The sequence below is a fragment of the Erythrolamprus reginae genome, chromosome 3 (assembly GCF_031021105.1).
Source record: "Erythrolamprus reginae isolate rEryReg1 chromosome 3, rEryReg1.hap1, whole genome shotgun sequence".
NCBI lineage: Eukaryota > Metazoa > Chordata > Lepidosauria > Squamata > Dipsadidae > Erythrolamprus > Erythrolamprus reginae.
The window spans coordinates 42,175,216-42,703,993 of record NC_091952.1 but is presented as its reverse complement, the minus strand read 5'-3'; the positions used below and the strand labels follow the sequence as shown (position 1 = coordinate 42,703,993).

The 528,778-nt window shown below is 39.2% G+C and overlaps 14 protein-coding genes and 1 long non-coding RNA gene across 37 annotated transcripts; 5 read left to right on the top strand and 10 right to left on the bottom strand.

Annotated features, from left to right (window-relative positions):
• Window positions 1–9,338: 9,338 nt before the first annotated feature.
• Window positions 9,339–18,095, bottom strand: EIF6 (eukaryotic translation initiation factor 6). Its single transcript, XM_070748840.1, has 6 exons — window positions 17,878–18,095; window positions 16,322–16,407; window positions 15,339–15,514; window positions 12,169–12,345; window positions 10,760–10,941; window positions 9,339–9,635 (listed from the first exon to the last, which is right to left on the bottom strand). The coding sequence occupies exons 1-6, from the start codon at window positions 17,982–17,984 to the stop codon at window positions 9,626–9,628; spliced, it is 738 nt and encodes a 245-aa protein (XP_070604941.1). The 5' UTR covers window positions 17,985–18,095; the 3' UTR covers window positions 9,339–9,625.
• A 6,592-nt stretch (window positions 18,096–24,687) lies between these two features.
• On the bottom strand, window positions 24,688–52,740 carry FAM83C (family with sequence similarity 83 member C). The gene is made up of 5 exons (XM_070744972.1): window positions 52,589–52,740; window positions 43,291–44,287; window positions 35,665–35,832; window positions 31,723–31,847; window positions 24,688–26,556 (listed from the first exon to the last, which is right to left on the bottom strand). Exons 2-5 carry the CDS (start codon window positions 43,810–43,812, stop codon window positions 25,695–25,697), a joined length of 1,677 nt encoding a protein of 558 aa, XP_070601073.1. The 5' UTR covers window positions 43,813–44,287; window positions 52,589–52,740; the 3' UTR covers window positions 24,688–25,694.
• On the top strand, window positions 38,917–42,049 carry LOC139163803 (dolichyl-diphosphooligosaccharide--protein glycosyltransferase subunit STT3B-like). The gene has a single exon (XM_070744971.1). The coding sequence runs from the start codon at window positions 39,329–39,331 to the stop codon at window positions 41,687–41,689; it is 2,361 nt and encodes a 786-aa protein (XP_070601072.1). The 5' UTR covers window positions 38,917–39,328; the 3' UTR covers window positions 41,690–42,049.
• A 7,461-nt stretch (window positions 52,741–60,201) lies between the features above and the next one.
• Window positions 60,202–93,695, bottom strand: UQCC1 (ubiquinol-cytochrome c reductase complex assembly factor 1). Of its 3 annotated transcripts, none has more exons than XM_070748839.1 (10): window positions 93,416–93,695; window positions 87,723–87,827; window positions 86,384–86,485; window positions 85,399–85,500; window positions 84,177–84,249; window positions 82,523–82,580; window positions 77,911–78,019; window positions 65,726–65,803; window positions 63,520–63,633; window positions 60,202–61,785 (listed from the first exon to the last, which is right to left on the bottom strand). In XM_070748839.1, exons 1-10 carry the CDS (start codon window positions 93,446–93,448, stop codon window positions 61,651–61,653), a joined length of 909 nt encoding a protein of 302 aa, XP_070604940.1. In that variant the 5' UTR covers window positions 93,449–93,695; the 3' UTR covers window positions 60,202–61,650. The 3 variants fall into 3 exon arrangements, with proteins under 3 accessions (XP_070604940.1, XP_070604939.1, XP_070604938.1); XM_070748838.1 differs by having other exon boundaries at window positions 93,425–93,639; XM_070748837.1 differs by lacking the exon at window positions 93,416–93,695 and adding an exon at window positions 91,375–91,468 and having other exon boundaries at window positions 61,461–61,785.
• A 21,410-nt stretch (window positions 93,696–115,105) lies between these two features.
• On the bottom strand, window positions 115,106–117,727 carry GDF5 (growth differentiation factor 5). Its single transcript, XM_070748836.1, has 2 exons — window positions 117,103–117,727; window positions 115,106–115,968 (listed from the first exon to the last, which is right to left on the bottom strand). The coding sequence occupies exons 1-2, from the start codon at window positions 117,725–117,727 to the stop codon at window positions 115,106–115,108; spliced, it is 1,488 nt and encodes a 495-aa protein (XP_070604937.1).
• A 9,135-nt stretch (window positions 117,728–126,862) lies between these two features.
• Window positions 126,863–185,740, top strand: CEP250 (centrosomal protein 250). Of its 2 annotated transcripts, XM_070744961.1 has the most exons (33): window positions 126,863–127,164; window positions 128,157–128,339; window positions 128,803–128,859; window positions 129,293–129,375; window positions 129,708–129,873; window positions 130,343–130,449; window positions 130,678–130,938; window positions 136,353–136,449; window positions 138,408–138,506; window positions 141,072–141,224; window positions 141,768–141,946; window positions 142,484–142,666; window positions 145,695–145,839; window positions 147,850–147,996; window positions 148,605–148,835; window positions 149,275–149,468; window positions 150,525–150,652; window positions 151,276–151,445; window positions 153,042–153,209; window positions 155,099–155,233; window positions 155,998–156,141; window positions 156,695–157,470; window positions 159,022–159,181; window positions 162,046–162,397; window positions 165,315–165,436; window positions 168,695–168,815; window positions 169,893–170,047; window positions 172,458–174,806; window positions 179,798–179,926; window positions 180,690–180,842; window positions 182,215–182,301; window positions 183,860–183,907; window positions 184,626–185,740. In XM_070744961.1, the coding sequence occupies exons 2-33, from the start codon at window positions 128,157–128,159 to the stop codon at window positions 184,917–184,919; spliced, it is 7,776 nt and encodes a 2,591-aa protein (XP_070601062.1). In that variant the 5' UTR covers window positions 126,863–127,164; the 3' UTR covers window positions 184,920–185,740. The 2 variants fall into 2 exon arrangements, with proteins under 2 accessions (XP_070601062.1, XP_070601063.1); XM_070744962.1 differs by lacking the exons at window positions 126,863–127,164; window positions 128,157–128,339; window positions 128,803–128,859; ... (1 more) ...; window positions 129,708–129,873; window positions 130,343–130,449 and having other exon boundaries at window positions 130,880–130,938; window positions 142,429–142,666.
• Window positions 185,741–191,732: 5,992 nt separating this feature from the next.
• On the top strand, window positions 191,733–217,967 carry ERGIC3 (ERGIC and golgi 3). 2 transcript variants are annotated; one of them, XM_070744965.1, is made up of 13 exons: window positions 191,733–191,849; window positions 197,758–197,828; window positions 200,042–200,129; window positions 200,788–200,907; window positions 201,670–201,763; window positions 204,004–204,169; window positions 205,019–205,076; window positions 210,375–210,406; window positions 211,762–211,858; window positions 214,304–214,368; window positions 215,499–215,635; window positions 216,010–216,065; window positions 217,514–217,967. In XM_070744965.1, exons 1-13 carry the CDS (start codon window positions 191,762–191,764, stop codon window positions 217,591–217,593), a joined length of 1,152 nt encoding a protein of 383 aa, XP_070601066.1. In that variant the 5' UTR covers window positions 191,733–191,761; the 3' UTR covers window positions 217,594–217,967. The 2 variants fall into 2 exon arrangements, with proteins under 2 accessions (XP_070601066.1, XP_070601067.1); XM_070744966.1 differs by having other exon boundaries at window positions 191,737–191,849; window positions 200,788–200,874.
• A 2,034-nt stretch (window positions 217,968–220,001) lies between these two features.
• LOC139163801 (CMP-N-acetylneuraminate-beta-galactosamide-alpha-2,3-sialyltransferase 2-like) lies at window positions 220,002–236,225 on the bottom strand. Of its 3 annotated transcripts, XM_070744967.1 has the most exons (8): window positions 235,856–236,221; window positions 235,704–235,766; window positions 231,922–232,438; window positions 230,180–230,370; window positions 225,557–225,736; window positions 224,574–224,619; window positions 223,931–224,050; window positions 220,002–221,137 (listed from the first exon to the last, which is right to left on the bottom strand). In XM_070744967.1, the coding sequence occupies exons 3-8, from the start codon at window positions 232,189–232,191 to the stop codon at window positions 220,970–220,972; spliced, it is 975 nt and encodes a 324-aa protein (XP_070601068.1). In that variant the 5' UTR covers window positions 232,192–232,438; window positions 235,704–235,766; window positions 235,856–236,221; the 3' UTR covers window positions 220,002–220,969. The 3 variants fall into 3 exon arrangements, with proteins under 3 accessions (XP_070601068.1, XP_070601071.1, XP_070601069.1); XM_070744970.1 differs by lacking the exon at window positions 225,557–225,736 and having other exon boundaries at window positions 235,856–236,225; XM_070744968.1 differs by lacking the exons at window positions 235,704–235,766; window positions 235,856–236,221 and adding an exon at window positions 234,209–234,439.
• On the top strand, window positions 233,406–287,080 carry LOC139163802 (uncharacterized). Its single transcript, XR_011558525.1, has 2 exons — window positions 233,406–233,598; window positions 286,027–287,080. It is a non-coding gene; the product is annotated as an uncharacterized lncRNA (long non-coding RNA).
• Window positions 245,324–303,968, bottom strand: LOC139163798 (arf-GAP with SH3 domain, ANK repeat and PH domain-containing protein 1-like). 2 transcript variants are annotated; one of them, XM_070744963.1, is made up of 28 exons: window positions 303,766–303,968; window positions 298,505–298,577; window positions 295,634–295,779; window positions 292,966–293,031; window positions 285,821–285,870; window positions 285,593–285,722; window positions 275,285–275,370; window positions 274,504–274,579; window positions 272,225–272,311; window positions 270,724–270,824; window positions 269,592–269,661; window positions 266,965–267,052; window positions 266,023–266,071; window positions 264,654–264,817; window positions 262,080–262,213; window positions 261,872–261,963; window positions 260,903–261,092; window positions 260,137–260,222; window positions 258,617–258,732; window positions 255,910–255,977; window positions 253,269–253,376; window positions 251,950–252,175; window positions 251,279–251,437; window positions 250,999–251,062; window positions 249,953–249,993; window positions 248,047–248,174; window positions 247,036–247,158; window positions 245,324–245,779 (listed from the first exon to the last, which is right to left on the bottom strand). In XM_070744963.1, the coding sequence occupies exons 1-28, from the start codon at window positions 303,889–303,891 to the stop codon at window positions 245,705–245,707; spliced, it is 2,922 nt and encodes a 973-aa protein (XP_070601064.1). In that variant the 5' UTR covers window positions 303,892–303,968; the 3' UTR covers window positions 245,324–245,704. The 2 variants fall into 2 exon arrangements, with proteins under 2 accessions (XP_070601064.1, XP_070601065.1); XM_070744964.1 differs by lacking the exons at window positions 245,324–245,779; window positions 247,036–247,158; window positions 249,953–249,993 and having other exon boundaries at window positions 248,053–248,174.
• Window positions 303,969–304,251: 283 nt separating this feature from the next.
• On the bottom strand, window positions 304,252–384,120 carry LOC139163796 (fer-1-like protein 4). Its single transcript, XM_070744960.1, has 45 exons — window positions 384,019–384,120; window positions 378,899–378,954; window positions 377,784–377,872; window positions 376,143–376,242; window positions 375,244–375,335; window positions 374,252–374,293; window positions 372,820–372,975; window positions 370,094–370,154; window positions 369,181–369,312; window positions 367,421–367,483; window positions 365,779–365,863; window positions 363,559–363,718; window positions 360,519–360,702; window positions 357,268–357,454; window positions 354,186–354,556; window positions 352,267–352,375; window positions 349,446–349,641; window positions 347,644–347,764; window positions 345,211–345,311; window positions 343,038–343,125; window positions 340,867–340,983; window positions 339,771–339,923; window positions 338,932–339,115; window positions 338,138–338,262; window positions 333,563–333,697; window positions 332,276–332,449; window positions 331,416–331,532; window positions 330,225–330,386; window positions 329,333–329,501; window positions 328,837–329,006; window positions 327,518–327,649; window positions 326,864–326,903; window positions 325,785–325,891; window positions 323,630–323,761; window positions 317,616–317,726; window positions 316,946–317,073; window positions 316,133–316,303; window positions 315,788–315,942; window positions 314,914–315,092; window positions 314,092–314,177; window positions 313,327–313,425; window positions 311,289–311,530; window positions 308,708–308,997; window positions 307,176–307,276; window positions 304,252–305,274 (listed from the first exon to the last, which is right to left on the bottom strand). Exons 1-45 carry the CDS (start codon window positions 384,095–384,097, stop codon window positions 305,094–305,096), a joined length of 6,132 nt encoding a protein of 2,043 aa, XP_070601061.1. The 5' UTR covers window positions 384,098–384,120; the 3' UTR covers window positions 304,252–305,093.
• A 7,347-nt stretch (window positions 384,121–391,467) lies between these two features.
• Window positions 391,468–454,648, bottom strand: RBM12 (RNA binding motif protein 12). 13 transcript variants are annotated; one of them, XM_070744930.1, is made up of 18 exons: window positions 454,508–454,634; window positions 451,623–451,710; window positions 446,132–446,273; window positions 418,808–418,936; window positions 416,752–416,931; window positions 416,091–416,165; window positions 414,600–414,671; window positions 412,620–412,703; window positions 411,249–411,338; window positions 407,393–407,491; window positions 402,505–402,591; window positions 402,359–402,418; window positions 401,508–401,641; window positions 400,943–400,997; window positions 400,812–400,863; window positions 397,839–397,972; window positions 395,732–395,968; window positions 391,468–394,032 (listed from the first exon to the last, which is right to left on the bottom strand). In XM_070744930.1, the coding sequence occupies exons 4-18, from the start codon at window positions 418,934–418,936 to the stop codon at window positions 393,916–393,918; spliced, it is 1,605 nt and encodes a 534-aa protein (XP_070601031.1). In that variant the 5' UTR covers window positions 446,132–446,273; window positions 451,623–451,710; window positions 454,508–454,634; the 3' UTR covers window positions 391,468–393,915. The 13 variants fall into 13 exon arrangements, with proteins under 13 accessions (XP_070601031.1, XP_070601040.1, XP_070601033.1 ...); XM_070744939.1 differs by having other exon boundaries at window positions 443,592–446,273; window positions 454,508–454,612; XM_070744932.1 differs by lacking the exon at window positions 446,132–446,273 and having other exon boundaries at window positions 454,508–454,637.
• A 7,715-nt stretch (window positions 454,649–462,363) lies between these two features.
• On the bottom strand, window positions 462,364–481,716 carry NFS1 (NFS1 cysteine desulfurase). Its single transcript, XM_070744924.1, has 13 exons — window positions 481,417–481,716; window positions 479,986–480,053; window positions 478,956–479,072; window positions 478,731–478,814; window positions 476,341–476,493; window positions 475,132–475,225; window positions 472,426–472,560; window positions 471,155–471,312; window positions 465,716–465,821; window positions 464,958–465,039; window positions 464,091–464,174; window positions 463,917–464,006; window positions 462,364–463,048 (listed from the first exon to the last, which is right to left on the bottom strand). Exons 1-13 carry the CDS (start codon window positions 481,508–481,510, stop codon window positions 462,985–462,987), a joined length of 1,329 nt encoding a protein of 442 aa, XP_070601025.1. The 5' UTR covers window positions 481,511–481,716; the 3' UTR covers window positions 462,364–462,984.
• ROMO1 (reactive oxygen species modulator 1) lies at window positions 481,614–489,826 on the top strand. Its single transcript, XM_070744925.1, has 3 exons — window positions 481,614–481,698; window positions 489,058–489,188; window positions 489,618–489,826. The coding sequence occupies exons 2-3, from the start codon at window positions 489,058–489,060 to the stop codon at window positions 489,724–489,726; spliced, it is 240 nt and encodes a 79-aa protein (XP_070601026.1). The 5' UTR covers window positions 481,614–481,698; the 3' UTR covers window positions 489,727–489,826.
• Window positions 489,827–499,228: 9,402 nt separating this feature from the next.
• On the bottom strand, window positions 499,229–528,278 carry RBM39 (RNA binding motif protein 39). Of its 4 annotated transcripts, none has more exons than XM_070744919.1 (17): window positions 527,774–528,278; window positions 523,391–523,453; window positions 521,629–521,678; window positions 513,752–513,946; window positions 513,420–513,485; window positions 513,281–513,334; window positions 511,724–511,841; window positions 509,785–509,937; window positions 508,804–508,941; window positions 507,974–508,039; window positions 506,967–507,171; window positions 506,636–506,713; window positions 505,953–505,985; window positions 504,975–505,050; window positions 504,784–504,889; window positions 501,118–501,196; window positions 499,229–500,189 (listed from the first exon to the last, which is right to left on the bottom strand). In XM_070744919.1, the coding sequence occupies exons 2-17, from the start codon at window positions 523,439–523,441 to the stop codon at window positions 500,089–500,091; spliced, it is 1,569 nt and encodes a 522-aa protein (XP_070601020.1). In that variant the 5' UTR covers window positions 523,442–523,453; window positions 527,774–528,278; the 3' UTR covers window positions 499,229–500,088. The 4 variants fall into 4 exon arrangements, with proteins under 4 accessions (XP_070601020.1, XP_070601021.1, XP_070601024.1 ...); XM_070744920.1 differs by having other exon boundaries at window positions 513,281–513,331; XM_070744923.1 differs by lacking the exons at window positions 521,629–521,678; window positions 523,391–523,453; window positions 527,774–528,278 and adding an exon at window positions 514,315–520,291 and having other exon boundaries at window positions 513,281–513,331.
• Between the last annotated feature and the right edge of the window lie 500 nt (window positions 528,279–528,778).

Sequence of the window (528,778 nt, the reverse complement as noted above, 5' to 3'; positions counted from 1 at the left end):
GCAAGTTTTCAATGAATGCAATTATATGGCTTTCAATCTTTCTACTAGGCAATAACTAAATAAAGGATGAAAAGGTGCTGAATTCCCACATTTTCACTGGTTCTATTCTATAAATCCACTCCAAGCTGTCTTTTTTCAGCGGGGCTGAAATGTTAAGGTTCAGCTGGGGGGAAATGATTGAAAATTATTCAAGAGAAAAGTTAAAAGAAACAAATATGGTAAAGATTAAAGACTCATATTTCACACATAAGTATTACAGAAAGAAAGAAAAAAACTAAAATGGATAACTAGTTTGTTTTTGAAATTGTTAATTCTGTCTCAACCCCAACATTGGAATAAATAAAAGTTGTACTAATTTATATATATGTTGTAAATGAGAACATACCGAATAGTTTAGCTTTAAGAAAGATTGTAAAGCATTTGTTTAACAATTTAAAGGCAATGGTTTTTAGGGGAGGCATGTTGATATAGCCTTGGAGATACCTTTTTTGTGCATTCAACATGAAATTCAGTACAGAATGCACATGATAGTAATGTGCTATTATTATGTACCAAATTGGTATGAGCACTCCATTATTTCAAGCATGATGTGACAGAAACACGATTAATAGCACATCAGACCTAATAGTCAAGGTCTTCAGCCATTTCATTGCAAAGACATTTTAAAGATTTGGGCAGAGTAATACCCACTTACATTATGTTGCAAATGTTAATCTTGGTTTTAGGCTCATTTGTTTACAAGATTTTACTGTACCCAAATGCTATTAAGCAATCTTTCAATATATTTCTAGACCGGTATGAATTGATCTAAATATAGCTCATACTTCAGAATTAATCCAGTTAAGACTTGGAAAATGACCATAGCAACTTTTTCATCGAAATTTAAGAAGCATCTTAACGGTTATTTCTTTAGACAATTTATAAAGAGGATAGGATTGAATTTGAACACCGAGAAGCCAAAGATTTCAAAGTCCATCATACTCAAAACTCCTAAGGTTACTAGAACCATATTTCTGTTGTCTTTCTCCTTTTTCAACTTTTTTTAAAGAAAAAATTCCAATTGGATTTAATGCCAAGTTATTAAACTACAGTGTTGGTTAATAGAAATGTATGCTGATTTGATATTGCTTGGGGACCAAGTCTGTACGTCTTCTCTTTGATATTGGGTTTAGTATAATTGGCTAGGGTAATGTTGAGGGCTCATATCTCCCATCTTAAGAATACAGGTGTATTGAGAATTGCTGCTGCAATTTATAGAAATGGATAGTTCGTCTCAAGCCTTACATCAAATAAAATAATACTTTATGTACTATGCTCATGCTTGGTTTATAGTACGAACTTGGAATAAATTATTTCAGCCTTAGTATTCCCCCCCCCCTTTCAATCAGATAGGACTTACGGTAATCGGCATTTTCTGTTTGCAGCGCACATATGAAAAGGTCTACTTGCACATACTATACGTCCCAAACTAGCAGCTAAAACAGTGGTTCTCAACCTTTCTAAGGCCACGACCCCTTAATACAGTTCCTCGTGTTGTGGTGACCCCCAACCATAAGTCTAGCGCCAATTCTCCCAGCAGAGCTTTGAGCTGATTGGCAGGAAGGTCAGAGAGTAAACGCCTGATTGGTCGGATTGTAAAAATATGTTCCAAGATGCCAGAATAGAAGCTTTAGTTCCTAATACCAGGGGAAATTTGTCTTTTCCCAGGGTCTCAGGCGACCCCTGTGAAATGGTCATTCAACCCCCAAAGGGGTCCCGACCCCCAGGTTGAGAACCACTGAGTTAAACCTTTCCTTCTTTCTAGCAATGATCTTGAAATATTTTTCCTCCCCTTAGTTTTGGGCCCAGATTAAAGCTTTGTAAAATATGTAGTACAGCTGCAGTTATTCTATAAATGATATAGTAGTTGAATAAATAAAATAAAATACAATAGTATAAAAGTATAAAAACCTAATTACCGTATAGGATTGGTGAAAGTATTGCTATTAACCAAGTACTCTATATAGCTTGTCTTATTTTTATGTAGAGGGGGAGAGGCAATAAAGTGGGTGCTCTAAGTCTTGCTTAGTTAAGATGCTTTTACAAAAATTTGTGGGGAGGGAATGAACCCACAAACATTGAAAGCCTGACCTCACTCATTGTTAAGAATATGTCACACACAAGATTTGGCTGTTAACAAAAGCTGTGCACTTCTAGTATGATACAAATGAAATTCTCATTATTTATTTATTGGACTTTTATGCCACTCCTCTCCGAGGATTCAGGGCGATAGATTTATTGAAAGAATTTATCTTTTCCAAAGGGCTACAATTTTGTCAAATTCATTCTAAAACAAATATCTGTACCGCATCATTAAAACTCTTTAAAATTATTAGAAGGCTGATTATTAATGGTCCAGGAAATCCGTCAGTTTCTAAGATGCAAATTCACGGTTTATTTTTGTTTACTATCATAGCAAAAATGTGAAGTTCAACTTATTGCTTTTCTACATATGGTCACAAATAGAGCCAAATGATGGAAATAATGTCTGGCACTGTAAATTCCCATTTAAAAATACAAACATTTCCCCGAATATGTAAAACCTGACTTACATAAATTCAGCTTTACTGAACGTTTTCTAAATGCATACAAATGTGAACTTTGCCCAGAACACAAAATAGTACAACATCCTTGGGAACATGCAACGTTTAGAGTTATGCAAGGTTTTTCAGAACAATACATAAATTGAGAGTTGGCTATAAGCCACTGAACTCATAGATTAGATGCTATGTTGCAGCCCTTAATCATGATAAAAGCTTCCTTGGGTGCAATATATAGTTAGCAAGTTTCTTGATAGCTTAATTTAAAGAATTGCTATATCTACAAAGGAACTTTTTATTACAAAAGTTTTATTTAACTTAGTTGTGTTGTCATCCTATAACCATATACTGTACTACTAAAAGTCTATATTCAATTATATTGGCTATGAGTTATGAAGTATGAAAACTGCAGGAGTCCACACAAATGAGTCAAGAGAGCAAAGGTCAATTTTGTTGAAAGAAGCTATGCGATAGGCAGCAGTTGAAGTTTACGTATGTAATATTTTTCATTTACCACCCCCACCCACCCCCAGTTTACCCAATTCTTTTATCTATGTGTGTCATGTATAAGCTACACCGAGAATAGATGACTCAGAGTCAGTCTGATCATTTACAGATCATCACTTCAAATGGAAGATACAAGGTGATTCTGCTAAGGAATACATATACAGCAATGAGTTTTTATCATTTTAGTGTATGTTCAAGACAGCAAACTAGGGTACACTAATTTAATAGAGGATTGATAAAGCAAAAACTGCCGTCTAACATGTAACTTCAATTTGATATGGCTCTTGTTTTAAGTCCACCTCAGTGACCAATTATTTCAAGGATTAAGGTTTATTAAAGATTTATTTATTTATTTATTTATTTATTTATTTATTTTATTTTATTTTATTTTATTTGTATGCCGCCCCTCTCCATAGACTGACTGTGTTGATATTAACCTGACTGTGCTGCTATTGTAAAAGTTCTCCAAATCCAAATTACATAATTGCAGGTTATTTTTTAAGGAACAACAAAGATTGTATCCTTGGCTTTAAGACATTGGAGCAATGTATTTATATATTAAAAGGTAAGCATGAAGGCATCGGGGGAAAAAACTTTCAATTTTTCCCGATAAATACTTTTATTAAAGAACAGATAGGTGTTCTCTTTGGCTTTTCAGTGACTTCACGTATGGACAAACCAGATTCTATTTACCTAACTGCATTGAAGGGCTACCAATTTTTTTTACTACCACACTGTGGGTGTGGCTTATGCATTTTCTTTCAACATCTTTCAGTGCAAATTGGGTGCTCTGGGGTTGAGCTCCATTTTTGCTATCCCACTGCGCCCCCCCCCCCAATCTGGGCAGTAGCCCACCCCTGCCTAACCACCTAGAAATCTTACTTACTGAATGTTTGGCTTTCTTGAAACATTCCATAGACTCTTTCAGCCCTTTAAAATATTCTGGATATAGAACGATGCATGAGGGTAACATCCAGAGGTGGGATTCAGCTGGTACGGCCTGGTTCTCTCAAACCGATAGTAACGATTATGCGCAGGTTCAGAGAACCAGCAAATCAAATCACTGACTGGCCCCTCCACCCCATTCCTTTTCGTTCCTCGCTTGCCTTGGGCAATACCTAGAGTCACACCCGTGGCCTAGCTGCTGCTGCTCTCTAGTTTTCCCTTTCTTGCCTCGACCACACCATCCAGCTGATCTTTCCCTGTTGTGTCTTCCTTTGCGTCTCCCCAGTTAACTCCCCCAAGGGCCAGCCATGGTTGCCTGCCTTCTTTGCGGAGAAGGGACGCGGCTGGGTGCTGCTGTCTTTCGTTGGGCCGTGTGGAGAGAGAGAGCTCCTCCTGCCATCTCTTCCTTCTTCTCTTTGTGGGCAGAGGAATTTTTCCATCCACCACCGCCCAGATCAGGGGTGGGTTCTAACTTGCCACACCGCCATTTCGCTTCCTCCCACACCACACAGGTGTTGTGAGTGGTCCATGACCAGCTCAGTGAGTCACAGATTCTGAGGAGAATGAACGGGGTCCATCTTGGTACCTTGGTACTTCCTCCGTGGGGGCTAACAGTCTGGCAAACTCCTGGATGAGCAAGGGCAGCTGCTGTACAGAATTGAAATAGAAACATAGAAACATAGAAGTCTGACGGCAGAAAAAGACCTCATGGTCCATCTAGTCTGCCCTTATACTATTTTCTGTATTTTATCTTAGGATGGATATATGTTTATCCCAGGCATGTTTAAATTCAGTTACTGTGGATTTATCTACCACGTCTGCTGGAAGTTTGTTCCAAGGATCTACTACTCTTTCAGTAAAATAATATTTTCTCATGTTGCTTTTGATCTTTCCCCCAACTAACTTCAGATTGTGTCCCCTTGTTCTTGTGTTCACTTTCCTATTAAAAACACTTCCCTCCTGAACCTTATTTAACCCTTTAATATATTTAAATGTTTCGATCATGTCCCCCCTTTTCCTTCTGTCCTCCAGACTATACAGATTGAGTTCATTAAGTCTTTCCTGATACTTTTTATGCTTAAGACCTTCCACCATTCTTGTAGCCCGTCTTTGGACCCGTTCAATTTTGTCAATATCTTTTTGTAGGTGAGGTCTCCAGAACTGAACACAGTATTCCAAATGTGGTCTCACCAGCATTCTATATAGCGGGATCATAATCTCCCTCTTCCTGCTTGTTATACCTCTAGCTATGCAGCCAAGAATCCTACTTGCTTTCCCTACCGCCTGACTGCACTGTTCACCCATTTTGAGACTGTCAGAAATCATTACCCCTAAATCCTTTTCTTTTGAAGTATTTGCTAACACAGAACTGCCAATACAATACTCAGACTGAGGATTCCTTTTCCCCAAGTGCATTATTTTACATTTGGAAACATTAAACTGCAGTTTCCATTGCTTTGACCATTTATCTAATAAAGCTAAATCATTTACCATATTACAGACCCCTCCAGGAATATCAACCCTATTGCACACTTTAGAGTCATCGGCAAATAGGCAAACTTTCCCTACCAAACCTTCCCCTATGTCACTCACAAACATATTAAAAAGAATAGGACCCAGAACAGACCCTTGTGGCACACCGCTTGTAACCTGACTCTGCTCAGAATACTCGCCATTAACAATAACTCTCTGATGTCTATGCTTCAGCCAGCTGCAAATCCATTGAACTATCCAGGGATTAAGTCCAATCTTCACTAATTTATCTATCAGCTCTTTATGTGGAACCATATCAAAGGCTTTGCTGAAGTCCAGGTAGGCAATATCCACGGCACCACCTTCATCCAACACCTTTGTGACATAGTCAAAGAAATCAATGAGATTAGTCTGACATGATTTGCCTTCAGTAAAGCCATGCTGATTTGGGTCCAATAAGTTATTGTTTTTTAGGTGCTGATTTATCCTCTTTTTGAGTAGAGTCTCCATCATTTTAACTACAACTGATGTCAAGCTAACTGGCCTGTAGTTACCAGCTTTTTCTCTACTGCCCTTCTTGTGAATAGGCACAACACTGGCCATTCTCCAATCCTCAGGAACTTCTCCTGTTAACAAGGATTGGTTAAACAAATCAGTCAGGGGGGTAGTAATGACAGATCTGAGTTCTTTAAGAACTCTGGGGTGGATGCCATCTGGACCCATTGCCTTATTTATCTTTAATCGTTCAAGTTCTTCTAAGACATCGGCTTCTAAGATCACTGGAGCTGAATCCGTACAGCTGGAAGCAATGCTATATCCCTCTATAGTATTATTTTGTACGGTGTCTTTTGAGAAAACTGAACAGAAGTAGCTACAAATCAACTGCTACAACAGCCTGGCAGGTAGGGCAGGGGTTTTTTTGGAGTGGGATTGGCCCTGGGGGGATGGGGGGAGGGTGAGCAGAGAAAGGAAGGTTATTTTTTTAAAGAGATTAGAAAATATGAGGGATTTTTGAGAAAGCCCTGCATATTTGTGGCGTTGAAATGGATTACTGTATATGTCAAGTCCTAGTGACCCTATTGATTTTAAGTGTTGGAATTAAGCTCTTGGAAACTTTTAGAAGTATTCACTTTTGGTGACTGAGAGCAAAGTCAGTACAATACAAGTACCTTAGAATGAAAATAAAAATAGCGGATCCTGTTTCCACAAAATTACTTCGTACTGTATTTTCCAATTATTTCAATAAGCTCACATGATTAACTTTTCCTACAAACTGTTTCTGTTGACTATTTTGATAGGCTCTCTGAATTTGCAGAAAGGGTTCTCTGAGAACAATGGATATAGCCAGAGGTGGGCTACTAAGATTTACATTGTCTTTTTATATTGTTGTTAGCCACCCCGAGTCTTCAGAGAGGGGCGGCATACAAATCTAAATAATAATAATAATAATAATAATAATAATAATAATAATAATAATAATGTAGAACGGTGACATGTGCTTGCCCCCATCGCTCTAAAGCAAAAAAACGTGCCGAACCACAGGCGCACCTGCATCCCCGTACACGATTTCACTACCTGCCCAGGTGCAGTAGCACTATTGCACTGGACTCCACTAGCACTCAGAGCCATGGGGGTGAGCACACATCACTGTTCCACCATAGCAACCCACCTCTGCACACACCCTGTTCATGTCCGTGTCTATGGACCCACCCTGCCCATGGCTTCAGCATGAAAATCTACCCTCCTGTTTTCCTGTCAATTAATGTGTACAGGGCTAGTGGGGCTGATGAGCATGGGCAGGTGGAACCTGGTTTAGATGAGTAGGGTGGGGCAGAGAGGCAGAACTGGGTTGGGTGAGCTACCATTTCAGCAGGCAGCCTGACAGTAGGGCAGACAGATGGAGGAGATCGTCCCTCCTTTGCTCTCCAAAAATTGCCCCACACCAGGCAGGAGCAGACAGATGGAGGAAGGGGCAATCTCCTGCTCTCTCCTTCATTCCGCTCCAGGGTACCATGGTGCTCCTGCCTGCAGGAGCAACAGGATGACCAAAAGCAGCATGTCCAGGAGGGTGAAGAGCCTGTTCTGCCCTCCCTGTTCCCAAACCACGAAGCAGAAGCCTTGAGCTGACAAAGCCCACCTTTTTATTAAATTACTGTGAATTTCTCTCATTAACATCCAACAAAGTCTTTCATTCCCTATGGAAGGGGCCATTCATCGTCCGCCTGTCGCCTTACTCCCAAGTCAACCCTTGTCCCTCAACTATTCCCTTCATCTGGCAACTCTGCGCATGCGCACACTGGGAACGGGCTCTAGCTGTGTTTGTCTTATTGATGTCTGACTCCAAAGGCAACTGCCCTGGCCCCATCTCTGCCTGAAGAACACTTGTCAGAGACTCTCCAGACTCCAGGACTGGCCCATGTTTCTCCCCAACCTCCTCACTGTCCGAATATGCTGACAGCTCCGCTGGCCACTGGTGGGCCACAACAGAGCCCTCACAAGGCCAACAGTAGCAGGTGCAGCCAGGCAGAGGAGGGGAGGGAGCAGGCAATTCCAACGCAACACACAGCTTTCTGCCTTGTAGCAGCAGCCTGCACAAGCGCACAGCCAGCATGAGAGCTAGCACCCACCAGGGCCAAGGTCCGAAGAGCACCATTCCGGCATGCTTTGGGACATTTTTTAAAAAATCCTGCAGTATCTTGCTGCCGCTGTGTAAACCTGAGCATGAACAGCAGCTGCGCCTTCTCCCTTCCAAAACATGCTGTGACAGCACCAGAACTATTCAAAGGCAGTGATCCAATCAAGAGCCCTCGCAAGGGCAAGAGCAGTAGGTGCCGCTAGGCAGAAGGGAGGGGGGAGAAGCAGGCAATCCGAACGCACTGCGGGCAGGGCTAGGGCTGGCAACACCTCTTGGCGCCCAGAGACATAAAATGAGTAGCGCCTGGCCCTCACTGGCTCAGCTGATCTGCGTGCCACAATTAAGGAGCTGAGTAGCCCCTCAATTGTGGGGCTTCCAGGTGTTTGCAGGAAACACCTCCCGGCGCCCTGAGACAAAATGAGAGACAGCTCTTGCTGGCTCAGCTGATTCGCGGGCCGCAATGAAGGGGTTGAGTGGCCATGAGGTGACCAGGGAAGGGAAGGGATGCCTCCTGTGCTGGCCGCACCCTAGGTCTTCACTAGGTCTTATTTTAGTGCATGCACTCAAAAGCATGATAGGTCTTATTTTCAGGGAAACACGGAACTAGTAATGAGTGAGAAATCGTCATTTTTACAATTATTCCTGAAGTGATGTGTGTGTGTAAAAGGCAGCACTGATCACTGATCATAACAGCACAAGAACAGGCACTAAGCACCAGATCCATAGAAGGAGGGATTTATCACACTAGATAGAACCCAAGGGGTAGATCAGTGTCTCCCTGCTGAGAAATGTATGGACTTCAACTCCCTGAATTCTCCAGCCAGCCATCAAGGAGTTTCCACAGCAGATTGTGGAGAATAATAGAGCTAAGAATCTGTGGGAGCTCGGGTTCAGGACAGGCAAACATTACATAATCAGCTGGACACTGTTGTAGTAGACAAATTAGAAGATAAAGACCAGAAGAGCTTGGGAAACCAGGCAAGCGGGGCACATCTCATGTAAGTAATGTTGAGTTGGCCACGCCCACCCAGCCACGCCCACAGAACTGGTTGTTAAAAAATTTGAATCCCACTACTGGCGACATGCTACATTGATCTGGTCTTGCTGGCAAAGTGAGTTATCTTGAAAATGTCCAGACCAAAACCACACAAACGCCAGCCACTTCTGAACAGAAAACAATCAGTATTCTTCAGGCAGTATTCTAGTGAATACCGGGGAAAAAATACTTATCTTTATTGTGATTGCATGGATGTGTTAGGTTCTAAACATTGCCTAATGAATTAATGAAAGCAAAAGAACGCATTAACAAAACAAGCTTTTTTTTTCTTGTTCAAATCTGGCTTGCCAAAAGAAAGAGGATTTAGAATAATATAGTTTTAAAATATGATTGTAGTAGTGAACTCCTTCTTGGACTGGAAGAATTTGCTTTAGTGAGCAGTCAAAATCACAATTTGGCATTTTACATCTGCAGTGTTCCGGAAGCACATCATGTCAAGCTACAAAAAAGAAAAGAAATTATTAGCAAAAAAAATATACTTGAAGGGTTCCAGTTTTACATTCATGCTCGATCTATAAAATCAGACAAAGTCCAACTGAAAACCAGTACCCCAAACTAAAACTAAGTAAGATGCACATAAAAACATCAGTCTCAAAATTAGGAGAGCGCCATTCTGTGCACACAAACAGTAGTTATCAGTGCAGTACTGGTGATCCTGATTTGATGATGGTGCCCTCCTTAGCAACTGTAAGAACCGGGGTGGCGCAGCAGGTAGAGTGCTGTACTGCAGGCCACTGAAGCTGACTGTAGATCTGAAGGTCAGCGGTTCAAATCTCATCACCGGCTCAAGGTTGACTCAGCCTTCTATCCTTCCGAGGTGGGTAAAATGAGAACCCGGATTGTGGGGGCAATATGCTGGCTCTGTTAAAAAGTGCTATTGCTAACATGTTGTAAGCCACCCTGAGTCTAAGGAGAAGGGCGGCATAAAAGTTGAATAAATAAATAGTAAATAATAAATAAACTGTGCACTGGAAAAGGTGAACTTCCAAGTGTCACAGCATCCCTGTGGTCTAAGTAATTAGGATTTCAGCACTTTGCAACCAGAGAGTTATTTATAACTAGCATAGCTTTCCACAATCTAGTGTTTGCCATTTGCGCACTTCACGGCCAGCTTTTGACAGGCAGTCAATGGAGAAGCTGGCAGTAAAAACCACAAGTCGCAATCGTGCGATGTCTCACTTAACAATCATATCACTTAGCAATAGAACTGTTGATCCCAATTTTGATTATTAAGTTAGGACTACTAGTAATAATAATAACGACGCTGAACTATTTCTATCCAGTTGTCTTGACATATATCAATGCAAATTTCCCCATTGGTTTTTCTCCTTTACCACTGACTAAGCACTATGTCCTCTTCTTGGGAGCAGATACAAGCAGGTGGAAGAGGGGAAACCCCATGTACGTATTATTAATGAGAAAGTAATCTTATACATCTTCTGAGAGGGCTGAATCCCTTGGGATTTCCACAAGGTTCGAAACATCAGACCACTGAAGAATGCCATTAATTTTTTCAAAAATAATTGCTAATAATTTTCGAAAGTAGATCAATGTCTGACTTACCTGTCAATCAAAGAATCTCTCATAGTGGTAGCAATGGTACTTGGCTGTGCTTCATTAAGTTTGAAGACGCTCTCGATAACAGATAATTCTGTGCTGGTTGTGTCTAGACCACAGAAGGCACACCAGTCATTCACGACCATTCCAGCTGCAACCACCTCACTGCCACGATTAACAGTTCCAGCCTGGTAAGAAACATAATTAGAATCTTAATAACTCTTCTTGCTTAAGGCTGAATGAATATAAACTTTATTTGTAACTATATAGATCAGAGGGCCAGGACAAATCCCAGCAACCAGTTAGGTCCCACAGAGTTGGCCTTCTCCGGGTCCCGTCAACTAAACAATGTCGTTTGGCGGGACCCAAGGGAAGAGCCTTCTCTGTGGCGGCCCTGACCCTTTGGAACCAACTCCCCCCAGATATCAGAGTTGCCCCCACCCTCCTTGCCTTTCGTAAAGTTCTTAAGACCCATCTCTGTCTCCCCCGGGCCTATACAGTTTATACATGGAATGTTTGTGTGTGTGTTTGCTTTTAATAATGGGGTTTTTAGTGTTTTTTAAATTATTACATTTGTTTTTTACATTGTTCTTGTTATTGTTGTGAGCCGCCCCGAGTCTACGGAGAGGGGCGGCATACAAATCTAATAAATAATAATAATAATAATAATAATAATAATAATAATAATAATAATAATAATAAACTTTAGTAAGCATGCACGATATTCCTGATGTTCAACAGTCATTGCATTGACAGTTCTCTCTATTTTGCAAACCATCCATTCTGGATCACTGTTATGAACATAGCCACTCTGGCTTATTCAATCAATCATGGTTCAGCACAATTACCATAATTCCCGCTGGATATCACATATGCTATTAAATGCAAGTAACACAACTTTACCAGATGTATTTCTCAATGCCTCCACACTGACATCTAAATTTTCACAGCTCCTAATTTTATGTTAATTTGGGATGAGGCTTCAATACGTCATGCATATTGGGAAATAATTGTTTTTCTGTCCATTTCTTTATACTGAGAGGACCACATAACACTATTTGAACCAAAAGGAAGTTGAAGGAAAAATATTGAAACAATTAGAAACACTATAGAAAGAGATATCCCGCATTGAGTTACAGTCTATGGAGATTCTCAGTCATCCAAGTCATGACTGCCCCAAAGGTGCTTTTTCAAGATGCAACTGGACTTTCTGGTTTTTAATTTAAAGACTTTTCGCTTCTCATCCAAGAAGTTCCTTCAGCTATGAGTTACAGCTAAATTACAGCACATATAAATGGATGAAACTGTGGATGAGTATATTCCCAAGTCACGAGATGTTAAAATTCTATAATTTGGCTCAAAATATAGATTAAAGAAACTGAAAATTCCAAGATTTGAACAGAAAGAACATTTACCACAAGGGGGACTTGCAATAATGAGGAGAGCTCATCCTGATCTTCTATAGAGGTCTTAGGGTGTACCAATCCGCCCTGGTTGCTGAACGCGCAATAACTTCCCACAAGTACTTGATCTGCTATTGTCTGTCTGAATACTTCGACTTTTAATACATCCGCTAAAATCTCTTCTGTTTCCTGTAAGGGGGGAAATGAGATTTAAAATTATGGTTGTTAGAACACATTTGTCTGATTTTAAGTGATCATAAAAACTAACTGAAATGCCTTTAGTGGCAGCACGGATTAGCTGTCAACTAAATCTTGTAAAAATCTATTTCAAACAGATTTTGTTATCTTTACATTGCTAGAATATGAAGTATTTTAAAGTCCCATCAACTGAAAACCATACTGAAGCTCGATATCTTTGAAACTGCATTCATTCCAATGACTGACATTTATCCAGTTCTTTGCACCAGCCAAGTGCTATAACCATCTGAAGACAGGATGTCACAATAGAGATATTGGGAATCTGACATTAAAGGCACATCTAGGAAGCCCTTAAATGAAATTTAAGTAACTCCCAAACTTTCATTTTCTAGTCTATTATTTATTTCTAGGACATGTGCCAAAAAAAAATCATCACTCCTAAACAAACCATCTTCACCCTAGCTCAAATACTAAATCCAAAGTTTGGAAAGTGCTTATGAAAACTATTCCATTATTAGGATTAGTCATGCCTGTACTTGTCTGTGCCTTTTCCAGCTTTTTCCAGTAACCCACGAGTCTCAAACTCAGTTGTGTAATGTGACTTTGCGGAGTTGGTGTGGGAGTGGCCTACACGTGATGCATCTGGCCCATGGTCTGTCAGTTTGACAGCCCTGCAGTAATCTAACAAAGGATACAACCTTCAGGCCTCACCCTTCCAGCTCAAGTATTCAAGAGAATTAAGAGCAAGGTCACCAATCTAAAGAATATAATCACTTCTGCAAAAAGAATTTCATAAAAAGAGGCCACCTTTCATAAAACGATTCATCCACATGTATTTACGTATGCAGATGTATTTACATTCAGCTATTTTGTATTCAATGCATACTCTCGATGTCTGATACATAATACTTCAAAGGTCAAATAATCAGGAAACATGATCACACACAATGTCTGAGAAAGTAACCAACAGGTCAAGTCAGTAAAGGTAAGAGAAAGATTTCAATTTTCCTCACTTTCCATTTTCCAATTCTTTTATTCATGTTCTTACATGTTTTTCAGTCTCTGTATCATACACCTTACAGCAGTTATTTACCAGCATGGTTAGTACATAGGCTTCTTGGAGACAGTGCGAAACATCTTTCAGCTGTGGCGAGGGGGGCGTTTGCCCAGGTTCGCCTGGTGCACCAGTTGCGGCCCTATCTGGACCAGGACTCACTGCTCACAGTCACTCATGCCCTCATCACCTCGAGGTTCGACTACTGTAATGCTCTCTACATGGGGCTACCTTTGAAAAGTGTTCGGAAACTTCAGATTGTGCAGAATGCAGGTGCGAGAGTAATCATGGGCTTCCCAAGGTATGCCCACGCTACACCAACACTCCGCAATCTGCATTGGTTGCCGATCAATTTCCGGTCACAATTCAAAGTGTTGGTTATGACCTATAAAGCCCTTCATAGCATCAGACCAGAATACCTCCGGGACCGCCTTCTGCCGCAAGAATCCCAGCGACCGGTTAGGTCCCGCAGAGTTGGCCTTCTCCGGATCCTGTTGACTAAACAATGTTGTTTGGCGGGACCCAGGAGAAGAGCCTTCTCTGTGGCGGCCCCGACCCTCTGGAACCAGCTCCCTCCGGAGATTAGAACTGCCCCCACTCTCCTTGCCTTTCGTAAAGTTCTTAAGACTCACCTCTGCCGTCAGGCATGGGGCAACTGAGACATCTCTCCCGGGCCTATACAGTTTATACATGGTATGTTTGTGTGTATGTTTGCTTTTAATAATGGGTTTTTTAGTGTTTTTTTAATTATTAGATTTGTTCTTACGTTGTTCTTGCTATTGTTGTGAGCCGCCCTGAGTCTACAGAGAGGGGCGGCATACAAATCTAATAAATAATAATAATAAAGTGCGTGTGTGCAGGATTTGCCTTCACACCCCGTAGTAGGACACTTCAACTACATTAGTCCTCTGCATTCACTTTAAAAGTGAGGCTGAGTGAGCAGAAGAATTGCGGGCTTCAGCAAAGGGTGGAGTGGAGTCCAGTGCTGACAAGAGCTTACCTACAAGTCTTCTCTTGCTCAGCCAAACTTGCCTCTCGCAAGGATTTGCAAAGTGCCAGTAGTTGCCTAAGCTGGATGTACACTTACTCTTATACGAGTGGCTCCAGCATCCACCTAGAGAACCTACTGCAGGAAGTTCCCCAGAAGCACTACCAATGGGAGCCTCAGAGCATGCACAGCACCTCCGAGAAGCCCGTCCCTCTACTTTCTCCAACTCTGTCGCTATCCCAAACAGCACCCACACGCAGCTACTACCTTCACTGGGGAAGCGTAGCCTCTGCTGCCTTGCCCGGCAACAGAACATGCCACATCTTGCCATTCCTTCCCACTGCACTCTGTACAATCTGCAGGTTATTGCTCCTTGTGCTATGGCAAATGGAGCTCTTCTGCAGAACCCTACTGGTTCTGTCTGCTGCTTCCTCCTGACTGGGCCAGGCAAGCTCTCTTCTGCAGATGAAGTTCTGCCACCCTGCTGTGCTCACTGCACATGACCTGGGCCCAACACCTGGGTCCAAGCAGAAGGAACACAGCTGAGATCAGTTGGAATGGGAGGCAACAGGGATCGGTTGCATAGTGCAGGACAGTTAAACAACAGAGATCGCGGGAGAAAGGTGAGCTAAGAAAGTTGAAACAAAGGCAGTTTTGCACAGGGAAGGAGAATGTGTCCTTGAGACACTGCAAAGATTGTAAATGTGGGACATTCACCAAGTGCCCAAATTTCAATCCAATGACCATGGGGGTGTTGCAATGACTGAAACCTTGAGGACCAGTCTCAATTATCGTCCATTCAGCAACATCATAACTTTGAATGGTTGCTGAATACGTCAAGCAAAGACATATAGCAAATGCTCAACCAAAAATATTAAACTGTTGTTCCCATTTAGTCACTGCAAATACAATGTATATACTATGATTTATTTTTATATTTACTCTGTCGATGTCTGGGTGGGCAAGTGCTACGTAGTCGTTGCATGCGGTGACGTTGCCCAATGCAGAGAGACGTTCTTCCACCCTCTGGATTCGCACTGAGTCAGGAAGGGAATTTCGGATATGCTGAAGTTCCTGGTCAGTTGTGTTGTTTGGGACTAGTAAACCATGCCGGTTACCTAAAATATAGGGGGAGAAAAACCTGCCTTCAATTCCTGTCCCCAACATTCTATGTCATAAAATAATAACTCAGGACATGATGAATCTAATCATTGATCTTTAACAGCATCTGACCTTTAACAGTTTAAAGTACTGCCAGTTTTTTTTTAACAAAATACATTCACATCACAAATGCAAGCATATATTTTTTGGGTGTGTGTGTGTGACAATATTCTGCTCATCTATCACCTCTCTCAATTCCACTATCACACATAAAATTGAATTTAATAAAAGTATTATAGCTCAACAACAGATAGTAAATGGGAGTGGGCAACCATAATAAATGTAAATAAAGATAATTAATCGGTTTTATATAAAACACATTGCTTCTGTTAGCACCTCTTCCAATAGGCACTTAAATAAGAATCTCCATCATCCCAGAAACTGTAGTAATTGATCCAACGAGAGCCCATAGATATATGAATGGAACCCCCCCCCTCCCTCAACATAAAGAGATTGTTGAATACAATTAATGTCAATGTTTTGATTCAATTTATCATTTCTAATGGTAAGCAAAAATATTAAACCATTAAAGTTCTTTTAATGATCTCATTTCAAAGTTATCAGGATAAACGTGAGCTGAACTGAAAAGTACATTGACATTTTATAAATGAAGGGTACAATAGCAGCATCTGTCCCTTTTCTGAACTATTACAAACTACATAGTCAAACTGCTTGTCACAATATATTAAGGCTAAAATGGGATGAGAATTCGGCATTTTAAGGGAAACTCGAAAATAATTTATATGAAAAAAACCCCAGCTTACCCACACACATTCTACCAATGATTCGACACCCAGCGATAGAAGCATGAATTACAGGAATCGTTTCAGAAAGCTCTCCTTCAAATACACTAAAACACAAGAGGAGAAGATTTAAATATGCAAGGAAGATCATGGAAGATCCACTCAAACATGCTTTAAAAACTACATTTTCAGAATGTTTAATAAAGGAACAATATGCAGAGAAGTAGTCTTACTAACATCTTGTGATCTAATCTATTCAGTACAGGTAGTCCTCGACTTACAACAGTTCATTTAGTGATGGTTCAAAGCTACAACGGTATTGGAAAAGTGGATTTATGACAATTTTTCACACATGACCATTGTGGCGTCCCCATGGTCATGTGATTTCAATTCAATGCTTGACAACTGACTCACATTTATGACAGTTGCAAGTGTCCTGGAGTGTCCTGTGACTTTCTGACAAGTAAAATCAACGAGGAAACCAGATTCGCTTAACCACCCTGTTATTAATATAACAACTGCAGTGATTCACTTAGCAGCATCTGACCTTTAACAGTTTAAAATACTGCCAGAGTTTTTTCCCTAACAAAATACATCCACATCACAAATTCAAGCATTTTTGGAGGGACAGACAATATTCTGCTTACTTATCACCTCTCAATTCCACTACCATGCATAAAATTGAATTTATTGTAGCTCAGCAACAGATAGTAAATGAGAGTGGACAACCATAATAAATTTAAATAAAGATGATTAAACAGTTTAATATAAAACACATTATTTCCATTAGCACCTCTTCCAATAGATTAATGTAAGATTTTGAAAATACACAAGGCAGGGATGAGAACATCCACCCCATCCTCCCTATTTAATCTCTGTAGGCACTTAGATATGTTTCTCCATCTTCCTAGAAACTGTAGTAATTGATCCAACATTATATATTAATATAACAACTGCAGTGCTTCACGTAACAAAGGCAGTAAGAAAAAGTTGTAAAGCGGGGCAAAACTCACTTAATAACCTTTCTCATTTAATGACATAAATTCAGGGTTCAATTGCAGATGTAAGTTGAGGACTACCTTTACAACCCAAGTTAAAGAGCAGACCTCCACCTGGCGCTGATCCCTGATCTAGCCCTCAGTACTGGAGGGAGGTTGGGGAATCCCCCCATTGAAATCTCCTCTCACCCAGGCTGTCACTGGGTCGTTTTTGTCGCTTTGGTTTCGCCCAACCCAAGGGTAGGCAAAGTTGGCTCTTCTATGACTTTTGGACTTCAACTCCCAGAATTCCTGAGCTAATCATACTAACTCAGGAATTCTGGGAGTTGTAGTCCACATGTCATAGAAGAGCCAACTTTGCCTACCCCGGGACTCCAACCCAACCTGTCTCAAAAGACGCTGAAAGTAATGATCCCACAAGGGTTAAAAAAAAAAAGCCCAGCCGCGCTATTTCAGTTTAAAGGAAAAACCACTTATTCTTCTTTAAATCTATTGTCTGTCGGATAAATCAAAGCAAACCCCGGCTAAGGATCCGGAGGGGAGGAAGAGCAAAAGGGGTCGAGCGCCTTCTATAACGACCTGTAGAAGCCCTCGGAGCCTCCAATGGCCACCAGGCAGTAGGCGTTGGTGAGCTTCGCAAAGCAGCCGATCTCGTTGTTGTTCTCGAAGCTCGCCCGCACCGCCATCACCGTCAAAGAGCCGGCAAAAGAAAAAAAGAAAACAAGGAAGGGGCAAAAAAACGAGCCGACGCTCCGACACACGAGGACGGGCCTTGACTATCGAACCCGGAAACGGACGGTGACGTTATTCCGCTTGTGACGTCATCGCGCCCGAGTGGATGCTGATTGGACGATCGCAATCCAGCCTTGGATCTCGGGGATTTTTTTCCTCTCTCTCTTTTCCCGGAAAACTGCGAAAAGGTGGGGGCGGGGCTGGTGGGGGAGGAGGGGTTTGAGCGGTTTATGAGGGAGGGCGGGGGCGGATCTGGAGGGGGGGAATTCCGCGCGCCGCTGGATGAGAGCCAAGAGGCGGAGCCTTTTTTACTTCACCTGTAGAGGGACAGACGGCCCCGCCTCTTGGCTCCTCTCAGAGGCTTCGGCCGCAGACGGGCCAAAAACATGAGGAGGAATAGATTTTATCTCATATTTCTTTTGTAATATTAAAATTTATTTTGGTCCTCTTGTCCAAATTTACCTACTTCGCTTTTGTTTATGTTCATACCAATACCTGGCTATCGCGTACATGTTTTGATAAATAAATAAAAATGATTTTTATTGCATATATGGGGAGAATATCTCCAAACTAGGCCATTTTTAAGACTTGTGGACTTGTATTCCCAGAATTCTGGGAGTTTGAAATCCACAAGTCTTAAAACTGAGGGAGTGTATATATATGTAAATATATGTAAATATGAATTTGTTAAACTTTTTAACCACCCATCTCCCTCATTTTTAAAACACACACACACACAAAACAACATTAGGTAGATTGGAATTTTACATAGAGACTGTTAAGGAGTGCGCAGAATGACCCTTGAGTTGCACAGAAAAAAACTGGGATTCCAGCAGATATCCAGGACATATGAGTAATTATTCACTCATACAAAATAGATACATTAAAGTATGTAAAATAGTGTTTGCTTTTAGAAATAACACAAGTCTGGTCATACACAGTCAAATCAGTCAATATCTCTCAATACAATAATAATATTACAAGGCTGTCATTGTCTTACGTATCAAGCATACATTACAGCTTACAAATACAGTATATCAAACTAACACAGAGCTTACTACATCAGTCTCAGTGAATGAGCAAAAAGAACAGAAAGAACAGAGAGAACATCATGGTTTCTGGCTCCCTCTTATGGCAGCCTGCAACACTATCTCTTAAAGCTATAGTACTTTAATACAAACATTCATTGTTAGCTTGTTTATATATTGCCAACCAAACTGTTTGTGCATAGTACTAACAGAGACATAGACATGTACACACACATATGCATAGGAAATAAATTTATATGCCCATACCATTATAGATTGATTTTTATTTATTTATTTGTGCGTGTGTGTGTTGCATACGGGATTTCCTCTTCGCTGACAATGCTGTTGTTTCTGCTTTTTCTGCCAAAAACCTGCCAAGATTTTGGATTAACAGTCACCTGGAAAAAATGCAAGTCATGGGTCAGGACCTGGATTCACCTCCCTATATTACAGTCTTTGCGCAAGAATTGGAGGTCGTCCATGACTTTGTGTACCTTGGCTCAACCATCGCCGACAAACTCTCTCTAGATACTGAGCTGAATAAACGTATTGGTAAAACAGTCACCACATTCTGTAGACTCAGAAAGAATGTATGGCTTAATTAAGAAGCTGACAGAACATACAAAGATCCAGGCTTATAGAGCCTGTGTCCTGAGCACACTCTTCTATTGCTGTGAGTCTTGGAACCTTTATGCACGGCAAGAGAGAAAGTTGAATACCGTCCATATGTGCTGTCTCCGAAGTATCCTTGGCATCACCTGGCATGACAAAGTTCCAAATAGCATAGTCTTGAAACATGCTGGAAGTTCTAGCATATATATACTACTGAAACAATGACGTCTTCACTGGCTTGGGCATGTTGTGAGAATGGATGATGGGTGGATTCCGAAAGTGCGATATAAGGATATCTGTAAGAGGGGTTTAAAGGCCTTGGGAATGGATCATAACAGCTGGGAAAACTTGACCTCTGGAGGATAAAGATGCAGCATGGCCTTCTCCATTTCGAGGAGACACTTGTTCCGCAGGCTTAGGCAAAGAGGCAGTCCCGGAACCAGCAAAATATGGGAGCCAGGCAAGGGACAGAATGGTTGTGCACTCTGTGTGGAAGGGATTGCCCCTCTCAGATTGGCCTTTTTAGTCACACTAGATGCTGTTCTATGAACATTTTGCAGAGCACGATACCATAGTCTTTCAAGACTAAAGGTTTTGTGTGTGTGTGATTAGGTATGTTCATTACCTTGTTCTTTATAAATTAAAGGCAAATTTAAATAAATGTCAGCCCAAGGTGGTATTTCCTATTTTCCCCACATCCCCGTGAGATGGACTGAGCTTGAGAGAAAGAGAGGGACCATCCTGAAGCCACATATCTTTCCTAAACTGCCACTCCCATTAATCTCTGCTCCGTGCACAGTGGCCATTGCTGCCTCTGTTCTTCTGGAACAGCCCCTTGGTGGGGAAACTGATGGGGTATTCTAATGGGAGAAGCAGATAGCCTTTTAGAGAATTCTGCTAGGAGAATTGCTGATACCAACAGTAGCAATAAGGTTGGGGAGGGGAAGGGAAAAGGATATTAGCAGAGAGGAAAATGTTTTTGTATTCTTGGTTGGTTGTGCCTCACCACCTGGGAATCATATGCTAGGTCAAAGAGTGAATCCTGTGTTTCTGATGAAAATGTAAGGTACTGTTTTGGAAGTGAAACTTCATCATTATAAAATATACTAATATGAACTTGGAATTCATTATATTAAAGAAATCATTTTTAAAATATTATTTTCTGTCTCCATCGTGACTCTTCATACTAATTATTGAGAAGGTGGTTGAATGGACCCTTGTTCTGTCAGAGTACTGCCCAATGCAAGAGCTGCCTGCTGCAAGCCTTGTATAAGCAGGTTTGATTTGAGTTAGTCTTCCTCCCTTGTCCCCCCACCCAAGTACTCCAGACCAGGGGTGGGTTCCTCTTGGTTTGGACCAGTTCTATAGAACCGGTAGTGACTCAATGGTGACATCACAATGACAGCACGGAACAATCCATGGACACCACCATCTTTTTTTCTGAATTTTTTTTTTAAAATGTACTTTTTTTCCTTCTTTCATGCATGTGCAGAAGCCGTGTTTCTGGCACTGTGCAGGCAGTTACCATCTTGTTTTCGCCTTTTTCCTTTTAAATTTTTTTTGGAATTAAATTTATTTTATTTTTTAAAAAAAATCTGAGCATATGGAGAAGCCGAGTTTCCGGCACTGTGCATGTCGCCATCTTGAGGAAGCAAGGCAGAAGTGAGATAAATTAGAACTCACTGCTACTTGGGTCCCCTAAACTTTTCAGTCCCAGAAGGTGACCGAAAAATGCCCTTCTCCTGTTTTGCAGCCATGCATCATTTTCTGCCTTCCCATTTTTAATTAGTTTTGCCTCCCATTCTGAAAGGAGTTTCAAGAAAAAGGGGACAGGCGGGTGAAAGAAGGATCCGGGAGTGGGAAGGGAAGGGATTGGGAAGAATAAGAATGAGGAAGGCTTCCCAGCTCAGATAAGGCTTGGAGAATCCAGAGTGTGTCTTTCCCCTTCTCTCTTGCAGTGATTTTATTTCTAAAGCCCCCATTTCCCTAACAATAGAACTAAGCTGTCTGCCTGTAAACTATTAAGAGTAAATCCCACTGAAAGAGAGCAGCCTTATTGCCAAGTAAACTTTTTTAAAAGTTAATCCCCTACTTCCCTTCCCTTAAAAGAAAAGAAAGGAAGAAAGAGGAATTGTGTGTGTGTGAGTGAGAGAGAAAAGAAGAAAGAGAAAGAAAGAAGGGAAGAAAGGAAAGAAAGAAAGAAAGAAAGAAAGAAAGATGAAGTCCTTGGAGCGGGGCGGCATATAAATCTAATAAATTAAATTGAAATTAAATTAAATGTATGGGCTGTATAAGAGACAAAGAAAAGAGAGAAAAGAAAGAAAGAGAGAGGGAGAGAAATGAGAAAGAAAGAAAAAGGAAGGAAGGAAGGAAGGAAGAGAGAAAAACTGTGCTATTTTACACTTAGAGTTATTTCACTGCCTTTCTTTTGCCCAGGGCTACCACATATTTTTAGGGATTTACATGCATTCAATGTCTATAGTCCAGAGCATAAATATGTATGTGTTTATTTTGTACATCAGGTTGCATAAGTCCAGCTTAATATGCTATTCCATAATCAGCCACATCAGCCATAATATTAATTACTGTTTTGAACAGTATGCAGGTTGTATTACACGAATGGCTAGTTTATATCTGAAATTATGACTGAACTATTTCTGCACCTATATTGGTTCTCACCGCCAGGAAGTTTCTCCTTAGTTTCAGGTTGCTTTTCTCTTTGTTTCCATCCATTGCTTCTTGTTTTGCCTTCTGGCGCTTTGAAAAAGATATTGCCCCCGCCTTCTTTCTGGCAGCCCCTTAAAAGCCTGTTGCCTTTTACACTATTGAGCAAAGCATGTGAGCCATTTCCTCCTTTCAGTGGTCCATGAAAGTATATCTATAGTATGTAGATAATAAAGTTGAAAAAAAAAAAAGAACAATATTTTTACAGAGCTGTAGGTTCGTTGAGGCTGGGTGTGACAAGGAATGGCTGGGAGGGGAGGGGTCAGGCGAGGCATCCGTTGACGTGAGTGACATTAAGTTGGCCTCTTTAAATTGAAGAGTAAGTCATCTGCAGACCTTCCTAGTACAAGTTACTTAATCACACAAATAACATACGATGCTGTAAATGCCAGAGAATGTTTGTTTTTGGTTTTTTTGGCTTGTGAAATCCACTGTATTACTTTCACTGTATAAACCCTCATATAGCACAACTGAAGTTGTGTTAGCATGATGCACCAAAGTACAGCCAATTACTATTTAGCTCACTATACTGAATAAATCAGTTAATGGAGTGTGCTATATAGGCTCACAGGGTTGGTTAAATGACTAAATCTCCCTCCTTATCACTTTGTAATCCCTTAATTTGGACTAACCATAGATAAATGTATTGTATGGAAATAGGCTTACACTGTATGCAAATTAAAAAATCACCTCATTCTTGATAAGAGTGACAATGGAAAAGGACAGAATGGACAGGGACCATTAAGATATAGAAAATCTGATTTCAAGCGTGGATGGATTTTGTGCTAATAAGACTATAGCCTTAGGCTTTACAACTTTTAGCTCACGTCTTTTGGGTCAAGAGCTGCACATGGATTGAGGTGTATCAGGTCATACTTTAAAAATTATTGGGTGGACTAATTTGCTTGGAGTTCATGTTCTTTAATTAAAATTGCTATAATGAATATAATTATTTCCTAGCCACAATTTTAATAGGACTGTGCAATGCTTTAAAGACTGATTCAAAAGGATGCATCTGCCTATAACTACACATCTTAAAACTGCTAAGGTGGAAACACTGATCAAGAGCTTCACAGTCCAGGTATAACATCCCCACTTATCCAGGGCTTATCACAACGTGAACCCTACGGTTAAATTTATGATTTGGGAGACAGGTGTTTTTGCAAATGAATTTGGAGAGAAATAGCACAAGCTGGAAATTACTAGAGTAGTTCTCAACTAGCAATCATTAATTTAGTGATTATTCGAAGTTACAATGGCACTGAAAAAAGTGGTTTATGACTGTTTATCACATGATCAAAATTCAGACACTTGGCAATTTATGATGGTTGCAGTTTCCTAGGATCATGTGATCACCATTTGTGACCACCTTACAAGCAAAGATAACCGGGAACCATGTTACTAACTTAACTGCATTGATTCTCTTAACAACTGTGGCAAGAAATCTTCCCATCTTTGGTAAGTCTACTACTCCCAGTTCACATATTATTGCTAATGCCCAAAATATGAAGTTGTTAAATTTTCATATCAAGTCAGGGTTCCAAATAACACCTCCAATGAAAGAAAACCCTGAGGCTTGAATTTCCTCAGAGTTCCATTTTATTAGAGATGTCATATTGGCACACCTGGGGAAACCCGACCTTGAAAGCTTCCGGGTTTTCCCCAACCAAAGAAAATCCAAGTCCCTGCCCCAACCCCCACACCTCTATCCCATGGTCCAATCAATGCACAGTCCCAACTGGAGATGCTTTCCAGTCACACCCTTTCAAGTGCAGGGCAGAGTGGCCTTGACTTTGGAGAAAGGAATGTTATTTTGACTACATCTCTCCCCAGCTTCATCCAATTCCCCCCTCCCAGTTTCACACAGCACTAAATGTGAGCAGGCCCAAAATAGTTTCCAGGCCTGACACAACACTTATGAGAGTTTCCCACATTGATATAAAGATCAAACTTTCCATGTTGCAATTTGTGTTGTAAATTTTGCACTAAGTATCAATCTACAATCAACCATTGGATGTCCTGTCAGCTTTACCCCAACGCAATCATGCCATGCTTTAACCTTTCGTGGTGTTGTTGATTATGATAATCATGGTCATTACAGTCACTATGACCACTACAGACTTTAAGTTTGCTTTCAGTTTCTTTAGCAGATTTTAGTTTAATGGTGTAGGAGTGCTACTCGGACTCAGTTACCTCAAAACTGAGTTGTGCCAGATGGAGTTATTTATTTTTATAGCCTATATTATTTGCATAAAACTGCTATACTTTGTTTAGTAGATGATGTATAAACAAATAACATAGAATACTGTTTATTTCAAAGACACCAACAGATTATACATTGTCAAAGTTATGATTAACCAGAGAGCGAAAGAGACAAAAAGAACAAGAGAAAAGAGTACATTAAATTGTTACTGCCAAACTACCAGTTTTTGAAATTAAAACAATGTTAAATTTATTATTAAAACAATCATAGCTTTCCTTGTGATTCCTTCATGAAATCTCAAAAATCTAGGTTAAACTAAACTCCCTCAGGAAGCATATCAAATCTTTATTTTCAGAAATAAAAAATGTCAGTGGTGACAATTTGTTCATCCATACAAAGTAAGATCAATGACCAGTAATTGATATGTTTAACTGCTGACATATACTTAAGCATTCAAAGAGCAGTCTTTGAATTCAGAGGACTTACAAGAACATCATTTTGGTTGGAATTTGGTTGGGACAGAAAATGGCTTCTTCTGAATTTACTTATTATAGTAGAAATAAATTGAGCTTGGCGTTGATCGTATAAACTCATTATTAAAATCTGTTTGACTGCTTTGAATTATAATGTTATATGTACATAGAACTCTCTACCAACCATTTAAACCAAATTGTTTGTACTGTAATGTATGTATGTAACATATTTTTGCTGATAATATATATAAAACCAATTTTACTTACATACTGATATTTATCAAATTGTTTAAATTGGTAAATTAGTTTAATAGTTCCCACCCACCCAGAGCTATTAAACCGAGAAATAACCTTGTTCTAAACATGTCTCTCCAGTATTTCAGGAATTCTGAAGAATCCTCATTATTTCTGTGAGGCAAAAGCATCAGATAGTGTTTCAATGTTCAAAATGCATATTCTTTCAAAATAACTCTAGAGGTAATAAGTAACAATCTTAAATCTCTTTCACAGATATGTGATTATTTTTCTGGCTTTCTTAAGCTTCTTTAAACTTTCCCAATATTTTTGAGCTAAATCTAATGTATTAACATAGTTTCATTGCACATTTGAAATATTTCTGTTAGATTATATTTCAAATCGACTATGCACTACTTTTGATTTTGATTTGTTATAGTTGGTAATCATATCCAATTTGCTGTGACCAAGAATCATCCTTTTTTCAGCCCTATTTATGTTGCTTTTGTTCTCCATTGGCATATCCTCAGAGGCATCAAGGAATCTAGGAACTGTGCCCTTCATTTCATAATTTACAGTTTTAATAGGATTGTTAATGGATTCCAATTTGCTGTATCCATGAGTTACTGGTTTGCCATCCTTATGGAGTATGCTTGCATTTTCAACTGGTTGAGTATAAAGGAACTTTTTGTTATCTTTTTTCATATTCTCAGGAAGATGTCCATTTCCGATGCTGTCAGATAATATAGGTGAAGATACTGATAGAAAAGATGTCTTATGCTTAATTAAATTTGAAGCATCATTGAGTGGAGGCTTTAATTTATCTAACATGCTGCAGTTAGAGTCTGGCAATTCCCTGGGATGGTATCTCAAGTCATTATGTCCCATTAAGCCTGGAATGGTCTGTCTTGTTTCGCCTGGAGTTAATTCCTTCTTTTCACAGAATGCATTGGAAATTGAGTGGTTATGATATGGCGATTTCTTGATGGTCACAACACTGGCATTTGAAAGAGTACTTGACGGACTAACGGCTTCATACTCATTCCGTTGAATGTGTTTTAAAATGGGGTCAAATTTCTGCATGATCTTGTGAGGAGAAGGGGTGGAATTTTCAGCAGTGGGGATTCCAAGTTGATTCACTGATCTAGATTCAGCATATATACATCGGAACTCTCTGTCAAAATCATCAACAATTTTTCCTTTGAAGTGCATCACTAAACAGGTATGTACCTGGCTGCAGAGCCATGTAAAACTGAAATGAAAATAATGCAGGGACAACATGAAACATCAACATATAATTAAATTGTGCACATTTATAATATTGAAAATGCATTGGACAATAACATTCATTTACCACATTAGTACTATTTTAAGTACAAGGAAATTGGCCACTTTGGGGACAGGGATGAAAAACAACAACAACTCGAAAAGAGGCATCGCGGAGAGGGATTCGCCCCGAAGATACACCACCACCCCCAATGAAGCAGGGAAGAAGCAAGTAATCGCCCTCCCCGCTCGATCCCATCCAAAGCCATACTTGGGATCTGAATCAGGTGCTTCTCCTCCGGCCCCGTCTTTCCCCATTCCCAAAGCGGGATGCTGTAGCCCAGGATCCCACGCATGCCGCCAGGGAGAAACAGGGGATGGGATTCTGTCTCTTCCCTCCAGTTCACAACCACCTGAACCATGAAGAAGCGCTGGCTGTGGAGAGCAGGGGGAGGTGGGGTAGGAGGGTGCATGCTTGCTTTCTTGTTAAAAGCAGTGCTGCTGCCACCATGCCCCAGCGGTCGGTGCCGCCGCCGCCAGAGCTGCTTCTGCTCCTTTCTGACTATCCGGTCCTCTTCGCCCCCGTTCCTCCTCCTCCTCCTCCTCGCCGCCACCTGCCTTCCTGCCGCTCCCAGAACTGAGATGTGGGCAGCTTGGTGGGGGGCAGAGACCCACCTCCGCGGGCTACCTGCTGTCATTGGGGAAAGTGGACATGCACCTTCACCTCTCCCCCAGGTTCAAAACCCAATTTAACTTCAAAGCTGAGAAAGCTCAAAGTCTCAAAATCCTAGACCCGCTGAGGAGGGATATGGGTGAGCGAGAGAAAGAGAGACAAAAGCGGGTGGGCAGGCCCTATACAGTGAAGTCTGGGTTAGCCGACATTTCAGCTATCCGACTATCAGCCCGCCCATTTATGTCGGATAACCGAGACTCTACTCCTCTATGCTTATCAGAATATTTTTAGCAGTATTGCTGCAATACAACAGGGTACCATTACTATTTTAAAGCATTGAGAAAATAATAAGTGGAACAGTTCGATGGTCAAAATCTTAGATTACTATATTTATGTGTTTATGCTATATGCTATGTTAGGCAATAAATGAAGATAATAGTATCCAAACAAGATGTTATGGTTAAATTGTTATAGATAAACATTTTAATGACAGACTCATAAGAATTATAAGGAATTGGTTGCAAGTTAATTATAGATTTCAAATGTTATACTTATGGCTCAAGAGGAGATCTGTAGCCACCCAGTGTGACTGGAGCTCATTTAGAGAAGAATTACAAAATGACACCGTTTAGAAGAACTCTTGAGGATTTAAAAATGGTACAGAAAAATAATTTTATAATCTCAGAAAATACAACCCTTGGTGGGGATTTTTAATCAAATTGATCTCTAATCCTAAAATCCCTTCAAAATAACAGATCACACTGCCAAATTATATAACCATGGTCAACTTCCTACTGGACTCATTTTAAGCTGGCATTTTGGGATGATATATTGCATCACTAAGATACTTTGAGATGGCAGAATATAGTAACGTGACATGGAGTTGGCAGACTTCCTTAAGTAAATAGGGAGGACAAAGTTAAAGCTGCTACTAAATATTTGTTGAGTGAGTCAAGTGTAGATTGTTCAGGTGGAACAGAAGTAGATGCAATTAAAGTGAAGAAAAAACATTTCTCTTTAAAATGTAGTCAAAGGTTTGCCAACTAAGGCAAAAAGAACTGAAGATTAACTAGTACAATATGTAAAATGAATACTGTGCTGCTGTGCTGGATCATTTCTCTTTTTTTTTTTTTGGGGGGGGGGGAAGATACTTGAAAGTAAATGTACTGACGGGTGAGGTGACATTTTCCCAGGCCATGGTAGTTCATGATCCAGGGATTCTTCTGGAACAGGTGGTAACTTGGCCAGGAGAGCTTTCAAACAAATATTTCTACTGTGCTATTCTGAGGTCAGGAGGCACTGCTCATGGTTTCTTGTATTTTAGTCATTTTGCAGTTGGACAATTGCAACACACTATATAGGGGGCTGCCCTTGAGGAGCACTTGGAGGCTGCAGCTGGCCCCAAATGTAATGTAATGGGTGCATCACAATACACTAATCTAGTACTGTTGCTGTACGAGCAACCATGACTCCCAGTAGGCTTCTGTATATACAGTGTTCCCTCAATTTTCACGGGGGATGCGTTCCGAGACCACCCGCGAAACTAGAATTTCCGCGAAGTAGAGATGCGGAAGTAAATACACTATTTTTGGCTATGAGCAGTGTCACAAGTCTTCCCGTAACACTTTAAACCCCTAATTGTAATTTCCCATTCCCTTAGCAACCATTTAGATTATTACTCACCATGTTTATTTATTAAAGTTTATTAAAAAAATATTTATTAAAGGCGGACAAAAGTTTGGCGATGACATATGATGTCATCGGGTGGGAAAAACCGTGGTATAGGGGAAAAAACCGCAAAGTATTTTTTAATTAATATTTTTGAAAAACCATGGTATAGACTTTTCGCGAAGTTCGAACCCGCGAAAATCAAGGGAACACTGTAATTCAAAATGCTGGTTGATACTTTTAAAGTCCTACATGCCATGCTGCTGGGTTACTTATAGAACATGGGTTTCAAACTCATGGTGTCACATTGCCATCACAAAGTTTTTTTCCCTTTGTGGAGCTGGGGTGGATGTGGCTTATGTGTGACGAATCTAGACCAAGGGCCACCAGCTTTACACCCATGTAGAACAACCTATCTATCCCCAATGATTTCCCCTGTCCCACCAGATCTGGAAGAGAAGAGAGGCTCGAGATCCTGTCGGTGAAGCAGTGTTTTAGGAAGCGTGACTTCTTTGTCCTCAAGAGATATGTACAGCTCTAATTCTATTGGTTTTCCAAAGGAGGGAAGACTTCTCACCAAGCACTGTTAATAAAAATCTGGCATGCTGGCAATGAGCTTTTTATAGGGGCCTTAATTTGATTTTTAAAAATTGATTTAGACTATGTACTATGATCTCACTTTTGTTGACTGCCCAGGGGCCCAATTCATTAGATGAGTAGTCCTGTAAATTATTTACAGGTTTGGTCCTCCTTGGCAATATCTGACTTTTCTAACAGATGAGATAGGATGGGCATGATTCCAAGTGCCATTCCTTAAATGCCATCTGGTAGGACCTTGGAGACACCTCCATGGCTACCCCAACCCTTTTTAAAAGCCTCCCCCATGAAATTTGTACACCCCACTCCCTGATTCTAAGCCTGGGATGCTGTGGCACTTTGGTGGGAAATATTACATCTTTTTCAGGGTTTGGAGGTTTATTTTTTTGTTATGGAATGTTGCTATGAGCCACCTAGGACTGTCATCTATAAGATAGGCAGCCCTATAATATTATTTTTAAAATACGTACTGTATATGAATATTAAATAAACAAACATATATAATGCTTGTCGTGAGTCAACCAGGATGCATTTTTATGTGAAAGTTTGAGTCACTGTTACCTGGAAATAAGCTGGGGAGATCCTGAGTCACTTTTCAACCTAGTGTGTTGCACAGGCTTGTTTTTAAGGTAGGAAGTTGTATACAGGTAGTCCTCACAATAACCATTTGTTCAATGGCCATTTGAATTTGTGATGACCTTGAATGAACCATATTAATAACTAGTCCTCAAAGCTGTTGCAGCACCCCTGGGGTTACATGATCAGAATTCAGAATTTTGGCAGCCCACCCTTATTTACAACTACAGGGTGCTTTTCAACTTTGCTCACCCACCTATCACTTCTCACCATCTCTGGTTCTTGACTGTCCTGCCCTCCATTGCCTCTGCCACACCTTGCCGTTCTGGATTTTTCACTTCTTTCTGCTGCTGCTTCTGCTGAAGCATGCCCAGCCTGGCCCTTTGTAGAGGCACCCACACCCTTCTTGAGGGCTCCAAAGAAGGCTGCATGCAGCTTCGGGAAGCCAGCAGCTGCCTCACAAAGGGCCAGACCAGGCGTCCCTCATCAGGACTGGGAGGAAGGAGATAGACACGGTCAGCTGGGGGTAGCAAGGGCAATGGAGTGTAGGGTGATATGGGTGAAGGCAGAGTGCGGGGCAGCCAAAAGAACAGAGTTGGGAAGAGATAGTTAGGTGGGGCAAAGTTGGACGGGAGGTGAACATAGAAGGGCAGGAGAAGCATGATGTCCTGGCCTATTGACCATGTGGCCCTGGCCTAATAATGACCACCAGGAATACTGAAGCTCTACGTAGTGCAGTCATGTGATATTTTGCTTAATAATTGTTTGCTTAGCAATAAACATTCCGGTCCCAATTAGAGCGATTAAGCAAGGACTCTCTTTATGGTCCTCTCCATTCCTTGGAGCTAGTACAAGACAAACATGTAATACAATAATTAGGGGGATCAAAATTCCCTAGGATTTATTTCATTTTAAGGATATATATTTGCAATATTATAATGCATTCCTGGGTTTGTTTTGGGGGAGGAAATGCCATAGCACTTAATAGGCTTTTATCCTAGAATACTTTCCCTAAGCATATTCTTTCCAATTGTTGAGATATCCACTTCCACGACCTTCACTTGACTAGAAAATTATGAAAATTCAGAATCTCTGAAAAGTATTAGACTGTGGGGTTGGGATAGGAGTTAGAATATGTTTTTCAAATTGGAATTCTAAACTCCTGTTATAAGAGACACATTTTTAAAACATTCTTTAAAAGAACTGAACTTGTATTATATATGTTTTAATATGATTTTTAGTATATTCACCATTTGTAAATTTCATATGATTTTTAGCATATTCACTATTTGCAAATTTCATTTTTCTTCTACTGAAATGGAAGATACACAGTTTTGTGTAGCACTAGAACAACACCTGATAGAAGGATACAAAGCACTATATTTTTTTAAAAAGTAATTTAAATAATAATTTAAATAATTTGCTTCATTCATTTAGTCAAGGGTGTCTAAAAGTCATGGTTAAAACAATCAAGTTGCTATTTGCAACTGTGCAATAGAAACTTTGGCATCTGCTTTTTTTCTTAACCATACTTTGCAATCACTCTGAGTTAAGACATATTAGTCCCAGAAATCTCCAGACAAACAGACAATGCCTTTGCAAACTACATTATTCTGAAGTATACTTGATATTCCTCACCTGTAAGACCCTGCAAGAACTTGTTCACAGTCAATCAACACAAATTTCTCAAGGGCTTGTCCTGTAAGCTTCTTGCCAGCTTTACTATAGTATGTATCTCCACTTACAGATCTTATGCGCATATTCTAAAATAATAAGAAAAGCAGAAAAAAAGATTCAAAACAGATACTGCTGACTTTCTGTGCAGAGCTTACCTGTATATATAGTGTAACCCCATGAGTGAATGTGAATCTTGGAATTAAAGGTTGCAAAACACACCTAAATCAATAAATGTTTTTTTTAAAATATTGTAAACTCCAGCACATGCTTTGTTAATTCTATCACTTCTAACCATAGTTTTATCATTTCTTTTCAGAAATGTCTTACAAATTTTAAAGGATATAAAATTGCAATCTAAATTAAGTATATATAAAATATAACTACAGTACTACAAATGGCATAACCAACAATTGATTTGCTTGGTGTTTTATTAGTTAATGTATTGGGAGTAGTGGATATAATTTGGAATTTTGCAAGTATGATATGGTCTCTCTCACAAAATGATTGTTAAGATTGATGCAGCCAATCACATTTATCAGAAGGAAAATTGAGTACCCCCTGGTTTTATTTCCAAAGAAAGTTAGGAGGGGTGAGACCCCCTAGATATATTGTTAGAAATTCAGATTATGCTCAAGATGGTATTTCATTTTGCAGCACACATGTTTCTCCATTATTTTTAATTAAAAGAATAAGGAAAATAAAACCAGGCAGCACAGAGTGGAAAGAACTAAGTCATATGTTGGTGGGCACACAATAGACTGCTAAGTGCCTGATGATGGGAAATCAGAAACCAGTATAATTTCAGTAATTTCCAACCCTTATATTATATATACCAAGGATGGGTTCTTTTTTTTTTACTACTGGTTCTGTGGGTGTGGCTTATTTTGTGGGTGTGGCTTGATGGTCATATAACTTGGCGGGCAAGACTTGGTGGTCATGTGACTTGGCGGGCAAGACTTGGTGGTCATGTGACTGGTTGGGTATGGCCAAATCAATGTCACTCACATCAAGGGGTGCCTCCTCTGGCCCCTCCCCTCCCAGCCTCAACGTATCTATAGTTCTCTAAAAATGTTGATCACCTTTTTTCAGCTTTATTATTTACATACTATAGATGTACTTTCATGGTCCACTGAAAGAGGAACTGGCTTACATGCTTTGCCCAAGAGTGCGACAGGCAACAGGCTTATTACGCATTGCCACAAAGAAGCAGGCAGAGGGGGCAATGCATTTTCCAAAGAAGCAGAAGACAAAACAAGAAGCAATGGATGGAAACTGAACAAAGAGAGAAGCTTCCTAAAACTAAGGAGAAACTTCCTGACAGTGAGGACCAATATAGGAGCAGAAATATTTCAGTCATAATTTCAGATATAAAATAGTCGTTTGTGTAATACAACCTGCATATTGTTCAAAACAGTACTCAGTATTATGGCTGATGTTTGACAGCAAGCCTAGAAGTCAAAGATCATAAGAGTGCTTCTTTCTCTTTATGTATACAAACCATGACATATCAGCATATGAAATTGGACTTATGCAACTGATGTACCAAATAAACACATACATATTTATGCTCTGATTTATAGGCATTGAATGCATGTAAATCCCTGAAAAATATGGTTGCCCTGGGCAAAAAAAAAAGCAGTTAAATTGCTCTTAGATGTAGGGACAGTATAAAATATTAACACATGCTAAATAATGGAACAATTAAAAATAATAGAGTTTTTTTTCTCTTTCTTTCTTTCTTTCTTTCTTTCTTTCCTTCCTTCCTTTCTTCCTTCTTCCTTCCTTTCATCTCTCTCTCTCACACACACACACACATACACACTCTCTTTCGTACTTTCTTTCCCCCCCCACCACAAACACACCTGATTGGGGCACAAAGTATCTGTAGTTACAGAAGTTTTCATTTCTCTCTAATACATCGGATACTAATCAATACCCTATTTCTTGACTACATAAAGCCTAAGGGAAGAAGAGGACTAACGTTAAAAAAGTTTACTTGGCAGTAAGAATACCGTTTCTGTGAGATTTATTCCTGATAGATACACATGATTGCAGGCAAATAGCTAGCTCCGTTAACTCGCTGTAAGTAAAATTTCTATTAACTAAACAACCAAATATAGGAGCAAAAAGTCATAGCAATAGTCTGAGTTATGCTTTTCTGCAAATGGAAGTACTATCCATTTTAACCAGACATCAAGACTCATTAGTTTGGAATATTAATATGGGTTGCCCCGAACTTAGACAGTACTGTACTTGTTTTCCTTGCAAACTAGCTCAACTTTGGGTTTTTTAAATCTTACTTTTGTTTTACACCACCTGCTTCGGACCAAGAGCTCCATTTTAGGGAAAGAGAATGGAGGTGGGGGTTGGAAATAAAGGTACCACAAGAGAGAAGGGGAAAAGCATGCTCTGGATTCTCCAAGCCTTTAATTATTTTATCCTACACTCTCTCTTCTATTCTTTCTCTAATTCTATTTCCCCCGAAGGTGTCTTCTATTACCTTCATTGTGTATTATTGTGTATTGGACAAAATAAACAAACAAACAAACAAACAAATAAATAAATAAATAAATAAAAAATAGAAAAAGAAGGGGACATGAATGGTGTGGGCTGGGAGTGGAGGTCGTCTTAGTCACGGCCAGTTACTGCTTCCTTGAATCCCCATAACTTTTCAGTCCCCAAAAAGCGGCTGAAAAATGCCCTCCTGTTTTGCAGCCAATTTCTGTTCTTGCCCCCTTCCCATTTTTATTTGATTTTTCCTCCCACCCTGAAAGGAGCTTCAAGAAAAAGGAACCAAGGGGACAGGAGGGTGAAAGAAGGATCCGAGAGTGGGAAGGGATTGGGAAGAATGAGAATGGGGAGGGATTCTCAGGTTTGCGTGTTTGTTTGTAAAACAACTGCATTTGCAAGATACAGTTTACTCTAATAACAAAATTAATTGATCTTCCATTTGCTAACGCCAGTCATTTTCCCTCTCAGATATAAATGTCAATGGACACACATTCCCTTGCCTTTTTAAATATAAACTACAGCAGCAGCAACAACTATAGTAGATAGGGTAAATGGAAGTGACAGTTATTTTTACTTTTTTAATACACACACATATGACGTACACCTGTGCATCTTCCTGGTCTGTTTCAATACAGTCTGATGCCTAAAGCAACTTTCTCTCAATCTTGTTGAGCATAAGAAGTAAACTTCACTCCATTTATAATATATAAACGTGGCAAGCATGGATTTAAGCAAATATGTCTGTGCCATCTTTAATTTTGACCCAGCCAATCAATTAAAATAATTGGATGAAATCAATGTTTTATCTTCTTTATACTGAAGCACGCTAAAAATCTGTGATTGTGGACTGTTTTTTTTCAGTACTTGGTTCAGTAAATAAGGTTCAGACACTGTTTTTCTCTGGGCTGTTGTTTGTTCAATGGGTATGTGAAATGCAAAGGTTGAACATATGATATCTATGAGCACATAATTCTTTGGAAATACTTAAAATTTTTACTTGCCGTCTAGTTGCACCTTATGCTTCAGCTTTACATGAAAAACAGATTATAACTCAATCCTCAATTATCCAATTAGGTGTATTATTGATATCATACCACTTAACAGAAAAGGGATAAATATGCATCAGAAAGTATCCTGGAACTGATGTTTGATGAAAGAAACATTATAGATCCCTAAACAGTCAATAATTTATCAAGGACCCTAGGAAGGAATACTTACAATGCTACTGTTGTTGTCCTCTGATTTCAATTATTGCCTTTTGCTGAACAAACCAAACCATGATTGAAATAAAAGTAGATATTGTCTTTTTTCTTCACTTTCATGTTCTATTACTTCATATTTTAATATTGACATTAAGTTTTAAAAAACCACTAAAAATGATTGAAAACATACCAGAAGGTCATCCATGGTGACTTCCATTTTATTGCACATTTCTGTAAACTCCTTTAGGTTTTTTTCATCAAGGATCAGATAAACAGGAACACGACGTTTGTTTGAAGCTTCTATCAGATCACTGAGTATTTCCATATCTGTGAATTGATCCATCACAATTGCAATCACCTGCACAATTTTTTGATAGGTAAAGTGGAGAACGGAACAGAAGAAATTGTCAAAACATGATCAGTGGATTTGCTCTATTAAACAACCCAAACATAAGATCTTTTTAAAGTGCTTCTGGCTGCAATTTTTAAAAAAAATTCATCAAGGCTTTTTCTGAGTAAATATGCTTAGAATCGGTTTGCTTTAATAAAACCAATAGGGCAAAAATAGTACCTAAAAGTCAATTTTGAAACTCTGTTCCATAGTGCTTTCTCACTAGTTATTATTTCTGAATCTTTTTTCTTTTTTTCACTCAGAGAAAGCTATGGGCAAATGACTGCGTTCCAGAGTTGCTGAGCTTTTGCAATACAGTATATCTTTCTATCACAAAGAATTATGAGAAGCTATAATCTAGTGACACTTCCTCATGCATATGCGTGATATAAGACACTTTGCATGTTATAGACTGGTAGATTTGTTCCAGAATTGTTTTCCGTGTCCATTAACATTTAATAATGATGACATTCCAGATGACTGCATTCCTGGAAGGAACCAAGTAATTAGTCTCTATTATAAATCTTGATTATCGTGAAGTGTATGTACAAACTGGGATGGCACCTACGGTAATCTGCCTACTCTTTCTAGATTTTCCTGCTGCTTTCTCTTCTGACAGAACATTTCCAGGATGAATTGATGGAACGCTTGGCTACAAATATAGCAGAATAGGGCGGCAACATTTTGAAGAAATTATTCTGATCTAAATATTGTGAAGGTGGAGAAGTATTTGACTTGGGGCCCAGAGGTGTTTCCCCTGGCGGAGTATTACTTGCCCCTTGCCCAAGGTTTTTTATAAAGAAGCAATAGAATTAGATATTAATAGGGACAGAAGAAAGATTGATAAAAAAGTTGTGTAACTACTTATTGGCTATTAAATTGGAAGACAAACAAGTGAAGGAGACAATGCTAGCATGGGCAAAAGACTTTGGTTACACGATAGAATTAGACAAATGGCAGAAGTTGTGGAATAGGAATTAACAATGTCAACTGCATACCAAGAAAATTTGTATGTTTTATGAATAGCACTGGCAAGGTGGGCAAAGATGTTTAAATATAATTCTATTTATTTTATTTATTTATTTATTTTATTTATTTATTTTGTCCAATACACAATACATATTGAGGAGAATAGGCACGAAATATTACATATAAAGAAAAGATATGAAAATAGAGGAGAAGATATATGAAAGGGAGGAAAGATATATGATATATGGGAAAAGGGGAGACAAATTGGACAGGGGATGAAAGGCACACTGGTGCACTTATGTGCGCCCCTTATTGACCTCTTAGGAACCTGGAGAGGTCAATCGTGGATAGTCTAAGGGAGAAATGTTGGGGGTTAGGGGTTGACACTAACGAGTCAGGTAATGAGTTCCATGCTTCGACAACTTGATTGCTAAAGTCATATTTTTTACAGTCAAGCTTGGAGCGATTAATATTAAGTTTGAATTTCTTGCGTGCTCTTGTGTTGTTGCGGTTGAAGCTGAAGTCAACTAAATGTTGGAAATGCCAGCAATCACAGGTGGGTTCCTCCTGGTTCAGAGAAGTCCATAGAACTAGTACCAAACCTCTGATGATATCATGATTATATAACAGAACCGGCTTGGTCGATGCTAGTCTGTAGGCACTGCCATCTTTTTTAATTTAAAAAAATCAGGGTTTTTTTTCTGAATTTCCCCCCCTCAATTTTCTACACATGTGCAGAAGTTTCAGACACTGCACATGCATCACCGTCTTGTTTTTTGCCTTTTTTGCCATTGCGCAGGCATGCACAAAGCGCACACACGCACATGAGACACAGCCATAAGGCACAGGAAGAAGCGAACTGGCAGTGAGGTAAGTTAGAACACACACCTGCACCAGATACCTCTGTCATATTATCATATGGTGAACATGTGCAGAGGCAAAATAATATTGGACAAAAATGCAAATGTGGTTGGAAAAGATGATAAAGTAGCAGAACATTGATTTAAAACCAGAAATACTTAGGTTGGGGATTTTGCCAAAATGCATATTTAATTATACATATATTAACTGCAGCTAGAATTGTATTTGCACAAAATAGGAAAAGTGATGAGATCCCAACAGATGAGAATATGATCAGGAAAATATTAGAATGTGCAGAAATGAACAGATTAATGCTTGCTATAAAGGAGAAAGAAAGAACCAACTAAATATTATATGACATGGGAGATATTTTATGGATTGTTGGAGAATAAAAATAGAAGTGAGAAATAGAGATCCGTGAAATAAAAATATATATTAAGATAGAGTTGTAAACAATATTACTATTATCAATATGATTGTTAAGATTATATTTAATATACTTTCAGTACAAGATATGTTAAGAGGGAGAAATGAATAGAGTTATAGTGCTGATTACTGTTGTTGTAAGATTAGAGAATAATTATCAATGTAACAAATTGTGTAAATTTGGACTATAATAGCACAGAAACATTTGTACCCAGACAACACACTATTTGATTTAAATCATTTGGGGTTTTTTAAGGGGCATGCATAAGTGCACTAGAGTGCCTTCCGACCCCATCGATTATTTTATCCTATATTTAATTTCCTTTGATTTTTTTTAACTTAAACATTTTTTTTGTATAAAAAACCTCCCAAATGATTTGTTTGGAAGACGCCTATCCACCTCCCTCCACAAAAAATTGGAGTGAACTGAAGTGGGAGAGAGCATTTTTGAATTAGCGAGAGTGGTTTTTCTTGCATCTAATTTTGAATTAGTCAGAATTTCTAAGGAAAACGCTTTTGCAAAACAGAATTGTTATATTTTTAAAGTAATAATTCCCACTTATTTCATGCAGTATTCAGACTTTTCGTTGTCATCTATGGTTTTAACCTCAAATACCATTCGTTATTTTGATTTTAAGCTAATTCTGTTGAATAGACCAGTGTTTCCCAACCTTGGCAACTTGAAGATATTTGGACTTCAACTCCCAGAATTCCCCAGCCAGCATTCGCTGGCTGGGGAATTCTGGGAGTTGAAGTCCAAATATCTTCAAGTTGCCAAGGTTGAGAAACACTGGAATAGACTATGCTAGCCCCAAATCTTCCAACACTGAATGAAAATCTATTTAAAATTCAAATCTGTACACATCTCTTGGAATTTTCCATTAAACCGGTTTCAATAGGGAAGTAAATGAGTAAAGTCTACGTTGTTTGGAGGTGAGGGTTTCCCTTCCGCAGAGGCTTTGGGCGGGAAGGGCGCGCGCTCGCACGGGGACATTTTGGGAGGGCGTTGCTGGGTCGCTCGAGAAGGGGCGGCGGCAGGGAAGTGCTTCCCCCGGCAGTGAAAAGGGCGCCGAAGAAAGACAGCGGTTTCAACCGCCCCCGCCCCCGCCGTCCTTTGCGAAACGTGCCGACTGAGGGAACGAGGCGGTTCCTGTTTCTCCTTCGCTGCGCGTGAGGCGGAGAAAAAGCGAGAAGCCCGAGAGCCAACATGGCGGAACACTCAGCCTCCGACCAGAAGCACAGGGCCGGCGCTGCAGTCTCGTCGTCATCTTCAAATTCCCAAGCGAGTCGAGGTAGTTCACTGGCGGCTACCGGCCCCGGAGGAGGCCTGTCGGGAGGCCTGTCGCAACCGGCGGGCTGGCGGTCGTTGCTTTCCTTCACGATCCTTTTCCTGGCCTGGCTGGCTGGTTTCAGTTCCAGGCTCTTCGCCGTCATCCGTTTCGAGAGCATCATCCACGAATTCGACCCCTGGTTTAACTACAGGTCGACGCACCATCTCGCATCGCACGGGTTTTACGAGTTCCTAAATTGGTTTGATGAAAGAGCCTGGTATCCCCTCGGAAGGATAGTTGGCGGAACTGTGTACCCAGGACTGATGGTGACAGCCGGCCTTATACATTGGATTTTGAACATGCTGAATATAACTGTCCACATCAGAGACGTCTGTGTGTTCCTTGCACCGGTTTTTAGCGGCCTTACATCAATTTCTACTTTCCTGCTTACCAGAGAGCTCTGGAACCAAGGTGCAGGGCTTCTAGCTGCCTGTTTCATTGCTATTGTACCAGGTTACATATCACGCTCGGTTGCTGGGTCTTTTGACAATGAAGGCATAGCTATATTTGCACTGCAGTTCACATATTACTTGTGGGTCAAGTCAGTGAAAACTGGATCTGTTTTCTGGACCATCTGCTGTTGCTTATCCTATTTCTACATGGTTTCTGCATGGGGTGGTTATGTTTTCATCATCAACCTTATTCCACTGCATGTATTTGTGTTATTGTTGATGCAAAGATACAGCAAGAGGGTCTATATAGCATATAGTACTTTCTACATTGTTGGGTTAATATTATCCATGCAGATACCTTTTGTTGGATTTCAGCCAATTAGGACAAGTGAGCACATGGCAGCTGCAGGTGTATTTGCTCTTCTGCAAGCCTATGCTTTCCTGCAGTATATGAGAGACAGACTAACAAAGCAGGAATTTCAGACATTATTCTTCTTAGGTATATCTTTGGCTGCTGGGATTGTATTCCTGAGCGTTATCTATTTAACATATACAGGTTACATTGCACCATGGAGTGGCAGATTCTACTCATTGTGGGATACTGGGTATGCAAAAATCCACATCCCGATCATTGCCTCAGTGTCGGAGCATCAGCCTACAACTTGGGTGTCCTTCTTTTTTGATCTACATATTCTCGTCTGTACTTTCCCAGCAGGCCTGTGGTTCTGCATCAAAAATATCAATGATGAAAGAGTTTTTGTGGCTTTGTATGCAATCAGTGCTGTTTATTTTGCTGGGGTGATGGTTCGCCTGATGCTAACTTTGACTCCAGTGGTTTGTATGTTGTCAGCCATTGCTTTCTCAAATGTTTTTGAACATTATTTGGGTGATGATACGAAGAGAGAAAATCCTCCAGTAGAAGATAGTAGTGATGAAGATGATAAAAGAAATCCAGGAAACCTTTATGATAAGGCGGGTAAAGTGAGGAAACATATATCTGAGCAAGAAAAATCTGAAGAAGGTCTTGGGCCCAATATAAAAAGTATTGTCACAATGTTAATGCTAATGCTGTTGATGATGTTTGCTGTTCATTGTACATGGGTAACCAGCAATGCCTATTCCAGTCCAAGTGTTGTTTTAGCCTCTTACAACCACGATGGCACAAGGAACATTTTGGATGACTTTAGGGAAGCATATTATTGGCTAAGACAAAATACAGATGAACATGCAAGAGTAATGTCTTGGTGGGATTACGGCTATCAAATAGCTGGAATGGCAAATCGAACTACTCTAGTTGATAATAACACTTGGAACAACAGCCACATAGCTCTGGTAGGAAAAGCTATGTCATCAAATGAGACAGCAGCCTATGAGATCATGAAAAGCTTAGATGTGGATTATGTCTTAATAATATTTGGAGGTGTAATTGGATATTCTGGTGATGACATCAATAAATTTTTGTGGATGGTAAGGATAGCAGAAGGAGAACATCCTAAAGATATTAGGGAAAGTGACTATTTCACTCCACAAGGAGAGTTTAGGGTTGATAAAGCAGGATCTCCAACCTTGCTGAACTGTCTTATGTATAAAATGTCTTATTACAGATTTGGAGAAATGCAGCTGGATTTTCGGACTCCCCCAGGATTTGATCGAACCCGCAATGCTGAAATTGGCAACAAGGACATTAAGTTTAAACATTTGGAAGAAGCCTTTACTTCAGAACACTGGCTTGTTAGAATATATAAAGTGAAAAAGTTAGATAACAGAGAAACACTGGACCATAAGCTTAGGGTAACCAACATTCTACCAAAACAGAAGTATTTGTCAAAAAAGGTGGGTTCTTAGTAAAATTTTCAAAGGCAATTTTTAATACTATGCCTGTTTTATCAGATATGTTATTAAGACTTTCTATTAGCCACATAAATGGACACTTTTGTTTCCAATAAAAGAACAGCCAAAATAATAATGGTTAACATTTGATTAATAAAGCATGTGGGGTTATATTTGTCATTTGTGCTCCTAGGCAGATTGTGCCTCCAAAATCCAAGCAAACTGTAATAAAATTGACTATCTAAAATACATTATAGTATTCTGGTTATTATGTTGGGTCACTTGGTAAATGTGAAAATGTCTGAAAAATTACATTTAAGAAATTTCAGAATGATTTATTTTGTAAATTAATTAAACATGAACTTCTTGTTGAGAGCTCAAGTGTCTGGCTTTTTTCTGTTTTAAAATCATTTCATTTGAATACATTTTTTCACCATTATTGTGTGGTCGTCAAGTCTATTGGACAATCAAGTCTTCAGGAATGAAAATAAATTTACATTTTTTTTTAAAAAAAGGAATATTTTGGGATTATTTCTATACAAATATATACCGATTTGGTGTAATGGTTAAGAAATCTGGATAGAAATTGGGGACCATGAGTTCTAGTCCCACCTTAAGAACAAAGCCTGCTGGGTCATTTCCTCTCAGTTGTAGGAAGGAGGCAATGGCAATCCACTGCTGAAAAAACTTTTCAAAAAAATTGCAAGGACTTAGTCCATATGGTCCCTGGGAATTGGTTACAGCTGATCTAAAGAAAACATGCACACACTGATAGAACATATATATGTGCCTGTGTGTGTTCTATATTCTATAAAGTATCCTGAAATGGGGGAATCTATTTGGATTTTGAAGCAAATATTTTGGAAAACAAACAAAAGAAATCTAACAGCTAATTCATTCCCTGGGAAAGTCATTGTATGTAATGTTTTCCATGATTATTACCCATCAAAGTACTCCTTCAAAGTACCTCTTTGTTAAGTCTCAGCTGACTGTAGCAAAGGCTGCCAAATTGAAGGCTCAATAGCTAGGTGTGTCTGGAATATTTTTATCTACCGCCTAAGGGCTATACCTACTTTAAATAATGCAGTCATAAGCATTTTCCTTACAGTTTAAAACAACATGGAAATTCTGGTTCTAAAACAAAGGGCATATTACTCCTCTGATCTTTGCGTAAGATGTCCAGGACATGCTCAAACTCCTTTGCTCCGTAGCTGTAAAGTATAAATTCCAAAGCTGCTATGATTTCATTTTAACAAATAATAATATGCAATGTAATCATTGAGCCATCACACATTGTTCTGTTCCTAAACTTTGAACAGCCTTCAAAATAAAAAATGTCCAGTTCTGCTCATTTGTTATTGCAAACGTGTTCCAACACAGGTCAGAAAACTAAAAGTCAAAAGAACAAAGAGTAATCTGCATAGCTCATTACTTTCTGCATATATACCATTTGTTAAATATAAAACTCATACAAACAACAAAAATAAATCCATCAAGTAATACATTAAAGGTACTGTATATGCAGAGTAAGAATTTAAATATATATATATATATATAATGGGAGCCACGATTAGCTTTATCTCCTCTTTTTAAATGCCTTAAAATGTTCTACTTACTGTCTTGGCCTTCATTATTAGGGATCGAAGTAATTCTTTCACATTGTTTGCTTTGTCCCTTTGGAAATACAAACTGACTTCCGTTCGGTTGAGCACTGTGACAGAAGGCATCATTGGCCAACCGAGCTCCAGTTGAGGGGGATCGATATCCGACATAAATGGGAAGTATGTCCCAGATGTCAACTCAGAGAGGAGAGATTCCCTGTCCATGCTGTCAGCTCTTGCGAATCCTGCCTCCAGCCCCTTCTTTGGAGACTCTGGGATGCTTTGGATATGCTGGCTCATGTAAGCCATGTCCATTGTGGAGAGGAAGGGTAGTTCTTTCTCTTTAGCGATGACGTGTAGATAGCCAGGTTCTCCTTGTTCCAGAAAGGCATCCACAGCTAGCCTGGCGGTCTCACTATGCTGTAGCATTGAAGGGCTGGCTTCTTTCTTCCAGGGCTTTTTCAGATCTTCCAGTCGGTTTTTCAGTTGCCCGATGCTCCCTTGGGAATTCCCAAGGGTTTTTGAGAACCAGCTCATGCCTCTAGAGCTGGGTGATGAAGCACCACAATCCTTGATGTTCCCTGGTCAGAGGGATATTCTGAGCTTGAGGTGCTGTCTTGACTTTATAAATCCCTCTGATTCCACAATGAAGATGTTGAGATGAAGAAAAGACACCACCAAGGCAACAATTTTGTCTTGTTTCTGGTTCTGTTTTCCTAGATATCCCCTGGATGTTCCTAGGAAGAGAATTAGCTCCAAATTGTAATTTCCATGGCTTGTTTTGATGCCGTCTTCCTTATGGAAACGCGAAGAAAAGTTTCTTCATCTTCCCGATAGGAACTGCTGCTTTTAGGTATGCTTCCTCAAGCAATAAGACTCTATCACGTTCCCGCCCAAAAGTCATTTCTCTCTTGCAGTCAAAGCACTGAAACCTGTTTTGTAAGTTTTATTGCCTTGAGAGGAAATGGGAATGTTGAAACTTGTTCCAAGGTCAATGTGGTTTGTGCAATACCTGCAAACATGCATAAATGTTAAAACAATGCAATAACCTGGAAATGAGAGGAAAACTACAAGACATTTATTAGCATCCATTCAATTTCTGTACTCAGGTATTGAAACAAAAAGAGAATTGCCAGTGCCACAAGACTGCAAATTTATTTGTTTGTTTGTTTGTTTGTTTGTTTGTTCATTCGTTCGTTCATTCATTCATTCACTTTTTTTTTATTTATTGGATTTTATGCCACCCCTCTCCGAGGATTTGGGGTGGCTCACAACATGTAAAAAACAATATATAGCATACATATCTAAAAATTCTATTAATTTAGCTAAATTTCTTTAAAAACCCTAATAACATTTAAAATCCCATTTGAACAGCAAAACACACTCGTCAGCCAGGGGGATAGAGTCCAATGGCCGCAAGCCTGGTGGCACAGATGAGTCTTTAGATTCTTACGGAAGGCAAAGAGGGTGGGGGCAGTACAAATTTCTGGGGGGAGCTGATTCCAGAGGGTTGGGCCCCCCACAGAGAAGATTCTTCTCCTAGGCCCCACCAAGCGACATTGTCTAGTTCAGTGTTTCCCAAACTTTTGACATATGTGTACACCTTCTATAATTTTTGTAACACTTAGTACTCCTCGTCAAAAAAAAAAAGTTGATGTATTTTAATAACAATCAAAATATTTTTGTTGTTTTGGTACATTCACAAAATAATAATAAATGAAAAATAAAATTATTCATAATAAAATATAAATAAAAGTTATATTATGAATAATATTTATTTGGATTAGTAAGAAGGATGAAAGTGTTTGTGTTGAGATGACAAATCATCATAATTTGGTTCCCTGGTTGTTAATTTTAATCTGAGATGCAGTTCCATGTACAATAGTCTGTTCCTTTTTTTTTTGACTTAATGTCTACAAATGCTGAAAAAGCAACTTCACATAAATATGAAGTTGGAAAGGGCAAGATGTATTTCAGAATGTTTTCTGAATGTGTACCCCCACCAAACTCTTCCCGTACCCCTGGGGATACGCGTATACCACACTTTGGGAAACACTGATCTAGTTGAAGGCCAACTCTGTGGGACCTAACCGGTTGCTGGGACTCACAGCAGAAGGTGGTCCCGCAAGTAGTCTGGTCCGATGCCGTGTAGGGCTTTATAGGTCATAACCAACACTTTGAATTGCGTCTGGAAACCAATCAGCACCCAATGCAGTCCATGGACTGCTGGAGAGATATGGGCATGCCTTGGGAGGCCCATAACTGCTCACACGGCTGCATTTTGGACGATTTGAAGTTTCCAAACACTCTTCAAATTGCTTTAATTCAGAGCAGAGAAGTGTTTATTCACCATGTCCCAAGCCCAGGTTTTGTTGAAATGCAACAAGCAGGATCAGGTTGTTTAACTTTTAGCTTCATTATTGTTAATAATTTCTCACTATTTTTACCATCTGCTGGGGGCAGAGCTGGGAAACAGAAATTTGAGTGAGTTGGTCTTTACTGAATAAAAATCATGGAAGCTTCACACCATTAGTTCTTGGTTAATGTTTATATGAATAATATTAGGTAGAGTGAATAATGGCTAAATATCAATAGACTAGAATCTGAAGGCTTTGCCTTTGTCCTACTGGTGTGTATGTGAGTGTGTCTATTACCATGGGCCAATCACTTTCTCTCAATCCTAGGAAGGAGCCAATGGCAAAACACTTTTGAAAGCTTTCAGAAGAAAACTGCAAGGAGTTGTCCAGCCAGTCTCTAAAAATTGGACATGATTGAATGAAAGGAAAAAAATGTTATGAGAGTCCACGTTTGACCAAAATTGTAAAAATTGTTGTTTTAAGAGCTTTAAATTCTAGCTATATTTGAGCTGGTTATGTTTCCTAAGTATGGAAGATAATGCATTCTGGACACAGATATATTGTTTCCTATCATGGATGCAAAGCTTGACCCCATTTCAAATTAAGTTCTGATTAAAGCACTGGATGAGCTAGTAGCCATATTGTGAAAGTATGAAGCAACTGGACTTCTGATAGACAGATTTGGGTTTTCAACAAGTTGCCATTAAGTTTACCATGTGTCAATATGTTGCATGGCTGGTTGTTCTACAGCACTTATTAAGATAATAGAGATAGAGACCAGCCTTTGTCAGTATAAAATTACTCTCTGGAACAAAAGTTTTCAGTGAAGCAATAAGTATTTCAGTGAATACCATTTTAATATTCTAACTCAGTTATGATTAGTCATAAAAACTAGAGAATTTGAAGGAAAGGGGGTGTTTGGATGGTATTATGGTGGAGAAAAGAGTCTAAAATTCCTTAAACTCAAATGATTTTTCCCCCAAGCCTGTGTGGCAGCTGCACAGGTAAACCTATCTTGCTGAGTTAGACATACCAAGCTTGTAATTTTATTGATAATTTGCATGTTTTCCCATCTAGCCTTGTGTTGGGCTACAATTCTCATTAGCACAAGCAGCAGGGTTTTATGTCTTTATGTCTCTGAGTCTTCGGAGAGGGGCGGCATACAAATCTAATAAACTATAACTATGTATTGTAGTATTTTGCTATCTTCATAATTGATTCAGATTGCTATCATACAACAGTGGATATACTTTCTTGCTGTTTCATTTATCATAAGAAAGATGCAGAAGTGAGAATGACTTGGTTGGGAATGCCTGTTTGATTATCTTATTAGGATTTAAGTCACCTTTCCCAAATTATTGATTATCCACCAAAGCAAATAGCAGCCTTATCTTGCTCTGATGGGGATACTGCTAGGGACAATAGAAATATCTCAAGCAAATAGCATAAGATATTGAAGAAGAATAAATAGGAATAGTCTTTAAAAGAGAAAGTACACAAAGTCACACAAAGTAGATACTTTTTTAAAAGGAGTATTTTCTTCATTTTTTGACAGAGATCTCTAGATCTAATATATTTATGAGTAGATAAGACCACTACAGTAAATTAAAACTGACTTGAAGAGTAAAGTATTATTGTATTAAATCATAACACATCCAATGAAACATCACATCTGAACTCTAATTGGAGCCTTCTACATTTTTTTAACCCTTGTATCCTGAATAATCCAAACAAGCAACTTTTAACAAAATCCATCCAAGAACCAGTATTTACACCTCAAGTATTTTCATATGACCTGAGAAAAGCTATGAGTTGATCAACTTTCATAAATATAATTAATAAAGTGCCCCACAGACAGCAATCTTGGCCAGAAATTAATATAATCTGCCTATTGAATAATTATACTTGTCTCTAAACAAGCTGTTAGACCAGACACAACATTTCAAAGGCTTGACTATGAATCACCAAATCAAAGAGAAATAGGGAGCTTATGTTAATAGCACTTTTCTATCTAAGATCAGAAACAAGAAAAATATGTCACAAATGAGTACACTGAATTAAAGCCAAACATAGTTCCAAGTATGTTTAATCTCTATTCTCTAGCAAAGAGGTGAAGTATAGAAGAAGCAAGTAACTCAGGAAAGAATATTTGTCTCACCCATCTCCTGTTTACAGGAAAGAGGGTTTTTCTACAGTCTGTGTATGTTCTGAAGGTTCTGCCTATGACTGATGCCTTTCTGGACTTTGAGTGGTTATTGTTTCCAGTTGCTGTTTGTCAATTTTCTGGTCTTAGCAGATAATTCCAGCCAATTGCCAGACAAGATTTCTTACCAGGAGCTCAAACATGGAAACACACAATCTTTTTAAAGAGCTTATGTTGATAATCAAAAAAATGCAAACCAAAATAATTCCATCTTTTATCATTTTACCAAACCAACAACTAAGAATTAAATAATACCCCAATCAAAGAACTGCCAAACAAGTTAACAGTAATTAGTAAATTATGGGACCACTTCCTCCCTCATACCTCACTGCGGCCAGTAAGGGCTCACAGAGTCGGCCGTCTTCAGATCCCATCCACCAATGTGGAAGAGCCTTCTCTGTGGTGGCTCTGACCCTGTGGAATCAATTGCCCCCAAAGATCCGCACTATCTCCACCCTAATGGTCTTCCGGAAAGCAGTTAAGACCTGGCTTTTCCTGCAGGCCTGGAATTAGGATTGATTGCAAATATATACGGTAATTTTTTTTATTATATTACTGATTTTTATTGCATGTTGATTTTATTGTTATATTTTTATTGCTTTTTACTAGTTGTATTTATGATTGTTGTCAGTCATTCTGAATGACAACAATCATAAATACAACAGTATTTTGAGTGAGCGGCATATAAATACATTAAATAAATAAACAAGCAAATAAATAAATAAGCAAGCCCAATAATCCCAAAACCATTCCCACTCCCATCAATACTGACAGTGCATGCCACTAGATAGAAGATAAATTAAGAACAAATTCCACTCCTTACTGGCAGCAATGATCCACCCTGAGCTAGAAATATTCACCTTTATCAATTTAATCTTTCGGAATTGAGTGCATTTACTTGTAGTCTGAAACTTAAACAGGTTATTTTATTTTATTTTCCTCCTTGTGCAATCTATGTTTGTTTGCAGTTGAACATTTCCCTGCTGAAGCACTTCCTCTTTCTGAAATTGTTCTTATCTACAATCTAAAATCTAAATATACATTTTCTTTCTTCCTTTCCTGATAAAAACCCGTGAGTAGGATGAGGAAGGAGGATGTATTCTCACTTACAGTATAACAGGAAGCTCTTCTTTTTTTCCTTCCCCAATAGACAGAGACAGCCCACCTGAAATTAAGATTTATAGATTTCCCCCTTCTCTTCAAATGTTTGGTCTCAATGAGTTATTTTAATCAATTGATTTTTTTAAGGTTAGGGTTTATTGTGAACTAGCCCCATGTCCTCATACTTATTCATGGACATAACAGTAGTTGCACTGGGAACATTAAGGATTATTCTTTGCAGCCTTTTATGTCTTAGTCATGCAATTATACTGTATCATTGTATAGAAAGTTGAACAAACCTAATGGAAGGATTAATTCTCTTTTGGTAATTTGTTTTTTTAATCATGTGAATTCCATATTTCCTATCTATAAGGGAAAGGCCCATTTCTGTTATGTATATTGTCAACTTCTAGAGTTGCTCTAGATATGACTAAATTATTAAATTTGATTCCATTGCCTTTTATTTATATGGCATTGTATTATACTCCAATGTAATTGCCTGGCTCTATTCCTTTGTGAATATTTTAGCTACTTTTTTGCTTGTTTTCACTCTAATATTTTCAATACTATTGCAAGCCGCTATCTTCACTAATTTCAACACAGTTGAAAAGTAGGAAAGTAGAGGATCCATCATCATATATAAGATCTAATATTCCTCTCCCAAACCTATCAGATCCAAAGCCAAAGCCATAACTCTGGATTGGTTTGGGGACAGAAATAAATGATTAATATGTATCATATACTAGGAAATGACTGAATTTTCTAAGGTGGCAGGTAGTTTAATGATTAATTATTTCTTCTTGATCGAATAACAGAAAATAGAATAGAATAGAATTCTTTATTGGCCAAGTGTGATTGGACACACAAGGAATTTGTCTTGGTGCATATGCTCTCAGCGTACATAAAAGAAAAAGATACATTTGTCAAGAACCATGTGGTACAACATTTAATGATTGTCATGGGGTCAAATAAGCAATGAAGAAACAATCAATATTAATAATAAACTTAGGATACAAGCAACAAGTTACAGTCATATAGACCTAAGTGGGAGTAAAAGGATGATAGGAATGATGAGAAAAAACTAGTAGAAATAGAAGTGCAGACTTAGTAAAACGTTTGGCAGTGTTGAGGGTATTAGTAAAGTTATGGCATTCGGGAAAAAACTGTTCTTGTGTCTCGTTGTCTTGGTGTGCAGTGCTCTGTAGCAACGTTGTGAGGGTAGGAGTTGAAACAGTTTATGTCCAGGATGCAAGGGGTCAGTAAATATTTTCACAGCCCTCTTTTTGACTCATACTTCAGATTTTTTTAAAAAAACAATAAATTTGCACTGTGGCAGAGGTTTTAGAACAAAACTCAGCCTCTTATTCATCATGAAAATGTATTGCTAACTGAAAGTAGTATCTGTATGTCACCTTAGCAAACATATTACAGATATATTTCATATTTACTTTGTTTTAAAATGTAAGAAATATCTCAGCATCAATTGTGTCATCTGGGTTTTCCCCAATTAAGTTAAAGACTCTTTCAGGAAGCTTAATGACTATTTAACTGCAAGAGTATGTACTTCAAAACCAGATGAGATAAAAATATAAATAAAAATTGTTAATTACCTAAGTAAAGGAAACCAAATTTTAAAGAGAAGCACCTGCCTGCATAAACAAAGAGGGTGATATTAATGACTCCACTCCTTTGGTGCTACAATAAAGGAGGTGTATTTGTGTCAACATATATCTTGTAGTCATAGGTTAATGTTTAGTGGGTATTATATTTAGCATTTTAATGAGCCAAGTAACATACCTTGCCAGTTATGCTCAACAAAGAAATTACAAAACCAAGGTAGCATTCTGGTCTGGGCATCCTAATATTATTATTTATTGTTTAATGTTGCTTTGAAGATTGGACTGGATCTAGAATTTCAGACATGATCAGTGGAAAATGGGGGAGAGGGAGGGAGGAAATATTTATTATTCAGTTGCCCAAATTAATTCTTTGTTATGGCAACTTTTTAGAAGGAAGATTTTTGGATTCTATTCCTGACTCTCAGTTAAAAACAAGTAACCTCAGATCCAGGAATTTACACTTGGACTACATGACCAAGATAGGTAGATAAATAAATAATTAGACAGATAAAGTTTACACAGCTGGACACAGATCCTTGCAGAAAACATGGCTTTAATTCAAACAGTATCAAGCATTTTTTCCCACCCAAATTACCACATAATAGCAACCCATTTCTAGGCTGTTTCCAATATCTATACTTCGTTATTTTATTCTTTTAAACTTCCATGTGTTTAACCTAAGAAAAAGATTGCCATTTTCATTTTTTTCTAACCTGGCAATCCACTACCATTCACTGAGAACAAATGATGACTGTATCACATTGGATTCTTTTTACAGTGAATTTGTTTTTGATGCCAGTCACTTTAGTTGGCAATAATCAGATTATGTTTGAGGTTTTCCTTATACACTGATACCTCGTCTTACGAACCCCTCGTCATACGAACTTTTCGAGATACGAACCCAGGGTTTAAGATTTTTTTGCCTCTTCTTCCGAACTATTTTCACCTTACAAATCTGCTGCTGCCACTGGGATGCCCCGCCTCCGAACTTCCGTTGCCAGCCGAAGCGCCCATTTTTGCATTGGTGGGATTCCCCTGAGGCTCCCCTCCACGGGAAACCCCACCTCCGGATTTTGCGATGCTGCAGGGGAATCCCACCAGCGCAAAAACGGGCGCTTCAGTTGGCAATGAAAGTCCGGAGGTGGGGTTTCCCAGCAAGGGAAGCCTCAGCGAAATCGCACCATTTGCAATGCTGCAATTTCACTGAGGCTTCCCTTGCTGGGAAACCCCACCTCCGGACTTCCGTTGTCAGCGAAGCGCACGTTTTTGTGATGCTGGGATTCCCCTGCTGGGATTCCCCTGCAGCATTACAAAATCCGGAGGTGGGGTTTCCCATGGAGGGGAGCCTCAGGGGAATCCCACCAGCATGAAAATGGGCGCTTCGGCTGGCAATGGAAATCCGGAGGCCGGGCATCCCAGTGGCAGCAGCAGGTTCGTAAGGTGAAAATAATTCGGAAGAAGAGGCAAAAAAATCTTAAACCCCAGGTTCGTATCTCGAAAAGTTTGTATGACGAAGGGTTCGTAAGACGAGATATCACTGTATAAGGAAAAGGCACTTCGGTTGGCAAAAGAATTTTGGGCTTGCACGCATTAATCGTTTTTCCATTGATTCCTATGAAAAACATTGTTTCGCCTTACGAACTTTTCCCCTTATGAACCTCCTCCTGGAACCAATTAAGTTCGTAAGACAAGGTATCACTGTACATTATTTTTTTGTCCTGAAGATAACAAACCAGAACCAACTTAAGGCAATTGTTTTGGAAAATTTTTCTAAGTAAGAGTAGAATTGTGATTTGGGTTTAATTAAAAATAATACTTTACTGGTACTTAAGTGAAACATTTAACTAATTTAGAACTTTGGCCAAAAGAATAATCCAGTTTTTAATGATATTAGGCTCAGAATTGATCATGAAATACTTTCTAGGCATTCCATAACTCTGCCATCTAAACAGCTTATCTTAGGATGCGTCAGGCACAAAGAACCAGAAACAACATAAGGAGCTAATCAGAATGATATATTTATTGCTACTCACCCTCTGACAGGAATCTTGCCAGACTAATGCGCTATAGAAACTACTAGATAAACGCTAAAAAGCCTTAAGGCAGATCACCTTTCAGCCACTTCCTCCCTGTCAGTAATTCAAGGCTAGTTAGCCATTACATTCCTCCCCTCAACTCAGGATTACATAGTATTAGGCTAGGCTAACATATCACTCAAAGCTATGATTATTTAACCATAGTTGACTAAATTAAGAGTTAGCTGGTTACTTCCCATTGCTTTGTTGTGTGTAAAATAAAGATACAGCTCCATTCTAATATTTTTCTACATTAACTTTTGTTGTATCTTGAAATGGCTACCTTGTATTTCCTGTAGATAGTTTGTTCCGTCTTCCAGCGCTGTCTGAGCTAAAGCAGGAAGTCGCTCCTGATTGGCTCAGACGCGGCTGGCTCTTGCTTTGGCGGGAGCCGCAAAAGTATAAAAGAAGCGGTTTCTCCAAGCAGAGTCAGTCGGTACTAGCTGAATTGTCACTTGCCTTGCTGAGCTGTCACTTGTTCTCTGAGCTGAATAAAAAAGTACCGATTTGTTTGAACCTTGTCTGTGGGTCTACTTCACTGGCGACGACGGACGGAAGAAACCTCGCGTGCAACATGAGCAACGTCCAGATCGGCCGGGCTCCAGAATTCTTCGACCCCGAAAAAACGTCCTGGGACGAATACCTGGCTACCTTCGAGATCTTCCTCGAGGCGGCAGGAATACAGGACGCCGACCGCAGACGGGCTATTTTCTTAAATTACTGCGGCCCAGAAATCCGTGGCCTTGCCCAGACTCTCACCGACCCGCAGCCAGCAAGAACCGTCGCTTGGGACGTCCTACAAGCCAAGCTAGCGAGCCACTTCAAGCCGACCAAACCAGCCATGGTTTTTCGGCATCAGTTCTCCATGATGGCTCAGAAGGAAACAGAATCAATCAACCAGTTTACAACGCGACTTCGGATGGTACTTGCACAATGCAAGTTTAAAGACCCGGAAGCTCGCCTCACCGATGCCTTGGTTTTCGGCATGAGAAGCGCCACGGTGAGGAACAAACTCCTCACCGAAGACGAACCGACTCTACAAACCGTGATTAAACTAGCGCAAACCGCAGAAGCCGCCGACGCAGCGGCTAAGGAATTAAAAGAACACGGAAGGCGAGAACTCATCGCCAAGATTGACTCCGCGTCTCCCCGCGCCGAGGGATCAGACGACCTCAGCCAACCAGCTCACAACGTGGACAACTGCTTCCTGGTACAAGACCAGCCAAGACACCACAGAGCTACTCACCCCCCAGCCCCCTGCGCCGGCTGCCGAGGGAACCACCAGCGCCATCGATGCCCCTTCCGGGACGCCACATGCCACCGCTGCAACCGTCGAGGCCACATCGCCATCGCATGCAGAGCATCGGCACCAGAGGAAACATTCTCCACACCGCGCCACCAACGGCCACAAAACCAAACGCCCCAGCCGCGAGAAAACCGACCGTTCCGCTATTCGGGTCAAAGGAACTACTCAGCCGCTAACCGCGACTACTCAAGAGGTAACACTCAATTTTCCGTGAATAACACGGCAACCAAAAAAGGGGGCAAAATTGTTATCTCGCTGTTACTTAACAACCAACCATGCTCGATGGAGCTTGATACAGGGTCTAAGTATACCATTATGCCATGGGAGAAGTTTAAACTGTACATGCCTAACCTGTCTAAATCTGATCTAAGGCAAACCTCTTTAGTAATCAGAGATTTTCAAGGGGGGGTAATCTCGGTCCTGGGAACAGCAAATGTACCTATTGTATTCAAGAATGTCAAATGTACCCTACCCATGCTCATTGTCACAGGGGCTAAGCACTCTCTCCTGGGTTTGGCTTGGATGGAACCTTTGGGGATTGAAATTTCTGGTGTTTGTACTGTAAACTGTGATAATATGCCTAACTTCGTGCAAGAGTTCCCTGAAGTGTTCAGCCCCACCTTGGGATCGTATAAGGGGCCCCCTATATCATTTTCTATTGACCCCAAGGTCCCACCAGTCCGGCTCAAACCTCGCAGGGTACCCCTCCCGCTTCTCCCCAAGCTAGCCCTGCAGAGTTGTTAATGGGAAGAAAATTAAGATCACCACTAGATAGATTGAACCCAAGATTCTGTGTTAATAATCAAATGTTTGTAAAACCTGAAAGAGAAATGTACTTGGGACAAAATGTATATGTAAAAATTTTTGATGGAGGTGTAAACTGGATGAAGGGAATTGTTGTTAAACAAAATGCACCAAAGACTTATATGGTAAAACTAGAGGATGGTCGACTGTGGAAACGACACATCGACCACATTCGGAAATGAACAGAAAATCCTTTGCCACAAACCGCTGACATGGACTCTCCCCCTTCAACAGACTTTAACACATTGCCCGAATTAAGAGACACGCAAAGGAACTTATCGGGCCAGGGAGAGCCATCCAGCGACGCCGAGCCATCCTCCTCCTCCGAGGTCCTCGTTGGGCCCGCCAGGCCAAGTCCACTGCACCGGGAGAACAACGGCGAGCCATCCTCCACAGTCGGTGTCGAAGGAGAAATTGAACTGCGCAGGTCAGAGCGAGCTTCACGGAGACCCCACCGATTGGACGACTTTGTCACATGGCTATCGTGATGGATGTGTCCAACTATGAGGGGAGGGGTGTTGTATCTTGAAATGGCTACCTTGTATTTCCTGTAGATAGTTTGTTCCGTCTTCCAGCGCTGTCTGAGCTAAAGCAGGAAGTCGCTCCTGATTGGCTCAGACGCGGCTGGCTCTTGCTTTGGCGGGAGCCGCAAAAGTATAAAAGAAGCGGTTTCTCCAAGCAGAGTCAGTCGGTACTAGCTGAATTGTCACTTGCCTTGCTGAGCTGTCACTTGTTCTCTGAGCTGAATAAAAAAGTACCGATTTGTTTGAACCTTGTCTGTGGGTCTACTTCAACTTTCATTGTTGCCTAAGAAAGTGAGCTTGTTTAATTATTTGTGTTAACAAAAATCTTATATGTATGCTAAATTTTCTTAAGTTAGTCAACCAGAAATAGGTATATAAGTTAATACGGTACACATCTAGTGAAATATACTGCTCAAAAAAATAAAGGGAACACTCAAATAACACATCCTAGATCTGAATAAATGAAATATTCTCATTGAATACTTTGTTCTGTACAAAGTTGAATGTGCACAACAGCATGTGAAATTGATTGTCAATCAGTGTTGCTTCCTAAGTGGACAGTTTGATTTCACAGAAGTTTGACTTGCTTGGAGTTACATTGTGATGTCTAAGTGTTCCCTTTATTTTTTTTTGAGCAGTGTACATTAGTTTTGATTAGCTGCAGGCAAGGTACAATCCAGGCAATATACATTGCCTGCTTCAGAAAAGATACCTGGGAGCAAATGGGCCAAATATTAGTTATGGATCTGGAGCATCAAAGTTCAAGTCCACCCTGTCATAAAACCTTCTTGGGATACTTAGAGCTGCTCTCTTCCTTGCAGCCCAGCCTACCTCATATAGTTGTATAGAAAACTTGGAGATAATGCTCCCTTGAACTCTTGGAGAATATTGACTAGTATCCTAAATCTAATTAGTTCTCCTAATTTATCAATCAGTTTGGTAAAGTCAGGCATGGGGAAATTGATTCCCCTGGGCCGTTCCCGCTTTACGTATAGTTTGTAGGAGATGTATGATTGCTTTTTTATATTAAGGGTTTTAAATTGTTTTTAACTATTGGATTTGTATTGTTCTGTCTTCAGAGAGGGGCGGCATACAAATAATAAAATAAAATAAAATAAAATATAAAATAAAATAAAATATAAAATAAAATAAAAAAATAAAAAAATAAAATAAAAATAAAATAAAATAATAAAATAAAATAAATAAAATAATAAAATGATAAAATAAAATAAATAAAATAATAAAATAAAATAAATAAAATAAAATCATAAATAAATAAAGTAGCTAGGGCAGTGATGGCAAACCTTTTTTTCCTTGGGTGCAGAAAGCGCTATTGAGCACATGTATGTGCCCCACCCCTACGCCCCATTTTCTGACTTCCGGTAGGCCTGCCTTTCACTTTCCCCAGGCTCCAGAGATTTCCCTGGAGCCTGGGGAGGATGAAAATGGCCTCCCTTGCCCTCCAGAGATCCTTCAGAGGCCAAAAGCACCCTCCCAGAGCTTCTTCACAAGCCAAATATTGGCTGGTCAGCGTGCATATATGCACTGGAGCTGAAATAGGGCAACAGCTCATATGCCGGCAGGTATAGCTATCTCTGCCACCTGTGGCACACACGCCATAGGTTTGCCATCACAGGGCTATGACATCAGGCTAAAAACAGGGAGAATGGAAATTCTAGTCCTGCCTTAGGGACAGACAAAGGTAGCTTGATGATCGTGTATGTTACTTTCTCTAGGAAAGAGGCAATGGCAAACCACTTCTGAAAAACCTTGCCAATAAAACTCATTCAGGGAGTCTGTGAGAATTGGATATGATTGAATAGAAGGGTAAATGGTTTTATCATATTCAAAATGCTTAGCATAGTTCTGCTTTCCTGTATACTAAGGCTCTTGTAGGTATTATCATATAGCCTGTGTTCATGGGTAATACTAATAAACCTCCTTGTTTTTCGCAAATTACTCAAGACCCACCTTTGTCGCCAGGCATGGGGGAATTAGGATATTCCTTCCCCTAGGCCATTACAAGTTATGTATGGTATGTTTGTGTGGATGTTTGGTTTTTATAATAAGGGTTTTTAGTTGTTTTATTAAATTGGATTGTTACATGTTGTTTTTTATCATTGTTGTTAGCCGCCCCAAATCTGCGGACAGGGGCGGCATACAAATCCAATAAATAATAACAATAATAAACAAAGAAACTGAAATATGGCCCATTTTCCCTTCTGTGCATATTAATTCAGCCAAGATATTTGTGTGTAACTTTCTGAGTTTTATACAGATAGTCCTCAACTTACAAATTTGTTTAGTGACTGCTCAAAGTTACAATGGCACTGAAACAATAACTTGACTGTTTTTCACATTTATGACCATTGCAGCATCTCCATAATGATATGATCAAAATTCCGATGTTTGGCGACTGACTCGTATATATGATGGTCGCTGTGTTCCATTTGTATGATCATCTTTTGAGACCCCCTGACAAGCAAAGCCAATGGGGAAGTCAGATTCATTTTACACCTGTGTTACTAACTCAACTGCAGTGATTAATTTAATAACCGCGTCAAGAAAGGTCATAAAATGGTACAAAACTCACTAACATCTCTCATTCTCAGCAGCAGAAATTTTGGACTCCATTGTGATTGTTACGTTGAGAACTACCTTCTTGTAAATTCCTTCACGTGCCAACGTAGAAAATATTACATAGCAAACTTTATACATTGCAATGTTGTTCTGAAAAATCACTCTTGCCTCTTATTTGTATTCCCTCTTATAATAATTAACATAAAAAGGATACTGTAGTGCAGTGTTTCCCAACCTTGGCAACTTGAAGATATCTGGACTTCAACTCCCAGAATTCCCCAGCCAGCATTTGCTGGCTGGGGAATTCTGGGATTTGAAGTCCAAATAGCTTCAAGCTGCCAAGGTTGGGAAACACTGCTGTAGTGTGCTCTCTGTCCCTAATCTAAATCTGCTGAGGGGGGGGGGGGAGAGAATAGAAGTTGCACAGTAACATTTTCTATTAAAATTGTTAGGACTCTGTCCACAACTGTTGGGTCGACAATATATTGGCTGCAGGTGTTGCAGAGTGTCACAAAAGGGAGTTAGAGTTCACAGTTTATTTCTCTGGAGTTTTCTCTCTGTTTCTCCGTGTCTGGCTACTCATTGTTAATGGCTACTCACTGCTCTGCATGCTCTGTATTGTAGTCATGTATTACAGCTAAAATGTGTTTAAGCTTGATATCTTTGCTGATTATTACAAAGACAACTGTTAAGAAAGATTATGTACTTGGTAATATTTGGATTATTATTCTGACTTATGTTTCTGACTTTAATTGTTTATCTGAATGTTATTTCTCAAAGTAAACTTTAATTCAAGTTAGTATATGTGTGTGGTTGAGTAGTTATCACAACTAATCTCAATCTAAACATTTCTGTGTGTGCACAACCTTTACTCTGCTTATACATTAACACAAATATTATTACCAAAGTGACATTTTCCTAGGTTACTGATAATACATGTCATTGGCTTATCTCCCTCAATCCCCAGTGCTGGCGTTGTCTTCCAGGAACCCTACTACACCTAAAAATATTCATAATAGTGGGACACTTGCCTGAAATTGTAACCAAGCCCACTCCAGTACCGGTTCTTTAAATTTCCCCTTAAAAACATATAGAAAGAAGGCAAAAGCCCCCAACATTTTAAACCTCCATGTCTATGTTCAATACCATGAAGACGCGGTATAATTCCTGCTTCCCATGATCTTTGATCATTTTTGGGACATCTAGCAAGCTTAAGCAACATGGATTGCTCTACCTTCCTTTTGTAACACTCAAATATTTATTCACAATAAAATCTTTTTTGGCACTTATGTGAGCCTATTTAACTCTAAATCCTAAAGAACCTTCAGCTCCTGAAGAGCCACCAGATGGCAATATAACTACCTATAAACTTTTTTTTTTTAAGGTGAGCAGAAAAATTCTAAAATTGTTTTGGAGCTAAAGGACTTGCAATCAGAATATCCCAATCCATATAATAAGAGAAAGATCACTTACAGTACAGTGTTCCCTCGATTTTCGCAGGTTCAAACTTCGCAAAAAGTCTATACGTTTTTTCAAAAATATTAATTAAAAAATACTTCACGATTTTTTTCCTATACCACGGTTTTTCCCGCCCGATGACGTCATATGTCCTTGCCAAACTTTTGTTTGCCTTTAATAAATATTTTTTTTAATAAACTTAAATAAACAGGGTGAGTAATAATCTAAATGGTTGCTAAGGGAATGGGAAATTGCAATTTAGGGGTTTAAAGTGCTAAGGGAAGGCTTGTGATACTGTTCATAGCCACAAATAGTGTATTTACTTCCGCATCTCTACTTCGCGGAAATTCGACTTTCGCGGCCGGTCTCGAACGCATCCACTGCGAAAATCGAGAGAACACTGTATATGCAATCTAAAGCCAAGCATTCAAAGTTCAAGAAATCTTGGGCTCTGTATGGTCCCAGATATAGGAACGACACTTCAAGGATTTTGGTTACAGACTCTACATAACTATTTTTTTGGTGAACATTTATCACACCTTTTATCCAAGAGTTCAAGGCTGCATAGATTCATTTTCCAAATTTTTCCCACTTCAATTCTGTGTAATAGACTAAGAGAAGAGAGTGTTCCTGGCCAAATTCACCTACTGAGTTTCTATGATGGTGGAGTTCAACTTGAATTTTCTATGTCCTAGTGCAACATTTTAAATGACTACATTTAACTGTTCCAACAATAAATTGTTCCATGACTAGTACTTCAGTGTTGACTGGCACCAGTTAAAGATGTCAACTCTGAACACAGAAAGGGAAATATTTTATATAATATGCTCATTAAGAATGTATTCAATTTGTTCATTTTTCCCCCTGTGAATTCACAGAACAACAAGAGAAAAAGTAAATTTATTTTGGTTCTTCATTTATATTAAAAAAATTAATCAGCTGATTCTTACACAGCTAAGCCTTGTTTTATAACACAATACAAACATAATAAATTGCAAGGTATTACTCTCACGTGTAATCTGCATAGTATTTCACATCTAAGCTATATAGCACATCTTGTGGCAAAGGCATAAACGGAGGAAAAAGTGCTTGGTTTATAATATTTTTACAAAAGTAGAATGTAACACATCATTTCATTATAAATTTGCTTATCTTCATTAACAGATATTTTAGTGAAAACTCAACCTTTTCCAAAGACGTTCCAATAATGTTATAGGAGCAGATCATGCATTTGAGTTGAGTTACAGATATTGGCTCTTTAGTAGAATTTCCACTAATTTTCTTTTTCTCAAATGAAGCATCTTCCATATTGGCTTTTTACATGATCATCCAGAGCAAAATATATGCAATAACCCAGTAACAACATTGCATGCTGGAAATTGTATTTTGAACTCCTTAAACGTCTGGAAAGAATTGGTCATTTTCAAAAGTCTTGCCCCACAGTTCATGTAGAAAAGTACGATAGCAGTTCAAGAGCTTTTGGAGAATATACAAGAGAAGAAGGGCATTGGCAGAACCTTGATCACTTATTAAATAATTGTAATGCATATATACATCAAGCTATAAAACTTCTGAAATAAAGCATTGCTTAAAATGTAAAACAGACAACTATATTTTAGTACATTTAGTGGAGTCAGACCCTTAATTTGTTGAGAATATATTTCTCCCAACTTTTCAATTAAAGTAAAACAAAAACCAAAAGATGAAACAGGAAGATATTTTAGTGCTGCCCATGACAACAACTAAACAAACAAACAAATTTCTCTTCTCTATTTTACTGAAAGAGTAATAGATGCTTGGAAAAACTTACAGCAGAAGTGGTTAGCAAATCCACAGTAACTGAATTTAAACATGCCTGGGATCAACATATATCCATCCTAAGATAAAATACAGGAAATAGTATAAGAGCAGACTAGATGGACCATGAGGTCTTTTTCTGCTGTCAATCTTCTTCTATGTTTCGAAAAAGGAATAATGTGTCAACTTGCTTTATATGAACAATTCAGGATAATTTCTAAATGAAGATACCATTTGATAAGCAGCAGAGAAGTAAAAACTGTTGTCTTAATCATTCTAATGGACCTTGATACTAGAATTTCTAACCATGGTAATAGGACCAAAGTAGATGATAAAATTAGAGTTGCATTGAACATACAGGTTAAACACCAGGGTATTTAGATTTATTAGAATTCATAATTACAAAACAACAAACTCTTAAATCACTTTTTAACATAGCAATACATCATTTATTTTTCCTAACAATTCCCAGTTTCTGATTCCAGAAATTGTTCCAAGTATAAAGGTAATATACAGAACAGCAAACATTTTCAAGTTGGGTTGTCAAGCATTCAGAGTCCTTCATCATTATATACTGGAGAAACAGGCTTTACAATGCTTTGTGGATTAGGTTCCACTAGGGGGCGCCAGGTCACTTCCCCAGACAGCAGCAGGTCCTCTCCTGACATAGCGTCCAGATGCTGCACCTGATAATCATAGCAAAATAGTGCAAGTCACTTATAGATTTGTTGGAAGGATGATTTCTTCCTTCAGTATACTGATGGAAGATGGGGCCATTGTTTGTTTATTGAGTGCTCCCGGAAGAAAGAATAAGGTCTTTTGTTATTAAGGATATTCAAATACAATTTATGTCAATGTGGTTTTGACTGCTTGCTCTACTGAAATACTCTTGTTATCATAGTATAATTCCAGAAGGTCTCTTCATTATCAGGAGGAGCTCCAAGGGGTAGAGCTCTGAAACACCACCCCTCCCCATAAAAGTGTTTTTCTTTATATTTTTGGAATCATTCCCTACAGGGGATCCAGTTATTCAGTTATTTATTAGTTCAATGTATATCTAGCCTTTCCATCAACAAATAGCATACAAATGGCTTGCTGTATGCTAAATAAGTACAAAATGGCTAATAATATATTAAAAAACCAATTATGTACATTAACCATAATTAACCATTCTCTGTGGCAGCCCTGGCCCTCTGGAATCAACTCCCCCCCCCCCGGAGATTAGAACTGCCCCCACACTCCTTGTCTTTCGTAAATTACTCAAGACCCATCTATACCGCCAGGCATGGGGGAGTTGAGACACCTTTCCCCCAGGCTTTTTTATATTTATGTTTGGGTATGTATATGTTGTTTTCTTTTAAAAAATATGATAGGGTTTTTTGTGCTTTTTAATATTAGATTTGTTTTCGCTGGAATATTGTTTTTATTATTGTTGTGAGCCGCCCCGAGTCTTTGGAGAAGGGCGGCATACAAATCTAATAAATTGAAATTGAAATTGAATTAAGGCTTTAAAAACCCACCTTTACCGGGAGGCCTGGGGCTGCCCCGGCCTTCAGTATGATTGTGGTGTGAGTGAGTAGGGATGTATGATTTTAAAATTGGGGTTTTTAGATTGTTTTAAATATTACGAGTTCTGAATTGGTTTTTGTATTTTTATATGTTGTGAGCTGCCCTGAGTCCTTGGAGAAGGGCGGCATATATGTCCATTCAATCAATCGATCAATCAATCAATCAATCAATCAATCAATCAATCAGTGAGTGGGTGGGTGGGTGAGTGAGTGAGTGAGTGAGTGAGAGAGTGAATGAGTAAGTAAGTAAATAAATAAATAACAATTGGAAATTTATTGTTAAAAGTACCACCCATTCAGCTTCAGAGGTGATTCCCAACATATGGGAATATGAACACCCAAGTTTCATTAAAGCAGCTGCATCTCTTTCAAAGTCTACATTGCAATAGAAGAAAACTCCTCAAAGCAGCTGTACAATACTGGAAACAAATGTGCCAGTAAATGTCTTGATAAGCTGCAGTCAGGAATTCCTGAGAAACACCAAACTCCTAAATTGCTCTTCCCAATAACAGTTCCCAATTAATAGAATTCCGTTAATTTACACATTAAATGTGTGCTTCAATAAAAACTTTTCTGCCTGCCAGAATACAGCAAAAAGGCAGCTGGTATGATTTCCCTTGGGTGTGAGAAGACAAGAACTTTAGAGATAGAGGAGAAAAACTAATTTCTGAAAATTGCTATAAGAAGCAGAATGACCAGAATAAGGCATGCACTGTATTTTGGAGACACAATACAGGAAAACCCTGAAGTTTAGTTACCAAAAGGAAAATCTAGAGAACTTAAGCTTCTCGCCGAACATAATCTTTCCCCACCCACAAAATAGTAAAGGAACCCTTATTCTATGCTGCTTACCTGCTTGCGCACATATTCTACCACCATTGCCAGCTGCCTGGGATCGCTGCAATGTGTTTCAAACAGATTTCTCCAGATAGCTGCTGCAAGTACATGATCATCTGAGAGTATTCCCTAAAATACATTTTTAAAGAAGATGCTCAGAGTTTCTTTTAAAAGCTGCTATTCATATAGGCCAATCCTTTACAACATAGAGGCAACTTACGATTTACTAGAGGGTTGTTGTAAAGAAGAAATGACAAGACAGAAAGAACAAACAAGCAGACCAACAACGTAACATCATTCAGACCATGCCAATCTCTTTTTTGTAGCCAACTCATGAAATGGATGGTTAGTATGCTAGTGACAGTAGGAAATATGCTGCGTTAAAACAGATTGAAATTGAACAAGGCGGTCTGCGTTGGCTGCCAATTGGTTTCCGGATTCAATTCAAAGTGTTGGTTATGACGTATAAAGCCGTACATGGCATCAGACCAGATTATTTTCAGGAACGCCTCCTACCGCATGAGTCCCAATGACAACTTAGGTCCCACAGAGTTAGCTTTCTCCAGGTCCCGTCAACTAGACAATGTTGTTTTGGCAGGACCTAGGGGAAGAGCCTTCTCTGTGGGGTCCTCCTAGCCCTCTGGAATTAGCTCCCCCTAGAGATTCGTACTGTCCCCACCCTCCTCGCCTTCCGCAAGAATCTCAAGACTCATTTATGCCACCAGGCTTGGGCTGATTAGATCTTGGCCCCTGGCCATACGATTGTGTGATTGTTGTAAGAATCGGTATGATTTTTTAATAAATTGGGGATTTTAGATAGTCATGTAATTTTATATTAGTTGGATTAATTTTATTATTATTTTATTGTAAATCACCGTTTTTATATGTTGTAAGCTGCCCCGAATCTTTGGAGAGGGGCGGCATAGAAATACAATAAATAAATGAATGAATGAATGAATGAATGAATGAATAAATGAATAAATGAATAAATGAATGAATGAATAAATAAATAAATTAAAAAAATAATAATAGACCCCAACAACAATTGTGGGCCTCTTATAGCAGAAAGTAAACATCTTGCAAACTGAGTCATTGAGATTACTTTCCCCTTGCTTTTTTTGTTTTAGATTTTTTTAAAATCCTATTTTTATTACTTTTTAAACAAATAACTCAAGGCAGTGAACAAGCCTAACATTCCTCCCTCCTATTTTGGCCAAGCAACCCTATGAGATAAGTGGGGCTGACAAAGAGATACTAGCCCAAAGTCATCCAGCTTGTTTGCATGCCTAAGGCAGGACTACAGTACATCTCCTGATTTCCTGATTTTTAGTCTAGTGCCTTAACCAGCGGTCCATCTCAACGTTACAGAGGATGAAGGATTTATAAGAAACCCATTGTTGTAGACATGGCCATCCCTGAACCTATAGCTAATTTGTTTTAGTATGATCAAGTCTACCTCTCTAATAAGCTTTAAGTACTTCAATGGATGCTCTTATTTGTTTAACTAAACAGAAGAAAGATTATTTTAAAAACATTTAAAAGGAAAACAAAATAAAAAGGATAATAGGAGATTACAGTACCTGTAGTATAGTTTTTAAATACAACATTAGAGCTTGACTTACTTTATATAAAATAATATTGTGTGTTAAAAGCTATACACAGGACTGCAGAATATGTAATCAATCTGTGGTTATAAACAAGTAAGACACAAGGGGATCGAGGTAGCAAATTCAACATTATGATGGGTTATTGAGGAGTGTGTATTAAATCAAATCAATTTAACAGAGAGCAACAAAGTTAAATCTCAAGCACAATAGACTCTTATGAACAATTTTTTATCAGGTTCCCAAAGCGATGCCACAGATATGAGACACAGTGGTGTCCTCTTCACTGGATGTTTAAGCACAGATTAGACAGGCATCTATCACATAGATTTCTTTGTAATCCGATTAATAAATTTCATTTTGGATTTCTCTAATACAAGGGGTTGAGTTTTATGACCAAAATGGCTTTTTCAACTTTGTAATCTATGATGGTTTTCCAGTGGCCACAGCACGTTCCCTTAGCTTTATTCACCTCTCACCAATAGTAGAAATTGAATATTAGGAAACATTAACAAATATTCAGGGCATTTGACCCCACAATGAGCCTAACTCATGTTAATACAAATAGATATTTAGTTTCTGTTCTATGCATATTCAACTTTGACTGTTACCATTACCTCATCGTATCCAAAAATAGATGCATAGAAAACTTCTGTCAAGGTTCTCAGACTTCTTTTTAGGATAAGAGAATTAACCTGAAAAATAAAAGCAATGCATTTTCTTCAACTTAGAAGTAGGACTGGCATTAGAGGCAAAAAACAGCACAAGAAAACTACAGTCTATTATCTACTTGCTTGCTTTAGATAGCACAGAACATAAATTTACTGTATATAAAATGAAAGACTTGTGATGTATGGAAGAGAAAGATGCTTGTATAAACTGAGCTTAATATATGTTTGCAATGTGTGGACAATGTGCCATATTATTAAACAAAAAGCAATGTGGCAGACAATTGTTATTTGTTTTTCCTCAACAGAATGCACTTTTGAATAAACAGGATTTCTATCAGGGGAAGCAGCTCTCTTGTAACATACTCATAATAAATTACCCTTACATTAAAACAAATTCTATGAATTATAATATATTTATGATGCATTTTTATTACGCAATAAAAATGTCACCATAAAGATTATTTATGACATAATACAAATATTACAAGAGGCAAAGAATATAATCACACTTTACACCGTATCCCTTGCCTAGCTGTTTTAAAGGAAAAAGGGGGGCATCTTTTAAAAGAATTATTGAGATAATAAAGCTAAGCAAGCATGCCAATAAATAAAAGGATGAGTCTTTTACTGAGAACAGGGAATATACCTTGCGATAACAGCACAATTTTAAGAGGGCTATCCTCATATGGAGAAACTCTATGGATAATTCTAGAGACTTCATTAAAGAAAATAAACTTAGAGTGGACTCTTTGAACAATCTGTCTCAATCCTATTTTCCCAGACTTGCACAAATCTTAACATCTAGCTTTCAACAATAATTACACCTTAAATTACAACTCTGTCACAAATGTTATGAATAGTGGAAGACTTATAATTGCTGATAGCTACAACTTATTCTCCTGCAAAATAAGCCCTGCACAGATCTGTGAAGATCACAACTTAGACTGGAATTACTTTCATATTGGCTTTTGATCAGAGTAAGTGAGGAATCTTAGGAGAAAATAGGCAATCATTGTAGAAGCCTAGAGGTTTTCTGAAGGCTTCAGATTAAGGGCTGTGCCCCAAATCCCACAAAAATATAAATTAAGCACAGATGCATTAAAGGCCACTGAACTCCATGGTTCAAGATTACTTTGAGAAGGTATACGGTGCAATTTTAGATACAACTACGCCCAAATGAGTCCAACAGTGTTTAACTTCCAGATAAATATGCATAGTTTAAAGCTTAAAAATTGTTCCCAGATTGTCAGAACTAAGGAGTTAAAAGATATTCATTCAAAATGTACTAAGATTCTTACTTTTATATACAGTGATCCCTCGAGTTTCGCGATCTCGATGTTCGCTAAACGCTATATCGCGAGTTTTCAACCCGGAAGTAAACTCCACCATCTGCGCATGCGTGCCCTTCCACGCATGCGTAGATGGTGGAGTTTCCCCGCCGGGCAGAGGCTTCCCTGGGTCTTCCCCCTCTTGCCCCGGTAAGGCGCGAGCAACGGCGTGGGTGGGTGGGCAGCACGCGCGCGCGCGGAGGAAACCCCAGGGCCGCTTCTCAGCTGAGAAGCGGCCCCAGCAACAGCGCGGGGGGTGGGCAGCACGCGCGCGCGCGGAGGAAACCCCAGGGCCGCTTCTCAGCTGAGAAGCGGCCCCAGCAACAGCGCGGGGGGTGGGCAGCACGCGCGCGCGCGGAGGAAACCCCAGGGCCGCTTCTCAGCTGAGAAGCGGCCCCAGCAACAGCGCGGGGGGTGGGCAGCACGCGCGCGTGCGGAGGAAACCCCAGGGCCGCTTCTCAGCTGAGAAGCGGCCCCAGCAACAGCGCGGGGGGCGGGCAGCACGCGCGCGCGCGGAGGAAACCCCAGGGCCGCTTCTCAGCTGAGAAGCGGCCCCAGCAACAGCGCGGGGGGCGGGCGGCACGCGCGCGCGCGGAGGAAACCCCAGGGCCGCTTCTCAGCTGAGAAGCGGCCCCAGCAACAGCGCGGGGGGCGGGCGGCACGCGCGCGGACAAGCAGCAGCAGCGAGGCGGCGGGGAAACCCAATCTTCGGCTCCTCGCTGCTGCTGTGGAAATAAAAACACCATCTGCGCATGCGCAGATGGTGTTTTTACTTCCGCACCGCTACTTCGCGACAAATCGATCATCGCGAGGGGTCCTGGAACGGAACCCTCGCGATGATCGAGGGATCACTGTATAACAGGAAAACTATCTTTGAAAAGAGTCCTTCATTGTACTCAGAGATAACATTTAAACTATGATTACCGTATTTTTTCGGAATATAAGATGCCTCTTTCCCCCATCCTTAAAAGTGTATGGAAATGTTGGAGTGTCTTATACACAAAAGGCAGCCATTTTTGGCCTCTTGAAGCCACACCCCATCTCCCATTTTTGGGAAAAATAGGCTCGTTTTTCACAAAAATGGGGTGCGCGGAGGTTTTGGGAGGCCTACAGGGGGCTCCCGGGGGCTGGGGGAAGGCAAAGTTGTCCCTGTTTATGCGAAAAACGGACCAATTTTTGCAAAAAATGGGGCATGCAGAGGTTTTAGGAGGCTTGCAGAGTGCTCCTGGGGGACGGGGAGGACAAAACTTTGTTTTCTTACTTACGTCTTTGAAATCTTGGTGTGTTATACACCGGTACATCTTATAGTATGAAAAATACGGTAATACATACAGGAACAAACACTTTCTGCTTTTTCGTACAGAACAGCCCCAAGAAGGCTTTATTTCAGAGTAACATTCTGATACAAATCATGATTAGCTCAATTATGAGTAAAACAAGTACGGTTCAAATCCATATATGAAAATGGACCATTTCAAAGTAATCATAATTGTAACTAACACCATATGGATATACCCAGTTCCTGCAACCGTTCTTCATATGTTTTTTTTATTCTCCTACAAAAACAATTTTAAGAAGCTACAATAGAAGAATATTCCATTTTTATAAGTTACCAGTAGCCACTGTATTTTCCACCCTGGACTTATATTCGAGTCAATAAGTTTTCTCAGTTTTTGTGGCAAAAGTAGGTGATTGGTTTTAATTTGTGGTGTTTTTTTTAAATTAACTTAAATATTAGATTTGTTTTACATTGTATTGTGTTGCTGTGAGCCGCCCCGAGTCTGCAGAGAGGGGCGGCATACAAATCTGATTAAACTAAACTAAACTAATAATCATGTCGACTTATACTCGAGTATACAGTGTTCCCTCGATTTTCGCGGGTTCGGACTTCGCGAAAAGTCTATACCACGGTTTTTCAAAAATATCAATTAAAAAATACTTCCTGGTTTTCCCCCCCATACCACGGTTTTTCCCGCCCGATGATGTCATATGTCATCGCCAAACTTTCATCCACCTTTAATAAATATTTTTTTAAATAAACTTTAATAAATAAACATGGTGAGTAAATGGTTGCTAAGGGAATGGGAAATTGCAATTTAGGGGTTTAAAGTGTTTAGGGAAGGCTTGTGATACTGTTCATAGCCAGAAATAGTGCATTTACTTCCGCATCTCTACTTCGCGGAAATTCAACTTTCGCGGGCAGTCTTGGAACGCATCCCCCGCGGAAATTGAGGGAACACTGTATATGGTATACTAAACTATAGTTAATCAAAAACAAAATGTCGTCTTCTAACCAAAGGGAAGGAAGGAAGGAAAAGCACATACACCTAAGGGCCCTTTCATTTCTCTTGTTACAATCAACAATTGTTAATACAGTAATGACTAATTTGAACATTTCAGTAGTTTCATCCAACATATTATAAAGAGATAAATACACTTGATTGTTAATTACCCTTCTTTCCCACCCACCCCATCCATCTATTAGTAATTTCTGCCACATTTCTTATTATTTTTATACATGTGGGTTTCTCGACTGTGTTTTTTTTAAATGGATATTTTAATTATCCATAAAAGACGGCATATATGTTACAGGGTTTTTAACTTTTCCCACATCTTTCAAAAGTAGAGGAAGAGAATTCTGCTTCTTCAAGGGTCCCTTTTACGCAAGACAAGCCTGCCACAAAATAGTTAACAGTTAAATTATTTTCTTGCCAATATTTTTAAGAGTGCAGAAGGTTCCAAATTGCTGGTAAGGCAAACAATGCCAGACTGTGAAAACTCCTGGCTGCCACGATCCTTGATATTAACAAGAGTTTCTTTATTGCTGTAACCTTTCTGAAGTGAATAAAAAATATTTCTTTGCCCTAGTTCTGCCCTCAAGTAGAAGGAAAAAAGTGAACCACAAAATGTTACAGAGCAAGTTGACCAGAATCTTTGAGAATTCCAGTCTTCAACATTTATTTATATATTATTATATAAATAGATTGCTCCTCAGTTGTAACAGCCAAATGGTTCATCAATACCACCAGTACTGTCTTTGCAAATTCTAAGAAGTTTGTGTGTTTCTAATGACAGATACATACAAGGGATACTTTATGGCAAAGTTTTCAACCGATGTCTTCTGGAATTAGGCAAATATTTTTCTTTCTAATATTAAGGAGAGGGGACCACTTATTAATTGACACAACTTGAAACATTATTGGGAAACAGCCAGTCTTAAAGGGTTTTTTAATGGATTTTCTAACCCTGCACATTTAGAATACAATTCAGTATTTTTGATTTAAATGAAGGAGATTGACAAGAAAGAGCCTGTTTCTATAAATCAATGGATTAGAAAGATTCTCAATGGGACTAACTGAAAACTATCACTTTTTTTTCCTGAGGGAAACTTTTGATAAGATGTGAGGTCTTACATAAAGCTGAATGAATTGTTATCATTATAATGTATGCTCAAAATAGGCACCGCCACCCTGCATTTCATAAACAAGAATAGTAGCAGAGCAATGCTGAAGAAGGATATAAAGCTAATATGGATGACTTTGACCCCAATTGGGTATTGATATTATACTAAGACAAAGTATGGAGGTACACATCAGTTATATTCTTTTAACAACAGAGTCAGGAAGACCGTTTAGAATCTAGAAACAATGAAGTATTAATTTCACCAAACTTCAAAATCAAATGGTGACTCTTATTCTTTTTGGGTATAATGTATATCCGGAATAAAATCTAATCAGAGATGGGTACTAGGGTGGTTTTTTTAATAGACTTTAGTTCTTTTTATATCTTGGTGAAGAAAACAGATGAGAATATCAGTATTTGAAGCTGGACTGTAGGAAAAAAATAGGGTTTATACTGTTCTATTGTACTACTTACCTTTCGGCTTATTAGCATGTCTACAGAAATCTTTACCTAACATTCTCTTATTATGAGGCTACTTTCAGGGGTGGGCAGTAAGCAGGACGGGTGGAACACAGTTCCACCGGCGGAAATGAAGATGCGTACGCAGCTCCAGCTGATCAGCGGCTGTCACTTCCTGGATTACTGGGCTCGGCTCTCCTTTTTTCCCCTGCTGCTGTTGCTGCATCTGCGCTCCTTGCTTTTTTCCTCTTTCCTCCTTTCTGGCCTTGAACGAGCTTCCCTCTCTCCTGCTTGGCTCCCCTCCAGCCTCACGCAGCCACATGCCACCTGAGGTGCAAGCAGAAGGCGTGGGTGGAAGCGGCACTGGCAGCATTTTTGCTTCTGGCAGCACCTATTCGCCTAGCTACTCAGCCTGAGGCGGGGGGGATGACCCAGGAAGGAGAGCGCGGGTAAGGTGAAGCAAATTATCACTGGTAAGGTTGTAAGTCGAGGACTTAACAGTTCACTTGAACGATAATGATCGTTCAAGCCACTCCCACCTGGTCACATGGCTGGCAAGCCACTCCTACCCAGTCACATGACCATTAAGCCACACCCACAGTGTGGCACTAAACATTTTGGCTGCCCATTACTGGCTACTTTTAGATTCTTCTGTTGTTAACGCTACGAGATTTCAGTTCCCATGTTTTTAGACTGAATCTGAAATGGTTTAGGAATTTACAACATCCATGGGTTTGTCTTAAATGTCTAGTCTTTACTTTGAAATAGATGGTTTGTAATTTGAAAGTGGACATCGTGATTAGTCCTTGGTCACAGCCAGACCATACTCTGGTGAGTTAATAGTTTATTGGCACCGTACCACTGCAATTGAGTCCTCGGAGAGGGGCGGCATACAAATCTAATAAATTATTATTAATAAAATTATTATTATTAATTGATCCATACCAAATCTGTTGCTCTAAGGGATTTTCTCAGCAATTTTATAGTCTCAGCAACTGGTCAGTCTCTGGAGTTCAGAGAAAAAGGATATTCAATGTGATTGCCCTGAAGCAGGTTCTTTAGATATCTTGAGCCTGGGACACTTTGAACATCATGGGACGCTGAGAAATTCCAGAAGGCAAACCAGCAGAAACAAAACCTACAGTACCAATGCCAATAAGATAAGGAGTAAATATTTTATTTATGGGGCTTTCAGACTTCAATTGTATCCTACTCCAAATGGTTCACTATTCAAACAACCATTGAAACAACATACAAAATAAAATTTTAAAATTAAAAATAACAATTTATCTTGATGCAACATTCAAAGTGTCACATCTCTTTCAGAATGACAATCTGTTCTCCAAAGTCCTTTGAAGTAATTATATTTAAACAAATGTTCAAAGGACTATGAGCAACGAGGTCACTCTTGCATTTGAGGTGGAAAGCTCTTACAGAAAATGCCTGTCGCCGTGTTCCCTCTCATCAAATACAGACCATCAGAAACTATTCTATGTTAGAATAAACTGGGTGGGCAAATTCTCACGAATAGGCAGTCCTGAAGATAATATTCAAGATTTCACAAGGAGAAAGACATTGGGATACCTTATCCTAAAAACATCTCATTAGAGAGTACTAGTCTCCAACTTTTGTTTTTAGGAAAGTTCTGGTGGAAGTTAGCTCATAGACAATCTCAGATGTAGTGGATTATCTCTGTGGCGGCCCCGGCCCTCTAGAACCAACTCCCCCCAGAGATTAGAACTGCCCCCACCCTCCTTGCCTTTTGTAAGCTACTTAAAACCCACCTCTGCCGCCAGGCATGGGGGAATTGAGATACTCTTTCCCCCTAGGCCTTTACAATTTTATGCATGATATGTCTGTATGTATGTTTGGTTTTTATATTAATGGGTTTTAATCATTTTTAGTATTGGATTATTATTGTACGCTGTCTTATTATTGCTGTTAGCCGCCCTGAGTCTCCGGAGAGGGGCGGCATACAAATCCAATAAATAAATAAAATCTTGATTCCTATACAGTGGTACCTCTACTTACAAACTTAATTCATTCCGTGACTAGGTTCTTAAGTAGAAAAGTTTGTAAGAAGAAGCAATTTTTCCCATAGGAATCAATGTAAAAGCAAATAATGTGTGCGATTGGGGAAACCACAGGGAGGGTGGAGGGCCTGTTTCCTCCCAGGAGATTCCTAGAGAGGCCCCACAGAGGCTTCTCCCTGCCTTTTCCGGTTACAGTTTCGGAGGCTCGGGTTTGTAAGTGGAAAATGGTTCTTGAGAAGAGGCAAAAAAATCTTGAATACCTGGTTCTTATCTAGAAAAGTTTGTAAGTAGAGGCATTCTTAGGTAGAGGTACCACTGTATTGGGTTTCAATTTGGTTAACAATTCTAATTAAATTTACAGGTTATTTTTCATTATATAATTTGTTCCTTTAGACTTTTGTTACTTTGGGCATCTATGAAATTCAGAATATATTAATTGTAACCACTATGTTTCCCTGAAAATAACCCCCCCCTGAAAATAAATCCTTCCCCAAAAATAAGCTCTCCTTCCAAAAATACCATTTCCTCTGGTTAAGGTTAGGTAGACAGAGCTGGAAATCAGATAAGATGGCAGGAGTGGCCCTGTCTTGCTCCACGCGCCCCAAAACAATAAGATCTCACCGAAAATAAGGCCAAGTGTTTATTTTGGGGTTCAAAGAAATATAAGACTGGGTCTTGTTTTCAGGGAAACACAGTCTGGACAGGACATCTTCTGGCAAATCAGGAAAAGAAAAGAAAGGAGTGGAAGTTTTATTTTAGTTACTTACAACCATTTTTTTCCAGCGTTACTAGTGCAGTATGAAGTAACTTTAGTAAACTTCAGTCAAATCAAGTTATAGTGAGGGAAGGTAAGAGGGGCTACTGAGTATAAATAGCTCTACCTAACATAAAACAAAGACTTCATTGTATTCCATATGCAGAATCAATACATGAATTCAAGAAACACTTCAATGTGTTTCTGGAAAAGGAGGGGCCTGAGTGGTCTGGAGGAAAAGCAGGAAGGTAGGATTAAGATAAATTAAAATGTGGTTGGCATATTGGGCTGGATGGCCCCTTCCTGCTCCTATCATCTTGTACAATTTTTAAGGCAGGCTCAGCTACAAATCAGGATTTTATACTGAACAAACAAGTCTTAGATATACTCGGGTTACAGTGCCCCTTCAACATGAGAGCAATGTTTTGTTTAAAATAAATGTTTATTTGCCACAAGGAACACTAATTTCAAAATCCGATCTTTGCACACATTTTCTACAAGGTTTAAACTCTCCTTGAAATTTTTAAAGAAACGAAGGTTGGGGATAAGTAAACATTAACAATGATTTAGATATCTCAGCAACATGTAGTTATGCTTCTTTCTATTTTATGCTAATAATAACAGAGTTGGAAGGGACTTTGGAGGTCTTCTAGTCCAACCCCCTGCTTAAAGAGGAAAACCTACTCTACTTCAGACGAATGGTTATCCAACATCTTCTTAAAAACTTCCAGTGTTGGAGCATTCACAACTTCTGGAGGCAAGTTGTTCCATTGATTAATTGTTCTAACTGTCAGAAATTTCTCCTTAGTTCTAAGTTGCTTCTCTCCTTGTTTAGTTTCTACCCATTGCTTCTTGTTCTAATCTCAGGTGCTTTGGAGAATAGTTTGATTCCTTCTTTGTGGTGACTCCTGAGATATTGGAACATTGCTATCATGTCTCCCCTAGTCCTTCTTTTCATTAAACTAGACATACCCATTGTTTGACTACTTTGCTTTATAACAAAAATGTGGACTTTGTGATTTCAGGATCAATGCCTCCTGAAATCTAAGATGTGGCCTTCATAAGGGTTTTAACTTTTGTAACAAATTATGATTTTTATTGACAGAAGAATTTACATGATTGCAAAATAAATACATTTGTGTTAACTAAAGTTAATAGTAAATTAAATCAAATGTAAAGATAAATTAAATGAAGCTAACTTAATTTTTTGTTCAGGCTGATTCCCTAGCTTTTTAAATATAGCTTTCAACCCATCATTTAAAGGTCAAATATGGTCTTTGTTTCAGAAAAAAACATTCTCACTACTCCACTCTTGTACGCCACTACTCTAAAAGATTTCTAACTTTTATATTTCTCAGAATATGATCAATTTACAGATTACTATGAAGTCCTCTGTTTCAGGACTCCATATACTTAAATAGAAAGAGAGCCTTTAGCAATATATGGACAATTATACCATGCTTAATGGAAGTTAGGCATAACCTGTTTGTAGCATTCCACCTGCAACAAACTGATAAAATCACAAAACCTTTAATTAAACCCAACTTTTGTTTAAATCAAAATGGAACATTATGGCCACCAGTTTGGAACAAGATGGGATGATGAGAAGCTAACTTCAAAGTATGATTTAATATTCTGATTCTCAAGCTGACATCCATTATATATCCCTATTTGGATGACATATAAACATATAAATGATGGAATATAAACTGTAATGCAACTACAGAAGAGACATATAGAAACTCAATGCAAAAGCAAAATATTCATGTGTATTCAGATAATAAAACAGAATATGATTACCCATATACTGTACTTACCTTATTTAGTCATATTTATCAAGAGGATGATGCTGGCGATTGAGCTGAGTACTGTTTTTCATGCAGTAGTTTACAAATTTACATTTTACGAAAATAAAGCCCATGTTTTAGCTCAAACTCACAAAACTGAATAGCTGGCAGTTTTGACAACTGTGTCTGGAAATTGCACAGTCAGAGTGAAATTAAGTTTTTTTTAATGATGCCTAATGTTACAATTAACACTTTAAATCACAATATCAAACTAATTTTATGCTTTTTTAAAAATCAGGATTGGAAAAATTAGATAAACACCGATTACCCACAAAACTGGACACACCTGGTACATAACCAACAAAATTAACTTCAAGTTTTAGGGGCAGCAGAATAAAATTTATATACAAAAACCTGCCAGCACCAGTAGAATTGCTGAGGCCAAAGGCTTTCTTTTTGTTTTTACAGCTGTGTCAAGTTTTGGTTCCCTCTTGCCAACAATCAAAAGTGCTGAAAGAACCCAGGTTAAAGGGTCCCAACATTTTGCAGCTAAGATTCAAATTGCAATAATTTTAACAGCCAGTCTATGAATTAATATACTGTTTAAAACTAGGCAAAGCATAAATTGGAAGTGAAAATGCCTTGATTCAAATCACGATGTTCTCACACTGGTAACACCAAATAGCAAGTTGTAAAACTAAAGAAAGTGGCCCTATCTCAATCTACAATCATATATAATTTCTACATTACTTATTGTAATTTCTTCATCATATTAAGAGACTGCCATTTTCCTCATAAAGCGACTCTATGGTTACATTAGCTATGTGTTACCAGAACATGTAACTTGTTGTATTCCAAATTACTTTCTTAATTTTATTTTCTTCAGCAGTTAATTTTTAAAATTATTCCAATATTTCCATTTAAAGAAAGCTTTATTGAACAACTGTATATAGCTGGACCTTATATTTCTTTATGGCATTTATACTGTTAGAACTACTAACTATGGCTGTATTTATATGTATTTATACTGCAGGGTATATACATGAAATAAATTTAATATCTGGAAATCAAACATTTCTATACGTCAGCTTAGGAAATTGATGGACTGTAATTTTTCTTTTAGCCCGGAACGAATATTTAATTTTTACTGTTTAAAAAGAGAGAATTCTTCAATCTTGACAAAAAGCAAATTGTTCTGAATTAAACAGCAAGTCTTTTTAAAACTAATACATGAGTTCAATTATTGAAAATTTGTTTTTAAATTCAGAAAATACTAATATAATTTGTATTATGAGGTAAGAATGATTGGACCAAGGTCACTCAGCTATACATTGTTGTTATTCATAATACTATTAAGTACTATTAAGTACATAGTACTATGTACTTAAGTACTACATAGTAGTATTTATTGTAGTACTTAAGTACTACTGTAGTAGTATTTATTAACTTATTTTCATATAATATTTGGGATTTCAAATTGAAAACAATCTGGCATATTCTCCTAACAATATCTTTCCATTTATGTGATAATAATAAACATAGCATTGTGCCACAACTGCTTCCGGGATGCGTGCGTGCATGCAGGGAAACACTTGTAGAAGAGGGTCAGGGCTTGAGCTAAGATGAAGTAATTTGCTAGTTGTTGTAATCATAAGTTCTTAGGTACTGAACGCTGGGATAGGACATTACAGGAGGGTGGTGTTGTAGCCTAGTGGGTGCTGCATAGAATCTTTATTCCTCCTCTAAAAGAAAGGCAGCGAGCCCAGAACAGCGACAAGCTACAGAGTCCATGATCTCGTGGTAAACAAACAACTCGATACAAAAGTAAGAAGACATAACGTAGAATTAACTTACCATATAAGGAAATGTAAGTCTTACTCTCATTCTTCAGACAATCACCAATAAACACACAACCTAATGGAAGCGCTGTAACAGAGCTTCCGTATAATCATCTATAAGGAAGTCATGAGGAGGTTGTCCCGTAAAGCTCATGACTGGACGGCAGCTGGGGGATGGCTTATTATATGTGGCGCTCGCGGATTGGTTATTTTGTACCACATGTCATGAAAAGTAAAATACAATAAAAGGAGCGATCCCGATTCAATCGGGGTCGTCTCACCCCGAGAAAAACTTTCTCCGTTGCCTCTTTTGTCGCGGCAATTACGGCATGCTGTGCCTTCCCGAGGTCGACCCGCTGGAGAAGGGGCGGATCCTTTTAGCCAGTCCGAGCAACACTACTATTGTTCATACTACACATTAGCCTCCAATTTTTCCTCATACACTTCCCCAATATAATTGTATTGTGTACTCCTGAACAAATGAAGAAGATACTTAAGTGATCAATAAATCCATATCAAGAAATACTCACTCCCATAACCTTCCCACGTTGCTCAGCATCTTCCCACATAGCATAGACTATATAGTAACACATATATTTTCCTGCTCGGCCCTCTTGTTTCATTCGTACTAAGCACATCCTAGAGGAAAGCAAATCATTTTTAAAAAAAAATACAGACTCATACAACAATAAAGATGGAAAATGTATTGAAAAGAAATTAGGACATTTTAAGACAAAGGTAAACATTCTGATTTTAAGAACACAACTTCCAATACAATATTCCAGAGGACACAGTCACAACATTCTAGAGATCACAGGAACGTGGCTGATTAATTTATATTATCTCTTTTAGCTGTGTTCAAGCTGCAATATTAATGAATTATCAAAAAAGCAGCAGAGAAAATCCATTCAGAATCTCACTTTTAGACACATGTAATTAAAAGTCCAATTGTTTTCAAATAACATTTAATCCCAGGCAAATATGGAGCCATCTCCTAAAATGAGAATACGTAAGGTTACTATATATCTTTTGGTACGAAACTGGAACAGTATCAATTCCTCTAAATAAAGAATCAATTCCTTTGAAAAGGAGAATAAATCAATGTATGTATCAAGGACTTTTAATGTCTGCGTTAAAACAATGTCACTCTCGAAGCCGACAATTCAAGTGTATTAAAAGAGGTTCTTCGTGAGTTATTCTAAATTTGGAACTTTGACAATATTTTGAAAATACTATGTGGGTAGTAATAGATACAATATAGACACAGTTAAACTAGTATGAATCACAGGTAGGAAATACAATCTAAGTGTATATGAAATAATAGTTGTTTTGCTTCTTGTGGTCCATTTTTATAAATTTTTAGAGATTGGCAAAATACAGAGGCCACTCTGTTGTGAGTGGTCCTCAACCAACTCTGGTAATGATAGATTCTGAGGAGGATGAGCCATCTTGATACATCTGGGCCAGTGGTTTTCCCAGCTGATGCAGAGAGAGAGAGAGTGAGGGAAAAATACACCTGGATGAACCTGAAGGACCACCAGAGGGGCAGATATGCCAATGAGAGTAGGATCTGACTTAAAGGAGGAGGAAGAGGACTAGGAGCCTTTGCTAGATGCCTGCTTTAGAAGACTCAGAAAAATACAATAATGCTTGTATGGGAAAAAGAAGTAGTCTGTAGTTTGTTAACTAGGGAATTGTTGACCACTTCCCATAGGTATTTAAGGGTGGCGTATGGGAAATTTGGGGTGGAGTTTCAACGTTTTGCAACGGAGTCAGTTGATGTTTGAGGTTTCAGCCAGGTTACGCTAGCCAACTGTTATTTCCCTGCTAAAATCCTTGGAGAAAAAGTGCCCTATCTGCAGAGATGCTGGGAAGCTGTACTTGTAACTCAGTGAAACTGGAGACTTCTTATCTCATTAAGGAATTTGCAATTAGCTTTGATTTTCAGCAACAGCATAGCTATGGGACTGTTATCGTTTAACTCCTCTCACTGAGAAGCTACCAAGATGAATTTAGCATGCATGAATTTAGCATGTATAAATGACGCTTTCTATATAAAAAGATTGATTTGAAATATCACGTGGATTCCTCATTTGTTTTTCAATCTGCTTCGGCCTGGGATAGAACATCCTCCTTGAGAGAATAGTTAATAGCAATAGCACTTAGACTTATATGCTGCTTCACAGTACTTTTTACAGCCTTCTCTAAATAGTTTAGAGAGTCAGCATATTGCCCCCAACAATCTGGGTCTTCATTTTACCCACCTTGAAAGGATGGAAGGCCAGGTCAACCTTGAGCCTGGTGAGATTCGATCTGCCAAAATGCTGGCAGCCGGTGATCAGCAGAAGTAGAATGCAGTACTGCATTCTAACCACTGCACCACCGCGGCTCAAACTCTAATGCTAGAGTTTGCATTAAAACAGCATCAAATGGCACCATTTTAAAATTGAGATCTAAAGCATTCTCAGTGTATTACATCTTGCTGACGGAAATAACTTGAATTGCACGAAGAAACTTATTGGCAACAAGAAAAGAGGTTATATAGGAGCCACAGGATTATAAATCAGATGTAGTTTCCAAGTATTCTTTAATGGCAGCTCTATGTAGAGCACACTGTGCATATTTGTGTGTGGCAAAAGTATATGCATTTCAGATCATGTGAAGGGGAAATAGGCGTAAGAAGTTTCAATTAATTGGATGATAATCAGGTGTGAGGGTGGGAGGAACAGAATTCTGGAGATTAACCAGCCTTGGATGAATCTAGCATTTGTACTTCCAATTAACAACACAAAGCTGTCAGAGAAGAAGTTAACTCTTGCTGGCTTGCTAAGTTCTTCAAAATGGCAGACTTTTTGTTGCTGAGCCAGGATTGAAGTATTTGTTGCAGAATATTCCCTCACACCATGATCCATATTCTCATGATAAAAAGTAAGCATATTTCTCTTCCTGGCATTTCCCTCCACCAAACTGCCTTGTTGTAGCCCTTTATTGGACAGCATTTTTAAATTGAGTACAGTTCTGCTACAAGATGTAGCAGTAAACTAATACCAGTTACTTGGAGGGACTGGGGCATACAACTATAGTTAATGTGCCCGATAATTTACCACTTTAAACATTGTCATGTTTAAAAAATGGGATTGGACAAGGAGTTTGAACACAGTATCTATCAGTAACTCTTTAAAATAGTCTTGAGAAAATAAAAGCCTGGTTTTAAAGAACTGTACATTGGTGGCCCTAAGCAGTCCTGACATACACTTTTCTGGAAGCAAAGAAAAAAGTATTGCATAGTTCTAATTTTAAAAAAAAAATCACAGAAACTAATGCAATTATCACACTCTGAAATAAAAATCTACACTAATTCCCTTTAACCTAATGCTTGAAAAGGTGTAGTGAATTTAGATGCATTGTGCTGTCACACAGCAATTTAGCAACACTCTGAATGAGGTCATGGAAACTGGAATGAGTCTCCCATTTACATTAACTGCCACTTGAGATTAAAATGACAGACTTTCTAGCCAGATCAACACAGCTGGAAAACTTATTTTTTTACCATAAGGTTACGTTCAAACATTCAGTTAATAATTTTATAAGTTTTTGAAATTTTCTTTACCAACTTATTAATTTCTTAAATGAACATTCCACATTACTATAGTTTGGAAACCAGGTATACTTGTTTAGATGTCCATTTTTCTAAATTCATATTTCATAATTTACACAGCTTCTCCATTCATAAACCAAGATTTTACAATGCTCTAGTGGTGACTTTTCTCCCATACCTGACAAATCGATCATTGTTATAAATATCAATGTATTTTCTTTCCATATATTAGCCAAATTCTTTCTTCAATGAATTCCAGGCAATCCTGGAACTGAAGCCCTGAGCAGATCTAGATAGCAAGACTGGGAAAGTTAGAACTGGACTAGATAACATGTGTTACTAACTTCCATCACTCCTCACTGGGAATCTTGGGAGCTAACTGGTGAAGAACATTTTTCTTGAAACTAATGTTGTATACATCACCAAAACTATTTCGATTCTGATAAATATAACATTGTATGGCATAATAGGAAATGCTGATTTTCCCCCCTAAAACAAGTACAGATTTTTAATTCACATATTTATTCTTACTTCATTATAATAAGGATATTACTGTTTTATTTTAACCTATCATCTTTTTAACTCGTTTTTTTAAAAATTAGTTATTTGACAAAACAAATTGCAGCAATGTTTTGTTTGATCTTGCCCAGCTTCAAAAATATGAAAATAGCCAAGCCATTATTTTTAGAATAAAGTTCATATTAATGTTCGCTAACCTGAGAACTGGTATTTCTAACTTACGTGAGAAGTAATTCTAAGTAAACTACAGAATTGCATTTATACTTTATGAAAACAGAAAAAAAATAGGAACATTCTTTTTAAAAGTCACAACAGTTTATTTATGGTAGCATATTTCAATTTGGTTTTCATTAAATATGTTTAAAAATAAACAACATTTTTTCAGAAGTACTTATCACAAAAAACATTTATTGTAAAACAATGAACTATATTGTTAAAATTAATTTGACAATATTTTTACAAAACAATTTATAATCTAATGTAATTTCTAAAAAGGCAAACAAATGGAAAATAATGAGTCCTTCCTTTATATTTATTATTCTTTCATTCTGACCTTCTCAAGCACCTAACTTTAGAAAAAACTTTTGCCTAGTTATTTTTCTTGGATGATTATTTAACTAATGAAGGAAAAAAATCACTTTGAGGTGTTAAATATTCCACATGAAACCAACTTGGCACTCACCTAACCTGTAGTTAGGTTTTAGAGTTGAAAATGTAAATGTTAATACTATAATTTGTTAAAGGCTTCTGACAACTAGTAAGTCAAGTCACCACAAGTTCTCACAATTCAAAGAACTCCTACGTAAATGTGAGCTTTTCCTAAAAACAGATAAATAAAAGACCTTTCCATTCAGGCTGAATGAAGCTTTTAACTAGTAAAGTGAATAAACTATTAGAAATAGCAAATTGAAGGTTATTTTTTAAAAAATATGGCACACATTAAACATGGCTTAGCCAAGTGTCAATTTTCTCCTTTTCTTGATAGAAAAGTTGTAGTAAATGTAAGTTTAAAGAGCTTTACTTACCAGACATGAAGCTGTGCTATTAAAAACCAAGAGTTGAAAGTGTCAGGGATCTGTAATTCTTAAAAATGAATGTGATGAGTGAAAATGTATTTTAAACATTTAAAAACATACATGAATTGGCTTGCGCACACATCTATTCTATACATAGAAGAAGGAAGCAGCCTGCACATATACATGTGCATGCCTAAGGTAATTTTTCCCCAGTGCTAGATTGACAAATAAGCCTATAAACTTAAGAGAAGCTGGAGATCAGAGCTTTGGTGCTGGTGGATAAAACTATCTATGTATATTAACATAGTGAATCAGTATTTTAATGTTTGCGTTAGTAGGGAATATGTTGGACTCTGCAATTTGCTTTTTGATAAACTAGTACTTTGTGACAAACCACATGATAGATTTTAAGCAACGGTATAAAAACATTTTTGTGCATATTTACCATAAATTATAATTGGACATTATTTAACATAGAAATTCAAAGTTAGCAATCTTTCTAGACAAAATCACAATGGTGTTAAGTGCTCTGGCTTTATGAATTCTGATTTCTGTGTTTATGAAATCTCACTCAGTTATTAAATCCCATAGGATTTTAGTGATTTTTATATTCAGATTTTAAGTCAAATTTCTGGAAGTTGAAGACAACCAATTCAAAGATGACCTGGGGTAGCTTTTTAAGCAGCTGTGCCAAATACTTCAGGTTAGGTTAGGTTTATTGGATTTATATGCCGCCCCTCTCCGCAAACTCGGGGCGGCTTCAGGGGATGAATAATTCCTTTTAAGCTATGATGTTGTTTCATTTGGGGGGGGGGGCCACACTGCGAAGCATCACTTTGAATGTTACAATTCTATTAATTATAGATGTCTTGTGGGTCTCCTGCGGGGATAAGAGAACCTGGTCTGGGATGGTGCTCCCCTTCCCAAACCAGACAGCACTGTTTTGGGACTTCCCTTAAATGTCTGGCAATGGTTTTTACAGAAACAGAAAGCTAACAGTCTGACACCTCCCTTTAGCCCTTGTCTGTCTGTCATGGTCCCACATCCTTCTTGCTTTTCCTGCTGAAGACCAAGTAATTTGAGTAGGAATAGAGGGATAGTTCTTCACTAACTATGAAAACTACCTACGGTTCTGTGGTAACAGACATAACAGAAATCCTATTTATCTCTCATTTCAAGATTGGAGATGAGTGAAAATAATAAGGGTATAAATAATCATAATAGATTTTAACACATTACAATTCAGAAATACGTAACCTATACATATACAAGTTATGTAACCTGTAACTGGTCTTCCATGAAATCTTCATCTGCAAAACCAACCTATCTTCCCCTCCCTTTCCCTTTCTCATAAGCTTCTCTCTGTATCTGATAAAGTGAACAGCATCTCACAAAAATTTATGCCTTAGAATAAAATTCGTTAGCCTCAGTGAGCAAGGAAATCAGTGATCAGTTGTAATGGCAGTTACTTTTTTCATATATATATATTGTTTAAATAAATTGTCAATTAATAAATAATTTCCTTCATCTTCTTTTCTGTATGCATTATGTGGCTATATGACTCAGAGGAAGCAAATGGCAAGATCTGAGTTTTGTAAGTTGTCCTATTTCTCTCACCATAACAGGATAGCAAGGGGAGAGGAGAGGAGGATGGAGAACTTACTGTTAAAGAATTCCTCATAGTCTATTTTCTCCACGCAACATGTATACATGCGTAGTGCTGCTATTCTAATTTTCTGAAAAGACAATACAATGGTATGCTCAATACAATGTTATATCATTTCTATTTTTCACTAAAGAAACTTCTGCAAAAATACAAATCTTCCTCTATATTTTGAAATATTCACATTGATATATCATTTGTTATTAGCTAAATATGCATTATTTATTTATTAAACTAATTTATATATCTGCCCATCTCACAAACAGCAGAAGAGCAGCATGCAAAATAAAAACCCAAATAAAAGGATTATTGCATCGCAATATATTCAACTAGTTACCGGTATATAATTTCATGTAACAATATTCAGTATTATATCTATGATTACAGATATTGCTAGGTAAATTGGAGATATTATATAGTATCAACACATCAGTACATAAAAATTTAAAAAATAACTTTTAGATTTAAAAAATATGAATGGTGTTACTTAAAAAGGGTATTTAAAATATATCTGGGGAAATCTCTAGCAAAACATTATGTCAATAAATGTTATCTTATTACCATTGTATTTGAGTTTAACTTTATTCATTAATTAGTCAAGTCCTCTTTTTAACTTCTTCAATAAATAAACAATTGAATAGATCTTAGTCATAAGGACACCACTTCTTTACAATGCTTTTTGGAGAGTTGGTTGAGCATTTCATTATTTAAAAAAAATAAATTTGGAATGTTCTTTATTTTACATCGAGTCTTTCCTTTTAAAAAATAAATTTATTTATAGAGTAAGTTGCTGAGTTGCAAAAGAGAGTTGAAACAGCCCATTTCAAATCCAAAACAATTATGTCGCATTTATAATGTATTCTGCACTGCTATCATGAACATGATTAAAAGCTACTCAAAGAGCACTCAAAGGTCAGAAAAGAAGAAAAACGTTAAGTCAATCCATAGCATGTTGTGTCACAATTAAACATGCAGAAAATATTCAGCAAAAATTAGCATTTTGATCTTCAAGTATAATAGCTGCAGTCCTATAAAAATCTTATCTCAAAAGTATGCTAAGGATAGTTCAATGCTTCTGAATAAGCATGAATTATCTGTATATTCTGTAGAATACAGTCATCACTTCTCTGGATAGGAATTTGGTGTTCAAGCAAAATGTACACAGAATACAGGTAACAAGTTTATGAAGAAGAGGATCAAACGTAAGAAGAAAAATATTTACCCATTTTTTATATTTTAGTGGCCCTGTAAATCCCATTGCTTCTATTATCTTTGTGAAAGTGCCTACTTTCTCTTCAGATGCTGGAACTGAACTTCTAATAACCTATAATAAAAGCAAAAAGTTATAAAATTTAGGCTCTTGCTGCTTTCATCAGAATGATCAAGAAGGTATTTTCTGAATAATGAAACGCTCCCCTTTTGTGAATTTGCGTGACATCATAACACACATAACAAATACAACACAAGGCTTGTGTCACAACACAATTTCCACCACTCACTATGTCTCTCTGCAGATGCCCCTCAAAACCCCTGACTCTGCCTATACAGTAATCCCTCGCTACTTCGCGGTTCATCTTTTACGGATTCACTATTTCACAGGTTTTCAAAGGTGGCTTAAATCCATTAAATCCATTGAAAACTTAAAATGCATTAAAATTCATAAAATCCTTCCGTACTACTGTATTAAAGTATTAAAGTACTACTGTACCCTATTAAAGAAACTGGTACGGTATCACATCTAGTTCCAGCTGAGAAACATTGTAGAATGACTGTTTAATGCAAAGGGTGGGTTTTAAAAGTCCAAATACTTGTTAAATACATTAAAAAAATATATTTCCTCTACTTCATGGAAATTCGTTTTTCCCGGGTGGTCTTGGAACGCATCCGCCGTGAAAAATGAGGGATTACTGTAATACTGTTTTTCGTTGTTACAGTAGTCCATAGATGCCGATGCCTCTAGAATGAGCAAGCACTGCTCAACAAAAATCAGAAATACTGCATGAAGAGGTCTCAGATTACAGTTTTCTTATGAAGATCCAACAAACAGGGAAACCCCTTTGAAAAACATAATGTTATAAAGGCAGCCCCTAAAATTAGGCATACTCCTCCTACACAAACCCAGAAATATCCAGGTCCAGTAAGACCATAATCGTAGCCCATATATTTGAACAGCATAATTGTAATAGAAAAAGTTGCTTTCTCCTGACCTTTGTGTGATGAAATGTTCTGTTTGGTTGTTTTATGGTCCTGATACTTTGTATTAAATTACAGCAAACTTTGGTTAATGGAAACTGGCCATTGTTGTGTCTCTGATAAAAGAACAAAAAGAAAGGACATAAGAATGCAGAAAATAATGCAGAGGAGAAACATTGCTGGCTTAAGAGATAACATAAGCCTGAAAGTTGCATACTGGAGTCAACCAATAAAAGTTGAAACCAGGAAGGTCTATGAAGCCTTCAAATCTATGCAAGTGAGCCACCATTGATTTGTTCAAATGAAAACTACACACACACACATATATATATAAATATTGAAAAAGAAAGAAACCCCTCAGTCTTGTCCAAAGCATTATAGGCTCACAGAAACATTACCTTTTATCTTGGTACCTCCACCTCCAATCAACTATAATTCTCATTTTTTAAAAAATTCAGGCCTCTCTAACACCTATATTTCATCTTCTTAATTCATATTAATACCCTAACCTATCCTTTTCTAACCCCTGTAAGTTCAGTGAAGGCCTACCAAAAGTTTCACTACCACACTGTGGGCGTGGCTTATGCAGGATGCCCTGTATTTTCTTTCAACATCTTTCGCCTTTGACGTTTGTCTTCGGGACTCATTGGGAAGCCGGGCGGCTGTTTTAAAACGTCGCCGCCGGCATGGGGGGCTTCCTAGCAGCCCCCCAAACCCGGGTTGGGGGTCCTGGGGGTGCTGGCAAGCCCCCCATGCCGGCGGCGACGTTTTAAAACAGCCGCGCGGCTTCGCAACTGAGTCCCCTTCCCAGGAACCCCAATCTTCGGCTCCTCGCTAGCGCTGCGGAAGTAAAAACACCATCTGCGCATGCGCAGATGGTGTTTTTACTTCCGCGGCGCTACTTCGCGAAAACCCGATCATTGCTAGGGGTCCTGGAACGGAACCCTCGCAATGATCGGGGGATCACTGTACTGGGGTAGAGCTCCATTTTTGCTACCCCGGGGCATTCCCCCCCGCACCTGTCTGGGCAGTAGCCCACCCCTGCCTGTAATGCATACTTATTTTGTTTGATGCAATACTGTCACAAGGTGCAGTTGTTTAGCTTATAACAAAGAACAATATTCTGCATAGCACAGCAGATAAAACTGTTCTTCACGAACGATAAAGAGAAATATAGTAAATCACATCATGTTCAAATTATTCAGCAAACTGAAGCTACAGAAAGCACTTCCACAAAATTCCCACACAATACAGTGCATTGATCAATTTCTCATTCTTTCAGCTATACCTGTAAAAATATTTTATCCAGCAATTTCCATGGAGATTTCTGCCCCATTATGGTTGAATTCCTACCTGGAGAGAAGCATGTAGCAACCTGCCACACTGCTTTTGAGCTAATGTTGTTTGTATCAATCTGTTGCATAATACAATCCAATGAGGTTCTCTAGTACAGTGTATCTAGAAAAAGAAAATAAAAGAGAATGTATATCAATGGTCACTCATTTGGAACGTTTAAATTCAACGTAGTGCATAGCTTAATATAAAATATAAATGTACTAGTCTTCTTAAGATTTTGAATTTCCTGAGTATACTTCAACCATATGCAACCATGTATTGGCTGCCGATTGGTTTCCAGATGCAATTCAAAGTATTGGTTATGACCTATAAAGCCCTACATGGCATCGGACCAGATTACTTGCGGGACCGCCTCGTGCCGCATGAGTCTCAGCAACCAGTTAGCACAGAATTGAGCTTCTCTAGGTCCCGTCAACTAGACAATGTTGCTTGGCGGGGCCTAGGGGAAGAGCCTTTTCTGTGGGGGCTAGAGCCCTCTGAAATCAGCTCCCCCCAGAGATTTGCACTACTCCCACCCTCCTCGCCTTCTCCAAGAGTCCGAAGATTCATTTATGCTGCTTGTGGCCATTAGACCCTAGCCCCCTGGCCGACGAATGTAATGTATGCTTGTTGTGTGAATGGGAATGATTCACTTTTAATGTTATTGGGGTTTTTAGATTGACTAGTTTAAATTAATTGGATTAGGAGGTTATATTGTTTCCTTTATATGTTGTAAGCTGCCCGGAGTCCACGGAAAGGGGCGGCATATAAATCCAGTAGTTGGTTGGTTGGTTGGTTGGTTGGTTGGTTGGTTGGTTGGTTGGTTGGTTGGTTGGTTGGTTGGATGGATGGATGGATGGATGGATGGATGGATGGATAGATGATAGATAGATTAGATAGATAGATAGATATGAATTTTCAACGTACCGTATTTAATTTCAGTTACAAATTATTACGCATTTGAATGGTTAATATTTTTAGTTGGGTGGCGTTTTAGTATCCATTCACTTCATGAATCCCAGGGGAAAAATCATATTTTCAATGGAATTCAATAAAATACTGTACTGTAGGATACATTGATGTGTGACAGTAATGATATACAGTGATCCCTCTATTATCGCGAGGGTTCCGTTCCAAGACCCCTCGCGATAATCGATTTTTCGCGATGTAGGGTTGCGGAAGTAAAAACACCATCTGCGCATGCGCGCCCTTTTTTCTATGGCCGCGCATGCGTAGATGGTGGAGTTTGCGTTCCACGCTGCCCACGCAAAGGGGAAACCCCGATTCGGCTCCTCGCTGCTGCTGCGCTACCGAGCAGATCAGCTGCTGGGCGGCCGAAGGAACCTTCCCTGGGTCTTCCCCCTCTTGCTGGTGGGCGGGCGAGCGGCGGGCATCAGCGAGGAGCCGGGGTTTCCCCTTTGCGTGGGTGGCCGGGAAGACCCAGGTTGGGGGCTCGGGGGGGTGCTGGGAAGCCCCCTAGGCCGGCTGCGACCTTTTAAAACAGCCGCGCCGCTTCCCAGCTGAGTCCTGAAGCCAAACGCGGAACTCAGCTGGGAAGCGGCGCAGCTGTTTTAAAAGGTCCCAGCACCCCCCCGAACCCAGGTTGGGGGTTCGGGGGGGTGCTGGGAAGCCCCCCAGGCCGGCTGCAACCTTTTAAAACAGCCGCGCCGCTTCCCAGCTGAGTCCTGAAGCCAAACGCGGAAGTTCGCCTTTGGCGTTTGGCTTCAGGACTCAGCTGGGAAGCGGCGCGGCTGTTTTAAAAGGTCGCAGCCGGCCTGGGGGGCTTCCCAGCACCCCCCCGAACCCGGGTTGGGGGTTCGGGGGGGGGTGCTGGGAAGCCCCCCAGGCCGGCTGCGACCTTTTAAAACAGCCGCGCCGCTTCCCAGCTGACTCCCGAAGCCAAACCCGGAAGTGGGGGTTTTTTTTAAAATTAATTTTTTTAAAAAATCGCGATATAGCGTTTCGCGAAGATCGAGATCGCGAAACTCGAGGGATCACTGTATTCTGTACTAATATCCAGTTATATTAAGTAAAGATATACTGTAGATATATCCTACTGTAGTACTGATATGTGCCTAAATCATCCTGGAATATCCTGTCAACAAATTATACCCTAAAAGGAACACTCATTATAAGAGCATAGTAATATTACAAAATTATAAATTATTCAATAGGTTTTCAATAGATGTATAACACTTTCAAGATAAAGAACATTTCTAATTCTATTGTAGAAATGCCACCAAACTTGGCTATTATCTATATACTATAATGTATTATATTTTATTGTGCAATAAAACAATTAACTTGGGGGGAAACTATTCCATTATGAGAAAATTAAAATGAAGTATGATACTAGTATAATTAAAATGCTATATTGCATTGATAGTGATAATCAAAACAAACACCCCACACACAACATACAACTTCCATATAAAAGCATCTTAAGGATTCAGTATCAATTGCAACCAGCTACAGCTTGAGTCTGAATATCTCACAATATAAAGCTAATAATAGTTATAATTACAGTGATAAGATAAACAATTACAGTATTGAATATGAAAAGACTCACTTCTAGTATTGCTGCAATATTCAAAAAAGTATAAAGAAGTATTTGGATACAAAATAAATTAACTGAAGCAATTATAATTGGAACTAAGTGATTTAGTTTACTAAAATTGTTATTTGCCTCTACTCTAGATTGTGTAAGACTCATCTTACTAATAGATATTTAAATTACATATACTGTGATATACCTGCCGTGCAAAATGTTCATATTTCTTTTAATCTTTTAATGTTTATAGTTGCTATAAGAAAGTCCAAGGAAGAAGCAATCTAGAACGAAGGAGAAATTTCCTAACAGTTAGAACAATTAATCTGTGGAACATGTGCCTCCAGAAATTGTGAATGCTCCAACAATGGAAGTTTTTAAGAAGAGATTGGACAACCACTTGTCTGAAATGGTATAGGATTTCTTGCCCTACTAGGGGATTAGAAGACCTCCAAGCTGCGTTCCAATTCTGTTATCTATATATATAAAAGCAAAATACCACTCATGCATCGTCATGAAATCTCCAGAACCATAAAGCTTACAAACTTGAAACTTTACATATATTTTCCTCTTGGCTTCTATGTGCTTGCTAAGAAAGGATTTTTTGAAATGACCCTTAGATCGTAAGTTATTTCTTATATTATTATTAACACACTCTGATGCTAAGAAGTTATACTCTCCCTCCCCACCTGAAAAGAATTGTGTTCCAAATGCAATTGGGCATGGCCAGTGCATGACTCAACTGGCCTGCAGGCTAAAAGTTTAAACATTCTATTCCATGCCAAGCGAAGCACCGGTATCCAGCTGACAGTCCTATTATGTGTGTATGTAACATATTTTTGCTGATAATAGTGTTATATATATTGTACAATAATTTTTTAGCTGGCACTATTGAGCAACGAACAGGAAAACCAACACAAAAGTGGTTACAGGAATGCATAGACATGAAAAGAGTAATGGGAGTGCCAAACGAATGCAGAATTAATCATCTCCATTGACATTTCCAAGCAAAAATGATCAGTGCTCATCAGTACAACAGAGGTATAAGTGGTTTAATTTTTATGACAAAAATTAAAAGCTCTGCCTTTAGAAGGTGTGTGGGGATGGATTTTTTTAGCCTACCAAGTGTCTATGGAGATTCTCAGTCATCCAGGTCATGGTTGTCCCAAAGGTGCTTTTTCCAGAGGCAACTGAACTCCTTTGGGTTTCTTTGAAGACATTTTGCTTCTCATCCAAGAAGCTTCTTCAGTGGATGGTGGAGAATGGAATGATTTATATTCCTCTTTGCAGAGAGCTGGTCATTTGCATGCTTTTAGCAATCCAGATAGTCTTTACCATAGCTGTAAAAAGAATGCAAATGACCAGCAGTCTGCAAGGAGTATAAATCCTTCCATTCCCCACCATCCAGTCAGAAGTGAAGAAGCTTTGTCTTCAAAGAAAAACAACAAAGTCCAGCTACCTCTTGAAAAAAACACCCTTTGGGTTTAGCCTACTAACTGAACCTCATGCAGGTTATTATGAACTACTACTGGAGTAGAGCACAGTACTGCAAGCTAGTTCTGCTGATCACCAGCTGCCAGCCGTTTGGCAGATCAAATCTCAGTAGGCTCAAGGTTGACTCAACCTTCCATCCTTAAAGATCAGGAAAATGAGGACCCAGATTTTTTTATGTGTTTGTTTGTTTATTGATTGATTGATTGATTGATTGATTGGACCTGTATGATTGTTGGGGGCAATATGCTTACTCCCTGTAAACTGCTTAGAGAGGGCTGTAAAGCACCGTGAAGCAGTATATAAGTCTAATTGCTATTGCTATGCTTCTCTTCTGCAAAGGTTATTTCATAGCCACAAGACTCCCACTGAGACCCCACAGTTCTGGGAAAGTCCAGTTTCTGCTTGAAAAAGCACCTTTGGGACAATCATGCCCTGGATGACTGAGAATTTCCATAGACATTCAGGGGGACGTACTTATAGCATTTTCTAGATAAAGAACATTTCTAATTTCTATTGTAGAAATGCCACCAAACCTGACTATTATCTGTATACTATAATGTATTGTATTTTATAGTGCAATAAGAGGGCTGTAAATGACGGAGAATCTCCATAGACATTCAGGGGAACGTACTTATAACACTTTGTAGATAAATAACATTTCTAATTTCTATTATAGAAATGCCACTAAACTTGGCTATTCTCTGTATACTATAATGTATTATATACTGCTCAAAAAAACAAAGGGAACCCTCATATAACACATCCTAGATCTGAATGAATGAAATATTCTCATTGAATACTTTGTTCTGTACAAAGTTGAATGTGCACAACAGCAGGTGAAATTGATTGTCAATCAGCGTTGCTTCCTAAGTGGACAGTTTGATTGACTTGGAGTTATATCGTGCTGTTTAAGTGTTCCCTTTATTTTTTGAGCAGTGCATTTTATAATGCAATAAGAGGGCTGTAAATGACCGAGAATCTCCATAGACATTCAGGGGAACATATTTATAACACTTTCTAGATAAAGAACATTTCTAATTTCTATTGTAGAAATGCCACCAAACTTGGCTATTCTCTGCATACTTTAATGTATTGTATTTTATAGTGCAATAAGAGGGCTGTAAATGACCGAGAATCTCCATAGACATTCAGGAGAACATAGTTATAACACTTTCTAGATAAAGAACATTTCTAATTTCTATTGTAGAAATGCCACCAAATGCCACCTATTCTCTGTGTACTATAATGTATTATATCTTATAGTGCAATAAGAGGGCTGTAAATGATCGAGAATCTCCATAGACATTCAATGTGGAACGTACTTGGGCAGGCAGCCTATTTCTTTTACTCTGACTTGCAGCTGACCACCCTGAATTCAATTCAACCCTGCAACCATTCGGACTCTGCAAACCGCTTAGAGAAGGCTGCAAAAACATCACGAAGAGGCGTGTAAGTCTTAAGTGCTTCCCTACTGCTATTGCTACGGCGTGGGCTTGCCATTCATATACATCAAGGCTCGCTCTTGCCCGAGCAACGAAGGCAAACTAGAGCACTCCAGGCAAACCCGCCCTCCCCCGCGGGGAGCCTCCAAACACCGCACCGCCCGTTCCTCCGGAGCAGCGGTCGGGCTAGTTTTAGGAAAGCGGCTCACGCAACACAGGTCACGCACCGGACTCACCGCGACTTTCACCAGCGCCGCCATCTCCCCGGCGGGACGCGCTTCCGTTTCCGCGGAGCGTCCAAAGACGCGTCTTCCGTTTCTCCTGCCACGGCCGGCCGAAAGGGAGAAAGAAAAGGAGGCGCGTTCTAGGGGGCTCCCAGACCGTAGCGCGACCGACGCGCCTTTCCACGGAGATCTCGCCCCTAGAACGGCTGCCTTCTCCCGAGCCCTTGAAGGGAACTGAGCTAACCACCGTCGCCGCCTCCTCGGCCACCTGGAAGCCCTCGGGGCGAGGACGATGGTTCCAAGGGCTCCTTTTATGTTCCTCCCTCGTTTTCCTATCCTCGGCGCCCCAGATCAGTGTTTCCCAACCTTGACAACTTGAAGATATTTGGACTTCAATTCCCAGAATTCCCCAGCCAGCGAATGCTGGCTGGGGAATTCTGGGAGTTGAAGTCCAGATATCTTCAAGTTGCCAAGATTGGGAAACACTGCCCTAGATAAAACTTGCCCGTGGCTGCGGATATAAATCGTCACTCGCGATCGTGGGGGAAACTTAAGGAGAGAGCCGTGGGAGGGGGAAAAAAAAGAATGGGGAAAGGGGAAGGGGCAGTATTGGGCTGATGCCCCCGGGGGGGGGGGACGCAGTGGGTGTAGTAAGTTTATGCACTATTTGGTAAGTAGTGGAAGGTCTTAAGCATAAAACCTATCGGGAAAGACTTCATGAACTCAATCTGTGTAGTCTAGAGCAGTGTTTCCCAACCTTTTTTGAGCCGCGGCACATTATTCATGTTTTCAAAATTCTGGGGAACACTGAACGGAGGGGGGGGGCGCTAAAGAAAAGTTTGGACAAAAAAAATATCTCTTCCTCCATTTCACTCTATTTCTCCCTCCCTCTTTCTCTCTCTTCCTTCCCTTCTTTCTCTCCATCCCTCTTTCTTTCTTCCTCTCTTTTTTGCTCTCTTTCTCTCTCCCTCCTTTCCTCCCTCTATGTCTTTCCCTCTCCCTCCTTCCCCCCTTTCTTTCTCTCTCTCTCTTGCTTTCTTTCCCTCTCTTTCTCTTGCTTTCTTTCTCTCTCATTCTCTCTCCCCTTTTTCTCTCTCTCTCTTTCTCTCTCGTTCACCACGCCAGCAACAGAGAGAAAAAGAAAGTGAGAGAGAGCCGGAGAGAGAGTGAAGTGCGCAGCAGCCATCAGCCTCCTCGCCCTCCCAGACGTCCCCAGCGCCCAGCCTTGCGCCGCCTCCCGTTAGCCCGGCCGATTTTTCCCTGCTGCCGTTTTCTCTTCATGGCGCAAAGCCACACAGTCCCGGACTCCCAGATCGCTCGCTTCTCCGGCCAGCTCGGCGCTTTCCTGGGCAGATGGCTTTGCTGACCGGAGAAGCGAGCGATCTGGGAGTCCGGGACTGTGTGGCTTTGCGCCATGAAGAGAAAACGGCAGCAGGGAAAAGTCGGCCATTTTCTCTTCATGGCGCAAAGCCACACAGTCCCGGACTCTCGGATTGCTCGCCCCAAGGCAGGAGGCGGCGGCGGAGGAGGAGGAGAGTGGGCGGATCGGGCGGGCAATGGAGCAGGGCGGAGAAGCCAGGGGCACGTTTGGCCGGAGGGACCGTGGGGAGGCAGGGGCAGCCGCGACTCCCTTTACTCCTACTGCCGCACCTCCCTGCCCCTGCCTCCTTTTTCCCGCCTTCCTTCTTTGGGGCCCAGCAGGAGAACGCCGGATACGGCGGTCCGGCACCGGCAGCGCCCCGCCCAGCTGGAGCTACCTAGGAGCGCCGCGGCACACCTGATGGTGTCTCGCGGCACACTAGTGTGCCGCGGCACACCGGTTGGGAAACGCTGGTCTAGAGGACAGAAGGGAAAGGGGGAACATGATTGAAACATTTAAATACGTTAAAGGGTTAAATTAAGTTCAGGAGGTAAGTTTTTCATAGGAAAGTGAACAGAAGAACAAGGTGCCACAATCTGAGGTTAGTTGGGGGAAAGATCAGAAGCAAAGTGAGAGAATATTATTTTACTGAAAGAGTAGTAGATGCTTGGAACAAACTTCGAGCAGACGTGGTTGGTAAATCCACAGTAACTGAATTTAATCATGCCTGGGATAAACATATAATCATCCTAAGATAAAATACAGGTAATAGTATAAGGGCAGATTAAATGGACCATGAGGTCTTTTTCTACGGTCAGTCTTCTATGTTTCTATTTATTGAATACTTCATAGTTTTTTATTGTCCTTCCTTCTCTAGTAGTATGATCCTTAATTACTTTTAAAATAGGAAATAATTAAATAGTATGTTTTTACCCATAAGTGCTGTAATCATTTTAATCATAATCTAGACTTGAACTTTTATAACAATTAATAATAATAATAGTAATACATGTAATAGTAATAATTTATTAAATTTGTTTGCTGCAAATTGAGCTACTTGCCTAATCTGTTATCTGAACCTTGTGGGTGACCTTAAAATGTTACTGTGCTCCTCAACAAATAATGCTGTCTATCATTTGTCCTTTTTGTGGCTATTCAAATAATGTGACTTAATCAACTGAAAAAGAGTCCAAGCACTTATTTGAAAACTTATCTTGGTTGGTAAGCCACTCCCACCCAGTCACATGGCCTTTAAGCCACCCACTGGTCACATGATTGTCAAGCCATTCCCACCTAGTCACATGGCCAGGAAGCCACTCCTACCTGGTCCTACATGGCCAGCAAGCCACCCCCACAAAATAAGCCACGCCCACAGTGTAGCAGTAAAATTTTTGACAGACCATCACTGGGAGGGGGGTATTCTTGAAGAGCCATGTGCTGGCTCGAAGCCTCTAGGAACAGAAGAGGGGGGGAAAAGACTCCTGAAGAAATCTCCATAGATATTCCTGAAAGAATGTGCAGAATACTGGTAGTCCTCGACTTACAACAGTTCATTTCATTAACCGTTCAAAGTTACAAGGGCACTGAGAACAGTGGCTTGTGACCATTTTTCACAGTTTATAACTTTTGCAACATCCCCATGATCTTGTGATCAAAATTCAGGTGCTTGGCAACTGGTTGAGATTTATGACCGTTGCTATATCCCAAGGTCGTGAACATAAGAACATAAGAAGAGCCATGTTGAATCGGGCCAAAATCCATCGAGTCCAGCATTCTGTCTCACACAGTGGCCCACCAATAGTCCATGGGGATCTTGAGCAGAAAGAGAAGGCAAAACCCTCCCTTTCCCTTGACCCCACAACAAATGGTACCCAAGGGAATCCTGCCTGCCTCAACCAACATAGAGGCGGCACATGGACATCCGTTTCAATAACCACTGATACACTTAGCATCCATGAATTTGTCTAATCCTGCCTTAAAGCTATCCAGCCTGAGAGCTGCTATGACCTCTTCTGGAAATGAATTCCATAAACCAATGACCCTGGGTGAAGAAATATTTCCCTTTATTTGTCCTCATTTGTGATCCCCTTTTGCAATTGCCGGGCAAGCAAAGTCAATGGGGAAGCCAGATTCACTTAATAATCGGGTTACTAACTTATCGACTGCAGTGATTTACTTAAGAAATGAGGCAAGAAAGGTCATAAAATGGGGCAAAACTCACTTAACAAATGTCTCACTTAACAAATTTGGGGCACAATTGTGGTTGTAAGTTGAGGACTATACTTATTTTCGTTATGAGCCTAATAATGAATCAAATAAGTCTCTGGATGCAATAAAGGCCTGGCTCCCCTTAGATGAGTCATTGTTTAACTTGGTCTTGCTTTTGGTGGCCTTGAGAGCATTGTGATAAAGGATGGGTTCTTAATGAGATGTTGTGCTTTCATCTTCACTTCAATCTTTGAGGCTGCTGTCAAAGGTCAAGGAATAAATGCAGTGAAGAATAGTGGGGAAATTCTAAATGGAATCAAAGAACTACTTGGAAGCTTGCTAGAATAGGCACTGAGAAAAGTGACTTATGACCACTTTTCACACTTACAACTGTTATAACATCTCCAGCAGGTGTCAAGATGGCAATTGCAATACATGCACCAACAGAAAGGACTTTCATTACAAAGTTGTAATTGTCATCTTGACTTTTTTGATCTCTGTGGATACTGGTGGTTCATAGAATTGTAGGGACCAACATTCTTCAATTAAACTTATTCCCAGGAAAGGGTATAGCTGCAGCACAATTACAAGCAAAATCAGATGGTTTTGACTACATTGGAAACTTTGTAGCAGAGCTGAAAAAGATAATCCCTTCACCTTTTCCTTCCCATTTTGACTTATAATGTTCCTAAATGAGTTTGCAAATCTCTTCTAAACAAGTTCTTCCTAGGAAAAGATTATTGTTATGCTTATGTTTTTAGCAAAGATAGCTAGGGTAATTACCCTCACAGATTGCTGTGTTCTTTCCTGCTTTTCAAGCAAGATGTAGAAACTATTCAGTCTTACATTATTGATTTTGCCATTAATTTTATGCAAAAACATACTTTTTTCCAGGATCGGGAGGACTGATAAAATTGGTATTAATCATTTGTTTGTTTGTTTGTTTGTTTAGTCCAATGCACAATAATACACAATGAAGGTTATAGAGGATATACTTGAGTGAGATGTATTAGATCATATCCTGAAAAAGGCATACAGTATATCATATATATATATATCATATATGACATATATATGATACATATCATACGAGTCTACGGAGTCTACGGAGAGGGGCGGCATACAAATCTAATTAATAATAATAATAATAATAATAATAATAATAATAATAATAATGATATCATATGTATCATATCCTGAAAAGGGGAGAAATAAGAAGGAATGCAATGATTGGTGCTTTCAAAATAAGTGTACTGTTTTCAGTTAGGCTGGGATTGTTCTTCAACATTGTTTTGGGGTTATGCTTTGTTCTGGGGAATTTTAATATTACACATGCTTAAAAGCCTGAACACAGACTCTCTGACCCATTCACTTTAATGGGTTGTCTTATTGCAACACAACGGTTTAAAACAGACTGGAGATAAGTGGTTGTAGAAGTTTATTCAATGGCGGACAAACCTCTGCATTCCATCTAAAATAACTTGTTTTGATCATCTGATGTACAATACAAAGTTAAGACTAAAGTACCATCTAAGAGGAAACATGTTCCAGATGTTGGCGTTCTCCTGCTAATATGCAAGTGCAATTAAAACAGACCCTGGAAATACAGAATACAGTACCTTATTCAAAGCTTGTTGCATGAGCTGAACTCCCTTCATTGATAGGTTTCCAAAACACACAGCTGCAATAATCTTTATCCAGGGTAAGGAATAAATTAAGTCTGAACACCTCCTTTACATATAGTGTGTACAGTGTGCAGAGATGTACGCTGTATAACCTCTTATTGGTAATGGAAAGCTAAAACGAGCAGGAATGGAAAACCAGCCCAACCAGCAAACGTTTTCTCCTTTCAACAGCACTCAGATGAGAAGCAATGGGTGATTAAGTAGCTGAATTACTCTGATGCCTGTTGCTGTAACAATGTCTGCTGAAGTCGTCAAACTTTCCAGTTAGGCATCGTGCCAAAACATATTCAGAAATTGACAGGGAGGGATGAAATGGCCAGAATATCATGCTGGGTAGGTAGCAGCAAACAGAGCTTCCACAGAGGATCAGTTAAAATAAATAAATGTGCTATTCAACAGGAGCAGTAGGAACCATTTGACTAAAAGTCAAGGGAAATTTTCCACTATTTCCTGTGATTTTTTCTTTCTCCTTCTACGTCCACTTCTGAGATGGAAATTTGAGGACAGATGCTTTCCAAATAATTTAGTAAAATATGTAGTAATGACCGCTGCCCAGATACATTTTGTTTTATCATTCCCAGCTACATTGACCAGAGATACAAGACAAGAATCTTTAAAAAGAAAGATACCAACTTTCTTAAAAAACAGCGCCTAAAACATGATTTGAGTATTGCCCACAAGATCATATGCTGCAATGTCCTACCAGTCAATGACTACTTCAGCTTCAACCGCAACAACACAAGAGCACGCAACAAATTCAAACTTAATACGAACCGCACCAAACTTGACTGTAAAACATATGATTTCAACAATCGAGTTATCGAAGCGTGGAACTCATTACCGGACTCAATTGTGTCAACCCCTAACCCCCAACACTTCTCCCTTAGACTCTCCACGATTGACCTCTCCAGATTCCTAAGAGGCCAGTAAGGGGCGTAAATAAGTGCACTGGTGTGCCTTTCATCCCCTGTCCAATTGTCTTTCCTTTCTTTCACCTATCGTATACTGTATATTCTCTTCCTTTCATATATCCTCTCCTCTAAGCCCACTTTCACCCTCTTTTATATTATCACATGTCTATTTTTCTTCCTATGTATTTGTGTATTGGACAAATGAATAAATAAATAAATAAAATAAATATAGCATGATTTAATCAAATTTAATCACACATTCAGACTTTTAGAGAAAGTAGTTCAAAATCTCAGGGAAGAAAGTTCAAGCACTGCATACTTAGACTTAAAAATGCATAGCAATATGATGAATTGCTCCTCATTTATTAATAGGAAATATCTGTAATTCAGGATAAATCTTAGTTTAATCCCAACATTCAGTTTTAGTTAATGCTACTCAGATCATTTAGTTATCTAACAGAATTTCAATCATTTAAATTTTTGGATTTCCATCAATGGAATAGCCTAGGTGGGGGAGCACAATATGAGATCTAAGTTGCATGTGACCTATTCAAATCTTGGGGTGACTCTCAAGAGAGCCTGTAAAATTTGTGGCTACTGTAATTTGACAGAATGCATGGGAAATAATTATTCCTTATCTTCACTTTGCCTACAGTGTCCCAGTGATGCTCACACTCTGGAGTGCAATCTGTAGGCATTAAAAATGTTTGAGTATCTTAGCTTAGATTGCCCAGAAAAATCATTTAGGAGTTGGTCTGCTTATAAAGAAATAAATATAGCTATGTCTATCTAAAGAAGAAAAAATATCCAATACATGGAAAAATGCTGAAACAACCCTTATACACTAGAAAGGGACCCAAGATGATTTAAAAAAACTATCACCCAATAAGCCTTCTTTCAGTCATCTACAAGGTTTTCAGCAAGATAATGACAAAAATGACATTAAGAATTGTTGTGGTTGGCTCTGGCCCAGCTCCTGCCCCAAGGAATGTGGAGGTGGATGCAGGGGAAACATCAACATGTCATAGGCCTGTTTTATTGCCGACAGAGTCAGGTAGTGCAGTTTCCTTGGACGAAGAAGAAGGTGGGGGAGACTTGGAAGAGTGGGGCTTGGCACACAGCCCAGGAAGCCAATCTCCATTATCTTCGGTCGATTCGGATGAGGAAGTGTTAGACCCACGCATGTGCAGAATTATGCATCGAAGAGACCAATTGAAGAAATATTACAGGAGATAAGAGAGGCCACCTATGTTTGGGTGGGGCTCCAGTAATTAGAGCTGCTGATATAAATAGCAGCGTGCTGGCTTGGCCTTTGTGGAAGATTATCTGATCGTTGTTTCTTCAGGACTGTGCCTCGCTGTTTCCAGATTTTATTTGTTGATTTTTCACGACTTTGAAACCAAAGCAGAGCAAAGTGTGGGGGTCTCACTTCGTGGAAGAAGGAGGGCTGTGACATTCCTTCACAGCTGCTAGCTAAGTACTTAAGGACTGATTAAGGGGATTGTACAGACTACCAGGTTGTTTTGGGACGAGTGCTCTTTGCAATACAAAAAGGGTGCTTTGTTTCTTTTGAATTTTTGTGACAAAGAACATTGCTTTTGAACTTTCAAGTGTGTGTGTGTCTGAAATTTATACCCTTGAATTTTTGGGAGACTCATACCATAGAGTCCGGCAGAACAAAGAATATTAAATGATGCATAGCCAAAGGAGCAAGCACAGCTCAGAAGTGGCTATAGCCACATCCAGGTTAAACGGACCACATCCAGGTTGTTCAGCAAATCATTTAAAGGCATAACAAGTACCAGTACACCATGCCGCTATGAAAAGGCATTTGATTCAGTACTCTGCTAAGCAATAATTAATGCATTGCTCAATAAAAGCATAGACACTGCTTACATAAACTTAGTACAATCAATATATGAAAAAACAATGGCGACAATTTGCCTTAATGGTTAAAGTGGAAATCAACATAGTACGAGATGTATGACAAGGTGATACAACATTACCTACCTTTTTCTCAGGCTACCCTGAAGAATTATTTTGCAAACTGGACTGGACAAAAGATGGAATAAAAATAAATGGTGCCTATTTAAATCAGTTAAGATTTGCAGATGATGTTGTTCTCTTCTCATAAGACCCATACAAGAGCTGCACGAAGCAGGAGAAGCATTTAGTTTAAAAATAAATCTGAAAAAGAGCCAGGTTATGTTTAATAAATTCACTAATGAAAGGAAAAATATATATCTAGAGAAGAATTAGACATAGTAGACCACTACATATACCTTAGCCAATGGATCTCAGTGGAAAGTGATACAGTAAACACACATTGCATGGTGTGTTAAATGTGGTTTGCAGGCATTATGCAAGCTAAGTATAATTTTCAAGAACAACCTCCCCCTATGCCTGAAGATAAAAGTTTTTGATCAGTGTCTACTAATCCCTTAACATATTCCTTTGAAACATGGACACTAATCTCACAATCGATACAAAAATGATGAGTGACACAAAGACCTATGGAAAAATACATGCTCGCCTTACAAAACAAGATAGAAAGACCTGAACATGAATTAGAAAAATAATCAAATAGTAAAATAATTGAAATGGAAATGGGCTGGTCACATAGCAAGAAGAACTGATGGTAGATGGTCTAAAGTAGTCATAGAATAGATTCCACTTGATAAAAAGCATCCACAAAATAGACCTAAAACAAGATGGATGTTTTTTTCCGTTTAGACTTATATACTGCTTCACAGTGCGCTTTACAGCTCTCTCTAAGCGGTTTACAGAGAGTGAGCATATTGCCCACAACAATCTGGCTCCTCATTTTACCAACCTTGGAAGGATGGAAGGCTGAGCCAACCTTGAGCCTACTGAGATTCAATCTGCCAAATTGCTGGCAGCGGGTGATCAGCAGAACTAGCTTGTAGTACTGCACTCTAACCACTGCAGCACTAAGGACTGACAACATCAGGAAGTATTGCAGATCCAATTGGCAAAAGAATTCTCAAGACCATATAGGTTGGAGACATGCGGAAGAAGCCTTCATCTTCCAATGGCTAGACAATAGCTAAAATGATGATGATGATGATGATGATGATAGCTATGTCTAACAAATTAACCCAAATGCTACTCAAATAAAGGTTATAGTAATCTGAACTGTAATAAGATACAGCAATCAACAGGTCTTAATGTCAATAGGATCATTAATGTTTGGAAATACAAGATCCCTTCCTCTCGGCAACAAAGAAAATCCTGCCTATATGTTTTCTGAACACATCTGGAATGTTGAACTTAGGTTTTTGACTTGACTCAGCAGGGATCTTCTTATATAAGTAAATATCCTTTGTTGTTACTCTACCAACAGTTCATGAAGTCATATTGTGAAAGTGCCACAGGCAGGAATCTCATCCTAAATTCAATATTGGAACAAAGGGAGCTAATTTTAAATGAGAAAATGTTATCTTAACCAGGATTTTCCTTCTGTTAATTGGGACACTAAAAAATCTAAATCATTGTGCTATTTTTTGACAATGATAAAGTTCAAAATATTTCTGTTAATAAAGGTGCACATATACAGTACTGTATACTGCAAGGCTCTAGAAACATTACTAGTATTTAATAGAACTACAGTGGAACCCCGACATAAGAGCTGCTCTACTTAAGAGCAACTCGAGATAAGAGCTGGGAGGGGAGAGATATTTTTGTTCTACTTACAAGCCCAAATTCGAGATACAAGCGCCAAGGAGCTGTCTCCTGAAGCCAAACGCTAACTTCCGCGTTCGGCTTCAGGAAACAGCTGCGAAGCGGCGCACGTGTTTTAAAAGGTTGCAGCCGGCCTGGGGGGCTCGGGGGGGTGCTTGCAGCTTTCTTTCTTGCTCTTTTTCTTTCTCTCTTTTACCTTCCCTTCCTCTATTTCTTCTTTTCTTTCTCCTTCCCACCTTCTTCCCTCCCTCCCTCCCTTCACTCATTCCTCTCTTACTCTCCCCTTTCATAAGTTTCCTTGCTTCCTTCCTCTGTTCCTGTCCCTTCCCCCTTTCTTTCTCTTTCTTTCTTTCTTTCTTTCTTTCTTTCTTGCTCTTTTTCTTTCTCTCTTTTACCTTCCCTTCCTCTATTTCTTCTTTTCTTTCTCCTTCCCACCTTCTTCCCTCCCTCCCTCCCTCCCTTCACTCATTCCTCTCTTACTCTCCCCTTTCATAAGTTTCCTTGCTTCCTTCCTCTGTTCCTGTCCCTTCCCTCTTTCCTTCCTTCCTTCCCACCCTCCGTCCATTCATTCACCCATTCCTCTCTTGATCGCTTAAAGCCGGTCCCTGGTGCAAAAAGGGTTGGGGACCTCTGTCCTACAGGATTGGGTGGCAGAGAAGTTGAATATATGTAAATTTAAAAGTTTAAGAAAGTTTACAAGTTAAGTGAAAGAAACTTCATTATTCATTTATATGTACATGTACATTTCTTCATTAAAAACATGTCTTTCTGCATAATTTAGACTAACTTTGTGAGTTTTTTGAGGGCTGGAACCAATTAAAATTATTTACATTAATTCCTATGGGGAAAAGTCGTTCGAGATAAGAGCTGCTCGACTTAAGAGCCCAGGTCCGGAACGAATTAAACTCGTATCTCGAGGTACCACTGTACTGTATATGGAAAAGTAGTGAAGCAACTGTCAAGGTGAACTTTTATTTTTTATTTTTTTCCACATTCCACATAAACATCAATACATATCTTATAAAATATTAACATAAATTATACATTATTATCTAATAAACAAATGTAATAATCTTACACATATCATTACCAGGTTGCTCATCTATTTCCCCGTATCACATCATGTCACTCCCCTCTTTCTTATTTCCCTCCCTTTTTTCTGTCTTCTTTCTCCTTCTCTCCCTTCTCCCCCTACTTCCTTCTTCTCCTTCCTCTAACTTTCTCTTCCTCAACCTCTCCTCACCTCTCTTCTCCTTCGCTACCTCCTCCCTTCTAACCTCCTTCTCTTCCTTCCTTCCTTCCTACTCTCCTCCTCTTCCTCCCTCTTATCCCTTCCTTGTGATTTACAGACAAGCAACTCTTCTATCTAATTTTCCTTAACCTACAATACTAATATTAATCTTAAGTCTTTTCTATGTCAAAACTTCTATACATATTAATCATTCTAGGTATATTTTTATACTACGGTATTATAATGCTGCTTCCTTAACTACATAATTTTGTCACCTGGGTCTCACATAAATAAAATAATAAATAATAAAATAGCAGGAAAATTAAAAGTTAAATATTATTATTATTATTATTATTATTATTATTATTATTATTAGATTTGTATGCCGCCCCAAGTCTTTGAAGAGGGGTGGCATACAAATCTAATAATAATAATAATAATAATAATAATAATAATAATAATAATATTTAATTTTTAATTTTCCTCCTATTTTATTTGGTGTAACTTATCTTCTATCCATATTCATTTTCCATCCAATCATAAAATTGTCCCCAAATATTATAGTATTCTGAATCTGCTCTTCTTTAATTATCATTGTTAGTCTGTTCATCTCTGCACAGTCCAATATTTTCTTAATTACCTCCCCTTCAGAGTGGGCTTTTGTTGCTTTACAATTTTGTTCAAATACAATTCTAGCTGCTATAATTATATGAATAATTAGGTATATATTTTCTTTGTTATATTTATCTGGTAAAATACCCAACAGGAATATCTCTAGTTTCAACTCTATACATTGTTTCAAAAACTTTTCTATCTACATTTGAATTAAACTCCAAAATGCTTTGGCATCAGCAGATGTCCACCACATGTCCACCACATATTAATGTATAAAAAATCAACCATGGTTGAAAATCCAGGGATAATTTAATTTCATCCACTGACTGTGTAACTGTAAAAACTCTTAAAGTAAGATATGCCAAAACCACAGACTATTTTTTTCTAACAAAAATCCTATCATGACTGGCTAGGATGCCATAAAACAGTATCACTAAATACTTTTTATTATGTGAGGGTCAAGGCTTTTTATGTTTCTTTAAAGCAACTTCAAATAGCCCACATACTAGGTTATTGCATCTTTCATATGGCTGTTATATAAACAATCACATTATATATAGGAAATGATATAACCATACAAATTATACATGGAGTTTAGGCACATATTCAAACACTAATGGCAATGCATTGTTTTAAATGGCACACTTACATATTTATCCATTCAACTCAGTTCTCATATTTTATCCAAACATAACAAAAATTACTAGCACATACCTGTCTCACAGTATACTATTTGTTTGAAATTTGAATCTTTACAAAGACTCACTTGGGACAGAGAATGACTTCAGAAAGTAGATACAAATGAGGCATTTGCTGTGAAAGAGAAGAGAGAGAACCTGCCGTAGGAAAACTGAACTTAACCAATATAATTTTTCAACTCTTTCCCCCACCTCCCAATGTTTACCATTGATCGATAATGTCAGTTCCCTGGGGGACAGCAGTATGGTTGGCCATAATAATAATTTGAGATGTCACTCTTCCCATTTTCTATTAAAATCTAAGTAGCTGAGAAGGTTATTGCTAGGGAGACTTATGCCTTCTAATGTTCACTATACTGTATCTTGATGTGTTTTTTGTTTCCAAATGTAAAATAATGCACTTGGGGAAAAGGAATCCTCAATCTGAGTATTGCATTGGCAGTTCTGTGTTAGCAAAAACTTCAGAAGAGAAGGATTTAGGGGTAGTGATTTCTGACAGTCTCAAAATGGGTGAGCAGTGTGGTCGGGCAGTAGGAAAAGCAAGTAGGATGCTTGGCTGCATAGCTAGAGGTATAACAAGCAGGAAGAGGGAGATTGTGATCCCCTTATATAGAGCGCTGGTGAGACCACATTTGGAATACTGTGTTCAGTTCTGGAGACCTCACCTACAAAAAGATATTGACAAAATTGAACAGGTCCAAAGACGGGCTACAAGAATGGTGGAAGGTCTTAAGCATAAAACGCATCAGGAAAGACTTAATGAACTCAATCTGTATAGTCTGGAGGACAGAAGGAAAAGGGGGGACATGATTGAAACATTTAAATATGTTAAAGGGTTAAATAAGGTTCAGGAGGGAAGTGTTTTTAATAGGAAAGTGAACACAAGAACAAGGGGACACAATCTGAAGTTAGTTGGGGGAAAGATCAAAAGCAACGTGAGGAAATATTATTTCACTGAAAGAGTAGTAGATCCTTGGAACAAACTTCCAGCAGACGTGGTTGGTAAATCCACAGTAACTGAATTTAAACATGCCTGGGATAAACATACATCCATCCTAAGATAAAATACAGGAAATAGTATAAGGGCAGACTAGATGGACCATGAGGTCTTTTTCTGCCGTCAGTCTTCTATGTTTCTATGTTTCTATGTTTTTGCTACTGTATTCATTGGCAAACCCAGCCACGATACATTTTAATATTAGTAGAAACATAGAAACATAGAAGTCTGACGGCAGAAAAAGACCTCATGGTCCATCTAGTCTGCCCTTATACTATTTTCTGTATTTTATCTTAGGATGGATATATGTTTATCCCAGGCATGTTTAAATTCAGTTACTGTGGATTTATCTACCACAACTGCTGGAAGTTTGTTCCAAGGATCTACTACTCTTTCAGTAAAATAATATTTTCTCATGTTGCTTTTGATCTTTCCCCCAACTAACTTCAGATTGTGTCCCCTTGTTCTTGTGTTCACTTTCCTATTAAAAACACTTCCCTCCTGGACCTTATTTAACCCTTTAATATATTTAAATGTTTCGATCATGTCCCCCCTTTTCCTTCTTTCCTCCAGACTATACAGATTGAGTTCATTAAGTCTTTCCTGATACGTTTTATGCTTAAGACCTTCCACCATTCTTGTAGCCCGTCTTTGGACCCGTTCAATTTTGTCAATATCTTTTTGTAGGTGAGGTCTCCAGAACTGAACACAGTATTCCAAATGTGGTCTCACCATCATTCTATATAGTGGGATCATAATCTCCCTCTTCCTGCTTGTTATACCTCTAGCTATGCAGCCAAGCATCCTACTTGCTTTCCCTACCGCCTGACTGCACTGTTCACCCATTTTGAGACTGTCAGAAATCACTACCCCTAAATCCTTTTCTTTTGAAGTATTTGCCAACACTGAACTGCCAATACAATACTCAGATTGAGGATTCCTTTTCCCCAAGTGCATTATTTTACATTTGGAAACATTAAACTGCAGTTTCCATTGCTTAGACCATTTATCTAGTAAAGCTAAATCATTTACCATATTACAGACGCCTCCAGGAATATCAACCCTATTGCACACTTTAGAGTCATCGGCAAATAGGCAAACTTTCCCTACCAAACCTTCCCCTATGTCACTCACAAATATATTAAAAAGAATAGGACCCAGAACAGATCCTTGTGGCACACCGCTTGTAACCTGACTCTGCTCAGAATACTCGCCATTAACAATAACTCTCTGATGTCTACGCTTCAGCCAGCTGAAAATCCATTGAACTATCCAGGGATTAAGTCCAATCTTCACTAATTTATCTATCAGCTCTTTATGTGGAACCGTATCAAAGGCTTTGCTGAAGTCCAGGTAGGCAATATCCACGGCACCACCTTCATCCAACACCTTTGTGACATAGTCAAAGAAATCAATGAGATTAGTCTGACATGATTTGCCTTCAGTAAAGCCATGCTGATTTGGGTCTAATAAGTTATTGTTTTTTAGGTGCTGATTTATCCTCTTTTTGAGTAGAGTCTCCATCATTTTAACTACAACTGATGTCAAGCTAACTGGCCTGTAGTTACCAGCTTCTTCTCTACTGCCCTTCTTGTGAATAGGCACAACACTGGCCATTCTCCAATCCTCAGGAACTTCTCCTGTTAACAAGGATTGGTTAAACAAATCAGTCAGGGGGGTAGCAATGACAGATCTGAGTTCTTTAAGAACTCTGGGGTGGATGCCATCTGGACCCATTGCCTTATTTATCTTTAATCGTTCAAGTTCTTCTAAGACATCGGCTTCTAAGATCACTGGAGCTGAATCCGTACAGCTGGAAGCAATGCTATATCCCTCTATAGTATTATTTTGTAAGGTGTCTTTTGAGAAAACTGAACAGAAGTAGCTATTGAAATGGTCAGCGATCTCCTTATTCCCATTAATGCATGTATTATTCCCGGTACTAAGCTTCGTGATGCCGCAGTTTTTCTTCTTCTTATCATTAATATATCTGAAGAAGGTTTTATCCCCCTTCTTTACAGATTTGGCAATTTCTTCCTCTTTTGAGGCTTTAGCAGCATATATTATCTGTTTTGCCTCCTTCTGTCTCATTTTATATACCTCCCTATCAGCTATACTTCCAGACTCTTTATACCTCCTATAGGCAGTGAATATTTAATTCAAGAACACTGCTTAATCTTCATTGTAGAGTTTTCAAAACATTATAATCTCTGCTGAATCCAACTAATGGTTTGTCTAAATCAGCGTTTCCCAACCGGTGTGCCGCGGCACACTGGTGTGCCGCGAGACATGGCCAGGTGTGCCGTCAAGCTGCAGCTGGGCGGGGCGCTGCCGGTACTTCCGTCCTGGGGCTCCCGCTCGCAGCTGTCCCCCGCCTCCTGCTCGATGCCGCGGTTTTCGGCGCTCTCCTGCTGGGCGCCAAAGAAGGAAGGCAGGAAGAAAGAAGGAGAGCTCTATTCTTCGCGCCTTTTCCCCGCCTTCCTTCTTTGGGACCCAGCAGGAGAGCGCCGAAAACCGCGGCATCGAGCAGGAGCCGGTTGACAGCTGCGAGCGGGAGCCCCAAGACGGAAGTACCGGCAGCGCCCCGCCCAGCTGGAGCTTCTCCTGCGTCGACGGCAAGTTTCCTTTGTGGCCCGGCGGGAGGGCACTGGCGATGGGAGCGGGGGGCGGGGGCGGCCGCAGTGGCCGCAGGCAGACGTGGGGAGATGGCGGCGGCGAGAGGGAGCGCTCTCTCTCTCTCTCTCAGCTGACTGCAAGCGGGAGCCCTGACGGTGGCGGTTGGACGTGCTGCTAGACGTCGTACATGCTGGCGCTGCGGGCCTGGCATATACGGTGTCCAGCAGCATGTCCAGCTGCCGCCGTCAGGGCTCCCGCTTGCAGTCAGCTGAGAGAGAGAGAGAGAAGGAAAGAGAGACATATAAGAGAGGCAGAGAGAGAGAGAAAGAGAGACATAGCAAGAGAGGCAGAGAAAGAGACAGAGCAAGAAAGAGAGGCAGAGAAAGAGACAGAGAGAAAGAGAGAGAGAAAGAGAGACATAGCAAGAGAGGCAGAGAGAGAGACAGAGCAAGAAAGAGAGGCAGAGAAAGAGAGACATAGCAAGAGAGGCAGAGAAAGAGACAGAGCAAGAAAGAGAGGCAGAGAAAGAGACAGAGAGAAAGAGAGAGAGAAAGAGAGACATAGCAAGAGAGGCAGAGAGAGAGACAGAGCAAGAAAGAGAGGCAGAGAAAGAGAGACATAGCAAGAGAGGCAGAGAAAGAGACAGAGCAAGAAAGAGAGGCAGAGAAAGAGACAGAGAGAAAGAGAGAGAGAAAGAGAGACATAGCAAGAGAGGCAGAGAGAGAGACAGAGCAAGAAAGAGAGGCAGAGAAAGAGAGACATAGCAAGAGAGGCAGAGAGAGAGAAAAAGAAAGAGAGACATAGCAAGAGAAAAAGAGAGACTTAGCAAGAGAGGCACAGAGAGAGAGAGAAAGAGAAAGAAAGAGAGACATAGCAAGAGAGACAGAGAGAGAGAAAGAGAGAGAAAGAGAGATAGCAAGAGAGGCAAAGAGAAAGAAAGAGACATATAGCAAGACAGTGAAAGAGAGAGAGAGAGCAAGAGAGAGAGAAAAGCAAGAAAGAGATAGCAAGAGAGACAGAGAGAGAGAGAGAGCAAAGGAGAGAGAAAGACATAGAGGAAGGGAAGGAGGGAGAGAGAAAGAGAGCAAAAAAGAGAGGAAGAAAGAAAGAGGGATGGAGAGAGAGAAAGAAGGGAAGGAAGGAAAAGAGAAAGAGGGAGAAATAGAGCGAAAGGGAGGAAGAGAGAGGTTTTTTTTGTCCAAACTTTTCTTTAGCCCTCCCCCCGCCCCGCCCCCCCCTTTCAGTGTTCCCCGGGATTTTGAAAATATGAATAATGTGCCGCGGCTCAAAAAAGGTTGGGAAACACTGGTCTAAATCAGTCTTTTCCATCCATTTTTGTATACAGTATATGTTTACAAACAATGTCACTTCATTCCATATCACATCCGTTCTCTACAAGCAAATCCATTAAGACTTTAGTTTTTCAATCCTGGTGTCAGCAAAATGTCTGTAAAGCAGGGGTCCTCAAACTTTTTGAACAGGGGGCAACTTCATGGTCCCTCAGACTGTTGTGGGACCAGATTGGCTAGGTGGGCACGGCTTGGTGGCATGTGACTGAGTGGGCGTGGCCAATTTAGCAGTCCATTAAATAATACAAACAAATTATATTGTGGGGATATTTATTTGCTCTTGTTTGCCTTTTTTTTTAAAAACCATTTTTAAAGTTGTTTATGAGTCTAGTGGCCCACTTCCAAAAACTCAATTTTGCAACAATTCTTCTCAATTTTTGTAACCCAACTCAACACCTCTCATATCTGATTTGATTCTCTTTAATTCTTTACTTCATCACTAAGTATTCTTCAAGGATTTAACAAGTCTCTTTTGCTGGTCCAATAATTTTTTCCTCTGGTCATTTTCTTGGTTTATCATTTGTATGTCTCCTTTAATTTTTAAAGCTTCAATCAGTTTCTTTTGTATATTTTTCCCCAAACCCTTGTCTTGAATTGTCATTTGTAATTACTCTTTTGGTACTCTCTTTATCCTATCAGACAAAATTTGTTCCACATTTGTCATTCTCTCATTAACATTTTTGAAGATAATTATTCACAGAATCTGACATCATTATTGACACTTTCGATATTGTAAATACTAATTGCTGGCTCCATTCTTCAGAGTTCTCCTTTAATATTTCTGATGTTATGACACATTGTGTCATTTTGTAGTTCCAGTAAACTGACAGTTAATTCCAAAATTTTATAGAATAGTTCAACACTCCAAATTTAACTAGGACTCACAATCTATTTGTAACTTTCTTATATCAAAATTATATTTGGCTTTTTGCTGTTTATTTCAAATTCTTTGAATTCTTAATCTTGTAATTACTTTTTTACTTGTTCATTGTTGAAGATAAACTCACTCAGAGACTTTTCAGATCTGTTATTCTAATGCCTTTGTGATAGTAGCCAATTTCCAAAAGTGATTAGAAAGTGAGGCTTTTAAACTTAATATCCTTTGAACGGTTCCATTGAGATTGCAAGCAAAAAGGTTAATTCCTTTGTCTTCCGGAACCTAAACCCATGGAAAACTGCTATCCCACAATCTCCTTATGAGGAACATTTATCTGAAGCAATGTAGCCAATCTCCTGTCCTCTCATTATCCAGAAAGGTTGTCAGTTCCATTATAATTCAGTGTTCTGTGCAAACTAGGATATCTAATTTTAAAACTATCTTGCACAGATAGCATATACAGTTATTAAAAAAGAATGAACCAATTGCATGACATATTGCTTCAGTTCTCAGTGACCATTTGAAAAGTTGTGAAGGCCACATTGAACACTTGTACGACAGTTGATTGTGAGTAGAATACTTGTGACTTGGCTGGAGTTTTGTGTTACTTTTCCTTAATAAAATATTTTACCAGTTTATTTTTTTAAATAATCCTCTACTATTGTCCGCATATCACAGACTAATAAGCTGCTTAAAACCCACCTCTGCCGCCAGACATGGGGGAATTGAGATACTCTTTCTCCCTAGGCCTTTACAATTTTATGCATGGTATGTCTGTACGTATGTTTGGTTTTATGATAAGGGTTTTTAACTGTTTTAGTATTGGATTATTATTATATGCTGTTTTATTGCTGTTATTAGCCGCCCCAAGTCTGCGGAGAGGGGCAGCATACAAATCCAATAGATAGATAGATAGATAGATAGATAGATAGATAGATAGATAGACAGACAGACAGACAGACAGACAGACAGACAGACAAACAAATAATAAATAAGTGAACAAGCAAAGAAGAGGATTGTTCTTACCAGATTTCATTACATTACTCCACGATAAGTGGATATTGCTAAGAAATAAAGGCCTTTGGAATTTGAAAGACATGTGGGTGGTATGGATATCTATGGTAGGTTAAAGCAGGGGTCCCCAATCCCAGGGCTGCCGGAAGAGAATGGCAGGTGAGCGAGCAAAACCGAAACCATCCTCCCAATTACAGTGGACAAGTGAAGCCAAAACCATCCTCCCCCCCCAAACCCATGGAAACTGATCTCTGGCCTCAAAAAGGTTGGGTACTGTTATAATGAAGCAAGGTTAATGTACATTTTATGTCTGGTAGTCTGTTCTTAGAATATGAAATAAATACAAGGCTAGGTTGTGCCTGAAAATATCTTTGTGGCTCTTAGCACATCAAATGTTTTATAAATGAGAAATAGTAAGGTTTGACTACAATATACAAATCGACAGTGGAAAAATATGTAGTTGAAAAGATTGAAATTTACACTATATAGTATCCTTAAAGAGAATTTTTATAAATTGATGTATTGTTGATATTTGTCATCAGAGAAATTGTCTGGAATGTATAATCACACTTCTTTGCTGGAAAGTTGAACAACATGAAGGGACATTTTATCATGTATGATGGAGATGAAAAAAAATTTGGATACAAACATACTACTGTACTATTGTATATTTCCCAATAAAATATTAAGGATTATATGTCTGTATTTAATAGTTTGCAGTTTTTTCATAGAAGATTCAAACAGATCAAAAATAAAATTATGCATTGTTAACTTCCATTAGTTTTAAACAGGACACTGAAAACATAGATTTAATAAAATTATAGCAACTATGTCATCTAGATATCTTAACAGCCAAAAATTTATTGCAGTTTAACATGATAAGCATTAGAGTGCAGCATGATTTATAAGCAAAACAACCAAAACACTAGTGTTCAAACACTAAACAGGTCAACATTTAAAAAAGATAAAATGGAAATAATATATACAGTACTGAAGTAAACATATTTGTTTGAAGTTCTCTAATTCCACATATAATGTGTACAGTTTAAAACCAAGTCAGCATTCTATTAAATAATTGTTACAAATATACAGTTCTAAATGTATGAATTTTTCTCTTAAACTATTAGTTTGGTTATAATGGAATGAAAGAAATAAGGTTTTTGCAAGCAAATACAAGATAAATACATTCGACAATAATGGGCATGGAAGATTAATTTGTAAAATGGTTTAATATTATTGAGTCTTTAAAAATGTGCAAGAAAATAAAAAGGTCCATTGTACCCTTATTTGCTAATTTTTTTACTGGATCAAAAGTGTTTATCAGATAAAAATGTGTGTGTGTGTCACTGAAGTGTATTTGAGTGGTTAAAGAAGGTCTAACTGTTACCTTGAAGCAAAGTGAAGAAACCTACTTCAGGGGAGATAAATCAAAGCAAAAACTGAAGTCTAAATGATGCAGTGTATGCTTTTATAGTGTGGAGACATTATTCCATACTATACATCAGGCTAGTACTAATTTATGAAGTAACAAATATGAAAACATTACAGGATGCAAAAGCAATGGCACTGCAGTCCATTTTTCATGTTTCATCAGTCTAGTCTGTTTAGAAACATACTTGACCCATACTTGACCTCAAGGTACAATGTGACAACTACCCTTGATGATAACAATCTGACTTACAATTTAGTGCTTTGAGGACATGATTCCCACAAATATCTATGTTGCTATATTGACAGTAGCAAGTATCTCTAGATGTTGTAATATTGTAGATATTACTAGCACAACTCGGAATAATTTAAACATGTGACACTAGGCTATTACATTTGCTGTTTTAAAAAAATTCTAATCCTTTATTACAACTTCCTTGTAATAAAGGAAGATAGAATCCTTGTGGAAGTTGTAATAAAAAAGCTTGCCAACATTAAAATGCCACTATTGTCAGTATAGAGCAGTGATGACGAACCTTTTTTCCCCTCAGGTGCCAAAGAAGTGTATCCATGCGCTATCACACATGCGCGAGTGCCATACCCATAATTCAATGCCTGGCGAGGGCGAAAACAGCTTCCCCTGACCCTCAGAAGCCCTCTGGAGGCTGTTGGCCTGTTTCACAACTTCTGCTGAGCCCAGTAGCTCATGTTTTGCCCTCTCCAGGCTTTAAAGGCTTCCCTGGAGCCAGGGGAGGGTAAAAATGCCCTCGGACGCCATCCAGAGCCTCTGTGGAAGTTAAAAATCAACTGGCCACCATACACATGCACATTGGAGCTGAGTTAGGGCAACAGCTTGCGTGCCAGCAGATATGGCTCCGGGTGCCATAGGTTCGCCATCACTGGTATAGAGGTTTTGGATAATTTTATTATGCTGCTCTATAGGCTCGGAGTACTCTATTTTTCTTTTATCTAAAATAAAATAAAATAATGGTATTTGTGCTGCTATCTACAGCCACATGACTCTACCACCATCTCTTCATATTGTTTATAAACTACATTATTAGCAGAATCAATAAACAAAATGCTAATAGGGTTCAGCCTTGTCGGAACACAACAAGTGGGAGGTGTTGATTCTGGATCCATGGAGTTCATTAATGTTTGGATAACAGCATGATTGGTGGGTTCTAGATGAGACCGAAGAGGAAATTCACAAAGTCCTTCACAATGATACGCTTCATATTCAAGAGGAGCAATTATCCAGTCATCCCAACCCATCTCCTTAAAATTGACATGGAGTAGTTTTCTGCTACATTTTGCCTTCAAATTTTTGTTTGGCCGCTTTCCTTGTCGATTTGTTAAAGGAGCCCTTCTCTTTCTTCTTTGACTAAATAGGTATTCATAAACAGTTTTGTCATCTTGACCAGATCTGGCTTTTATTTCGTTGAAAAACAAGTCTCTTTTCTTTGTTCTACCAAATACTAAAAAAAGAGCCTTTTCATTGACTTGCCTTCCTGTTCTGTTAAATCCCACAATCCTTAAATCAACAGGCCTTCCCTTTTCAAGAGCCTCCAGTTCAAAACACAAGTTATTAAAGTTTTTAAAGTTCCTAAACACTTTCCAAATGTCAAACACTTCCCATTTTGCTGTATCTATGATGTTGACTCTTCGAGACTCCAAGAGTATGGATGCTTGCCTGCTTGTACAGCAACTGGATAGCTTCACTTGATACGTTTTCTCAGGAGGATGAGGCTTCCAAATATCAGCTTTTTTTCTTAAAATCCGCAATTCTGCCCCCAGTAAACCATCTTTCTCTAGAGCACTGATGTCAAACATGTATTTTTGCTTTTTAACTGGAGTTTGATCATCTAAAGAGAAAAACAGAGAGGGGTTCAAGTATTTCTGAATAGAAATGTGTACTACTTTTCAATTCCTCCTAACACATGTGCATAATGAGCTTGAGATTATAAAATGATTTTATGGCACTGTTAGGAGTTCATATTACATGGAGATTTTAGACCAACTCTTCCAAATTTCAGAGAAAAAAAAAGTTTTAGACTCTACATGTAACCTTATTAAAACTTAAATTCCAGTAAAATATATTTGAACATGAACTTCAGATTAAAATTTTGTACATGTGATATTCTTTTACTTGGAGTAATATATCATGGAAAGCATATAAACATACTGTGAGTATGTGAAGGACATATTTTAAGCTAGAAAAACACAGACTGTATGGTTGTGGATGATATATTTTAGTACCGTAATTATTTTCCTACAAAGACACTTGCCAGGAAGAGAAGCTTAATTTTAAGCTTAATGAATAATGATATACGTATATATATTGGATCTAAACATTCAACCTGAAATTTCATTCAGGCAAACTCTTTCTCTTTTGAGTATACTGTATTTACAGATATATAGATACGTTTCCCTATTATGAATTAAAGTCCTGAGTTGTACACACTACCCATTTCAAGGATACTTGTGGAAGAAAAAACTAGCCATCAACATGAGATTTAAGCAAAATTCACAGATTGCTGTGTTGCCCATGAGGATCTAAAGAAGAATGTAGACAATCTCCTTTGATCTTACAGTCTTTTTATTGCAGAAATATAATATCTATGATAAATATTCCTGCTTATTTTGTAATATCGAATCTGAGTTGAAACTATATCTGAATTACTTTCATTCTAACAAATAAGAAATACTCCAGACAGTTCCTTTTTGCTAATCTGTTTTTTTCTGAAATAGAAAGCGACAACAAGAACAGATTATTCAGCTTTTATTCTATCAGATATATAGTACTAGCTTATGAAGTGATGGCAATGTTTTATGCATAAAAGAAAAACACATCCCAATACATTCTGAAAATTAGCATTTACCTTATATACAAATATAAAATTCTGACAATTGAAATGCTCTTAAAGTATCAATTTAGGATGTAAACATCTGTGATAGCCAAGTTTTGTGTCTTTCTGAAAATACGTGGATTTCCTTACCTTGTCTCTTGTCTATGAAACTTGTAATTGTATTGGCAAGTCCCATCTCCAGTTTCATACTTCCATTTATATCTTTCTGTTCTGCATCAGAAAGAGTTTGGTATAAGGCAAGCATATATTCATGTGGTATGACAGCAGGATGCCCGAATGCCTCTTTAGAGTCCCTTTGGGTAATAGGTTCTTTGATTGTTTTCGTTTTGAAGGAACTCGCTGGATTCCCTGTGCCAGATTTTTTCAGTGGGGCCTTAGGGCCAAAATTCTGAGCCTTTGGAGTCACCGTCCTTATTCCTGGTTGTCTATTTGAAGTTGCATGTTTTTCTGTACTCCTTGCTTTAGCCAAAGTCTTTTTTGAAATGTCAGCCTTTGCCAAAAGAGCTTCAGCTTGAGCAGTATTATTTCTTGTTCTAGACTTGGAATTGTCAGTATTATATTCATGGCTTCCTGTTCTAAAAGAACCTGTCCTTGGCAATGGGTGCCTCTCTTTTCCATCTACTTTAGACAATCCCAATTTCAACCCTAGGTTACCTTGACTTGTTTCAGCAGAATTCAATATTAAGGAAATGAAAACCAGATAAAACCAACTGAAGTGCCAAAGCAGTATAGAAAGAAAGTACTGGATTTTCATCCTCTGGTCTTCCTTTGAATGCCACCAAATAAAAAAATTAAAAAGGTTCCCCTGGTTTGGCATAAAAAATGAAATAGATTAAAAGGCAAAATAAGCAAAAAGAGCTTCACTTTCAATATGCAGAACTTCAAATCAATTTTTGTAATATTTGTATCCAGTCCCATAGTGGAAATGCTAATATGTTCAATTTGCTGTCTCCTGATTTCTGCCAGTAGTTTGTTCCTAAAAAGAGAAACTTAACCAACCCACTTTCTTCTTTAAAAATGACTAAAAACTTGAAGGACTCTTGTTTAAATCTGAGTGGATTTTTTTTTCCCAAGAAGGAAGAATGGCGTAATGCTGCCCCTGTGTTAAAAGGTTTAAAAAAAAAAAAAAAAGGTTTGAATCCCTTCCAGTGAAAATATTTCACACACAGAAACCTGCAGGTGCTTAGAAATCTTTTACAAACTTGAACTCAGGAATTGGAAGTGGAATTCCAACAAAAACCTATTTAATTACTCTCTGATGTCATGCTGTCTAAACTAATTTAAGTGTGATATATTTCTTTTAAAAAGTCTTCTTTTCTTTATGAGTCATACTCTGCTTTTTGTGAAACAACTCAGTAGGACTAAAAGTGTATAGATAATAGAATATGCAGCTAAAAGTGGTTAACGTGTTCTGGATTATTATTAGCCTTAAGTGAACTCTTCATTTAGAAGCAAACAACATCACCTAAGATAATCATAAGAATCTTTTACAAAAACAGGGCAAAATAAATCTGCAGTATGCTTCAATTACATATGTATTGTATACAGTTCTAAACATAAAATCTTTGGTTTATTAGTAGAAACATAGAAGTCTGATGGCAGAAAAAGACCTCATGGTCCATCTAGTCTGCCCTTATACTATTTTCTGTATTTTATCTTAGGATGGATATATGTTTATCCCAGGCATGTTTAAATTCAGTTACTGTGGATTTATCTACCACGTCTGCTGGAAGTTTGTTCCAAGGATCTACTACTCTTTCAGTAAAATAATATTTTCTCATGTTGCTTTTGATCTTTCCCCCAACTAACTTCAGATTGTGTCCCCTTGTTCTTGTGTTCACTTTCCTATTAAAAACACTTCCCTCCTGGACGTTATTTAACCCTTTAATATATTTAAATGTTTCGATCATGTCCCCCCTTTTCCTTCTGTCCTCCAGACTATACAGATTGAGTTCATTAAGTCTTTCCTGATACATTTTATGCTTAAGACCTTCCACCATTCTTGTAGCCCGTCTTTGGACCCGTTCAATTTTGTCAATATCTCTTTGTAGGTGAGGTCTCCAGAACTGAACACAGTATTCCAAATGTGGTCTCACCAGCATTCTATATAGCGGGATCATAATCTCCCTCTTCCTGCTTGTTATACCTCTAGCTATGCAGCCAAGCATCCTACTTGCTTTCCCTGCCGCCTGACTGCACTGTTCACCCATTTTGAGACTGTCAGAAATCACTACCCCTAAATCCTTTTCTAGTAGTGAGTGAAAGAATGAAAAACAAATGTGATAGCAAAGCTATTGCTTAAAAAGGATTTTAAAAATATTATGAATTGCTGACAAAGAGAATAAGAAATTATAAACAGTCCTACTTGATGCCTGAGAAGAAAATAGTTTCTTATATTGCATTTTAGGCTTCATTATTTAACTTCTTTGCAAAGCCCCTGAATATTCAATGTTAAAGTAGCAGTGTCCCCTGCAGGAATTTAGAGCCATATGAAGTGAAAGCACCAAATAACCTCAGTTATCACATTCAACAACTAAATTCTGATCAGTTTTTTAAAAATAAAATTCTTTACTTATCCACATCTCTATAATTCTGATAATGAGTTTATATCATGACTGTCAAACTCCTTGTCTGCAGACCAGATGCGTCATGTGCTGGCCACACCCACATCAGAAAAAAGTCCCAATACGTCATGTGACACCGCCATGATGATGTGAGTTTAACACTCCTGCCTTAGATAATATGTCATCTTGGACTTTTTTTAACGCATAGTCCAGAAGATTGTCAATGCTTCTTTGGGGAGGGAGTCCTTTCCGGAACCCTACAAGGAGGCACTGGTGCGCCCCTTCTTCAAGAAGCCTTCCCTGGACCCAGCCATTCTCAACAACTATCACCCAGTCTCAAACCTTCCCTTTATGGGGAAGGTTGTTGAGAAGGTGGTGGCACTCCAGCTCCAACGGTCCTTGGAAGAAGCCAATTATCTACGCCCTCAGCAGTCAGGATTCAGACCCGGCTACAGCATGGAAACTGCTTTGGTCATGTTGATGGATGATCTCTGGCGAGCCCGGGACAGGGATTTATCCTCTGTCCTGGTGCTTCTCGACCTCTCAGCGGCTTTCGATACCATTGACCATGGTACCCTTCTGCGCCGGCTGGAGGGGTTGGGAGTGGGAGGTAGTGTCCTTCAGTGGTTCTCCTCCTACCTCTCCGGTCGGTCACAGTCGGTGTTAGTGGGGGGGGGGGTGTCAGAGGTCGACCTCTAGGCTTCTCCTTTGTGGGGTGCCTCAGGGGTCGGTCCTCTCCCTCCTGCTATTTAATATGTACATGAAACCGCTGGGCGAGATCGTCCAGGGGCATGGGGTGAGGTATCATCAGTATGCTGATGATTCCCAGTTGTACATCTCCACCCCATGTCCAGTCAACGAAGCAGTGGAAGTGATATGCCGGTGCCTGGAGACTGTTAGGGTCTGGATGGGTGTCAAAAGACTCAAACTCAACCCTGATAAGATGGAGTGGCTGTGGGTTTTGCCTCCCAAGGACAATTCCATCTGTCTGTCCATTACCCTGGGGGGGGAATTACTGACCCCCTCAGAGAGGGTCCGCAACTTGGGTGTCTTCCTCAATCCACAGCTTACATTAGAGAACCATATTTCAGCTGTGGCGAGGGGGGCGTTTGCCCAGGTTCGCCTGGTGCACCAGTTGCTGGACCGGGAGTCACTGCTCACAGTCACTCATGCCCTCATCACCTCGAGGTTCGACTACTGTAACGCTCCCTACATTGGGCTACCTTTGAAGAGTGTTCGGAAACTTCTGATTGTGCAGAATGCACCTGCGAGAGTCTGCATTGGTTGCGGATCACCGCAGTCTGCATTGGTTGCGGATCAGTTTCCGGTCACAATTCAAAGTGTTGGTTATGACCTATAAAGCCCTTCATGGCATCGGACCAGAATATCTCCATGACCACCTTCTGCCGCACGACCAGTTAGGTCCCAGAGAGTTGGCCTTCTCCGGGTCCCGTCAACTAAACAATGTCGTCTGGCGGGACCCAGGGGAAAAGCCTTCTCTGTGGAGGCCCCTACCCTCTGGAACCAGCTCCCCCCGGAGTTTGGGGTTGCCCCCACCTTCCTTTCCTTTTGTAAACTTCTTAAAACTCATTCTGCCATCAGGCATGGGGGAATTGAGACATCTTCCCCAGGGCTATATAATTTATGTATGGTATGTTTATGTGTATGTTTCATTTTTAAATAAGGGTTTTAGATATTTTTTAAATATATTAGATTTGTCATTGTACATTGTTTTTATTATTGCTGTGAGCCGCCCCGAGTCTGTGGAGAGGGGCGGCATACAAATCTAATTAATAATAATAATAATAATAATAATAATAATAATAATAATAATAATGTTTCAGAAAATAGTCTTCTTTCTAGAAAGACATTATCACTGGTTCTTCCAAATATTTTATGAAAAATAAATGCAGATGGGGAGGTTATTCCTGCAACTAACATCAGAGTTCATGACTCTGATCAGAAATGTTTAAACATTTTTATGTCAAGTATTAATTTTCATCATAGCACTATTCTAATGGCAGAAGAAAGCATAAGCATAATCATCTTTGTACAAACAGAAATCTTACTCTTCAAACCACTAATGGGCTACAGTATATAGTTTTTGTGCTGATTCAGCGGTTTGAAAATTGGACAATATTTCCAAAATTAAGTCACTGTATTTCAGCTTATGAAAGGAGAAAGAAAATCTTGAAACAGGGCCCGAAGTACTACTTAAATTTTAGGGGATACATTTTCCAGGAAAGACGTCTATGTGCCAAATATTACAATTAAAAAAAAAAAAAAGTTATGTGAACATTGTATTATTTATTAATTTAGGCAAGCATGTATTAGATAACAGATAGAACTGTGATGATGAACCTTTTTTTCCTTAAGTGCCCAAAGAGCGTGCGCGCATACTATTGTGCATGTGTGAGTGCCCATACACATAATTCAATGTCTGTGGAGGGCGAAAACAGGTTCCCCCAACCTATGGAGGCCCTCTGGAGGCCAGAAATGGACTGTTTCCCAACTTTTGTTAGGCCCAGTAGGCTTGTGTTTTGCCCTTCCCATGCTCCAAAGGCTTATCTGGAGCTGCGGGAGGGTAAAAACACCCTTCCTCTATCCCCCTAGAGGCTCTCTGGAAGCCAAAAACGCCCTCCCAGAACCTCTGTGCAAGCCAAAAATCAGCTGGTCAGCACACACATGCACGTTGGAGCTGAGCTAGGGCAACAGGTTGTGTGCCAGCAGACATGGCTCCGCATGCTACCTGTGGCACCCATGCCATAGGTTCGCCTTCATTGAGATAGAAGTATAAACATGATTATGAATACCGGAAATGTATACAAATAAAAGGGAATATTAGGACAGGGAGGGTAGGCACGCTGGAGCACTTATGCACGCTCCTTACAGACCTCTTAGGAATAGGATGAGATCAACAATAGATAGTCTAAGAAAGTTTTGGGAGTTTGGGGGAGAAAGCAGAGTCAGGTAGTGCATTGCAGGCATTGACAACTCTGTTATTGAAGTCGTACTTTCTGCAATCAAGTTTGGAGCGGTTTATCGTAAGTTTGTATTTATTGTGTGCTCATGTATTATTGTGGTTGAAGCTGAAATATTCATTGACAGATAGGACATTGCAGCAGAGAATTTTATGTGCTATGCTTATGTCGGATCAAAGACGGCAAAATTCTAAGTTGTCTAAGCTTAAAGTACAGTGATCCCCCGGTTATTGCGTCCCCGACCATTGCGAACAGGGTAATTTGCGATTTTTGAACCCGGAAGTCAAAACACCATCTGCGCATGCGTGCCCTTTTTTCTATGGGCACGCATGCGTAGATGGCGCCGGGCAGATCAGCTGCTGGGCGGCTTCCCTGGGTCTTCCCCCTCTTGCTGGCGGGAGGGCGAAGCCCCCCCAGCACCCGCTCGCCCGCCCTTCGCCCGGGAAGTTCGCCAGGAGTCAGCGGAGAACGGCGCGCCTGCTTTAAAACGATCGGAGCCGGCGCCGTTCTCCGCTGACTCCTAAAGCGGGGAAGTTCGCCAGGAGTCAGCGGAGAACGGTGCGCCTGTTTTAAAACGATCGGAGCTTTCCAATGAGTCCCGAAGACAAACGTCAAACTTCCGCGTTTGTCTTCGGGACTCATTGGAAAGCCGCGCGGGTGTTTTAAAACGTCGCCGCTGACATGGGGGGCTTGCTAGCACCCCCCCAAACCCGGGTTGGGGGTTCGGGGGGGTGCTAGCGAGCCCCCCATGTCGGCGGCGACGTTTTAAAACAGCCGCGCCGCCCCCAATCTTCGGCTCCTCGCTAGCGCTGCGGAAGTTAAAAACACCATCTGCACATGCGCAGATGGTGTTTTTACTTCCGCAGCACTACTTCGCGAAAACCCGCTCGTTGCGGGGGGTCCTGGAACGGAACCCTCGCAACGAGCGGGGGATCACTGTATTCTGTTGCGAGCAGGGGAGTGGAGAACTCTTCTCATGAAATATCTCTGGACTCGTTCAATTGTATTAATGTCTAATATGCAGTGCGGGTTCCAGCCAGATGAGCTGAATTCAAGAACTGGTCTAGCAAAAGTTTTGTATGCCCTAGCTTGCAGTTCAATATTACCAGAGAAGAAGCTATGCAAGAATAGATTAACGTCTTGTTGGCAATGCTGTTATAGTGAACTTTGGCACTTAGAATAGAATAGATTTTTTGCTGGCCAAGTGTGATTGGACACACAAGGAATTTGTCTTGGTGCATGGGCTCTCAGTGTACATATAAGAAAAGTTTGTCAAGAATCATAAGGTACAACACCTTATGATAGTCAGGGTACAAATAAGCAATCTAATCTTATTAGGAAACAGTCAATATAAATCATTTGAAATGAGTACTCCAAGGTCCTTGACAGAGTGAGGGTTGTCTATGAGGTTGTATCTGCCCAGCTTGTATTTTGTGTTGATTTTTTTTTGCCAATGTGTAAGACAGAGCATTTTTTGGTTGAGATTTGGAGTTGCCAAATGTTTGACCATTCTGACACATAATCAAGGTCTTTTTGTAGGGTAGCAGCATTATTGGCGTTGAATAGTTTTACACCATCAGCGAAAATTCCTTATAAATATGATCACAAAGGTCATTTATGTCAAGTGTAAATGATGTGGGTCCTAAAACCTCCCTGGGGGGACACTTCTGTTAACAGGTGCAGGGTTTGATAGGGCGCTATCTTATTCCTGTCACAAGTTATCTCGAACACAGAAAAATTTAAAGAATCTTTGCAGAAAATGTAGCATTAAAAAAAGAGCAGAGTCAGTTGTAGAACTTAATCTTAGCTTGTGACGGGTAGAATTTTGTGACCAAGGAATCTAAAAATTGCCACCAGATGTTCTGTAATATGCTGTTGAGTGGAAGCCCTTGAACAGTTTGGATAACAAATGCTTGTGTGAGGTTTACAATACCTAAGGGGAAAAAAGCTCTCTTAGTGACATGGATACCATGTGCTTCTTTGCCATTCATAAAAAAGTTACCAAGAATTATGTCCCTTTAAATAACAAACACAAGCCATTGTGGCTTGTATGTCTAATAAATGGCATTTATAATAACTGTAAAGTAGAATATCCAGTTTATTTAACCCTTGTTATAACCCTTTAGTTATAACAAGCAGATAAAACAACCTTGTATATTTTTAGACCAAAAAGAAGATTGAACAGATTTTTTCATCCTCAATTCCATGTAATTTTCCTTCAGAAATCATTACTATTTTCTATTCTATTGTTACAAGTACATCCCCATTTAAAGAAAACTGAAAATTTCCAGGACAACAGAAATAATGTTCACAAAAATCGATTTTATTTATTAAAGGAAGCCAGTTTACAATGTGAGTCTCAAGTGAGAGCCATTTAAAAAGAGAGAGAGAACAGCTGATACCTACAGATATTGAAATGGAGAGCAGTAACCAAATTCCACTAATTTAGAATTATGATTAAAATAATCCATAGAGTATTAAGAATCTCATATCTGGAGTCTGAATTTGGAACTTATTTGTATGGTGTATAGCTGCTACCATATAGAGATATTTCTTAGGGAGCAATAAAATATTCCCTATTAGATTAATAGTTAAGAAAATTTTAAACTATTAATTAGTTAATAGTTAAGAAAAGTTTTCTTAATAGTTAAGAAAATTGACACAAATCTTTATTATCTACTTCTTTGTCTTATCTGGAATGAAGTGCTAGTAATTTTATAGATGTTATAAAAGGTGAAATCTGTAAATCAAATTGGCTTTCAGATGAAAGATGCAATAATAATAATAATAATAATAATAATAATAATAATAATAATAATAATAATAATTTATTAGATTTGTATGCCGCCCCTCTCTGAAGACTGAATGGTTGTTATGATTTGCAGACCCTCTTTTGCAAGAAATTCTAGGGAGGGATTTTGAAATCTGTCTTCCACTATATCTAGAGTTTCCCAAATTCATGTTCATTGTGCCAATGACACTATCTATCTCATCTTCTCTCCTTCTTCTGCCTTCAATTTTTCTCATAGGATTTTTCTCATAGGATCTTTTCCTATGAGTCCTCGCCTCTTATTTGATGGCCAAAGTATTTGAGCTTCAGCTTTAGTATCTGTCCTTCCAAAGAACTTTCAGGATTGATTTCCTTTAGGATTAGCTGATTTGATCTTGCAGTCTGAGCATCTAGCAGTCAAGGGACTTCTTCAACATCACAACACTTGAATAACATGGGGGACAACAACCCAAGTCATCAATTACGTCACCTCTGATCTGATCTAAATATAGTTCATAAAATCATATACCAAAATGTCCTTCCTGTTAATGTCTACTTCACCCCCAACTCCAGCAATACACGAGCACATAATAGATTCAAACTAAATGTAAACCGCTCCAAACTCGACTTCAGAAAATACAACTTCAGCAATAGGGTGATCCATGCCTGGAATGCACTACCTGACTGGTTTCTTCCCCAACCCCCAAAAACTTTAACCTTAGATTGTCTACAGTCAGTCTCTCTCCATTTCTAAGAGGTTTTTAAGAGATGTGCATAAGTGCACCGCTGTGCCTACCATCCCTATCCTATTGTCCTCTTTTATTGTTACTTTTTATTATAAAATAGAATACAATTCTTTATTGGCAAGTATGATTGGACAAACAAGGAATTTGTCTTGGTGCATATGCTCTTAGTGTACATAAAAGAAGATACATTGTCAAGAATCATGAGGTACAAGACTTAATGACTGTCATATGGGTCAAATAAGCAATGAGGAAACAATCAGTATTTATTTGTTTGTTTTGTCAAGTGTGGTATACAAAGATACATTTATATACACGATACTAGTAAACATTAGGACAGGGCACTCATGCCAGATTTATTTAATAATAACAATAATTATTTTATTTTATTTATTTATTTTAATTAATAATAAAATTATTTATTAATAAAAATCTTCAGGATACAAGCAACAAGTTACAGTCATACAGTCATAAGTGGGAGGAAATGGATGACAGGAATGATGAGAAATGTTATGTTTATACAAACTACTACTATCCTATACATGTTTGATGAAAGAAAGAAAGAAAGAAAGAAAGAAAAGAAAGAAAAGAAAGAAAGAAAGAAAGAAAGAAGTCAAAGTAGGGGGAAAGGGAGGCAGGAAGAGATGCAAATCTAACGAGAAAACGAGGTATGTGCGGTGGTTTCCTTTCTACTACTCGATCTTCACATAACGTATCCTCTAACGAAAAGAATCACCAGCAAAATTAAAATACGAGCTGTTAACCAATTGGAAAGAGACAATTTTTAAAAACAAACACTTTCATTTTCCCGCTGTTCCGCACCTTCCCTTCGAACCAATAGGAGACAGCGGAGAAAGAAAGAAGCGGAGCCCAAGGGCTCATGGGTAATGTCGTTTTTCGAGGGCAAGCTTTAATTGCAACGGCCTTGTAACGAACTCTATTTCCCACAAGTCGCTTCTGGAGATTTTTTGGGGGGAGCCTTAGTGCTCCTGCAAGCAAGCTCTGTCTGGAGTGACTCGCACAGCTGATTCGCAACGTCGGGCCTGCGGCTCTTCTCCCCCTCCCCCACCCCGTCTCTTTTCCCCTCCCCCTCTCCCTCCCCCACCCCGTCTCACCTGCTCGCTGCTTCTCAGGTGAGGAGGAGCAGAAAGGCAACTGCATCTTAACCTCTGGGCGGGAGGGCTGTGCCGGACTTTACCTAACATTTATGCACAGTGGCATTAGCGAGCTTGGGAGTAAAAACTCTTGTGGTCCCCGAGATTATAAGAATTTATACGGGTAGATGCTAAACATTAGGTTTGTTCTCGCTCTTAGAGTTGCGGACGAATTTCTGAACTTTAGAGAAGTTAGTTTTTGTAAATACCTATTTTTTTTCACTTCTTTGGGGTATATTAAACGCCTGTAATTTTTCATTCCTGTACTGGACCCAAAGCAGACTAGCTTCTGTCCTGGGTTATTTTACCTATTTTAAAAACATAGCAACATAGAAGATTGACCGCAGAAAAAGACCTCATGGTCCATCTAGTCTGCCCTTATAGTATTTCCTGTATTTTATAGAATAGAATATTATAGAATAGAATAGAATAGAATAGAATTTTATTGGCCAAGTGTGATTGGACACACAAGGAATTTGTCTTGGTGCATATACTCTCAGCGTACATAAAAGAAAAAGATACATTTGTCAAGAATCATGTGGTACAACACTTAATGATTGTTATCTTAGGATGGATATATGTTTATCCCAGGCGTGTTTAAATTCAGTTACTGTGGATTTACCAACCACGTCTGCTGGAAGTTTGTTCCAAGCATCTACTACTCTTTCAGTAAAATAATATTTTCTCACGTTGCTTCTGATCTTTCTCCCAACTAACCTCAGATTGTGCCCCCTTGTTCTTGTGTTCACTTTCCTATTAAAAACACTCCCCTCCTGAACCTGATTTAACCCTTTGACATATGTAAATGTTTCAATTATGTCCCCCTTTCCCTTTCCATTTTATCTGTTTAAAGAATGTCAAAAACAACCATGCTTGTTACTGCTTCTGTTATTAAAAAGAACAGGCTTGTCGGAGCAGATTTTGCTTCCAGAGGAGAGGAACCAATCTAGTATAGTTTTTCCCCCTTATAGATGGAAAAAGAGAAATTACTAAACAGCATGAAAACACAGAGGGGCATTTTGTTGCCAGATGACCAAATAACAGCATTACATCAGCAGATGATGGAAAATCGTGCGTCCTATCGTCAGAAACTTCAAAGTTCCCAAGATGCACAACACCGTCAGGCAGTACTTATTCAAAAGCTACAGGCAAAGGTAAAAAAGCAATTCTGTTACCAGTGACACCCGAAGAAAGGGGTGATGTTATTTTCTTAGATTCACAAATAAACAAAAGAGTTACCAACATGTTACTGGGGCTGTCCAAGAATGGAGGAGAACCTTATTCAAATTTCCACTCAGTTATGAAAATTACTAAAGGATTTGTGGATAATCCTGTCTTTCAGCTTAATCTTTCCCAGAGGTTAAGCTTGCTGGTTGTGAGGGTAAAATTGGCAGTGATAATACTACTTTTAAAAGCAGGATATATATATATATATATATATATAAGATACATTTAAAAATGACCAGCTTGTGCTTGAAAATTGTTCTAAAACTGAAATTTATAAGTGAATATACTGTATGTACGTAGGCATCTATTATAAGAGAAAGCACAGAAAAAGCAATAAATATGAAACTGAATGTGCTTTAGCACACAAATGATGTATATTCTGTTTGTCAGGTTTTGCAATATCGAAATTGGAGCAAAGAATTAGAAAAGCGTCTGGAATCCAATAGTGTGAGTAATATTGAAAGTGATTACCCTGGTTTTTGTAATTATGTGTTACTAACAGTGTGCCATGCAAAAGAGAGAAAATGTGTAAAGTATATCCTATGAAATACTTGGTGTTTTCTGAGCTTGGTTGTTTGCTTACAGACATTTGAGTATTTGAAGGTAACATCAGTGTTAGTGGGTGTGAAATTTTCTCCTTTATGTTTGCAAGCTTGCCCTTCAGTGTTGTTGGTATGTGTGTTTCTTTCCTTGGTAGTTCCTTGATTACAGTATTATTTTCTGCTTGTTTGTCTGGTGTCTGATGATAGCCCTGCTTCTCTGGGTGTTGTCTACTGGAAGGGCTGTGTTACCACTCACAAAAAGTACTATGCCACTGATTATCTGTTTTATCAGTATTTTATAATCTAGTGTTTAATTAAAACTTTGCTTTCTCACAAAGAAATCTCTACGGAATCTACAGGATCACAAAGTGGAACAGAATCTAGAAAAGGTATTGGTTCATTTGGAAGAAGAACAGCAGAGGTAAATTAATCCTAATTGTAGAAGTGTGTTGAGTAACAATTACAGTAAAGATTGCTTTGTGATTGCTTTGTTTAGTGACTGTTTGCAATTACATCAGTGATGAAAAAGTAATTTTACATCCATTCCTTTAATTTATGAGCTTTACAGGTCCATAAAACAAAAGAAATCTGAACACCCTAAGCACAATTGTGGTTTCAGTTAGCACCTGATTCATTTAATAGTCAAGTTGTCAATCCCGATTTTGCTTTCTAAATAAGGAATATTTGTACTGACGCTAACTCATATTCTCGGAATCATGATTATTTGTTTTAACTATCACTTTTATTTATCAGATGTGAGAGTTTGGGTAGAGTTAATATCTTGCTTCGGAAGCACTTGGACAAAGCCAATGAAGTGAATGGGGTACTCCAGGAAGATATCAAAAAATTGACAGATGATTGGACAAGAGCCAAAACTGAGTTAGAGTACAAAGAGAGTGACTGGCACAAAGAACGGAAGGTAAGAATGCATTTGTAGTAAGTGTACAGAAAATGTAAGGAGAGTAATTTTTTTCCCTAGACAATTTTGTATTCAAATAGAAATTCCCCATGCTTCACCTTGAACATATATTTGCTGAGAAAGATTAAGAAAGTTGATAAATATTAAGTAATAAAACTAAGGATATAAACAAATGTATCTGATTCTACAAGTCAAATGATTGCTAGATCTTTGGGAAATGAGAACCAAATGTTTCCTTTCTTAATAATTGATCAGCTAATAACCATATCTTGAAAGTTGATTCATATTACAGAAAAAAGAATAGTTTAAGGATATAAGCCTTAAAAGTTTAAGGATATAAGCCTTAAAAGTTTAAGGATATAAGCCTTAAAAAGCTTGGTGTTTTTCTTTGAAAAAGTATATTCCAAATTACTGTGGTGGGATAAAACAGAGACTATGTTGTCACTTGTAATTTTGCTGTTGTTTCTAGAGCTTTGAACACTATAGGCAATCTGAACATGATCGTATCCTTGGCATTTGGCGGCAAGTGGTGACATTACGTCGGCATTTTTTGGAAATGAAGACAGCAACTGACAGGTGAAGAGGAATGGATTCTTCTATCAGATAAAATTGTATATAATTAAATTGTATGTAACAATGTCCTCCTTCTAGCAGTGAAAGAATTATGATATGTTTCTTTCTTTGCTGTATAAGAAGGAAAATTCTTATTACTCCATCTCTCCTCTGAAGACCTTTGGTTTAGTAGTGGTTGAGTTCCACTATTTATAGATTGGTAGAACATGGTATTATTTATTTTTACTCCAGGGATCTGTCTGAATCAAAAGCTAACCAAGTGAGGATTTATGGCTCTATATTGAACTGTTGTTTCCATGTGAGCTCGGATGCACAATTTTTGGAGACCAAGAATTTGGAAGATTCATTCCTAAGATCCCAGCAGCAGGGACGGCAACAACTTGGTAAAAAATTAGAGAAAATAAATGTGGAGAAAGAAAAACACAAGCAAGCAAAAGCAAATGTGACATCACATGTCAAAAATTTTTTTTCAAAGGAAGATCTTCAGAGCAGGTAAGTTCCATTTAAAAAATCCACTAATTGTCTCACTGGTTGTAATTATTTATTCAAATAATATTAATAATATTAATAAATAATATTATTTATTTATACTGGCTATTTATGCAAGATTCTATCAAGGAAAACATTTTGAGATCATCCAAGGGCATGGGGTGAGGTGCCATCAGTACGCTGATGACACCCAGTTGTACATCTCCACCCCATGTCCAGTCGGCGAAGCAGTGGAAGTGAGGTTCCGGTGCCTGAAGGCTGTTACGGTCTGGATGGGTGTCAACAGGCTCAAACTCAACCCTGACAAGACGGAGTGGCTGTGGGTTTTGCCTCCCCCCACTTCTGACTTGTAGCATTTGAGTGTGGTGTGATTGTGTAGTATTGATTGTTTTTAGTAATACAGTGATCCCTCGATTTTCGCGATCTCGATCTTCGCGAAACGCTATATCGTGATTTTTCCCACCCGATGACGTCACTCTCTTCCTTCCTTTCTCATCTTTCTTTCTCTCTCTCTTTCTCCATCTTGCTTCTTCCTCTCTCACACTCTCTTCCTCCCTCTCTCATCTCTTTCTTTCCTTCTCTCTCTTTCTCTATCTCTCCCCCTCTTGCTGGCGGGCGGCGGGCGGGCGAGCGGGGGCATCAGTGAGGAGCCGGGGTTTCCCCTTTGCGTGGGCGGCTGGGAAACCCCGATCTTTGTCTGCTCGCTGCTGCTGCGCCGAGCAGATCAGCTGCTGGGCGGCCGAAGGAACCTTCCCTGGGTCTTCCCCCTCTTGCTGGTGGGCGGGCGAGCGGCGGGCATCAGCAAGGAGCCGGGGTTTCCCCTTTGCGTGGGCGGCCGGGAAGACCCAGGGAAGGTTCCTTCGGCCGCCCAGCAGCTGATCTGCTCGGTAGCGCAGCAGCAGCGAGGAGCCGAATCGGGTTTTCCCCTTTGCGTGGGCGGCGGGGAACGCAAACTCCACCATCTACGCATGCGCGGCCATAGAAAAAAAGAGTGCGCATGCGCAGATGGTGTTTTTACTTCCGCAACCCTACATTGCGAAAAATCGATTATCGCGAGGGGTCTTGGAACGGAACCCTCACGATAATAGAGGGATCACTGTAATGGATTTTAACTTTTTTTTAAATATTAGATTTGTATTATGTATTGTTAGTGTTGTGAGCCGCCCTGAGACTTCAAATCTAATAAATAATAATAATAATAACAACAACAACAACAACAAATCTAATAAATAATAGTAACAATAACAAGAAAACAACTATTATTATTATTATTATTTTTGTTGTTGTTACAAGTCATATAAGAATAAATTATACAAAATTATTTAATTAGGGAAAACTGGAAAGATAGTGTTAATAGAATGTGGATATCAGGGTTCTGACGGATCCCCTAATTAATATGCTTGGGTTATCCTGTTCTTTACAATTTGGATTATTGTGTTTTCATTATTTTGAGCAAAGAGAAACCCAGTGTACAGTAAATCATTGCTGGATATGATGTACAAGGAAAATCTGCCTAATTTGAATAATAAGGAATGTATTCACACTAATGTATGCCAAAACAAAGCTTACATATATTTCTTCATACATTTTGAGTGCTTTGATGCATTTATTATTGACCCAAATAATCAATCAATATGATTCATTATCTCTTGATAAAAAGAGATAATGTGATAATTGTGATATATTAACAATGGTATTCAGGGAAAAGAAGGTAAAATGCATGGCTTTATATATTCTGGTATTAGTATTGGGTTGCTACCGGTATGGATAAGGACAGCGTACTGGTAGCGAAAATTGAGCTGCCCGTGCTGCTTTGCTTCTGCTGTAGGCATGCATGCACATCCCAGCAATATTTTGCTTCTGTGCATGTGCAGAAAGTAAAATCTCGTGAGGGGGGTGCGCACTTGTGGGAGATTTTGGTGATTTTTTTGTTTCTGCACAAAGACAAAATAATCACCAAAAACTTGCACTTGCATATATGTAGTGTTGGGCGAACCTGAACCTGAACACCGTGAAGTGCCGCCGCCCAGGAGGAGAGTGGGGAATCCCATGATGGGATTCCGGGGGCGGGGCTTTGATGTCACGGAGACTCCTTTCTGGCCGGCCGAAATGGGGAAGAAGGCGTATCTGTGATGTCAAAGCACCGCCCCCGGAATCCCATCATGGGATTCCCCACCTCCTTTTGCTTGCAGCGCCGCTGTGGCCTCCTTTTCCGTAAAAATAAAAGGAAGCAAAAGGAGGTGGGGAATTCCCCATCTCTTTGTTTATTTTTACGGAAAAGGATGCCGCAGTGGCGCTGCTGCAGTTTGGGTTTGGGTTCGGCGAACTCACCCAAACTTCATGGCAAAGTTTGGGTGAGTTCGCCAAACCTGAATTTCGTTAGGTTCACCCAACACTACTTATGAGATTTTGCTTCCTACATAAGTGCCGGTATATTGGCTATATTTTAAAGTACTATGATTTTGAAGATTGGAGGTGTTTTTTCTATTAAAAGTGTGTAAGTAAGTAAAATCTTGGGCCACTATATCACAATTAGTGATAAAGTGATCCCTTGCCACCTTTCACAGCTTCAGTGCATCGCGGGTTTTTATAAAATATTTTTTTTAAATATACAATAGCAGTTTTCCTCAGACAGGCTCGCCACCTCTCCTTTCCCCGACCTGCTTGGAGGCGAAGCTTTGTCAGAGATGTTCCATTGCGATTCCGGTCTCAGCAGATAGGCGGGGCAGGGTGGGAGGCCATCACCACCATCTCTCCCAGCCGACAGGAAGCGCCAGCAAGAGCCAAGCCCTCTGGCGGCAGCATAACAAAGTGGAAGAAGTGGTGGTGATTGCTGCAGCGGCATCTGCTAATGCTGGGAGGTGCTAGTAATGCAGCAATTGCGCTGCGCCTTCCTCCCTCCTTTGCCGGGCTGCCCTGCTTTCCTTGCGTGTTTTGCGCTCCCCTCACATGCTCTGAAGTGGACCCCGCCCTCTGGCGTGTCTCTCTCCCACCACCACCTCCCCTTCTCTCCTGGTTTAAAGCACAGGTAAAAAGGAGTGCTGGGTGAGGGGCGGGCAGTGTCCCTACTTCGCGGATTTTCATTTATCACGGGTGGTCCTGGAACCGAACACCCATGATAAACGAGGGATCACTATACAGTGCTCCCTCAATTTTCGCGGGTTCAAACTTCGCGAAAAGTCTATACCACGGTTTTTCAAAAATATTAATTAAAAAATACTTCGCGGGTTTTTTCCCTATACAGTGGTACCTCAAGATACGAACCCCTCATCTTACGAACAACCCGAGATACGAACCCGGGGTTCAGAAATATTTTGCCTCTTCTTGTGAACTTTTTTCGTCTTACGAACGCCAAACCCGAACTTCCGGGTTCGGCGTTCGGGAGGCCGCTGGGAAGCCGCGCCGCCCGGCTGTCACCTTTTAAAACAGCCGGGGGGTTTCCCAGCAGCCTCCCGAAGCCGAACGCGGAAGTTCGGGTTTGGCGTTCGGCTTTGGGAGGCTGCTGGGAAGTCCCCCGGCGGTTTTAAAAGGTGACAGCCGGGCCGCGTGGCTTCCCAGCAGCCTCCCGAACCCCGAACTTTTGCCAAACTTCCGGGTTCGGGGTTCGGGAGGCTGCTGGGAAGCCCCGCAACCCGGCTGTCACCTTTGAAAACAGCCGGGGGGGTTCCCAGCAGCCTCCCGAAGCCGAACGCGGAAGTTCAGGTTTGGCGTTCAGCTTTGGGAGGCTGCTGGGAAGTCCCCCGGCTGTTTTAAAAGGGGACAGCCGGGCTGTGCGGCTTCCCAGCAGCCTCCCGAACCCCGAACTTTTGCCGAACTTCTGGGTTCGGGGTTCGGGAGGCTGCTGGGAAGCCCCACAGCCCGGCTGTCACCTTTTAAAACAGCCGGGGGAGGGTGTCCCAGCAGCCTCCCAAAGCCGAACGCAGAAGTTTGGGTTTGGCGTTCGGCTTCGGGAGGCTGCTGGGAAGTCCCCCGGCTGTTTTAAAAGGTGACAGCCGGGCGGCGCGACTTCCCAGCAGCCTCCTGAACCCCGAACTTTTACCAAACTTCCGGGTTCGGGGTTCAGGAGGCTGCTGGGAAGCCCCGCAGCCCAGCTGTCATCTTTTAAAACAGCCGGGAGGCTTCTCAGCGGCCTCCCGAACGCCGAACCCGGAAGTTCGGGTTTGGCATTCGGCGTTCGGGAGGCTGATGAGAAGCCCCCAGGCTGTTTTAAAAGGTGACAGCTGGGCGGCAGCATTTTTTTGCGGTTTTGTTTTGTTGTTGCACGGATTAATTGACTTTACATTGTTTCCTATGGGAAACAATGTTTCGTCTTACGAACCTTTCGTCTTACGAACCTCCCCTGGGAACCAATTAGGTTCATAAGACGAGGTATGACTGTACCACGGTTTTCCCCGCCCGATGACGTCATATGTCATCACCAAACTTTTGTCTGCCTTTAATAAATATTTTTTTAATAAGCTTTAATAAATAAACATGGTGAGTAATAATCTAAATGGTTGCTAAGGGAATGGGAAATTGCAATTTAGGGGTTTAAAATGTTAAGGGAAGGCTTGTGATACTGTTCATAGCCAAAAATAGTGTATTTACTTCCGCATCTCTACTTCGCGGAAATTCGACTTTCGCGGGCGGTCTTGGAACGCATCCCCCGTGAAAATCGAGGGAACACTATATATTGAAAAGGGAGCTTTGTTTCCAGATAGTGTAATTTAGTTCCTGTAGGAATATTCTGTCCACAGAAAAGTCCTGCTTTAGCACACTGAGAAAATGGATACAAGAATCCTTCTTTGGCTTTGGAAAGTTTATCAACTGCCAATTGATTGATTGATTGATTGGATATCTATGAAACCCCTCTCCGAAGACTCAGGGCGGCTCACAGCATATGAAAAACAGTAAATTACAATAAATTGAGTCACATTAAATTAAAAATCAATTCCAGTCATTCACAGCAATCATACAATCATTTGTTGACCAGGGCCAAGATCTAATCAGGGCCAAGATCTAATCAGCCTGACGACATAAATAAAGGCGAGGAGAGTGAGGGCAGTACGCATCTCCAGGTGGAGCTGATTCCAGAGGGCCGGGCCCCCCACAGAGAAGGCTGTTCCCCTAGGTCCCACCAAACGGCATTGTCTAGTTGATGGGACCTGGAGAAGGCTGACTCTGTGGGACCTAGCCGGTCGCTGGGATTCATGTGGCAGTAGGCGGTCCTGCAAGTAATCTGGTCCGATGCCATGTAGGCATATGCAGGATTCTCATTTTCATCTTGAGTTTTCAGGGACAATCAGCCACTTTTAGAAGCAACAAGGTAAAATTGTGTTAGCCAAAATATCTTAGCCTGTAAATATTATTTTTTATAGTTTTTATTATTTATTAGATTTGTATGTCGCCCCTCTCCGACCTTTGCTGTTCTCTTTCAGAGTGGTGGAGTTGACTGCTTTGCTTGAAGAGTCTCAAAAACAGAATGAAGAGAAAGAGAAGACAGTGAAGACTCTAAGAGACACAATGGAAATTCTGGTATGTTGTCAAGGAATTAGAGAAAATCCAGTGGAAGAGATAATTAATAATAATAATAATAATAATAATAATAATAATAATAATAATTTATTAGATTTGTATGCCGCCCCTCTCCGAAGACTTAGTTCCTTGGTTTATTACTATTTAGGAGACATTCCAAAGCTAAATATATATCAGTACCTTGATTAAAAGCTCAAAGTTATACATCTTCATGCAATTTTAGTGATAATTGCTTTCGCAAAGTTAAATGTTGGAGCACAAAATGTTTCGGAAAGAAATGTACTATTTGCTACAACAGTAAATACCTAATGTTTATATAATAATAATAATAATAATAATAATAATAATAATAATAATAATAATAATAATAATTTATTAGATTTGTGTGCCGCCCCTCTATAGGAATTGTCTATAGGAATGGAAAAACAGGTCGTGCATTTACAAAGCCAAAATTATTTTTGCTAATTGAATTTGAGAACCTATGCAATACAGTAGAGTCTCGGTTATCCGTCCTTCGGTAATCTGACACTCGTGATTATCCGATGTCGTGACTGCTTGGGGGCGTGGCTGTAGGCATTTCTGTGCCCCCCAGACACGCCCCAAACATGACAGCCACAACAGGAAAGCAAGCTGGGAGGAGGAAAGTGAGCTAGAGAGAGAGAGAAAGCCGGGGACAGAAGCCGGCAAGCTAGAGAGAGAGGGAGCGGGGACTGAAGCAGGCGAGCGAGCAAGAGAGAGAGCCGGGGATAGAAGCCGGCAAGCTAGAGAGAGAGATGGGGACAGAAGTGGGCGAGAGAGAGAGAGAGAGCAGGGGACGGAAGCAGGTGAGTGAGAGAGAGAGCGCGGGGACTGAAGCAGGCGAGCGAGCAAGAGAGAGAGCCGGAGATAGAAGCCGGCAAGCTAGAGAGAGAGAGAGAGAGACGGGGACAGAAGTGGGCGAGAGAGAGAGAGCAGGGGACGGAAGCGGGTGAGTGAGAGAGAGAGCAGGGGATGGAAGCGGGTGAGTGACAGAGAGAGAGCGGGGACTGAAGCAGGCGAGCGAGCAAGAGAGAGAGCCAGAGATAGAAGCCGGCAAGCTAGAGAGAGAGAGAGAGACGGGGACAGAAGTGGGCGAGAGAGAGAGAGCAGGGGACGGAAGCGGGTGAGTGAGAGAGAGAGAGCAGGGGACGGAAGCGGGTGAGAGAGAGAGAGCAGGGATTGAAGCAGGCAAGCGAGCAAGAGAGAGAGCCAGAGATAGAAGCCTGCAAGCTACAGAGGGAGAGAGAGACGGGGACAGAAGTGGGCGAGAGAGAGAGAGAGCAGGGGACGGAAGCGGGTGAGTGAGAGAGAGAGAGCAGGGGACAGAAGCGGGTGAGTGAGAGAGAGAGAGCAGGGACTGAAGCAGGTGAGCGAGCAAGAGAGAGAGCCAGAGATAGAAGCCTGCAAGCTAGAAAGAGAGAGAGAGACGGGGACAGAAGAGGGCGAGAGAGAGAGAGCAGGGGCCGGAAGCGGGTGAGTGAGAGAGAGAGAGCAGGGGCCGGAAGCGGGTGAGTGAGAGAGAGAGAGCAGGGGCCGGAAGCGGGTGAGTGAGAGAGAGAGACAACTGAGGAGGGAAGCAGTAAAGTAGAGTCTGGATTATCTGACATTTCGGCTATCCGACTATCAGCATGCCCATTTATGTCAGATAACCGAGACTTTACTGTATGTAAACTGAATATAAATTTTAACGGCTGGTTAAAAAGTACTAATTTCCCTCTACTGCTCTGAAATCCTGTGATACCTGATGAATTTGCCTACAGGTAGAACTCCTTTTGGTATACTTTCATATATATTGTGGGCAGTGAAATATGTCCATTGTAGTTCTATTGATATGTTGTGATTCAGTATTCCCATTAAATTATGTTCTAAGTCCAGATGTTTGTGACATATGGACTCTATTCTATAAACAGTGATTTAATTCTAATACTTTATTTTTTCAGAAGGCTAATAAGTTGAGGATAGATTGTGACCAAACACCAAGCAAAGATATCAGTGAAGAGATATTTTCTCTGCAACATGTATTAACAGAAATTACCCAGGTAGTATAATAATAAGTTATTTTTTAAAGTATAAATGAAATACCACGTTTTTTTGCCTAGAAGTTTGGACACCGAGGAGCATATGGCTGGCCTTTGTCCACCCATAACATAACTACTGTGATGATTATGACCAACCACAAAAATATTTTTATTATATTGCAGGCATTACATTACAGGCCTCCAATTTACAAAATATAGAAAAGCTTTATGCAAAAGATTTACTGATTCACAATAATTTTTGTTGTCATCTCAGACTATAGGAGTTTTTAATAGCAAAAAATCCATAGTTTTAAGTCAAATCAAAGTAATATTGCCCTCCAAACCACAAGTACTTCCCTGTGTCAGCTGATTGCTAACATACCTCCCTGCACCATCGCATCTGAAAACCTGCTGAAGAACATAGTATTAATATTATTTAAAAGGACAACAAAGAAATTGTCATCCTAAGTTCAAGCATCAGATGGTTTCCTTTTGAAGGAGTTTTCTGGGGAGCCCTTTTCTTGACTTTTCACGAGGAAGGACTTCTTTCACTATCCACTTGCCTTTACATAGTGGTCAGATAAATTTTTATCTAGCTTACCTGGTACCTGAAGGTAAGAGAGACTTGAGCCATAAAAAGCTTTATAATTAATAACCAGAACTTTGAATTGGACCTAGAAGCCTTCTGGTAACCAGTACAGCTTCAGCAAAATTTGTGTTATTTTGCTATCCTTGTATTAACCAATCAGCAGAGTCCAATCAGAGTGGATTGTCACTCACTGGAAGCTTTTAAATATATTGGATAAGCCTGGTGCTGGAACAAATGACTTACAAGACCCCTTTCATGTTATATTTCTGTTATTCCACAAGAAGAGATAGATTGCTGGTTACGGATTTCTTATGTGTTAAGAAGGAAGACAATGCCTATCTTAAATATACAGTGTTCCCTCGATTTTCGCGGGGGTTACGTTCCAAGACCTCCCGCGAAAGTCGATTTTCCGCGAAGTAGCGGTGCGGAAGTAAAAACACCATTTTTGGCTACGGACAGCCCAAAACTACCCCCACGCACCCTTTTTCAAGGCAGCACAAGGAGCCGGGCTTGAAATTAGGGCAGGGAGTGCCGAAAGTGCGGAAGCCGACAAAGATTGCTTTGAATGTCGGCTGCCCCTGCCCCCCCAGCGCCTCCGGCGCCCTCGCCGCTACCGCCCGCCCACCCGATCCATCCCTCTCACTGGCTTTCTTCGGACACGGGTCCTCCTGCAGCAGCGCTGGCGGTCACCGTTCCCTGTAGGCACCCGCCGTTCGCCCGCCCGCCGTTCGCCCGCCCGCCGTTCGCCCGCCCACTGGCCGTTCACCCGCCGTTTGCCCGGCCACCCGCCGCTCGCCCATTCGCCCGCCCGCCCGCTGCTCGCCCGTTCACCCGACCGACCGCCGTTCGCCCGGCTGCTCGCTCACCGCTTGCCCGGCCGCCGTTCGCCCGCCATTCGCCCGGCCACCCGCCGTTCGCCCGGCCGCTCGCTCACCGCTCAAGAGCAAGAGGGGGAGAGATAGAGAAAGAGAGAGAAGGAAAGAAAGAAAGAGATGAGAGAGGGAGGAAGAGAGTGTGAGAGAGGAAGAAAGCAAGATAGAGAAAGAGAGAGAGAAAGAAAGAAAGATGAGAAAGGAAGGAAGAGAGTGAGAGAGAGGAAGAAAGAGAGAGAGAGTGGAAGGAAGAGAGAGAGAAATGATAGAAAAAAGGGGAGAAAAAAAGAGAAATGAGAAAATGATTGAAGCAGAGAATGACAGGAAAGAAAGAGAAAGAGACAGAGAAGTGACTCTTGGTGATGACATATGACGTCATCGGGTGGGAAAAACCGTGGTATAGAAAAAAACCCGTGGAGTATTTTTTAATTAATATTTTTTGAAAAACTGTGGTATAGCGTTTCGCGAAGTTTGAAGCCGCGAAAATCGAGGGATCACTGTATTAGAAACATGTTCATAAAATTGTTTTGTATTTAATAACAAAATAATCATATCGTTATTGTGAGACATTCTGGAGTATATGTTCCTTTGTTTCAGAAAAATCTATCTTCTTCTACCTTGTAATGATAGTCAATTTAAATGGGAGAAGTTGTTTCATATTCCACCCATTATGTAAGTCATTGCTTGGGAAATACAGACACTTTCATTACATACTATTTGGCTTTAAGGTATTTGGAGGAACAGTTATCAAGATTACGTTTTTTCAATTGTACTTCTCCAAAATTCAGCACTGACAATAGTGTCCTTATTCATGGAGCAACCTGCGTCTAGATCTACATAATTAGGCTATTATTCCACAATCTCATGAATTGCAAGTTCTGCTGGCAAGTTAATTCCTATAAACAGTACTCAGCATATGGATCGTGAACATCATATGTAACACTGACCCTCCCTAGTTTTGCTTCAACTTAGTAAGGTTCAGTGCAGATATAAAGTATGAATAGGGTTCATGACTTATCCATTGCTCATTAGAATCTCACAAGAGTAGATCCTATGCAGGAGGTTCTGGGTAGGTGTTCGTTTTAATATGAAAAACTAGCAGCCTGATATCGGTTTGAATTTCAGGCACTTATTAACGAGAATGATGCAGCAACTGGCATCAGGCCAGTTGAAAAGTATGCTGACTCTTGTGCTAAAGTGGAACTAAATACTGGTGATTCAGATGGGACCCTTCTTCTTTTACATGATGTGCTTGCTAGGAGAAGAAATCAAGTAGAGGTAAGTGAACTGATAAGGATACTTTTTATTTACATAGTTTGAGAAATATAATATTGATACAAAGAATTTTATGCATTACCATGTATAATACTACCACTTTCCCAAGCTCCTTGATTTTGTATCCTTTCCCCTTACCCTTTTTCTCTTTCTGTTTATACTTTCCTTCCCCCCCCTTTTGTATTAATAAATAAACTATATTTTTTTTAAAAAGAATACAGTGTTCCCTCGATTTTTGCGGGGGATGCGTTCCGAGACCGCCCGCGAAAGTTGAATTTCCGCGAAGTAGAGACATCATCGGGCAGGAAAAACCGTGGTATAGGGAAAAAAACTGCAAAGTATTTTTTAATTAATATTTTTGAAAACCCGTGGTATAGAATTTTTGCGAAGTTCAAACCCGCGAAAATCGAGGGAACACTGTATTACTTTCTCCTATAAAAATGTAAACACTTGATCTCTGTAAATATCTATTCACTCTCTCTTCTCTCACCATGCATTTTTGTTAAGCCTTATTTTTCTCGGTCCTCCCCCCCCCCCCTTTTGCAGCAATTGAGACAACAGCTATTGGAAAGTCGAGATTCTGCCACTGCTTTGGAAAAGAAACAAAAGCAGCAGGAAGAGCAGTGTAGCTTCCTGAGAGATAAGCTAAAACGACTAGAAGGAGAAGGAGACACCCATGCAAGTCAACTTCAGCATTTACAGTCTGCACTGGAGACTTACCGTAGGTATGTATTAGGTTACCTTTCTCTATCTTTAAAGTATCTTCTCCAGTTTGTGGTCTTTGCAATTCCTGGAATTCTTTTGCCTTCCCTGATTAAGAATTTTGAGAGCTGTAATCTCGAAATATCTGGGAAATGCCAGTACAGTAATTCTTTTTAAAAAATATACAGTAGTACCTCTAGATACGAGCTGCTCCACATGCGAGTATTCCAAGTTACGAGCAGAGAGGCAAGCAAAATTTCTGTTCTACATACGAGCTTAAATTCGTGATACGAGCAGAGCGTCCACTAGGTGGCGCAAGAATTCCATTTTTTCCAGTTATCTCCGGGCGAAAAGCCAAAACTAAATGCATTGGTTCGAGATACGAATTGATCGACATACGAGGTCGGCTCTGGCACGAATTAAACTCGTATGTCGAGGTATCACTGTACTATTAATACTAACATTAACATTTATCTTATGTATCTGTTTGTTGTTGCCATGTTAGTTATTCATTTCCAGCAATATAAGCAACTACTTAACTGGAGGCTGCTGTTTCACAGTGATCATGAAACCCTGGACAAATCTAGAATGAAACTACAACAACAGCTGGAAATTTTGGAACAGGAGGCCCAGCATTTACGGCAAATTAACACAGAACTACAGCTGAAAGGAGATATGGTAGATGGAGAGAAAGAAGAAAAACAGGGTGAATTGGAAAGGCTACTGCGTGAGAGAGAATACATGTGAGGTTTTTTTTGCTTGTTTGCTTCACACATTTTATTTAATTTATGCATTTATTTATTTTGTCAAGTATGTACATGGCTACAAAGTATAAACAAAGTATAAACATGGTTGTGAGTATATAAGAAGTACAAGCATGGTTATGAGTATAAGGAATTTTAGGAATACAGTGATCCCCCGCTCGTTGCGAGGGTTCCGTTCCAGGACCCCCCGCAACGAGCGGGTTTTCGCGAAGTAGCGCTGCGGAAGTAAAAACACCATCTGCGCATGTGCAGATGGTGTTTTTAACTTCCGCAGCGCTAGCGAGGAGCCGAAGATTGGGGGCGGCACGGCTGTTTTAAAACGTCGCCGCCGGCATGGGGGGCTTCCTAGCAGCCCCCCAAACCCGGGTTCGGGGTCCGGGGGTGCTGGCAAGCCCCCCATGCCGGCGGCGACGTTTTAAAACAGCCGCGCCGCCCCCAATCTTCGGCTCCTCGCTAGCGGGCAGGCAGGCGGCGGACAAGCCGTTCGCTGGCGCTCGCTCTCGCCGCTTTCGAGCTGAGTCCTGAAGCGAATTCGCTTCAGGACTCATCTCAAAAGCGGCGAAAGCGAGCGCCAGCGAACGGCTTGTCCGCGCTCGCTCTCGCCGCTTTCGAGCTGAGTCCTGAAGCGAATTCGCTTCAGGGCTCAGCTCGAAAGCGGCGAGAGCGAGCGCCAGCGAATGGCTTGTCCGCGCTCGCTCTCGCCGCTTTCGAGCTGAGTCCTGAAGCGAATTCGCTTCAGGACTCAGCTCGAAAGCGGCGAGAGCTAGCGCCAGCGAACGGCTTGTCCGCGCTCGCTCTCGCCGAATTCGCTTCAGGACTCAGCTCGAAAGCGGCGAGAGCTAGCGCGGACAAGCCGTTCGCTGGCGCTCGCTCTCGCCGCTTTCCAGCTGAGTCCTGAAGCGAATTCGCTTCAGGACTCAGCTCGAAAGTGGCGAGAATGAACGGCGTGGGCGGGCGAAGGGCGGGTGGCAGCGAGGAGTTTGCGTGGGCGGTGGGGAAACTCCTTGCTGATGCCCGCTGCTCGCCCTCCCGCCAGCAAGAGGGGGAAGACCCAGGGAAGCCGCCCAGCAGCTGATCTGCCGGGCGCCATCTACGCATGCGTGCCCATAGAAAAAAGGGCACGCATGCGCAGATGGTGTTTTGACTTCCGGGTTGAAAAATCGCAAATTACCCTGTTCGCAATGGTCGGGGACGCAATAACCGGGGGATCACTGTACGTGGTTGCATTTGGACAGTAATGGTAGGCACGATGGTGCATTTATGCACGGACCTCTTAGGAATGGCGTGAGGTCAACGGTAGACAGTCTAAGGTTAAAGTTTTGGGGATTTGGGGAAGAAACTACAAAGTCAAGTAATGTATTCTAGGTATTGACCACTCTGTTGCTGAAGTAGACAATTTTTTTGCAATCAGGTTTGGAGCAGATTATATTAGGTTTGTATTTATCGGTTGAAGTGAAGAAGTCATTGACAGGTAGGACATTGTAGCAGATGATTTTGTGTGCTACACTTAGGTCAGATTGAAAGTAGCGTATTTCTAAATTATCTGGGCCCAAAATTTCAAGTCTGGTGGCATAAGATATTCTGTTGCAAACTCTTCTCGTGAAATATCTCTGGACATTCTCAATTGTATTAATGTCAGATATGTAGTGTGGGTTCCAGACAGATGAGCTGTATTCTAGAATTAGTCTAGCAAATGTTTTGAATGCTCTGGTTAAAAGTACAATATTACCAGAGAAGAAGGTATGCAAGATTAGGTTAATCACTCTTAATGCCTTCTTAGTAATGCTGTTGCAGTGGACTCTGGCTCTTAGCTCATTAGAGATGAGTATTCAAAGATCCTTTACTGAGTGAGGATTGTCAACAAAGTTGTGATCATCTGGTTTGTATTTTGTGGTCTGATTATTTTTGCCAATGTTTAAGATAGAGCATTTGTTGATTGAGAATTGAAGTTGCCACTTGTTTGACCATTCTGATACATTTTTGAAGAGTTGTAGTATTGTCGGTGGTGTTGAATAGTTTTACATCATCTGCAAAAAGGATGCAGTTGCTTTTTGTATTATCACAAATGTCATTTATGTAAAGAATAAAGAGAGTTAGTCCTAAAACGCTGCCTTGGGGAACACTGCTGTTAACAGTACAGGGTTTGATAAAGCATTTCCTATAAAGCACTTGTTGTCTATTTGATAGAAATGCAGTTATAATTTGTGCAGGGGTCCAGAAATTCCATAAGATTTGAGTTTTAGAAGTAGTTTGTCATGTGCCACTGAGTCAAAGGCTTTGCAGAAATCTAGATAATTGCGTCTGTTGCTTTGTCCTAGTCGAGTTATATAGTCCATATGTTTTTACAGTGTAGAAGTTGCAGGCTGCAGGATAATTTTTTTCTGAAACCAAATTGTCTGTGAGAGAGTAGGTTATTTGTCTCTTAAGTGGAGGGTAATGGATCGGTTTATGATTAATTCCATGACTTTGCAGGTGACGCAACATAAAGAGATTGGTCTGTAATTTTAGGCTGGGGTCTCCCTTTTTGAAGATAGGGATGACCATAGCTAGTGATTATAGATTGGTTAGGGAGATGGGTGATAATCAAAAATTATGCTCAGAGGTTTTGATAGGACAGTGGAAAGGGTTAGGGTTAGACCTTTAGTCTACGTAAGGTAGCTTGCAAGATAATATATTCTTTTATGTATATTTAGTGCATGTATATTTAGAACTATTTAGAAAATATATCCAGTATATTGACATAAGCTGCAATACTTCAATATTCCAATCATGGAAATAAGCCGTTTATTGACACATCTTGACAGGGGGGGAAATTCCCTCCGATGTACTGTATTTGAGTTTTGTAAACTTTACTACTTTGAGTGAATTAATAGTGCTTTGGTTGTAAAACCAGCTTTCAGTACTCTTACAACACTTTTCTTAGGGTGGAATATGGAAGATAGACCTCTGTTTTAATTAAAAAAAATACATGTAGGGTCTCCTTTTTAAAACAAATATTTTTTTTCAGTCAAGAAGATAAAAATGCTCTTGAAGAAAAGCATTCATTAATAAAAAATGAATTGATAGCCATGAGAGAGTCATTGCAAAAATCTCATCTTGATGAAGAACTGATGAAACAAGAAAAATATGAACTTGCTTTAGCATTAGAGCAGGTACTATTAATGTACTTTTCTTATCTTATACTTGAACTTAAACTGGAAATGTGTAAAGTATAAATGTCATCTTAAATGTTATATACTATACTCTTTCCTCATTTACTAACTACATTCTGATCTGATGACTTGATAGTGAGGCATTTTACTTACTGAGTAAATGAACAGTGGTGTGAAGATCACCAGTAGCTGTTGTCTTATTCAGTTCATGTTTTCTCATGTCCTCTCCCCTCACAGGGTTGAAGGGTTGCTTAAACCAGTGTTTCCCAACCTTGGCAACTTGAAGATATCTGGACTTCAACTCCCAGAATTCCCCAGCCAGCAAATGCTGGCTGGGGAATTCTGGGAGTTGAAGTCCATATATCTTCAATTTGCCAAGGTTGGGAAACACTGGCTTAAACAAGCTATCTCTTCCTGTGGTGCTTTTCTCCACAGTGTAGTGCTTCCTTAAAAAGTGCTAAGTGCAAGTTAATAAGCTCAACTCTCTGTGACCTTAACTAGTTGATTAGAACCCTACTGCTGGCACAATGCTGCCTGAAAGGTGTGGGACCTTCATTATTTTTACACTGAGAAACAAAATGTGTTGGTAAATGCACTTATTGGTTGATAAAGACATTAAATGAGGAATGGCTGCAGTGGTCAGGCCAATAAAAATTTAATTTACGTTATATATTTTCCTGAGTTTTATATGTAATTCCAGTTAATAAGACTTGCATTCCCTCCTTATAATAAGTGGGTTAAAATATAAAAACAATTTGTCCTGTTCTAAGTATATTAGGCATAGAAATATGTTATCACACAGAAGGCATTTACAACACCATCTTTTTTTTTAAATTTATTATTATTATTATTATTATTATTATTATTATTATTATTATTTATTAGATTTGTATGCCACCCCTCTCCGAAGACTCGGGGTGGCTCACAACAATAATCAAAAACAATATAACATTGCAACAAATCTAATATTAAAAGAGAACAATATATAAAACCCCGACAATTTAAAACCCATGCAACACATACATACCAAAAACGTAAAATATAAAAGCCTAGGGGAGATGTCTCAACCCCCCATGCTTGGTGATATAGGTGGGTCTTGAGTAAGGACAAGGAGGGTGGGAGCCATTCTAATCTCCGGGGGGAATTGATTCTAGAGGGACAGGGCCGCCACAGAGAAGGCTCTTCCCCTGGGGCCCACCAAACGACATTGTTTAGTTGACAGGACCCGGAGAAGGCCAACTCTGCGGGACCTTATCGGCCGCTGGGATTCGTGTGGTAGAAGGTGGTTCTGGAGCTATTCTGGTCCACTTCCATGTAGGGCTTTGAAGGTCATTACCAACACTTTGAATTGTGACCGGAAACTGATCGGCAGCCAGTGCAGGCCACGGAGTGTTGTAGAAACGTGGGCGAATCTGGGAAGCCCCACGATAGCTCTCGCGGCTGCATTCTGCACGATCTGAAGTTTCTGAACACTTTTCAAAGGTAGCTCCATGTAGAGAGCGTTGGAGTAATCGAATCTTGAGGTGATGAGGGCATGAGCGATTGTGAGCAATGACTCCCTGTCCAAGTAGGGCCGCAACTGGTGCACCAGGCGAACCTGGGCAAACGCCCTCCTCGCCACAGCCGAAAGATGGTATTCCAATGTTAGCTGTGGATCGAGGAGGACGCCCAAGTTGCGAACCCTCTCTGAGGGTGTCAACAATTTCTCCCCCCCCCCCCGGGTGATGGATAGACAGATGGAATTGTCCTTGGGAGGCAAAACCCACAGCCACTCTGTCTTGTCTGGGTTGAGTTTGAGCTTGTTGACACCCATCCAGACCCCAACAGCCTCCAGGCACCGGCACATCACTTCCACTGCTTCGTTCCTCTCCTTATTCCAAATGCTACCCATGAAATGACATTGTTTGCCATAATTGGATGAGCAGAATGTGGCACATGTTCAAGCCACTGAATAGAAATTTGTCATAGCGATTAATAGATGTTTGTTTTTGATGTGTTTCATTCTGTAAGGCTGAAGAGTCTCTTGCAAAGCTCAGCAGTGTAAAAAATAGGCTGAAGGTAGAAACTGCTAACCTTCATGATACAATTTCAAAGACCAGTTCCCTTAATGAAGCACTAGCACTGGATAAAGTGAGTTTAAACCAACTAATTTTGAAGGTAAGAGCGTATTCTAGATCCATTGCTTTTATGCTGAACAGCATGTAGTATGAAAATAAGAGATATGTTAATTCAGTGATTGGGTGCAACTCAGAATTTTAAAAAGTGTTTCTTCAAACTAAGATTACAGTGTTCCCTCAATTTTCGCGGGTTCGAACTTCGCGAATAGCCTATACCACGGTTTTTCAAAAAATATTAATTAAAAAATACTTCGCGGTTTTTTTCCTATACTACGGTTTTTCCCACCCGATGACGTCATATGTCATCGCCAAACTAATAATTTTTGCAAATAAATAACAAAAAACATAATTATTGTTAATAAATAATTATGTTTATAAATATCAGGATCACTAAGTGTCTTATTCAATGGTGCATACCAGTAATAATGGTGACTAAATGGTTGTTAAGGGAATGGGAAATGGTAATTTAGGGGTTTAAAGTGTTAAGGGAAGGCTTGTGATACTGTCCATAGCCAAAAATGGTGTATTTACTTCCGCATCTCTACTTCGCGGAAATTCAACTTTCGCGGGCGGTCTCGGAACGCATCCCCCGTGGAAATCGAGGGAACACTGTATCTTTGTTAACTGTTGGTCTTTCATTACATTCAGTTAGAACAAGAAAACCAGGCTCTCTTGGACAAAATAGATCACGTGGAAAGGAGAGGTGCTTCTTTGCAAAAGCAACTGAACCAGGCAGAAAGAACAAATGAAGAATTAAATGCAGAGAAGATTCGGTTGGAACAGTTGTTGCATAAGGCCGAGGAGCTGCAGGAAAGCTTACAGAATGAATTGAGAATATTAACAGGTGAAAAGGAAGAGGCAAATGAGAAGCTGAGTCAAGTGAGTATTAAAAGCTAACCTGCATAAATATATTAGAACATAGTTTCCTATGGCAGAGGTTGATGATTGGAGTACAATCAGGAAGGAGCCCAGCAAAGTTCAGTACACTAATTTATAGAAGAAAGTTGGCCTTGGGTGCCAGAAGTTTTTTATTGTTGGGCGGGATGATTTTTTGTTTTGCTATTTTTATTTGTTTTATGAGTTGCCCACAGTAGTAGTTCGCAATATGGAGAAGCTATAAAAGTTCTTTAAATAAAAGTACATAATACAGTTTAAATTTAAAGATGTAATAGATTTTAGTATTTTTAATTGAATTATCCTGTAAAAGAAATGATACATCTAAGTAAACAAATAATGAAATAATGAACATTTCCTTTTTTTACTATGGTATCTATTGAGACTATTTTATACTAAACCTTTTTTTTTTTGGTTCTTGTAGATACACCATCAAAACGAAACATGTCATACTAGTTTGGAACAAGCAAACCAAGAGCTAATTCATACAGGGGAAATGCTGTCCAAGGCTTCTAGAGAAAAGGAATCGCTAATGCGTGAAAAAACTGCTTTGGAAGTACGACTAAAAGTTGTTGAAAGAGAAAGAGTGACTCTTACAGAGCAGGTGTCAAAATTTAGGTAAGAAATTGTTGGATGAAAATTATTTGAATAAAAAATGATCTGTTCCCGGTAATCTGGATTCTGAAAAAGTCTTCATATTTCATAATACAAAACTCTTGTATTAAAAATAAGTCTGCCCTTGCAGAAGGCAACTTAAGAAATACATAGCAGCTATATTATTATACCAAATTACTATGCCACTTCTTCTTTTTATTTTTTATTTTTTTTTATAAAATAGTTTTTATTTACAAATATACAATAAATACATTGGTTACAATTAATAATATAGACATGTCAAATTAGAGGAAAAAAGAAATGCGAGAAATGGGTAATTAGAGATTAAAACAATAATCCTGTCGAATTATAGTTTAAATGATATGCATTTGACAATAGACAGAGACAAATAGACAAAAAACGTCGACAAACATACAGAAGAAAGAAAGGAAAGAAGAAGGAAGAGTAGAAGGAAAGAAAGGGCAGGCGGGTGTACGGTAGATCTGTGTTAAAATTGTGAACTAGATATACTTTCAGTAGCTCATTTCCTTATATCTAATATTTAAGATTATAGATAAATAAGAGAAAGTGTTGAATAAATCAAGGTATACACAAGAGCTGTGATGGTGCAGTTCTGCAGGCTATTTCTGCTGACTGCCGGCTATCTGAAGTTTGGCAGTTCAAATCTCAACAGGCTCAAGGTTGACTCAGCCTTCCGAGGTTGGTAAAATGAGGACCCAGATTGTTGGGGAAAATATGCTGACTCTGTAAATTGCTTAGAGAGGGCTCTATTGCTATTATTCAAGCCCTATCCAAGTTTTAAAGTATGCATATAATTTGTTGGATTTGCTTTCAAGAAATCAACATAGTGCACACACGAAATTGTGTTCTTTCCAAATATTAACTATCTTGTATCAGCTAGACAAATAGAAACTTACTAAAGTTATTATTGTTTATATATGGAGATTCTAGCTGTATTTCAAGGGTGACATTTTTTTCTTATTGTATATTTCAGGTTTCATAGTGTTGTAAAAGAAAGAGGCAAAGACTAAATGCCGATTTTATGTCTGATTCTTGTAGGTCAGAAAAGGATCATTTGGAATCAAACTTCTTCCAGGCTCAACAGCAATTATCTGAACTAGAAGTTACCCGAGATCAACTGGAAATGAAAATTCAGACAATTAGCCAGGCCAAAGAAGTGATACAAGGTGAAAAATTGTTGGAGCTTTCGTGAAGCAGTAGAATTCTTATATTTTCCTTGGTTAATGGGAAATCAGATGCAGTAGAACAGTGTTTTTCAACCAGTGTGCTGTGGCACACTAGTGTGCCGCGAGACATGGTCAGGTGTGCCGCGAAGCTGAGAGAGAGAGAAAGCAAGAGAGAGAGAGAAAGAAAGAAAGAGAGAGAGAGAAAGAAAGCAAGAGAGAGAAAGAGCGAGCGAGAGAGAGAAAGAGAACAAGAGAGAGAGAAAGAAAGAAAGAGAGAGAGAGAAAGAGAGGGAGGGAAGGAGAGAGAGAGAAAGATATAGACAGAGGTAGGGAGGGAGAGAGAGAAAGAGAGCAAAAAAGACAGGAAGGAAGGAAGAGAAAGAGGGATGGAGAGAGAGAAAGAAAGAGGAAGGAAGGGAGAGAAAGAGGGAGAGAGAAAGAAATAAAGTGAAGGGGAGGAAGAGAGAGATAGATAATTTTTTGGTCCAAACTTTTTTTAGACCCCTCCCCCCCCCGCTCAATGTGCCCCAGGGTTTCGTAAATGAAAAAAATGTGCTGCGGCTCAAAAAAGGTTGAAAATCACTGCAGTAGAAATTCAGTTTCTTCTTTGCTTATTATTTCAGGAGAAGTGAAATGCCTTAGGGCTGAGCTGGAAGCGGCAAAAGCCAAAGTTGAACAAGAGAAAGAAGGAAAAACACAGCAGCTATCACAGGTAGAGCAGAAGTACCAAGAAACACTCGGCCACTGCAACACTGTACATAAAGAAGAAATGGACGTACTCTCTCAGAAACTGGCAAGTATTTATTCAGTTACTCTGTCACTGATTCTGTTTCTCACATAATTCATTTATTTATTATTTATTTATTGGATTTCTATGCCGCCCTTCTCCGAGGACTTGGGCGGTTCACAACATATAAAATATACAATACATAATGTAGTCCAATTAATTAATCAAAAATCTAGAAATCCCCCCAAAAAACCATTACCCCCCCCAATCATTCTATTCACTCCACATTCTCTCAACATATTCATTAGGCAGGGGGCAAAGATCTAATGGCCCCAGGCCTGGCGGCAAAAGTGAGTCTTCATACTCTTACGGAAGGCAAGGAGAGTGGGGACAGTACGAATCTCCGGGGGGAGCTGATTCCAGAGGGCCGGGGCCCCCACAGAGAAGGCTCTCCGCCTAGGTCCCGCCAAATGACATTGTCTGGTTGACGGAACCTGGAGGAGGTTGACTGTGTGGGACATGACCGGTGGCTGGGATTCATGCGGCAGAAGGCGGTCTTGGAGATATTCTTGTCCCATGCCATGTATGTATGTATGTATGTATGTATTTATTAGATTAGATCAGATCAGATCAGATTAGATTAGATTAGATTAGATTAGATTAGATTTGTATGCCGCCCCTCTCCGAAGACTTGGGGCGGCTCACAACAGCAATAAAAACAATATAACAGTGGAACAAATCTAATATTAAAAACATATAAAACCCTATCATTATTTAAAAACCAAACAGCAACATTCATACCAAACATAAAACAAAGTATAAAAAAATAGCCTGGGTAAAAGTGTCTTAACTCCCCCATGCCTGGCGGTATAAGTGAGTCTTAAGTAGTTTAGGAAAGGCAGGAAGGGTGGGGCAGTTGGTTCCAGAGGGCCGGGGCCGCCACAGAGAAGGCTTTTCCCCTGGGGCCTGCCAAACGACATTGTTTAGTCGACGGGACCCGGAGAAGGCCAACTCTGGGACCTTATCGGTCGCTGGGATTCGTGCGGTAGCAAGCGGTCTCGGAGATACTCTGGTCCAATGCCATGTAGGGCTTTATAGGTCATAACCACCACTTTGAATTGGGTCCGGAAATCAATTGACAACCATTGCAGACCACGGAGTGTTGGAGAAATGTGCGAATGTCTGGGGAAGCACATGACTCCTCGCGCGGCTGCATTTTGCACAATTTGTAGTTTCCGAACGTTTTTCAAAGTTAGCCCCATGTAGAGAGCATTGCAGTTGTCGAACCTCGAGGTGATAAGGGCATGAGTGACTGTGAGCAGAGACTCCCTATCTAGGTAGGGCACCAGGCAAATCTGGGCAAATACCCCTCTTGCCACAGCCGAGAGATTATTGTTACACCTCACACTATTATATTATACACTATTAAACAACATTTTTTTTCCTTTTCTCCAGATGCTCTGTTTCACCTCAACCTATGTGTTCTCTTTCTAGTCAATTCTTTTTTTGGTCATTATATGACACTAGGGCATAGTATCTTATCTTTAGTAAACTCATTTCAAATCTTTGCTTAAAGGCAGAGCCTTTGCTTTAGTGGTTAAAGAAGAAATCATTCTTTTTTTCTCAATGTATTGATTAGATTTTTGCCTGATGTATTTCTAGAGAAATGAACGTGAACGTCACCGGATAGAATTGGAACGTGTTGTCGAGGAGAAAGAGAAGATTGAAAGTGGCGGTGAAAGGAAGCTGTTGGAACTGCAGCAGAAGATCACTGAAATTCAAACTCATATGGAAGATGAGCTCATTAAAGCTGAAAATGCCAAGCAAGAGGTAGCATGGCTTGTATTAGAACTTCCTTCTCCACTCTGAGCATCATTGGGAGTTTAGGCTTCATTCCACAAAATTCTCTTGCCAATATAATAATTGCTGAGAATCTACATATCTGGAAGTTTATGCTTCAGCCCCTTGGTTTTTCTCTTCTGTTATATTATTTATATATAATTATTTATTATTATAAACTCTGATATACTAATGTGGAAGATTATTGCTACTTCTTCTTTTTTATTGCTTTAGATATGCCTTTGTCACCTTCTGAAACAGCCGGGGGGGGGGGGGGGGGGCTTCTCGGTGTTCTCCCGAACGCCGAACCCGGAAGTTTGGGTTCGGGTTCCGGAGGCCGCCGAGAAGCACCTGGCTGTTTCAGAAGGTTACAGCTGGGCGGCGGTGCCCAGCGGAGCGCCATTTTGTGATCGTCGTCGTCGTTTTCGGCCGATCTGGAGGCTGGAAAGGAGGTGGGGAATCCCAATAGGGAATTCCATGGGCGGAGATTTGACGTCACAAAGACATCTGACCGGAGAACGCCGAGAAGCCCCCCGTCTGTTTCAGAAGGTGACAGCCGGGCGGCGGCGCTTCTCGGCGGCCTCCCAAACCCGAAAAGTTCGGGTTCGGGGGAACGCCGAGAAGCCCCCCGGCTGTTTTAAAAGGTGACAGCCAGGTGGCAGCGCCCAGCGGAGCGCCATTTTGCGATCTGCGGTGGGTTTGTAAGCTGAAAAAAGTTCGTAAGAAGAGGCAAAAAATTTCTGAACCCCAGGTTCGTATCACGAGGGGTTCGTATCACAAGGTACCACTGTACAACCAGATGCACTAAGAGAACTTAAGAGAATAGATGCTCAAGATGCAAAAGGACAAAATTTGTTAAGAAATTAACAAATTTCTTTTTGAAAGGTTCCACCTCTGAGTTTTCTATGACCACAGAGAATTGGGGATAGACAGTAGGGGAAGAAAAGAAGAAGGCAGGACACTATTCTAACAGGAACAAAAAGGGGCAAGTACTTCAAGAAAATATGTCAACAAGAAGGCAATTTTTTCCTATGGGGAAAACAAACCAGAGACAAATAATCAAACAAGGAAATGAAAGAAGACATTCTCTCCTTGAGTTAACTTCTGGAAAAAGGTTCATGAAGCTGAACTTCTAGAGATGTATCTCCAAAAATGTTGAGCTTAAGTAAATTTCTCTTTGGCACCTCTTTCTGTTTCTCAAGTTTGGTATGAGGGTAAAGTGAAAAGGTATAAAATAATGTTGCATGTTTATCTTCTTAAAGTACTTCATGTGTAATTTCATTTTCTTTCCTAAAATTTTGTTCCAGCATAGATTCAACAGTTTATAGTGACTGGTCAGTTTTCATGGAAAACTGATCATTTTCAAATAGAACAAAGAAAAGGTGGGCCTCGTGGTGATATTTAATAATAATAATTAATAATAATAATAATAATTTATTAGATTTGTTTGCCGCCCCTCTCCGAAGACTCGGGGCGGCTCACAACAACGATAAAAACAATATTATACTGGCACAAATCTAATATTAAAAAAAAGAAGCTAAAAACCCTATCATAATTTAAGGAAACAATAAATTTTATGGAAAGTGTTCAGCATGATTTGATTCTTTTTTAGGTACTAAATTAAATTTTAGAGTAGATATAAATTGTTAAAGCAAATACTGTAAATATTTCTAGTATTTCACACTTAGCAAATTGTATTTAGATTAGAAATCTTGAGAAATGAATCTTTTGAGAAGGCCTGAAATGCTCAACTCTAATTATGCAGCCTGGCTTCAGGTTATTACAAACTGTTAATTTCTGTTGTGATAGTTCTAGCTTTAAAATGCTCATGTATTTAGTTGATCCAAATATATATTTTGATGTAATCTCTACCTGGATAGGCTCTTCTAGAAAAAGAGAATGAAAAGAAATCGTTACGAGAGGCAATCTTCCAAACAAATGAGAAACTTGCTAATACTTCTCAGCAGCTGGAGTGTCTTCATCAGGAGATGAAAAAACTTGAAAAGAGGGAACAGGTAAGAATAAGTTTTTATAAGCATAAAGTTTTTATAAGCATAAGCATATAAAAACTACTCTTTCACATGATAAAACACCCTTATTTGTCTTTCTTACTGTACAGAGCACATTTCCTAGAGGTTATATAAATGAATTAGCAACCCTGTTTAGGTTGATTGAATTTTTGAAGTACAGTGTTCCCTCAATTTTCGCGGGGGATGTGTTCCAAGACCGCCCGCGAAAGTCGAATTTCCGCAAAGTAGAGATGCGGAAGTAAATACACTATTTTTGGCTATGAACAGTATCACAAGCCTTCCCTTAACACTTTAAACCCCTCAATTGCAATTTCCCATTCCCTTAGCAACCATTTAGATTATTACTCACCATGTTTATTTATTAAAGTTTATTTTAAAAATATTTATTAAAGGCAGATGAAAGTTTGGCGATGACATATGAGGTCATTGGGCGGGAAAAACCATGGTATAGGGAAAAAAGCCGCAAAGTATTTTTTAATTAATATTTTTGAAAAACCGTGGTATAGACTTTTCATGAAGTTCGAACCCGTGAAAATCGAGGGACCACTGTATGTTACAGATTATCTTGCACAATTGTTACGCTAGGACAGTGATGGCTAACCTTTTCCAGACCGGGTGCCCAAAGCACATGCAGGCACTTGCAAATGCATATGCACACGTCCAAAGTTAGTATACAAACTAAGCCTGGATACGCACAGATATAGTTTGGAATATTAAATCCCAATTCTAACATATTTATATATTGGCAGAGTAATGTACAACTTCTGGAAGCTGAGCTGAAAGATACCACAAATACAATAAAAACATTGAAAATAAAGCAGAAGGAGAAAATAAAATCTCTGAAAGAAGAAATAAATCATCTACTGAATCAGAAAAACAGTTTACAAAATCAGGTGATTTTACTGTAACCTATTTTTGCCTTGTGTTATATTCAGCCTTTCTGAAATTGTAATGGGCATCTTTGTGTGTGGGCTAAAACTGAGCTTTGTCAACTTTTTCAAAACATTATGGAAAGCTGAAGAAAATGTAAAAAAATCAAAACATTTCTATAAGAAATATTATTTTATGAATAGCCAGATATTTTGGGTTATGTAACAAGAATGATTCTGGTATCTAACTTCTTTTCTGCCAAATGTATTTATTTATTTATTTCCTATCTCTTAATGGTGTATCTCTTATTGCTGTGAGCCACCCTGAGTCTTCAGGGATTGGGCAGCATATAAGTTAAATTAAATAAATAACATAAATAAATATCCCATCACATTGGTACCATTTCTATTACGATCAGACAAATAATAAAATCTTTTAAAAGCTCAGGCTGATATTAAATTAGTTTGACTTGAGATATTTAAACCTGCAGCATGATCTTTTCATACCATACCATTGTGTTGACATTTGTGTAAACCATATGATCTGCCTCGTCACTATTTTATTCTCTCTTTTAAGATACAAGAGTTGGAGCTCCAACTGCTGGCCGCCAAAGACTCTTGCAAACTGCTTAACGAAGAGGTTCAGCGGCAATTAAGAGAAAAGCAAGAATTGTCTGAACGGAAGGACCTGGAAGTGTCACAACTGCAAAAGGTGCTGGAAGCAGAGAGAAGACAGAGAGAGGGGGTCGCACAGCAGAACATTCAGTGGCAGAGGCAGAAGGAAGAGTTGGAACAAAGAAACACAGAACTGACAGCTCTGCTGCAAAGTCAGCGGGAGTCTGAAAAACACCTAAACAACGAGCTACTAAGAAGGCAAGAAGAGGTAGAGCACCACCAGACCACGGTTCAAGCCTTGGAAAGAAACCAGAGTCAATGGGAAAAGGCGGAGCTTCAGAATTCGGAGCTCCAAAGGCAATGGGAGGAGGCGCAATCTCAAATCGAACTGCTGCAGAATCAGAAAAGGGACACAGAGCTTCAGAACAGAAATCTGCGGCAACAGAAAGAGGAGGTGGAACTTACGAATGCCAGACTGAAAACCGTTCTTCTAAGGCGGCAGGAGGAGGCAGAACACGAAAGCGCCCTGCTTCAGAACCACTGGGAAGAGGCGCAAAAACGCTGTTCAGAGTTGCAGAATTGGAAAGAAAAAGTGGAATATAAGAATGCGGAATTTCAGGCCCTTCTGCGTAGTAAGCAAGAAGAGATGGAAAATAAGGATACGTGTATGAAGAAAGAACAAAGCCAGAATTTGGAGCTTAAGGCAATGGTGCAAACCCTGGAGCACAAACGAGCTAGGTAAGCATAATCTACAAAAAATCGTAAGTGGAAAATAATGATCTCAGAGAGAGGTCTTTTGGGCTGATTCCCTATAAATAGAAACATAAAAAGATAGAAGACTGACGGCAGAAAAAGACCTCATGGTCCATCTAGTCTGCCCTTATACTATTTCCTGTGTTTTATCTTACAATGGATACATGTTTATCCCAGGCATGTTTAAATTCAGTTACTGTGGATTTACCAACCACGTCTGCTGGAAGTTTGTTCCAAGGATCTACTACTCTTTCAGTGAAATAATATTTTCTCACGTTGCTTTTGATCTTTCCCCCAACTAACTTCAGATTGTGTCCCCTTGTTCTTGTGTTCACTTTCCTATTAAAAACACTTCCCTCCTGAACTTTATTTAACCCTTTAACATATTTAAATGTTTCGATCATGTCCCCCCCTTTTCCTCCTGTCCTCCAGACTATACATATTGAGTTCATTAAGTCTTTCCTGATACGTTTTATGCTTAAGACCTTCCACCATTCTTGTAGCCCATCTTTGGACCCGTTCAATTTTGTCAATATCTTTTTGTAGGTCAGGTCTCCAGAACTGAACACAGTATTCCAAATGTGGTCTCACCAATATTAAATGATTGTGGTTTTTTTTAGAATGTACAGTGGTACCTCTACCTAAGAATGCCTCTACTTACAAACTTTTCTAGATAAGAACCGGATGTTCAAGATTTTTTTGCCTCTTCTCAAGAACCATTTTCCACTTACAAATCTGAGCCTCCGAAATTGTAACTGGAAAAGGCAGGGAGAAGCCTCTGTGGGGCCTCTCTAGGAATCTCCTGGGAGGAAACAGCGCCTCCACCCTCCCTGTGGTTTCCCCAATCACATGCATTATTTGCTCTTAAATTGATTCCTATGGGGAAAATTGCTTCTTCTTTCAAACTTTTCTACTTAAGAACCTGGTCACGGAACAAATTAAGTTCGTAAGTAGAGGTACCACTGTACTTGGTGAAAACCTCTCTTAGAAAAAGACAGGATAGTCCTTGATTGTTTATTACAAAGGAGTATTTTGTGATTTTATATTTAAAAATCGGCAAGGTCTTAGGCTTCAAATGTTAGTGTTTATAGTTTGCATTGGCTCACTGATTTCTGGAGGGTCCGGTTAAGAATGCTGCAGCCATATAATGATTGCAATATAATTTCATGCATCTGTTGTCTGTTAATGCTGATATGATCTACTTTGTTTTTATACTACGTTGTTTACATTAAGAGAGATGATCTCTTGGTAGTTTAATCTCATATGTTCTCCCAATTATGTGACTTGAATAATTTTTGTATCAATATCTTCTTTTACAGATAAACACTGTGCTTGACACATTTTTGTGTAATTATTATTTTCTGGCATATATACCAAAATATTGCCTTTATGTCGTAATTTATGTTGTAATTTATAACTGTGTACCGTAAAAGAACTGCATATTGATAGAATCTAAGGGAAATAAATTTGAGTTTCTGTACTTAAATATGGTTATCCTACAACTGAAATCTTGGTTTGTTTGTTTTTCTGCTGTAGCATGATTCTCTTATTGGAGGAGAAGGACTTTGAACTGAAGAAACTGCAAGAGAGGGACGATACTCATCAGGATGAAATCACCAAATTGAATAGTACCCTACATCAAGCACAAAAGATGTGTGCAGAGCACAAATACGAAGTGCAGGAATTCATTAGCCAGGTATCATCTACAACAATTCCTTTTTATTTTTCAAAGTTATATTGCATTGAATGAATGGTGGTTACAAGTGGTTCTCAGAGTTCTGGCCATCCCAGTACCCCTGTGGCCATGGGATTGCAGTCTGCATGCTTGGAAACTTGTTTGCATTTAGGACTGGTTGCCAAGTACCCCATGCTCATATGATCAGTATTTGCAACCTTCCATGTTAGTTTCCCCAGAAAGTCATAGAGGAAACCAACAGGGAAAACAACAAGTCACTGGGGTAAGTTTTCCCCATCTGCCCCACCCTCCCCCCAGCCTCTCTATGCTCATGTCCTGCCGGCCACTCATGCGTTTTCATCTATCTTTTCTCACACACACACACACACACACACACATGGCACTTCTCATGCACCTCTGTGCATCTTCCCTGTGCCACACAGTGCTTCTCGCACACTCCCTTGTGCAGTCTTCTTAACCCACATAATGGCTTGTACCCTATGCTAATCATTAAGCGTTGCACCTCATTATTCTTGACAAATGTATCTTTTCTTTTATGTACACTGAGAACATGTGCACCAAAGCCAAATTCCTTGTGTATCCAATCACACTTGGCCAATAAAGAATACTGTTCTGTTCTATACTTACGGGACTGTCTTCTGCCTCACATGTCCCAGCGACTGGTTAGATCCCACAAAGCTGGACGTCTCCGGGTCCCATCAGCCAAGCAGTGCTGGCTGGCGGGACTAAGGGGAAGAGCCTTCTCTGTGGCTGCTCCAATCCTCTAGAATCAACTCCCCCCAGAGATTTGCACTGCCCCCACCCTCCTGGCCTTTCGAAAGGCTTTAAAAACACAGATTAGCTGGCAGGCTTGGGGCTGTTGAGCGACAACGTTCTGCTCCGGACAGTAGTAATGAATGAATGATGGATGAATGGTTTTTGTTTTATTCTTCTATGCAGCCCTGAGTCTGCCAGGGCAGATGGGCGGCCTATAATTTGAAGTAATAAATATTCTATTCTATTCTATTCTACTCTACTCTACTCTACTCTACTCTCTACTCTACTCTACAATCCACTCTCCTATTCTATTCTACTCTACTCTCCTCTCTCCTCTATTCTCCTCTCCTCTCCTCTATTCTCCTCTCCTCTCCTCTATTCTACTCTATTCTGCTCTACTGTACTCTCTCTTCTCTCTTCTCCTCTCCTCTCCTCTATTCTCCTCTCCTCTTTCCTCTCCTTTATTCTCCTCTCCTCTCCTCTATTCTACTCTATTCTGCTCTACTGTACTCTCTATTCTCTACTCTACTCTACTCTATTCTCTCCTCTCCTCTCTCCTCTCCTTTATTCTCCTCTCCTCTCTCTCCTCTCCTCTATTTTACTCTCCTCTCCTCTGCTCTATTCTCCTCTCCTCTCTCCTCTCCTCTCCTCTCCTTTATTCTCCTCTCCTCTATTCTCCTCTATTCTGCTCTACTGTACTCTCTATTCTCTACTCTACTCTACTCTACTCTATTCTCTCCTCTCTCCTCTCCTTTATTCTCCTCTCTCTCCTGTCCTCTATTCTACTCTCCTGTCCTCTGCTCTATTCTCCTCTCCTGTCTCCTCTCCTCTCTCTCCTCTCCTCTATTCTACTCTCCTCTCCTCTGCTCTATTCTCCTCTCTCCTCTCCTCTCCTCTCTCTCCTCTCCTCTATTCTACTCTCCTCTCCTCTCTGCTCTATTCTACTCTATTCTGCTCTACTGTACTCTCTATTATCTGCTGTACTCTCCTCTATTCTCTCCTCTCCTCTCTCCTCTCCTTTATTCTCCTCTCCTCTCCTCTATTCTCCTCTCTCCTCTCCTCTCTCTCCTCTCCTCTATTCTACTCTCCTCTCCTCTATTCTACTCTATTCTGCTCTACTGTACTCTCTTCTCTCCTCTCCTTTATTCTCCTCTCCTCTCCTCTCTTCTATTCTATTCTATTCTATCATGTCTCACATGCTCTTGCATCCTCATGAACTCTCCCCAACCTACATCCCCCTCACACACATCCTGTCTGTGCTATGCAGTGCCTCTCATGCACCCCCTCATACTACTGTGTCCCCTCCCCCATCCTGTAGTACCTCTAGTGATCCCCTCACAAATTTGCACATCCCCTCATACTTTCCAGATTGACATGGCACTTCTTGCACCCTCCCTGATCTTCCCCCACCAGCCACTCTCCCTGCCTCCCCCACCCGGCAGCAGCCGTTATCTGTATGGAAGAGTGGCTCTTGCAATTTCCTGCTGTTCCTCACTCCTCCCCGACTTTGATTGTTAGAAGCCAGCAGGAAGTTGCCTCACCTAATGACCAGGGGATTCAATTAAAAGCAGCAGCCAGGACTGCAAGCACTGGTGTCACTGAGCAATGTAGTCACACTTTACAACTGCATCCCTTAGTGCAGTGTTTCCCAACCTTGGCAACTTGAAGATATCTGGACTTCAACTCCCAGAATTCCCCAGACAGCGATGCTGGCTGGGGACTTCTGGGAGTTGAAGTCCAGATATCTTCAAGTTGCCAAGGTTGGGAAACACTGCCTTAGTGATAGAAATTCAGCTCCCAACTGCCCCTGTAAATTGAGAACTACCTATATTTGTAATAATATACAAAGCTTATTCTTTTGTCTATTTCATTAACTTTCCCCAGTTTGTCTTTTATTTTGTCTAGGACAGGGTTATGCAAAGTTGGCTCTTCTATGACTTGTAGATTTCAACTCCCAGAATTCCTGAGCTAGCACGATTGGCTCAGGAATTCTGGGAGTTGAAGTCCACAAATCATAGAAGAGCCAACTTTGCCTACCCCTGATCTAGGAGGTATTTAATTAGAGTTATCCTTGTTTCTATGCCCAAGTTTTATTGTTTTTGCCATAGGTGGGATCACTCAAGCAGACGATGGCACAAAAGGAGGCAAGTTGGACAGCTCATCAGGAACAGCTAACTAAAGATCTGAAAATTTCCCATGCAAATGAGCAACGTGCCAAAGACAAGATACTAGATCTGGAGTCCGAAGTGTCCCAGTTACGCTTGAGCCTAAGCAGCACAGAGGGCAGGGCAGAGGCATTGGCATCGGAATGTCAGCGTGTTCGTTCAGTTCATTGGGACACCCAAGCTCAACTGGTAAAACTACATTCAGTACTTCATTACATGCTGTGTAACAGTCCTGAGCCAAAACTTAGAGGGCACGGAGACTCAAAAGGTTGGAATTCATCATTCCGTAATAGAGGTAAGTCTAAGGTGCAAGTGAATGAGCCTTTTTTCACTTTCATTTCATTTTTAATCAAGTTATCACAATCAGAATTCTAATGTAATAGAACTATTTTTTTTTGTGTGTGTGTATTTACTAATGTCTTTCAGAGAAACTAGCTAACCTTTATAATTCAGTTTCTTATTAATTAAAATATAGTGACAGGAAATAGAGAGAAAATGTGACCCTTATTTTTATACTAATATACTAAGTTGCTAATCAATAACCTTTATAAACTTATATTATTTATATTAAACTATTGGCAATATAGGATATTCATTTTTTAAAATGCTGCTTAGAATAGAACAGACGAAAGAATTGAAGATTGCTAGAGTCAGCCTAAAGAGTCTGACTATTTTTAAAAAATCTGTTTCATTTCTGGGAAATATGTCCTCATTGTAAAAATTGTATGTCTGTCATTTCAATATTTGTGTATATGTGTGCCCCTTCAAGTCAGTGTTGACTCTTGCTGACTACCTGCAGTTTGCTTGGCAAGATTTCAGAAGGGGTTTTCCATCATAGTTCCCTCTAAGCTGAGCAGTGAGCAATTGCTCACTTAAAAATCATCATCAACTCAGAGTTTTCCAAACCTGCCCAGAAGCCGAGAGGGAAAGAGTGAGAGGGAAGGAGAGAGAGAGGAAGAGAGGAAGAGAGAGAAACAGATAGAAAAAAGAGAGGAAGGAAAAGAGAAAGAAAAAGAATGGGAGTAAGGAAGAGAGAAAGAAAATCAAAATCTAGTTTGAAACTAGCTCAACTATTTAAGTGGCATTTTGATATTGATAGAGTTGCCCTATTATGAGCTCACTGTTATAGACACACAGTACAGTATTTTATTTTGAAATTCTCTGAGGCAAAACAGGGTGGGGTTTTTATTTGTTTGTTTGTTTATTTATTTATTATTTCTGTGCCGCCCAGTCCCGAAGGGACTGCCGCTCAGACACTATACTTTTCCGCCCACCCCCCAAAAAAATTAGAGGGAACACTGTTTGCCATTGCCTTCTTCCTAGAGCTGAGAATGAAAATTGCACCATTTTTATAGAAGGAAAAATAACTGTAATTCTTAATGTCAATTTTGATCAGTACCTGAGACCTATTTGGAACAGCAATTAAAATGAATGATATTGGCTTTTGATATTTTTTAAAAAATAATAGTGACCTTAACTCCAGCTCAAAACATTTTGGCTACATATTTTAAATTGTGTATATTAGGGATATGCAAACTCTTCAAAAGAAGTGCTTCACCGCACATGGGAATATAAGCAGGGCAATTATCTTTGAATAATTAAAAATCTACTTTTCCCCCTGCAGACCTATGCAATTGCTTCAGCAAAAGCTTCTTGCAATCCCTTTCTGCATGGGAACCCACAGATACTTCATTTTTTCTCATCATCAAGCATCCAGCTGTTTTAATATATCAAAGAGAGATACTTCGTTTATACCAGAGTTGGGTTCTGTTTTGTTCTGTTTTTCTGCCAGTTTGTTCAGTGGCAGGGCGCATGGGCATGCGGGTGTCGTGTGCTTTGGGGGTGCTTTGCATGGGCACACAATGCTTAAAAAACAAAAAAGAATAGCTTTGTACAAAAGCAAAAAAAAGATGGTGCTGCCAAGAGAGCCGCTTCATGGGTGTGGCAGTCCTGGGTTGCTTCCAGTTCTAGCGACCCAGGCCGTCAAGTTACTACCGGTTCTACAGAACCAGTCTGAATTGGCAGGAACCCACCTCTTGTTTGTACTGTGTGTTGTGAAATACAGTAGTACCTCTAGATACGAGCTGCTCCACATGCGAGTATTCCAAGTTACGAGCCACGACGCGAGCGAAATTTCTGTTCGACACCCGAGCTCAAATTTGGGATACGAGCCGAGCTTTCACTAGGTGGTGCAAGAATCCTTGCTTCTGGTTATCTTAGCGAAAAACAAAGTCTAAAGGCATTCCTTCGAGATGCGAGTTGATCGACTTACAAGCTCGGGTCTGGAACGAATTAAACTTGTATGTCGAGGTACTACTGTATAGGATTAAGAATTTAAGTGTTACTTGTTATTGTATTTGTACTGCATAGTGTCACTGTATTTTTATTAACCCTCACACAAGGTCTATTTGTATAAATAGTGGTTTATAACTTTTTAAACTGAGCAAGTAAAAATCAGAAAAGCAAGGTTGGGATTGCAGAATATAAATTTTGGGTTCTGAATTACTGCCTGTGATTAAATAAATAAAGAAGGTATGACGGCAAGATCTGGTTACAAACTACATTTGATATTTGGCTCATTTGCTATGAAACACTAAGACATTAAAATTATTAGTTTATATGAAATACAGGACAAATGCATATTACAGGTGACATGGGCAATGCAAATAATGTGGAGCCCTGAGTGCACAGTGCACTGGAGATGTTACCTAGCCAGTAATAAAAATATCTGCAATAAAACAACCAAGCTCAGAGAGTACCAAGGATTCCCCAGTTCAACCCTGCCCGAGCTACGTATATTCTCTTTTATTGGTAATACAAATAATGTTTGACAATTAGTGCCCATTTGATTGAAAATTCTGTGGAAAAAGTTGCCCTGACACATTTAGAAGCTAGCTGGTTGGTGAAAGCAATATTCTACGTTCGAAGAAACTGTAGATAGAAAGCAATGCAGACTGATGTCAGTTTCAGATCTATTACAGTATATTTAACCTTCAGAGTTTTATCTAGATTCCCCTTTCTTTCTAATTAATAACCCTAGCCTGAAGGTGCAGTTACCAAACAGATTTATTTCTTCAGAACAGAATAATTTGTTTGTTTGTTTGTTTGTTTGTTTGTTTGTTTGTTTCTTTCTTTCTTTCCTTCCTTCCTTCCTTCCTTCCTTCCTTCCTTCCTTCCTTCCTTCCTTACTTACTTACTTATTTATTAATTAGATAATGCGAAAGAACTGGATTTGTCTGAACCTAAGGACAGCTCCACAGAGCTTACGGCAGAGAGAGTAGCAGAAGCACTTCAACACTTGCGGCAAGAACTCTGGCAGGTTCACCTTGAACTGGTAATTTCCTTTTTGGTTTATGAATGTGTCATCATCCTTTGGGTTTCTTCCAGGCATTTTAAAGGAAATGTAATAAAACCTTTGTAAAGTTATTGTGATAGCTGCGTATTATCCAGCACAATATCTTTTGTTCAGGCTGAAGCCATCGTTGACTTGGAGACTTTGGCTTGCCACATTTTATGGTTTAGAATGTATTCTTGCTATGGGAACTTGTGAGAGGTTATTGCATGAGGGATATAGAGAGGTACCCATAACAAATTACTTCTAGATTCTCAAGGTCATTCTTTGTTCAGTACCTGCCCAGAAGCTGATGGGCGTAGCGGACATGTTGGCAAAAGATGGCTGATCAACATGATGAACTTGTGGGTGTGGAAGCAAGGGAGTGAACTTTAAGTTGGGTGGAGGAAACCCTTGTAGCTTTAGATTCGAGTTTCTCACAAATGTGCCAACATTGCTCTGCTAATAAATTGAAACTTTGAGGAATGCTGTCCCTCGGACTCTGATTTTGTTTCGGATGTTATTTGGAACCCTGACACTTTTTATTAAATGAAGAACATGTACAAATAATTCCTGCAGAAAACATGTTCTGGTTAGTTTCCCATGGGCATCTCACTGGCCAATGAAGGGACAGAGTTATGAACCAGTTAGTCCTGCATTTTTGTCAATCCAGTGATTTTCCTTACAATATTAAGTTAAAAACATACAGAAATCTGTCACCGGATACTGATAAATCAAAATACAGTGATGCCTCATGTTACAAACGCCTCGTCATACAAACTTTTCGAGATACAAACCCGGGGTTTAAGATTTTTTTGCCTCTTCTTACAAACTATTTTCACCTTAGAAACCCACCACCACCACCGCTGGGATGCCCCGTCTCTGGACTTCCATTGCCAGCGAAGCACCCGTTTTTCCCCTCCCAGCAAGGGGAGCCTCAGTGAAATCGCAGCATCGCAAAAACACAGAGGTCCGGAGGTGGGGTTTTGAGGACTTTGGTGTTTTTCCGATGCTGCGATTTCACTGATGCTCCCTTCGCTGGGAAACCCCACTTCTGGACTTCCGTTGCCAGCAAAGCGCTCATATTTGCGATGCTGGGATTCCCCTGCTGAGATTCCCCTGCAGCATTGCAAAAACACAGAAGTCCGGAGGTGGGGTTTCCCATGGAGGGGAGCCTCAGGGGAATCCCAGCAGTGCAAAAATGGGCGCTTCAGCTGGCAAAAGGGGTGAATTTTGGGCTTGCACACATTAATCGCTTTTCCATTGATTCCTATGGGAAACATTGTTTCGTCTTACAAACTTTTCACCTTAAGAACCTCGTCCCGGAACCAATTAAGTTTGTAAGACAAGGTATCACTGTAAATACTTTAAAACTCTAAGAAGCAAAATCATTTATATTCTACCTTGTTAAGTGCTGTATAAATCACTTATATAATTATCAGGACATATCAGCAAATACAGTGATCTCTCGGTTAGCGCGGGGGTTACGTTCCAAGACCTCCCGCGCTAACCGATTTCCGCGTTATACTGGATGCGGAAGTAAAAACACCATCTGCGCATGTGCGCCATTTTTTTCATGGCCGCACATGCGCAGATGGTGGAGTTTGCGTGTGGGCGGCGGGGAAGACCAAGGGAAAGTTCCTTCAGCCGCCCAACAGCTGATCTGCTCCGCAGCGCGGAAGCAGCGAGGAGCCGAAGATGGGGTTTCCCCGTTGCCGCGCTGCGGAGCGGATCAGGTGTTGGGCGGCTGAAGGAACCTTCCCTTGGTCTTCCCGCCAGATCACTTGCCGCTTGCCAGTCCACGCCCCCCTGGATGAGCGGCCCCGCATGGCCCCAGCGCCGGACTCCGTTGCCGAACGCCGAAACCGGAAGGGGCGAGGTGGGGGGGGGGAGAACGGGAGGCTCAGCATTCCGTCAGTCACAGCGCTGGCTGTCAACTTTTCTTTTTAGCACTGGGGAGGCAAGTCAGCTCCTGCCCAGTTTTAAAAAGAAAAGTTGACAGCCAGCGATTGTTCCGCTGCCGCCAGCATGGCCTGGCTGGCAGCGGAAGATGTAACGGAGCCCACGGGGGATTCGCCTTCCTCCCACCCGCAGCCGAGACTGATTGTGGGCTCCTTCGCAACCTCGGAGAGCTTCCAGGGCATGAAAGCTCACGAAAACCAGGAAGCTCTCCGAGGTTGCGAAGGAGCCCACGATCAGTCGGCTGCGGTCGGGAGGAAAGCGAATGCCACGGGGCTGGGCTCGGCTCCCCCCTCGGCTCCCCCCCTTACCAGCCCCGCCGCGGAAGGCTCCATTCTGTTCCCTGCCGGCCCGATTGAGCGGCCGGCGGTCTCCATTCAGGGAACAGAATAAAAAAAATTTTATTTTTTAATATTTTATTTTTTTAATTAATATTTTTTGAAAAACCGCGTTGCAGCGTTTCGCGCTAATCGAGAACGCGCAAATCGAGGGACCACTGTATATATCAACCTACTTAATATAATGAATGCCTTTTTACTATATTGACAGGTTGTTTATATTTAAGAATTGAAAAAGTTGGAAGTAACAGGTTAAAAAAAACACAGTTAAAGGCATAGCTCAGAGGTCTCCAAACTTAGCAACTTTAAGATTTGTGGTCTTCAACTCCCAGAATTCTGGGAGTTGAAGTCCACAAGTCTTCAAAGTTGCCAGGTTTGGCATAGCTCGTAGTTCAGGTAGTTCTTGGGACACAGCAGCCGTCATAAATATGAACCAGTTGCAAAGTATGACCATAACTATGAAAAATGGTCATCTCCCTTTTTCAGTGCTGCCATAACTTTGAAGTAAATTAATGATTCTAAGTTGAGGACTGCCTATACACAAATTATTTTGTATTATAAAACCGGAGAGCTTCTCGGATGAGAAGAGAAACATTTTCAAGAGAAAAACTAAGAAAGTCCAGTTGCCAGTTGCTTTGGGACACTTAAATTAGGCATTTTCCACTATTTCTAGCCCAGATAGAATTGTACTTTTGAAGATTTTTTTTTTAAAGTCAAAGATGTGACACAACCATATGAAGAGTTTATAAACAGGCAGGAGGAAGAGGGAGGAGACAAATTTAATGTAGAATTGCCAGGTATAGTTTGCAATATAGTGTTTTCCAGGAAAGTGTAATCTATGGTTTGTGCAATGTAATGTAAATTTTTGCTGCAAGAAAATATCTATTTAAAAAAAAAATGTTTCTAAAGCTCTTTCTATCTCAAGCATACCTATACCATGTGTTGGATGGGGTTTTTTTGGCAGGATGAAGCAAAGAAGAATTCGGACAAGTTGCAACAAGAACTTAGTGAGAAGGAAACAGAACGGATACGTGTTAATGCCAAAGCCGAAGAGCTGCAAAAGTGGCTGAACCAGTGCCAAGACGGTAATGCAAACTGTGATAATGCAAAGATGTGATAGTTTCCCTAAACAAGTGTTGAGAGCTCAAGAAAATATTGGCAAAGCAAGCTTTTTTTTCATTATTGTACTTATTATGTACTTATTGGTTGGGCGGTAGGGAAAGCAAGTAGGATGCTTGGCTGCATAGCTAAAGGTATAACAAGCAGGAAGAGGGAGATTGTGATCCCGCTATATAGAGCGCTGGTGAGACCACATTTGGGATACTGTGTTCAGTTCTGGAGACCTCACCTGCAAAAAGATATTGACAAAATTTAACGGGTCCAAAGATGGGCTACAAGAATGGTGGAAGGTCTTAAGCATAAAACTTATCAGGAAAGACTTAATGAACTCAATCTGTATAGTCTGGAGGACAGAAGGGAAAGGGGGGACATGATTGAAACATTTAAATATGTCAAAGCGTTAAATAAGGTTCAGGAGGGAAGTGTTTTTAATAGGAAAGTGAACACAAGAACAATAGGGCACAATCTGAGGTTAGTTGGGGGAAAGATCAGAACCAACGTGAGAAAATATTATTCTACTGAAAGAGAACAAAATCCCAGCAGACATGGTTGGTAAATCCACAGTAACTGAATTTAAACATGCCTGGGATAAACATGTATCCATCCTAAGATAAAATACAGGAAATAGTATAAGGGCAGACTAGATGGACCATGAGGTCTTTTTCTGCCATCAGTCTTCTATGTTTCTATGTCAAGCAGTCCTGTGTATAATATCAGAAGGACAGAGACTCCATCAGATATAGGAGATTCAAACCATCTTCTCTGATGATTTTTGAGAAAATCAGTTCTTACCAATGGTTTCAATAACAAATCAGTATTTCATTCTAGAGCTATTTTGCCTAGAAATTATTTATAGATGCTTTCTTTTCTTGTTCCTTGATATTCCATGCTGAAAATGCATCAATATTTTTAAAAAGGTTTTGAATAGTGCATTAGTTACTAGCATCTTCTGAAGTATCTTGAAATTACTTTCTTGTTAGAAAAGGCACTATTATAATGAGTGGATGAAGAATTATGTACTTGTTTATTTATTTTCATTATAGAAAAATGTGTAGATGAAGGCAGGCGCAGCTCCTTAGAGTCTACCTTAAAGTTAGAGGTCATTGCTTTAAAGGAAGAGAATGTGAGTCTACATGAAAAGGTGACCAGTTTGGAAACAAAACTTGAAAACACAGAGATACAAAGAAAAGGCTTGGTGGTAAGGCTACCAGACATTTTGTGGGTTCAGCTACCTAAAATTTGATAAATTGTTGAAAACATTATTTTTTCAAAGGGAGTTATTGGTATTTTTTGTGTTATAAATTTATAATGGGATAGATGCAGTGGTAGGACTCAGAAATTTTTACTCCTGGTTCTGTGGGCATGACTTGTTGGAGTGGTGTGGTTTGGTAGGCATGGCTTGGGCTTGGCAGGGGAAGGATACTGTAAAATCTCCATTCCTACCCCATACCAGGGGAAGGTTACTGCAAAATCCCTATTTCCTCCCAATCAGCTGAGACTAGGGAAACAGAGAATAGAGGGGCGGGGCCAGCCATGCGAAATCAATTCCCCCTATTTACAGTAATCTTACTTTGATATACAGTGTTCCCTCAATTTTCGTGGGTTCGAACTTTGCGAATAGCCTATACCACGGTTTTTCAAAAAATATTAATTAAAAAATACTTCGCGGGTTTTTTTCCTATACCATGGTTTTTCCCACACAACGATGTCATACGTCATCGCCAAACTAATAATTTTTGCAAATAAATAACAAAAAAAATAATTATTGTTAATAAATAATTATGTTTATAAATATCAGGATCACTAAGTGTCTTATTCATTCATTTGTTCATTTTATTGGATTTGTATGCCGCCCCTCTCCGTAGACTCGGAGCGGCTAACAACAGTAATAAAAACAACGTGCAACAATCCAATACTAAAAACTAAAAACCCTTAATTTAAAACCAATCATACATACAAACGTACCATACATAAATTGTGGAAGCCGAGGGGGAAAGGATATCTTAATTCCCCCATGCCTGACGACTCAGGTGGGTTTTAAGAAGCTTGTGAAAGGCAAGAAGGGTGGGAGCTATTCTAATCTCTGGTGGGAGTTGGTTCCAGAGGGCCGGGGCCGCCACAGAGAAGGCTCTTCCTCTGGGTCCCGCCAAACGACATTGTTTAGTTGACGGGACCCGGAGAAGGCCAACTCTTTGGGACCTAATTGGTCGCTGGGATTCGTGCGGCAGAAGGCGGTCCCGGAGATAACCTGGTCCGATGCCATGAAGGGCTTTATAGGTCATAACCAACACTTTGAATTGGGACCGGAAACTGATCGGCAACCAATGCAGACTGCGGAGTGTTGGTGTAACATGGGCATATTTAGGAAAGCCCATGATTGCTCTTATTCAATGGTGAATACCAGTAATAATCGTGAGTAAATGGTTGTTAAGGGAATGGGAAATGGTAATTTAGGGGTTTAAAGTGTTAAGGAATGGCTTGTGATACTGTCCATAGCCAAAAATGGTGTATTTACTTCTGCATCTCTACTTCGTGGAAATTTGACTTTTGCGGGCAGTCTCGGAACGCATCCCCCGCGAAAAGTGAGGGAACGCTGTATGTCCACATTTATATTATCCCTTATATATACACATATACTTACATATTGTAATTTACTTATTCTCTATTTCTTAATTGTTCCATAAAAAATTACATTTAACATTCATAATAATAATCATTCAAATATCAACAATCACATTCCTTACTCCTGTCTGTACTCTTCTTTACTTCTTCTTTCTCTCCTTCAACCATTCATATAATTTGTTCCATATTAAGTAATACTCAGAAAATACTTGTTTCTTATTGTCTATTGTGGCTGTCTTTCTCTTCTAAGTTTCTTTTACAGTTTTTGTACTTTTGCAGTCTTCAAAGAGGAGCTGCATACAAGTATAATAATAATAATAATAATAATAATCATCATCATCATCATCATCACCACCATCACCACCATCATCATCACATACTTTCTAATGTACATAGGAGAGGAGCGGCATACAAATCCAATAAACAAACAAACAAACAAACAAACAACTAACTAACTAACTAACTAACTAACTAACTAACTAACTAACCAACTAACTAACTAAGTAACTAACTAGTAGTGATTAGAGCTGTAACCATTTCCTGGCCCATGCTTTCTGCTTCTAGCTTGTTCTCTTGTGTTAACCTTCAGGGGTGGAATAATTCTTGATAAATTAGAAATATGTTGCAATTAAATCTTTAAGAGAGTTAAATTGTTAGGGAGGGAATAAGTTTTATTTAATGGACATAAGTTATTATTCAAATTCTGAATTAATAGGATTTTAGGAATCATCAAACATAATTACTTGATTCATATACTTAATTGTAATTTTAAAAATTTCCCCATGTATAGTTACTGGCTGCCTTCTAGTCAATATTTTGAATAGATAACTTACATATATTTGGAAGTGATATATTTTAGCAAACATTTCATTTTAAAAAAATGATAAGCATTTTTGTGCAAGATTTATATTTGAATGAATGTTGTCTCTAAATAATGTAGCTATGGAATAATGAACAAGAATAAAATTATTCTTTTTGCATTTCAGAATGAGCGGGGCACATTACACATTAGCAAAGAAAAGCTCACACGGGAGTTGGAGCTTCTTCGGGAAACAGCCGAAGTTTCAGAACATCGAGCAAGTGCCATGGAAAAAATGAATGAGTGTCTGGAGCAAGAGCTTCAAAGTGCTCTCTCCACTCTCAGAAATAAACATGAAGAAATTGAGAATCATCAAAAGAGATTTGCGGCTTTGCAGAAAGAGGTAGAGGCAGGAAAAGCACTTCAGGAAATTGTGGATCAGCTCACCATTACTTTACAAAAGAGAAATGAAGAAATAAAAGACCAGCTACAGGAGATTAGCGATTTAGAGTATCACAAAGAAATGCAAAAGGCTGCCTTAGAGCATCTCACTAAAAATCTAGAAAACAGAAGCAAAGAAATTGACTCCCAAAAAGCGCAAATTGAAGAAATGACAATGCAGGATCAGATGCAAAAAGCCGATCTCAAGAAATTAAATCTAGATGTAGAGGAGACTTTGAAATCCCAACAAGAAAAGCTTCAAAAACTACAAGAGTTATCAGAAGGCCAAAAAACAATAATTGAAAGCCTATCTCTGAATCTGGAGGAAAAAATCAAGGAAGCTAACATTAAAGGGGAGAAAATTGAGATAATAGAACATAATGAATCAGCACAAATTGGAGCTTTGCTGAAAGATTTAGATGACCTGAAAATAAAGTTGAATGAAAAAAGTTGGGAACTCGCATCTCAAAAGCAATTACTTCAAGAATGGGAAGAACAAGGGAAGCACGAGGAAGCTCTTAATATGAGCCTAGAATGCATGAAAGCCATTGTTAAGGATAAAGAATGGGAAATAGAATCCCAGAAGGAACAGATATCAATTTTCATACACCTTGAAGCTCAGAAGGAAGAACAGCTCAGTGAGCTTTCTGAGAAGCAGAAGCAGATGACATTGACTTTGATCCAAAGAGAACAAGAGCTCAGGGCACAAGAGAAACAAATGAAAGAAATGAAAGAAGAAATGGAAATGGAACGGATGGCTTTTCATGAACATAGAGCAAAGATACAGGCAACTTTGGAGGAAAAGAACAGAGAATTGGAGTTCCAAAGGAAGCACGAAGAAGAATCGAAAAGCCAAATGAGAATTCTACTTGAAGATATCCAGTACAGCTCAGGAGTGCTAAAGGAAAGAGATGCAGATGAACAAATAAACCAACTGAAAAAGGAAAAACTAAAGGAAATTACTTCTGATACGCTGGGACAACTCCAAACATTCTTTAAGAGGCGACAGCAAGAAATTGAGACCCTGAAAGGGCAACATGAAAAGAATACAGAAGATAACGTAAGGCTAATAAAAGGATTGCAAGCAGAACTTCAACAAGCAAAACAAGCTTTAAAAAATGGAGAATTGCAGATTAAATATTTAAAGGAGAACCTCCAGCAAGTTCAACATCAGGGGGAACAGACACAATTTAATTTGGATAAACTGCATCTCGTTAGATCTTCCCTTCAGGACAAAGAAAAGGAAATAAAATTCTTACAAAAGCATGTCAAGGAACTCGCAAAACAGAAAGAGGAAATGCAGCATACTGTTTTAATTCTACAGCAGGAGCTGGGTAGGGTTAGTTGGTTGAATGCAGACAAAGAAGCAGCGCTTATCAGGCAAGCAGAATCCATTAGTAAATACATGAATTCTAAATTAGAAGCCTTCCAGAGAGAACAAGAAAGTAAGGAAGAACTTTTGCAATATCCACACAAAAATGAGCAAGGACACGAAAAACACCTCGGAGAGCAAGATAAATTGCTAGAACGAAAGAACAAAGAGATAAATGATCAAGATGAGAAAAATACAAAATCAATGAAAGATGAGACTGAAGAGCAGCAGGATCAACTTCAGCTTATGCAGAAGAAAGATATTGAGATTAAATTGCAGAAAGAAAAAATTGAGCAACTGGAAGAGAGACTCAAAATTAAAGGGAGGGAATTACTAACTTACACTGATCAGCTAAAGCAAATAATCTCAGCTCTGAGATTGCATGATACCAAAGACTACAATTTCCTCAGTTGTATTGAGACAATTTGTATGTGGAAGGAAAAAGAACTAGCTAAAAGCAAGATTATTAAGGAAAAAGACCAGTGTTTGCAATGGCAGAAGGAAAAGATTAAACAGTTGGAAAATGAGAAAATGATGAACAGACAAGAATTGAATCACATGGTAGGCGTTTTAAAACAAACAGAGAGCGGTGAGATAGAATGGAAACAGAAGGCCCAGAAGTTGGATCTGACTCTTGCCCGAAGTGAAGAGGCTTTGAAAATTTTAAAGGAGGAAATGGCTATTACAAAGAGCATGCTTTCAGAAAGGGATGGGCATTTTAAGGTAAGCATTTTATCTGCAAATTTGCAGGTTCAGCATAATAATAGTAGTAATAATAATAATAATAATAATAATAATAATAATAATAATTTATTAGATTTGTATGCCGCCCCTCTCCAGAGACTCGGGGCGGCTCACAACAATAATAATAACAATATAACAATGCAACAAATCTAATATTTAAAAAAGCATCTAAAAACCCATCATTTAAAAACCATACAACACAAACATACCATACATAAAACTATATAAGCCTGGGGGAGATGTCTCAGTTCTCCCATGCCTGGCGATACAGATGGGTCTTAAATAATTTGCGAAAGACAAGGAGGGTGGGGGCAGTTCTAATCTCTGGGGGAGGAGTTGATTCCAGAGGGCCGGGGCCGCCACAGAGAAGGCTCTTCCCCTGGGGTCTGCCAGACGACATTGTTTAGTCGACGGGACCCGGAGAAGGCCAACTCTGTGGGACCATATTGGCAGCTGGGATTCATACGGCAGAAGACGGTTCCCAAGGTATTCTGGTCCGATGCCATGTAGGGCTTTAAAGGTCATTACCAACACTTTGAATTGTGACCAGAAACTGATCGGCAGCCAGTGCAAGCCATGGAGTGTTGAAGAGATGTGGGCGAATCTAGGTAACCCCACAATAGCTCTCGCGGCCACATTCTGCACAATCTGAAGTTTCCGAACACTTTTCAAAGGTAGCCCAATGTAGAGAGCATTGCAGTAGTCGAACCTTCAGGTGATGAGGGCATTAGCGACTGTGACCAATGACTCCCTGTCCAAATAGTGCCCCAACTAGTGCACCAGGCGAACCTGTGCAAACGCCCTCCTCACCACAGCCGAAAGATGATATTCCAATGTGAGCTGTGGATCAAGGAGGACACCCAAGTTGCAGACCCTCTCCGAGGGGGGCAATAATTCCCCCCACCGGGTAATGGACGGACAGATGGAATTGTCCTTGGGAGGCAAAACCCACAACCACTCCATCTTGTCAGGGTTGAGTTTGTGCTTGTTGACACCCATCCAGACCCCAACCGCATCCTGGCACCGGCATATCACTTCCACTGCTTTGCTGACTGGACTTGGGGTGGAGATGTATACCTGGGAATCATCAGCATACTGATGATACATCATCCCATGCCTTTGGATGATCTCACCCAGCGGTTTGATGTAGATATTAAATAGCAGGGGGGAGAGGACCGACCCCTGAGGCACCCCACAAGGGAGAGACCTAGAGGTTGACGTCTGACCCCCCACTAACACCGATTGCGACCAACCGGACAGGTAGGAGAACCACTGAAGAACAGTGACTCCCACTCCCAACCCCTCCAGCTGGCACAGAAGGATGCCATGGTCGATGGTATCAAAAACCGCTGAGAGGTCAAGAAGCACCAGGACAGAGGACAAGCCCCTATCCCGGGCCCGCCAGAGATCATCCATCAGCGCGACCAAAGCAGTTTCCATGCTGTAGCCGGGCCTGAATCCTGACTGTTAAGGGCCTAGATAATTGACTTCTTCCAAGGACCGCTGGAGTTGGAGTGCCACCACCTTCTCAACAATCTTCCCCATAACGGGGAGGTTGGAGACTGGAGGGTAGTTATTGAGCATGGCTGGGTCCAGGGAAGGCTTCTTGAGATGGGGGCACACAAGTGCCTTCTTGTAGGGAGCCAGGAAGGACCCCCTCCCCAAAGAAGCGTTGACAATCTCCTGGTCCCAGCTCCGTGTCACCTCTTGGCTGGCCGAGCCAACCGAGAGGGACACGGATCCAGTAAGCAGCTGGTGGAACTCACAGCTCCTATGGCCTTCACCACTTCATCAGGTGTCACCAAGTCAAACTCCTCCCAGACAGATGGACAAGGAAGGGCCCCAGTCACCTCGACTGACTCGTTGTCAGACGACACTGCTATTCAATCGGAGTCAAGGTCCGCCCGGATCCGAGCTACTTTATCAGCGAAAAACCAGTTAAAGTCCTCGGCACTGCTCTGCAAGGGCCCTGGTTCAGAAAGGAGCGGGTCACTTAACAGAACGGCCGGATGGGATCCTGCTGATGCAATCAAGGCAGCATGGTACGCGTATCTTGCCGCCTTGAGCGCCACTTTGTAAGTCTTAATATGAGCTCTTACAAGTGTTCGGTCAGATTCGGATTTACTCTTCCTCCATCGCTTCTCTAGACATCTCTTCTGGTGTTTCAACTCCAGGAGTTCCAAGGAGCTCTCCAGGGTCTAGTGCCCCCGGTCAAGGGCCTCCGACGCAGCCCTATTCCAGGCCACGGCAAGGGACTCTGCCGAGCTATGGATGAGTGAATCTGGTAAAACCCCAAGCGCCCTCTGAAAGCCCTCTGGGTCCATCAGGCGTCTGGGACGGAACCACCTAGTCGGTTCCGCCTCCCAGCGGAGGAGGATTGGAGCCACGAAATCAAGCCGCAGTAGAAAGTGGTTTGACCATGACAAAGGCAACACCTCTAAGCCCCTTAGTCTCAGACCATTGCTCAATTGCTCCGAGAGGAATACCATGTCGGGTGCCTGTCCCCTCTTGTGAGTCGGGCCCTGAACTATTTGAGTCAGGTCCATGGCTGTCATATTGGCCATGAAGTCTTGCACTAACCCAGAGGAACTGCCGAGTGACGGCAGATTGAAGTCCCCCCGGACAATAAGTCCAGGGAACCCCACCACCAACCCGGCCACCGCTTTGAGCAGCACAGGCAGGGCTGTTGACACGTAGCTGGGAGGCAGGAACGTGAGCAACAAGCCCACCTGAACCCCTAAGTCCCACTTCACCAGGAGGGACTCACAGCCCGCAATCTTGGGAGCAATGAGTCTACGTAGGCAAAGGGTCTCCTTGGCTATTACATCCATTCCACACCCCCTTCCCTGGGGTCATGGCTGATGCCATACCTGAAACCCGGCTGGGTAAATTTCAGAGTGAGAAACTCCTTCCTCTGGGCCCAGCCAGGTTTCAGTCACACATACCAGGTAGGCCTCCTCATCCAAGATCAGATCCCGAATGAGGAGAGCCTTGTTAACCACCAACCTGGCATTGAGTAGCAGCAGCTTGAGCCCAGGGCCCGGATTACACTCGTCACCAGTACCCCAGGTTGAGCTCATGGGGCCGGAACAAGGAATCGCTTTCAAGTAGCGTTCCCTTCTTCCCTTGGAACAGCTCATCCCATGGCTCCTGCCATATCTGCCTCTCCCCAGCAGGACTGGAAGATTCTGGCCCTCTGCCACCCCAGAGATAGACACCCCCATCCCTCCTGCCTCTCTATCGCCAGGTAGCCTGTTCTCATTCATGCTATTCCCATTTATCTCATACATATTACCCCATCCACCCCAACCATCCATCCCATACATATCTTCCCACTCACCCCAGATATCCATCATTAAAAACCCCACCAATAAATTAACTAAAACATTAATTGTTAAAACTTCAATATCAGTAAAATACAACCCTAAAAATTAATACTTAATATCAATCACTCTAAAATTACTCTAAATAGTACAAAGTATTAATTATAAATTATTAAGAAAAATGGGAGGTAGATCAAATTCATAATCAAGTCAGAAATGATGTCAGCAGGTCACCAAGATCTAAAAGGTGAGTTCTAGAAATTCAGTGTTCGGGGGGGGGGACACATTCGAGTCCTGGGCATAATAGTTCTACCCCCCAGGCTCTTTTTGTGCCGGATTGGTGCCACCAGCCAGCACCAGCCACCAGTTCTAGGTCCTTCCAGATTCTCCAACCCCTCAGCAGCACCATACAGACTCCATACGGTCTCCATGTGGCCTTGTTAAGCGTGCTGACCTCTTCCAATAATTTTTCTCGGCATCCTCCTTCCTCGTGGCGGCTTCCTCCTCCTCTTCCACGCTAATGGCCGATCCAGCTTTTCCACCTAGCAGACCCTCCGACGGCGAGTGCTCCCACCATACCGCTTCTCAGCGTACTGGGTCTGTCCGGTGGCCAGGGCAGACTCAAACTCGGCAATTCCAGGCGTCGCTCCCTCTCTCGCCTCTCCCGTCTGTCGCCTTCCCGGCCCATACAGCCAGCTCGCTTGTCGAGCCATTACTCCTTCTCGTTTTCGGCTTGTCTCAGTTGGATCTCTTGGTTGGCTCTCGGCTTGCTCTGTTGCTCTCTCACTCTATGTCGCTCTCTCACTCTCTCGACAGCATGTTCCCTTGGTTGGTTCTCTCTCTCTCCTCTCTCCGCTCTCATTCCCCCAGCAGCATAACTCATCTCCATATAGTGGCCGCCATCTTCCGCGGCACAGCTGATCTAATTGTTGGCGTGTCGGCAACCAGAGCAGCCTCGAACACCACCAAAAACTGCCAAGTCGGGGTTCTTTCAGTGTAGGAACACCTTGCCTCCCCGAACAACCAGAATAGGTTTGCTGAATTGAATTAAAAACTCTTCTATTTTAAGATATTCTACCATAGTCCGGTGGAGCTGCAGCCACCTCCCTCCTCCTTGCTCCCTCACCGGAACCAAAATTTTACAAAGCATGTAAACATATTTTACAAAGCATGTAAACAGCAAAATTATATTTTATAAACTATATCTTATCATTTTTATTCTCTTTAGAGATGCACTATTAATATTTTTAAAGAGAAAGTGGTTTAAAATGAAAATTTCTTAGACTCTAAGATATAAATAATAAAGGAGAGACAAGGAGAAAAACCAAGAGGCTGTGAATTAGATGTTGCTAAGAGACTATATCATTTACACTCACTTCATATGATAACATAGCTATAATCTTGTTGAGTTTGAGTGTGGATTCCAATGTTAACATGCTGTTGGAACATCCTAATTCTAGAAAAAATTCTTCTGGATATGACATTGAAATGTGCCATTTTAACTTTGAAATGTTTTGTCAAATGTCAAAGTACTTTCAGGCAGATGTAAATGGCATATTCCAGGATCTGTTCATTTTGCAACTAAACATTTTGCACACCTACTGTACTTAATTAAATAAGCAAAGAGTATTGTTTGTTTTTCTGTAGGAACAATTGGATACAGCTTTCAAAAGTCTGAAAGAGGCAAGGTTTATTATTGAAACTCTGGTGGGAGTTTCTGGTCTGCTATGCAGTGAAAATGATATTCCAGAGTTTCAGCATAATGAGGATAGAAAGGTAAGAAAAAAGAAAAGATATGAAGCATGTGAAATAGCAGTGCATCATATAGAAGAGCAAGATATCTTTGAATGTTCATCGGGGTTTTTTGGTACTTTAAAGTATAACTTTATTATAATTCTACATGCCTTTTTGCTTCCCATTCTATCAATCATATATACTTAAGTATACGCCTATACTTAAGAACTTTTCTAGATAAGAACTGGGTGTTCAAGATTTTTTTGCCTCTTCTTAAGAACCATTTTCTACTTAAGAACCCAAGCCTGGAAAAATTTCCCAGGAAATTTGAGAGCGGCACAAAGGCCTGGCCAGTTTCCTGCCATTCCCCCTTTAATCCTGGCCTTCTTGGGCTTTTCTGGGCTGCCAGAGTAGCCTTTCGGTGGCACTTAAGGAGGCTTTGGCAGTCCAGAGCGAAAGAAGTATTTTCCTTTCTCTGGACACTTGGAAAGGGAATAAACCTCTTTAAGTCTTAAAGTTTTGGATTGTTTTTATTTCCCTCACCTCATCTTCTTCCTTCGGCAGCGACTGTCCTCCTTTTCTTCCTCCTCCTCCCAGCCAAATTCCGAGCTTTTATTTCTTTCCTAATGGGTTTGCACGCATTATTTGCTTTTACATTGATTCCTATGGGAAAAATTGCTTCTACTTACAAACTATTCTACTTAAGAAGCTGGTCACAGAACGAACTAAGTTCTTTAGTAGAGGTATCACTGTATATTGACCTTTATATTCTTATTTTGTACTGCATCATTTCTGTGTCATGCAGACTTTTAAAAAAGAGGGAGAGCTGACATGGATGACTGAAAAGCAACTCTTGCACAGGCGTTTACAACTTCTGCAGCAAGCTGTGGCCAGGCTGGAGAATGATAAACATGGTTTAGAGAAGCACAATGCTCAATTGAGAGATACATTGCAAGAGGTAAGCTTTTCTCTGAAGGTAAAATAATGATGTCAGCATTATTTTTCAGTGCAATGTAATCATATGTTAACCCTCATTGTATGGTGATTGGGTAAAGTAGTCCTTTGTCCTCTATAATGTGATCAAATTAATTTAAACTCATAAAGAGCTTCTGATTGAACAACAAGTGTGTAAGACAATGCATTGTCATGTTTTTATGGAATACAGTGAGTCAATTTTTACTGTGTTCAATATTACAAATTGTTCAATAAGTATTACAAATATTGTTCAATGAACAATATTATTGAATTTTGCATTATTTTCAGTTGATTGAGGAAGTAATGGATTTTGCATTGTATCAACTTATTTTATAGAAGTCTGTCAGAGTACATATGCAGAAGCTGAAGAACAGTAGTTCTGAACACAAAGTAGATATGTAAAAACATGGCTGAACCAAAAGAAATTATTTGAATGGGAGGATTAAAGCCATGACTTAACCAACAGAAATGTTGTAGTATGACCTGAAGCAAGCCGTTCATGCAAGACCACGGAGTCCATGGAGAGCAGCAGCATATAAGTCCAATTAATAAATAAATAAAGACAGTCCAAGTATATCAGTGAGTCAAAAAGGAATAGGCCAAAATAACTCCAAGCCAATGTATGGAAGATATCTTTAGGCACAGTATACAGTGTACTTGGTTGAAAGAGAGGGCATCTGTTTTTAAAACTAAGGCTTCATATAGTTTCTCCAACGATTTGCTTTATATATTCGGTAAACATACTGTTTTCAGAATTATTTGTTTAACCGGAATCTTTTTATTTATTAATAGGATTTAGATAAAGCTCTATAGGTCACAGTACGGCAGTATTAGAAAGAGTTCACAAGCTTATCTCACAGTGTAATTAAGAAAATAAAACCTGCTCACTCTTTTTTCTGACTTCCTGAGTCACTTTATTATTGATTTTATTGGGTGGTCACTAATTAAGATTGAGATAACCTTGTCATTCTTTTTTCTGTGGGAACTCTGGCACACATTAAAAATGAAATTCTGTGGCCTGCTCTCAGAAGTATACTCCTACACAATATACACACATATAAATATGCTGTATAGATACGTATGTATATACCTAAACCCCAAATAAATAGATGTAAATATTAATCACTTTTGTGCATCTTGAATACAAAGCGAAGAGAGGATGCTTGAGAGTTCACACAGTTAATACTATATGAAACAAAACTTTGGATGTTTCAAATATTCTTATACACAATTCAGTAGTTTTGTGCTTCGTATTCTTTGCCTTATGTTCAGTAATCTGCTCAGTATCATCACAAGGTTATTATCCAGTTTTGCCTAGTTTAGAATAGCATTTTTATTTCTCTTATCAATTGCAGGTAGAACATGAACGAAGGAAACTGAAAAGGAGTTTTGAAGATTCACAAGCTGATTCTGGGTTACAAAATATTCTCTCCATTTCAAAGGTTTGAACATACATACATACATACATACATACATACATACATACATACATACATACAAAATGTTTATGCCACCCATGGCACCAAAGGCAGCTTGCAATCATTAAATAAAAATACTACTGTTTCCCAAAAATAAGACTCTGCCTTATATTTTATTGAACCCCAAAATAAGTGCTTGGCCTTATTTTCGGAAAGGTCTTATTTTGAGGAGTATGGAGCCAGACAAAGCTTTTCTTGATGTCTTACCTGTTTTCTAACTCTGTCTCCCTAATCTTATCCAGACAAAATGGTATTTTCGAGGAGAGGTCTTATTTTTGGGAAAACATGGTACATAAAACAATAAACAGATCTTAAATTTAAAATGAGTTAAAATTAAATTAAGTTGAAGACGAAAGGAGCAAAATGAAGAGGAAGGAAAGAAAGTGGGGTTTTATCTAATAATGATAAGCCATTATTGGGGTTACAGGTCAGTTGAGTGAGCTATATCTTAAAGCTCTTTCAGAAAGCCAGAAAAGTCGATGCAGATTTCACCTTGGGGAGCACAATGTTCTCCAGGAGCCACAGCTGAAAAGGTTCTTTTGTCTGGACCATGCCATCCCAAATTCTTTGATGACTGGATCTGATATATAGCCATTCTGCCTGCAAGGGTGGGACAAGCTAGTCCCATTGGGGTAAGACAATTCCTCAGATATCCTGCATCCACGCTATGAAGTGCTTACATATTTTATTATCAGAAGTTGCACTTAAAACCATCCACTGTTGACTTCCCTTCCCAATATATTTAATAAAGGGGCGCTATGGCCTAGCTGACTGCCTAGGTTTGAGACCCAAGTATCACATAATAGGGTAAGCTTCCATTACTTGCCCCAGCTCTTGCCCAACTCAGTATGAAAGCATGCAAAGGTAAATAGATAGATACCGCTTTGGCGGGAAGATAACAGCGTTCTGTGCATGCTGGTCAAAGAAATGTCTCTGGACAGAGTTGGCTCCAGTGATGGGCTCCTACGGGTATGGTCAGCTACGCAGTACCAGTAGCAAAAGTTTGATTTTTTTTTCTTTTTTCCCCTTCTGGGCTCTGGGTATGTTTTTCCTATCACAGTAAATGAGATTGAATGTGTATAATTTTAGAAGAGCTGTGTCTGCATGTGTGTACATACACTTTATATAGTAGATAATCAGGGGTGGGCTACTGCCCGGATGCGAGGTGGACCCAGCCGTGGGGTAGCGAAAATGGAGCTCCACCCCAGAGCACCCAATTTGCACCGAAAGATGTTGAAACAAAATGCATAAGCCACAGCCACAGTGTGGTAGTAAAAATTTTGGTAGCCCATCACTGGTTGGCTCCTCAGCTAAGAAAAGGATATGAGCACTGCCCAAGACTTGGAAATGATTGGACAAGTGAAACCTTTACCTTTATATTTAAACTAAAGTTTATAATTGTTGGGTTGAACCTGAATAAATGAGAGAAAAATCTAAGCTGTATAAATAGTTTTCTTTTCCTAAATAATAGACTTCTTGAAGGTGAGCATCTGACTGAGTTTCCTCTCTTCTTTCTTTCTAGAAAGAAAACCAGATTCTCCAAAAGCAACTGGCACAGTTACAAACACAGGTGTGTATTTTATAATTGGAATACACCTAGGTCTCTTAGAACTGCTTTTCTTATCTTCCATTGTTGGAGAGCTGTACTGCTGTAGTTACTGCATTTTCAAAGATTCATAATAGTTTTTGTAAGCAACAATATTAAAGGATAGTTTATCCTTTTGGCAACATCAAAACAACAGTTTGGGACATTTTGTACTCAAAATCATTTTGTACTCTTTTTTTTTTAAAAAAAATCAAAATATTTTTATTCACGTCATTTTAATAATTCAGTCTTTGCTGTTGAATGGAGTGCTTTAAATGCACAGTGCATTGTTATAAAAATATTAATTATGCACCATCAACTCAGTGTTGATTATTAGTGATCACATAACATTTTCTCAAAATTTATTAGTAATATTAGATATTGCAATAGCACTTAGACTTATATACTGCTTCACAGTGCTACATTGCACCTTCTAAACAGTTTACAGAGTCAGCATATTGCCCCCAACAATCTGGGTCCTCATTTTACCAACCTCCGAAGGAAGGTGAGAATCGAACTCCTGAAGCGAGCAGTGAGTTACCCTGCAGTACACCATTCTAACCACTGCACCACTACAGCTTCGATGTGTTAAATAATAAATCTAACAGTTTTACTTTACATAAGATACTGTTGAAAACTAGAAATTAAGTTCTTCAGAGAGAAATAATTCACTAGTCCTCGATGTCATTTGTTCTTGTTTTAGATTTTTTTTCTACAATCACAGCTATCACTGGAACGGAAGCAGAAGGAGGATTATATCGTCAGATGTACTCAAACAAGTCAAGAGCTTTCAGATTTGCATAAAGAGCTTTTAAAGTCTTTAACTATTGTGGCTAGGAAACCTGAGGCAACTACTTTGGAATCAGAGACTCGCAGGCTTGATGAAACCTTGAATAGTAGCTTCAAACTGGGAACTTTAGTCTCAGACAGTGTCTTATCTGGAAAACATTTATCAAGCTCAACCCCCAAAACTGTTCGTTGGAATCCCACAAGGTAGCATAAAAGTGGCAAAAGCAAGAAATTACAGAGGCTCCAGCACAAGCAGAGTATAAAAGGTTGTTGGTATGATGGATCCTTCCTCGGATTCAGCTGGCCTTGATTTCTAGGATCTACCTGCCAGTTGTGATCCTTCAGAATAGAATTCCAGATTTTTTGGAATCAGTGAAGATCATCTCAATACAGTCTAAGAAAAAACAAAAGTAGTTAAAAGGCTTAAGTTGCTAAAGATATGCAATGTGAAAATCTTTGGACAACAAAATTTAAAGGTAGTGTATGAAAATTAAAACAAGGAAGTGACTCCTTGCAACAATTTCTGATAAGAATGAAAGTTCATTCCAGGAAACGGGTCATGAAAAAACTAAACTCATTAAAAAGATTTCCCACTTCCTTTTGTATAGACACATGGGACAGTACTTGATTAGAGAGAGGAATCTCAATCTAAACAGTCATTGTTGTATAATAATCTTATTAATAATTTTATTGGGAGAAATATCATTTCATAAACTATTGTACAGCAGTTTAGTATAAGATATATCTAGAAAGTTTTAATAACAATTTGTACAAAGTAGTTTTCTTATAATAAAATAGTATTTTTATTCCTTTCTTTGCTTAAATATTTCATATGAAACTTTTCTGCTTTTTTGTGATTGTGGTATATATGTAAATAGATAGATAAAATGTATGCATGGCCATTTTCTACAAGAACTTATGGAGGCTTCTGTTGACAAGGAATATATAAGACACATTACCATTGTAATTAAAATAGAAGATAAAAAATAAGTACCAAGATAATAAATTTAGTTCTGATTTCCTCTGAAACTACAGTAGTCTCTTTTTATTTTCTTCTACAAGCTCAATACTATACTGACAGTACTAAGTTAGAAGTTACAACTAAGGAACAATGTCTGCAAAACAAACTCCTTCACCTCATAAAATTTAAGAGATTACCAAAAAAATGTTGGGAGTGATGAGACCAGGTGGGTTGCTAAAACACAGAATTGTTCCTGAAAGTACAGTAGCTAGGCCAATTTATAATGGACTTTATGGGTTTAAACCAAGAAGTAAAAACAGGCTCATGACCTTATGGCTAATATTTTTGCCAAAAGCGGGAGGAGCACCGGTGGGGGCCCACACCATAATTTAATGCTCCCCCACGCATGCGTATGCACATGACAGCAGGGGGACCAGAAGGCCCGTTTTTCACCCTCCCCAGGCTCCAGAGGCTAAGAGCCTGGGGAGGGTGAAAATGGCCTCCCTCCCCACCCCTAGGCCCTCCGGAGGCCAGAAACGCCCTCCCAGAGCCTCCGTGGGAGTCTTACCTCAATATAGGAAGGGAAGGGGGTGTGGCCAGCCGAAAATCAGCTGTGCTGGAGCTGACTGACGGCAATGTATTGGCAGATATGGCTCCACATGCCATATGTTCACCATCACGGACCTAACAGAAAAGGAGGAATTACCACTAGCATTGTGAAGACAAAGAAAAAAGATAGCTACTGAAGCCAAAATGCATTTAGGCAGTTTACATATTGAAAATGTACTAATTCCAGAGTGAATTAAGTCCACTGACGTGTTTCAGGAAAGATCCAGATTTCTACGGCTCATTCCTATTTGACCAGAGGTAAAAAAAGCCTGAAAAGTTTTTAACTAAGTTCTTAGCTACAGTAACTCTAAATAGAATGTTTATGCAGATTCTAAACAGGAGAGGTTTTAGGAACACGCAAAGGTGCAAGCAGATATGGGTTCCTACTGATTCTAACCAGTTATTTAGAACTGTTAGTAATTCAGTGATGATGTCACAAAGTCGGTTCTGCACCGTGGGTGTCACCATCTTGGCTTTTGCTTCTGCACATGCAGAAAATGATGCTATTTTTCTATTGTTGCGGGGACGTGCGTGCGCAGGGAACGACTCGGAGCAAACTGGCAGCAAAAAGATCCAGAACTCACCCTTGGGTGCAAGCATAAATAGCACCTAGATGCTGCCTTGTTAGAAGAAAGATTACATGGCAGGCAATGAAATAGTTAATTTAAGAATGCTAGCAGCTTTCTTTTTTTATTATGTATCAGTATGGGCTTGTACTCTGCCACAAATCCTGCTATGTTGCCTTATTGTGGTGGGAGTTGGGATAGGGTTCCTGGGAAGGATGAGTGAAAAAGCAGAAATGAACATGATGTTTTTACTCCAAGCAAAGTCAGCCAAGGTATGAAGCTCTTCCTAGCTGTGCAGCTGAAGCAGGGGTGTCAAACTCAATTTAATTGAAGGCCGCATCAGTGTTGTATTTGACCTCAGAGAGCCGGCTGGGGTAGGCAGGGCCAGCTCAACATCATTAGTCAGGGTTTTCAGCCATGATGGCCTCCTGCAACCCTCTGCCAACAAAAATGGAGCTTGGGGAGGTAGTCACTGCTGAAAATGGAGGCCAGGCCGGCTGCACATGGCCTTTCCAAGTTGTGTTTTCGCTGGCAGAGGATTGCAGGAGGCCATTGTGGCCAAAAATGAAGCCTGGGAGGGTCGCACACAGTCCTCCCAACAACAATTTTTGCTGGCAGAGGCGCTATAGGTCAGTCTGCTGTTTCCAGGGCAGGCCTGTGGACCATTTCTAAGCACCCTACAGGCCTCATCCAGCCCATGGGCCTTGAATTTGACACCTCTGAGTTAGAAGGAGAGCCCTATATAGGCAGAAGCTATACAGAAGATACTGGGAGCAGATGGCCACTTTAGTGACAATGGTAAAGGCAGACGTAACGTGGAAGAAATCAACAGCACACCAAAAACAGACAAGTGGTTGAGTGTAGTGCTGGATGATGGGACCTTTAGGTTAGATGGAAATGAGGAAAAGCAGATATTCTTTTGGATCACAAGGGTATGATTTGATTACTTATTAGTAACTTATGATTATCACTAAGTGTTGTATATTATGATTATTTATGAATGTATTTTTTTCTTTTGTTTTATGTACACTGAGAGCAGAGCACCCAAGACCAATTCCTTGTGTGTCCAATCTATTCTATTCCATTCCATTCCATTCTTTATGACATGGCTAGATACAAACTTTTAGAACTTCGAGTTACTAATGTTGCCAGGAAAGGAAAGAAAATCCTAAATTGTTAAGGAAATCACAGTAAGAACATGGAATGTGAGAAGCATAAATGTGGAAAGCTCAACAATGAAATATGACATTAATCAACTACCTATTGACATCTTAGGCATCCATTGAATTGAGCAAACAATGGCATTGTTCTCATAGGAAGGATATAGCAAGACAGTACTGGGTACAATCCCTGATTCTCTTTCAACTAGATAAGTATTGTATCTCCTGCTGTTTTCAATAACAAAAGATAGCCATAGGATAATAGTAACCATAAAATCCCTCTTTCCTTTTTTGCTATTTGATCATTACAACTCTGAAATTAAAATATTAGATTAGTGGCTAGCAAAGTCCCATTTTTTTAAAAAATTAAATGTTGAAAAGCTTTAATGGCATAAAATTGAATTTGTAAATTAGAATTTTGCTCTTTGAACTGCATTAGGGGAACAGAGCTTACGGACATTTACATGAACTGGGGTCAAAATATGTATTTCCCAGTTTCAGATTTAATTACTAGTCTGGTATAAAACATCACTGAAATTTGAATAATTACTGCATGTTTGTGTTAACTTCTAATAGCTATGGCCTGGATAGCTCTGGAAAAATGTTTAATATATTTTATATTTCAAATTGCTCAGCCCCCAAATGGATTAATTTAGTAGAAGTGTTCCTATATTCTTTAGATAAGTAGGCAAATGCCTTGCAGAAGTTAGTTTTAAATATTTCTTAAGATTTCTTTTTAAAGAGCGCTTTTAAAAAATCCTGGATTTTGCACAAGTTTACTATTGTATATTGCAGATATATAATAATACTCTAATGCCATATTTTCCTAATCATAATTCTATCTTCCCATAGCCACATTATGCATTTCTGATTTTTTGAGATTCTAGATACTCAGCCCCTTGGTTGGTTATTTCTTCATTATATTCTATGCCACTACATTTTGCAACTAGTAGTCAATCGTTTATTAGGTTCTCAATACTCATAACGATCTAACACAAATAGACTTCACTAAAGACAATGTAGAAAAAACACTACGGGACTTAAAACCTAAAATCTTCTCTACCAATCGGGCTTGATGGACTATGTGCATACTTCTCCACAGCTACAGCACAATCTTTGAAAAATCCTTCAGGACCAGTTCCTTACGAAACCTATTGATTGATTTTGTCCAATACACAATGAGGGTTTTAGTGGATATACACATAGTAAAATATATGGTGAAGGTTATAGAGGAAATACTACGGTCATCCCCATCTTCAAAAAAGGAGATCCCAGTCTAAAAGAAAATTACAGACCAATCTATGCTGCATCATATACAAAGTCCTGAAATCAATCACAAAACCAATCCATTTACGCTCCACCTAGAAACTACCAACCTACTCTCTTAACACACAATTTGGTTTCAGAAAAAAATTACTACCTGACTGTAGTTTGGTCACCCAACTCTCAAAACTTTACCCTTGGTCTATCCACAGTTGACCTCACCCAATTCCTAAGAGGTCAGTAAGAGGCATGCATAAATGCACCAGCGTGCCTACCGCCCCTGTCCTAATGTTTCCCTCTTAGTACCCATCAGTAGCGGGTTGCACCCAGTATGGCTGGGATCGAGGTTCCGGTAGTGGAAATTGAGATGTACATGCATCTCTGTGACCCCGATGCATGCACATAAGATTTGGCATCTGAGCATGCGCAAGCAAGATCTCACATCAGGATGCTTTTGTGAGCGTGAGATTTCACCCATTTAAGGCTTTTTTTTTTGCTACTGCGCATGTGCAAAAGCAAAGAAATCACCAAAATTTGGCAAAATCTTAAGACGTGTGAGCATCCTCGTGCAAGATTTCACTTGCTGTGCCTTTGCAGAAGCCAAATCTTGCGTGGACAGGCGCCTGTGCCCCGCCAAATGCCCCCGCCCCTGCCAAGGTCCCAGAGAGTACACAAGTAGCAGCAGGTAAGTTCAACCCCTGCCTGGTACCCTTCTCATGCATATACACACTGCTCAAAAAAATAAAGGGAACACTCAAAGAACACATCCTAGATTTGAATGAATGAAATATTCTCATTGAATACTTTGTTCTGCACAAAGTTGAATGTAACTTAGTGGACCCAAATCAGCATGGTTTTACTGAAGGCAAATCATGTCAGACTAATCTCATTGATTTCTTTGACTATGTCACAAAGGTGTTGGAACAAGGTGGTGCCGTGGATATTGCCTATCTGGACTTCAGCAAAGCCTTTGATACGGTTCCACACAAAGAGCTGATAGATAAATTAGTGAAGATTGGACTTAATCCCTAGATTAAGGGATTTAGGGGTAGTGATTTCTGACAGTCTCAAAATGGGTGAGCAGTGTGGTCGGGCGGTAGGAAAAGCAAGTAGGATGCTTGGCTGCATAGCTAGAGGTATAACAAGCAGGAAGAGGGAGATTGTGATCCCCTTATATAGAGCGCCGGTGAGACCACATTTGGAATACTGTGTTCAGTTCTAGAGACCTCACCTACAAAAAGATATTGACAAAATTGAACGGGTCCAAAAACGGGCTACAAGAATGGTGGAAGGTCTTAAGCATAAAACGTATCAGGAAAGACTTAATGAACTCAATCTGTATAGTCTGGAAGACAGAAGGAAAAGGGGGGACATGATCAGAACATTTAAATATGTTAAAGGGTTAAATAAGGTTCAGGAGGGAAGTGTTTTTAATAGGAAAGTGAACACAAGAACAAGGGGACACAATCTGAAGTTAGTTGGGGGAAAGATCAAAAGCAACATGAGAAAATATTATTTTTCTGAAAGAGTAGTAGATCCTTGGAACAAACTTCCAGATGTGGTTGGTAAATCCACAGTAACTGAATTTAAACATGCCTGGGATAAACATATATCCATTGTAAGATAAAATACAGGAAATAGTATAAGGGTAGACTAGATGGACCATGAGGTCTTTTTCTGCAGTCAGTCTTCTATGTTTCTATGCACAACAGCATGTGAATTTGATTGTCAATCAGTGTTACTTCCCCAGTGGACATTTGGATTTCACAGAAGTTTGATTTACTTGGAGTTATATTGTGTTGTTTAAGTGTTCCTTTTATTATTTTTTTTGAGTAGTGTATACAGTATAAACATCGTTATACCTACAGTATGTATACTACAAATAGCTACTTGACAAAATAAAATAAAATAAAATAAAATAAAATAAATAAATAAATAAATAATCCTTTGCTACTCTACACTTAGAGAACTTCGGCTGCACAGCACACATCTTAGTAACTGAACTGGACATTTCAGGGACCAAATGACCAAACGCCCACTATAAACGTCCTTGGGGGCTGCTTGAAAAATGCAAATGGAAGCTCCGGAAAGGAAAAAAAAACCTTTAATGCTAGTATATCATTTATATAAATTAAGGGAATGATTAGAAAGAAGGTGGGTTATTATAACCATCCTAATTTCCCCATGTCTGAACATTAGAAACAAATAACATTTGCACACACACATACACTTAGATCCGAGTTAGACAAAACATTCGCCGTCGCGCAACCCAAAACATCCATTTACTTAAAGCGTCTCAGAATTGCTCCGTTTGGGCGACGGGATGGTTACACACACACACACGCACCACGCAACCAGGCTTTCCATTCCGACAGAGAGAGAGAGCGCGCCCCAGCACCTGTCGCCACCCTCTCGCTAACTAACGGGGAGGGCGGGGCGAGGGCCGGAAGTTCGTCGTGTCTTCTGGTTCGTGGGTGGGGGAGTGTCCATCATGGAGTCGCTCCGGAGGCTGAAGCACTTCGATGCCTTCCCCAAGACGCTGGAAGATTTTCGGGTGAAGACCTGTGGCGGCGCTTTCGGTGAGGGGCCGCCGGCTGCCCGAGGGCTACAAGGGCTCAGGGCTGCCGTTGGGAGGGAGACGAGCGGGCTGCCTCCAGGAGAGAGGCTCCTTGCCTAGTTCCAAGTGGTCCTAAGTTGAAGCATAGTGTGGTTTCTTGCACATGCAGACAGGATCGGCGCAATGTTTCTATGTGTTGCACCGAGAAGAGTTTGGCGCATTTGTTACCTTTGGGGTCTTGGGGATTTTGTTTGTGAAGTTGGACCTTTCGCAGCTTGGTGATCGGGAGCGAAATTGGGATAGTGAAAAGTATCGAGGCTGAACTTAAATGTGATTTTTAAAAAAACTTCTGTGTTAGCTTCATAGACATAACGTTTTCTCCATGCCCGCTGCAGCATCGATTCCGAAGGCCGTATATGTTATTATATGTGCATTGAATGTGTATGTGAGAAAATCGTTTTAAAGAAAATCCAGGTTAGGCAGTTAGTGTTTCTATTTATTATTATTTTTCAAAGCACAGAATAGCCAGGATTGTGAAGTGATTGCTTGGAACAGCTTTGGTACCACTTGCTAGTAAGGAAGGAGCCTAAATATATTTTTGTAGCAATCTAATGAAATGTTGACCCTCTTGAGAAAAAAAAACCCAGGTTCACTAAACCATCTTATTCATTGCTGGAACATCTGGCAAAGGTTGAAAGATCTAAGTTAAAAATAAATCTAATTTGCCATATGATTCTAGACTGGAGAAAGTACAATGAAAAATAACTTTCTTCAGTCTAGAATCATATTGTGGATTAGATCTGTTTTTAATTTAGATCTTTCAGCCTTTGTCAGATGTTTTGTGTCATTTAATGGTCAGTAAAAATGCAAGAAAATATGTCTTCCATTGAGGACTGGTAAAAGGAGTAAATGCTATAGCAATAGCATTTGGACTTAAATACTGCTTCACAGTGCTTCACAGCCCTCTCTAAGCTGTTAACAAAGAGTAAGTATATTGCCCCCAACAATCTGGGTCCTCATTTTGCCCACCTTGAAAGGATGGAAAGCTGAGTCAACCTTGAGCCTACTGAGATTCGATCTGCCAAACTGCTGGCAGCTGCATTATAACCACTGCAAAACCGAGGCTATCTTATACAGTAGAACCTCGACATACGAGCTGCTCTATATACGAGCATTTCGAGATGCGAGCTAGGAGGGGAGAGATATTTTTGTTCTACTTACGAGCCCAAATTCGGGATACGAGCGCTCACCGCCTGTCCCTGTCAGCGGCCCAGCCACCTTCACCCGCCTGGACAACCGCCAGAGGGGGTCCTCCGGAGGGGCGCATGGGGAAGGGCTTGAGCCGCCGCCTTCTCCTTTCCCCGTGGGAGCGCCGCACCTCTTGTCTGCCCGGCCTGAGAGGCACGAAACCGGTGCTCATGCCGGGCGGCCCGCCCGGAACGCCAGCAATGCCGCCGGGCCGATTGCTGAGCGGGGGCGGGGCACGGAAGGAGGCGAAGGCGAGGAGAGCGCTGCTAACTGCAGGAGCCCCATCCCGGACGGAGCGGCCTGAGGGGGCCGGTGCGGCGGTGCCTTCGCCTCCTTCCGCGCCCCGCCCCCGCTCGGCAATCGGCCCGGCAAGACCTGCCTCTGACTCATCCTTCTTCCTGAGAGTTCCCTCGCGTATGGTTTGGGATGCCGGCTTTGGCGGTGTTTTCAGGACTTTTCGCCCCGCTTTTTCCCTACGCCTCTTCCCTTCTGAGATGTGGGCAGCGCCCCCGGGCAAACTTCTACAAGATTCTTGCAGTTAGCAGCGCTCTCCTCGCTTTCACCTCCTTCCGTGCCCCGCCCCCCGCTCGGCAATCGGCCCGGCGGCATTGCTGGCGTTCCAGGCAGGCCGCCCGGCATGAGCACCGGTTTCGTGCCTCTCAGGCTGGGCAGACAAGAGGTGCGGCGCTCCCACGGGGAAAGGAGAAGGCGGCGGCTCAAGCCCTTCCCCGTGCGCCCCTCCGGAGGAGCCTCTCTGGCGGTTGTCCGGGCGGGTGAAGGTGGCTGGGCCGCTGACAGGGACAGGCGGTGAGCGCTCAGAGGGGGCACAGCCCGGAGCGAGACTTGGCCTCCGCTGCAGCTGCTGCCTGTCTGCTTCTCTCTCCCTCCTTCCCTCTCTCTCCTGACATGCATGGCAAAGGTGCGGGGAGGATCGGGAGGCTCAAGCCTCCTTCGGTGGTGGCGGCCGGTTTCTTATTTTTGGGCTTGCACGCATTAATCGCTTTTCCATTGATTCCTATGGGAAACAATGTTTCGTCATACGAGCTTTTCGACTTACGAGCCTCCTTCCCGCACCAATTAAATTCATAAGTCGAGGTTCTACTGTAATGGCTTTCTTTATCATTGCTCATTTTATTTTATTTTTTATTTTTTAAAATATTTTATTTTTAAATGCACAATACAAAAACTAAAATCAAAAACAGAATATAAACACATTCAAAGAAAGAGAAAAAAGGGAAAAATATATAACAGAAGAAAAACAAAAAGAATTTTAGAATTACAAAAATAAAATAAAATAATTGGAGATATATTGCTCATTTTAAAGTACAGTAATCTATACTCTTGTAAAGTAACATAAAGATGAGACAAAGAATCAGAATTGATCTTACAAAGATAATGAATGGATGGATGCTTTTTGGTGATTCCACTGCTTGTTTAAAATGCAAATGTTCTGAAATATTACACCACAAAACTATTTTAAATCTTTTAAAATATATATGAAGAAATACATAATATCTTTTAGGAGTATTTTTTTTACTATATAATGCTTGCCATAATTTGTTTTTCACTTGTATTGATCCAAGCTTTTATGTATTTGTCAAGAGGTATGTGTTTCTGAGCTTTTTGCTGCTAGGATTCAGCACCACTCCTTTAAATATGTGCTTGTAGACAGGTAACAATGAAAAAAATGAAATATATGCATTGCTTTTTAAGCGTTCCTTTGAAAACGTAAGTTGATTGCTGCTGCTGGCAAATTTCAGCTGTCCTTTGGGACTTCTTTAAGGCTCAGAACACTGTTCATTAGACTGTGGAGATCAAAAATCAACAAGACAAAGGAAAACTTTCAAGAAAGCTTGCATCCTTCTTGTAAGAAAATAATATCAGTCTTCCATGGAGAATGAACATTTGCATACAAAAGTTATAATAATATCTTATAAATAATCATATAAAAAGTATACATTCTATTGTATAGCTTTTAAAAATTATGTTGAGAATAATGGCTGGTTGTTTAGCATATGAATATTTAACAATTTATTAGGAAGAGAAATGAATATTCCCTAATATTTTATTTTTTTACTTTTTTAAAGGCCTTGAAAACTAAGAAGGGACTTTTCGCCTGATTTTTTATTTTATTTTGTTGGTATAGTATAAGCATTGCACCATATTGCATCTGAATAACATAAACATGTTTGTTTTACCAAATGATCCTGCATTAGGAAGTTTCATCAGGCATTTACTTTTCCACATGCAGCTGGAGTGCAATATATATTTTTCACATGTTTTTTGTATACATTGTTCCTATGAATATAATATTTGCATATTAAAAAAATTATACAAGGAATTATTTTTCAGGTTTATTTATTTTATTTATTTATTTATTCGATTTTTATGCCACCCTTCTCCTTAGACTCAGGGCGGCTTACAACATGTTAGCAATAGCACTTTTTAACAGAGCCAGCATATTGCCCCCACAGTCTGGGTCCTCATTTTACCCACTTTCGGAAGAATGGAAGGCTGAGTCAACCTTAAGCCGGTGATGAGATTTGAACTGCTGACCTGCAGATCTACATCAGCTTCAGTGGCCTGCAGTACAGCACTCTACCCCGGTTATATGGTACTACAGTCCAAACTAGTTAGTTTAATTATTTCTTGGATTGGTTCATCATTCCAAAATTTAATATTGATTCAAAATTTTATTAGAAAGCTTTCTTTCAGAGGTGTGTGTTTTTTGGGGGAGGTAGTCTGCTAATTTGTTGTACCTAAAACAGCTGTTATGTTGCCAGGGTTTATTCCAGCTACATTTTAATGGACTAGAATTCAGGGGTGTCAAACTGTCAGTCTACGGGCTGGATGCATCACATACATGCCACCCCCACCCCAACTCTGTGATTGGGAAAGACGTCACAAAATGTCAAGTGAAGACAATGTGACACAACGAGTTTGATACCCATGGACTAGGTGGAAAGCTTTGTATTTTAAATAAAAAGATGGTGTTGAATCCTTTTTTCTGAACAAGGAGTTCCATAGAAGCCAATTGGTTTCCTGAAAAAAAATCTTCAAATTTTCATGCATTTTTACAGTGCTAGGTATTTTAACAGGAAGCACTAGGTGATCTGCAAAGGGCCTAGGCCAGTGATGGTGAACCTATGGCATGTGTGCTACAGGTGGCACATGGAGCCATATCTGCTGGCACACAAGCTGTTGCTCTAGCTCAGCTCCAGCACGCTTGTGAGTGCTGACCAGCTGATTTTCGACTTGCGTGGAGACTCTGGGAGGGTATTTTTGGCTTCCAGAAAGCCTCCAGGGAGCAGGGAGGGCATTTTGCCCTTCCCAGGCATTGAATTATGGGTGTGGCCACTCGCATATGAACAATAGTGCAAGCACGCTTATGCTTTTGGCACCCAAGGGAAAAAAGGTTCTCCATCACTGACCTAGGCCCATGATGGCAAATCTATGGCACGCATGCCACAGGTGGCACATGGAGTTATATGTGCAAGCCCCAAGCTCAGCTCCAGCATGTGTGCATGCCGGCCAGCTAATTTCCAGCTCACACAGGGGCTATGGGAGGGTGTTTTTGGCCTCCTGAGAGCCTCAGTGGGGAGGGTGTTTTTACCCTGTCTAGGCTCCAGGGAGCTTAGGGAGGGTGAAAAATGGTCCTTCTGGGCTCGCTGGAAGTCAGGAAATGGGGATAGGGAGTCATGTGCACATTGAATTATGGGTGTGGGCAGATGCGATAGAGCACACACACATGCTTTCAGCCCCTGGGAAAAAAATTGTTTCCTAGCACAGGCCTAGGCAGTTACTCCAGATGATTCCCTGCATGATTTCTTCAGTAAACTAAACATACTTCTACTGTTATTTTCTTAAAAGATTTTCATTATCGTTTACTGTCAGGAAAGTCATAGTGAGAGCCCCTGTTGGTATCCCATATATCAGTGTTTCCCAACCTTGGCAACTTGAAGATATCTGGACTTCAACTCCCAGAATTCCCCAGCCAGCATTCGCTGGCTGGGAAATTCTGGGAGTTGAAGTCCAGATATCTTCAAGTTGCCAAGGTTGGGAAACACTGCCATATATTGATACTCTGTTTTCCCCAAAATAAGACATTTTCTGATAATCAGCCCAAAGGGGCTTTTGGGTGAGTGCCTGGCAATAAGGCCTAGAACTTTTTTCAGAATTCTAAAAAATATAAGACAGGGTCTTACTTTGGGGAAAATGGCACATGTAGAAATATACAAAAATTGTTAGGGAGATGATGATGTTGATGATGATTTGCAATCCAAAATTACCGAGAGTGAATTAGACAGCCATTTAAATTTCCTTGAATAAATTTTAAAAAATGAATAAATAAAAAATTGATCAAATTGTATGCTGCTCAATTCTCAACGATTTTGGGTGGCTCATAACAAAGAAGTCGCAATAAAATCAGTAATACATAGATACATGTTCAGTAATAGATCAAATGCTTTGTGATGCAGAGCACTTCCGGCTCAGTTCCTGGTATTTCTGTAGAATGGGAAAGGTCTGTTTGAAATTATAGAACAATTGTCTGTCGGTATAGATCAATCATTGATCTGTCCAGTTAAATACTTTACAGCTTCTATGCTCAAATGTTAATACAATCATAAATTTATGAGTTTTAAGATATGACAACATGTAACTTTTCCTTTCTTCATATACAGTAACTGTAATCAGTGGACTCATCATGTTCTTCCTGTTCTTCTCAGAGCTCCAGTACTATCTTACAAAGGAGGTAAATGAGTCTGTTTCTTTATTCTTGTCCTATGATACACATTTCTGAATATAAACATTTGATTTATTCGTTAGAAACAGATACTGTATTAGATATGACCAAATGGATTCAAAGTTCCCTACTTGCCCTATGAAATCTAGGCAGCTATGGTCCAGTTATTGTCTTTCAGGCTAATTTATTCTGCAAGATACCTCGAAAGATAAAAGGTAGATCAAATACACCATTCTGAAAGTGGGATAAAAAAGTAAATTTTGCTTTTATAGTCCATTTTGAGGACTTATATGAGCAGAGAGTATACATTTAGTAAATATTTTAAAGCATAGGTATACCACATTTATGTTGAAATTTGTATATTTGTATTATACATATTATTAAAATTAATGTAGTTGAAGTCATTAACTGCTATTCTCCCATTGCATTTTTTTGCTTGCCTCTTTTGCTCTCATCTAATCAAAGGAAATACAGTAATACCTCGTCTTACGAACCTAATTGGTTCCCGGGGGAGGTTCGTAAGGCGAAAAGTTCATAAGGCGAAACATTGTTTCCCATAGGAAACAATGAAAAATGAATTAATGCGTGCAACGGGAAAACCCCCGCAAAAAAACTCTGCCGCCCGGCTGTTTCAATTGAAACAGCCGGGCACTTCTCAGCGTTCTCCCAATGCCGAACCCGGAAAAAGTTTGGGTTTGGGTGGCTGCTGAGAAGCCCCGCCGCCCGGCTGTCACCTTTTGAAATAGACGGGGGTCTTCTCAGCGGCCTCCCGAACAAACCCGGAAGTTCGGGTTTGGCGTTCGGGTTCAGGAGGACGCTGGGACGCTGGTACGCTGTTTCAAAAAGCGACAGTCAGGGGGCGGGGGCGGGTTCGTAAAATGGAAAACGTTTGTAAGAAGAGGCAAAAAATATCCGAACCCCGGGTTCGTATCTCGGGTTGTTCGTATGGCGAGCGGTTCGTATCATGAAGTACCACTGTATTACTTCAGGTTCCTATATTTCTACCTTAATATGACTGTTGTGCCTCAAAAGGTTTCTTTTCTTTTCTTTATAACAGGTGTCTTGAAAGATAAAAATTGTGTGTCTCCTTCTCACTATACTGTAATATGTTGCAGCTGAATTCCTTACCTCATCTCCAGATATGTTGGGCTACAGCCCTGAGGTGTACAGAATATTGGCTCTGCTTTCTGGTCTTTAAGGGACCAGTCTAAAATCAATTTCTTCACTTTAGATTTCCAAAATCCATAACTAATCCTCTTTAGTTCTTTGAATATGGGATGCTTAAAAGCAAGCTTGTTTTCAAACCACTTAAGCAAATAAAAAAAAAAAACTCCTGATGGATTTTTGAATTGAATTTATTTATTAATTTATTCAATTTTAATATGACAGAAAATATCAGAAATATCTTTTGGGTCTCACTTTTGTTGAATTCTCTCTTTTTTTTAGAAACGTTATTGATTTTCAATAAAAAGGCATACAAACTTACAAACATTTAAACACATAGTAGGGGTTACAATTACCCCTCTTTTCTTGAAGTCAATTTTTAATACAGAAAAAAGGGTAAAATCTTAAATCTTTAAATCAAACTAATATTCTAATTGAAAAGAAGAACTTTGTTTATATATTCTAATAAACATAAAGTTAAATTGATAAAAAAGAAAAACCAACAACACTAACAACAACAAAAAATATCAATAACATTTGATTATATTCATACTTTTGTTGAATTCTCATGGAGTCTGTTTTAAAATTACCCCATCAAATAAGATGGGAGATCATAAAGTTGTGATTGTAAGATTGTCTTCACTAAATAAAGAAGTCATGTGATATCATTCTAAGCAATGACAATCTTGGTCTCAATTGCCAATATGTGAGCCAGTTATTCCTTGAACACTTTGCAAGGTGTAGCAAATACTGTTTTAAAAACAACAATAAAATTTAACACAGGATGGTAGTATTAAAACTCCTGGAAAAACAACCATGTTTTGAATCTGCTTCTAAACTAAAATAAAGAAGGAACTTGCTTTAAATCTGGTGATAATTTGTTCACTAATATGGACATTGTCATGGAGAAATCTGAATTGGTGCTTGATGTCAAACATATCCCATTGTGTCCTATTGATTTAAGAAGGCAGCAAAATGTATGGAGAAAAGTGATCTTGTAAGTAGCTTAGATCTAAGCTATAAATGATTTTTTACTTGTTTATTTTCTTTATCTTTAGATTCACCCAGAATTGTATGTTGATAAATCAAGGGGAGATAAGCTACGAATAAATATAGACATTGCTTTTCCACATATGCCATGTGCTTGTGAGTAAAAATTATTGAATTTTGCTTTTTAGTTAATTGAAATGATGGAAAATGGACACTCCTTGGCTTCACATAATATTTTATAATATTTTAATTAATCTTCTTAGGAACAAGTGTCTGAAACCTCTGCAAAGCAAAGTAAGATTTTACCTAAAATTAAAAGTAAAATCTTAAAAGTAAGATTTTAGTTAAAAGCCAGTACGGTACTAGGCTTCTTTAAAATCAAGATCACACAAAGTGTTAGTACTACTTTATGATGCCTCCATAAAGGTCCCTTCCAACTCTGTTATTCTGTTAAGATGGGTGCTGATTACAAGGTAATAGTATTGAAGTGGTAAAAGGAAGTACTACTATCAAGGGTTCCAGACATAAACAATAATTAGATATAAGTAAATGTTTTTTAACCTGTGGCATACACCCTTTCTTGATTTTCAGTAACTCATGTATTAGTATTGATTCAGAATTCTTCCTTTAGATCTTAGAGCTAGTATGATTATTGACGTACATTGACTTTTGATTGTCCCATCTTCTAATTCTATATTCTATAGTTTTCAAAAAAAACCTTCAGTGTTCTCGTTAATGGCCCAATAGATATGTTGTGTACTGTAATTGTCTCACAAGAAGTCAGTTTGGAACAGTGTGTGTTTGTTACTTACAGATTTGAGCATTGATGCAATGGATGTGGCTGGAGAGCAACAATTAGACGTTGAACATAATCTCTTCAAACAACGCTTGGATAAAGATGGCAAGCATGTGACTCCAGAAGCAGAAAGACATGGTAGAATAGATATACTGTTCCAGTGTGGGAGCAGTATTACAGACAAGATGGTAACACTGGGTTTAGTTTCATGACATCTGATTTTCAGGGTATAAAAGTAACAGACTGGCACAAGTTTCTATTGTGGCCAGATATTTGATACAACTAATAGAGATGGACCAGTATTAAGAGCCATGGTGGTGCAATGATTACAATGCAGTATTGCCAGCTAATTCTGTTGACTGCCAATTATCAGCAGTTCGACAGTTCGATTGTCACCGGCTCAAGGTTGACTCATCTTTCCATCCTTCCGAGGTCGGTAAATGAGGACCCAGATTGTTGGGGGCGATATGCTGACTCTTTAGAGAGGGCTATAAAACACCGTGAAGTGGTATATAAGTCTAAGAGCTATTGCTATTTGTGATGTTTGAGTATGATCTACACCAGGGTGTCAAACTCAATTTCATTGACGGCTGCATAAGGGTTGAGTTTTGACCTCGAAGGGCTGGAGTAGAGCTGGCCAGGGTGGGTGTGGCCAGCTCGACATCACTTGTGTTGGGGGCACCTGGGCTGATCCACATGCTGTGCCAGTGAAAACGGCGCTTGAGAGCCCATTTTCACTGGCAGAAGTGTTGCGGGCTGGTTTTTTGCTGTTTCTGTTTCCAGGGCTGGATCTAAATACTATGGGGGGGGGGGTCTTTGGGCTTTGGATTTGATATTCCTGCTCTACACAGATATGCTTAGTCATACAATACTTTTATAGTTGTTATGCCTTTATTTCAGAATTAGGAAAAGAAGAGGAACTTTTCTTTGATCCAAATTCATTAGATCCTGAACGCTGTGAAAGCTGTTATGGAGCAGAATCTGAGGATATCAAGTATGTTTTACTTTTCCTACTAAGACTTGAAAGCAAAAATGGTTTGGGGAGGGAGATGCACAGCTATATCATTTTCTGAACTTATTAAGAACAATTAAGCTTGTGGTTGTTACATAGAAACATAGGAACATAGAAGATTGACAGCAGAAAAAGACCTCATGATCCATCTAGTCTGCCCTTATACTATTTCTTGTATTTTATCTTAGGATGGATATATGTTTATCCCAGGCATGTTTAAATTCGGTTACTGTGGATTTATCAACCACATCTGTTGGAATTGTTTGTAGTTTCATTGATATTCTTCCATGTTTTCTTGCCTAAAACATCATATGGGTTTACTGGGCCTTTCCTTGTTAATAGAGGATAGGAAATGCATTTCAGCCAACTGTTTTTCCAGTAATAGCAGACAGATTGAATCTGAAATTAATGGAATTTTCAGCCACTTAATTTGGGTTTGGATTGAAACACTGGTTTCACTCCAGGGCATAGTTCCCTCTAAGCTGAGCAGTGAGCAATCGCTCACTTAAAAATCATCATCAACTCAGAGTTTTCCAAACCTGCCCAGAAGCCGAGAGGGAAAGAGTGAGAGGGAAGGAGAGAGAGAGGAAGAGAGGAAGAGAGAGAAACAGATAGAAAAAAGAGAGGAAGGAAAAGAGAAAGAAAAAGAATGGGAGTAAGGAAGAGAGAAAGAAAATCAAAATCTAGTTTGAAACTAGCTCAACTATTTAAGTGGCATTTTGATATTGATAGAGTTGCCCTATTATGAGCTCACTGTTATAGACACACAGTATTTGTTTGTTTGTTTGTTTGTTTGTTTGTTTATTTTTTTATTTTTTTATTTATTATTTCTGTGCCGCCCAGTCCCAAAGGGACTGCCGCTCAGACACTATATTTTTCTGCCCACCCCAAAAAAAAATTAGAGGGAACACTGCTCCAGGGTAAACCCTTTTAAGATCCCAAGGCAGATAGATTGCAAACTCTGCAATAATAGTTTTGCCTGAAACAAAGCTGTTGGGTGGAAGTCTTTTATTGCATTATTTTCTTAGGAAGATTACTTGCAGGTATTTGTAATAACTTGTTAATTGCAACAGTAACTTACTATGTTTGTGCCGTCTCCCAAATATAGTACAATATCCCCTGTCCCTATAAGTTAGCAGATGCGAAGTCTGTGTTCCTGGAAGTATGAGGGGGCGGCATACAAATCTAATTAATAATAATAATAATAATAATAATAATAATAATAATAATAATTATTATTATTATTATTATTATTCCTGTTTAATTCCTCATCTGGAGAACTAAAAGAAATCTATTTTCACCATAGGAACACTTGCTTTAGGATTCTAAGCTATATTGCTCCTCAGACAATCAAGCAAAGCGTTTTAGATCTTTGAAATGCTTTTTACTGAGCCAGGAATAATCAAGAAATTCCAAACTATCCAAAGCTCTTTGTCAGGTGGCACTTCCTATAATATTTAATTGGATGCTCAGGCCCATATTTGCTTCTGTCACCTACTTTAGAAAACAGTTGTGTATTGATGTCACATTTTCTGTCTCCAATCATTACCCAAGTACAGGTAGTCCTCGATTTAACAGCAGTTCATTTAATGACCACAGTTACAATATCACTGAAAACATGACTTGTTTTCATGCTTACATCCTTTGCAGAATCTCCATGTGGTTGTAAATTGAGGACTAACCTGTACTACTGTGATGGATGTCTTAACTTTCTCTGTGTCTCCCAGGTTCCATATGTTTTGGAAATGCCGTGACAGACATCTATAGCAGTCCATCTAATATTTTCAGTTTATACAGGACTATTAACTTTCTGAGGAAAAAACCCTGTGACAATCATATTTTTCAAGTTTTGTAATGCTGCTGTATGTGATAGAGCAGTGGTTCTCAACTTTTCTAATGGCGCGACCCCTCAATATGGTTCCTTAGGTTGTGGTGACCCCCAGCTATAGGTCTAGCACCAGTTCTCCCAACAGAGCTTTAAGCTGATTGGCAGGAAGGTCAGAGAGTCACCCCCACTGTAAACGCCTGATTGGTCGGATTGTAAAAATATGTTCCAAGGCGCCAGAATAGAAGCTTTAGTTCTTAGCACCATGGGAAATGGTCATTAGTGCCCCGAAGGGGTTCTGACCCCCAGGTTGAGAACCAATATGATAGACCAAACTAGATTAAACTTTCCCCCCTCTATTTCTAATGAATGTGTTATGCATGTTGTTTTCTGGCAGATGCTGCAACACTTGTGATGATGTGAGGGAAGCCTACAGGCGCCGAGGGTGGGCCTTTAAAAACCCAGATACTATAGAGCAATGCAAGAGAGAAGGATTTAGCGAGAAAATGCAGGAGCAAAAAAACGAGGGCTGCAAAGTGTATGGCTTTTTAGAGGTCAATAAAGTAAGTACGGCGATTTTTATCTTCGTTTTGCTTTGGCATTTCACTCAGCGCAAAAGGTTGATTGTGCTAAGTAGAAGTTTAGTATGTAGATAGTCCTCAACTTATAACAGTTCATTTAGTGACCATTTGAAGTTACAGTAGCATTTTAACAAGTGAATTATGACCATTTTTCACACTGATGACCATTTGCAGCAAACGGTCGCATGATCAAAATCCAGATGCTTGGTAACTGGTTGTGTTTATGGGGGGTTTTGTATCCCAGGGTCATGTGATAACCTGTTGCCACCTTCTGACAAGCAAAATCAAGCCAGATTCACTTAACAACCAAGTGTGACTTGGACAGAATATCACATTTCTTTAGCCATTGAAACTTTCACTATGAAATCATTTTTTTTACTATTCAGTACAATGGATTGTTTCTGAGTATGTGCTCATCAGTAAGAATGACATTGAGTTTAAACATAGGCATATGTTTGAGACAGGGCCTCTATTCAGTGTGCAATTCAGTAAAAAAAAAAATTGCATTTAAAATGAGGATGGGGTATCTTATACAAGGGCTATATATGACTAGTATATTGAACATTTTTGTCAAGTTCAATATAGCTGTTGTTTACAAATGAAAACACAAATGATTTACATATGACACTATTTAAAATGTTAGAAGCATCTGTTCAGATTCCATTTCAGGCAAAGGTATTTATTCAAATTTTTATTCATTTCGGACCAAGGTATTTCAGGTAAATATTCAAATAAGAAGGATTTTCTTAATTTAAAATGACACTTTTCAAAGTTGTTGCTGTTTGGTATAGAGAACTATATAAGTGAATGAGATTTGGATTTATCTTACAGGTAGCTGGCAATTTTCATTTTGCACCAGGAAAAAGCTTTCAACAGTCTCATGTTCACGGTAAAGTAACATATGCATTGAATATCTTACAAACTTCCCTGCCTCCTTCCTTAAATTTTAAGATACATTAATTGATTTATGATGCTTATATATTATGAGTCCAGTTACTACACAGTGGTTGTCATGAACTCTAGCAGTATAATATCATTCCTGGAATGTAGAAGAACTAGTAAGAGGAAATATTTCAAAATACTGTTTTCATAAGAAGAAAAAGCTTGTAATATCCAAAGTGTTCTCACTCTTTTTCTTCTCCCCCCCTTCTCTGTGTACATATACACAACGTACACACAAATAGTTTCTTAACATTTCCTTCTATACTAGAAATGCTATAAGTACAATTTTAAAGGCATTCAGATGATATGAACATCTGTTTCCAATCTTTGCAGGACTGATTTAATAAAATATGTTTTCAACATATAGAATAGAATAGAATTTTATTGGCCAAGTGTGATTGGACACACAAGGAATTTGTCTTGATGCATATGCTCTCAAAATATCAACATACATGACATTCAGTACATTTTAGATCAAATAAATGTTGGATATTTGACACTGAATAATTCATATATAATTTAAAGTAACAAACAGGTTTATGATTTAAAGATCTGCACATGCTCAGCAATTTTATTGCAGCTGTTGCCCTGTACTGTAGTGCTACTTTCTTATATGGCATTTGATTTTCTTCATGAACCTGTAGATATTATTGGTTGGATTGTAAGCTAAAACTGAATAAATAAGCTAATCCTCTTCAAGAGGAATAAGGGCTTTGGCTTCTGCACAAAGTTTGCAAATTTACTTGAACACTCTATGTATAATATTTTCTTCAAAGTTGAGTCAAATTCTGTGTTGGCTACTCTCCATTATAGTTTTTCATTCCTGTGTGAAAAGTTTCTTTGGCAGTACTTTATTCATTTTTCTGATGTTTGACATTGTTAATTCCAATTGCCTGCAAAAGGTAGAAGATCTTGGTCAAAAGTATTTAATTCTTTATTTGTGTTCTAAGAATTTATTTTCTAAAAAGAATTAAATCAAAATACACTAAGTAGGATAGCATCTCTATAAATCTGTGGTTTATTATCTGTTACATGCAGTCCTAACTGAATTAGGTAATGTTCAAACATTTGGAAATATGCATGCATGCTGTTTAAATTAAAGTCTTGTTGATCTATTTTATTTGCTAATTCTGTACTATCTATAATAAAGGGGGCTAATTTCTCGTATTAAGGCTTGGTAATACTTAAGGATTTGATCAAACTGAGGATGATATTTAATATAGTATTTTTGGTTCAAGGATTTGGGAATGGGCATTATATGGCTATGATGTTTCATTAAAATATTCCATTTTAATATTCCATTAAAATATTGAGGTTGTTTTGATGACAATTCTATTCTTAAAAAACAATTTCCCTGAACATTTAGAGGGTCTGCTACTACTTATCATTTCTAATCTATTGAATCACACAAATTTTCATATACAAGCTGTATATATGTGAAGTAGTAAGGCTCCCTTCAAACTTTCTGTAGAATATACATAAAGGACAGAGATAACACCATTACAAAGTTAGCAAACATGGCTTTGAAGAGGATGTATAATAAACAGTATAATTTAAGGTAAACTTTGTAGAGGCATCAATGTTATCAGTTATCAACTTCTCACACTGCATTATATACCAAGAAGAATAAATTGTAATTTTTATAAAGTTTATACATCAGAAGTATTTGGCGTCTATCATTCAAAGAATTGGCAGGCTCGTCCCATAAACCTAACTCTCAATATCAAATCAAATCTTTAAAAATGTATTTTTATTTAAAATTTGTATTTAAAATTTTATATTGGCATGATTGGTTTGGTAGGGTCTGGCTGTTATGCTTTGTAGGTTTTGTGTTTTTATAGTGCATTTAAAATTGAAATATGGGCTGATTTGTTTGTGCATGTTTTAGTACCTTGCTGATGTTCAATGTCAGAGAGCAAGTTTAGATGTAGGCTCTATCAGCTTTTTTATTGAAACATAGTAGTTCTTTTCTTCCTTTTTTTTCTTCTGTTGTTGCAATGTAATAAAGTTATTTATTTAAAGGCAAATGGTCTGGTGGTTAAATAGTCCAATAGTAATGATGGTGATAATGTCTTGGTGGTGGTAGTTACTGAAAAGCAACAATTTACTGCTTATTATGCTTTTATTTTGCTGTGGAAGAGAAGGAAATGATATTATTATTATTATTATTATTATTATTATTATTATTATTATTATTATTATTATTTAGATTTGTATGCCGCCCTTCTCCGAAGACTCGGGGCAGCTCACAAGATACAATATGAACAATGCAACAACAAATATAATTAATTAAAAAATTACAAACTAATTACAAATATCCTTGCATGCCCCATCTCTCCTAAGAGGCAAGGGCCTGGTAATAATTACTTCACCCTTCCAGACCTCTAGCATCAGCAAGATATTACTGTACTTGGCTGACCACGGAAAATCACATTAGAATGTTTTCGTCTTTCTTTTTGTTTCGGGAAAGAGAAAAGTTGTTTGAACTTCGTCATAAGTTGACAGCTGGCCTCTTAATACAAGCAATGCCCATCAATTGCATTATTTTAATCTTTGGTGGGTCGAACCCTCAGAACATTTTAAGCTTTAAAATGATTGACAGTGCTGGATGGTGCTGGATGATGTGTGATTCATCCTCAAATTAGATGGCAAGGAATTGAGGAAGAGCAAAGTTAATTTGGCCATTTTGTGTTTGTGATACAATTACATTAAAGCCCTTGGGATAGTTAGTTGCTGATGCTGCTATGCAGGAAAAGAACATCTGAAGCAGCAAAGAGAAAATTACAGGGGCAAACCTGGAAGAGAAGAAGCATGGCCATGGGAAAGTTCAACATTAAAAGAGCCTCAGTGGTGCAGTGGTTAGAGTGCAGTACTGCAAGCTACTTCTGCTGATCACCGGCTGCCAGCAGTTTGGCAGATCGAATCTCAGTAGGCTCAAGGTTGACTCAGCCTTCCATCCTTTCAAGGTCGGCAAAATGAGGGCCCAGATTGTTGGGGGCAATTACTCTCTGTAAACTGCTTAGACAGGGCTTGTAAAGCACTGTGAAGCAGTCTGTAAATCTAAATGCTAACTGCTAAACATAGTAAAAGGTGAAATGAACTAATGACACCCCGACATTTCAGTGATTAGTGAATCAAATGTACTGAAATTTGATACTTTCAATCAGATAGTTTTATTTATTTATTTATTAAATTAAATGCTGCCCATTTGTGCTCTCCAAACTATTGTGGGCAGTTTACAGTATAGTATGATTGTATTATTTAGTGTTCAAAACACAAATAAAGAAATAATAGCCTTGTTTTCAAGTCTGGAAAAATATAGCAAAGATCATCCTTGAGTACAATGCAGCCAGTATCTAAATAATATCAATTAAATTTTGCAGACAACTCTTTAATATAACAATTAGGCAGCCACTGATGCAGAAGAAGGGGTGTCCTCCATAGTCAAATTCAATCTGAAGTTGACTGAAATTGCAAGCAAGATGTGTTATGCTCAGACTCAGGAATGCCAGTATTGGAAATAGTAGCTACCCAAATATTCTCAGGAAGAGAAATGAAGCAGGAGAACCTCTTTTCAGTTTTTTGCTGCTTTAATTATTTCTTCACTACATCATATCGATACAAGGACAAGGAAGAGCTCAGTTTTAACAGCAAAAATGTGGTTAGAAGCTTTGCAACAGATCATGAATTGCTCGGGTGCAAGTTCTAAGTCAACTAAATTGAAAGAAAAAGTCAGCTTCCAAAATATGATCTGGATCACGTACCCACTATTTTTAAGGAGAACATTAGGAATCACATTGAAGTCCTGAACCTCATGGACAGGGAACCAGAAGAACTCCGAAATAAAATCAAGGAAGCTTCCAACCTCAAACTGATATGCTAAAGAAGATGAAAATGGAAGGAATGTACTGAAATTCTGAATAGCAATGATGTCAATATCCTGGATACCTATTTACAACAACTTGATAGCATAATAAAAAATTCTGGATGGAACCAACTTGAAATGTTCCAGTGGAGCAGCGGTTAAGGAAGCAGAGAGGAAGGAGTGAAGCTATTCTCCAAAATACCTGAGGGCAAGACAAGGAAAATGGATGGAAACTAATCAAGGAGAGAAATGACCTAGAACTAAGAAGAAATTCCCTAACAATTATCCAAACAACTTGCCTTCTGAAGTTGTGAATGCTCCAACACTGGAAGTTTTAAAAAAGAGATTGAATACCCATTTGAAATGGTATAGAGTTTACGGCTTAAGCAGGGGATTGGAATAACTCTGCTATTCTAGCATTCTGAATGGGGTTGGATTGCCCAGTCATAAAATAGAATATTAATTGTTTTATGCACATTCTATTTTATAGATCAATGAAACCAGTTTCACACATATTTTAAAAATATATGTTTCAAATGCTTTATACTTTGCAGAGAGCTAAGTACTATTTTTCATGGGCAGAAATTCCTATTATAAATAGTAGACATCTATCATAGTCTCTGCATATATGCACAATATTTACATTTGCTACTGCATAATATGAGAAGCAATAATTTTGAAAATAAACATCACTATTTATGATTTTCCAAATGTGGCTTCAGTTAGATATTATCTTTGCATTTCATCTTCCTGCTTCATTGGATACATTCTTTTATAATGCCTTGATCAAATCCTAAATAATTTATGTTACAGTAACGTTTCATGAATTTAGTTGCTAAGTGGAATGTTTAAACAATTTGTATCTAAATATTCCTTTATTAAGACACTTGACATTAAAGAGAATTTTTATGTATATCGTAGATCCTTCTTAAATAAAGGACCTGATTTCTGAAATAAGTATTTTACAGAATAATGTACAGTATAATTACAACTATGTTGGGATAAATTCATGGAAGGTTTTTTTCCTTTTTAATTTATCCCGAATGAGTTGAGGCATCAGTGTAGGCTTACTTTTAACAGTAAAAAGATTGTGAAATTGCCGAGGAGAAGATAGCTTAGGGTCATAATGGAAAAATTTAAAAGATTTACATGCACACTTACTACTGACAAGCTATTTATTTGATTTGGTTATTTAAATTAAATTATTTAACTTATTTATTTAAGCTATTTCAGCTTAAGATTACAGTATATTGTGATTTTTACTTGGAAATGCTGATTCTAAAAAAATCAACTTATATATATATATATTAAAAATGCAGAATTGTCTCCTACAAAAAGGGCTTGCTCCAGTAACTTTATGTGTTGTCTGTCTTTTTGCAGTTCATGATCTCCAGAGTTATGGACTTGACAATGTAAGTTCCCTAGGAGAGCTTGTATCTGAGCTTTCTATTAACATTGAAAGGGATAAGTGATCTACCAATTGTGCCTTTGTAGAAAATTTGCCTTATATTACTGTGGCATCTGTAGAGACTAACAACTGTAGGGGGAATAAAATTATTCAATTTAAATTGTTGTAATGTTCATTATGCAATGCATTCATGCTTTAAAAAAAACCCTACCCTCTCTCCTTTTGCTGGAATTGTTGTCCTCTTTGACAGAGGACGAAGCTCACAGAGCACAAAATCTCTTTCTTATGGCTGCTCTTTCCCAGGAGGGAGTACAGATGTATAATTGCTGGGGGAGAGCTGCACTGCTTCTGCCCTCGGGTAATGTACACACAGGAATACAGAAAGGAAACAATATTAGCAGTTCTGACCTGGCATAAACTGGCACAGGTGCTAAACACTTGTTGTTCCAATCCACAAAGAGGGAAGCCTATAAAATGCATGTGTGTATATCCCAAGCACTGGCTGGGAACTGATGAATAACAAGAGTTATATTTCATCCATGATATGAAATGATACCTATGTTATAGAATTCTGTATTGGCTGTGTGATTGGACACACAAGTAATTTGTCTTTGGTGCATATTTATTTATTTGGTCAGATTTCTATGCTGCCCTTCTCCGCAGCCGCAGGGTGGTTTTTTAATTATTATTATTTATTAGATTTGTATGGCGCCCCTCTCCATAGACTCGGGGTGGCTCACAGCAATAAGAACAATATACGGTAACAAATCTAATAATTAAAAAACTAAAAAAAACCTTATTTAAAATAAAACATACACTCAAACATACCATGCATAAAATATATAGGCCGGGGGAGATGTCTCAATTCCCCCATGGCTGATGGCAGAGGTGGGTCTTAAAAAGTTTACGAAAGGCAAGGAGGGTGGGTGCAATCCCAATCTCCAGGGGGAGCTGGTTCCAAAGGGTCGGGGCCGCCACAGAGAAGGCTCTTCCCCTGGGTTCCGCCAGACGACATTGTTTAGTTGACGGGACCCGGAGAGGGTCAACTCTGTGGGACCTAACAGATCGCTGGGATTCGTGCGGCAGAAGATGGTCCCGGAGATATTCTGGTCCAATGCCATGAAGGGCATGTTCTTATTACAACAATAAGAATAAAATACAATAAGATATAACAACTGCATATGTTCACAGTGTACATAAAAGAAAATATACATTTGTCAAGAATCATGCGGTACAGCACTTAATGATTGTCATAGTGTTCAATAAGCAATCGGGTATGAATGGCCCCCAGCCTGTTCCGTCCATTCTATTTCTGCAACACCTTGATATTTTGGCACTTTGTTTCTTTGCTTGTTTCAGATAAACATAACACATATTATCAGGCATCTTTCATTTGGGAAGGATTATCCAGGTCTTGTGAACCCACTTGATGGAACCGTTGTCACAGCTCATCAAGGTATTGGTTTGAAGCAGCCTTTCAATCTAAACTGGTAAATAAAGGTGATAACCAGCACAACATTTGTTTACTGTTATCTATTAAGTAAAATAGATTTGGTTAAACTAAACATTTTAATTATAAAAATGGAGCTTGGTAACTTTTTAGCAGAACCATAGAAATGCAATTTTTCCTCCCTTTTTTACTTCAGACTAAGAAATATATGCCTAAACCACCCTGAGTCCTTTGGGATTGGGCGGCATAAAAGTTGAATAAATAAATAAGAAAGAAAGAAAGAAAGAAAGAAAGAAAGAAAGAAAGAAAGAAAGACAAACAAACCATATCCTCTCTTCTTTCTCCTTGTTTTCATTACAGTAACAATGTGGATAGAGCTAGGCATTAATAGATATTCCCCAATTGCATAGTCTTCTTTACAGTACTATCTTTTAATTTCTTTTTAACTTCTTCAGTATGTTTGAAGGGGACAGCAACAAAAAAAAGAGGAGTTTGTCAATCTTATTAGGTGATTACTTTAAGGAAGGACTCCTGGCCCCAACCTCTCATTTTACTCTCTTCATATGTCATCTTAGTTTTATTAATTGCAGATCCAAGTTGTAATAATAAAAATAATTGTATGATTGAGAGCCTCCTGAAATTAATAAAAATTCATAAAACGCCACCTCTACAATGGCTGGTGCTAATCTATTTCAAATTCTTGCTGAATCCTAAATCATTGAAGTTTTAAAATTTCTTGAGATCTGTGTAGAACACAGAACATTCCAGAAATTAACACTGTTTTGTACATCCCTCATTTTTGGATGTCCACAGTAGATGGCAGCACCTACAAACTTTGGTTTATCTGAGGAAAGCTAAGCAAGGTCATACCTGATCAATACTTGGGTGGGAGACTATAAATAATCTCAGGATTATTAACTGAGAAGTCATAAAACATCCAGGAAGAAAATGGCTACATAAATATTCCCACATAACCACCAGGAATCTATGTTAATTAATTCTAAAGGAAAACTTGGAATTTTCAGGCAGCAATGTAATAAGATGTGTGGTAGTCTTTTTTGATATTGAGTAGAGTTTCACAAGCTGTGTGAAGAGAATGGGAAGATAAGATCCTGGTGGATTTCATGCTCAAATCTATCTATCTATCTATCTATCTATCTATCTATCTATCTATCTATCTATCTATCTATCTATCTATCTATCTATCTAATAGATTTGTATGCCGCCCCTCTCTGTAGACTCGGGGCAGCTAACAACAATAAAAAGACAATAAGAACAAATCTAATATTAAAAGTAATGTGAAAAACCCCAATTTAAGAAACCAATCATACATACAGACATACCATGCATAAATTTTATAAGCCTAGGGGGAAGGGAATATCTCAGTTCCCCCATGCCTGACGACAGAGATGGGTTTTAAGGAGCTGACGAAAGGCAAGGAGGGTGGGGGCAACTCTGATATCTGGGGGGAGTTGGTTCCAGAGGGTCGGGGCCGCCACAAAGAAGGCTCTTCCCCTGAGTCCTGCCAAACGACATTGTTTAGTCGACGGGACCCGGAGAAGGCCAACTCTGTGGGACCTAACTGGTCGCTGGGATTCGTGCGGCAGAAGACGGTCCCGGAGATATTCTGATCCGATGTCATGAAGGGCTTTATATTAATGCCAACCAAATCACTGGGTGAGTTCTATTGAAGTCAAATTTGGTTACTTATACTCGGCATGAGCTATTCCGTGTATTTGTATGTGAGAGCTGGTGCTGCAGTCCATAGAAAAATGTTTTCAGTTTTTTTGAGTCCTTGTATGGAACAATGGTTTGGGTTTTGTTTTTGATTTGTTTTTGTTCCAGATACAGTGGCCCAGAATGCATTTTCCAGTTAGAAATGGTTGAGGAGGAAAAGGGGAAAAGTCACTCTTGGTTTTCTGTGCCAATAATGTATGTGAGCATCCCTGGCAGTCAGGGTTTTCCGTTGCAGTGGGATGTGCAAACACTGATGCAATTGTGGTGGTTGTGGAGAAGCAGGGAAGGAAAGGTATTTGGTGATGGGGTAGCTCAGTGTTTTCCAACCTTGGCAACTTGAATAGATTTGGACTTCAACTCCCAGAATTCCCCAGCCAGCATCCGCTGGCTGGGGAATTCTGGGAGTTGAAGTCCATATATCTTCAAGTTGCTTTGGCTGGAAAACACTGGGGTAGCTGACAATATAGAAGCAATTAAAAAATGGGGTGATGCAAACCAGCTTTGTTATGCCCTGTAAAATCACTCTGGGATTTCTTCCAATTTTATGTCAGCTTGAAGTTGGAACAACCACAATGATCCCCCCCCCCCCTGCTGAAGCACATTTAATCCCAAAAAATCCAGCAGAGATATTAGACACCATTACAGCATTTGTACTGGGTTCAAAACACAGCATATTTTCTGTTTCACCTGTTACGATTTTATTTTGTCTTTCAGCTTCGATGATGTTCCAGTATTTTGTAAAAGTAGTTCCCACAGTGTACATGAAAGTTGATGGCGAGGTAAGAGCTGAATCTTGTCTTTTCTTTAAATAGTTTTGTTTAAATTTGGTCAAGTTCAACATTAGATGAACAGTCTTTTATTCAGATTCTATTACTGGGGGTTTTTTTCCTTTTACATATCCCCCCACCCCAAACCTACTGTGTGAGACACAGGTGGAGAGGTTACAGAATGAAGGAGAGTTCAAATTTTCAGCAGAGTCCTTTCTGGTGAGAAGTGACCTGCTATATTTAACTGGGAGTGCAAAGATAGCATTCATAAATACAAGATAGAAAATGAGAAGCAATTCTACATATGTTATTATTAGCCCTTGAATAGTAGGCTTAGGGTCTTCCAAAATATGAATCATAGGTATTTTTGAATTTTTGAAAAGAGAACGTTGGATTGCAGGGTCACTGTTACTATGGTTTCAGTCTCCTTGCGTACATAAAAGAGAAATGAATGACATGTAATTCAGAAGGCTTCTACTTGAAGAATATGCAAAGCCATATGCAATTAGCTGTATTTTTCTTTTTCTTTTCTTCAGTTTGGATGACGCCTGACCCTAATCCAGTGTTTTTCAACCAGTGTGCCGCGGCACACTAGTGTGCCGCGAGACATGGTCAGGTATGCCGCGAAGCTCAGAGAGAGAAAGAAAACAAGAGAGAGAGAAAGAAAGAAAAAGAGAGAGAAAGAAAGAAAGAGAGAAAGAAAGAAAGAGAGAGAAAAAGAAAACAAGAGAGAGAAAGAAAGCAACAGAGAGAGAGAAAGAAAGAAAGAAAGATAGAAAGAGAACAAGACAGAGAAAGAAAGAGAGAGAGAGAAAGAAAGAGAGAGAAAGAGAGGGAGGGAAGGTGGGAGAGAGAAAGTCAGAGGGAGGGAGGTAGAAAGAGAGCAAAAAAGAGAGGAAGTAAGGGAGAGAAAGAAAGGATGCAGAGAGAGAGAAAAAAGAAGAAGGGAGAGAAAGAGGGAGGGAGAGAGAAATAGAGTGAAAGGGAGGAAGAGAGAGAAAAAAAATTGTCCAAACTTTTTTTAGCCCCACCCCCCACCCCACTCAATGTTCCCCAGGGGTTTGTAAAATGTAAAAAATGTGCCGTGGCTCAAAAAAGGTTGAAAATCACTGCCCTAATCAAGTGTTTTAACATTTTTGTAGATGGTGAGGACAAATCAGTTTTCAGTAACAAGGCATGAAAAAATAGCTAACGGACTAATTGGAGATCAAGGTCTACCTGGTGTGTTTGTACTATATGAGCTTTCCCCAATGATGGTGAAATTAACAGAAAAGCACAGGTGAGAGATTCCCAACATTAGCCTGAGTGTGAAGCAAAAACAACAACAGCTCATTTTCCCGTGACAAAATTTCATTTCATGTGTCTATAGAAACCATGTGAAATGTGTGATGCATATAGATAAATAACAAATGTGCTTTCTGGAAGACACTCTTTGAAATAGTATCAACAGATCCAAATTGATCTATGTATTTATTTTATTTATTTATTTATTTATTGGATTTATATGTCGCCCCTCTCCGCAGACTTGTCTGCCTATAAATGTAGTCATAAATGTAATTAACGAAATGGCTTTAAAAAAACAATTTTCTCACTCATTTCAATTTTTGCCTTCATAAATATATATTAACCTGAAGAATGTTTTTCCAAATCCAGGTCCTTTACACATTTTCTCACAGGCGTCTGCGCCATTATTGGAGGAGTGTTTACAGGTAAATGGATTTTTGTGTTCAAACACTTAAATTGTTTTCTATTCATTTTGAATCTGAAATTAGTTTGTAAATCTTTTGACCAATACATCATACATTAAGGGCATTTTCAAATCAGTTCTGCTACAAGACTTCAGAATTGCCATGATGGATGGAAATAAAATGATAAATAGGGAAAATTGTGACAGTTGCTTTTATTAATAATATAATTAATAATACAGTGTTCCCTCGATTTTCGCGGGTTCGAACTTCGCGAATAACCTATACCACGGTTTTTCAAAAAATATTAATTAAAAAATACTTCGCGGTTTTTCCCCTATACCACGGTTTTTTCCACCCAATGATGTCATATGTCATCGCCAAACTAATATTTTTTGCCACGGCAAATAAATAACAAAAATAATAATTGTTGTTAATAAATAATTATGTTTATAAATATCAGGATCACTAAGTGTCTTATTCAATGATGAGTACCAGTAATAATGGTGAGTAAATGGTTGTTAAGGGAATGGGAAATGGTAATTTAGGAGTTTAAAGTGTTAAGGGAAGGCTTTTGATACTGTCCATAGCCAAAAATGGTGTATTTACTTCCACATCTCTACTTCGCGGAAATTCGACTTTCGCGGGCGGTCACTGAAGCTGACTTGTAGATCTGAAGGTCAGCAGTTCAAATCTCATCACCGGCTCAAGGTTGACTCAGCCTTCCATCCTTCCGAGGTGGGTAAAATGAGGACCCGGATTGTGGGGGCAATATGCTGGCTCTGTTAAAAAGTGCTATTGCTAACATGTTGTAAGCCGCCCTGAGTCTAAGGATAAGTGCGGCATAAAAATAGAATGAATGAATGCGACTTTTCGGTGAAATCACATTCACCATCATCAGGCTGAAGTTTTAAGCTTCGTGTTGCTGTAAATATGTAAATATTCCATATTTACAGCAACACGAAGCTTAAAACTTCAGCCTGATGATGGTGAATGTGATTTCACCGAAAAGTCGCATAGACATGCAAAATATTACACAGGGCAAAACCCGAACTCAGAACAATCTACATACATATACCCGTGAAAATCTACGAAAACAAATATATATATATACACACACACACACACACACATCTGTGGCTTTTACTTGCTATACAGTTTTTGAAAAAGTATGACTCCTGATTGATTCAACAAGATTAAGATTTATATGCTGCCCCGAGTCTAAGGAGAGCGGTGGCATATAAATCTAAATAATAATAATAATAATAATAATAATAATAATAATAATAATAATAATAATAATAATAATAAAAATCAACATGGTTAAGAATGTACTACCCTACAAATAGAATTTAGAAAAATTGCCAGCAGGGCTCTTTTTATTTTCTGGCAATATTGCAGGAGGTTTTTTTTCTTTTTTTTCTATATGGGCTAAATAAACTGACCTTCCCCCCCCCCCCCCCTCTTTTCAGTTGCAGGACTCATTGATTCTTTGATCTATCATTCAGCTCGAGCCATTCAGAAGAAAATTGAACTTGGAAAAGCTACATAATTAGTATCTACAAACCTTCCTAAAAGACTTGAATAAATGAAAAATAACCCTAACATCAATGTCCAATATGAATGTGCCAAGTGAAGATAATTGGAACTTTGAGAAGAGACTGACATTCCAGTCCTGGGACAAGTAAAAGAGGGATTAAATTTAAACATCAATGTTTGTGGCTGTTAAAACATTTCTGTTTTAATATTCACGTTAATCTGTTGGCATATATTTCAATTTCTATATTCCAAAAGAAAACGCCATCCAGAATATACACCACAAGAACTTCTATATGTCTAAAACTAGTTATTTCTAATTTAATTTGTATTTAGTGATACTGTAAATTGTGTGGTTGAAATAAATTCTCAGGAAAATGTTTTACTAAAGTGATGTGATAGTTTACTTTTTTAAAGCTTGTTTATGTAGTATCAAGAGTTGTTATAGCCAAAAATATTCCTTATGGCAGCCATTTTCCCTCTTCATTGGTATATAATAATTTTAATTCTAACCACAGTATGCAAATAGGTCACATGTTCTTCATCTTTGGGTATTCATTTTATAAACCTGATTAGAATATTCACACAATACAGTATAAAGTTATTAGTTCCTGTCTTATACCTATTTTCCCAATGGCTCATATATTTATTAGCAGTATCTCATTCTTCATGTCACTTTCCAGCTGACTATTCTGTTCATTAATCATTGTGATGATTGATCAGTTATGATACTAATGATCTATTGAATATATGCCTACTCTAGACCAAATACAGTGATACCTTGTCTTACAAACTTAATTGGTTCCGGGACGAGGTTCTTAAGGTGAAAAGTTTGTAAGACGAAACAATGTTTCCCATAGGAATCAATGGAAAAGCAATTAATGTGTGCAAGCCCAAAATTCACCCCTTTTGCCAGCCAACCTGAGGTTCCCCTCCATGGGAAACCCCACCTCCAGACTTCTGTGTTTTTGCGATGCTGCAGGGGAATCCCAGCATTGCAAAAACAAGCGCTTCGCTGGCAACGGAAGTCCGGAGGTGGGGTTTCCCATGGAGGGGAGCCTCGGGAATCCCAGCAGCACAAAAACGGGCGCTTCTCTGGCAACGGAAGTCCGGAGGCGGGTCATCCCAGTGGTGGCGGTGGGTTTGTAAGGTGAAAATAGTTTGTAAGAAGAGGCCAAAAAATCTTAAACCCCGGGTTTGTATCTCGAAAAGTTTGTATGATGAGGCGTTTGTAAGATGAGGTATCACTGTATTTTGGAACCTAATCTACAAATAGTTTGGTCACTGGCTTCCACTTCATCTTGGGGGTACAGGTCAACTGTATCACTATGGCACTTTATTCTTCATGACATTAACTTAAATGTCTATAGACATGAAACTGAGTTTTTGTTGTTTTACTGATCACATCATTTATGTGTTATGAGCAGCAATGGCTAAAGTGCTATACTGAGTGGTTAGGAACCGCAATGATGTTTTGTGAAGTGATGAGAGTGATAATGGGTTACATCAGGGGCGTGGAATGTCATGGCAGCATCATGTGATATATTGGGACTCTCCCCCCCCTTTGCTAAACCAGGCATAGCGAACACATAAGGAATCCGGCCTGCAGACTGTGAGTTTGACAGCCCCGGGTTAAAGAATAATACAAACAGAGTAGGAATGGCTGGTCAGAATTTTCCAGGCTTTGGGAATTAGTTAAATATTTTGTGGTTCTCTGCTTAAAACCCATCAGAGCAGTTGGAGAGAAAAGCAGGGGTCAATTAAGTAGGGTTTGGTGTAAATCTGACTTTTTATTTACCGGTACTTACTCATTCTCTAATTGGAGCAGCATGAAAGTGTTTAGATAATAGTGTGTTTTTTGCCCAGTGCAATAGATTTATCTTGCATTTCAATTTTATTTCACAAGAGACAAAGTTTATCATACAATATGTCTAATCACGGGAATGGTCATGCCTACAAAAATTCATCTACTATCATAGAAAACTGTGTTATGAACCAAATCATTGGCTATTTGGCTTACCATTGTTTAAATAAAGTTTTAAATTAAAAAAAATCAAATAATGTGAATTTTCCCATTATTGGTAATACTAAACTCAACCTGATTTGATATTGGGTCTAGAATTGATGAAGCTATTGTAGAGTTGCCAGTTAGTGTATTACACAATCCTAAATAATGGCTGTTGTAATATATAATAATAATAATTTAATAATTTATTAGATTTGTATGCTGCTCCTCTCCAAAGACTCAGGGCAGCTCACAACAATAATAAAAACAATGTTACAGTGGAACAAATCTAATATTAAAGATATTATGTATCTAGAATCACCCCAAACAGCAAGCTGTATATACATTTTATAAATATATTTCCGGCAATCATTCAAATAATATTAAAATAATCATTTTCAAATAATATTCAAACAATATTAAAAATCTGGATTATTTATTGACAACTTGATTTATAAATTATTATTATTTATTAGATTTGTATGCCGCCCCTCTCCGCAGACTCGGAGGGAATGAGAAACACCAAATTCAGAGATATTTGAATTCGAAGATATTTCACAAAGCCTCATTATCAAACTCAACGACATATTTCACATTCAAGCATCTATATGAAATAATCAGAAATATATTTCTTTTGGTGCTACAATTTATTTTGCTGTCAAAAACACGTCTAGTAAATCTGGATTGTTCTGTCTATGGTTTCATACTCAGAGAAGGAAGCAAAATCTGAAGATAGTAATAAATAGTGTTTATAGTCCCTGTTGTTTTAAAATACATGCCGTATGTTCAGAAAAGCAGGACCATGTTACTCATGTTTTTAATATTTGGAACAAATAGAAATATCTCATAGAAACATAGAAACATAGAAGATTGACGGCAGAAAAAGACCTCATGGTCCATCTAGTCTGCCCTTATACTATTTCCTGTATTTTATCTTAGGATGGATATACGTTTATCCCAGGCATGTTTAAATTTTGTTACTGTGGATTTACTAACCACGTCTTCTGGAAGTTTGTTTCAAGTATCTACTGCTCTTTCAGTCAAATAATATTTTCTCACGTTGCTTCTGATCTTTCCCCCAACTAACCTGATTGTGCCCCCTTGTTCTTGTCTTCACTTTCTTATTAAAAACACTTCCCTCCTAAAACTTATTTAACCCTTTAACACATTGAAATGTTTCAATCATGTCCCCGCTTTCCCTTCTGTCCTCCAGACTATACAGATGGAGTTCATTAAGTCTTTCCTGATAAGTCTTTCCTCTCCTCTTCTTGTGTTTTATTCTAGTTTTGCTTAATGTGAAGAACTGTAAGATTGTAAGACATTTTGGGTAGATATTAGCCCTATTTCAATCTAATTTCGCAAACGTAGACACGTAGTGTAAAATAAACTATTTATAAAATGCTAATTTGCCCTCAGTTGTCAGCCTTTCCATAAGTTGTAGTTCAAAAGTGCCATTGTGTACTCCAGACTTGCGAAAGGCTCCTGCAAAACGGTTGTGTTCCCAGTAGTGATGCCAATTCCCATTTCTGTCTGCACCAAAGCCAAAGGCAGAAACCTATCACATATAGAAGTGAGAAAACAATTAATGTCTGCAAAAAATTTAATTGTTACACGTCTACTGAAGAGACCAGATATGTTCTCTGTTATATGTTTTGAATTACACTTCTCCCAGGTCCCTGTCGTTGCCATGGTGGAAAGGAAGAGATGGGCATTGAAATGCTAAACATCAAAAATACTGTATTAGATTGCCTGCCACACTATAGTCAATTGCATTACATAAATTCTGGAGTTGCAAATGTCAATACTTTCTTTTTAAAAAAAGTTAGACATGGATTTTGGAAAGTGAAACAGCAAGTAGTTAAAATATAACTCCTGCTGAATTGTAGGTTGAATTTGTTTTTTCTCATAGTTTTTCATTTTGGTTATTAAGGTACAAAGTGTCCTATAAAGTATCAATATTGGCTACATACAGTCTGTCTATTCTTAGCAAACACACGGTTTGTTATTTTAATCAATAACCGACTATTAATAACTGTCTTAGTAAAGATTACATACACACAAACCTAAAAGCAGTATTTTCTTGTAAAGTTTGGCAAAATGTCCAGGAGTTGTCTCCAATAAACAACCCTGATAAGACGGAGTGGCTGTGGGTTTTGCCTCCCAGGGACAATTCCATCTGTCCATCCATCACCCTGGGGGGGGGGGAATCATTGACCCCCTCAGAGAGAGTCCGCAACTTGGGTGTCCTCCTCCTCGATCCACAGCTCACATTAGAGAAACATCTTTCAGCTGTGGCGAGAGGGGCGTTTGCCCAGGTTCGCCTGGTGCACCAGTTGCGGCCCTATTTGGACTGGGAGCCACTGCTCATGCCCTCATCACCTCAAGGCTCGACTACTGTAACGCTCTTTACATGGGGCTACCTTTGAAAAGTGTTCGGAAACTTCAGATCGTGCAGAATGTGGTTGCGAGAGCAATCATGGGCTTACCTAAATATGCCCATGTTACACCAACACTCCGCAGTCTGCATTGGTTGCCGATCAGTTTCCGGTCACAATTCAAAGTGTTGGTTATGACCTATAAAGCCCTTCATGGCATCGGACCAAAATATCTCCGGGACCGCCTTCTGCCACACGAACCCCAGCGACCAGTTAGGTCCCACAAAGTTGGCCTTCTCCGGGTCCCGTCGACAAAACAATGTCGATTGGCGGCACCCAGGGGAAAAGCCTTCTCTGTGGCAGCCCTGGCCCTCTGGAACCAGCTCCCCGCAGAGATCAGAATTGCCCCCACCCTCCGTGCCTTTCATAAGCTCCTTAAAACCCACCTCTGTCGTCAGGCATGGGGGAACTGAGATATCCTTTATACATGGTATGTTTGTGTGTGTGTTCTTGTTTGGTTTTTAATAAGGTTTTTTTAGTTATTTTAAATATTAGATTTGTTATATGCTGTTTTTATTATTGTTGTTAGGCGCCCCAAGTCTACGGAGAGGGGCCGCATACAAATCTAATAAATAAATAAATAAGTAAGTAAGTAATTAAGTAGAACAGAGATTTTCCAGACACCACGAACAATACAAATTTCAAATGTTGTCTCCTGCAGAGATTCTACTGCCCTGGCTTTCTTTAAGTAGACCAGGGGAGTGGCCAATTAGCCCCAAGTTTTACTCCTGAGGAGACCTCCTCTGGAGTAATCACTCCTGCCTTTTGGAAGCTCTGCATAATTGTTAAGCAAAGGAGAAGCCTCTTCCTCATCACTGCTATGAGGTGCTTGAGGTTCTGAAGGCCCTGGCTGAACCTCTGCCTCTGGCACTGAGTTCTCGCCAGCCTCCTCACGAGTGTCAGCTGAACAAACCGCTAGTGCATCACCAAGTCGGTTTCTCGAATGGGATCGGCTATCAGCTGCATAGGCTGCTGGCAGGCCACAACACTGCCATTTAGTAGCTTCCCAATAAGAATTTTATTAATCAATTCAATTCAATTCAATTTATTAGATTTGTATGTATCTGAAGACAGTCGGGACAGCTCACAGAAATTGTTTTGGGGACAGAGCTAAAAGTGGTTAGTGAAGCAATAGATACTCAAAAGATGTTCAGCTCAGAGTCCATTCAAAGTACGGCTTGATTCGTAATGGACTGCAGCCCAATATTATTATTATTATTATTATTATTATTATTATTATTATTATTATTATTATCATCATTATCATTATTATCATTATTATCATTATTATCATTATTATCATTATCATTATTATCATTATCATCATTATCATTATTATCATTATTATCATTATTATCATTATTATTATTTATTAGATTTGTATGCCGCCCCTCTCCGAAGACTCAGGGCGGCTCACAACAGTAATAAAAACAGTATAACAATGGGACAAATCTAATAATAAAAAATATATAAAAACCCCAATAATTAAAAACCATACAGCACATACACACCAAACATGAAATATAAAAAGCCTGGGGGAGATGTCTTAGTTCCCCCATGCCTTGCGATATAGGTGGGTCTTGAGTAACTTGCGAAAGACAAGGAGGGTGGGGGCCGTTCTAATATCCGGGGGGAGTTGATTCCAGAGGGCCGGGGCCACCAAACGACATTGTTTGGTCGATGGGACCCGGAGAAGGCCAACTCTGTGGGACCTTATTGGCCGCTGGGATTCTTGCGGTAGAAGGCGGTTCCGGAGGTATTCTGGTCCAATGCCATGTAGGGCTTTAAAGTTCATTACCAACACTTTGAATTGTGACCGGAAACTGATCGGCAGCCAGTGCAGGCCACAGCCTGTGGATTGAGAACCTCTGGTTTACAAAGATAAGAGGGATGGGGTTTTTGGGGGCACTTACCTGTGTGCAAGTATGGATGGCAAAAAACAGTGTAATCAACCCAGTGGAAGGATATTTTCCATGATGCTTTGTCCATTTGTCTTGGATATATTTCAGGAAACCAGGGTGAATTATTAGAATCTAAGAGGAAAAAATTTGTAAAACAAGATTCACCCAGATTGATCATAAATCCTTCCTCAAATTGGTCCATCTATTATAAGAATCACTTCAGAACAAGAAAAGTCCTTAATGTTCCCTGGGACTTAAAGTAGAATGAATTATCCCTTCTCAAATAGGCACATCAGTCCTTGACAGTATGTGCAGTTATTTAATGGCTTCAGGTCCAAAGTACACAAAATACCACACCTGTAGCCTGGGACAAGAATAGTTCATATTCCTAAGAGATTCCTAGTTGGATCCTCTCTAATAGAAGTTTGCTTTGACTGTTAAGAAAGTGTATGGTGGCCTCCCGTATTTTATTATTTAGCAAGGAATATTACCAGCTTAAAATATACATTTAATATATAAAATAAGTATAAAACAATATATTTATTTATGTAGTTGGTACTCCAATACTGGGACTCCAATGCTGATTATTTTTAATCTACAAAAAATATATATAACAGTTAATAGATGCATTATTGCTTTCTAATTTACACCTTACCTTGCTTTTGTCGGCCTTAATAAATCGTTTAACTCTTTTATATGTTCTGTGAAGGGAATGGAAGAATTTTTACCATTCAACATTATTTCATTTTCTTTCAATCAACATTGTAGACATTGTAGAAAGAGAACCACATTAGTGTATGGTAGCCCCAAATCATGAAACCTCTGATTTTAGCCATAATTTAATTTTGGTTCCTCTGGTTTAGGGGTTGAAACTCAAGGCCCGGGGGCCATATCCGGCCCATGGGGCTGCTTGGAAGACAATAAAGAACTGGCCTGCAGTGTCTGCCAGCGAAAACGAAGCTTGGGAGGGCTGTATGCGCAGTCCTCCCGAGTTCTTCTGTTTTTGGAGGCAGAGGGTTGCAGGACGCCATCATAGCTGAAAACAGAGCATCATGTTTGCCATCCACACCTTGGCCACATCCATCCTAGTCCCCTAAGGTCAAACACAACCTGATGTGGCCCTCAATGAAATAGAGTTTGATACTTGCTCTGGTTGGTAGATTGAAATCCATTGATGGGAAACCGGTTTTATGGGAAATTTCTTTAACAAGTGATAATGACAAATATCTGATGTAGTGAGAAATGCGTTTGCCAGCTAAGAATGGAAACATGCTTGATATCCTGAAAGCACAAGGAATGCTTAATAGCATCAGAGCCGGGGTGGCACAGCAGGTAGAGTGCTGTACTGCAGGCCGCTGAAGCTGACAGTAGATCTGTAGGTCAGCGATTCAAATCTCATTACCGGCTCAAGGTTGACTCAGCCTTCTATCGTTCCAGGGTGGGTAAAATGAGGACCTGGATTGTGGGGACAATAGGCTGGCTCTGTTAAAAAGTGCTATTGCTAACATGCTAATATGCCCTGCATCTAAGAAAAAGGGCGGCATAAAAATTGAATAAATAAATAAATAAATAAATAAATAATATTACTATGTTATTACCCAGCCTTTTATACTGCCATTACTTAAGGACGATACTTACTGCTGGATATCTCCTGTTGAAAGAGCACTGGCCAACCATTTGAAATCCAGAGGTTTGAAAGGAACTAATACAAGATGTACATTAGGACGGAGATTCATCGCGCTCTCTGGGTACATGAAATGGTGTGTGGTTCGTGTCCCAACATCTTCCTCAAAACCTGTAACTCGTGCAGTGTTCATTCTTGGAGAATATTAAAAAAAAACCCACCAGAATCTTCTTATTCAAGATTTCTAGGTCACACACATTATTATTATTATTATTATTATTATTATTATTATTATTATTATTATTATTTATTAGATTTGTATGCAGCCCTCTCCGCAGACTCAGGGCAGCTCACAGCAATAATGGAAACAATATACAGTATTACAAATCTAATAATTAAAAGTCACTAAAAAAATCCTTATTAAAAAAAAAAACATAAACACAAACATATCATGCATAACTTGTACATACCATGTAAAAAACTTTACTTAAACTTATTAAATATAAAACCTGGATCTATGTCAAGTTTTGTACTTAGTAACTACAAATAAAGATCAGATCCTGGTAAAGCTAGCGGATATCACCCACATCACGAGTGTCAAACTCACAGCGTCATGTTGCAATCACATGATGTATCACAACGTTTTTCTCCTTCATGGAGTTGGTGTGGGTATGCCCTGCACATGACTCATGATGATGCATTGGGCCCATGGACAGTGATGGGCTCCTACAGGTATGGTCAGGTACGCAGTACCGGTAGCAAAATGTGGAGCTCCACCCCAGAGCACCCAATTTGCACTGAAAGATGTTGAAACAAAATGCATAAGCCACACCCACAGGGTGGTGGTAAAAATTTTGGTAGCCCATCACTGCCCACGAGCCACCAGTTTGACACCCCTGGCCTACTTGATATTCAATGTGGATATTCTATTTCCTCATATGGTTATCACTTTTTAAGAGAAAATTAAATAGGATAACATATATATTGTGTTAGAATTGTACAATATGGTCTATGCAGTATGCCTTTTGTAGTCTCAACAGAAGAGAGTTTAGGATTTGGGGTGGATTTTAAGGGGCAACTTTTGAACTTTAAACCCTGGATGTTAAACTATATTAAGGCGTTCATTTCATGGCTTAAATTAGCTCATGGGACATACTTTAGGTCCAAATGTGTATACTTTTAGAACGTGACATGCTAGGCAAAGTATCTATCTACATAACAAGATGTATACTGCAACCCTTAGAAATGGGGATTTTCTAAACCCCATCTGGATGTAGATTGAGATCTCTATAAAGACACTTTTTCTTTCAATAGAACAGGGGTCTAACTGGTGGACTGTGGGCTGGATGCATCACATACAGGCCACGGTCACCCCAGCTCTGCAAAGGATAAAAACATTGTGATACATCATTGAGTAGCAATGTGATGCCATGAGTTTGATACCCATGCAATAGAGTCTTACAATAACTAGTTATAATATCTGATTCATAGTGCAACGCTCTCGACATGGGGCTACCTTTGAAGAGTGTTCGGAAACTTCAGATCGTACAGAATGCGGCTGTGAGAGCTATCATGGGCCTCCCCAGATATGCCCATGTGTCGTCAACACTCCGCGGCTTGCACTGGCTGCCAATCAGTTTCTGGTCACAATTCAAAGTGTTGGTAATGACCTATTGGACCAGAATACCTACGAGACCGCCTGCTGCCACACGAATCCCAGCGGCCGATTAGGTCCCACAGAGTTGGCCTTCTCCGGGTCCCATAGACTAAACAATGCTATCTGGCGGGACCCAGGGGAATAGCCTTCTCTGTGGTGGCCCTGGCCCTCTGGAATCAACTCCCCCTGGAGATTCGAACTGCCCCTACCCTCCTCGCCTTCCACAAAATACTAAAGACCCCTCTCTGCCGCCAGGCGTGGAGGGATTATCCCCCCCACACTTTTCTCTGACCTCTATATTGATCAGCTGGACCGAGTGTGTATGACTGTGTAGTTAATGGGTTTTTTATACATGCATTTTAATTTAGTTTAATTTTAACGTTAGATTTGTATTGTATTACTGTCTTGTTGTGAGCCGCCCCGAGTCTTCGGAGAAGGGAGACATACAAATACAATTAATTCAATTCAATTCATAGCAGCAACGTATTAGATTCCTGATTGCAAATTTAGGATAATTTATCAAGATAAAAATGTTTTTAATATGGTAATGGTCATTGTTTCATTGTCAATTTGATTATGGCCATATGCTAGCAATTGAGGAAATCACATCTTTTCTATATCCACAGATTTTTACTTTTTATTATTAAATTTATATGCCGCCATCTCTCCTAGAAGTGACTCTAAGAGGCTTACAAACAAGAAAAAAGCAACTAGCTAAAACAGTGATGGCGAACCTATGGCATGTTTGCCACAGGTGGCATGTGGAGCCATATCGGAGAGCACGCAAGACATTGCCTGATGTCATCTTCAGGGCATATGCACATGCTAGCCGGCTTATTTTTGGCCTTGGGTATGGCCATTTCACACTCTGGGGCTTCAGGAAGCTTCCCTGAAGCCCCAGAGTGCAAAAAACTGCCCAATGGGCAAACTGGAAGTTCAGAAAAATGAACTTCTGGTTTGCTTATTGTGCTGTTTTTCACACTCTGGAACTTGATATATGAGATAAAGGAAAGACAATTGGACAGGGGATGAAAGGGACACTAGTGCACTTATGTACGCCCCTTACTGACCTCTTAGGAACCTGGAGAGGTCAATCATGGATAGTCTAAGGGAGAAATGTTGGGGGTTAGGGGTTGACACTATTGAGTCCGGTAATGAGTTCCACGCTTCGACAACTCGATTGTTAAAGTCATATTTTTTACAGTCAAGTTTGGAGCGGTTAATATTAAGTTTGAATCTGTTGCGTGCTCTTGTGTTGTTGCAGTTGAAGCTGAAATAGTCATTGACCAGTAGGACGTTGCAGCATATGATCTTGTGGGCAATACTTAAATCGTGTTTTAGGCGCCGTAGTTCTAAGCTTTCTAGACCCAGGATTGTTAGTCTATTTTCGTAGGGTATTCTGTTTCGAGTGGAGGAGTGAAGGGCTCTTCTGGTGAAATATCTTTGGACGTTTTCAAGGGTGTTGATGTCCAAGATGTGGTATGGGTTCCAGACAGATGAGCTGTATTCAAGGATGGGTCTGGCAAAAGTTTTGTAGGCTCTTGTGAGTAATGTGAGATTGCCGGAGCAGAAGCTACATATGATCAGGTTAACAACTCTAGAAGCCCTTTTGGCGATATTGTTGCAGTGGGGTTTAGCACTTAGGTCATTTGATATTAGTATTCCAAGGTCTTTTACTGAGTGTGGGTTGGCTGTGAGAATTTGTTTATTCAGTTTATATTCGAACTTCAGGAAGCTTCTCTGAAGCAGTGGGAAAAACAGCACAATGGGCAAACCAGAACCAAACTTCTGGTTTGCCTGTTTGGCCATTTTTTCACTGTCCCAGGCTTCAGTGAGGTCTGTGCACATGTGTGGGGATGGGAAGGATTGTGTGCATGGGCAGGGGTCACCCTTTTGGCACGGGAACCCAAAAAGATTTGCCTCACTGAACTAAAACATTAAAATATTAGAATAATAAACATTAACATTAAAATTGACAAATTTAATAAAGAAGCCAAAGACGGGAGCAAGATTATTATTGCTGTAGTCTTTATTTCTAATCTGTAGATTAGAATACAGTAGTACCTCTAGATACGAGCTGCTCCACATGCGAGTATTCCAAGATACGAGCCACGAGGGGAGAGAAATTTCTGTTCCAGACCCGAGCTCAAATTCGGGATACGAGCTGAACGTCCACTAGGTGGCGCAAGAATCCTTGCTTTTGGTTATCTCGGAGGGGAAAAACAAAGTCTAAAGCCATTTGTTCCAGATACGAGTTGTTCGACATACAAGCTCCCTTCTGGAACAAATTAAACTCGTATCTATAGGTACTACTGTACTTGAGGTTGTACAATACTTGAGGTCTAATTCAGATTCAAGATGCTTCACAAAGTCATGTCATCTGTTTCCTGAATTTATTTATTTATTTATTTGATTTTTATGCCGCCCTTCTCCTTAGACTCAGGGCGGCTTACAACATGTTAGCAATAACACTTTTTAACAGAGCCAGCCTATTGCCCCCACAATCCAGGTCCTCATTTTACCCACCTCAGAAGGATGGAAGGCTTAGTCAACCTTGAGCCGGTGATGAGATTTGAACTGCTGACCTTCAGATCTACAAGTCAGCTTCAGTGGCCTGCAGTACAGCACTCTACCTGCTGCGCCACCCCGGCTCATGAATGTGTGATCATGAAAAACACTGCTTTTGGTGCTACTGTTTTAACAAATCAGAGATGAGTGCTGAGTTCATAACCCTGCATATATAAAACACCATCTTTGAATCAAATCAAACATGGCATAAATATCCCAACTCCCTACCATTTTAGTGCAGTCAGACTAGTTAATGTAATAATAATAAAAAGAGAAAGAAATAGGAAAACATCACTCCTGGCAGAGGTCTACATCAATCTGCTGTGTCTTTTGAACCTAGATTGAGGGCTGCAGATCTCTCTCTTTCTCTCTCTCCCATTCTTTCTGTATATGTTCTGTTCTGCCTATTTACCTCATCACAAAATTGTGAGAATCAATCTTCTTTCCATAATTAGAGCCCCTCAGCCTTCCTGAGTTTCCTACCACAGCACAGGTTCCACAATGAACAACATCCTGAGTTCTAGCAGGGGGTGACTGAAGGACGTCAAACAGATATTTTACCATCTTCTGAATTTGGTTGTCGTCTTTTGATCTTTGTAATTTCTGATAGAATAAAACAAAGCATTAGAAGCAAGGTGGACGTACTTCTAATAACGCCTGCCCAAGAAAATGTTTTATTTTGTAGAATTCAGACCCTTTGGATACCTTTGAACTACACTGGTTAATACTGATTTCAAAGGTGGGTCCTATATCTATAGGAGACTGACCATGAGAAACTATCACCATGAGAAACTATCATTCATAAACATGGAAGAAGATACAGCTATGTAGCCTCAATGCACTGGTTCTCAACCTTTCTACAATAATGCCACAACCCCTTAATATAGTTCCTCATGTTGTGGTAACCCCCAACCATACGTCTAGCACCAATTCTCCACACAGATTTTTAAACTGATTGGCAGGAAGGTCAGAGGGACACCTCCACTGTCAACTCCTGATTGGTCAGATTGTAAAAATATGTTCCAAGGCACCAGAATAGAAGCTTTAGTTCTTAACACCATGGGAAATTTGTCTTTTCCCATGGTCTTAGGCGACTCCTGTGAAATGGTCATTTGACCCTAAATAATAATAATAATAATTTATTAGATTTGTATCTCCGAAGACTAAAGGGGCCCCGACCAGTGGTGGACTGGTGCCAGCACCGGCCACTTTATAGAGGGGTAGTAAAATCGAGGATGTGTGTGCAGCTGTGTGTGATCAGCATGCGCTTGTGCGCCTCTGCACAAGATTTGGCTTCTGCACCTCCACAGGAAACCAAATCTTGCACGAGGATGCTCGTCCATGTGAGATTTGGGGGATTTTTGCTGTTTTTTTGCTTCTCTGCATGCGCAGAAAAGAAAGAAATCAGAAAAAAATCACATGCACGTGAGCATCCTTGTGTGAGATTTGGCTTTTGCGCATGTTCAGGAAGCTGAATCTCATGCCCACACACACGCCCCCCACTGGAGGTGCCTGGGACTACTGATGGGAGCACACTGGTAGTGCCAGCCCTCTGCTGGTTCCGACCCCTAGATTGAGAACTACTGCTATGAATGGTTATATTTGTTTAGCTTAGTAATACCATGCAGTCAGGGTGGGCAGCAGGCAGGATGGGGTGGAACACAGTTCCACCAGCGGAAATGAAGATGCATGCACAGCTCCAGCTGATTGGCGGCAGTAACTTCCTGGATTACCGGTCTCAAATCGGCTTTCCTTTTTTTCCCCTGCTACTGCTGTGCGCTCCTCGCTTTTTTCCTCTTTTCTCCTTCCTGGCCTTGGACGAGCTTCCCTCTTTCCTGCCCAGTTCCCCCCCAGCCTTTCCTGCCCAGTTCCTCCCAAAGCCAGGAGAGCTGCACCGCACCAAAGCAGTATGGGCTGCGGTCTTTTTCCCCTCGCGAAGCCCTCACTCTGCCCACAGCTGAGATGAAAAGGCATGTGCGGCAATAACAGTTCACTTGAATGATGATGGTTGTTCAAGCCACTCCCACCTGGTCACATGACCGACAAGCCACTCCTACCTACTCACATGACCATCAAGCCACACCCACAAAATAAGCAACACCCACAGTGTGGTAGTAAAAATTTTGGCTGCCCATTACTGCATGCAATACTCACCAGCCACCACCGAAGAACCTCTGGTTGGATATCAGAGTTTTCAAGAGTCAGCAGGGAGTCTACTGAGGGATCAAAGTGGTCACAAAACCAATTCCAACTGCTTAGGCCAATGCATTTGTTATGGTAGCACCTTTCTTCTTTCATTAATAAGTCTTGCAGTAGCCACTCAATAGGACTTTTGGACACAGGTGAAACAGTAATATATATCTTCCAGATGGAAAGTGCAAAGCACAGGGCCAAAACAATCCACAACTTCTTCTTACACTTCATTGTTCACTCCATCAGTTCAGTGTGAACTCCTGGTTTAGACATCTTTGACAGAAAAACAATCATCATGCTAGGTGATACAACTGCAGCTAAATCCTTTATTTGGGTATTATTAGATTGCTTTCAAAGCAGATAAAGTCTCATTGCACTGGTGTTTTGCTGTTCAGAACTTCAAGACAATGAAAAACCAACTAGATTGTAGTCATTCTGTGAGTAGATACCGATAGCGAGATGCCATATCTTCAGAATGCTGAAACACACAAAAAGATATGTCAATATTATCCAAGGACAATGCCATGTGTAATGATAGAATATACAGTATACAGGTTCACAGTGTATTCTGTTTTGTGTATAATTTGTACTAGAATGTAATGCAATCAGCTTGCAATTTCTGTATATCTCATTAGTATTTTTTATCTGTTACAGGATACAGCCTTTTTCATTTCAAAATGTGAATTAAACATACAGTACTTTATTAGGGGGTTTGGCTCATAAAACAGTATCTGCACTGAAACATGAATTTTGATGGTGTGTGGGAATTTGGTAAAAAAGTACTGCTTCAAGTCAATTATACATTTCCTGAAAATATTGCAAATAGGTAACATTCAAACAGATATTTCAAATTTTGTAGTATTTTCAGAGAATGGGAAAAACAAAAGAGATCGCAAACTCTTGTATTTACATTGCTTACTTGCAAATAGAAAAAGATAATTAGAAAAGACAATCTTGAAACTTTCTATGAAACTATGGTGACTTTTCTGCTTAGAGAGCTACAAGTCTAGCAGATGCAGAAGCATACAACAGGAACAATTACGGTATATTTTTATTGTTTCTGACAACACATTTTAGCTTATGTCCCGATAATATCAAATTGAAGAGTTATTTTTAATACCATTCATATTTGGGCATTATTTTTAAGTAAATAAGGATATAACAAAAATGAATACCTGTAATAATATACACAGGTTTCAGTTGTAATAGGTATATAATTGTTACACATAATCCAAGAATTAATGTTTCGATTTCCCTAAGCATCAACCATTCCGAATATCCACAATCTGATTAAATTATACCAAAGACTGGTGGATAATTATAGCTGGCTTCAGTCTTTTCACAATCACATAAACACAAAGATGAAAGTCCATTTGACAAATGGGGGTGTGTTTATTTGAACTTCCATGGCTGTATGTTTATATTAGAACCAGGAAATAATGTATGTAGTTTGGAAGAATATTTTTTTAGAGAGCAGCTAACTGTTAAATCTGTATGAAGAATTCTGTGAAAACCTCTTTGAAAAGCTTTTAATTTCATACCTACTCTGGCATTTTTGTACATTTTTTCTCCCTGGCTCATTTTAATACCTTTGAAACTGTTATATATCCAAATTGGAGTGCAACCAAATAACTGAAGGTAAGACAAGCTAATTCTTTCTCTTTAATCTCAGAAGCTACAACATATCAAATTTCCTCTCTAACCTCAATTCTACAATTGTTTCCCTCTTTTCTCTTAGCTGGGTGCTAGAAAGTTAATATATATCCATCTCTTGTGCCTAAACATGCTCCCTACTCTGGGAGTGAAGAGATTGAAGGGCTATAAAATTTGTCCAGGAAAAGTGTTTTCGTTGTTAGTCACATCCATAGATTACCTACTTCCCCACAACTCAGCTTCATTGTGGTGCTCTTGGGGGGGTGAATCTCCAATGCTGTTAGTAAAGGGACAATTTTTAAAATGAATCCTCATTAATTATAAGACTCTTGACAATTTCTGGTGGTCTCAGGGTTTTTGTTTTTTGTTTTAATTTTCCCACAACAGCATAGCCAGCAACAAAGTCTTTAATCATTTATTCAATAAAATTATTAATTGATTGATTTGCTTGTATGCTACCCATTCCCACAGGTTCTAGGCAGTTCACAATACAAACATATAAACACTACCCTAGAAATCCCCAAATACTGTACATTTAAGTGGGAAGAAAGTTTAAAAACTAAACATCAAAAAATACATGTATTTGCAACCTCACCTTCAAATCACAGATTACATTCCTTCTGTGCAAGACTGAACAGGTTTTCAAAGTTTTCCTGAAACCGAGGAGACATGACACTGCCTGAATTTCTACTAGGAGGGAGCTATAAAGAATTAGGACAGCTACTGAAAACATATGCCCCAGGGCACCATCAAGTGATTAAAAATGGGATCTGGAGGTGGTTGGCCCTATTTGATCTGATTGGTCATTTATGGTCTTAAACATGACAATTAACACCTTGAACCATATCAGAAGCCAACTGATAACCAGTAGTTTCCAAGCAGTGAGTTACATTGCTTGGGACTTTTTGTTCTGCAACCCCTATAATTTCCTCATGTTCCTCAAGGGAGCTCCATGTAGCTTGCATTGCATATGGGAAATGATTAGGGCATGGGTGACTATGAACAGGACTTTGTACAGGGGCGGACTGCTAGCCAGAAAGCTAAATTGGATTTGCCACCACGGATCCCGAGTGCTAGTGGTGTCAGCGTAGCAAAATCGTGCACGCAGGTGTGCCCGTGTTTCGGTGAGGTTTTTTTGCTTCCGCGCATGCTGAAACATGTCCGCACCTGCAGCTCCCTGCGCAATTTTGCTATGTACACAGGTGCAGAAGCAAAATCGCTCTGGCCCCGCTAGCACTCAGGAGCCACGGTGGCGAGACCAATTTAGCATTCCGGCTAGCAACCCACCCCTGACTTTGTATTGTATTGTATTGTATTTATTAGATTTGTATGCCGCCCCTCTCCGAAGACTCGGGGCGGCTACAAATCTAGTCCAGGAAGGGTAACAATTCTAGTCCAATTCTAGTCCAGGAAGGGTAACAATTGGTGCACAAGATGTTACTATGTAAAATCCCTCCTGGCTACTCTTGCTATCTGCATTTCAAGCAGGATCTGTGAATCTAGGAGACCTGCCAAATACCAAATTGCAGACTACCTTGGAATCATATCAGAAGCCTAAGGGAAAATATAAGTCTTCAATTTCTAAGTTGGAATTTCCAGAAATTATTAGGCTCCCAAATTCTCTAATAACTTCATCTTGGTAAGATTAAATTCTTTGATTTGCCTTGTTACTTCATACAGCATTCAATCTTCTGTATTAATTACATAGGATCCGGATGTTTTTAGTGAGCAAAAAGTTTATTCAAGAGAACAATACATAACATTTTAACAGAAAGAGAATTAATACAGGTAATCCTCAACTTACAATAGTTCATTTACTAAACCTTCAATGTTACAATGGCATTGAAAAAAGTGATTCATGTTTCAGCTTCCCCATTGTTATGTGATTTACACTTAGATGCTTGGCAACTGGTTCCTGTTTATGACAGTTGTAGTGTCCCATGCTCATTTGATGACCTTTTGTGACCTTCTGACAAGCAAAGTCAATGGAAAAGCCAGATGCATTTAACAATGGTGTTACTAACATAACAATTCCAGTGATTCACTTAATAAATGTGGCAAGAAAAGTAATAAAATGGAGCAAAACTCACAAGAAATTTCTCACTTAGCAATGTACATTTGGGGCTCAATTGTAGTCATAAGTTGAAGACAACCTAAACAATACAGTAGGAAAGAAAAAAGAACAAGTGAGATAAGGAAGGATAATCAAGGATATTTTCAGAAATCTGAGAAATATATTTACCTGGGAATCAACTCTATTGAATTCTGTAAGATTTACAATTGAGAATATAGACAGAAGTGGGTTGTTGTTGTTGTTGATGATGATGATGTTATCCATTCAGCCATGCCCAATTTGTGGCAATTCTATGGTCCAGGTCTATCCATGTCATCTGATCTTGCAGTACTTCCTTGAATTATTCTATGTTCTGACTGGTATCAGTTTTGACAGTAAGTAACAGCTTACAAATACTCAAAATGAAAGAGGAAGAATATCGCATAGGAAAAGTGAAGCAAATACCGAGCGACGCAAAAATTGTATGAAGAAGACGAAGAAAGAACAAGAGAGAGCAAGTTCTGCATTTCTGGCTATGGTTCATCTTGCTTCTGTAAACAGAAGAAAAATGTACCAGACACCTGGCAAGTGGGACAACTGGGTTGGGCAGGAAGGAGTGGCTATAGACATGGAAGAGCAGATATTTTAACAATTAGTTCTCTCAACATTCATATTTACCAGTTGGATTTGATATAGTAAAATAAATCCTAATAATTGCTTAACTAATAAACCTAGCATTAAACCAGGGTTTACTAAAGAATTGAATAGGTTACAAAGCACAGTAAACCAAAACTAAGTAAATGATAAATAAACAAAGGGGGAGAAATCAATGTCTTGCTAACCTGCAACAATGTGTATTTGTCTCCAGATGGCATTACTACTCTGTGCTCATATGTTAAGTGTAATGTCTTTCCACGTGCACAAGTCACATTATTCTTTATACCAACAACAGTTTTAACCAATCTCAGAGATGCAAGACTCAACTTGATGTTCACCAGGCTCTGAATGGCACATCAAAGTTCACACACTGAAAGTGGGTGGTGTTCTGTCGGGCTCTCTGGTAGACTCCTCCCGAAAATTCACAGGTACAAATTTCAGACACACACACGTTTGAAAATTCAAAACAATGTTCTTTATAATGAAAATTCACTTAAACTAAGCCCTCTTTTTGTATAGCAAAGAGCACTCGTCTCCAAACAAACTGGTAATTTGTACAAGTCCCTTATCAGTCCTGTGATACTTAGCTTGCAGCTGTGAGGCAATTCACAGTCCTTCTTCTTTCACAAAGTGAAACACACTTTGCTCTGGTTTAGTTTCAAAGTGGGGAAAAATCAGCACACAAAAGGTCAAAGTCAGTAAAGCAGTCACGAAACACAAGGATCAGATAATCCTCCACAATGGCCAAACTCACAGGCTGCTATTTATAGCAGCCTCACTAATCACCACAGCCCCACCCAACCATAGGTGGCCTCATTTTCTTTGACAATAATCTCTCAGTTGTTGTTGCCTATGCATCGCTCTCCTCATGCGTGGCTGTATCATTAACTCTTGTTCTGAATCCAAGGAGGAGCTAGATAATTGATCTCCTTCTGAGCTGTCTGCCCCACTCTCCTCCTCCCTGTCACTCATGTCTTCTTGGTCAGAGGAGCCTTCATCAGCTGATTCCATGGGGGGGGGGGCGCAAAACAGGCCTGCAGCATGTGGATGTCTCCCCCACATCCACAGTCCTTGGGGCAGGAACTGGGCCAGAGCTAACCACAACAGGGTGGAGACATTAATGACTGAAAAGAATGCCTCAGCATCTGCAAAGCTTGATATAACAATTGCCCCTTAACTCCCTCAATTCTTAAAAATGCAAAAGGACCACAGAATTTTGGACCCATACATTTGGAGAAAGCGGTGGAGTCACCAAGGGTGGGTAGGCATATTTTTTTTGCTTGCATTTCAGTTTTGGTTGCCTAAACTGAAATATAAATTACTCTATTAACATTCAAAAACTTCTGGTAGAGTTTTTAGCACAAGTAAGCAAAGCAACAGGAAATGCAACTAGCCGTGGCCAACTGGTAAATAATGGGAGGTACTTTATGATAAGGAATTGTTGACTTAAACCTTTTTCTTAAGAACATAAGATTACTTTCCAGTTTTTTCCTAACATGTTCAGTTAGCAGTCTCCTCCCCTCATCTCCCTTCCCTTCCTGTCAAATAGACATTTCCTCTTACACCCAGCTTCCCTCTCCCTTTTCTCTCCTCTTGCTGGAAAGAGAAGAGGAAGTATTTGTATATGTGTGGGTGAGCCTGTCTGTAGAACGGATTGAGTGTGAAAGAGACAGTGGTTCTGCAGGAAATGTTCAAAAAAAGTTAAGATGGTAGCCATAATTTTGCCATAAAAGCAGACACCCCTAGAAAGAAAGAATAACTGGTATATTTTGATGGGAATCAGTTACTGGGATACCTAACATCTCTTATCTTACATTTAGCTAGTTATATTTATTTTAATCAGCTGTTATTTAATATTAGTGGGCAGTTATCCAGGTCCTGTTCTTTTTTTACATTGCTCATACATATTGCTCATACATACATATATTCATATATTCTTTGTGAAAATAATTAAAACTAAATGTTTTTATAATCTTTTTATTCATGTATAATATAGTATTAATATTATTATATCTTTAGATACCTCCATTATGTACTAAATAAAATAAACAAATAAAATAAAATAATAAATTAATTAATTAATATTTCACATAAACACACACTTCGATGCAGGCAAATGTATTGTGTGTGTGTGTGTGTGTGTAGCTTTCAAGAATTGGTTGCATCTGGAATATGCAATCTTAGAGTGCAAGACCACTCTTTTTGGTGAGAGAATATAATGCAACTATAATGCAAGAAGATTGACTTAATTCCCACTTCTTGGTATCAAAAGAGGTATGTAATAAAATTAACGTACAGTATTTAAAACATTTGCAGTCGTAAAGGTCAGATCTTGCATTGCACTGTGAAGCACAAATCTTAGGTAAATACTAGATTTCTACAATGCCAGGAAAGGAATCTATGAATAGATGAGTTCTGGCTAGCATATTAGAATACATTTCTAAGGGTAATTATTTTGTTATTTTCCATTACATTTAACAATGTTACATCTGACACCTAAAGGATGAACCAATTTATTACTGTATAACATTTTCTGGATTATAAAATGCTTTGTCGTATAATCCCCATGAAGTGGAATAAATTAAAGCTTTTGCAAAAAATTCTGTTAGATTTTATAGTGTTATAAATCTATTTATTCATTAACATAAATTAACATTAGTACAGCAAAATGCTTTCACAAATCAAGCTTTTAAAAAAAATCTTGCTATCACTTCTATTGCCCCTTGGGGTTTGTATATTTATAATACAATGGTCTTTAGCTAAAAGAAAGAACAATTCTAGTTAACATTACTACAGGCAGCTTCCAAGGAAAATTAAATTCATGTTCTTCCTTTTGCTTGAATGTTCTGTAATGCATTTACAAAGCCTATTAATAGTAATGTACACTTAAAAAGCAATTTTCTAGTTTTTCTTTAGCATGAAAGAGAACACGTTGCAGTGTGTTCAAAAGCCTAAGTAAGCACTTAACAGGGAAAAAGCAAGGAGTCATTATCCCGTACTTTCAATAGTCTGGTAAAATCTATTGGAAGCAGAATTATTCCAGAACATTTTTCAGTAAAAACCTCAAACTTACATAGATGCACATCACAGTACACTAATTAGTGTGCAGCTTGTTAATGAGAAAATTGAAAAACGGTTTGCAATATACTCACTTGTGCTGCAAACTTTACTTCCTATATAAAGACCTCATGCCAACAAATAGTATTTTTGTTCCTATGAATGTTTAGACCCTTTCTTGTTTGTTCTCCCTTTCTTAAAAAAAAATCTTAAGTCATAGGCTACAATTTACAGATTGTAAATTTTAGTTAGATGGTATTTTAGTTAGATGAGAAAATTTGCAAAAATAAAGAAATAAGATTCAACAGTCTAACACCTACCACATTAGGAAGACAATGCACATTTTCAAAAAGGAAACTAAAACCAGATCCGGTTTAAGCAATAAAAAAGGAAACGTGTTTGAATTGTAGCATATTACAAATGATTTCCTGTAACTGTTTGCAGATGTAACAAAAGCTACAGATGCTCTGTGACTAAGTTGTTGGTTGACCATGAGACATTTTGTTACTAATTTGGCAGTTGTATTCCTTTTGCATTTGAGGCCATAAAATTTGGCTACTGCTCATAGTACTGTTTATACTTCAGGGACATCATTTATTAACATTAGAGTTAGATTTTTCACCATTGTTGATCTTTTCTTGAAACATTAAACTTTACTTGGCAGAGATGTGTTGCTCTGAGTTTGGACCGGTTCTATAAAACCAGTAGCAGGAAATTCCCCCCGCTCAGTGAACGGTGGGGGCGGTGTAGGCGCCATGATCTTGTTTTTGGCTTCTGCGCATGCACAGAATGTTAATTACTATCAGTAATTAACATCAGCAAGAATTTTCTTCAACAGTTGTGTTTTGACTTGGTTACACCTTTACAGATTTTTTTCAGAATCATTTGTAGTGTTTTTCTTTTACTTTTTTTACAAATTGTATTTAAAATTAGAGATTATTATTATTATGTTCCTGCAGTATATATGTGAGCATGCAAATACTCAGGTAAGATTCAATTAATAAAGTCACAATCACCAATTTTATACAGTAGATTTATACATACAAATCCATTACAGTACATTATGTAAAGTGTAAATTGCAAGTAAAAATAATAAATCAAAGAAATTAATAGTGTGAGTTGATTTTTAAAAAACTAATCTGGTTTATGCTGAAACCGGTTACTGTATACCTCCATACATGCCAGCAAACCATTTCTACTTCATATGCTGCCTTTTGTTCATAAAATCCCCACTTCTCTCTTTTTGAGGAACTAAATTGCTCCATCCAGTCTTAATTTTCTTGTTTTTCCTCTTCACCCATTCATTCTTCTTTTGTTGTTTACTGTTTTATTTATTTTGCAATTGGATCCTAATCCATTTCCTCTGTATGACCACACTATTCCTTTCATACTACTTACTCCCATTCATATTCAATCTGTATTTATTCAACACCCATTAATTCTTGATCTTTTCAAAAAACCATATACTCTTTTTAAATACTGACTATATAAGTTCATCAACTTGGTGTAATTTTGCTCTAATTTACACATCCAGTCTTTTTTATACATAGGCTAAATTTCAGAACATGTTTATTTATTTTGAAAGTCAAAAAAATTAATTAAAAGTTCTTAATGAATATTACTGCATCATGAATGCCTATGTAGTAATTCAGTCACTTTTGAGCTATCACAATGCTTTTGTTCCTGGATACAGTAATCCAAAGGCTTCTAAACAAACTGTTCCAAATGCCATCAGTCCAAAAACATTGTCACTTATTTCATCACCCATGCTATCTTAAAGGTGGATTTGTGTGTTAAGAATGTAGTAATTTTAATTTCAATGTTTATTGATACATGATGCCAAGTCACTCTACACTATTTTCTGTAAAGATTATGTGACTCACATAACATTCCAAAATTTATGGCGTTCAGAAGTTACATCTCCTAATAATGCTAAAGATTGAATTTCAGCAAACTCCCCAAACTCAAAATCCCTTAACTTTCTATAACATTGACAAATAGATCCGAGCTGCCAAATCTGCATAATCTTTAGAAGGCAAGAAATAATTTTCTGAATCTCTTTGCTGCCATGTAATGGCTATCTACATGTTTGCAGTCCTGATTTGAAAGCCTTAATGTGGTTTCTAGCTAATAAAGTCTGTTTGTCATTTGAATGTAAATTAATAATTATTCCAACAAGTTTAACAATATTGAGTTCTGGATTTCCATACACTTGCTTTCTTAAGGTATATATTATTTCAGTATTTGCAAAAGACACAAAGATTTCATTCATTTTAAAAAAGACTTATGTGAACTTCTTTGCCAAAAGAAGAAAAGTCTTAACCAATAACTTATGGATTTATGTATTAGAAACAGCTACAAAAGGGGGAAAGTAAGGTGTCAATTATTTGATAGAAAGAAGTAAAGAATTCAAAGTTCTGTTTTTAAATTTCTTTTTTCTTATTTTCTTATTTTCTTATTCCTTTTATTTTTTATACTTTTTTATAATGTAAAAATTCAATTAAAATATTAAAAAGGATTAGCATTCTGGTTTTTAAATTTTAGTTTTATTAAATTTCAATAACATTACATAAATTACATAATAGTTTGTGTTCATATTGCTATTTAGAATTAGGAATTAGAATTCCTGTTTGTATCAACTCAGAATCACTTGTACTAGTATTCTAATATATTTATATACATAAAGGTAGAAATATTTAGGTTTCATAAACAATTATGTTAAGGTTGTTTTTCTTTTTCTTTATCAGCATATTGCTACTTCTCAATTCTAGTTTTGAGAACATTTCTTTTTTATACTGGAAACAACACAGCAAAGATATTCATGAATAAACCAAGGTCAAAGCAAAATGGCATTCAAAAAACATTTGTATGGGGGAGAAAGATGAATAAAATTAGGATTATTCTATTCTATTAACAACAATTTATGATTTAGTAAATTACTATTAATATAAAGGAAGACGGAGACATTTTTTAGCATAAATTGGAAAACCATTTTTTAAAAAAAATCTAAGAGAATAAATAAATAATATACAGTGGAACCCCGACATAAGAGCTGCTCTACTTAAGAGCAACTCGAGATAAGAGCTGGGAGGGGAGAGATATTTTTGTTCTACTTACAAGCCCAAATTCGAGATACAAGCGCCAAGGAGCTGTCTCCTGAAGCCGAACGCTAACTTCCGCGTTCGGCTTCAGGAGACAGCTGCGAAGCGGCGCGCGTGTTTTAAAGGTTGCAGCCGGCCTGGGGGGCTCGGGGGGGGGGGTGCTTGCAGCTTTCTTTCTTGCTCTTTTTCTTTCTCTCTTTTACCTTCCCTTCCTCTATTTCTTCTTTTCTTTCTCCTTCCCACCTTCTTCCCTCCCTCCCTCCCTTCACTCATTCCTCTCTTACTCTCCCCTTTCATAAGTTTCCTTGCTTCCTTCCTCTGTTCCTGTCCCTTCCCCCTTTCTTTCTTTCTTTCTTGCTCTTTTTCTTTCTCTCTTTTACCTTCCCTTCCTCTATTTCTTCTTTTCTTTCTCCTTCCCACCTTCTTCCCTCCCTCCCACCCTTCACTCATTCCTCTCTTACTCTCCCCTTTCATAAGTTTCCTTGCTTCCTTCCTCTGTTCCTGTCCCTTCCCTCTTTCCTTCCTTCCTTCCCACCCTCCGTCCATTCATTCACCCATTCCTCTCTTGATCGCTTAAAGCCGGTCCCTGGTGCAAAAAGGGTTGGGGACCTCTGTCCTACAGGATTGGGTGGCAGAGAAGTTGAACATATGTAAATTTAAAAGTTTAAGAAAGTTTACAAGTTAAGTGAAAGAAACTTCATTATTCATTTATATGTACATGTACATTTCTTCATTAAAAACATGTCTTTCTGCATAATTTAGACTAACTTTGTGAGTTTTTTGAGGGCTGGAACCAATTAAAATTATTTACATTAATTCCTATGGGGAAAAGTCGTTCGAGATAAGAGCTGCTCGACTTAAGAGCCCAGGTCCGGAACGAATTAAACTCGTATCTCGAGGTACCACTGTATCTGCTATTTTCCTTGTCAATATTTTCTAATCGTCTTATCATGAAGTTGGCATGGATAAGAGATATATTAATAATATATAGATAAGAAGCTATATTAAATTCAGAAACAAGAATCCAAATGGCTATTGAAGGTGGAATATTACATTCTTAGTAAGCAAAAGTACTATAATATAAACCACAATTAAGACATTTGGGGCACCGTATTTATTTCAGTAGCCTAACAACAAATAGAAGAATTCTGCATTAATAGCATCATTTTGCATTATTAGAAACATATATGGAAATTTAAAAGAACTGTCTTTTTAAACTTAGGAAAAATGAAATTTCAACATACCACTTATTCTAAGACTTTATTATGAGTAGTAGGAGAAGAATGTATCTAACTGGAAAAAGCTTAATTAGTGTATGTATTATTTTCTTTCTGTAATAAACAATGTTTTCATAAAGGGATGGATGGGTTTGCAGAAACTTATATATATTTTGTGATTTTTGTTTTTTGATATTTCAGATACAAGTAAGTTCCCCACATTCTTCTTCATCCTCAGTCGGAGACCTTATGAAATATATACAGTCATACCTCGTCTTACGAACCTAATTGGTTCCAGGGGGAGGTTCGTAAGACAAAAGGTTCGTAAGACGAAACACTGTTTCCCATAGGAAGCAATGTAAAGTCAATTAATCCGTGCAACCAAATTAATCCGTGTCACCTTTTAAAACAGCCTGGGGGCTTCTCAGCGACCTCCCGAACGCCAAACGCCAAACCCGAACTTCCGGGTTCGGTGTTCGGAGGCTGCTGAGAAGCCGCGCGGCTGTTTTAAAAGGTGACAGCCAGGCTGGGGGGCTTCCCAGCAGCCTCCCAAACCCTGAACCTGGAAGTTCGGCAAAAGTTCAGGGTTCGGGAGGCTGCTGGGAAGCCCCCCAGCCCGGCTGTGACCTTTTAAAACAGCCGGGCGGCTTCCCAGCAGCCTCCCGAAGCCGAACACCAAACCCGAACTTCCGCGTTCGGCGTTCGGAGGCTGCTGGGAAGCCGCGCGGCTGTTTTAAAAGGTGACAGCCAGGCTGGGGGGCTTCCCAGCAGCCTCCCAAACCCTGAACCTGGAAGTTCGGCAAAAGTTCAGGGTTCGGGAGGCTGCTGGGAAGCCCCCCAGCCCGGCTGTGACCTTTTAAAACAGCCGGGCGGCTTCCCAGCAGCCTCCCGAAGCCGAACGCCAAACCCGAACCCCGAACCCGGAAGCCTCCCGAACCCCGAACCCGGAAGTTCGGCAAAAGTTCGGGGTTCGGGAGGCTGCTGGGAAGCCCGCCAGCCTGGCTGTGACCTTTTAAAACAGCCGGGGGGCTTCCCAGCAGCCTCCCGAACGCCGAACCCGGAAGTTCAGGTTTGGCATTCGTAACACGAAAAAAGTTCGTAAGAAGAGGCAAATTTTTTCTGAACCCCGGGTTCGTATCTCGAATTGTTCGTAAGACGAGGGGTTCGTATCTTGAGGTACCACTGTACATTGCACATACAGATTTACAAACTGTCAAATCAGATTGACATAATTGTTTTTCTTCAAAAACTAATATACTAGAATTTTACAATTCCTAAAGCATTGTCCCAAATATGTTTTTTTTCAAAAGGCAATATGGCTTTATTTTTCCTTGAAGACGTTTCACTTCTCCCCCAAGAAAATATTTTAAGGGAAAACAAAACCCAGTTGCCTTTAAAAAAAAAACACCTTTGGGACAACCATGACCTGGATGGCTGAAAATCTCCATACACATCCTAAAGCATAATTTCCGAGAATGTTTTCCCTGGTGTTTCATGAATACAGGAAAAAGAAGTATGAGGAAACGATATAAATTTGCATTTTTTTTCTTACATGTTTCTGACATTTAGAAATAAGCAATAGACACAAGCATTATCATCTTATGATGTTTGATTCCTTTCTTCTCTTTCTTATGAATTATATTGTTATGTATACTGGTAAATTTTGGAACAGTGAAATCTTTCTGCTTAAATCATTCGGTGGCCTAACAGCTGGATGACAGTAGGGTTTTTGCATTCATGCAAAAAGAGTGACAGCAAGAAATTGCACTATTAACACATGTATGTTTGATGAGTTCATCAATAGCTCTTGCAGTTCCAGTACCATTTTTTTTAAAATGCCAATGACTTGAGGAAGAGATGTTAGTCCTCCATATGGCATTTCAGTACCAATTATTTGTGTTTTAACTCCAGGAAGTGTTTCTTTACAATTATTGATTGTGCTTTGAGACGGCAGGAGGCCCTGTTACAGCAGAGTGGATTGTACTTTGAGTGAATTAGATGTATTCTTATTCAGGTAGTACATAAACAAATGACACTGGGAAGACACCTTTTCTGTGAGGGGAACCTTCAATTCTGCCATGCTGAAAAAATAAAACAAAAAGACTTTTAACAGAGGTGATGAACAGTGTACAATAATTAAAAGTTCCTTATTAAGAAGATATACTGTACATGCTTATCAGTATTTCTGATCCCATCATTTACAGACCACTGACAACTAGTTTTTTCCTGAACGCCATCACTCTACTAAACAAATAATTCCCTCAACACTGTCAACTTTTTACTAAATCTGCACTTCTATTTCTACTAGTTTTTTCTCACTTGTTGCTTGTATCCTACGTTTTTTATTAATATTGATTGTTCCTTCATTGTTTATTTGACCCCTATGACAATCATTATGTGTTATACCACATGATTCTTGACAAATGTATCTTTTTCTTTTATGTACACTGAGAGCATATGCACCAAGACAAATTCCTTCTGTGTCCAATCACACTTGGCCAATAAAGAATTCTATTCTATTCTGTTCTATTCTATTCTATTCCCACATATTGGAAGAGGGATACATTGGGTGAGGTGAGTCTGTACCTAACCATTAAGAACCTCTTTAATGCTTCTCTTGAACTGCATTGTATCTTTTATTTTGTAGCAGACCAAGAATTCTAAATATGCCGGGCAACTAAATATATTTACTATTTTTTCCCACAATGGTCCCAATATACCATTACTGTATTCTAAGGCATACCCAAAAATTAATATAAAATGCTTAGAAGACTTTTTGAAAAGTTTGATTCCATCTAACAATAGATGCTAAATACTCAGAATATTTCTATGCTTGCTGGTGCCTGATATACACCTACCATGCTATCCATTGCCAAAAACCAGACCCAATGGCTTAGTAGGAAATCTCCCACAGTGGTTCTCAACCTTTCTAATGCTGTGACCTCTTAATACAGTTCCTCATGTTATGGTGAGCCCCAACCATAAGTCTAGCGCTAATTCTCCTAACAGAGCTTTAAGCTGATTGGCAGGAAGGTCAGAGGGACATCTCCATTGTAAATGCCTGATTGGTTGGACTGTAAAAATATGTTCCAAGGAAGCAGAATAGACACTTTAGTTCCTAACATCACAGGAATTTTGTCTTTTCCCATGGTCTTAGGCAACCCTTGTGAAACGGTCATTTGACCCCTAAAGGGGGCCTGACCACCAGGTTGAGAACCAATATATAAGCTCTTTCACAGAATCTTTTCCACAAACCTGGAGCTGGTCTTATGGGTTGTGTTCTGTGCTTAGTAAGGAATTCCCAGTAATAATCATATAGAATCAAATGACAACTTACCCACCAGTTGGAGTCCTCTTCTCCTTCTACTATAATGATTTCTCCAGCTGTGAAAGTGAGTTCATCTCCATGATCAGCGTGACAATCATAAAGGGCTCTGACACGATGCAAACAGGATGCATTCTGCCATAAGCAAACAGTAGTAAGCTTAACAGTATCAGTACTATATGTCGCATTAGCTACTGAATTGCAATAGCTAATCTTACAAATATAAGGCAAATAAAAAGAAGAAATGTTCAGAACAGGAGGTATCTCTGTGGTTTTAAAGATAATCTATATATTTGTGCATGTGTCTGATGCATCCCTATAGCAGAGCTGACTAGAGTAAGTTTATGAAATGAAATCTCAATACAGTGATACTTCGTCTTAAAAACCCTCGTCATACAAACTTTTCGAGATACAAACCTGGGGTTTAAGATTTTTTTGCTTCTTCTTCCAAACTATTTTCACCTTACAAACCCAAGCCACCACCACTGGGATGCCCTGCTGGGATTCCCCTGCAGCATCACATAAACACGGAAGTCCGGAGGTGGGGTTTCCCATGGAGGGGAGCCTCAGGGAAATCCCAGCAGTACAAAAACAAGCGCTTCGACTGGAAAAAGGGGTGCGTTTTGGGCTTGCACGCATTAATCGCTTTTCCATTGATTCCTATGGGAAACATTGTTTCGTCTTACAAACTTTTCACCTTACAAACCTCGTCCCGGAACCAATTAAGTTCGTCAGACGAGGTATCACTGTATTGTGAAGAAGACCAAAACATGTAAGATGAGACCATTCACACAATGAATTTCCTAATTACTAAATGTTTCAATGCACATAATCTTACACTGAGGCATTTTTATTTTTTAAATTAACCAACAGTTAATTGACCCCAAAACTTATCTGAAAATGGATTCATGTATATTTAGACAGTATCTGGGAGATTTTATTTCAGAAGAAGAAAGTTACCTTAGCCCATAAATGGGTATTCTACATATAAATAACTTCAAGATATTAAGTTTAAAAGCCTACCACATGTTCCCTTTTGGGCAATGGTGGAGGAATGTCATCTGATGATTCCGAAGACCGAGAAGAAGCCCAGTGATTCTCTCTTGAGTTTTGGTTTTGCTCATAAAGAATATTCATTCCTTCTGAGGCAGCTGCAATGTAAAACGATATTGTCATTTTCATGTCATTTTGGGTTGATCTGAGTAATTCTGCAGAATGCATGTTGGTGTGTCTAATGCTGTGTAACTATTTATATCGTATATGCTTCCCATGCAATATAGGACACACGGTGGATCACTTCTGAAATAGTGGATTCTTCTGAAAGGAGAAATGAAAACTTTATCTATTACTCCTGAGTTATAGAACCAGTATTGTTGATTGAACATTCTATAACAGCAACAACAACCACAACAACCACAACAACCACAACAACAGAGTTGGAAGGGACCTTGGAGGTCTTCTAGTCTAACCCCCTATTTAGGCAGGAAACCCTACACTACTTCAGAGAGATGGTTATCCAACATCTTCCTTTAAACTTCCAGTGTTGGATCATTGACAACTTCTGGAGGCAAGCTGTTCCACTGATTAACTTATGACATTACTCCTTAGTTCTAAGTTGTTTCTCTCCTTGTTCAGCTTCCACTCCCTCCTTCTTGTTCTACCCTCATGTGCTTTGGAGAATAGGTTGACTCCTTCTTCTTTGTGGCAACCCCTGAGACATTGGAACACTGCTATCATGTCTCCCCTGGTCCTTCTCTTCATCAAACTAGCCATGCCCAATTCCTGCAACTATTCTTCGTATGTTTTAGCCTCTAGTCCCCTAATCATCTTTGTCGCTCTTCTTTGCACTTTTCCTGATATTATGATACTCTGAACAGTTGCCGTATCATTGCTGAGTTCCTGAGAAGTATAAAGATATTTTTTCCTAAATACAGAAAATCATCACTTTCTTCCATTCTTCAGTGGTCAGATTCCTGCTTGTGTTTGGTTCTAGGCATATTTAAATCAAGATTGAGAGAAACTGGAGCAGGTTCAAATAAAGGTAGATGGGAGGGGCAGGGGAGGGAGAGGGAGGGGGAGAAAATGAATGAATGAATGAATGAATGTTGAGATGTGTTAGAACGAGGCCCAGAAATGGACACTTGAAGCCTGACAGAGTGCAAGATTAAATTTTTAGTTATCCAATTTTATGGGAGGATTTTTTGTCACAATGTGATGAACCTAATGCCAGAATTTTCAGGATAATGTGCATTGTAATATAAAGCTATAAATTAAGATTATCTGGAAGGGTCAGAGCTCCCATTTATTTTTTCTCTCCAAAGTTTAATGTTTGTGGCAAAAACAAAACACTACCCTGATACATTTTATGATGAGAAGTTTTCATTCTAGAAAAGTTTGAGACCATGAATGCAAAATGTATTTTGGAAGGAATATGTAGCACCTGTCAAAATACTTTAAAACAGATAGGAATTACTTGATATGGCAGTAACCACTTTCTCACAAGGAAAAAATGTTCTTTGATGTGTTCTACCTGTAACTACTCAATTTCCAAATCAGATATTTTGATCAAAATTAGCTATGAAATAAATAGTTTATAACATTATTATTATTTTAGGATAAACTGTGAGATAGGTGTGTTTCTGTGTTTAAATAATGTGATGAATATTTCTCATGGGGAAATTTTTTCCTACTAATTTCTACATTCTATCCATGCAAAGTTTATAGCACTCATATACTTGCACTTTCTGTAGCACTACATTTCATCATGATAAAACTTGAAAAAGTATTTTTTCCCATCTTCCTTCCCCTCCCAACTATTACAGATAGTTATGTAGGTTGACTTTCTTCACAACTGAAATGCTTCCCTGAAGAAAAAAAATATCAATTCTCCGTTACAAATAAATAGTGTCCTTAAAAGAAATTATCTTACTTTGCTGCCAGGAATCTTCAGAGAGTTCATTTGGCTGAGAACTGATGGAAATAATGCAGGTGGACAGAAAGAGGGAAAGGAAAATTATATGCATGCATACATATATACATACATGTTGTATGAGTGTGTAATGTATATGTGTATATAGATAAATAATCCTCTACTTGTTACTTGCTACTGAACGTGTTTAAATGATAGCCTCTGTGTAGATATTCCCAGTCTAGTGCTTAAATTTGCATTCACAAAATACCCTTAAGATAATTCCACAGTACCAACTGCAGTGTTCCCTCGATTTTTGCGGGTTCGAACTTCGCGGAAAGTCTATACCACGTTTTTTCAAAATTATTAATTAAAAAATACTTTGCGGGTTTTTCCCCTATACCATGGTTTTTCCCACCCGATGACGTCATATGTCATCGCCAAACTTTCATCTGCCTTTAATAAATATTTTTTTAATAAACTTTAATAAATAAACATGGTGAGTAATAATCTGAATGGTTGCTAAGGGAATGGAAAATTGCAATTTAGGGGTTTAAAGTGTTAAGGGAAGGCTTGTGATACTGTTCATAGCCAAAAATAGTGTATTTACTTCCGCATCTCTACTTCGCGGAAATTCAACTTTCGCGGGCGGTCTCAGAACGCATCCCCCGCGAAAAGTGAGGGAACACTGTATTCTCAACTGTTGACTGATAAAGAAAAAAAGAACAGCGATAACGATTATTTTGGCCAGAGTTGTTTTTATATTCCCATTACCAACCAGCTCACATGTAAGAACCTCTTAGATAGTATTCAAAACCAGGAACAGAGGTTCCTACCAGTTCTAACCAATTCTTTAGAACTGTTGTAGTTCATCGATGATGTCATGGAGCTGGTTCTATTGCTGTCTTGGTGGGCACAGCCATCTTGGATTTTCACGGAACCCTGAGCGAACTGGCAGCAAAAGGATCCAGAATCCACCTCTGACCAGGATGTACCCTCAGAGTAAACCCAGCTTCAGACAGGTAGCATTTTAAAATCAGTTCTGCATACTATATGTACACAATTACCTCAAACTCAAAGGAGAAGCTCCTTCTGGAGAGCAGCGCCTTGGAAGTGAGAAAGATCTGGAATCTAACAAAAAAACAACAACCCAGAATCAAAGCTATATTTCCTCTGTTATGAAACAAACTTTGTCTTATGATATAGAAACATAGTAAAACCAGTGTCAAAAGCATAACGGATCAGTTAACTGAATCAGTGTAAAGCCATTTATCTCTTTATTTTAGGCTTTCCCTGTTGCATAACAGTAAATTCTCTAGTTGTAAGTGGATCAGTAGGCTCTCTTACCATCAGAAGGACTGTGATTCAGTGGCGTCGAAGGGAGAGGTTCTGAAGAGGTCCGCTTATGCCTAATGGTCAGAGGTGAAGGCACAGCTCTTTTAGTTGCTGTATCTACAGCATAGACAGAGTTGCTGATGGGGGGTAATGGCGGAGGGAAGTTGGGGGCTGAGAAAAAAATTCAATTACAGAAATCTTAATAAACTATAAAAAGCAAATAAGGAGAATAGATTAATCATACCCTCAGATTCACCTACTGTGTTTATATTAAAGCAAAAACATGTATTTTTTACACAGATTGCATTAAATATTAAAAATAGATTAGTACTTTTACTAAAATTAACATTTTCAAAAGATTGATATAATTCCAAGACTAATATGCAAAGGTGTATTAAAAACACTGTGCTGTGTATTGGAAGAACTGCTTGGAGACCCGTAAATTGAAGACTTGTTTAATGTGAGTACTGAATAACCGCGTGAACAATTCTGACATATACATTCCAATATATATATTATGTACATATATATACATAACATTCCAATATACAGTATATACTTCTGAACAATAACAGCAAGCCAATAAAACACTGTAGCTATGGCTTCTGACCAATAGGAACTAATAACCCAGCTCTCTCTCTGATGCCCTCTAGAGGCGGCTTGGACACTACATACTGACTTACCTCTGGGCGCATTGCGTGGTGGCAGTGGAGGGCCAGTGAGAGGAGATGCTGTTCCAGCAGGTCTAGAGGCATGTGGTGTAGCATATAAGTCATGGCATTTGTCCTGGGATGCTGGATTGTTTCCCCTGAAAAAGTCGGCTGGATTCTTCCATGACTGAGAGGCTGGCCCAGGAAGATTGTAGCAGCTTTGTGGCCGATGAAAGCGATCTTTTTTCACCAGACTGGGCTGAAACATACAAGTAGACTATATTACTGGAAAAGTGAAGTTAAAGATAGTTTTCATTATATTTATATATTTGTATCAGTCGAAGTGGCACAGTGGTTAGAATGCAGTACTGCAGGCTACTACTGCTGACTGCTGGCTGCCAGCAGTTTGGCAGTTTGATTCTCCAGGCTCCAGATTTACTCAGCTTTCCATCCTTCCGAGATCGGTAAAATTAAGATCCCAATTGTTGGGGGCAATATGCTGACTCTGTAAACTGCTTAGAGAGGGCTTTAAAGAACTGTAAAGTGGTATATGCCTAAATGCTATTGCAATAATAATAATAATAATAACAACAACAACAACAACAACAACAACAACAACACCACAGGATAGTTATGTAGCCATAACTATCCTGCTTGGGACCATTATGTTTGGAAAAACATCCTCTTTAAAATGATGGCCATAAATATATTTATTTATTTATTTATTCATTCATTCATTCTTTTGTTTGTTTGTTTGTTTTTGTTTATTCAATTTTTTATGCTGCCCTTCTGTTTAGACTCAGGGTGGTTTACAACATGTTAGCAATATACTTTTTAACAGAGCCAGTGTATTGCCCCCACAATCCGGGTTCTCATTTTACCCACCTCAGAAGGATGGAAGGCTGAGTCAACCTTGAGCGGGTGATGAGATTTGAACCGCTGACTTGCAGATCTAGCAGTCAGCTTTAGTGGTCTGCAGTACTGCACTCTACCCACTTCGCCACCTCGGCTCATATAGCAACAGATAGTCTATCTGGACTTTTGGATGAAAATTTGTAAGTGGCCAATTAACCACCAAATGAAATATGCTCAAGATCCCTGATATTCAATGACATAAACATAATACAATACTCTGTCCTTGGAATATCAAAATAGTCTAAGAAATTAGGCAGGACCTCACTGATTTTATAATTCAGTGACTGTGATAAATATCTATGTAGTTTTCATGGAATTGGTATCAGAATATATATCCAATAGAAACCTATTAATAGGGTGCTAAATCTATACCATACCAATTAAATAATAATTAATACTTACACATTTCAGCCTGACCAGAAGTGATGAGGTCTTACCTTTTCATCCAATTCATCTTCACTTTCAAACATCTCCTCTTGGCCTGCCTGCCAGTCATATTCAACATGGGCACGTATATTGAACTGATTTTTTTCGGCCTTCAATAGCTGGAAAATACAGAACACACCATCTCTGCTGATGATCATTTTATACAGGGAACATTCCTAGCATTTTTCACTCCATTGGACTAACAGCTGTTTTCTTTAGTGTTTGGAACTTTCAATGGAAATTAGGAAGACGCAGGGGAAAAAATGGAATATGTAATCACACTACCATAAATTATTGTGCTATGAACTCAGAGTAATTGTTCTGTCTTAGTGCTGAGTCCCAATAATCAGATGCACACCAATAACTAATAAAAGGATTTAATATGTATAAAAGTCTCAGTATTGTAAGAGTCTTAAAATAGTCTTTGCAAAGGGAGAAGCAAATCTAGCAAAATGTTATCAGTTGGTCAAAATCCCAGAGCAAAGATAAACCCAGTAATAATTACCAGTTATAGCAAGAGTTCCAAAGCGTAGTTCACAGAAATTAACTGGAAGACGGAAGCTCATTAGCAAAGCTAAGTATGTTCTCTTTTGAAATCCAAACTGAATGCAAGAGTCAAGACAAGATGATTCCTAAATTAATGACATTGTTTTTTTGCAACAAGGCGAGGCATGTCTCATCCTTAAATAGTGTGAGGGCGTGACCAATTACCCAGAAGTACTACTCATGAGTGACTCTCCTCTTAGCCAATCATTCAAGTCTTTTAGATGCCCTTCGCACCCTAGCATCCAGAAGAGGCTCCTCCTCTTTCCCTGAGTCACTCAAGACAGGAAATGCTGACTCACTCATCCCAGGAAGTGCAGCACCAGTGCAGGCCCTGGCTGTTGTTCAGACCCTAACCCATCTTCTTCTTCACTGTCCATCTCAGGTGCCAGAAACACAGGGTGTCTGTGCCATACCTCCCTAGTCTCTGTGTCCTCTGAGTCCATGATTATTAGTGCAGGACATGAGCGAACCACAATAGTAATCTTACATAGAACAATTGTTCTGCTTTTCAATTTCAAATTTCAAAGAAGAAATTCACAGAAATTGTCAAGGTGATTTTTTATTTTATTTATTTATTTATTATCCAGACTTGTATGCCGCCCCTCTCCGCGGACTCGGGGCGGCTCACAGCAAAATATAACAATCATAACAAATCCAAATAAATTTAAAATATTTTTAAAAGTTTTTTAAAAAAGAACCCCATTTTGCATTTGTTAGATAAAATACGGTCAAAGGACTACCCTTTCAATAATCTATCAGTGATGCAGCCTTCCTTCTTTACTTCCTTCCTCTTCCATTCAATGACAAAGACATCCTAAGTGAACTCCTTCCACTGAGCTTTTTCAGATGATATGGGCAGAGAGAAAACTATAGCTGTATTCCTAGCAGACACATTTTCTATCACTTTCAGCTCCATTGTTTAGGCCAGTGTGTCTTGGCCACAGCAACTTTAAGATGTATGGATGTAAACTCCCACAATTTTCTAATGCCTGGGGAATTCAGAGAATCAAAATCCACACATTTTAAGGTTGGTGAGGTTGAGAAACTCTGGCTTAGGCAATATCACCTTGTGGCACCACAGAGACGGGCTTTCTCCATTGCACCTTTTATGACAGCATCCCCTCATATTTGATTGGCTCTGATTCGCCTGTCTTTCAAAATATATTGAAGATTTGGCTTTTCCCCCAGACATTGAGTTAGGGCATGTTTAAAAATTATTCTCAAATGCTCAAAATTAAACAAAACCAGAATAAAAACTTTTTAAAAAATCACTGGAAAAAATAGCTTTTGAAATCACAAGACCAACTTGTGCAGAGGATGAATTCAATGCTGAGGATTGAATATTTTGAGATTTCAATTATATTATTTCTACCTATCAGCTACCTATTATAGCTGATTTTTTTAAAAAATGGTGGTGGTGATAGCTGCATCTTATATTAGGCTTGTATTTAAACCATGGCATTTCAGTCCTCTCCTTAACTTTTATGAATCAAATTATGACATATAAGAACACATTTTCATATTTTGCCTATGATTAAGAAATCTTAGTAGAGATTCCTTCATGCCTGAAGTTACCATACACGGTAAAACTAGCAAGAGGAGTATATGTCTTCTTTTTGTCTTTATGTTCTTTGTTCTTTATATATTTTGGTGTGTGTCTCTATGTGAATATACTTCTAACTTTTCATGAATTCAAAAGAAAATAGAAACGCATTGCAAATGAGTAGAATTTGTTACTCTATCCTCTTTATACAAAGATCATGCACAAAAATCAAATAAACATAGAAACACTTTAATATATCAAGTCACAGTCACAGTTGTGATTATGAGTCAATGTATTTCAGCTTTTATTTTAATTTTACATGGTTCTGCTGCTCTTACAATTTACAATTAAGTGCTATGCTGAATAAAACTGAACACCAATTAGGAGACGAGATTATGATAAAAGCTGCAGAAAAAAAGCACATATACAGCAGGGCTGTAATAGTTTCAACATATTTTGAAAATATGCTTCCTACTGCTATGTTTGGAGCACATTATCCAGACACCTCTTGTCAAGGCCTTAGGAAAATGTTAGATATTTGTGTTGAACCTGCTGTTGCTTACCAGATCTTCACACGCAGTGTGATTCAGTAGCCTAGCAATATCAAGGGCTGTCTCTCCAGCTTCATTAGCTGTGGGAAAATATCATGTGTCATTTGAAGATTGTGGCTATATACAATAGATGTATTAATATTTCAGTTTGAAACGTTTTTTTCCTAACAAAGGGTTGTTAGAAACTGTGATTATCTAGCATGGCTCAAATATTACTTTTTTACCACCATCTGTATCAATTGTTGTCTTTGGGGGTCAGAATGATTGTTTTACAGGGGTCACCTAAGATCATGGGAAAAGACAAATTTCCCTTGGTGTTAGGAACTGAAGCTTCTATTCTGGTGCCTTGGAAGATATTTTTAAAATCTGACCAATCAGGCATTTATAACCTTCCTGCCAATCAGCTTAAAGCTCTGTTGGGAGAATTGGCACTAGACTTATAGTTGGGGGTTACCACAACATGAGGAACTGTATTAAGGGGTCGCATTAGAAAGGTTGAGAACCACTGATCTATATGGAAAGCAAAAATAGCAGTGTTACACTGCAAGTTGGTTAATATGGCATCCACAACCATGCAATCAGAGCCCTGCCCATTTTTCCATGCATTATGCTCACAAAAAGGGTGGGGCTTCAATCGCATGGATGCGGTCACCATATTAATTTTTTGACCTGCTGAGAGAGAGAGAGAGAGAGAGAGAGAGAGAGAGAGATTGCAAAAGACAATTTAAAAAAACAATATATAAAACACTGATTCAATGCTCTGACTATTGTCTCATCTAGAGTCTCTGCATATTGGAAAAAAATTATACTCTGGATTAAGCAGGTAATGTGGAAGAAATCAGGAAGTATGAGCAAAGTTTCCCTAATGTGAAAATATGTGGTGTAAGAAAATTCATGTTTGAGCATCTCTCATGCTGGGGGCTAAGCCGTACTGAAACACCACACTACTGTATGGTTTTTATGATTCAGGTGAAATGAAGAACAGTGTACAAAATGTCAGTCTTAGACATTATGTTAACTCAGAGTATTGTGATGGAAATATTTTTTACTTTCTTTTGTTTTTAATTAACCATTGGTATGTTAGAAGAAGACCTCTGGTGCCTCACGGTTGTTGGAAATAAACCAATTGGACTGCTATATGAAGTTGCTCTGTTTTAAACACAATTTTTTAAAAACATTAATGATTCTCCAAGTTACATATAGAAACAATTAATGTAAGAGCTAATGCTATGTACAGTGTTCCCTCGATTTTCGCGGGGGATGCGTTCCGAGACCGCCCGCGAAAGTCGAATTTCCGCGAAGTAGAGATGCGGAAGTAAATACACAATTTTTGGCTATGAACAGTATCCCAAGCCTTCCCTTAACACTTTAAACCCCTAAATTACAATTTCCCAATCCCTTAGCAACCATTTAGATTATTACTCACCATGTTTATTTATTAAAGTTTATTTAAAAAAATGTTTTTTAAAGGCAGACAAAAGTTTGGCAATGACATATGATGTCATTGGGCGGGAAAAACCGTGGCATAGGGGGAAAAAACGTGAAGTATTTTTTAATTAGTATTTTTGAAAAACCGTGGTATAGACGTTTTGAGAAGTTCGAAAATCGAGGGAACATTGTAAATGTAAATATTATGTATAATAAGATACATAATATGCAATGAAAGCTGCTCTATTGTTTTCACAACTGCAGACATTATATTAGAGAAGAATCTGCATCATTTGATAATAAAATATTTCCAAAATGACTGGTTGGTGTTTATGGTGTTAAAAATATCCTAATATTTTTCTTAAGTAGAAGATCAACCAAAATCTTATTGTGATATCTACAGTTACATGATTCCTTGCCAGCTCATGGAAACCATAATTAGAAGATTAGCTAGACCTTTGGCTTATGACCATACTGCTAAACTATGGTTAATCAATATTAGACATGAAACCATATAATTTATTTTTACAAATGCATCAAAGATGTGAATTGCTCATGACTGTAGAGAAGATAGATTTGTTTTATCACAATAAATTGCAAAATGTAGTGAAACTGTAAGCTTCTGATAAATAAATGTATTAAGAGCAAAAGATTGAAGTGTTATTCTTCAGCAGTAAAATATGCCAAGCCAGCATAACATTTGCTGTACTCAATGCCAATTTCTATTCTGCCACAGAAGGAGGCTGAAACTGGTCCTGCCACCATTGATTTAACATGGCCTGTTAAGGCATGTGATTGGTGAATTTCCCTGGCTTTGTTTCCTATCTCACTAACTATTGCCTCTGGAGAGAGAGAAAAAAAAATTACCAGTTACTCTGCCTGCAAGGACTGTAGTTGTTGCGGCTAGAAACAAAAGAGTCTGAAGCCAGATAGAACTCCTATGCCTTCTACACCTGAGATAATAAATTGAATGGAACATTGCCTAAAACCAAGTAAAGGCAGGATAAAACAATGCAGGACTTCAACTCTCATATTTTATGTGTATTAGCTACTACATATAAATGTTTGTATAAATAGTTCATATAAATTAGAACTATTTTCTTATAGTCCTACCTGTCAATGACTACTTCAGCTTCAACCGCAACAGCACAAGAGCATGCAACAGATTCAAACTTAATATTAACTACTACAAACTTGACTGTTGTGGTTGTAACTCAAAGACTACTTGTATTCACTACACATATCATAGCAATATAGTGAAATAGACCCTGGTTTTTTCATGATCACTTACTGATTGTGATGTTGGCTTTTGCTCGCAGAAGGAGTTTTATGCATTCAGGTTTATTATGAAGGCTGCAATAATGAAGGGGAGTATTTCCCTTGGATGTCTGTTTCAGCAGGCTCCCACTAGAAGAGAAATATTATTCATCAAACAAAAATCCTTCACTTATGAAACCATGGTTATTTAATCACAAACTGTTTCACCTCCTACCCTCAAAACGACGCTATAGAGCACTGCACACAGAGGTGGGCTTCTGCCCGGATGGGAAGGAATGCAGTGGGGTAGTGAAAATGGACTTCCACCCCAGAGCACCCAATTTGCACTGAAAGATGTTGAAAGAAAATGCAGGGGGTCCTGCATAAGCCATGCCCACAGTGTGGTAGTAAAACTTTTGGTAGCCCTTTACTGACTACACACCAAAGCAACAAGACACAAGAATAGTTTTTTCCCCAAACATCATCACTCTGCTAAACAAATAATTCCCTCAACACTGTCAAACTATTTACAAAGTCTGCACTACTATTAATTTTCTCATCATTCTCATCTCCTCCCACTAATGACTATATGACTGTAACTTTGTTACTTGAATCCTTATGATTTATATTGACTGGTACCTAATATGATTTGATTGCTTAGTTGTACCCTGACTTTCATTAAGTGTTGTACCTTCTGATTCTTAACAATTGTATCTTTTCTTTTATGTGCACTGAGAGAATATGCACCAAAGACAAATTTTATTTATTTATTTTATTTATTTATTTTGTCAAAACATGTACAAGATAGCAGGTATTGGTATAAACATAAACAAAAACGAAGTAGGTACAGGTAAATTTGGACAATGCGGGGAACTTGTGGGAAAGCAAAAAAACTCACTGAAATATGCAGGAAACAAAATTGCACTCGATCCTGCACTCGTGGCCAGAGCCATGGAGCTGCGAGCAATTAGCCATACCATCAGGAGCCCACCACTGGTGGCGCCCAAAACTGAATGCAGTATTCCAACTGTTGCCTTACCAAGGCCTTATAAAGTGGTATTAATACTTTACATGACCTTGATTCTATCCGTCTGTTGATGCAGCCTAGAACTGCGTTGGCTTTTTTGGCAGCTGCTGCGCACTGCTGGCTCATATTTAAATGGTTGTCCACTAGAACTCTCACATTTGAACAAGGTACCACATATACCGTATCTGCACCTTTTATCTTTCTTATTAGTGTTCAGTTGAAGCATCTCCCATCCAGGTCCCCACAGCCTCAAGGCATCCCAAAAGGGCAGCCACAGCATCATTTGAGTCACCAGAGGTGGAGATCTAAAGCTGCATATCATCAGCATGTTGATAATATCTCACCCCATGGTGTCTGATGATCTCTCCTGTATGGGGTATGTCAACTTTTTGTTCTGCCAAAATGAAGAAACCTCAGAGCTAATAGCTCAGAATCTATTAGTACTCTCACTTTATTTGGCATGCATGTGAAAAACACGAGAACATTTGCTACTTACAAAATCTGTTAGACCTATCAAATCAACTCACCTGTTCTGCGCCAAAAAATCTACAATATGCAAAGAGGTTCGGTCACTAACTAGGATTGCCAGATGAAGAAGTGTCTCTCTAGGTTCCTTTGAAAGAAGAAACAAAAATAAGATGATTATTTAGAAAAATGGATTGCCATATTTCATAGGAAACTAACATAATAGAAATGATTTCTTTGATTTCTGCTAATTTACAATAGAAAAAATATCAGAAGAAATTGTATGGAATTACTTGCCTAAATTTTAATTACAAATTTACAAATACTTACTTATATATGCTTGACAAAATAGATAGATAGATAGATAGATAGATAGATAGATAGATAGATAGATAGATAGAATAATTAAAAATAAATCCTTCATGGTGGCCTCTGAATGAGTGGGGAAACAAAGTCTACCAGCAATACTGACAACAGGCATAACAATTCAGCACAGCTTGAGAACACCAAATTTTAGAAAATGTATATATAGTTGTAAGTTTTTTCGCACTGACATTCAGTGCGTTTTGACTCAGAAGAAAGAAAGGGAAGTTAATGAGGTTTTTTTAAATTGAGCAAGCTGCAGCTCCGAACAAAAAGAACAGAACATTAATGCTGAGTCACTTTAGGCCATTTATCTTTCCTATCACATAGTGAAAAAACCGATGTTTTCTTATAATCTTCATTAAAAAGACTTTATTGCATCTTCCACATTTTGGTATTAATGTATCATCTCTGCTAAAGTACCTGTATGTATATCCCTCAGCTTTTAATAAGAGGAAGTCTCACCTGGCTAAATTCCAAAACAGACTCACTTAAATCCATTTTTTCTGCATATGCTTGAAGCAAAATAAATATATCCTTCTCTTTGATAGCATTCTCCAAATTCTTGAGCTTGGCAACTGGACTCCTCATGATCCTTGGAACAACATACTTCCTATCAACATACTTTGAAATTATGAAATGTTTCCGATGAGTCCTATGATAGTAAACAGAAAGACAGAAACTACAGATTTAAAAGCTGCACAATAATGATCCACTAGCTAGCAGAAACAATGAACTCTTTCCAATAAGCAGAGAAGTGCAACTCATAAGGCTCTAAAACAAGGAGAAACTAAAAGAAAGACCACCAGTTCCATTGTTCCCTACGTAACAGATTACCTTTTAGGGTAAGAAAAAAGGAAATTATTTGTTTGTTTGTTTATTAAATTTATGTGCTGCCCAACTTACTACAGAGCTACCCTGGTCAACTTAAACAATAAAACAGAAAAGAAAAATATTACATTAAAAATGCAAAAGTAACAAAAGCAAAGCAATGAAAAACTAAGCAATGGAAGTAAAAAAATACAGATTAAAAAGATGGATGGAGGAGGAGTAAGAAGCACAGGGGGAGGGGCCATCTAATTAGTCCAGGAGCCACCTATAAATTACTTAAATAAGACAATAAATAACTTTGTGTTGAAATTGGTCTTGCAATTTCTCAAATGTCTATTTTCCCTGTGCAAAATACAGTGGCACCTCGGTCCAGGATTCATTTCAGGAGGTGCAACAAATACTAAAAACAATGGGTACTGAGCAAACCATGTGACTTATCATATGATCCCTTAGTTCAGCTGGAAGGAGTAGTGAGTAGCTGTAGGAGCCACTTGTTCAACTTATATTCTGAGTGTTTTAAACTTTGTTTTATGGAATTGTGATAATTCTGTCCCTCCTCTCTCAATCCCCTTCTCATGATCATTAAAAAAAAAAGTTCCTTACATTTCACTCTCCTTAGTTGGCTTTGAAGATGAATTGGGAAGGTTGGCTTCTACTATGTCATTAAATCGTGAGTTTCCAATATTTTTAGCCAACTGCAAAAAGAAATAAGAATATAACACAGATTTTATAACATAGTGAAATATCCAATCTATTCCAATGCTAAATTTATGAAAGAATGGTGGTGGTGCAGAATGAAATTGGTTCTTACCAGAAGCTCTGAGGTGGCCAATTTGTCCAACGCTAATGATTGGATGCGGGAGTGATGAACACCCAACTCTCGGTGAATCCCAGAACATTCAATGCAAACTAAGATCCCCAAATTAATGGAGAGCCAGGCTGGATCTGTGCAGGGAGGGAGTACAGGGATATAGTGTTATCTTGCTGGAAATAATAAATGTTACAGGAAATGTTCCCAATGTTTGGCATTGTGAAGCTACAATATTTCCTAAAATATTAACAGTGGAGATAGACTCTTTATTATAGAACCATTAATTGCTTCATCCAGTGGATCAATCTGAGAATTAAAAAATGGTTTTGCATCATTTTTCAAGATGAGAGTTAATTCTGACACAGCCGATGAGAAACAACTATGCTTGACAGGAGGTCGCTCACTGTTGTCAAAACAGAAAGAAATGAGAATGGGATTTCCCCTGAAGAAAGGAGGCTGGACCATGTATTGCCCAAGAGTAAAAAGGAGACCACAAGCACGTTTAAATTGTAAAGAGGGTTTGAAGTTGCAAAATAATTGACTTTCTCCTTTGTGAAATAAATCACCTGTCCATGTCCTTGCACACAGACTGTTAAATGTGACTATCTTCTTTGTTTTCCCTTATTTTGTTTTATTTTTGTTTTGTGGTTTTTCCAATTTTTTAAGGACAGGTAGCAATGGCTGGGAGTGGGAGGGACCGTTTCATGGTGGTTCTCCTCCTATCTCTCCGGTCGTTCACAGTCAGTGTTACTGGGCGGGGGCAGAGGTCCACCACCCAACCCTTACTTTGTGGGGTGACACAGGGGTCTGTCCTCTCACTCCTACTATTTAACATTTACATGAAGCCGCTGGGTGAGATCATCCAGGGTAAGGTATCATCAGTACGCTAATGATACCCAGTTATACAGTATATCTCCACCCCATGTCTATTCAGTGAAGCGGTGGATGTGATGTGCCAGTGCCTGGAAGCTGTAAGGGTCTGGATGGGAGCCAACAGGCTCAAGCTCAACCCAGACAAGACCAAGTGGCTGTTGGCCTTTCCTCCTAAGGACTATTCTATCTGTCCGTCCATTGTTCTGGGGGAAGGGAAACATTGATCCCTTCATACAGGGTCCACAACTTGGGTGTCCTCCTGGATCCACAGCTGTATCTTGATCACTATTTCTCAGCTGTGGCCAGGGAGACCTTTGTCTAGGTTTGCCTGGTATACCAGTTGCGGCCCTATCTGGATGAGGAGGCTTTACACACAGTCATTCAGGCCCTCATCATCTCCTGTCTTAATCATTGCAATGCAATATTTCACTTCTTTTTTAATGTATTTGTAGTTTTATATTGTTGTAAGCCACCTGAGTCCTTTGGGATTGGGTGGCATAGAAACGAATGAATGAATGAATTAATTAAATGAAACACTAGCCATCCACAGCTAGTGCAATGACAGAAAATGATGGCACATGTACAGTGATGCTTTAATGCAATTTTTTTTTCATATTCTGCCATGCCTGCATGTTTTTATTTACTTATAAATATATCTAACCTGTTGCAAAGTAGCTCAAGAAGCTCACAGTATGTTTAGAATTTGAAATCGAATAGAAACCAAGTGAACTAAATAGGAAAAACAATTAACTAGGTGAGTGAAAAGCCTTTCCCAGTTTGGTGCCTTTCAGGTATGTTTGGTTACTTCTCTAAAATTTCCTGGTGGCACAACCAGCAGCTACGTGATTGGAAATAATGAGAATTAGCATAGCAATATAGCAATGAGCCGGGGTGGCGCAGCAGGTAGAGTGCTGTACTGCAGGCCACTGAAGCTGACTTGTAGATCTGAAGGTCAGCGGTTCAAATTTCATCACCGGCTCAAGGTTGACTCAGCCTTCCATTCTTCCGAGGTGGGTAAAATGAGGACCCGGATTGTGGGGGCAATAGCCTAGCTCTGTTAAAATGTGCTATTGCTAACATGTTGTAAGCCGCCCTGAGTCTAAGGAGAAGGGCGACATAAAAATTGAATGAATGAATGAATGAATGAATAAGTAAATAAATAAATAAATTGTTGACTAGATTGATATGGACTGGTTAAAAAGGCTGCCTTTTCAACTCCTGGAGAAGAAATAAGACATCTACACACTCCGCACACCCTATATCAGTGGTGGTGAACCCAAACGGGAGTTGCTACTTATTGCCACTACCGGTACGCTTCCTGCATGACTCTATGTTCCCGTCACACATACGCAGCCAAGTGAGATTTTGCTTCTGCGCATACGCAGGAAGCAAAATCTCGTGAGGGAACGTGTGTGTGTGTAAGATTTTGGTGATTTTTTTTGTTTCTGCGCATGCGCAGAAGCAAAAAGTCACCAAAATCTCTCACACAGAAGCAAAATCTCGCTTGGACGCACCAGTGCCCAAAGGCAGCACGCTGAGTCCTCTCTGTGGGCATACATGCCATCACCCCAGCTCTGTTTGGGGTCCCTGCTGTGCATGTGCGCACATCTCTCACTGGCCAGCTGGCCTTGAAGTTTGATGCGCATGTGCAATTTGTTTCTCAGAGATACAGTGAAAAGTAGCAACCATCTCTTTTTGCACCTGGTGTTGAGCAATCACAACACATGTTGTTTCCTGGCATGTGCTTTATTTCCTCAATGATTGCTTCAGTCAGATTATCCATGTTGTATCCGTCCTTGTCGTGGGTTTCTTTGAAGGCAACGTTCAAAGCTTCTTCTTTACTGTTACTCAAAACAGAAATCCATCTGGAATATAGAAAATGCCATTAGATAAATCAATGCCTTCATCCTGTTAGATAAAGCTCCACAAATTAAGGGGATCTATAAAATCTCACTGTGTACATCCCTTCCTTCACATTAAACAACAGAGAAAGGTAAAAATGGATCTGTCTTCATTATTGGCCAAAATCAGTGAAAAAATTCTCTGACACAGGAAAAAGATATGTAGTCTTATGCTTCCCACTTATTAATTGAATGCATTTGTGAAAGGCAGTTTTCAAAAGTTAAATTAACAGTGTTGCCATAAAATAACTAAAAGGTACATTTCAAAAAATTCCCACCTTTTAAAGATTTTGTCCTTGTAAATGATATTGATCTTGAAACAGTTTATCACATTTTATTGTAATGTGAATTTTATAGGAGTCTGTGGCAGGGAGTTATCTGGCTTATTTTAAAATGAAAAAACAAGAAGAAATATTTCTGAATATCTTAAAATTTTACTTGCAGGTGAAAATCCTAATATTACAGAGGCCACTGTCAGATTTTTAACTATGATTATAAAACCAGGGTTTTTAGTAACATCTCAATGAGTTGGTTTTTTTTAGTGTATTATGTAATATTTTTAAATATTATAAATCTTAAACTGTTTACCTAATGGGGAAAATTAGATTATATTTGAAACCTGCTATTTGGTGGCTGGACACCATCAAAGCCAATACCAGCCAGAGCATAAAATAACTGGAAGAAGCTGTATAAGATCAGAAAATGTGGAATAGAATAACTGAGAACTGGACACAATTGAACAGACAGTATCATTTGGGTCTTATCACCATAAATAAATTAAAATTGAAAGAACAAAAATTAAATTTCAATTAGTAGGAAAAGAATAATAACATTTTAGACTTAACAACAAATAACAACAGAGTTGGAAGGGACCTTGGAGGTCTTCTAGTCCAACCCTCTGCTTAGGCAGGAGACCCTACACTACTTCAGACAGATGGTTATCCAACATCTTCTTAAAAACTTCCAGTGTTGGAGCATTCACATCCTCTGGAGGCAAACTGTTCCACTGATCAATTGTTCTAACTGTCAGGAAATTTCTCTTTAGTTCTAAGTTACTAGGGGACCAGCCAGGCCCATGACATAAACATTTTCTCAGCACAGAGGGGAAAAAATCTATTGAGACTCTCTTTGGAGAAATCCAGTGAAAAGTTTTTCCTCCTGGTACTTACATATTACATTCTTGTTCATCCTCTGCCAGGAAGTGATAGGTCCGATTATCTAAAAAGAAAAGAAAAAACAAAAACAACCCAAACAGAATAAGGTTGTATTTAACAAACCAGAAAACAACAGAGATAAAGCTACCTTTTATATGCAAACATGGAAACAACTGAATATTAGTAAAGAAATGTAGTAATAAAACAAGTGGAGTTATTAACAAAAAATATTGTAAGATGACGGCCATATTAGCCATGGTAGCCAAAAATCGGAAAGGATCTGATATCACTTTTTCACAATTAAAAATATGTATTAAAAGAAACAAGCTTTCATGAACTTTTGCTCATTTTGTTAGATACGTGGCATGGTTAAAAATATGTATGATTTCAATTGGAATGGGGGGAGGGAAGAGAAGACAGGGTGGTTACTCAGATACTCAGAGGTGGGTTTATTTATTTATTTGTTTATTTATTAGATTTGTATGCTGCCCTTCTCTGAGGACTTGGGGCTACCTACCAATTCTAACTGGTTCTTTAGAACCATTAGTAAACTGGTGATGACGTCCTGGAGCCGGTTCTGTTGGTGCTGATCCATGGTGCTGCCATTTTGGATTTTCCTTCTGCGCATACGCAGAAGCTAATTTTTGATTCTGCACATGTGCAGAGGCTATTTTTTAATTCCTGCAGGCTCATGTGTGCATGTGCCCAGTGCAGCCCTGAGTAAACTGGCAGCAAAAAGATCCATAACCCACCCCGATACTTGTGAGACAAATTACAAGTACCTAACAATCATTTCATTGGCAATAAGCCACCACAAATATGTTAGATACTTTGAGCAGTGATTCCCATAATCCTTTGTCTTTGGCATGTTTACTGAGATTGCTGAGAAAGAAAGTCAAATATCTGGATGACACTTAGTTAACCACTCCAGACTGAAATTAACTTAACAGAACTCACGTGAAATAAGATCAAAACATTTCTTGTCATCCTCATTTGGTTTAACTTGACAAGTGAGCAGACTCAGCTTTACCGGAAGACGATTTAACTAAATAACCATAGAAAAAGGAAATGCACATCAATTTCAATAGCATTGAACTAGTATCCTAAGTAGTATTATTTGGGCTAAATCCTTTTGTTACAGAGTTTCATTGTATTTCGTAAAGAGGGTCAGATGAAATATGTTGGAATATAACAAGAAGAGGAGAGAAAATGTCTGTACATGTGTTCTGCCGGGCTCTCTGGTATGAGCCTCCCGAAAATTCAAGGGTACAAATTTCAGACACACACATGTTTGAAAATTCAAAACAATGTTATTTATCACAAAATTCAAAAGAAACAAAGCACCCTTTTTGTATTGCAAAGAGCACTCGTCCCAAAACAACCTTGTAGGCTGTACAATTCCCTTAATCAGTCCTTAAGTACTTAGCTAGCAGCTGTGAAGAAACATCACAGCCCTCCTTCTTCCAACGAAGTGAGACCCCCACATTTTGCTCTGCTTTGGTTTCAAAGGTGTGAAAAATCAACAAAGTCTGGAAAACAGCAAGGCACGGTCCTGAAGAACTGCAATCAGATAATCTTCCACAACAGCCAAACCAACACGCTGCTATTTGTATCAGCAGCTCTAATTGCTAGAGCCCCACCCAAACACAGGTGGCCTCTCTTATCTCCTATAATATGTCCTCAATTGGTCTCTTCTACACATAACTCTATGCCTGTGTGGGTCCAAGACTTCTGCATCCGAATTGACCAAAAATAATGGAGATTGGCTTCCTGGGCTGTGTGCCAAGCCCCCCTCTTCCAAGTCACTCCCACCTTCTTCTTCATCCGAGGAAACTGCACTACTTGACTCTGTCGGCAATAAAACAGGCCTATGACATGTTGATATTTCCCCTGCATCCACCTCCACATTCCTTGGGGCAGGAGTTGGGCCAGAGCCAACCACAACAACATGAAGAGAACAATGTTCCCTGGAAGAAACATTGGGGAGGGAAGTTGAGTATGCAGAGCAATTGTCACTTCCTAGTTGGAAAGGGAGAAGAAAGGTCCACGTGTGGCAGCCCTGAAAGAAGGAAAATAAAGACCCAAAGGAATGAGAAATCTCAAGATCTAAGAATGGGAAGGAGAGATCCAACTGGTAGCAATTCATCCAAGATTCAAGAGGGAAAGGAAGGGTTTCTGAGGAAAGACTGGACAGAAGACCAATGGAGAAGCAATAAGTGTTAGGTTGATCAGTTTCATGAGGAAATCAACATTGTAATCAGGCCTAAAGTAAGGCTGTAAATTAGTGTTGGGTTCCTACTGGTGCGGTCCAGAGCTCCACACCGATAGGAACCCACTGATGCAATTTTCAGCGATTCCCCCCCCCAGCCTCTCTGAATCAGAAGAAGCCATCCCACCTGCCCTCGTTTTAATGTCGACCTTTATTCTTTGTCTGAAGCACAGCTGAGAAGCTCCTTCTCAGGAGACACTGGAAAAAAATAGTAAAAAATTGCATAATCAGTGGCTTCCTACCAGTGCGGCACTCTGGACCCGGAATGGGACTTTTAGCCTCCTCCACTTGGCTGAGCCTGTTCTGTCCCCAGCCTTCCGCCCACAGCCACTGGTTGCTGCCTGTTCTCCCTGGCCCTTTTGCCGAATGGGTCTCAAACGCACTTTCGACCTGGCCCTCTGGATGCAGGGGACACTTGGCCACCAGCCAATCAGAGGATTTGTTACTCTCTTTTCTCAGCTTTATTGCGTTTTGAACCTGGGGAGAGGCGGAGGCACGCACCCGCCTTCTCCAATGACAGCAGGTGAGCGAGCCCACAGAAGTGGATCAGGAGGACTTTTTCCTCACCCCCCCAGGTTCTGCAAGGATGTGGCAAGGAGGAGGAAAGGGAGGGTGAAGAGGGCTGGCCTTGGGACAGGAGCACGGTGGTGGCGGTGATGACGCTTTTAACTGTAACAGCCAAAACAAATGGAGCCTTCACTATTTATTGGCGGAGGCCAGAGCAGGCCAGCTCAGAGCAGGCCGACCAGCTCACCTGCCCCCCTTCAGCGCATGGCCATGGCCGCTGCTCCTCCCCAGAGCAGCCCAGCTGTCGCCGCCACTGTTTTCTTGGAGAAACTCCCACTGAAGCTCCTCGTGGGTCCTCTCAGAGAGCCATGAAGGTGGTGAGGCTGCTGCTCCTTCTCAGCAGCCAGAAGAGAGAAAAATGGAACTGCTGTCCGTGCCCCCTTGCTTTTTCTTCCCTGATCACATCTCATGCAAATCTGTGGTAACTTTTTGTGGTGTTGTAAAAATAGCTGTGGGCTTCCCAGTTGCAGCGGGACTCCCAAGTCCCACCAGCTTCTGGACTGCACTGATAGAAACCTACCACAATTGCAAATGACATATTAGCTAAAACTGGGCAAAGCCCTGACTGGCCACATCCTCCGTCTGCTGATCCATGAGTCCAGGCAGACGCAAGTTGTGGACCTGTTCTTTCAGGTCTACAGAAAGAAAATAAAAACGTATAGGAAATCTAATGTATAAACAGCAGTTCCATTTTGTCAAGAGTTTTGTTTTAAGAAAAACACCCCGATACTAGAAGTAAAATGCATACTGTACTGTGTGAAATGGTAAAATAGCCATTCCTGACTGTGCACTTTCTCTTCTGCCAGACTTTTCTTAAGCTGAAATATAAAAATAGCATATTTTTAAATCTCTTAAATCTACCAATAAATGATGTAAAGGGGAAAAAAGCTAACAATATCTGAAAATTTGAATGACTATGGCTGTGAAACAGACTAAAATAATAATAAAATATCAAAAGACTCAAAAAAAGTGGGCTATATTTAATCTTAAGGCTTTGCCTGCCAGAGGAAAAATATGAGACCGAAAAGGACACATCCTCCTTTTTGCCAGACATTTGGTAATCCCAAATATACCCAGTAAACAACTTTAATAAATTAAGATTATTATGAATAAAATTGTTTTATTTATGGCAGCTTATGGAAGTAAGGAAGCTTCAACATACATCAATTATTGATTTGTATTTTTCAGACTACAAAAATCAAATTATATTTATTCTTTGTAACTAAATTTTATGATGTACTCGAAGACTTAAGTGGGTCTGAAGGTATGCAAAATTCTTATAGACCTCTTCTTCTAATTCCAACTGTTGAAATTTAACAAAAAGCTAATTTTTCAAGCATAGAATTACATGACAAAGATAGTTTTGTCATGTAATTCTATGATATTCTATGATATTTTGATAGTTTTAGAGACCAAAATTTTGCCTGGAAAACAACTGATGGTTTCTTTTTAGTAATTCATACTCTGCTTTCAAAGTACAATATTTCTAAGGCAACTTACAAGACAAATAGTCACAACCTGGGCATTTAATAGAGATAGTCAAGCAACAATTAAATAGTTGTTAATCGGGGTGAAATTCAGCAGGTTCTGACAGGTTCTGGAGAACAGGTAGCTGAAATTTTGAATATTTCAGAGAACCATCAAATACCACCTCTGGCTGGCCCCAGAATGGGTGGGAGTGGAGATTTTGCAATATCCTTCCCCCAGGAGTGGGGAGGGAGCAAGAGTTTGTAGCATCCTTCCCCTGCCAGGCCCACCAAGCCATGCCCACTGAACCAGTAGGGAAAAATTTTGAATTTTACCGCTGGTTGTAATGCTTTAATTTGTTATTTTTAACATATATTTGCAGTTGCCAAGGATGAAATCATTGCATTACTTACCCATCACTTTTCTTAAATAGGCTTCCAGATCTCTCTGTGCCATACTGCTTATTTCCCTGGAGCTGATGCATGCTATACCTTGCTGGCTTGCTCATAGAATTCTGTTAGAAAACAAATATATTTATTTAAAATATAGAGTAATGAGCAAGAATGCAAAAATGCAAGGTCCATTGGACTATGATTTCAAAATTAGAAATGTTGAGTTGAAATAGTTAGATGGACATTGATTCCACATTTCTGCTCAATCCAATATGGAGCCATAGAATCTCTGGCAATCATCCAGCCATTGAGTGAAAAATGAAAAATCCTCTTACCATCAGATCCTCTTAAAATGTAGCCATTGCTTCCTTATCATTTCGCCCCCCCCCCTTTGATTCTTGGTCTCCTCTCTAGATCAACAAATAATGAAATCCATTTGCTGCACAAAATCTTTCAACTATTTAATCATATGATGTATCTTCTCTTTTCCCACTGATTCATTTTTTTTCAAATTGCTCTGGGCATAAGTTCAGCACATTTATACACAGAAAATGCTAAGCCCACAATTGCAATGAATTATCTGCAGCAATACTTGTTGAAGCATAGAAAGATCAATCTAATATAGTGTTTCTCAACCTTAGCAACTTTAAGATCTGTAGAATTGGATTTCTGGAAGTTGAAATCCATATATCTTAAAGTTACCAAGGTCAAGAAACACTGATTTGATATAATGCCCTCATTTTGCTGGCCTCCAACTTTTCTTTTAATCAGAACTTCTCTCCACAGTTAGCAGATGAAATTGAAAGCTGGGCAGCTATTATCCTTGGCCAAATATTTTTTTGTCCTTGTAACAGGCTATCTTGGCACCTTTTCTTACAATGAACTTCTCTCTTAAAATAATGCAATGGACATTCTATTTCACATCAAAGCATAAACTACCAGAGGACTTTGTGAAATTCTGCACTAAATTTTGGGATAGACATATTGGACGGGGCTTTTTTTGTATTTCCCCATGGGAATTTTTCCCTCCAAGATTCTCTCCTGAACACAACTTTCCCTTAGGTGGGGGACAGCATTACTTCTGCTGCTGCTACTATTATTTTTTTTTTTTAAGGGCTTGTGGGAGTAGCTCCTTCATTCTGTCTTCCTTTGAGATTTAATTGAAGGGAGGATATGGAACATGGGACAGAAAACTGTGCAATGAATACAAGAGACATGACCACATCAACCCATCTCTATATATGCAGCTCCCTTGTAATTAAATAAATGCCAGAACACTCCACCTGTGAATATTTCCTGAAGCTCTCTTTTCCTTTAAAGGAATTTTGAAACCAAATTCTCTTCCACAAAATTGAAGAATTAACAGAAGCAAAGGCAGATTGGCAGAAACTGTGCTCATACACATGGTAAATTGCCTTTCCCCCAATTAATTCTTCCTTTTAGCCCTTAAAAAAAGGGATTTCATCAGGTACCTGCTGGTCTTTCTCTGTAACAAAATTGGATGTACCATCCCTAGTTTTACCTCTCTGGGCTCCAACTGCAGTGCTGCTTTGAGCTGATCCCGAAGGGAACATAACTGTTTCTTCTCCTCTTCCTGCTTTGACTTCATCTAAAAAGCACCACAAAAACATTCCATCAAACACATAAGTTGTTTTTGTGTTTGCTGCAAAATACCTTCAATTGGCATTTCTTTCTATGCTGCCCAAGTCTCCAGGATGTTTCCAGCCCACATTATTAACACACAATTTTAACCCCAGTTAAGATAACTTATTTAATGCCAACACCATTTGTTCCAAGTCTGTTCAGATGCTTGCAATTCGAAATTATGCCTTCTCAATCCTTCTTCACTGTTCCACACACTTGAAAGGGATTAAGTTAAGATTAAAATGAGATGTTCAGACTACATAATACAGCATATAAAATCTGTCCAGAAGGAAAAGGAAGTTTATTTATTACATTTATATGCCACCCACCTCCTTGATACATTGACTGTGGGCAGCTTACAGTTATAAAAAGACAAATAGAAAAGCAATTAAATGCTAAAACTACTCAAAAAACTAAAACCAAGAAGGTGGACAGCATGGAGATGACATCTTCTTACCCCATCAACCAACTCTTGCAGTGAGAGCTTCCCCCAGGGACCCAAGCCAATTGGCAAAACCAAGCTTTAATACCCTTCTGGAAGCCAAAAGGCTAAGTTACATGTCTTTTCATGCAACTATTTTGCCTTTTATGCTGAACTTAATTATTAAGTTGGAAGTATTTGTTATGGATTTGGCCTGCAAACCATCCAATTAGTACATATGCACTTCCCTGAAGATATATTCAAGAAACCGGTTGAATGTGATTTTAGGGTGGAGGATTTTTTTGGAACCTTCAACCTAAGTTTGGCTCACCAGTTTTCAGGCACAAACAGTCAAGTCCACACATATAGTGTTTCAAGCTAACTATACTGTTCAAAAAAATAAAGGGAACATTCAAATAACACATCCTAAATCTGAATGAATGAAATATTCTCATTGGATACTTTGTTCTGTACAAAGTTGAAGGTGCACAGCAGCATATGGAATTGATTGTCAATCAGTGTTGCTTTCTAAGTGGACAGTTTGATTTCACAGAAGTTTGATTGACTTGGAGTTATATTTATTTATTATTTATTTATTAATCAGATTTGTATGCCGCCCCTCTCCGTAGACTCGGGGCAGCTAACAACAATCATAATACAATGTAAACAAATCTAATATTTAAGTTAATTTAAAAAACCCCAATTTAAGAAACCAATCATACGTACTGACATACCATGCATAAATTTTATAAGCCTAGGGGGAAGGGAAAGTCTCAATTCCCCCATGCCTGACGACAGAGGTGGGTTTTAATATTGTGTTGTTTAAGTGTTCCCTTTATTTTTTTGAGCAGTGTACTTAATTTTATTCCACTTATAGGAATCTTGCAGTCTGTTTGCCTTTTCTTGGGAACAAATTGATAAGGTCAATGGAACTTAGAGGGTAGGTTAGGACTAGGTATCATACTGTAATTCCCCTTTGGTTGTTTTCCAATATCAGTGTTGCATACCTGCATGGTTATAATATGGTACACGTAGTGCAGAACTCTACATATTTAGCATGTCCACTCTAGCTGAGTGACATGCTAGAAACTGCACAAAATCAACGCATTAGGGCAAAAGTTAGATTTTATTTCATTTTAGATTAAAAAATAAACATAATATTTTCAAATCGTAATTGTTCAGTAATACTTCTCAGTGGCTTCTGCAAGTTCTTGAAACTTTAAGTTACAACCTCCAATCCCTTTACACATGTGAAGTTCCAAGTCTTTAATGTGGAGACTTCATGCCCAGGACTTCAGGTTTTGTGAAACTGTTGCAATGCATCATGCATGAGAAGGAAAATCCAGAATGAGAATGAAAGGCTAAGTTGATAGGCTCTTTCCTACATTATTTACAAGGATTCGGGGCATGTAAGCTTTAGTTCAGGGTTTCTCAACCTCCACAGCTTTAAGATATCTGGACTTCAACGGCCAGAATTCTCCATCCAGAGAAACTGCTATTAATATTAGCTATATTATGTTCAAAGAAACTAGCTTCAAAATATGATTTCTGGAGATAGCTTGCTAATACAAATCTTAGTCATGCTAAATACAACTAAGAATCTGATTAACTAAAAGTAGAGTGAAAACTTTGAACTTCTCTTTCGAAAGCATTTTGTTTCTGCTTAAGACTTGTCAGAACTTGTGTTTTAACCTGATGTGAAATTTTGATCTATCAATTCCATATTATATACTTACACTCTGAACCTCAGGAGTTAATTTCTCTATAAATTGCTTGTGCTTCTCTGTTGCCTTTAAACATTTCTGGAAGAAACTGATAGAAAAATACCATGAAACCAAAGTAAAAAAAAAGTATGTTCAGTTCATACCATTGGACTCTATATTTTCAGTGAAGTCTTTCCAATTACCATCGCAACTGCTAACCTCAATATGTTGGAAATGATGCTTGATCAGCAGAAAGAAGATGGGAAGTGGGAAGAGAGGAGGATACCTTCCCATCAGTGGATAAGTTATTAGACAGACAGTAAAGCAAGAGTGGGTAACTGATTGTCCAGAAGGTCTCTAAGGCTCAAGTGAAACTATTTAATTTGTTGTGATATTGCATGCAGTATAGAGCTAGTAAGAAATCAATTCTGACTCAGATGCAACTATGAGAATGATGAGATCCAGGATTTGAACTGCTGTAAGGATCTCATCTGCAAGGATAAGATTGCTTACCCATAACAGAGTAAAATGTACAATATAGAATAAAATACATTTCTGCCATAGATCAGTGTTTCCCAACCTTGGTAACTTGAAGATATCTGGACTTCAACTCCCAGAATTCCCCAGCCAGATGGCTGGGGAATTCTGGGAGTTGAAGTCCAGATATCTTCAAGTTGCCGAAGTTGGGAAACACTGCCATAGATTCACATTTTCTAAAGCTTTTGCAACAAAATAATGTGTATTTAAACTGATCTAATATCTTTGCTACTAATCATTGTGAAGAATGAAAAAGTAGAAAATGAACAGCACTTACTTGAACTGGGAGTTGCAGTGCTTGGTGTTATTCTGCAGCAAGTCAACTCCTTTCTTGGTTTTAAGCTCGTTCACTTTAATTAGGTACTGGAAGGAAAGGTTACATAGCTGAGTTTTTGAGCTACATTCTCATTTGTTTGCTTAGCCCTCCTCTGTTCTTGAGGGCAGTTCTACACCCGTACAGAGTTATACTTTGCAGTTCTTTCTTTTTAACTTATGCAGAGAGTATATGATCATCTTTGCTTTACATAAACTCAAAAGCAATTATACTTGTGTTGAAGTAATTTAAATTTATTTTTATGGTTTGTCTTTTAAATTCTCTGAAAGGCAGAGCTTACGTAGGTGTTTATTAAACCAAATGTTACGTTTATAATTCCCAAGCATTAAAATACACTTATTTCCAATAACTAGCAGGGGGAAAAAATTAATTGATACGTAGTGGTGATTATGGTAGTACGGTAGAAATAAGATCTAAAGAACTGTAATTGAGTTTTAACCAAATATTGAAAGTATTGTATATTCTCAGAGATTGAAGGATGCTTTAAAAATGAAAACCTCAATGTTAAAGGAATTATCTTCAAGGATATGAATTGACAAATTAAAAATGAACATAATTTGGAATAAATTAAAATAGTTGGATCCAGATTCTCCTATAATATCAACTGAAGCGGTTTCTTCAATTTGAAGAGGAAATTGGGCACAAAACAGGAAGTTATTTTTGCCACCGCCTCTTCATTGCAGCTGTATATTCATTATGCTGCTTTTTGAAATCCACTACAGATAGTCCTCAACTTATGACCACAATTTAGCCCAGAATAATGGCTGTACATTGTGGAGGTTATTCAGTGAGGTGCCCACATAATTGACTTCCCTAATGACCATAACCTGGCTCTCCCTATGGTGGTCATTAAGTGACTATGAGATTCATTAAGTAGAGCATGGGGTGCCTCAAACACTGGGGAAAGACTGGAAGAGGCCAAGGCCCACAATATACACCACCCTATCTTATCCACCTGCCCCTAATTTGCCAGATCCTCCCCAGTCTCTCCTTACAAATTTCCCACACCCTTGGATCTCTTTCCCCCAATCATGCGTCAGTTCACTTGCCTTTTCTAAGATTACTTTTTGAAAAAAGAAAAAAGAATCCCTCTGGAGGCGGGAAACGGCCTGTTTCCCAACTTCTGATGGGCCCAGTAGGCTCATGTTTTGCCCTTTCCAGGCTTCAAAGGCTTCCAAATGCACGTTGGAGCTGAGCTAAGGCAACAGCTCGCATACCAGCAGATATGGCTTTGCGTGCCACCTCTAGCACCCATGCCATAGGTTCACCATCACTGAAATAAGTTGTGACAGGGAGTGAGAAGATCCAAGAAAGACTTAATGAACTCAATCTGTATAGTCTGGAGCAGTGTTTCCCAACCTTTTTTGAGCCGCGGCACATTATTCATATTTTCAAAATCCTGGGGAACATTGAAAGGGGGGGGGCGGGGGGGGAGCGGGCTAAAGACAAGTTTGGACAAAAAAACCCTCTCTCTCCCTCCCTTTCACTCTATTTCTCCCTCTTTCTCTCTTTTCCTTCCTTTCCTTCTTTCTCTCTCTCCATCCCTCTTTCTTTCTTCCTCTCTTTTTTGCTCTCTTTCTCTCTTTCTCCTTCCCTTCCTCTATGTCTTTCTCTCTCCCTTGTTCTCTCTCTCTCTCTCTGACTCTCTGTCTCTCTTGCTATCTCTTTCTTGCTTTTTTCTCTCTCTCTTTCACTGTCTTGCTATATGTCTCTTTCTTTCTCTTTGCCTCTCTTGCTATCTCTCTTTCTTTCTCTCTCTTTCTCTCTTTCTCTCTCTCTTACTATGTCTCTCTTTCTTTCTCTTTCTCTTTCTCTCTCTCTCTCTCTGCCTCTCTTGCTAAGTCTCTCTTTTTCTCTTGCTATGTCTCTCTTTCTTTTTCTCTCTGCCTCTCTTGCTATGTCTCTCTTTCTCTCTCTCTCTCTTTCTCTGCCTCTCTTGCTGTCTCTCTTTCTTGCTCTGTCTCTCTTTCTCTGCCTCTCTTGCTATGTCTCTCTTTCTTTCTCTCTCTGCCTCTCTTATATGTCTCTCTTTCTTTCTCTCTCTCTCTCTCTCAGCTGACTGCAAGCGGGAGCCTGACGGCGGCAGCTGGACGTGCTGCTGGACACCGTATATGCCAGGCCCGCAGCGCCAGCATGTACGACGTCCAGCAGCACATCCAACCGCCACCGTCAGGGCTCCCGCTTGCAGTCAGCTGAGAGAGAGAGAGAGAGAGCGCTCCCTCTCGCCGCCGCCTGGAGCTCCCTCTCGCTGCCGCCATCTCCCCGCGACTGCCTGCGGCCGCTGCAGCCACACACACCCCGCGCTCCCACCGCCAGTGCCCTCCCACCGGGCCACAAAGGACACTTGCCGCCGACGCCAGGGAAGCTCCAGCTGGGCGGGGCGCTGCCGGTACTTCCGTCCTGGGGCTCCCGCTCGCAGCTGTCCCCCGGCTCCTGCTCGATGCCGCGGTTTTTGGCGCTCTCCTGCTGGGCCCCAAAGGAAGGCGGGAAAAAGGCGCGAAGAATGGAGCTCTCCTACTTCCTGCCTTCCTTCTTTGGGGCCCAGCAGGAGAGCGCCGAAAACTGCGGCATCGAGCAGGAGCCGGGGGACAGCTGCGAGCGGGAGCTCCAGGTCAGCACCGGCAGCACCCCACCCAGATGGAGCTTGGCGGCACACCTGGCGGTGTCTCGCGGCACACCGGTTAGGAAACGCTGGTCTGGAGGACAGAAGGAAAAGGGGGGACATGATCGAAACATTTAAATATGTTAAAGGGTTAAATAAGGTTCAGGAGGGAAGTGTTTTTAATAGGAAAGTGAACACAAGAACAAGGGGACACAATCTGAAGTTAGTTGGGGGAAAGATCAAAAGCAACATGAGAAAATATTATTTTACTGAAAGAGTAAGTAGATCCTTGGAACAAACTTCCAGCAGACGTGGTTGGTAAATCCACAGTAACTGAATTTAAACATGCCTGGGATAAACATATATCCATCCTAAGATAAAAATACAGGAAATAGTATAAGGGCAGACTAGATGGATCATGAGGTCTTTTTTCTGCCGTCAGTCTTCTATGTTTCTATGTTTCTAAGAATATGGGGCCCAATGGAGGGGGGACCAGGTCCAAGGCCTGTGGAAACCAAGCCAGGAGCGAGATATAAGCCTTCTGACACTGAATTGTAAACATCCAAAACAACCAGGCTCAGAGAGCACCAAGGATTCAATAGGATGGAGTTAGCAGAGTCTCAACCATTTCTTATTTATTTATTTATTTATTTATTTATTTATTTATTTAGTTGGTTAGTTGGTAGTTGGTTAGTTGGTTAGTTGGTTAGTTGGTTAGTTGGTTAGTTGGTTAGTTGGTTAGTTAGCTAGTTAGTCCAATACGCAATGAGGGTTTTAGTGGGTATATTATCGCCGGCTCGACTTACCGGCCACGGCGCTTTTGCTGAAGGGCCGGGCAGACACCGGACTCTTCATGGCGGCCGCCATTTTGTTTTCGGCCGAAATCTCGCAAGACGAGATTTCGGCCGGGAAAGCCAGGCCCACGTGGCCTGGAATGACGTGGGGACCGGGCGGGGCTTGCTGGCCCTATTTAAGGGCCGCAGGCCCTGGGCCAAGCCCGTTCGCCCGGACCCAGTCAAAGGAGCAGACACTTGGCTGTCTGCTCCTGGAGCCTTTCGGCGGCCGCGTGGAGGCGGCCGTCGCTTTGGAGGCCTCGTTGGCGGCTGGAGGTGGCCTGCTCGTCGTGTGGCAGCAGGCTTCGGCCCATCCGAGGCTGGCGGTCTGCCCATCTTCCGAGGAGCTCTGGGGCAGCAACGGGCTTGCGGAGGAGTCCCGTGTGAGGCCTCCCACCCCCACCCAGATGAAAGGCGGCCGCGTGTTGCGGTCGCCATTTTGAGAGCCTCATCGGAGGCTCGGGGGAATGGTTTGGTGGGCCTCGGGTCCGGCAGGAAGGCCAGGCCTGGTACCGTTTGGCTGTTGCCCCCCCCTAGTTCTGGGGGGGGGGATCGTTCTGGAAGCCCCCTTGGGGACGTGGGGGGCTCGGGCGGAGGGCTCGCGTGTGCGGCCCCTCCCGTTTCGTGGCCCCCGAAAAACAAGAACATAAATACACATAAAAAATAAAAAAAATGGAGGACAGTTGGGCCCGTGGCGGCAGCTTCTTGCTGCTGCGCTGCCTGTTTGGGCAGAGGCCTTTTGCTGCCCTCTTGGGGCCCGGGTGGCCCCGGTTCCTTCATGGGTAAAATTAAATAAATGTGTTTGTATCATTCGCATTTACTTATTTTTGCTGATTTTCATTATTCAACCACTATTCCCTCTTTCACCAAAAAGGGAAACATAAAGACAAGAACCAAAACATAGATTTTGCCATGCTAAAATCAGAATGATTTGCAGACCGAAAGCTTTCATATAAATATACAAGATTATATTAATAATAATGGGACTGATGATGGTTGCAATTATTTCACATATTTATATGGAACCATGGACATGGCAAGAGAGACCCATTGATCCCTCTGGTCTGCCCTTGTTCTGTTCTGTATTTTATCTTGGGATGGATATATGTTTATCCCAGGCATGTTTGAATTCTGTTGCTGTGGATTCATCTGCCGGGCCTGCTGGAGGTTTGTTCCAGGCCTTTGCTATTTTAGTGAAGTCCTGGACAAACTTCAGTACAGTTATGGTCTAACTTAATTATTTAAATATTGTTGCCACTCGGTCCCAGTTTCTTGGGGTTTTTTGTTTCGGGGGGGGGGGGACACCTGTACCCAGGTTTGGCCCCCCCCCTGGCTCCTAGTGCAGGGACACAGGCCCCTGGGGCTGCTTTTGCCGGGGCCTGGTGTGTCGGGGGCGGGGGGTTTGACCCCGCCATGCCAGGCTGTAGGGCCTTCGCCCCTTCTGATGGCTTACCCGTCGGGGCCAGGTTGATTGGACCTGGGGGCCACCACAGTGTGGGACCCGTTCACTGCATGTCATGGGTTTGCTGCAGAGGGGTTTGTTTTCCCCCTTTTGTATGTACAGCCATGCGTGTGGGAAGGCGGGCTCCCATGCCGCTTCAATGTGCCCCTGCCCCTAAAAGGGGACGGTTAGGAGGGAAGGGGGTCCAGGGTACAAACCCCACCTACTGGGGGGAAAGCTGGGCCCTGCCCAATTAATTTACAAAACAACAACAACATTGGGGTTGGTTGAGGGACGACCACCCTCGCTCGAGAGCGGCCGCTCTCTTGCTAGGTTTCTCCAAGGGATTCAGGATCCCTTACATGGGTTCGAGCAAGCCTTTGGGTTCAACAACCACAGGTTGGTTGTGGGGCATGACGGCATTGTTCGGTCCGGAATTGCATAAGAGGTGGCCATGGGGAGGGGCCTTGGGCCCTTCCCGGAGCCGCCCTTCCCGAATCTTGGGGTCTCCCCAGTAGGGGGGTCCCCTGCAAGGTGGGTGATGAATTTAGGTTGATTCACCACTTGTCTTTTCTTAAAAGGGAGTCAGTGAAGGATTTCGTTCCTGGCGAACTTTAGTCCGGCTCGCATCCTTTGATGCGGTCGTGGCCATGGTAAGGCAGTGTGGGGTTGGAGCCCTTATGGATAAATGCGACATTAAGTCAGCATCCCGGCTCTTCCCCATGCACCCGGACGGCTTCGGGCTTTTGGGCTTCCATTTCATAGGTGTTTTTATGTGGTCGGGGTTTTACCCACGGGTGGCTCCGTCTCATGCTCTCTTTTGGGAGAGCTCGAGCACCTTCTTGGAGTGGGCGCTCAGGAGGCGCAGCGGTCTGGGCTCGGCGTTCACTACCTCGAGGGTTTCTTGGTGGCGGGGACTGCGCGGGCAGAGCACTGCTTTGCTCTGCGGCGGGTCTTCGAAGCCCTTTGGCTCTGTTGGGGGTGCCTTTAGCCCCTGCGGGGACTGAGGGCCCCGCCACCGGGATTACCTTCCTCGGTATTGAATTGGACTCTGAGGTGCAATCTTCTAGATTGCCCCTGGACCAGTTGACTAAAATTAGGGATAACCATGGTATCGGTTCTGGGCTGCAGGAAGGTCACCCTTTGGCAGCTCCAGAAACTAGTTGGGATACTTAATTGCCCGCCGGGTCGTGGTGCCGGGCAGGGGTTTTTTCTAGGTGGTTATATGCTGCGATGAAGGGGCTCCGTTGCCCCATCATCGTACCCGCTTATGTGCAGGGGTCAGGGCTGACCTCTGCGGGTGGCGGGAGTCTTTGAAAGTTTTAGGGGTTGTCTTTTTGGAGGCAAGAGCTTCTTTTGGAAGCTGTATTGCAGTTGTGTTCTGATGCTGCAGGGACCTGTGTAGGTGCAGGGTTGTGTTAGGTGGCCAGCGGTGCTGGTCTGAGTGGCCTCCAGAATGGAGGGCCTCTTCATTGGTAAGGATTTGACCTTTTTTGGGAGCTCTTCCCCTTGATAGTGGCCCTAGAGCTTTGGGGTGAGCAGTTTAGGGCAAGACTGTGCATTTTGGTGCGACAGCCTTGTGGTTGTCCACGTTGTGAACGCCCTGTCCTCTAAGAGTGACAGGGTCATGCAGCTTTTTCGCCATTTTGTGCACAGGTCCTTGTCCCTGAACACATTGTTTTTGTCTAGGCATGTCCCCGGGTTAGATAACGGGGTTGCTGACGCCTTGTCCCGTGGTCAGTTGTCCCGGTTTCGGACCCTGGCCCCGTGGGCACGTGTGTCGCCAGAGGTTTTTCCTGTCCACCTTTGGAGCCTGGGTGGGCTCCTGGGCAGTGGAGAGTAGAGGCTTGCTGGGCTACGGCATTCTCGGGAGTGTCTGGCACCCTGGGGGGCTTAGCAGCAGGCGGGTGAAGAGTTTGGGGATTGCAGGCAGTATACGGGTTACCCCTATAGCTGGCCTGCCCCAGTTGTGTACCCGGCCATATTTGTGTCCAGCTTAGGCAGCGTGGCCTTTCAGTTAGGACGTTTATGGTCCAGGTTGGCCGGCTTCGCCTTTTGTCTAAGGCGGGGGCGGGGTTATTGATTTACGGTGACTTCCGCATTGTGATGGTGCCGGAAGGTTGGGCCAGGGCCTTGTCGCAGGCCGTCAGGTCATTTTGTACCTTCCACCTCATTACCTCAGTTAGGTGGGGCTAGTATGTAGGGTTTGGCCAGGCCAAGTATGGATCCCGCCATTAGGGAACGTTGTTCTCGAGAGGCGCTGCCACTAGTGCGGTACCGGCGTTCTCGATACGGAGGATTCGGGGAAGTCGACCGCTGGCGGTCAACGGCCTGTTTTAGGGTACGAACGGCCTGTTGAGGGTCCGGGGTAAGATCTTAGGCCAGGTTCCCCTTTGGTCCCTTTCTATTCGACCCCGCCAGGACGCAACCGAGGGTGTTGCTTTGGGTCATGAGCGCTCCGAGACCACTCAGCAACAAGGTACCGTCGGGGGTGGGGACCCTGCCGTCGTGGCGGCTGGGTCCTTGTTGTCTGGCGGGGAGACGGGGTGTGCGGTGGGACGGGCGTTTCTACCGCTATTGCTGGGAGGGCGGCATCCCATTGCTGCGCCCAGGTGGGCCTGGGAGGGCGGCATCCCATTGCTGCGCCCAGGAGGTGCTGGGAGGGCGGCATCCCATTGCTGCGCCCAGGTGGTGTCGGGGGGCGGCATCCCATTGCTGCCCCAGTTGGGCTGGGAGGGCGGCATTTCATTGCTGCGCCCAGTCGGTGGCCAGGGGCGGCATCCCATTGTTGCGCTCAGAGGTGTGCTGGGAGGGCGGCATCCCATTGCTGCGCCCAGTTGGTGCTGGGAGGGCGGCATCCCATTGCTGCGCCCAGTCGGTGCCGGGGATCGGCATCCCATTGCTGCGCCTGGATGTGTGCTGGGAGGGCGGCATTCCATTGCTGCGCCCAGTTGGTGCTGGGAGGGCGGCATCCCATTGCTGCGCCCAGTTAGTTCCGGGGGCGGCATCCCATTGCTGTGCCTGGATGTGTGCTGGGAGGGCGGCATCCCATTGCTGCGCCCAGTCGGTGCTGGGAGGGCGGCATCCCATTGCTGCGCCCAGTTAGTGCCGGGGGCGGCATCCCATTGCTGTGCCTGGTTGTGTGCTGGGAGGGCGGCATCCCATTGCTGCGCCCAGTTGGTGCTGGGAGGGCGGCATCCCATTGCTGCGCCCAGATGGTACTGGGAGGGCTGCATCCTCTGGCGGCGCCCCGGTGGTGGGTCTTGCACCTTGTGGCAAGGACCTGTGTGGGCCTGGGGGTCTACTTTAGATCTGCCAGGCTCGCGTTGCCTGCGGTGGCTTCGCACTGTGTGCCCCTCCACGCAGGGGGGTCGTCGAGATCCTCACGGGGATCGCCTGGTGGGACGCCATTTCCCTTAGGGCCCTTCACCGGGTTAGGAGGGGAGTTAAGGCCCTGGGTACGGTAGTCAGAGGGTTAGGCGGGGTGGTTGTGGCCCATCCCCGCATCACCATAGATCAGCTGTGGCTTTACCTGGCTGCTGGTCTTCCTCTGTCAGATCTGAGGAACACCACTTTTTTACAGGACCTGCAGTGTCTCTGCGTGAGCTGGCGCAGTTAGAGGGGGGAGTCGGGGGGCCAAGATAGAGATCTGACCCCCGCTCCGTGGCAGGTTAGGGGCGGAAATCTGGGTGGTGGTTCAGCAACTGCGCGTTCTCCCTTGGGCATCTTTGGGGATGATTGACAGGTTCTCTCCAAGCTCATGGTGGGTGCTACCTGCGCACTTGGGGGGAACCTGTCTTTGGGTCCCGCTATTGAAGTCCCAGGGTAGGGGTGAGCCGGCGGGACCCCCCTCATGCGAGTGCATGGCAGGGTCTCAGGTGAGGGAGAGGTCCCTCACCTGGACCAGCATCGACTACGCCCTTAGTTGCCCAGGAATGTTGACCTTTTACGTCATTTCCGCCCCGGAAGTGTTTGTTTGACCCTGCAGGTCCACTGTTTCCGGGTCATAGTTGAATATGTTGATTTATGCAAATTTATGCTAATTCATGCTAATTTAATTAATAAATTATGCAAATTTATTTTAATAAAAATGACCCAAGTTTAAATCCAGCTCTGGTGTCCGTGTCGTTACTCCGTCTCTTCTGCAATATCGCCGGCTCGACTTACCGGCCACGGCGCTTTTGCTGAAGGGCCGGGCAGACACCGGACTCTTCATGGCGGCCGCCATTTTGTTTTCGGCCGAAATCTCGCGAGACGAGATTTCGGCCGGGAAAGCCAGGCCCACGTGGCCTGGAATGACGTGGGGACCGGGCGGGGCTTGCTGGCCCTATTTAAGGGCCGCAGGCCCTGGGCCAAGCCCGTTCGCCCGGACCCAGTCAAAGGAGCAGACACCCACCCGCCCTTCCCTAATTTGCAGTGTGCTATTGGTGGGTCGCCCTCGGGGGCCGAATGGGAATTTTTTGCAGCCTCGCCCATTTGGCATGGCTGTTTTTTCGCCCATTCCACACTGGGGAGATGGATGTGCGGTTAGGGGGTGCTTGCATTCAATAGGTTAATTGGCTTACCTTTGGTCATTTGGGTAGGCAGGTTAGGGGCGGAAATCTGGGTGGTGGTTCAGCAACTGCGCGTTCTCCCTTGGGCATCTTTGGGGATGATTGACAGGTTCTCTCCAAGCTCATGGTGGGTGCTACCTGCGCACTTGGGGGGAACCTGTCTTTGGGTCCCGCTATTGAAGTCCCAGGGTAGGGGTGAGCCGGCGGGACCCCCCTCATGCGAGTGCATGGCAGGGTCTCAGGTGAGGGAGAGGTCCCTCACCTGGACCAGCATCGACTACGCCCTTAGTTGCCCAGGAATGTTGACCTTTTACGTCATTTCCGCCCCGGAAGTGTTTGTTTGACCCTGCAGGTCCACTGTTTCCGGGTCATAGTTGAATATGTTGATTTATGCAAATTTATGCTAATTCATGCTAATTTAATTAATAAATTATGCAAATTTATTTTAATAAAAATGACCCAAGTTTAAATCCAGCTCTGGTGTCCGTGTCGTTACTCCGTCTCTTCTGCAAATCTATATACACATAGTAAAATACATGATGAAGGTTATAGAGGAGATACTCATAGTAAAATATATCTAAGAAATAATAGAAAAGAAGATATAGGAATAGAACATATCAATGAAAGAATAGAAGAAGAGATATAGGAATAGAAGAAAGGTATAGGAGATATAGGAGAGCAATAGGACAGGGGACGGAAGGCACTCTAGTGCACTCGTATCATATTGTAGAGGTATCATGCCTAAGGTCCTGCCTAAGCTGAAAGAAAGACAGATTCAGGACCTCTTTCCTGAGAAGAAACCTCACCATCTGCCTGCCTCACCTCACACATATGTAACTGGAACATCCTTCGCTCTTTTTCCATCTCCTCCGCAATCTCTCCTCCAGCAACTTCTGTCCTTACCATTCCGTACTGTTTTGCCAGCTCGCGCTTTTCTTTCTCTATCTTTGCACTCAAGTAGAGAGAAAGCAATGTTAGGCATTTGAATAAAATCACCTCGTAATAAAGTAGTGTTACTTTTGTAAAGAGGATAATATCAAACCAACTTACAGTTTGCTTTCATAGTCCTTCCAAGCTTTTTCAAAAGGCTTTTTAAAATCCTATTAAGAGATGAAGCAATACTTTAATGCTGCATTTGACCTTTTATTCTATTTTTCTACTTCCAAATAATTTTACATTGCTAAGCCGTTAACATGAATGTGTTTGTGTGTCAAGCATTCCCTTTAATTTTTAATTTTCTTCTTTTAATCATTAAGGTGACCAAACACTCACCAGCTTCAACACTTCTTCACCTCTCTCCAGTACAAATTCTTAGATCAATGAGGCAGTCCACAATCTCTTCAATCAATCAGTTCAATTGTGGCCGTCCCAGCTAATGATGGCAAGATCGTATTTCCTCAGCTGCTGGCTGGGAGGCTGGTGTTGGCTCCCTGGGGGGGTTGCAAGCCCCTGCTGACCACCGACTTGTGCTTTTCTTTCCCTCTGGCCCTCCAGAACGGATCTGACCTGGTTTTGGTTGGTTATAGAATCCCAATCCGAATGGCTGGGATTCGGGAGTGCCCGCAGAGTACAGGGAACTCCATATCACTGCAACATTGGCCATGCCCCTCTCAAGCTAAGCTGTTCTATTAACATGAACATCTTTGTATGTCAAACATTCCAATTGCTCTGATTCTCTTTACCTTCAGTTATTATCCGATTTAGTTATTGCGATTAATCTGTTTAACATGATTAGTGTCTGTTGTGGTTCAGTCTGGGACCCCTCCGGGAATGGCTGACCTTCTGTCGGTTTCCAGCTCAGAGGGAGAGGCTGAGGAACAGGAGGTGCAGACTGACGAGGAAGAGGAATCCCAGGCTGAAGAAGAAGGACAGCCAGAGTCCCACCAGGGGGAGCTCTCCCCAGCAAGCAGCCTGGATTCCTTAGGGGAAAATGCTCAAGACATCATAGATATGCGACAAAGGAGAGCTAATCAGAGACGGACTCAATTGGCTAAGTATTTCCAGCATTAGAGGTCACAGCTGGGTTTGGGTGTGGTGCTCTTGGGAAAGGATAAAAGGCGGACCCACCCTTCCTGGCTTGTGGAGTTTTATCTTGGAGATTCGTGAGACCTGTCTGTGAACTTTGGTGGCTTACAATCCTGGTTTGTGCCTTGGACTATTGAAACCTTGGGGGGGGGGGGTGCCAGCAAGAAGCTTGTGGTATTGACTGGACATCAGGACCCTGCTGTAACGTATTATAGCTTGTCTGTTGTGAAGACAGGTTTTCCTTTGTGCTTATTTTTTCCAGCTATAAAATACTTTTGGCTTTTACCAGAGTGTCTGGCTGTTTTTTCAGTTGGTGTTGAGGTCTGGGAAAACCCAGACAGAACAGTGTCTAAGACATATTTCCCCTTTATAGAATACTTTACAGTATGCTACATCATTATGGCATAATATTGATACTAAAAAAATAATTGTTTCAACTAATCAATTACTAAAATAGAAATTTGGAATGACCAACCCTCAAGATGTCTGACTGTACTCACCAGACCTAATTAGTACCTTTTCTGACAGAAGCTACACATACTTGATAGTTTCAACTCTGACTATCAGAGATAAAATCTGAGACTAGATACAGTACTTGCAAAAGCTCCTGTGCTATAGTTCCCTCTTCTATGGTTCCCTCTTCTAACAGCGGAAACAATATACAGTAGTCCCTCGCTATACCGCGCTTCACCTACTGCGGCTTCACTTCATCGCGGGTTTCTGAGGAAGTCGATTGGCAGATTTAAACAGCCCGCCGAACTTGATCAGCAGGTTTTTCAAAAAAAATATATATCTAAAATTGTAAATACTGTATTTAAATACTGTATCTAAAATAAATACTGTGTGGGAAGGGTTTATAAACACTTAAAACAATGAAAACTTACCAAACAATTACAATATAAATACTTAAATAAGTACTATCAGTCGATAAATTCCCCATCGCAGATTTCACCTATCGCGGCCAGGTCTGGAACATAACACCAGCGATAGGTGAGGGACTACTGTACAGAAAAAGAGCCACCACATTTTCAATGAGTTTGAAAACCTACCCACAGATGAAATAAATATCAATTTTGTTTAGTGTGTGGCCCCATAGAGAGTGAATTCTTTCTGGTCATCAGCGTTTCCAAATTCCCTTTTCCAGACAGTTATATTAAAAGTTTATCCACCAGTCTTGAATTGACATAAAAGTAATCTGGAATGCATTTTTCTGCGCCAATCAGCTCCAGAGCAATCTGTTATGGATTCTGCCCTAACTGGCAACAGCAATGAAGTTGGTGATAGGTGCCATCTTTATTATTGCAGAAATTAAGGAAAGGGATTAGTGGATTTCCCCCAACATATTTCTCCAGGACTCTGTTGAGCACCAAGAGAAATTACAACCAAATTGACTGGGAGGCCCTTGCTGCTGTTGCTAGGGCAAAACATTTCCATGAATACTTTTACAGGAGGCATTTTGAGCTGATCACTGACCATCATGGCACCGGACCAGGGTATCTACGAGACCGCCTTCTGCCGCATGAATCCCAGCGACCGGTTAGGTCCCATAGAGTGGGCCTTCTCCGGGTCCCGTCAACAAAACAATGTCATTTGGCGGGGCCCAGGGGAAAAGCCTTCTCTGTGGCGGCCCCGGCCCTCTGGAACCAACTCCCCCCGGAGATTAGAATTGCCCCCACCCTCCTCGCCTTTTGTAAGCTCCTTAAAACCCATCTCTGCCGTCAGGCATGGGGGAACTGAGATATTCTTTCCCCCTAGGCCTTTACAATTTATGCATGTTATGTTTGTTTGTAGGGATGTTTGGTTTTTATAATAAGGGTTTTTAGTTGTTTTAGCATTGGATTTATATGATGTTTTTTATTACTGTTGTTAGCCGCCCCGAGTCTACGGAGAGGGGCGGGATACAAATCCAATAAATAATAATAATAATAATAATAATAATAATAATAATAATAATAATCAGCCCTTATTAGGGCTCCTAGTGGGGAACACACCCACACCAGACACTCTTCCTCCAACAATGCTGAGATGGTGTTTATTTCTTGCTGCCTATTCTTATACACTAAAATACCGATTGAGCAAGGCCATGGAGAACGCAGATGCCTTGAGCCACTGCACCTTGCCAGACTTGATGGACGATCTCACTCTGGGTGTTCCAATCCTGTTGATTGACTCTGCTGGGGTTGATCACGGTGGCGGACATTGCAGCGGAAACAACCAAAGATGTGGAATTCTGTACTATTTTGACTTGGATGAGAAGGGGGTAGCATAGAGGCCAGTAAAATCCGACCTCCAACTTTATGCAAAAAGACAACATGAAATAGCAGTACAAGGGGGGTGTCATTATGGGGTGAACATGTCTTTGCTCCTCTGTTGCTACGAGAGGATATTCTAAGGGTGTTACACAAAGGGAGTTATACGAAGGGCACCCAGAAGTGGTCAGGATGGAAGTACTGTTACGGAGCTATGTGTGGTGGCTCAATATGGACAAACACATAGAGGACTGGTTTGCAGGTTATACACTGTGCCAGGAATCTAGAGCTTTTCCCCCAGAATCCCCTGTCTACGAGTGGGAACAACCCAGGGCCCTGTGGTCACGCATACACATGGATTTTGCGGGTACATTTCATGGGCAAACAATTCTAATAGTAGTCGACACATGTTCAAAATGTTTTAAGGATGCAGAGCACAACATCAGAGGTGGTCATTGAAGTCCTAAGAAAATTATTTGCCACACACGGGTTGCCGGATATAATAGTTTCAGACAATGGGCCGCAGCTAACATCAACACCATTCAAAGGATTCCTAGCCAGTCTGGGAATCAAACATACACTGATCACTCCCTTCAAGCTGATCAGCAATGGCCTAGCAGAATGCATAGTTAGGGTCACCAAGGAGGCCCTAGGTCCGATCGGTCCAGGAGATTGGCAGGCCCACATAGACAAACTCTTAACAACATAACACATAACCCCTAATACAGCCACAGAAAAAAACCATCTGGAATTTCTAATGGACCAGAAACTCTGGTCTGTCCTCAACAGGTTACACCCAAGTTACTGAAATGAAATGGAAAGTTTCAATATGGTGAAAATAAAAACATTTGAAATAAATGATCCAGTATATGCAAGAAACTTTGCCGTGAGTTCCCTGTGGCTACCTGGGAAAGTCCGGAAAATAACAGGCCCCAAATCATACATAATAGGCCTGAGGGATGGCGGAACCTGGAGGCACCATGTGGATCAACTATGGAACTGCCGGCCATTAAACGCCAACTAGGAAACAGGCCTACCCCCTAACAATGTTCTCCCTACAGCTACAACTAACTTCCAAAAGCTGTACACTTATCTTTTGACCTGGAGGCACCACCCAGTGACAACAAGGAGTTCTGCTCAGATGAATCTGACACATTGGGTGAGCAGAAGGTTCTAGAGAGGGAGCCAGATAGAGAAAACACGTCCCCTCCGGCCTCAGCAAACGCCCCAACTGAACTGCGCTGGTCAACTAGAGCAGTTAAACTTCCTATGTATTTAGATGATTACGTATGCTAATTTATGCATTGACCTAAAGGGGAAGGGAGGTTATGTTCTGAGAAGCTGGGAGGTTTTCACTCCAATCCAACAAGGCTCCTTCCCAAAAGGGCTCTCTCTGCCAAAAGCAGGCAGGGGCTGATGTTTGCTCACTAAAACCCCCAACACTTTACCCTTAGATTATCTACGGTTGACCTATCCAGATTCCTAAGAGGTCAGTAAGGGGCGAGTACAAGTGCACTAGAGTGCCTTCCGTCCCCTGTCCTATTGCTCTCCTATATCTCCTATACCTTTCTTCTATTCCTATATCTCTTCTTCTATTCTTTCATTGATATGTTCTATTACTATATCTTCTTTTCTATTATTTCATAGATATATTTTACTATGAGTATCTCCCCTATAACCTTCATCATGTATTTTACTATGTGTATATTGATATATACCCACTAAAACCCTCATTGTGTATTGGACAAAATTAATAAATAATAAATAAATAAATAAATAAATAAACTATAACCAATAAAGAGCTGAAGGCTCACTGCCAATCTCCTGCCTCTTCAGTATCTAAACTCGACACATCTCATCTTACCAAATCATCCATTCAGTGAAACAATTGAAATAAATGAGAATTGCCAGTCTGCAGTGACAAGTCCCCATTGCAATCCCCAATGGATGGCAAGGAAGCTCATCAAAGTTAGACTGCACTTTCTTTTAATAATCTCCATTATTTCTGCCACACCGAATTGCTATATATGCATATTGCGAGAAATTCAGCCTACCAGCTGCTCTATTAAAATGAGAATTAATACAATATACCAACATTGCAAGTGGCATAAGTAGAGGTTTAAAATTTCACCTTTCATTGCCTTGAAGTAGTAAAAGATTACAAATATTCTATTTGTTAAGTTTGATTAATTGAGATCATGCAGGTCTGAACAGAAACTTAAGTTTAAAAGTAAGTTTAATTTGTTAACATACTAGTTGATCTAAGAAAGTCCATTCTTTAATCAGTTTCAGCCCAATTGTATGCCTTAAAAAATGAACTTGATCCCTTGATGTTTTCAAATTATCCATATAAAAACATTTTCGGTTAGTTTTATCTGCGTATTTAGAAATTTTGTAATTTTCCCTATCACTTCCTCACAAATGAAATACCACAGCTTTGCAACAGATTGTATTTCTCAGAAACTAAGGATATTGTCCACAACTGCCCAAAATAATTATCAGAAAAGTAGTCTGTGTAAAAGGGGGCTTTGCAAGAAAACAATTTCAGGAACAGGAATTTGAGCATATTGTCATGAGTGAAATAGGATGAAAAGTGTGAGCTGGATCCTACAATATGTTGTGAGTGGTGCATGACCAGGTCAGTTAGTCACAGATTCTGAAGAGGATGAACTGGGCCCATCTTGGTACCCTAGGCCAGTGTTCTGGACAACTGAGTCAGATAATGAGAGTGAGGGGGAGTTGGAACCTGAGGAACCTCTAGAGACTGTAGAAACCACAATGATGGTATTGTCTGAGTCAGAGGAGGAGGAAGACATTGGAGATCAGGAGCCCACATTAAATGCCCAGGTCAGAAGGTCACAAAGCAGACAGGAATATCTTTATGGGCAAAAGTTCAGAAAGTGAGTCTATGAAAGAAAGTCTAGACAGTTATATCTCTAGGAAACAGTTGACCACACCCAGACAGGATATTAAGGAGGATTTCTGGGTAATGGAGTGTGGTGTTGCAATGTTCATAACGGTAGCAGTCCTAGATTTAGAGCTGGGGTGGTGCAGCAGATAGAGTGCTGTACTGCAGGCCACTGAAGCTGACTATAGATCTGTAGGTCAGCGGTTCAAATCTCATCAACAGCCTTCCATCCTTCCGAGGTGGGTAAAATGAGGACCCGGATTGTGGGGGTAATGTGCTGGCTCTGTTAAAAAGTGCTATTGCTAACATGTTGTAAGCCGCCCTGAGTCTAAGGAGAAGGGCAGCAATCAAATCAAATCAAATCAAATCAATCAAATCAAATCAAATCATAGATAGATAGATAGATAGATAGATAGATAGATAGATAGATAGATAGATAGACAGACAAACAAATAGACAAACAAATAAACAAACAAGTAAACAAGTAAATAAACAAACAAACAAACAAATAAATAAATAAATAAACAAATAAGCAAATAAACAAATAAAATAATTCAAGAAATGACACGCTGGCAACCTGCTATTATGCTTCTAAATTCATTGGGCAGAGCTGCAACTGTGTGAGAAAACCTGGAGAATTTTAATGTGTACATGTGTAACCAAAGAACCTTTATCTTACTGAGGATTGATAATTAACTTTGAATCTGGGCGGCTGCCCGGACATTTATCTCTGATCCAATTTAACATGAAAAGCTGCCAAGATGGGCTGAAATGCATGGGTTTGCTTGTATAAATCCTGCTTGTTATATACAAGGGTGTTATTTGAAATCTCAGCGCGTGGATTCTCCCTTTGTTCCGATCCGGATAGGCCAGAGCAGAACACAATATAGGAAAGCAATTTTTGAAACTATAGGGTGATTCTTTTAGAAACCATGAAATAACATTTTGAAAATGCACAAGCAGATGACTTGCTTTAATACACATTCTACAATCTATTTCCAGCATCAACTCACCCCTTTGAAATCTCCCTTGATCAGTGAATCCAGAGAAAACTGAATATTGTGATAGAGGCTCAGCAACTGAAAAACAAAGTTTATTATGTAGTTGGCAGGTAATAAGTGCTCTTTCCTAATTAAGAAGAGAACATTGAAAACTGTTGTAATAACTTACATTAAAGTATGCTGTATAATGTGGGCTATTATGTAGGATGCTTTCAGACAACCGATGTTTATAGACATTAAGAGCCAAGACTAGCAAGCAGCTGTTCTCTTATAATGTCTAGTCCTCATAATTATATTTATGAGGTAGGGGAGGTGATTTAAGAGTCGCCTCGAGAAGGGTGGCATAGAAATCTCATAACTAAATAATAATAATAATAATAATAATAATAATAATAATAATAATAACAACAACAACAACAACCATCGGAATTGACAAAATCTCCATCTGTCAATTGCAAAAGGCCGCTTTACTGGGATCGGCAAACATAATGTTTGGTTTTTTATATTAATGGGTTTTTAATCGTTTTTAGTATTGGATTATTATTGTACACTGTTTTATGATTGCTGTTAGCCGCCCCGAGTCTTCGGAGAGGGGCGGCATATAAATAAATAAATAAATAAATAAATAAATAAATAAATGAATGAATGAATGAATGAATGAATGAATGAATGAATGAATGAATAAATAAATAAATAAATAAATAAATAAATAAATAAATAAATAATAAATAATAAATAATAAATAATAAATAATAAATAAATAAATAAATAAATAAATAAATAAATAATAAATAAATAATAAATAAATAAATAAATAATAAATAAATAAATAATAAATAAATAAATAAATAAATAAATAAATAAATAAATAAATAAATAAATAAATCGCCGCTACATCATGCAATCCTAGGTGCTTAGGAAGTGCCCGACTGGTGATGAAATACGAACTCCAGCATAGTGATCTCATTTGCTGTGTTGTACTGACATAATAATCCGAAATCCAGCATAGTGATTTTGTTTGCTGTGTTGTATTGACATAATAATAATAATAATAATAATAATAATAATTTATTAGATTTGTATGGTGCTCCTCTCCGAAGATAAAATAAATAAATAAGAACCTCCCCTAAAAACAATCAGATTCAGCAGTACTAAAACAAGGATAGAAGCAGGCAATGCCAGTCCCAGAGCCAGATTTTGCCAGATTATGCTCATGGCAAAAATAGTATCATGAGAACATTAATTCAGAAGTAGAACAGCTAAAGATTTATTTATTTGTTTATTAGATTTGTATGCCACCCCTCACTGGCCTTTAAGCCAGTGGTTCTTAACCTTTCTAATGCCGTGACCCCTTAATACAGTTCCTCATGTTGTGGTGACCCCCAACCATAAGTCTAGCACCAATTCTCCCAACTTTAAGCTGATTGGCAGGAAGGCCAGAGGGACACCCCCACTGTAAAAGCTTGATTGGTCGGATTGTAAAAATATGTTTCAAGGCGCCAGAATAGAAGCTTTGTTCCTAACACCATGGGAAATTTGTCTTTTCCCATGGTCTTAGGCAACCCCTGTGAAATGGTCGTTCGACCCCAAAGGGGTCCTGACCCCCAGATTGAGAACCACTGCTTTAAGCGGTGTATCCTCCGGGTTGGAATTAAGATGAAGGAAAGTCTTGAGGACATACCTTTAAACCCAGGATTGAGTTGGAGTCTAGATGGGAATTTTGGTATAATTTTAAAATATGAACATTGCAGTTAAAATTCTTAAACATTTGTCCCCAACCTAATCCCTGTCCCAGGTTCCCCAAATGCTGAGCATGGGCTTTGGTCCACAAAAAAATTGACTACCCATGTATGGAAAGCATAAAAATGTTCCACTGCTCCCTATGATGAATAAATGTATTAAGCACATTTTCCCTTTTTATATCTAGGATATTATTTAACCATGTAAATTTCCTGACACCTGTGGTCAGATTTTGCACAGATCAGTGAGATATTTGATTTCCTGAAATGCAATTAATGCCAACTATCATGACAAAGAGCAGGAAAGACCTCTCCATGGCCCTCCAGATCAGTGATGGCATCCTACGGGTACGGTCAGATATGCAGAATCGGTAGAAAAAATTTCAATTCTTTTCTTTTTCCCCCCCTTCTGGGCTCTGGGTATATTTTTCCTATCATGCTAAATGAGGTTGAAGGTATATAATTTTAGAAGAGCTGTGCATATCTTTGTGTGTGTACATGCACTTTATATAGTAGATAATGTATACTTTTGTGTGCCAGTGTGTAATATGTATATATACATATAGCATATCTACATATAATTAAATAAAAAAATTGGATGTTCAGTAATAGTAAGGGAAATTGTATCTCTTTGAGGCGAGGAGAGGCCAGGCCCCCTAACTCTAACCCAAATCCTTGAGGTAAGTGACGTCAAGTTGGCCACCTTTAAGCCAGTCACATGATCTTTAAGCCACCCCCACTCACATGATTGTCAAGCCACTCCCACCTGGTCACATGGCCAGCAAGCCACACTCACAAAATAAGCCACAGTGTGGTAGTAAAATTTTTTGCAGCCCTTCACTGCTCCAGATGTTGTTGGAAAACAATGCCCAGTAAACCCAACAGTAGGGCATAGGAACCCTTTCCTCAGAAAACGAGAGGTCAGATGGATGGGGCAGTACCAGGCTCTTGATGGCATCTAGCAGCTCTTGTGAATATGAAGCAAAGGTGGTAAAAGCTTCAGACAGCTTTTCATCTCCAGTGTTGTGATAATTTCCTGAAAATTTCTCCAGGGAAGTAATATGAGCTTCTAAGTGGCTAATGAGATCTGCAGAAATAAATAAAAAAAGGCATTTGAATGTTCTTGCACGTCTTTCTCTGAGGCAAACAATGTTGTATTACAAAAGGAAATCTGGAAACGTTGGCAGGAGCCCATTTCATTTATCTTAACGGCCCTAAAACCCACATGAATATAATATACTGTAGCAATAGTCTGGAATTTAGCAAATGGAACTGTACTTTGGGAAGGATGTGGGATGCAGCATGAAGATAAGGATGTACCACTGGTCTGAAGTCTGTTAAAAAGCACAGCGGGAGAGTATGTGTGGTCTTCCCTGCAGATCAGTTCCCTTAATGGTCCTCTTGGGTTGTAAATGATTTTGCGCAGTGATGGGTTGTAAATGATTTTGCTACTGATTTGCACACACACCCATGAGCAGAAGCATCCCAGGCGGGTGGGCAGAAACAGTCCAAAACAGGAGCAACCCATCACTGCCATGGTGGTAAGGGCAGATAAGAGCTGGAGTTCCCTGCCAAATGTGGAGTTACATATTGCCAAATGGTGATCCTTTACAACAAAGATTGTGTTCTAATAAAATACGATACCTTCATCTTTTCTCATCTGGAACTAATAACTTCCAAATGTATCCCGAATGGGAAATTTATCTACAAGAGGAATCCAAAGACAGAAAGGAGGTATAATGACAAAGGGATCACACAGAGAGAGAGAACTGGTCAGGGGTGAAGGAAGCACTTTTGGAATATGTTGTGGTTAGCTCTGGCCCAGCTCCTGCCCCAAGGAATGTGCAGGTGGATGTGGGGGAAACATCCACATGCCACAGGCCTGTTTTGCTCCCGATGGAATCTGCCGACAAAGCCTCCTCTGACCAAGGAAGCGTGAGTGACAGGGAATTGGCAGACAGCCCAGGAGGAGATCAATCATCTGTATCATCCTTGGATTCTGAACAAGAATTAATGACACATCCACGCTTGCGTAGAGTGATGCATAGAAGACAACAACTGAAGGATTATTACAAGAGAAAATGAGGCCACCTGTGGTTGGGTGGGGCTGCTGTAATTAGTGCTACAGATAAAAGTGCAGCCTGGTGTTTTAACCTCATGGCAGTTTATCTGATTCATTGTTTCGTCAAGATCGTGGTTTTTGTGCTGTTCAAGATTGTGTGTGGACTCTCTGCACTTTAGAATTGGACTCAATTTCCCAGTTATTAGGTGAGCAATTGGATTGCATTTAACCTGTGCCTTGTGTGCACCAGAAAATCCCTTTGACATTTAAAAGGGGAGCTGTTTCTGTTTTTCTGTTTATAAAAACTTTTGGGTTTTCCTTTTATCGTGTGGTGTGTGTCTTCCTGGACTAATTATCCTGTAATTACAGGCGGTTGAAACACGCTTGCAGAACAGAATATAGTTTCTCTTTCAGAAATTAATGATAACATGGTAATGTCCATGATTGTGCTGTTTGTTTTTGGAATCAATTTGTTTATAAAAGCACTTGTCTGATCTAATTTCTTTGAAGGAATATTACAGACACTTTGACTGTATTTACACTGTGGGAATGTCTCCTAAGGTCATCAGGATGGCAAGTGGTACCATAATGTTATGGCATCTTCATACAAAAATACAAATTATATAATTTGTGTCAATTGTGGACATGTGATGCCTATGATTGCATAAACTAAGTTTGATTCTGACTTATTGTAGTGTATGAATCTAGCCATTCTGACTGCTAAGTCATGGTTTATGGTTAATAAACCTGGAATTCACTACCTGTCTCTGTCGTTTCTTCCCCTGACCCCCAAATCTTCAGCCTTACATTATCTATAGTTGACTTCTCCCCTTTTCTAAGAGGTCTGAAAGGGGCATGCATAAGTGCACCATTGTGCCCACCATCCCTGTCCTACTGTCTTTTTATGCTTTCTATCACTACTTTCTACACTGCTCGAAAAAATAAAGGTAGCACTTAAACAACACAATATAACTCCAAGTAAATCAAACTTCTGTGAAATCAAACTGTCCACTTAGGAAGCAACACTGATTGACAATCAATTTCACATGCTGTTGTGCACATTAGCTTTGTACAGAACAAAGTATTCAATGAGAATATTTCATTTATTCAGATCTAGGATGTGTTATTTGAGTGTTCCCTTTATTTTTTTGAGTAGTATACTTATGTTAATACAAACTATAATTCTATATTTCTTTGACAGATAGATAGATAGATAGAAAGAAAGAAAGAAAGAAAGAAAGAAAGAAAGAAAATCAGGCTAAAGGGTCTATTCAACAATTCACAGTTAAAACAAACTGTTTGTTTTGTGAATCCAGCCTTTTTATTGCATACACAGATATGTTTTTAAGCAGAGTGCATATATTTAATTTGCTGCACCCAAAAGAGTTCTTAAAACCCACCTCTGCCATCAGGCATGGGGGACTTGAGACATCTCCCCCTGGCCTATATAATTTATGCATGGTATGTTTGTGTGTGTGTCTTGCTTTTTAAATAAGGAGTTTTTAGAGACTTTTTAATATTAGATTTGTGATACTTTGTTTTTTATTATTGTTGTGAGCCGCCCCAAGTCTGCGGAGAGGGGCGGCATACAAATCTAATAAATAAATAAATAAATCTGTATTTTTTAGGAATTGAGAGAAAGACCTAAATGAATTAGTGTTTTTAAAAACTCCTTAGACATAAGAAATATCATTCTGGCCTGCTTGATTGGGCTGCCTTATTTACATCCCATTTCTTGTTGTATTCTGACCTTGTCCAGTGGTGTGTTCTGCTTTGACCGCTTTCCTCATTTTTTGCAGAACAATTCGATCTGAATCCAAGTCCTAAAATTATGAAAAAAGGAAGATTAAACATATGTTCTGTTCTGCCCATAACTACAGTCACAGCAATTGGGTAAAGAATGTTAATGCAGAGTTACCGACATGCTAATATTTTAATTTTGCAGTTCATTACGAGTAGCCTTTATAGTAAATCATAAGGACTATAAATGGAAATAGACTTGGAATGATCTCATTATACAAAGGTTGTGGTTATATCCTAGCATCATGATATTAAAGAGGACTTTATAAATGGTTGCATTTACATTTTATATTATTAAAATTGATTATATAAAGTATATTATTGATGGTTTCCTGATTGCTTATTTGTACCCCATGACAATCATTAAGTATTGTACCTCATGATTCTTGATGACTGTATCCTGTCTTTTATGTACACTGAGATCATATGCACACTGATAAATTCCTTGTGTGTCCAATCACACTTGGCCAATAAAGAATTCTATACTGTTCTGTTCTGTCCTGTCCCGTCCCGTCCCATCCCATCCCATCCTATTCTATTCTATTCTATTCTAATGGGTATATTGTCATCCCCCCTCCTGCAAAACCTATATTCACAGAAGCTTTTAAGACAACAGTGATAGCAACACAACTGAGAAGCTTCTGGAAGATTTCAGTGGATTTTGTTCAGATTTATTACAATTAATTATATAAAGTTACATTTGTAACCAATTACTGCAATACACACTACATGAAGCTGCCCTTAGAAGACCACCCAGAAATTACAAATGGTCCAGAATGCAGTGACATGAACTGAGTTGGGTGCCCTGGAGTTTGCCCATTATTCTTGTTCCACAAGTTCCATTGGCTCTCAGTTTTCTTCAAGGTCCAATTCAAGGTGCTAATACCTTTAAAGCCCTATATACAGTGGTGGGCTGCTGCCTGGACGGGGGGAGGACACAGTGGGGTAGCGAAAATGGAGCTCCACCCCTGATCACCCAATTGCACTGAAAGATGTTGAAAGAAAATGCAGAGCATCCTGCATAAGCCATGCCCACAGTGTGGTAGTAAAAATTTCGGTAGCCCTTCACTGCCTATATAGCATGCGACAAAGTTACTTGAAGGACTGCCTTGCTTGCAGCAGATAAAGTAGACACATTGCAAGTCCTTTCCCTTAAACATTGCCATCTTGTGGGTCCTTGGAAGCTTGTCTTTTTTTGTTGTAGCCTTTACCGTATGGTATTCTCTTCTCACAGTTCAAGGTGCTCCAATACTTCCTCTGGAGAGAATGCAAAATATGACCCCAATAGCCAAAGTAGTAGGATAGGTGAGATGAGGTGAGATGAGAATATGGCTTGCATCTGAGAAATAGAGTTGTAGCGCCAGGTTTCTCTGTTTTATTGTTTTCAGTTTTATGACTGTATCTATTTATGGGATGCAAGCTACCCCAAGTTGGTTTTAAAATGGGCAGCTTTGTAAATGCTGTAAATAAATAAATAAATGCTGCGAATTTTGCCCCTGCACCTCAAGATAAGAATAACATCATCAGTTCTCAGCTTCTGAATGTCCTTCAAGATTTGGTTTTACCATCAGGCCTGGGATGCCAGGGGACAGATGAAACAGTGAGGTGACTCCAGTGCTATGAATGTCCCTTCATCTAAAAACACCTGTACAAAGTACTAAAACAAATACAATGTTTTTAATACTTATTAATCAAGATCATTTTGGATATTTATTATTTTTGTTTGCTATATCCATCCCAGAATCACTTGGTGGGGAGATGGCTGATGATATAAATTATATAAATAAATATACTCATATATATACTGGAAAGCGTGGGTGAGAATTGTATTATTAATTACCCTTTTTGTGTGAAATGAAGACAGAGAGGTTTGACACTATGCAGTTGGTGGAAATTCGAGGTGTGAACTAACAGTTCACATCTTGAACATCTTATTTTATTTTTCTGTTGGTCAGACAGACTGCACTCAAATCATTAACTATATGATCTACAGCGGAGAAATACATTCAATCAGCACAAATAAGACTTAATACTTCTTGTGACTTAGATTACACACTATTTACCAAATTAAACCTTAAACGAAAGAAAATAAATAAAACAGTCAGACCAAAATAAAACCTCAGCAATGTTCCACACGTGACGAATGTGAAAAATATCTTTAATGGAATACTTATTACAAACAGAGTGGCTCTCAGGACTCTGCACTGAAAACAGAGATAAATAAAAATGAAGCAAACCAAAAACATTCAGAAATGAAAAAAGCAAAAGAAAAATGGCCGTCTGCTGCAGGGGTGAAATACTCCCATTCGCTTGTGGCTGTCAGTCACCGGAGAGCTAATCGCGAAGGGAGTGCAAGTCTCGGCACACTCATCCAAATAATAATAATAATAATTTATTAGATTTGTATGCCACCCCTCTCCGAAGACTCGCAACAATAATAAAAACAATGTTACAGTGGAACAAATCTAATATTAAAAGAGAAAAAGAAATATAAAACCCTATCATTTAAAACCAAACAACACATACATACCAAACATAAAATATAAAATCCTGGGGAAGGTGTCTCAGTTCCCCCATGCCTGGCGATAGGTGGGTCTTGAGTAATAGGTGGGTCTTGAATAATTTACAAAAGACAAGGAGGGTGGGGGCAGTTCTAATCTCAGGGGGGAGTTGATTTCAGAGGGCTGGGGCCGCCACAGAGAAGGCTCTTTCCCTGGGGCCCGCCAAACGACATTGTTTAGTCGACGGGACCCGGAGAAGGCCAACTCTGTGGGACCTTATCAGTCGCTGGGATTCGTGCCGCCATTTGGGTTCTTTTACCCTCTGCACCTCTGCAAAGCATTCTGTGCATGCGCAGAGGGTACAAGAACCCAAATGTCAGCTTCTGGGCAAGTGGGTGGAGCCTCGTGCTCCTTTCGTGACCAGCTCTCTGACGACTGACAGCCCCGAGCACCCCTGGTCTGCTGACATAATGATTGGCAAGAGAGACAGAAAAATTTGTGCAGCTAAACTCTGAATTCTAGATAAAAACATGGAGAGACAAAGAGTTATGTCTAAATAACCAATTCAAAGAAATTAAGGAAAACAGAAAAATAGGAGGATAAAAAATAGTTTTTTAAAAAAGTAAGAAAATTACAGAAATCAAAGGAGGTAAGCACATACTATAGAAAGTTTTTAAAGTTCTTTTTAGTCATATTAATTGGATTTTTAGATATGTATATGTTATAGTGTTTTGATATGTTGTGAGCCGCCCCGAGTCCTCAGAGAGGGGCGCTATACAAATCCAATAGATTGATAGATAGATAGATAGATAGATAGATAGATAGATAGATAGATAGATAGATAGATAGAGAGAGAGAGAGAGAGAGAGAGAGAGAGAGAGATAGAAGTAAAGGGAAATATAAAGAGGTGGCACAACTTTAAAAAAAATCAGAACAAAAGATTGTGAAAGCATAAATGCATGAAAATATTTTCACAGAACTACAATCAGACACTTTGGAAAATAAAGCTTCCTGGCCACTAAAAATATTGCTAATAACAAATCAGCAGGAGTTGATTAATTAGAATAATTATTTAAAATCTGACTACACAATGAAATTAAACTTCTACATGCAGGTATGGAATGCAGTGTCCAAAGGATTGGGAATATCAATTTATTTCCTAGTATCAAAAATTAATAGCATTAAACCATGCTCAGTCGCACTACAGTAGTAAGATAATGCCAGATGAAATAATGTCAGAGACTCAGAGTGGTAATTAAGAGAACTAATAATGAAGATAAAGCTTTGGACTTATAATGTGAACTTCACCAACAGTCCTGATGCTACACGTTTTCACCCTCCCAACTTCTGGTATTTGGTTTCCTGCTACGAATTTTAAATTAAATGTTACATCCTATCCTAACTTTTAACAAACTTGATAGCTTTCAGGATCTACTCAGCTCTTTACAAAATTTAACTAGCTATCCCTTTCTAGAAGCTTCTTCACAATAAGTGTGGTATTGGGAAACTAAAATGTAAGATGTGCAACACATTTTAAAAGAGGAAATGAAAAAGTAAGAGAGGCAGAAATTGTTTTAAAAACCATAAGCAACAAATATTTACTATGAGGAATTCCCTCCATAGCTCTTATCCTTTTAAAAACGTCAATTATACATGTTATCAGGTGATTTCTCAGAATGAAGCCTAGTTTATTTTCATGTGATTCATTTCCAAGTAATATTGTGAAAAGACCATAATCTGTCCTGATAAATTGTATATAAAGAGTTGTTGAAGTGCTGGCATAGGGGGAGAGTGACAACTCGAAAAACATTCTGAATTGACTATGCCAACTTCTCTCAGAGGTTAAAGCTCAGATAAACTCTGTGCAGCTGTAAAATACACACTGTGATGGTCTGACTCTAAAGAGGGTAGTGGTACTGGACTCCTACTTGGAGCATTTAGGGAGTAACACATTTCTTAGGGTCAAACTCTTGTACATCATAACCCTTTTATCAGCTTGTTTGGAAAGTTTTAAACGGAATGTCAACCTCTGCAAGCATCTGGAGGGACAGATAGTCATTCATACTTTTAAAATAGAAATTTAATATTAGATCCTCCCCCCAGTTTGTCAGAAACTTAATTTTTAATTATCGATTGCATTTTTAACGGCTTTGAGCTTCTGTTTTTAAACAATAACAATGACAGAGTTGGAAGGGACCTTGGAGGTCTTCTAGTCCAACCCCCTGCTTAGGCTGGAAACCCTACACTACTTCAGACAGATGTTTATCCAACATCTGCTTAGAAACTTCCAGTGTTGGAGCATTCACAACTTCTGGAGGCAAGCTGTTCCACTGATTAACTGTTCTGACTGTCAGGAAATTTCTCCTTAGTTCTAAGTTACTTCTCTCTTTGTTTAGTTTCCACCCTTTAATTCTTGGAGAATAGCTTGACACCTTCTTTGTGCCAACCCCTGAGATATTGGAACACTGCTATCACGTCTCCCCTGGTCTTTCTTTTCATTAAACTAGCCATGCCCAGTCCCTGCAACTGTTATTTTAGTACGGTCCAGGTTATTTCACAAATAATAATTGGTTACATGTTAATAGGATGAAGTGAAATTTCCTGGTTCCTGATTCCCCCACATACCCCAAAAAGAAACCCGACAAATCATCAGCAACTGATTCAATCCAGTTGTGTTGGCTTGAAGCCTCTTTCCTTGCTCCTCCCTTACCTCCTCTAAGCTGTAAACCGTGTTCCTGCATTTGCCCATGTGGTTAGTAAAGGAGGAGGTTGTTGGAGAGCTCAGATCCTCCTGTGTTTGGGAGATGAAGTCTTGGACAGAAATCAGGTCCGGCATTCTTGTGTCTGAGGCGGGTGGACGTAGCAAAGGAGCACACAGCCTTGGGCTCTCCAGCAAAGTCACAGAGGTGGAATGTCAGGCCACAGGAAAAAAAAGGGGAACAGGATTGAGAGGAAGCAGCTAAGGGTAGCTGAGAAGACCACAAACCTCTGAAAAGCAGAGTGGCAGCTTGCTCACTCCCTCTCTGTAATTCTGCTTTCCTGTCCACACAGAGAGAGAACCGTCCTTACAGAAGTGCTCAGACTCAGGCACTTATCTACCACCCGATAATTGCCTATCTTGTGACTTTCCAAGGCCATAGACTGACTTGGAGAGGAGTGTCTGGCTGCCAATTTAGGAAAGTAGCAAAAAAATGCCTTTCTTCTGCCAAGCTTTTAAATTTTATTTTTTGCATTTTTCAAATATTCAACAGACTCAAGTATTTTCATAGACAGAAATGTAGAGTATACATTTTGTAATAAATAAAAATAAATAAAATTATGCTAAATATTCTTTTGTTGTTTAAAGTTAACTTTTTTAAAAAAAATCTTGGATGTTGATTACTATTTGTACAGAGATATACATATGGTAGACACAGGGGTGGGAGGGAAACGCAGTGGGGTAGTAAATATTTGGTAGCCCTTCACTGGGTAGACACCAAAGGTACCAAGGATCATGTAATTTCAGTTCAGCATTGGGCTTTCCAAATATTCAAAACCAAATCAAAGATACTTCCTACTGAACTCCAAATAGTTTTCTAGTACCGTTTGCAGCCTGACCATTGAAATGGATTTGATGTTCATATCTGTTCAAATCTTTTCATTTAGTGCAATACTATCGATAGATGCATACATATTGCTTACAACACACTTTTGAGGGGACAGTTGATCCTCTGGAAATGAAAGAGGCGTCTTCTACACCTCCTCCGCTTTCTTTTATTTTATCTATAAAGTCCACAAAGTTCATTTTTCAATGAAATTTTATCTTCAGAACAATTGACAAGTGAAAACTTATTTCAGAGACTGTTATGAGTCCATATGTGAGTAGCTTGTGTACTCAGATAGAGGCAGTATTTCTTTCCAGCCCAGATTCCTTTTCAAAATGCTGTGCACACAATCAGGCAGCTTTATTCTTTAAGATTTTTGATAGAAAATGTTTGTCTTCCTTTTGTTCCTTTTCTTAAATCCCAATACAGTATGCTGGGGAGGAAGAGTAATTCTTTAGCCATTTATTATCTTCTCGCTGATGTATCCAGGCATTGTGTAAAGAATTAGAACCAAGAATATGGTCACAATTGCAATGAGCAGTAATGCAATGATGTACTTCTTGTACCGTTTCCATATGAAGAAGATGAATGTTTTCATGGGGTTCACAAACCAGTTGAAGGATGTTTTGGGACGACTGGAGAAGTGGAAAAAAAGGGTAGAAGCAGAAAGTATATTTTAGATGGGGGGAAGCTAAGGAAGGAATCACACGCTAAAATTTAAAATATACAAACCATATGCCCTGTTTTTTATGTAAGATGGGGGACTATATACACATAGGTGGAGTCCAGTGCAATCCTGTTACTGCACCTGGGCAGGTAGAGAAATCGCCCTTGGACATGCAGGGGCACCACAGGGTGCCCCTGCGTGTCCACGGGCGATTTCCCTACCTGCCCAAGTGCAATAGCAGAATTGCGCTGGACCCTGCCAGCACTCAGAGCCACGGGGGCAAGCACACATCACCGTTCCACCTTAGCAGCTCACCTCTGTATATACATGTTTTAAAGAAATAAATTTGACTCCCGCTGACCATACAGATTCTTGGGTTCATAACAGGCCCCTTCTCAAGCAGAAAGCTCTCTGGGTTCATCATCCTATATTCTTTAAAGGAAGCCCAGAAGCAGAACACAAGGATAACAACTGTATCATTCTGTTGGCCCCCAGCAAGTGATATTCAGAGAAAAATTACTTCTCATTCTGGAGACAAGATATAGTTATCACAAGTATACAATATTCTTTGCTTAAGCCCCGCGATCTGAAAAACCTAAAGATTTTCCAAATCTTGTTGCCAGTTTTTATTTATTTATTTTGTTTGTTTGTTTTATCGAGTACGTATTGGTGGTATACAAAGATATAACAATATTTATATACATGATACTAGTAAAAGAGAAACATTAGGACAGGGGACGGAAGGCATTCTGGTGCATTTATGCACTTATACAAGCTGAATAGGTTCCAATTCAATTACTGTATTCTATTTAATTAGCAACATAAAGAGGCAATTTTAGCAGTACAGTGTTCCCTCGCTTTTCGCGGGGGATGCGTTCCGAGACCGCCCGCGAAAGTTGAATTTCCGCAAAGTAGAGATGCGGAAGTAAATACACTATTTTTGGCTATGAACAATATCACAAGCCTTCCCTTAACACTTTAAACCCCTAAATTGCAATTTTCCATTCCCTTAGCAACCATTCAGATTATTACTCACCATGTTTATTTATTAAAGTTTATTAAAAAATATATTTATTAAAGGCAGACGAAAGTTTGGTGATGACATATGATGTCATCGGGTGGGGAAAACCGTGGTATAGGGAAAAACCCCGCAAAGTATTTTTTAATTAATATTTTTGAAAAACCGTGGTATAGACTTTCCGCGAAGTTCGAACCCGCGAAAATCGAGGGAACACTGTATAATACTTTTTGATAGAAATTCATTCTTGGTAAATTTGGGCTCTCTTTCCCTTATTACTTTCCATCTGTCTGAACCTGGAAATGATAGTATTAAAATATTTTTTAAAAATATAGTAGAAAGCAGAATTTCAGGACATCTGATTCATATAAAATTATCTTAACATTACATTCAGCCAAATCCTCACACATCTAAACAGGAGAATTCTAGAGAAGCCACCACTATGTAAAGTGGTACCTCTACCTAAGAATGCCTCTACTTACAAATTTTTCTAGATAAGAACTGGGTGTTCAAGATTTTTTTGCCTCTTCTCAAGAAGAATTTTCCACTTACAAACCCAAGCCTCCAAAACTGTAACTGGAAAAGGCAGGGAGAAGTCTCCTTGGAGCCTCTCTAGGAATTTCCTGGGAGGAAACAGGGCCTCCACCCTCCCTGTGGTTTCCCCAATTGCATGCATTTACATTGATTCCTATGGGAAAAATGCTTCTTCTTACAAACTTTTCTAGTTAAGAACCTGGTCACGGAACGAATTAAGTTCGTAAGTAGGGGTACCACTGTAATGGTACCATTTTGAGTGGGAGAGTAAGATTGGGTACTTGTATGATAATCTGCAAACATTTATCAGCACTTACTTGGGTTTTTCCAAGGGTTCTGGCTCCTTTCTCCCCAAACCAACTGGGTTTTTTTCAGCTTCCTCCAGAGTCAGTAACTGAAATTCAGCTTCTACTTTTCCCTGGAAAAAAAGCATACTGTGAAATAGCAGCTGATGTTTTCAAGTGTTTACTTATTAAAGGAAATACAATGCAACGAACCAATTTTTTTCTCTAAGAAATACGATTTCCACAACAACTGAAAGCAAATTAAACCTAAAATTAATTCATCAAATATTCTGCAAAGAGCAAAACAAAAATATATGTCTGTAGAATCAATTATCAGAGAAATGGGAGAAGTCAGTTGATAGTTTTTAAGAACATCTGCTCTGATGCCTGGAAAATGTGGTGGCTTCTGACAATAAATGAAGTAGAAGCGAGAAATATACAAGTACCAAGGTATACTCTGATGAAATTCAGGGCTTTTTCCTAATACCTGGAAACTGAAGACGGATTCAGCCTGGTGTCTTTCTGTAAAAGGCAATTCCATAAGGAAGCATCACAATTGTCAGAAAACTATGGTTTTCCAACTTCATCTCAAATAAAGAAGTAGGAACAGGGAAAGCAGCAAAACAGACATACAGTAATACCTCGTCTTACGAACTTAATTGGTTCCGGGAGGAGGTTCGTAAGGCGAAAAGTTCATAAGATAAAATAATGTTTCCCATATGAAACAATGTAAAATCAATTAATGCATGCAAGCAAAAAAAAAATGCAAAAACGGTGCTTTGCTGGGCGCTGCCGCCAGGCTGTCACCTTTTGAAACAGCTGGGCGCTTCTCAGAGTTGTCCTGAATGCTGAACCCAGAAGTTCGGCAAAAGTTCAAGTTCGGGAAGCCACCAAGAAGCCCTGCCAACTGGCTGTCAGCTTTGCAAAAGTGCCGCGGAGCTGTCGGCAGGTCGGGAGGCTCAAATGGAGGTGGGGAATCCCAAGAGGGAATTCCATGGGCGGAGTTTTGATGTCATGGAGACGTCCTTCCTGGCTGGCCAAAATGTGGCTCCAGGAAGGACGTCTTTGTGACGTCAAAGCTCCGCCCATGGAATTCCCTATTGGGATTCCCCATTTGTGCCTCCCGACCAGCCGACAGCTCCGCGGCTCTTTTGCAAAGCTGACAGCCAGTCGGCGGGGCTTCTTGGTGGCCTCCCGAACCCAAACACCGAAACTGAACTTTTTGCCGAACCTCTGGGTTTGGTGTTCAGGAGAAAGCCGAGAAGCCCCCCGGCTGTTTCAAAAGGCGACAGCCGGGCAGCAGGGCTTCTCGGCGGCCTCCCGAACCCGAACTTTTGCCAAACTTCCAGGTTTGGCATTCGGGTGGGTTCGTAAGGCGAAAAAGGTTTGTAAGAAGAGTCAAAAATTTTCTGAACCCCAGGTTCGTATCTTGGAAAGTTCGTATGATGACGGGTTTGTATCACGAGGTACTACTGTATTTTTAAGGAATGGGAACTCTAAAATAAAAGCTGAGTTTGAGCTGGTGTAATCAGGCACCACTTCAATATTGCTGCATGTTTTCTTACAGTTAAGATGAAGATGTTCCCACTAGGATCTGAAAACTCAATATCTTCTGGCTTAACGGATTTGCCCCACTTCTTCTTCTTCTTCTTCTTTTTCTTCTGCTTAGCCTCCCTCTCTTCCCTTTCAATGTCTTCCTGACCTTTCAATTTAATGAAGGGCCACCATCCTTTCATTCGCTTGTTTCGGAAGATAGAAAACCGTGGCATGGCCTTTTCCTTGGCCATCTTGATAGTGCATTGCTCTGAGCTCTTGGCAGCTCTCACCATATCATTCAGCTTTAACTCAATGGCCCCTAGAAAGGTGCAAAAAACAGAAAATAGTTTTTTTTAAAAAAATCATTGGGAATTATATTAATTATGGTCACAGTTAGCATGAAACATAATTGCAGAAATCACAATATGACCGGATCTTAATGTCATCTTGTTGAATCCTGCTCAAAGCAGAATCTTTAGGTGGTCATAAATCAAGGACTACTTGCAAATAAATGATAGTCAAACAGACTTGATCAATGCTTCTGAACTCATAAAATCACCCTGATGTTCTAAGACCTCATGATCTAACTCCCAGAGCCCACTGTAACAACATTGCCAAAAAGTCTTTAAGAGTTGTTAACCTAATCCTTTGCAACTTCTTCTCTGGCTATATTGATCTGCTAACCAGAGCTTACAAAACATTTGTCAGACCAATCCTAGAATACAGCTCACCTGTATGGAAACCCCATTGCATATCTGATATCAACACAATTGAGAGAATCCAGAAATATTTCACAAGAAGAGTCCTTCACTCCTCTTCCAGCAACAAAATACCTTACCCTGCCAGACTTGACATTCTTCGATTAGACAACTTACAACTCCGTTGTCTCTGTTCTGACTTAACTATAGTTCATAAAATCATATACCAAAATGTCCTTCCAATTAGTGACTACTTTACCTTCAACGGCAACAACACACAAACAAGTAATAGATTTAAACTAAATGTCAATCGCTTTAAACTAGACTGCAAAAAATATGACTTTAGCAATAGAATAATCAACGCCCAGAATGCACTACCTGACTCTGTGGTTTCTATTCCTAACCCCAAAACCTTTAACCTTAGATTATCTACAATTAATCTCTCCCCCTTTCTAAGAGGTCTGTAAGGGGTGTGCATAAGTGCACCATTGTGCTTATCATCCCTGTCCTACTGTTCTATTGTCTTCTATCATTAATTTCCATCACTTTTCTAATGTTTTATTTATACAAATTACCATCCTATAATTGTTTGACAAACAAACAAATGAATAATAAATAAAATAAAATAAAATAAAATAAAATAAAATAAAATAAAATAAAATAAAATAAAATAAAATAAAATAAAATAAAATAAAATAAAATAAAATAAAATAAAATAAAATAAAATAAAATAAAATAAAATAAAATAAAATAAAATAAAATAAAATAAAATAAAATAAAATAAAATAAAATAAAATAAAATAAAATAAAATAAAATAAAATAAAATAAAATAAAATAAAATAAAATAAAATAAAATAAAATAAAATAAAATAAAATAAAATAAAATAAAATAAAATAAAATAAAATAAAATAAAATAAAATAAAATAAAATAAAATAAAATAAAATAAAATAAAATAAAATAAAAAAAATAAAATAAAAAAAAATAAAATAAATAAAAAAAAAATAAATAAAATAAAATAAAATAAAATAAAATAAAATAAAATAAAATAAAATAAAATAAAATAAAATAAAATAAAATAAAATAAAATAAAATAAAATAAAATAAAATAAAATAAAATAAAATAAAATAAAATAAAATAAAATAAAATAAAATAAAATAAAATAAAATAAAATAAAATAAAATAAAATAAAATAAAATAAAATAAAATAAAATAAAATAAAATAAAATAAAATAAAATAAAATAAAATAAAATAAAATAAAATAAAATAAAATAAAATAAAATAAAATAAAATAAAATAAAATAAAATAAAATAAAATAAAATAAAATAAAATAAAATAAAATAAAATAAAATAAAATAAAATAAAATAAAATAAAATAAAATAAAATAAAATAAAATAAAATAAAATGTTGTAATACCTTGCTAACCATTGGGTGGTGCCATAAATTCATTTTTCTCCTTTACTATTTCACCAAGGATACACATTTTTTTAAAAAAATCTATAAATAGCTAAGGTGACTTTCACTGCTCATAGCTACATAAAACATCCAAAACTGAACAAGGAGAAGAGGCTCTTGTCAAATTGTCCCTGGCATTCTGGGACATGTCCTGTGAATAATAGTCTGGGAAATGAAGAATTTTCTTCTATTTGTGCCATGTATACATGCACTAAAACAAGCTAACATTCCAATTCATTCATGTTTTATTTAATTAATTTTGTCTAATACACAATAATACACAATGAAGGTAGTAGAGGCCACTTTCCAGGAAATAAAATTAGAGAAGGAATAGAAGAGAGAGTATGGGATAAAATAAATCAATGAGAGAATATAAGAAAGACAAAGGGATAGAAGAGGAGATATATGGGATAGAGGAGAGACAATAGGACACTTGTACATTTAAAAGAATACCTAGGAAATCATTTGCCGAAATCCTATCGTAGTCCCAGACTTGAAAGACTAGGACGGCTGGTTCACGGAATTCCGACTCCTCCAGAGAAAAAATAGAATCCTTCTTTTTGTACGTTATCTCTTTCTCGGTTGGAAGGTAATCAAACCGGAACACAAAGCGCCAGTTGAAGTTGCCTTCCCCACTCAAAGAATTGAAATGAACATCCGTTTCTTGCTTGTCTTTCTCCAGTCCTTTGATCCAGCTGCAGAAGAACTTTTCATTAGCATCTGGCAAAATCTTAACATAAGGATGATTCAGAATACAGGCAGTCCTCAACTTGCAACAGTTCATTTAATGACGGTTCAAAATTACAATAGCACTGGAAAAAGTGACTTATGGCCATTTTTCACACTTACGACCTTTGTAGCATCCTCATGATCATGTGATCAAAATTCAGATGCCTGGCAACTGGTTTATACTTATGACGATTGCTGTGTCCTAAGGTCATGTGATCAACGTTTACAAACATTTGACAAGCAAAAATCAACGGGGAAGCCAGATTCACTTAACAACTGTGTTTATAACTTATCAACTGCAGTGATTCACTTAACAACTGCGGCAAGAAAGGTCGTAAAGGGGGCAAAATTCACTTAACAAATGTTGCGGACATCCTAAATAAGGTAACAGTGGAGGAAGAAATAGAGATTTGCTCTTTCAAGCCCCAAAGCTATCTGTCTCAGCTGCACACCCCATAGGCCCTCAATTTATAGCATTTTGTCTAATGACTGTTCAAAGTTATAGTGACACAGAAAAAAGTAACTTATGACCAGTTTTCACACTAAAACCGTTGCAGCATCTCAATAGTCACATGATCAGAATCCAGTTGCTTGGCAACTGGCAGGTATTCATGGCAGTTCCACTGCCCCAGGATCATGTGATTTATAATCTTCCCAGCTGGATCCCCACAAGCAGAGTCATTGAGGACACTGGAGTCACTGAACAACCACATAATTTCTTTAACAACTGCGGTAATTCTCTTAACGACTGTAGGCAAAAATGGGGCACAATTCACTTAACAACTGTCTTGCTTAATAATGGAAATTAGGGGCTCCATTCTGATTGTAAATCGAGGATTACCTACATAGGATTGACAGTGTACTTTCATATACAAGCTTGGAGAAAAAGCAGCAACAGCACTGTTTAGGTGCCCCAAGCCTAAAGTCTATATCAGTAGAGTAATATTTGCTCCAAAAATGAAAAATTGTGTTGCTTGTTTTTTTATTTATTTTTATTTTATTCTATTCTATTCTATTTTATTTTATTTTATTTATTAGATTTGTATGCAACCCCTCTCCGTAGACTTTTTTGTTTTAGAAATTTATATTGCCGCCTATTCACACATGGCAACTCAAGGACAGTAGTGGGTTCCTACGGGTACAGATGAGGACACCACACTGGTAGTAAAACTGGAGCTGTGTGCGCAGCTTTGGGTCTCTGGCGTGTGCGTACAAGTGTCCCAGTGATATTTTGCTTCTGTGCATGCACAGGAAGCAAAATCTTGCAAGGGGACGCATGCACATGTGAGATTTCGGTGATTTTTTTTTTTGCTTCTGCGCATGCACAGCAGCAAAAAAAAATTCGCCAAAATCTTGCATGTGCGTCCCCTCGCAAGATTCTGCTTCCTGTGCATGTGCAGAAGCAAAATCTTGCTGGTACATGCACGCGTGCACACCAGAGACCCAGATCTGCACACACAGCGCACTGGTAGTAGCGGTAGTGGCAACTCCCACTTGCTCAAGGGGGCTTACACGAATATAAAAACATTGCACATAGAAAATAAAACTAATAGAAGAAAATAATCAAATACTAAATTAATAAAATAATACCCCCCCCTAATGACCATACATTATAAAAGCCTTTTAGTGGCCTCCATCCCACTCTGGGTTCCCCAGGCCCGCTGGCAGAACTAGGTCTTTAGCACCTTTATTCATTTTTTTTAATTTGATTTGATTTGATTTGATGATTTCTGTTTGTTTTAACTTATCCCAGCAAATTCACCTTTTGACGTATATGTCACTGGAGATTTCTCCTGTTATTGGATTGACATCATCAAGAATCACATCATCTGTATTCCAGATAATGACACGTAGTTCATAACTGGGAAAGAAGAAGGGGAAAAAACCAAAGACAATAATGATTTTCTTGCAAATCCTAAGTAATTTGTTAGTTGAGCTGTTAATTAATTGTAAAGATACATACAAGATGGGTAGCCATGAAACCCCTTGCCAGGGGCCTTGGCACAAAAAGACCTTTGACAAACAAACCCTTACAGTAATTGCAGATTCTCTGCATTTGGTTTAATGCTAAAATAGCATGCATTCAATGTGATTTCCATGGTTTCCATATTAGAATTACAGATTCTTTTCATATACCATTGAGTTAATCTAAATTTGGTTCTAGCCTGTTAGTCACTCCATTAATTCTGAGGCAAGATACAGCTGCATATTCCTCTTGCTTTATTATACGTATATTATTTTCCATTCTTAACAGCTTATTACCCACAAGTGTGTTCTTTTCCCCTTGAAAATACATCCAAATGAAATTAACTGTAGTGATTTTGTTATTCTGTAACAGTTTTTCAAAATATTAAATACGCTCATATGCAACGTGATGCAATTTGCAGTTGGAAAGTAGTTTAGATGTCGGCAGCATCGGAGAATTTCAAGTCACAAATCTTTACCCAGTTCACAATATACACAACAAATTCTATAATGGTAAAATAAGTATTGACTTGGATTTCTATTCACAGAGGTTCCTCCCTACCTGATTGGAAGTCGTGGTTTGATGTTGACAGGTGGTGGCGCAGGGACGTCATTTGGAAACATGTCAATCCACATGTGGAGAGAACCCTGAAGAAATAAGAACAAAAGGCCACTTGACAATTTTCTCTCCTTTATTGATATTATTCCGTGCATCTGGGTTTTTACACTGCAATTTGAGAATTGCAGTCTGAAGAGAGATTAAGACAATGAGCAGTCAGACAGATAGCAAAATTGAAGGGGAAAAAAAACACCCAGGAAGAAAATAAGGGCAAACTATATTTATAATTATGTGTATACTGCCATATCTATAAAATCATCAGGAACTGAGCTTGACTTGGCCAGAGTAACTTTATCAACCCATATTGCTATGGTTGTGCTAGAGCAGCCTTCTGTCCTCAGAGGGTTATTATGGGAGTTGAAATTCCATAAAACAAAGTACTGTACAGTATATGTTAGAGAGGACCTTGCTAGACTGCAGGTCATGCATGTAATCCTATAAATATTTTGTAGGCAACAGCTGCTACACTACAAATGTTGGGTGCAAAATATAACAGTAGTAATAACAGTAGTATAGTATGTACATAACTGACCCTTAGCTGTTTCATTTTATGTATGGTTTAATTGGATGGTATGACTGTTTTATAATGGGTTTTTATAATTGTTTTTAATATTAGATTTGTGCTTTGTATTTGTTGTGAGTCGCTCCGAGTCTTCGGAGAGGGGCGGCATACAAGTCTAATAAATAATAATAATAATAATTATTATTATTATTATTATTATTAAATAATAATTTAAAAAAATAAAAATAATCTTTCTGTTTTACCTGGAGAATACCAGGGTTATCTGGATTATAAATGGATCGAACTTCCACATGTTCTGGTACTAATTTGCACCCATACTCAGGCATTTCATCCCAGTGTTGAAGAACATGCAAAGCCTTGTGCTCATCATAGGCAGACCAGGTTTCGTCATTATTTTCTTTATCGTCTTTTGCCAAGGCTTCTGAAATATAACAAAACACAGATCTCAAAGTGCACTTTTTCAAGTCTGGATTCAGTTCAGTATTTAATGAGATATATGAGATTTCTAGTCATGCACTCATTTTCAATTTCTAATTATGTATCCACTGAATTTGGAAAAATATCCCAGTTAGCGGGAGTTGATATTTTAACATTTTCCTTCCTTCCTCTCTGTCTCTCTGTCTCTCTGTCTCTGTCAAACACACACACCCCTACATATATTCGGATAAATAAACATATCCAAATATAAACATATATACAGTGTTCCCTCTATTTCCGCGGGGGATGCGTTCCGAGACTGCCAGCGAAAGTTGAATTTCCGCAAAGTAGAGATGCAGAAGTAAATACACCATTTTTGGCTATGGACAGTATCACAAGCCATCCCTTAACACTTTAAACCCCTAAATTACCATTTCCCATTCCCTTAACAACCATTTACTCACCATTATTACTGGTACTCACCATTGAATAAGGCATTTAGTGATCCTGATATTTATAAACATAATTATTTATTAACAATAAATATTTTTTTTGTTATTTATTTGCAAAAATTATTAGTATGGTGATGACGTATGACGTCATCAGATGGGAAAAACCGTGGTATGGTTCAGCTTTGGAAATAAGTATCCAGCACTGTTGAAATTTTTTAAAAAGTATACCAAAGATATGTATTATTACCTTCAGGAAAAGCTTCAGGGGGAATTTTAAAAATCTTGTTATTCACTTTGACTTCCTCTGCCCTGTATTCAGCTGAGGGGAGTGCATTCTTCTTGCATAAACTTTCCAAGATATGTGTGGGTTTGAAAGCATCTCGCCATATATTGTAACCTTCTCTGTAACAAATGATTAGATATGGGTAAATTGTATTTTAGCAAGTTTAGATCAGATGTGAAACTGTTTTATTAGTGCTGGCATTTCTATAGGGCAGAAAGCATTGGGTCTTAAGCTCTGTTGACAAAGCGACAGAATACTAATAAAATGAGAGAGGGATTCGGTCACCTTGACAGCTCCTATAATACGTACGTGTCATATTGTGAGGCCACTCCACAATTGGCTCTGTGATTGCTGTAGAATCGGTTCTCCAAGTCAATTTTGGTCTCCCCAATTAAATCATCGGATCCAACTAAATCATGGTCAAATATTGAGATGGAGAGTTCTGATTCTATAGGAAAGGATATCGAAAGCTCCAGTACTCTAAATATGAGATAGAAAGGAAATAATATCATTGGGAGATAGCAAGTAAAGACAGAACATAACAAAATAGCTTCTGTACAATAATCATTTTATTGCTTGCTATAGCAGCATTTCCTTTAATTTGTATTTATGGATATAAATGCTGAAATAAAAGGAATACCGGATGGATGGATCCATTCGCAGAATGATAAAGACTATTCTTTCATTTTAAAGTCCACCTTCATTCTTTATTTTATATAGTAAGTATCAGACCCTTGCAATTCTTTTACTTTTTAGTAACAATTTGCTTTCTTTTACTCTTATTTTCATAAACATATAAGACAGATATAACCTCAGATTCCCTCTTTCTGTGCTGAAAGGCTATTTTCTTCTAGATGAAGACTTCCTTCATTGGTCATGCCAGTATTCATCCTTGGAATTTTTCAACTTTCTTATTTCTCTACATTACCAGTTCCACAGAAAGCTCCACTATCAGCCTTTAAAAATCCATGCATATAAGTTGATGCTATGAACACATACTCTTGTGTCTTTATGTCTATAACAAATGGGTGTATTCTTCCGAAATAGAAAAAAAATCTTCTGGTAAGACAAGAATCAATTTAGAAAAGATGTAACGGATATAAGATACAAACATATCCTTACTCTCCAAAAACTGGATTGAGCTGTTTTGGGATATATCGATCCTTGGTGTCTTTTTGTTGTTGACCAATCTTAACCACAAGATAGGGATCTGCTTTGCCATTGGGATCTGCTGGTGTCAAATTAGTTGCCTAGAGAAACAGAAGCATGTGACATGTGACAGAATACAAAAGCATGGGATAAAAAGAATTCTACAAATTGATATGGAATTAATATAATGGAATGTCATGCAATTTGTGGTAAACCTATCTATATCTTCCCATCTGAAAAATGGTTTAGATTGCTTACAATTGAATTTTTCCTAATGCCTTGGAGAGTTCGTGGTTAATAAATGGCACCTTCCATATTTAACTCTCCTATATTTACCTATTCTTGGGTCTATTTTCCTAACAGGAAAATAATCTGCAAGGAAGGGGCAAGAACATCATTAGGAATTCTTCATTTGAAAATACCCAAGCTTAGAATGTCAGAAGAATGTTCTGCGATATTTTACTTTTCAATTTATGAAAGAATTGCACTTAAGAGCACAATAAATAATGACCAGGGTTGAAATAATGACAGAATCTCTGTTATTTCAGTGATTGTGCCTTGGAAATCAACCTGCCTGCAGTGTACCTCAAGAAACATTAGAATCCTAAATCAGCATTTCTGTATATGAAGTCAAAATACTTACTTTGACAATATAAATTCTGACAAGAACTTTGATGGGTCTGTTTCTGGGGATGCCTTGGGAGATCTTATGTTCTGGACCTACCTCTTCAGCTCGATAAACGTAGAATGAACCCTGCAGTAGAGGGAGTTGAGAATAACGTTCTGGTTATGTAGGGTTTTTTTCTATTAATTTATAATTTGGAAAGTCCTATTGCTGAGAAGTAGCTATTCACTTCTCCTAGCAGAATATATCTGACTTTTAATTAATTTATATTTATTTATCCGATATGGATGTATGCGACGCCAACCAAGTTTCTATAGTTCACAGTGGAATAACATCTAAGCAACAACAACAAAAAAGTATTAATCTGAAAAAGTATAAAAATGTAAAATTCTTACAATATAGTAATACAAATATAAATATCCATCCTGCCTCAAGGCCAAGTTAAATAGCCAGTTTCCAAGACTTAGAACAGTGATAGCGAATCTATGGCACGGATACCACAAGTGGCACGCAGAGCCATATTTGATGGCATACGAGCTGTTGCCCTAGCTCAGCTCCAACATTTTATTTATTTATTTATTTATTTTGTCCAATACAAATTGAAAGTTAAGGAGAATAAAAACATGTAGTAGTCAATATCAGGGAAGGGATAGAAGAAGAGATATGAGAATAGAATACATCAATGAAGAGTAGAGGAAGGATATATGGATGGGAGAAAAGATATATAAAATATAGGAGAGACAATTGGACAGGGGACGGAAGGCACACTAGTGCACTTATGCTCGCCCCTTACTGACCTCTAAGGAATCTGGAGAAGTCAACCGTGGAAAGTCTAAGGGGAAAATGTTGGGGGTTAGGGGTTGACACCACGGAGTCTGGTAATGAGTTCCATGCTTCAACAACTCGATTGCTAAAGTCATATTTTTTACAGTTAAGTTTGGAGCGGTTGATATTAAGTTTGAACCTGTTGCGTGCTCTTGTGTTATTGCGGTTGAAGCTGAAGTAGTTGTTGACAGGCAGGATGTTGCAGCATATGATCTTGTGGGCAATACTTAAATCATGTTTAAGGTGTCGTAGTTCTAAGCTTTCTAGACCCAAGATTGTAAGTCTATTTTCGTAGGGTGTTTTGTTTCGAGTGGTGGAATGAAGGGCTCTTCTGGTGAAGTATCGTTGGACCTTTTCTAGGGTGTTGCTGTCCGAAATTCGGTGTGGGTTCCAGACAGGTGAGCATGTGTGTGTATGCTGGCCAGCTGAGTTTTGGCTCACACAGAAGTTCTTGGAGGGTGTTTTTGGCTTCCAGAGAACCTCTGGGGAAATGGGGAGGACGTTTTTACCCTCCCTGACTCCAGGAGAGCATTTGGAGCCTAGAGAGGGCAAAACACGAGCGTATTGGGCCCACCAGAAGTTAGAAAACATGCCATTTCTGTCCTCCAGAAGGCCTCCAGGAGGCAGTGAAGCTGTTTTCACCCTCCCTGGGCATGGAATAATGGGTGTGGGCACTCACACATGCATGATAGCATGCACCCATGCTCTTTCAACACCTGAGGAAAAAAAGTTTCATTATCACTGACCTAGAACATCATTCACCTAGGAACATATCAGTAGTGGGTTACACATACCTTTGCTATGTGTAACCAGGAATGGGAGGGCACGGGCGCACATTTCACCTGAGTACAATGTTTCTGCATATGCGTAGAAGCTTTTGCGCATGCACAGAGCATTTTTGATGACAGTGCATGGGCGGAGCCTCCTGATGCCACCACTACCAATTTGCCTGAACTGAACCATACAGCCCAAAGGAGGAATCTCATTTTAGACACCAGAGAACACACACTTCCTGGATCCTGAAATGTGGTACTGTTTAATCGAGGGTGACCTGGAAAATGTCCACTCTGCCAGTTCATATCAGATTGGTAGAAACTGCAGAAGGCAAGTAGTAGCTTTATAGGTAAGAACCCAATAACCCTTGAATCACATCCAAAAGCACACCAGCAACCACTGCAGGTCATGAAATAAAGATCATATTCTGAACCAGTTGAAGCTTTGCAGTGAATGTCCTTCAATTCACCATTTGTCAAAAGAAAAAAAGAAAGAAAAGAAGAAGGAGGAGGGGGGGGGGGAGGAGGAGGAGGAGGAGTTCTTGCGGATTTAAATAGTAAGGATGTTGGAGATATTAGCAAGGCCCCTCAGGCAGAGAATGAGGGGATATTCAAAGGGGAAGTTGTTGTAAATGTCACCAAACCATCAAGTGCAGTTAGTAGAAATATAAAGAGGACACATTTTCTTGTGGGTGATTCGACTGTTAGAGGTGTTGATTTGGGACAGAGTAAGGACGTGGTGAAGGTGCTGAGGTGTCTCCCAGGGGCCACTGCCAGCAGGGACAGGAGGAGGATTACAAACATTGTCAAGGCTGTGAGTAAAGGTAATAACATTGATGTGGTGGTGCATCTTGGCACAAATGATTTGTCCCAGAGAAATGTCAATGTAGTAAAAAGAGATTTTCAATGTCTAAGTGTGGAGCTGGGTAAAATAGCAGATTCAGTGACTTTCTCAGAGGTGTTACTGGTTTGTGGCCAAGAGGATAAAACAACGTGTATCATAGAGTTTAATGTGTGGTTAAAGCAGTGGTGTAAAGCTGAAGGTTTTGGCTATGTAAGTCATGATGTCAGTAGGTGGTCTAATAGGGAGTTGTTTAAGAGGGATGGTTTGCATCCATCATACAGAGGTACCCAGGTACTCGGTGAGGAATTCAGAACTTTTTTGGACAGGCATTTAAACTAGGTAAAGGGGACAGAGATGTAACTGATGTGGGTGATTTCTGTCCCCGACCAATGAGGATAAAGCAGTTTTTGGAAGCTTATGAAAAGGGAGCTGCAAATAAAATAGATGTAGTTGTTGATGATAAGGGGCAAACTAATAATGAAAATAATGTTCTTCGTGTAATGTGCACGAATGCTCGAAGCTTGAGCAACAAGCTCTGTGAATTAATGGCCATAATATCTAGAGATAATTTGGACCTGGTTGCCATAACTGAGACATGGTTTAAGGATTCTAATGAATGGGAAATATCCATACCAGGATATACACTGCATAGGAAGGATAGAATAGAGAGAAGGGGAGGTGGAGTAGCCATTTATGTTAAAGAAACTCTAAAAACAACACTAATTCAAAATACATGTCAAGATCTAGAGACCCTCTGGATTTGCATGCAAAATAAAGACGGTTCTGTCATTAGAATTGGGGTGATCTATAGGCCTCCAGGGCAATCTGAGGAATATGACAACAAGATGGTGGATGAAATTACCCAAATGGCAGTAAAGGGAGATATTGTGGTTATGGGTGATTTCAACATGCCTGATGTTGACTGGAATATCCCCAGTGCCCTTACATGCAAAAGTAAGAATATAGTAGAGGCCTTTACAGGAGCAGCTCTGGCACAGCTGGTTAAGACACCAACTAGAGGGGAGAATATTCTAGATTTAGTTTTTACGAATGGGAATTGGGTTTCAGATGTCAAGGTGGGAGAAAATTTAGGTTGCAGTGACCATCTATGTTTGTGGTTTGATGTAAAAACTCATTGTGAGCAATCCTATAATGCAACCAAAGTATTGGATTTCAGAAAAACAAATTTTAATGCAATGGGGGAATATTTAGATAATGAATTAAAGGGGAGGGATAAAATGGCAGGAGCGAGCACCCAGTGGACTGTATTTAAAAAGGCCATCTTAAAAGCCACTGGACTGTATGTAAGACAAATAACTAAAGGTAAAAGGAAGAAGAAACCGCTATGGTTTAGCAATGATGTAAGGACTATAGTCAATGAAAAAAAGGCTGCCTATAGGAGGTATAAAGAGTCTGGAAGTATAGCTGATAGGGAGGTGTATAAAATGAGACAGAAGGAGGCGAAACAGATAATATATGCTGCTAAAGCCTCAAAAGAGGAAGAAATTGCCAAATCTCTAAAGAAGGGGGATAAAACCTTCTTCAGATATATTAGTGATAAGAAGAAGAAAAACTGCGGCATCACGAAGCTTAGTACCGGGAAAAATACATGCATTAATGGGAATAAGGAGATCGCTGACCATTTCAATAGCTACTTCTGTTCAGTTTTCTCAAAAGACACCTTACAAAATAATACTATAGAGGGATATAGCATTGCCTCCAACTGTACGGATTCAGCTCCAGTGATCTTAGAAGCCGATGTCTTAGAAGAACTTGAACGATTAAAGATAAATAAGGCAATGGGTCCAGATGGCATCCACCCCAGAGTTCTTAAAGAACTCAGATCTGTCATTGCTACCCCCCTGACTGATTTGTTTAACCAATCCTTGTTAACAGGAGATGTTCCTGAGGATTGGAGAATGGCAAGTGTTGTGCCTATCCACAAGAAGGGCAGTAGAGAAGAAGCTGGTAACTACAGGCCAGTTAGCTTGACATCAGTTGTCGTTAAAATGATGGAGACTCTACTGAAAAAGAGGATAAATCAGCACCTAAAAAACAATAAATTATTGGACCTAAATCAGCATGGCTTTACTGAAGGCAAATCATGTCAGACTAATCTCATTGATTTCTTTGACTATGTCACAAAGGTGTTGGATGAAGGTGGTGCCGTGGATATTGCCTACCTGGACTTCAGCAAAGCCTTTGATACGGTTCCACATAAAGAGCTGATAGATAAATTAGTGAAGATTGGACTTAATCCCTGGATAGTTCAATGGATTTGCAGCTGGCTGAAGCATAGACACCAGAGGGTTGTTGTGAATGGCGAGTATTCTGAGCAGAGTCAGGTTACAAGCGGTGTGCCACAAGGGTCTGTTCTGGGTCCTATTCTTTTTAATATGTTTGTGAGTGACATAGGGGAAGGTCTGGTAGGGAAGGTTTGCCTATTTGCCGATGACTCTAAAGTGTGCAATAGGGTTGATATTCCTGGAGGCGTCGGCAATATGGTAAATGATTTAGCTTTACTAGATAAATGGTCAAAGCAATGGAAACTGCAGTTTAATGTTTCCAAATGTAAAATAATGCACTTGGGGAAAAGGAATCCTCAATCTGACTATTGTATTGGCAGTTCTGTGTTAGCAAATACTTCAAAAGAAAAGGATTTAGGCGTAGTGATTTCTGACAGTCTCAAAATGGGTGAACAGTGCAGTCAGGCAGTAGGAAAAGCAAGTAGGATGCTTGGCTGCATAGCTAGAGGTATAACAAGCAGGAAGAGGGAGATTATGATCCCGCTATATAGAATGCTGGTGAGACCACATTTGGAATACTGTGTTCAGTTCTGGAGACCTCACCTACAAAAAGATATTGACAAAATTGAACGGGTCCAAAGACGGGCTACAAGAATGGTGGAAGGTCTTAAGTATAAAACGTATCAGGAAAGACTTAATGAACTCAATCTGTATAGTCTGGAGGACAGAAGGAAAAGGGGGGATATGATCGAAACATTTAAATATATTAAAGGGTTAAATAAGGTCCAGGAGGGAAGTGTTTTTAATAGGAAAGTGAACACAAGAACAAGGGGACACAATCTGAGGTTAGTTGGGGGAAAGATCAAAAGCAACATGAGAAAATATTATTTTACTGAAAGAGTAGTAGATCCTTGGAACAAACTTCCAGCAGATGTGGTAGATAAATCCACAGTAACTGAATTTAAACATGCCTGGGATAAACATATATCCATCCTAAGATAAAATACAGAAAATAGTATAAGGGCAGACTAGATGGACCATGGGGTCTTTTTCTGCCGTCAGACTTCTATGTTTCTATGTTTCTAAGAGGAAGAGGAGGAGGAGAAGTATCTCCAGCATCAGGAATCTGACGGAAGAATTAGAGAAAGCACAGAGCAAAGATACTACTAGGTGATCATTCCATTAAAGTCAATGAGGTTTACATTTTATAAAGGAATGAGTAAGACTGAATTGACAAGCTCCTATGACAAACAAATTAGTATTAATAGGAATAAATTCACTGTCATTACTACCTTGGGAACAAAATCAAATGATATTAATTAATACGATTCAAAACATTCCTACCTTGTACTTCCCGACAAATTTTTCTTCCTCATTCCCATCTTCATCTTCACTAGCTTTTCCACGATGAAGTGGGAAAATACATAACCAGTCCTCAAAATTGTCAAACTCATTCTCTAGTTCTGAACTATAAATCTGGAATAAAAATGTACACTGCGGTAATTGAACATAACTCAAATTAGAACAGGACAGAAAACTTAATGCAATCAAAGAAAATGTTTGTAATAACAGATTCAGTGTTTGCATTTTTTTGCTGCTGCTTATCCTGTTTATTATTTATTTATTGTTGTTGTTGTTGTTATTATTATTATTATTATTTAGATTTGTATACCACCTTTTTCCGAAGACTCAGGGCGGCTCACAAGAATGTTATATCCTGTTCCTATTTTGTTCAAAATTCATGTTATCAGTCAGAAATACAGATAGTAATTCTATTTCAACAGATATCAAGTGATATAGATAATACTATAAAAGAAGGCTAGGCACCATTCTATCCTAAAGATAGAAACAATTCCTTCTAAATCATTTTCTGAACGTCTTGGAACTCTTTCTTATCACTATTGACTGAAAACTGGTAGTAGATTTTTTTGACATTTTGAGACAGAAAACATTAAAGTATAGTACAAACTCTAAAACAGATTCAACAATGCAATTTGTAAACACACACACATACTAAAATCTTGGTCATATTGCAAAGCTCTGTTCTTTCTATTCCATTGCCCTGCCAACATTTGTCCTCACATTTTTGCACAAAGTGTAACTCCAGTGTAACATGTTTCCATAACAGCTTCTTTCTATCCATTACCACCCTAATGTGTTAAAACTTCAACTGCTCTTGATTGCATAGTCATGATCAGTACAGTTCAATATATCTGGAAGAGACTGACTCATGGGTGGCTGTTGTACAAAAGTTGATAATTACATGATGTATCTAGCCTGAATAAAACAACTGAAGTTTGTATCCTATACTTCAATCAAGCAGCACTTGAAGAATAATTCGATAAAAGCACATGGTTAGTGACTAGGATACCCTTAATGATTGTATTATTTGTTCTTACATCTCTTTTTCTCTTATTTAACATTGAGACCTAGTGATGGATGCAGTATATAATAATTGTAAAATAAATTAAAAATTAAAGATATATTATGTTGGCAGTCCATTTGATATTTTCATTCATAGCTATAGAACCTTATTTTACAAAGATGCTGTGATAATTGTACTTTCTCAACTAGAATCCCTTATTATATAGAAATATTTGGATATTTATTTTTCAGTGTGAAGTATGTATCTGTAGTGTCATTTTAAATTGCTATAATTATTTAGTGTGCACCTCATTCAAGAAGCCAATCTCTATGCAAAATAATAATATGGGCACAATCTAATATTGAAAAAGTCAACATTTTTAAGCCATCAGCAGAACAACTTTCCAGAAGGACATATAGTTAATGACTAAAGAACACCTATCTGAATGAGATGAGTTACTATTTATCAAGACATTCCTATTATCTCTTTCCTGAATCAAGATTATAGATTTTAGCTCTTTACAAGCATCAATTAACTAATCAAATACAATGATACCTGTTTTATGAGTAGATATTATGATAATCTTATATCATCATCATCATCATCATCATCATAATTATGCATTTCATTTCTTCTAAATTGAATGCTTACAATATCTCTACTTTTTGTAAACAAACTTTAGAATGCTATTGTAAGAATTGGATTCAAGATCACATGGATTTGTGCCACAATATGTTTTTTTTGTCTGTAAGGTGCTACAATGTTCTCGGGGCTTCTGTTTAATGGAAGAGCCATATACTATTTGCAAAAGGAAAGTATGGGCAGTAGGCTACAGCAACCAGCTACATCTCTGCTCAGCCTGTTTTAGTGGGCTTTTAGCTTCAAAGTAGAAATACAAAGAGAACAGACAACTTGAACACTGAAGCATAATAATGATTGTAGCAAATTGTTTCTACGACATAATATGATTAAATAAATGTCTTCATCTGTTCATCCCTCAAAACTTTGCCATATGTAAATAATCTATGTGAGAAAATTAGAATTGCTTAAGTCAATATACTATATTTTTCTAAATTTATAAGTGACATCAATCAATTTCTTTTTTTCTAATTTTTTTTTTTTACAAAGACTTACCTTTAATGTTGCTATAAGTTTCCTTTTTGGTCGGACTGGCTCTGCTTCAACAACTATTTCATCTTCTACATCCTCATCAAGAAAAGCAGCATTCAGGTTCCCTCCATCTAAAGAAGATACCAAGAAATTAAAGGGGTGTTCTTCTCAGATCACCGTGTTAGGTGCTAGCTGCAATGATTCTGAGCAGCTGGGTAAAGTTAATGGCTTAATTTACTTTTTGGTTTTCTTCACTACATCCATTTGACTTCTATTTAGAATGATGATCTCTTCCAACTGCTAAAAGCGAAACTCACGCACCAAATTTTATTTAATGATTTGGCCACAGTTCTCTTTTTTCTTCTCACAGAGAGAATTAACTGTTTGACTAGTCAGAATCAGATGACACCACAACTACTTGGCACTTTAGAGAAAGCAAAAACTTTGGGAGAATGATCTGAGGTTGAGGTTGTGTTTATGTTGTGTACGGGAGGACATCGGCTAATTTGCATGCCGTCACGGATTGGTTAAAGCGCGACCGGCAAATTCAAGTTGCTGTCAAGCCCCGCCTCCCCAGCAAAGGTTTAAAAAGATGGAAATTCTTTCCTTTCATTGTTCTCGAGTTCTGCCCGTTCTGTGATGTTAGTTTTGGATCAGAGCTAAATAAAAGACTTTTAGTTACAATGTCTCCACTGATTCTTTAGATCAGTGTTTCCCAACCTTGGCAACTTGAAGATATCTGGACTTCAACTCCCAGAATTCCCCAGCCAGCATTCGCTGGCTGGGGAATTCTGGGAGTTGAAGTCCAAATATCTTCAAGTTGCCAAGGTTGGGAAACACTGCTTTAGATTTAACAGTTTAGTTACAATATAAGTTCATTCTATTGATGTACACAAAGTCCCAGTGTTGGTCTCTTTCTGGTAAAGAAAACTGAAACTTCAAATAGATAATAATCTAGAGAAATTTTGTCACTAGTATTCCCCTGTCTTGGAGTCTGCTGGGCTGACATAATCCCTCCTGTGTATGCTAGGGAGATGGAAGGTATCATTTAACACATTGGGAAGATACAGAAGGAATGCTGTTCTATAGCATGATTAGCTCACCTGTATCATTTGCATCGTCCTCTTCTTCATCAGTAAGAAACTGCAAAAGAGAATGGCCTTTAACTGAGTTATAACAGATGGCAGTCAGACTTACCATTCTACAGTCTTAATAAATCCCTTACAGTTTTCCAATATTGAACACTGATTTAATAACCTATTATGGATATGGATATTCAGCAGTCTTTTTCTTTTCTCTTCTTTTAATTTTAAATTATTTTGTGTGACAGCCTTTTCTTCTTATCTATTCTATAAAGTTCTTATTATGAGTAATAGGACAAAGTTTTCATAGAACTTGAAAAAATGCGGGCAGTACACTCCTATACAGTAATGAAATCACACTGAGAACTAATCCTAGGTTTTTTTATAAGAGATTGCGGCCCATCTCTATTTGGGAAACCAGTTAATGCATGGAAGAGCAAAGACAGAAGCATTGAGTGTTAAAAAAAGAAATTTATAATCTTGATTAAATCAACATGAGCTCTATTTTACCTAACAAAATCAGACCTATTTTAAAATATTTTACTGTTTAAACAGGCCCATTGCCTTCTAGTATCCCAACTTTATAATCAATAAGTTAAAAGGGGCAAGTTATCCAACTGAGTCCCATACTTCATTATAATACAATACAAATTTTACTGTAAGATTCGTGATTACCTGTTTACTTAATTCCTTTAATGATTCATAGTACTTGGACCACCAATCCAGTTCTTCCTTCTCAGGCTTTTCCTCCTCAAATTCTTCCTCTTTTGGTATCAATTTATCAATAGGGATTTTTTTCAGTGGTGCCTGAATATAAATAACATAAAATTCCATCACAGTAAGAAGGTTATTGGTCAACCTACAGCTCCAAAGGGTCCTGAATAGAAGTAGATTATCTGAACCTCTTTCAAACTAAGAGCTTACAATATTGTGACATTTTGATTGTGCTTGCTAATGACTTCTGGTGGGCTCAGTATAGGGATAGTGCATCCATCCTAGTCCTCTTTGATCACCATTGAGGGGTTGGAACATAGGGAAGGGAGAAACCTCAAACTTGATTGCAGAAAATACAATTTTAGCAACAGAGTGGTCAATGCTTGGAATACACTAGCAGACGGTGGTTTCTTCCCCAAATCCCCAAACATTAACCTTAGACTGTCTATTGTTGACCTCAACCCATAAGTACACCAATGTGCTACTGTCCCTGTCCTAATGTTTCCATGTAGTCAGAATTGTTTCATGTATATACATGTTTATATTTTTACTGTAATCTTATATATGCTTGACAAAAATAAATACATTTTAAAAATTAAATTAAATTAAAATCAAATAGTCTAGGCCAGGTGTCTCCAACCTTGGCAACTTTAAGACATTAAGACAACCTCAGCCAACAAAGCTCAACTCTGGGAGTTGAAGTCCACAAGTCTTAAAGTTGCCAAGATTGGAAATCCCTGGTTTAAGTGAAAACCCCTGCTTTGTGTATATCTCAGGGCTCTACTTTCTACCCTCTCTGGTTTAATATGTATATTAACCTCTCTGGTTAATATACATATTAAAATTAATTAAAATTAATTAATATTAATATTAATATGTATATAAACCTCTCTGGTTTAATATGTATATAAACCTTTCTGGTTTAATATGTATATTAAATAGCAAACAGTTGATGGGAATGATCTTTTGGCATAGTGTGCAGTATCTTCACATGCTGATAACACTTAATTGTAGACCATGGATCCAACCATCCAAGTGAAGCAGTTTCGAGGTCTTGAGGATCGGATAGAAAAGAACAGATTTCTGTTCCACCATTCCAAGAACAATTAGCTGTGAATTTGGGGCCCTAGGGAGGTAAATTCATCATTTATATTTTCTTCTTTGCTGTTTAATTGGTGCCATCTATCAATATTTTTTTTTCAAAACATCCACGTATGTCTTATACAACCAATATTACAGAATCTCCTGTTAGAGCAAACTTGAAACATTGCTGTACTCACCTTGACAAGCTTGAGGGGGTTAGCTTTGCTTCCTAGTTCTCCAGCAGCTGCACCAATATTTATTACAGTCTGTCCAGCAGTTGCACCAATATTTATTACCGTCTGTCCAGCAGTTGCACCTAATTTCATCACTTTTTGGGAGATATTTGGTTTAACTGATGCTTTCCTTTCTGAAATAAAATATATTAACCACATGTTTAATGCAAATATATGCAAATACATTCTAGGTGTGATCCAGCAGGACATTCCTTTATATGACAAAGAAAATTTACAAAGCACATATTGGAATCTTATATCCCAATGCATTATACTAAGAGTATAATGCATTGTCAGGTTGTCGTCATGTGATATATAGTGACCTTTTCCCCTTCGCTAAAATGGGATTGGGTGTAGGCAGCACGTGACACATCTGGCCCACGGGCCGTGAGTTTAAGACCCCTGCATTATCCTCTTTTTCATTTCATTGGATAATGTCCTCAAAACTCTAAAAACTCACTCTTGGGAAGGTTATCTGTTTCCTCTTCCATCTCATCTACTTCTTTGGGAGCAAATTTCATAATATGAGAAACTATGTGAGTTCCCACAAGGACAGATCGTCCAAAGGCTCTCTTCTCCACCACGAAGATACTGAGAGGTGGATGTAAGTACACTTGTTCTGGAAGTTCCTGTTACAAAAAAAGTCAACCAAATGAATTTCTGAACAATCCATAGTATTTCTATGATGTTTCACAGAATTTTCAGTGTTACAATAGCAGAAGTACACATTTCGTTTTTTGATCAGATATCCAATAATTCAACATGCAGATTGCCATCAGCCATTTCCACTGAAACTGTACAGGAGTCTCAAAGTTTATAAAAGGAAGAAAACTATATTTAACAAAAAGATATGTATGTGAATCCTATCAAAGATAATGATCTTTCCTGTATTGGCAATATGAAAGAGAGTCCATTGTTATTTTGAGAAGTTTAGTGACATATTTTGTTTTTTCCTTTTTATTGAGAAAAGCCTAGAAGTTTAGATCTCATTTTGAGCTAACCTGCTCACTTTCTCACTGTGAAAGTCTTATACTTTTGATTCCCATTCCAGAGTCATGTGTCACCCCATCAAGATCAGGTCTTGGAGTCTATGACCATAGCAGCTTGTAAGAGATTTTGGCATCATTTTGCTTTTTAAATCTATTTGCTTGAGCTAATGATGAAACTCAAAAGTCGTTTATTTGTTTGCAAGTTCATTGTTTCTGGAATCAGGAAAATTAATTGCCCACACACCTGACCACTGTCCTGTTGCTTGGTAAAACATTTCCTAGATCGTATTTGTAAGCTTAATCACTTGGATTACAATTACCTTAACTTTCCAAATATAATTATAATTTCCAATGATCACTTACCACATTAACAAATTTAACAAGTTCATTGAAATTGGGATTCTCTTTGTAAGTTGTGATCACTTCTGATTCCACTTTCTTTCCAGCACATTCAATTCTCACCTGAGGCTGATCAACCTCAAATAGGTTCACACGTTTCAGATCTCTCAGGCCCCAAAACAAAATCTAAGAGAGAGGCAAATAAATGTTTTAGGCCAAGCATTCTCCTACTTTAAAAGATCCCAAGTCTCAAAACGCACTGAATTGTGTCACATTGAACTGTGCGACAATTAGCAAACTGTTCTGTGCTGATAGTATATTCAGTTTAAATTAAATTAAATTAAATACAGTGGTACTTCTACCTAAGAATGCCTCTACTTAAGAACTTTTCTAGATAAGAACTGGGTGTTCAAGATTTTTTTGCCTCTTCTTAAGAACCATTCTCTACTTAAGAACCTGAGCCCGGAAAAATTTCCCAGGAAATTTGAGAGCGGCACGAAGGCCCGGCCCCTTTTTCTGCCATTCCCCCTGGGTTTCTCTCTCTGGTACAGTGTATGGGAGGCAGCCTCACGCCGGGTGTATGGGAAGCGCATGCTCCTCCTCACCGCCTCAGAGTCCCTCTTTCTTTTTTTTAAGCCTTACAGTTTTTGGATTTTTATTATTCACCTCACCTCACTTTCTTCCTTTGGCAGCGACTGTCCTTCTCCTCTTCTTCCTCCTCCTCCTCCCACCCGAATTCTGAGCTTTTATTTCTTTCCTAATTGGTTTGCACACATTATTTGCTTTTACATTGATTCCTATGGGAAAAATTGCTTCTACTTACAAACTTTTCTACTTAAGAACCTGGTCAGAGAATGAATTAAGTTCTTAAGTAGAGGTACCACTGTACTGAAGATTTTGATTTAGAATAATGTAATGTTCATAAATTGTTGAAAAGGTATATTAATTTATAACTGTATAGCTTCTTAATCTAATTTCAGTATACATAGATTTAGCTGCAACATAAGGCTTGCTATTAGCCATACAATTTGTTTGCCATTATTGCAGCACACGGATAAAGATATTTATTTATTTAGCCTATGACATAGAGCACATGGATCACTGAAAAAGGTATTTGTTAATACTTACAAATAATTTCGTTTTTTGTCTGGCTAGTCAATTTAAATTACATTCAATAATTATTTTCATGGAATATCTTTTAGAGAATATTTTTACCTCTATGCGAAATTCTTTAAGGATTGGACGGATTCCTTCAGGAATAATGAATCGTCCGCAACGGGGATCCCCCAAATATTCTGGCTCTTTGGGGTCTACATCATTAGGAACTGCTGGCTAGAAAATAAATAAAGTTCAAAACAATTTTTAAAAAATCTCTCTTTTCTTAGAGAAGAGTCATAAAATTGTATTGGTATAAAATAATCTCATATGTATTTTATTAGTAAGAAATTCAGTCATTGAAGCATGGTATTTATATGATAATTGATATCAAATCAATTGTTATCTTTCAAAAATGGAACTATCATATGATATTTCTGGAATTGATTCTTTCTTAACCAGAAATATTTCCTATTGGGACACTGGTTGTGTCTAAGAAAGAAAAATAAATGCAAGTTACTGCATGTTAACTTATATTCACTCACTATTTGAGTTATTTTACAGATTGTAGATTATGATCTAGCTTAAAAATCTTAATCACGGCGTCCCCTAAAAGGCCTTGACCACAGCACAGCTTGTATTCTGCTACAAAGGGGCGGCGTACAAATCTAAATAATAAATAATAAATAAATAAAATGAAAATCTATCCTATTAAAAAAAACATGATAGATGTAGGTCTACTCGTTATGCTAAATGTTATGCAGCAGGGATATTTTCAACATATTCATATGTCCAGGTTTACCAAATTCTAGATTTAATGGACTAATGAGTAGGAATGTTGTCCACTAAATCAAAATGCATATAAAATGGTTGATTGGATTTTAAAAATGCACAAAGTAATTGGATTTTGTTTATTGTGTCCAACGTTTGCTAAGGAAATCAATATCTACAAATCAGGTGATGACAATGCAAATACTTACCTCTAAGTAACCACTATAATCCAGTTCAATCAGCTCAAATACAGCAATTAATTCCCCAGCTGATTTATGACCCTTATAAATATCAAAAAATTGGAGAGAAGGTTTGCTATAAGGCTCATCCACCAACTTCACCTGTGGGGTAACAAAGGCTCGACCAAGGAACTCTGGTGAACCCTATAGAAAAAAGCCAACATCAAATCAGTATTACAAATCCACATTATTTGGGGATCATTCAAAAGATGCAAGGGAGTTTTACTCAGACAACAGTATCCTATTCCTAACAGTATCAGATTCCTTCCTCCTAAATGCCTTGGCTTATAAATTTCATGAAGAACTGGGGTTTTTTTCAGTTTCAACAACTTTAAGGCATGTGGATTTCAACTCCCAGAATCCCCTAGCCAGCCTGGGAACTGAAGTTTGCACATCTTATGATTGAGAAACACAGATATAGAATATTCTTGTAACTGAACATAACCCTAGCAAAAATTGCTGTTGCTTTAACTATTCCATTCTAAAAACAACTCTTACAGCACTTGCAACTTCTTTTCAGGCTTCTATAGGAACCCAGCAAGAAGTTCTGCTCATTTAAACAGTCGCAGAGAGGTGCACCAATTCCAAATTGTTTTTGAAACGTAATTTTGATGAGTGACTAGATAGCAGCCCAGGGGCAGTGCACTGGGTCAGCAGTTAAGACACTAGGCTTGTAGTCTGGAAAGCCAGCAGGCCAGGTTCGAGACCCAAGTGCCACAAGACAGGATGAGCTCTCGTTTTTGCCCCAGCTCCTGCCAATTTAGTAGTTTGAAAACATGCAAATGCAAGTAAATAAATAGGTACTACTTTGGTGGGAAGGTAACTGCACTCCATGAAGTCATGCTAGACAAATGATTGGGGAAATGTCTTTTGACAGCACTGGCTCAATGGTCTTGAAATGGAGATGAGCACTGCTCCCTACAGTTGGCCAACAATTATGAGGTAGCTCAAGAAAAAAAATATTCCCAACACAACCACTCAGGTTATGAGGTTTCCAGACACGATTGCCAATGAATCTTCTAAACTCTTGGCATGAGTTTAAGACAAGTCTGATCATCCAGGTACTTCATCAAACTGCTGGTGGTAGGCTTTCTGAGCCAGTTCAATATTGTTGTCTAATGTTCTTTAATCATGTTTTTCAATTGAAATATTGCTTTAATTAATTGTAAACTTTTGAAAAATGTTCCCTGCTTTGGAATCTCCTTTCAGCAATTAAAAAGCATATTTAAAGGTTTAGAAAGAAAAAAACATTCTTACAAATTTATTGTAGTCAAAAATATTGACAATAGCTACTGGAGTCTCTGTCTTCAAGTCCTCTTTCTTTCCATCGATTACAAGCTGATCATACAGAAGTAATTCATTCCACATTGGGCTTAGTGTTTCTTCCAATACCTGAATTAACAAATATTGAAGTTATTGACAGTGACAAAATGGAGCTGAAGAGTGCTGTTTTTCACCCAATTGCACAATTGTCCAGACATACACTCTATTTTGGTACTATGCTAAGTTCAGTCTGGAATAATAACAAATAAATAGCTTTTCATACAGTATGAGTGAAACTGTATCTTATCTGAAAAAGTAGAGATAATCAGTTGATGGACCATACTCCAGATGAAAATAAAGGAACTGCCTGCCAACTTTAGATATTGCCAGCCAATGACACTGATTCTCCCCATAACTATTTAAAACTAATTTAGATATAATAAAATATAAAATTATAAACAGTATGTCTTATCTCCAGCATTTTGTTTTAGAATTGGAAGTAATCTGAAGCAGCTATGAGGGAACATTTACACCACAGTAGTGATACTTTCATATACATTGGTACCTCTACTTAAGAACGCCTCTACTTAAGAACTTTTCTAGATAAGAACTGGGTATTCAAGATTTTTTTTGCCCCTTCTTAAGAACCCTTTTCTACTTAAGAACCCAAGCCAGGAAAAATTTCCCAGAAAATTTGAGAGCGGCACAAAGGCCCGCCCAGTTTCCTGCCATTCCCCCTTTAATCCTAGCCATCTTGGGCTTTTCTGCCACAGGAGCCTTTCAGTGGTGTTTAAGGAGGTTTTGGCAGTCCAGAGCGAACAAAGCATTTTGTTGCCTCCCGGAGCTTCTGGGCGCGGAAAGTCTCGGCTGAATCAACTTGGCTTCAGCCAAACTGAGGAGTCACCACACTGAAGGAAAGGTGCCGGCTACAAAGCAAGCAAGCGAGAGGAGAGGGGAGCCCATCAGCATGGGAAGGAAGAGGAAGCAGGTAGTAACAGCAGCTGCCTTTCAGTCAAAGGAGCAGGAAGTTCCCCCCTCTTGCGTGCCTGGGTTTCTCTCTCTGGTGCAGTGTATGGGAGGCAGCCTTGCACTGTATGTATGGGAGGCGTGTGCTACTCTTCGCCGCCTCAGAATCCCTCTTTTTTTTTTAAGCCTTAAAGTTTTGGATATTTTGATTTCCCTCACCTCACCTTCTTCCTTCGGCAGTGATTGTCCTCCTCCTCTTCTTCCTCCTCCTCCTCCCACCCAAATTCCAAGCTTTTATTTCTTTCCTAATGGGTTTGCACGCATTATTTGCTTTTACATTGATTCCTATGGGAAAAATTGCTTCTACTTACAAACTTTTCTACTTAAGAACCTGGTCACGGAATGAATTAAGTTCTTAAGTAGAGGTACCACTGTAAATCCAATTAATAAATAAATATTTCTGCTCTGTAAATCTTCAAAGAGTTGAAGGTCATCAGTGATTGTCTTCATAGGTTTCAACCTAGAATCACTAAGAATAGCTTATTGCTCCTTCAGATCTAAGTCAATAGCAGAGTCCCAAAAATGCATTGATTTAATCCCTTGCCTTCCACCCATGCCTTTAATTTATTAAATATAAAAAAAGAAAGAAAAAAAGAAATAATAGACTATTTCAGCATTGTAAATTGCAAAACCTAAGTTCTCTAACCTATATTTAAAAGACCTTCGGAGCCTAGTAGCTGAAATTCTATGAGAATGGAGTAGAGGGCAACCTAGGTACTGGATCTGGGGGCAGAAATATTGCCCCTAATGTGAAAATGTCTTGCCCACAAACTCAGCAGAATTTCAGTGTTTTTAAAAGAAATCATTTTCAGTGCAATCCAGATACAATACAGTTGATCTGAAAATAAGTTGGCTCAGCTGCTGAAGATGTGGCTAATTTGGATTGCATGGATTGAGAGCTGATTTTGAAGTGATGCAAACATAGAAACATAGAAGACTGGTGGCAGAAAAAGACCTCATGATCCATCCAGTCTGCCCTTATACTATTTCCTGTATTTTTATCTTAGGATGGATATATGTTTATCCCAGGCATGTTTAAATTCAGTTAAATTCAGTTACTGTGGATTTACCAACCACGTCTGCTGGAAGTTTGTTTCAAGGATCTACTACTCTTTCAGTAAAATAATATTTTCTCATGTTGCTTTTGATCTTTCCCCCCAACTAACTTCAGATTGTGTCCCCTTGTTCTTGTGTTCACTTTCCTATTAAAAACACTTCCCTCCTGAACCTTATTTAACCTTTTGACATATTTAAATGTTTCGATCATGTCCCCCCTTTTCCTTCTGTCCTCCAGACTATACAGATTGAGTTCATGAAGTCTTTCCTGGTACGTTTTATGCTTAAGACCTTCCACCATTCTTGTAGCCCATCTTTGGACCCGTTCAATTTTGTCAATATCTTTTTGTACGTGAGGTCTCCAGAACTGAACACAGTATTCCAAATGTGGTCTCACCAGCGCTCTATATATAACATCACATATGGAAATGTCCTAAGTTTAAGCAGTGGCAAAGAAGAGCACAGCCTTTTCTTCACTCTCTGTTTTTTCTCCACTAATGTTCATTCCCAATTGACTTACTTCTGCCTGAAGGGGAAAAAAAACATCTACCTCTCTTTTAGTAAAAAAGGTCTGAACTGAGCAGGGAAAGTGAAATGTGAAATAGTTTGGAGAGGAAATATTAAGTCCTGCAACAGCTGCCAAACTAAACAAGCAAGAATCACGTGGGTTTCAAAAACACGTAGGATGCTAGTAGGAGTAAATAGTAAAAAGATAATCTTGAAAACTGAGACTAAATTCCCAGCCAGATTTACAGTGAATTATTTAAGGTAACTCTCTCTGGAACATTTCCTTCCCCCACTTCTCACATCTAGGCTGTGTTAACTTTTCTAGTATAAAAGGCTCTTCTCCTTCATTCCTTCCCAGTCTTTCCCTAAGTTCTTCCAACTTAAACTCTACTCAAGTTAGTACCACATTTTAAGAAGGCAAAAGAAAAATACATGCAACAGGAAAGATATCTTATGGATAATTTTCTCCAGTGTGAACTCGTCTAATCATTTGAGACTTTTCTAACAGAGGTACGGCATGTCATAAACTTGTTGTGGCCCATCCACATCCCGCTCAGCTGATCACAGATTCTGAAGATCGGGATATGCGTGTGTTTTGGTATCCTAGGCCAGTGTACTTGGCACCTGAGTCTGATAGTGAGAAGGTCAGAGAGGATGTGGAGTCAGAGGCTGAAAGCCAACCAGGGTCTATTGAATCTCCAGAGGTGCCCATGAGTGACTCAGGAGAAGAGGAAGAGCCAAAAGAGTCTAAAAGAGGGCTCTGAAAATATTTACTGACCCCTCGCATCCCGGACATAAAGTGTTTCAACTCCTACCGTCAAAACGTCGCTGCAGAGCACTGCACAGTAAGACAACTAGACACAAGAACAGTTTTTCCTGAATGCCATCACTCTGCTAAACAAATAATTTCCTCAACACTGTCAAACTATTTACTAAGTTTGCACTACTATTACTAGTAGTTTTTTCTCATCATTCCTATCACCCATTTCCTCCCACTTATGACTGTATGTCTGTAACTTGTTGCTTGTATCCTTAAGATTTTTATTAATATTGATTGTTACTTCATTGCTTATTTGACCCCTGTGACAATCATTAAGTGTTGTATCTCATGATTCTTGACAAATGTATCTTTTCTTTTATGTGCACTGACAGTATATGCCCCAAAGACAAATTCCTTGTGTTTCCAATCAAACTTGGCCAATAAAGAATTCTGTTCTGTTCTGTTCTATTGTATTCTATTCTTGATGCAAGAGTGCGCAGAGGTATTAGCAGGCAGGAATGGCTGAACAGGAAAAGATCTATGCATGAATATCTCTATAGAACAATTAGCTACGTCTTATGGCTATATAAGGGTTAGTCTTGTGATGAGTCAGTGCGGAAGTCAACTGTATACTGTAAGTGATGGATAATTGGAGTTGGATGTGGAACTAATGAGTTTATTAGAAGGAACTTCTTATCTCTGGGCTACCTGCCAATTCAAGTGAGTCAAAAATGCTAGCTGTTTGATCAAAGAAGAAATAGTCACTGGGTGATTTGGAATCAATCATGATTTCTCAGCCCAACTCCAGGAGAAAAAAAAATGGGAGAAGGAGCATAACCGCAATTTGATAAACTGAAGACTAAGGATGTATATTAATAAGTATAAGGAGCAGAAATTCATTTAGCTTTGGAATAGGGATACCTATAGAGGAATTTTTTAAAAAATCAAGAAAGCACATAAAAAAGGAGTGGGGCATCAATCACATCGTCATAGCTGCCATCTTGACATTTTGGACAACTCTGCCTTACCCCCATGGATGTCCCTGCAACTAATGTATGAGTAAAAGAATGTCAGAAACCAGGGAGTTACTGTGGATGTTTTAAATATTTTTAAATTTAAATATTTGGCCAGAAGACAGACATTTGGGGGGCGGGGGAGGTTGCCATTATAGTGTTTACTGCACCTCTAGCATCACTTGCTATTTCTGTAAATATTCTTACCATTGTAGAGTGGCACTGTGTTGAAAACACCACTCTTGCAAATGGATCTGAAAGGCCATTTTCATCAGCAGGAAGAATTCCCCTTGCCTGATACAAATGGGCTCGAAGCTGAAAGTAGCTGAAGTCTAAAAGAGAGAGAGAAAGAGATTTTCCACAGTAATATGATATTCACAGATTGATTATAGCTGTCTTTGAGAATTTCAGGTCACCTCTCTCAATGATGACCATTAAATGAAAACTATATGATTCTGTGCATTCTCACAGAATATATTTTAGATTTTCTATTCTAGTTTACAGCTATTCCTTGGTATTCTTCTATCCAAATATTAATCACATAGAACCCTGCTTAGCTTTTTTAGACTAACCCAGGTCAGCTAGGCAGTGTCATCTGTATTGGGTGTAGTTGAATCATTCAACAGATTCCAGTGCAATATAATGAACTTTCCGTTGAGCAAGTTTTCAGAAAAAATAATTCTTACAAAGTGACTACGCATAAACACAGCAGAGAGCACATTTGGGAAATACTGCTCTCAGAGCCAAAATTATACATTTAGTGGAGATGTCCCCAAGCAGTTGTAAAACTGAATATTAGATTCCATAGACCATGTTTAGTTGGGCAGGTTATAACAGCCTAATTCACATGATATTAGCACACAATAGACCAAAGTCGAATATTGTCATTATGGCTAAAATGATGAACAAATCAATAATGTCTCTGAGTATTTGTACTAGGAAAAAAGTCATCTGAATTCTATTTCTATTCTACTACCAGAGTTCCCCAAGTAATAATTCACCATCTCTGTTGAGTTGGAGGGGTGGGAAATATTTTCGAATGCTTGAAGGTTTCTGTGTCTTGTCAAAGATGGGTTTGAGTTCTTCTGGAAGTTCTGCAGTACTGTTCTTCACATACTTTGTTATCCCAAGCCACATATAGATTTCGAGTTTTGCAAAGATCTCTTCCGGGCGTGACCCTGGAACCTTTAAGCCCAAACAATATTGATATTGCTTGATTAAGAGTCACTATTTATCCTGTTTCTTTCTTTAATACTATACTTGTTTGACAAACAAACAAACAAGTGAACAAGTAAACAAGTAAATAAGTAAATAAATAAATAAATAAATAAGTAAATAAGTAAATTATTAAATAAGTAAGTAAGTAAGTAAGTAAGTAAGTAAATAAATAAATAAATAAATAAAATTTACATTCATCACCCTAAGCTTTAATTACTCATGTTTTCATAAGATGCCTTTTTTATGATGGTCCAAGCTGTGCTCTGATCTTCCCAATTATCTCTAATTTTGAAAGTTATAATGATACATGTTACATTTATTACTTCTTAAGGGATGCTAACCATACACTAACAAATCCAGTGGTCAAATATCTTCATCAAGTCATACAATTATACAAAGACGGTTAAGATGTTCTTTCGTTTTATTGTCTCCTTGTTTTTCCCTAATAATGTATTCTTAAATTAAACTATTTTAAAACTATTTCTGACTTAAACTATTTCTACTGGACAACTGCTTAAAGACTGTAATAAAGATATTATTTTGATTTGTTTATTAGTTCTGCTCTTTGTAATAGTGAATAACGATTAGTTCATCAGCTAATGATGAAATAAATAATGTCTACCTTTAGAAAGACAGTTTGGATTTTTGCACAGTCCTTGCCTTTTTCTTCTTCTACCACTGCATATAGGATATTCTGTGCAGGGATCCTTGAATAGGCAACACGCTTGTTGTTGCAAAACATCCAGATGAGGACATCAGGGATAGTACATTGAGGCTGAAGATGACAAAATACAGTACAAAAGTTTTTCATTTTTTGAAATTAGCAAGAAAGTTTATTGTGCAAGTTATTCTTTGTATATTCACAGAGACAGTAGACTTCTAAATACTTTAAATAAGTTTTTCTAGAAAAAGAGACAATGGAAAGAAAAGTTGTAGGATTCGTTGCATTGTAGTAGGCAATAATGTGGGGGGAAAAGATTTCTAAAAAGTACTGGGAGCTATACTTGAAGTACGGTAATTTCAAACCCTGATAAGGCCAACCAGATGCCTAGTGATGTGTAAAACTGTACCATAAGGAGTATTTGAATTCACTCTTTCTAAATGTAAATGTGACAATTCCATCTATAAGAAAAATCATAAGGCCCTGTGTCCTAATTACCTCAAACAACCCTGTTTCTGTAAAAAAACAAGAGCTCTGTTCCTACAAAAGGAGAAAATCTGTTCCTCTACAAATATGGAAGTGTATCACAGGCCCATGTGCAAATGACCTTTAGAAAGAATGAACAGGAGCTGTGGAAATTATGTGGTAAGTGTAGGACCAATAAAGGTATGAATATCATTAATGAAGGAAATCTGGGAAGTTCCAAGTAGTTGTGGAGAAACATGTTCAGTGAAAGTGTTGAATCATTAAGGAATTACTCCAATATGGGAGTAAATTAGGGGTGTGGAATATGGGAGGATATGGGAGCGGAAAATGTATAAAAATGCTATATAATGTACAGATTACAGTAGTTATCTTAGAAACACATGATCTTTTTCCATGGTTTTTCTGGTCTCAATATACATATTGGTTTGTTCTGTTTATATTTTGTTCAAAATAAAGTTTTTGCTTTTGTTATTCCTGGTCTTCTGGGTATTTTTCCTTACACCATCATATTCTAGGAAATTACCCCTCTTCTTTACAGCAACAGAACTCTCAGCTGTCTGTAATTACGTACCTCTTTAGCCAGGAAGCGCAACTTTGACAGAATTATCTTTGTCTCATTTACTTTCTCCTTGATGTTGAGCCTAGTCAGTCGTTTCCTTATGCGGAGTCCCTGTTTTGCATAGAGTATCTGAATGCAAGAAAGATGTTGTTTTAAAGATGTTGTATTATGCTAAATTAATCCACAAAGGAAAGGTCTAAAGATAGGCAACAGCATTAAAGGATCAGGATAACTTCAAAAATGAAAAGCATAGCAATACATTTTTTTAAAAAAACTTGGAAATTATTTTATTAAGAGAACTTTAAACACTTTGAATATATTGCTCAAAGATTTTCCTTGCCCCTTTGTTGAAAAAAAGCCTACAATTTCAATGTTTCCCCACAAAACAAGCAATCAAGCAATCCCTGACTGCAAATCGGTGTAGATTTTGTCTGCCACAGATGTAGCATATTTTTTAAGGCAGCCCCCATGCCAGAAAAAAAGCATAATTCTTCATAACTGGATAGGTTTCACCATAGAATATTGCCAATAAAAATATATTTTCACATACAGGAACTAAGGGATTGGACAGCATAGAAATAATAAATAATAAACTGATCCAGAGCCAAATAAATAATTGAGGCATGAATTATTTGTTTTATGCATACCGACTGCTCAATGAAAGTTCAGGAAGAATTCATTGTAATCATATGTGATAAAATAAGTCAGCAATTAGAATATTAACTTTTAACTACACTGTTTTGTTAATATCAGGAATAATGTTTTCAGTTAATCATATATTTATCAATGTAGAGAATCGGACTGAGTTTTCATCCTCTTTTTGAACTAAATATCAGGCATGTAAAAAAGGTTAAGGCTTCTTGGGTGGATTTTAGCTAAGCGTGCTGGGGCATAATGCCATCAGTAAAACATCTTGTGTAGGTTTTCTTTATATGGTATAGACAGTGTCATCTTATAATTTATTTTCCATAGTTTTTCCCAATCATCTAATTGAATAGAATAACCAAAATTTGTCATCCATGCTATTGTGGAAATGCAAAACGGCTATAGGAACATACTATCATATTTGGTGGTTATGTCTGGAAGCAAAAAAATTTTGGATCAGAACTCAAAATTGGCTGGAAGAAATATTAAAATATAAACTAGAAACAAAACCAGAAATGTACCTATTAGGAATAATCAGAGGACAACATATCAAAGAAGATTATTATTTAATAACTCACATACTAACATCAGCAAGATTGGTGTTCGCACAAACTTGGAAACAAGAAAAGATACCAAGTGAAGAGATGTTGATTAGAAAAATGTTAGACTGCGCTAAATTAAGTAAATTAACTTATGAACTACAGAATAAACAAAATAAGGACTACTATAAAGTGTGGGGGAAACTGTATAATTGGATAGAAAAAAAAATAAGAAAGTGAATTAATATTAAAGGGGAAAAAATAAAGTAACAAAAACAGAATTGTAAAGTATTAATCATTAAGTAAACTAATATGTATATATATAGGTATGTATAAATGTTTTATGTTGTTTGTTTGTTTGTTGGTAAAAAAGAAAAAAGAAAGAAAAAAAAAGCTTTCTCTCCCAACTTATATAGAAAACATGAATAATATTCAGTTGGAAAAAAAAGGTTAGGGCTTCAATAACATACTTGTGGCCACCATTTTGACTCTTCGGACTCCACTTCCAGATACCACGGATAGAGATAATTCTCTTTCCCCATTCTCATTCCATGCCTGGCTTTATTACAGAGTAGTTCTAGTTCCTGGTAGAGTTCATTAGTATAAATTCTGATTGGTGCTATAGAAGTTACATGTATGACTAAGTGACTGACTACTACTTGGATATCATTTGTCAATGCAGTTTTTCTCCCTTGCAATAAATTTTTCAAACAAAAACTAAGATATTTTCATACAGAGTCTAAAGGAACTGGATTTAATTGATCTAGAAAGTTCACCTTGTAGGCCTTTGTATTGTTTTTCAGAAATTTTGAAAAGCAATACTCTAACCAGACCCCTGGAGTTTTATGTATAATGTCACATTCAGCATTCAAAGTTGATTCCTGAAATATAGAGCCAAGCATTCTTAACTGGTATCATCCAAGTAAAGTGTCCTTATAACTGCAGAGCACTAAATCAAGCTGATCTACAACACTAGCAAAGTCTAGCTACCTAACTTACAATGTTTTGTGGAAGAGATTTCATCCGGCATCGATCAAGGTTATTTGGACGAGTCATTGGTTTTTTGTCCACATTAAGAGAATACTGTCTGAAATTAAAGATGCTGTTAAGTTTTAATTTATGAGAACATACATGGCATAAATTTACAAATAATTAGAAATCACCATAACTTATGACTCTGCACAGTGAAAAGAAATCAGTATACAGTAGTACCTCTACCTAAGAACACCTTTACTTACGAACTTTTCTAGATAAGAACTGGGTGTTCAAGATTTTTTTGCCTCTTCTCAAGAACCATTTTCCACTTACAAACCCAAGCCTCCGAAATTGTAACTGGAAAAGTCAAGGAGACGCCTCCGTGGGGCCTCTCTAGGAATCTCCTGGGAGGAAACGGCTGGAAAAGGCAGAGAGAAGCTCCATGGGCCTCTCTAGGAATCTCCTGGGAGGAAATAGGACCTCCACCCTCCCTGTGGTTTCCCCAATTGCATGCATTATTTGCTTTTACATTGATTCCTATGGGAAAAATTGCTGCTTCTTACAAACTTTTCTACTTAAGAAACTGGTCACGGAACGAATTAAGTTTATAAGTAGAGGTACCACTGTACATTGCTATTACATTTTAATGAATGGGTTGAAGTCAGCAGATGTCCACTGTATTCCAAAGTATATTAAATAAAATACAAACAGAAATGACATTTTTATGCAAATGATAAATTAAGAGTCACTTTGATCTAATGTTAAGGTCCTTGACTAGAAATCAGGAGATCATGTGTTCTAGTTCTCTCCTGGATATGGAAATTGTCTGAGTTACTTTAGGCCAGTCGCTCTCTCTCAGTCCAAATTATCTTCTAGAGCAGTGGTAAAATGAGGAGACAAATAAACAAGTCCAGGAAGAGGAATCAAATTGATTTAAACAAAATAAAGGCATTTCTCTTTTACTAGTATCATGTAATAAATATTATTATATCTTTGTATACCACCAATACATACTTGACAAAACAAACAAACAAATAAATAAATCTATTATAAATTTGCTAGGTTTTGTGTAATAAGACAAAGAGCCAACGGTATACATTACATCATTTTTCACTTGCAAATTGGCATTATTATGCAAATGACGTAAATTGCAGCAGAATTAGAGATATGTATGAAGTCCATGTATCAAGTAAACTGGAGCTCCACTGTGCATTCAATATTATAAACTTTTATCCAGAACTACCCACAAGCTTTTCAAAATGCATGGTAATGTCTTCTAAGTCCAAAATCTAGCTCTGAACAATTTTACCTAGTAATGTCCCACAAAAGTTCTGAAATAATATCATTTTTCTCCCTTCTGAATTAATATGTGGAATTAATATGTGGATTTAAAATATATAAGGACCCTATAAAATTATATTTCAGAAGATAAACGCAATACCAGTATGGTTAATGGTGTAGAAAATACTCCACCTCCACACTTTGCTCCTTCTCTCACTAATCTACTTAGTTTAGTTTTATTTTGATTAAATTTTTAAATTTAATATCTTTATTTTTGTTGTAATGTTGTATATTGCATTTACTCAATGTCTGTTAGCCTCCTAGAATCACATTTGTTGAGATGGGAAGCATACAAGTTTGATAAATAAAAATAAAATATGTCAGAAGTGCCATTTTTACAGTAAAGTGTTTTGTAGCAAACTTATTTTATTTATTTATTTATTTATTATTTGGATTTGTATGCCGCCCCTCTCCGAAAACTCGGGGCGGCTCACAACAAGTGAAAAGACAATCCAATACATAATCCAATTTAATTAAAATATTATAAATTTAAGAAAAACCCCTATACTAACATACACACACAGAAGCATACCATATATAAATTCAACGTGCCCAGGGGAAGATGTTTAGTTTCCCCATGCCTGACGGCAAAGGTGGGTTTTGAGGAGTTTACGGAAGGCAGGAAGAGTAGGGGCAGTTCTGATCTCCGGGGGGAGTTGGTTCCAGAGAGTCGGTGCCGCCACAGAGAAGGCTCTCCCCCTGGGGCCCGCCAACCGACATTGTTTAGTTGACGGGACCCGGAGGAGGCCCACTCTGTGGGACCTAATCGGTCGCTGGGAAACTTGCATTTCTCGAGTGGATTTAGATAAAACATATAAACGTACATCCAGTAAAAAAACAATAGAGGTTTACTGACCTACATCCAGCAACAAATTCCTCCAAAACCAGACGAAGTCTCTCATCTGCTTTTGATCTTGGTCTCCTTAAGAGTTTCTCTACATCTTCTAGTCCATGCTCCTATGGCAGCAAAGAAGCCAGACTCACCTAACATGCTTAATCATAAAGCCAAGTTAAAAAACCCTCAACAGCCTATTTTGAATAAAAAGACACAGCCAAATTATATCTCAACTTACTATGATGGGTCCTTTAAACAGATCACATTAATACAATGGATGGATTCCTAAATGTACTGAAGCATCTCAATTCACCCATGCCTGACGACAGAGGTGGGTTTCAATATCTCAATTCCCCCATGCCTGACGACAGAGGTGGGTTTTCAATATCTCAATTCCTCCATGCCTGACGACAGAGGTGGGTTTTCAATATCTCAATTCCCCCATGCCTGACGACAGAGGTGGGTTTTAAGGAGCTTACAAAAGGCAAGGAGGGTGGGGGAGAATTATTCATAAACTGTATTTTAAATACTGTATTTTTCAGAGTATAAGATATACCAGAATATAAGACGCATTTTAGTTTTGGGGGAGGAAAACAAGGCAAAAAGGCCTCTGCATCCCAGCAATTTGCCAAATAGCAAACAGCAAACAGCAAACAGCACAGATGTTATACACTGTTTGCTGTATATTTCTGTGCAAGTGTGCCTGACCCATCGAAATAGCAAAGAATTGGAGAAATCTACATTATGTTAGTATATTAATGCCAGAAGGTTTTCTTAAATATAGTCACACTAACCCCTCCCAATTATTTAAATTGATCTATTCATAACATGACTAAGTCAGGGTTTAACTCAGCTACCTTATCTTAATACTAAAACAGGACCCTGTGACATTTCAGATTATACTTTTACAGATCTTTAAAATTGATGTGGGTTTCTGGAAGTATACATTATTCTCTATTATTTAAAAGAAGATACAATAGCACTGCGTCTCTTCAGACGAAGCATTTATTTTAAAAAGCTTCTTCATTTTGTTAAGTTGTCTTGAACAATAATAAAGCAGTCTTTAAAAAAATAAGTCTAATAATTTGAACATTCTATAGACCAGTGATGGCAAAGCTATGGCACAGGTGCCACAGGTGGCATGCAGAGCTGTATCTGCTGGCATGTGAGCTGTTGCCCTAGCTCAGCTCCAACATGCATGTATGTTCCGGCCAGCTGATTTTTGGCTCACACAGAGGCTCTGGGAGGGCATTTTGGGCTTCCAGAGACCCTCCAGGGGGATGGGAGAGGGCGTTTTTACCCTCCTTTGGCTCCAGGGAAGCCTTTGGAGCCTGGGGAGGGCAAAACACAAGCCTACTGGGCCCACCAGAAGTTGGGAAACAGGCCATTTGCAGTCTCCAGAGGGACTCCAGGGGGTGGGGGAAGCTGTTTTCACCCTCCCCAGGCATTGAATTATGGGCGTGGGCACTCCTGCATGCGCGATAGCAGGCACATACGCTCTTTCGGCACCCAAAGGAAAAAAGGTTCACCATCACTGCTATAGACATTTATAGTTATTGTCTTACCACCTTGCATCCAGATTCAACAACTGGTTAGCAAAAGAATATAAAAGTCTGCCTCTGACTCTCCCTCCCAATTTGCCTTCTTGCAGCTGATGCTTCGCTTTTGGCTTCCTGCAGTATAAATCAGGTGAGGGTTGGGAAGCTGCTAATCAGTTGCTTAGCTTAACAGGCTCTGCATTGTTTGCTGCAAGAAGGTAAATTGCTGAGAGGTAGAGGCCAAAGGGTGGGGTTAGGTAGGTGGGACTACATTTGTTGTACAAGTTGCACCCAGGTTTTCACCCTCTTTTGAAGATAAAAAATCCGTCTTATACTCTGAAAAATATGGTAATCATTACTAAATAAGTTTTGATGAAATGTACAGTTATAAACATCTATTTTACTAAACCACTTATTCCAATATGTAAAACAGCAAGATAATTATGTTATGCTCTACATATTCTGTATGGTTAAATCAGTTCATATAGAATTTTCAAAAATCACATTTCTAAAATATATTTATAATTAAACCAACTAACCCAGAACTAAATAGTTTGCAACAGCAGCTAATACACTGAACCAGCGTAAATCAATGCATTCAGTAAAACAGCAAGTGACGATATCAATTCAATACATGAATTCAAAATAAGGTAGAAAAAAGGTACTTAAAGATGGAAAAGGTTATATCTAATTTTCACAGGAGGGAGCTGCAAGAATGAAGGCATAATATATACCCTGCACCGAAAGTATTACGTCACACCGAAGCAATTATCATTCTGCAAAGAAATCAAGAAGATTTTCTTAATATGATTCATGATTTAGCTCCACCAAACAATTACGTATGCTCCTAGGAAATCAATTAGGTGGGGGAAAGCAGCAGGCTTGCACAGAGTTTCCAGGCAAAGTGATACTTTACCAAACGCTCTGCTATTTTGACAATCCAGTTGGAATTATAGAGTCTCCAGGTGTAGTCTTCCCAGTAGCTCCACACATAAACACAGGGCTTCTCATGCAGCATTGGGAGACAGCTGTAAGAGCTAACAGCAGTATGCAAAAATGTTTAAGCTTATGCAGACAATTATTATTTGTCTGCCTGCTAGAAATAGGGTGAATGTAAGAAGCAGACAGAAATGGCTTCAATAGCTCTTTATCTGGCAACTATTTGCAATCCAGCAAAGGCTCTGTCTGACAGGCAGCCTTTTTATAGGGAGCTACCAGACAGTCTAGCCAATCAGCAGTCAGTATTTTCCCTCCAGAATGGAGGACCCGATTGAAGCCTATGTGCTTTAGTCTAAGAATGTCATGCCAGATAGTCAGGGCATTTAGTTGGTCTTTCAGACTTCTGCAGCTCAGTCAGAGCTGGGTCAGGTCGTTGCTCCCGGCCTTGACTAATGGAAGCTTCTGGATTTCGACCTGGGGTGTGGATGTAGTTTTGAAGACCAGTTCACTTGGAGGTTGCCACTCCCTGGCATGAGTATCACTAGGTAAGTCTTCCGGGCTTGGTTTCTCTGTTAGCAGTGAGTGATTGCTCCTGTTGGTTAGGCATTGGCTCAGAAGTTAGTTCTGGTAGCCTAAAAGTGGAGCGGCTGAGTCAGCCTCAGAATTGGTCAACATGCCACCTCCAGCTCTACTTCTACCGTCCTCAAGCTCTACTCAGTAAGAGTGAGGGCCAATCTCTGTGACTGTGGCAGGAACTCAGAGAGGACCCCCCAGCATAGTTGTGGGTGTGTACTTAATTCCCTATGCTCAAGTGTTGGAACTGACTATGGGAGTCTACTGGGGCCTTGGCAGAATAGTTAGGGTGCAACTGATCTAGATGGGATTGTAATCAGTGACCCATTAGAAGTTCGAAAGGACTTCTACCCATGGTGGTGCTAGGATTGATATGCTGCACTAATAAAAATTTATCAATTCTGGGTGAAAGGACTTCTTTTGCTGATCTCACCATTCGCTCCACTTGACCATTGCTGGAGGGATGGAATGGTGAGAAAAGGGCATGTCAGATCCCCTATTCTGCTAAATATGTTTCAAATTGTAAGGCTGTGAACTGGGGCCTGTTGTCTGAAACCAGGACATCAGGCAGGCTGTGTGTGGAGAAAAGTCTCTAAAGCATCTTGATGACTACCTCGGTAGCCCACTTCGGTAGTGGTCATAAGGGTTATCTCTAATCACTTTGAGTATGGTGCACCTGCCTGTCCGCACACGATTTCACTACCTGCCCAGGTGCAATAGCATAATTGTGATGGACTCCACTAGCACTCAGAGTTATGGGGATGAGCACACACGTCACCGTTCCACCTTAGCAGCCCACCTCTGCTTCTACAGCTTCTGAGCTATAGACTGCTCACTCATGATAAATGAAATGACAAATGAAAATGAATTCCTCTGTCATGAACTAAAATTGGAGGATGGTCCTAAAATACCAAACATTAACTTACTGCTGAAGGGTTCCTGGTGAAATAGGAGTATAAAAATTGTGAGCTTTCTATAAGCATCAAAAATGTTTTGCTATCAAGAAGTGAAGATTCAAACTGGCTCCTATAAACGAGGCAAATATTGTAAATAATGCAGAAGGGATGTAAGTTACTCAATAAAGAAAGCAATTTCTGGCCATGAATGAGCACTAAGGTTGTTACCTTGGCTTCTTTGCAAATCAAATTAATGGTATGTTAATTAAAACATGGAAATTTAAATGACATAAAACTATTGAGAAATTACCTGTCATATTCAGTGGGTTCTGGTCTTTGGTTCTCAGTCATAGACTTATCAAGCAAAGTAGTTGTTGGAGGCATGACTTCAACATCCATCTCTTCATCTGCAAGAGGTTCTAGCAAAGGCTGCTTTTCTTCACTCTTTTCTCCCTTCTCATCTTTCACAGACATCTTAGTAATAACTTCAGTTTTCCCATAGTTCCCTTGAAGTTAAACATGTTTAGTCTTTGTTGTTGTAGCACATTTAATATGCTTAGCTCTATCAGAATTTTGAATATAAAGATAACATGTAATCTACAGATCATAGCATCTACTATTTCTATCATCTCTCTCCCTCTCCCTCCCCTTTCTCTCTCATTTGTTTTCCTGAAAATAAGACCCTGTCTTACATTTTTTTGAACACTGAAATAAGCACTTGGTCTTATTGCCATGCACTCAAAAGCCCGATTGGGCTTATTATCATGGGATGTCTTATTTAGGGGGAAGCAGGGTATCTATCTATCTATCTATCTATCTATCTATCTATCTATCTATCTATCTATCTATCTATCTATCTAGCTATCTAGCTATCTATCTATCTATCTATCTATCTATCTAGCTATCTAGCTATCTAGCTATCTAGCTATCTAGCTATCTAGCTATCTAGCTATCTAGCTATCTAGCTATCTACCTATCTACCTATCTACCTATCTACCTATCTACCTATCTACCTATCTACCTATCTACCTATCTACCTATCTACCTATCTACCTATCTACCTATCTACCTATCTACCTATCTACCTATCTACCTATCTACCTATCTATCTATCTAGCTATCTAGCTATCTAGCTATCTTTCATCTATCTATCTAGCTAGCTAGCTATCTAGCTATCTACCTAGCTATCTAGCTATCTAGCTATCTTTCATCTAGCTATCTAATCTATCTCTATGAATTTAAGCAAGTCAATGGCGGCTTGAAAATGATTTTGCTACCAGGTCACATGTGTGTTTGCACTCGCCACTTCTGTGCATGCACAGAAGCATCCTGGGTGGGTGGGTGGAGCCCCCCTCTGCCGGCACTACTGGTTCTAAGAACCGGTCCAAATTGGGAGCAATGCACCTCTGGTATAAGCCTCTAATTCCATTTTAGGCCATTTATGGGGGAAAAAAATAGGCCATATATGGAAAAATAAAAATAAAACCATATAGTCAAGATTGTTTTTAAAAAATCTGAAAACCCTGGGTAAAAAAATTAATAATTCCTAAACAGTTGAACAATATAAGCTCTGCTTTGGAAAGAGAATAACTATTGATATTATATTATCTAGTTATTTTATTAAAAACCTGAGAGCTCAGACAGACTATTAGGAAATTGAAGTCCTGCGGACAATTTAGGCCTGAATCCTAAAAGCTGTTGTGTCAGACTTCCCCATGCAGATTTGGCAGAAGATAGTTAGACCCATGATATGGCTAGAAAAGCATCTTTATTCCATTAGCATGAAGCTACCAATTTTCTCTTTGTTCAAGCACTCCAAAAGAATACCATAGTACATGGTATCAAAAACTATACTAGTTCTGAGGTTATCAACTGATATGCTCCATCTCTTTCTCCTAGCATAGGTCAGATTGATGAAGACGATCTGCTCTGAGTTGAGACCAATAAGCTTCAAGCACAACAACACAAGAGCACACAACAGATTTAAACTTAATATTAACTGCTCCAAACTTGACTGTAAAACATATGACTTCAGTAACCGAGTTGTCGAAGCGTGGAACTCATTACCGGACTCCATAGTGTCATCCCCAAAACCCCAACACTTTACCCTTAGATTATCTACGGTTGACCTATCCAGATTCCTAAGAGCTCAGTAAGGGGTGAGTACAAGTGCACTAGAATGCCTTCCGTCCCCTGTCCTATTGCTCTCCTATATCTCCTATTCCTTTCTTCTATTCCTATATCTCTTCTTCTATTCTTTCATTGATATGTTCTATTACTATACCTTCTTTTCTATTATTTCTCAGATATATTTTACTATGAGTATCTCCTCTATAACCTTCATCATGTATTTTACTATGTGTGTGTGTATGTATATATATATATCTATATGTTAAATGTTTATAGCTGACAAACTATAAGAAAAAACATATATCTATATCTATATATATCTATCCTAGTCTCCCTTAATTTTCAAATTCAGCTTAAACATGTGACATATATATATATATATATATATATATATATATATATATATATATATATATACACACACACACACACGCACACACACACTAAAACTCTCATTGTGTATTAGACAAAATAAATAAATAAAAATAAATAAATAATGTGTTCCCTCTTTTTTCCTACTCAGACAGGGAAAACTAACATTTCCATTTTTCAGCTATTTGAAGAGCAATAGTGGGAGTATTATCTATTGTAAGACCCTGGATGAGGAATTTCTTAGCTATTTTATTATTATTAATTCTTAGACAAATCCACAGATCAGCTGCAAACTAAACAAGAATAAAAATCTTACTCTCTTAAAGTCAAATAAAGCTATGGACTCATAAAGAAAACTGGAAGCTTTCTCACAGAGCTCAGTCTAAATAGAAAAATAATATCATATGACATTCTTCCCAAAAGGTGCCATGAAGTCATGGAATTGACCATGTCCATTGAGCATAACAGTACTGTAGTTCTGGGCCAATGCATCTGAAAGGCACCAGTTTAGGGAAGGCTGTAACTAAGTTGTAGAGCTGCAATAAAGGATGGAAGAGAAAAATGCATAGCAGAGGGATAAAAAAAGAATCTGTGTTAAATTAAAAAGACCTGAAGCTTCTGTCACTTACCTATAGAGATTTCAAACTTCATAGGTTTAGTACCTACTGAGGGATCTATCATGGTCACTTCAAAAAATGAGGCAAAGAGAAGGAATTCTTCTTTCACTCCTAGGGCATTCTGAAGAAAAAGTTTTCTGTTTTCAGTTTCCTTCTTTATGATAATAAAAAATATTCACAGGTTAAACAAGTGTTTCTCAATTATCTTCTGTTATGCCCTCTCCTATGAAGAAGTAAACATTTCACACACACCCCAACTCTTGATTGTTTGCAATATTCAGCACATTTTCGCTGAAAAAACTCAAGCGGCTCATCAGTGTGATTGGGGTGTAATGTGACACTTTAATTATTTGGCTTCATGCTGTCTCCTGACAGTATTTTTAGACACAGTAAACGTAGCGGTCTTTCCTTGTCTCCCACCGTAGTCCCCCCCCCAAACAAGATGGCGGAGTCAGAGTGAAGCCAAGCGCTATATACTCGTCTTAGTTTTTGGGAGACTTACGTTTGTCTCATTGCCTCATTATTTCTGTCTCTCTCCTTCTATCTTTTCATCCCTGTTAAATATTTTTCCATGGTGTCTCTTATGGTTTGTTATCTCCTGCTCTGTGCTGTGTGCTATTGTTCGATGCAAAAAAACCCCTACTTCCTGAGGCAAAAAACCAGCACATTCCCCAGAGTCACTCATACACACACACACCACATTGCTATGTATTCCCCTGGGGTGGGCACCCCACTATTTGAGAGACACTGGATTAATTCCAACCATATTTTTAAAGCTTAATGTGTGTGTGTGTGTCTCTCTCTCACACACACACAAACACAGAGGTACATAATGGTAGTGTATTTAGACTTGGCAATACTCTAGCATAAGACAACGTCAATATTTGTCTAAAGGGTGGGAGCTGAAAGCTGAATTCTGCTTAAAGGAGTAAATACACAATGTGTTGCATCTAAACATATTGGGATAGGTAGAGCACAGATAAAAATTCAGATTTTAAAATAAAATGACATTGAGAATGTTTAAAAGCTAAAATGTATTTTCTTCCCATTCCGTTTTTTTCATTTATTCCTTTCTTTTTATGCAGGTGGATGCAGGAAAAGCAATGATAATTATTTTAACCCCTTTCATCCCAAAGTTTCTCTATGCTGAAGTTCAGCTTCCTAAAATCACTTTTAATTTCTTCCTTTTATTAAAAAAAAAATCAGAATGTTGATCTTAGTAACGTATAGAGTCCTTAGCGTATAGAGTCCTTGGCAACTTTAAGACTTCAATTCCCAGCTATGCTGGATGGAGATTTCTTGGAATTGAAGTCCACAAGTCTTAAAGTTGCCAAGTTTGAAGACCTCTTCCTTAGCAGAAGGTAGAACAATTATGTCTTCAGAAAAAGATCACCTCTATACACAGAAAGGAAATGACAGTAAATAGACACAAGTTTCTTTATGAGTGATAGCTGTGCAAACTAAGTTTCAAATATGCATTACTTTTATTTTTAAAAGGCTTCACTGGACCTTTAAACAGAGATTTACAACTAGTTAACTTCTGACCTGTTTTATAACCCCTTGCTGGAGTTTTACAACTTTTTTTTTCAACAACCTCTTATTGTTGCAATAGATTGGATATTCAACTGGGTGGGGAAAAGGGGTGGGTTGTCCTTTTTAATTCACATTTGTATGTCCTTGTCTAGTTTTGTCTTTATTAACTTTGTTTTTTTGTTTTGTACTTTATTTTTTCAGTAAAGATCACACTGTTTTGTAATATTAATTTTTTTACAGTAATTTGTATTCATTTCTGAACTGCTTAAAGTTTAATATTGAAAATGTTAAATTGGGGAAATAATGTTTTAGCCCTCGTTTATTAAACATAAAATATACAAATCTAAGTAATAAATAAATTTCACTTCCCTATGATTTCTGTGATCACTGAGACTCACCTCCGGGAGAGGATGGAGGTCTTCTACCTCCACAATCACTTCACTTGGTTGTTCTGCATCCTCAGTGGTACTAATACCAGGCTGGCTTTGATGCTTCTCCTTGACAGATGTACTGGACTTCTCTTTGGCCTTTTTACTCTTCTTCTTCAACTTGAGTTTGCTTAAGGCCCCTTTAAGAACTTCTACTGGCTTCTTCTCCGCTGCCTGGATAGTAGCAAATATCTCTACTGTAATTGCCATAAGAAGGCGCCCACGATAGAAGATGCCTTCACCCAGACCTTCATTGAGATCTTTGTGTATATCTCGCAAGGTTGAATTCTGGGATGAGCCATATAAATTTACCCAAGTTGGTCCAAAAGTGGGATTAAATCCTGGTGGGAAGAAAATGTGATCTTGAATATACCAACATTTGGTTCAGATTTGCACTTTTACAAGACCATTTTAACAATGAAGTAGGTCATGCTTCCTTGGTGATCTATCTTAAGCAAGTAGCCCTTGAATTATAACCATTCACTTAATGATCTTTCAACATTATGGCTGCACAAAAAAGTGATTGATGACCTTTCTATGCACATCACAACATTCCTGCACTCAAATAATCAAAATTCAGGTGCTTGACAAATTGACATGTATCTGCAATGATTGCAGGGTGCTGGGATCAAGTGATTGTCATTTCCAACCTCCTGACAAGCAAAGTCAATGGAGGAAGTCAGAGTCAATTAATAACCATATGATTCATTTAATGACCATAGCAATTTATTTAACTGCAATTAAAAGGTCATAAAATTGAGCACAACTCACTTAACTATCACGGCACCTAGCAATGGAAATTCTGGTCCCAATTATGGTTGTACGTTGAGGACTATCTGTAAATAGATATTTGGCATGTGGTTTATCACACAAAAAAAATCAAAGGATGAGTTATGGCTGTATCCCTCAGCATGGTGTGAATCAGTACAGATATTTCCCAGCTATAGCTCACCACATACAGAATATCTATACTTTATGTAATAATTTCTCAGCTGAATTATAGTTGACAAAAAGATGCCCCAGTGTTCCAATACATTGCAGTCTGTATTACTTAAGGAAACAAGAAGAAAATACAATGCAATTTTTTTACAAAACCTCCATTGCCCATTTATGGCTGTATTAGGCATCTTTCTTAGATGTTAATCAGAAAAGTATGTTAAGTTGATGTGCAAAAGTAATAAAGCTTGCTTGGGAAATGACCCTGTGGAATTCTTATTGACAAAAATTGAGTCTTTTTTTTGTAAACCATTTAAGTAAAACCTTTTGTTTAAAGTTTTCTTCTGTTTCCTATAAGATTAGCCTATACCAGTGATGGCGAACCAAAAGGCATGCATGTGATTGTACTAGCATGCTTGCATGCGCTCACATGCCTTCTCTCCCTCCCTCCACATGCATGCACACCCTCCCGGGATGCCCCACACACATGCACACAGGTGTTACTGAAGCCTGGAACATGGAAAAAAGGCCCAAATGGGCAAACCGGAAGTTCTGAAAATGCACTTCCTGTTTGTTGTTGTGCTGTTGTTTTGCATTCCAGAGGGTTCAAGGATGCTTCTTGAAGCTCTGAAGTGCAAAAAACAGCACAAAGGGCAAACCTGAAGTTTGGAAAATGCACTTCCAGTTTACCCATTGTGCTGTTTCTTGCACTCCGGGGCTTCAGGAAGTTCCCCTGAACCCTTTGGAGTGCAAAAAACAGCACAACAGCAAATCAGAAGTGTGTTTTTCTAAACTTCCAGTTTATCTGTTGGGTGATTTTTTGCCTTCAGGGCTTCAGGGAAGCTTCTCTGAAGTGCCCACAGGCGAAATGGCCTTTCCCAAGGCTGAAAAATCAGCTGGCCAGTGCACACATGCATGTTGGAACTGACACAGGGCAAAGTCTTGCGTGCCCTCCAAATGGCTTGTGTGCCACCTATGGCATGCATGTCATAGGTTCACCATCACGGGCCTATACCAGGGGTAGGCAAAGTTGGCTCTTCTATGATATATAGACTTCAACTCCTTGAATTCCTGAGCTAGCATGATTGGCTTAGGAATTCTGGGAGTTTGTTTGTTTGTTTGTTTGTTTGTTTGTTTGTTCGTTCGTTTGTTCGTTTGTTCGTTTGTTCGTTTGTTTGTTTGTTTGTTTGTTTGTTTGTTTATTTATTTATTAGATTTGTATGCCGCCCCTTTCCGTAGACTCGGGGTGGCTCACAACACAATAAAAACAGTTCATGACAAATCTAATAATTTACAATTTAAAATATTTTAAAAACCCATTATTAAACAGACATACTTACAAGCATACCATACATAAATTGTATAGGCCCGGGGGAGATATCTCAGTTCCCCAATGCCTGACGACAAAGGTGGGTTTTAAGGAGTTTACGAAAAGCAAGGAGGGTAGGGGCAGTTCTAATCTCTGGGGGGAGCTTGTTCCAGAGAGTCGGGGCCACCACAGAGAAGGCTCTTCCCCATGGGGCTCACCAACCGACATTGTTTGGTTGACGGGACCCGGAGAAGGCCCACTCTGTGCTTCCTAATCGGTCGCTGGGATTCGTGCGGCAAAAGGCGGTCTCGGAGATATTCTGGTTCGATGCCATGAAGGACTTTAAAGGTCATAACCTTTAAAGTTGAAGTCCACAAGTCATAGAAGAGCCAACTTTGCCTACCTCCAGCCTATGCAATATGGTCAAACAGTCCTACAGAGTATTTTATACATGCTGCCATGGCTATAATGCAATTTGACCCAATTCATTGTTTTCCTGTAACTGTATAAAGGATACTATTAATTAATTTTTAATTTTATTAAATTAACAAATGGGGTAATAGACAAAAGGTAAAGACCATCAAATATCAGCTATGATGTTCTAAGGAGCTGCAGCTCAATAGCAAAATCACTGCTCTCCAAGCTAAATTTTGCTGCTTCTATCCTTGACTTTTCCTGGGTTAAAGTTGGAAAGAATATTGTCTGATATTTTGGAGAGACTTGCAGTCAGCTAATTCATCAGTTCTGATAACACAGTGCTGGAGAGAATTATAGTCTGATATAAGACAATGTCTATGACAAACTCACCATTTCTTCCAGGGTCAGATATTTGTTGCAGATCAATGAAATGTGTAGCAAGGGCAACATCTCCAATGTTTGCATCATCCAATAACTGGACTTTTATTTTTCGAACAAGAGGTGGAAACATCTCGATGAATGTTATTTGTTCATTCCAAACGGGCTCTATGGTACTGTTTTCAACTGATGTTTCTCCCTAAATAAGAGAACATTAGTTGAGAACTCAGTTGATGATAAAGCAGAAATAGAAGAGTGAGGAAACACAGAATTGTTCAGATCAACTTTCCCGTTCCCTGACCTCATTCAGATGTCTTGAGATTGCAACTCTCTGAATTCCCATCTGGGATAAATGTCCCATTTATACACTAAATCAGAACGATATAAACAAGTAATTCACATTTGGGGAGGGGACCTAGAGTCTCGCACTGTGTTCATGTCCCTATTTGCATCTAATTACTATACAGCACGATCAACCACAATCATGTTTATTATTCCTTTTGTTCTCATTGCTTTGTAATCCATTATCAGTTATTGACTGGCAGTGGTTGGAATACAAGTATTAGAGGCAGCATCGGAATTGACAATGGGAACAATATTTTTGCCTAACTCAGATGAGGTAAAGTAAATAGCAATAGCTCTTAGACTTATATACCGCTTCACAGTGCTTTACAGTCTTCTTTAAGCGGTTTCCAGACTCAGCATTTCGCCCCCAACAATCTGGGTCCTCATTTTAAGGATGGAAGGCTGAGTCAACTTTGAGTCGATGGTGAGATTTGAACTGCTGAACTACAGCCAGAAGTCAGCAGAAGCAGCTTGCTACTTGTTGCTGACTATAGCGGTGGCACTCATCTCCGTTTCAAGGCCATTGAGCCAGTGCTGACTGAAGACATTTCTGCGATCATGTGACCAGCATGACATCACTTGGCGCTGTTTCCTATCCACCAAAGTGGATGCGTCTATCTATTAGCATTTGCATGCTTTCAAACCGCTAGGTTGGCAGGAGCTGGGGCAAGGGTGGGAGCTCACTCAGTTGTGTGATGTTCAGGTCTTGAAATTGTGCTGCCAACGTTCCAGCCGACAAGCCCAAAATATTAACCATTGAGCCACCGTGCCACTCTCAAATGAGGACAAATAACATTTAAACTCAGTGTAGGAAAAGTCTTACGTCGCCTGTTACACCGTCAGCAAACCCTACATTGGGTTTCTATTAATTGGATATTGCAAGACTAAGAGGCTGGAACAAAATGAAGTTGTAGCATTAGGGAAAGTTACCTAAGCATATGTACATTAGGGAACTGTTAGATATTTGCCTGGGTGACCTACCCAGACAGGGTAAAAGTCAAAAGTTCAGATTTGTTTATTGCATGTTGATTGGTTGCCTTCTTTTGGTGCTTAAAATGTATCTTTGTAAAACTGCCCTGTTGCTGGGCTAGATTGTATAAATAGGAGAACTGTCTTTGTATAGAGCTCTCAATACTCCATTGCTTCTTGACTGAATTGACTTCCTTGTCCTGTTAGCAAAATAAAGCTTGCTTGATTCAACCTTGCTTTGAGAGTTATTACATTGGCGACAAGGAAACCGACCCTCCGTGTGCTATCATGGCTACTCCATTGGTAGTCCAGCCACCTGAATTCTTTGACCCAGAAAGAATGACCTGGACAGCCTACATGGCGAAGTTTGAAATATTTTTGGAAGCGGACGGCATGAAAGACGCCTACAGCGGCCGCAAGCGTGCCCTTTTCCTCAATTACTGTGGCACACAGATTTTTGAGCTGGCAGAAACCCTCACAACCAGTAATTAGAAGAATCCTGACTGTGTCATACTACAGTGATCCCTCGATTAGCACGGTCTCGATTAGTGCGAAACGCTACAACACGGTTTTTCAAAAAATATTAATTAAAAAATACTCCACGGTTTTTTTGCTATACCACGGTTTTTCCCACCCGATGACGTCATACGTCATCACCAAGAGTCACTTCTCTGTCTCTTTCTCTTTCTTTCCTGTCATTCTCTGCTTCAATCATTTTCTCATTTCTCTTTTTTTCTCCCCTTTTTTCTATCATTTCTCTCTCTCTTTCTTCCTCTCTCACACTCTCTTCCTCCCTTCTCTCTCCCCCCCTCCACTTGCCCACGAGAAGAAAAAAAGCAACCTCTGCCGGGCAGCTCCCCTTGTGCCCCCGCTTTGTGCCTGCCTCTTTTGGGGATTTTTTTTTCTTTTCTTTTTTGCGCTGGTGGCGGGAGCTGTTGGGGAGGGCTCTGCCGGGAAGGGCTGTGTCAGCGGCGAGGTGGCCGCGCCGTTATTGTTCCTTCTAAGCTGCTGAATGGGGGCGCCGTTATTGTTCCTTCTAAGCTGCTGAATGGGGACGCCGTTATTGTTCCTTCTAAGCTGCTGAATGGGGGCGCCGTTATTGTTCCTTCTAAGCTGCTGAATGGGGGCGGAGGCAACAGCGGAGCCCGGCGCTGGGGCCATGCGAGGCTGTTCATCCAGGGGGGCGTGGACTGGCAAGTCGCCCTCCTTTCTCTCTCTTTCTCTCTTATACCACACCGGTAACAGGGAGAGAAAGAGAGAGAGCGGAGGGCACCTTGCCGGTCCACGCCCCCCTAGATGAGCGGCTCCGCATGGCCCCAGCGCCGCCCAGGCAAAGGGGAAACCCCGAGATCGCTTGCCGCTTGCCGCTTGCCGTATTGCAGCGAAGGAGGCGAAGCAAGGCTCCAAGCTGCAATACGGCAAGCGGCAAGCGATCTTGGGGTTTCCCCTTTGCCTGGGCGGCGGGAAGACCCAGGGAAGGTTCCTTCAGCCGCCCAACACCTGATCCGCTCTGCAGCGCGGCAGCAGCGAGGAGCCGAAGATGGGGCTTCCCCTTTGCCTGGGCAACGGGGAAACCCCATCTTCGGCTCCTCGCTGCTTCCGCGCTGCGGAGCAGATCAGCTGTTGGGCGGCCGAAGGAACCTTCCCTTGGTCTTCCCCGCCGCCCACACGCAAACTCCACCATCTGTGCATGTGCGGCCATGAAAAAAATGGCGCGCATGCGCAGATGGTGTTTTTACTTCCGCACCACTATAACGCGGAAATCGATTAGCGCGGGAGGTCTTGGAACGTAACCCCCGCGCTAATCGAGGGATCACTGTATTTCCTAAGTTCTTAACACTTGGTCTTTTTCTACATGACCTATTCAGAAAGTTCAATACTAAAATTGAATGGATCAGTCTATTTCATGAATCTTTCAATAAGAAAATATGCAGAAAAAATAGAATTACCTGCTGTCCAGAGAAAGAAATCTGCACGTAAGGATCAATGAAGACTTTCTTCTCACCCACAATTTTTGAAAAGCCCCCCATGATTCCTGAGCTCATACTGGGCAAACCATCTGCCTTGTATATTTTGATGCAGAATTTGGCCCAGGGTCTCTCAGCTGGAATTTTTTTAGGAAGCAATAAGTTCCTGAAAAAAAGGTATTTGATTGGTTAGGAGGGATGACCTTTTGAAGCCCACACTACAGCCAGACCCAGCTGCCTTTTTTATTGCTTCCAACTATTGCTAAGTTGAGTTTAAAAATTCAAGTCTAGACTGCGGAGGGTTGCTACCCAATCCAGAATATGGCTACTGCAGAACCTGGCTTCTTGCCCTTCCCATCCAGGCAAACGTTACTTGCTAGCCTTGTGTAGTCAAAAGTCTCAATGTCTCCTCCCTTCCACTTTTTTTTAGGATTTTTCTCTTCTCAATCAAAGCAAAGTAGCAATACAGAATTTATAGCATTTTGGATTCTTTGCATGGTTCAGAAAGGCTTAAAACAGTTTAAGACATAAAACTAGTTTTCACACAGAACTTCAGCATAAATAAATGGAAGATGACATTATTCATTTTTGCACCCAGGAAATGATGGATGGTCTACACCAGGGATGGCAAACCTTCTTTTCCTCGGGTTCTGAAACAGCATGCATGCACACTATCGCGCATGTGCGAGTGCCCACACCCATAATTTGGTGCCTGGAGAGGACAAAAACAGCTTCCCCTATCCCTCATGGAGGTCCTCTAGAGGCTGAAATTGGCCTGTTTCCCAACTTTGGAATGTGGGACCAGTAGCTCATGTTTCACCCTCCCCAGGCTCCAAAGGCTTCCCTGGAGCTGGAGGAGGGTAAAAACACCCTCCCCCATCTCCCCGGAGGCTCTTTGGGAGCCAAAAACATCCTCCCAGTGCCTCTGTGTGAGCCAAAAATCAGCTGGCCAGCACACACCTGCCCGTTGGAGCTGAGCTAGGGCAACGGCTCGCATGCCAGCAGATATGGCTCCACGTGCCACCTGTGGCACCCGTGCCATAGGTTTGCCATCACTGGCCTATACTAATAGAGGGATAAGGAGAAGATCCCAAATGTAAAAGAGGACAGACGACAATTTTAGATTGAGAAAGAAAGAGGAGATCTGAAATATACTCTGTCAGAGTAATGTCCTTTTCTGAGCTAAATGATACAATTTATAAATAAAGCAAACTTCCCAAGCTTGATTAAGCACTTCACTTCTGGATCTTCTTTTCCCCCCATAGAGTAAGAAAATGATCCTGTTATTATTAATTCCATAATATCATATTCCATACACCAGCGTTTCCCAACCGGTGTGCCGCGGCACAGTGGTGTGCCGCGAGACATGGCCAGGTGTGCCGCGAGAAGCTCAAGCAGGGCGGGGCGCTGCCGGCGCCCCTGCCTGAGTGTCATCCTGTGGATGGTCTTGGGCTTCACAGTCGCTTCCTGGTTCCCTCTCCTCCCACCGCCTGTGTCTCCCGCCGTCGCCTCCCACCAAGCCGTCGCCCGTTGCCGTGGGTTCCTCGATTGGGAGCTGCTGCTTCCCTCTGTCCAGCTCAGCCACGCTGCCGTAGAAAGCACAGAGGTTATTGCCACCGCTTCTGCCTCCACTCAGGGAGCCACCGTGGTCACCGCGCCTTTTCCTCTCCCTCAGCTCAACCACGGTGGCTCCCTGAGTGGAGGCAGAGGTGGCGGCAATAACCTCTGCACTTTCTACGGCAGCGTGGCTGGGCTGCCTGGAAGGAAGCGGCAGCTCCGAGGAATGAGGCGCTGGCGGTAGACACAGGCGGAGGGAGGAGAGGGAACTAGGAAGCCACCGTAAAGCCCAAGACCAGCCACAGGACGACCTTCAGCCAGGGGCACTGGAACCGCGCGCAGCCATGGTGGGAGCAGCATGAGGTAGCAACGAGGCGCGAGGACAAGCAGGCAGCTTGGCGGAGGGGAAGCGCTGAGGGGCTCTCCTCCTTCCCCACCCCCGCGCTTCTCTCCCGCCCTGGCTTTCGCTTCGCCCCATGATTTCCCCGCAATTTCATCCAGGCCACCTCTTGCCTCCTTTTGAACTGCGGGGAAATCTGCGGGCAAAGCAAAAGCCAGGGCGGGAGAGAAGCGCGGGGGTGGGGAAGGAGGAGAGCCCCTCAGCGCTTCCCCTCCGCCAAGCTGCCTGCTTGTCCTCGCGCCTTGTTGCTACCTCCTGCCTTTTTCCAGGGGCCTTTGGAAGGCACCCAGGGAAGGGGGGGGATTGGGGGTGGCTGCAGCGGCTTCTCGTCCTCCTCATCCGGCTGCTAATGCCCGCCCGGCCCCTCTTGCAGTCCCTTCACGGAGCGCTTTTGTCCCAGGCTGTCAGCGAAAGGGCTGCAGGACAGGCGGGGCAGGCGTTCTTCTCACAGCTGAGGCAGAATTTGGAATGTTGGGTGTGTGTGCGTGCGGGCTCCGCATCCCCCTGCCACCCGGAACATTTAAAATAAGAAAAACCTTCGCCGGCCTCCGCAGAGAAGAAAGGAAGAGAGAGAAAGAGAGACAGAGCAAGAGAGACATAGCAAGAGAGGCAGAGAGAGAGAGAAAGAGAAAGAGAGAGAAAGAGAGCTAGCAAGAGAGAGAGAAAGAGAGACAGAGAAAGAGAGAAAGAGAGAAAGAAAGAAAGAAAGAAAGAAAGAAAGAGAGAGAATGAAAGAGAGATAGCAAGAGAGGCAGAGAGAGCAAGGGAGAGAGAAAGACATATAGGGAGGGAAGGAGGGAGAGAGAAAGAGAGCAAAAAAGAGAGGAAGAAGGAAAGAGGGATGGAGAGAGAGAAAGAAGGGAAGGAAGGAAGAGAGAGAAAGAGTGAGGGAGAAATAGAGCGAAATGGAGGAAGATTTTTTTTTGTCAAAACTTTTCTTTAGCCACCCCCCCACCCCCCACCCCCGTTCAGTGTTCCCCAGGATTTTGAAAATATGAATAATGTGCCGCGGCTCAAAAAAGGTTGGGAAACACTGCCATACACCTTTCAACACCACAGACTTACTTTTCAATGTCTTCATTCTGACTGCTGGATGAGGTGGGAAAGGAACCCATTACATCCCCCCGAGCCATGACAGAAATGTTGCACTTTACAAAGCCTTTAATTCCTGCTCTGGTGTCCTTTGGGTCATTAATCACAGCCCACTTTTGGTAGAACCTATGATCTAAATGCATAAAGAGAAAATGATTGGATGACAATGTCTCTGGATCTAATGTAGATTATTACTCTATTATCACTCTACTCACAAGAGTCTACAAAACTTTTGCCAGACCCATCCTACACTACTGCTCATCTGTCTGGAACCCATATCACATCTCAGACATCAACACCCTAGAAAATGTCCAAAGATATTTCACCAGAAGAGACCTTCACTCCTCCACTCGAAACAGAATATCCTACGAAAATAGACTAACAATCCTGGGTCTTGAAAGCCTAGAACTATGGCGCCTAAAACACGATTTGAGTATTGCCCACAAGATCATATGCTGCAACGTCCTACCAGTCAATGACTACTTCAGCTTCAACCGCAATAACACAAGAGCACGCAACAGATTCAAATTTAATACGAACCGCGCCAAACTTGACTGTAAAAAAATATGATTTCAACAATCGAGTTATCGAAGCATGGAACTCATTACCTGACTCAATTGTGTCAACCCCTAACCCCCAACTTCTCCCTTAGACTCTCCACGATTGATCTCTCCAGGTTCCTAAGAGGCCAGTAAGGGGCGTACATAAGTGCACTGGAGTGCCTTTCGTCCCCTGTCCAATTGTCTTTCCTTTCTTTCACCTATCTTATATATTCTCTTCCTTTCATATATCCTCTCCTCTAAGTTCACTTTCACCCTCTTTTATATTATCACATGTCTATTTTCTTCCTATGTATTTATGTATTGGACAAATTAACTCCTAATTAATTAATTAATTAGGAGTTTGTGTCAGAAGGTTAGATTAGTCCTGCTTTTATTGATGTACTTTTTTGTGAGTGGGGTTATTGTCTATCCTCGGCTCCAGATGGGTTGTATGTTGCAAAATTTTGTGGTTTTAATCCATATATACCACCCAGAGTCACTAGTGTGGGATGAGAGATCATGTAATTCATATAAACATATAAACAAACAATAATGTCTACAAATTCTAAATCTGGACTATCGATGTCTTGAACAAAGGACACAGAAGAAAGCTAAAACTGATGAATTGGCATAATACTTAGCAAGCATAGATCAATTATTGCTTCCCAAAATTAGCAGAGCTCTTCAGATTGATTAAAAGGAAAACTATAATACAGAGCTCATAAAATGTTACTAAAAGATTTCCATGAACATCGTATGGCACTAATCCCAAACTGGCACCGATCTTATAAAGAGAAGCTCTGGGAGTACTAATTCCAAATGACACCAGATTTTAGAAGATACATAATTAGGCAATGTCAACTACCAAGTGTTTCAGGCAGGGATGGGTTCCTCATGGTTTGGACAGGTTCGTCCAAACTGGTAATGACCCATTGGTGATGTCACAATGACGTCACTGAACCGTTTTGGTCGGTGCTGGTCCATGAGAGCTGCCATCTTTTTTTTTTTTACTTTTGTGAATTTTTTTTTCTTCTTCTGAGCATGTGCAGAAGCCGAGTTTCTGGGACTGTACATGCGGTCGCCATCTTGTTTGCGGCTTTTAAATTTTATTTTATTTATCTTTATTTCTTGGCACTGTGCATACATGCGTGCAAAAAGCGCACCCATATCGATGAGGCATGCCTATGCAGCATGGGAGGAAATGAACCATCAACGAGGTAAGTAGGAACCCATTACTGATTTCAGGATATGGGCAGAGTGCGAAAGGGAAACAAATTCATTACTAATGTATTTTGGTGGCAGCTGGGCAAATTTCATAAACATGATTTGATTAACCTCATAGAGCAAGAAGTCTTCAACCAGCCCTGGGAATATTGGCCAGATGTAATGACTCAAATCAATTTTTTTCAGCTGAGAATCTTGATTGTGGACCATCTTGAAGGGACCAAGTACTGGGGGAGCTCATTTTTAATTCTCATTTGTTGGATGTGAATGATACTTATGACGAACAAATCCATTTCGAACAGATTGATTAGCTTTTGATCAAACCACAATGAAATGCTAGAACATGTTAAGGACTCAAAGCAGGTAATTCAAAGCAATGGCAAAAGAGAACTGAGAAGCAACTTTTAACAGCCTCAGGGTAGAGTACCTGGCTGATTGTATACAGTCTCAAGATCTATCTTGAAAATGCCAATGAGGGTGCCTAGGAAGGGAATCTTCTTCGAATGGAAGACCTGCACATGAATACAATGATATTTGTCAAAAGACATATTTGTATTTCTCAAAAGACACATATCCTGTGAAGGGCTACCAAAATTTTTACTACCACACTGTGGAAATGGCTTGTGCAGGACGCCCTGAGTTTTCTTTCAACATCTTTCGGTGCAAATTGGGTGCTCTGAGCTGGAGCTCCATTTTCTGCATTCCCCCCCCCATCAGGGCAATAGCCCACCCTGCATATACCCCCAGATATTTGTACTGCCCCCACCCTCCCAGCCTTTCGTAAAGCATTAAAAACACACCTCTGCCGACAGGCCTGGGGTCATTGAATTTTAACATATACCTCGGCCTATGATTGAATTGATAATGTATGCTAGTATGAAATGTGACTGATTGTTATTTAAACAAATAAAGCCCTGCATGGCATTGGACCAGAATATCTCCGGGACCGCCTGCTTCTGCACAAATCCCCACAACAGGTTAGGTCCCAAAGAGTTGGCCTTCTCCGGGTACTGTCGACAAAACAATTTTGTCTCGCGGGACCAGGGGAAGAGCCTTCTCTGTGGCGGCCCCGACCCTCTAGAATCAACTCCCCCCCGGTGATTAGGATTGCCCCCACCCTCCTTGCCTTTCGCAAACTCCTTCAAACCCACCTCTGTCGTTAGGCTTAGGGAAATTGATTCCCCTGGACCGTTTCCATTTTATGCATGGTCTGTATGAGATGTATGATTGTTTTTTATATTAAGGGTTTTTAAATTGTTTTAACCATTGGGTTTGTACTGTTTTGTTGTTGTGAGCCGCTCCGAGTCTCCAGAGAGGTGCGGCATACAAATCTAATCAATAGTAATAATAGTAATAATAATAATAATAATAATAATAATAATAATAACAACAACAACAATAATAATAATAAGTTGGGGTTTTAGAATATAATACTTGTTAATTTTTTTACATGCTTTTAGATTTAAAGTTTTTTGAGTATTTTAAATGTTAGATTTCTTGCATTTATCTTATTGTAAGCTGCCCTGAGTCTCAGGAGAAGGGCGGCGTAGAAATCTAATAAATAAATGAATAAATAAAATATTGAGACAAGGGACTCGCAGCAGGCAACTATTGCCAAGAAGAGCCCAGCATTTGGGTTGAGAGTAGGGAAGTCACTGAACAGCTGAAAACTAGGTTAAAAATAAATGGCAAATAGCAATCACAGCCAAGTTAAATAGTATTAATGAAATTGAAATATGTTTTGCAAATTAGTTTCTATAGGACCATGTGCCAAAGTTCTTTTTCTCAGTAACATTACTTGCCAAGTATTTCTTTTCATAATTGTATGTTTAATTGAATTATTAGGTAAACTAGAATGTCAAACATCTGAATACATTTCTTATCAGAGAAATGCACAAAGATTATACATCTCTAATGGCTGCCTGCATGATAAAATATGATACAATTAGCTGTTATGGATCTGTGACAAAGAATAACTGCAACTTTAGAAGAATAAATGAGAAACTGCATTGTCATCTACCCTCATCTCACTTCCACCCCCATACATACATAGTAGCTTGTTTACTTACAGACATCTCTATCAATCTGTGGAATAGGATATCTCTTGGTTCATGAAATTCAAAAATAAAATACTGGAAGAAAAAAAAAGTTATAAACATTACATTTTATGTAAAAATTAAGTTCTACTGTGTAACAAGCAGCATCATATAATACTATGCAGAATGTTTTCAACAAGAAGCTATGTTTAAAAAAAGGGCTTCCTTACATTGCTTTTTTTGGGGGGGGGGTAATTTTTTTTGTTTTTTTCTCTCCACATTCAATACAGTATACCTTCTATTTCCAGTCCAGTAAAAAGCAATATAGTATTAGTAAATTAAATATAATCACAAAAAAAATCTTAGTTCATACCTATTTAATTTCAGTACAAATCATTTTTCCTTGCTGCCAACTTTTTAATGTTGTCATCCAGATAAACCAGTTGTCTTCTAACTGAATTTTACCATTAATATTCCTTCAAATGTGTAATGCAAACAATATTTCTAACATATTAAACACTAAGCCATAATGTCTCTTTCCTCTTTTTATACGTTTTTGTAAAAAACAAAAAACCCTTATATAGTCTATCTATTATTAAAAACTAAAAACAAATAAGAACAAACAAATTTCAAACTTTTTTCATCTCCCTCTTGATGGTACAGTATATATTTCCTTATCAGAATTGGGCTCCTCTCGGTTCACACCGGTTCTATAGAACCCATAGCAAACCACTGGTGATGTCAAAATGACAGTTCTGTTGGTGACTGTTGGTGGACGCTATCATCTTTTAAAATATATATATTGATTTCCCCTCCCCCCATTTTTTTCTCCTGCACATGCGCAGAAGCCAAGTTTTTAGAACTGAGCATGCATCACCATCTTGGTTTGGGCTCTTTTTTTAAAAAAAAATATTTTTTTGGGCAAACCGCATGCTCACGAGGCACAGCCATGCAGTGTGGGAGGAAGTGAACAGGCGGCGTGGTAAGTTAGAACTCACCCCGCTCCATATCATCCCAGAGTACAAAATGTGCTTTTAAATGAAAACAGATTCTGACTAATTGTTAGAAAACCTGCCTAAAAGTAAAAGTCCTTGGAGATTGGAATCTATTTCTGAAACAGATTATGTCTCTTGTTTAGCAGATATGTTCCTTTGCTGTCTCTCAGGAATATTCTAAATAAAGCAAGGAGTTGAGTTGGATTCAGGAGTGGGCAGACCCTGAACAGGGGGAAACGCAGTTCTGATGGTGGCAAGGCACCGCGTAGGCTAGCTCCAGTAATGCCACTGGGCGTGCACACGCATGCATACCAACCAGCGTTTCCCTGGACTCCACCTGGCCTGCCCTGCCACGAGCACTGCCTTACCCCGCTGCAAGCCCCTTGCCCCTCACTCACCTCTCGCGCCAGCTCCCCCCACCGCCCACACTACCACTGTTCACCCCTCCACCCATGCTCCTTCCGGCTCCCACCCACTGCCCACGCTTCCACCGTTCACCCCGACAGCGAAAGGCGAACAGCGGCAGTGCAGGCGGCCACTTACCTTATTTTTCTGTTTCTGGGGTTTTTTGCTTCTGCGCATGTGCAGAAGTTGAACTCCACACAAGAATGCGTGCACTGGGCATGCATAAGCACTCCCGGCCTGTTCTGGTAGGGCCTGGAATGGTGGCCCGCTCCTGGTTGGATTTAATAGTTTAAATCAGCAGTTTTTGCCGTTAGCTATATAACTGTGCTCACATATATTAGATCGACAAGTCTGAGAATAGAATTATGTACACTTTCTTCAGGTTTAACATACCTCATTGTAAAAAGGACAATTGGTGGATTTCTGGGTTGCTGTATGTCTTTTCTCACTTCCAATTTTCAAAACTACAAAAGGGTCAATATTAACTCCAACCAGCTTCTGAGCTTCAATTATGTTGATGCCAATCTAGGGAGACAATATATTTCCTATAATCAATCTGGATATGTCAATATAAAGCGAGAGGAATTAAATCAACTACTTGCTTGAATGGTTCTGGAATCAAATCTCCAGCATTTATTGTTTGTTTTTACAACTTGTTGATTTTTTAAATCAATCAATGTTTCCTTTTACTTTTGGGTTTGCTGGAATGATTGCTCGATGATTATTGAAAGTTATAAAAACAAACACATGATTTTCAAATCCTTTAAGAAATGTGAGTTACAGAGCATTCTTTTGAATGATTGGCCGAGATTCTAAAACGTCTACTATGCATATATGCCTGCCAATCTTTCTGATTTTAATTCTTCAATAAAAAATGGTACATTCAATAAATAAAACAAAAATACTACTAAAGTCTAGTGTCATTTTTATTGACAAGCATGGCTCTGGATTGCACAAACTTATTTTGTAAAAAAAAAAAAAACCAGCCCTGTTTGTACATTCTTTGGATGTTTGCTTACTTGGCAAGAAAAAAAAGACAAGATAAACTGGGCTAACGAGAGACATCATTGGGGACTACAGGTAAAGGAAGAAGCAGCTTCAACAATTTGCCTTCTGGTACTGTAATGGGGTTATTTACAACCTGTTATACCCATCAGAGCAACTATTGTGAAATAAGTCCATCTCCATTCAGAATAGTTATTTTATGTGAATGCCAGAGCATCTTCTCATAATTTCAAATGCATCCCACTGGTTCAAAATGGCTATAAATTCAAAGTTCACAGTAAAAGTGGCAGATATACGTCACCTGGAAGTTCTGTGGTCTAGGAGATGCATTGAGATCCCACTTGGAGGAAACCCTAGAACGGCTAAAATGGAACATCCAACATTAATGACATGTCTTATTTGTCACTTTATTTGAAGCTATTTTAGTTTTGGGATGCAGAGAACAATGAAATAGAAAGATAATAAATAAATAGCCACATGCTTACTAAATCTATCAGTATGAATGCAGACATTTCCCCAAGATTACAGCTTATAGAAACGGAGAACTAAATTAATTTCATTAATGAAGCTCAAGACACTTTTTACTTGGGATGTATTTCTGGTTAATATTGTTTCAGCAGGAAGATAATGACAGTAAGTCAACATTTAATTTTAAGAAAAGAAAGTATTTACATTTAATTTTACATCTCCATTAAGATATGTAATTATGCTACTACATTCAAACTACATGATGTAGCAAACAGCGCACTGTAGTAACCATGGGTTTAGTTTCAGTCAAATACAAGCTCATTGAGTAATCTACCCACAGCAGATTGATTTTATAGGATTATTGTGATAGTAAACATGGGGATAATGTGCATTGGGGTAATCTACTAAATAAAACTTCCTCTAAGTGTTACTAATGTATTTGTTTCATTTGTGCTTCAATATAAGCACATACCAAATAGAAAAAAATCCTTATGGTGGAAAGAATGTTGTACACTGCTTTGAATCTTCAGGGATTAGAGCAACATACAAGCATAAATAAGTAAGTAAATATATCTACTACCCAGAGGTGGGTTTCTCCTGGTTTAGCCAGGTACTGTTAATTCATAGTGCCGGCAGTGGGAGGCTGCGCCCCACCGCTTGGGATGCTTCTGTGCATGTGCAGAACCATCATATGCGCAAACCAGTAGCAACAGCTTTTAGAACCCACTACTGCTACTACCACTCCTGTTTGTGATAATGGCATGGTTACTATGACCATTTTTCTGAAAACTGAAATAAGATATCTATACCTAATCTGCAAAAACAGATTGTTGCTACATGTTGTTGGTTAACAATTTTCCAAACTTACCTTAACTTATACCTTATCTTTTTATTTATGTTGAAGTTACTTATATCATTATATGATTAATCTGGCAATTAGTTTAATATCTTAAATTAAAAGATGTTTAAAATAATTTCTGTCAGGGACTGCTGGTTCATGCCAATGCTAATTTGCAAATAGCAAGCATTTGTAGCAAATGTTTGAACAATCATAATTTTGGCCAAAGCAAAAATAAGGAAGCACTAGACCGACCCATTGAGTCATCATTTCAGGGATATTTCCCTATCTAAATAGAGGAAAAGAATGATCCCAGGCAATTGGAGTGGGAGCAACTTCCAACTTTCTTCTGGTTTTCTCACTGAGGTTGCTTGTGGGAAACTGGCAGGGAGCATCAGAAATTATTCTCTTTGGCTGATCCACAGAACTGCCTGCCACTTTGCTAACGCAAGGGGGAACAAGAAGAACCATGGAAAAGTGCACCCCACTGCCCATCCACAAGGGCCCCCTCTCTCTAGATAGGAAGAAACCTTACCTGTAGCCTGCCAGTACACTCCAGTCAGGCCTACCTTACAAGAAAGCATTCAAGTGACTCCCTCATCCTTTCCTTGCTGCCTGCCTCCATTAAAAGATTTCAGCCTTAGTTTCCAAACCAGCCTATTGCCACTTGCCTGCCAGGCTAGTTGATTGGGAGCAGAGGCCAGAGAGAGAAGGAAAGAGTGTTTACGTTTCTGGATAGTGCAATCAGAAGGTGTGATGGCATTGAAGCAGCCACAATTGCCCCAAATGTAATTCCCATGGAAGTTATTGGTCCCATCATTTTATAAATCAATCCATTTGGGTTACTTGGGTTCAATAAACATTGGCGTATTGTATACCTTCCAATTTTGCCCAATTGAAGGTTGCAAACAGACATATGAGTTTCAGTATCACATAGATATAAATGCTAACAATAAACCCAAATAAGGCACACACACTATTTTGGAAAGGAATATCTGGCTAAGTATTTAATTTTCCCCTTTCTGGTACACTCTTGCCTGATCTAGGCTACCAGTTGTCTTGCAGAGCCTTCCTCCAGCCCCAGAGGAAGCAAAATTGTCTAACCACATACTTGCATTGATGTCATTGTTGATTTGTCTTCTTCCCCAGTAATGAGATCAAGGACCAGGCATCTCCTGACAGGTTTAATGTGGGAGAAACTAAAAAAAAAAATCTATCTGTTGGTTTCTCCTGTTTTTATTCGTCCCACCCCCTCCCTAATTCCTTAATGTACAATGTGCGGAAAGAAGCAAGTATTAACAGATGGCTAGACCGGCAGATTTACAAATTGCAAATTATCCCGCTGTGGGGTAGTGGTGTGTATCAAATAAGGGAAAAGAGAGCTAATTTTTTACTTGTCAAGTTTTTGGGTGCACCCTCCCCCAAAAATGTGGCTACTGGAATTGTGTTTTCTTTCTGTTTTCTTTCTTCCCTACAGGAGCTAATCTGGAAATATTCAAGTAAGCCTACGGTAGTCAATTTGAAACTGCAGCTACCCTTCTGAAGTCTGAAAAAGCGTTTGCCCTCAAATCCATAAAAATATAAAGAAATCTTCACACCACAGTTAGAGCAGCTTTAGGATACTGGATATTGCAATTTAATGTATCTGGAATGTATCAGGTTGAAGTCTTTTTTCTTCTGAGAAGAAATTGAAGCATTACTCAGGTTGGAAAGTACAGTACCTCTTTACAGAGCTGAAGACAATCCCAGTGAACTCCATGTCAGATACATCGTAATAATCATCTTCTTCATCATCCATCTCCAAACCTTTGACAAGCATCCTGCCCAGCACTGCAGCTTTCCTATCCAGGTCAACAGCTCGTTTTGAATCAGCCAACCTGAAGGCCACATCAGAAGTTAAAAATCATAAGGATGGCATGCTCATCATAATTCTTTTATCTCCAGAGCTAATGGGTACAATTTGAAATATAAAACATTACGTACTGTATATTACTCTCATGTTATTGTATTTTTTATTGCTGCTATTGCTACTACCACCGCTGGTTTAATCTTTAAAAGATGAATCACTTTACTAAGTACCGTAATAATAATACATAGAATTATCTCTAAAACTTTGATTTCAGGGAATTAGATTTAAATGTAAGGACATTGTAGGAGTCCTTTCAAGAGGTGAACAAGGCATGAGTGCCATTCCAGTTCAGGAAAAGGTACAACACAAAATCATGTAAAGGCTATCATAACCATGGCTGCCACAAGAACTGCAAGTGTAGGAAGACTCCCAAATTGCTCACTAGTTCTGTTCATGAAGAACTAAAGACAGACAACCCCCAGAACCAGAGGGTCTTCATACCCAAAGCCACCCAATCTTGCTAAGTTGAAGCTGGTTGAGTTGAAGTTGAGTTGAAGCCTGTAGGTTGAGTTGAAGACTGTTGTTCAGTGTAATGGGCAACCAGGGGTGGAGATGTAATGCTGGTTATCACACTATACCATTAAATGACTCACCCAGTTGCTTTATGCACTCTGATTCCTTTGGGATTGTGCGGCATAGAAGTCAAATTAAATAAATTACCATCCCATACTATCCTGTATCCAGGGGTGGGCTGCTGCCAGGATGGGGGGGACGACACAATGGGGTAGCGAAAATGGAGCTCCACCCTAGTGCACCCAATTTTCACTGAAAGATGTTGAAAGAAAGTGCAGGGCATCCTGCATAAGCCACACCCACAGTGTGGTAGTAAAAAAATTTGGTAGCCCTTCACTGCCTGTATCTTGTAAATCACAAGCACTATTGAGTTAATCACAGATATTTGCTTGAAATGTGAGTTCAAAACATTACATATGGAGTTCTACAATTTGAGAGGCAGTTTGGTGTACTATTTAAGACACCAGGCTACAAACAGAAGATCATGAATTCAAGTCCTACTTCAATCACAAAGCCAGCTGAATGAGCTTGGGCCAGTTATTACCGCTCAACATAATATTTCCAAAAAGTTTACTAAGGAGGCAACAGTGATTCAAAAACACATAAAAAGAGGGGTGGAACAGAACACAATGTGGAATATTGCCCATGGACTGTATACATTTTCATATACTTGTTACAACAGTAATATACAGTATCAGGTTAGTAGCATGTATGTAGAATAGGCTGCTTACTCTAAGTCTTCTAATCCTGGATTGCGAATTATAACCTCAGAACTGTAACAAAGAAAAATAAAACATGAGTAAAGCAAACCAAACAAATGTTGGCTGTTGAAATTCATTATTGATATAACTTTAAAAAAAACACCCTTTCCCTACAAATCCTCCAGGTTGGGAATTAAAGTTCCATGTAGTTGACAGCTGTAGCTTCCCATTTCATTCAGGCCAGTTCAAAACACATTCAAGATTGATTGGAGGTTTTGGCTATTTGCAAATCCACCTTGAAAACTATGTGGCAATTGTCATCATTGGTTTGGATTTGTAACAAAACTTACAAACTGTTCTGTCTGGGTTCCCCCAGACGTCAACACCAACTAAAAAGAGTAGCCAGAATCAGAGACGCCAAGGATCAAAGCAAGGTCACAGGACTCCCAAAAGATAACTCTCCACAATACAGGAAGGGCGGGCCTGCCTTTTCAACCTTTCTGAGGAGAACCACACCCAAACCCAGCTGTTGCCTATTAGGGATGGAAATACCTGGCTAATTGTCCCCTTCGTTGTGCTGCCCTTCTCTGCCTCATATCGATGATGGCTTGTGCGTTCCGATCTAATGACTCCAGGCTACTCGCTGGGGAGAGCTCCCCCCCCCGGGGGTCTCAGGCTGTTCTCCCTCCTTCTCGTCCTGACATTCCTCTTCCCCGTCTGCCTGATCCTCCTCCTCCTCCTGTTCCTCCCCCTCCCCCTCTGAGCATGGAGCCGGCAGAGATCCAGCCGTTCCCTGAGGAGCCTCAGACTGAATCACAACACAAACTACCTTATTTTTTATTTATCACACTTCCTTTATCAGACCATGGGACTATGTCCTAATTTCAGCAGTGTTCTATGACTTTCTGATTAGAAAGCTATTTAGGTTGGGGATGGATTTTTTAGTTTAAAAAACAATACTACCTATTATCATTTAGAATATTAAAAATGAATGCATTGGGTGTAAGAACAGATTCCAGTACCTGTCTTGCATCTGGTAGATAAAATCTTCCTCAACCCATGTCCCTGCAGCACCATCCGGAGGTTGATATCTCAAATCCAATTCAATATATATCTACAGAAGAAAAATAAAACTTAGCACTAAACTATTATAACTCCCAAATACAGTGGTACCTCTACTTACTAACTTAATTCATTCCATGACCAGGTTCTTAAGTAGAAAATTTGTAAGAAGAAGAAATTTTCCCATAGGAATCATTGTAAAAGCAAATAATATGTGCCATTGGGAAAACCACAGGGAGGGTGTGGGCCCTGTTTTCTCCCCGGAGATTTCTAGAGAGGCCCCTTGGAGGCTTCTCCCTGCCTTTTTAGGTCCTGTTTCCTCCCAGGAGATTCCTATAGAGAGGCCCCACAGAGGCTTCTCCCCGCCTTTTTTAGTTACAGTTTCAGATGCTCGGGTTTGTAAGTGGAAAATGGTTCTTGAGAAGGGTCAAAAAAATCTTGAACACCCAGTTCTTATCTAGAAAAGTTCGTAATTAGAGGCATTCTTAGGTAGAGGTACCACTGTAGTTGGACAATTTTTTTGTTCAAAAATGTAGGGTGTTTTTGTACTTTGGTCACTGCTTCCTCCCTCCTGGCTACCTGTCAGGCCCTTTATGATTTAAGGTCTTTTTAGTCCAGGTAGATTCTGCCTGGCCAGACTCCAACATGGAGAGAGGATTGACCACAACACAAGAAAAATATATTGAAAAATATATGGAGTTGGTGATGAATTATTCTGTGATGACTGCGGATATGTTCAGCAACAGAAAGACAATGAAATATTTCTGTGATAGTGTCCTACATCTCAAAAGGCTGATTTGAGATGCTTGGGTCATATCACTTGCATGTTAAATGTTATAATACCAGTCAAATGGCCTACCCTTGTAATGCTGTGGTTTTTGTCAACAAGAGCCTCTCTGATGTTCAGTCGTCCAGACATTACCAACTGCTGAAGGCTGATAACTAAGGTGCCAAGTAGTCTACAAAAGGAAAACCAAGATAAAAGGCAAAAAGCTTAACAGACATTATTGTAAACATATAATAGTGAATAGAATAGAATAGAGTAGAGTAGAGTAGAGTAGAGTAGAGTAGAGTAGAGTAGAGTAGAGTAGAGTAGAATAGAATAGAATAGAATAGAATAGAATAGAATATTTATTGGCCAAGTGTGATTGGACACACAAGGAATTCATTGGTGCACATGTTCTCAGTGTATATAAAAGAAAATAAAAGTTCATCAAGAATGATAAGGTACAACACCGAATGATAATCTGGATACAAATAAGCAATCAATTCATATTATGACAAATCAATATAAATTGTAAGGATAAAAGCAACAAAGTTACAGTGATACAGTCATTTGTGGGAGGAGCTGGGTGATAGGAATGATGAGAAGATTAATAGTAGTGAAGAATACTATTAGTAGTGTTCCTGTAGATTCTAGAATGATGACAAATAAAAACAAATCATAAGCTGCTTGTTGTGCACTTATCTAAAGCAAGAAAGCTGGGAGAGCAATAATGAGCTGTGACTGTATCAAACAAGAGACCATGAAGGTATTTCTATCAGAACCAAAACAATTAAGCTTTCTGCTTCTGCTTCACTCTTCCTTCAAATTCTTTGCTTTCTCCCATCTTTCCCTTTTGGTCTGGGTTTCAACTAAGCAAATCCTAGCATCTCCGGGACTGCCTTCTGCCGCACGAATCCCAGCGACCAGTTAGGTCCCACAGAGTTGGGCTTCTCTGGGTCCCATCAACTAAACAATGTCGTTTGGCGGGACCCAGGGGAAAATCCTTCTCTGGGGCGGCCCCGACACTCTGGAACCAGTTCCCCCCAGAGATCAGAATTGCCCCCACCCTCCTCGCCTTTCATAAGCTCCTTAAAACCCACCTTTGTCGTCAGGCATGGGGGAACTGAGATATTCCCTTCCCCCTAGGCCTATACAATTTATGCATGGTAAGCTTGTGTGTATGTTTGGTTTTTTAAATATGGGTTTTTAAAATTATTTTAAATATTAGATTTGTCACATGTTGTTTCATTATTGTTGTTAGCCGCCCCAAGTCTACGGAGAGGGGGCGGCATACAAATCAAATCAAATCAAATCAAATCAAATCAAATAAATAAATAAATAAATAAATAAATAAATAAATAAATAAATAAATAAATAGTGGTATAGCAAGAAATATAAATACAGATTATGTTGAAATAGTTGTTGTATAACACTATAGCCCTTTTCATTCTCTTTTATACATAATAAATCCTTAAAAACATAACTTTTTATATTGTGCACTGGAAAATGTCATCAAGAAGATGAAAAATTAAGCATAAAAAAATTAAATGGGAGAAACTCAAGCAGTTGGTTATTTCACAATTATTTGACTGTTCTCTCTGTGATAAAAAGGGAAAGGTGTATCTACTAAAATGGGATGATTATTTTTTGGATAGCGTGAATGAATGATTCATGTTCAAATGACTATAAAGTGAAATGTAGCAGAAAGATTTTCCCAGTGAATTAAGAACCTACCTATTACTGAACACCTTACTGCAGTTGTAAACTTTAATTATCAACATTTCTTCCATAATGAACTTTCCATAATGTGGCCAGCGAAAGAGCTAAAAAAAAATGAAATAATGTCAACGTTAACACCCAAAGCTTCTGAAAAGTTCCTTTCCCATCTGTTCATATCCAATCTCAACAGATGATAGAAAATGTGGGAGTTTATGTCATAACACAAATGATTTATCTTTCTAATTACTGAATTTTATAGCAATCTCATATTGGATTATTATGGATATTTAGGTTTTCTAGATGCTGATGGAACTCCAATTAACCCCCATCATCATCTTGCTGCTGAGGGTTCTGGAAATTTATAATGCAACAGAAAGCTGCAGGATCACAACCTGGATCATAACCTAAGACGGGATAGGCAAAGTTGGCTTTCTATGATTTGGGGACTTCAACTTCCAGAATTCCTGAGCCAATCACACTAGCTCAGGAATTCTGGAAGTTGAAGTCCACATGTCATAGAAGAACCAATTTTGCCTACCCCTAACCTAAGACATAGTTTCATAGACATGGAGCTGTAGTGACACAGTGGTCAGAATGCAGTACCGCAGGCAGCTACTGCTGACTGCCGGCTGACTGCAATTTGGCAGTTCGAATCTCACCAGGCTCAAGGTTGACCCATCCTTCCATCCTTCCGAGGACAGTAAAATGAGGACCCAGATTGTTGGGGGCAATATGCTGATTCTGTAAACTGCTTAGAGAACACTGTAAAGCACTGTGAAGTGGTATATAAGTCTAACTGTTATAACCATTGCTAGTTTGTAGGATTTATCCGTATTCAGTGATCACTACTTTTCCCAATCTGGTTTATTTCAGATTCACTGAAGCTACAGCATGGTCTTTGAACAATAATGGCTTACAATAATTGAGAAATTATGCAATCATATCATTTAACAAAACCCTTTTCAAATTTGATTTGATTAATAATACAATCCTGCTTTCACCAAATTGTAGTACTTCGTACCCTGGAGAAACCTGGGGCAGTGTAATGCAGAGATACTCTTCCCATACACATCAATGAACTTACTATGATTCGGAATTAAGTCTTTCTAATGGATGTGATACTTTCTTACCTCTCCAAATATTGCTTCTTGGCCACAGCGTATCTTCTTTGTTTTCTGGGTAAATCCTGGGGGAGAAGGGGAATACAAAATTTATCAAACATTTGAAACACTGGGTATGAATTTTATTTGAAGGAGCATACCATATATCCTTAAAAGAAAGCCACAATCAAAAATCAAGAATTTTGTTTATAGCCAGATGTTATCCAATGGGGCTCAAACCCTTTCCTGGAAGTTAAATTCATAGAGTGTTATAGAGTATTTGAAAGTGAAATTTCATGACCTAAACCTAGCCCTCATTTACCCAGTCTGGTGTCTCAAATTTGTTAGAGTGTAGTTCTCAAATAAAATGTTGAGAATTTTGGAATTGTAGTCCCAACATACTTGGAAGGAATCCAAGTTTGAGGAAATTAAACTATTATACCACAATGCGGAATATAGAATGTGCTTCTGTGCAATACCTGTTATGTTCAAAATACACATACATGTTTTCCAAACTCATTATCTTAGAAACTTAAGACAAAAAAACAAAATATGAATGGTATATTGAGAAATTAAATAAGTAACTCTAGCTTTAATATTAAAGTAATATTAAACTGAAGCCATTTTATTTGGGATGTTTGACATGCCACATTTTATACTATTTTGCTATGCATTTTCTACTGTTGGAAAATGGGAGAGGGGATGGTATCAGGTTGTCAGTATGTAGCCATAACAAATTTCTTCTAGAAAGCCAAGGTCATCCTTTCAAACGACCTAAGTGCTAAAGCCCACTGCAACAATATCGCCAAAAAGGCTTCCAGAGTTGTTAACCTGATCCTACGTAGCTTCTGCTCTGGCAATCTCACACTACTGACTAGAGCCTACAAAACCTATGCCAGACCCATTCTCGAATACAGCTCATCTGTCTGGAACCTACACCACATCTCAGACATCATCACTCTCGAAAACGTCCAAAGATATTTCACCAGAAGAGCCCTTCACTCCTCCACTCGAAACAGAATACCCTACGAAAATAGACTAACTATCCTGGGTCTTGAAAGCTTAGAACTGCGGCGCCTAAAACACGATTTAAGTATTGCCCACAAGATCATATGCTGCAACATCCTTCCGGTCAACGACTACTTCAGCCTCAACCGCAACAACACAAGAGCACACAATAGATTCAAACTTAATATTAACCACTCCAAACTTGACTGTAAAAAATATGACTTTAACAATCGAGTTGTCAAAGCGTGGAACTCATTACCAAACTCAATAGTGTCAACTCCCAACCCCCAACACTTCTCCCTTAGACTATCCACAATTGACCTCTCCAGGTTCCTAAAAGGCCAGTAAGGGGCGTACATAAGTGCACTGATGTGCCTATCGTCCCCTGTCCAATTGTCTTTCCTTATCTCATATATCATATATATTCTCTCCATATATATATATATATATATATATATATATATATATATATATATATAATATATATTCTCTCCTTATCTCTTATATCATATATATTCTCTCCCTCCCATCTACTTCTCTTCTTTTTTACTTTCTATTTTTATATATATTACTTAATGTCTATTCTCTTCCATATGTATTGTATATTGGACAAAGAATAAATAAATAAATAAATAAATAAATAAATAAATAATAAATTTGTGTCTATACCTGCAAGGAAAGAGAGGGGTGGAATCTGCCAGCATGGCAATTGAGGATTGGACAACGTGATGGATCTGTTGGTGTGGGGACAAGGACTTGAACTTTCAACTGGCTGGTGAAACCCAGAAGACTTCAGAATTGGGTTTCATTCAGATGTACCAACATGGCTCTAATAATGAATTGGGACTTTGAGGAATACTTTGACTGTGATTCTGATTTAATTTTGGATGCTATTTGGAACCCTAACAGGCTGCTTAACTGTTTAAGGTCACATTTTAAAACAATAATGCTGGTCAAGATAACATAAATTTTACAGTATTTATATTAGTGGTGAAATCCAATTTTTTAAATTGTGGGCATGGTTTGGTGGGTGTGGTGTGGCTTGGTGGGCATGGAAGGAGAAGGATACTGCAAAATCTCCATTCCTGCCCCACTCCAGGGGAGGGATACTGCAAAATCTCCATTCCCACCCCACTGTGGGGTCAACCAGAAGTGATATTTGCCGGTTCTCTGAACTATTCAAAATTTCCACTACTGGTTCTCTGAACTACTCAGAATTTCTGCTACTGGTTCTCCAGAACCTGTCAGAACCTGCTGGATTTCATCCCTGATTTATATTGAATTAAATATAACTAATATTATTTTTCAGTTGGATATTTAATAATTTATTCCTAATTCATATTAAACCATTTGGATGTTTCTTGATATTTTTCTACAGTCTGATACTTGAAAATATATAGTTCTATAGTAGGAACAACATGCACATACATTTGGATTCCGAGAGGTTTTATAGGTTATGAAACACATTTGGAATACTGTGTTCAGTTCTGGAGACCTCACCTACAAAAAGATATTGACAAAATTGAACGGGTCCAAAGATGGGCTACAAGACTGGTGGAAGGTCTTAAGAATAAAACGTATCAGGAAAGACTTAATGAACTCAATCTGTATAGTCTGGAGGACAGAAGGAAAAGGGGGGACATGATCAAAACATTTAAATATGTTAAAGGGTTAAATAAGGTTCAGGAGGGAAGTGTTTTTAATAGGAAAGTGAACACAAGAACAAGGGGACACAATCTGAAGTTAGTTGGGGTAAAGATCAAAAGCAACGTGAGAAAATATTATTTCACTGAAAGAGTAGTAGATCCTTGGAACAAACTTCCAGCAGACGTGGTTGGTAAATCCACAGTAACTGAATTTAAACATGCCTGGGATAAACATACAGTGATCCCTTGATTTTCGCGGGGGTTACGTTCCAAGACCTCCCGCGAAAATCGATTTTCCGTGAAGTAGCGGTGGGGAAGTAAAAACACCATTTTTGGCTATGGACAGCCAAAAACTACCCCTCTCACCGGCTTTCTTCGGACACGGGTCCTCCTGCAGCAGCGCTGGTGGCCACCGTTCCCCGTAGGCACCCACCCGCCCGCCGCTCGCCCGCCCGCCTGCCATTCGCCCGCCCGCCGCCCGCCCGCTCGCCCGCCGCTCGCCGCTCGCCCACCCGCCCGCCGCTTGCCCGTTCACCCGCCGTTCGCCCGCCCGCCATTTGCCCGCCCGCCCGCCGTTCGCTCGTATAAGGGCAGACTAGATGGACCAGGAGGTCTTTTTCTGCCGTCAGTCTTCTATGTTTCTATGAAAGCAGAACAAAACAATCATGGAGATATTTGCCATTCCATAAAAGTAACTTACAGTATTTTCTAGAGCAACATTTCTAAACAATTTTAAGATATATAGACCCCAACTGTCAAAATTCTTCAGTCACCATGGATGGTTGGGGGACTCTGGAAGTTGAAGTACATATACTGTATACTAAGGCTGCTAAAATTGAGAAACACTTTTCTAGAACCATCTCCAACTAATCCTGTGTTAATATAACAGTACTGAAGACATCATCAGTGGCTTGGTGATGCTAGAGGTGGTAACAGACTAGTGGGAAACTGGCCAAAGATGTGTAATTATAATATTATTTAATAATTTATTTCCTCTTTCAAATATACAGATGAAACAAATATCTACTCTAGTAAAATGGCACTGTAGTTGAAAATAAAAAAGAGACCAGACCTTTATCAGTTACTGACTCACCCCCAATGGAGCATTAAATGAAAAAGAAGGAAATAACTACTGAGAAAAAGGCAGTACTGCACATTTATTGTGCGGTGTGTAATCCAGAGTGACAAAATATTGATCAGAACCTATGTTAAAAAAATATAAAGTATCTAAACCTTTTAAGATCACTGTACCTTATAGGAAATATCTATTTACATTAAATTCAGAATCCCAATACTGTTTTTTGAAAATTGTTTACTCTTCTCTCTCCGGTGTCAAATGCTGCCAGTTTAAATCCTTAGCAGTAGAATTCTATACAAATCTATTCAGAAATAAACCAAATGTCAGCTCTGACGGCCACCCTGACACCAAATTAATTTTAACTGAACTTACTACCACACAAACAATTGTGTTCAGTTTTAATATGTACTCCATGTTCTGGAGTTTGCTTTCATATTTGCTGGAAGCAGAGCTTCAGATAGATGCGACTTTTAAGATAAAGTTCCAAATTTTAGATAGATGAGAGATGAGAGAGGGAGGGAGGGAGTATCATGTATATATATACTAGTATATAAATATGTATACTGTATATAAATATGTATTGTACACAAATATCATCACTAGTATTATGTATATAAATATTATTATATCTTTGTATACCACCAATGCATACTTGACAAAACAAATAAATAAAAATGAATAAAATAAGAGAGAGAGTGAGGATAAGAGATATGAGAGAGAGAGAAAGAGAGAGATGGAAAGACAGACAGACAGACTAACAAACCAAAGGAACTTAGCGAATTCTGTTCTTTAAAAATCAAAATCTATAGTGGGGTGATGCTTTTAATAGAATCAACCAAAATGACAGAAATGGGTATGAAAGTTTTCAGTTTCTTCTGAAAAGTTTATCCAGGAATTGATTTTAGATTCTTCTTCCTTAATTATCTATGATTCTTCTTAATTTTAATTTAATTTTTCTTTGGCATTTCCTTTTACTAATGCTTCCTCCCTACAATCCTGTTTAATATTTAGTGTGCCTTTCATAGGATGGTATTCTGACAAAGTGAATTACAGTCTACAAAACTTTAAATTATAGTGAACGTTCCTCTTTAAACAATTTTGTTGTTGTTGATTTGATTAAAGCAGCTACCCCTGAATATGTTCTGCTTATGGCAGTGCACACAAAATTGCATGCATATTCCTAAAAGGACAGACAAGTGTTCACAGAAAGAATAACTGGCAGGCTTACATATTTTTCCATATTGTATACAAGCCCCACAAACTCTGAATTGTTTCCTAATTACATTACAGAGCTATATTCTAGCTTCCTCTAGGACAGAATATTAAGCCATTGGATTATGTCCTCCCTCTTCCCATAACCCTGTGTGCATCTCCTTCCACCCTCCCCAGAAACTCCCCCATCTCCCTGTCCTCCGCACCTCGAAAGCTGATGTGCACCTGCCTCTCCCCAGTCCCTGGCAGCTGGTAGACCCTCTTGATGCTGACACTCAGAGCCATGGTGTTGCGAGGGCTTGGCTCTGTGCACGACTGGTGGCCTCTGCCTGAGGGCCGCTGCTAAAGCAGGGCTCCACCTGTCTCTTAGGTGAGTCAGGCCTGGGGACTTGCCAAGCAGGTTTGGCTGATCAGACCCCACCTGCAAGTCACACATTGTCCAATAATAGTAGCTCTGGGTCACACTGGCAGGTAACTAAATGTCTGCACCCCCCCAAATCAGGAAGGTGCCTTTAAAATAAATCCAGTTTTAAAGAAATGCAATTGATTACTAGCAAAAAATACAGTTATAGATTCCAGTGTTAAAATAAAAAGTAACAACAACAACAGTGTTGGAAGGGACCTTGGAGGTCTTCAAGTCCAACCCCCTGCCTAGGAAGGAAACCCTACACTACTTCAGACAGATGGTTGTCTAACATCTTCTTAAAAACTTCCAGTGTTGGAGCATTCACAACTTCTGGAGGTAAGCTGTTCCACTGATTAATTGTTCTGTCAGGAAATTTCTCCTTAGTTCTAAATTACTATTCTCCTAGTTGTTTATTATTATTATTATTATTATTATTATTATTATTATTATTATTATTATTATTATTATTATGTCACTACAACACAGCAAACAAGATCACTATGCTGGATTTCGTATTTCATCACCAGTCGGGCGCTTCCCAAGCACCTAGGACTGCGTGATGTAGCGGCGAATTATGCTTGCCGATCCCAGTTAAGCGGCCTTTTGCAATTGACAGATGGAGATTTTGTCAATTCCGATGGTTTTCAAATGTCCGCTGAGATCCTTTGGCACTGCGCCCAGCGTGCCAAGTACCACTGGGACCACTTTCACTGGCTTAGGCCAGAGTCGTTGCAGCTCGATTTTTAGATCTTCGTATTTCACTAATTTCTCTAGCTGCTTCTCCTCAATTCTGCTGTCTCCTGGGATTGCGATGTCGATGATCCATACTTTCTTTTTCTCCACGATCACAATGTCTGGTGTGTTATGCTTCAGAATTTGGTCAGTCGGAAGTCGGAAGTCCCACAGTAGTTTTGCTTGCTCATTTTTGACCACTTTTTTGGGCTTATGATCCCACCAGTTCTTTGCCACTGGTAAATGGTAGTTCCGGCACAAGTTCCAGTGGATCATCTGTGCCACAGCATCATGTCTATGCTTGTAGTCAGTCTGTGCGATCTTTTTGCAGCAGCTGAGTATGTGATCGATTGTTTCATCTGTGGTTGTTGTTGTTGTTGTTGTTGTTGTTATTATTATTATTATTATTATTATTATTATTATTAATTAAATTTGTATGCCGCCCCTCTCCGTACACTCGGGGCAGCTCACAGCAATAGTAGAACACAATGTAAAATACAAATCTAATATTTAAAAAAACTAAAAAACCCATAATTAAAAAACACACACACAACATACCATACACAAATTATATTAGTTTATAGTTTAGTTTCCACCCATTGCTTCTTGTTCTACCCTCAGGTGCTTTGGATAATAGTTTGATTCCCTCTTCTTTGTGGCAACCCCTGAGTTATTGGAACCCTGCTATCACGTCTCCCCTAGTCCTTTTTTTCATTAAACTAGCCATGCCCAATTCCTGCAACCGTCCTGCATATGTTTTAGCCTCCAGTTCCCTAATCATCTTTGTCGCTGTTCTCTGCACTTTTTCTAGTCTCAATATCCTTTTTGCATCGTGGCGACCAAAACTGAATGCAGTATTCCAAGCGCGGCTTGTCCTTTTTTAAAGACACCCTGTAATATGTGTTAGAGGTAGTGACTTTTTACCCAGTTATCCTCAAACCTTTTTAATCATTCAGTTTAAGTGCTTGCTTGCATTGCTAAATGAGACTGGAACTTAAAACTAGATCATCCTTTCTCTTTTTTTAAAATATTTTTTTTATTTTATATCGACAAACATACAAACAGCATTAAACATTTATACTTATCTATATACAGTACAGTACATAATAATTAATATTTTACAATTTTGGGGGTTTTTTTACATTGTATTTCCTTAATACTAATTCCTTTTCTTGTTTTTTTTTATAGTTATAGTTTCTCCCACACTCTGTAGTAGTTCTTATTTTGTTTATCCTGTAATTCATATGTTAATTTACTTAGTTTAGATCATCTTTTCTCACTCTTAGCAACCTCCAGCTACGTTAGGGTTGGTCCCAGAACAATCATCTGGCACCCAGCGTGGGAATTCTGGGAATTGTAATCCCAAAACATTTAGACGGTATTATAAGGGAAAGAATGTTCTATCAATCTTATGTTGAGAATAGTTGCGAGCAGTCTGGCTGCCTGGTTGGACAAATTACAAAGGTTCCCCTCTCCATCTCTAGTTACTCAGACAATACCCATGTCATTTTTCTGAGCAGGAAGAGAAAACCTCTAAAATAGCAGCTTACATTTCTCAAAGTTTTCCCATTTTCCATGAAGGTTCCTTTGTGCTCTCTGAGCTCGATTGTTGTCTTGCAGATACAGTATTTAATTACTCAAATTAGAACAGTATAGAATAACAGAATTTGAAGGGACCTTGGAGGTCTTCTAGTAGTCCAACCTCCTGCTTTGGCAGGAAACTCGATTCCATTTAAGTCAAATGGTGTCTAATTTTCTTCTTAAAAACTTCCAGTGTTGGAGCATTCACAACTTCTGGAGGCAAGTTGCTCCACTGATTAATTGTTCTGTCAGGAAATTTCTCCTTAATTCTAGGTTGCTTCTTTCCTTGGTTATTTTCCACTCATTGCTTTGTGTCCTTCCCTCAAGTGTAATTAATTAACACTATGCACAGTGCAGTGTTAACATATTGATACTAAACATTTTTTCAAAAGGAGTAGGAATCTGATATTAACAGAGAAATTCTGGGACCACACAATTGTAGCAAATAAGTCTACGAGACCGCCTTCTGCCGCATGAATCCCAGCGACCGGTTAGGTCCCACAGAGTGGGCCTTCTCCGGGTCCCGTCAACAAAACAATGTCGTTTGGCGGGGCTCAGGGGAAAAGCCTTCTCTGTGACAGCCCCCGCCCTCTGGAACCAACTCCCACCGGAGATTAGAATTGCCCCCACCCTCCTTGCCTTTCATAAGCTCCTTAAAGCCCACCTCTGCCGTCAGGCATGGGGGAACTGATATTCTTTCCCCCTAGGCCTCTACAATTTATGCATGTTATGTTTGTTTGTAGGGATGTTTGGTTTTTACAATAAGTGTTTTTAGTTGTTTTAGTATTGGATTTATATGATGTTTTTTATTACTGTTGTTAGGCGCCCCGAGTCTACAGAGAGGGGAGGCATACAAATCCAATAAATAATAATAATAATAATAATAATAATAATAATAATAATAATAATAATAATAAATATCATCACACATTTTCAAAACATAATTTCTATTGCAGCCAATATTGTTATTTATATGTGACTTGAAATGAACATCTGACCATTTTACCCTAATTTTTGCATTTATCCTGTCTCTGGAAGAAAATTAAAAACAAAGTATGTGGGTTTATGATTTACAAGAAAGGCAAAGCCACAGGGTTTTTTCCCCCTCTTACATACATTGATCAGAGATCTATAACAACAATTGACAGAGAAGCCTTTGTTATTTCTTAATGTTTTCTTGGTAAGGTTTTTTTCAAAAGTGGCTTGCCATTGCCTCCTTAGGTTGAAAGTAACTGGCTGGCTCAAGGTCACCCAGATGCCTTTGCACCTAAGTCAGGATTAGAATTCACATCTCCTGGTATTTATTTGTTTGTTTGTTTGTTTATATTTATATGCCGCCATTCCCACAGGACTCAGGGCGGCTAACAATATTGGCAATAAAAAATATGACAAGAAATGACAATAATAAGAAATATAAAAATAAAACGATACTATAAAATAGATAAAACCTAAAAAGCCACACATACACACAGTCATACCCAGTTCCAGGCCTGCTGGAAAAGCCAGGTTTTAACAGCTTTCTGGAAACCCAGTAGGGGGGAGATGGTATGGATCTCTGAAGACAGTTGATTCCAAAGGATTGGAGCCGCCATAAAGAAGGCCCTTCCCCGCGGCCCCACCAGCCAACATTGTTTGGCGGCCGGGACCCAGAGAGGATCAACCCTGTGGGCCTTACTGGTCACAGAGAGGTAGGAGGTAGTCGCGTAAATAGTCTGGCCCTGAGCCATTTAAAGGTGATAGCCAGCTCCTTGAATTGTGTCCCGAGACCGACCTTGTAACCAATGCATTTCACGTAAATTTGGAGTGATACGGGTGTACTTTTGTATCTTAAGTATTAGTTTTCTTACTCACATAACTGCTGCATCTCAATTATGAACATTTTCCATTTTAAGTCTTTTGAAAAAATAACTTAAAACATTTGAAGGGGTGAAAAAAAGATTTCTGGACACTTCTGAACATATTTAGAAAATCATGTGAAGCAACCACTTGGTATATACAGAAGTATTTGAGTAATTTTTTTGCTAAAAAAAAAAATCAAGCTAGTGATTGTAATTACATAACTGAAACCCCATATCTTGTACACACATGTATGTACAAAAAGGGTGGGACCTTGACTGCCATCTTGACGTTTTGCCTCTTCCACCTCTAATCCCTGCAGATGTCATTGCAAGCAGTAGCCAAATATTATGCCAAAGTCATCACACTTCATTGGGAAACCCAGTGAGTTTAACATCTCCTATGCTTACCAGAGACGAGTAGGACTCCTCATATAGTCAGAAATATGCTGTTGAACTACATTCCAGCCACTCCCCAAATCAACAGAGCCTTATGCCAAAATTAAAGTTACATGCATCATATCAAAAGCACACAACAATAATCAACACGACTGACTAATTTGAATATAATGTTACAGGCTTCTCCTCACCTTTTGGAACAGCCCTTAGCAAATTGTATTTCATTAAATCTTTCAACTGAGAACCACCAGAGGGCAGTGAAAATGCTTATACAGTGTTCCCTCGATTTTCGCAGATTCGAACTTCGCGGAAAGTCTATACCACGGTTTTTCAAAAATATTAATTAAAAAATACTTTGCGGGGTTTTTCCCTATACCATGGTTTTTCCCACCCGATGACGTCATATGTCATCGCCAAACTTTCGTCTGCCTTTAATAAATATTTTTTTAAATAAACTTTAATAAATTAACGTGGTGAGTAATAATCTGAATGGTTGCTAAGGGAATGGAAAATTGCAATTTAGGGGTTTAAAGTGTTACAGGAAGGCTTGTAATACTGTTCATAGCCAAAAATAGTGTATTTACTTCCGCATCTCTACTTCACGGAAAATCAACTTTCGCGGGCGGTCTCAGAACGCATCCCCCACAAAAAGCGAGGGAACACTGTACAGTACTTAATTGATGCAGAGTAAACCAATTTTAATTTGTGGGACTATTAAGATAGGAGTCAGATATTTTTTGATAGAATGTGTTGTAGGTGTATCCACTGGCAATTCTTATTAGTGTACAAACTTAGCACCTACCCCTCTCCTAGAAAAATGAAACATTTTAAGAAACATTAAAAAGGCAGAATATTAATTTCCCCTAAAAGAGAAATTTAAAAAAAACCTTAAGGGAGACAGAAAATCAGTCTCAGCTTCCTGCTCCCAGCAAATATTTTGTGCCCATTAATAAAAACTGGGCCAGCCTATCTACAAAACAAAAGAACTTCAGCTCCAGGGTAAAAAATACTTTTTAAAATATATTTATCAGTATTCAAAGAAGGGGGGGGCGTCTGTGTTTTTAATGCATTTTTTTAATATCTAGTTTAACTACTTTTTGTTATTTTTCCCTTTTTTGGAATTTGTATTTAACTTTGTGAATAAAACAAAAAAAAGGAAATAAATATACTGAAGTGTTAGATAGCTTCTGCCTTTTAGGATCAATGTTTCAAAGATTCAGGAGCCAAAAAATAAGCTGGAGGTAGATTATCAATCAACACCTTAGAAAAGATATTCAGATGCTAACATGTGTCTAGACCAGTGTTTCCCAACCTTGGCAGCTTGGAGATATCTGGACTTCAACTCCCAGAATTCCCCAGCCAGCAAATGCTGGCTGGGGAATTCTGGGAGTTGAAGTCCACATATCTTCAAGTTGCCAAGGTTGGAAAACACTGGTCTAGACCTACAAACTATGCAGGCAATATTTCTCCCCCCTCCCTCTGTGAACTCTATGAAAGTGAAAGTTGAAAAAAAGAGGCAGAAATACTGACTTTTGAACTTTGGGATTAGAGAAGATACCTGAGAACATCGTTGGTAGCCAAGAACACAACTAAACGAGTAGTTCTCACTTCAAGCATAAATGACCATCTCAAATAATCATATCTTGGACATATTAAGCAAAGATGCGTTAGTACGCACAGCCTCCCTGACCCACCCCACTGACTTAATGCCCGTAGGTATAGAGGATTCTACCATTACCTTTATGAAAATAAGATGATGTCAGTTTGTGTGTGTGTGTAAACTGAAAATAGGCATCAAAATATCCTGAAAAAACACTGAAATAGTTACATAGAAACATAGAAGACTGACGGCAGAAAAAGACCTCATGGTCCATCTAGTCTGCCCTTATACTATTTCCTGTATTTTATCTTACAATGGATATATGTTTATCCCAGGCATGTTTAAATTCACTTACTGTGGATTTACCAACCACGTCTGCTGGAAATTTGTTCCAAGGATCTACTACTCTCTCTTTCAGTGAAATAATATTTTCTCACGTTGCTTTTGATCTTTCCCCCAACTAACTTCAGATTGTGTCCCCTTGTTCTGGTGTTCACTTTCCTATTAAAAACACTTCCCTCCTGATCCTTATTTAACCCTTTCACATATTTAAATGTTTTGATCATGCCCCCCCTTTTCCTTCTGTCCTCCAGACTATACAGATTGAGTTCATTAAGTCTTTCCTGATACGTTTTATGCTTAAGACCTTCCACCATTCTTGTAGCCCATCTTTGGACCTGTTCAATTTTGTCAATATCTTTTTGTAGGTGAGGTCTCCAGAACTGAACACAGTATTCCAAATGTGGTCTCACCAGCGCTCTATATAAGGGGATCACAATCTCCCTCTTCCTGCTTGTTATACCTCTAGCTATGCAGCCAAGCATCCTACTTGCTTTTCCTACTGTCTTGAAAATGGCTCACAATATCAAATTTCTCAGTCAGAAGATCAGATTCTTTAGTCTGGCATATGTTGGGACTTCAGCTTCCAGAATCTGTCATCAGTATAGCCTTTGATTATGCTTATGAAATATTCAAAGAACATTCAAATTCATTTATACTAATGCTCAAATATAATTTATACTAAGACTATTATTATTGATTATGTCTATATTAGGAATCTCCCCAAGTTCCACAACAAAGAAGTTTGATTCAAATAAGAGGCTTAGGTTTTATAAGGAAATTTAATGCAGAAAGGAATTCTTAACATTAGAAATATGTTTCCATTAAACATTTAATCAAACAGTACAATTGAAGATTGTCCAAACAGGTAATTTTCAAAAAGCCTGGACATAACTTTTAAAAATTTGGCTTAAACTTAAAAGTTTGGTGTAGTGGTTAAAGTGGTAGCCTAGAAACCAGGTGACTGTAAATTCTAGTTCCAACTTAGGCATGAAATCTGCGTGCATGACCTAGTGCCATGCACTCTTTCTTAGCCCAACTCATCTCACAGAGGCGTATTCTATATGTTCTCTGTTTTAACATATTTATAAAAGTAATAAAGGCAGAATCAAAAAAATATCTAAAGAGTACAAATTCCTTCTAATATTCCTCCAAATAGAAAAACACTGTACAGTACTCTACTTCTGAGAAGTATTGTTTTAATACAAATAAGTATTAAATTTGCCATGTGCTTCTCACCTAGTCTAAATTTGTATTATTTATTTTACCATTTTAGAAATCAATTATCATCCTGGTATGAGCACAGGGTAGGCCCTGCAAATTGAATCCAACCCCCTGTTGAATGAGAAATCCTAAAACATTCAAAAGCAAAAAGGATGCAATCTCTTTGGAGTGGTTCCATGGTAGAAAACACCTCCCTAAATTTTCCTAAACTATTAACTGAAACTATTTAGTCTAAACTAGTATTGCTGTAACTGAAAGCATCCAAGGGTCATTCAACTTATGGATCAGCGGCAGAGCAATCCTTGAAAATTGTACTCAATTTTTTTCCTCATTCTTTCTTGCCATTTCTCCACTGAGTATCAGTCAAATATACTGCTAAAAAAATAAATGGAACACTCAAATAACACATCCTAGATCTGAATGAATGAAATATTCTCATTGAATATTTCATTTGTACAACTATTCCATTTGCACAGCAACATGTGAAATTTATTGTCAATCAGTGTTGCTTCCTAAGTGGACAGTTTGATTTCAGAGATGTTTGATTTACTTGAAGTTATATTCTGTTTTTTAAGTATTCCCTTTATTTTTTTGAGCAGTGTACATAAATGAAATATACTTTAAATATAATTTGAAACATAAAAATCAAAAATGCCCTTAAGAAATAAATCTGAACGTAAACATAATTATTTAAAACATTAAACACTGATTTGTATTCAGCTTTGATGATTTGTGTAGTAAAATTCTTTTATAAAGAAAATAGTTTTAATATTTGTCATTTCAAGATCTACAACAATTAAGGAAGCAATGCTATAACAGTGCAAGAAGATTTGCCTTTCTACAGACAAGAAATTGTTCAGTAATCTATAATAAATGATATATAGAGATATATATATACATCATTTATCATTATATATTATAATATATAATATATATTGTGTATTATATACACATACACATATAAATTTCTATGCCACTGATAAGATTCACAGCAGCTAGATGTTCATGCATAGGTCAATTTTTAAAGTGATTTTCCAATATATGTAACATATCTGAACTTCTTGTAATCAGCTTACGTTGCATAAAATATAGGCTTGTACTAAAAATAACATAGTATTGAGGTTACATCTGCATAATCACAGGAACCACAAACCATTTAGTGACCTAGTATCATCGTTTTCCCAAAACCACTGCTAAGACCTATTCAGGTTATATAATTGTAAAAGACAAAATATACTGTAAAGCCTTAATCTTAATCTAACCCAAGTTTCTTCAATTTGATTCCATGCTATACAAAGTGCAGATATGCAGAATACAAACTGATAAGCCAATTCTATGATTTGAGATAGCCGCTAGATTCTTAATAATAGTCATCAGCATTCCTAGATATTTTCTATATGTGTGCAGATCCTACACATTTTCTGCATACAATATGAGCAATATATGCAGAACCACACCTTTTTGAGTGCAGTGTTACTAGATGCCAGAAGATAAATGTTTTCATTTTATAAAATACACCCAAACTTTTGTCTGCAGCAGAATAAAAATACAGTGATACCTTGTCTTACAAACTTAATTGGTTCCGGGACGAGGTTCTTAAGGTGAAAAGTTTGTAAGTTGAAACAATGTTTCCCATAGGAATCAATGGAAAAACGATTAATGCGTGGAAGCCCAAAATTCACCCCTTTTGCCAGCGAAGCGCCCATTTTTGCCCTGCTGGGATTCCCCTGCAGCATCACAAAAACACGGAAGTCCAGAGGTGGGGTTTCCCATGGAGGGGAGCCTCAGAGGAATCCCAGCAGTGCAAAAATGGGTGCTTCGCTGGCAACGGAAGTCCGGAGGCGGGGCATCCCAGCGGCAGTGGTGGGTTTGTAAGGTGAAAATAGTTTGTAAGATGAGGCAAAAAAATCTTAAACCCCGGGTTTGTATCTCGAAAAGTTTGTATGACGAGGTGTTTGTAAGACGAGGTATCACTGTATTCTTTGCTTTATGGTTGCTTTTCCGAAGGCAATTTTAGAGGAGTCAGGCCAGCTTTCTTGAAGTAGGAGACCAGTTGTTTAGGGATTTCAGCCAATACTGCCTGGGAAAGTGCTTCCCGAGGAGCCTATGAAAAAGAAAAGTATAAAGTCATGAATGCTACACAGATATAAAACGTATGATTTTCCATGCAACGTTTCACAATATAAGAAGAAACTTAACAGAGAAAATAGATAAAAACAGGAAATACCATATAAAAATATACAAGGAAATGCCCAGTTTTTGTACTGCTACCCAGAATTGGTAAAACTGAGTCATTTCAGTTAAAAATAGTAAGATTAATTATGCATTTCCAAAACTCTTAGTTTGTCTTAAATATCTTTTACATTTTGCCATACCAGCATACAAAGCAGTAATTTTTAAATTTCTTAAAATAATTGGTTAAGAAAGCAGAAAAAAGAATACTGTATTTTTCGGTGTATAAAACGCACCTAGATTTTAGAGGAGGAAAACAAGGAAAAAAGTATTCTGAACCAAATGGTATAGTCTTATATTGTTTAATAAAATACCAGTGTAGCAGAATACCTTTTTAAACCATGTACACTTTTTACAAACTTCAAACTTGACAGCTTCAAGACTTGTGGACTTCAACTCCCAGAATTCCTCCACCAGTCACAAGCCTTAAACACGCCAGGTTTGAAGACCCTTGCACTCCTAACCTCAGGGGTCTTGAAACCTTCACCGAGGCCATGGCGCTTGTCCCGGTCGCAAGCAAGGAGTCCCCTCTCGCCTGTTCCCCCAATGGAGAGACCTACTTTTCCCCAAAGACGGGCACTTCCCCTGTGGCTCAACGCGCCCACGCAATGAGGACAGACGCTCGGGTTTCCCCCCATGCTGTTAAACCTGGGGCATATTCCCATAGTCCGGCGGGGGCAGTCAGTAGCAGCGGCAGCAGCCTTCCCGTAGTCTGGCGATACCGGCTTCTCACGCAGTTTGGTTGCAGCGGCCAGTGCCAGCCGCCAAACCACATGAAAAGCCGCTGCTGGGACTAGGGGAAGGCTGCTACCGCCGCCACTGACCACCACCCAATAGCACTCGGTGTATAAGACGCACTCAGGTTTTGGCACACTTTGTTGAAGTAAAAAGGTGCGTCTTATACACTGAAAAATACGGTATATCTTGCCTCCCATAGTTGTTTTTTAATCTAAAGACTGCAAGCAGACTTTAAGCAGAATTCAAAATTAAATCTGGATAACACTGGAATAGAGGCAACATTTTACCTAACTAGACACTAACCATAGTAAAACGAAATGATAAATACTGACAGGGACCTCAAATTTCTGATCCAAAGGAAGAGGTCTTCTGATGTTGTTAAATATAGCTAAGAAATGGGCAAAATTAAATCTATTACAAGTTTCCGCCACAGTATCTTTTTTAAAAAGTTCAACAACCTTCTATAACTCCAGATACTGCTGTCATCAAGAGTATGTTCAAATTAACCTATTAAGACCTACCAAATTATGTTTACATCTCTTGATACAAAATGTCTCACACAGTTATTTATCTTGAGTCACAATCAAAACTGCTGTTTGTAACTAGAGTAGAGAAACCTGTGACTTTCCAGATAATGTGGACTTCCAATTTTAATTTACTGCAGAGTTTAATAATTTACTTAATGGATGAATTTAATCTCTAAGGGAAAAAGATTCTCAAGGCCTAGTCCGTATCTTTGGTTACTAAGTAATTTAACATCCTGAAAGCAAAATGGTTGAAGCAGCAAAAAAAAGCACATATAATAAATAAAATAAATGAATATGGAAACTTACATTTTGGAACTGTCTAAAAGGCACAAACTGGACAATGTCTCGTGCAACTGGCTCCCCTGCCAATGACTTCAAGACACCATCATCCCCATCCAAAAATTCCATGGCTTTGAACTCAGCACTGCCAACACCAATGATAATGATAGACATGGGCAGCTTGGAGGCATTCACGATGGCTTGCCTCGTTTGGTCCAGATCAGTTATTTCCCCATCTGTGATTATCAGTAAAACATAGTATTGCTGCAAAAAAATTAGACCAATCAATAAAAATTTAAGTCAATAAAGCTTATACAGTGATACCTCGTCTTACAAACGCCTCATCATACAAACTTTTCGAGATACAAACCCGGGGTTTAAGATTTTTTTGCCTCTTCTTACAAACTATTTTCACCTTACAAACCCACCGCCGCCGCTGGGATGCCCCGCCTCCGGACTTCCATTGCCAGCGAAGCACCCATTTTTGCGCTGCAGGGATTCCCCTGAGGCTCCCCTCCATGGGAAACCCCATCTCCGGACTTCCGTGTTTTTGTGATGCTGCAGGGGAATCCCAGCAGGCGAATCCCAGCAGCACAAAAACGGGCGCTTCTCTGGCAACGGAAGTCCAGAGGTGGGGTTTCCCAGCGAGGGGAGCCTCAGTGAAATCGCAGCATCGCAAAAACACAGAGGTCCGGAGGTGGGGTTTCCCATGGAGGGGAACCTCAGGGGAATCCCAGCAGCGCAAAAATGGGTGCTTCGGCTGGCAAAAGGGGTAAATTTTGGGCTTGCACGCATTAATCACTTTTCCATTGATTCCTATGGGAAACATTGTTTCGTCTTACAAACTTTTCACCTTAAGAACCTCGTCCCGGAACCAATTAAGTTCGTAAGACAAGGTATCACTGTATACTAAAATGGATTGGAAAGAACAGCTCAATTATTTTTAACTATCAGTTCTGATCTCAATAATTATGTTTAGGTTTTGATTTGTTTAATTTATTTTAGAGGACGCTCAAAGAACTGCCTATATTTTTATATGAGTTATACATTGGTATGACTTTAAGATATGGATATGTTCTTTTCAGCAATAGCAATTTTAGTTTTACTTTTATTTTAGCATGTGGGCTTGCCTGCAGATTTTATCAATCAGCTGAGGGTTGGCAGGCATATAATCAGTGGCTTTGCTAATCAGTCTCTGGGCTGCTTGCTACAAGGAGGTAAATTGCTAGGAGGCAGAGACCAAAAGGTGGGGGTGGCTGAGTGGAGCTACATTCGGTGTATAATACACACCCATGTTTTCACCCTCTTTTGGGGGGGGGTGTAAATAGGTGCACCTAAACTCTGAAAAATACTGCATCTTAAACTTGTTCCACTTTTACTAAAATAGCAAAAGACTTATATGTTTAATCAGAGGATGTGGAGGAAGGAAGAATAGATGTGTCTCCTTTGGAAACTGAAACTTCTCTTTGAATGATCTGTCTTCTCTGGGCAGCCTGAAGACTTTTAATGGTGTGGAATTAAAATTGTCAGCATCCCTCAACTTGGCTGAAGCTACTGAAAGTTGCAATTTATCAACATCTGGATGGCCATACAGTAGACTAGGAATTAAAACATAATTATTACATGTAAACAACTTTTGTATAAAGAATAAAATGTTTTTGGTGTAGTGGCCCTCGAACCAGTAATCAGTGTGTCCAGGGGGAAAGCATTTTGAAACTCCCTGATATTTCCCTCTAACTTGCAATCTAATTAAGGCACGGTCATAAATGACATCATACCAAACGGCTAAGCCATGGAGAAATATCAGTAGCTATAGTTATGCTCATTTTTGCTTGACTCTGCCAGGCAGCACAATCCATTTTTTTTAAACAGGATTTTCCCCTGACTTTTAAACATTTTAATAGTTAGGTTTTTTCCCCTGATTTATTCCGGGGTTTTTTTATGAATTCCCTGATAATTCTCTGATATTTCCCGAACTGCTGATTTCCCTGATAATTCCCTAATTTCCCTGTTTTCCAGGTTTGCTAGACACCCTGAGTAATCCTCATGAAAGATTTGTGACAACCTGAATTTGAGCCTCCTAAATTAAACGAAAAATAAATGTGTAAAACAAAACAACACCAAGCCAACTCACAGAAGCAGTTTTTTCTTGCATTGAATGAGCAGCAAATCTAGCAACGTGGTTTATAATTGGAGAGAAGTTTGTTGGACCATAAAGACGAATCTGAGGCAAAGCCTGTCGATAGGCATCGATAATTCCTTGGATTCCTAAAACAAGGAAATAGCAGAATTACTTAAAAACTTTGAATGCAGTATTGTACACATTTTTCAAATCTTTCAATAAAAAATGGGAATAGCAGTCTACTTAATTAGGTTGGTTATTTATCTATATACCTATGGAGATTCTCAGTCATCCTGGTCATGGTTGTCCCAAATGCGCTTTTATCGGAAAGTCCAATTGCCTCTTGAAAAAGCACTTTTGGGAACTATAGGTAGTTCTTGGGTTTTAAAGCAATTGAGACTTGGAAAGCCTAAGCAATGCAGTTGCAACTGTTGCTTAGCAAAGGCAATTCTGGTAGTCCTGTTTGCAGCCATTAAACGAAGACTGTGTGATGTACATGATCACATTTTTGACTTCCTGCCAGTTTCCATTGACTTTGCTTGTTAGAAGGCAGCAAGGAACATCAGAAATAGCTCATTGTGATGTAGACTTATATACGGCTTCATAATGCTTTTACAGCCCTCTCTAAGCAGTTTACAGAATAAGCATATTGCCCCCAACAATCTTGGTCCTCATTTTACCCACTTCGGAAAGATGGAAGGCTGAGTCAACCTTGAGCCGGTGGGGAGATTTGAACTGCTGAACTGCTGAACTAGCCTGCAGTGCTGCACTGTAACTACTGCGCCACCCTGGCTCATGTAATGAAAGAATCACATGACCACAGGGAAAAGGGAACAGCCGGAACTCCAAGCAGTCATCTTAAGTCACCCTCATTCAGTGGTATTATTATTATTATTATTATTATTATTATTATTATTATTATTATTAATTAGATTTGTATGCTGCCCCTCTCCACAGACTCGGGGCGGCTCACAACAATAATAAAACAATGTACAGAGAACAAATCTAATATTTAAAAATATCTAAAACCCATTATTTAAAAGAACATACAACACAAGCATACCATGCATAAAACTATATAGGCCTGGGGGAGATGTCTCAATTCCCCCATGTCTGACGGCAGAGGAAGTGGGTTTTAAGGAGTTTGCGAAAGACAAGGAGGGTGGGGGCAATCCTAATCTCTGGGGGAGCTGGTTCCAGAGGGTCGGGGCCGCCACAGAAAAGGCTCTTTCCCTGGGTCCCGCCAGACGACATTGTTTAGTCGACAGGACCTGGAGAAGGCCAACTCTGTGGGACCTAACCGGTCGCTGGGATTTGTGCGGCAGAAGGCGGTCTCGGAAATATTCTGGTCTGATGCCATGAAGGGCTTTATAGGTCATAACCAACACTTTGAATTGTGACCGGAAACTGATCAGCAACCAATGCAGACTGCGGAGTGTTGGTGTAACATGGGCGTACCTAGGGAAGCCCATGATTGCTCTTGCAGCTGCATTGTAAACTTTAATGGTCACTGAATGAATGGTTGCAATCTGAAGACTATCTCTATTCTCATTTCACTCGTTCCCATTAGCATGGTGTTAAAAATACTAAATAGTTAATCTTTTAAGAGTAATGTGATGAAAAAATATTATTAACAATATATATTGTACTATGAGGTTGTGGTGGCTATCTTGCCTACAAACATGTCATTCAAAATTCAAAATTAAATTCTTATCTAACATTTTTATGTAAATTTAAGAAATTCATCAATCCAAGCTAGTATATAATTTAACAGATTTTGGATACTTTTCATTTTATTATTACATATTTTATCCTTCTTTTTGGTGAAACTTGTAACTGAATGACCTTAACACATTTGTTTACAATATCATTTAAAAAAAAGCTGACTCCTAAAAGATCCCAAAAAGTGAAGTATGAAGGTACAAAGTATAAAATGCTTTGAGAGGAAATTTCATCATCTTGCCAAAAAATAAAAAGTATTCTCTCACAGGGGTCAGCCATGCTTCAGATGGCAAAATGATTTGGAAAAGGCCCTCAACGATTATTTTAATTGTTTTTTAATGTATTTTTTGTTTGTTGTGAGCCGCCCTGAGTCCACGGAGAGGGGCGGCATACAAATCCAATAAATAAATAAATAATAAATTTCAGTGTTGGATAAAGTTAAAGGAGACTAGTGATTTCTGTTGTAAAAGAAGTTGTGTTGATCATCAACACAAATTAACTTCAATAATACTTCAAAAACTTCAATTAAAATATCAAAGAAGCTGAGTGACTTTGGACCAGCCCAACCCACAGAAATTTTGGGGAAGTTATGTTATGGGGAAAATAGGAGGAGAAAGGTATGTTTGGTACCTTGAGTTATTTGTGAAAATAATATAGGTGGGATATAAACAAACAAACGCCAAGTTCATTTTGCCTCATAAAGCATTCCAGAAAATTTACAAGGTCTTGTTTTTGGCCGAAAGAAAGTAATTGCATTAAAATGAGTTAGACTGCGCTCAATACATATATCACATACATCCAGTATTAAAGTATTTAACAAAATTCAAATTTTATTATTTTAAATAGGTATGAGCTAAAATAAAATTTGGCTATAGCGTATAACAAACTGGAGCTGCTTCCATCCTAAGCAGTGAAAGCTCCTGTCTTATTTTTTATAAATTAATTAAATTATTAAATCTAATTAAATTAATTAATTAAATTAATTGTTGTTCCCCTAATTACACTAATGTTTTATCCCAAACCAGATGTTATAGAAACCAAAACTTTACTATAAGGTGAAATCATAATACTATTTTCATATTTTTAAATAAAGATTTCTAAAATTCAGATCCTTAGACATGCTGCAGTAATGATCATGCCCAAACACTGATTTTTCTCAAAACTATTCTTGTTCCTGTTATGATTTTTAATGAAAAATCACTTGTATATTTTTGTTCTCTCTTTTTAAAATATATTATTATTAGAAAAAAAATAAATGATTACCTTTGCAATAAGGGTTTGTAGGATTAAAGTTCAATGCAAATTCATGGGAAACCTGAGAAAACAGACATATTAAGACATGTAATCAGAGGTAACTAAACATTTATTAACAATAATTAAAGTAAAAAACCCACCTGCAAATCGGGAGGAACTTGAGCACCAAATCCAAAGGCAGGAAACAGCTTATCACTGAAAAATGAAAAATACAGGTTTGTTTTAAGTGCAGATTGAACAAAATTAATCACATTTAACTTTTAACACGACCAAAGCTAACTGAAGCTACATACAGATGTAGTTAGCAAGATCTTTTCTAGAGTGATAATGTTCAGAAAACTAGGTTACAAGTTCAAGCCTTTTTAAACTGAAGAAGAAAGAGCATTCGAATATTCTTTATCATACAAAAAGTTATAGCAGTTCTGTAAATATGGTTCACTCGTAACTTATAATACAACGTTAAACACAAAGCGCTATTTTAGGAGATAGCAGATTAAATTTTCGCTCAAAAAGAACCAATAAATATGTCAAAGGCACAGTAGACAATGAATTAATAATCTTAGAATCAAAACATGTTGGCAGCAACTTCTAGCTCCATGAAATAAACTACCAGTTTAAAGGAAATGCAGTTTATAACAATGGACCTTTTGTAATCTTTCTAGGCCTTAGTAAGTAAATAAGATAAAGATGGTAAGTTTAACATACGTGTCATAATCCTGGACCACACCGCCCACACACCAGATAGCAGTGAGATATTCATTTATCCCATTTGGACTTATATGGTGAAGAGAATCTGGTGACTTTGGATCTCCATTGGAACCAGTAAAATCTATCCCCACCTGATAGAAGAATAAGAAAGATAAATTAGATATCAGATAAGAAAAATATTTCTACTCAAAAACTTTAGGTTCAGGAAAACCCAGAATGCTGCTAAAATAGCTTCTGAAAAGACAAAGAGCCGGGGTGGCGCAGCAGGTAGAGTGCTGTACTGCAGGCCACTGAAGCTGACTGTAGATCTGAAGGTCAGCGGTTCAAATCTCATCATCGGCTCAAGGTTGACTCAGCCTTCCATCCTTCCGAGGTAGGTAAAATGAGGACCCGGATTGTGGGGGCAATAGGCTGGCTCTGTTAAAAAGTGCTATTGCTAACATGTTGTAAGCCGCCCTGAGTCTAAGGAGAAGGGCGGCATAAAAATTGAATGAATGAATGAATGAATGAATGAATGAATGAATGAATGAATGAATGAATGAATAAATAAATAAATAAATAAATAAAGGCAAATTAAGTTACTAGCTTCATAGATGAAGGCAGATAGTCAAACATACAGTACTCTTTGTTGTATTCAATAAATGTTGTTAATTACAGAGTAATTATGTTATACAAAAAAGTATAGTTAATTTTTCTAAATGTATAAAACGGATTTAGTAAATCATAGTCATTTACATCTTTTTTTTAAAGTGTCTTAGCAAATGTTACTATGCATTACTATTTTGAAAAAATATAAATGGTGGAGCTTACATTTAACCTAGAAATCAAATACATGACCTGATACTCACAGTAAAGTTAATTTGGCAACCACCCATGATATAATCCAGAAATGAATATTCTGTTTCAATCTGTGAAAAACAAAACCATTACAGTATTACAATTGTTAACTAATGTTGACAGAAACATCAACTGGATTAAATGAAATTATTCCTACCTTACAGGATTTCAATCTAACAATGCCAGAGTTTTTGTAACTCTTCTTTTTTCTTTTTTTTTCAGGATGAATACATTCAAATTCAACCTATATGAAAGGCATACATACAAAACCATCTTATTGATCAATATAATCAAGATTAACACTTTAAGATTAATTGGGAATAATGATTCTGGTAAATCCAAATTAATTTGGGGGGGAAATAAAGATAACCAGGAAGAATTTCTATATTATTCATTCTTGTATCAAACATTATGATAGCAGAAAAATACAAATGTTAAAATTATTATATGAGCATAAGAATGGGGGAACCTAAGCTCCTTTATAAAGTGCCAAGTTACAATTGCCAGCTTACAAGTGGCCAGGCTTCCATGTTGGAAATTGTAGTTCAGAATCAGATCTAATCCTCCATATTTTCAATAGTCCTGTCAGTGAAAGTGCTAGCAGAGTAACCTGCACAACTAACAATTTAATGAAAACATTAGGAGCTGAAATAACTAGGACTAGTGAAATCAGAACACTGAAGTGAACATTTCTTAAAGCAGTGTTTCCCAACCTTGGCAACTTGAAGATATTTGGACTTCAACTCCCAGAATTCCCCAGCCAGCATTTGTCGGTGTTAGTGGGGGGTCAGAGGTCGGCTCCGAGGTCTCTCCCTTGTGGGGTGCCTCAGGGGTCGGTCCTCTCCCCCTTGCTATTTAACATCTACATGAAACCGCTGGGAGAGATCATCCAAGGACATGGGGTGAGGTATCATCAATATGCCGATGATACCCAGCTTTACATCTCCACCCCATGCCCAGTCAACGAAGCGGTGGAAATGATGTGCCGGTGCCTGGAGGCTGTTGGGGCCTGGATGGGTGTCAACAGACTCAAGCTCAACCCGGATAAGACGGAGTGGCTGTGGGTTTTGCCTCCCAAGGACAATCCCATCTGTCCGTCCATTACCCTGGGGGGGGAATTACTGACCCCCTCAGAGAGGGTCCGCAACTTGGGCGTCCTCCTCGATCCACAGCTCACATTAGAAAACCATCTCTCAGCTGTGGCGAGGGGGGCGTTTGCCCAGGCTCGCCTGGTGCACCAGTTGCGGCCCTATCTGGACCGGGACTCATTGCTCACAGTCACTCATGCCCTCATCACCTCGAGGTTCGACTACTGTAATGCTCTCTACATGGGGCTACCTTTGAAAAGTGTTCGGAAACTTCAGATCCTGCAGAATGCAGCTGCGAGAGCAGTCATGGGCTTACCTAGGTATGCCCATGTTTCACCATCACTCCGCAGTCTGCATTGGCTGCCGATCAATTTCCGGTCACAATTCAAAGTGTTGGTTATGACCTTTAAAGCCCTTCATGGCATCGGACCAGAATATCTCCGAGAGCGCCTCCTGCCGCACGAATCCCAGCGACCGATTAGGTCCCACAGAGTGGGCCTTCTCCGGGTCCCGTCAACTAAACAATGTCGGTTGGCGGGCCCCAGGGGAAGAGCCTTCTCTGTGGCGGCACCGGCTCTCTGGAACCAACTCCCCCCGGAGATTAGAACTGCCCCTACTCTTCCTGCCTTCCGTAAACTCCTTAAAACCCACCTTTGCCGTCAGGCATGGGGGAATTGAAACATCTCCCCCTGGGCACGTTTAATTTATACATGGTATGCTTGTGTGTGTGTCTGTTAGTATATGGGGTTTTTTAAATCTTTAAATATTTTAATTAATTGGATTACTTATGATTTGTTTCACTTGTTGTGAGCCGCCCCGAGTCTTCGGAGAGGGGCGGCATACAAATCCAAATAATAAATAAATAAATAAATAAATATCTTCAAGTTGCCAAGGTTGGGAAACACTGTCTTAAAGAATGAAAGCAGAAATTTTGTACTAATGAGGCACAATCAGATCCAGTTATACGAAATACCCTAAAAATGCACCTTGCAATAATTTGGATTTGGATTTGTTGTACTGTATATTATAATTACTCCCCAGACATTTGAATAAAAAAAGGAATGAATTCAAATAGGTATTTTGCACTGTGATGTAAAGGATTCAAAACTTCCTTTAACTTTATGATTGTCATTCAGGATGTATAATAAAACTGCCTGACAAGCAAATTTATTTCACCAAGCTCCTGGATGTGGTGGTGGCATCTTCTCCGGGTGTGCCCACTGCATCTTCAATGTTATCAGGATGATATAATTATACAGTTGTCTTTACCCCGAAGTGCACGTGAATATCTCATGCTGACGATTCAGACCTTGCAGGCACTTTCCAAAGAGTCATCTCACACCCACTACCTCACTCCTCCAGTATTGACTATAATCAATACTGACACCTGCGAAGTTTTCTTGTAACTGAAAGGCCAGGCCAACATCGTTTCACTGGTGGAGCTAATGTGTCCTCAACATCAGGTGACCATGGCACTGCTGTCCAAGTTGCTGGGGATGTTCATCTCCTATATAGACATGATGCTGTGGGCGAGACTGCATGCTTGGACTCTACAATGGAGCCTACTTCCCTTTCAGCGAATAAGAACCAAAAATTCCACTGCCCTGGTGAGGATACCGACGGCGGTCTGCTGTTCACTACATTGTGTCGTCGGCCACTCTGAAGGGCTGTCTCTTCAAAGAACCCACCACGGTGATTCTAACCACAGATGGGTGGGGTGCCCATGCCTGATCTTAGGTAACCCAGGGCTGCTGGCAGCCATCAGACTTGGTCAACACCAACGTCAACCTGCTGTGAGCGGTGTTCTTAGCTCTTCAACATTTTGAACCGATGGTGAACAATGCCCATGTCCTGGTCGATCAACCACCAGGGGGGGACAAGATAAAGGCATCTCATGAAAGAAGCACAGAGGATTGGACTGTGGGCAGAGTCACATGTGAAGTCACTTCAAGTGGAACACATCTCAGGCTCCTTGAATGTGCAGGCGGACTGGCTCAGCCATTCCATGATGGATCTGGCAGATTGGTGCTTGGATCCCACCCTGTATGAGACTCTGGCCAGGATGTTTGATCAATCAGTGGTAGACTTGTCTGAGACTCCAAACAACACTCAACTGCTGAGATTTTTCTTCAGGTTCTCAGCGTGGAGGGTCAAAGGGGTCAATGCCTTCTTCACCAGACCTCCTTTAAGCCTTTCCTCTACTTTCCCTCCTTCCGAGAGTAGTTTGGAAGATGCTTCCAGAGAGGGCGGAGCTATTTCTGGTCGCTCTCCATTGGCCACATCGCCCTTGAATTATAGATCTGGTGGAGTTATGGGTGTCTCATCTTTGGCAAATTCCCAAAGGCCGGATCTCCCTCAGCCAGAGTGCTCTTCTTCATCCAGACTCGCAATGTCTACATCTGACCGTCTGGCACTTGAGGGGACCCTTTTCCAGGATGAATGATACTCTGACAAAGTAATTGTCATCATCCAGGCTTTTCATCAAGACTCCACCACGTGCATCTATCACATGACCTGGTCTGCCTGTTGCAAGTTTTGTGCCCAGGCCCATTGGGACCGCTGTACAAATCAATTCCACAAATTTTGGACTTCTTACTAATGGGGTTTAAGAAAGGTTTTGCTCCAAACATGCTTCATCAGCAGGTTGCAACTTTGTGGACGGTTCTCTGACTAAAAAAACTGTCTTCCTTGTACTACCACCCCGCCATTGGTGAGTTTCTGAGGGAAGCTGCAAATTTGAGACCCAGGTTGTCCATAGATCCTTCCTGTGATCTCTCTCTGGTCTTGCAGGCCCTCACATCTTCTCCCTTTGAGCTGTTGAGGATGGTTTCACTCTGACCTTCAAGACGGCCTTTTTGGTTACCATCACATTGGCCAGGAGGGTTTCCAAATTGGCTGTGCTTTCGGTGCACCACAACTTCTGCCATTTTCATCCGGACAGGGTTGTCCTCCATCTGGATCCCTTCTTTCTTCCTAATGTGAACTTCTGGTTCTATCGGGCCCAGGAGGAAATGCTTCCAGGCTTTTGCTCCAACCCGAAGCATTTGTTGGAACATTGCTGGCATATATTGGATGTCCGGAGGGTTCTACAGATATATATCCACCAGACAGCTTCTTTCTGGAAAACCGAGGTATTGTTTGTCACCTTTCAGCCAGCCTCCATGGGCCGCAAGGTCACACCTCACTTGGATGACTCCTTCGCCATTTGTCAAGCTGGATGTGTTTCCCTAAGTTTGGCAGGCAGGTTCTTCTGCTCCATTTCTGCTTCCCTGGACCAGCCTTCTCCCGCCCTTGAGACTTAAGCTTGGGTATATCCCTCACTTGGACTCTCCTTAGCAATGCACAAGAGAAGTGATATTGGCTTACCTGAATGGTCTTCTCTGTGTACTGAGGGGAGAGTCCAAACCCACCCTGGCTTCTCGTCTAGATTCCATTGTCCTGGCTTGGGTGGATATACATGCTTTCATTGAAAACTGACTCATCACAGCTGTCAACTGAGGAAGTTAACCCATGCTTGGACTCTCCCCGCAGTGCACAGAGAAGACAGTTCAGGTAAGCCAACATCAATTCTCCATTGAAAACTCATTGGAAAATTAAATCCAAATTAGAAATTACTTGATTATCACCCTGCCTTTCAATGCAGCAAAAGATTAATCAGCATGAAGAAGAAAAATTATATTCAACTAAAGAAAATTTACTTATATTACTGCTGCAACGAACTCAGCCATATAGCCGCTTTCCTAACTCTACAAATTTTGATTCATAAGAATCAGAATATTATCTTCATGGAAGGCTCAAAAAAAAGAAAAGAAAACTAACTGTGTAACATATATAACTTGTTTTATCCTCCATAAACACACACATATATACACACAAATATACATCTGCACAAAAAATATTCTTGGAATAAGAATACAATGATTAAATGAATCAAATAATGTAAAATTAAAAGCTCACCGGAGAACTGTCACCTGCCTTCTGTATCTGGGACAAGGTACTTTCAAAACTGCCTATCAAATCATGTGACCCATCACTATCATAATCATAACAGTGCACCTGAAAGGAAAGAGACAGAGAGCAATAGACAAGGAGAATGACTGCTGCTCACCACTTGATCTCTCACTTCCAACAGCTTTGAGACGTTGCATATGAATTCCCCTATTAAGTCTGAACTGGTGTTGTCATCCATATCACTAACTGCAACCTAATAGTAAGAAAGAAACCCCAAAATGAGTCCTGAAGGACCACTATGTAATATTTATTTATTTATTTATTTATTTATTAGATTTGTATGCCGCCCTTCTCTGAAAACTCGGGGCGGATCACAGGATAGAGTGTAAAAACAAAGCGTATAAAACAAATATATAATAGTTAGGTGTTCACTATGCAATGGGAAGGCAACTCAGATACAAAGCATATTTAAAAAAATATGCATCACTGATCCAAGGATCAAATAATCCAATTGAAGAAAATAAGCATTCAACTGGGAAACATACATAAACCTTAAATGCTGTATGTGCCATGATAAATAGCAATTCCTAATCTGATGCCCTCCAGATATGTTGATAAACACTTCTCAGAATACTGCTATAGAAAATGTCTGAGAATTGCGGTTGTAATAAATCTGGAGCATGTCAGATTGGGAAAGGCTGGCATAGGCAATGTAAGGTCAAGACGAGTTTAAAACAGAACTTAAATATAAGATACGCAACAGCAAGTAGGTGCATGAATTATACAAAATATGACAAAAACTGAACCACACAGTTCTTCTCTGTTTTATGAGGTTTTATGAGAACATCCATTCATGCAGAAACTGCAAGGCAACAACAACGAAATAAAATATGACCTGAATGTCCATATTAAATTAAATGTTCAGCATAAAATATAAAAATCTGGAAATCATATAGATATTGTTCTGGCTTAAAAGACATTTGAATAATAATATCTTTAAATAAAATAGAACTTTCATCTCACTGTTCTTGAAATAAATAACTGAGAATAATCTTAATGGCAACTACTTTTCCTTATCTATTATCTTCTCTCAAGCAACCTTAACTAAAGAGGAGAAACTGCATACCTCTAAGGTTTTTTTTAATGGGAGGATAAACAAAGAATATGATGTTGCAAGGAGGAAATACTATAGAAAAAAATATTTTAATCCAGGATCATTACTCATTCAAGAGGAATGAGGAACTCACTCTTATTTTTTAGTGTAAATAATTATGTATTTCTAATCCACCAGTTTATTTCATCCAACCTTCTCATGTCTACCTCTTCTGAATTTTTTCATATTTTTGAAACTTTTCTCCCAACAGAGGAAAAAATCATAGTTTAATTATTTCAACTTATGCTTATGATGTATTTATTACTTATAAACCACCATTATGTTTCATAATGCTGCATTAATATCTGTTAGTAGCAGCCTTAAAGGACTTCTTCTACATAAAATGCCAGATCCTATCCTTTTGCTTTACATTCAACCCCAGGTTGTGAAAATTGAATGGAGGTATTTAAAATCTAAGTTGAAATTAAATGTTGAAATGTATTGATTTCAGAGAGACAGGCCTAGTCAGGAGTAAGAGTCAAATAAGGAATTAGTCTAAAATCCCTATGCAAGCAAAGAGGATGAATCTAGCTCCCAACTTTTCACCCAAAGCTGTTGAATCTTATTTATCCTAACCCAGATACACACCATCAGTCTGAAAAGATTCCTATGCATAGGCTTCAGCAATAAAATAACTAGTTGAACTCTTCAAGTGTGGATCTGATTGTTCACACCTGACAATTAATGATTAGGCCAGTAATGGCGAACCTATGGCATGGGTGCTACAGGTGGCACGCGGAGCCTTATCTGCTGGCACACAAGCTGTTGACCTAGTTCAGCTCCAACTTGCATGTGTGTGCTGATTTTTGGCTCGCATAGAGGCTCTGGGAGGGCATTTTTGGCTTGCAGAGAGCCTCCAGAGGGATAGGGGAGGGCGTTTTTACCTTCCTCCAGCTCCGGGGAAGCCTTTGGAGCCCGGAGAAGGCAAAACACAAGCCTACTGGGCCCACCAGAAATTTCCGGCCTCCAGGGGTGGGGGAAGCTGTTTTCGCACTCTCCAGGCATTGAATTATGGGTGTGGGCACTGATGCATGCACAATAGCACACACACGCTCTTTCAGCATCCAAGTAAGAAAAGATTCACCATCACTGGACTAGGCTATTAGGTAACTTTTCTAATGAACATCAGCAAAATAAATATATTAGGCAGTTTCATACACTACTCTGAAATATAATTTTAAAAAGTGATAACGGTAATTATGAGTTTTGCAATCACTGTGTTCTAGAATGTTTTGACATGAGCATACTGGTTTTATAAATTAAGACTACAAAATATTATGCCAAAACTGCAAAATAGATACATCTGGTACATTCAGGTCATGTTTTTGTATCTTTATATCCACAATCAACAATGTCACACTTACTTTACAAAATGCAAGCTCATACTTTATGTCTTCATAATCTTGGTCTTCAAGAAAAATACATTTCTTAAGTGTGAATACTAAATAATAGCATAATCTTTATAAATACAAGTTATCCTTGTTTTGTTATTGCCTTGGATAGCAACTGTTTGCAGTACAACTATGATAAAAAAGTAACTTTGCCACCAATGCCCATGTTTGCAACTTCACAGAAGCTCTGTCAAACTTATACTCACTAAGTATTAGTGTTGTTCTGTGGTTGACTTGTTTTTCTTTCCACTCCCTCTTGCAGAGAGGTTATCTAACAAGCTAATTTTCCACAACACAGCTGTTCTAACCTCATGCTCAGTTCTCTAACTTAATTAATTATATCCCTCCCACGGCTGCCTGATACTGACAAGACCCTAATCAGTTTCATACTAAAAGGGTTTTCTTTGCTTCTTAAGCATCTCCTGCTTATAGCCACAAAGGACTAGCAAACAGAAGCTAGCAAATTCATTTTGATGTGTATTCTCCACTGTGTTCCTGCTTGTTCTATTTTAATCCCTTCCTCTGAAAAGAATCTACATATAAATCTACATATTTCTTCTTTCTTCATTGCTTATTTGACCCCTATGACAATCATTAAGTGTTGTACCACATGATTCTTGACAAATGTATCTTTTTTCTTTTATGTATGCTGAGAACATATGCACCAAGACAAATTCCTTGTGTGTCCAATCACACTTGGCCAATAAAATTCTATTCTATTCTAAACATTAATTCACTTTTTGTTAATTATCCCAATGATGGGTGAGCATTTATAGAGTGGGGGAGAAAAAATGGTGTGTGTAGAATTTGCTCTGTCACTCAACTTCCTCTTGAACTGATATCCAGAAACCTTCCCTATTGTTAGCGTTCACCCAACTTTTTAGGATCGTATCCTTCTGATACTGTCTTACCAATGGAAAGATGAAATAAAATTCTAAGTGCAGTCACAGTCACATGTGATTTTCATTTAGCGAACATTTTGCTTAATGACTGAGTCACAGGAATCAATTGCAGTCACTAAATGAGAACCACCTATACTTTTGCTGTTCAGCATAGATCTATTACATTACAAATTATATTAAATAATCTTTTAAAGCAATCAAAAGTAGAGGGGAGGGAGTACTAGTGCATTTCAGAGAAATAAACAGATGAAAATAGAGTGAGAAGCAGTTTGCTTTATAAATAATTAGCCAATGAAATCATCATAGATAAATACGTTTTCATTCTAACTCATCTAAAAATCAGGCATCATATCAGAACAAAAAATGAGTTGAATAAAATGAGTTTATAAATTGCTGAAATGAATCATTGTCCTCACCTTGATTTGTCTGTTGAAGTCACCACCACAAAATGTTTGCAAAGGTACGCTGAATTTTTTCCAGCAAGGATTCAAGTTGTTCTTAATTACCTAAAAATATTGTTTTAAATAGTTATAATCAATATAATCAATGAAAGCACACGTTTTCTCATTTTTTTTATATCTCTCCAAAGATTTGTTTTTTCTAGTCAGGGCCACATTTGTCCAAGACAACCACAATGTTACCTTATAGTCTTGCGTTTTTTCCTAAAGTAACAATTGTATTTCTTGTGTACCTTCATGCGAGATGGGTGGCATCTAGATATTTTTTGGTCTATAAGACCCACAGTCAAGCACTCCTGCTGGTCCCTGAACTGTCCAAATCAGTGGGCCAAGAATCCCTGTCCTCATAATCTCACCTTGCACCAAAGAATGCAAGGGAGATAAACAAAGATGGTAGAGGTCACTCTAATCCCAGAAACGCAATTTGTGTGCCATATTTTTCAGAGATGTACCTTTTTCCTCCCTAAAATTCAGGTGTGATTTATACTTTGAATGTAGATTTTTTTGAAGCTTTCCTTCCCCCCCCCCAGCCCTAACTAGGTGCTAACGATCTTCCCAGCTGTTACCTTGCAGGTTCTTTCATTGTTTCTCTTTGCAAAGAATGTTTTCCACGCCCTAAGTCTTTGCAGGGTTTCTTTCATTGCTCTAACATGCAGCAACTGTTTCTTTCCAGGCCTAACCAGGGGCTAACGATGTTCCCAGTTCTTACCCTTTGCAAGGTCTTTCATTGTTATTCTGTCAATGTTTTCCAAATCCTTGTCTTTGCAGGCTTTTTTTCACTAGTCTACTTGTTCCAAATGTTTCTTTCCAGCCCTAATTAATGATTTTCCCAGTTCTTACTGGCTTGCAAGCTCTTTCATTGTTACTCCCTCTGAATAAGGATTTTTAAAAACCCAACCAGGGGATAAAATAATGTGTTGAAACTGGTCAGACTAAGGATGCGAGCCAGATGAATATCTGGAAAGCAGATTCTTTTTCCTATTTTCCTACTCCAAAATTAAGGCACGTTTTATACTCCGGTGCGTCTTATATTCCAAAACTCCTGTGCGCACCAAGGACTTTTATTCTCTCTCTCTTTTTATTGTCACATTTGCAAGAGACTGGAGCTTCAGAATAATAAAACAAGTCTGAAACTCTGCACAAACCTTTGAAGGAAGATATGATAAATGAGAGAAAACCAATTCTACATCACAGGAAAGCAAAAATATGTCCAAATCAAACCGATTTGTTGAATTTGAAACCCAACCCAATTTCATACATAGACCTGTAACTCTCCATTAATATATAAGAACTCTTGATGAACCAAGATGGAATGACTGGAAAACATACCTCTGATCGGTAAACAAGCTGCCATTTTCCACTCTCACTCTGTTTATAGAATTCCAAAAATGGGTCTGATTTGCCTAAAAAGTCCTGTATTGGGGGGGGGGGGAATTTATACAGATATAAGAAAAATAAAACATTTCATCTACAACAGTTCATTTAGTGACCATTCAAAATTACAACAGCACTAAAAAAAGTGACTTATGACTGTTTTCACACTTTTTGTGGCATCCCTATGGTTGAACCCTTCTTTAGCTACAATCCAGGATAATGATGTGGGGGAGGAGAATACCAGACAGATGGTTTTCCTAATGAAAAAAACATATAATTCTAAATTATGATTGACCGTTTCTATTATGACGCCCCGGGTTATGGGGGAAGTATGCCGGCTCTGTTAAAAAAAGTGCTATTGCTAACATGTTGTAAGCCACCCTGAGTCTAAGGAGAAGGGCGGCATAAAAATTTGAATGAATGAATGAATGAACAAACGTATGAACGAAGGAAGGAAGGAAGGAAGGAAGGAAGGAAGGAAGGAAGGAAGGAAGGAAGGAAGGAAGGAAGGAAGGAAGGAAGGAAGAAAGAAAGAAAGAAAGAAAGAAAGAAAGAAAGAAAGAAAGAAAGAAAGAAAGAAAGAATTGCTGTAATATTTAGCACTGTTCATTCTGGACATTGCATAGATATTGAAGCACCCAGTGTTGAATGTTCTTTGTCCAAGTGCAGTGAAAGAAATCTTGGCAAGAATATTTGCAAATATTCCTCAAAAGACAATTTTGGGGGGGGGAGGGAGAGGAGAAGAGGTAGAGCAGGATAGTTGATGGCAGTGTGGATTCCAGAGTACTGTCACATTATTATTATTATTTATTAGACTTGTATGCCACCCCTCTCCAAGGACCCGGAGCGGCTCGCAACATGCAATACAAATAATACATATACAAATCTAATATTTAAAAACAGTAAGTTAAAAATCCCATTATGTAAAAAACAGTCAATCTACTCAATCACATCCACACATAACATTTAACGGTCAGAGAAGACCATGGCGACATAGATGGGTCTTAAGGCTCTTGTGAAAGGCAAGGGGGGTGGGCAGTGCGAATGTCTGGAGGGAGCTGATTCCAGAAGGCCAGGACCGCCACAGAGAAGGCTCTTCCCCTAGGCCCTGCCAGACGACATTGTCTGGTCGACAGGACCTGGAGAAGGCCAACTCTGTGGGACCTTATCGGCCGCTGGGATTTGTGCGGAAGAAGGCGGTCCCGTAAGTAATCTGGTCCGATGCCATGCAGGGCTTTATACGTCATCACCAACACATATTAAGTTTCATCAGACAAAAAGTCCCTGCAAAAAGTATTGGCTCAGTTGTTGTTTGTTACCTGGAACTCTACAGAAGGAAGCTATCTCATGCCAGAGACACTGTGGTACCAGATATGTAATATGTGTGCCCTCTGAATCCAGTGTCCACTTTGTCCTAGTTAATATGGGAAGGAAAACTGAGCTAGAAGTAGCCAAGGACTCCTGGGAGTGCCTTTTGTCCATGCTGCTGACAATGTCCTGTACCAGATAAAGGGAAGGATACTTTTCTGATATGTAGCATAAGATATTGATGGAAGGAGCATGGAAGCAGGCTTCCTTTATTAAAACACTAATAGCATTGGGATAATATATGGCAGAAGTACTGCATACACACAACCTCAAACAACAGGTCTAGGCCTGTTGCCTCAGTTCCATGTTCAAAGAATGAAACTTATTGATTGCCTTCTAAAAAAAAAATCAGAAAAGCTCTAATGGAAAAATAGGGGCTTGTTTCCAACTTTTCATCACCGGGGAGTAAATTCTAAGATAAGGGATTTTTGCTCAGTAAATTCTGGAGGTTCATCCCTGGATAAACGTGTAGACTCAGGTGACGACTGAAACTTTGGGATTAAAATAATTTCAAAATTAGATCATGACTGATATACTAAGAGTTATTTTTTAAAAACCTCTTTTTACCTTTTTGTCTAAATTCCGAGCTTCAACCTCAATAGAAACAATTCTGGTATCTTTAATCTCTTCTGCACAAATCTGCAGGTTGAAGGAAACGTTGTTTTAGTAATCTTGGAATTTTTCCTATTGTTGCAGAATATCTATTTAAAAATTAGTTTGATAACAAAAGTTACAAACCAAACAATGGATACATACTGTATTAGCTTAGCTAAAGGGAAAAAATGCTTGAGATATATTGAACTTTAGAACAGTGATGGCAACCCTTTTTCTTCTTGTGTACCAAAAATGGGAGTGTGCGCATGTGCTACTGCATGGGTGTGCCAGCACACAACCACCCCCACCCCCATGTGCACCACACTGCACATGCGTGCATGCATCCCATCCCCCCCGGTGTAGCTGCCATAGCATAATGTTAGAATAGGATTTCATATCTGTACTTCTGACATAAATGCCTTATACTCTTTTATTCCGTTAGCCAGGACAGGACTGTACGTAAAAAATCACATAAGATAAGTCTGAACTTCTGGTGAAATCTGCTTAGGAAGTGACTGGCCATAAAACGATTCAGTGGCTGTCCTCGAATAACAAGAATGTGTCAACAGGAAAAGAACTGTGTGATCAAAAGATGCAATTTACATTCCCTGGGGTAAACAGGACGAAGGCTGTGATAAAAGACCTTGCTTTGTGGTAAACAGGAGATAGCTGTATTAACAATAGGTCACAGGAAATTGGCCATGAGAGACATTTGTTCAGTAGAAACTAGTTACGTGCCATATGGAGATGGGAAGGACTCGGACGTTGTGTCATGTTTAAGAGTTATGTTATTTGATGTTTGTATATCACTTGACATGTACGTGTAATCACTCCCATTTGCATATGTCCCCCAATAAAAGGAGGTGCACAGCTCAATACTGTGTCATTTCACCCAGAGAGAAATGTGTCCAAGTTTTGTTTCTAGGATTCACGTTCGTGAGTGACCCCCCATGGCTGGGGTTGCTCTAAGTCCCTCTGAAGACATCGTTCCCCTCAGGGACTTTGCAGCACCCTCACCCCGGTTGGGCCATTTTCACGCTCAGACTTCCCTGAAGCCTCTGGAGTGTAAAAAACAGACCAACAGGCAAACTGGAAGTTTGGAAAAACGGACTTCCAGTTTGGCCATTGGATTGTTTTTTTGCACTCTGGAGGCTTCATAGAGCCTCCAGAGTGTGTAAAATGGCCCAACAGGCAAAACATAAGTCTGTTTTTCCGAACTTCCAGTTCGCCCGTTGGGCCATTTTTCACACACTGGAAACTTCAGGGAAGCCTCCTGAAGCCTGGGGAGAGTGAAAACATCCTCCCTCAATGCCCCAGATCAGCTGGCCAACATGCACTAGAGCTGACATAGGGCAACGCCTTGCATGCCCTCCGATATGGTTTCACCATCACATCTCTAGAAGAAACAGATGTGTACTTTAATTCATATATTCACAACAAATTATAACTGAGTTTTCTTTTTACCGTAATAATGCCTTTCCCTGCAGGCTTTCCTTTCTTCAACATTAAAGTCTGAACAAGTATTTTACTTGATACAATCTGAAAGATAAATTTGCATACATTATTCAAATTATACAAGAAAAAATAGGAAAATGTGTCTTATAATTATTTATATTGTAAAAATCTGTAAAAATTGTAAAAATCTGAACTTCACTAACCCTTCTCAATAAAAGATTACACTGCCTGGTTATTTTAGGAGAAATCATTTCTTGGGGAGCCTGATAGGACAATTTTTAATTAGCGTGGATTCTCAAACTATAGGCTTAGGTGTCCAGAAGATATGAGTAATTTAGAAGGGCAGGCACAATTTTGTGGATTTTTTGAATCAAACCATTTTTACTGATATTGTTATTTATTACTGTTACTTATAAATGCAATCAGTCAACCAAAATAGAGAAATAATTGGTTTTACATTTATTTTAACAATTCTGCCAGAGAAACAGGAAGTCCTGCTTCCTCTAAACAAGAATAACAAAAGAGAAGAACAGTAATTTGCTCTCTCCTTTTTTAACTTAAAGCTTCTGTTTATTAGTATCTCCTTTTATTCATTCACTACCAACAAATAAATAAATTTAAACTTTTACTTAACATTTTATTTAGTAATGATCATAGCTGTTTACAGTACCTGGCCCAGGGTACATTCAGCTCCTCCAAGGTAATCATCATCACCTAAGTCATATGACTTATTATCAATATCATATATACCAAATTTCAGCTTCTGAACTTTCTCAAAATAATAATCTATTAGCAGTTTTTTTGAAAATTGAGGGTTCTGGCAATTCTTTATTTTTTCAGTTCGATCCAACTATAACAACAAAAAAGAAAAAGGGCCACTTAACACACAATGCAGTATAAACAAAATAGATTAATATATAGCAAATGAAACAAACAAAATGTGCTAAATTAGATAATTAGATAAAATGACAATGGAGTTAAATGAAAAGGAGGATTCTGAATACTATGAAATTTGGAGTTTATTTTACAATTGGCTTGAAAGGAGAAAATAAAATGAATTTGTAAGTGGTTTAACGTAGTTGTGCATATATGACTTTATTAACCATAAATTACTATAACTATGCCTATTAAGCAAATCTTGTAATATATAGAATTATGTTAATTCATGTATAAGTATGAATAGATTATATATACAAATTACTGTATGATAACCCTAGATGTGTATATATTGTATGTCATTGTATTGTTTTGTTTATTGTTTGTATGTTATTGTATGTCCTTTTTTAATGTAAATAACTGAATAAAAATTATTGTTAATGTTCAAAGGTTATATTTATGTAGTTACTTACCAGGCACATCTAAATTATATTAAAACCACTATGTAAAGAATCAACAAAAAGAGTAAGAATTCCTTTCTCATTGTAGTCTATTTCTTTTTCCCTTCTCAAACTATTCAATAACAAGGAGCAAAATTATTTAACAATAAATATATTTAAAAATCAAATGGGATATGTTAAATAACAAAACACTGAATGTACTAATAATACTCATTTTGGGATCGTGTAATTGTGTTTATGGTTATTTAGGGGGAATGTAATGCATTCAGCACCAAATTTGCCAAAAATAATTCCTTGGAAATGTTTTATTTATTTATTTATTATTTAGATTTGTATGCCGCCCCTCTCCGCAGACTCGGGGTGGCTCACAACAGAACAAAACAATTCATGACAAATCTAACTTATAGTTTAAAATATTTTTAAAAAACCATTTACTAAACAACCATATATACAAACATACCATGCATAAATTGTATATGCCCGGTGGAGATGTCTCAGTTCCCCCATGTCTGACGACAAAGGTGGGTTTTAAGGACCTTACAAAAGGCAAGGAGAGTAGGGGCAGTTCTAATCTCTGGGGGGAGTTGGTTCCAGAGGGCCGGGGCTGCCACAGAGAAGGCTCTTCCCATGGGGCCCGCCAACCGACATTGTTTAGTTGACGGGACCCGGAGAAGGCCCACTCTGTGGGACCTAATCGTTCGCTGGGATTCGTGGGGCAGAAGGCGGTCTCGGAGATATTCTGATCCAATGCCATGAAGGGCTTTAAAGGTCGTAACCAACACTTTGAATTGTGACCGGAAATTGATCGGCAACCAATGCAGACTGCGGAGTGTTGGTGAAACATGGGCATACCTAGGTAGGCCCACGACTGCTCTCGCAGCTGCATTCTGCACGATCTGGAGTTTCCGAATACTTTTCAAAGGTAGTCCCATGTACAGAGCATTACAGTAGTTGAACCTCGAGGTGATGAGGGCATGAGTGACTGTGAGTAGTGAGTCCTGGTCCAAATAGGGCCACAACTGCTGCACCAGGCGAACCTGGGCAAACGCCCCCCTAGCCACAGCTGAAAGGTGGTTCTCTAATGTGAGCTGTGGATCGAGGAGGACGCCCAAGTTGCGGACCCTCTCCGAAGGGGTCAATAATTCCCCCCCCCCCAGGGTAATGGACGGACAGATGGAATTGTCCTTGGGAGGCAGAACCCACAGCCACTCCGTCTTATCAGGGTTGAGTTTGAGTCTGTTGACACCCATCCAGGCCCCAACAGCCTCCAGACACCGGCACATCACTTCCACTGCTTCGTTGACTGGAAGTTTCCACTGAGGTTAACTTAATCGTACTTAAAACCAATCTCTATCAACGGGATTTCTCTACACCTGGTAAATTCCTTACTTCAGTCCACTGATCGCCACCAACATTTTGAAGCAAGACACACAGAGGATCAGATTTTGAGCCAACATCTTTATCAATCAGGTCGTTACAGGATATGGACAGTTCCACCTTGGTCACGCACTGAGCCATCTACAAACAGATTGAAAACAAGGAAAAAAAGAATAGTAATTAAATGATAAATTCAATGTACAATGAATCTGGAATCTGGATTGATTTATATAGCAATGTATTTGTTGATAAAGTTCTTTATTAGTTCCATATTGGTTTCTTATTGTTCTTATTGTTCTATTCTTTTGGAATTTAAACCAATCAAAGAATGGAACATAGCTGAATGAATTGGCTGAATACCAGTCCTTAAGTACAGTCAAGTCTTTTTATCAAAACATATTTATGGCATTATAAAAATAACCATACAGCAACCATATTTAGCAAGATAAATATGCATTTAAATAGGCAGATACCTAAGCCATTGTTTGATAGCTTTCACAGTAATACTGTACTATAAAACAATACAAAACAGTAGATTCTACTTATGTTTTTACTTTTTAAAAAATCATAGAAACAGATAAAAGTTCAGAGAATATAACTCCTAAGTTTTTTTTCTAACGTAAATAATTTCAAAAGCAAACTAAACAATAGCAACCATGTCAGCAGTCCCATGTAACACCAAAAGTTAAAAAAATCATTGCTGCAGAGTTCCAAATGTATAATCATATCAACAATGAATGAAATGCTATATTCAGTTTCTGTTGTTACAGTTCTGTCATTCTTACTCCACTCCCAGATTCTTAAAACACTGATAATACATCAGTTTCAGACACATTAGACCGGGTATACTAATATAAAGCTGTCTGCCTCTTGAATACATGGACACATAATATAGAAATGCAAGTATATTTTGGCAACATTGAGGACTAAATCTGAACAACCACAGAAAGCACAATATGAAACTATTTCCACATACTTAAAAAATAAATAGAAATTTCAGCTATTCAAATATTAATATATACAGGTAAATGTTTTTTTTTAATTTTCTCAGACAACAGTAGTCTCCAAATAAAAACTCTAACACACTGTCACATGTGTTCTACTGGTGACATTTCAATAGTCTTCTTTACAATAAGCTTATATTGATGAATAAGTGAAAAGAAACCATTTCAAAAGTTTAAATAGTTTATCACTTACTTTGAAAAGACATTTAATTTTAAAAATCCTATCTCTAGATAACTGTGCATTGCAATGTCTAATGCAATATTAGATAATAACAAAAACCAAAGAATTAAGAAGATAACTGACTTGATACCTGAAAATTATTGCAAACTTCCCATTCTTCTCTAATACAAGAAAAATTTAAGCCAATGAATATTAGCTTCAAACACTAAAGCATCAAACACCACTTACATGCACAGTGGAACATGTGAGCACTCAACTGCTTTATGTAATTCTCAAAGCAGTGTGAATGGTAAACTTGATTAACCAGCTTATATAAGAGAGCCTGCACTAGCATGCTAACAATACTTTGTACTAGAATGAAGAAAAAAATGTTTTCTCAGGGACTGGCAAATTATATTGCGGTGGAAATCAGAACAAACATGAGACATCCTATCAGAACCAGAAATCTAAAATTCAGCAGTTTAAGATGTAGCTATGCAAATTAAAAGCTCATTCTTTTAATGTATGGTTTCCTGCTATAGTTCTACCAGTCAGTTAGGTACATTCCTGTTCTGCCACTTTACTCCACTTTATTTTTTTCTGAAAAATTAGTTTACTAATCCATTGCCAATTTTAAATTATGGTATTTGGCTATTCCGTCCTCTTTATATATATTTTAATCCCCCCCCCCTTTCCTAATTCTCTTATTCATTCTCTTTGACTTTTGCTTTGAGTTCATGGCCTATTTCTGTCCTATCTTCTTTCCTGTGTGACTGCTGATTACAAGCAATTCATACAACAAGCATTTTTGTCACACCGGAAGCTACCATTGTTAGGAGTGCTTGCTGCTTACATAAGTAGAACCACTGACTCTAAGAGTACAATAAGACTTTTTACTTAGGACTTAGGAATAGTTAGCATCTGGGGCAGTTCAACCTGTTTTTTTTCCCCCATGGTTTTTGTGTCATATCATTATCAACTGACTTTTGGATGTTATTCACTAAAAGCATCAGTGGAATGGATTCCACTTTTTCTGTTAGCTAAAACCTTCTCGATTGCACAGTCAGAACAAATAAGACAGGAACCATATATATATATATAAATAAACAAACACACACACACACCATATATATATATATATATATATATATATATATATATATATATATATATATATAGTGTGTGTGTGTGTGTGTGTTTGTTTATTTATTTATTTATTTATTTATTTATGTCAGATCACCCGGGTATATTGAATTTGTTTTCGTAGATTTTCACGGGTACAGGTATGACGGTCTTGGCATATTCGAAACCTGAATATGCCAAGACCGTCATATATATATATGACGGTCTTGGCATATTCGGGTTTCTTCCTGTGTTGGATTCAGAAATTTCTGGTGACGTTTCGACGAGGTCCCACTCGTCATCTTCAGGCTGGTGCTTCTGTCCTTGTTCTAGGGCAAACACAGCGAGACCTGAGCTGCTTTCGCTCTATAAAACATCCCCCAAAATATGAACAAGCATGATGATACCTCCTGCCTACCAGACATCTGGAAACCAGCCCTCATTAACAAACATATCTCAGCCATACAAACTGAAACCAGACTCAGGACACACATTGCAAAACAACTAAGTAGTCTGCAAGCTCCAACTACTCAGGATATCACCCCTAATCCACAATCATTAACTAATCAGCATACCTCAATTACATCAATGACCTCGCTGTGTTCGCCCTAGAACAAGGACAGAAGCACCAGCCTGAAGATGACGAGTGGGACCTCGTCGAAACGTTGCCAGAAATTTCTGAATCCTACATGGGAAATTTCTGAATCCTACAGGGGAAGAAACGGGAATATGCCAAGACCGTCACATCTGTACCCGTGAAAATCTACGAAAGCATATATATACACACACACACACACACACACACACACATACATACATATATATAATTTTCAAATTTAAATTCAAATTTTCGAATTTAAACTTAAAATTAAAAAATATATATAAATAAACAAATAATGTGCAGAACAAGCTGAATAACAGAAAGAATAATAGAGGGGATCATACTGTGCTCTCAGGAAACACTGATAATTCCCTTTAAAGTAGAGTAGAACATGTTAAAACTAAGGGAAAGCAATACCACATCAACCCATTAGATGGGTACACAGCAATGACATGCTGTGTGGACAAGATTCAGAGCAACATCCTCTTCTGAAAAGCCCAGCAGAGGATGGAGGTAGAGTTACTGGATAAATCTGCCCCTAGACTTAGCTCCCTAGCATCCCCATATAAGACACCACTGCATTCATAACCTGAAACGTTTTGACTGTAACCAAGCTAGTATTTCTATAAAGAAATTCAACTGTCAGCATTTATTGCTGCAGGCTTTGTTTCCTGAGCAACTCTATAAATGTCCATGAACATTCTATGCTGAATCAGTTTATTACCAAAGGTTTGCTGCCACAAGCATGCTGTAATTCAGATCAAACCAGATAAACATTAATTTGTGACAGTAATTGTCAGACACGCAAATATGGAAAAGATTGAAAAAAGGACACTAGGAAGTCAGTGTAATACACATAACATCCATACCTAAGGTAAGCACTGTCAATATTTGCTGAGTAACAAATTTCTAACAATGGGGTGTTTGTTAAGAACAACTTTGAGTTACAGATATTCATGTCAACTGAAACAACTGAAATTAAATTGTATGTAGCTCTGTATCTTACTCTCTCTATAGAGAGAGAGTAAGATACAGAACTATATACATTTTGTAGGGCTTACCATGATGTCTGCAACTTTGGGCACTTGCAAGGATCACTTTGACAAAACTACCAGGTGATTTAGTATGAATATCTTAATTTCTTATATTCTCTTGAAATACCTCTTGGACAAATAGGGTTGTAAATTATATATCTGTGTCAAGTCAGCAGCACTGCAATGGCAGGTAAATCCATAGATATAAATGAGGTGGGAGAGCAATGATATATATATATATATTGTTCTGAGTTCGGGTTTTGCCCCATGTAAATTAGAATGTCTATGCGACGTTTCGGTGAAATCACATTCGCCATCATCAGGCTGAAGTTGTAAGCTTCGTGCTGCTGTAAATATTTATATATTTAAATATTTAATAAATAAATATATTTACAGCAGCATGAAGCTTACAACTCCCTACATACATATACCTGTGAAAATCTACGAAAACAAATATATATATATCTGGGCCATGAAAAAAAAAACAAATATTAGATGGAATATTGTTATAAAATGGAATGTTTAAAAAAGTGAAAACTCACTCAAGCAAAACTTGAGATGCATAGACACACAAATGTAGGGTTTTTTGGTCAGTATACAGAAGTGGGTTGTCCCTGCCTTTTGGGAAATGTATTCAATTTCTCATGATAGTCCCAGATTTTTCTGCTAGCCTTCCATTCAAGTGTTAATCAACACTGCGCTGTTGTTGTTTTCAATTCAAATAAGATTAGTAGATTTTAATTTATTCTGTAGCTCTCAAAGCCCAATGGCTCAACTTAGATTTTACTGTATTTACATTTCTGAGAAAATGTTATCCTGCATTTCCTGATGAGAGTAGACTGGGTGATGTTTTGTCTCTTATTAATCATGTTGAACTAGCTAATTAAAATATTCACCACCATCTTTTCAGGTAACTTACACCTTTGGAATCACCAATACTGCCAAGCACTCCTATTTTGATTTTAAGAGATGGGAAGGAAGGTGTATATCTAAGCTTCTAATGGGCCCATCCTTACCAAAATGTTTTTCATTTGCCTTGTTAGTATAACATTCTCCAATCTGAACCTTTCTAGATGTAATCCAAGACACTCCAAGCGCAGTTCAAGATATTTTGAAAAAATCAAGTTGGAAAAAGACTATGCTAATCAGAATGTGTAATTTACTACTCCAACAGAGATTTGGGTAAAAGAGCAAGCAAATGAGAAGCTGTTTTGGTTTGACTGTTACTATACAGTAGTCCCTCACCTATCGCTGGTGTTACGTTCCAGACCTGGCCGCGATAGGTGAAATCCGCGATGGGGAATTTATTGACTGATAGTACTTATTTAAGTATTTATATTGTAATTGTTTGGTAGTTTTCATTGTTTTAAGTGTTTATAAACCCTTCCCACACAGTATTTATTTTAGATACAGTATTTAAATACAGTATTTACAATTTTAGATTTTTTTTTTTTTTAAAAACCTGCCGATCGAGTTCGGCGGGCTGTTTAAATCTGCCGATCGGCTTCCTCAGAAACCCGCGATGAAGTGAAGCCGCAGTAGGTGAAGCGCGGTATAGCGAGGGACTACTGTACATGTAAACTAAAAAGAGTTTAAAGGAAAGAAACATAGAAGCCTGCATAGTCATGTGATTTAACACATTTCATGACCAAGAGGGATTTACTCTGGATGTTTGAAGAATTTACACTCATGGCAGTTAAAAAGTAGTGGCCTCTAAAAGCTATTTTTTCATCATCACCCTTTCAGTTGTGTCCAACCACCCGGCCATTCCCAAAGCTATTTATATATGACTGTATGATTCAAATAGTTCAAAATAAATTCCTTAAGCTACGCATTGCACGGAAGCTTACTGGTGTATATACACATTAATTCCTGAAGATTGACATACATGTCTTCAGTGCGGCTTACAGTAAAAAGAAATATATCAAAATTTGGAAGATACACCTCATCTTCTCTTTTGCTATAGCCTCATGCCTTGTTTATGTGCATGATCATCACTACAACATTAACAGCATCTCAGTTTGAACCTATACCTTAACCATAATGCAGCTCACAATGCCCATCCTAAGTCAGGAGAGTGATAAGCCAAGGCATCAAATAAGACTGAACCCAATTTTTAAAACTTTTGCAGTGATCATTAATGAATCAATGATTCCTGAGTGTGATTTGCTGCAAACCAGCTAAAAAGACCAAGGGCGGAGAGGGGCGGCATACAAATCTAAGTAATAAATAAAATAAATAAATAAATAAAACTGGAAAGCATCATCATAAATTGCAGTCACATGACCATGGACCACTGCGACCAGCTACAAAAGTGATTTAGTTGCTGTTCTGTCGGGCTCTCTGGTAGAATCCTCCCAAAAATTCACAGGTACAAATTTCAGACACACACACGTTTGAAAATTCAAAACAATGTTCTTTATAATGAAAAATTCACTTAAATTAAGCCCTCTTTTGGTATAGCAAAGAGCACTCGTCTCCAAACAAACTGGTAATTTGTACAAGTCCCTTATCAGTTCTGTGATACTTAGCTTGCAGCTGTGAGGCAATTCACAGTCCTTCTTTCACAAAGTGAAACACACTTTGCTCTGGTTTAGTTTCAAAGCGGGGGGAAATCAGCACACAAAAGGTCAAAGTCAGTAAAGCAGTCACGAAACACAAGGATCAGATAATCCTCCACAATGGCCAAACCCACAGGCTGCTATTTATAGCAGCCTCACTAATTACCACAGCCCCACCCAACCACAGGTGGCCTCATTTTCTTTGATAATAATCTCTCAGTTGTTGCTGCCTATGCATCGCTCTCCGCATGCATGGCTGTATCATTAACTCTTGTTCCGAATCCAAGGAGGAGCTAGATAATTGATCTCCTTCTGAGCTGTCTGCCACACTCTTCTCCTCCCTGTCACTCATGTCTTCTTGGTCAGAGGAGCCTTCATCATCAGATTCCACCTGGAGCAAAACAGGCCTGTAGCATGTGGATGTCTCCCCCACATCCACAGTCCTTGGGGCAGGAGCTGGGGCAGAGCTAACCACAAGAGTTGCCAAGAGTCCAAAACACGGAGTGGGTGTGTGCAGTCATCAGAATTCCAAAACTAGATCATAATTAGATTTTTTGGGGGGAGGGGGGGAGATCCAATATAACTTTGAATGGCCACTAAGCAACCGGCAATTAAGGAAGAACTATTATTATTATTATTATTATTATTATTATTATTATTATTATTATATTTGTATGCTCTACCTCTATTTATGCAAATATATAAGGCTTAAAGGATCTCTAAGTGTGTGAGCAACTGCAGCATCACAGCCAATCCTACACCTGTCAAAAAAAATCCTATTGCATCCAGTATCTCTAAAAGTAAAAATGCACAGAATTGTATCCTTAAATCCTTTCATTTACTTTTATTTATTAATTTTTTATGCTGCTCATCTCCTCTACACTTTACCCTTTCACTACCATGCTATCCTAACTGTGTTTTCAAAAAAGAAAAAAAGATACATAAGCTAGAACATGAATACTACAGGAATGTCAGAGTTTCTCAGAAATGTGGGGATAATGAACTAACTTTTGTGGATGACATATCATGCCATAGCACCATCCCAATAATCCAGGGCAAAACATTAGGATTTGATTTGATTTATATGTTTAGGAACTCAACGGGGACAAATTATGTGTATAGAAAATATTTGAATCAGGAAAAAATGGCTGTAATATTATAGATTGCGTATTCTGTTGCCTAGTCACAATTACATTAATATTCTGCTTTCTCAATAGTTTTTTAGGAATAGTCATCCTTTGGATTATTTGCATTAGTATTGTTCTGCCTGGGTTCCCCCAGACGTCAAAACCAACTAAAAGGAGTATCCAGACACGCTGGTAAAAAGCAAAGTCATTTTATATCTTTGAAAGCAAACACAGATAACAAAAACTGTTCTTACAAACTGGAATGCTATGAAGCTTCACAGAAGAGTCACGACGGCCAGACAATACAACAGGCTTCTTGCTGGCACACACCCCACTGTAGATAATAAAACCCACGCCTCCCCCAAGTTTTCAGCCTTCGAGGCCACAAGCCAGAATCAGAGACTCCAAGGATCGAAGCAAGGTCACAGGACTCCCAAAAGATAACTCTCCACAATACAGGAAGGGCGGGCCTGCCTTTTCAACCTTTCTGAGGAGAACCACACCCAAACCCAGCTGTTGCCTATTAGGGATGGAAATACCTGGCTAATTGTCCCCTTCGTTGTGCTGCCCTTCTCTGCCTCATATCTATGATGGCTTGTGCGTTCTCATCTAATGACTCCAGGCTACTCGCTGGGGAGAGCTCCCCCCCAGGGGTCTCAGGCTGTTCTCCCTCCTCCTCGTCCTGACATTCCTCTTCCCCGTCTGCCTGGTCCTCCTCCTCCTCCTGTTCCTTGTCCTCCCCCTCTGAGCATGGAGCCGGCAGAGTTCTAGCCGTTCCCTGAGGAGCCTCAGGCTGAATCACAACAAGTATGCACATCTTCGTAATTGGCATTGCTTATAATTATAGTCAAGTTGTAGGTTCATCAATTATATTCTGAAAAACAGAGACAACCACTTAGTGGTCCAAAACAATTATCAGCCGGGATGGCGCAGCAGGTAGAGTGCTGTACTGCAGGCCACTGAAGCTGACTGTAGATCTGTACGTCAGCAGTTCAAATCTCATCACCGGCTCAAGGTTGACTCAGCCTTCCATCCTTCCGAGGTGGGTAAAACGAAGGCCCGGATTGTGGGGGCAATAGGCTGGCTCTGTTAAGAAGTGCTATTGCTAACATGTTGTAAGCCGCCCTGAGTCTAAGGAGAAGGGCGGCATAAAAATAAAATAAATAAAATAAATTGAATAAATAAATTATGCAAAATAATCTGGTGTTCAATGTTGTAACATGGATTTAGAACAGAGGGGGTTTTTTCTTTTAATTTTAAACCCTTTTAAGATAGTTCCCTACTTTTTGATATGCTCTACAGTACTATGTTGGGAAGTCTTGTGTGAATGGAAGATAATTTCAAATATTTGAAGAGATATTTCCTATGAGTAACAAATTAGTTACTAAAACATTACTGTGAATAAAATGATTCTATTTTACGGTGGAATAAGGGTACACAGAGATGATTTCTGATCAGTAAAAAAGTTAATTCTTATATTTTAGAACATCGGTGTCTCCCATAATTATATTTCCAGCCAGGGTTGTTACGTATAAATATAGTACTGTAATGTTAGTATATTACTTGACCTCAGAAATGGTGATATTTTCTGAAATAAGTGAATTGCTTCCAATGAATTTGTTAACAAATCCAGCATACTTGATAATTCTTTTTCATGTTATGCATTATATTTATTAATCAGTAGTTCCATTTTCTTTGTTCAACTTTTTTTTATTTTTTAAAAAAATTGGTTTATATATAAAACATATTTCCTGTATCGCGTTTACAGCAGGAAAGGCATAATAATTTTGAGTTTGCTTTGCATTCATGCATCCCCAAAATATAAAATCTATCAATGACAGATTATTACCCACATTGTCGCAACAGTGAAAACGCTTATAGAACAAGTAAAGGTAAGATGTTTAAATTCATACTTTTATTTTACAGAAATTAGAGTCTTTAAACCAATTTCTAGTCCGTGAGAAGCATAATATATGGATGGTTGCTTTATTTAGCAAAACATGGCGCTATTGTAGGTGCCATAAAATAAGTAACTTCCAATTAAACTTAGAACAAATGTATTATTGGATTTCTAAAGCCATTACTTAACTACATCCCACTATGATCTGGTGGCAGGATAAGGTGCCTGACACTGAGGTCCTCTCCAGAGCAGACCTGCCATAAATTCCCACCCTGCTGATGAAAGTCCAGACATGCTGGACAGGCCATGTTGCTAGGATGCCAGACCATTGCATCCCTAAACAGCTCCTCCATGGTGAACTGTCTAAAGGAAAGCAATCACATGGGAGACAAAGGAAGCGTTACAAAGACACGTTGAAAGCCTCCTTCAAGTCCCTTGATATCGACACCACCTCCTGGGAACAAGAGCCTGGGAACACCACCCCTGGCACAAGATCGACCAACATGGCGCACGCTGATCCATCATCTGCCAGACATGAGGCCAGAAGAACAGTCAAAGCAGTAGAGAAGTGAGCACTCTGCAAAGCCAGGGCTGCAAAGGCAAATGCTGTGACAATGGTGCCCACACATGTCTGCTCAACATGTGGCAGAACATTTCGTGCCCGTATAGGCCTTACCAGCCACCTGCGGACGCATCGTGTACAGTCCACAACCCATTAGATGTCAAGGTCCTCCTCGAACACGATGGATGAACATCACATCATGCTATAGATCCTTTTAGATCAACCAGGTTAAGTAAGTGCTGCCACCTGCTGTGCATCCTACAATTAATAAATATTTCTTACTAAACTGCTTATACCTTTTCTCAATTCTGATTCTCAATTACTTTTCCAAAAATGCTCAGTTTTACTTCTCACGGGATTAGTTCAGCAAATCCAATTATGTTCTTTCACAATAAATTTAACATTTAATTTAATATTTAATATTAATATTTAACAACTCTGGAATGAATTCCTCTAGCTGCATTACTAATATCTAGTAACATCAAGTATAAATAGCGGGATAGACTTTCACTCTGCTCTAACATGAGGGGGGGGGGACGTGGTAATTTCAATTGCAGCCAGCAATATCCTTCACTCGCTTGGCAGCCATGGGGAGGAGCCAAAGAATTAGCCTAGAATTGTTACACAGGCACAAGAATGGGAGTTCAATCTCACCCTCTCACACACATTAACGAATGCTGTTTAATTTTATGTAGTCTGATTCAGGCGCTGACTGCCAATCAGGGAAGATTCCTGTCAAATAGCTATGAGCAATAAGATAGCTTATTAAACTCTTCACATGTGGATCTGATTATTTGCATTTAACATTTGGTTACATTTATGTGTTCTAGTTGTACACACATTTGAAAGATAGTTTTTACATAGGATAGTATTATTCTTCTGATCTTTCAAACATCTTTTATTCTCTGTTATTCCCAATCATGTATAGGATAAGAATGGAACATATTACATATCTATGTTACATATGTACTTCTATAATCTATAATTTAGTAATTTAATTTTCATAATTAGTATGTAGGTTTCTAATTATGTATCTCCAAAAGAATGAGGCAGGGAAGCTACTAAGAAGTTACTCCCTGTATAAAACTATTCTACTTAAGACACATATTGTCGCAACAGTGGATCTTAAACAGTGGATTAAACTGGATCTCCCTTAACATCGCATTTTAAACAATAAATATATTTTCTAAACTAAAATAAATGAAAGCTACTCACTGAATTGTGGATACTAAGTGGAACACAGGACCTAAAGATTCAATACAGCTATTAAAATATTTTTTTCTTGGGAAAAACTCAAAACTATTTGAAAGGGTTTTCCTTGTTATGACACTATAACTCTAGGTTAAATAATAAATACCACTTGTAAAAAATTTCAAAGAAAAAATATATATTATAATTACCTTATAACTACTTTTCCTGAGATGACAAATATTCATTCACTGTATATATTTTCTGCATATTTGAGAACTATGTTCTTTTTTCTCTATCCTAATCCCCTGCTGCAGTATGTTATATTTTGCAAACCGTGTATAAAAAAAGTCTTTAAAAATATAAATAGGACATCAGCAAAATAAAAATTCTTGAGAGCTATTTTGCATTTTAATGTTCCTAAAAGTTTAAAAACTGCGCAATTATAATATATATTGGAACACACACTTTTGCATCAGACAAGATATTCTGCACCCCATTAAGATTATCACCAAAGATAATGGTGCATTCTACTTGAGAAATACTTCAATAATCATCAATATATTGTGGGTGTCCACGACATCTTCAGTCTCAACTTGTGAAGGTGAGTATATCCATTTCCATCGATTCTGAAGAAAATTATTGCTACTCAATTTAGATTCATGTTGAATGTTTATCATTTAAAAGCTCAAATATTACTTAGGCCAGTGATAGCAAACCAATGGCACACATGCCAGAGGTAGCACAAAGAGCCCTCTCTGTGGACACATGCACCCTCGCCCCAACTCTGTTTCAGGTCTCTCTGCCACGCATGTATATGTGCCTCCCGATGGCCAGCTGTCCTTTAGGTCTCTACTGCATATGCACAGAGGTACATGCCTTGCAATTTGGGCGTGCATGCACACTTTGGGCACTCGATGCATAAAAGTTTGTCATCCCTGACCTAGGTTCATTTAACAAAAAAATAAAAAATAAAAATCAAAGCCAACATATTTTAAGCATATTTTCCATAAATTGTGGCTCATTTTTAGCTGTTTTCTCTGTAGTCATATTTCAAATACCACACCATATCCAATTTTTGAGATAACATCTGTACTACAAATAGTCTTTGACTTACAACAGTTCATTTAGTGATCGTTCAAACTTTGCATCGCTAAAAAAAGGTGACTTATGACCATTTTTCACACGACTGTTGCAGCACCCCCGAGTCTATGGAGAGGGGCGGCATACAAATCCAATAAATAAATAAATAAATAAGGTCACATGTTCAAAATTCAAACAGTTGCCAGATGACTCACACTTGTGATGGTCGCAGTGTCCTGGGATCATGTGATCCCCTTTTACGACCTTCTGACAAAGTCAATGGGTAAACCAGATTCACTTAACATTACTAACTTAACTACTGCAGTGATTCACTTAACAACTCTGGCTACAAAGGTCAAAAAATGGGGCAAAACTCACTTAACAAATGTCTCTCCCAGCAACATTAATTTTGAGCTCAATTGTGGTCGTACAGTGAGGATTACCTGTATTTCATCATTCTTATCTGAATAAGAATTGACAATTCTTTGAAAAAAACGCTCACCTGCCAATTACTTGGAGAACAAACAACTTTTTAGATGTTCTTCTAAAGTTTGTGGTTGGGATAGAAAGCTACCACCAAAGGCAACACAAGGTAGATCTATACTTAAGAAAGGTAAGTAGCTATGCTTGCTACTTAGAGGTAGGGTAAACTTGAGGAATACATAAGTAAAAGCTGAAACACTTATATGAAAGTGAAGGAAATATTTTATTTTTTTCAAATACAAGACAAATGCGATTTAATGAGTCTGTCCAATACCGATAAAGTATTGGGTAATTTCTCAGAATATGTAACACACAGTTGGCATATATTAATTTTGTGAAAAGTTTGCAAAAGTAATTGTTGATGAGTTGCATTAGCTCAGGTCAATCAGTCTCTGTGAGTTACATTTGAAATTATTTTCCCTAAGAAGTACAAAATTAAAATGCTATTATTCTTAGCATATTGTTGTATAGCTTTGCAATAATTTTATTAGACATGTAGCAATTGCATATACTTTTGTTGACCAAATTACGACAACTCAGTGGTTAAACACAATTTCTTTACAGTACCAATAAAACTACATAACTTAGCTCTGATTTGATTAATGCACACATGCATTATGATTATGCACATTTGATTGTAAAAGTTAAATGGAAAGTTATAAGCATAACTCTACATACAGCCATAGAAAATATAAAGAACAAGTGGTTACAGCTAAGAGTTTTATTTAAAAATGTTCCCACTGGCCAAGGCATAAAATCTTTGTGGAGTGGCAGAATGTTCCAGGGGAGTAGAATTCATGCAGCAGGCAATGGCTGTTTTGCAGCTGGTAATGACAATATTTTGTCAGTGTGTCAATTTCTCACCTTTTCTCAATAATACATTTACAACATATCTTTCATTATGCCCTCTGCCTGTCTATTCAATTTTTTGCTGGATGCAAAACAATATAAAATGTCAATGAATAGTCTTTCATTTTTAGCCATGGTGGTGCAGTAGTTAGAATGCAATACTGCAGGCTACTTCTGCTGACTGCCGGCTACCTGCAATTTGCAAGTTCAAATCTCACCAGGGCTCAAGGCTGACTCAGACTTCCATCCTTCTGAGGTGGATAAAACGAGGACTCAGATTGTTGAGTGCAATATGCTGACTCTATAAACTGCTTAGAGAGAGGGCTGTAAAGCACTGTGAAGCAATATATAAGTGCTGTTGCTATTGGTTTTAATTTGCATTTTCTACAAAATTCAACAATCTTGTAACTTTTTAGAAAGCAGTACAGTACTTGAAGAAAAGAAATCCAGCATCTCTACGGTACAGAACTTTCAAAACAGGAAAGTCACAGGAATATGAAAACTATATTCTTTGTTGCTGTTGTCATTCAAATTTCTTCTTCTCGAGGAACAGAGCATTTATAACTAGTGCAACTGAATTTGCTAATGCCTGAGACAATTATTAGAAATCCCTTGATTAATTTTAAATCTGAATAATTCACAAAATAATTTATGAGAATCAGCGTACGTAGAGATTCAAGGGCCTTAGATGTCCATAAAAAAGACGTTCCTTTGAAAGAAAATCTCAAAACTGTGTAGCACTTGCAATACAATACAAATAGGAAGAAAATGCTTTGTTAAACAGGCAGGAGGCTAATCTACACAACTGAAAAATACCAATTGCCAATCAATCACATACTAGAAGTTTAACCTACCTGAAACCGATTTATATTCAATATAAATAGATTTATATTTATATTCAATATATATCCCCTGGAATATTTACATTAAAAATATTCAAAAAAAATTCTGATGAACAAGTGCAAAATACAATGGTACCTCTACCTAAGAATGCCTCTACTTATTAACTTTTCTAGATAAAAAACGATTTTTTTTTCCAATATTTTTTTGCCTCTTCTCAAGAACCATTTTCTATTTACAAACCGGAGCCTCTGAAATTGTAACTGGAAAAGGCAGGGAGAAGCCTCTGTGGAGCCTCTCTAGGAATCTCCAGGGAGGAAATAGGGCCTCCACCCTCCCTGTGGTTTCCCCAATCACACGCATTACTTGCTTTTACATTGATTCCTATGGGGAAAATTGCTTCTTCTTACAAACTTTAAGAACCTGATCATGAAATGAATTAAGTTCATAAGTAGAGGTACCACTGTAACATAATTTTCTATTGTAAAATATTTTGTTGTCATTTATTTCTTGTACAATACATTATGACAGATCTGTAGTTTAATATTAATGTTAACTTGTTTTCTTTACTCTTTATCTTCAGTGTCTAAAGTGTAGTGTTGTACAGTTATAATTGTAGTTTTACTGAATGCAAAAACGTTATTAAAATCCCATCAATAAAACCCCATGTTGGTGTTCATCTTAGAGTGTAAAATTTCTGTTCTTTAATTTATTTCTAATGTAAGCCACCCAGAACTGCTTTCAGATCAGATGGGCAGCAGATAAATAAATTCTGAAAAGGATTTCAGATTTCTTGTATCACATGTTTGATTTTATATTTATTTCAACATTAATAAAACTCATGGCATAACTGAAATTCTAAGATGCGTAAGGTAATAGGTATTACATCCTTGTTTTAGCTGAGAAACTTTGAAAATCATTATCCCTCATAACTGATATCTTGCTTGAGTTGAAGGTATTTTCACTAATGTACACTGTGAGTTGAACAGTGCATGTCATAAGCTCCTTGACAAAACATAGTAAAGAATATAAATATGTCATATTTCTGCACACAAGTAGTACAGATTTAATTTTAGAATTTTCAAGAAGCATCCAGTACTCCAAACAGAAATAATTGATGGGATGAGACAAATTAAGATCTCTAGGCAGTTACAGTTATAATGATTAAATAATGTTTATTATTATTGGGGTTCTTTGTGTCTTACACACTGACTGTAAACATAGTAAGCAAAAACAAGATTAAAAGTGTTTGAATTTTAAATGGTTATAAATTTGATTTTGGTTTGTCAAACATTTCTGTAAGTACTGGCAAAAAACACTGCATATTTTTCACTTAAGATGTAAAATTCAGGAATATTTCCCATTTAAATCTGACCTCTTCACTAACATTTGGAGGTACAACTAGTCTTACCAACATCAACAAGAGGGAACATTTGTTAAGACTACTCGTCTTAACAAAGCTACTCTAACAAAACCCCTAAATAAGATCTTCCAAAAAGATATCACCATTGTTATTCCTTCTAGGTCTTTTGTCACTGCCAATGGAAGACCAGGTATTTTCCAGTGAGGATGTCCTTGGACACAAGCTTTACAGTGCTGATCTGCATATCATACACAGCTCAAAATTCTTCTCAGAATGTACCAGTTCTATTTAATTTGTTCACCCCAAAGAACTGTCAAAACTGATATAGAAAAGACCTCTCTCAATTAATAAATATGCCAATTAATTTGGGAGGGTTGTTTCCTACTGAAATAAGACAAAATCTTTTCCAGCTTTCACACAACGCATATTCTTTAGACAGAATAATTTACAAAAGAGGCATTGTTTCTAGAAGTATTTCTGCCCAATTTGGTAAAGTGGTTAGTTAAAGCATTGGTCTAGAAACTAGGAGACTGTGTTTTACATCTCTCCCGTTAGGCATGAAAGCCAATTGGGTAACTTTGGACCAATCACTCTTGCTGAGGCCAACCCACCTTACAGGATTGCTGTTGTTGAAAAATAGGAAGCAGGAGTAATAAGTACGTGGCTTGAATTATATATAAGAAGTTGGGATAAAAATCCAATAATTCTATTGTTTCAATGTGTACATTATATAATGAATTGAATGTCTTACTGTTTAACCACATATCTCACTTCCTCCCCTACTACGACTTATCGTAATAATTACAATTGAAGGACTGCCTTAAAATGGCATCTAAAAAGAATTTACAAAATATATTTTTTAAATGTTTGTATTGATCCAATACTGGGCATGCATTTTAAATATATTTATGCATAATTGTGTCTGATGTATCTGAATCCCTACTCCAATAAAAGAACAGAGACTAATTGCCAGATTTGGATAACATTCCAATAATAATTTTGATACATGCAATTCATATTGAAATTTGTGGTGTAATAAATGAAACACACAAAGAAACCTTTAACTGGGCCAAAGATATCAAGTGGGGGCTTAATTTCATAACTAATTGGGTTCACATGTTACAGGTACTCCTTAACCTATGGCTACAATATGGACTAGAGATTTTTTTTAAATTATACACTTAATAAGTGAAGAATCACATGCTCATACTCAATTTTAAAACTTTTTTGTTGGATTCCTGGGGCATAATTAAACAAGACATTATGTAACCATGTAACTTCCAACTTTCCCTGCTGAGTTTTCCATTGACTGCTTGTTACAAAACCATAAATGGCAAACATGTGAGCACAGGACATGGCAACATCATAAGTATACAACATTTGCCAAGTACTTGAGGGTGGGGAGAGTGTGACAGTTAAGTGCAAGAGCTAGTCATAAGTCACTTGTAGCAGTGCCAACATAACTTTGAGCAGTTGCTAAAGAAATTGTTTATTAATTTGAGTTGTATGCCGCCCAATCCCATAGGATTCAGGTTGTACATTGTAAGTCAAGGGTTATCTGTACATCACTGATAAACAAATTCTGATTAAGCAAACAACAGCTGGATTCATAAAGACCAAGTCCAAATGATTAAACTACCTAGTTTGGGTAATGAAATGTCTGCAAGTAAACAACCACATTCAGAGAGCACTAAGAAACTCTCGAGTTAAAATCAAACAAAGCACATTAGAAACCAGTCAGCACCTGATGTTTATTATATATTTAATAGTGAAAGTTAAATTAAATTCTAGGTTTCACCGAATTCCCAAAATATAACTTACTGGATCCGTGTCCCTCTTGGCTGGTTTCGGCCAGCAGGGAGGTGACACGGAGCTGGGTCCAGGAGATTGTCAACGCTTCTCTGGGGAGGGGGTCCTTTCCGGCTCCTTACAAAGAGGCATTTGTGCACCCCCTCCTCAAGAAGCCTTCCCTGGACCCAGCCATTCTTAACAACTACTGTCCAGTCTCCAACCTTCTCTTTATGGGGAAGGTTGTTGAGAAGGTGGTGGCACTCCAACTCCAATGGTCCTTGGAAGAAGCCGATTATCTAGGCCCTCAGCAGTCAGGATTCAGGCCCGGCTACAGCACGGAAACTGCTTTGGCCGCGTTGATGGATGATCTCTGGCGGGCCCAGGACAGGGGTTTATCCTCTGTCCTGGTGCTTCTCGACCTCTCAGCGGCTTTCGATACCATTGACCATGGTATCTTTCTGCGCCGGCTGGAGGGGTTGGCAGTGGGAGGCACTGTTCTTCAGTGGTTCTCCTCCTACCTCTCCGGTCGGTTAGTCGGTGTTAGTGGGGGGTCAGAGGTCGACTTTAAGGTTACTCCCTTGTGGGGTGCCTCAGGGGTCAGCCCTCTCCCCCCTGCTATTTAATATCTACATGAAACCACTGGGTGAGATCATCCAAGGGCATGGGGTGAGGTATCATCAGTACGCAGATGATACCCAGCTTTACATCTCCACCCCATGTCCAGTCAGCGAAGCAGTGTAAGTGATGTGCCGGTGCCTGGAGGCTGTTGGGGTCTGGATGGGTGTCAACAGACTCAAACTCAACCCTGATAAGACGGAGTGGCTATGGGTATTGCCTCCCAAGGACAATCCCATCTGTCCGTCCATCACCCTGGGTGGGGAATTATTGACCCCCTCAGAGAGGGTTCACAACTTGGGCGTTACATTAGAAAACCATATTTCATCTGTCACGGGGGGGGGGGGGGCAGGTTCGCCTGGTGCACCAGTTGCAGTCCTATTTGGATCGGGAGTCACTGCTCAGTCACTCATTTATGTATTTATTTATTTATTAGATTTGTATGCCGCCCCTCTCCGTAGACTTGGGGCAGCTCATGCCCTCATCACCTCGAGGTTCGACTACTGTAACGCTCTCTACATGGGGCTACCTTTGAAGAGTGTTTGGAAACTTCAGATCGTGCAAAATGCAGCTTCGAGAGTAATCATGAGCTTACCTAGGTATGCCCATGTTACACCAACATTCCACATTCTGCATCGGCTGCCGATCAGTTTCCGGTCACAATTCAAAGTGTTGGTTATGACCTATAAAGCCCTTCATGGCATCAGGCCAGAACATCTCAGAGATCGCCTTCTGCCACACGAATCCCAGCGACCAGTTAGGTCCCACAGAGTTGGCCTTCTCTGGGTCCCGTCGACTAAACAATGTCGTCTGACGAGACCCAGGGGAAGAGCCTTCTCTGTGGCAGCCCCGACCCTCTGGAACCAGCTCCCCCCCGAGATTAGAACTGCCCCCACCCTCCCTACCTTTCGTAAACTTAAAACCCACCTCTGCCGCCAGGCATGGGGGAACTGAGACATCTCCCCCGGGCCTATACAGTTTATGCTTGGTATGTTTGTGTGCATGTTTCTTTTTAATAAGGGGGTTTTAGTGACTTTTAATTATTAGATTTGTCGTATATTGTACTATTACTGTTATGAGCCACCCCGAGTCTACAGAGAAGGGAGGCATACAAATCTAATAAATAAAAATAAAAATAATAACCTGAAAAGAGAAAATCAACTATTGCCAGCTATTTAAAATGGTTTTTTCTATCTTTATGTATCAGTGCCTTTTAGTTTTCTGCTTAAATCTTACATTTGTTGTGAAATCTTGGTTCCAAATAAAACTTTCTATAACTACACTTTTAATAGATTGATCATGTTATACCTGTCTGTTCCCCACTGGAATGTAATGTATCATCACTTTGGAGTAAATTCATTTTTTTAATGTTTAGTCAAGCATCAGGCATACCAATGGGGTAACATTTTACATTTTTGTTCTATACCAACAAGAATATTTTTAAATAGAACTGTTTGAAAAAGCTATAAATTTCTAATCAAAATTTACAAAAAATGTAGCATATTCATGTGGTAGTTAAAATATCAATTTTTAATCTTATTTTAAATCATATTTTAACACACACTTTGTTTTTTGCAAATCTTTACGATAGTAACAGCATCAGACGTAATATCAAACAGTGCTTGTTAACTCCTGGCTTGTCAAGAGATGCAGTTGAAATCCTAACTCAGTGCCTGGAAGAAGTGCAGGTCTAGATAGGGAGGAACAGATCAAGGTCGGTCCTGACAAGTTCTGACCAGACTATGTCTATTTGCCCTCCCTCACCACGCCCATCAGGAGGTATTCTTTGTTGACTCTCAAATCAGACTGCATTTCCCTATATACTTGTAGGAAATCTGGGGTTCCACTTGAAGTTTTAGCTTCTGCTCACAGAGCAAGTGTAAGCTGCGGTCAAGAGGTCCTTTGAAGAGGTACATCTAATACACCAGTTGTAACTTTCCTGGACCAGGAGACTCTTTAGAGTCACCTGTACCCATAATACCTCCTGATTGGGATTGAGGTAGCATGCTTTACATGGGGAGGCCCTTAAAGAACATTATGAGGCTACAGCTGGTTCAGAATGCATGGGAAAGACATTGAGGTGGGCATCATGTTATGCACGTGTGACCCAACTATGAGTACTTTGCAAGCTGCATTGGTTGATAGTTGGCTTCCATGTTTGTTCAATTCAAGGCAGTAGTTATCACTTACAAAGCCCTTCAGGTCAGAAGCCTTAGCTATCTGAGGGACAGTTTGTCTTCAAGGTACTGCATCTTTGACTGATCTGACCAAGCAGGCTGAGTGTACTCTGGATCCTGTCAATTAAAGAATGTCATTCTGAAGGAAAATGCAATATTGCACTATGGAATCATCTTTCCCCCTGCCCACCCTGAGATTTGGGTGGTCCCATTGTTATATCATTCAGATAACTGAATGAAGACCTGGCTGTTCTCCCAGGGATAAAGGATAGGGCAATTGTGTAAGGTTTTTTTGTTTTATTATGTTTTGATTTGTTGGTTTGGTTTTTGTTTTTCTGGTCAGATGTATATGTTGTTTTCCAATTGGGAGTCAGAGTGGTTTGGAAGTTGGGAGGCCTAGCAAGTAAATTAATAATAGTTTCCTCCCATTAGCTAATTTCCAATACTTTTGAAAAACATTGGAAAGTTGCCTCCTCTTTATGTAAATTCATTCAATCTCACTATTTCCAACAAAGCTTATTCATAATTATCACTAATCATTTCAAAAGAACTTATTTCTGTAGTAAGGGAATACTGCAACTAAGCCACTCCGAGTCTTCAGAGATGGGCGGCATACAAATATTATTATTATTATTATTATTATTATTATTATTATTATTATTATTATTATTATTATTATTATTTTAATAATAATATCAGATTTCCAGTTCCAAAATGTCATAGTTTTATAGTATGCTTGCTCTTTAACAATCAATTCAAAGCAGAAATGTGTAAAATTGAAATTAACTGGGAGCCACATTATTATTGAAAACTATGGTAAATATTTTCTCAAAGTGAAAGTAAGTTTAATCATTATTATCCTTAGTATACAAATATGTGGCATGTCTAACTTCTATGAGGATTTTATCTTCTGATGCCCTCTGTTCTCATGTAAAGGATATTCTGTCATTCAATACAGAAGGTTCCATAAAGTTAATCAAATTAAACATTTCAGTGAAAAAAATAAAAAAAAACCCTGTTGAATCTAATTAGAGCTATAATGGATCCAGCACAAGAGAAACATCTCTGGAAGGTGGATTCTTCCATTTCCAGCAAGTTTAATTTTTATTTAAAATATCCTCATACTATTTCCAAGATTCAAAGAAATGGCTTCTTAAAAAGTTACTAGTGAAGAAAAGGATTCTCCCCATTACCATCTTAACGCAAATTTCTAGGACACTTACTGAACCTTTAACACAGGTTCCAAAGTTCAATTTAACTTGCATTATTATGGAGACAAAAAAACTTTCTACAGTTGATATTAGACATTGCTATATTATTAAGATGCAGTCTTTGTTAATCATAACTGGACATTCTTGTGCATACATGAAGAAAAGCTCTGGTTCCTCTAACAAACAGAAGCATATGTTGCAGTTTGCTCTTGACTTCTATTTTCTCTTCAAGATTATATATACTGTATATATAATTGATTGATTGGACTTTTATGCCGCCCCTCTCCGAAGACTCAGGGCGGCTTACAACTATAATAAAACAATGTAACGTAACATTTTAGATCCAATTAATTAAATATAAAATCTAAAAACCCAAGAACCATAAAAAGCAGTCATTCCCATTCAATCAACTTTCAGCACATTCATCAGCCGGGGGCAAGAATCTGAAGGCATAAATGAGTCTTAAGACTCTTGCGGAAAGCAAGGACGGTGGGGGCAGTATGAATCTTCAGGGGGAGTTAATTCCAGAGCTCCCCCCCCCCCCCCCAGAGAAGGCTCTTCCCCTAGGACCTGCCAACCGACATTGTCTAGTTGGAAAAGGCCAACGCTGTGGGACCTGACTGGTCGCTAGGATTCGTGCAGCAGAATATAATATTTTTAATAAATCATACTAGTTAATATTTTAATGTATTAAAATCTATTGAAGCAATGAGATGAGATATCCAACATCATCTGCAAAGAATTATATACAAGAATTTCACACTTCTACAATATTTTCTAGAATATGCAGGTATGCTAATAATCCCGTCTCAAATACTATGAGAAATAGTCATATAAATATTACATAAGAAACTCAGCACTTTAATTGCATTTCACACCATGAAAAGCAATGCTGAAGTGCAATTTTAAGTATCAAGTCACACCCAATTTTCTTAACCAATTGTTCAATTAAAATATCTAGTTGGAATCAAAAATATCACTCCGCTCATAGAAAAAATTGCAGCTCATGAAAGTTTTATATGAGTAGTTGAAGTCTTTCTTCATGGAAAGGAATTTTTTGATTCATCCTTTCAATTTTATTGTTCAATTTTTTGATTCAACCTTTCAATTTTATTGTTCTGATGAGCTGGATCCCCATGTACCGAAAAGAAACAATAAGGCAATTACTGAACGATTCCTTTATCTCCCAAAATATGTCTTTGAACACATGGGAACTTACCAGAGCAACATGAGACCATACTCAAGGCTGTAGCAAAACAGGAAATCAATGAAACTCTCTCTCCATTCCCTTTCACCCATAAAGAAATGGGGCTTTATTTCTGGAATATCTAATCTGGATTCAACTGAGATTTTTGCTTCATAGAAAACATTCCTCCCATTAAATAATAATTTTCAAAATAAAAATAAATTTTCATTTCCTAGTCAGATCACCAACCCAAATTCTATATTTTTGTTGGCCCTTTCTGTTGAAGTACACCAAACAATTAAAAATAGATAGCTCAAATCATCTGAAAGACAGCTTTATTAACAAGAGGCTTAGTAAATTTAACAGTGTAGTACAATCAATCATGTCATTTTTCAGGAGTGCACCATCTCAGTTCCTGTCAAAGCAATTTCAAATCCATGAATTACAACATTTGTAATGCATCCACCTCTTCATTTGCAACACCTTCACACAGTCTTTCAAAGTATTACTGAACTGCAAAATATTCTCTCCTGATGTAGCATTCAATAGGCTTTTGCATCCATCTTACACACTGGTTGAATAGAACAGTCCCCACTTGCATGTCTATATCAAAACAGGCTGTGCACTTCAAAATGTCCATCATACACAACTCAAAAGACACTGTTTAACTAGGAACAGGATATCTTTTAAGTTGTTTAAAATACAATGATTTTCAAAGGGATTTTCAAACAACGTATTTCAATATTTCCATTTTTGAACTCTAAGCATGAATAGTCCAAATTTCTACTTTGATTTTTCTATATAATGGTATCTTCTCTTTGCTACGAAAATCCTACTTAAAAAAACAACACTACATAGAGATTGAAAGTGAAAAATATAAGCCATTGTAAAGACTGTAAGAACTCAAATGTACTGGGATATGTTTGCAAAGCTTTAATGTCTTAAGTGATCCATAGTAATAATTCACAAAAGTTCAAGAAGTAATAGTAACACAAATGATTACTAACATTAACACTTCTCATCAGTCCCTTATGTTCACTTATTAAACCAAGAGATTTTGTAAGAATGTGATTCAAAAAGATACACAACATACAGTGTACAAAAACTAAATGATAAGCATCCTATTCCAACTGTAACATACAATCCTAACAAAACCATCTAATCAAACAATTTTTTTCAAGTTATGGCATTGCATGGCACCTTCGTGTATTCATTTTAATCATACAGTGAATAAAGATGCAGAACGACAACAAGGGTACCTGCACTTGTGGCAAATATATTCTATATAATCCGTTGCAATAATATCTAAAATTATTCCACAAAAAAGCTGGAATTTTATGGACTGTTCTGTTCATATATAGGAAAACTGCCTCTCTCTGCAATTTTACTGTCCATATACCAAGAATCTTTGAAAACAAGTACATAAACAATCTGTGTATACTTAGACTTTATTCAGTTGCAAAGTAAGACTTTAAAAACAGAAAAATCTTTGACTCGTGTAAACAAAGAAATTCAGCCAGCTTTTATCCAACTCTAGAAATATCTAGTTTCTATTTTACAATGGCTTCTATAGCACCCTCTAAGAGATCACTAATTTCATCATGACAATTTTCTTCAACTCTCTTAACTTTCAAGAAATCAATCTGGACTCCATGATGAATATTTCATGGTCAATTGAGCATTAGAAAACTTCTCTATTGATGAGAATTCTTTTCCATGTATCTGTACTGGCAGAACTGCACATCCACTGATGCATATTTTCTCTTGTAGCAATTGTTCTGTAAACAGTTAAACCAGTGTTCTCGTTTTTATCAAAACAAATCTGTAGTTTAAACAAATTATAGTTTCTACCTGAAGCTACTATAAAACAGTCTGAATGCATAAATCACAGCACTAATATCTAATCTACAAGGGTGTAATACTCCAACTAACCTAGGACAAGCTTGACTTTTCGTGAGCCTATTGGTCTGTCATTCAGATCAACCACAGCTGCCATTGCTTCATCACGAGATTCAAATGCAACCATTGCTTCACCTGTAGGCATGCCTTTCTCATTGTATTTTAAGCACACTGAACCTTGGATTACTTGATAACCATAGAAAAAATCCAAAATTTCATCCACTGACACAGTAAAGGGCATATTTTGAACTTTAATGACAGTAGGCCCTGGCTTACCAGACCCAGCTCCAAACCCAGGTGGCCCAGTAATATGCATGTTGCCAGGTGCAGGTCCAGGTCCAGGTGCAGGTCCCGGTCCAGGTCCAAACCCTGGAGGTCCACTTATATGTCCAAGCCCAGTACTAAGACCTGGAGGTCCACTACCAAAACTAGGAGGACCAGTTAAATTTCCAGGACCGTTCCCAAAATTCTGAGGACCTCCTCCAAAACCAGAAGGCCCTGTTAAATTACTAGGTCCACCTCCAAAACCTGGGACATCGATACCTGTGCCAGGCAGAACAGGCAAGCCACTGCTTCCAATAGCAGGCAATCCTGGCCTGGAGTCACCAAAGCCACCTCCCCCTATTCCTGGCGGTGGAAGAGGAGGACCAAATACATTAGAACCACTGAAATTGCCAGGAAAATGAAAAGGAGGACCACTCTTTACATCTTTTGTACTACCACTTATGAAAGAATGCTGATCCCCACCAGCATTCGGTACTCCTGGCATTGGGGTACCCCCTTGCAATGGCATTTTTAACATTTTTTTCCCTTGAGAGGAAGGATTTCTCTCAATTTCTCTCATTTCTTCAAGAGAAATCACTCTCAACAAAATATCTCGCCCGTTCAGTTTCTTTCGATGTAGGCGCTCTGACTTACGAGCATCTTCTTCAGTTTTGAATTGGACCAGCGCTTGTCCTAATCCTTGTCCATTAGTATCAACAAGTATCTGTATAGAACTCTCCTCAATGGCCAGCCCCTCAAGAAATTGAATAATTTCCATTTTGGTAATATTGTAGGGGATATTAGATATGTGTGCACAGAGTTTAGATGGGCTCGTTTCGCCTTCTGCATTTATCATAATTTCTCTCTGGTCATAGTTGAAACTCTGTAGTCTTTTCCGGATCATATCTATTTTTTCTAACATAGCTTTTTTAGTTATGGGATGAACTTGAATGAAACGATTTCCTATGTACTGCTTATGATGACACAAAGCTGATTTATAGTCAGTTTCATTTCTGAATTCAACAAAACCTTCACCAAGTGCTTTCCCATTGGGTCCATAAGCTATGTAAATACTGTCTTCCACAATGTCTAGTTTTTTAAAGAAATCCATTATATGTTTGTTCTCAGATTCAAAGGGAAGACCTTTCAAATAAACGCAAAAACCCTGATCATGTGGAGATCTGGATCTTGATCTTTTCTGTCCATTAGGAGATTTGGACATAGAGAGAGTTTGAGGAGGAAGGTTTGGTCCAGAAGGACCCAAAGTTTGCTTGAATGTTATATGACCTCCTGCAGAAACCCACTGTCTCTCTGTTGCCGGACTAACTTCAACATAACGCTGAATCATCAGCATTCTGTTTCTTTTCAAGGCTTCAAATGTATCTTGAGGAGAACAAAATTTAACTAGTCCATTTCCATTGTTGCGTCCCACGTGATCTTTCAGAATATGTACTGCATCCACACGGAGTCCATGGAAAAAATCTTTGACATCAGACTCTGTTGCTGAAAACGGCATTCCATGAACACTGACATATAAATCATCTGGATTGATAGGAAGAGATTTCATGCTACTTTGAGAATTGATCTGAATAGCATTTATAGGATTCATGAACATTGGATTCAAGTTACTGTTTAAATTCATTGCTGTTCCAGACCCATTCATTCCAGTAGGCAAAGGAGCAACAGGCGGGGGATTCATAGGAGGCATTCCTGATAAAGGGGGCAGAGAAGTCATAGGTGGGACAGGAGGCACAGGAGGTATTGGGGGCACAGGAGGCACAGGAGGCAATGTAGGAACAGGAGGAGGAACAGGTATGGGAGGAATAGAAGGCATTGGGGGCAATGATGGTAAAGCTGGAATAGGAGGTATTGGTGGAGGTGGAACTGTGTTCATTGGCGATGCAGTACTAGATAAAGTAGAGCTAAAAGTGGGACTTCCAAAAGTAACACCCAAATTGGGAGGTGCAGTTCCCATACTAGCAGTGGAAAACGTTGGTATGTTTTTGTTGCTTTCATGAACTGAAGTAGATGCAGTTACTACACTAGGAGAAGGGCTGTTAAAATTAGATACTGTAGTAGGAATAGTCACTCTACTACTTATTCCAGAACTAGGTGGTGGAACAGATCTGCTAGCATTTGCTGGAGGTATATCTAGATTTGCTGTTTCAAAACGCCTACGACTGAGTTCGATCATGTTTTGCATTTCAGTTTTACTGCTCAGCAACAGGGTGACTTTGGACCCTTTAATGGTACCACCAGTGCGCATCATACCAAGCCTTGCATCTTCATCAGTGGCAAAGACGATGAAAGCCTCACCCAGCTCACCCCCTACAATATGCACGCCCCCATCAGGAATGGTCAATCCAGAGAAGAAGTGACGAATGTCCATAGTCCCCGCCACAATTGGGAGACCTTGTAAGCGGATGACCACAGCCATGCTGCGCTGAAATACACACACCTGCAGATGAGAAAAGCAACGACTAGGTCAGACTATTCATAACACCACATGTTTAACCTAGAAATCATTACTTTTTAATGTTCCTGAAGATCTTGAATGAGAATTCTATTTTCTACATCTATTTACATTGTACTTTCTAGACAGACTATTATAAAAGCAAGATCATAACAAGTCTTTCAAGTAAACTGCAATATGAAATAACAAAGCTGTTAGCTTGAATCCAATCAAGAATTGGCACAAAAAAAAGAAAAAGAAAAACCATCCAAGAAAGCATCAAATCAGAACTTTACACAATCTAATCCACAAATTGCATTTGAAGCAAGCTGGAAAAATTATAAATCAAAGTTTATATTTCCAGCCCAAACTTTAACAAAAAGTTCTTTAAAGCTAAGTAGGCATTAAAAACACAGTTCTAGATATCTAATCACTTAGCATCTTTGCTCACTTCATCCCTTGGTAGTTTCATTTTCTTTCCTATAGTAATTTCTTTGTGTAAAGTAGATGGTCTGACACTGTATTTGGACAAAAAACTCTAGAATTTCTAGCCACTATAGAACCTTCTACTTTTTAGGTATAGGCTCCAAACCAAAAGTTCACTATTATTTCTCTCTATATAATACCAATGTTAGATAGTTCTACTACAGTATTAAAATATAGCCACAAACATCTCTGATTCAAATATTTCTATGAAACAAATATTTCTATGAAAGATCAGGAATATCTATGAATGAATACACTATCAAGAATTATTATTAAACATATGCTTTGATATGGAAATCCTCTCTCAAACAACATTAAAAAGAATGCTGAGATTCCAAAAATGAAAATGTTTCCAAAGATTGGAATTTTTGAAATGATGAAAATCCTAATAGAGCAACTATTATGATTTTTATCATTTCAAAAATTCCAATCTTTGAAAGCATTTTCATAAAAAGGACGACCTTTCCCTCTATCCATCTACCTGCCTGGTTACTTAATTAAGCAGAAAGGGATCTTTTGAAAATCCACCTGCAAATCTGTTAAAAATTTACCCATTGAATACACAGGAGAGAATCCTGTAATGCAGAGTTCCCTAGCTATAGAATGCATTCTCCAATGAGGTTTGTTCAGGCCATAGCACCATAGAATTTAAGAACAGTATAAAAACCCATCTTTCATTAAATTTTTACTTGACTGAGTTTTTATTGTAAATTTGCCTTGATTGTAATTATTTCATGCTTTATAATTTTCATTTCTAATATTGTACATTCAATTGATGCAATTTGCCTGGGAAATCTAATAAATAATAATTTTACATAGACAGAAAAGTGAGACACAAATAAAATGGGAGTAATCCTTCCTTATTTAATTAAAGTCTCCTTATGGTTGCAGAGAACACTTAAATCACCAAAACCAAGTATACCTAAGAATGAAAGCTCAACCAATGCCTTAGAATTTATAACACAGATAAAATAAAACAGAAAACTAATAAAAGGTCACGCTGCTAGAATTGTCAAAACAAATTTAATTTAATTCTCATTTAAAATGTATGCATTTGTATCTCTATATTTACTAAAAAGGTGCAACAAAGCTATCCATTCATCAGTACAGGTAATCCTCAACTTACAAAAGTTCATGGAGTGAATGTTCAAAGTTACAACATACTAAAAAAAAGGCTTATGACTGTTTTTCACATTTACAACTGTTGCAGCATCCCCATGATCACACAATCAAAATTCACTTAACAACTGAGAGGGGCGGCATACAAATCTAATAAATAAATAAATACATAAATAAACAAACAAACAAACAAACTGTGGCATGAAAGTTAAACTGGGGCAAAACTCACTTAACAAATGTCTCACTTAGCAACAGATATTTTGGGCTCAATTCTGCAGAACATGTAGACACACAATTATTGGCAACATCCTAAATTCTGCTATTAAAACTGAGATTAATACCTGAAAATTCTTCTATTAAAACTGAGATTAATACCTGAAAAATGTATAATAATTAAATAAACCTAATGACAAGGCAAAATTAGAGAGCCACAATTGGGTTTCCTTTTATTATAGATAAAAGTTTATGCCAAATCAGGGGTATATTGTACTATATTCACAACATAAGCTACATCATATGGTTTTTTTCAGGCTAGATCAGAGCAGCATCATGTGACGTATGGGGAATTTTGCCCCCTTCACTAAATTGGGCATGGGCGTGGCCAGCGCATTATACGTCTGACCCACGAGTTGCAAGTTTGATAGCCCTGGGCTAGATCACCAAACCACAGACACATGTGAGTCTTTTTTAAAAGTTAATTCAGATTCCAGATGAATGGGTGTGCTATCACCATTGAATGCAGCTCCAAGAAAGTCTCTATGATTAAGTATTCTATTCAATTCTCAAGTACCTGCCGTTTTCCTTAATGCTAATCAAAATGCTAAATGATACTCTAACGACTTCTGCAGAGATAGGCCTGCATCTCCTGAAGCTTTAAACCAATGCAGTAGATATACAGAACAGTAATCAGTTTTCATATTTTTGTCAAATTGGAATTGGCAACTGCTCTGGATTTGGTAGCATGCTTTCCTACATAAAAGCTATAAGATTATAAAGAGTGGCACCAGATGGGGGTTCGCTAACCAGAATGTCAAGCATGTCACAGGGACCCACACTGATAAGCCAGGCATAATTAAATATTATATTTTTGTATCTGGCCTTTTATTATTTTTACAAATAATTTGGAAAATGAGCTAGAATGGTGAAGTATATGCTAAACAGAGATACTCCTACCATATCTATTTTTTTCATCTTCACCAATGAAGGATATTCCTTGTGAAAACAAAGGGATGAAGAATTAACAATCTCTTACTTCATACTTGATGGTTTAACTTGATTAAAGTCTGCACACACATTGTTTTTAAAAATCAGGAATTGCAGGTTCTATTCTGTATAAACTGTCAAGAATATCAGCTTAGGAGGAAGATGATTGTCCAACTACAGCTAATGCCATGTCATAAGTGCACTATGGGTAAATTTCTTAAAACTAATGTCAAACTGTATTTCAGCTAATCATGATTGATACCTATATGCTTTCCATTTCCAAAATTGTCATATATCAAAAAATAAGTACAAAGGTTATTTTAGGTAGTTATTTTTCCTGCTAGTAAATTCTTTATATGTTTTTAAATCACTATGGCCAGTACTGTTAAAGAAAGCAAATAAAATCTTCCAAATACCATAACAGTTATTAATAAAAATGCATTTGAAGTTTCAATGGGGGAAAATACTGTGTCCTAAAAATATAAGTCACTCAAATGAAAGATAGCTCAAAATCCACACAAACTAGTTAACTTTAGCTACAAATCTGAGTTTATTATAATGTAAGGCCAATATGGGTTTAAATGAGTTTAAAATTGAGTTCCTATGTAATGGTCACATATAAATATGCTTACCTTTAAAAGTTAAAAACACTTTTTTTTCCAATTGTCAATATTAAAAGTATTTAATATCAAAAGCAAATATTAGTAGAAAGCTAGTATATTTACCTACTGTAACACTGATCATCATTGATCACTCATGAATAAAAGATAGGCATGTAAATACTTAGACATATATATGTTTGGACTGTAGAACCTACATGAATAAATTTGTAAGTTGGGTGGCAAAACCAAGTGGCCTACTCATAATTGCTTTAGCCTTTTCTTGTATTATAAAGACTTAAGGGGTTTGTTTTGCATTAACAATCCACATAAATATTCACATTTTCCAAAGATTCAAGTATTATGAATCAAATAAATATTCAAATCCTACTGATATTTCTATTCAGATTTTAAGAACTATACTAATTATTAAACAAATTACAAGTTTGAAGACCTAGCCAAAGCTATTTGTCTTTCTCTGTGGCTATCATCTGATAGGTGAAACCTAAGGAAAGTCACAACAGCAGGCCAATTATTGTGAAAATATGTAAAACATATGTCATAAATCTACAATACATCTCCAAATACAAGTTTTGGCTGATGGCAAGCTGGAGATTTTTCAAGATCCATATAAATACATCATTTGTATTAAATACCTAGGTGCTTTAATATAACACATAAGTTACTATACATTTCCAATCACTAAGCAAAATGCAATTACCATCTAAGAAAGCAATTACTAACTACAAGTTAGTACAACTACAAACTTTCTCTGCAACCATAAACAGTTTTGAGACCAATGTAGATAGCTACATCTTTGTAATCAAATAATTTGGTCTAATAAATTTGCTCAAAATACAGGTAGTTCACCACTTACAAACATTTAGTGACCAAAGTTATAACAGCACTGAAAAAAATAACTTTAGGACCAGCTTTCACACTTACAACCACTGCAGCATTTCCATGCTTATGTAACCCAAAATTCAGACTCTTGACCAATGGCATGTATTTATGAGAGTTGCATTATCCCAGAATCATGTGGTCAACTTTTGCGACGTTCTACAAGCAAACTCAATTGGGAAGCCAGAATCACTTAACCACCATGTTACTAACCTAACTGCAGTGATTTATTCCTTGTGTCATGAAAGGTTGTGAAATTAGAAAACAGCTGTCTTGTTTAGAAAGGAGATTTTGGGTCAATTGTGGTCGTAAGTTGAGGACTACCTGTACTAAAAGATGTTAGGCACCTTCAAAATTAATACTAGATGGGTGTGAGAGATATATAGCTTTAAAAAACTCACAACTCGGTCTTCATAATCATAGTAGAAATATTTTTACAATAACTTCAGTTTTTTACTAATTTCATAACTTCACTATGCTATTGGCATTGAGTAATATTTTATATTTTGATAGCCACTCTACCTTTTTTAATAAAAATAAAGAAAACTATGATAAGCCAACTTCATAAATCTCTAATATCTAAAACCACATATTTTTTTTGCCAAAGGGAGCCAATTTAAAACAATGAATTTAATATGAAAAGAAATAAAAATTATTTTAAAATAAACAGAATTATTGTATCTAAACAGCCTCTTCATGTCCAAAGTATAACCAAGGTATACAAGCAGCATATTGCATTCTCCAGAAAAACAGCCAATCCATATATTCAAGAAATGTTCTAAAACTATTACTTTAAAATAAAGGCCAGATTAATACAACCTCACTGGATGGATGGATGTTTGTGTGTGTGTGTGTGCAGATAGACAGATAGATAGACAGACAGGCAGATAGATATAGATTAAACTAAGATATCAAGGGGGGAAAATCTGTACTTTTTGGTGACTGAAATGTTTAAAATCAGTGCATTTATTCAAAATCACGCAAAATAATCTTGACTTGTCCAATCGTGCTCATTAATCATAAATTTATTTTGAGAGCATCTTCTTACCTGCAATGAGAGATGGGTTTTTTTTCCTTAAACAAGTAGTAGAAGCCAAGTCAATCCTGTGGGCAACCAATTAAAACCAACTTTTAGACTGCAATAAAGAATAAATGGAGGCAAGAATCAATGCAAGCAACATATAGCTACAGTTAACAGTCCATTTGAATTGTGCATTAAAGAAACCTTGGGGACAAAACCATGATAAAGTACTCCCAACATACAGCAAACCACAAGTTTAAGAATGCTCAAATTAAAACTTGTTTATCCCTCACACTAGTTCACAATAACAGCAATTAGTATTTATTTTATATCAAAGTACAAACATAAAAATGAAAATAAACTTTAAAAAACCATAACATACTGTATCCTCTCAAACGTATATGCTCATTAGATATATAATTTGCCAACACTGGTTTCAAAAAGATGATTATTTTTCCCCATCAAGAAAAATTGAATTTCTCGTCCAATTATATAAGAAAAACTCCTCTAATAGCCTTTGAGATCCTGCCAGCTGCAGAAATCAGATTAAATCCTCAATACCATACGTGAACCTTCCATTCACATATTTTGCTATGAAACTATCACTGATCAATTCAGTTATTTTTTTAAAATGGTATAATCCACCGCAAATTATAAACAGGACAATTCCATTCTCAACACAATAGAGCAAAATATTATTCCACAAACAAAAAATTACCAAACATTCAGCAAAGTTGTCCATTTTGGCAGTTTAGGAATACCTCCTTTACTACAAAATCTGTAATTATAAAATCTAAAATAACATCCTATTTAAAGAAAGAAAACTAAGAGAACAATAAATGAAATAAAAATGTCATGAATACCTCAACAAGTAATGATGTTAACCAAGGGTATTTAAGCATCACAGATAGGAAGTTTTTATTGACCTGTATTCCAATAATTTATCAAAAGTGTTTAAAACTGGCATAACATAAATCACATAATTAACACTTTCTCCCAAATTCAAATTAAAGCCTCAAATATTAGCAAGGAAAAAACCCACACCTCCAAATCTAAAAAACTGATCAGAACATTTACTGGCTTTCCAAACAAGACTTCTAAATGTTGGTGTTGATTTATGAAAGAATATATTGGCACAAATTGTACTTTCATTCACTTGAAAATCTTTCATGTTCATATAACAGTCAGACATTGTCCATAAGACATGCTAGAAGCTGCAATTTACTTGATATTTCTATTAAAAGCAACCTGTCAACATACTGTTTTCCACTTACTTCTAGTTTGTATAAATTTTATGCATGACTACATATTTAAAACGCCAAAGTATTTGTGTGTATGTAGAGAGAGACTAATATGCTGAAACTTTCTGCAATGTCTGTGTCTGATCTTCATCATTCCAATGCTGATAAATCAGCTAATTATTTTCACAAATCTCACTTCCAACATCTGTAACTGAATTTTGAAAGTACACATCAAAGTCCAATGGAACTATGATACTTATGAAATGACAAAGTAAAACATTCTAAAGTACAAACAGCTTCTCAACATTTTCTTGCATCCTTTGGTTAGACTATAATTGCAGACTTAATGTGCTTACCCAACATCTGGGAAGAGAACAGAAATAAGAAAACAAAAAAAATTAATTCACACAGCTGAAAAGTCAATAAGACAAAATGACAGACAAGCTTTCCGATTCAAGTTCACCGAACTCAAAATACCAAACACCTTATTTCTGAAAACTTTTTAAAAGCTGTTTTATCAATTTGTACTTCAACACATTTAAATTTCTGCGACTTTTTGAAGTATTTAGTGAATACACATCAATTATTGCTTCTGCTTAGGATTTTTTTGCATTTATACCCATTCTCCAAAGTGAAAAATAAGTCAACATCATAAAGTATCCAATACAGCTCTATATTATCAAGATTTAAAAGCATATGACTAAATTCTATATATAATTAATGAATTTGTTACGTCTTTTTCAACATAGAACTTTTTAAAAAAGCATCCGGGCTGAACATATATACAAAGCCTTATGAAAGTATTTCCTTTAAATCATTTTAACCAATACTGACATTCGTTTTCACAAAATTGTTTGCTATCCAAGGAGGACCGGTTTGAGATTTCGTATTTACGTAATGAAAAAGTGCAGTCAATTGCATGCCTTAAAGACCATTCACGATTTAAACAAAAACAAATACACACCAATACCGGAACTTATATAAAATGACACTCGTTATCAGTCCGAAAAGATCAAGAATTACAATAGCATTTTTAGATTAAATCAAGTCACACAAATATGCGCAAGAGAACCAATTTTATTCAACCCAGAAAGCAGACGTATTGTAGTAGTAGTTGTGATCGCTGCAGCATTTTCCGCAGCCAAGGCCATCTTGGCTTAAAATCCAAAACAGCCTCCCTTTTAACGAAGGCGCTTGCATTTTTCCTTCGCCCGGGCGACCAGCGACATCACATTAGGCCCGAGGAGGCCCTGGAAAAGCCTGGCTCCACGTAGCCAATTTACGGTAAGAGCACTAATACTCACCTACCCCCAAAAGAAACGGGGCTACAAAACGACGAGGCCCGTGGGCAGTTTTTCACTGCCCGGAGCCAGCTCAGCCCTTCACGGGAACGACAGAAACCTGCGCGCCAAGACTTTTAATTATACCACGGGGACGTTACACATCCTCCGAACAAATCGGACCGATGACCCACATTAATGGATCTAAGACTCAAAGAGGCAGCGAGACTCTGGAATTTCCCTCAGGCCTAATTTCCCGCCCCTTCCGCGCCGCAGCCTTTGTGCAGCCACAGTGAAAGAGCGCTATGATGTTTCGCTTGCAGCCGGCATGGGCAAGCCCGGTCTCCCCTCCCGCTCCTCAAGCGAGGCAGGAGAGTCCCGTGGTTCTTACCGAGGAGCCTGTACGGGGGAGGGAAAAAGGGGTTAGAGTGAAACCAAGTCTCCGCCGAGCCCGGCGCCAGCGACCGAGCAGCGCCACAAAATGGCTGCCCGACCCGCACCGCCTTCCTGCCCATCCCATTAAGGGGGTGGGTGGGAAGGAGGGTCTACAATGGGCGGCACCCCCAAAGCAAACCGAGGTGCTGCGGCGAGATTCTTCGGGAGAATTAAAGGCAGCGAAGGCATCACGCTAAAAGAGCCGCCTCAAAAACCTTGTTTTCTGCGGAAGCGGCGCGAAGCTTCCTGAAGGGCTCTAACAATATTTTCTTTGCGCCGAGTGCTTCGGTTAGTAACCTTCCTTCATGAAAGGCACGAAGCGCTATTTTGAAAAGCACCGGTAATAATTCCGTTAATATTAGGGACCATAAAATACAATATTTAACAGGTACCAATAGGTCTCCTCCAGCGATATCAACACACATCCGTTTCACAGACAACGTTCAGCTTGCACGCTAAAAACATGGCTTGTTTTATTACGGCCGATTGAACGAGCCTCCATTGCCCCCGCTTTGTTCTCGAGTAAAAGAAGCAAATCACTTGTTTGAAACTATAACTGAGGAATTCACACAGCGCTACTCCAAAGGCAAACTAATTCCATCAGGTGAAAATAAAATCCCCCTCCGTCAGTCCGGCTTGAGCCTTGTCGAGCGCACGAACACCTGCATGTTGTTTATTTCGTAAGAAAAGAAAAACGCTTTGCAGGTGCCGTCTTGATATATTTTGTAACTGGGTGACCAGTTCGTTTTCAGCTCAATAGAATAGAATAGAATAGAATTTCTTTATTGGCCAAGTCTAATTGCACACACAAGGAATGCATATGGAGTGAACTAGGAGTGTAATTGCACTCACAAGGTGCATATGCTCTCAGTGAACATAAAAGAAAAAAAATACATTTATCAATAATAGTGAGGTACAACACTTAATGATTGTCATAGGGATCAAATAAGCAATGAAACAATATTAATAAAAATCTTAGCGATACAAGCAAACAGTTACAGTCATACAATCTTAAGTGGGAGGAAATGGGTGATAAGAATGATGGGAAAAACAATAGTAATAGTAGTGCAGACTTAGTAAATAGCTTAACAGTGTTGAGGGAATTATTTGTTTAGCAGAGTGATGGCATTCAGGGGAAAAACGTTCTTGTGTCTAGTTGTCTTGTGTAAGTGCTCTGTAGCAACATTTTGAGGGTAGGAGTTGAAACAGTTTATGTCCAGGATGCGAGGGGTCAGTAAATATTTTCACCGCCCTCTTTTTGACTTGTGCAGTATACAGGTCCTCAATGGAAGGCAGGTTGGCAGCAATTGTTTTTTCTGCAATTCTGATCATCTTCTGAAGCCTGTGTTGGTCTTGTTGGGTTGCAGAACCAAACCAGACAGTTATAGAGGTGCAGATGACAGTCAATGATTCCTCTGTAGAACTGTATCAGCAGCTTCTTGGGCAGTTTGAGCTTCCTGAGTTGGCGCAAGGTCCAATCTCTCAGCCTAGTAACTGGGTGCCACCTTTTTCAGCTTTTTGGATTGGGTTGGGTGCTGCATTCAGATTGCCTTGTGGTTTTGCGCATTTCATGGATCCAGTGGTATCCCCCCCTATGTATGGGCTTGTAGGTTCAGATATAAACTCCCTTAAATGATACAGTAATATATAATTACACCACATCAGGGATGGGTTGCTACTGGTACGATAGGCAACTGTGCACCGGTAGCGGTCGCCAGATTGCCTACTTTGCATGTGACTGTTCTGGTGCCAATCCTTTGGGCGCCACCATTTTTTTTAAAAAAAAAATTGTATTTTTTGCTCTGTGTGCATCTGCAGAAGCAAAATCTCATGAGGGGACACTTGTGTGTGTGAGATTTCAGCAATTTTTTGCTTCCATGCATGTGCAGAAGCAAAAAATTGCCGAAATCTCACACACGTGCATCCCCTCACGAGATTTCGGCACATTTTTGCTACGTTTGCATGTGCAGAAGCAAAATCATGCTGGGGACATGCACGTGTGCACATGAGACAACTCAAGCTGCACATACAGCGCGCTTGTAGCGGCCAGAAACACCAATGTACCCTGCACTGCATCATACATAAATGTTTTCTAATAAGATAGGTATTAGACTGAACAGTTAGCTTATTTTTGCATTCCATGTCAGTGCATCCCATGTCTACATATAGATTGGAGGTTGAACAACTAACCTCGTGGTGCGAACGGAACAACCTGGAACTGAAGACAATCAAAACCGTAGAAATGGTGGAAGACCTTAGGAGAACCCCTCTAATTCTACCACCTCTTACAATAGTAGACAACACAGAATCAAAAGTAGAGGCCTTCACATTTCTAGGTTCTACCAGATCTCAAGATCTAAAATTGACACCTAACATCAAAAACGTCATAAAAAAACCCGCAACATAGAATGTTCTTTCTGTGCCAACTCAGGAAGTTCAATCTGCCCAGGGAGTTGCTGATATAGTTCTACAGAGGAATTATTGAGTCTGTCATCTTCACCTCTATAACCATTTGGTTTGGTTCTGCAACCCAACAAAACAGACACAGACTTCAGAGGATAATCAGAACTGCACAAAAAAACAATTGCTACCAACCTGCCTTCCATTGAGGACCTGTATACTGCACAAGCCAAAAAGAGGGCTGTGAAAATATTTACAGACACCTCACATCCTGGACATAAACTATGTTAGCTCCTACCCTCAAAATGACGCTATAGAGCACTGCACACCAGGACTAGACACAAGAATGTTTTTTTCCCCGAATGCCATCACTCTGCTAAACAATTCCCTCAACACTTTAAAACTATTTACTAAGTCTGCACTACTATAAATCTTCTCATTGTTCCTATTACCCATTTCCACCCACTTATGATTGCATGATTAACTTTGCTGTTTGTATCCTTAAGATTTATATTAACTGTTTCCTAATGTGATTTGATTACCTATTTATACCCTACGACTATCATTAAGTGTTGTACTTCATTTATTATTTATTTATTTATTAGATTTCTATATCGCCCTTCTGCGCAGAGTCAGGGCGGCTCACCAGGATAGGTACAATAGAATATATAAGAAATTTAAACTTAAAAGCATGATCTAAAAACCCAATTTATTAAAAAACAATCATTCACATTCATCCCATATACATTCTAATCACCAGCCAGAGCTAGATATAACACTCAACTGCCCTAAGCCTGCCAGCAAAGATGAGTTTTTAAAACCCTGCAGAAGACCAGGAGGGTGGGGCAGTACGAATCCCTGGAGGGAGTTGATTCCAAAGGGTCAGAGCCACCAAAGAGAAGGCTCTTCCCCTAGACCCTGCCAGACAGCATTGCCTGGCTGACGGGACCTGAAGAAGGCAAATTCTGTGGGACCTAACCGGCCGCTGGGATACATGAGGCATGTATGATTCTGATAAATGTATCTTTTCTTTTATATACACTGAGACAAATTCCTTGTGTGTCCAATTTCACTTGGACAATAAAGAATTCTATTCTAATTTTATTTTTAATAATCCCACATTAGCTCACATTAATTGGGACACTTCTTATTTTGTTAAATCATATTTTATTTCCTTCCTAAAATCCTTAGGGATTTTACTTTTGGAATTTTTTGTCTGATACACATATAGTTGAATTAGTTATTAATATTGCTTTTTTGATGCAATTCCACCAGTAGTTAGGGCTGAATCTTTAGGCTTTATTGCAAGTGCTGTATAGATGCTGAATACACAAATTCTAAGGATTAACATATAAAAGAGTTAACGCTTGCAAAACTGATGTCATTTGACAAGCACCAGGAAAGTACACATTTTCAAATAGACAATTTCCAGATTTCAGAAACTATGTGTGCTTAATCCACCTGACCTTTTATTTTAAAATCTTTAAAGTTGTTGGAAAGATGATAAGTAGAGTTACAGAAAGGTTGAAATGAAACAGAGTACAGTACATGGATTGTTTGGGTATAGGACAGAACTACAGTGCATCAGTTGCTATGGCTTAGTAGTTAAAGATGCTGAGTTTGTCAGCTGGAAAACTGACAGCCCGTTGTGATCTGAGTGCTGCACAAAGCAGTGAACTCCTGTTACTTGGCCCAGTTCCTGCCCACTTAGCAGTTCAAAAGTATACAAATGCAGACGTCCGGTTGACATTGCAGTGAGAATGGCTCAAAAATAGGCTCTGCCAAGCCCTGCAAAATTATAACCATCTTGTAGGGGTGGTGAAAGAAGCAAAGGTGCTTCGCTGACCACAAGGGACTCCCAATTTCCTCATTAGATTTGAAGCAAGCTCTGCCGAACACAGCAGGGATGACAGATGATCACCCAGCCTATTTGAAGACCTCTAGCAAAGGAGACCACATTTTTGTGCTATCCTGTTCCATTGGTGACAACTTTTGTGGGTCAGAAAGTTCAGTTACAGCTGAAATACTTTTTTAAAAAAACTTTCCTTTAGGTTTTTTTATTTCATATAAGAATATGAAGTAATATCAGAAAGAGAGGATTAATATAAGGTTTATTCCATCTTCCATTTGCCTGCACAAACAGAATTAAACTTCCAAAAATGGGCGAGAGATGCAAAACCTGATTAGGCCTCCATAGGATTCCCTCTCTCCCCTCCCACATCTGTTACAACATGGATGTAATAATTGGAATGACATCACCAAAATAAGAATAACCTTGGAATGCAATCAGGATAACTGCTTTCCACATAGCTAGAGTATTTCAGTTCTCCCACATGATGAATATAACAGCCATGCATGAGTTAATCCTGTCTTTTAGGTGATTAGACTAAACCTGTCAAAGCTTATTGTGATGTCATTATTGCTCTGCCTTCCCAGTTTCGTTCCTTAGTTGCTCTGCATTGGATCGTTTGTGCTATAGCTCCGCATCTTTTCTACTTTAGACAGCAATTTGGGCGAAAATGCATGTTTCCAGCCTCCCAGTTCCATCTAGGGCTTCCATCGTTATCCTCTGGGGGATGGAGAGCTATTTTGGATCTAAAAGTTTAGAAACATAGAAACATAGAAGACTGACGGCAGAAAAAGACCTCATGGTCCAGCTAGTCTGCCCTTATACTATTTCCTGTATTTTATCTTACAATGGATATATGTTTATCCCAGGCATGTTTAAATTCAGTCATTGTGGATTTACCAACGTCTGCTGGAAGTTTGTTCCAAGGATCTACTACTCTTTCAGTAAAATAATATTTTCTCATGTTGCTTTTGATCTTTCCCCCAACTAACTTCAGATTGTGTCCCCTTGTTCTTGTGTTCACTTTCCTACTAAAAACACTACCCTCCTTAACCTTATATAATCCTTTAACATATTTAAATGTTTCGATCATGTCCCCCCTTTTCCTTCTGTCCTCCAGACTATACAGATTGAGTTCATTAAGTCTTTCCTGATACGTTTTATGCTTAAGACCTTCCACCATTCTTGTAGCCCGTCTTTGGATGGGCTACAAGAATGGTGGAAGGTCTTAAGCATAAAACCGATATATTTGTTTGAACCGATATACTATTGTATACAAGTTCAAAATCGCTCATTGGCAACTATTTTGAAGGGTGTTAGAGAGAGTGATCTCCTCTTTCATTGACCTAACGGAAGCTTATTTACATTTGCCTACTTCTCCACCCCACAGGCAGTACCTCAGGTTCAAGTTCACTGGAACACATTATTAATATCGGGCCGTGCCCTTTGGCTTATCATTGACCCCTAGAGTGTTTACGAACTTGTTAGTGATGATAGCAGCAATACTCGGGACCATTCCCATGGGTGTCCAGTGCTATTTAGATGTCATATTGATTCAGTAATCTTCCCTCGATTCGGCCCACACCGACTTGCGCATGACCATCCTAGCACAGGAATGCCACAGCTTCTCCATAAATTGGGAGGAGAGCATTTGTGTCCCTCTACCAGAATCCTTCACCTAGGGATTATCATTGATTCTACCAAGGGTAAAGTGTATCTTTCTCCCAAGAGGCAGGAGACTATCCGGGACCTAGCAAGGACAGTCCAGAGGGACCAGTCGTCCCCAATTGTTGATTTAGCTAGACTATTAGGCAAAATGATATTGGCCTTCAATATTGGGCCCTGGGCCAGAGCTCTTTTGAGAGACCTTCAATGGTTTTTATTATCTTTGCAGAAATCAGGCAGGGGGACGTCACCAGCTGGGATCACGGTTCCCCCATCGGTGCTGGCAAGTCTCAACTGGTGGTGATCCCCAGATCTGGCAGAGGGCTCCCTATTCTGGGAGCTAGACTGTGTGGTTCTACAACAGATGCCAGTCTGAGGGGATGGGGTGGGGGGGACACCTGGATTTTCAGATGTCCCAGGGTCAATGGTCCATGATGAAGAGCAGGCTCAGCATCAACATCTTAGAGTTGAAGGTTATCGGTCTGGCGCTCCATCATTTCACACACGTCCTTTCCAGGTGCCATGTCCTAGTCAGAACCAACAATGTTATAGCCAAGGCCCATGTAAATCGGCAGGGCGGAACGCAATGCAAGATGTTGATGTCGGTGGCGCAGAAGATCAATTCATGGGAGGAATGCTTCTTTCTCTTGATCCAGGCAGATCACATCTCTGGCACAGACAATGTCCAAGCCAATTGGCTCAGCTGGTCACAACTCGAACAAGCAGAACGGAGACTCTATCCGGAGATGTTCAGCAAGATAGTGCAAGTGTTCGGCAGACTGGTGGTGGACCTATTTGCCAGCCCTCTCAATGCGCAAACCACTCAATATCTCACGAGATTTGCCACCCCGGGGTGTTGGACACAGACGCTCTACATTTTTCATGGCCCGAAATATTGCTCTACACCTTTACCCCACTTCTGCTCATCCCGTGGGTCATTCCAAATATTATCCTCATTGCCCCCTTCTGGCCACACAGACCATAGCTCGCGGATCTTCAGTCCTTCTCTGTGTCGCCTCTGTTGCAATTGTCCCAGAGGCCGGACTCGCTCAGTCAGGGCTCATTGCTCCATCCAGACCCTCAGTAGCTCAAACTGACCGTTGGTGCTTGAGGAGGTCGCTCTGAGGAGGGATAGGATCATCACAACCATGCAGTTCTCGCGTCGGCCTTCTACGAGAATTTACAATGCTACTTGGCTTGCCTTCTGCTAGTGCTGCAGCAAGATGGACATCGTACCATCAGAGGCGACAGAGATTGAGGTACTGATCTGTCTTCAGGATGAATTGGACAGTACAAATGTCTGTTTTATTCTGGATATTACTGTGAAGGGTTCTGATATTGCTTGGAGTAGGAAAGATTTTGCAGAGAACAACGTGCTTGCAAAGGAACTGAAAGGGTGTCTTTTTAAGAAAGAAAAGGGAGGAGGGAGGGGCAGCTTGGGGGAGAAAATTTTTTGCAGAGAACAACATGTTTGCAAAGGAACTGAAAGGGTGTCTTTTGAAGAAAGAAAAGAGAGGGGCGCCCCCCTTGCCTTTCTTCCTTCCCACTCACCCTTTAGCCTAGCCTTGCTTCTTCCACCCACCCCCTTTAGCTGCTCCTCCCTGCCCTCTGTTCGCCTCCCTTCTAAAGTTTGGGATTTTCCTGAAGGATTTGCACGCATTATTTGCTTTTACATTGATTCCTATGGGAAACATTGTTTCATCTTACGAACGTTTCACCTTACGAACCTCCTCCTGGAACCAATTAAGTTCGTATGATGAGGTACCACTGTATAAGCTTTTGCATACTCTAATAACATGTTCACTTACTCAATATTAGGTCAGTATTTGCCATAACATTTTCCTACGAACTCTATCAAATGCTTTATCTCGGTCTATAAATCAACACAGAGATTGTTATTGTATTCCATATTCTTTTCTATTACTTGTTTAAGCACAAAAATTGCATCGGTGCAGCTTTTACATGAAATACATAACTGCATGAAATATGTAACATTAATCCTTTCACTTTCATTTGAACTTTATATAGGAAAATCTACCTATAGATTTAGTTAGCTTAGCATGCTCGCTACTATATAACAAGCACCAGTACATAAGTATAAGACATAGGATTTAGTAAAGTAAACTGCTTTCTATAAGAAACATTATTTCTGAATGTATAACATGATAAAATACATTCAGAATGGCTTCACAATGCTTACAGAAGACCAACAAAACCAACCATTTTTCCACAATGATATAATTCTGAAGTCTCATTATAACAAGCTGTGACAAGATTATCTAAAATAAAAGTACCGCAACTTCTTTGGTGTCAGCGTACTTTATGTCCATGTATACTTCTTTATGTGAAAGTTAATGCACAGAACAAAACTCTTGCCTTAGGATTAATTTTCAGGCTTTGTATTTTAAAAATGCATTTCACTGATCACACAGGAATTGCACACTTAAAACTATATACTTTTCCTCAGGAATGTACAGGAACATTTAATCCACAACCATGCAGTCTGATATATATGTATTTTAATGCTGTGTCCATTTAATGCTCTTCAAATCAATTCCATCCTGTACCATCTCCCACAGTGGGCTGTAAAATAAGAAAATAAATAAATTTCAGCTCCTCAGAACTATAAATTATATTTGTCATATTTCCCAAGCTGCTACTGACAGATATAGCAAGGGTATTTGTGCTGGATCCACATTGTTATCCACTTTAGAACTGAATACCACATAACTACTGTTAAGGTAGTATAATTCTAATGACAAAGCATTAGGCAACAGCTATTTAAATTAGCTACATAGATCTGATAATTTCACAACAGACACAACTGGAGAACATAATAAATACAGTGGTACCTCTACTTAAGAACTTTTCTAGATAAGAATCGGGTATTCAAGATTTTTTTGCCTCTTCTTAAGAACCATTTTCTACTTAAGAACCCGAGCCCGGAAAAATTTCCCAGGAAATTTGAGAGCGGCACAAAGGCCCGGCCAGTTTCCTGCCATCCCCCTTTAATCCCGGCCATCTAGGGCTTTTCTGGACTGCCAGAAGAGCCTTTCGGTGGCGCTTAAGGAGGCTTTGGCAATCCAGAGCAAACGAAGCATTTTTCTTTCTCTGGGCGCTTAGAGAGGGAATAAACCTCTGCCAGCGCCCAGGGGAAAAAAACATTCCCTTCGCTCTGGGCAGCAACTTCCTCCTCTTCTTCCTCCTCCTCATCCCACCCAAATTCCGAGCTTTTATTTCTTTCCTAATGGGTTTGCACGCATTATTTGCTTTTACATTGATTCCTATGGGAAAAATTGCTTCTACTTACAAACTTTTCTACTTAAGAACCTGGTCACGGAACAAATTAAGTTCTTAAGTAGAGGTACCACTATAATCTAATTCTCTTCACAATCTTTATCTAAATTTAATTTAAAATGAATAAAAATACTATTTTTAATAAAAAGATTACCTCATTTCTCTTAATCTTTTCACATGTTGTATGCATTTATTTACAGTATAATCTACTTCTTCTTCAGTAGTAAAACGTCCAATTCCAAATCTGAAATAAAATAAAACACAAATCAAGCGCAAAACATACACAAACATACACAAGCAATTATCCTTTTATCAAAATAATCTTTACCTTATGGATGAATGAGCTAAATCCTCATCTGTTCCAATAGCACGTAATACGTATGATGGTTCCAAAGATGCAGATGTACAAGCACTAACAACAAAATAATATACTTGTTTTAATGCAAAGCAAGAATAGGCATGAAAACAGGTGGTTATTTTATTTATTTTATTTTTATTTATTCAAGTTTTTAATGCCGCCCTTCTCCTTAGACTCAGGGCGGCTTAGCAATAGCATTTTTTAACAAAGCCAGCATATTGCCCCCACAATCTGGATCCTCATCGGTTACAGTTGGGTGCATTCTGAATATACCTCCTTTATAACTTTAATCAAAGTACTTTGGATAACCTAGTGTTAATGAAATCCACGTTTCTCCAAAAAAAGAATTAATTTTGTAAAATCAATAAAGGAATGGAGAAGAAAAAAAGAAAAGAACCCAAATATAGGACAATATAGTCAAGAGGATTACATGTGAACTGGATCATTGGAAATTATCTCGTGAATTCACTGGCATGTTCAAATTATTAAAATAACTGAGAAGAAAAAAGACTAAGCAAAAATAATTAACTGATGGATTCACTCTCAACAGTAAAACCTTATTGTTGGTTCTCCAGTTTAGCGCATATCTACAGATTTTAATAAGGAACCTGAAATCTTAACAGCCTTTTTAAAAGTGAAATGAGTCAATGCCATTCATAATTAAGGAGATTCTGAACAGAATGAATATAGGTGCAATCTCGATTTTTAGTGTTATATGACTCTTTTATTCTGATCCCCCCCCCTCGCAAATTCCAGTTTCTTTGGGAATTCCAAGCAGTCTTTTCTCTAGAAACAGATTGAGTTGAACCATGTGCCACTTTACACGCAAAGTTATACCTTCCCGAAGAGAGTGCCACGTCTTTTAAGGCCATCAGCAAGCTTTCCCCTTCCACATATGCAAATGATAAATTGATGCAGCCTGCATTGTTAACAGAGTAAAGTCAGATTATCTAATACTCCTAAACAATTTCCAGTTTTAAGAACTATTCTTCTTTACAGGAATTTTACAGCAGTTATGAAAATTAATGCAGTTATATATTCAAGCAGTCTGTGATACTGCAGCTGTCATTATAAGACTCTTAGAGCCCGTCCATTATGAAGATGGCAATGAAGGTGGCACAGAAAAATGAAACAAGATTTTCCTTGACTATAAGAGGATTCTTCTCTGCTCCTCGTTTTCACACATCAGAGTTACTCTAGCACCCTTTTAAAAGTAATTTTTGGATATAAAACATAATTAAAATAATGTACAATCCATAAGTCATTGGACATTATAGATCAACAGCAAGTTAGTACTAAAGGAGATATCACTAAAAAATTACGTTTCAATATAAAATATCCTACAAATTATCAGCTGGGAGTTATTTAGTTCTAATCTCAAATACTTAATATCTTAAATAGACAACTATGGCGTGATAATGAACCAGTTTATTTACATGGAACTACTATGTAGTTATGTTCAGTTCTAAAAGAGTTATTTTGCTCTAGATGCATATTGTAAATCAGATTTTAGAAGAATGACACAAAAATGCTTTTAAATGTGTGTGTAGTCAATAACTGAATAATGACAAAGGTCTACATTCTGCTAATTATACCTGGATAACGATGTACTGCGTCTCCATTCATTACAACATCAGGAACTTCTGATATTATTTTTGTGATTAGCCGATCAGCTAATAAGCTAATTCGTTTATGGTCATACTAGAAAAGAAACAAAAATTAATTGATTTATCAGAATGGATTTGAGCTTTGACCAGTTTAGTTTAATTGCTTCATTAATCATTTGTTTTATTATTAAACAGGACTAGGAAACATAACATGCTGACATCAAAATTTAAAAATAACACACATTTTTATCAAAATTCATACATATATTAACCATAAAGGTCTTATTAATGTAATATTACTTTAGTTATATTCCTTGCTAAATGATGATAATTGGGACCTGAATTTCCATCACTAAGCAATTCAGTTGTAAGGCACATGTAACTGCATTACATTGTGACAGCAATTCTTTATGACCTAAATTGTTATTGTTAAACAAGGACTTTGGTTAATTATTTTTCTTTATTAAATGTACTGTATTTTTTGAAGTATAAGACGCACCTTTTTCCTCCCTAAAAGAGGCTAAAAATTTGGGCGTGTCTTATACTCTGAATGTAGTTCCCCCCCCCACCGAAGCTTTTTTTGAGTCCTAACTAGCTGCTAACAATCTTCCCAGCTCTTACCTTGCAAGCTCTTTCATTGTTACTCTGCAAAGGATGTTTTCCAAGCCCTAAGTCTTTGCAGGGTTTTTTTCATTGTTCTACTTGCTCTGAATAAGTTTCTTTCCAGTCCTAACGAGGTGCTAATAATGTTCCCAGCTCTTAGCGGCTTGCAAGCTCTTTCATTATTACTCTATGCAAATAAGGTTTTTTTTAAGCCCTAACCGGGGGATAATATAATGTGCTGAAGCTGACCAGACTAAGGATGCTATCAAAATGAATATCTGGTAGGCAGATTTCTCCCCCCCCCCCCTATTTTCCTCCCCAAATACTAAGGTGCATCTTATATTCCGGTGCGTCTTATACTCTGAAAAATACAGTATATACTGCCCAGAGAGGCAATGGAAAAGCCGACAATAAGTTGCAAGTCCAAGTCACAACAAGCCATTCCTTAGGTGGTTTGCAAGCAAGCCAGTAGATGGGTAAGTACAACAGGGTGTGGATGGGCAAATGGGCACTATAGCCTGGCCCAATTGTGGCTGGGCAGGGATCTGCATGCTACAGAGTGTGAAAAAGTATACAGGTAGGTGCTATGGCCCATCATGAATCCCACTGGGTGAGGGATAAGCAATGGAATGAAAGCAAGGGTTGCTCTGGGCAGGCACATGCTACTGAGTACAAGATCCCTAGGATCTCATATTCCATAGCTGGGATTTTGAGAAAAGGTAATGGGACTGGGAACAAATTGCAACAATACCCGCCAGTTTCCCCATTGACTTTATGGGATGCTGCAATTGTTGTAAGGGCTAGTCAATTACCAAGCATTCGAATCACAATCACATGACCATAGGATTGCTGCACCAGTCACAACTTCAAGGACCTTCACCCTTGTAAGTACCACTCATTTAGTCGCATCATAATTTTCAATGGTCGCTGAATAAGTGGTTGTTAACTGAGAACTACCTGTATGCCTTTTGCCTCTGTGTAATATAGACTGTTGAAAGGGCAATGTAAATAAAAATGTTGATTTATTTAGAGTTATTATGTAAACAAAACAGAGATCCTATACAAAAAGAAGAAGAAATCCAATAGAATTTTCCTCAATACTGGTGATCTCAAAAACTGTCAAACCTCTTTTTTTATCAATACCAAGACTGAGACTTGTAAGAAAAGGCCTGTGAAGTAAATGGGACGGCTCATAAGACACATAGTAGATCATTCAATAAATTAAGACAGTTCAACAAATAATTGCATTTTAATTACTACTAAAACTAATTGCACTATAAGTTGTTTTGAAAAAAATGTTAAGAATGAAATATAGATAAAAATAATTAAATATGTGAAGAGGCATATTAAATCCAATTCCAGACACTACATAACAATATTGTAGACAATTTAAATAATTATGCTAAGAATATCCCAAAAGCAGAAACTATGCTAAATGGGCTGGGTATAGACTACACATGTATGTCTTCAACATATGACCAGAATGGAGCCTGCCCATATCAGATTTTGTTGCAAAAACCAAAACCAGAAGCACACAGAGATAACTGATTCAGCTGGATTCATTAACTTCTTTATGAACATAGTGATATACAGTGATACCCCCGGGTATCGCGACCCCGATCATTGCGAAACGGCTATATCGCGAGTTTTCAACCCGGAAGTAACACCATCTGCACGCATGCGTAGATGGTGGAGTTTGCGTTCCGGCAGATCAGCTGCTGGGCGGCCGAAGGAACGTTCCCTGGGTCTTCCCGCCGGCATGGGGGGCTTCCTAGCACCCCCCAAACCCGGGTTGGGGGCTGGGGGGGGTGCTAGGAAGCTCCCCATGATGGCGGAGACCTGTTAAAACACTCGCGCGGCTTCCAAACTGAGTCCTGAAGCCAAGCGCAGAAGTTCGCCTTTGGCGCTTGGCTTCAGGACTCGGTTTGGAAGCCGCGCGAGTGTTTTAAAAGGTCTCCGCCAACAATGGGAGCTTCCTAGCACCCCCCAAACCCGGGTTGGGGACTCGGGGGGGCTGCTAGGAAGCTCCCCATGATGGCGGAGACCTGTTAAAACACTCGCGCGGCTTCCAAACCGAGTCCTGAAGCCAAGCGCCAAAGGCAAACTTCTGCGCTTGGCTTCAGGACTCGGTTTGGAAGCCGCGCGAGTGTTTTAACAGGTCTCCGCCATCATGGGGAGCTTCCTAGCACCCCCCCCGAGCCCCTAACCCGGGTTTGGGGGGTGCTAGGAAGCTCCCATTGTTGGGGGAGACCTTTTAAAACACTCGCGCGGCTTCCAAACCGAGTCCTGAAGCCAAGCGCCAAAGGCAAACTTCTGCGCTTGGCTTCAGGACTCGGTTTGGAAGCCGCGCGAGTGTTTTAACAGGTCTCCGCCATCATGGGGAGCTTCCTAGCACCCCCCCCGAGCCCCCAACCCGGGTTTGGGGGGTGCTAGGAAGCTCCCATTGTTGGCGGAGACCTTTTAAAACACTCGCGCGGCTTCCAGGACTCGGTTTGGAAGCCGCGCGAGTGTTTTAAAAGGTCTCCGCCAACAATGGGAGCTTCCTAGCACCCCCCCCGAGCCCCCAACCCGGGTTTGGGGGGTGCTAGGAAGCTCCCATTGTTGGGGGAGACCTTTTAAAACACTCGCGCGGCTTCCAAACCGAGTCCTGAAGCCAAGCGCCAAAGGCAAACTTCTGCGCTTGGCTTCAGGACTCGGTTTGGAAGCCGCGCGAGTGTTTTAACAGGTCTCCGCCATTATGGGGAGCTTCCTAGCACCCCCCCGAGCCCCCAACCCGGGTTTGGGGGGTGCTAGGAAGCTCCCATTGTTGGCGGAGACCTTTTAAAACATTCGCGCGGCTTCCAGGACTCGGTTTGGAAGCCGCGCGAGTGTTTTAAAAGGTCTCCGCCAACAATGGGAGCTTCCTAGCACCCCCCCCGAGCCCCCAACCCGGGTTTGGGGGGTGCTAGGAAGCTCCCATTGTTGGCGGAGACCTTTTAAAACACTCGCGCGGCTTCAGGACTCGGTTTGGAAGCCGCGCGAGTGTTTTAAAAGGTCTCCGCCAACAATGGGAGCTTCCTAGCACCCCCCCCCCGAGCCCCCAACCCGGGTTTGGGGGGTGTTAGGAAGCTCCCATTGTTGGCGGAGACCTTTTAAAACACTCGCGCGGCTTCCAAACCGAGTCCTGAAGCCAAGCGCAGAGCGCCCTTGGCTTCAGGACTCGGTTTGGAAGCCGCGCGAGTGTTTTAAAAGGTCTCCGCCAACAATGGGAGCTTCCTAGCACCCCCCAAACCCGGGTTGGGGGCTCGGGGGTGTGCTAGCGAGCCTCCCATGTCGGCGGGGATGTTTTAAAACACCCGCGCGACTTTCCAATGAGTCCCGAAGACAACGCGTTTGTCTTCGGGACTCATTGGAAAGTCGCGCGGGTGTTTTAAAACATCCCCGCCGACATGGGAGGCTCGCTAGCACACCCCCGAACCCCCAACCCGGGTTTGGGGGTGTGCTAGCGAGCCCCTCATGTCAGCGGGGATGTTTTAAAACACCCGCGCCGCCCCCAATCTTAGGCTCCTCGCTAGCGCTGCGGAAGTAAAAACACCCTCTGCACATGCGCAGATGGTGTTTTTACTTCCGCAGCGCTACTTCGCGAAAACCCGCTCGTTGCGGGGGGTCCTGGAACGGAACCCTCGCAAAGAGCGGGGGATCACTGTATATATATTTACAATACAATACAGATTCTTCTTCAAGCAAATACAGGCAGCAGAGAAGAGTTTCATTTCAGCAGAGTTCAGAGTGGACTGAGCCACACTCAGCTTTCCAGTTTAAGTTCATTTTATTTCTTTGATTTGATTTTTCTATGCCGCCCAATCCCAAAAGACTCAGGGCAGCTTACAACAATATAAAATTACCATATAGCAGTACAAATAACAATAATAAAGAAGTCAAGAAATCTAAGACCTTAATTAAAACTCATAACATAGCGGCTCAACAGCAAACATTCATATGATTCATGCAGAGTCATATTCATACAGGTGGTCAGGTGTTAATTTAGGGTTCCCAAGCCTGCCAGCACAGCCTAGTCTTTGTGGCCTTACGAAAAACCAGCAGGGTGGGAGCAGTGCGGACATCGGGTGGGAGTTGATTACAAAGAACCGGGGCAGCAACAGAGAAGGCTCTCCCCCGAGGTCCCGCCAGTCTACATTGCTTGACTGATAAGCAGCCAGTGCAGCTCGCGGAGTACAGGTGTTATATGGGTGTACCTAGGTGCACCCGTGACAAGTCGCGCAGCTGCATTCTGGACAATTTGAAGTCTCCGAACACTTTTCAAGGGTAGCCCCATGTAGAGTGCATTGCAATAATCAAGACCGTTTTCAGTTTTGATTCTTTGCACAGACTCAGACGTACTTAACTCTCATTGGCTTACTTAGCTATGTTATTCATTGGCTGACCTTGTTAACATGACTCTCCCAGTTCATGAATATCGTATTATGTCATGATTGTCATGAAATGAATCAGTCACATGACTGGCCTGATTTTACAACCTTTTTGCAGCAATCATTAAGTGAATGTGGCAACTGTAAGTGTGAACCCATTGCTCGCTATGGACCCAAGTTTGCCAAAAGCCAGAAGTAAGTGCCATGGGACACTGAAAATAACTGTAAATGCAGCCATGTTGCTGAGTGCCTGAAGTGTGGTCATGAGATCAAAGAGGGGTGGGAGGAACCACTGGAATGTCAGATATGGGTCATAAGTCCTTTTTTCAGCTAGGCTGTGACTTCAAATGATAACTAAGTGACTAGTTGAAAGTCAAGGACTACCTATACAGAGAAATTGAATCACAAGTTTTACCTTCATTTCTTGCTGTGCCAATTCACAAGCTGCCCCAAGGCCCACTACTAATGGAGTTGGTACAGTTCCAGAACGTAATCCTCGCTCTTGACCTCCTCCACTCTGTATAGGTTCCACTCTTACTCTTGGTCGCCGCCGGACATAAATTGCACCAACCCCTTAAAGACAAATAATTTTGTTCAATTCGTGATATTTCAGGGGGCTTACAAATATGCAAAATATAACTTTTAATCAGGATTCTTAGTTCTATTTAGCAATTCTTACTAGCAGACCTTTTTGTAAATATAGTGCCAGAAATCCAAAAGTCAAGTGTATTACTCATTGATCGAGGCCAAATTAAAGGCTGAAGCGCTTATAATTCGTGCATGATTGGAAAAAAAGGAGAGGAGGGGAGAGGAGAGGAGGAGAGAGGAGAGGAGAAAAGAAAAGAAAAAGAAAAAAGAAAAGAAAGAATGGGGGAAAAAAGGGAAAAGCTGTCTGGTATAAACTATGTGAATAGGCAGACTAACAATTTTTCTAAATTCAAGCTGTTACCCAATTTAGAAAGCTTCATTCTCCTAATAGAGTACTCGACTTACGACCATAATGAAGCCTGCAATCGCAAAAGGTGCATTTGTCACTGCATTTGTCATATATATGAGTTAGTTGCCAAGCATCTGAATTGTGATCATGAGACCATGGGGACGCTGCAGGGTTATGAGAAAAATGGTCATAAGTCACTTTTTTCAGTCAGTGGGGCAAATTAACATCCAAAATTACAGAGGGGACAAAGAATCTTTAGTAGCCTCAGTTTAATTACCTGGGGGATAGGTTGTGTTTATAAAATGGCAATATGTTTAAATTATTTGTCTGTTTGTTTTAAGAGAGCATTAGCTTTCAGTCATTGCTTAATACTGGTACTAAGGCATTGATGCAATCAAGAGCTGAATAAATACTTATTTATTTTATACAGAATAATTGGATCAATGCTACCTTAAAATAAATAATAATGCTTCCACATAATTTTAAAACATTTACATACTTTTCCTGCATAAAAAAATTAAGAATTACAGCAAAGAAACTCCTACAATTCAATTAAAATAATGCCTCAATAAGTGACTGCTTTTTCAAAATAAGACTTTAAATATTTCTAAAACACAAATAAAGAATAATAAGCTCTTACTTCAGTATTAATCACTCCATAATCTTAAGGAAACTGCAGTGAAATACAGTTCAGCAATTAAAACTTTCATGCAATAATAACTATTTCTTAAATACAGTGACTATAATACCTTTGGGACCATAAATTTTATGGCCACTTATGCTCATTAAATCAATTTTCATATCATTGACTTCCAGAGGGATTTTTCCAACTGCCTGTGCAGCATCTGTATGAAAAAACACTTTATTGGAACTGCAAATGTCACCTGTAATTAAACAAAAAAACACCACAATATAATTCTTTCTGTCATTTTAAAATGTGTATTTTAAATATAGAAAGTAATATTTATCTTTAAGTGATAATTTTGAAGATTAATCAAAGCAATTGTTTTTTCCTCGTGCATAAGTCGTGCTTCAGATTCAATTATAGGAACTGTCTGTTTCTAATATAGGGACTTCACTTCCTTCTTTATTTTGTACAATAATTTTTATTTCTTTTAACTCCACATCAATACACATATCTTTAAAAAAGAACATCAATAACATACATAGTTAAATAACTCTATCTAATCGCTTGGGTTTCCATATCTGCACCTCTATCGTATTAATAATCAGTCTGTACTGTATTCCTGTTTTTCTTTCTCACTCCCTCCCTCTCTCTCCATCTCTTCCATCTCCCTTCTTTCCTTCCTTCCTCTCTCCACTCCACCTCTTCCTTTCGCCAACTACTTCCTCTTTCTGCTTCTAAACCTTCCCTTGAGTGGCTTCAATTCCAATAGATCTTATATTAAACCAGGGGCGGATTCCACTTACTGCCACTACCAATGCGCTTCCCATGAAACTCTACAACCCCGGCATGTGTGCATGTCTGAGCGAGATTTTGCTTTTGTGCATGCACAGGAAGCCAGGGACACGCATACATGTGAGATTTCAGCCATTTTTTTGCTTCTGCGCATGCACAGAAGCAAAAAAATGGCTGAGATCTGTCACGCGTGCAATATTTTGCTTCCTGCACATGCACAGAAGCAAACGTTTACTCAGGGAGTGACTGTACCGTACCAATGGTAGCCACTTCACTTCCTTCTATGCTGTGTTTAGCATCTGCTCTGGAAACTAATGAGAAGCTCTAAAAGAAAGGCTACCATAAAAAGAAAGAAAGAAATGTTCCCTAGTTGTTTTTAAGTTATCTTCTCCTACCTATAGTTCATTAGCCTCAAATTCTTTCTTGTATTATATAGAGAAGTCAGCCACTAGACAGTATAGCTACAGATGAATTTTACTTACTGACAGAATGCATGACAAAAGCAGAAGGCAATAAACTGAGACATGGTTTAATGCTCAGAATTCTGAGCATTCCCATAGACACATGATCATGATCTGGATGCTTGGCAACCAGCTGGCACTTATGACCAGTTGCAATGTCCTGCTATCATGTGATGGCCATTTTCAACCTTTCCCTGTCTATGGGGAAAGCCATTCCAAGAAAGCAAATGTGAAATCCAGATAGATTACAAGTTGTTGGGGTAAATGCCCCCCACCATGCCACTAAACTCCTCTGTGCTTGCACTGTGCAAGCCACTTGCATACTACTATACACCCAGGAGCGGGCTACCATTCCCGGCCCTACCGGAACGGCCGAGAGCACACCCTCGCTCCCCCCCCCCCTTGTGTGTATGTGCACGCTAGCATGAGTTCCGGGTTTTTCCGTTTCTGCACATGCACAGAAGCAAAAAGAACCCAGAAATCATGCTTGCGCAAGATTCAGCTTCTCGCAGCAGGACAGCAGGTAGCGTAGCTCTGGTAGCGATGCTGGGTGTGCAAGAGTGTGCACGCGCCACTGGCACTTCCCCGGACCTACGCCTGCCCTGCCCTGCCACAAGTGCTGCCTTCCCCCGCCGTCCGCCCCTCACTCGCCTCTCGCGCCGGCTCCCACCATCACCCGTGCTGCCGCCATTCGCCCCAAGAGCGAGAGGCAAGTGAGGCGAATTGCGGCAAGCAGACGGGGAGGGGGGCAAACGGTGGCGGGCAGCAGCGAGTGGGCACTTACTTGTTTGCCCATTTCCACGTGTGTGGTGGTGGGAGCCGGTGCGAGAGGCGAGCGAGGGGCGAACGGCAGGAGAAGGCAGGCGTAGGTCCGGGGAAGCATGGTGGCACGTGCACACGCATGAACGCCCGGCATCACCACCGGAGCTAGGCTACGCACTACATGGCCGCCACCGGAACCGCGTTCCCCACCATTTAGGCTGGGGCCCACCACTGTATACACCCTTCATGAGCCTCTCTGTGCCTTCCACTTATCTCATGCATTCCCGTGCACCCTCTCCAACCCTTGTTGGAACTCCTTTGCACTCTCCCCCACCCTCACTGCATTTCCCTTGCATCCTTATGTGTTCTCCCCAAGCCTCTCTTGCACCTTTGCACACATACACCTCATCTCCTTCCCCACCCAGCAGCAACTACTTACCTGCTAGCTGGCCAGCTACCTAAACTTGCTGTTTTCTGCTGGCTTCCTCACTGATTTGGTTATGAGAAGCCAGCCAGAAACTGTCTCAGCCAATGGCCATAGAATTCAATAAATAATGATAACTGGGGATTCAGGGATTGTTGTTGATAAATGATGTTGTCATGTTTCATGACTGTCTTACTTAAAAAGAAAAATTCCAATCCCTATTGCTGTTATAAATCAATGACTACCTACACCATGTCTATAAGGGCTGTAATAAAATTGTGATTAGTTTTAACCAATTAAACTAGGTTGGTCAATACTGTATATGATTCCTCCAATGTTTTACACAGGTCATTATTTGAAGCACACATCACAATTCATGTCTACGTACCAATATCACTAATTGGCTGTTTCACTCCTATTTCATTATTTACAGTCATTATTGACACTAGGCTTGTATCAGGTCCTATTGCATTTTTCAGTTCCTGGTGAAAATCATACAAGAGGGAAACAATTAGATATGTACAAATCAGTTCAAGTTCAAAACAAGTGGAATATAATGGGTTGAGCTCAGAACTGGCCACTAAAGTTTTAAAATAGCTTATTCTAAGTTCATTTATCAGTTCAAGTTGGACATAGCCTTGCAAAGTCTTGTGCAAGCCAAGAAAAACAAACTATGCATTGTATACATCTTCCTTATTTGATTTTTCAGGTTAAAGAGACAGAGCTACTATTTTATGTCATGCCATTATAACACAGGCCCCACAATTCTACCATTCCCCAAGAGAGTGGGAGTAACTGCTAATCGTTGCTATACTTGATGAATTCTAATACAAATGAAATTAGTCATAAATTGCCTCTGAATGGTCAATGTATAAAATCAAGAAATACAATTACACATTACACTTCCCACATTACAATATTCTAAGCCACTTTCTAGATTTATGACCAGAACAAAACATATGTAGCCTTCCCAATACCTTCCAGTGTGCAAATATATAAATGCAGAAGTAACACAAGACAACAGAAATATATATACATGCAGAATATTACTTGTTACACATATAACATGGCTACCTGATAAGAATATTACCGTAAGTAAGACAAGAAACAATTTTTCAAGCTTTCCCTACTCTGTTTAAATTATGATGACTTTGTAATTTCTATTTTTAAATGGAATCCCAGGTCAAAATTCTTGTTGAGGTAAAAAAGCAGCAAGTTTTAACAAACAAACAAATGTATGTTATTTGATGCAATCCTATGTATGCATACTCAACAATTCCATTAAATTAAATACTGTATGACCTTAGTATTCTTAGAATTGCATCTTAACAAATAAACCATTACCATTTGATTGAATTATTTCAATGTGAAAACAAGCTTACTATGTTTTAAATTGCATTTATTAATATTCTTAGATCTACTGGAAATAGTTAACAGCCTGAACATCAGTTCTAACCTTCTGCCTGATAAACATTTTATTTGTTTTTATTGAGGAAATTCTATGCATAAAGCTATACTAAAGCTAATGAGGACAACAAAATGTTGAAACAGCACTCTCTTCTTCAGATGTACAAATATTTAAAAGTAAATCATTTACCTCTATATCTATAAGGCCATTTCTCTTTACAGGCAAGTAAGTGACTCGAAAGCCCTCAGCTTCTAGGGCACGACAAGAATCTAGCACACATTTGTGTTCAGTTTGTGTTGTAATTATATGTTTCTTTCTGGATTTATAAAATCTTCCAACACCCTTTAAATTGATACAAGAAAAAAAACAAGATTTTATGTTCAAAAGTGATACACAGTAGTTTTCATTGATATTAAATTAGAAGTGTAAAATTCTCATTTTCTTTAAAACTTCAAGCAATTGTCACCAAAAGTTTAAAATTATCTATTCAGAAATATATCCTAATGATTTAGATTTTTTCAAATGAAATATGCATCCTATAGTTTTGCATTTATATGGAAGTAATTACACTCAGTATAATTTCAAGTATAAAATTAAAATATGATTTTGCCTTTAATTCAGGAGAGCAAAGGTTATCCCCATCTTCAACAAGGAGGATCATCAGGAAAATTACAGGCCTGTTAGCTTGATATCTATATCAGGCAACATTTTTGAACAGATAATGGGTCTATAAATACTTGGAGAAGCAAGCTATGATTAAACCCTCACAAAGATTTATCACAAATAATTCATGCAGCTCAACCTTGATTCTTTTTTAACAGAAATACGTACTAAGTAAATCAGGAGTATGCCATAGACATAGTAAACCTAAACCTTAACAAAGCTTTTGATATAGTGCCTTATTATATGTTGGGGTGTATTAACAAACTCCCAGAATCCAGATGATAGAAAGTATATGAAGTACTGTAATCATTCTGGGCATCACAGTTCAAAAAGGACAATGACAAATTGAAGCACATTCATCAAGGTGATAATAGATCTGGAAATGAAACCATATGAGGAATAGCTAAATGAATCACAGAATATTTCATCCAAAGAAAAAAACAATTTCCAGACAAACTAAACACATCTTGGAAAGGGCAGAAACAACAATTGTGACAAAACTTGAGAACCCACAATAAGATTAGTTCTTTGGAACCTCTCCAGACAAGAGGAGGGGAGATTGCCCACAGGTTCTCTAGATGCCTGCTCCTGTGATAAGATGCAGGAAAGAGGTCGCATCAGCCATTATGTTCACAGCTGCAGCTGACTCTTTTAGAAGACACTGAGTTTATTAACCTCAGTTTCTAACCACTTAAAAAAAATATTTAACTATCCTAAGGCATAATGTTTATCTGAGACTCTGATGTCACAAATTGGACACTAGAGGGAACTATAGATTCCAGGCAGAAAAGGGGAAAATAGTGAAAAATTGCATTTGGTTTTTAGTTATTACAGGAATGTATAAAATGACACAAAGTGCTATAGTAGTTCAAATACTAAAAGAGGTTTTTGGATTAGTAGTTATAATGTCAGCAACATCAATAATAAAGTAGGCTTCCATTTGAAAAGATGGCTAATGAAGTTGTTGTTTTAGGAAAAGATCGATTATTACATTTATTAGTGGCTTTTCTAGGCCTTAATCACAACACCAACCTGCTCATTTATGGATTTGATTTATGGATTGAATAATTGCAAAGATTAGTTCATGAAAGAAGGGAACAATGATGTAACTTTACAGAGAGAAAATATAACATAAATGTATTTATGACTACAGTATTAAGATCAAAAGCCACAAATGCTCAGAGGCAATGGAATGTTGACTGACTGCTTTGGGGAAGGGAAAGAAAAAAGGAATCAAATGAAGTGTCCTTACCATCACCATGCTATAATATTCTTTTGTATCTCAAAGTGCTCTATAATGTTAGCACACAAATGCACAATTACAAGAAAATTTCAAAGTATATTTTGTTTAAAGAAGAATAGCATTCAGTAAATTTAAGTACACTGCATATGCAACATCTCAAATGGAAGTTCTGAGATTTATCATAACTTTTATTTAGAATCTAGAAAAATGAATACTGGTATGTTACTAGTTGCTGTTGCTTTATTTAAATACATTCCTTAGAACTAAAGGGGAACACAACAATTGTTTAATTCTTATAGTACTGAGAAATTATTATTATAACATTTTCAATTAATACCACAATATATTGGGTGTGCCAGTTGGCTTGGGCCCCCAGCATGGAAACAGCACAATGGATATGGTTGACTGAGTAATTATCATTATTATTAATTAGATTTGTATGCCGCCCCTCTCCGCAAATCCCACCACCCCTGCACTCCATTCCTGCCTTCCCTGAGTGTCTTTGGTTTTAAGGTTTGATTTTAACTTTTTATGTTTTAACTTAGATGCAACTGTAGGCCACCCAGAATTACCCTATGGTAAGGTGGGTGGCCAATACATTTTATTTAATAATAAATAAACACATACATACATACATACATACATACATACATACATACATACATACATTTACCTTAATTGCTATATTGTTTGATTCTGTGGCACCACTGGTAAAAATAATTTCACGAGGATCTGCTCCTATTAATGATGCAACTTGCTGGAGGGAAAAAAAGGAATGCACAAATGTAAATTAAAGCAGAACTTTTCGGGTGGGGGGGATCTAACTTTTTCAAACTGCTTAACAATACAGCAAAAACAGATGGATTATTTAATTTTAAGAACAAAACAATATTCTTACCTGTCTGGCTTTTTCCATTGCAGTTTCACTTTCCCAACCATATGCATGAGTTCTAGAGTGTGGGTTGCCATAGAAATGCAGAAGATAAGGCAACATGCTATCCAAAACCCTTGGGTCCTAGAACATAAGATATATAGGAAGCTATTTTACTCTTTGTGCTCTTATTTGAAACCCATGAATGTCAGGCATATATCCAGTTCTGTTAACAGAGATGCAATACATAAGTGCATGTAGATGCACATATAAAAGGGCAGCGTAGTAATCCTAATTCAAAAGGGAACATTTTTGAGACTACAAGGTGTATGGGCATTGCACCTGTCAGTTTCTCCTTCTAGGACTGTTTTATTTTTCTTTCATTCAATCATAAATCCTCAGAAACTGCCTGGATAGCAATAGCATTTAGACTTATATACAGCTTCACAGTGCTTTATAGCCCACTATAAGTAGTTTACAGAGGGTAAGCATATTGTCCCCAACATTTTACCAACCTTGGAAGGATGGAAAGGTGAGTCAAACTTAAGCCTACTGACATTCGATCTGCCAAGCTGCTGGCAGCCGGTGATCAGCAGAAGTAGCTTGCAGTACTGCCCTCTAACCACTGCACCACTGAAGCTCTTAAGTCCCTGCAGGGGTTTTTTCCACAAGGTTTTTCAAAAGTGGCTTGTCATTGTCTCCTTCCTATGACTGACCCAAGGTCACCCAGCTGATCTCCCAATTTCTAACTTGATGCCTTTCAGATTTAAGGCCACTTATAGCAATGGAAACGTGGCTTGTTTTGGGATACCCAGATGCAAACTGCCTCACAGAGTTGCCATTATATAAAATAATGAAAGGCAATTACTACATAATCCTATTAAGTTTTGGGAGAAAAAATATGTAAGAGAATATTGTCTATTCCTAAAGAAATTTAACTGTAATAGGACAGGTCCCTAAGCAAGTGTGCATACAGCCATCCTGTAAATACAGTTTAGGTTTATTTTTCTGTTAGTAAAGAACAAAATCTTCCCAGATCAGAATTTAGTTGACGTACTAGTGGGGTAGTTGCTTGGACATCCATATATAGCGGCCGGAGTAAAGATTCATCCACCTGGCCTTTACCTAGAAAAAAATAACACAACTCTAAAAAAACACACTTCAAAATGAGGGATGGGGGAGGAGGAACAACTGTGAACTCCAACTTCTCATTGTATGAGAACCTGCTTCCAAAATGCAAAAGAGCGCTGCTCAAACGTCACAAGAGTATCAATGACAGTGTTTGTTTTTTTACTTTAGCTGTAGGGCAGTGGTGACCAACTGGTGGGGTCCACGAGAAAATTTTGATGGTCTGTAGAAAAATTATTTGCATTTTTATACTGCACTAATCAGGAATCCTCAAACTGTCCTACTCTCTTTTATTGTTACTTTTTACTTACGTTATATTTATACAAACTATTGGTATCCTATACATGTTTGACAAACAATATTAAAATAAAGAAAGGAAAATGCCACAAATGTCATTAAATCTTAGAAATCATAGCTGGCTGGAGAATTCTGGGAGTTGAAGTCCACAAGTCTTAACGTTGCCAAGTTTGAAGACCTTTGCATGACTAAATACTATTTATCTTTTTAAAAACATCATATTAGTGGTCCAGAGTTTAAAATTATGAATTTAATGGTCCTTGAGGTCCAAAAGATTAGTGACCTCTGTTGTAGGAGATACGCTTAGCCAACAGAAGAAGTCCACCAGACTTGAAATACTGGGATTAGACAATTTGCAACTCCGATCTAATCTAAATGTAATTCATAAAATCATATACCAAAATGTCCTTCCTGTTAATAACCTTCAACCGCAGCAATACATGAGCACGTAATAGATTCAAACTCAATGTAAACTGCTCCAAACTCGACTGCAGAAAATACAAATTCAGCAACAGAGTAATCAATGCCTGGAATGCACTACCTGACTCTGTGGTTTCTTCTCTAAACCTCAAAATCTTTAAAGTTAGATTGTCTACAGTTGACCTCTCCCCTTTTTTAAGGGGTCTGTAAGGGTTGTGAATAAGCGCAGCATGGTGCCTATCATCCCTGTCCTAACTGTCCTATTGTCCTCTTTTATCCTTACTTTTTACTTATGTTTATACAAACTGCTAGTATCCTATACATGTTTGACAAATTAATATAATAGTATAGTATAGTATAGTATAGTATAATATATATTAAGTGTTATACCACATGATTCTTGACAAATGTATCTTTTTCGTTTATGCATATGCACCAAGACAAATTTCTTGTGTGTCCAATCACACATGGCCAATAAAAATTCTATTCTATTCTATTCTATTCTAATATAATATAATGAAAGGAAAACGCCGCAGATGCCATTAAATCTGAGAACGCAGATGCCAGTATCTTATTTGCTTATATAAACTCACATCTGCTGAATCCCAGCCAGGTCAGCCCTTCAAAAGAAACGCGCACTTACCTTGTTGGTACACAGCCCTGGAAAACGTCCTTCCTTGGAAAACCACCCGCCCCATCGAGACCCACAGCGCCGTCGGCCGCAATATCAGCATCATGCCCTCTTCTCGGTTCCCTTCCCTACACGCTCTTTCAAAACACAACGCAGTTTCAAAAGCTCAGCAGCGCCTTGCAGTTTAACCCTTCACCCTAGGCTGAGGCAGTTTCCTGTTTCGTCATCAGATTGAGCCGGAAGCAGATCGAACTGGGAGAGATCGTCGTTGGGGAGACTTCTCAGGGGGTCGAGGTGAGAGACGGGGCCCCCGCCGATAACCGAGCCGCGGAGTTTATCTCAGGCGGCTCGACATTAGGAGCGCTTCCGGGTTGATGGGGGGGGGGGGGTTGGCGCAAGTTTCTGAGGAGAGGCCTTTTAAATGTGTTTTGTTTGTTTTACCAAGCAAAACACATTTAAGGCAACTGTCCTAGGAATCGGGCGGCATATAAATTTCATATTATTGTTTATTTCATATAATACGTATACAATATATAATATGGCCTAAATACGCATTAAGTTCTTTCATTGGTTTAGGGTTAATTCTGTATGAATACAGCCTTGTTTTATATCTTAGCGTGGTAGCCAATTGAACGTTTGCATATAAAACATGGTTAAATTAAACCCTGGTTTTCTATGACTTTGTTACCTATATGGTCATTGTAGTTTACCAGTGGAACAGTCTGCCAGCAGAGGTTGTGAACGCCCCATCACTTTACACATTCAAAAGAAAATTGGACTGCCATCTGTTTGGGATGGTGTAGGGTTTCTTGCTTGAGCAGTGGTTGGACATGATGACCTGCAAGGTTCCTTTCAACTCTAATAATAAATAAATATACAAACAAACAATCACTTTTAAGATATAGGAGTTCAGGCACTCACATTGTGAGAATATGTAAAAAAGACCAGCTCATAATACTTTAAAATCTCATTTGTAAAAACGTGGTAGGCTGTTGTAGTTGTAGCATTTAGCTTTCTTTCCCTAACAATTGTTCGCTGTCACTTTTAAAAGTAGCGTTTCAGAAGTTGATAAATTTTCCCGAGAGAAAATCCTTTCAACCCAGAAGAAGGCTTCTGAAACAAATGCAATGCAAACAAACAAAAAAACAAAACTTGCCCCAAAGGAAATTAACTGAGAAGGTTTGAGCCCAGAGTCTCCAAACATGGATTCCTTCAGTACTGGGACTCTCAGGAAGTCTTGATCAACAGGTTCCATTCAGAGAAGGCAGTCATGGAGATACCTGGACTTGAGCCATGTAAGGAAACAGCAGCTTGAATTTCACTCAGAAGCTAATTGGCAGCAATGTAACTGCTATACAAGTGATACCACATGAGAATACTTTGATATACCCATTACTAGCCATGCCAATTGCATACTACACCATCCGAAGGTTCTAGATAGTCTTCAAGGGCAGCCCCATGTAGAGCATGTTTCTATAATCCAACCACTTATTTTAATTGGGGAACTAATTAAAGCAGTGGTTCTTAAACCTGGACAATTTGAACATATCCTTGGCAGTAATGGAGCAATTTTGTGAGTTGAAGATCCAGTGTGGGACTGCTGGTTGTGTAAAACAAGAGCCTAGGTTTTTTGTGAGGGTGATGCTATAATTCAGTTTTAATTTTTAAGAACCATTTTATCAACCCAAAGCAATCTTGACTATGACATCAACCTGTTATTCAAGCAGGAGCCATTAATTCTGGAGAAACTTCAATTTATGGCCCTTCTCATAAATTCAGGAGAGTGCTGTTCTGTCCAGACTCAAGTATAGATTCTGGGTTTAGTTGCTTCCCAAATTCCAAGCTACTGTTTTGGGAAGATGCCATATGAGTCAGTTTCTCACCAACTAGACTTTTAACAGCCCACATTGATCAGGAAGTCCTTCACAACCTTCACCTATTTCAGGGTAGAGATATATAATTGAATATAATCAACATATTTTTACTTTACTCTATGCTAGCAGTTAACTTCTGGAGCTTCATATATATATTAAACCAGGGGTGTCAAACCGGTGACCCGGAGGTCCGATGCGTCACATGCAGGGCATGCCCACCCCAGTTCTGTGAATAGGAAAAACGTTGCGTGATGACAACATGCTGCGAGTTTCACACCCATGTATTAAACAATAAGAGGAAAAAGTTGAGCCCCACAGCATTCCATAAGTAGTAGCCAATCTCTCCTCATTTACCACCACTACCAATTGAAACCAGCCACTCGGGAGAGGAAAATTACTGAAGGGATTTTTCCTATTTCCAATCTTCACTGTCAGTGCAGTGGGGCAAAGGCTGCTAGAAACCCAGCATAACTGGAATATGAATATTTGCATATTATTCTGGTTTATCCACATATTATCCTTTCAAGATAAAGAGGAAACAGGAGTCACTCAGAGACTATGGAGTCTATGGTGACTCCAAGAAAGTGACAGTTACAGTGTTCCCTCGATTTTCGCGGGTTCGAACTTCACGAATAGCCTATACCACGGTTTTTCAAAAAATATTATTTAAAAAATACTTCACGGTTTTTTTCCTATACCACGGTTTTTCCCACCCAATGACATCATATGTCATCGCCAAACTAATAATTTTTGCAAATAAATAACAAAAAAAATAATTGTTGTTAGTAAATAATTATGTTTATAAATATCAGGATCACTAAGTGTCTTATTCAATGGTGAGTACCAGTAATAATGGTGAGTAAATGATTGTTAAGGGAATGGGAAATGGTAATTTAGGGGTTTAAAGTGTTAAGGGAAGGCTTGTGATACTGTCCATAGCCAAAAATGGTGTATTTACTTCCGCATCTCTACTTCGCGGAAATTCGACTTTCGTGGGCGGTCTCGGAACGCATCCCCCGCGCAAATCGAGGGAACACTGTAATTTGAGTTTGTTTGCTTCTCATACTCTGCCGGGACTGGTGTGTGTGTGTGTGTGTGTTAACTGTTCCACATTCTCTTGATATTCCATATTAACACTGATTTAGCCTGTTTTAATGGGATGGGACAAATTCATGGAGGAACAGATTGTAAATGATCTACTTTTTAATTTTGATTGCTGCTTATTACAGGGTTCTTGTTTGCCTTCAAGTCAATATTAACTGCTGATGATTACTTGAACAAGTACCTGCAATTTTCTTAGCAAGATTTTGGAAATAGTTTTTCATGACCTGTTTGCTAGGGCTGAGAGAATGATTATCCCAATGTCACCCAGCTCCCTTTCTACCCAATGTTGGAAAAGAACTCATATCTCCTAGTTTCTAGCTTGATGCTTTTACTACTATACCAAAATGGCTCTATACCTTAGATTGAGATATTATATCTCAATTACCAGCTGCTAGAGATAAATAAAGATTAGCTTGTTCTAGCATTATTATTACAGTGGTACCTCGAGATACGAGTTTAATTCGTTCCGAACCTGGGCTCTTAAGTCGAGCAGCTCTTATCTCGAACGACTTTTCCCCATAGGAATTAATGTAAATAATTTTAATTGGTTCCAGCCCTCAAAAAACTCACAAAGTTAGTCTAAATTATGCAGAAAGACATGTTTTTAATGAAGAAATGTACATGTACATATAAATGAATAATGAAGTTTCTTTCACTTAACTTGTAAACTTTCTTAAACTTTTAAATTTACATATGTTCAACTTCTCTGCCACCCAATCCTGTAGGACAGAGGTCCCCAACCCTTTTTGCACCAGGGACCGGCTTTAAGCGATCAAGAGAGGAATGGGTGAATGAATGGACGGAGGGTGGGAAGGAAGGAAGGAAAGAGGGAAGGGACAGGAACAGAGGAAGGAAGCAAGGAAACTTATGAAAGGGGAGAGTAAGAGAGGAATGAGTGAAGGGAGGGAGGGAAGAAGGTGGGAAGGAGAAAGAAAAGAAGAAATAGAGGAAGGGAAGGTAAAAGAGAGAAAGAAAAAGAGCAAGAAAGAAAGCTGCAAGCACCCCCCCGAGCCCCCCAGGCCGGCTGCAACCTTTTAAAACACGTGCGCCACTTCGCAGCTGTCTCCTGAAGCCGAACGCGGAAGTTAGCGTTTGGCTTCAGGAGACAGCTCCTTGGCGCTTGTATCTCGAATTTGGGCTTGTAAGTAGAACAAAAATATCTCTCCCCTCCCAGCTCTTATCTCGAGTTGCTCTTAAGTAGAGCAGCTCTTATGTCGGGGTTCCACTGTAGTAGTATTGCAGAGTTGTGATGCAACTTTTATCTCTTGAGTAGACATTGTAACATTGTACATACAAAAGTGGTAAGTAAGCATTTCATCATTTGGCCCATCTTGACTACACCTGAGGATGCCTCTCCCCCTGCATTTTTAAATCTCTAACAAAATGAAGTTGGACAAATACCAATATACAACTACATGCACACATATTGTACATATACAAATTTATCCAATGTATACTGTGTAGAGAACATCCATAAAGATATGGCTCCATAAATGTAATCAGTAATCTATTATATCCTACTTTGTTCTAATATTCCATTACAATCTATTATAGTCTTGGCATATAAAGAACCTTTAAAATATCTTTTGTTTTCCTGAACAAAACATTACATTAGCATTTATTCCGGAGACCCAAATTGTAAGGGGTATTTTATGTAGCATTTCCAAGGTTTGAAAAAGTTGTTTGTTCAATGTACCTTAAGATCAAAATGTGCAATTTGCAGAGAGTGCAGATACTTAACACCATTAAGAATTTGCTTGAGAAATTCTGTGGCCTCCTCTTCAGTCAAAGATTCCTTTTCAGCTAAAAAATCAAAGAGTTCCCCTCCTGCAACGCTGTAAAAATAGGAGCTTTAATTATAACTTGAATACTTTTCATTAAAAAATAAATCAAATGTGAATGATTCTGCACACTTTAGGAAGAAAAATATCTACTCTTAAAAGCTTTAAAAGATTATGAATAGATTTTGAAAACTATTAAAATGTTTAATTAAATTTGCCAAGCATTAATAAGGATGTATAAAGATTTTTTAAAAATCCTTAAAACATTTAACCACGAGAATATTTCTGGATAACTTTTTTAAAGGCAAAAAAGTTATCCAGAAATATTCTCGTGGTTAAATGTTTTAAGGATTTTTCATGCTACTTTATTTTAACAATGTTTTAAATTTAAATTTACCAAAACACGTTGAAAATCACTTTTAAACAAAACAGAACTGGCAAATCTTTGCAAATGAGAAACTTCAATATCTTAAAAATAAAACATTAGTTTAAAAAATAGAGTGGGAGCAAAAACATTATCTCCATATCTCCAATTATGATGCAAAATCTACTTTCTTTTGTACAGTGGTACCTCGAGATACGAGTTTAATTCGTTCCGGATCTGGGCTCTTAAGTCGAGCAGCTCTTATCTCGAACGACTTTTCCCCATAGGAATTAATGTAAATAATTTTAATTGGTTCCAGCCCTCAAAAAACTCACAAAGTTAGTCTAAATTGTGCAGAAAGACATGTTTTTAATGAAGAAATGTACATGTACATATAAATGAATAATGAAGTTTCTTTCACTTAACTTGTAAACTTTCTTAAACTTTTAAATTTACATATGTTCAACTTCTCTGCCACCCAATCCTGTAGGACAGAGGTCCCCAACCCTTTTTGCACCAGGGACCGGCTTTAAGCGATCAAGAGAGGAATGGGTGAATGAATGGACGGAGGGTGGGAAGGAAGGAAGGAAAGAGGGAAGGGACAGGAACAGAGGAAGGAAGCAAGGAAACTTATGAAAGGGGAGAGTAAGAGAGGAATGAGTGAAGGGAGGGAGGGAAGAAGGTGGGAAGGAGAAAGAAAAGAAGAAATAGAGGAAGGGAAGGTAAAAGAGAGAAAGAAAAAGAGCAAGAAAGAAAGTAAGAAAGAAAGAAAGAAAGAAAGAAAGGGGGAAGGGACAGGAACAGAGGAAGGAAGCAAGGAAACTTATGAAAGGGGAGAGTAAGAGAGGAATGAGTGAAGGGAGGGAGGGAAGAAGGTGGGAAGGAGAAAGAAAAGAAGAAATAGGAAGGGAAGGTAAAAGAGAGAAAGAAAAAGAGCAAGAAAGAAAGCTGCAAGCACCCCCCCGAGCCCCCCAGGCCGGCTGCAACCTTTTAAAACACGCGCGCCGCTTCGCAGCTGTCTCCTGAAGCCGAACGCGGAAGTTAGCGTTTGGCTTCAGGAGACAGCTCCTTGGCGCTTGTATCTCGAATTTGGGCTTGTAAGTAGAACAAAAATATCTCTCCCCTCCCAGCTCTTATCTCGAGTTGCTCTTAAGTAGAGCAGCTCTTATGTCGGGGTTCCACTGTATTATTATTCACAAAAAACAATAATACATAGCAAACAAGATTGATATGCTGGATTTCGTATCACAATATCACAAATCGAACACTTCCGAAGCGTCTAGGACTGTGTGATGTATTTTCGTATGATGTGTGTAGATCCAAGTACTGTGGCCTTTTGCAACTGACAGATTGTGGTTTTGTCAAAGTTTATTGTTTTCAAATGCTGGCTGAGGTCTTTTGGTACAGCACTCAAGGTGGCGATTACTACTGGAACCACCTATACTGGTTTATGCCAAAGTCATCGTAGTTCGATTTTAAGATCATGATGTAGGCTAAGTTTTTCTCGTTGTTTTTCATCAATTCTACTGTCACCTGGTATGGCAACATCAATGATCATCATCGTTGTTATTATTCCTGCATCTCATTGTTTACTAATGAAAACAGAACATTAGAGTTGATCCAATTTAACAAGTTTTTATGTTCTTAAAATCTCTCCTGTATTTAACTTGATTCTAGGGAATCAATTTTGGCAACAATGTAGATGTGATTTGCAGTTGCTATCCTTCTCCTCATTGCTATTATACTATTTTTAATCATATGAGATTCTTTGAGGCTCACATTAAAAACAAATTCCAAATCCTGTTTAGCTTTTTCAAATTGACCAAGATTGATTACTACCCTCTGCCCTAGTCCTCCAAGTTATTGTTTTTTTCAATAATCACTTGCTACCTTAATGCTTTACAATCCTAAATCAAAATAATATTTTTTCAAAAGAATTCAGAGTAGCTATGTATTTGGTATTATCCCTAATGACAATAGAGTTAATGGAAAGTATATTGTCTGGAACAGGGGTCGGCAAACCATGGCTTGAGAGCCGCACATGGCTCTTTGGCCCCAAGAGTACGGCTCTTCTGGTGCCCGCGTTATTGCTTCAAGCCCTGCTGCAAGACAGCTCCCGGGTCTAATGATCCTTGGTGTGAAAAAACAATGCAGGAAAATCATGCAGAACAAGTTAAGAATAAACTTAACTTAAAATTCAGCAAAGAATTGATTAGCAGGCTGAAAGTGTGTAATTGATTATTGACATTCCTACACTTCCTCATATTCTGGTAAAAATACACAAATATGCGTGGCTTATATCCACCAGGTCTGATGGATATAAGCCATGCATATTTGTGTATTTTTACCAGAATATGAGGCTTAAATTATAAATATCTAGCTAAAAATTTCATTAAATAGATCACTGGTGGTTTTAAAATGATTCAAATATTTTTAGTAATACAAATAAATATTCCTTCTAATTGAAAATGGAAACCTTTTGATATTTAGAAGCAATACATATTACATGTGTGCTCAATTTTCTTTCTAGATGCCTGTAACAGTGGGATCATATGGCCAGTCCCAGCCCAGTTGTTTCGACAGAGTAAAAATGGGCTTCATGATGGGCTTTGCTGTTGGCATGGCAGCAGGTGCACTGTTTGGCACATTTTCTTGTGTCAGGTATGTTGGAGACCAAATCCCAGAGTTTTATGCAGTGTAATTATGACAGTAAATCTTTATGACAAGCAAAGCTGCCAGCTTAGCACAATGTGTATATTAATAACTAAACAATGTGTATATTAATAACCAAATATCTTAAACTTGATGTTAAGATTTGTAGAATATTTGGATATACTTTTTAAGACTTACCAAATACCCCTAAATGCAGATCTTATTATGTTTATGAAGGAAATCATGAAAAACATAATTCCCATAGCTTGAATGCAGGCTATCCTTTGAACCATGTTTTGATGAGGGAGGAAATATATCCACATCCAGCAGCGAACTTTGGTGTTCTTTATCCTGAAACTTTTAAATCTTCCACTGATGAATTTCTTTGACTTATTTTGAAAAATAACTTTCTGTCAAACATTGTGTGTTTTTTTTTAGGATTGGCATGAGAGGACGAGAACTGATGGGTGGCGTTGGCAAAACCATGATGCAGAGTGGTGGAACGTTTGGGACATTTATGGCTATTGGCATGGGAATCCGCTGTTAACTTTAATTTTTATTCTTTTTTACCATGAAGACTAATGCCCCTGTTAGTCCACATCCTGCTATGTAAAATAATAAAACTTTGTATCAGGAACAAGATAAAAGTGTCTCAGCCCTTCTTGCTGTATTGATTTTCTATTATTTCTTTTAGTCATCATTTTCTACAATAAACTCTGGATGTGAGCATAAGTGGTGTAGTTATGTAGTATACAGTAGAACTACATGTCACAATAATTTCCCTTTTTTAGTTGGGTTGGGTTCATAGAAACATAGAAGATTGACGGCAGAAAAATACCTCATAGTCAATCTAGTCTGCCCTCATTCTATTTACTGTATTTTATCATAGGATGGATATGTTTATCCCAGGGATTTTTAAATTCAGTTACTGTGGATTTACCAACCACATCTGCTGGAAGTTTGTTCCAAGCATCTACTACCCTTTCAGTAAAATAATATTTTCTCACATTACTTCTAATCTTTCCCCCACCTAACCTCAGATTGTGCCCCCTTGTTCTTGTGTTCACTTTCCTATTAAAAACTTCTCTCCTGAACCTTATTTAACCCTTTAACATGTTTAAATGTTTTGATCATGTCCCCCCTTTCCCTTCTGTCCTCCAGACTATACAGATTGAGATCACTAAGTTTTTCCTGATAAGTTTTATGCTTAAGACCTGCCACCATTTTTGTAGCCCGTCTTTGGACCCGTTCATTTTATCAATATCTTTTTGTAGGTTGTCTCCAGAACTGAACACAGTACAGTGAACCCTCGATCATCGCGAGGGTTCCGTTCCAGGACCCCAAGCGATGATCGATTTTTCGCGAAGTAGCGGTGCGGAAGTAAAAACACCATCTGCACATGCGCAGATGGTGTTTTTACTTCCACCGCCCTTCGCCCGCCCACCCCGTTGCTCGCGCCTGGGGTTTCCCCGCACGCGCGCCGCCCGCCCACGCCATTGCTGGGGCCGCTTCCCAGCTGGGAAGCGAAGCTGGGGTCCCCGCGCGCGCGCCCGCCCACGCTACGAGCGGCATTTCACCTTCCCTCCCAGGCAAAAAGATGCCGGCATTCTGGGCTGATGGGGTCGGACTTCCCAGGCGGAAGGCGTGCCCCTCTCCCCGCATCTTTTTGCCTGGGAGGGAAAGTGAAATGCCGCTCGTAGCAGCTGCTAGAGCCGCCGGCATTTCACTTTCCCTCCCAGGCAAAAAGATGCCGGGGAGAGGGGCACGCCTTCCGCCTGGGAAGTCCGGCCCCATCATCCCAGAATGCCGGCATCTTTTTGCCTGGGAGGGAAAGTGAAATGCCGGCGGCTCTAGCAGCTGCTACGAGCGGCATTTCACTTTCCCTCCCAGGCAAAAAGATGCCGGGGAGAGGGGCACGCCTTCCGCCTGGGAAGTCCGGCCCCATCAGCCCATAATGCCGGCATCTTTTTGCCTGGGAGGGAAAGTGAAATGCTGCTTGTAGCAGCTGCTAGAGCCGCCGGCATTTCACTTTCACTTCCACCCCCTAGCCAAACGGCTTTTTTCGTGTTTAGCGCTCGAACGCCGTGCTAAACAGGAAAAAAGCCGTTTGGCTAGGGGGTGGATTCTTGCTTCTTCAGCCCCCCGGGGTGAAGCGGGCGGGGGGCGGCCGGGACCTCGCCTGTCTCCGCCGCCCGCATCGCCCCTCCGACGGGCCAGCCTCCCCCGCCCGCCTCTGCTGCAGCCACCGCCGCCTCCCCGACTGGCACAAAAGGGCCCCGCCCGCCCCGCCCCAAAGTTTATCTTGCGGCGGGATTCAAAGTGCTGGGGTGAGGGGTGTCACTTCGCCGCTCGTGTCCTGGCTAAACCGGGCGGCAGGAGACAGGCTTTGAGTTTTTAGCTGCGGGGAGAGAAGCCGGGGACGGCGGGCAGGGGCATGAAGGATCTCTTGCGGGGGAAAAGCCGCTAGCCAGCTTTCGGAGCTCCTCCGCCATCACCCGCTTCTGGTAGAAGCCTTCTCTCTTTTTTTTCGTGCGCTTGGCGAGGAAAGGCAGGCGGGGAGGAGGCGACGGGGCCAAAGGGGGCCGAGGGAAGCTCGGCTGCGGTCGAGAGAGAAACGGCTTGGGCTCGCCGCAAGAAAAAAAAGAGACAGGCTTTTAGTTTTGGCTGCGGGGGGAGGGAATCCCGCCGCAAGGTAAGCTTCGGGGCGGGGCGGGCGGGGCCCTTTTGTGCCAGTCGGGGAGGCGGCTGCAGCAGAGGCGGGCGGGGGAGGCCGGCCCGCCGGAGGGGCGATGCGGGCGGCGGAGACAGGCGAGGTCCCGGCCGCCCCCCGCCCGCTTGACCCCGGGGGGCTGAAGAAGCAAGAATCCACCCCCTAGCCAAACGGCGATGCGGGCGGCGGAGACAGGCGAGGTCCCGGCTGCCCCCCGCCCGCTTGACCCCGGGGGGCTGAAGAAGCAAGAATCCACCCCCTAGCCAAACGGCGATGCGGGCGGCGGAGACAGGCGAGGTCCCGGCCGCCCCCCGCCCACTTGGCCCCAGACCGGTGCAGCAGGAAAGGGACGGAGAAGGCTCACTGGCAGCCCTTGCCCATCGCCGCGCCTTCGCTTCCCCCCCTCCCCCGCTGGATCCGGCAGCGTGCTGAGGGGAATTGCCGCGGACTGGAGGCAGTGAGGCAGACCGGCTCCGAGGCGAGCGGCCGGAGCTGCGCCCTCCTTCGCCCGCCAGGTGAGGCGAAGGCGAGGGGCGCGCGGCTGCAGCGAGGAGCCGAAGATCCGGGCGGGGAAGACCTAGGGAAGGTTCCTTCGTCCGCCTAGCAGCTGATCTGCTCGGCAGCGCAGCACCAGCGAGGAGCCGAAGATCTTCGGCTCCTCGCTGCTGCTGCGCTGCCGAGCACATCAGCTGCTAGGCGGCCGCTCGAGAGCAAGAGGGGGAGAGATAGTGAAAGAGAGAGAAGGAAAGAAAGAGATGAGAGAGGGAGGAAGAGAGTGTGAGAGAGGAAGAAGCAACATAGAGAAAGAGGGGGAAGACCCAGGGAAGCCTCTGCCCGGCGGGGAAACTCCACCATCTACGCATGCGTGGAAGGGCACGCATGCGCAGATGGTGGAGTTTACTTCCGGGTTGAAAACTAGCGAAATAGCCCTTTCGCGATCCTTGAGGACGCGAAACTCGAGGGTTCACTGTATTCCAAATGTGGTCTCACCAGTGCTCTATACAGTAGGATCACAATCACCCTCTTCTTGCTTGTTTTACCTCTAGCTATGCAGCCAAGCATTCTACTTGCTTTCCCTACCGCCTGACTGCACTGTTCACCCATTTTGAGACTGACAGAAATCACTACCCCTAAATCCTTCTCTTCTGAAGTTTTTGCTAGCACAGAACTGCCAATACAATACTCAGAATTAGCACTTTCCCCCAAGTGCATTATTTTACATTTGGAAACATTAAACTGCAATTCCCATTGCTTTGACCACTTATCGAGTAAAGCTAAATCATTTGCCATATTACAGACGCCTCCAGCAATATCAACCCTATTGCACACTTTAGAGTCATCAGCCAATAGGCAAACCTTCCCTACCAAACCTTCCCCCCTATGTCACTCACAAACATATTAAAAAGAACAGGACCCAGAACAGACCCTTGTGGCACACCGCTTGTAACCAGTCTCTGCTCAGAATACTCGCCATTAACAACAACTCTCTGATATCTATGCTTCAGCCAGCTGCAAATCCCCTGAACTATCCAGGGATTAAGTCCAATCTTCACTAACTTATCTATCAGCTCTTTATGTGGAACCGTATCAAAGGCTTTGCTGAAGTCCAGATAGGCAATATTCACGGCACCACCTTCATCCAATACCTTTGTAACATAGTCAAAGAAATCAGAGATTAGTCTGACGTGATTTTCCCTCAGTAAAGCCATGCTGGTTTGGGTCCAATAAGTTATTGGTTTTTAGGTGCTGATTTATCCTCTTTGAGTAGTGTCTCCATCATTTTAACTATAACTGATGTCAAGCTAACTGGCCTGTAGTTACCAGCTTCTTCTCTACTACCCTTGTAGATAGGCACAACACTGGCCATTCTTCAATCATCAGGAACATCTGTTAAAAGGGATTGGTTAAACAAATCAGTCGGGGGTAGCAATCACATATCTGAGTTCTTTAAGAACTCTGGGGTGGATGCCCTCTGGACCCATTGCCTTATTTGTCCTTAACCGTTCAAGTTCTTCTAAGACAGTGGTTCTCAACCTGGGGGTCGGGACCCCATTGGGTGTCGAACCACCATGGGAACAGACAAATTTCCCATGCTGTTAGCAACTAAAGCTTCTATTCTGGCGCCTTGAAACATATTTTTACAATCCGACCAATCGGGAGTTTACAGTGGGGGTGTCCCTCTGGTCTTCCTGCCAATCAGCTTAAAGCTCTGTTGGAGAATTGGGACTAGATTTATGGTTGGGGGTCACCACAACATGAGGAACTGTATTAAGGGGTTGCGGCATTAGAAAGGTTGAGAACCACTGTTCTAAGACATCGGCCTCTGAGGTCACTGGAGCTGAATTCCTACAGCAGGAAGCAATGCTATATCCACCCATATTATTATATTGTAAGCTGCCTTATGAGAAAACTGAACAGAAGTATCTATTCAAATGGTTTGTGACCTCCTTATTCCCATCAATGTATGTATTATCTCCAGTACTAAGCTTTGTGATGCTGCAGTTTTTCTTCTTCCTATCACTAATATATCTGAAAAAGGTTTTATCCCCCTTCATAGATTTGGCAATTTCTTCCTGTTTTGAGGCTTTAGCACCATACATTATCTTTTTCACCTCCTTCTGTCTCATTTTATATACCTCTCTGTCAGCTATACTTCCAGACTCTTTATACCTCCTATAGGCAGACCTTTTTCATTGACTATAGCCCTTACATCATTACTAAACCATAGCGGTTTCTTCTTCCTTTTATCTTTAGTTATTTGTGTTACATACAGTCCAGTGGCTTTTAAGATGGCCTTTTTTAATACAGTCCACTGGGCACTTGCTCCTGCCGTTTTATCCCTGCCCTTTAATTCATCATTTAAATATTCCCCCATTTTATTGAAATTTGTTTTTCTGAAATCTAATACTTTGGTTGTAGTATAGGATTGCTCACAATCAATTTTTACATCAAACCACAAACATAGGTGATCACTGCAATCTAAGCTTTCTCCCATCTTAACCTCTGATACCTGGTTCCCTTTCATAAAAACTAAATCTAGAATATTCTCCCCCCTAGTTGGTGTCTTAACCAGCTGTGCCAGAGCTGCTCCTGTAAAGGCCTCTACCATATTCTTGCTTTTGCATGTAAGGGCACTAGGGATATTCCAGTTAACATCAGGCATGTTGAAATTACCCATAATCACAATATCTCCCTTTACTGCCATTTGGGTAATTTCATCCACCATCTTGTTGTCATAATCCTCAGATTGCCCTGGAGGTCATAGATCACCCCAAATCTAATGACAGAACCCTCTTTAGTTTGCATGCAAACCCAGTCTCCAGCTCAAGTTAATATTGACATATACAGCATTTTCATCCTGTGTTTGTTTCCAAGTCCAAAGTACATGGTAAGCAATTTAAATACCATAGATTCCTAACAGATGTCAGAAGTACACACACAAGATTTTTGGTGTATCATTAACAATGGTTTACTTTTCTGGATATGCATGACACTGAACAAGTGTCACATCAAATACTGATAAAACATGCAAGGCTAAACATTGCTGGCTATCTACCTTGCAATTTAATATAAGATGTGAATGCAGTGATTCCTCAAGAAGCTGCAACAATTTAGATTTTAGATTTTATTAATCTTATAAATTTGAGTTACCTATTAACCTTTTTTGAATGTAAAAAATGAAACACGTCAGGTATAACCCAAAAACAGTATTTTCATGGCTTGCCTTGCAACTACTAAATGTTTAATTCCTTTGTTTTTATTACTGCAGATAGTAACTACAAAAATCTTGCTCCATATCCATATAGTAGTGATGATAAACCTTTATGTCACTGTGTGTCAAGTATGTGCAAGGAGCGCACCACCACTCCCGCGTGCCAGCACCCATAATGCACAGCCCTTACGCATGTGCATGCATACACTAGCACGCCCCCCATGCATGCAAACACCATGCATGTGGCCCGCATCATGCATGTGTGTATACATTGTACACGTGTCTCCACACCCCGTTTTGGATCAACCTTTGCTGCTGAGAATGACTTGCCTTTGCAGAGGCACTGGCGGCTCCTGCCAGCTTTGTGCTCTGGGGCAGCAGCCAGGCAGCAGGCACAGCCCAGCCCAGCCCATGCGGCCTGCCCTTTCAGGGCCCGCAAACTGGCTTGCCCAGCTCGGCCTGGCTTTGCCCGGACACTGCCATTTGGGTTCTATATCCTCTGTGCATTCACAAAATGCTTTGTGCATGCATAGAGTAAAATCCCAAATGGCGACGGGTGCTACTGGGTTTCCAAACACCAGCAGGCAAACCCGAACTGGAAGCCAGGTCAAACTGGAAGCCAGGTCAAGCAGGGCAAGCCAGCTTGTGGTCCCCAAGACAGGCCGGCTGCGCATGCTGGGCTGCAGCGCAGAAGCAATAATTTGGTTCTTTTACCCTCTGCGCATTTGCAGAGTGTAAAAGAATGGTAGCATCTGGGCAGAGCCTCATGCTGCTGTTGCTACTAGCTTTCTAACCGCCAGTGGGCACGCCTGAACCGGGAGCATTTCACCCATCTGGCTTCCAACCCTACCACCAGCCATTCTTACCTTATGCGGCAGTGGTAGTGCCTCCTCCTGGCCACGACTTGCAGGCTGAAAGCACAGCCCAGCAGCGCCCAAGCAGTGGCTGTGCACTTTCACCCTGCAGGTGCCCAGCACAATCTGCTGCCCACCAGGTGAGTGCCAAGGAGCAGCCTCACCCACGCTTGGAGCTCTGGCCTGCGCTTTCAGCATGCAAGTCGCGGCCAGGAAATGCCGGCATTGACACATAAAGGTAAGAGTGGCTGGCAATGGGGTTGTGAGCCAGCCAGGCCAAAAGGACAGCCGGCAGCGCCCAACCAGAGGCTATGCACTTTCGCCCTGATGGTGCCCAGTGCAGCCCCAAAATGCCACTTGGTGCAGGAGTGCCAATAAGCAGCCTCACTTGTGCTCAGAGGCAAAGAGGAGCTGACCAAGTACCAGCATTAGCAAGAGTGCCGGAAATGCGGCCTGTTTGCCTTTGTATCTCACGCAAGAGCAAGTAGCCGGGATCCATGAAGCCACTCACCGGTCTTTGCCCTACTCAACCAGACGATGTAGAAAGCAGCATCCATGTTTGAAATTTGCCATGCTGGACGCTGCCCAGAGGTCACTCCTGCCTCTCTGCCGCCCCATGCACCTGAGCCAGCAAGTCACTCCTTTTCCCTTCAGTTGCTGCTGCGTCTCTTCTGGAGAACAGAACTGGGGAACAGTGGTTCCCAGCAGGCAGCCCAGACCATGGGATCATCTGTGCAGGTAGACCACCATCCCACCCTCACCAGCTGCTCATCCATTGGTGCTCTGGACTACTGCGGGCTGCACAAGCCCACTCTATATACCCAAGTAGTTTTTGTACATCCATGTTCTAATACTGCTATATTTGACTGTCATAGTCTGCAAATCTGAACACAGCGATACTGATGCACAGGTTGTCCTCAGCACATTTGCTCAGAAAAAGTAGACCACATTGCTATTTATTTTTCCCAATCCATGTCTCCCATGAACTCTGTTCCAGTTGTTGCTGGCTGTCCTCACTATAGTTTTGAAGTCATCAGAATAATAAATCTGTCATAAGCAACATACTAATTATTTATTAAATAATTAACTTGTAACACAGAAATGTGTAAAGAAGCAACATCTGTAACTGAATGAAAAAGTATTTTCAAATGAAAGCAATATATTTTTAGAAAAATACTTTCCTTTTAAGAGTTAAAAATAGGAATATTAAGTTGATTACAGCAAACTCAACATTCAAAGAATTCTTGTATTTACAAAGCTCAAGGCATGGAAATTCTAGCCCTCACTCTATGAACTTTTTAGGGAGTTTATTTCTGGCAAGCATGTGACCTTCAATAAGCTTATTACTGAGCAATACCAATAGGTGACATTTACAAAACCATAGGTATGAGCCACAAAATCTTAATTGGAAAAATATAAGAGAATCATCTGTTAGGTAAAAGAAATGTTTAAGGGTTTATGAAAATTGGAATAAAATTCTCATGATATCTCTATGACATTACAACTATTAATATTTATACCATGAAAAAGCTGTGACAGTATCTGCAATGAGATAACTGAGTGGTTGGTAAGGAAAATGAGATGAGTTCATAACAGCACTGGTATCTATGAGCTCAGGCTAAATTAGTATTTGCCTTAAAATAGCCAGCAATTGATTCTTCTGTCTCTTGGAAAGGTTTGTTACATACAGTAGTACAGATATCTCATAGCAACAGTTTTCAAGGCAAGAAGTGAATGGTATGTGATGGAAACAAATTGGTCTAGTTGGAATAATGGCTAAATAACTCCATGAATTCTTATATATTTTCAAGCTGGATAGCCCTTCAAACAAACTTAGTAGCTTGTAATTCGGTGCACTAGTAATTTTTAGGGTATACCTATTTTAAACAAATGATTTATAAATAAATTTTGTCATGTCCTGTATTATCTATTTATATAATATAAATTTGCAACCTTGAGAATTGAGCAACAGAATATTGCCTACCAAAATGTGTAAAATGTGCATTTTCTTGGGTAGAAATAAGATTTGGAAATGTTCAGTCCCAAAATAAACGTGGAACAAATAATGCACTTTACTTCTTGTTGTTCCCCAAAGATAATTGATATATCCTACATAGTATGTCAAGAAATTCAATCTGCCAATCTTAAGCATGCTTAAAGTCTATTTTATAGTGTTAATTATTCTTATACTGACACACTATAATTTTAAAGTGGCTACGGTAATTGGCTTAAAATATGCAATCTTCCTCAGGCAATAAATGAAATATATTAATAGAACTCGGACTATTTTTGTCATAGGCATATCTTATTTTAAACAATATTTTGTTCAAGTTTTGATTTTTCCATTCATTAGAATCCTTCTTGAAGACTCAAAACAATACATTTAAATCAAATTAAATCTGGAAGTGAATCCGAAAAATCAGTTTACCTGACTAACAACTATAGAAGGAAATATAGAAAGTCCTCAATTGGCCATAAAAATATGCAGATCCGTCCCCACTCTATCTTGAAAGATGTAATTGTTCTTAGAATGCAAGACATTCTTTGAATGGTTCTGTGCAGCAGAGGAAAGTGAAGAAAACCACTAAATTCTAATGAAATGTATGGACTGCAGAAGATCTTTCTGTCAAGAATAAGGATTGTTCTAAAATTTAACCATACTGCAGATTCATTCTGTCATTACAATCTACAAATCAGGCTTCTGCTCACCTAAAGAGATTTAATGTTGATTAAAGTTAAACTTCAGTTTTGTAAGAAAAATAATTCTTCTGGAGGCCTTTGAGAGAATTTTATTTGAGTGGTTCTTACAAAGATTGTTGCCATATGAAAGTTGTTTGTTGATAGAAATATTAAGCTGTTTTGTCAAACACACTGAAGTAACCCAAAAATATATTTCAGAGCTCACAGAGCTTAAAAAAGAGCAGAGATTATATGCAACCAGACAAAATATATTCCTGCATTTCCTACTTCAACTTTTAATTAAGTACATTCCCTGCAATCATTGGAACTTTAATCTGGAAATGCAGAGATAGCTTTGTTTGGAATTCTAAACACACCTTACACCTTATTTACAAGAAACTTTTACAAGAGACAATCAAAAGTTACCATCTAGAAATAAAATCTTCTAATCCTCTCAATTTTACCAGTTGTTCAACATTACATGAGCAGATCAGATGACTGAAAATTGTTCAGTAGCTTCTTCAATTTTCAATCCATACAAAACACACTAAATATGCCGTTACTTTAACCTTTAGCAGAGCATCTACATTTTAATAAATGTAAAAATGCAACTTCTGCGTTAAAAAGGCTTGCAAAACATTAAAAATGTCCTCTCCATCTTTTACAGAAAAAAAAACTTTTTCTATAACCTATGTCTGTTCCTACACCATACTTCAGCCAAGTCTAAATGTACAAGAATTACAAGGCAGAACAAGTAGTCAGCTTTGTTTACAGTGGGAATGCTAATCATGAGAATAATCACAGCATTCCTGCTTATTATATATATTTCTTTAAAGGTAACAGGAAATGTACACAAAAGGACTTTACATCTTTTTCCTTTTGTTTTCATCTAAATAAAGGTAACTCAAGTCTTCCTTCAAAAATAGCTATGTACAAAACTGACTCAATCCTCCTTCATCGCCGAGTTGGAACCAAAAGCTGGGTTGCATTCATAGAATCTGGGAAAAGATTATGGTATGTCGGAAGAGGAACATATGCTGCTGTGATCATTTTACCTGTAAGAGAAAACAAAAGTGTATTAATATCTAGTAGGACAAAGTGCAATGCCTATAAAATATAGGAAACAGATTCCAGCTTTATTTTAGATAACTCACATTACAATCCTACAATGAATATCCATCATTCAGTATGACTCAACTAAAACCAAAACATATTCAATATGTTTATCAGAGTCACAAGACCCATGCAAAACATTTATTTAAAAAACAAGTCCTTAGGAGATAAAATGTCACACAGGATAATAAAAAAAAAGAATTTAAAATGCTTGTAATAATTGGACATTTTGATTCTCACCCATAAACCAATTTGTACTAAGTATGGCAAAGATAACACTGCTCAGTAGGTAATATTGCTGTGCCCTTGTGTAGAACTCTGGAATTAGCAGCCAGGTTTTATGTGTTTGTCTAAGTCTCAGCCACATGTAAAATAAGAAATATTTCTCTATCTGCCTATTGATTACATTTCCTTGGGGCAATGTGTCACAAGCAAGACAAATTATACAAACAGGCATGAGACTTTTCAAATCAATCCTTATTACTTTTGTTTACTCTTCTAAATTTCGAATTTTCAACTTATCTCTTAAACTACAGAAATCACATCAAATATTTTTTGTGTTTCTTAAATAGTTTTCGTTCGTTTTGAAATGCAACTTCCATTATTGGCTTCTAACAGTATGTGTAGCTGCAATATGGTTAAGAGCTGAAAACACTGAAAACCAAATTTGGGGAATGTACTTTTGCATCATTTTAAGAACACCTTTTCCTACAGACTCCCGTTCCTGGCCCAAAGGAGTTAATGATAGTAGGACAGATACTAATGGAAAATGCATCTGAATTGACAAATTTTCCAATTTTCCATCCATAATCTATATCTATTAATCATATTATAGTCATACTATGACAATATAGTAAATATAGTACTTACCTGCAAACCATCTTCCATGTAATGCATTGACAGCTGCAATTGCTGCAGCTATTGAAGGGCATTTGACATATACATTGCCCTGTAATATATAAAAGCAGTATTTACTACACAGCCCATAAACCATTTCATTACCAGGTTCCTCAATGCCTCTAGTAATAACAGAGATTTTGATGTACTGCCCTCATTAAAAAGTTTTTTAAAGTTGTCACAACAGATGCTATCACCCCTTGTCCTGATGAATCTAGTCTACCATCTCAGCCTAGTGAGATCATCTGTTGCCATGAGGTGAGTGAACATTAGTATGCTCATGTTATACATGTTATTTCATTGGAATCATGGATCGTGGCTTTCATTCTTTAATTGAATTTTTTGAAACAAAAAACAAACAAACACATACAAAAAATAGACACATCATACAATACACACAAGCAGTTTACGGAAACTTGTGCATTTTAAATTAATGTTGTTTTTACATTGCCTATTGCCTTTTCTGCATTGTCCTCTTTTATTGTTTGGTTTTTTCATTTCTGTTTTTTCTCTCCATCCAATTGTATAATTTTCCCCATATGGTATAATAGTCATTTCCCTGTTTATTTATTTTGTGGATTTCATTTTCATTCTATAAGTTAGCCTAGGTGAGTTACTTTGGTTCAAAAGGTTTTGCCCAACAATGTATGGTTTTGCCCAATTACAAATACTAAAGTTTTAGTACAATATAGATTTATTCTACCTAGCAATTTATTTTCTTTGACTGTTTGCTCTTCTCTATTTTAATGCTTAGACAAACATATTTGATTTTTTTACTTGCAACTTAACAAGTGTTGGCATAGAAATTTTAAGGAAAAAATCAATTTGTAAAAATACTTTTGCCTTTGCTAAAAATGTTTAAAGTTAGAGTCCTCGGAGAGGGCAGGCATACAAATCCAATAAAATAAATAAAATAAATAAATAATAAATAATTTGTATTAAATCATTAACGGTTAAAAAACCTAACACTATTTTTTTTAATAAGGTGAAAGCAAAGAAATATATCTTAGTGTGTATTTGTAGGAGATGATCAGGCTGCGCCTGAGGAAAGCAAGATTTGATGGTGTATGTTGCAGTGGTTCCTCTCTCAAGTAGATAATTTTAGTCAGTGAGGGAGGGAAAGATCTTATCCCCAGGGCATATATACTATTGACAGTACATTGTCTTTACTACTCAATATTTACATGAAACTATTGGGAAAATTATCCACCAGCATTTGTCTGTGGAGATTCTTAGTCATCCAATTATGGTTGACCCAAAGGTGCTTTTTCAAACGTCAACTGACATTTGTTTTGCCTTGAAGACATTTTGCTTCTAACCCAAGATTCTTTAAAAATGAAGGTTCTTGAATGAGAAGTCTAACATTTTCAAGGAAAAACAAAGGAAGTCTAGCTGTCTTTTGAAAAAGCATCTTTGGAATACCCACCCAGTACAGGATGAGATGCTGTCAGTACATTGTTGATCCCTAGACATACATCTCTGTTCCAGGTTAGGCATTAGCTTTGAATAAAATTCTATCTTGGTGCCTGAAAGTAGTTAGATACTGGATGGGAAGAAACAGATTTACAGTGGTCCCTCGAGTTTCGCGATCTCGATCTTCGCTAAACGCTATATCGCGAGTTTTCAACCCGGAAGTAAACTCCACCATCTGCGCATGCGTGCCCTTCCACGCATGCGTAGATGGTGGAGTTTCCCCGCCGGGCAGAGGCTTCCCTGGGTCTTCCCCCTCTTGCCCCGGTAAGGCGCGAGCAACGGCGTGGGCGGGTGGGCGGCACACGCGCGGGGAAACCCCAGGGCCGCTTCTCAGCTGAGAAGCGGCCCCAGCAACAGCGCGGGGGGGCAGGCGGCACGCGCGCGCGGGGGAAACCCCAGGGCTGCTTCTCAGCTGAGAAGCGGCCCCAGCAACAGCGCGGGGGGGCGGGCGGCGCGCGCGGGGAAACCCCAGGGCCGCTTCTCAGCTGAGAAGCGGCCCCAGCAACAGCGCGGGGGGGCGGGCGGCGCGCGCGCGCGCGCGGGGAAACCCCAGGGCCGCTTCTCAGCTGAGAAGCGGCCCCAGCAACAGCGCGGGGGGGGCGGGCGGCGCACGCGCGCGCGGGGAAACCCCAGGGCCGCTTCTCAGCTGAGAAGCGGCCCCAGCAACAGCGCGGGGGGGCGGGCGGCGCGCGCGCGCGCGGGGAAACCCCAGGGCCGCTTCTCAGCTGAGAAGCGGCCCCAGCAACAGTGCGGGGGGGGCGGGCGGCGCGCGCGCGCGCGCGGGGAAACCCCAGGGCCGCTTCTCAGCTGAGAAGCGGCCCCAGCAACAGCGCGGGGGGGCCGGGCGGCGCGCGCGCACGCGGGGAAACCCCAGGGCCGCTTCTCAGCTGAGAAGCGGCCCCAGCAACAGCGCGGGGGGGGCGGGCGGCGCGCGCGGGGAAACCCCAGGGCCGCTTCTCAGCTGAGAAGCGGCCCCAGCAACAGCGCGGGGGGGGCGGGCGGCGCGCGCGGGGAAACCCCAGGGCCGCTTCTCAGCTGAGAAGCGGCCCCAGCAACAGCGCGGGGGGGGCGGGCGGCGCGCACGCGCGCGGGGAAACCCCAGGGCTGCTTCTCAGCTGAGAAGCGGCCCCAGCAACAGCGCGGGGGGGGGGGCGGGCGGCACGCGCGCGGACAAGCAGCAGCAGCGAGGCGGCGGGGAAACCCAATCTTCGGCTCCTCGCTGCTGCGGTGGAAATAAAAATACCATCTGCGCATGCGCAGATGGTGTTTTTACTTCCGCACCGCTACTTCGCGACAAATCGATCATCGCGAGGGGTCCTGGAACGGAACCCTCGCGATGATCGAGGGACCACTGTATACTTAATCCTGGCCTCACAGCTCCAGCTGGAACATTAGATGGAAGCCATGATGAAAGATTTGTATTTATGTCAGCTTTTCTTAAAATTAGAGATTTGTTGACAGTCATTATTTCTTCATATCTAGATTTTTGCAACATGGATTGTCTTTGATGATAAAACTACACCGCACTTAGAACTGCATTATCTCTGCATTGAAAGGCTTTTGTAGATAAAATGGATGTGTGATTTCATTGTTCCCAATCCTAAGAGATGGTGCTAGTCATAATGTTATGTTAAGAACATAAGAAGAGCCATGCTGAATCAGGCCAAAGCCCATCAAGTCCAGCATTTTGTGTCACACAGTGGCCCACCAAGTGTACATGGGGATCTTGAGCAGAAAGAGAAAGCAAGACCCTCCCTTACCTTTGACCCCAACAAATGGTACTTAAGGGAATTCAGCCTGACTCAACCAACATAAAGGTGGCACATGGACATCCGTTTCAATAACCACTGATACACTTGGTATCCATGAATCTGTCTAATCCTGCCTTGAAGCTATCAAGTCTGACAGCTATCACGACTTCTTCTGGAAGTGAATTCCATCAACCAACGAACCTCTTGGTGAAGAAATATTTCCACTTTCTTACCTATGACATTTAGGGAGTGCCCCCTCGTCCTAGTGTGATAGAGAAAAGAATTTTTCTCTATCCACCTTTTCTATCCCATTTAAAGGGCCCAACTTTAATGCTTACAACTTCTATCCAACTTCTATTCAAACTTTCAAGGGCCCAACCATAATGCTTTCATTAGATGTCTTTAAAAAACATACCTGAGTTGAATTTTTGTCTACATAAATGTGGACAACACCCCCATGCTTGTTACATTCTTCAATCACATCATCTTTAATTTCTGTATCCCAGCCAGCTTCTTCTTCACTGCAGAATAAATTAAGAAGGCAATAAACTTATGTCTTTCTTCCAAATAGAGAAAATTCTAGAAAAGTACATCAGGTTAACTTACGTTTGAGGGTTAAACATATTGGACAGCTGAAAGCATTGCGTTGCAAGTGGTTGTACAGAAGCAGCCGCAGCTAAGACTGAAAAAGAAAACATAGCATGATTTTTCGGTCATTTTTATTTTGGATTATGTATCAGTTTTAAATATATATAATATACAATATAATTCTGTCATAAAATGAAATTCCTCATAAGCAAAGATTTTAATTCTGAATCCAAAAAACTAACTGTATCAGTGAAGACACTGCCTCCAAAAGGAGCCCTTCCAACAAAATGCTAAAAGAATGACTAGACAATTATAAGATCAACATTTAGACCCATCTCTGTGTAACAACGTGGCAACTAAAACTAGCCAAAAAACATTAAATTACAAGTAGGATCTGAAAGAACAAAATTTCATAGCCATAAAGGGTCAATACAGCAATGGACGTGAGTTTATTATGTGATGTGTAAATCGCAATGTTTTCAAAAGCTTTATCTGCAAGCACAGAAAACTATTTGCATCTATTTTATTTTTGTACATTGATGCTATCAACCTACTAATTAATAATAATAAAATAAGCAAGTAAAGTGCTTATTTTATTCTGGTACATTGCCTGTACCAGAATATCTGGCACATTCTGGTACATTGCAATGTCACTTTGGTGATCCATGGGCTAGTCTTACAAATGTTTGGTTTTCCTGAATATACCAAAGTGACTGAGACAATAGGAGGAGGAAGACATGTTGGATGTACAGTATTTGCCATTTTAAGTTATTTGTAAAAATTATGAAGGTAATACACAAATAACTATAAACAAATAACACTCTTCCAACTGTAACCTTTAACTGGCAAAATGGTGTGATATATGCTGTTTCCTTGTCCAATACAAGCAAAAAATATCTGAAATTCTGAGATTACTTCTAATAAATGGCAAACGAGCTAATGGAATTGTAGATGCCCAATTCTTAAATGGTGTACAAGATTAAAATTAAATCTCACCTTCACTTTGCTGAGAAAGTCTTGTCTGTAAATCTGAAAAAGAACATTGGAAAATTTTAATACTTATTACGTCTTGAGAAGAGACTTCACACTCAATAGAAAATGTTATGCGCAGATGGTCTTCTTGTTATGGCCATTCAGTGATCATTCAAACTTAAATGGTGCTGAATTAGTAGTAGTTATGACCAGTCCTTGGACTGCAGGCCATCACATTATCCCCATGGTCATATGATTGTGATCCAGGCATACTGCCCGGCTCATATTTAACGGTGAGCCAGTCATACAATCACAATTTCTGACATCTCTGCTAGCTTTCCACAAGTAAGGTCAATGGGAAAATGGGCAGGAAGTTATGGTCACATGAAGCCTTCAATTAACAACTGTGCAGTCCTTGCTTAATGACAGCAACTGTAACTGCTGTTGCTAAGCAATGCAATCCAGGACATCCCGCTTTACAATTGCATCATTTAATGACAGCAATTCCAGTCCCATTTGCTGTCCTAGCCTGAAGTAACTTTTTCATTATATAAATTCATGATGGATATCTTAGCCCCCCCCCCAAAAAAAACCACTTTAGAAAAGGAGTGCTTGCTTCCAAGAAAAAGCATGCAAAACTATTACTTCAAGTTAGATTTTTTTTTTCTAGAATAACATCCACATAATAATTTAAAAATTAATTTTACCTGCTACAGCACTAAATGCTAATGATCCACTCATTTGCAGTGCTTGCTGGGCAGCTGGAGGAATCTGTAAACCAGTACCTGGAATTTAAAAAAAATCACTGAATCCTTTTTGGGATTTACTTTTAACTATGTCATGCATTTTATGAAGTTTTGAGAATAAATGTGATTGCGTTTAAATCCACTATGAAAATCACAACAAATTCTTCATTTTATTGAAATACTTAAAAATATAACACAATGTCAAATACTGAAAGAAAGAAGCAAAGATGACACACAAACTAATGAAGTGTTAGGGTTAGGAAAAACACATAGTAGTTATTAATTCACTTACCCTCAGCAAGCCTTGCCATCAATTGAAGACGACCAGTTGTTCCCAAGTCTATACCAGTCCTTTCCAATTCATCATTATCCAAAAATGAACTGGCACTGGATGCATCTGTACGTTCAGTCACATGTCCTACTTTCATTGGCCTACCTGCCAATTCAAATCCATTTAATTGTTCCAAGGCCTTTTTAGCACATTCAGAGTCTGAAAACTGAAATATATAATTTGAAACAACTGTTACAGCATGTTGCTTACATTTAATTTAGACACATCACTAATTGTTAAGAGGGGTGGTATACAAATCCAATTAAATAAATAAATAATACCGATGCCTGAAGAACAGACAATGGTATAAAAAGGGTGAAAAGAGACAAAAACATTTATGTATGCTTACATATTTATTACATCTAGTCTTTGCTTGAACAGAGTTGGGACCAAGCAGTGTTAAGCTAGACATTACATGACTATGACTTTTGATTTCACTGCCAGCTTCTCTATTAACTGCGAGGATACCAACTGTAAAGTGTGCAAATAGTGATTGTGATCATGGGAATGTTGCAATAGTTAAGTACAAGGAATGTTCATAATATTTCTTTTCCAGTGCCCTCCATCATAATTTTCAATGTAGTCAGGGCAGTCATTAAGTGAGGACTTCCTATACTAATATTTTTATGCTGTTGTACTTCCAAAGGATTCATAGCAGCACACAGAAAAAAAGATAGAAAACATAGATCTTATAGAATATCCTTGATTAATTCCAATATCTAAAAAAATGATGGAAGACAAGATAGATTTCTGTTCAATATATGCTCCCATTTATTTATTAATTTATATGCCATCCCTCCCCCTCAGTTTAAAACACGAGCTACATACATATTATGCAATATAAAATATGTTTCTTATATATAGTGAAATTATATTCCAGTTATAATTGATAATAGATGAACTATTGTTGTAAACCAAGAGTTAATTTATTGTCTCCTAGCCTGTATATGTCAACTATATAAACTTACAGTAATAAATCCATATCCTTTGGACCTTCCAGTTTCACTGTCCATCATTAGCTGAATGCTTTCAATCTGAAAAAGATCAAGACTAGTCATTAGTGTATGTATATACATATATATATGTATTAATGTAAGGTGAAAGTTCAAATCAGCCATAGCAGGGATCCCTAACCTCATTATATTAATTACACTAATTGTACATATGAAAACTCAATTCAGTGTGCTTTTAAATGTACATACACAGTATAATTCCAGATTTAATAAGAAAATGTTAAATTTTCTATTTTCATTTATTAAGCTTACACCTATTATTTTTTCAACTTTATATCTCGAGTTGTTCTGATGCTAAAATTCAGTTAATCGTATAAAAACGTATTTTCAATTGTTCTGTTTTGGAGACGTTACAAAAACTGCAGCTAATACAGAGCATAGCAGTCTGATTACTAATATTGGTGACTACTGTAGAACACTAGCACTGTAATTGCTCAACTGGTAACCAAATGGGCTTCTGGGCCTAACTTCAAGTAATCACTTACAAAACCCTACATACTGGGTTATATCAAGGAACATTCTTTCCATGTTCAGTTCAAACAATAAGGGAAGACAGGTTCTCTACATTAGAAGTTAATGATACTTGGACAAGAAAAGCCTATGATTTATAAAATCATGCCCTCTCCTATTGTATGTCAATATTGAGCTTTAGACTTTTGGCTCTATAATTAGCTTGTATTACATTTAAAAATTATGATACTATAAGAGAATTTTTAAGCACAAAGATCCTCATTTGTGTTGATTATTAAGCAGATAGACAGATACTGTATGGAAAAAAATCTTACCCGGCCAAATGGTTCAAAGATTCCACGAAGCATATCTTCGGTTATATTGAAATGTAATGAGCCTACATAGAGTCTCATGGGGCCTGCACTTCCCTTTTGTAAGTTATTAGCCATTGCTGCTGCTCTGTTTTTCTCTGCCTATAAAAATTATATACATAGGAAACACTATAGATTACTATATACAGCAGTATAAACTATGTTGCAGCCTACCAAGAGATATTTCTATCTGCAGTGTGCAAAATCCAAATCTTTCTCAGTTATATAAGCTATGTAAGTTAGAGAACAAAAACATTAAGCTGTCTGAAAACTAACACAGCTGATACTTTTACTTTCAAGATTATGTTCTATTTTCTGCTTTAAAAATTCTCATATAAACAGTCCTATATTTGTTTGGCATCAAAAGTTATAGAAAATCATGAAAACTAACTGAAAAGTATTATCTTTGTCTTTCATATTAAGAAGTTACACAGGGTAGTGTCTACTGCAAAATTAACCTAAACTCAGGATAATATATAATTCCTAGAATTTTCCAGCAACCTTTGAATTCCTTACTTCCTCCAAATAAAAAAAATGCTACTGATCTATTAATGTTGTCTTCAAAATAAGCCAGATCCTCATCTCTTCTAAAGAGATTAGATATCAGCTGTACTTTCATACACATATTTCTCACAAAATCCAGAATGTTAAATCAGATCTACTGAATATAATCAGCCAAGATTGAAAAGGATTAAGAATATCAGTAACATGTTCACCAATTTGCATGTATGGTGTAATCTAGGATCTCACAAACTATTCCTATCAGTAAAAATGGGCAGCTGTGGTTTCAATTAAGGTTTTGAATAATCATGAAAATAATACTGCTAGTAACGTTACCTATATAGAAACAACAAATTAAGCAATATGGTTAACGAGGAATCATTTAGTCTTATCTGGTCAATCCTTATCTATTAGCACTAAGAAAAGAATTCAAGTCAAATTTACCTGGGATGCTTGTACAATAATTGGCACTCCCAATACTCGCTGTCCAGTTAATCCAATGGCCAAAGGAACTGAGCTGACATCAACAAATTCTACATAAGCAATTCCTTTTGAACGTCTTGAATTTCTATCAGATATCATACGTACATCACGGACCTAGAAAAAAAATTGTATTGTTTTATTTGGTTGAAGGCTTTAATGGATTAAATATGTATATACCATTATACATAAAATCAAACCACTGTCTGAAATTTTCATATCTGATACAGGATTACTTAGTTTTCTGAGATTTTAACAACAGACTCAATTCATATAAAAAAACCTTACCTACTTTGCATTGTTTATGCACACCAGGGAGCTTCCAAGAGTACACAACATATACTGTATGCATACAATGGAGATTCATGTCCAAGTAAAATAATAGTGTAAGAGTTACATCATATAAGCTAGATATATGTAAAATCAGTATTCTGATACACAGAAGACTTTGTAATTTTCTCAAGAAGCAGCACTGGCTCCCACCGTTCTGGACAAATTTCGTCCAGTTTCCCACCTTCTCTTTGTAGGGAAGGATTCAGCTAATAAGGGATAGAAGCTTTTAGATAACTTCTGGCAAGAGTAGTATGGAGGTAGCACATCCATTCAAGCTCTTCTTGACCTCTTAGCTGCCTTTGATACCATCAACAATGGTAGCCCTTTGGGGTAGGTTTTGGTGTTGGAAGTTGGTGTTTTATGGAGAGGCTTTGGGAGGCTGGGGGGCAACAGGCTCCAACTGAGCCCTGGTAAAAGAGACTGGCTATTGGTAGGTGGTTCCTCTGTACCTAGGAGTCTGCCATATTTGGGTTTACAAAGGATAGCACTTATCTAGACAAACCCAATACATAATCTGGAAGGTCTTCCTAGACTAGGACTTCTGCTCAAGGAGCAGGTAGCGGTAATATTTAGGGGGACCTTTGCTCAAATTCATGGTTGTATGCTAACTATGCATTTTCCTGGACTGAAATGTTATTATTTCAGTCACTCATGCCCCTACCCACTTCTCAAATAAACAAGTATAATGTGATCTATATGGGGATACTCTTGAAGAGTATTCAGAAGCTGCAACTGGTGCAGAATGAACTGTTTTGAGTGCCCCTAGAATAGCACATGTAAATGAGCTGCACAGAATGCTAGTTTTTCTTATGGGTTCAATTAAAGGTATTAGTTATTACCTTCAAAGTATAGGACCAGAATACCTGAGAAACTGTCTCCTCCTAATTACATCAACCTGTGCCATCAGGTCAAGCAGGGAGGGCATGCCATATGCCCCATTACTCAAGGAGTTTCAACTAATGGAATCTAATAGAAGGACTTCTAAACTGCCGCTCCCATGCCTTGTTTTCACCCTCCATGGCCTTTTGCAGGGACCTCAAAACAGGCTGAAAACAGGCCAAAAAACAAACCCAAAACAAAAACAGGCCAAAAATGGACCATGTGGTCTGTTTCTGGCTAACTGTGCTGCAGGAAGCAGCCACCCCACCTCCCTCCCAACCCCCTCCAGCCATCCGCCCAAAAAAGAGACCTGATCCAGCCCTTGAAAGAAATCCAGTTTGACCCCCCTGCTTTAGGATTCTTCTTCTTTTGCCACCAGTTTCTGCTATTCCTTCTCCTATACATAGATGTAGGATGCAGTCCTGGCTATGGCTGATGTTCCAAGCACTCTTCTGCTGCTTTATTAACCTCCCAATCTTTGAATTTTTAACCTGATTTATCTTCATTTACAAGTTTTAACCCATTTTAACTGTTTTTAAACTATCTTTTCATTCATGTATTAATATGGTTTTATGTTGTTTTAAATTTCCTGTCACTTAGGTAAGATGAATGACGTAAATAAAATAAAATAAAAATCTCGGAATAACCAGGAAGATATTAAAAGAACTGCCAAGAGTTCTTCATATCACACCTTTCCTACAGTAGAAAAAAATTCTTCCAGGTCTCTTGGCCTAATTCTTGCTGCAAGCTGCATGCAGAATACTGTCCGAGCATCCCGTTCCTCTGGAGTAAGATTATCAATAGGCTCTCTGAAAAACAGTAATTATTATTGATATTATTATATCAATATAAACACAGTTAAACAAGCTAGATTTGATTATTACATTATTAAGATCACTTGTATTCACACACAGATAAAGTTAATTAAACATGCTTTTACAAGGGGGTAGGAGTACTTGTGTTCCAAAAGCACACTTCCTTTCAGAATTAGGAAAATCATTTCAGTCTCTACTGGTTTTTCCTTGAGCAATATATTTCCTGAGTGTAACTATCTCCCTTGTATTTTTACATGGACTATATTGCAAATGAAGTTAAAAGGGCAGAAATTTCCTGGACATCTTCCTATTTTAGCTTCACTTGAATGCTTTTAACTCTTGCAATGGAACATGGCGATAGCCATGCTAAGCTCTCATGCCCTCTCACTTGCCTCTGGAATAGCCCTTTCTTGGAAGTTTGACTTGCCCTGATCCTGCCATCTTAAGACTCTGAACTCCTAGCTTTCCCCAGATATTAGTTTAGGAAACTATGTTCTCTCTGTGGAAATATATTAACATGCTACTTAATTAGCTCATTTTGCTTTCATTGAATTGGATATGCTTTAAACTTATACACTGCTAAGTTGACATGAGTGACCTATAAATTTAATAAATAAATATTCAACATGCAAAATGTGCATATACAAAGACAGAATATTGAATAAGGAACTGGATATAACAAGAAATTTTGGCTATCTTTAACCCAAACACCTATGACTTAGGAATGCCTGCAGTTTCAGTGGATACATACTCTAAGTATCAGCACCTCACCTATTTACAGCATTATAAAAATATTTTTAACTTCAATGTACTTTAATTAATCTCCTATTCTCAGAAAAGTTTTCTAACTTGCTTTCCCAAATACAGTGATCCCTCGTTTTTCGCGGGGGATACATTCCAAGACCACCTGTGAAAAACGAATTTCCATGAAGAAGAGAAAAGATATTTTTTAATGTATTTAACGAGTATTTGGACTTTTAAAACCCACTCTTTGCATTAAACAGTCCTTCTATAATGTTTCTCATCTGGAACTACATGTGATATCCTACCAGTTTCTTTAATAGAGTTCAGTAGTACTGTAGAAGAATTTTATGAATTTTTAATGGATTTAAAATTTTTAATGGATTTAAGCTCCCTTTGAAAACCCGTGAAGTGACGAATCCGCGAAAGGTGAACCGCGAAGTAGCGAGGGATTATTGTATACACATATATGCACGTTAGCAACGCCAGTCCAGAGTAATTCCACTGCCAATTATCTCTACACTCAGACAGTATGTTTTCTAGCACAATCTTTAAAAATAAAAATCTACATACATTTCAAGACCAACCAATCACAAAGAACAGAATTTCTTAATAATAAATCAGTGTAGAATATAGATATCTAGGGACACTCAATATTTTATTTCAACATTAATCAAGATTCAAATCCATACCTTACAGGGCTCTTGTCTTTTCTGAAAGGACTTTTGCTCCTAGATCGACGTCTGCTATAAAAAAAATGTATGGAATTATGAAGGGAATAAATATGAATATAAACCATTAAATCCATCATTAAAGAAAGTAATACGAAACCTCATTTTCATGCTGTGTGGCAAGCCAATTTTTCCTCTCATGGCAGTATTGAACTTAGGACCAGAACTAGGATTAAAGAAGAAAGCAAGGTTATGTACAGCCTTTACCATTCTATTTGACACTTACCATTAAGAGATATATTCTTATTTGTATCATACTCATTACACTGAATGGTTGTGAAATAAAACTGTCACACTGTTGGAATTAGACTGTAACTGACATTTCTAGAATTCTGAAGCTAAACGTTTTACTATTTATTTACTCTTAAAGAAACCTAAAACAAAAATTTCAATGTTTGGAGGTAATCTAATTAACCAATATTTGTTACATACTAGGGGCTTCTGTAACGGCCTCTGAATCGACGTTCTCTGCTTCTTGAACGGCTGCGTCTCCGTTCTTTACTTCTACTCCGTTTTCTTTCTCGACTCTTGCTTTTCTTTCTTTCACGTTCACGGCTTCGTTTGCGCTCCTTGCTTCGGCTTCTCTTCCTATCATGACTACGACTTCTGCTCTTGCTTTTTTTCCTCCTGAACAGGAGAGATTTAAAAAAAAAACAGTTATGTTTTCAAAGAGGAAAAACTTTACTAACATTCGGCCATATGAAATAAGATTGCGTGACTTAAAAATATTTGTCAATTTTGAAGAAACATTACACAACATTTTAATATTGTGTGGGAAACATTACACAATATAATAGCAATCAATTATACAACTACTTGTAAATCTCACAATTAAGAAACATATTTAAGATTAAAAGCAAAGCTATTTAGGTGAAAAATGTATTTCAAACCAAGTGAATAAATTGCTGCTTTAATCTTTACATTTCTATTTCCTTACTAGAAAGTTTTCTCAGTCACAAAAGACAGTTTTAAAAATTGCAAATAATTATACCTACCAAGTTCCTTTCTAGGAAATTCAGCTTCATAACTGTATCTGCATTGTTCATTTAATGACACTGGTTTTTCATTCTACTGCCTGTGTATTGTTAGATATGTTCCAAATGGCCACTGGAGCCAGTGGCTTGGATCCAAAGGGGCCCTTCCACTAGAGGAAAGCCTCTTCCACACACAGAAGGGCTGTTTCCAACCTAGCAGAAGAGCATTATGTGAGAAATGTGAACCAAAATTGAGGTAAGTTATTTGATTTATATAAATTACTTTAGATCTCCTTACACCCACAAATTTATTCAATAGCTTAGCCTCATATTCCGTGTCTTCACATTAGAAATACCTTCCCATATATTGACTTTAATGGACTGGGAAATTTTTTCCAAGAATAATTAAACAAACACCACTAATGTTTCTTTGGTTCATAATTATCTAGATCCAAATCGGGTTTTTTAACTCCTACTGTTAAGTATGTGTTATATAAATTCATCATTTTACTAATAAATATTGGTTAATTAATTACCTACAAACACCGCTAAATTTAACTTTATGAATACAAACTTCAATATGAATACAAATTGTATATTTTATAAACACCTCAATGGAGATGACAGAGAGATACTAGTAACAGTTTCCCTTCAGAAGTTGTGGCTGCTCCATCGCTGGAGGCTTTTAAGAGGAGACTGGGCAGCCATTTGTCTGGAATTTATAGGTGTGCTGCTTGTGCAAGAGAAAGGGTTGGACTAGAAGACCTCCAAGGTTTCTTCCAACTGTGTTATGTGTTAAAACCAATTTTTAAAAATAATTCCTACAAGTCTGACCAAGATGCAAAATAGCCGAATTCTTAGATCTCTAAATACTAATGTAATTTAATAGTTCCTATAATCTAAATATTCTGTTTTCAATAGTACAGAGATTCCAGTGAATACAAAAATACATTTCCAATTCCAATATATACAGCAGGCAAAATTAAAAATTAACTAGAAGTTAATACAACTGTGACAGGTTCAACCATACAGCTGGGATCTAAGTCTCAATAACAAAGTCAGTTTTCAAAGTTTTGAACACTCAGCAAAATCAGGGCGAGTCTAATCTCTGATGCAGTGGTTGGCAATTAATTTTTCCCAAAGGTCCACATAAAACAATTGGACTCTTTTGGAGGGCCAAAACAATAGAAACATAGAAACATAGAAGACTGACGGCAGGAAAAGACCTCATGGTCCATCTAGTCTGCCCTTATACTATTTCCTGTATTTTAGGATATATGTTTATCCCAGGGATGTTTAAATTCAGTTACTGTGGATTTACCAACCACGTCTGCTGGAGGTTTGTTCAAGCATCTACTACTCTTTCAGTAAAATATTTTCTCATGTTACTTCTAATCTTTCCCCCAACTAACCTCAGATTATGCCCCCTTGTTCTTGTGTTCACTTTCCTATTAAAAACACTTCTCTCCTGAACCTTATTTAACCCTTTAACACATTTAGGCTGAACAATAAACTGAATTTAATTCTGCTGGAGGCCTCCACATGTTGATGGAGGAGGGAGTGCAGAACTTTGCCTCACCTTAGCTGCTGCTCTTCTGCCATAGAGGCAGAAGAGTTCTTTCTCTTACCAACTGACTAAAGGAGCACACTTGGCCTATTTTCCTGCCCGCTGCTATGTGCCTGTTTACAATTTATTTTCTAAATAACAACTGATGCAACTGGACAGGGGCAGCCAAAGGGCTGGTTGTGGCCTGAGGGTCATAAAATGCCCAGATCTGCTCTGAGGGGGAATAACATTCTCTCCTGGGAGATCAGAAGAGTAAATACAAGAGTGAAGAACCACTCTCACAAGTAACCCAGTTGCAAGCCTTTATGGGTAACTACCAGAACCTTCAATTGAAGCCAGTGGCATACTAGCAATCAATGCAGGCTTGCAGAGCACATGCTGAATAAGAAACCCCTTTAATTGCCCAGGCTGCTGTATTTTGCATCAGCTGAACCTTCCAAATGCTCTTCAAGGGCAGCCCCATTTAAAATTCTTTGCAGTAGTCCATTTTGGGGTTGACCAAGACATGAGGGACTGTGAATAGAGATTCCTGGCTGAGGAATGTATGTCAAATGGTGCATAACAGCTATGCAAAGGTTCTCTTAGCCATAGCTGTCACCTTTTCTTTGCGCTGGAAGAAGACTGCCAATTATCCATAGGTTTCGCCTGAAGAAGCACAATTCCATCCAGAACAAAAGATGCAGTCTCCCAAACTAGCAGGGGGAACAAAACTGAGACCCACTCTATCTTCCTAAGTCTGAGGTGAAGCTGTTTTTTCCCATCCAGGTAAAATACGGTTTGGCCAAATAAATTGTGTATTCTGTTCTGGGCCAAATAATTTAGAACAAAAGTCCAAATAGAAAAAAGCACTTCATCTTACTTTAGTGCTTTAAAACAGGAGCCCCCAATCTCCAGGGAGTCCATGGACCAACATCAGTCCATGACATGCCAGAAACCAAGTCTACACAAACAAGCAAAACTCCATCCATAGGATGTGGGCAGCACATAAAACCACGCTCCCTCCGGGTCGCAGAAAAAACTCTCTCCAAGAAACGAGTGCCTGGTGCCCTAAGGATTGGGGACCACTGGTTTAAAATGTTTATACAAGTACTCCAAAATTTACAAGAGTTCATTTAGTGACAGTTCAAAGATGGCCATGAAAATAGTGAATTGTGACTTTTCACACTTATGACCGTTGTGACATCCCCATGGTCACATGATCAAAATTCACATGATTGGTAACTGGTTCATATTTTTGGTTTATTATTAATTAATTAGATTTGTATGCCGCCCCTCTCCATAGACTCGGGATACTTGCAGTGTCCTGAGGTCATGTGATGATCTTTTGTAACTTTCTAACAAGCAAAGTGCAGAAAGTGCAGTTAAGTGAAGATAACCGTGTTGCTAACTTAAGAACAGCAATGATTTACTTAACTGTGGCTAAAAAGATGTAAAAAAACCCCTCACTTTATGTTTAACAACATAAATTTTACGCTCGTGTGGTCATAAGTCAAGGACAACCTGTACTAAATTTCTAAACAATTATTGACAAATACATAAATCTAATGTGCTAAGCATTTCACAAAATCTTTTACACATAAAATATTCAACCCCATGAAAAAGCTTCTAACACAAGACATGGAGAACCGAAATCCCATGCGGGGATGTCCCTAAAGCACCCTCTGATTGATTAAAACTAACAGCAATGTTTTTGAACATTGGTGAAATGGATATATCACAATTTAAAAACTAAAAATCATGAAAATACTGTACAAGATCCATGATGACTACATATTGTCATAGGCTCATAGTTACTCTGATCTTCAACTATTTTCAAAAATTATATAGTTCCAAACTTTGAGGCTTATTACGCTCCGCAAGCTGCATTAGTTACCAATTAGTCTCCAATCACAATTCACGGCTTAGGACCAGACTATCCTGCCACATACCTCCCAGAGACCAATAAGATCGCACAGGGTTGGCCTTCTCCAGGTCTCCTCAATTAAGCAATGCAGGTTGGTGGGGTCGAGGGGGAGGGCCTTCTCTGTGGCCTCCCTGGCTCTATGGAACCAATTCTCTCCCCCACCCCAACCCCCGGTCCACACTGCTCCCACCCTACTGGCTGCGAAGACCTGGCATTGCCAGCAGACCTGGGGCCCATGAACTTTACATCTGTCATGGCCAAATTGCATTCAATGGTATGCCTATGTGTTGATTGGATTTGTTTTGAGTTGTGGGTTTTTTAACTGGGGTTATTGTTTTAAAAATTTATATTTGACTTCTTTTTTATTGTAATTTGTATTTTTGTATTGTTGTAAGCTGCCCTGAGTCCTTCTGGATTGGACAGCATAGAAGTTGAATAAAATAAATTTTAAAAATATTATATTTGGAATTGAGATTTATAAGCACTACTGCAGATGCAATGGAAAGAGTACTCAACCACAAACCCATAGTTAAATGATGATAAAGCACCAATTTGTATTAATCTATTACTTCATGTAGTCTGTGCAGGATCCATAAGTACTCTAAGAACCTTGATTTACAATCACAAGTACTGGAACCACCAACCAATGGATTAAATTCAACATTACCAGACAATTCAACATAAAAAGTTTAAGACAAAATTTCCTTTAAAAAGAGTATTAAAAGTATGAGGAAGAAAGTTAAACTTTTATTGACCATTGGAAATATACTACAGAATTGCTGGAACTGGAATTATTATTGTTTATCCCTTGAATAGAAAACTAATGGGAGCTCCTAAGAACAAAATACAAAAACAACCATTTTACTTAATTTATTTTCAAAAATCAAAAGAAAAAGTCATTATGTTTATATACTAAAATATGATAGGGTTAAATCCATTAAGACTTTTTAACATCGAAAGTGTGGAACAAAAGGCCTTAAGAAAGCAAACACATTATAAAACTTTTTTTAAACTATTGTAATAGTGCAATGCTTCCCAATTATTTTCTGTTACGCTCCCCCAGGAAGAAGTAAACATTTCACCACCACCATCCCAATTCTCCGCCAGGACGATTGTTTGCAATATTTGGAATGTTTTCACTGAAGATTTTTCACAAACACACTTGTAATGTGTTTAGGTGACCCCTTAATTTATTTTGTTTCATGCTGTTTACTGCCAACATTTTTAGACACAATAAACATATTGGTCTTTCCTCATCTCCCACCGTAGTTACAGTGAAGCCAAGCACTACATACGCTTGTCGTATTTCCTCGTCTTAGCTTTTGGGAGACTTACATTTGTCTCATTAACTACATCTCTCTCCCTTTTTCTTTTCATCCCTGTTTAATATTTTTTCCATGGTGTCTTTTAAGGATTTGTTATCTGTACTGCATATCTCCTGCTCTGTGCTGTGTACTACTGTTCGGGGCAAAAAAACTCTCCTCCCTGCAGCAAAAAACCTCATATTCACCAAGGTCATGTGCCCTCCTGGGCATTGCTCTGAGCCCCCCCCCCCCCCCGGGGGGCCTGCCCTACTATTTGAGAAGCACTGTTAGTGGGAGTTAAAGTAACATTTTGAAGGTAACATTTAACTTCAGCTCAGTACTGTTATGATCTAATTATACAACTAATGGAACAGAAATATCAATAGTTTATTAATTTAATGGCCTGCATGTCCAAAAATGGCAAGGGAATACCAATAGTCCTCACCTTACAAGCATTCAGTTAATCACTCAAAGTTGCAACGGCAATGAAAAAATTGATTTATGACAGTTTTTCATGCATGTGACTATTGCAGAATCCTCATTTTAAGGTGAAAAAAATTTGGATGCTTGGCAACTGGTTCTTATCTATGATACCTTTTGCAACTTTCCAACAACTAAAGTCAATGGGGAAGCCAGATTCACTTAACAACTGTGTTACCAATTTAACAACTGGAGTGATTCATTTAAAAACAGTGGCAAGTAAAGTAATAAAATGGGGCAAAACTCACTTAATAAAACAGAAAATTTGGCTCAATTGTGGTCTTGTTGAGGACTATCCACATAATCCAAATATGGTTTAGACCAGGAGTGTGAAACTCAAGGGCTGTGGCTGGACCTAGCCTGCAAGGTTGCTCAAAGGTGGCCCGCACGGCTGGCCTGAAAATATCAAAGCACCATATCCCAGTGCCTCTGGAAGCCACGGTGCCTCAGTGTACCATGTACCTCCCCGCACCCCATTTTGGCTGGCAGAGTGCTGCAGGAGCCATCTGTCTGTCTCCTGCCCCCCCCCTTCCCCAGCTCGCAGAGGAGAACTAGAGAACTAGAGAGGAAGAAATCCAGTTTGACACCCCTGGTTTAGACCAGTGTTTCTCAACCTTGCTCATTTCTTCTGCCTGGGAAATTCTAAGAGTTGAAGTCCACTCACCTTCAAGCTGCCAAGCTTGACAATCACTGATATTGACAGAAGAAAATATGTACCCAAATCTGCACATGTTCCCCCTTTTCAAATAAAATTATAGGAATAGAAAATGCTTCCATCTATTAGAAAACAAGTAAAACTAAATAATATTGACTACTCTTCAGATTTTAGGCAGATTTCACAGGACAAGGTCAAATCAGAATTGACATAAATTTGTAACATAAAAGGAAGAAACTTAAAAGGTCAAAGTCTGCCAATGCATTGCCAAATCTTTTTTACAATTAATCACTGTTAATTGTATTTTGTTTTCATATACAGAATAAATTTAATTCAAAGTACGAGTTATATGGAACAGAGGAACCAAGATCAGATTTGTATAGTCTACAAATGTGGCGTAGTAGTAGTTAGATTCTCTGCCAGAAAGTTACTTATTTTTCTGATCTGGGTCCTTGACTTTCCCAGGATACAGGATGAGCAACTAGTGATGCATTAGCAACTTAGTTTAATTTTTTTCATATATTTTTTTTAAAAAAGCTATGTCTAACAAAAAATCCCTGAATAAAGACAGACAAGCTACTGGGATTTGAGTTAATGCTTTCCGTAATAACTTCAACATTATAAAATAGTTTGTGTGTATTTCTCAAAGTTAAGCTAAACTAGCCTACACTGGGAGTAAAACCGTTTCATGATATTTTGAAGAGGTTCTATTATATTCTGAACTTCTACAATTTGAAGTTTAATTTAGCTGGAGATTTGCCTGCTTACAAAAATTTAGTAAATTGCTTCCCTTCTTCTTTAAAGCACAGAAATATTTTTAAAAATAAAATAAAGCAACATTTATTCCAATATGGTTATATGGCCTGCAAGAAAGATATACAATTGAAGGAGCCTAAGGAAAGAGTGGGGTATTAAACTTTCTACTATGAAAGTCAGAAGACCATCATAATTTCAAGTTGTGTTATTAATATAACCCCATTACCTCAAAAAGCAATAAAACTATTACTGTAAAAACTTATGGATACTCAGTTGGTGAATTTCATATGCAAGTGCAAAATGTAAATTTGGACTTTTTCAATGTTCATCTAATCTACATAATTTTGTAATCATTTAAACTATGTAAAATTACATATATGTTTGAGTTAGAGACAATTCAATTAGCTTCATGAAATTGAGACTATGTTGTATTGTAAATGTTTTCTATCCTGAAAAGATGGTTTTCTGTTTTGGAAAGGGGACAAATGCTGGGTAGGATTATATTAAAATGAAAAAAAAAGTATACTTGTTACTTTTTTCCTACTATCTTAACTAATCTGAAAAGTGAATTACAAAAACTGAAGGGAGGTTAGACATCTAAAGTTATCTATAAAAATGTGAATGCTTTATTAAGCAGAAGTACACATTTAAAAAGCCAGCAAATACTTACTTCTTACTTCGCTCTTCATGTCCATTGGCACTGCTCAATTTGTTCTCATCCTAAGCAGGGTTGATAGAAGAACATCATGAGGACGAAGTGGAAACATTTCAAGTGGTCAAAAGGGTAAATGGGGACAGGGATAAGAAAATACAAAACAAAAATTTAATACTAAATTTTACATTCAATAGGGAATGCTACTAATTAAGGTAGACTTTTTAACCACTTTGCTGCTTACATTTAAGCCATACAACTATAAATAGAAAATTAATTTAAAACGATTTAAATTGTACAAACTTTCTTACAATGAAATAAAGCCATCCTGCAGTTTCCAGCACTGAAGTGGTTAAATGATAAAATAAAAACAAGAAATATTAAGTTTAAAAACACATTCATATGCTATAATCCCTTTAGACCAATACCAAGGCTATATTTCTGCCTAAGCCCCAAGTGACCAAGCTAGCAGCCAGCCACTATCGATTTCCTGTGACCGATGCCATTCCTGAGATCTTCGCCCATTTTCGTTGGAGGGTTGGGACTGTAAGAGCTTGATGCCACCTCTGTCACACATCTCGCCCTGAAGCAAACAGGGATTCACACTGCTTTAGTAATGTCGACTCCCAAGTCATTCATCAAAAATCCAACCAGTCCAGCCTAAATATTTCCTATTTCCAAACCTGTTTACATGGAAAATATCCATGTTAAACTAGCATACAATATACTTAGCATTACAATTTATATTCACTTCAAAATTTTACATAAGTACTATTTACATAATACTAAAACATTAACATTTAAAAGGTTACAATACTTTTCCAAATCTCATACCAAAAAGCTGCACTAAATATACTCCAAAATCAACTAACAGTTGCTGTTACATTTATTGTAGTTATCACACCAGTTACACCATGAGTTCAACTGCACATCATTAAGTTTTAAATGTATATATATATAAATTTGTGAAGCCAGTGCTACTGCATGCAGAATTTCATAGTTTTATGAAGATCTGGTGAAATCTATATATATTTGCTCCCTATTTAATTCTGAAGCTAGGTACTCAGAAGCGCAGAAAGGTAAAGATTTCTAAGAAATTATTTGATAAAAGAGTACTCTGTCACAATGAATGTAGTTCGAAATATCTTTCATGTTTACTATGATGTGACCTATTCAGGGATCCAAGAATTTTGGAAAAAACTTTTCACATAACACTTTGATTACTGTCTGGTGCTGCTAAAAGATTAATAACCCATCCTTTAAATAAAAAAAAGCTGTAACTCCACTTGCATTAATAAGCAGACTAAAGATTTGCTTGTCATGAACTTAGGGAAAAAGTTATTCTTGGAACCCTGCTGTTTGCCCAAACCATTGCATTCACCTTCTTGGTCTATCAAAATTGAGGTGGTAGTCTTTAGGAGTGCTTTTGTTCGTTTGTTTTACCTAGGGGGACCACGGTACAGCGATACGTCACTCAATTACTACCTTATGATTGACAGTTCACACTGGAATCAAAGGTGAATTCATGGGAGTAGAGGTGAGATATCGTTAGGCAAGTCTACAAAGAGAGATAGATGGGCATTTATTCATCACGCTGAAGTGAAACTACTGCACAATATAATTACATTAACAGCATTTAGTTACTGGTAAGATACAGGTAATGCATGTCCAATAAGATAAATCATGAGGGCTCCAGGGATGTTAGTTTATAGTTCAGCAGTAGTTTCATGAATAATGCTAAATGAATATTGCTAAATAACTTGCTAGCTTATCTTCTCACCTTCTTAAATGGGGCTTCGAGCATTGCTTCAATATCAATATCATCAGCCATTTTTCAGGACACCTAGAAAAAAAGATAACAAGACTTTAGTCAAGAATCTACTTCTGTATTTGTGATCAATTTAAGATTTAGTGGTACCACATCTCCAAAGAATGTTGCCTTAGAAATATCTACAAAGTACAGCTAAACTGACCTTATCCATGTATTTAGCACTTTTGCCTCAAAAAATGAGTCATTCTTATCTTAGAAAGTATACTGCTCAAAAAAATAAAGGCGAACACTCAAATAACATCCTACATCTGAATAAATGAATTATTCTCATTGAATATTTTATTCTTTACAAAGTTGAATGTGCACAACAGCATGTGAAATTGATTGTCAATCAGTGTTGTTCCTAAGTGGACAGTTTGATTAACTTGGAGTTATATTGTGTTGTTTAAGTGTTCACTTTATTTTTTGAGCAGTGTACTTCATAAACATGTACTCTACACAACTTTTTTTAATGAAATGAATTTTAAGGAGCCATAACAAGATTAGGGGGGAAATCTAAAAGTAGATTAAGAAAATAAATTGTTTACTCAATGAGATTACCAATTTATTTTTAAAAAAAACATATTATCTTAATCCACTGTTGAATTTCTCTCTGTAGATTTTACAAAATTATTGCTAGATGTAGCTCATATTGCAACTGGTATAGAAAGTCAGCTTCTTTTTTCCATACCAAACATAAAATTTAATCATGGGCAAGCAATGCAAAGGATACAGATCCTAAACAGCCCATAAAATCCTGTACTGAAATTAAGATGATTTTAAAAATCTGATCAAGTTACTATCCTTAACCAGTGGGATTTGTGAAACTATGCTCTTGGAAGTAGAAACAAAATGAATGCTCATTATCACTTTTGGTGAAGTCTAAATGGTCCCTTACTGGAAGAGTCTATTCATCTAACATACTTTCTTGAAATTTATTTCAAATGTAACTACATTGTGATGCTATTGCCTTACCTCCAAGGTGTGGGAGAAACATCCCTATGATGGAAAAAAGCTCATTAGAGCTTCAGATTGGAAGTTCCTCATGAATTTGATGATTTCCTAATTCCCCGAAATCTGCCATGAATCATTGACTCCTCGGGTCAAAAATTCGAAACAGATTAGTCAAGCTATCTTAACCACTTGTATGGAATTAGTATAGATTCTCTAATGCAAACTTGTAATACAGTATAAGCTTCCAAGTTTGTCATAACAACTATGATAAAATATTCAGTGAAATGAAAAGGTTACAAGTGGCAATTATTGTATATAAGGTGAAACCAGAAGAAATTTCCAAGTATGGAAATTGAAATACAGATGTGTATATTATCTTGCTTTTTACTACTACATTTTGAGAAAATAGTGTAAAGACAGAATGTGATGAAATGCATGCTCATTATTGAATTCAGGAAATATGAAAAGGAGATCTGACTTCCGTTACAGCAACAATTATATTTCTATTCAGATCTCCTATATAATACAGTATACCATTTCAAACTATTGTAACACTTTACTATTAACAATTTGTAAAAATTGATATAGCAATTTTTCACCTTTTTCAAAAACTAAAAATACATATTATACATATACCAAAGTGATTAGAAAATCTGCAGTGTTGTGGAGTTATTTGGGATCCAAAGCGAGCCACACGTTTAAAGAAATGTGGTAACACAAAACGTATTCATTGGCATCTCCTAGGAAAATACATGTTTGAGTGACTGTATGGCCATTGTGAGGTCCATAAAAAGGCACAACAAACCCCATGTAAGACACCAGCAAGCCTTCTCATATTTGAAGATTCATATCTACTTTGGACCCAAAAAGCTGCATATGGCTATAAATTTGCTATTTAAATTGAGATGACAAAATTTCTTAGGAAAACCTTCAGTAAATGTAGAATCCAATGTAATTAAAGATATATTAAAGTTGCCTCAGATGATCACCTTCTGTGCCATGATACTCAATTTATAGAACTACTGTGCTCATATATTATCTACCTCTGAAACAAATATCTATTAAAAGATATAACAGCTACTGCTATGTAGAAAGCAGTATCTTCAAAAATCCTGTATTTAAGTATCATCATCCAGAATGTCCCATTAAACATTCATAGCCCTATAGGAAGAGAAAAGAAGCAGTACTATGTAGAAAACATTTCTAAGCATGTTACAGAAATAAAATTAGGGATACACTTTAAATTATGTCCAGCAATTTATTAAATCTGTAGCAAATAATTTTACACTGGCATATTTGATAGTAGAAATTATAATAAAAATATGACTACACAAATCAGTAAGTTGCAACACAACTTATTAAGAATCCAAAGGTCATAAACCTGTTGGAAAACTAGCAAATAAACCTAGCAAATACTCCAGCTCTTGATATTTGGATGAAAATGTAACTTTTGAAGAAAAAATGCTATAAAGTTTTAATATTTGTACAAGCAGCAAATTGTGATCTTATGCTGTATTTTAGGCTGAAATAAAGTACACCTGAAATTAAAAGTATTTTCAACACTGCCCTAAGTAATATGGCAAATAAACAGCATGGAACAAGGGGAATGTGACTTTAAACCAATGCTCTAAAATTTATTCTATTTCTCTTTGTTTGAACATATAAAAATTCCAAAAAGGTAATTGGATTTAGCTGCCTTTCGGTATAGTAAAAACAGCACAGCAGAAAATCTAGCAATATTATAAGTAGTATAAGACATCATTAAATACTATGCTCATAGATCAGTGGTTCTCAACCTTTCTAATACCACAACCTCTTAATACAGTTCCTCATGTTGTGGTGACCCCCAACCATAAGTCTTGTGCCAATTCTCCCAACAGAGATTTAAGCTGATTAGCAGGAAGGTCAGAGGCTGTAAATGCCTGATTGGTCCCATTGTAAAAATATGTTCCAATAGAAATTTGTCTTTTCCCATGGTCTTAGGTCCTGACCCCCAGGTTGAGAACAACTGTCATAAAGAACAATATCATTTATCCAGTACTGTATCAATCCAATGTCTTTTTTTACAGAGTTATCATTTCTATATTATAATTTTATAAGTTCTATGTGCAAGTATTATAAATTAAACACTTTAATTATGTTTTTGAAAATTAAAAAATGATCTAATCCAAACAGATCAATTAAAATATCCCCAGCAATATAACTAAAATTATCCAAGTAAACAGGAATATTAAAACATACAGATTTAGTCTGGTAACAAAGAAATCACAACTGATAGTATTCGCTTAAAAGTCTCTCTTTAATATAAATTATATTTAATATAAATTTGTATTTATACAAATTACGACATATTACAGAATGTTATACACTGTAGCTTTTGTACTATAAACAAAATTATATAGATAATGCATTTCAGAAGCAATATCTAGTTCAAGAGATCATAACCCACCCTAAGATTTAGCACAGTAATCTACAATTCACACAAGCAAATTCAGGTATAATTCTCTAAAGAGACCTTCACACCCAGGCTGCAACAAACCACTGTTGAAACTTTTGTGTATTTCAAAACTGCTTTGTGACTTAGCAAGCCTGGGTTAACTACAAATTAAGATCAGATATTTTAAAGATGGGTTGTTGTTTTTACTAAACAGTGTCTAAGTTGCATGAGTAAAATGTTTTCAAATTGTCAAGCAAAAAAAAAATGCGTGCATTTTACTTATTTAAAAATATCTACAAAGAATTACACATTTTTGGGAAACGTGTACGGATTTAACCTCTGCAGATATATACCGTAGAAAGTTCGTTTCCCCACCACCACCTGAACATCTTCGGTCCTATTCAAAAAATAATAATTATCACAGTAGTAAACAGACTTTCTACTCTCCTTCCGGTAGTTACTACGACGGCTCTTTACTAAGCGCCCTTATTCTCTCGGGTCATCAGCCTTTCGTTAATACTGTACACAACAGCACACACTGCGAGGTTTTAAGGCCCTTCCCGCGAGAATATCTAAAGCAATAAAGAAATAGTTAAGAATCTTGTGGCGAAATATATCCCGATCATAATCACGAGACTTCTCAGGGAAAGCTCCACTCCGCGAAACCTTCCGCGCGAAAATAAAAACACCATTTCCAAAACTAAACCTACCATTCGACTTCCCTCGTTTTTTTCCCGCCACCCCCGGACACCACGTAGAGGCCTGTATACCGCCGCCCCCCCTTACGGAGCTGGGACTTCCAGTCCGGCTGACCAGGCCAGAATTAAACCAGAGACAAAAAGAAATGGGTCCGCCACCGAGGCGGCCTAGCGCAAACACCCTTAAGCCTCGCAAAATCCGCGCTGCCATTTCCCCAAAATAATTTCTTAAAAGAGAACCGTCAAAAATATGGAAGCCATTACCTGCGTTGCCGGCCTCTCGCTTCTGGCTCAGGTGTTTCTGAGGCGGAGGGATACTGCCACGGCCGTCGTTCGCTTGCTCCGGCTCCGGATACGCGTGACGAGAGGGGCGCTGGCCCTTAAAACGAAAAAATTACCTCAGCAACAGGAGCAGGCAGAAAAAAAGCTACACTAAGGATGACCTGGAAAAATCAGTACGAGCAAAGCCAAGGGAGCTCCGCAACAAGAACACACGGGCTCCGCTTTCGCAAAGGCGACTGCTCCCTGAAATGGCGCCCGCCGCGTCCTGATGCTTTGGAGGAGGATCTGTGTTGCCGCTATGGGGTTACCCAGACCTTGCTGCACGGGCTCTCGCGAGATTTCCCGACAAATCGATTGTGCGTACTCCGAAATTCTCGCGGAGAATGCGTATCTCGCGAGGAAAGGTGTTCGAAGAGAGCAAAGTCAACAGCTCCCAAGAGCGAGACGTCGTTTATCAAACAGCATCTTAAAACAAAAAACAAAAAAACCAGGTCTAGTCCATACGCGGTCAACGTTCTCGCGAGAAGTTGCGCAATTTTCGCGTCATAAAAGAAGGCATAAATATTAGGCTCTACGTAGCGGGTGGAATGGCTTGACTTTACTGATGCCAGTTTCAAAAAACGGTTGAAAAGGTTATACTGTATAGGTGTCTAAATAAGTGAGACATTCATGGAATTGCACATCATTCCATTACCCTTAGGTAAACAAATAGTAGAGTCACAGATAAATATAATTTAAATAAATGGGGAAACTGCATAAAATATTCAATATAAGTTGTGTAGAAACTAGAAAGTTAGCACCCACCTGTGTAGAAAGTTAGCATCCACCCCTCTCCTAGAAAAACGAAATATTCAAGGAAATATTTAAAAGCCAGAATATTATATTTCCCCAGGTGAGAAAAGAAGAAACATGGTTTTAAAGATGAAGGAGAAACATGGTTTTAAACATGAACATGTTACTTGGGAGTCAAGTTTCCAAGTAACATGT

Bases quoted from the DNA above. Each gene is read 5' to 3' on its own strand.
- EIF6 (XM_070748840.1), bottom strand. From the start codon at position 17,984: ATGGCGGTGCGGGCGAGCTTCGAGAACAACAACGAGATCGGCTGCTTT. The intron at 16,408-17,877 runs GTCGTTATAGAA...CTTGTGTTTTAG, and splicing joins GGCTCCGAGGGCTTCTACAG to TGTATTTGAAGGAGAGCTTT. The intron at 15,515-16,321 runs GTAAGCTGGGGT...CCTATATTTTAG, and splicing joins CATTGGTAGAATGTGTGTGG to GTAACCGGCATGGTTTACTA.
- LOC139163803 (XM_070744971.1), top strand. From the start codon at position 39,329: ATGGCGGAACACTCAGCCTCCGACCAGAAGCACAGGGCCGGCGCTGCA.
- FAM83C (XM_070744972.1), bottom strand. From the start codon at position 43,812: ATGAGCTGGTTCTCAAAAACCCTTGGGAATTCCCAAGGGAGCATCGGG. The intron at 35,833-43,290 runs GTAAGTAGAACA...AAAATTGTGCAG, and splicing joins TAATAATGAAGGCCAAGACA to GTGATTGCAATTGTGATGGA. The intron at 26,557-31,722 runs GTGAGGAATATC...TTTTCATTTCAG, and splicing joins GTTCTTGCAGGGTCTTACAG to TTTTACATGGCTCTGCAGCC.
- UQCC1 (XM_070748837.1), bottom strand. From the start codon at position 91,410: ATGACCTGGATGACTGAGAATCTCCATAGACACTTG. The intron at 87,828-91,374 runs GTAGGCTAAAAA...TTCTTTTTCTAG, and splicing joins AGAATCTCCATAGACACTTG to ATACACTGTACTAGAGAACC. The intron at 82,581-84,176 runs GTAAGTTCTCCA...TTCATTTTTAAG, and splicing joins CTATGAGGAATTCTTTAACA to AATTACAGATCCCTGACACT.
- GDF5 (XM_070748836.1), bottom strand. From the start codon at position 117,727: ATGAAAATCCAGTACTTTCTTTCTATACTGCTTTGGCACTTCAGTTGG. The intron at 115,969-117,102 runs GTAAGGAAATCC...TTTTCTCTTTAG, and splicing joins TTTCATAGACAAGAGACAAG to ATGATCAAACTCCAGTTAAA.
- CEP250 (XM_070744961.1), top strand. From the start codon at position 128,157: ATGGAAAAAGAGAAATTACTAAACAGCATGAAAACACAGAGGGGCATT. The intron at 151,446-153,041 runs GCAAGTATTTAT...ATGTATTTCTAG, and splicing joins ACGTACTCTCTCAGAAACTG to AGAAATGAACGTGAACGTCA. The intron at 165,437-168,694 runs GTAATTTCCTTT...TTTTTTTGGCAG, and splicing joins GGCAGGTTCACCTTGAACTG to GATGAAGCAAAGAAGAATTC.
- ERGIC3 (XM_070744965.1), top strand. From the start codon at position 191,762: ATGGAGTCGCTCCGGAGGCTGAAGCACTTCGATGCCTTCCCCAAGACG. The intron at 201,764-204,003 runs GTATGTTTTACT...GTTTTCTGGCAG, and splicing joins GCAGAATCTGAGGATATCAA to ATGCTGCAACACTTGTGATG. The intron at 210,407-211,761 runs GTAAGTTCCCTA...TGCTTGTTTCAG, and splicing joins AGAGTTATGGACTTGACAAT to ATAAACATAACACATATTAT.
- LOC139163801 (XM_070744967.1), bottom strand. From the start codon at position 232,191: ATGAAGTGTAAGAAGAAGTTGTGGATTGTTTTGGCCCTGTGCTTTGCA. The intron at 230,371-231,921 runs GTGAGTATTGCA...TTATTCTATCAG, and splicing joins AGGTTCTTCGGTGGTGGCTG to AAATTACAAAGATCAAAAGA. The intron at 224,620-225,556 runs GTAAGTATCGTC...TTCCCTTCACAG, and splicing joins TCAACAGGAGATATCCAGCA to AACATATAAAAGAGTTAAAC.
- LOC139163798 (XM_070744963.1), bottom strand. From the start codon at position 303,891: ATGCCGGACCTGATTTCTGTCCAAGACTTCATCTCCCAAACACAGGAG. The intron at 285,723-285,820 runs GTAAGTTGGTTT...TCTCTACTTGAG, and splicing joins AAGGACTATGAAAGCAAACT to TGCAAAGATAGAGAAAGAAA. The intron at 266,072-266,964 runs GTGAGTTCTGTT...TTTTCTTTTTAG, and splicing joins ATGTTTTGATCTTATTTCAC to ATAATCGGACCTATCACTTC.
- LOC139163796 (XM_070744960.1), bottom strand. From the start codon at position 384,097: ATGGCTCTGAGTGTCAGCATCAAGAGGGTCTACCAGCTGCCAGGGACT. The intron at 329,502-330,224 runs GTAAGTGATCAT...TTTTTGTAACAG, and splicing joins TTGTTAAATTTGTTAATGTG to GAACTTCCAGAACAAGTGTA. The intron at 314,178-314,913 runs GTAAAACAGAAA...TTATTTCTTCAG, and splicing joins ATAACCCTGGTATTCTCCAG to GGTTCTCTCCACATGTGGAT.
- RBM12 (XM_070744939.1), bottom strand. From the start codon at position 446,252: ATGGCTGTGGTCATCCGCTTACAAGGTCTCCCAATTGTGGCGGGGACT. The intron at 412,704-414,599 runs GTAAAAAGAGGT...CCCCCAATACAG, and splicing joins CTCGGAATTTAGACAAAAAG to GACTTTTTAGGCAAATCAGA. The intron at 400,864-400,942 runs GTGGGTTTTTTA...CTGTTTTCTCAG, and splicing joins AAGTTCCTCCCGATTTGCAG to GTTTCCCATGAATTTGCATT.
- NFS1 (XM_070744924.1), bottom strand. From the start codon at position 481,510: ATGATGCTGATATTGCGGCCGACGGCGCTGTGGGTCTCGATGGGGCGG. The intron at 471,313-472,425 runs GTATTATAGTCA...TTTGTCTTTAAG, and splicing joins TAAAATTTATGGTCCCAAAG to GGGTTGGTGCAATTTATGTC. The intron at 465,822-471,154 runs GTAAAACTTGTG...TTTCTTTTCTAG, and splicing joins TGGCACAGCAAGAAATGAAG to TATGACCATAAACGAATTAG.
- ROMO1 (XM_070744925.1), top strand. From the start codon at position 489,058: ATGCCTGTAACAGTGGGATCATATGGCCAGTCCCAGCCCAGTTGTTTC. The intron at 489,189-489,617 runs GTATGTTGGAGA...GTTTTTTTTTAG, and splicing joins GGCACATTTTCTTGTGTCAG to GATTGGCATGAGAGGACGAG.
- RBM39 (XM_070744919.1), bottom strand. From the start codon at position 523,441: ATGGCTGATGATATTGATATTGAAGCAATGCTCGAAGCCCCATTTAAG. The intron at 508,942-509,784 runs GTAAATTTGACT...TAATTTTTATAG, and splicing joins TTATTGTACAAGCATCCCAG to GCAGAGAAAAACAGAGCAGC. The intron at 501,197-504,783 runs GTATGTTTTTTA...TATATATTACAG, and splicing joins TAGACAAAAATTCAACTCAG to GGCAATGTATATGTCAAATG.